At 40.2% G+C, this 468,209-nt stretch overlaps 1 protein-coding gene across 5 annotated transcripts; it reads left to right on the top strand.

The window, feature by feature from the left end:
• The first annotated feature begins 295 nt into the window (after positions 1-295).
• Positions 296-467,648, top strand: OCA2 (OCA2 melanosomal transmembrane protein). Of its 5 annotated transcripts, XM_087856735.1 has the most exons (25): positions 296-488; positions 26,938-27,206; positions 100,791-100,889; positions 103,737-103,925; positions 108,723-108,780; positions 110,559-110,631; positions 119,787-119,947; positions 121,754-121,836; positions 124,570-124,723; positions 162,505-162,576; positions 163,991-164,056; positions 173,855-173,911; positions 174,990-175,114; positions 178,126-178,264; positions 182,755-182,887; positions 192,906-193,053; positions 195,114-195,171; positions 197,814-197,922; positions 248,399-248,526; positions 298,784-298,843; positions 299,449-299,553; positions 309,982-310,075; positions 321,556-321,649; positions 461,859-461,907; positions 467,424-467,648. In XM_087856735.1, the coding sequence occupies exons 2-24, from the start codon at positions 26,959-26,961 to the stop codon at positions 461,881-461,883; spliced, it is 2,478 nt and encodes an 825-aa protein (XP_087712861.1). In that variant the 5' UTR covers positions 296-488; positions 26,938-26,958; the 3' UTR covers positions 461,884-461,907; positions 467,424-467,648. The 5 variants fall into 5 exon arrangements, with proteins under 5 accessions (XP_087712861.1, XP_045651279.2, XP_045651281.2 ...); XM_045795323.2 differs by lacking the exons at positions 461,859-461,907; positions 467,424-467,648 and adding an exon at positions 443,418-444,256 and having other exon boundaries at positions 296-455; XM_045795325.2 differs by lacking the exons at positions 461,859-461,907; positions 467,424-467,648 and adding an exon at positions 443,418-444,256 and having other exon boundaries at positions 296-455; positions 26,915-27,206.
• Positions 467,649-468,209: the final 561 nt, after the last annotated feature.

Here is a 468,209-nt window from a genome sequence, read left to right as displayed (position 1 = left end):
AGTTGACGTTTTCCTCATTCCTGCTCATAGGGAAAAACCTGTCACAGGCGCTTGGCTATCTTCTATAAACTAGACCCTGTAATGGACACAGCGAGCAGACACTATCAGCTTTCAGAGGGTCTGGCCTTTTACCAAGAGCCCTTTGTCTCCATTTCCTGAGTCTCCTGTAGCTCTTGGGGTGAGGGAGCCCCCATCTCCCAGTCCTGCGGGCTGCCCTGGGTGGGGGGGAGGGGTTGCTCGCGGTGACGTCTGTGGGCGTGGTCAGGCCGGGAGGCGAGGAGCGGGGCTCGCCCCGCCCACGTCCAGCGCCTGCAGAGAGTTTTTCATTCTCGGAGCATTGCTCTTTGCTCTCGAGCATTGCTCTCCACTCAGCGTTCCGAAGCTATCAGTTTGGACTTTACAACTTCACTTTTGTTGAGAAAGATCAAGTCTTCAGGCCAGTGGGGAGAGAGGAGGTGAGGAACCAACCTGTCTGTTCTGGGGAGCAGGTAGGGTTTTAATAATCCCGTGTTCAGTTGTTACTTTATGGAGCAAGGAAAGTTCGTCTGTGGGGAAATGAGTAGTTGGTATGAGCACGGGGCGCTCACTCCCAAGCATTTTCTGGATTTGATGGGAGCAGCTCACGAAGAGGCAGGTTCCCAGGACAAACCGGGTGGGCCATGGGGATATTGGGTGGAGTTTGGACGTATTCAGCCAGCGAATGTTCTGCTTGAACTGCAGGGCGGCATCTGCTCCCACCGCTGGCTTCACACACACGTGAGCGCTAGTCAGGCGTTTCTGTGCAATGGAATGCACCAGGGGGGAACATTAAATCCCCCAGAGCCTCTTTTTTTCACTGCGGCCACACACAGCGGAGTAAATGGATTTAATGTTGCTAGTTCCTTCCAAGGATATGGATATTAAGCACAAGCTTCCCTGTGTGTGGACATTTTTGTGTTTACAGACCCAGATCTGGGCCAGGGGTTCAGCAGGTGCCTGGCATTCCACCACACAGGACTGCTTGTGAAGTCCCCAGGTGACCCCCCAGGCACTGACTTAGGGATGTGACAACTCCACAATGTGCAGTGATCGTGAGGAAAAGCAAACAGGAGGCTGTTACAGTTGTGGGCAGTTGTTATCTCCTGAATACAAGGCAGTCCACTGTAACCTAAACCGCCTAGGATCTCCCATTCCTGAGGTTTGCTTATAGGGGTGGCATGGGGTCTGTGTCCAGGCTCCTGGGGCAGGACTTGTGGGCTGGGAGCTTGAATGCTCCTGGTGATACCAACTCTCATAATTGCTAATGAGGATTAAATCTCATTAAAAACAGCAGGTGAAAGCTCTAGATAAACTGTAAAGTACTGCACAAAAACTGCTTGTTATGCAATTTAATTTAAAAACTTTTGAGTACAGTTCACACCAGATGTAAAGTGGAAGTGATTTAGGAACATAAATTTTATTATACTGATGAAAAGCAAATACTGATACTGGTTTTGTTCTTTGAGAAGTTCATGACCTCTTTGAAGTTAGCTGAGGTCTGAGGAACATCAGGAATTATGGAGGAAAGGAGAGCCCTGGCTGGAGATTGCAGCGGTGCCTACGCCTGGGACACCTGGGAAGGGTTCTATGCCAGAGGACATATGATCTGATGTGTATTTTGGAAAGACCACTGGATTGGGTGGTAGCTAGCTGAGTCCTGCCCACTGAGAGAGGGTGCAGCCAGGGTCCAGGGGCACGTCATAGGTAAAGGGTCTGCAGGGTGAGGACAGCCCTCAGGCTCCGGGTTTGTGAGCACTTTTGAGACACCAGGGGAGACAAGAAGGCAGCTGCACATAGTGACCTAGCTGCAGAGGGGAGCTTGGGGACATCACCTGTCCACCAGAGAGATCTAAGCCTCTTGGGAAAGGGAAGAGGAGTAGAGCCTTTTAACTCCAGGGTGTGGGGGAGAGGGTGGGGTTGGGGGGAGGGTTGGGGTGCTGTGGGGAGAGGTTGGGCCTGCAGTGGAGACATGTAAGGCCAGAGAAAGGGAAGGATAACGTAGTGGCTCAGAGGAGGTGGCCTGCAGAGGACGGGTGAGCGGTTGTGCGGCTCCACAAGTTCTCCCTCTTCCCTGTGTATTGGAGGTAGAAGAGCCCCCACAGACCAGGTCTCTCTGCTTAGCTCCTGTGGGCGGCTGCACCACCTTGCCGAGGCACTTTTACTGTGCGTCCTGGGATGCCCCCTGACGCACCCTTGGGGAGCGGGTTCTTCCACACAGTCGCCCACGCACTGGGCACTGGTGCTGCCTGAGTGACCCAGTCCTGCACGCGGTGGGGCCCGACTTCTCCGGCCACTCGGTGGTGCCGCACTGCTGTGGTTTCGGTGCCCCAGCCGGATGTGCCCTGCGAAGCAGGAGGCACGCTCCATGGGAGACGGTAGTGAGGACTCGCCCCAGGGCAAGTCTGTTTTTTGAGGGGCAAAGGACGGTTTCAAACTGGTTTGCAGGTTGGACGAAAGTCAACAACACAGCAACACAGGAATAAGGGGAGCAGCCTGAAGTGCAGGTAGAAGAGACGGCCTTTCCCTCCAATGGGGGCTGGCGGCAGGGCCTGGCGCAAGGCGGGGGCAGTCGTGGGCGGCCCACTTCCAGACTGCAGCAGGGTGGCACTGCCCCTGGAGGCCTCGTGGGCGTGCTTTTGAGCACAACCCACTTGTTACCTTCCCTGGGCGCAGCACAGGAAGGGCAACTCTCGTCACAGGCTAGGAGACTATTTAAAAGGAGAGCATAAATGGGCAAACAATGCTAGAAGCTTCTACCCAAGTTCACATGTTGCAAATCCCGTCTGAAGGGATACAGGGTCAGAGTGTGCGCTGGCCTGGTGTGGGGCAGTGTGCTACTCACTGCAGAGACACATGAGCCTTTTCGCGGGGCGAGCTGAGAAGGAGGCTAACCCCGGGGCCACCCGCTAGGGGCTGTGCCTGCTCCTTTTCCGACTTCATCTACTAGAAAAAGTGCAGTGAACTCAGACACCTCTGACGAGCCACGCCCCCACAGACGGCCACGCCCCTGCAGACACAGACCCTACTGCAGGAGCACCCAGCTCCCAGAGCCAAGACCCTGCAGAGGCAGCCACACCCCTGGAGGCACCGCCCCCTGAACAGCTCTGAACTGACTGTGAAGCTTTGGATGTGGGTAGTGCTTAACGTGGAAAGGAACATTGGATGACTGGAGTGTTTTCTTAGGACCTTAGACTATCCACAAGAGGAAACCATTAGCTGCGGAATGATTTCTTGTTAAGAGTCTCACAGCAGCCAATATACATTTTTTCTTCTTCTCTTTTCATTATTGTATAATGTCAAGTGATTAAAGAACCTGAAGGAAAGCGTCCTTAAAATTTATGAAGGTACCGTATTCCAAATTGGCATGCCTGTGCAGGGAACGGTACCGAATCCTCAGGACAGGAGGCATTGCAGTGTGCCGAAAAGACAGTTGTTTAGGTGCAGCTTGCTGGACTGAGGGGCACCGAGAGCAGGTTCCTGGGACCCCTGTCGTACTCATGCTTCCTGTCCCTCATGCCTCCAGCCCATTTGCACCAAACCTGAGCTCTGCTCCATAATGTCAGCAAACTCTAGCTGCCTGCAAAACCCCAGCCAAGTTCTGCTGTCAAGAGCTATCAGAAGGGGCTGAGGGTGCCCAAGCTTGGCTGTACCATCTGGGAACACAGCTCACAGATCTCCCCCCTTTGTTACATCCCCTCAATTGTCTAGTCATACCCTCAGGTCAGAGCAACTAACAACAACTGCTGGACCACGTTGAGAAGGGCCCAAAGGCAGAATTCCATTCCCTCCTCAGTAGGGGCAGATGTTGGAGCCTGTTCCCCTTGTGCACTGAGTCCTGGCCTCTGGCCACCCTTGAACCCAGACCTCTCCTCCCAATGAGCTCCTCCCCGTGCTGTGGGCACATTTGCAGGAGGAGCAGCAAGGCGAAACAGCATGACTGACGCAGGGTTGGTGAGCTTCAGCTATGCCTCCAGGGAAGGCATGGGTAGGGTGTCAAGTCTGTGGCAGGACAGACCAAGCCCTTGGCAGGAGGGGCCTAGGTAGGTCTTGTAGGACCTGGAGGGATGGGAAAGTGCTGCTACAAGACTGCTGGGGAAGGAAGCAGAGCCAGAGGACAGACACATTCAGGACCAGGTGGGAAGACAGGAGTATTCCACGGGGTTTGAAATGTCAGCCATAATATCTATATTTTTCTAAACATTGGTGGCAATTTGGTCCTTTTGGTATGAATCTTTCTCAGAAGGAAAGGCCTGGGCTCAGACATGGAGGAGGCTGGGCTGGCAGAGGGGCCCTGCCCTTGTGTTACCACTCAGACCTCACATAGTGGCTCTCCCACCTCTGTCCCTGCTTAGGACACAACTGCATCCAGGGTCTCAGGGGGTGCAGCTCCTCTGCTGACTGCATCTGTCCCAGTCTGAGCTCAGCCCAATGCTCAGGGCAGGCTCTGTGGAATCTTTAGGGGTGAGCCCCAGGCATCTCTCTGCAAGTCAGACATATTGGGCTCAGTGGGGAGAGGCCAGGCTGAGACTGTGGGTCCCAGAAAAGTACAGCCACAGAGTGGGGTGCTGGGGGTGTTCCCAGAGGTTAGTCCATGGGCTACAATGTTGGGAGAGTCTTCCCAGAGGATGGGCTGTGGCCTGGGATACTCGGGGGGGGGGGCATTTCTAGAGGATGGGTTGGGGTCCTCAGAGGACAGATTGTGGGCTGGAGTGTTGGAAGGTGTTCTGAGAGAGTGGTCCATGGGCTGGGGTGTTGGGGTTCCCCCAGAGGACAGACTGTGGGACTGGAGTGTTCCAGCCACCTGCGGGAAAATTAATGATGAGGTGCAAGCAGCAGGATTTGAGATATGCTTAGAAGAAATGGATCAGAAAGGTAAGAGAAAAAGACCTCTGGGTGAGCAGAGCCCTTTGTGACCCTGAGAAGGTGGCCGGGGAACTGGCTGAACAAGAGCAGAGGACTGGGCAGTGCTGAGCCAGGGCACAGAGTTCACCATGGGTGGAAGACTCAGCTCAGAGCTAGCTGGGTCAAAAGATAGACATCTTCAGAGAGTGGCCAGTATTTAAAGCGTAGACTGAGATCTTCCAGGGAGGGTGGGTCTAGGGTAGAGGCTGGGAAGAGTGGAAGGAGCCAGCAAAGGAGAATGAGGAAGAGCTAGAGCCTCAGTGAGCCCTGAGACTTAAAGAGAAGGCTGTGCAGGGAAGGCTGCTGAGAACCCGAGAAAGGGCCAGAGCTTCTATGTTATCAGAGGTGGCCCTGACTAGATTGTTTCCCATCAGGTTGAGGGGACATGAGGTTGGTTGAAGCGGGTTCAAGAAAGAAAGAAAGGGGAAGTGAATACAGTGTTTTTGAGAAGTTGTGCTATAAAGGGCAGGAGAAAAATTGGGTAGTGGCTGGAAAACTCTGTGAAGAAAGATTAAATTTTTTATTCTGAGGTAGATTTACATGTTTCTTTTACCCAGTTGCCTCCAATGGTAACATCTTGCAAAATTATGGTACAATATCACAACCAGGATATTCATATCGACACAGTCAAGATAGAATTTCCATCACTGCAAGGACCCCCCTCATGTAGCCCTTTTGCAGCCACACCCACAGCCCTTCTGCCTGCACCACCTGCTTCACCCCGAGCAACCGCTAATCTGTTCTCCATCTCTGTAACTTTGTTATTTCAAAAATGCTGTGCATAGGGAATCATACAGGGTATAACCTTTTGGGTTTTGCCTTTTTTTTTTTTCCCCACGGTGCTTTCACTCTGTAGATCCATGCAAGTTGTTGCACATATCACTAGTTGTGCCTTTCTAAGGGTAAGGAGGATTCCATGGTATAGATGTACTATAGTTCGGCTAACCACTCATCCATTGACAAACTTTTCCAGTTTTGGACGATTATGGATAGAGCTGCTGAGAACATTCATGTACAGGTTTTTGTGTGAACATATGTTTCATTTATCTGCTGGGATAAATGTCCAGGAGGACAATTGCTAGGTTAATTGCTAGGTTGTATGGTTACGTTTTAAGAAACTGTCAAACTGCTTTCTAGAAGGTCTATACTGTGTTATATTCCCACTAGCACTGTGTGAGAGGTCCAGTCTCTACATCCTCTGTCAGCATTTGCTGTTGTCTCTATTTTTTTCATTTTAGCTGTTCTCAATAAGTGTGTAGTGATATGTCATTATAGTTTTAATTTGCATTTCCCTAATGGCTAATGATGTTGAACATTTTCTCATGTGGTCATTTACTATCTGTATATCCTCCTAAGTGAAGTGATTCTTCTTGTCTTTGCACTTTTTCTCATTTGGTATTTGTTTAATTTTTCAATTTTTCTTACTGTTGAGTTTTGAGAATTCTTTATTATTATTATTATTATTATTATTATTATTAGAAATATATTTTTAAAATTTCAGTATAGTTAACATACGGTGTTATATTAGTTTCATTTGTACAATGTAGTGATTCAACAATTCCACACATCATCCTGTGCTCATCATGACAAGTGTACTCCGTAATCCCCATCATCTATTTCACCCACCCCCTCAATCCTCTCCCCTCTGGTAACCATCAGTTTGTCTCAATAGTTAAGAGTCTTTTTCTTGGCTTGTCTATGTCTCTTCTTTCTCTCTCTCCCTCTCTCTTTTCCCCCCTTTGTTCATTTGTTTTGTTTCTTAAATTCCACATATGAGTGAAATTACATGGTATTTATCTTTCTCTGACTGACTTATTTCATTTAGCATATACTCTCTAGCTGCATCCATGTTGTTGCAAATGGCAAGATTTCTTTCTTTTTTATGGCTGAATAATATTACATTGTATATATACTACTTTTTTATCCATTCGTCTATAGATGGACACTTGGGCTGCTTTCATAATTTGTCTATTTTAAATAATGTTGCTATAAACACTGGGGGTGTGTGTATCCCTTTGAATTAGTGTTTTTGTATTTTTTTGGTAAATAACTAGTAATGTGATCACTGAATCATAGGGTAGTTCTATTTTTAACTTTTTGAGGAAACTCCATACTGTTTTCCTGAGTGGTTGCACCAGTTTACATTCCCACCAACAGTGCCGAAAGGTTCCCCTTTGTCTACAGCATCACCAACACTTGTGGTTTCTTGTGTTGTTGATTTAGCCATTCTGACAGATGTGAGGTGATATCTCATTGTAGTTTTGATTTTTATTTCTCTAATGATGAGTAATGTTGGACATCTTTCATATGTCTGTTAGCTGTCTGGATGTCTTCTTTGAAAAAGAAAGATATTTACAAGGATATTTACAAATATCTTCTCCCATTCTCTAGGTTGCCTTTTAGTTTTGTTGATTGTTTCCTTTGCTGGGCAAAAGGTTTTATTTTTATGTAGTCCTGATAGTTTATTTTTACTTTTATTTCCTTTGCCTCAAGAGATATATCTAGAAAAATGTTCCTTTAGCTGATGTCAGAGACATTACTGCCTGCGTTCTCTTGTGGGATTTTTATGGTTTTAGGTCTCAAATGTAGGTCTTTAATCCATTTTGAATTTGTTCTGTGTATGGCATAAAGAAGTCATCTAGTTTCATTCTTCTGCATGTAGCTGACCAGTTTTCCCAACACCATTTGTTGAAGAAACTGTCTTTTCCCCATTACATATTATTTCTTGCTTTGTTGAAGATTAATTGGCCATATGATTGTGGGTTTACTTCTAGGTTGTCTATTCTGTTGCATTGATCTATGTGTCTGTTTTTGTGCCAGTACCATACTGTCTTGATGACTGCAGCTTTGTAATAGAGCTTGAAATTCAGAATCGTGATGCCTCCAGTTTCGTTTTTCTTTTTCAGAAAATCTTTGGGTATTGAGGGTCTTTTGTGGTTCTGTACAAATTTTAGGATTGTTTGTTCTAGCTCTGTGAAAAATGCTGATGGTATTTTGATAGGGATTGCATTAAATCTGTGGATTGCTTTGGGTAGTATAGAAATTTTTAACAATGTTTGTTCTCCCAATCCATGAGCATGGAATGTTTTTCCATGTTTTTGTGTCCTCTTCAGTTTCATTCATAAGCATTCTGTAGTTTTCAGAATACAAATCTTTTACCTCTTTAGTTAGGTTTATTCCTAGGTATCTTATGGTTTTTGGTGCAATTGCAAATGAGATCAATTCTTTGATTTCTTTTTCTGCTGTTTTCATTATTGGTGTATAGAAATGCAACAGATTTCTGCACATTGATTTATATCCTGCAACTTTGCTGAATTCATGTATGAGTTCTAGCACTTTTTTTTTTTTTTTTTTGGTGGAGTCTTTTGGGTTTTCTACATAGAATATCATGTCGTCTGCAAATAGTGAAAGTTTGACTTCTTCCTTGCCAATTTGGATGCTTTTGATTTCTTTTTGTTATCTGGTTGCTGAGGCTAAGACTTCCAGTACTATGCTAAATAGTAACGGTGAGAGTGTACACCCTTGTCTTGCTCATGACTGTTGGGGAAAGGCTCTCAGTTTTTCCCCATTGAGGATAACATAGATGTGGGTTTTTGTATATGGCCTTTATCATGTTGAGGTATGTTCCCTCTATCCCTACTTTGTTGAGGGTTTTAATCAAGAAAGGATGCTGTATTTTGTCAAATGCTTTTTCTGCATCTATTGGCAGGATCATATGGTTCTTATTCTTTCTCTTATTAATGTGGTGTGTCACATTGGTTGATTTGCAAATGTTGAACCACCCCAGGATCCCAGAAATAAATTCCACTTGATCATGGTGAATAATTCTTTTAATGTACTGTTGAATTCTTGGGGCACCTAGGTGGCTCAGTTTGTTAAACATCTGCCTTTGGTTCAGGTCATGATTGTGGAGTCCTGGAATCAAGCCCTGGCTCCCTGTTCAGCAGGGAGTCTGCTTCTCCCTCTGCCCCACCCCCTGCTTGTGCTGTCTCTCTCAAATCAATCAATCAATCATCAATCAATCAAATCTTTTAAAAATGTACTGTTGAATTCGATTTGCTAATATTTTATTGAGAATTTTTGCATCCATGTTCATCAGAGACATTGGCCTGTAATTCTCCTTTTTAGTGGGGTCTTTGTCTGGTTTTGGAATCAAGTTAATGCTGGCTTTGTAGAATGAGTTTGGAAGTTTTCCTTCCATTTCTATTTTTTGGAACTTTTTCAGAAGAATAGGTATTGCTTCTTTAAAGGTTTGGTAGAATTCTTCTGGAAAACCATCCGGCCGTAGACTATTGTTTGTTGGGAGATTTTTGATTACTGATTCAATGTCTTTGCTGGTTATAGGTCTGTTCAAATTTTCTATTTATTCCTGTTTCAGTTTTGGTAGCTTGTAGGTGTCTAGGAATTTGTCCATTTCTTCCCTATTGCCCAGTTTCTTGGCATATACTTTTTCATAGTATTCTCTTAAAATTGTATTTCTGTGGTGTTGGCTGTGATCTCTTTTCTTTCATTCACGATTTTATCTATTTGGGTCCTTCCTCTTTTTTTTTTTTTCATAAGTCTGGCTAGGGGCTTCTCAATTTTATTAATTCTTTCAAAGAACCAGCTCCTGCTGATTGTTCTGTTTTTTTTTTTTTAATTTCTATATCATTGATCTGCTCTACTCTTTATATTTCCCTTCTTCTGCTGGCTTTACACTTTATTTGTTCCTTGTCTAGCTCCTTTAGGTGTGAGGTAAAGTTGTGTATTTGAGACTTTTCTTGCTTCTTGAGGTGGGCCTGTACTGCAATATACTTCCCTTTTATGACTGTCTTTGCTACATCTGAAAGGCTTGGACTGTTGTGTTTTCATTTTTATTTTCTTCCATGTATTTTTTTCATTTCTTCTTTAATTTCCTGGTTAACCCGTTCATTCTTTTTTTCCTTTTTCCTTTTTTTTCCCTCTTCTTTTACAAACCTTTGTTTGAGGGCCTGACTTTCAATAGATCACAGCATGGGAACTGCCTTGCTACATACAAAACCCGGATCCAGAAGCAGGTTGTCTACAAATGGTTTAGCACCAGGTTCCCCATGAACATGTGTTGCATGATGGGTGAGGGGGCAGCCCCCTTTCTGGCCACACCCTGTTTCCCATATTCAGCCTTTAGTAGGATCTTCTTTAACCTCCATGTATTTGTGGTCTTTCCAAATTTTTTCTTATGGTTGACTTCAAGATTTGTAGTTCTGTGGTCTGATAATATGTACAGCATGATCTCAGTCTTTTTGTATTTGTTGAGGGCTGATTTGTGACCTAGTATGTGATATATTCTGGAGAATATTCCATGTGCACTAGAAAAGAATGCGTAGGGACACATGGTTGGCTCAATTGGTTAGGACGTAGACTCTTGATTTTTGGCTCAGGTCATCATGTCAGGGTCGTGGAATGGAGCCCCATGTTGGGCTCTGCACTCAGCAGGGAGTCTGCTTGAGATTCTCTCTCTCCTACTTCATCTGCCCCTTCCCCCTACATGCTCTATCTTTCTCTAAAACGAATAAATAAACCTTAAAAAAAGGAAAAGAATGTGTATTCTGCTGCTTGAGGATGAAATGTTCTGAATATGTCTGTTAAGTCCATGTGGTTCAGTGTGTCATTTAAAGCCATTTTTTTCTTGTTGGTTTTCTGCTTAGATGATCTGTCCATTGCTGTAAGTAGGGCATTAAAGTCCCCTACTATAACTGTATTATTATCAGTGAGTTTCCTTATGTTTTTTATTTACTGATTTCATTCATTTGGGTGCTCCCACATTGGGGGAATAAATATTTACACTTGTTAGATCTTCTTGATGACCCCTTAATTATGATATAATGCCCTGTCTCATCTCTTGTTATAGTCTTTGGTTTAAAACCTTGTTTGTCTGATGTAAGTATGGCTACTCTGGATTTTTTTTAAAAATTATGTTCAGTTAGCCAACATATAGTACATCATTAGTTTTTGATGTAGTGCTCAATGATTCATTATTGCATATGTCATTCAGTGCTCATCACAACACATGCCCTCCTTAATGCCTGTCACACAATTACCACATTCCCCCAGCCCCTTACCTTTTGTAACCCTCAGTTTTTTCCCCAGAGCCCAGAGTCTCTCATGGTTTGTCTCCCTCTCTGATTTCTCCCCCTTCAGTTTTCCCTCCCTTCCCCTACGGTCCTCTGTGCTATTCCTTATGTTCCACATATGAGTGAAACCATTTGATAATTGTCTTCCTCTGCTTGACTTATTTCACTTAGCATAATCCCCTTCAGTTCCATCCATGTCAATGCAAATAGTGGGTATTCATCCTTTCTGATGGCTGAGTAATATTCCATTGTATATATGCACAACATCTTCTTTATCCATTCATGTGTTGAAGGGCATCTCGGCTCCTTCCACAGTTTGGGTATTGTGGACATTGCTGCTATGAACATTGGGGTGCATGTGCTATGAACTGCTATGAACATTGGGGTGCAAATGGCCCTTCTTTTCACTACATCTGTATCTTTGGGGTAAATACCTAGTAGTGCGATTGCTGGATCATAGAGTAGCTCTATTTTTAACATCTTGAGGAACCTCCACACAGTTTTCCAAAGTGGGTGTACCAACTTGCATTCCTACCAACAGTGTAAGAGGGTTTCCCTTTCTCCACATCCTCTCCAACATTTGTTGTTTCTTGCCTTGTCCATTTTTGCCATTCTAACTGGCGTAAGGTGGTATCTCAATGTGGTTTTGATTTGTATTTCCCTGATAGCTAATGATGTTGAACATTTTTTCAATGTCTGTTAACCATTTTTATGTCTTCTTTGGAGAACTGTCTGTTCATGTCTTCTGCCCATTTCTTGACTGAATTATTTGTTTTTTGTGTGTTGAGTTTGAGAAATTCTTTATAGATTTGGACACTACCCTTTATCTGTAATGTCATTTGCAAATATCTTCTCCCATTCCATGGGTTGCCTCTTTGTTTTGTTGACTGTTTTCTGTGCAGAAGCTTTTATCTTGATGAAGTCCCCAAAATTCATTTTTACTTTTGTTTCCCTTGCCTATAGAGATGTATTTTCAAAGAAGTTGCTGTGGCTGATGTCAAAGGGGTTACTGCCTATGTTTCCTCTACAATTTTGACAGATTCCTGTCTCACATTTAGGTCTTTCATCCATTTTGAGTTTATATTTGTGTATGGTGTAAGAGAATGGTTGAGTTTCATTCTTCTGCATGTGGCTGTCCAATTTTCTCAGCACCATTTACTGAAGAGACTGTCTTTTTTTTCCACGAGATGTTTTTTCCTGCTTTGTCGAACATTAGTTGACCATAGAGTCGAGGGTCCATTTCTGCAATCTCTATCTATTCCATTGATCTATGTGTCTGTTTTTGTGCAAATACCATGCTGTCTTGGTGATCACAGCTTTGTAATATTGCTTGAAGTCAGGCATTGTGATGCCCCCAGCTTTGTTTTTCTTTTTCAACATTCCTTTGGCAATTTGGGGTCTTTTCTGGTTCCATACAAATTTTAAGATTGTTTGCTCCAGCTCTGTGAAAAATGTCAATGCTATTTTGATAGGAATTCCATTGAAAGTGTAGATTGCTCTGGGCAGCATAGACATTTTCACCATATTTATTCTTCCAATCCATGAGCATGGAATGTTTTTCCATCTCTCTGTGTCTTCCTCAATTTCTTTCATAAGTATTCTGTAGTTTTTAGAGTATAGATCCTTCACCTCTTTGGTTAGGTTTATTCCTAGGTATCTTATGGTTTTAGGTGCTATTATAAATGGACTATATTCCTTAATTTCTCTTTCTTCAGTTGCATTGTTAGTGTATAGGAAAGCAACTGATTTGTGTGCATTGATTTTTGTATCCTGCCACATTGTTGAATTGCTGTATGAGTTCTAGTAATTTTGGGGGTGGAGTCTTTTGGGTTTTCCACATGAAGTATCATGTCATCTGCAAAGAGAGAGTTTATCTTCTCTTTGCCAAATTGATGCCTTTTCTTTCTTTTTGTTGTCTGATTGCTCTAGTACTATGTTGAACAATATGGTGAGAGTGGACATCCTTGGTGTTCCTGACCTTAAGGTCAGGTTCCTGTGGGCTTTTCATTGATGGATTTTATGAAATTGAGGAATGTACCCTCTATCCCTACACTCCAAAGAGTTTTAATCAGGAAAGGGTGGTGTATTTTGTTAAATACTTTTTTAAAAATCAATTGAGGGGATCATATGGTTCTTGTCTTTTCCTTTATTAATGTGCTTTATCACATTGACTGAATTCTGACTGTTGAGCCACACTTTCATCCCAGGAATAAATCCCACCTGGATGGGGGTGCTGAATAATCCTGGATATCCTGGTGGATAATCCTTTTAATGTACTGTTGGAGCCTATTGGCTGGGATCTTGTTGAGTATTTTGTCATCCATGTTCATCAGAGATATTGGTCTGTAATTCTCCTTTTTGATGGGGTCTTTGTCTAGTTTTGGGATCAGAGTACCGTTGGCCTCATAGAATGAGTTTGGAAGTTTTCCTTCTATTTCTGTTTTTTGAAGCAGCTTCAGTAGAATAGGCATGATTTCTTCTTTAGAAGTTTGGTGGAATTCTCCTGGGGAGCCATCTGGCCCTGGACTCTTGTTTCTTGGGAGGCTTTTGATCACTGCTTCAATCTCATTACTGGTTATTGGTCTATTCAGAAAATCTATTTCTTCCTGTTTCAGTCTTGGTAGTTTATAGGTTTCCAGGAAGGCATCCATTTCTTCCAGGTTGCTTTGTTTGTTGGGATATAATTGGTGGTAATAATTTCAAATAATTGTTTCTCTTTCCTTGGTGTTAGTTGTGATCTCTCCCCTTTCATTCATGATTTTATTAATTTGGGTCCTTTCTCTTTTCTTTTGGATAAGTTTGGCCAGAGGTTTATCAGTCTTATTAATTCTTTCAAAGAACCAGCTTTTAGTTTTGTTGATCTGTTATACTGTTTTTCTGATTTCTGTTTCATTGATCTCTGCTCTAATCTTTATTATTTCTCTTCTCCTGCTGGTTTAGGTTTTATTTGCCATTCTTTCTCCAGCTCCTTTAGGTGTAAGGTTAACTTGTGCATTTGGGATTTTTCTATTTTTTTTGTGAGGCTTGGATGGCTATGTATTTCCCCCTTAGGACCGCCTTTTCAGTATCCCATAGGTTGTGGACTGAAGTGTTTTCATTCTCATTAGTTTCCATGAATTGTTTAAGTTCTTCTTTAATTTCCTGGTTGACCCAATCATTCTTGAGCAGGATGCTCTTTAACTTCCAAATGTTTGAATTCCTTCCAAATTTCTTATGGTTGAGTTCCAGTTTCAAGGTATTGTGGTCTGAAAATCGGCAGAGAATATTCTCAGTCTTTCGGTATCAGTTGAGACCTGATTTGTGACCCAGTATTTGGTCTATTCTGGAGAAAGTTCCATGTGCACTCGAGAAGAATGAGTATTCTGTTGTTTCAGGATGGAATGTTCTGTATATATCTACGAAGTCCATCTGGTCCAACATGTCATTCAGAGCTCTTGTTTCCTTGTTTATCTTCTGCTTGGATGATCTGTCCATTACTGAGAGTGGAGTGTTGAGGTCTCCTACTATTAATGGATTATTATCAATATGATTCTTTATTTTGGTTAACAGTTGTCTTATGCAGTTGGCTGTTCCCATGTTGGGGGCATAGATATTTATAATTGTTAGATTTTCTTGTTGGATAGACCCTTTAAGTATGATATAGTGTCCCTCTACAACTCTTTCTACTGTTTTTAGTTTAAAATCTAATTTGTCTGTTATGAGGATTGCTTCCCCAGCTTTCTTTTGAGGCCCCTTAGCATGGTACATAGTTCTCCACCCCTCACTTTCAATCTGGAGGCATCTTTAGGTCTAAAATGGGTGTCTTGTCAACCACATATAGATGGGTCCTGCTTTTTTATCCAGTCTGAAACCCTGTGTCTTTTCATGGGAGCACTCAGCCCATTTACATTCAGAGTAACTATTGAAAGATATGAATGTAGTTCCACTGTATTGCCTGTAACGTCCCTGTTTCTATAGATTTTCTCTGTTTCTTTCTGGTCTATGTGACTCTTGGGGTCTCCCTTCCCTTACAAAATCCTCCTTAATATTTCTTGCATGGCTGGCTTGCTGGTCTCATGTTCTTTCAGATTCTGCCTGTCCTGAAATGTCTTTATCATCCTGTCCATCCTGAATGACAGCCTTGCTGGATAAAATGTTCTTGGCTGCATGTTCTTTTCATTTAGTACCCTGAATATGTCTTGTCAGCCCTTTCTGGCTTGCCAGGTCTCTGTGGACAGGTCTGATGTTATTCTGATGTTCCTCCATCCATATGGAAGGAACCTCCTCTCCCTGGCTATTCTTGGGATTCTTTCCTTGGCTGTAAAATTTGGAAGCTTCACTATTATAGGTTGGGGTGTTGATCCCTTTTTATTGATTTTGGTAGCAATCATCCCTGCCTCTTGGACTCGAATGCTTGTTTCTTTTCCCAGATTAGGGAAGTTCTCAGCTACGATTTGCTGAAATATACCTTCTAGCCCTCTTTGTCTCTGCACACCCTCAGGAATCCCAATAATTCTGATATTGGAACTTTTCATGGTATCATTAATCTCTCCAATCCTTTTTTCTTGTGCTACTAGTAGCCTATCTCTGTTTTCCTCAACTTCCTTCCTTTCCATCAGCTTATCTTCTAGATCACTAATTCTCTCTTCTACCTCATGTACCCTGGCTGTTAGAGTATCCAGTTTAGACTGCATCTCATTCATAGCATTTTTTAGTTCGGTCTGATTTGATCTCATTTCTGCTCTTAGAGATTCTATATTGTCACTAATGCTTTTTAAAGCTAAGCTATTGACTTTATGATTCCTATCCTGGATTCTATGTCTGACATCTTGCTTATATTCATATCCATTAGTTTGTGGGAGAGGACATTTTCTCTGGTTCTTTTCTTTATTGAGAGTTCCTCCTCCTAGTCATTCTGTTGAGGGATGGTTGAGTGAATGAGCAGAGTCCAAAATATCAACCAAGACCCAAGCAATATGCACCCTAGCAAAATCCGGCGTTGTCAGAAGCCACCACCGAAAAATAAATCCAAAATGAAACACAAGAATAAAGTTAAAAGATTAAGAAAAATTAAAAAAAGGGGAGAGGGGAAGGGGGTCTATAATCTCTCAGTGTGTAGAAAACAGGGTGTTTTAGTTATTACTGGGTGTTTTTTGGTCTGTTTGTTAGAGGACACTACTTCCCAAAATTACAAGGAAAGTAAAACTTATATAATATATATATATATATATATATATATATATATATATATATATATATATATATATATATATATATATAAAGGTAAAATTGAATAGTGAAAGAAAAACTACAATAAAGCATATATCTATAAAGAATATAAGTTTGAAAAGATACAAGTTAAAAAGCTACTATGGGGGGGAGGAGTTAAGATGGTGGAGGAGTAGGGGTCCCCTTGTTCAGCTGATCCCCTGAGTTGAGCTGGATAGGTACCAGACCATCCGGAATACCCAAGGAATCAGCCTGAGATGCAGGAAGATACACCTGAATCTCTACAAATGAACATCTCCAGCACTGAGGATTGAAGTACAAAGTGGGGAGCTGTGAATCCACGCATAGATACCAGAAGATAAACGGAAGGGGGAGGGAGCCACCGCATTCGGGCACCGGGAAGCAGTAGCCACCTGCACTAGGGAGCAGGCTGACATGCGGACCGGCACCCACGAGAGAGCAGACTGGGACCTTGAGCCGGGGAACGCACGCGACCAGTTTGAAAACCAGAGCTCCGGAGTGCACAAACCACACTGAAACGGAGCTCCGGAGTGCATGGGGGGGGGGCACGGCTGGCAGCTGGCGGTGTTAGAAACACAAAGGACAGAGACGTGCCAGCCCTGGAAGTGAGGGCTGGGATGCCAGCTGTGGGGTGCACATCCCCAGACATTGCAGGGTTTAGCAGCACCAACAGAAACAGAGTTAAAGTGGCCAGAAGACCCCAGTGGAGAGCAGTCTGTGATCCCTCTGTTCTGAGACAGAGGCTGGGATTCAGCCACTGCTGCTCTGACTCTCAGAAGAGGCACAGCAAACCGCCAGGGAAAGCCGCCAGAGAACAAAAGCCTGGAAATACCGGCTCACAGTGTGCCCATCCCCATCCCCCCTCGCAGGGGACAGGGAGACTCTACCCAAACATGGCTGGCTGAGTATCGGCGCGGCAGGCCCCTCCCCCAGAAGGCAGGCTGAAAAATCAAGAAGCCCACATCCCTATGGTCCCTATAGAACAAGTGCACACTGCCTGGGTCCTGGTCAATAATTTGGGCTCTGGACAACCCCGCAACCTCTCCTCATCAGAATGATGAGAAGGAGAAATCCCCCCCAGCATAGAAAAAACAATGAGTCTGTGGCCTCTTCCACAGAACTAATGGATATGGATATAACCAAATCATCAGAAATGGAATTCAGAGTAACAATGGTCAAGATGAAGTGTAGACTTGAAAAAAATAACAAAAATATTAACGAGAATATAGGATCTCTGAGGGTGAAAATGAGAGTGATTCTGGCAGAAATTAAAAATGCTATGAATCAAATACAGTCAAAAGTAGATGCTCTGATGGCCAGGGTGAATGAGGCAAAAGAGCAAATCAGCGAACTGGAGGATGGGTTAGTAAAAGAGAAATCTAAAACAGAAACTTGGCTCAAAAAAATCCAATCTCAAGAATGTAGGTTACGGGAGATTACTGAATCAATGAATCGTTCCAAAGTCAGAATCGTTGGCATCCCCGAGTGGATGGAGAAAAACAGAGGTCTAGAAGAGATATTTGAACAAGTTATAGCTGAAAACTTCCCTAATCTGGCAAAGGAAACAAACATTCATGTCCAAGAGGCAGAGAGGACCCCTCCCAAGCTCAACCACAACAAACCTATGCCAGGTCACGTCATAGTACAATTCGCAAATATTAGATCCAAGGATACAGTATTGAAAGTGGCCAGGGCAAAGAAATTACTCACGTACCAAGGCAAAGGCATCAGAATTACGTCAGACCTGTCTACACAGACCTGGAATGAGAGAAAGGGTTGGGGGGGGCATTTTTAAAGCTCTTTCAGAGAAAAACATGCAGCCAAGGATCCTTTATCCAGCAAGACTGTCATTCAGAATTGATGGAGAGATAAAGACTTCCAGAATCGCCAGTCAGTGACACATTTTGTAACCACAAAACCAGCCCTACAGGAGATATTAAGAGGGGTTCTATAAAAGTAAAAAGGCCCAAGAGTAGGGGCGCCTGGGTGGCACAGTGGTTAAGCGTCTGCCTTCGGCTCAGGGCGTGATCCCAGCGTTATGGGATCGAGCCCAACATCAGGCTCCTCTGCTATGAGCCTGCTTCTTCCTCTCCCACTCCCCCTGCTTGTGTTCCCTCTCTCACTGGCTGTCTCTATCCTGTCGAATAAATAAATAACATCTTTAAAAAAAAAAAGGCCCAAGAGTGATAGAGAACAGAAAGTCACAATCTATAGAAACAAAGACTTTACTGGCAACATGACATCATTAAAATCATAATTCTCAATAATCAGTCTCAATGTAAATGGCTTAAATGCTCCCATAAAATACCACAGGGTTGCAGATTGGATAAAAAGACATGATCCATTCATTTGCTGTCTAGAAGAGACTCATTTTGAACCTAAAGATACATCCAGACTGAAAGTGAAGGGATGGAAAACCATTTTTCATGCCAATGGACCTCAAAAGAAAGCTGGGGTAGCAATTCTCATATCAGACAGATTGGATTTTAAACTAGACTATAGTTAGAGATACAGAAGGGCACTATATTATTCTCAAAGGATATATCCAACAAGTGGATATGACAATTATAAATATATATATGCCCCCAACAGGGAAGCAGCAAGATACACAAGCCAACTCTTAACCAGAATAAAGAGACATATCAATAATAATAGATTAATAGTAGGGGACCTCAACACTCCACTATCAGCAATAGATAGATCACCTAAGCAGAAAATCAACAAAGAAACAAGAACTTTGAATGCCATACTAGATGAGTTGGACCTCATAGATATATATAGAACGCTACACCCCAGAACCAAAGAATATTCATTCTATTCTAATGCCCATGGAACATTCTCAAGAATAGACCGTGCCCTGGGTGACAAAACAGGTCTCAACCGATACCAAAAGACTGAAATTATTCCCTGCATATTCTCAGACCACAATGCTTTGAAATTGAACTCAACCACAAGGAAAAATTTGGAAGAAACTCAAACACTTGGAGACCAAGAACCATCCAGTTCCAGAATGATTGGATAAACCAGGAAATCAAAAATCAATTTAAGCAATTTATGGAGACCAACGAGAATGAAAACACAACAGTCCAAAACCTATGGGATACTGCAAAGGCAGTCGTAAGGGGGAAATACATAGCCATCCAAGCCTCACTCAAAAGAATAGAAAAATAAAAAATGCGGTTTTTATATTCTCACCTCAAGAAGCTGGAACAGCAACAGAGGGACAGGCCTAATCCACGCACAAGGAAGCATTTGACCAAGATTAGAGCAGAAATCAATGAGTTAGAAACCAGGAGTACAGTAGAGCAGATCAACAAAACTAGAAGCTGGTTCTTTGAGAGAATCAATAAAATTGACAGACCACTGGCAAGACTTATCCAAAAGAATAGAGAAAGGACCCAAATTCATAATTTTATGAATGAAAAAGGAGAGGTCATAACCAACACCAATGAAATTGGAAGGATTATTAGAAACTTTTATCAACAGCTATATGCCAATAAATTAAGCAATCTGGAAGAGATGGAGGCCTTCCTGGAAACCTATAAACTACCAAGACTGAAACAGGAAGAAATTGATTTTTTAAACAGACCAATTAATTATGAAGAGATTGAGTCAGTGATAAACAACCTTCCAATATAACAAATCTCCAGGCCAGGACAGTTTTCCTGGGGAATTCTACCAAACATTCAAAGAAGAAATAATACCTATTCTCCTAAAGCTATTTCTAAAAATAGAAACAGAAGGAAAGCTACCAAACTCATTCTATGAGGCCAATATTACCTTGATCCCCAAACCAGGCAAAGACCCCCTCAAAAAGGAGAATTACAGACCGATTTCCCTCATGAATATGGATGCCAAAATCCTCAACAAGATCCTGGCTAATAGAATCCATAGTACATTAAAGGATTATCCATCATGACCAAGTGGGATTCATCCCTGGGATGCAAGGGTGGTTCAACATTCGCAAATCGATCAGCGTGATACATCATATCAACAAGAAAAGACTCAGGAACCATATGATCCTCTCAATTGATGCAGAAAAAGCATTTGACAAAATACAGCATCCTGATTTCCTTCAGAGTGTAGGGATAGAGGGTACATTCCACAATCTCATAAAAATCATCTATGAAAAGCCTACAGCAAATATCATTCTCAATGGGGAAAAGCTGAAAGCCTTTCCCTTAAGATCATGAACACGACAAGGATGCCCACTCTCGCCGTTATTATTCAATATAGTACTAGAAGTCCCTGCAACAGCAATCAGACAACAAAAAGGTATCAAAGGTATCAAATCGGAAGAGAAGAAGTCAAAATGTCTCTCTTTGCAGAAGACATGATACTCTATATGGAAAACCCAAAAGAATCCATGCCCAAACTATTAGAAGTTATAGAGCAATTCAGTAATGTAGTGGGATACAAAATCAATGCTCAGAAATCAGTTGCATTTCTATACACGAACAATGAGACTGAAGAAAGAGAAATTAGGGAATCCATCCCATTTACAATAGCACCAAAAACCATACGTTACCTTGGAATTAACCAGAGACATAAAGGACCTATATTCTAGAAACTATAAATCACTCTTGAAAGACATTGAGGAAGACACAAAAAGATGGAAAAAAATTCCCTGCTCACGGATCGGAAGAATTAACATAGTTAAAATGTCCATGCTACCCAGATCAATCTACACTTTCAATGCTATCCCGATCAAAATACTGAGAACATTTTTCAAAGAACTGGAACAAACAGACTTTAAATTTGTATGGGACCAGAAAAGGCCCCAAATCGCCAAGGAACTGTCAAAAAGGAAAAACAAAGCTGGGGGCATCACAATGCCGGATTTCGAGCTGTACTACAAAGCTGTGGTCACAAAGACAGCATGGTACTGGCACAAAAACAGACACATAGACCAATGGAACAGAATAGAGAGCCCAGAAATGGACCCTCGGCTCTTTGGGCAACTAATCTTTGATAAAGCAGGAAAAAACATCCAGTGGAAAAAAGACAGTCTCTTCAATCAATGGTGCTGAGAAAATTGGACAGCTACATGCAAAGGAATGAAACTTGACCACTCTCTCACACCATACACAAAGATAAACTCCAAATGGATGAAAGACCTTGATGTGAGACAGGAATCCATAAAAATCCTAGAGGAGGATAGGCAGCAACCTCTACGACATTGGCCACAGCAACTTTTTTCATGACACATCTCCAAAGGCAAGAGAAACAAAAGATAAAATGAACTTGTGGGACTTCATCAAGATAAAAAGCTTCTGCACAGCCAAGGAAATAGTCAAAAAATAAGAGGCAGCCCTCGGAATGGGAGAAGATATTTGCAAATGGTGCTACAGATAAAAGACCGGTATCCAAGATCTACAAAGAACTTCTCAAACTCAATAACAAATAAACAAATCATAAAATGGGCAGAAGATATGAACAGACACTTTTCCAATGATGACATACAAATGGCTAACAGACACATGAAAAAATGTTCAAAATCATTAGCCATCAGGGAAATTCAAATCAAAACCACACTAAGATACCACCTTATGCCAGTTAGAATGGCAAAAATTGACAAGGCAAGAAACAACAATTGTTGGAGAGGATGTGGAGAAAGGGGATCCCTCCTACATTGTTGGTGGGAATGCAATTTGGTACAGCCACTCTGGAAAACAGTGTGGAGGTCCCTTAAAAAGTTAAAAATTGAGCTACCCTATGACCCAGCCATTGCACTACTGGGTATTTACCCCAAAGATACAGATGTAGTAAAGAGAAGGGCCATATGCACCCCAATGTTCATAGCACCATTGTCACAATAGCCAAATCGTGGAAGGAACCGAGATGCCCTTCAATAGATGACTGGATTAAGAAGTTGTGGTCCATATATACAATGGAATATTACTCAGCTATCAGAAAAAAACGAGTTCTCAACATTTGCTGCAACATGGACTGCACTGGAGGAGATAATGCTAAGTGAAATAAGTCAAGCAGAGAAAGACAATTATCATATGATTTCTCTCATCTATGGAACACAAGAACTAGGAAGATTGGTAGGGGAAGAAAGGGATAAAGAAAGGGGGGTACAGGTCGCCTCACTACACAGTGGTTCACAGTTTATGGCAACACAGAGCAGAGAGCCAGCACCTAGATTCGCTGTTCTCAGCCAGCTTCCATGCTCCTATGCCTGGGAACAGTGCAGCACTTAGGCACCACCCATTCTTCTTATGACCAAGGGGATCCTGAGACCATGGTGTCACACCTGGGATTCTGCCCTGCTTCACCATCTGAGTACCTTTAAGCCAGGAATGTCCCCTACTGTAGCCAACTTTTAAAAGTTCTGATACTGTGCTCTGCTTTCAGGTGCTCAGAATGATTTGCAATCTAGCTGTATTTGAGGGACAAGACAAGCTTAGGATTCCTCTAATCCTCCACCATCTTAACTCCTCCTGGAAATGTATCTTTTTAGCATCAGCTGATATCACTTTATGTTTTCATGGTGGCCTGAATGATTCAGGAGAGGAGAATTGCAATAACACAGTCTGAGTAGGTGAGAGTGGGTGGGTTCCAGTGTACCCAGTAGGGTTGCAGGCAGGTGTGTACTTGGGAGGCTGGACATTTTATTCTCATTCCTTCCAGTTTTGACAGTGTGTCAATCCTGGGACTTTTGCTCTTTTTTTTTTTTTTTTTAAAGATTGTATTTATTAACTTGACAGAGAGAGACAGCCAGCGAGAGGGGGAACACAAGCAGGGGGAGTGGGAGAGGAAGAAGCAGGCTCCTATCGGAGGAGCCTGATGTGGGGCTCGATCCCAGAACGCTGGGATCACGCCCTGAGCTGAAGGCAGATGCTTAACGACTGTGCCACCCAGGCGCCCCCTGGGACTTTTGCTCTTGGAGACATTCATCACCCTTACTTTACTCATCTCTAAATCTCAGTTTCTGGCTCCTGCTTGGGCTCCCGGGTCAGCATCTTCCTGCTGAGTTTGGGAAGCTCTACTGGGAGATTGAAGGAGGTACAGGGGGAAAGCTGGTACTTCTCCACATTCCACTCTGCTTTGGGGGACATCTCTTCTGGGGCTATAGCTTCTTCCAGAAAGGCTTAGCATAGTTTCTGCCCTCATCTTCTCCCTCTGCTCCTCGGCTATGCTGGGTTGGAAATTTTTCTGCTTCTGCTAATCTCTAGCCTCTGGCTAGTATCTCACCATGTCCATCTCCTGTGTAACCGGTTTTTATGATTAGGTATTCAGAGAAGCTTCTATTTCCTTCTTGAATCCTGGCTGATTCAGTTAGTGAAGGAAGGAAGAGGCAAAGGCAACAGGTGAGATTGAAAAGGAAGGACTTATGGGTGTTAAAGGAGGGAGGTGGAGGAGAACAGGAGTGACAATTGCCTTGGGAGATGTGTTAAAATTACTGGGCAGTTCTAGGACCCAGTGGGAACATTGCATATGGAGGTCACATGGGAATGTCAGGACCACAGAGGGTTCTCCGTGGCTACAGTCAGCTGCTTGGATGGTGGCACAGGGCAGGAAAGCCACTGTTTTGAATTTTGTCATGGGTGGTGGAAAGACCCTGGGGTAGCCCCCATGATCCTCATTGTCTGGTGGTCATGCCCTTGTGTGATCCCCTCCCCTGAATAAGGTTAGGACCTGTGACTTGCTTCCAACCAATAGAATATGGCAAAGATGGTGGATGGGATGTCAGTCCTGTGGTTGTGTTACATTATGTAAAATTTTGCCTTGCTAGTTGACTCACTTTGGAGACTGTCATTGTTCTTGATGAAGTGAACAGACATGTTTGGGGATTCCACATGGCACAAAACTGCAGGAAGCCTGTAGAAGGTGAGGGTGGCTTCTGAGAGCTCAGTGTGGTCTCTAGTCAATTGCTAGCAAGAAGCCAGGGCCTTCAGTTCTGTAGCACCAGGAATTGGATTTTGCCAACATTGAGTCATGTTTGAAACAGATTTTTTCCCCTAGTTGAGCCTCTAGATGAGAACACAACCTGATCACAACTTGAGATCCTAAGTAAATGATCCAGCAAAGCCTGCTCCAGCCCTGGACCCACAGAAACTCTGAGATTATAAACGTCTTGTTCTAAGCTACTGATTTTATAGTAATTTGTTATGCAGCAGTAGAAAACTCACACATCAAGTGAGCTTGACATAATGAGTTGGGGCAAATAAGCGGAGAGTGTTTCCTGGACTATGGAATCTCAGCTGGGAAGGGGAGTGGGGACAGGGGGTGTTTGGCTGATATGGAAGCAGACAAGCTCCTTGCCAGTGAAGTGATCACATAACTGAGAGCCTAGGTGGTGGGAAGCATCATCTCTGTAGTTGTTGAAAACAATATATTACAAGAGTTATAGAGAGCCTTGGGTTATAGAGGTAAGAGAAAGTGGATCACAAGCTAGGACTCAGATCTTCAAAGAATGAAGAGACAGGGCCAGGAATATAGATAGTTGTAGTAAGGGATTGGTGGGGCATTCCAATGGCATGTTCTATGAAGCAGCTGGAGTACTTTAGGGAGGGGAGAAGATGGCAGTGGAAAATAAGGAGAAGACCTTTCCAAACTGTCTGCAGGACTAATTACATGATTTGTGGAGTCCTGTGAAAAATGCAAATGTAGGGCTTCTTGTTCAAAAGGCAGGAAAAAAGTGATGTTAACAATACTAAAATATAAAGCTTTTTCCTTCTTTCATAGCCCTTTCTTGACTTGTCACAGTATTTTAAAATTGCTACTTACTATCGTTATTCTAAGTAAGGAAAAATTAAAAATCTAAATGATTAGCATGAAAGTCATCATATATCGTTATTGTGAAGCATCATTTTAAATGCAAATATAAATTTTTTTTTGAAATTTTTTGAACGGGTGTTGGATTTTGTCAAATGCTTTTTGTGTGTTTTGTTGTTTAGTCAATATACTATATTTCAGAAATCAGGTTTTGGATATTAAACTCACTTTGCATTCCTGAACAAATCACAATTGTTCACAATGTGTGATCTTTATTATACGTTGGCAGGATTTGGTTTCCTAATATTTTGTTAAGGATTTTTGCATCTATTTTCATGAATAGTACTTCTTTGAAACTTTAAGTTTGTGTTTTAAAATTAATTTATTTATTTATTTATTTATTTATTTATTTATTTATTTATTTATATGGCTTTCCTTTCTTGTGATAGCTCTGTCTGGTTTTGGTATCAGGACAATATTGGCCTTAATAGATTGGGTTGCAACGTGTTTCCCTCCTCCTCTGTTCTCTGAAAGAGTTTGTGTAGGATTGGTGTTCTTCTTTAAATAGCTGATAGAATTCACCAGTGGAGCCATCTGGGCCTGGGCTTTTCTTTTTGAGTAGGTAAATCTTGTCAGATGTTCTATTTCTTTTTGAATCAATTTTGGTAACTGTGTCTTTTTGGAATTTGTTCGTCTGCGTTATATAATGTGTTGGTATAAAGTTGTTTATAGTATCCCTCAAAACCCTTTGTATATCTGTAGGGTGGGTTGGTTCTAATGAAATAACACATTCCTGTAGGTCTCCTCTACTCTTGATACTGTACTACAGCACTCCTTCACTTTAGCGTTTAACTTGTGGGTAGAATCAGGAAAGTTGTACAATTTGTATTCTGCAGTTCGTCCATGCATGTGGATTTTGTTCTTACTAGACAATGGAAACATTGCATGAAACTAACTTAAATGTTTTTTACTTTACTTTTTGATACAGGCACATTCTACTAACACTCTGTCTTCTCCTTACTGATGAGTGAGTCACAAATAGTGGTGGGCCCACGTATTGTACCCATTCTACCTATAGTCATGTACATTGCTTCTCAATGTTACAAATCCTGCTCAACCAAAGCTCATGATGAATTTTGGCTTCATAGCAACCCTTGATAACAAAACATCCTGCTGCAAATCAAAGATCATTGCTGGGGTCATGGGATCCTGGAAAATTAAAAGAATAAAATGTTAATGGTTAGAAATATAATCCAAAGAGTAAGACCCCATAACCTTTCAGTTTTACTTTCAATTACTTGAATTACTTTCAATGAGTAATTGTTCTCATTTTTATAATAGGTATTATTATTTTCTCATTGCAAAAGTATTAATTTGCTGGATGCAAAAACCCATAAAACCATAGCATACACAGAAATAAAGGAGAAAGCCATCACCACCCAGAGGTAGTCATGTTTTGGAGGCTGGTCTTTTTGGTCTTCTGTTCTATGCATATGCTCTGTATATATTCATTTCAAGAAAAATATCCTAGTTTATCAATGTTTTTTCTGTATTCTTTTTTTAAAATATTTTTTATTATATTATGTTAGTCACCATACAGTACATCCCTGGTTTTTGATGTAAAGTTTGATGATTCATTAGTTGAGTCAATCAGTATCCCTTTAGAGTGTTTTTAATTGCGTAGTATTTCATACTATGCACATATTACAACTTACTTAACTAGCGCTTTCTTGTTGAATACTTAGGTCATGGCTAGTGTGAAATATGCTGCAATGTTCATCCTTGGATATGAGCATACACTGTTTCCCATATGATATTAGAATGCTGGAACACTGGAAAGGTGTCATTATAAGAGGCCAAAAAATAACAAGGGTAGAGAGAGACTGAATGGATTCCCTATGGATTCCCCAGGGTGCAAATAACATTCCCAGTTTGCTTTTCATCAACAGTGGTTTCTTTTTGGCTGACCTAGTGAGAAGAGTGACAACGGAACATGCATCTAGAGAACAAAGATGGTGGGCTTACCTCTGGTGTGCTGGAGATGGAGCTACATCAGACATCTGGTCTCATGTGTGCTGTCCTGGAAAGGCCAGAGCTGGCAGGACCTTCTACCAGCAACTGCAGGCTACAGCAGGGAGTCAACAGGGGAGACCCGTCAATCCCCTACCCCAGCAGGGCAGCTGGGAAGAGCTGCTGGGCTTCTGTGGACCGAGATTTTGATTCATTCCTCACAGAGCAGAGGTGAGCTTATAATCTTATCTTGTAAATGTGGAATTCACAAATATTGGATTTCTGTGAGCATAGTTTCCCCATTTTTTGTGGGAACATTTTCAGATATTATGCAAGAAATGCAAGAATCTTTCTAGCACTTTCCTGGCTTGTTTTTAATGAATGCTCTTTCTAATATTGGCTAAACATAACTCCAAAAGATAATAAAAATAGAGATTATAGCATGAAATTTGCATTTACTATAAAATTTACTATATTATTTTAAGGCATTAAAAGTATTATATGACTTTAAAAAGGATATATATTTACATGCTTATATATATACAATATGCTTATTATACATATATATCTATATCTATATATACGTATCTATATCACCACCCAGTTGCCCCTATTTATGTTTTTTTTTAAAGTAAAGTATTTAATATGATTGCATTTGTTAATCTTCCATGGTTTTGTGCTCTTTTTTGGGGTTAATATTTTTAAGCTCAGATATTTTTAAGAACTCCATTTCCCCTCTGATTTCATAAAATTTTTCTCCTGTTTTCTAAAAGTTTTAAACTTAGCTCTTCATATTTAGCTCCTTTACCAACCTGGAATTTATTTTCATTTTCATTTTATTTTTTAAAAATTTTTATTATGTTAGGAATTTATTTTTAAATCGCCCTTTCTTCCCCTCTCTTCTTCTGTCCTTCCCTCCTTAGTACTTAAAAATATAATAATACATACAAAAAAACCCAGTACAGTTTTTAATAGAAATTTAAGGTCTGAAATGCATGAATAATTAAAGGTAACCCTTGGAAGGTGAAGGAGTACCTCCAGAATTTCCATGTAGGATTGGATTAGGGCAGACTGTGGGGGAAGCTGGGGCTGGAGACATTCTCTGGAAGCTGTGTTGACCTGGTACATCGCTATCTTTTGTCAGAATAATGGTGCAGACCCCAAACACAAACTTCACCATGTGGGTTGTAGGGTGGTGGTCTAACCCCTTATGCCAGTGCAGGTGTGGTGCCAGCTGACTTAGGGGCCCCATGGGCCACCTGCCTTTCATCCTTCCAAAGGCTTCTTCACTCAGGAGTGGAAGCTGGCCATAAGCTTCTGCCACCTCATGTCTGCTAACATCTCACCAGCAGACTGAAGTTCAGGGTCACATCTTATGCTCTGAGGATCACCAGATAGAATGCAGGTTGCAAATGTCAATTTCAGATAAAAATGAATATTTTGGAGGAAGTTCTTATACTAAAAAATTACTTGTAGTTTATCTGACACCTAATTTGCCTGGGCACTCTATTTTCATTTGCTAAATCTGACCGCCTATTGCTCGGATATGCTCCTCTCTGGAGACTAGAGCTCCAATGGGTCAAAGGTGGCCAGCCATAGCTATGTCCTGTGACAGGCCTGCTGGCTGGGTGGTGCAGGTAGGGTCCACAGGTTGGGAGCAAGGGAATTGAGAGTAGATGGCGGCCAGGAAGCAATGGCCATAGATGAGGACAGGTCCCAGGGCCAGTAGAGATGAGCACTCTTGAGCCTGAACTTCTCCTACCAAGCTTGTTCCAGGAGAGGGAGCACCACTAACCAGGAAATCTGTAGGGACAGCTCACAAAAGACCTGGGAAGATGGCTGTTGGCTACTCTTCCTGTGATGTGGGGCCTTAGGAGAAGGGTCAGCTTGGTGTGAGTGTCTGTGCATGTGGAGGGTGTAGTGCTATCCACACATGTGCACCTAGATCAGCCTCTGAACCAACATGCTCTTCCTGAGCAGGCATGTGCTGGTGTTGTATGGTCACCCCAGATGCATCTTTTTAAAGGTTATTTGAGGTCTTCATTACATTTTGCACTTCTTATTTCATGAAAATAAGTATAAAATGAAAAGAGATATGCTCATATTGGTGATAAAATGTAGAGGTCTTTTAAACCTAATATAGGTAAGGCAAGATGGAAATCACTGGATATGCAAAAAAACCCAACTCTTTAGCCTCAGAAAATTTAAAACTTATTAACTATTACAAGTGAAGAGAATAAAACTAAAGAATGCTATGAGATGCTACAAATACATTGCTTAATATTGTGCTGAAAAGGTAATTTGGGATTTCATATTTTTTAACTCTCTGAGAACAGTCCCCTTGCAAACTGATCATTTGCTGTTAATTCTGAACAGAAGGGAAGCAGGCAGAGATTTGCAGCCTGTTGCACCTCTTTTGTCCCTTGACTTCCAGGAAGTCTAGGGACAGTTTCTCAGGTCAGTTACATCACCCATGTACAAAGTGGTTAGTAAGTGCTTTCTTAAAATTATTAAAATCTTTGTGAAATAAGGCAGGGTATAGATAATGTGACTATCATGTCATTAATCCCACCCTGTTTTATATCCTGTAGCTTTATAGAAAGTTCTGAAATCAAATAGTGTGAGTCTTCTAACTTTGTTCTCAATATTGTCTTGGGTATTCTAAACCCTTCGCCTTTCCATATAAATGCTATCATAACTATGTTAATTAAAAAAACTTTGCTGGCATTTTGATTGGAATTGCACTGAATCTATATGATGAGTTTAGGGGAAATTGATATCTTAGTAATACCGAGTCTTCTGATCCAGGAAAATAGTATATCTCTCCATTTATTTTGTTCTTATTTATCTCAGCAATGTTTTATAGTTTTCAGTGAACAGGTGTTGGACAAATTTTGTTAGATTTATCTATAAATAGCTCATTTTTGATATTTTTAAATGGTGTTTTAATTAAACATTAATTTACATTTATTCATTGCTAATATATAAAATATAATTGAATTTTGTACATTGATCTTATATCCTTGCTAAACTCATTTATTCTAGTAACGTTTTTGTTTGTAGATTTTTGTTTGGCTTTTTTAAGTAGATAATCATGTCTGTGAATAGAGACAGTTTTGCAAATCAACAACAAAAATCAATTGTCTTTCTATTCACCAGTAATGAATAATCTGAAAATAAAATTAAGAAAACAGTTCCATTCACAAAAACATTAAGAAGAATAGAATTCTTAGGATTGTATTTATCAAAAGAAGTACAAGACTCTTATAAATGAACACCAAATGATTTTTCTGAGAGAAATTAAAGAAGATTTAGATAAATGGAAAGACAGTCAATGTTCATTGATTGGAAAACAATATTATTAAGATAATTTTTCCTATATTGATTTATAGATTTAACACAATCCCTAAAACAATCTCAGCAGGTTTTTTTTCTTTTCTTTTTTTCTTGAGGGGTGGAAATCAGTGAGATGATCCTAAAATTTATATGGAAAGGCAAAGAATTCAGAATAGGTGAAATAATCTTGAAAATGAAAATGAAGGGGGGTAAACAGAAGGGGGAATGAACCACGAGAGACTATGGACTCTGGGAAACAAACTGAGGGCTTCAGAGGGGAGGGGAGTGGGGGATTGGGATAGGCCAGTGATGGGTATTAAGGAGGGCACATATTGCATGTTGCACTGGGTGTTATATGCAAATAATGAATCATGGAACATTGCATCAAAAACTGGGGATGTACTGTATGGTGACTAATATAACAAAATAAAAATTATTTAAAAAGTTTTAAAAAATAAAGGGAAGCATGATAAATCCTTTTGATGATGGGGAAAAAAAAGAAAATGAAAATGAAGTCCACAGACCCCTTTCTTCTAAATTTTGAAACTTGCTTTAGAATAATGATATCAGTAAAATGGCAGAGTAGATGTTCCTAGCTCTTGTTCCCTCACAGAAACATTGAAAAATAAGCAGAAACACTAGAACATTGTCAGAACTATAGAAATCAGTAAAAAAAAAAATTATAGCAACCAAGCAAATGCTGAACCAAGTAAAAGGCAACTTGAAAATGGTAGGAACGTTTGTGGCATTTTTACTTAACCTTGCCCTACTCCTTCCCCATCATGGTGGCAGTCTTTTTTTAAAAATTATTTTTATTAAAGTCAATTAATTTACATATAGTGTGTTGGTTTCAGAGGTAGAGTTCAGTCATGGTGGAAGTCTTAAAGCCATGGCAGACCAATCTTAAAATTTGGTCCCTGGTTCAAGATAGAGAAAAACAGACCTTACTTGCAAATATTGTGTGTGTCTCTTCTAACCTATCTGGGGGCCAGCTGAAGGGCTGACAGAACCTCTCATCTGTTTTACCTAACCTGGAACAGTGTGTGAAAGTGTTGGGCATTGCTTGAAAACACCGTTAGAAGATCTAACAAACTGCAGATGCCTGGGCAGAAGCTTACTGGTTGAGATGTGCAACAGAGTGCCTATTCCCCAGGTGCAAAGCCTGAGAGGTTCTTTGGAAAAGTAGACTATCCAAAAGTACACATATATATTCTAAATTCTTTTAGAAAGCCAAAGATACACACCCAGAAAAGACTAGAGAAGGCCCTGAACTTTTATCTCAAGCTTAACCCTAGTTCCAGTGGAAGACTCACTAAATGTTGATGGAGTACCCCAGAACAGAGCCAATCTGCAAAGACTGAGAAAGGTGTTAGTGTTTTTTGTATGTGTATTTTTTCTTTCTTTTTCTTTTTTGGTTTGTTTACTTAAGTTTCTGGCATTCAAAGAAATCTCTGTTAAAACATTAACTGAACATGAGCTAAAGGAAAAGAAACTAGTGATCACACACAAGTAGGAATACAGTTTTTGGGAAAATAGTTAATATAAAATTAAATATAAACATATTTTAATAAATATAAAAAATGCCCAGTTTTCAATAACAAAAAAAAGACCACAAGGCATATAAAGAAACAGGGGAGCATATCCCATTCAAATGAACAAAAGGAATTGACCGAAACTGTCTTTGAGAAAGCTCAGACATTAGCTCTACTCCACAGACTTTAAAACAACTGTCTTAAATATTGTCAAGGAGCTAAAGGAAAACATGGACAAACAACTAAAGGAAATAAGGAAAATTCCATATGAATCAAATGAGTATATCAATAAAACGATAAAATTAACAAAAAGGAATAAAATTCTGGAGCTTAAAAGTACAATAATTGAAATGAAAACTCATTACAGGGGCTAAATAGCAGATTTGAGAAAGCAGAAGAATCAGTGAACTTGAAGGTAGACAATGGAAACTGTCTAGTCTAAGGAGCTGAAAGGAAAAAGAATGAAGAAATGTGAATAAGGGACCTGTGGGAACCATCAAGCAAAACAGCATATACATTGCTGGAGTTCCAAACGGGATAGAGAAAGGTCCAGAAGAAATATTTTAAGCCATACAAATTTGATGAAATACATGAATCTACAAGTCTGAGAAACTCAATGAACTCCAAGTAAGGTAAACTGAAAGGGACCCATACCAAGATATATTATAATTGAACTGTCAAAAGCCAAAAAACAAAGAGAATTTTGAAAGCAGCAAGAAAGAAGGACTTGTCACAGGTAAGTATTCCTCAATAAGATCCACAGCTGATTTCTCATTGGAAACCACGGAAGCTGGAGGCAGGAGGATGATGTATTTAAAGTGTTGAAAAAACACCTGTGAAACAGAATTCTATATTTAGTGAAAGTGTCCTTCAAAAATTAGGGAGAAATTAAAACATTTCCAGATACACAAAAGCTGAGGGAGTTCACTACTATGAGACTTACCCCACAAGAAATGCTAATAGGAGTCCTTCACACTGAAACGAAAACACACTAGATAGTTACCTGAATCCATATGAAGAAGAAAAGAGCACAAATAAAGGAACCTACACGGGAAAATATAAAACACAGTGTAAATGTGTTTTTTTGTATGTAACCCTTTTATTGTCCCATCTGCTTTATTTATTTATTTTCAATTCCAGTAGAGTCAACATACAGTGCTATATTAGTTTCAGATGTACAATATAGTGATTCAACAATTCTATACTTAGTGTTCATCATGATAAGAGACTCTTAATCCCTTTCACCTATTCCTCCACCCACCTCACCTCTGGTAACCATCAACTTGTTCTTTATAATTAAGAGTCTTTTTTGGGGCATCTGGCTGGCTCAGTCAGTTAAGCATCTGCCTTTGGCTCAGGTCATGATCTCAGGGTCCTCAGATCAAGCCCCACATTGGTCTCCCTGCTCAGCAGGAAGCCTGCTTCTCCCTCTCCCTCTGCTGCTCTCCCTGCTTGTGCTCCCCCCCATTAAATAAATAAATAAATCAAATCTTTTTAAAAAGTCTTTTTTGGTTTGTCTTTTTTTCTTCATTTGTTTTGTTTCTTAAGTTCTAAATATGAGTGAAATTATATGGTATTTGTCTTTCTCTAACTGAATTATTTCACTTAGCATTATGCTATCTAGATCCATCCTTGCAAAAGGCAAGATTTCATCCTTTTTTATGGCTGAGTAATAGATGGACTTCTTCTTTATCTATGAATATATCAGTGGACACCTGGGCTGCTTCCATAATTTGGTTGTCATAGGGCTACATATAACTTTTCAAATTAGTATTTTTGTATTCTTTGGGTAAATATCCAGTAGTGGAATTACAGGATCATATGGTAGTTCTATTTGAATTATTTTGAGGAATCTCCATACTGTTTTCCACAGTGGCTGCACCAGTTTGCACTCTCACCAACAGTGCACAAGGGTTACTTTTTCTCCACATCCTCACCAACACTTATTTCTTTCTCATCAGCTTTAAGTGATGATTGCATAAACCAGTAATTATAAATCTGTGGTGGAGGTTATATAATGTATAAAAGTATAATATGTGGCCCATAATAATATGGGCCTTTATATAGGAACACATTTTTGTTTATAATTGAAATTAGGTTGATACTAATTCTAACTAGATTATTTTAAGATGATACTGGAATCTGGAAAGAACATAAAAGATGGAAAATAAATAATATGCTAGTAAACAAAGAATGCGCTAGCCAAGAAATCAAAGAGGAAATTAAAAATATATACATGGAGACAAATGAAAATGAAAACACAACAGTCCAAAATCTTTGGGATGCAGCAAAAGAAGTTCTAAGAGGAAAGCTTATAGCAGGACAGGCATACCTCAAGAAGGAAAAAAACAAACAAACAACAAAACAACAAAACAAAACAAAAACAAAAAAACACTCAAATAAACAACCTAACCTTGCACCTAAAAGAGCTAGAAAAAGAAGAACAAAACTTAAAGCCAGTAGAAGGAGGGAAATAATAAAGATTAGAGCAGAAATAAGTGAAATAGAGACTAAAAAACCCATAGAACAGGTCAATAAAACCATGAGCTAGTTATCTGAAAAGATAAACAGAAGATAAACCTTTAGCCAGACTTATCAACAAAAAAGAGGACACAAATAAAATCAGAAATGAAGGAGGAGAGACAATAACCAATGCCACAGAAATACAAAGGATGATAATATTATGAAAAATTATATGGCAACAACTGGGACAACCTATAAGTGATTAATAAATCCCTAGAAACATATAGACTCTCAAAACTGAAGCAGGAAAAAATGTAAAATTTGAACAGACTGATTACTAGCAATGAAATTGAATCAGTAATGAAAAAACTCCCAAGAAAAAAGTTGAGAACCAGATGGCTTCACAGATGAATTTTATCAAACATTTAAAAAAGAATGAACATGTATTCTACTCAAACTATTCCAAAAAATAGAACAGGAAGGAAAACTTCCAAATTCATTCCATGAAGCCAGCATTACCCTGATGGTACACTAGAAAATATCTGTTTGAGTCAAAAGAATGCAGTAATGGAGAAATTGAGAAACAAAAGGCATGAAAATCTATAGACAAGAAATATCCACATGACATAAATTCTGCATTTCAGTAGTAACATTAAATGTAAATGGATTAAACACTCCAATAAAAAGGTAAAATTGGTGGAAAGAATATAATAAATGATGCAAAGATATCCTATCTACAAGAGATAAAATCAAAGACACAAATAGGTTGAAAGTAAAAAGATGGAAAAAGATATATCATCAAAACAGTACCCAAAGAGAGATTGGACAGGTGATACTACAATGTGTCAAAATAGTCTTTAAGTCAAAGATTGTTACTAGAGTCAAGGAAGATTTTTCTGATTATAAAAAGATCAATCTGTTAAGAAGCTATACCAATTATAAACATATATGCACATATATTGTCACTAAAGACAATAAATTTTTATGATCCCATATATACGAAATATCATAAAGACAGACAGTAGATTAGTAATTGCTAGGGGAGGCAGGAATGGAAAGTGACCACTAATGGGTATGAGGTTTCTTTTGGAGGGATTGAGGATAGTCTAGAATTAGATAATGGTGTTGGTTGCAATACTTTGTGAATAGACAACAAGCCACTGAATTGTACACTAAAAAAAAAAAAAAGCAAAGGTGTGTGAAGTCTCATCTTTGAAACAACAGAAGGAAGTCAGGGTAGGTTGACAATATTCAGAGCTGTTGTAACCAAAACAATAAGTAAGAATATTAAATTGGTGCCTGCAATGGGCTGAATGTTTGTGTTCCTAACCTAAACATGATGGTATTAAGAGATGGAGTCTTTGGGAGTTATAATAAGTTTTTTTCCCCCAACACCAACCAGTTCTCCAATTCTCTTAAGACATTGACTGGGTATCCCACAGATTTAACTCAATTCTGACACTATGTGGAGATAGTAGCAGATCCCACAGGTTAAAAAGGCTCAGTCCCATGAGACTGATGAAAATCTTCAGATGTCAATCACAAGTCCAGGTTATCTGTGCTTCTGACCAACTGGCTATAACTTGGACAGTCCCACAACCCCCCCCCCCTTCCAGGTTTGATTAGACCAGTTTATAGGAAACCAGATTAATTACAGATTACTGGCTAATTACAAAGGTTATTAAAGGATGCGAATGAAGAGATATGAGGAACAAGGTCCTGAATGCAGGAGCTTCTTTCTCTATGGAGTTTGGGGACTCCCAAACAGGGATGTATTCTGGTTCACCAACTTGCAGTCTTTCCAAACCCTGTCTTTTTGCGTTTTCATGAAGGCTTCAAGGCATGGTTGATGAAATCATTGGCCATGGTGACTAATTCAAACTCTAGTCCCTCTCCCCTCCTGAGAGATCAGGAAGTGGGACTGAAAGTTCCAACCCTCTAATCATGATTATTTCCCCTAGTGGCCAACCACCCATCCTTAGGGGATTTCTAAAAATAATCTCATTAACATAAACTTATTTGTGGTTGAAAGGAGCTTGTTTATGAATAACAAGACACTCATTTCGGAGGAGTTAAGATGGTGGAGGAGTAGGGGTCCCCTTTTTCTCCGGTCCCCTGAGTCAAGTTGGATAGGTACCAGACCATCCGGAACACCCACAGAATCAGCCTGAGATGCAGGAAGGTACATCTGGATCTCTACAAATGAACATCTCCAGCACTGAGTATTGAGGTATAAAGCGGGGAGCCGTGAAGCTACGCATAGATATCGGAAGATAAACAGAAGCGGGAGGGAGCCATGGCATGCAGGTGCCGGGAAGCGGTAGCCATCTGCACTGGTGAGCGGGAGGACTCGCGGACCGGCACCCAAGAGAGAGGAGACTGAGACTGTGAGCTGGGGAACGCGTGTGACCAGTCTGAAAACCGGAGCTCCGGAGTGCACGAACCACACTGAAACAGAGCTCCGGAGCATATGGGGGTGGCTGGCAGCTGGCGGTGTTAGAAACACAAAGGACAGAGATGTGCTGGCCCTGGAAGTGAGGGCTGGGACGCCGGCTGTGGGGTGCACATCCTGGGATGCTGCAGGGTTTAACAGTACCAACGGAAACAAAGTTAAAGTGGCCAGAGTGGCCCAGTGGAGAACAGTCTGCAATCTCTCTGTTCTGAGACAGAGGCTGGGATTCAGCTACTGCTGCTCTGACTCTCAGAAGAGGCACAGCAAACCGCCAGGGAAAGCCTCCAGAGAACAAAAGCCTGGAAATACTGGCTCACAGTGTGCCCATCCCCATCCCCCCTCGCAGGGGACAGGGAGACTCTACCCAAACAGGGTTGGCTGAGTATCGGCACGGCAGGCCCCTCCCCCAGAAGGCAGCCTGAAAAATCAAGAAGCCCACATCCCTACGGTCCCTATAGAACAAGTGCACACTGCCTGGGTCCTGGTCAATAATTTGGGCTCTGGACAACCCCACAACATCTCCTCATCAGAATGACAAGAAGGAGAAATCACCCCAGCAAAAAAAAGACAAGGAGTCTGTGGCCTCTGCAACAGAACTAATGGATATGGATATAACCAAATTATCAGAAATGGAGTTCAGAGTAACAATGGTCAAGATGATGTGTAGACTTGAAAAAAATATTAACAAAAATATTAACGAGAATATAGAATCGGTAAGGGCGGAAATGAGCGAATCTGGCAGAAATTAAAAATTCTATGAATCAAATGCAGTCAAAACTAGATGCTCTGACGGCCAGGGTAAATGAGGCAGAAGAACGTATTGGCGAATTGGAAGATGGGTTAGTAGAAGAGAGCTAAAATAGAAACTTGGCTCAAAAAAATCCAATCTCAAGAATGTAGGTTACGGGAGATTACTGAATCAATGAAACATTCCAATGTCAGAATAATCAGCGTCCTCAAGGGGATGGAGAAAACAGAGGTCTAGAGACATATTTGAACAAATTGTAGCTGACAACTTCCCTAATCTAGCAAGGGAAACGAGCATTCGTGTCCAAGAGGCAGAGAGGACCCCTCCCAAGCTCATCCATGACAAACCTACGCCACGTCATGTCATTGTGCAAATCGCAAATATTAGATCCAAGGATGCAGTATTGAAAGCGGCCAGGGCGAAGAAATTTCTCATGTACCAAGGCAAAGGTATCAGAATTACGTCAGACCTGTCTACACAGACCTGGAATGAGAGAAAGGGTTGGGGGGGGCATTTTTAAAGCTCTTTCAGAGAAAAACATGCAGCCAAGGATTCTTTTACCAGCAAGGCTGTCATTCAGAATTGATGGAGAGATAAAGACCTTCCAGAATTGCCAGTCATTGACCAATTTCATAACCACAAAACCAGCCCTACAGGAGATATTAAGGGGGGTTCTATAAAGGTAAAAAGGCCCCAAGAGGGATACAGAACAGAAAGTCACAATCTATAGAAACAAAGACTTTACAGGCAACATGGTATCATCAAAATCATATCTCTCAATAATCAGTCTCAATGTAAATGGCCTAAATGTTCCCATAAGATGCCACAGGGTTGCACATTGGATAAAAAGACATGACCCATCCATTTGCTGTCTACAAGAGACTCATTTTGAACCTAAAGATACATCGAGACTGAAAGTAAAGGGATAGAATACCATCTTTTATGCCATTGGACCTCAAAAGAAAGCTGGGGTAGCAATTCTCATATCAGATAGATTGGATTTTAAACTAGAGACTATAGTTAGAGACACAGAAGGGCACTATATTATTCTTAAAGGATGTATGCAACAAGTGGATATGACAATTATAAATATATATGCCCCCAACAGGGGAGAAGCAAGATACACAAGCCAACTCTTAACCAGAATAAAGAGACATATAGATAAAAATACATTAATAGTAGGGGACCTCAACACTCCACTATCAGCAATAGATAGATCACCTAAGCAGAAAATCAACAAAGAAACAAGAGCTTTGAATGCCATACTAGATGAGTTGGAACTCATAGATTTATATAGAACACGACACCCCAGAACCAAAGAATACTCATTCTATTCTAATGCCCATGGAACATTCTCAAGAATAGACCACGTTCTGGGACACAAAACAGGTCTCAACCGATACCAAAAGACTGAAATTATTCCCTGCATATTCTCAGACCACAATGCTTTGAAATTGGAACTCAACCACAAGGAAAAATTTGGAAGAAACTCAAACACTTGGAGACTAAGAACCATCCTGCTCCAGAATGATTTGATAAACCAGGAAATCAAAAATCAATTTAAACAATTCATGGAGACCAACGAGAGTGAAAACACAACGGTCCAAAACCTATGGGACACTGCAAAGGCAGTCGTAGGGGGGAAATACATAGCCATCCAAGACTCACTCAAAAGAATAGAAAAATCAAAAATGCAGTTTTTATATTCTCACCTCAAAAAGCTGGAACAGCAACAGAGGAACAGGCCTAATCCACACACGAGAAAGCAGTTGATCAAGATTAGAGCAGAGATCAATGAATTAGAAACCAGGAGCCCAGTAGAGCAGATCAACAGAACTAGAAGAAAGTTCTTTGAAAGAGTAAATACGATCGATTAGCTGCTGGCAAGATGTATTCAAACGAATAGAGAAAGGACCCAAATAAATAAAATTACAAATGAAAGGGGAAAGGTCACAACAAACACCAATGAAATAGGAAGGATCATTAGAAACTTTTATCAACAGCTTTATGCCAATAAATTAAACAACCTGGAAGAAATGGATGCTTTCCTGGAAACCTATAAACTACCAAGACTGAAACAGGAAGAAATTGATTATTTAAACAGACCAATAATTATGAAGAGATTGAAGCAGTGATCAAAAAGCACCCAAAAAACAAGACTCCAGCGCCTGATGGATTCCCTGGGGAATTCTACCAACCATTCAAAGAAGAAATAATACCTATTCTCCTGAAGCTGTTTCAAAAATGAGAAACAGAAGGAAAACTACCAAGCTGATTCTATGATGCTAGTATTACCTTGATCCCCAAACCAGGCAAAGACCCCATCAAAAAGGAGAATTACAGAGTGATATCCCTGATGAATATGGATGCCAAAATTCTCAACAAGATCCTAGCTAATAGGATCCAACAGTACATTAAAAGGATTATCCATCATGACCGAGTGGGATTCATCCCTGGGATGCAAGTGTGGTTCAACATTCACAAATCAATCAGTGTGATAGATCATATCGACAAGAAAAGATTCAAGAACCATATTAGCCTCTCAATTGATGCAGAAAAAGGATTTGACAAAATACAGCATCCTTTCCTGATTAAAACCCTTCAGAGTATAGGGAAAAAGGGTATATTCCTCAATTTCATAAAAACCATCTATGAAAAGCCTACAGCGAATATCATTCTCAATGGGGAAAAGCTGAAAGCCTTTCCCTTAATATCAGGAACATGACAAGTATGCCCACTCTCGCCACTATTATTCAACATAGTACTAGAAGTCCTTGCAACAGCAATCAGACAACAAAATGGGATAAAAGGAACCCAAATCGGCAAAGAAGAAGTTAAATTGTCTCTCTTCGCAGATGACATGATACTCTATATGGAAAACCCAAAAGAATCCACGCCCAAACTATTAGAAGTTATAGAGCAATTCAGTAATGTGGCAGGATACAAAATCAATGCTCAGAAATCAGTTACATTTTTATACACGAACAATGAGACTGAAGAAAGAGAAATTACGGAATCGATTCCATTTACAATAGCACCAAAAATCACAGGTTATCTCAGAATTAACTTAACCAGAGATGTAAAGGATCTATATTGTAGAAACTACAGATCACTCTTGAAAGACATTGAAGAAGACACAAAAAGATGGAAAAATATTCCATGCTCATGGATCGGAAGAATTAACATAGTTAAAATGTCTATGCTACCCAGAGCAATCTACACTTTCAATGCCATCCCTATCAAAATACCGATGACATTTTTCAAAGAACTGGAACAAACATCCCTTAAATTTGTGTGGAACCAGAAAAGGCCCTGAATTGCCAAGGAAGTGTTGAAAAGGAAAAACAAAGCTGGGGGCATCCCATTGCTGGATTTCATGCTATACTACAAAGCTGTGATCACAAAGACAGCATGGTATTGGCACAAAAACAGTCACATAGACTAATGGAACAGAAGAGAGAACCCGGAAATGGACCCTCGACTCTTTGGGCAACTTATCTTTGACAAAGCAGGAAAAAACATCCAGTGGAAAAAAGACAGTCTCTTCAGTAAATGGTGCTGGGAAAATTGGACAGCTACATGCAAAAGAATGAAACTTGACCACTCTCTCACACCATACATAAAGATAAACTCCAAATGGATGAAAGACCTCGATGTGAGACAGGAATCCATCAAAATCCTAGAGGAGAACATAGGCAGCAACCTCTACGACATCGGCCACAGCAACTTTTTTCATGACACATCTCCAAAGGCAAGAGAAACAAAACAAAACATGAACTTGTGGGACTTCATCAAGATAAAAAGCTTCTGCACAGCCAAGGAACCAGTCTAAAAAACTAAGAGGCAGCCCGCAGAATGGGAGTAGATATTTGCAAATGATACTACAGATAAAAGACCGGTATCCAAGATCTACAAAGAACTTCTCAAACTTAATACATGAGAAACAAATAATGAAATTTTAAAAAATGGGCAGTAGATATGAACAGACACTATTCCAATGAAGACATAGAAATGGCTAACAGACAGATGAAAAAATGTTCAAAATCATTAGGCATCAGGGAAATTCAAATCAAAACCACATTGAGATACCACCTTATGCCAGTGAGAATTGCAAAAATTGACAAGGCAAGAAACAAGAAATGTTGGAGAAAATGTGGAGAAAGCGGATCCCTCTTACATTGTTGGTGGGAATGCAAGTTGGTACAGCCACTTTGGAATACAGTGTGGAGGTCCCTCAAAAAGTTAAAAATAGAGCTACCCTATGACCCAGCAATTGCACTACTGGGTATTTACCCCAAAGATACAGACGTAGTGAAGAGAAGGTTCATATGCACCCCAATGTTCATAGTAGCATTGTCTAACATAGCAAAATTGTGGAAGGAGCTGAGATGCCCTTCAAGAGATGACTGGATTAAGAAGATGTGGTCCATATATACAATGGAATATTACTCAGCCATCAGAAGGAACGATTACCCAACTTTTGCAGCAACATGGACGGGACTGGAAGAGATTATTATAAGTGAAATAAGTCAAGCAGAGAAAGACAATTGTCATATGGTTTCACGCAGTTATGGAACGTAGGAAACAACAGGGAGATCGGTAGGAGAAGGAAGGGACGAATGAAGGGGGCTTAAACAGAAGGGGAAATGAACCATGAGAGACTATGGTCTATGGGACACAAACTGAGGGCTTCAGAGGGTGGGGGGCTGGGGAATCGGGATAGGCCAGTGATGGGTATTAGGGAGGGCACATATTGCATGGAGTACTGGGTGTTATACGCAAATAATGAATCATGGAACACTACATCAAAAACTAAGGATGTACTGTATGTTGACTGACATAACATAATAAAAAATTATTAAAAAAAAAAGATGTGATGTGTATGCACACACAGCCACTCACCCACAAACATACATACATACATACACACACAATGGAATATTACTCAGCCATCCATCACAAAGAATGAAATCTTGCCCTTTGAAATGATGTGGATGGAACTAGAGGGTATTATTCTAAGTGATATAAGTCAGTCAGGGAAGGACACTGTATGATTTAACTCATATGTGGACTTTAAGAAAAAAAAGATATGCACATAGGGGAAGGGAAGGAAAAATAAAATATGATGAAAACAGAGAGGGAGGCAAACCATAACAGACTCTTAATTCTAGGAAACAAACTGAGGGTTGCTGGAGGGGAACTCGGTGGGGGATGGGGTAATTGGGTGATGTGCATTATGAAGGGCACTCAATGTAATGAGCACTGGGTGTTATGTGCACCTGAATCACTAAATTCTACCCCTAAATCTAACACTACACTATATGTGAACCAGCTTGAATTAAAAAAAAAGACTTTCCCAAATTGATTGCCTTGACATGTTTCTTGATAATTGACCATAAATGTAAGCATTTATTTCTGTACTCTCAATTCTATTCTATTGATCTATAGGTCTGTATTTATGTCAGTACCACACTGTCTTGATCACTGTAGATTTGTATTAAGTTTCTAAAAAGACTAACTTTATTGAGGTATAATTTACATACCATACAATTCACTCATTTAAAATGTACAATTCAATAGTTTTTGGATATTACATTAATTGTTACAAATTGCCTTCTCTTAATGACTAATGATGTTGAATGTCTTTTCATGGGCTTATCTGCCATTTGTATATCCTCTTTGAGAAATGTCTGTTGAAGTCCTTTCCACATTGTTTAATTGGACTCCTTGTGGTTTTTTTTTTGTGTGTGTATTCTGCTATTGTTTGGTAGAGTACACTATATTTATGACGTTGTTCAAGCCGTCTATATATTTACTGATTTTCTGTGAAGATGTTCCAAGCATTTTTTGAAAGTGAGATATTGAAAGCCCCAAATACTATTTTGGAACTATTTTCCCCTTTAATTCTGTCAATGTTTCTTCATATATTTTGGCGCTGGTGTTGTTTGGTGCATTATTTACAATTTTTATATCTTCTTGAAGAATGCCTTCTTTTTTCTCCTATAACATTTTTTAAATTAAATATTATTTTGTCTGCAGCTGTCTTTTAGTTACTATTTGCTTAGCATATTATTTTCTATCTTTTTATTTTCAACATATTTGTGTGTTTAGATCTAACATGAGTACCTTGTATACAGCATATACTTGGTTCTTGCTTTATAATTTATCCTGTCAGTCTCTGTCTTTTATTGGAGAATTTAATCCATGTATTTTTATAGTAAGTACTGATAAGGAAGACTTCTGCCAATTTGCTATTTGTTTTCTGTATATCTTATGTAATTTTTTTGTCCCTTATTTTCTCTATTACTGCTTTTTCTGTGTTTAGTTGATTTTTTATAGACATATTTTTTTAAAAGATTTTATTTATTCATTTGACAGAGATAGAGACAGCCAGCGAGAGAGGGAACACAAGCAGGGGGAGTGGGAGATGAAGTAGCAGGCTTCCAGCAGAGGAGCCTGATGTGGGGCTCGATCCCAGAACGCCGGGATCACGCCCTGAGCTGAAGGCAGATGCTTAACCACTGAGCCACCCAGGCACCCCACAGTAACATATTTTGATTCTCTTTTCATTTCCATTTTTAATAGACATTTTCTTTGTGATTACATCAGTATTACCTCTAACATCCTAAAGTTATAACAATCTAATTTGAAATGATATCAAGTGCATTATTTTACTCATAACACTGCTGACACCAAATGAAGCTTTTTTTCCTTCTGACACCAACCAATTCTCTGATTCTCTGCAACCACCAAATGGGTGTCCAACAGTTAAATTCAACTCTGACACTATCTGTCTGGAGTTAGTGTCAGATGCCAGAAGTTAAGGGCTCAGTCCCACAGAGCTGTCTTCTATCTGATTGACTATAAATTGTGGGTTCTCATGACCCCCTTCTCAGGTTTTATCATTTGCTAGATTGACTCACAGAACTCAGGAACAGTCTTTACTTATGCTTACTGGTTTGTTGTAAAGGATGCAACTCAGGAACAGCCAGATGTAAGGGATGCATAGGGAAGATATGGGGATAGGCGTGGAACGGAGCTTCTGTGCACTCTCCAGGTGCACCACGTTCCCAGCAATTTGATGCATTCACCAACTTGGAAGCTCTCCCAACCTGTCTTTTAGTTTAGTGGTTTTTTGTTTTTGTTTTCAATTTTATAATATTTTTTAAATTATATTATGTTAGTCACCATACAGTACATCCCTAGTTTTTGAGGTAAAGTTCCATGATTCATTACGTGCATACAACACCCAGTGCACCATGCAATATGTGCCCTCCTTAATACCCATCACCAGCCTATCCCATTCCCCCCACCCCCTACCCTCTGAATTCCTCAGTTTGTTTCCCAGAGTCCATAGTCAGAAGAGGGAATGAACCACTTTTTTTTTTTGAACAGAGATTCCATTATGTAGGCATGATTGAATAATCATTGGCCATTGGTGATTGAATTCAATCTCTAGCCTTTCTCCTCTTTCTTTACACTGAGCTGGACTTCTTCTGAGTTAGAGATCAACTTGAGGTAAAAGTTTGTTTTCCTCAGAAATTTTCTGAGCATTTGTCTGGCCTGGGTATGTGTGTGTCTTTCTACATTCCCTTGTATACATGGCTGCTTTTGAATGTCCTAATTTTTCAGAGACTGTTACCCCAGTTTCTTCTCTGGCCTTAGATGATTGATTGTGTATCTCCTCCTATAATCTCTTGCCCAGGTGTTCGTGGGTTTGTAGTCCACCTTGAAGCTTTTATGAGCAATGCCTGCTGCTTTTCCCACTTGCACTCTGACGCATGTGAAACAGAGAGCACCTTTCATTATGCATGAATCTTTCAAGTAGCCCCCTGACAACTTAGAATGGACATACTCAGTATGTTTTATTTTTTTTTAATTTATTTTTTAATGATTTTTTATTATGTTAGTCACCATACAGTACATCCCCGGTTTCCGATGTAAGGCTCAATGATTCATTAGTTGTGTGTAACACCCAATGCACCATGCAATACGTGCCCTCCTTACTACCCATCACCGGCCTATCCCATTCCCCCACCCCCCTCCCCTCTGAGGCCCTCAGTTTGTTTCTCATAGTCCATAGTCTCTCATGTTTCATTCCCCCTTCTGATTACCCCCCCTTTCTTTATCCCTTTCTTCCCCTACCAATCATCCTAGTTCTTATGTTCCATAGATGAGAGAAATCATATGATAGTTGTCTTTCTCTGCTTGACTTATTTCACTTAGCATTATCTCCTCCAGTGCCGTCCATGTTGCAGCAAATGTTGAGAATTCTTTCTTTCTGATAGCTGAGTAATATTCCATTGTATATATGGACCACAACTTCTTAATCCAGTCATCTGTTGAAGGGCATCTCGGCTCCTTCCACGACTTAGCTATTGTGGACATTGCTGCTATGAACATTGGGGTGCATATGGCCCTCCTCTTCACTATGTCTGTATCTTTGGGGTAAACACCCAGTAGTGCAATGGCTGGATCATAGGGTAGCTCAATTTTTAACTTTTTAAGGGACCTCCACACTGTTTTCCAGAGTGGCTGTACCAACTTGCATTCCCACCAACAATGTAGGAGGGATCCCCTTTCTCCACATCCTCTCCAACAATTGTTGTTTCTTGCCTTGTCTATTTTTGCCATTCTAACTGGCGTAAGGTGGTATCTCAGTGTGGTTTTGATTTGAATTTCCCTGATGGCTAATGATTTTGAACATTTTTTCATGTGTCTGTTAGCCATTTGTATGTCTTCATTGGAAAAGTGTCTGTTCATATCTTCTGCCCATGTTTTGATTTGTTTATTTGTTTCTTGTGTATTGAGTTTGAGAAGTTCTTTGTAGATCTTGGATACCAGTCCTTTATCTGTAGTGTCATTTGCAAATATCTACTCCCATTCTGTGGGCTGCCTCTTAGTTTTTTTTCACTGTTTCCTTGGCTTGCAGAAGCTTTTAATCTTGATGAAGTCCCATAAATTCATTTTATCTTTTGTTTCTCTTGCCTTTGGGGATGTGTCATGAAAAAAGTTGTTTTGGCCGATGTCGTAGAGGTTGCTGCCTATGTTCTCCTCTAGAATTTTGATGGATTCCTGTGTCACATCGAGGTCTTTCGTCCATTTGGAGTTTATCTTTGTGTATGGTGTGAGAGAGTGGTCAAGTTTCATTCTTTTGCATGTAGCTGTCCAATTTTCCCAGCACCATTATGGAAGAGACTGTCTTTTTTCCACTGGATGTTTTTTCCTGCTTTATCAAAGATTAGTTGCCCAAAGAGCCGAGGGTCCATTTCTGGGTTCTCTATTCCGTTCCATTGGTCTATGTGTCTGTTTTTGTGCCAGTACCATGCTGTCTTTGTGATCACAGCTTTGTAGTACAGCTCGAAATCCGGCATTGTGATGCCCCCAGCTTTGTTTTTCCTTTTCAACAGTTCCTTGGAGATTCGGGGCCTTTTCTGTTTCCATACAAATTTAAGGACTATTTGTTCCAGTTCTTTGAAAAATGCCCTTGGTATTTTGATAGGGATAGCATTGAAAGTGTAGATTGATCTGGGTAGCATGGACATTTTAACTATGTTAATTCTTCCGATCCATGAGCAGGGAATATTTTTCCATCTTTTTGTGTCTTCCTCAATGTCTTTCAAGAGTGATTTATAGTTTCTAGAATATAGGTCCTTTACGTCTCTGGTTAAGTTAATTCCAAGGTAACGTATGGTTTTTGGTGCTATTGTAAATGGGATGGATTCCCTAATTTCTCTTTCTTCAGTCTCGTTATTTGTGTATAGAAATGCAACTGATTTCTGAGCATTGATTTTGTATCCCGCCACATTACTGAATTGCTCTATAACTTCTAATAGTTTGGGCGTGGATTCTTTTGGGTTTTCCATATAGAGTATCATGTCATCTGCAAAGAGAGACATTTTGACTTCTCTGCCGATTTGGATACCTTTGATCCCTTTTTGTTGTCTGATTGCTGTTGCAAGGACTTCTAGTACTATGTTGAATAATAACGGCGAGAGTGGGCATCCTTGTCATGTTCCTGATCTTAAGGGAAAGGCTTCCAGCTTTTCCCCATTGAGAATAATATTTGCTGTAGGGTTTTCATAGATAGCTTTTATGAGATTGAGAAATGTACCCTCTATTCCTACACTCTGAAGGGTTTTAATCAGGAAAGGATGCTGTATTTTGTCAAATGATTTTTCTGCATCAATTGAGAGGATCATATGGTTCCTGAGTCTTTTCTTGTTGATATGATGTATCACGCTGATCGATTTGCGAATGTTGAACCACGCTTGCATCTCAGTTTTGAATCCCACTTGGTTATGATGGATAATCCTTTTAATGTACTGTTGGATTCTATTAGCAAGGATCTTGTTGAGGATTTTGGCGTCCATATTCATTAGGGAAATCGTTCTGTAATTCTCCTTTTTGATAGGGTCTTTGCCTGGTTTGGGGATCAAGGTAATATTGGCCTCGTAGAATGAGTTTGGTAGCTTTCCTTCTGTTTCTATTTTTTGAAATTGCTTTAGGAGAATAGGTATTATTTCTTCTTTGAATGTTTGGTAGAATTCCCCAGGACAACCATCCGGGCCTGGAGTTTTGTTATTTGGAAGGTTGTTTATCACTGACTCAATTTCTTAATAATTAATTGGCCTGTTTAAGAAATCAGTTTCTTCCTGTTTCAGTCTTGGTAGTTTATAGATTTCCAGGAAGGCGTCCATGTCTTCCAGATTGCTTATTTTATTGGCATATAGCTGTTGATAAAAGTTTCTAATAATCCTTCCAATTTCATTGGTGTTGGTCGTGACCTCTCCTTTTTCATTCATAATTTTAATAATTTGGGTCCTTTCTCTTTTCTCTTGGATAAGTCTTGCCAGTGGTCTGTCATTTTATTGATTCTCTCAAAGAACCAGCTTCTAGTCCTGTTGATTTGCTCTACTGTACTTCTGGTTTCTAATTCATTGATTTCTGCTCTCATCTTGGTCAACTCCTTCCTCCTGAGTGGATTAGGCCTGTCCTTCTGTTGCTGTTCCAGCTTCTTGAGGTGAGAATATAAAAACTGCACTTTAGATTTTTATATTCTTTTGAGTGTGGCTTGGATGGCTATGTATTTCCCTCTTAGGAGTGCCTTTGCAGTATCCCATAAGTTTTGGACCATTGTGTTTTCATTCTCGTTGGTCTCCATAAATTGTTTAAATTGATTTTTGATTTCCTGGTTTATTGAGTCATTCCTGAGCAAGATGGTTCTTAGTCTCCAAGTGTTTGAGTTTCTTCCAAATTTTTCCTTGTGGTTGAGTTCCAATTTCAGAGCGTTGTGGTCTGAGAATATGCAGGGAATAATTTCAGTCTTTTGGTATCGGTTGAGACCTGCTTTGTGTCCCAGAACATGGTCTATTCTTGAGAATGTTCCATGGGCATTAGAATAGAATGAGTATTCTTTGGTTCTGGGGTGTCGTGTTCTATATATATCTATGAGGTCCAACTCGTCAAGTATGGCATTCAAAGCCTTTGATTCTTTGCTTAGTTTTTGCCAGGGTGTTCTGTCTATTTCTGATAGTGGAGTGTTGAGGTCCCCTACTATTAATCTATATTTATCTATATGTCTCTTTATTCTGGTTACGAGTTGGCTTGTGTATCTTGCTGCTCCCCTGTTGGGGGCATATATATTTATAATTGTCATATCCACTTGTTGAATACTTCCTTTAAGAATAATATAGTGTCCTTCTGCATCTCTAACTATAGTCTCTAGTTTAAAATCCAATCTATCTGATATGAGAATTGCTACCCCAGCTTTCTTTTGAGGTCCATTTGCGTGAAATGGACCCCTTACTCTCAGTCTGAATGCATCTTTGGGTTTGAAATGAGTCTCTTGTAGACAGCAAATGGATGGGTCATTTCTTTTTATCCAATCTGCCACCCTGTGGCTTTATGGGAGTGTTTAAACCATTTACATTGACACTAACTACTGAGAGAATTTTAATGATGCAATGTTGCCAGTAAAGTCTTTGTTTCTATCGATTGTGAGTTTCTGTTCTATATCACTCTTGGGGCCTTTTTACCTTTATAGAACCCCCCTTAATATCTCCTGTAGGGCTGGTTTTGTGGTTACGAAATTGGTTAATGACTGGCGATTCTGGAATGTCTTTATTTCTCCATCAATTCTGAATGACAGCCTTGCTGGATAAAGGATCCTTGGCTGCATGTTTTTCTCTGAAAGAGCTTTAAAAATGCCCCCTCAACCCTTTCTCTCATTCCAGGTCTGTGTAGACAGGTCTGACGTAATTCTGATACCTTTGCCTTGGTACGTGAGAAATTTCTTTGCCCTGGCCGCTTTCAATACTGTATCCTTGTGTCTAATATTTGCGAAATGCAGTATGACGTGACGTGGCGTAGGTTTGTCATGGTTGAGCTTGGGAAGGGTCCTCTCTGCCTCTTGGAGACGAATGTTTGTTTCCTTTGCCAGATTAGGGAAGTTTTCAGCTACAATTTGTTCAAATATCTCTTCTAGACCTCTGTTTTTCTCCACCCCCTCGGGGATTCCGATGATTCTGACATTGGATCATTTTATTGAGTCAGTAATCTCCCGTAACGTACATTCGTGGGCGTGGATTTTTTTAAGACCAGCTTCTTTTTTCGTTTTTTCCTCTATTAACCCATCCTCAAATTCACTAATACGTTCCTCTGCTTTGGTGACCCTGGGTGTCAGAGCCTCTAGTTTTGCCTGCATTTGGCTCATAGAATTTTTAATTTCTGTCAGATTCGCTCTCATTTCTGTCCTTAGGGATTCTATATTCTCAGTAACCTTTTCGTTAATACTTTTTTCAATTCTACTCATCATTTTGACCATCGTTACTCTGAATTCCATTTCTGATAATTTGGTTACATCCATATCCATTATTTCTGTGGCTGAGGCCACAGACTCACTGTCTTTTCTTTGCTGGGGGTGGGGGGGCTTCTCCTTCTTGTCATTCTGATGAGGAGAGGTTGCGGGGTTGTCCAGAGCCCAAATTATTGACTGGGTCCCAGGCCGTGCCCCTTGTTTTATAGGGATCTTAGGGATGTGGGCTTCTTCTTTAAGGATTTGATTTATTTATTGGCAGAGAGACAACCAGCGAGAGAGGGAACACAAGCAGGGGAGTGGGAGAGGAAGAAGCAGGCTCCCAGGAGGAGCCCGATGAGGGACTCCTTTCCAGAACGCTGGGATCACGCCCTAAGCCGAAGACAGGCGCTCAATGACTGCGCCACCCAGGCCCCCGGGTTGTGGGCTTCTTGATTTTTCAGCCTGCCCTCTGTGTTCTGGGGGAGGGGCCTGCCGCGCCGATACTCAGGCAACACTGTTTGGGTAGAGTCTCCGCGTCCCCTGCGAGGGGGGATGGGGATGGGCACTCTCTGAGCCGGTATTTCCAGGCTTTTGTTCTCTGGCGGCTTTCCGTGGCGGTTTGCTGTGCCTCTTCTGAGAGTCAGAGCAGCAGCGGCCGAGTTTCAGCCTCTGTCACATAACAGAAGGATTGCGGCCCGTTCTCCACTGATGTTCTGGCCACTTTAACTCTGTTACTGTTGGTGCTGCTCAACCCTGCAGCGTCCCGGGATGTGCGCCCCACACCCGGCGTCCCAGCCCTCACTTCCAGGGCCGGCGCGTCTCTGTCCTTTGTGTTTCTAATGCCGCCAGCCGCCAGCCACCCCTGCGTGCTCCTGGATCTCCCGGTCTCAGTCTGGATCCAGTGAGCGCACCGGGATTCCTGAGTTCGGCGAGATGCCTGGTCGCGCGCGCACCCTGCTCACCGGTCTCAGTCCGCTCTCTCGTGGGTGCCGTCAGTGAGCCCCGCCCGCTCTCCCGTGCAAGTGGCTACCGCTTCCCGGCGCCCGAAGGCGGCGGCTCCCTCCCCCTTCTGTTTATCTTCTGATATCTGTGCGTGGTTTCCCGGCTCCCCGCTTCGTACCTCAATACTCAGCGCTGGAGATGTTCATTTGTAGAGATCCAGATGGTCTTCCTGTGTCTCAGGCTGGTTCCGTGGTTGTTTAGGCTGGTCTGGTACCTATCCAGCTCGACTCGGGGGACCGGCTGAAAAAGGTGTCTCCTCCTCCTCCGCCATCTTAACTCCTCCCTACTCAGTATGTTTTAAATGAAGTCTTTCTTGCTGCCTCTAGTTTGAAAGGTTGGGGGACTGAGAACAAGACTTCCACCTGCCTAAGACCCAGATCACCTCCACACCGGGAGGGTGTAGGTCAAAGGTAAGTAAAATGCCCTAAAACTTTCCTACACTTTTGAAGATGACTTTTTATTGTTTAGGTTTTTGCTTGATTGCTGTAAACTTTTGACTGTTTTCCAGAGCTCCTGCAAAGTTGGTTCTGAAAGTTTTTCGTTCTTCCTTCCTCTCCTTCCTTCCTTTGTCCCTCCCTCCCTTCTTTCCTCTTTCTTTTTCTTTCTTTCTTTCTTTCTTTCTTTCTTTCTTTCTTTCTTTCTTTCTTTCTTTCTTTCTTTCTTTCTTTCTCTTTCTTTCTTTCTTTCTTTCTTTCTTTCTTTCTTTCTTTCTTTCTTTCTTCTTCCTCTTTTCTTCTTTCTCTCCCCTCCCTCCCTCCCTCCCTCCCTCCCTCCCTTCCTTCCTTCCTTCCTTCCTTCCTTCCTTCCTTCCTTCCTTCCTTTTTCTATGTTTCTGTGGGGGGAATGAAGGCTTAGAGATTCCCAGGTTGCCATTTTTCTCTCTTCTTTATTCTGAAGAGTCATTTTACTCTCTGTAGAATTATTAGTTGATAGACTTCCCTTTTGCACATGCTGTTGAGCCACTCTAGTGAAATTATTTCATTTGTTGTATTTTACAATTATAGAATTTCTATTTGTTCTTTTTAATACTTTCTCTTTACTGATATTCTCTATTTTGTGAGACATTAGTCTTATACCTTCATATAGTTCTTTAAATATGGTTTCCTGGGGTGCCTGGGTGGCTCTGTTGGATTAAGGTCTGATTCTTGATTTTGGTTCAGATCATGACCTCAAGCCCTGTGTCCAGCTCTGCACGGGGTGTGATGCCTGCTTAAGATTCTATCTCTCCCTTTCCCTCTGAGCCCCCACACTCACTCTCTCTTTCTAAAACTAACCAACTAACTAACTAACTAACTAACTAAGTAAGTAACTAAGGTTTCCTTTGGTTCTTTGAACATTTTTAAAATTGCCAGTTTAAAGTTTTTGCCTAGGAAATCCAATGTCTGGCCTTCCTCAAGGAGGGTGTCTACTAACCGTGTTCCCCCTGAATATGGGCCATACATGCCTTTGCATGTCTCATAAGTTTTTGTTGAAATTGGATATTTTAAATGATATAATGTAGAAACTCTGGAAATCAGTTTCTTCCTAAGGTTCTTTTCTAAGGGGGAAATTCTTCCCGCTTCCTAAAGTTTGCTGTTGCTGTTGTTTAATGACTTTCCTGAATGAATTTTAAGTCTGTACTATTTATTGTGTGTTGCCATGGAATTCTCTGTTCCGTTAGCTTAGTGAATTGACAGAGATGTTCCTTTTTAAAAATTTAATTAATTTTTTAAAATTTAAATTTTGTTAGTTAACATATAGTGCAATTTTGGTTTCTGGAGTAGAATTCAGTGATTCATCACTTGCATACAACACCCAGTGCTCATCACAACAAATGTCTTCTTTAATACCCATCACCCATCCCAGCCCATCCCCCACCCACTTCCCTCCATCAGCCTTCAGTTTTATTCTTTGTTGTTAAGAGTCACTTATGGCTTGTTCCCCCCCCCCTTTTTTATTATTCTGAGTTAGCCACTCTATAGTACATCATTAGTTTTTGATGTAGTGCTCAATGATTCATTAGTTGCATTTATCACTCAGTGCTCATCACAACATGTGCCCTCCTTAATGCCCGTCACCCAATTACCCCATCCCCCCAACCCCTTACCTTTTGTAATCCTCAGTTTTTTCCCAGAGCCCAGAGTCTCTCATGGTTTGTCTCCCTCTCTGATTTCTCCCCCTTCAGTTTCCCCTCCCTTCCCCTATGGTCCTCTGTGCTATTCCTTATGTTCCACATATGAGTGAAACCATATGGTAATTGTATTTCTCTCCTTGACTTATTTCACTTAGCATAATCCCCTTAAGTTCCATCCATGTTGATGCAAATAGTGGGTATTCATCCTTTCTGATGGCTGAGTAATATTCCATTGTATATATGAACCACGTCTTCTTTATCCATTCATGTGTTGAAGGGCTTCTCGGCTCCTTCCACAGTTTGGCTATTGTGGACATTGTTGCTATGAATATTGGGGTGCACGTGCCCCTTCTTTTCACTACATCTGTATCTTTGGGGTAAATACCTAGTAATGCAATTGTCAGGTCATAGGGTAGCTCTATTTTAAACATCTTGAGGAGCCTCCATACTTGCATTGCTTGCATTGCCATCAACAGTGTAAGAGGGTTCCCCTTTCTCCACATCCTCTCCAACATTTGTTGTTTCTTGCCTTGTCAATTTTTGCCATTTTAACTGGTGTAAGGTGGTATATCATTGTGGTTTTGATTTGTATTTTCTGATGGCTAGTGATGTTGAACATTTTTTCATGTGTCTGTTAGCCATTTTTGTGTCTTCTTTGGAGAGGTGTCTGTTCATGTCTTCTGCCCACTTCTTGACTGGATTATTTGCTTTTTGGCTACTGAGTTTAAGAAGTTCTTTACTCCTTTTTTTTCTTTTCCCCCTTCCCGTATGTTCATTTGTTTTCTTTCTTAAATTCCACATATGACAGAGGATATATTATATATCCTTCAAAGAAGAATGAAATTATGCCATTTGTGACAACATGGATGGACCCAGAGGGTATTGTGCTAAGTGAAATAAGTCAGACTGAGAAAGAGAAATACTATATGATTTCACTCATATGTGGAATCTAGAAAAACAAATGAATAAACAAACAAAAAGCAGCATCAGACCTATAACAAATAGATAGTTGCCAGAGGGGAGGGTGGGTTGGAAGAAGGGCAAAATGGGTGCAGGGAAGTGGGAATTATAGGCTTCTAGTTATGGAATGAAGAAGTCATGGGAATAAAAGGCACAGCGTAAGAATATAGTCAATGACATTGTAATAGCATTGTATGGTAACAGATGGTAGGTACACTGGTGACAAGCATAGCATAATGTATAAAACTCGTTGAATGACTAATGTTGTACACCTGAAACTAATGTAATATTGTGTGTCAACTATACTTAAAAAAAGAAAAAAGATTCAGCTTTTTTTTTTTCAGTAAGTGTTCTTTGGATTGTTGCAGATTTGTTAATTTCTAAAGTTCTGAAAATATTATTTTGACAATTTTTGTGGTTTTTATGGAGGAGAAAATTTTTACCAGTTCTTACTCTGCCATTCCTACTGTTACCTCCTGTTGTTTTTATTTGAAAGAAAAATCTCATCTCATAAAGATAGTATTTTTGAGATACGCAGTGGAAGTACTTTTCTGTCCCTGCAAGTGTACAGGTAGTTTGGGTTTGGCTTAGAACAAACAAGTCATTGCTCACTTTTATATTTCAAGCTAAAATTAAAAAAAAATGCATCACATCAGGGTGATACCTTTGCAAGGCTGGCAGGGAAGAGCTAGTCAGGCTGGCTGGGCACTACTTGCAGTGCTCCCCTGAGAGGGTCTGTCAGCATTTCTTGAGAAAGTGCCCACACGGGTGGTCTGAGATAGAAGCCTGGTCTTCAGTCCTGGGCAGACATGCTGAGGACGTACAGCTCCCATTTGCCAGCACACCTGAGGAGTCTCACAGGGACCAGAAAGGTAAAATGTGAGGACTTTGTAGGACAGATAACAGAGACAGCACTAGAAGCTTGCGCAGTGTCCCCAGGGTATTGTGGAAGCAGCACAGTTGTGATGAGGGACATGTGGGTGTGTGCTTGTTCTCATAACCTTTCTATCATGGGGTGCAATTATGTGTGTGTGGCATTTCTTCGAAGGGGAGCACCTGTCCCTATCAGGAGTTTAAACCTTCAATTGAATGAATGTACGCATAAAAATAGACTGCTTAAAATAGGAGAAGGCTGAGCAACTACTAATTGGCATCCCATTCTCCCATTTATCAAAGGCATGAGGGGCCCAGTTATAGAACACGAGTTAATTAATTACTTAACATGTGGAAATTATGTGGTGGATATTCTAACTCTGCTCAAAATTCTTCCTTCCCAGATGGTATTTGCTCTTCCCTCCCTTGGGTCAATATGATGGAAAATCCCCAAAGGACTATTACTGGGAAGCGAAAAACATTGGGAAGCCTTTAAAAATTTGTCTCCTTTTCACATAGTTTTATGTAGAATATCATTTAATCTCATTAGTTATTTAGATTCATGAGTGGTTTTAGCTTATTCTTTTGCTCACTTTAGGCTTATTTCTAGACTTTCACAAATTATTATTTTATTTTGAAATAATTTTAACCTTACAGAAAAGTTAGAGGAATATGAAAAACTCCTGTATACCTTTCATCTAAAAACTTCAGTCAAGTTTTGCCAACTCTGAATAGTGCCCTTCCTTTATAGTAAAGGACCCAGTTCAGAAGCACATATTGCATTTTGTTGTGATGTTTCTTTTATCTCCTTCAGTCTGGAACATTCTTTCAATCTCTTCTTAACTTTCATGATGTTGAAACTTTTGAAGATTAAGGTCTAGTTATTTTATAAAAGTTTCCCTCGTTTTCATTTTCCTGATGTATCCTTCTGATTGGATTCAGGCTATGCATTTTTGGCAGCAATATCAGAGAAGTGATACTGTGCCCTTCTCATTTCATCCTGTTAGGTGGTGCTTGATTTCACTTTGTCCCATTACTTTTGCTCCTCATTTTGGTCACCTGATTGAGGTGATGTCCATCAGGCTTCCCCGCTGTGAAGTTGCTCTTTTCCCTTCTGTAATTAATACTTTGTGGAAATATCAGTGTCTCATTCATCTGATTTTTTTTCACCCCATAGCTTTAGCATCTCTTGATGTTTCTTGTTTGAATTAAGTTTTGTATGGTGGTACTGGATTATGTAAGTGCTCATTAGCACCTTTTTCCTTGCTGGGATCTTTGGTGTTCTGGTCATTCACTACATCCCTGCAAGGATTTTGACACTTGAGTCTTTGTTTTCCTTTTTCTTTTCTTTTTTTTTTTAATGTTTTTTTATTATATTATGTTAGTCACCATACAGTACATCCCTGGTTTCTTTTTTTTTTTTTTAAATGATTTTTTATTATATTATGTTAGTCACCATACAGTACATCCCCGGTTTCCGATGTAAGGCTCGATGATTCATTAGTTGTGTATAACACCCAGTGCACCATGCAATACGTGCCCTCCTTACTACCCATCACCGGTCTATCCCATTCCCCCACCCCCCTCCCCTCTGAAGCCCTCAGTTTCTCTGTTAACAGTCATTCCCGTGAGTCACTCTCTCATGGGCAATTCCAACTCTGAAGTTCCCTCGACCTCCTTGCCCCTGGTGCCTTTCCTCCATGTTCAGTGTCACTGGCTCACGCCCATGACTGTCTTTGCCTGTGTCTGCCTCAGAGCTGTTTGGTGTCCTGCCCTTCTGGCTTTCTTATCCTCTTATTCCCAACATTTCCTTGAGCTCTTTAAGTTTCTCAGCCTCCTCTCATGCACATGCTGTTTTTTCCTTTTGGCCCCCGGGGGGTGTTTTCCTCCTCTTCCAGCCTGTTCCCAGGGCAGTGTCACTTTGTTTCTCTTGCCACCTTTGCCTTCTCCCCCAGCTGTACCTCAGCTTTGGCTCTCCCACTCGGACCCTCAGTGTGCTGAGTGCACTGGCAGAAAATGCCCACTACAGAGTCCTTACCCTTGTGAACTTCCACCTCACAGGGTTTCATGAGTGGATTCTGTACTCTCAATTTTATGACCCAGCTATTCCAAACCTTCCCCACTTTTTCCATGTTTCCTCTCTTCCAGCGAATGGCCCTATCTCCTACTTCAGGGAGCAAATTTGGGCCACCAGTCTTGAACACCCTCAACTCTGTGTCTCAGTTATGTGCACAAAACTGTCTGCTGATGCTGGATAAAGCTGGTGAATCTGAGGGGTTGGACTCGGAAGAGTTCAGGTTATCCTACCCTCTGAGCTCACAACACATGGCTTCCACCCTCCTCTCTGTCGCAGGGCTGCCCTGTCACCTGGGGGGCTACCTGGACTGGATCCTGTCTTTTCCGCGCTATCCATTCCACACGCAAGGATCATGGTGTGAAGTACACAGGGATGTCTGTAATGGCAACAAGCAAAGCATCATTGCTGCTCCCTCGCTGTAATTTGCTGAGTGGCTTTGGTGGGGGTTTGTTAGGGGAAATGCCATCAGTAGAGGATGGAAGGCAGGGTTGGCCCTTGGGCTTGCTCCTGTCTTTCCTCACTGCAAGTTAAGGCAGTATAAATTTGGGCAATTCAATATGTACTTTTCTGTTATCTTAAGGAGTCAAGTCAGTGGCTTCAGCATCATTTCCACCAGTGGCGTATAAGCAGGGGGTAGTTTTTGACTGCCCTGTCTCCACTCCTGGGTTGGGAGTAATTCTACTGATGGGTATTGCTTGGTCCTGCCTGACCTATAGAAAAGGCTGCTGGACCTGACCCCACCCTCCTTAGAGCTACCTAAATGTCCTCCAAATGCATACTGGCTTCATCTCTCTGCTGCCCTAGCCCTCTGTGGTCCCTGTCACTCTGGAAACAGTGTCCTTAGGGTGCCCTGGGGCCAGTCCTTCATCTCTGCTCTCTTGCACTCACTGTGGGAACAGAAAGGAACCTGGGCTCAAATGGACCATGCTTCCTTTCAAACATTTTCAGAGAGGGCAATTTTTTCAACTTCTAAACAGGAAGGTGCATTTTGTACAAACATGTGATCTAATACCCCACGTGCTCCCCTTTCCTGGTGAAGGGCAGCCAGACATCACCGTGCTTTCTCTGCATCCTATAGGAACATGCCTTTTCATCCAGTACTAGCAGAGCTGTCCTCAGATGTCAGTTCCTCAGGAGTTTGTCACCATAGGACAGCCTTTGACTACTACATGGACTCTGATGAACATTTGCCCAGGCTGGGCTGGGCTTTGGCATGTTACATTTCTTACTTCTTCTAGTCCCACTGGCCTGCAGGAGGGATGCCGTTCATCACCATTTTGGGGGCATGGAGGTCAGTGTCCTCCTTTCTGGTCTCTCTGAGAACGTATGGCTCTGAACTGGTCCCCTGTATTCAAGGAAGGAGTCATAGCACTATCCAGTGTGCAGTGGTCACAGCAAGTGGCATTGCTATCCTTTCTCTTCTCATGCTGGACAAGGCTCCAGTGCTAGGACCTTTCACCTCCCTCACCTTTGCCACTCTGTGTCACCTGCACCTGGGGTCTTGACCATCTCTAAACCTCATTCACTTCTGAAATGTTACCTGCTCTGGCCTATGTCCTGTGGTTGGTGGGAAGCAGTGCTTTGTGTCCACATCACTTGGGCAGTCTATAAACTATGCCCTCTTGTCCTGGGCTTATGTATTTGGAATTACTCCTAGGGGTGAATCCAGGACTTTTCATTCTTTTTAGCGGGTGACCACATTTCCCACTGTCCTGAGTGTCTGTGTTCTGGCTGGATATTCAACTGTTCGTTACCAAGTCCCTCGTACAGACGCTTGGTGACACCTCCTATGTACCTGTCTGAGCCTGGACTCTATGGAGGGGCTGGTGCAATTGTTCATGTCCCTGGCCATCAACCCCTCAGGACCCCGCTAAACCACACTGAGCAGTAAGGGCACGTAGAATAGCCTGCTCTTCAGCTGTGCTTCTGGGGGGCTTCAGAGGGTGGGCCTGCATGTTGGGTGGACTGCTTTATCCTGGGCTCCACCTGGGTCCTATTCAGCTTACCAAGGACACATTGCACTGGCCTCACAAGAGAGGGGAGCTGTTGGTCCCTCACCTTCCTAGTGAGCACCCCATGATGCTTGAGGTATCGGCAGGGTGGGTTTGGGGAGCGTGCATGAAGCTCCTCCTAGATATGCAAGTTTGTTGTCTATTGATATACTGTTTTTTGAATAGTAATTCAATTGTCATAAAAGGCTTTGAAATGGCATTCATCTTGGGGTTTTTTGGAGGTCCCAAGGGGGAAGACTCAGTCACCTAGGGCAGGGCATGGATAGAGAGATGTTTGCAGCACCTAATCCCACCCACCCTACCCTGCTAGGCCAAAGCCACAGGGAACGATGGGCCAGGGGTGAGGCTCTGAGGATCCTGTGCAAGTGCAACCTTTGGGAAAATGGAGGGACACTTCTGACTTGTGCCAGAAACGTTTTAGGGTGGGAGGCTGTGTGGAATGAGGAAGAGCTGTGCTGGCAACCCAGGTTTGAGGTAGGTCTGGGAGAGATGTGGACTTTCTGTGGATTGAGTGGGCATAGCTGGAAACTGGATGTGCAGGGCTGGAGATGCATTTGCCCACCAGGACCACCAGGGGGCCTGCAGTCTCAAGTACGATTAGGGGGAATCCTGGAGGTGGGAGAGCCGCAGGTGACCTGCAGGTGGCGCTTTGACATCTCTCACCCTTGTTTTTAAGCTGTCTTCCTTGTTTTATGTCTCGACTTTTATATTTTCCTTTTGTCCCAGTTTTTAGAAGTTTTTATGTCAGACTCAGCCGGTGGATAGTGATGTTATCAGCAAGCAATATTTGCAGCACTCACTTGGCTCCATATCACTTGTGGCAGCCCCTACAGATATTTCCTTGATTGCCGCCAGTGTTGAGGTTGGACCTGCCCTTGTGGTGCTTAGCACCGCAAGATACTCCTCAGCAACAACCCTCAGGGAACTTCGAAAAAGCAAGACTTATTACTCACAAGTCCTGGAGGTTGTGCTGCATGTCTGGAGCCAAAAAGCAAGGTTCAAGGTAGACAGAGAGGGAAGGAGTGTGGACCTGGGGGTCTACCTTTATTAGGGTCCAGAGTGGGGTGATTAGGGTTACACAGGTTCCCTATTGGTGAATTTAAATGTAAGAGCAAGACTAAAGCAAGGAAGGGAAAAGCCAGTGGTTAGTCAAATGGTCAGTTATCTAGATCAACCATAGCTTTCTAAAAAGGGGAACTCGACTAGGGCTGCCTGGCTCTTTATCTAGTTGTGTAGCTGATAATGTATTTATTTGAGGTAGATGTCTTTGAAGTAGATGCTTCCGCAATCAAAAGCTTAATTTCAGGCACTGACATTACAATCAAAACTAGTTGTCAGGCGCTTACACTACAAATACATATAACAGAAAACTTACCATCTTAACCATTTTTAAGTGTGTAGTTTAACACTTAAATACATTCACATTGTTGGGCAGCTGTCACCACTGTCCATCCCCATACCTCTTTTTATCTTGTAAAATAGACTCTGTACCCATTAAACAACTCCCAATTCCCTTCCCTCCTTAATCTCTGGCAACCACCATTCTACTTTCTGTCTCTATGAATTTGATGTTTCTCAGTAGAGCATATAAGCGGAATAACACAGTATTTGTCTTTTTGTGATTGGCTTATTTCATTTAGCATCATGTCCTCGACCTTCACGTTGTAGCATATTGCAGAAGTTCTTTCTAAGGCTGAATAATATTCAATTTTAAATTTGCAATCTTATTATATCTTTCTATAGCCTTGCAAGCTTCATAAATCTTTTCTGGAACAAAACAAACCAATAAAAAAAAAAAAACCTGGCTTCCAAATTTCATGATAAGGAGCAGTTTTCAAACCTCAACATTTTCATTTTTTTCTGTGTGCTTTGACAACAGTATTTTGGTCACCAGGATTATTACTATATATCCAAAAGAGCAACAGAAATAAAATCATAAGCACTGATCTTTAAAAAAATAGAGAAATGGCAAAGCATTATTTATTTATTTACTTATTTATTTTTATTTATAATGATTTTTTATTATATTATGTTAGTCACCATACAGTACATCCCCGGTTTCCAATGTAAGGCTCGATGATTCATTAGTTGCATATAACACCCAGTGCTCCATGCAATACGTGCCCTCCTTACTACCCATCACCGGCCTATCCCATTCCCCCACCCCCCTCCCCTCTGAGGCCCTCAGTTTGTTTCTCATAGTCCATAGTCTCTCATGTTTCATTCCCCCTTCTGATTACCCCCCCTTTCTTTATCCTTTTCTTCCCCTACCAATCATCCTAGTTCTTATGTACCATAGATGAGAGAAATCATATGATAGTTGTCTTTCTCTGCTTGACTTATTTCACTTAGCATTATCTCCTCCAGTGCCATCCGTGTTGCAGCAAATGTTGAGAACTCGTTCTTTCTGATAGCTGAGTAATATTCCATTGTATATATGGACCACAACTTCTTAATCTAGTCATCTGTTGAAGGGCATCTCGGCTCCTTCCACGATTTAGCTATTGTGGACATTGCTGCTATGAACATTGGGGTGCATATGGCCCTTCTCTTTACTACGTCTGTATCTTTGGGGTAAACACCCAGTAGTGCAATGGCTGGATCATAGGGTAGCTCAATTTTTAACTTTTTAAGGGACCTCCACACTGTTTTCCAGAGTGGCTGTACCAACTTGCATTCCCACCAACAATGTAGGAGGGATCCCCTTTCTCCACATCCTCTCCAACAATTGTTGTTTCTTGCCTTGTCTATTTTTGCCATTCTAACTGGCGTAAGGTGGTATCTCAGTGTGGTTTTGATTTGAATTTCCTTGATGGCTAATGATTTTGAACATTTTTTCATGTGTCTGTTAGCCATTTGTATGTCTTCATTGGAAAAGTGTCTGTTCATATCTTCTGCCCATTTTTTGATTTGTTTATTTGTTTCTCGTGTATTGAGTTTGAGAAGTTCTTTGTAGATCTTGGATACCAGTCCTTTATCTGTAGTGTCATTTGCAAATATCTTCTCCCATTCCGTGGGCTGCCTCTTAGTTTTTCTGTTTCCTTGGCTGTGCAGAAACTTTTAATCTTGATGAAGCCCCATAAATTCATTTTATCTTTTGTTTCTCTTGCCGGCAAAGCATTATTTAACCAGGGAAACCACTGTGGGCCTTTTATGCAGGGGAAGCCCTGGGGTTAGCCTTGCTGCACTGAACCAAGTGTCCCAGTTTGCTCTTAAGGGGGATCAGAATGTGAGTCCAAGGGGTGACACTGCAGAGGCACAAGGGTGCTGGATCTGGGGATGGCCAGGTCCGCTGGGGTCCTGGAGGCCAGCTTGCCCCTAGTCTGTATTTCCTGTGCCTTTGGAGATGCACTGCCTGTGGATGCAGAAGAAGCAACCCCACCCCAACATCCTTCCTCCTCTTCTCTGTGTAGAGGCAAATGGAAGAAGGTGAGCTCAGAAAAAAGGGGATAAAGACCTCACCACAGAAGAAGGAAGATTTTCAAAGGAAATGCAAGTGCAAAAGAGGTGAGGACAGTAGCTGGCCATGTTTGGCCTCTGGTTTCTACTCCTTCTTGGTGGGCCATGGTGGATGAGCTCTGGATCTCTGCCCCTCAGTAATGGAGAGACAAGGTACCTTCCAACCACGTGAGCTTGCCTTTGGCATATAAGTGGATACATATACATGAATAGCATTTTCTCAGTATCATTTTTTCACCATTGGGCAGACCCTCAAGCTTGGAGGATCAGGATTCCCTTGTTCTTCAGGCCCTTGTAGGTCCTCAAGAAAATGTCTGTTGGACCAGTGAAGGGTGCCGGATGGGACTTTTGTGGGTCTTGTTGCAGCACCCCAGCTCTGGGTGGGGCCCCATGTGACACCCCCATCCCCTGCCACCCCAGGATGAGGTACAGTGACTCTCCATGTATGGCAGCTATTTATAGATTTGTGTCTCAAGGCCTGCCCTGGAGATGTCAGTTAGGTTTATCTGGGGAGGGCTCATTTTGTTGGACAATCTACTTTCCCCTCTGACTTGACTTCTGAGTTTCTCGAGAAAAAATCCCACACCTTTTTCGGGATAATGGTTTTCTTTCTGACCTGTGGTTTTGTGGCAGTGGCCATTTATACCCTCTGTCTTATTCTCAGATCACTTATACCCCGAGCAGGGTTCTTTTTCTGGGAGTAGGGAGCTTGTCTTATTCATGTCCGCCCCTCCACTCACCTGGCATGGTAAATGCTTTTAAAATATTTGAATGGAAGAGATGTGTATACGTATTTCTGAGCCAGTTGTTTTGGGTGTGTATAGTAAGGCTATTTCCAGGCAGGGAGCAAGTATTCTGAAAGTTCAGGAAGTGTTATCCATGGGGTCCTTGTATGTGCTGAGAGCAGACTCAAGTGGTGATGGGCAACAAGAGGGGTCCACTGGTCTCCAGGATGTCTTGGGAGGGCCAAGCTGCCAAGTGCGTCCTGACAAGGACAGGAGGGAGCTTCTTGAGGTGAGGATTCCAGAGAGAGGGGCTGTTGTTATGATACTGATGGCCAAGGCAGCATTATAAGGCAATGTCTTTGAGTATCATGGAGTTGAATCATTGCTTTTAAAAGGTGGTTTCTACAATTTTGGACTGTATCTCCTGTAGGTGTTCTTGAGGATTAAAAATAATGAGAACCAAGAGCACTAAAGACTTGAGTAGTTTCAAAATGATTTCTTTTTTGGTATTGGTAAAATATAAAGTCTAAATGCATTCCCTGTTTGAAGCTCTTAGAAATCAGACTTGTTATGCCCAAATCCTATCTTTCTGAAACATGCTTCATTTGGACCACAGTCATTCACTTTCAACAGAGAAAGTGTGTTCAGAAAAGCAATAAAAACCCAACACATGCATTTCCACAGGCTCTTCTTTTCTAGGAGTGTAGTGACCACCTGTCTGAGCTGGTCACTTCTCAGGAGAGAAGGGAGTCCAAGAGGGCACTGAGCTGGCCGAGCTCACATGGGCACCAGAGATATGCAGATGGCAGGAGGCTCCAGTCCCCCTTCCTTTTCCCATCCCTGACTCCGAGTGAGGCATTCAGCATCTTTGAATTTATTAAGGATCCAGTACCCTAGTCTTCATACAGTGGCAAGCACCTTCTTGGTGTTCTTGGTACAATTTAGGAAACCCAGACTTGGAAGGTAAATTTGAAATGGGGTTTCAAGGGGGAAGGACTGTGTAGGACTCTGTGATCTGGGATGGCACTGTGGTTTCTGTTGTGTCTGCAGTGGACACGCTCCAGGCACACACTGCATCCCTGCTCCAGCCTCTGACGTCTGATTTCCATAGACTTCTGACTGCGAGTGGAGGGAGTCTTTGGGAGAGTGATTCTCCAGAATGCTCACTTGGAAAACATACAGGAATTTTCCTATTGAGAATACCACTCCAAATGAATCATGTAGGAATATACTTCTTATGAATATTCTAGACCTGCACCAAAGGCAAACTCCAAGAGACTTCAGGAAGCTTTAGAAACTCCTGAACTTCCGCAGTTAGTGGCTTTCGGGAGAAAGACTGAGATGGATGTCAGTCATGCTGACATAAATAAAAAAATGAAAGCAAAACCAAGAAAAGTCTCATTTACAACCTGATAAAATTTTTATCCAGATAAAAATGTGAAAAAAATCCAAGTGCAAGGCAAGACATCTGGAAAAACATGAAAAATAAGTAAGAACAAGGAGAAGTTTGTCTTGTAAACTACCATAGTTTAAGTAATCTGGTACCAATGCAGGAATAACAGATTAAACTCAAATTATGTGGGAAAATTAACTTGATAGACTTAACATTTCAGGTGATTGGATAAAGTATGAATCATTCCTGTTATGAAAATGGACACACATTTGAAGAGGAATAAAAAGTTAAATTCGGTCTTACACCAAAATAAACTCTAGATTTAAGTGTAAAGAATAATAGCATAAGGGGTGCCTGGGTGGCTAAGATGGTTAGGCGTCTGCCTTTGGCTCAGGTCGTGATCTCCAGGTCCTGGGATCGAGCCCTACATCGGGCTCCCAGCTCAGCAGGGAGTCTGCTTCTCCCTCTGCCTCTGTCCCCCTGCTTGTGCACGCTCTCTCTCTCTCAAATGAATGAATAAAATCTTTAAAAAAAGAATAATAGCATAAAGTACTAGAAAAAGTATCTATGAATAAATATATATGTAATTTTGGGTTGGGATAGCTACAATTATGGCAGCAACATAGGATTGACTTACTGAAACTGGGTGTCTCGAGGGCTCCATGTCTGGGCCTGGACCAGGGTGGACACTGATGGGCTGTAGAGCCTCCAGGTAGCAGAGCTTCACCACCCTAGTTCAGCATGACTGTGATTCATGAGAACTTCGCAGCCTTGCTGGCCTCCTGGGGTGGCCTTCCGAATGAACTGTGTAACCCCAGTCTTACCCTCTGTTTTGGTCAGCTTGGGCTGCTCTAACAAAATTCCACAGACTGTGTGGCCCAGACAACAGACATTTATTTCTCACAGTTCTGGAGGCTGGGAGTCTGAGATCATGGTTCTGTTTAGGCTGCCAGCTGCCCCATCCCCCAGAAGAGCTGTTTTCCCTTCTGGTCAAGGAGGAAGGGCTTGGGCTATGTTCACCCCATCTAGGTGAAGTAGGACATGAGGTAGAGTCAAGAACTGGGATGAGAGGGAGGTGCTCCTCACCACCATGGGACAGATAGCCACCCTGGGGCAGCCACATTTCCTCTGTCCTATCCTCCACTTATTTTGAGCTTGGAGCAGGCAGTCTACAGGTCCCTTCCCTTTCCTTCTCCTTCTCCTTCTTCTCCTTCTCCTCCTCCTTTTTTTTTTTTTTTTTTGTTAGTCTGCAGATTTCTGCAGAACTTGGGCATGTTGAGTAAGCAGAGAGTACCTTGAAGGGCTCCTTCAGTCCTGCATCCCTTCTGGGGACAGCATCAGGTGATGCAGGTCATATCCTCTCTCCAGATGCCCACCTGAAGGCCACTGTCCTGACTCTGTGGAGAGTTTGTATTGGGTGTTGATGAGAGATGTTCTCAAGATGGGATACATGCTTTGTTTGTGGCAGAAGTTATTCTCGTCTTAGGAAGATATCATGCTGGGTGACAATCTCATAAGCCAGGGGGTGAGCTCGCTTTCCACCAAGCATGACCCAGGTGTAGAAGTCTGTGGAGGGATATGAGCTTAGGTAGAGAGCAAGCCCCAGTGATACAGTGCCCACTAGTCAGGTGCCCCTGATGTTCCACCTATCCTTAGGCCATCCTAGGAGTCCTGGGATGAGAGGGGGGCCAGTGGTACCTTGGAAGCACACTGGCAGACTGTGTGCCATGGATTAGTGGCCATTGGTGGCCACTGACAGGATATGGGCAGGAATCTGCCCTAAGGGTCAGGACATGTCCTTAGCACTGTCATGAGGGGTCAGGTCAGTCAAAATAAGTGTGGGAGGTGCTACAGGCATCAGGAAACACAGGGTCATGTCCCCCTCCTGGCCATAGTTATGCTGCTCAATCCACAGGGACTGCTGCAGCCACCTTTGGAGGGCCACCATGTATATGGGGATGCCTGCATACATATACATGTATACACACACATACACACTCAGTTGCGTGCATCCATATACAGACACATATTTATACATATATACACATATACATTTTATCCATGTAGATACATATTTATACATGTAGATACATATTTATACACACATTTATATATACATGTATACATTTAGACATATACCTGCATACACATGCATATGTGCACACACATTCACACGCATGCACATATTTATACACACATACATACATTTATACACATATACATACATTACTCACATATATACACATTTGTATGCAGGATATACATGCACATTTACAGGTATATAATATATATACACATATTTACACACATACACATTCACACATACATATACATACACACTTATTTGTACATGTCATACATGAGCATGGTTGTTTCTATTGGCCTGGACAATTGTGAGTTTGGAAGAGGGTGGACCAGGAATGGTCTGCTTGTCTGAGAGGTGGTTGAGAGCAGACCTCAGTGCCCTGCAACCTGGAATCAAACCTGGGCTGCTGCTTACACCAGGCCTCAGTTTCTTTCCCCTTATGTTAAGGTGGATGTACCAGTAATCCCTATCTAGTGGTTACCATGAGCATTATGAGACACAACCAAAGTGCTCAGGATGGGCCTGACTGGTTGCAAGAGCTATGAATATGATCTTGTCTGGAGGGGGGCCTCTCTTTCTTGGGGGGAACCTCATGGACTGTAGGTGGTGTGTTTGGACTCTGGAGACCTTACTAGCTAGAGCCCAGACTTATGTCAGGAAGTTGAAGGGGGGTAGCTATAGTGGCTCTGAGCAGAGCAACTGTGCCCAGCACTGTGACCACCTTCTGAGCAATGTGGAGATACCATGAGAAACATCTGGAAATAGCCAGGCTACTTTAATTTCTAGCACTCAGGCTAGGAGAGGTTGTGTCACACTACTTTGGGATGAAAGAAGCATGGCTTCCTCTAGGTCAGGCTGCTGAAAGTAATGCCAGTGCTTTCTTGTCTCTCTGACCCATGGTATCTCCCAAGGCAACCTCCTTCCTAGGAGTGTGAAGGTGAGCTGGTGGCCATGGTGGGCTTTCCCTGGCTCACCCACATGAGTATTGCCTGGTGATAAATCCTCACAAGAGGTGGACACTCCATATTATGAGGATGAACGGTACCAATGATGATAGGGGGTAGGGGGTATTCTGATAATGAAGCAGCTGTGGCTGCAAGTCTCTCAAACCAATGCTCCTTGGTGAGTTTATGATGGAGCCTTACCTGCTTGATTAGGGGATGGGCCAGCCAACTAACTTTTCATTATTCCCCTTCCCAGAACAGTGTCTGGGTTAATACTCACAAAAGAACTATAGGCTATTATGAAATACAGAATTCCAAAATTTAACATTTCTTTAGTTTGTAATTTTATCTATACTTGTGAGTTTTCTTAGATTGAGGCGTATACATCTGTGAAAAATGGAGAAATAGTATTATAGCATTTTATAGTATTATTATATGCCTTCCATCTATTCACACTTTATAGAGTATATGATGGGGTGGAATTATTTTGGGGGGTATATGGATTTATTTTCATGTTCTCCAATCAACTCTTACTGATTGCCATCTTTAACTGGTAGATTAACATTTGTTCAATTAGCTCCAAGGCCAACAGTACTGGTAGTTAGACTGAAGTTGGGCACTGTATGATTCCAAGTTTAGAAGGGTCATGAACAGCCTATCAGCAAAGGCCTAATCATTTTTCTATGTGAATGTACTGTAATTAGAACACAGCTGTGAGAGTTGGTAGTTTACAAGTGTCTAATGAGCTATTTCCTTCCCCACTCACATTAGTTGGGGAGTTAATTGGGTCCATCTGGTGTATAATCCACAGTATCCCTGATATTGGTGATTTTATAAGCCTGTGGCAGACTTGGACTCTGGATTCACAAGGGGAGTTTTGGTGCCTGAGCTCAAAGAAGAAATTTAGTGAAGTGCAGGAAGGGTGATGCTGAGCTTGGCAGGAGACCGCTTTGTACGAACTGCAGCCGGAAGCAGAATCTCAGGGCTCAGGGTGAGCAGCAGAGTGTGAATGGGCAGGACCATTCATCATCCGGGCTAGCATCTGAGATCCGGTTCGTGAGAGCATTCCCAGCGGAGCTGGGCCACCGGGCAGTGACATGCATCAGATAAGAGGTCTCTCTCCATCTCCATCAGGTAAGAGGGGTTAGACAGCTACAAATTTCTGGCTTTTATTCTCAAAATGCGTTCTGGAGCATTCTGCAGAATGGTGTGCTAGAGGGTACACGGCTGTGAGAAAGGTAACGTGTGGACCAGAACTGACAGAACCCACACAGTCCTTATATGAGCAGGCCCTGCCCGCCCTCTCCTGGCACGTGCCCAAAGAGCCCCAGCTTGTCTGTCCGCCCTTTGGAGGCTACTCTGGAGCTTGGCCGCCTCACTCCCAGGAAGGTCCTGGAAGATATTTGCTACTGATTTATCCAAATAAAACATAGGATAGGATCCAGGCGGAGCCTTCTTCCTACATTAAAAAAAAAAAAAGATGGGCAAATGTCTTTGCAACCACACGTGCTGCTTGCCTAGAAAGTTTAACATACTGGAAAGTGGTAGTGCTGGCAGACAGGGAGCTAGGATGTCTAAGCTGTTCTTAGACTTTCTCTGTGTGTGAGACCCGCCTGCCAGATCACCTCACATCTCTTCTGGGAAGATTCCGCACGAGTTCACAGACCCCACACTGTCCCGCCTCAAGTCGTGTGTGTCTCCTGCGGGCGCGCTGCGGCTACAGCAGGCTCCGTCGAGCCTTGACCACTCTGGCAGAGGCGCCGGGGGGCTGTGCTACCTCCACGCCAGGTCCTCTCCCCTGTGGGCGTGAGCCTGACAGAGCCCAAGTCACCGCGCCAAGCGCGGGGCTGAGTTTGCACCGGGGAGGGGTAGGGGCGGGACGGAAAAGGGATGGGGGAGGGACAGGAGAGAGATGGAACTGGATGGCGCTGGCTAAGGCTGGGATAAAAGCCAGCATCAGTTGCATTCTGTCTGCAGCACTGCTCCTCTCCTGCACCTCCCGAGATGTTTATCTGCATTGAACATATCTGTGTGACGGGTGTGAATCTCAGTCTTTAGCTCAGAAATACTTCATTGCTTTATTTTTCAGCGTTACCCATTGTTAGCTACTAAGGCTCTTGCACACTACTGAACCTATTATCTGCTCATCTAGGAGATGGGTATAAAAATGCCAGTTTATATAAGTTACAACGCTTAAACTAGTTTTAAAGGGATAAAGAAAGGGGGGGTAATCAGAAGGGGGAATGAAGCATGAGAGACTATGGACTCTGAGAAACAAACTGCGGGCTTCAGAGGGGAGGGGGGTGGGGAATGGGATAGACTGGTGATGGGTAGTAAGGAGGGCACGTATTGCATGGTGCACTGGGTGTTATACGCAACTAATGAATCATGGAACTTTACATCAAAAACCAGGGATGTACTGTATGGTGACTAACATAATATAATAAAAAAATATTTTAAAAAATTGTTTTCCTTGTGGTACAATATATAACATAAAAGTTGCCATTTTAACCATCTTTAAGTATACAATTAGTTGTATACTTAAGTACTAATTACATTGGCAATATTGTGCAGTCATCATCACTATCTAATCCTAAAACATTTTCATCACTCTCCTGTATCCAGTAAGGAATAACTATCCATCTGTATCCAGTAAGGAATAACTCTCCCTCCCTTCTCCCTCGTCCCCAGGAACCTCTAATCTACCTTCTGTCTCTAATGAATTTACCTATTCTAGATATTTCATATAAGTGAAATCAAGCAATATTTGTCCCTTTATGTCTGGATTATTTACTCAGCCCAATATATATATTTTAAAGTTCATCCATGTTGTCGCGTGTATTAGAACTTCCTTTTTATGGGCAATTAACATTCCATTGTATGAATATATCAAATTTTGCTTATCCATTCATTTATTGGTAGACACTTGGGTTCTTTCCACATTTTGGTTCTTGTGAATAATGCTGCAGTGAACATTGTCATACAAATATCTGTTTGGGTCCCTGTTTTCAATTATTTTGGATATATACCGAGCAGTAGAATGCTGGGTTATAAGGTAACTCTATATTTGACTTTTTGAAAATCCACCAAAATACTTTTCACAAATATTTCCACACTTTATATTACCATCTGTAATGTATTCGGGTTCCAGTTTCTCCATTACTTGCCAACATTGGTTATTTTCTGTTCTTTTGACTCTAGCCATCCTAGTGGGTGTGAAATGATATCTCATAGTGGTTTCAATTTGCATTTCTCTAATGATATTGAGAGTCTTCCTGTGCTTCTGTCTTCTCTGGAGAAATGTCCGTTCAAGTCCTTTGCCCACTTAAAAATTGGATTGTCTTTTGTTGTTGAGTTGTAGGAGTTCTTTATATATTCAGGGTATTAAATCCTTATCAGATATATATGATTTGCAAACAATATATCACGTTCAATAGGTTGTCTTTTCACTTTCTTCATAATGTTCTTTGATACACAGAGAATCTTCATTTTTAAAATTTATTTTTTCCAGTTTTACTGTGATATAACTGACACAGAATATAATTTTGATGAAGTCCAATTATCTGTTTTTTTTCTTTTCATGCTTTCAGTGTCATTATCTAAGAACCCATTGCCAAATCCAAGATCATGTAGATTTACCTCCATGTTTTTTCTAAGAATTTTATGGTTTTATCTAAATGTATGCTCAATTTTGAGTTAATTATTTTATACAGTATGAGGGATTCAACTTTATTCTTTTGCATGTGGGAATCTAGTTGTCCTAGCCCCATTTATTGAAGACACTGTTCATTCTCTATTGAATAGTTTTGGCACTATTGTCAAAAATCAATTGGCCATAAATGTTTGGGTTTATTTCTGGGCTCTTAATTTTATACCATTAATTTTATATGTCTATCCTTATTCCAGTACCACACTGTTCAGAGTACTGTAGCTTTGTAGTAAGTTTTGAAATCAGGAAATGTGGGTGCTGAAAACTTGTTCTTTCTCAAGATGTTTTGGGTTTTGGGGGACCCTCCCTTTTTTTTAAAAGATTTTATTTATTTATTTGACAGATAGAGAGACAGCCAGCGAGAGAGGGAACACAGGCAGGGGGAGTGGGAGAGGAAGAAGCAGGCTCCCAGCAGAGGAGCCTGATGTGGGGCTCTGGGATCACACCCTGAGCCGAAGGCAGACACTTAAGGACTGAGCCACCCAGGCGCCCCACTGGGGCCCCTTGAAATTGCATATGAATTTGAGGATTGGCTTTTCCATTTCTGCAAAAATGGTCATTGGAATTTTGATAGAGATTACATTGGATCTGCAGATTGCTTTAGGTAGTATTGACATCTTAGCATTATTAAGTATTTCTAGCCATGAACATGGGATGTCTTTCCATTTATTTAAATCTTTTTAATTTCTTTCAGCCATGTTTTGAAGTTTCCAGTATACAAATCTTTCACCTCCTTGGTTAAGTTTATTTCTAGATATTTTATTATTTTGGGTAGTATTGTAAATGCAATCATCTTAATTTGCTTTTCAGATTTTTCATTGCTGGTATAGAGGGTATAGAGAAATACAACAGAGTTTTGTGTTGCTATTTTACCTGCAACTTGCTGAATTCATTTGTTAGCTCGAGCAGTATTCTTATGAATTTTGGGGGGATTTTCTATATATAGGATCATGGGATCTTGTCATCTGCAAATGGAGATAGTTTTACTTTCTCCTTTCCAATTTGGATGTTTTTAATTCTTGCCTCATTGCTCTGGCTAGAACTTCCAGTACAATGTTGACTAGCAGTGGTGAAAATAGGCATTCTTGATTTGTTCCTGATCTTAGCAGGGAAGATTTCAGTCTTCCACCATTGAATTTGATGTTAGCTGTGTGTTTTCCACAAATTCCCTTTATCATATTGGAGAAGTTCCCTTCTATTCCTAGTTTCCTAAGTGTTTTCCCTTCTCTCAGAGAACTTGTGCTTAAGATGGAAGATGAAAAGAAGACATGACCACTGGGGGACAGTGGCTGAGACCATGTTGTTCCCTAGAGACTGTTAATGCTAAAAAGAGATGTATTTGGAAAGATTCAAGGATAATACCATGAGTAGATGTTGATACGAGGCTGGAGAGTCTGAGATTCATCTTCTGTGCCAATGTTTCTCACAGTGTGGTATTATTTCAAAATCTCGTGGGTGTTGTAAAAATATAGCTCTTTGGGCTATACACTTTTCTGAATCAGAATCTATAGGATAGGGTCCTGGGAAATTGTCTTGAAGCAGGGCCCCACAGGATTTGATTGTAGGCTTACAGTTGGAAGCCACTGCCATGGCAGGAGAGAATGAAATGAGAATGGCAGGAGGAGGATGTGCTGGCAGACTTGGGTACAGGAATCTAACACCCTTGGAATTTTTCTGATAATTCCAGGACCCCAAGGTTTAAAAAGAGGGTGACAAGAGGGAAATCTTGAGCAGGTAGATTTTAGGAGAACACCAATTCCTTTTTAGGCATGCTGATTTGAAGTGTGAGCATGGCCAGGCTATATAGTTGCCTATCCTGGGTGGGAAGACACAGCTGTGGCAGCATCCCATCTATTGTGCTTGGTGCATGGGAGATGCTAAAACATGCTAGCTTCTCTCACCCCATGGAATTGATGGCTTTTCCTGGCTTTAATCATGTGAGGTGTTATAGCTGATCTCATCCCAACATCTTAAGCTTGCTGTTGCCAGGTGCTATGTTGGGTATTGGTCTCATGGTATAGTTGGGGGGTAGATATATAAACAAGTGTGCAAAGTGTGCAATAAATGACACAACAGAGGTGGGTGCAAGGTACAGCAAGGACAGAGGGAGGGTGATCTCCAACTTTCTTGGAGGAAAATGAATTTACACAAAGGAATGAAGAGTGCCAGGAATGCAAATGGCTTTAGTCAATATATACATTTCTTATCGTCTTTAAAAGATAATTGATCATTTAAAAAATAATGAAAATGCAGTGTGTGTTTTATAACACACGTAAAAGTATGACAGCAATACCACAAAGGTTGGGAAGAGAGAAACGGGAGCACGTTATTTTTAAGTGTACCTTTGTGCACTATAGATGTATATAGTTGTATACATGGATATGCGTGTATATATTACTATTATATGTTATAGAGGAACAGGTATAATATAATTTTAAGTTGGAGTCTAAGAAGCTAAAGATGTATACTGTAAACCCTAAAGCAACAACTAAACTAACAAAGAATTATAGCTAATAAGCCAGCTACAAAGGGGATAATATGGATCATATAATATACTCAGTTACTGCAAAATAAGGCAGAAAAAGAGGAAAAAGGGAACAAGGAATAGACAGGCAAATAGAAAACAAGTAGCAAGGTGGTAGATTTAAACCTAAATATACAATAATCACATTATATGTGAATGGACTGAATACCTTATGTATGAAGGAACACACTTTATTTTTGAAAATATTTATTTATTTATTTATTTATTTATTTATTTATTTATTTGAGAGAGAGAGAGAACAGAGGGAGAGGAAGGGAGAGAAGCTGATTCCCTGCTGAGCAAGGAGCCCAACACAGGGCTCCATCCCAAGGACCCTGAAATCATGACCCAAGCCAAAGGCAAACACTTAACCAACTGAGTCACTCAGGCACCCCTAAAGGAACCCACTTTAAATATAAAAGTGCAGATAGGTTAAAAGTAAAAAGATGGAAAAAGATATACAATGCTAAAATGGATACAAGAAAACTGGAGTGGCTATATTAATATTAGAACAAGTGGATTATAGAGTAAAGAATATTACTAGGAATAGAGATGGCCATGTCATAAAGGGGTCAATCTGTCAAAAGGCCATAATTCTTTTTTAAAAAATAGTAATTGTTTTTTTCAAGATTTTATTTATTATTTATTTGAGAGAGAGAGAAAGAGAGAGAGAATGAGTGGGCAGGGAGAGGAAGAAACAGGCTTTTCGAGGAGCAGGGAGCCTGATGAGGGCACGATCCCAGGACCCTGGGATCATGACCTGAGTCGAAGGCAGAGGCTTGACCGACCAAGCTACCCAGGTGCCCCAAAGGGTCATAATTCTTAACATTCATGGACTTATGAAGAGCTACAAAATATATGAAGCAAAAAGTGATAGAACACAGGAAGAAATAGACCCAAAATCATAGTTAGAGATTTCGGACCTTCTCTCATTAATTGATGGCACCTGCCCCCCCCCAAAGCCTGGACTTAATCAAATGCATATCACACACAGGGGAGAGAATTGTGGTTTACAGAGAAATTTGGCAAAGTCCATCATTCTCTGCAATGTCTCCAATCCATGTGCCTGCTCCAGGCCACCAGGATGAGTATCTCCTCTATCCAGGCAGTTTTCCAAGAAGAGCTTAGAAAATGAACCATGAGAGACTGTGGACTCTGGGAAACAAACTGAGGGCTTCAGAGGGGAGGGGGGTGGGGGAATGGGATAGGCTGGTGATGGGTAGTAAGGAGGGCACATATTGCATAGCGCACTGGGTGTTATACACAACTGATGAATCATGGAACTTTACATCAAAAACCAGGGATGTACTGTATGGTGACTAACATAATATAATAAAAAATTATTATAAAAAATAAACTAAAAAAAAAAAAGAAAGAAATAGACCAAAATATGTCGCCAGCAGGGTTTATCTAGGAACATGAGATAGGGACTAAATCTGCCATGTACACTTGAATATCTTACTGATTTCAAATTAGAGGTTGGTCAGAAAAATTTGCTAAAAATAGACTTCCTTTTTCTTATATGGGATATCACTACTGAGCATATGGTATAATGCACACACATGATATGAAAAGTATTAATAAAAAGTGTAAAATGGTCTTCCAAGGAGCTGTCTACCTCATAAAATAATAATGATCTTATGTTTCATGCAGTAATATATTAAGGTACTTTCAGTTCATCTGTATTCCTATTAACAATGCTGAATTTTTTATCCTTGGACTCACACTTTCATGTCTGTCTGGGAGAGGATGACTGTGAGGGAACAGTGTAGCTTTTTGCTCAGGGCCCATACACCTTTCATTAACGTGGAGAGTTCTATCATCTCCCTTGAAAGCACATAAGTCTATGTGGTTTGTTTTGGGAGGAGGATATTTTTGTTTTTTGAGCAATAGAAATGATTTATCTCTTCAATAACCAGCCCTGTCATAAGCCTATCCAACGTTAATGATTCATTTTCTGAGTTTTCCAGCGAATTAGAGTGAATGTTGGTCTGATTTCCTCCCACAGGGTTTTTTTTCTGACTAAAAACAATCTTTCCAATTTTGATTTTGTTGCTTATTTGTAGAGATTAACACTTGTTTATTATAGTGCAGTGATTTTTCCAAATAGAGTCTTTCCCATTCCAATCATCTGCTTTGAAAAGAAGGAATTGCATCTTTGATGCCTAAGTATTACTTAGCCAAAGGACTGACACTTTTATCTTACTACTTTTGTGTTAGCCCTGGAAAAAGTGGGCACCAATCTTTTTGTTGTGATTTTTGGGGGACATATACTGAACAATCATCAGCTCCTGCAGCAAGCTGGACAAGGACAGCCATGCATGTTTGGCTTTATTAGTAATATGTCTGCTTCATATGCCTCACTGGGCCCAGTCACCACCTGACTGCTCCAAGCACATCCTTTTGAATTATAAAACTGAACTGTAAACTTCAGAAATCACACCACTAGGCCAGCTAGCTATTTGAACTATTTTCCTTGGGGGAAATACTTGAAATTGGATCTTAAATCATCTGATTGTTTTTACATTAAAGTAAATCCTAAAATTGTTCTGGTAAATCTCAGTCAAAAAGACTTCCCCAAGCCTTTGGGTATACTATTAGTCTTTTTTGTGTGATTAGTAATATCCATTCATATTTAACAATTCTTGTGTTAACTGTACTTACACGTATTCTAGGAAAATTTTTAAGCAGTATCTAGAAATTCTTTTTAATATTGAGTTGCACCATCTGTAACAAAACTAGTTGTTTAAACAGAGGTTAACATGAACCCCAACATCTATTTGTAAAGAATGAATTTTAAAAATTCCTTTTCTCTACTTCGGAATAATGCACAGGACCTCTTGGTTTGGTGACTCATTTGAGACTTAAGTGGTCCTGTAATACCTGTTTTCCCCTTCTGCTTGCTTGATTTTAGGAGGCTTTTAAAAATAAATGTTTCTTCATTTCTTAGACTAACTAGGAATGATAAGTAGAACTAATCAGTTATTTGAAAATATTATGAGATACATATTTTAAATATATTATGAAAATATATTATTTTCATCCTCTATTTCAGGATTTCAGTACAGCTTTCCATCTTATCATTTTTTGAATTCCAATTTTCTATTTGATCATCTCTATGCTATTTCTTTTCTGTATATATAACTTCCCTCTGTTCAAGTTGATAAATTCATTCTTCCTTTAAAATAGTTATACGAGGGCACCTCTTCTTTAACAAAAAATAAAATAGTTATACGCAACTGATAAAGTACTGAACACTACATCTGAAACTAATGATGTGCTATATGTTGGCTAATTGAATTTAAGTAAAAAAATAAAATAGCATATAATATTTTATATAGACAAAATAATATATGTAACATATAAATAAGTTATTTTTTAATCCCCTATGATCCTCTGTACTATTTTTTTTAAAAGATTTTATTTGTTTATTTATTTGACAGGGGGAGAGTATAAGCAGGGGGAGCAGCAGAGGGAGGGAGAGAAGCAGGCTCCCCGCTGAGCAGGGAGCCCAATGTGGGACTCGATCCCAGGACCCTGGGATCATGACCTGAGCTGAATGCAGATGCTTAATCAACTGAGCCACCCAGGCATCCTTTACTATTTCTTATATTCCACATATGAGTGAATATCAGTAAGTTATGAGGTTTAATTTTCATAAAGCAATTAGCATCTCTTTTGCCCTATCCCTTTGCTTCCTAATATGGGCACTACTTTCTGGAATTTTGTATTTATAATTCCTGTGTGTGTGTGTGTGTGTGTGTGTGTGTTTGTGTATATACATCTCTCTCTCTATTTATTCTATCTACAACCACGTAAGTGGATCCTAAACAATGTATTGTTTAGTGTTGCTTATTTTTAAGCTTTATGGAGGTTGTATGATGTGTGTATTCTTCTATGAATTCCTTACTTCATTCAACATTATGTTTCTAAAATTACCCATATTGCTTTGTTTAGAGGTAGTTCATCCAGTTTCACTGCTGTGTAAAATTTCATTTGTGTGAACATCCTGTTGCATGTTGAATTTGTATCTTTCAACTTTGCGGAATTTGATTTTATTAGTTCTAATTGTTGTGTGTGTGCGTGCATTTGTGTGTTATCTTTAGAATATTCTACATATAAGATAATGTCATCTGTGAACAGAGATAATTTTATGTGTTTCTTTTCAATTTGAATGCATTTTATTTCTTTTTCTTGCCTAATTGATCTGGCTAGAGCTTCCAATATTATATTGATTAGAAGCAAAACAGGTATCCTCAAATTGTTCTTCATCTTAAAGGAAAAGCTTTCAGTATTTCATTTTTGAGTATGATGTTAGCTGTTTTTCATATTTTATTTTTAATAAAAACTAAAAATTTTATTTTTAATAAAAACTACAACTTTATTCTTGTAGTTTCCTTTCATTCCTAATTGCTAAATATTTTTATAAGGAAAGTGTGCTGAACTTTGTCATATACTTTTCTGCATCATTAGATGATCATGTGGTTTTTTTTCCTTCACTCTGCTACTGTGGTGTGTTTCGCTGATTGATTTTCATATTTTGATCCATCCTTGAATTCCAGGAATAAATTCCCCTTGGTCATAGTGTATAATCCTTTTAATATGCTGCTGAACTGACTTGCTAGTATTTTGTTGAGGATTTTTTGCATCAGTATTCATCAGGGATATTGGTCTGTGTTTTTCTGCTCTTGTAGTGTCTTTGGTATCAAGGTAATGCTGACTTCATTGAATGAGTGTCCCCTCCTTTTCAGTTTTTTAGGAGAGTTTGAGGAGGTGGTGTTAATTCTTCTTTAAACATTTGGTAGAGTGCATCAGTCAAGCAGTCTGGTTCAGGGCTTTTTTTTGTTATTGTTCGGAGGTTTTTGATTACTGATTCAATTTTCTTAAGATTTACTCAGATTTTCTTTTTCTTCATTATCAGTGTTGGTAGGTTGTGTATAACTAGGAATTTGCCCATTTTATCTAGGTTATCCAATTTGTTAGCATATAATCGTTGATAGTATACTCTTACAATCTTTTTTATTTCTGTAAAATTGGTAGGTATGTTTCTGCTTTCATTCTGACTTTAATAATTTGAGTTTCTCTCTTTTTTTTCTTAGTCAGTCCAGCTAAAGATATGTCAGTTTTATTGATCTTTGTGAAGAACCAGCTTTTAGTTTCATTGATTTTCTCTATAGTTTTTCTCATCTCTGTTTTATTAGTCACCTCTCTAATCTTTATTTTCTTACTTATGTTAGCTTTTGCGTTTAGTTTATTCTTCTTTTTGTAGTTTGTTAAGGTGTAAAGTTAGGTTGTTGATTTGAGATCTTTCTTCAGTTTAAATGTAAATACTTACAGCTATTAATTTCCCTCTTAGTATTGCTTTTGGTTCATCCCATAAATTTTGGTATGTTGTGTTTTCATTGTCATTTGTCTCAGAGCATTTGTCTCAAATGGTATTAGTTTGCTAGGGCTGCCATAACAAAATTGCACAGACAGGGCACTTTAAACAACAGAAACTTATTTCCTCATAGTTCTGGAGGCTATAAGTCCAAGATCAAGGTGCTGGTAGGGTTGGTTACCTCAAATGCCTCTCTCCTTGGCTTGCAGATGGCTGCCTTCCTACTGCCCCTTCACACTGTTATTGTACATGAATCTTTGGTGTCTCTCTGTGTGTCAAATTTCCTCTTCTTACAACGCTACCAGTCAAATTGGGTTAGAATCCACCCTAATGGCCTCATTTAACTTAACCACCTATTTAAAGGTATCTCCAAATACAGTCATATTATAAGATACTGGAGGTTAGGGCTTCAACATATGAGGGTTTTTTTTTTTTTTTTTTTTTTGGTAAGGGGGGTACACAATTCAGCTCACAGAAGATATTTTCTAATTTCCCTTGTGATTTCTTCTTTGATCCATTGGTTGGTTGAATGTTTTGTTTAATTTCCACATATTTGTGAAATTTTCAGTTTCCATTTTGTTATTGATTTCTAGTTAATTCTATTGTGATTGGAAAAGGTATGTTGTATTATTTCAGTCTTTTAAAATTTATTAAAACTTATTTTATGGCATAACATATGGTCTATCCTAGAGAATGTTACATGTGTACTTGAGAGAAATATGTAATTTTGCTGTTTTTGGGTAGATTGTTCTCTGTAGGTCTTTTAGGTCCAGTTGGTTTATAGTGTTTTGTAAAGCCTCTAGTTCCATATGTGTCTTTTTTTTCTTTTTTTTTAAATGATTTTTTATTATATTATGTTAGTCACCATACAGTACATCCCCGGTTTCCGATGTAAGGCTCGATGATTCATTAGTTGTGTATAACACCCAGTGCACCATGCAATACATGCCCTCCTTACTACCCATCACCGGTCTATCCCATTCCCCCACCCCCCTCCCCTCTGAGGCACTCAGTTTGTTTCTCAGAGTCCATAGTCTCTCATGCTTCATTCCCCCTTCTGATTACCCCCCCCTTTCTTTATCCCTTTCTTCCCCTACCTATCATCCTAGTTCTTATGTTCCATAGATGAGAGAAATCATATGATAGTTGTCTTTCTCTGCTTGACTTATTTCACTTAGCATTATCTCCTCCAGTGCTGTCCATGTTGTAGCAAATGTTGAGAACTCGTTCTTTCTGATAGCTGAGTAATATTCCATTGTATATGTGGACCACAACTTCTTAATCCAGTCATCTGTTGAAGGGCATCTCGGCTCCTTCCACGATTTAGCTATTGTGGACATTGCTGCTATGAACATGGGGGTGCATATGGCCCTTCTCTTTACTACGTCTGTATCTTAGGGGTAAACACCCAGTAGTGCAATGGCTGGATCATAGGGTAACTCAATTTTTAACTTTTTTTTTTTTTAAGATTTTATTTATTTATGCGACAGAGATAGAGACAGCCAGTGAGAGAGGAAACACAAGCAGGGGGAGTGGGAGAGGGAGAAGCAGGCTCATAGAGGAGGAGCCTGATATGGGGCTCAATCCCACAACGCCGGGATCACGCCCTAAGCCGAAGGCTTAACCGCTGTGCCACCCAGGCGCCCCTCAATTTTTAACTTTTTAAGGGACCTCCACACTGTTTTCCAGAGTGGCTGTACGAACTTGCATTCCCACCAACAATGTAGGAGGGATCCCCTTTCTCCACATCCTCTCCAACAATTGTTGTTTCTTGCCTTGTCTATTTTTGCCATTCTAACTGGCGTAAGGTGGTATCTCAGTGTGGTTTTGATTTGAATTTCCTTGGTGGCTAATGATTTTGAACATTTTTTCATGTGTCTGTTAGCCATTTGTATGTCTTCATTGGAAAAGTGTCTGTTCATATCTTCTGCCCATTTTTTGATTTGTTTATTTGTTTCTCGTGTATTGAGTTTGAGAAGTTCTTTGTAGATCTTGGATACCAGTCCTTTATCTGTAGTGTCATTTGCAAATATATTCTCCCATTCCGTGGGCTGCCTCTTAGTTTTTCTGACTGTTTCTTTGGCTGTGCAGAAACTTTTAATCTTGATGAAGTCCCATAAATTCATTTTATCTTTTGTTTCTCTTGCCTTTGGGGATGTATCATGAAAAAGGTTGTTTTGGCCAATGTCGTAGAGGTTGCTGCCTATGTTCTCCTCTAGAATTTTGATGGATTCCTGTCTCACATCGAGGTCTTTCATCCATTTGGAGTTTATCTTTGTGTATGGTGTGAGAGAGTGGTCAAGTTTCATTCTTTTGCATGTAGCTGTCCAGTTTTCCCAGCACCATTGATTGAAGAGACTGTCTTTTTCCCACCAGATGTTTTTTCCTGCTTTATCAAATATTAGTTGCCCAAAGTGCCGAGGGTCCATTTCTGGGCTCTCTATTCTGTTCCATTGGTCTATGTGTCTGTTTTTGTGCCAATACCATGCTGTCTTTGTGATCACAGCTTTGTAGTACAGCTCGAAATCCGGCATTGTGATGTCCCCAGCTTTGTTTTTCCTTTTCAACAGTTCCTTGGAGATTTGGGGCCTTTTCTGTTTCCATACAAATTTAAAGACTATTTGTTCCAGTTCTTTGAAAACGTCTTTGGTATTTTGATCGGGATAGCATTGAAAGTGTAGATTGCTCTGGGTAGCATGGACATTTTAACTATGTTAATTCTTCCGATCCATGAGCATGGAATATCTTTCCATCTTTTTATGTCTTCCTCAATGACTTTCAAGAGTGATTTATAGTCTCTAGAATATAGGTCCTTTACGTCTCTGGTGAACTAAATTCCAAGGTAACGTATGGTTTTTGATGCTATTGTAAATGGGATGGATTTCCTAATTTCTCTTTCTTCAGTCTCATTATTCGTGTATAGAAATGCAACTGATTTCTGAGCATTGATTTTGTATCCTGCCACATTACTGAATTGCTCTACAACTTCTAATAGTTTGGGAGTGGCTTCTATTGGGTTTTCCATATAGAGTATCATGTCATCTGCGAAGAGAGACATTTTGACTTCTTCTTTGCCAATTTGAATACTTTTGATCCCTTTTTGTTGTCTGATTGCTGTTGCAAGGACTTCTAGTACTATGTTGAATAATAGTGGCGAGAGTGGGCATCCTTATCGAGTTCCTGATCTTAAGGGAAAGGCTTCCAGCTTTTCCCCATTGAGAATAATATTTGCAGTAGGCTTTTCATAGATGGCTTTTATGAGATTGAGAAATGTACCTTCTATTCCTACACTCTGAAGGGTTTTAATCAGGAAAGGATGCTGTGTTTTGTCAAATGCTTTTTCTGCATCAATTGAGAGGATCATATGGTTCCTGAGTCTTTTCTTGTTGATATGATGTATCACACTGATTGATTTGCGAATGTTGAACCACCCTTGCATCCCAGGTATGAATCCCACTTGGTCATGATGGATAATCCTTTTAATGTACTGTTGGATTCTATTAGCAAGGATCTTGTTGAGGATTTTGGCGTCCATATTCATTAGGGAAATCGGTCTGTAATTCTCCTTTTTGAGGGGGTCTTTGCCTGGTTTGGGGATCAAGGTAATATTGGCCTCATAGAATGAGTTTGGTAGCTTTCCTTCTGTTTCTATTTTTTGAAATAGCTTTAGGAGAATAGGTATTATTTCTTCTTTGAATGTTTGGTAGAATTCCCCAGGAAAACCATCCGGCCCTGGAGTTTTGTTATTTGGAAGGTTGTTTATCACTGACTCAATTTCTTCATAATTAATTGGCCTGTTTAAGAAATCAATTTCTTCTGGTTTCAATCTTGGTAGTTTATAGGTTTCCAGGAAGGATTCCATCTCTTCCAGATTGCTTTGTTTATTGGCATATAGCTGTTGATAAAAATTTCTAATAATCCTTCCAATTTCAATGGTGTTCGTCGTGACCTCTCCTTTTTCACTCATAATTTTAAATATCTGGGTCCTTTCTCTTTTCTTTTGGATAAGTGGTGCCAGTGGTCTGTCAATTTTATTGATTCTCTCAAAGAACCAGCTTCTAGTCCTGTTGATCTGCTCTACTGTACTTCTGGTTTCTGCTTGATTATTTCAGCTCTAATTTTGGTGAACTGCTTCCTCGTGCGTGGATTAGGCTTGTCCCTCTGTTGCTGTTCCAGCTTCTTGAGGTGAGAATATAAAAACTGCATTTTAGATTTTTCTATTCTTTTGAGTGAGTCTTGGATGGCTATGTATTTCCCCCTTAGGACTGCTTTGCAGTATCCCATAGGTTTTGGACCGTTGTGTTTTCATTCTCATTGGTCTCCATAAATTGTTTAAATTGATTTTTGATTTCCTGGTTTATCGAGTCATTCCTGAGCAGGATGGTTCTTAGTCTCCAAGTGTTTGAGTTTCTTCCAAGTTTTTCCTTGTGGTTGAGTTCCAATTTCAGAGCGTTGTGGTCTGAGAATATGCAGGGGATAATTTCAATCTTTTGGTCGGTTGAGACCTGCTTTGTGTCCCAGAACATCGTCTATTCTTGAGAATGTTCTATGGGCATTAGACTAGAATGAGTATTCTTTGGTTCTGGGGTGTCGTGTTCTATATATATCTATGAGGTCCAACTCGTCGAGTATGGCATTCAAAGCCTTTGATTCTTTGCTTAGTTTTTGCTAGGGTGTTATGTCTATTTCTGATAGTTGAGTGTTGAGGTCCCCTACTATTAATGTATTTTTTTTAAGATTTTATTTATTTATTCAACAGAGATAGAGACAGCCAGCAAGAGAGGGAACACAAGCAGGGGGAGTGGGAGAGGAAGAAGCAGGCTCATAGCAGAAGAGCCTGATGTGGGGCTAGATCCCAGATCGCCGGGATCACGCCCTGAGCCGAAGGCAGACGCCCAACCGCTGTGCCTCCCAGGCGCCCCTATTAATTTATTTTTATCTATATGTCTCTTTATTCTGGTTAAGAGTTGGCTTGTGTATCTTGCTGCTCCCCTGTTGGGGGCATATATATTTATAATTGTCATATCCACTTGTTGAATACTTCCTTTAAGAATAATATAGTGCCCTTCTACATCTCTAACTATAGTCTGTAGTTTAAAATCCAATTTATCTGATATGAGAATTGCTACGCCAGCTTTCTTTTGAGGTCCATTTGCGTGAAAGATGGTACTCCATCCCCTTACTCTCAGTCTGAATGCATCTTTGGGTTCGAAATGAGTCTCTTGTAGACAGCAAATGGATGGGTCATGTCTTTTTATCCAATCTGCAACCCTGTGGCATTTTATGGGAGTGATCAAACCATTCACATTAAGACTGAGTACTGAGAGATATGATTTTAATGATGCCATGTTGCCAGTAAAGTCTTTGTTTGTATTGGCTGTGACTTTCTGTTCTGTATCACTCTTGGGACCTTTTTACTCTTATAGAACCCCCCGTAATATCTCCTGTAGGGCTGGTTTTGTGGTTACGAAATTGGTTAGTGACTGGCGATTCTGAAATGTCTTTATTTCTCCATCAATTCTGAATGACAGCCTTGCTGGATAAAGGATCCTTGGCTGCATGTTTTTCTCTGAAAGAGCTTTAAATATGCTCCCCCAACCCTTTCTCTCATTCCAGGTCTGTGTAGAGAGGTCTGACATAATTCTGATGCCTTTGCCTTGGTACGTGAGAAATTTCTTTGCCCTGGCCGCTTTCAATACTGTATCCTTGCATCTAGTATTTGCGAAATGCACTATGACGTGACGTGGCGTAGGTTTGTCGTGGTTGAGCTTGGGAGGGGTCCTCTCTGCCTCTTGGACACGAATGTTTGTTTCCCTCCTTAGATTAGGGAAGTTTTCAACTACAATTTGTTCAAATATCTCTTCTAGACCTCTGTTTTTCTCCACCCCCTCGGGGATGCCGATGATTCTAACATTGGATCGTGTCATTGAGTCAGTAATCTCCTGTAACCTACATTTGTGGGCTTGGATTTTTTTAAGAGCAGCTTCTATTTTGGTTTTTTCCTCTACTAACCCATCCTCCAATTCATTAACCCGTCCCTCTGCTTCTGTGACCCTGGCCATCAGAGCCTCTAGTTTTGCCTGCATTTGGCTCATAGAATTTTTAATTTCTGTCAGATTCGCTCTCATTTCTGTCCTTAGGGATTCTATATTCTCAGTAACGTTTTCGTTAATACTTTTTTCAATTCTACTCATCATTTTGACCATCATTACTCTGAATTCCATTTCTGATACTTTGGTTATATCCATATCCATTATTTCTGTGGCAGAGGCCACAGACTCACTGTCTTTTCTTTGCTGGGGGAGGGGGGGCTTCTCCTTCTTGTCATTCTGATGAGGAGAGGTTGCGGGGTTGTCCAGAGCCCAAATTATTGACTGGGTCCCAGGCCGTGCCCCTTGTTTTATAGGGATCTTAGGGATGTGGGCTTCTTCTTTAAAGATTTTATTTATTTATTTATGTGGCAGCCAACCAGTGAGAGAGGGAACAGAAGCAGGGGAGTGGGAGAGGAAGAAGCAGGTTCCCAGCGGAGGAGCCCGATGAGGGACTCCTTTCCGGAACGCCGGATTCACGCCCTAAGGCAAAGGCAGGCGCTCAATGACTGCGCCACCCAGGCGCCCGGGTTGTGGGCTTCTTGATTTTTCAGCCTGCCTTCTGGGGGAGGGGCCTGCCGCGCCGATACTCAGGCAACCCTGTTTGGGTAGAGTCTCCGTGTCCCCTGCGAGGGGGGATGGGGATGGGCACGCTGTGAGCCGGTATTTCCAGGCTTTTGTTCTCTGGCGGCTTTCCCTGGCGGTTTGCTGTGCCTCTTCTGAGAGTCAGAGCAGCAGCGGCCGAATCTCAGCCTCTGTCTCAGAACAGAGGGATTGCGGCCCGTTCTCCACTGATGTTCTGGCCACTTTAACTCTTTTACTGTTGGTGCTGCTCAACCCTGCAGCGACCCGGGATGTGCGCCCCACACCCGGCGTCCCAGCCCTCACTTCCAGGGCCGGCACGTCTCTGTCCTTTGTGTTTCTAATGCCGCCAGCCGCCAGCCGCCCCGCGCGCACTCCGGAAGCTCCCGGTTCAGTCTGGATCCAGTGAGCGCACCGGGATTCCGGTGTTCCGCGAGATGCCTGGTGGCGCGCGCTCCCGCTCCCGGCTTATGGTCTCAGTCTGCTGTTTTGCGGGTGCCGTCCGCGAGCCCCGCCCGCTCTCCCATGCAAGTGGCTACCGCTTCCCGGCGCCTGAACGCTGCGGCTCCCTCCCCCTTCCGTTTATCTTCCGATATCTGTGCACGGTTTCATGGATCCCCGCTTCGTACCTCAGTACTCGGCGCTGGAGATGTTCATTTGTAGAGATCCAGATGCATCTTCCTGCGTCTCAGGTTGGTTCCGTGGTTGTTTAGGCTGGTCTGGTACCTATCGAGCTCGACTCGGGGGACCGGCTGAAAAAGGTGTCTCCTACCCTCCGCCATCTTAACTCCTCGGTCCATATGTGTCTTTTGTTTGATTTCTAACCATTATTAAGAGTGGGGCATTGAAATCTCTAGCCAATATTGTAGAACTATCTATCCCTTCAATTATGTCATTGTCTGCCTCATATCTTTTGGAGCTCTGATGTTTGGCGCATATTATTTATAATTGTTATTGATAGCATATAGTTGAATTATGTTTTTTGTTTTCTTTTTTTTCTGTTTTAATCTCTCTGCCAACTGCTGCCTTTTTATTGATGAGTTTAGTATATTGATATTTAAGGTTATCATTCATACAAAAAGAATTACTTTTGGCATTTTGTTTTGTTTTCTGTATGTCTTATAACTTTATGTCCCTCATTTCCTTCATTACTGCCTTCTTCCTTTACTGCCTTCCTTTATGTTTAGTTGACTTTTTTTTGTAGTGACATGTTTTGATTCCCTTCTCATTTTTTTGGTGTAGGTTTTATTGTATTTTCTTTGTGTTTACAGTGATAATTGGATACGACATTCTAAAGTTATAACAACCTAATTTGAATTCATACCAACTTAGCTTCAACTGCATACAAAAATTCTACTTCTATATAGTTCTGCCCCTCTTTGTTATTGATATCACAAATTACATTTTTATACACTGTGTACCTGTTAACATAGATATAGAATTTTTTATGCGTTTATTTTTTAAATCCTGCAGAAAATAACTAGTGGGGGTGTTAAGCTGAAGAAGTGGGAAACTGCCCTCATGATTACAACTGATTACAAACTTTGCCTCTGAGCAGCCTGGGCTATAGGCTCTCTTTTTTGCAGTTAATTAAACTTAAAAGCTTGGCTATGCTTGGACAGGACAATGATAGACTCTCTGAAGCCCTGTGTGTATTTGGGTGAGGAATTACAGTCTTCTCCCAACTCTTCTAAAAAATGGCACATGAGTGGGTGGCAGCTTCCCTGATCACTTTCCTTCCTCGGATCTGCTTTCTGTCAGTGGATGCACTTGGCGGTTTTCTGTGTGATCACTTTTAGGGCAAACTCAACGTTTCCCAGCCTGCTGGTTTGCTTTTTTCCTTCTGGAAAGGTAGTTTGGACCAGTGAATCCAGGATGAAAACAGGCCAGAAAGAAGAGTCAGAGAGAGAGAGGGAGAGAGAGAGGAAGGCACTGGCATCATTTTGCACTCCTTGTTACTTGTTCTGGGTCCCTGCCAAGCAGAGCTGGCTTCTGTCCTGCACTGATGGTATCTACATGATACAGAGCTTGAGAAAGAATGAGAGCAAACCTCTTCCTCTACCACTGATAACCAAACCACTACCCTCTCTCCAGCATGTCTTTTGCTCTAATCATTGTCTTTTGTCTGGCCTTTAGAAACATGAATCTTCTCAGAAGTGTTAATATATGAGGTATGCAACATTTTTAACATTCTTAGATACTTATTTCTTAATAAAATGACATAAGCACCATAGGACTACCAAATGTTTGGATCTAGAAAGAACTAGGGTGTCTGGAGTTAAGAAAACTGCTGTAGACAGGGGAGGGCTGGGAGGTATTGCCTCCCAGGCATATATGAATTTTGCACATGTATACATAGAGTTGTTGAGACACTAGGGAAAATAGATACTATTGAATTTTGTGAATTTTGAAAACACCTGGGCTTAGATGTGAAGTCAGAGAATGTCAGTGAGATTTCTTTTTCAGAAGGAGAAAAGGTCAGGAATAATATAGATCTCATCAATATTTTCTACCTTAATAAAGTCAGAAAGAAAAATGACTCCAGAATATGTGTTTCTTGGGCAATCCTGAATCTCCTCTATATGTAGTTTGTGAGTTTTCTGTCTTCCAGGACAGCAGATAAGGGGTCCTGTGAAGTAACTGGGTTTGAAGCCCTCTCTGATTTTCTCTTCTTTGGAAAAAAGAAATGGACTTGGAACAATGGAAAATAATGTCTGGACAGTGTCAAATTAAGTTTAAATTTGGAATAGCCTGAAGTCTCTGGGAAATTTCCTAGCAAAACTTATTTTATTTTTGACTCGTTAGAATCATAACTAAATATTAAAAAGCTTAGAAACTACTCCCTGTACACTTATAACTACAATTATAAAATACTGTGTGTACACAAAGTGCAACAGAAATGTTAAATAATGAAATCAGCCAGATGTGCCCACCTCAGAGTAAATAAAAAGTCCTTTTGACTTTCCCCATTTCCAGTTTTCCTCCTTCATGGCCATAAGGTGAATTCTCAGCATTGCACAGTGTGGTGCTGCTGTGAGCTGTGCTGAGAGCCTGTGGGTAGTGCTTTCTAAGGAGCAATAACACCTCCACTCTCTTGAACGTTCTCTGCTCTTCAGAGGGTCAGTGGTGATTCTGAGCACATTATAATAATGGCTTAGAAAACTATTTCATTGAGTCAAAAAGACACCTCATGTAAATAAGCTATGGTTACTGGTATTTAACTAATTCATTAAGTATTTAAATACCTACATTGAACTGGGTACCAGTTAAGGTACCAGATAAAACAAGATGGAAATAACAGTCACCTTTCCCAGAAATGCTATGTAACAGATCACACCAAGGAGTAACAGAAAACATTGGATATTTGTTGACTTATTGAGACATTTATCTAAATGTGCCCGAGGCCTTTCTTCATTTACAGTTATGAGACATCAAAAATTTAAAAGCCCAACTAATTGTTTAAGCCAGTTTGAATAGCTAACAGCTAAAGTGCACGAATTATTAAATCCCTCAAGTGGAATTCATCTTCCATCTCTGCTGTGATGCATGCTAGTTAGGGCATCTGTTCTACACCTTGTTTTCTGCCGTGCTCTTCTTCCTGGCTAGTAAAGCTCCTGAGGACAGAGTCCTCTCTCATTTGTGTTCCCCAATAAACTGGGGATGCCCAGAGGTGGTGCTCAGAGGACACATTGCTGGCCCAAGACAGACTCCCTTCCTGGCTTCAGTGTGGAGTGATGGATATTGTTGGACACAGCTCAGGGCCCTGGTTTCATTCATCCATGAGACCAGAGTCTTATTGTCTAAGATCACAGGTGCATGCTGGAATGAGAAGAAGAAAGGAGGTGGGAATATTTTTCTTTCCATTCTCTGCATTTATGATCTGAGTGTTATTACTGCCCCAAGTGAGTGTTTCATGGCACCCACAGCAGCTCTGTGTGGTCTGGGCTCCTTTAGTAAAGACAATGTATTTCTATATAAAATGACATATTCCCAACAGTTAGGAATGAAAATGTTTTCTGCAGCTTTTCATGAAAAGCTGGTTGCTTTTAAACATTATGTATCCTTGAATGAGGAGACCATATATGCTTGTGGGCTCTTGTGCATGTGCAATTATTTCCATCTTAAAATCTCCTGATTTGGATAAGTTTATGGTGGCCCTTCTTCTAATGCAGGCCAGCACAGTGGAGGGGGGGTCCCACACAGTGTGAACCTTTGCTTTGCTTCACTTGTGGCTTCTATCCCCCTCAGAGACCCCTCCTTGCCATTTAATCATTTCATTAAAATTTTTAAAATTTTGTTTAGTTAGCCACCATATAGTACATCATTAGTTTTTGATGTGTTCAATGATTCAATAGTTGCATATAACACCCAGTGCTCATCCCGACATGGGCCCTCCTTAATATCCATCACCTGGCTACCCCATCCTTCAACCCTTTCCCCTCTGAAACCCTCAGTTTGTTTCCCAGAATCCATAGCCTCTCATGATTTGTCTCCCTTTCTGATTTTCCCTGCTTCAGTTTTCCCTCCCTTCCCCTATGGTCCTCTGTGCTATTGCTTATGTTCCACATATGAGTGAAACTATATGATAACTTATCTTTCTCTGCTTGACTTATTTTTATTTTACTTAGGATAATCCCCTCCAGTTCCATCCATGTCGATGCAAATGGTGGGTATTCATCCTTTATGACGGCAGAGTAATAGTCCATTGTGTGTGTGTGTGTGTGTATGTATACGTATACATATCTCACATATTCTTTATTCATACATCTGTTGAACGGCATCTCAGTGCCTTCCACAGTTTGGCTATTGTGGACATTGCTGCTGTAAACATTGGGGTGCATGTGTCCCTTCTTTACACTACATGTTTATCTTTGGGGTAAATACCCAGTAGTGCAATTCCTGGATCATAGGGTAGCTCAATTTTTTACTTTTTGAGGAACCTTTGTACTGTTGTACCAGCTTGCATTCCCACCAACAGTGTAAGAGGGTTCTCCTTTCTCCACATCCTCACCGAAAATTGTTGTTTCCTGTTTTGTTAATTTTTTCCATTCTGACTGGTGTAAGGTGGTATCTCAATGTGGTTTTGATTTGAATTTCCCTGATGACTAATGATGTTGAATAATTTTCATGTGTCTGTTAGCCATTTGTATGTTTTCTTCAGAGAAGTGTCTGTTCATGTTTTCTGCCCATTTCTTGACTGGATTATTTGTTTTTTGAGTGTTGAGTTTTAGACGTTCTTTATGGATTATGGATACCAGCCCTTTATCTGTAATGTCATTTGCAAATATCTTCTCCCATTCCATGGGTTGCCTCTTAGATTTGTTGACTGTTTCCTTTGCTGTGCAGAAGCTTTTTATCTGGATGAAGTCCCAAAAGTTTATTTTTGCTTTTGTTTCTTTTTTTAAATTTATTTTATTTTTTTAATAATATTTTTTATTATATTATGTTAGTCACCATACAGTACATCCCTGGTTTTTTATGTAAAGTTCCATGATTCATTAGTCGCGTATAACACCCAGTGCAACATGCAATAGGTGCCCTCCTTACTACCCATCACCAGCCTATCCCATTCCCCCTCCCCCCTCCCCTCTGAGGCCCTCAGTTTGTTTCCCAGAGTCCATAGTCTCTCATGCTTCATTCCCCCTTCTGATTACCCCCCTTTCTTTATCCCTTTCTTCCCCTACCGATCTTCCTACTTCTTATGTTCCATAAATGAGTGAATCCATATGGTAATTGTCTTTCTCTGCTTGACTTATTTCATTTAGCATTATCTCCTCCAGTCCCGTCCTGTTGCAGCAAATGATGAAAAATTGTTCTTTCTGATGGCTAATATTCCATTGTATATATGGGACACATCTTCTTAATCCAGTCATCTGTTGAAGGGCATCTCGGTTCCTTCCACGATTTAGCTATTGTGGACAATGCTGCTATGAACATTGGGGTGCATATGGCCCTTCTCTTCACTACGTCTGTATCTTTGGGGTAAACACCCAGTAGTGCAATTGCTGGATCCTAGGGTAGCTCTATTTTTAACTTTTTAAGGGACCTCCACACTGTTTTCCAGAGTGGCCGTACCAACTTGCATTCCCACCAACAATGTAGGAGGGATCCCTTTCTCCACATCCTCTCCAACAATTGTTCTTTCTTGCCTTGTCAATTTTTGCCATTCTAACTGGCGTAAGGTGGTATCTCAATGTGGTTTTGATTTGAATTTCCCTGATGGCTAATGATTTTGAACATTTTTTCATGTGTCTGTTAACCATTTGTATGTCTTCATTGGAAAAGTGTCTGTTCATATCTTCTGCCCACTTTATGATTTATTTGTTTCTTTTGTATTGAGTTTGAGAAGTTCATTGTAGATCTTGGATACCAGTCTTTTATCTGTAGTGTCATTTGCAAATATCTTCTCCCATTCCATGGGCTGCCACTTAGTTTTTTTGACTGGTTCCTTGGCTGTGCAGAAGGTTTTTATCCTGATGAAGTCCCACAAGTTCATTTTATCTTTTGTTTCTCTTGCCTTTGGAGATGTGTCACAAAAAAGGTTGCTGTGGCCGATGTCGTAGAGGTTGCTGCCTATGCTCTCCTCTAGGAATTAGATGGATTCCTGTCTCACATCGAGGTTTTTCTTCCATTTGGAGTTTATCTTTGTGTATGGTATGAGAGAGTGGTCAAGTTTCATTCGTTTGCATGTAGCTGTCCAATTTTCCCAGCACCATTTATTGAAGAGACTGTCTTTTCCACTGGATGTTTTCTCCTGCTTTATCACAGATTAGTTGCCCAAAGAGCCAAGGGTCCATTTCTGGGATCTCTATTCTGTTCCGTTGGTCTATGTGTCTGTTTTTGTGCCAGTACCATGCTGTCTTTGTGATCACAGCTTTGTAGTACAACTTGAAATCCGGCATTGTGATGCCTCCAGCTTTGTTTTTCCTTTTCAACAGTTCCTTGGCGATTCGGGGCCTTTTCTGTTTCCACACAATTTAAGGGCTGTTTGTTCCAGTTCTTTGAAAAATGTCATTGGTATTTTGATCGGGATGGCATTGAAAGTGTAGATTGCTCTGGGTAGCATGGACATTTTAACTATGTTAATTCTTCTGATCCATGAACATGGAATATTTTTCCATCTTTTTGTGTCTTCTTCAATGTCTTTCAAGAGTGATTTGTAGTTTCTAGAATATAGGTCCTTTACGTCTCTGGTTAAGTTAATTCCTAGATAGCGTATTGTTTTTGGTGCTATTGTAAATGGAATGGATTCCCAAATTTCTCTTTCTTCAGTCTCATTGTTCGTGTATAGAAATTCAACTGATTTCTGAGCATTGATTTTGTATCCTGCTACATTACTGAATTGCTCTATAAGTTCTAGTAGTTTGGGGGTGGATTCTTTTGGGTTTTCCATATAGAGTGTCATGTCATCTGCAAAGAGAGACAGTTTGACTTCTTTGCCAATTTGGATAGCTTTTATCCCTTTTTGTTGTCTGATAGCTGTTGCAAGGACTTCTAGTACTATGTTGAACAATACTGGCAAGAGAGGGCATCCTTGTCGTGTTTCTGATCTTAAGGGTAAGGCTTCCAGCTTTTCCCCATTGAGAATGATATTTGCTGTAGGCTTTTTGTAGATGGTTTTTATGAGATTGAGGCATGTACCCTCTATCCCTACACTCTGAAGGGTTTTAATCAGGAAAGGATGCTGTATTTTGTCAAATGTTTTTTCTGTGTCTATTGAGAGGATCATATGATTCTTGACTCTTTTCTTGTTGATATAATCTATCACACTGATCGATTTGCATATGTTGAACCACCTTACATCCCAGGGATGAATCCCACTTGGTCATGATGGATAATCCTTTTAATGTACTGTTGGATCCTATTAGCTAGGATCTTGTTGAGAATTTTGGCATCCATATTCATCAGGGATATAGGTCTGTAATTATCCTTTTTGCTAGGGTCTTTGCCTGGTTTGGGGATTAAGGTAATACTGACCTCATAGGATGAGTTTGGTAGTTTTCCTTCTATTTCTATTTTTTGAAACAGCTTCAGGAGAATAGGTATTATAACTTCTTTGAAGGTTTGGTAGAATTCCCCGGGGAATCCCTCAGGCCCTGGAGTTTTGTTTTTCGGAAGGATTTTAATCACTGCTTAAATCTCTTCATAATTAATCGGTCTGTTTAAAAAATGAATTTCTTCCTGTTTCAGTCTTGGTAATTTTTAGGTTTCCAGGAAGGCATCCATCTATTCCAGATTGCTTAATTTATTGGTATAAAGCTGTTGATAAAATTTTCTAATGATCCTTCCTATTTCATTGGTGTTGGTTGTGACCGCTCCTTTTTCATTCATAATTTTATTAATTTGGCTCCTTTCTGTATTCTTTTGTATAAGTCTTGCCAGTGGCTTATCTATTTTATTTATTCTTTCAAAGAACCAGCTTCTAGTTCTATTGATCTGCTCTACTGTGCTCCTGGTTTCTAATTCATTGATCTCTGCTCTAATTATGATCAACTGCTTTCTCATGTGTGGCTTAGGCCTGTTCTTCTGTTGCTGTTCCAGCTTCTTGAGGTGAGAATATAAAAACTGCATTTTAGATTTTTCTATTCTTTTGAGTGAGGTTTGGATGGCTATGTATTTTCCCCTTAGGACTGCCTTTGCAGTGTCCCATAGGTTTTGGACCGATGTGTTTTCATTCTCGTTGGTCTCCATAAATTGTTTAAATTGATTTTTGATTTCCTGGTTTATCGAATCATTCTTGAGAAGGATAGTTCTTTGTTTCCAAGTGTTTGAGTTTCTTCCAAGTTTTTCCTTGTGGTTGAGTTCCAATTTCAGAGCGTTGTGGTCTGAGAATATGCAGGGAATAATTTCAGTCTTTTGGTATCAGTTGAGACCTGTTTTGTGACCCAGAACATGATCTATTCTGGAGAATGTTCCATGTGCATTCGAATAGAATGAGTATTGTTGTTCTGGGGTGTAGTGTTCTATATATATCTATGAGGTCCATCTGGTCCAGTATGTCCTTCAAAGCTCTTGTTTCTTTGTTGATTTTTTGCTTAGGTGATCTGTCTATTGCTGAGAGCGTAGTTTTGAGGTCCCCTACTATTAATGTATTATTATCGATATGTCTTTTTATTCTGGTTAAGAGTTGGCTTGTGTAACTGCTGCTCCCCTGTTTGGGGCATATATATTGATAATTGTCATATCCACTTGTTGGATACATCCTTTGAGAATAATATAGCATCCTCCTGTATCTCTAACTACAGTCTTTAGTTTAAAATCCAATCTGTCTGATATGAGAATTGCTACCCCAGCTTTCTTTTGATGTCCATTGGCATGAAAAATGGTTTTCCATCCCTTTACTTTCAGTCTGGATGTATCTTTAGATTCAAAATGAGTCTCTTATAGATAGCAAATGGATGGGTCATGTCTTTTTATCCAGTCTGCAACCCTGTGGCATTTATGGGAGCATTTAGGCCATTCATATTGAGAGTGATTATTGAGAGATATGATTTCAATGATGTCATGTTGCCTGTAAAGTCTTTGTTTCTATAGATTGTAACTTTCTGTTCTGTATCACTCTTGGGGCCTTTTTACTTTTATAGAACCCCCCTTAATATCTCCTGTAGGGCTGGTTTCGTGGTTACAAAATTGGTCAGTGACTGGCGATTCTGGAAGGTCCTTATCTCTCTATCAATGCTGAATGACAGCCTTGCTGGATAAAGGATACTTGGCTGCATGTTTTTCTCTGAAAGAGCTTTAAAAATCCCCCCCCTCAACCCTTTCTCTCATTCCAGGTCTTTTGTTTCTCTTTCCTTTGGAGATGTGTCTTGAAAGAAGTTGCTGTGGCTGGGGTCAAAGAGGTTACTGCCTATGTTCTCTAGGATTTTGATGGATTCCTGTCTCACATTGAGGTCTGTCATCCATTCTGAGTTTTTGTGTATGGTGTAAGCACATGGCCCAGTTTCATTATTCTATGTGTAGCACTCCAATTTTCCTAGCACCATTTATGAAGAGACTTCCTTTTTCCATTGGATATTTTTTCCTGCTTTGTCGAAGATTAGGTGGCCATACAGTTGAAGCTCCATTTCTGGAGTCCCTATCTGTTCCACTGATCTATGTGTCTGTTTTTGTGCCAGTTCCATGCTTTCTTGGTGATCACACGTTTGTAGTATAGCTTGAAATCAGGCAACGTGATGCCCCCAGGTTTTTTTTCTTTTTCAACATTTCCTTGGTGATTCGGGGTTTTTTCTGGTTCCATACAAATTTTAGGATTGTTTCCTCCAGCACTTTGAAAAATGGTATTAACATTTTGATCAGGATGGAGTTAAAAGTGTAGGTTGCTCTGAGTAGCATAGACATTTTAACAATGTTTATTCTTCTGATCCATGAGCATGGAATGCTTTTCCATCTTTTTGTGTCTTCTTCAATGTCTTTCATCGGTGTTCTGTAGTTTCTAGAGTATAGATAGAGTATCGGTTTCCAGGAAGGCATCCATTTCTTCCAGGTTGCTTAATTTATTGGCATATAGTTGTTGATAATAGTTTCTAATAATTGTTTCTATTCCCTTGGTGTTAGTTGTGATCTCTCCCCTTTCATTCATGATTTTATTAATTTGGTTCCTTTCTCTCTTCTTCTGTATAAGTCTGGCTAGTGGTTTATCGATCTTATTAATTCTTTCAAAGAACCAGCTTCTAGTTTCGTTGATCTGTTCTACTGTTTTTCTGGTTTCTATTTCATTGCTCTCTGCTCTAATTATTATTTCTCTTCTCCTGCTTGGTTTTGGTTCTATTTGCTGTTCTTTCTCCAGCTCCTTTAGGTGTAAGGTTACCTTGTGCATTTGGGATTTTTCTAATTTTCTGAGAGAGGCTTGGATGGCTATGTATTTCCCTCTTAGGAGCACCTTTGCAGTATCCCATAGGTTTTGGACTGAAGTGTTTTGATTCTCATTATTTTCCATGAATTGTTTAAGTTCTTCTTTAATTTCCTGGTTGACGCAATCATTCTTTAGCAGGATGTTCTTTCTTCCAAGTGTTTGAATTCCTTCCAAATTTCTTCTTGTGTTTGAGTTCCAGTTTCAAGGCATTGTAGTTTGATAACATGCAAGGAATAATCTCAATCTTTTGGTATCAGTTGAGACCAATTTGTGACCCAGTATGTGGTCTAATCTGGAGAAATTTCCATGTGCACTTGAGAAGAATGAGTATTCTGCTGTTTTAGGATCGCATGTTCTGTATATATCTACGAAGGCCATCTGGTCCAATGTGTCATTCAAAGCTCTTGTTTCCTTGTTGATCTTCTGCTTAGATGATCTGTCCATTGCTGAGAGTGGAGTGTTGAGGTCTCCTACTATTAATGGATTATTATCAATATGATTCTTTATTTTGGTTCACAGTTGTCTTATGTAGTTGGCTATTCCTATGTTGGGGGCATAGATATTTACAACTGTTAGATTTTCTTGTTGGAGAGACCCTTTAAGTATGATATAGTATCCCCCTACATTTCTTTCTACCATCTTTGGTTTAAAATCTAATTTGTCTGATATGAGGATTGCGATCCCAGCTTTCTTTTGAGGTACATTAGCATGGTACATGGTTCTCCATCCCCTCACTTTCAATCTGGATGAGTCTTTAGGTCCAAAATGGGTGTCTTGTCAACAGCATATGGATGGGTCCTGCTTTTTTATCCAATCTGAAACCTTGTGTTTTTTCATGGGAGCATTCAGCCCATTTACATTCAGAGTAACTATTGAAAGATATGAATGTAGTTCCATTATATTGCCTGTAATGTCCCTGTTTCTATAGATTTTCTCTGTTTCTTTCTGGTCTATGTGACTCTTGGGGTCTCTCTTCCCTTACGAAATCCGCCTTAACATTTCTTGCAGGGCTGGCTTGGTGGTCACATATTCTTTCAGGTTCTGCCTGTCCTGGAAGCTCTTTGTCTCTCCATCCATTCTGAATGACAGGCTTCCTGGCTAAAGTATTCTTGGCTGCATGTTCTTCTCATTTAGTACCTTGAATATGTCTTGTCAGCCTTTTCTGGCTTGCCAGGTCTCTGTGGACAGGTCTGATGTTATTCTGATATTCTTCCCTCTGTATGTAAGAAATCTCTTCCCCCTAGCTGCTCTCAGGATAGCTTCCCTGGCTCTAAGAATTGCAAGTTTTACTATTTATATGCTGGAGTGTTGGTCTATTTTAATTGATCTCGGGAGGGTTCCTCTCTGCCTCTTGGACATGAATGCTTGTTTTCTTCCTCTCATTAGGGAAGTTGTCAGCTATAATTTGCTGAAATATACCTTCTAGCCCCCCCAGCCCCACCCCCTCAGGGATCCCAATAATTCTGACATTGGAAAAGTTTCATGATGTCACTGATCTCTCTGAGTCTGATCTCATGGGCTTCTGGTTGTTTATCCCCATCCTCTTCAGTTCCTTCCTTTCTATCAGCCTTTCTGAATCACTACTTCATTCTGCTGCCTAATTTACTCTGGCTGTTAGAGTATCCTGTTAGACGGCATCTCATTCATAGCATTTTTAGGTTCAGCCTGGTTAGATCTCATTTCTGCCCTTAGAGATTCTATATTGTTGCTAATGGTTTTCTTAAGCCTAGCTATTGACTTCATAATTGTTAACCCAAAGTCTATCTCTGACATCTTGCTTATATCCATATCCATTACTTCTGTAGCAGAGGCCATTGTCTCTGGTTCCTTTCTTTATTGGGAGTTCCTCCTCCTAGTCATTCTGTTGAGGGATGGTTAGGGAATGTACAGAATCCAAAGTATCAACCACGACCTTAACAAGATGCACCCTAGGAAAATCAGAGTGGTTAGAAGCCACCGCCGAAAAGACAAAGCCAAAATGAAGCACAAGACTAAAATTTATAAAATAAAAAAAATTAAAAATTAAAAATTAAAAAAAGGTGGGGGGAGTGGGAGGGGGGACTATAATCTCTCCGTGTGGACAAAGTAGGGTGTTTCAATTGTTCCTGGGCATATTTTGTTCTGTTTGTTAGAGGACACTACTTCCCAAAATTACAGAGAAAGTTAAACTTATGTATATATAAAGGTAATATTGAGTAGGGAAAGAAAGACTATATTGAAGCATGTATCTCTAAAAAAATATAGGTGTGAAGAAGTACAACTTAAAAAGCTACTATGAAATATTGGTTGATATATTAACTATCTAGTTGAAAGGAGAAAAAAGTAAGAAGAAGAAAGAGAAGAAGCATAAGAGAAAGAACAAAAAGAAAGTTTTATCTGAAAAATAAGCTGTGAGGCAATGATAGAGCTCAATATACTATTTTCCCCTAGTGTTGGGATTATATAGTTTTATGGGGACCATAGGGTTGTTGTCCTCTTGTTGTTTCAGCCTGTCTTCTGGGGGAGGGGCCTGCTGCACAGTTTCTCAGGCAACCCTGCTTGGGTAGAGTTGCCCTGCCCCACCCCCTCGGGGCTGGGCTCAATGGAACCTGGTTTTTTGAGTTTTGTCCTCTGGTGGCTTTACAGGCCTCTTCCAAGGGTCAGAGCAAAAATGGCCACACCCAAACCTGCATCCCAGAGCAGAGAAATCACAGTCTCTTCTCTTCACTAAACCCTCCAGAACACACAGTCTCCATTTCTGTATGTGTCGTTGCACACCGCCTCCCCTGGTGTGCGCCCATGGCGACTCTCTCAGAGGTCGACCCAGGGACCAAGGCATGTCCCTCCCCTTTGTGCTTCTAAATCCTGGAGTGGCCATGGGCTCAGAGGGCCTCCTGAGAGTGCACGCAGCTCCTGGATCTGTCTGAGCACTGCTCTAAAGCCCTTTCCCAGCTGCTCTTCGAGTTTTTGCATGGTCCCTGGCAAAGGATTCTTTTGTGCTCTGGTGTTATATCACTTTCCAGGAGCCAGCATATGGATGCTCTCAACCCCTTCTGTTTATCTTCTGATATCTCCCCAAAGATTCATGACTCCATCCTTCCTACCTCGAGACAGGTGGTGTTTTTCTGCTTATAGAGACCCAGATATATATTCTTACATCTCAGGATGATTTTGTAGGTGTTCAGACTGGTTTGGTAGATATCAAACTAAATTCAGGAGACCGGTTGAAATGCGGTCCCCTACTCCTCCACCATCTTGCCTCTTCCTGTCATTTCATTTTGACCCCATGGGCCCTGACTTCTACTTACTGATCTTCAATGGGAAGCCACTAGGATATTTTAAATGTGTGATATTTAAATACTTTGATCTTAGGAAGGAGAATTGGGAAGTAGAATTTTCTGAGTATAGAAAGGCCCATCAAACTGTGAATGGTTTTCTCTATGAAAAGTTCTGCATGGAATGGCAAAGTCTAAAAGTATCAATCCTACAGCACTTGGTCTCCTATGTGAATATCTGTTTTGCATTGCCAACCTGGTTTGTGCTGGGGAGGAGAGTTGTTTCTAATTGTCTCTCCTAAAACTCTAGCTTTTTACAATTCAGATATAACTTACGTAAAATTTATCACTGATTCTCAAGCATGTTCTTGAATATAGCCCCAATTACCAGCGAACACCTCCACCTTTTTTGTGTTGGTGATCCTTTTTCCTTCACTGTATCTTGCAGGTCTCAGCCTTCTTTACCTCAGTTATTCAACTCCAGGTCAAAAGACCCCTGCTTTACAGAAAACACCCCTTTGCTGAGAAATTCCTCACAGGAGAAAGGGTGAGTTTCCCCCCACCTACTTCTTGTAAAATTAAGAAATCTCTGAACATTGCTCTTGGCACTTATGTTGGAGAATTTCTTCCCGAGATATGAATTTTTGCCTGACATGTTGTTTGGTCTCTGCCAGATCTTTGTCAATTCAACGTAGTGTATATTCATGATTCTAGTAGTTGTAGTCTGTGGTTTATGAATTTTCAAATAACCTTGAGCGTATCCCTGCAATGATTAAATAACACATGTGCACATTCTTGAATGTACACAGCTCTGATGGGCCGTCTTACCAGGCCAGGGCTTCTGAACTGGGGGTGAGGAAGGGACCGACTGTCCAGAGATATTTTTTGTTGTCACAGCTGGGGCAGTGCAATGCACAAGACACTTCTCCACAACAAAGAATTATCTGGCTCAAATGTCATTAATATTGAGGTTGAAAACGTATGATTTAAGAAGAACCTCTACTTCCTGAAAGTTTGAAGGTCCTACTGGGAACAAACAGGATGGTTTTGGAATCTCTGAGCAGAGCTGATCTGGAGGATAACTCTGTCCCTTAGGATTAATGGCCCTGGCCCAGGTATCCAAGTTCATCTCTTCTTTCTGCAGACAAACTTCTGGAAGCCTGAACCACCTGCTCAGTATCCCCTGACTCCCTGCACATTACACATTTGGTGGCATTGTCATGGACCCTTCCTTTCCTGCCCTCTGACCCCATACACCTGCATCAGCAGGCAGGCTGCTGTGTTACCTGCACTTACCGCCCTCCCATCCTCTGAGGAGCTGCCCATCCTCTTTCCAGCCCTGTCTGCAACCTTGGGGGTGGGACTTCATACTTTATAGAGTGTATCAGAATTCTTTGGGGTACTTGTATGCCATGTGGATTCCTAGCCTCCCTTGCCAAAGACTCACCCCATTTAGATAGGGTGTAGGAATGTGGACTTAATCACCTCCTGGTCCAGGAACAATCTTGCTCTCTCCAGGAGATTCCTGATGACAAGATGTGTCTTCCTGCAAAAGTTCCCACTGAGCCCTTTGACTAGATGAACTTCCTCCCCTTCTGGCTCTCCAGGGTAGTTCTCACTCAACTTCAAAGGGGGTCAGATGTCACCTCCTTTGTGAAACATTTGTCTCCCCCCAACTCCCTCAAGAGTCAATGCTTCTTCTGTGCTCTCAAATTCCACATTCATGCCCGTACTTTAGAACATGCCTTATGTTCTGGTTTTGTGTGCCAGCCTGTCTCTTCTTTATCTCACATCCCAGTGTCCAGCGCAGCCCTTGCAACTAGGAGGATAACTTAATTTTTCTCCATTTCTCCTAATAAATAACTTTGAAAACAAACACTTCAAACGTCAATTCCCTTAATCCTAAATAAAGTTTATTTTAGAACTTATGTTTCATTGGAAAAGCATAATGTATAGGCATTTGTCCTGGGCATATGGAGCATAGAAACATGCCCTGGGATGCCAAGCTGTGCCTCATGTCAAAAAGCACTACAGAGGAGCAGAACATGGGTCAGGTTTGCTTACAAAATGTTTTCCTCCTTTTCAAGGTGTAGAGGCAGGAACGTGCAGCTGACAGTAGTAGGAGTGGAGCATGCTGTGTGTCTGCACTGACCAGCCTTGTAGCTACTCGCCACAGCCTTATTCAAAGTTACATTAATTAAAATTAAATTAATTGAAAAATTCAGTTCTTCAGTTACACACTTCAAGTGCCAGTGAGCAGTGTGACTACCATACTGGATAGGTCAGAGAGCATGTCCATCACCACAGAAAGATCTATTGCACAGCATTGTTCTAGATATGCTGACATTAGCTTTCTTCTTGCCACCATTAAAAGAAGTTTCCTTAGTTTCAATTTTTGTTACAGTTGTATTTGTTCACCAGTTGAGGGGGTCATGATATCAAAACTCTTTATTTTTGGTATTGATTGGTTTGCAGCACTGTCAGCCTCATTTATATTGTTACATATTGGTTTCACATAACCTAATTTGCATCTTTGGGCCTCTCTTTATGAATAAGACTTTTTTTTTCTTGTTATAAACCAGTTTGAAAGCAATTGTAGGTGTTCAGGAGGATCATGATGTCCTGTTGAGCTAGTTGGGCTTGAGAGGCATAATTGATTTCTAAGATCATGGCCCGTTAGGTCAGTAGGGTGATCCCATGAATATTCCAAGCAATGCATGAAAATACTGGGCTTTAGTGCAGCCTCACTAGAGTCAAGTGCATCTGAACTGAGGGTTTGTTCAGAACCCCAGAGATTCAACTAAAAGTAAATGGATATGTGCACATGTAATTTTGAGAAAAGTTTGTGATTCCTTTTAAATCATCCGTCTAGATAAAGGTTCCATTTTGGGGCCCATCTAGTCCAGCACTGATGTTCTCCACTCCTGCTCATGCTCATATATAGGCTGGGTGGAAAAGCCAGGTAGACCATCTTCCCTATATAGCTCTATTATGGAAAGATAACTGTAGGCCTGCACCACTCATTCTGCTTTAGGACAAGTGTAACGACGAGGCATTGAGAACTCCATCACAATCAAAGAGAAAGCAAATACTGAAATGAACAGGAGTTGGTTGGAGCCAGAAACAGCTTTATTGGAAAGTTCCAAACTCAGAAAAAGCTGATGTTTCTTGAAGGTCCACAAATCATATGTGTGACCCCAAATGATTTTCCATAAGCTACATGTTCTGTGATGTCAAGAAACACCCATTCCCACCAGTTTGACAGCACTAAAATGTCTGTGGTCCTTTTAAAAACCAGAATTGATTCCACATTTCGTACTTACCACTGAAATGAAATCTTATTTTGGAGATGATACTATTTATGTGAAAATAACCACAAAGCCTTGCTTTCCAGGTCATGGTGCATGCCTATTTGCCATCCAGAGTTCATGACTGCTGAAGAATCTTGGGGAAACAGCTCGGCTGAGTGGGAGGGAGGATCCCTGCTGAGCAAAGACTTGGCTGGGTCCTCTGGCTCTACCTCCCAAGAGAAGGGGGAGCATCTGGACAGTGCTCATACCAGGTTCCGTCTTTTGAAGCTGAGGTAGGAAGACTTGGAGTGCTAGTGCTGGCACAGGGTATCCCACTTCCCTGACCCTGGGCTGGGGGTGGTTCTCACCCTCACTGCATCCTTGCCAACCAACAGAGTGAAGGTGAGGAATAAGACTTTTCACATTTGGCCAGGCTGTACTTTTCCTGGAAGATTATCCACATTTTCTCCAGGCCCTGGAAGGTAGTGTAAGGTGGCACTGCTAGTCAGCATGGAGCCTGTAAGGCTATAGGGCAGCTCAACTACAAACACAAATGACTAACGTCTTACACTCCTTGTTTGTGTTGCGGTGTCTTCACAGCATGACCCGAGTTTGCAGATGGAATCCGTTCACTTCAGCAGTCCCTGTGGTGTTGTGTTTTATTGTTTTATTGATTTCTTGATTTATTGATTTATTGATTTATTTATAGATTTTACTTATTTATTTGTCAGAGAGAGAGACAGACAGACAGACAGAAGGAGCAGGGGGAGTGGCAGGTAGAGGGAGAAGCAGACTCTCTGCTAAGCAGGGAGCCTGATGCAGGACTTGATCCCAGAAACTCCGGAATCATGACCTGAGCCAAAGGCACACGCATAACCTGAGCCACCCAGGTGTCCCGCCTGTGGTGTTTTAAAATGATATTATTATTGATATTGATACTGATATTATCCCTTGTTGGTGGTGATGAAGCATGTTATTAGAAAGGTTGGCTCTAGAGCCAGGGCTCATCCTTCAGGAAACTGTGTTGTCCAGCCTGGTGTGAGCTGGGGCCCTGAGGCTGTGAATGTGTGAGGAAGGGTGGTGGTGGTAGTGGTGGTGGAAAGCTATGCTTGCACATGCAGAGGAGGGAATAGGCGTTCGTGTGTGTGGGAAAGCTGAGGGCATTATGTTGGACCAATATGACAGCTGGCCAGCCAGAGCTGGAGCAATTTTGCTCTCCCTGCTTTGTCTGCTGGGCTTCCATAGGTACATTTGCTTAAAGGAACGGTTTTGTTGAGAGCAACATGTTTGAAAGTGGCATTTCTAAGGACAGAATAAGGCTTGGGGACCAGGACCACCAGGTCCTCATTCCAGATATGCTCTGAGGTAGCTGAGGGACCAGAAGCAGACACATCTATTCAACTGTCTCCTTGTCACCTTGTGTCTCCCTCACTGCACAGCCTTACATGGGCTTCTACTAAGATGGTCTGTGGGAAAGCTCCTGGATAGGTGAGAAAACACTATGTAGTTATAAGATAATAGTGTTATTATTTGTCTACATTAGGGGACCTGTCTTTTCTGAAGCTGTTTGAAGGCCTGATTAGAAATGAACCTATCTGAATGCCCAAAGTGCACCTGTTTGTATGCAGAGAGGCCCACTCTCATTGTTCTACTGACCCTTCTAGAAATCTTGAGAGGTAGATGAAGGAAGGGACTTCAGGGAGGATAAGGATTTTGCCTGGGGTCATGCAGTTTGTAAGCTGAGAGGTGTAGGCAGGGATGTGACCCCCATATCCTCTACCTGTGTTTGACTATGGAGATTATATTTCCCAACATGCTTCCCAGCCATGTGTTACTTTTTAAATTATTTGTCTCAGCTTCCTACATAAATGTAACAAATATTTGGCCACAGAATCTGCTATGCAATTAAGTGAATTGTGTGAAAGTGTGTGACTAGGGATCTGGTCCCAAGGACCAGCAGGACGGTAAGCCCTGACACTGTTAACACCTTTCTTCAACTGGTTGGTTCACAGCTCAAGAGGATGCCAGGTTCTTCAACTGTCCCACACCATAGAAAAATTAAATCAAGTACATTTGAGACTTTACATTCTGTAGTTGCTTAATCTTCTAAGATTCATGGAATAGTTGCACTGAGCTTGCCACTGAACTAAAAGACTTAGTGCCATTCTTTTTAACAGGTCTAAAACGTACCATATATGATCATTGAGGAAACTTGTAAAACATATTTTGGGTTGTCAGCTCTGCTATATATGTCAGTTATGTAGAAAAAGATTTTGTATTTGAAATAGTTAAATTAATGCTTCATGCTTTAAAAAAGAAGTATCATTTTGATTCCCTTTTATTTATTATTATTTTTTAATTTGGGTATAGTTGACACACAATGTTACATTGATTTCAGATATACAACACAGTGTTTCAACAAATGTGTATGTTATGCTATTTTCAAGAGTAGCTACTGTTTGTCACCATGCAATGCTCTTAAGATACCACTGACTATATTCCCTGTGCTGTACCCTTGATTCCTATGTTTTGTACATTCTATAACTAGAAGACTGTACCTTCCACTCCCCTTCACCCATTTTGCCCATCCTCTACTTCCCTCCCCTCTGGTAACCATTAGTTTATTCTCTGTATTTATAGGTCTTAGTCTGCTTTTTGTTTATTCATTTGTTTTGTTTTTTAGATTTCATATATGAATGAAATCATATGATATTTGTCTTTCTGTGTTTGACTTATTTCACTCAGCATAATACCTTTTAGGTCCATCTGTGCTGTTACAGATGGCAAGATCTTGTCCTTTTTTGTGGCTGAGTAATATTCCATTATATGTAAATATAAACACACACACACACACACACTGCATATTCTTCATCTATCCATCTGTTTTTTGTTTTTAAATATTTTATTTATTTATTTGACAGAGAGAACGACAGCCAGCGAGAGAGGGAACACAAGCAGGGGGAGTGGGAGAGGAAGAAGCAGGCTCCCAGTGGAGCAGGGAGCCCAATGTGGGGCTTGATCCTGACCTGAGCCAAAGGCAGACACTTAACGACTGAGCCACCCAGGCGCCCCTTATCCATTCATCTGTTGATGGGCACCTGGCCTGCTTCCATATCTTGGCTACTGTAAATAATGCTACAATAAACATAAGGGTGCATGTATCATTTTGAATTAATGCTTTTGTTTTCTTTTGGTAAATACCCAGTAGTGGAATTATTGAATTATATGGTATTTCTATTTTTAATTTTTTTGGGGCATCTGCATATTGTTTTCCACAATGGCTGCACCAATTTACATTTCTACCATTGGTGCACGAGGGTTCCCTTTTCTCCACATCCTTACCAACACTTCTTATTTCTTGTCTTTTTGATTTTAGCCACTCTGAGAGGTGATATCTCATTGTGGTTTTGATTTGTGTTTCCCTGATGATGAGTGATGTTGAGCATCTTTTCATGTGTCTGTTGGCCATCTGTATGTCCTCTGTCCATTTTTTAATTGGATTTGTGTGTGTGTCGAGTTATGTAAGTTCTTCCTATATTTTGGATATGAACTGTTTAACAGATGTATCATCTGCAAATGTCTTTTCCTTTTCAGTATGTTGCCTTTTGTTTTGTTGATTGTTTCCTTCACTGTGCAGAAGATTTTTAGTTTCATGCAGTCCCAGTAGTTTATTTTTGCTTCTGTTTCACTTGCCTTAAGGAAACATATCTAGAAAAATGTTACTATGGCCAATGCCAAAGAAATTACTGTCTACATTCTCTTCTAGGAGTTTCAAGGTTTCAGGTCTCACATTTAGTTCTTTAATCCATTTTGACCTTATTTTTATGTATTGTGCTAGAAAAGTAGTCCAGGTTCATTCTTCTGTATGTAGCTGTCCAGTTTTCCCAGCTCCGGTTATTGAAGAGATGGTTTATTCGTTATTGTGTATTCTTGCCTCCTTTGTTGTAGATTAATTGGCCATATAAGTATGGGTTTATTTCTGGAGTCTCTATTCTGTTCCATTAATCTATGTGTCTGTTTTTGTGCCAGTACCATACTTGTTTTGATTACTATAGTTTTGTAGTGTACCTAGAAATCTGGGATTCTGATACCTTCAGCTTTGATTCCCATTTAAATGGGGGCTGTTGAATCATAATTTGGAAGTGTGAAATGATTATTCATCAAATTCATTAAATCTAAGAGAATGCAAAGTGAAGACTTCACCATTTTGAAAAGATCAGAAACGTATTGAAAAAGATGTCCTGACATAGACCTTCTGCATTCTACAATATATCAAGCACAGGCTATGGACCAGCACCCTTCCACAGACAGGGACAGAGTACAGACACCAGAGAACCTGCTCTTCAGGGGCAGCCAGTGGGATAGCTCCCCAGGGCTGGGCAGTGATAATGTCATTAGAAGGTGGGATCCAGTGCACCTGGGGAAGCGATATGAGCAGAGATGGGACTGGAAAGACTGACACAGGTTAGCCAGACTCAGATTTACCTGGGCCCTGAGACCCACAGTTAAGAAAGGTATAATGGTGACTGGGTCGGGACACCATCAGAAGACCTCAGAGTAGGCCAAGAGCATGGCCCGATTGTTAAATTATTTCTGAAGTAATTCTTAAAAGACTCTGCTTGTACAACCAGTGACAACATTGCAATTTCTTTTTTGAATTGTTTGATTATATCTCAGTCAGTGTTTTTATATATCCATATTCCAACTTTCGAGAAAACTTAGGGGAATATAATGGATAAATATGAATCTGAGAGCCTAGTAAAGGCCTGTTTTCAGGAAATTCAGCCTTTAAAATGTGAGTGAAGAGCCTCCAAATTTGAATTTTAGCATCTCCAGTGAGAAACATGTGCAAACACTTGAGGTTAACTTTGTTCTCCTCTGTAACCTTCACCAAGCTACTTTTCATGAGGCCATACATTTATAGGTCAGCAGTGTCTTCCTTCTTACCATATTATGGAAAGAATTCCTAACATGTGCTTTGAGATTGATATTACCGAAAGCTTCAGAAAGGTGTCTGAGGTTTAGTAGTCTGGGCACATGCAAATAGGACCGCTTTGGTGTGACTTGCTGCCTACATTTTTCTCTTGCAGGCGCTGTATACGGTGGCTGAAAGTTGCAAGCCTGTTTGTCTTTGTGGTGGTATGCTCTGTGAGTACCACAGAGCTCTGCTGTTGGGTCAGCAGAGCCCCCGGGTGCCTTGGGCTGGGTGGCAAGGCACCTAAGGTATGAGGTTCACACCTTTCTTTGGAGGAGATGCTGAGGGCATGTGGGCTTGTGGGCTGAGGTTGGTGAGGGAGGCCTATCCTTAGCAATGCTCCTCTGATACTGCAGAAGCCCTGGAGACTTGGCTTTGCTCTGTAGAAGGCAGTTAGCTTCATCCTCAGGTCTAACTTTCCACCTGAAAGCTTACCAATTCTGTTTTCAACTACATGAAATAAAATTCTTTATTTGTCTTGGACATGTCCAGCATCATGGGTCGCCCCAAGAAAGTGTCTTGCTGCCAGCATTTGTGTAGTGTGTATCCTGATGTAGCCTAGCTGGAATCACGTTGCAGATGCTCAGTATTTTGCCAAATGAATGCGTGTGAGATTCTTTGTGCTCAGGTGTGCATATCTGTGTGTGTACAAATGTGTGTGTACATGCCTGGCTGTGTGTGTCTGTGTGTGCACATGTGGATGTGAGGTCCTCTGTGCCTGCTGTGTGTTTGTATGTCTGCATGCCTGCGTGGGACATGTGGGTCATTTGTGGTCTGTGATCATTTTGAGGTTGGGGTCTTATTTCTGGGTGTGTACCAATTTTCAGCATTGGCATAAGATAGTTTGCACCATTGTTGGGAGATTCCGTTGGGTGGCTGGTGCATGCTGCTGTGACGGCATGTGAGATTGTGAGCAAGGATGGGGTGTGTGAGTGGTGTTTTCATGCCTGTGCCACGTGGACTCCAGGACATGTGTGGTTGTGCCTCTTCTATGCAGGCAGCCTGTGGTTATGGCCATGATGAATCCTGCATGACTGGAAACTGCACATGACCACATGTGGCTGTGAATACTTGATTTCCATTATCTGCATATGTGGGCATGAGTATTGGGGCTCTGTGTGTGTGCGTGCAGGATTATGCATGAGAAGCGGCTCCTCTTCTCAGTGTGACATATAGAGAGCAGTATTGCATTTTGAGCAGCAAGGCTGGTTCATGAAGTCAGTACTGGCTGAGTTGGACTGAACACCCGCAACCCTTTAAAAGCCTGCAAGGGAGGGATGCAGTGGCCCAGAGAAAGGAAATTATGCATGAAACAAGAAACAAATACACTGAACTCTGAAAACTTCATGCTTTTACTTTTTTAGCTACCAGTTCACATAATTGTGTGGTTCTGAAACTCTGGCTGCTTAGCAGGGCCCGGTAGGTGGGTGCACTGGGATTTTCAAGGAGTAGGTCAGGGTGGGCCAGGTCTTTCCTGATCTCCTGAGGATTGACCTGAGCTCTGTATCTAGTCTTGAGCCTAGATTTGAAGTTTTGGTGATTTGAGACCTGTCATCTTATAACCACTTCAGTGTGCTTTCTGATGAGGAATAAGGTGCTCTGTGAATTCCACAAACACATACTTTAACCGTCACATGAGTTGTATCCCCTTTTCTCTAGTATGGGAAAACCATGTTTACCTTCCTCTGATGATGTAATTTTGTAGCTGGGTGGTTAGTACTTAAAATCAACAAATATCAAGGATCAAGACCCACTGTAGTGGAGAATAGTATAATGAATCAGAATTTTATCTCTTAATATCTAAGAAAAACTATTTAGAGTGAGCTGGTGGATGTTGGATGTATCAGTGAACACCATTATTATACCCATATTTTCAACTTTTGTCAAAATTATTTAAATCCTATTGTTCTCTTGCCACCAATCTATCATTAAATGTTTCTGATTGTTACAGATTTTATTCAGCCTGTATCCAGATGAAGGAAAGTTCTGGCAGTTGTTGGCTGTGTCACCCCTGCAAAGCTACTGTATCCAGTCTATACTGAGATTCACAAAGAGACACCAGAGAACTATTACCACTGCTGCTGAAGGTCGCCGTATAGGTGATCACTGCTCCTCCCATGCCTATTTTGTTCCTTCAGGACATCTGATGAAAGATGAGGCCAGAACAGAAGGGGAGGGGAGCACTAGTGAGACTATGACGGGTGGTTGGTGGTGAGGTTCCCCCTGGGTGATGACAGCCAAGCGGCACATTCCAGTCAGGCCCTGGCTACCCTAGGCTCTTGCATACTCTGTTTTGTACCCCATCCCCACTTCCTTTTGCATTTCAGCCTGGGTGGTTTCTACTGACCTATTTTTAAGTTCGTTGCTACTTTTCCTTGGCTGTGTCATCTGGGCACAGTGATTGCTTGGTTTCTTCATTTTGTGTTTTCTTTTGCCTTTTTGTAGGCCTCACAGTTTGCCACTAAAAGCCAGATGTTTTGTATAGGATAGTAGATATTGAGTGTGTTAGTCAGCTCGGACTGCCGTAATAAAATGCCACAGCCTGGGGGTTAACAGACATTTATTACTCACAGTGCCGGAGGCTGGACATCCGAAGTCAAGGTGCTGGCCAGTTTGATTGAAAGTTCTCTTTCTGACAACTATCATATGATTTCTCTCATCTATGGAACATAAGAACTAGGATGATCGGTAGGAGAAGAAAGGGATAAAGAAAGGGGGGTAATCAGAAGGGGGAATGAAGCATGAGAGACTATGGACTATGAGAAACAAACTGAGGGCTTCAGAGGGGAGGGGGGTGGGGAAATGGGATAGACCGGTGATGGGTAGTAAGGAGGGCACGTATTGCATGGTGCACTGGGTGTTATATGCAACTAATGAGTCATCGAGCCTTACATCGGAAACCGGGGATGTACTGTATGGTAACTAACATAATATAATAAAAAATCATTATAAAAAGAAAAAAAAAAAAAAGAAAGTTCTCTTTCTGGCTTACAGATGGCTGCCTTTCTTGCCATTCCTCACAGGGCCTTTCCTCAGTGTGCATGTGTGTATGTGCAGAGAGCATTCTCTGGTGGCTGTTCTTAAAAGGACACAATCCTCTCAGATCTGAGCCCCACACTACTCATTTACTTCCTTAGAGGCTCCATCTCCAGACACAACGACACTGGGGGGCTGGGCTTCAACATGTGAATTTTGTAGGGGACATAAGCATTCATTCCATAGCACTGTGGGTTTTAGTTGGGGGTCTGTGTAAATCTAATGAGAGGTCGGCTGTGTTGTAGTGTGTGGTTGCCATGGTAACCGCCAGCAACCCAGACACTTGGAATTGCTTGGCTTCTCTCCTGCTGCCTGCCAGGCTGTGCACTATTCCTACTCCTTCCACAGGGGGGAGTTACTCTCCCCTCTCACCCACCACTCTCAGCTGCCAGGGCTCCACTGTGCCCTTAGACTACCAGATTTGATACGTTTCCCTAGCAAACTGAGGTTTTTTTCATGAGTCTCCTCAATTTCTCCATCTTCTTTGTGAGTACCTGTTAGGGTTCCTGGAACAAAAGCCTATTAGAAGATAAGAACACCCCAGTTCTGAGGCTCCCAGCGTCTCCCTACTATCACGCTAGCCCACACTTGACCTTGAGCAGTTTAAAAATTTTCTGATTTAATCTTGCCTGCTTCTGTGTGTGGTGGTAGCACCTGTCTCAGGGAAGCAAACACTTGGCCCTATTCCTCCTCGCAGTCACCTGTCTCACTCTAGATTTCAAGTTAGATGTTTATGATGTAACCTCATTCTTTTTTTTTCTATAAAGGAAATAGAATTTTTTTATTATGATGTGTTAGTCACCAAACAGTACATCATTAGTTTTTGATGTAGTGTTCCATGATTCATTGTTTGCGTATAACACCCAGTGCTCCATGCAATACGTGCCCTCCTTAATACCCATCACTGGGCTAACTCATTCCCCCTCCCACCCCCTTCCCCTCTAAAACCCTTAGTTTGTTTCCTGGAATCCATGGTCTCTCGTGGTTCATTTCCCCCTCTGTCTACTCCTCCCCTCATTTTTCCCTTCCTTCTCCTAACAATCTCCCTGTTATTCCTTATGTTCCACAAATGAGTGAAACCATATGATAATTGTCTTTCTCTGCTTGACTTATTTCACTTAGCATAATCCCCTCCAGTCCCATCCATGTTGATGCAAATGTTGGGTAATCATTCTTTCTGCTAGCTGAGTAATATTGCACTGTATATGTGGACCACATCTTCTTTATCCATTCGTCTGTTGAAACTTCATTCTTGACAGAATAAGTCATTAACGTAACATCTGTCCAGCCTTTTCCGGTTGTGAGAGTAGGAGTGGTGTGTTTCTAGCTCTCTACGTATCCCAGCTGAAACTGAAAGTCCAGAGCCCAGAGCCTCTCTTGAATAGACATTTGGATGAGGATAGTCAAGCATGAAAGTCCCTAAAGCTCCCAGTCCTGGAAGAGGAAGCATCTTGGAAAGCAACCTGGGGAGGAAAGGAGGGCTAGGAGGAGAAAAGAGTGGGGAGGAAGAGGAAACAAATGGAGGAGAAGGGAGAAAAGGAGGCAGCTGTGTCCTGCTCAAGTATTTCTGATTATTACCTTTTTTTCTGATTATTGCCTTTTGAAAAGGAATTAAATCTTTCACAGATTTTTTTTTCTTTAATATCTTCAACTAATAAGCTTGGGTGAACTGAAATTTTAGAAAATTTTGTAGTTTTCCTTGCAGTCTTTGGCATATTCTTATTTCCTCTGGTTGTTTTGGGGAGACCCCTGTGTCTTCCCAGGACATCTTCTCACTCAGCTGAGCCACTGTCCACACACAGGGTACCAGCAACATGATTTTAATGAGCTTTGTTTCCCATTCTTATGCCTTACTTCTAGCTCATCTCCATGGGTTAAAAACACTAAAACATCCTCCTGCTTTCCTCAGCTTCCTCTGGGGCCTTCTCAAAGCAAGTGTCCGTGTGGAGGCCTGGCTTCATGATGACCCTAGGAGATGGATCCTGCCTTCCCTTCTTGTGACCTCACTGTAAATGATCATAACCTACTGTCCAGGCTGAGCCAAGAGCTTGGAGGGGTCCTATCCAGAAAGTCTTCAGTGAGAACCAGACAGGGAGGAGGAAATATTTGCAGGTTACTGGGTGATTACTGTATTGTGGCAACTCCTGTATGAACCTTATCAGTCAGCAGAAATCCTAAGTAAGCATAACAAGTAAGGATAATAACAGGATAAAAATCAGATAATGACAAATAAGTCTATTCATTCCACTGAGAACTGTACTGTGTCACTTTTATTCCACAGCATTGTGCAGTCTTCCTTCTAGAGCAGCCCAAGTCACAAGCCCTTTCCTGGGACTTGAAGGAACTCAGGCCCATCCTAGTGGCTGGTAGACAAATGTTTTTTCTCAGCAACAAGGATAACCAGGAGGTCTCTCTTCTATTCTCTGAGCCACATGTGCATTTGGATGAAGAGAGAAAGAGAAGTGGAAGAGATGGAGAGAGCTGTGTGAGAGGGTAGGATGCTGCAGAGTGGTTCTTATATGTCTGTGGATGTGTTAAAGAAAAAAAGTATTCAGTGACACTTGTTAAAGATGGCAAGTCACACCTTATTCAGGAACTTGGTGATAGTTGTGGAGACCACAGCAGTGAGGTCTTACAGTGGGGCAGAGAGATTGAGCTTCAAAAGTGGGACTTGAAAGCCAAGGAGCAGGGTGGGGGGCAGTGGATGAAAAACTACTAAGAGGAAACATCATGGATAAGAGAAGATTCTGGCCAAACTGACCTCACAGAATCCTTGTTGAAGGAGGCCAGAGTGACCAGACATCACCTGGGATTGGAGGGGGATGAGGAACCTGATCAGATATTGAGTGTGATTAGATTTGGAGAATGAAGATTCTGACTAAATTAACCTAGCAGGATTCTTGCTAAAACTGGACTATGCAGAGATGAACACAGAAGCCCTAAAGTCAGAGCTTAGTCTTAGAGAGCTCAAAGGAGCATAACTAAAGTTTGGCCAAAGAGAGACTCTCTGTCAACCATTAACCGTATTAAGGCTGATTTAAGCTTCCCATGGGCTCCTTAGAAAATGTACATTTTTCTCAGTAGATTTTTCTGCACTTTTCTGGAAGCTCACAGACCCTCTCCCAGGTCCCTAGTCTGAGAACTTGCTGTGGGGGTTTGTGAAAGGAGAGATCAGAGGTCAGAGGTACCCCTCAGATGCCCCCAGAGAGCCTCCTGCTGCTGGTGTCTACAAAAAGTGGGGACAGAGTCAGGGGAGGCTAGCCTCTGCACCAGCATTCGGACCTCTGAAGCTGATTCTCAGCAAAGGGGTGTTATGTACAGGTCTGGGGCAAGAAGTGATTCAGGCCTGGTTTTGAAAGGCCTGGTTTTGAAAGTGGTGTTCTCGTTGTTGTCCTCATGAGTGAAGAGCCCCACTGTTCTTCCTTCTTGACCTCTGGCCAGACCTTAGGGGTGTGTGTTTTGGTGGAAAGTGCTTTTGGAGAAAGCCTCACTATCCTTTAACTGGAGAGTAACAGAGCTACCTTTTCCCCTATGATGTTTTCTTTGTAATAGTCGGGCTTTGTCACCTCAGTAATTGCAGGGTTTATTTTAGAAGCTTTGTGAAACAGGAAGTGGCTGTGATTGCAAGCACCTGAGTTTCATTGTCCCTGAATTGTTCTCTGTGCTTATTATGGGAAAGACCTGTTCAAGGCTCCTAGGTCATTAGACAGGTGAATAATGGTCAGCAAGCCAGGTTATATATAAGCAGGGTAATTAGGCTTGCTCACTGACCTTCCTCCCTTCCCTCCCTCCCTTTTTCTCCCTCCCTTCCTTCCAATCTTTTTTCTTTGTTTCTTGACATACGGTCCATTTCCCATCACACCCTTCATACTGGCCCTGGGCTTTCAAAGTACATAAAGAAAACACCATACATATTAAAGGATTTTGTCCCCTCCCGTTCTTCCTCTCTTACATCCTAAACTCCTTAGGTAGTAATCTCATAATTATGATGTCCACTATGATAGCCACTAGTCAGTCACCTGTGGCTCTTTAAATTAAATTTATATTGGTGAAGTAAATAACATTAAAGTTTCACTTCCTCATTCACACTCGCCACATTTCAAGTGCTTAATAACCACATGTGATTAGTGGCTACCATATCAGAAAGAACAGATAAAAACATTTCTGTCACTGCAGAGAATTCTATTAGCCAGCACCACTTTATAAATTAAGGGCAATCATTCATCCATTTGGTCCCGAGTGCTGGAGAAAATACATTGGCACTAGGTAGATTATTTTTATGAATTGATCAATTTTTAAAGTTTCACACTTTATCAAATGACATTGCTCCCATTTTTGTCAAGAAGTTGGGTCTAAAGGAACTCCACTTTCTTACCTCCATTCAACTAAGCAAAAGTTATGTCAAAGAAAAATTGTATCAGTTAAACAGATAAGGAAGACTTTATTCAAGACTATTGCAATAAGGGAGAGATTGAACTCAACTCCAAATACAACAGGGTAAACTGGGAATCTGCAGAAGAGTGAGGAAGAGGATGGAGAATTACCAAGGGGAACTTGGCTGGGCATCAAGGGTGAAGGAATTCTAAAAACAAAAACAGAAACAAACAAAAACAAACAAACAAAAATGAGTGAAGGGATTCTTCTTTATTTCTTTATATTTATTTTTTTATTGGAATTGTGTGAATTTTTTTATTATGATATGTTAGTCACCATACAGTGCATCCCTAGTTTTTGATGTAATGTTCCATGATTCATTACTTGCGTATAGCACCCTGTGCACCATGCAACACGTGCCCTCCTTAATACCCATTACCAGCCTATCCCAATCCCCCACCCCCACCCCTCTGAAGCCCTCAGTTTGTTTCCCAGAGTCCATAGTCTCTCATGGTTCATTCCCCTTTCTGTTTACCCCCCTTTCTTTTTCCCTTTCTTCCCCTACCAATCTTCCAACTTCTTATGTTCCATAAATGAGTGAAACCATATGATAATTGTCTTTTTCTGCTCGACTTATTTTGCTTAGCATTATCTCCTTCAGTCCCGTCCATGTTGCAGCAAATGTTGAGAAATCGTTCTTTTTGATGGCTGAGTAATATTCCGTTGTATATATGGACCACATCTTTTTTTAAAATTTATTTATTTATTTATTTTTGATGTAAAGTTTGATGATTCATTAGTTGCGTATAACACCCAGTGCACCATGCAATACGTTTGATGTAGTGTTCCATGATTCATTGTTTGCATGAAACAGCCAGTGTTCTATGCAATACATGCCCTCCTTAATACCCATCACTGGCCTATGCCAATCCCCCACTCCTATCCCCTTTGAAACCCTCAGCTTGTTTCCCAGAGTCCATAGTCTCTTGTGGCTCATTTCCCCCTCTCTTTAACCCCCCTTCCCCTCCCCCGCCATTTACCTGCTCTTCATTTGAGTGAAGAGATTCTTGATAAACTGGGCTCACCAGGCCAAGGTTGAAGCGTAATCAAGAAGAGGGCTCAGAGGACTTAAGTTTGATTAAGGAGGGAGTCCTGGCCAGTGTTAACTGAACCTGGCATTTGATAGGTTCTGTAGCATACTGAAAGGTAAGCCCAAGAGGACTCTACAGTTTAGGTGGAGACGAAGGCCCCTTTTCAGGCTCTCATGGATTTGTTCCATGCCCTGTAGCAGCACACTGCCTGCTGTTCAGAAGTGCTTTGTTCATGTGTCTTTCTCCCCACTGCACATAGGCCGCTCACACTGGGACAGCCACAGCAGAGTCAATGGTCACACTCGTTAGAGGTACAACAGGAAGATGATTAACCAGGAACTCAGAGGAGGGACGTCTAGGGGGCTCACAGGGTGGGAAGAAGGTTCATGGAAGGCAAGTCAAATTAGCTCTTGAAAGATGGCTCTGATTGGGGTAGTGGTAAAGGCAGGAGACTACTTTGATGCAGCTAGAAGAAGGAGGCGATTTCTCTCTGACTTCATGCCCCCATCTGGCGGGGACTTTGGTCTAGGTTTGGAGGACTTCAAGGATGATGCTATAAACAAATATTATTGGTAAAACAAGTATTTGTTGGGGCATCTAATGTGGTGAGAACTACATTAGTTTCTAGAGAAGTAGCAAAATGAATAAAATGCAGTTATTCCTCTTGAGGAGTGAGACCAGTTGGGGAGAAAAATCTAAACCAAACTGCTGTGCGGCGTGAACTCAATCTGCAGAGGAAAACTGGAGGAAGCCAGAGGATCCTCTGGAGTCATGGATGACAAGGAAAGATTTAAGGAGAGGAGAGCTTGAGTGAGAATTCAAAAGCTGGTAGAAGTTCTTCAGATTTGGGGAAGGCATTTGAGGCAAACGCAGGGGACTATGTGTTAGGAGCATGGCAGACAGTTCAACATGGCTGGAAGGCAAGGATTGAAGCTGCCTGCAAGGGTGAGGCTCAGTTAGAGCCTCCTGTTTGCTGGGATCTGGAAGTCACAGCTGACACCACAACACCCCAGTGGGCTTTGAATCCTAAGTGCATCGTGGGCATCTAGAAAGACAGAGAAAAGGAAGGGTGGGAGTACATGTAGTCTTGTGTCCATGTGATTTTGTATGCACGCCATTTAGTTGCTTAATCATAGGGTGCTTTGTTACATGGTTGTCTCCCCAACAGGGCATGAGATGCTCCCTAGCCCCCAGGACAAAGGTCTTGTTTTATTCATTTATTTCTTGGAACGCAATAAATGCTCCACAAACATTCATTAAATCTGAGGGTGAAGCCTCTGCTTTTCCAGTGTTAGCCTCTAGGTGGTGGTGTTCCATCTCCTGGGTTTCTGCAAGGTCTCTAGAATCCTTTTGAACTGAAATATTTCTGCCCACCCTGTATCTTGTGTTTGCCCTGGGGAAAGACCAGGACACGAGTAATTTTGGCAGAAGTAGCAGTGTCTCTTCGGGCCTTTTCTTGGTACATCTTGCCTCATGCGTGACTTCCGTTTTCCATTTGTTCTTGATGGAACCCAAGTAGCAGCATAAGTGTGTGGAGAGGCTTTCCAACCAAGTGCTGCCGACTGCTGTTCGTTCTGGGCTATCATATGTACAACAGTGCTGGTAAAATGCTTTCTTTACCAGGATGTTTTTTTTTTTTGTACCATTGGGTTTTTAAACCAGTACATTTTGCTGGAGGAAATAGGTAATGAAAAAAGATTAACCATTCACTGGCCCTTGATACTCAAAGTAAATCTTGTGTGCGCTCTGGAAACAGTGAAGTTCTGCCTTTTCCTTAAGTCTGTTCCCTAAACCTGTTTCTTTTAGGGTTTTAAGGAACAGTAAAGGAACTGGCTCCTGAATTCTCTTACAACCAGTGAGCTGCTGCTAAGACTATTGAGACGTCATACAAAGCACAGACTCTTCTGAGGTTCATTTTTCCACCTACAGCAGTTTTCTCTTCTGGATCAAAATGAGTGGGCTAGCCACTGTGTAAAATCCATGTCATGACCCCCAGAACCTTGCAGCAGAGGCAAGAGTTGGCCCAGAGCAGAGAGAAGGGCTGAATAGCACAGGTTCCTATGCTTGTGCAACACCCAAATGCAGGATGTAGATGGTAAGGGGAAGCCTACAATGGGGCTTAAGTGCCATGGGGGGGGAAGCCTCTTTACCTGATAATTTTTCCCTGATCAAGAGCCCTTCATACACTTTGAAGAAATTTCTCTCCTTTCAACTGCCTGTCACTTATTTAGCTGACTTCAGAATTCTTATTTTCAACTCTCTTTGTGATTTCTCATTCTAAAAATAGAGACCTGGCACCTAAGGATTTGGACATGCATGTGGATCAGTGTATCTGTTCATTCATGCAGCCATCCTGTCTACTAGCTCACCATGGGTCCAGGAACTTGGGCAGGAGTTTTACGCTGCTGCAAAAAGTGCAAGCAGAGATCATGGTAGGATGGGGAGATTAAAACAGAGGATTTGAAACACACACGATCAGACATTGCAAAACTAACTGTGTATCAGGAGTGAGGTGCTAAGGAGATAAGAAGTGGTCAAGGGCTGCAGTACAGTTGGAGGAAATGGCCTGGATAGATATTTCTTTGTGCACCTTCTAAGGAGGATGTTCACTGGGTGAGTGGTGAGGGGACTTCAGGCTTCTTTTCCTTGCTTTGTGGTTCACCTTGACTTTACCTCAGCTTCAAACCTCACCAGCCACGTGGACTCCACACTGCTCCAGGTGGATCTGGCAGGGGCCCTGGTGGCCGGTGGCCCAAGTCATACCGGGAGAGAAGAACATGTCGTGGTGGAGGTGACCCAGGCTGATGTTCCAGGCTCCAGGCGACGGCGGCCACAGCAGGTTACTTATAAGTTATTTGAAAGGAATTGTAAAAACTCATTTCATCTCTTTATAAATTGAGTTTCCTTTTGAATGGGTTTGATGGGAAGCCATAAAGCAACAGCACCAATATTGGACAAGCCCTAGCATTTGCTTTGTCTTTGACTCCTTTCTCCTTTTGTCTAAGACAATTATAAAACTCTTGCATTTTAGTAAAATCAAGCTTGCAAGTTTTTTTATTCAGATGATTTCACTGGGCAATTCAGGGAAACATTATATATTTGAAAGTAGTTTTCTGTTGTTAAAGCATAACTAAATCTGGGCTTTACCTCATAGTATAGAAGGTACTTCAACACCATAGTTCCCTTGGGCTTGGGGACACCTGGCTAGACTTTCATAGTTTCCCAAAGCTTCTGCTTCTAAAGTTTTAGGCTCTTGTGCTTAGTGTCTCCTAGACAAAACCTATAGCTCCTGTCCTTTGAAGGCAAGGAGAGCCAACAGTGGTGTTGCAACCATGGCCCAGAGCCCAGACAAGCCTGGCCTGTCTCTTTGCATCCTGACCTGTACCCCAAGTTCTGGCCTTGAGTCCCCAGGATTATCATGGTGACTTGTGTATGAAGTTTGTGGGTTTTCCCTATTATAATCAATAGAAGGAAACAGTGCTGGTGCACAATGTTGTCATCCAAAAAGGGGCATATGATGGGTTACTGCACCCCTCGCATTTTCCTGCCATGCAAAGCAGAGTCCACAGAGCAAAGGCCTCATTCTGAATGAGGTTGCAGTTTCATGGGTGATGGTCTGTGTACCAGTGTTCTAAACCGGTTGCCTTGGCCGTGGTCTTAGGCTGTAAACTTCGCTTCCTCATGTACAATGTACAGCTGACTGGCAAGGCCTTCTCAGTAAAGGCGAGGTGGGCACATATCTGCCTGCTCTGTGTGGGGGCCTTGTGTGGAGGAAGATGTGACCTTTTGCAGCCGCTGACATAGCTGCCTGCCCGTGGGGCTCTACTCTGCTCTAGTGCTCACACACAAATCCAGCTCAGAAACATGAAGAACACAAGAGATCTTTCTTAATGGATTTTTTTTCTGATGTACTCTTTACAAATACTGAAGTGTTTTAAGAGAACTTATGAACTCTCATTTATGCTTTGACCAATTCCAGAGTTCCTATTTTCATTTACTTTATGGTTTGTGGACAGCAAAGCTCCTGTCCTCCCGTTGAAGTTTCCCGGGCCCTTTGGCTACCCCAGCTAGCCTCTCCCTCTCTGCTTACATCTGGCTCCCCTCAGCTGGTTTCTTCACTGCCCTGTTTAGGACAGGAACATGTAGGGTGGATTTGCCTGCAGCAAAGGAAGCTTCATCCTTTGGTCCTACCTCCCATGGGCTCCTATGACGTGGGTGTGGAGAGTTTTCTGCCTCCAGTTTGCAAGCAGGAAGCAGGTCCGAGAAGGCATTTCTTGTGAATTGCCTCAGAGGGCTCAGAAGATCCCAAGTCTCGTATAAAGTGCAGTGATTTATTTTTCTCATAATAAATCATACTTCTATACCTTTGTACCTTTTATACTAATTCTGTATTTATACTTCTGTATTTTTATTTATTTATTTATTTATTTTTGGTTAAAGCCCTCTATGTTGTGGAAATTTCCAGTTCTGCACAGCTTGGATATGCTCTAGTGTCAGGGATGTGGGAGCTGTGTACAAAGTCCTTGCTGTTCCTCTTTTTCTTCTTTTCTTATTCTAAACTAACACTTACACTGAATAGTGCTGAATCCCAGGTGACAGTTCAGGTTCAAAGCCTTACTCAGATATTACATTTCAATTTTTACAGGTCACTCAGAATTGGACAGTATTTTTAAATCCGAGAAGAAGTGAGCGCTTGGTGGTGAGCAGGACCTTTGAGATACTGAGCAGGTGGGTCTCAGGTGATCAAGGATCTTGGGGGAAGATCTCCTGGAACATTTTCACTTAATAAGTTTGACCTGTGGGACTCCAATTTTTGGCACAAATAGCCAGATCAGTTATGTGGTTTGGATGGGATGATCTGACTGTATAGACTATGAACATGAAGGATGTAGGAGGGTGTCATAACCACGAGTATCAGGAAATGAGGATTGTTTGCAGGGTCCATTTTTAAAAATTATTTTTTATAATAATTTTTTATTATATTATGTTAGTCACCATATAGTACATCCCTAGTTTTTGATGTAAAGTTCCATGATTGATTACTTACGTATAACACCCAGTGCACCATGCAATACGTGCCCTCCTTAATACCCATCACCGGCCTATCCCATTACCCCACCCCCCTCCCCTCTGAAGCCCTCAGTTTGTTTCCCAGAGTCCATAGTCTCTCATGGTTAATTCCCCCTTCTGTTTACTACCCTTTTCTTCTTCCCTTTTTTCTCCTACCGATCCTCCTACTTCTTATGTTCTGTAAATGAGTGAAACCATATGATAATTGTCTTTCTCTGCTTGACGTATTTCGCTTAGCATATCTCCTCCAGTCCCGTCCATGTTACTGCAAATGTGAAATCGTTCTTTTTAATGGCTGAGTAATATTCCATTGTATATATGGACCACATCTTCTTAATCCAATCATCTGTTGAAGGGCATCTTGGTTCCTTCCACAATTTAGCTATTGTGGACAATGCTGCTACGCACATTGGGGTGCATATGGCCCTTCTCTTCACTACGTCTGTATATTTGGGGTAAATACCCGGTAGTGCAATTGCTGGGTCATAGGGTAGCTCTATTTTTGACTTTTTGAGGGACCTCCACACTGTTTTCCAAAGTGGCTGTACCAACTTGCATTCCCACCAACAGTGTAAGAGGGATCCCCTTTCTCCACATCCTCTCCAACATTTGTTGTTTCCTGCCTTGTCCATTTTTGCCATTCTAACTGGCTTAAGGTGATATCTCAATGTGGTTTTGATTTGAATTTCCCTGATGGCTAATGATTTTGAACATTTTTTCATGTGTCTGTTAGCCATTTGTATGTCTTCACTGGAAAAGTGTCTGTTCATATCTTATGCCCAGTTTTTGATTTGATTATTTGTTTCCCGTGTATTGAGTTTGAGAAGTTCTTTGTAGATCTTAGATACTAATCTTTTATCTGTAGTGTCATTTGCAAATATCTTCTCCCATTCTGTGGGCTGCCTCTTAGTTTTTTTGACTGTTTCCTTGGCTGTGCAGAAGCTTTTTATCTTGATGAAGTCCCACAAGTTCATTTTACTGGCACAAAAACAGACACGTAGACCAATGGAACAGAATAGAGAACCCAGAAATGGACCCTCAGCTCTTTGGGCAACTAATCTTTGACAAAGCAGGAAAAAACATCCAGTGGAAAAAAGACAGTCTCTTCAATAAATGGTGCTAAAAATTGGTCAGCTACATGGAAAAGAATGAAACTTGACCAATCTCTCACACCATACACAAAGATAAACTCCAAATGGATGAAAGACCTCGATGTGAGACAGGAATCCATCAAAATCCTAGAGGAGAACATAGGCTGCAACCTCTTTGACATTGGCCACAGCAACTTATTTTATGACACATCTCCAAAGGTAGGGTCTGTTTTGAAGCAAATGGTATTTTATAGTTGATGCTTTAATTTCATTAATATTATGAAGCTCCACAATGGGGAATTCCACGAAATTTTAGGATTCTTTCTCTTTTTCTTTAATGCTACTCCATATTATGTCTGTATGAGTTCGCTAGGCCTGCCATAACGAGTATCACAGAGTGTATTACTTAAACAGTCGAAATTGATTTCCTCAAGGGTTCAGCAGGATTTTTCTCTTCAGAGTACTCTCTCCTTGGCTTCTTCTCCCTGTATTTTTCTGTGGGCTTTTCTCTGTGTGTGTGTGTGTGTGTGTGTGTGTGCGCGCGCGCGTGCGCGCGTGTGTCTCAATCCCTTCTTGAAAGGACACTAGTCATACTGGATTAGGGACCACACTAGTGACCTCATTTTAACTTAATCACCTGTATAAAGACTCTATCTCCAAATATAGTCACATTCTGTAGTTTTGAGGGTTAGGGTGTCAACATCTATATTTTGGGGACACAGTTCATCTCAGAATAGTTACTGACTAAACTTTTAGAAAAGTGCTTTAGTTTCCCCATGCCACATACTATTTATTACTTGGATGCTTCTTATTCCAGGTACTTTCCCCCACCATCTGTGACAACCTGTCTACGTGTTTTCAGATTGCATATGGCCCTTTTTTGAATCTCCCACATGTGAGAATGGTTGGCTTTGCTATTTGTTAGCAGGTAAAGCAGTCAATGTGTAATGAGGAGAGAGAAAATTAAATGGCTAGAACCAATATGAAAGTCCTTGCTCCCTGTTAATTGTTGGAGTGGCACCTGCCACAAGGTAGACACAGCCAGATGAAGCTGAGGGGCCTACATCAGATGGACCTGGCCATAGAGAGGCTGTGTCTGCATCTTACATGGCTCATATGCACTCAGAGATCCTCATCTGCCAGGTCAGACACTGGGCTAAATCACCCTGAGGTCATTTTGGGCTCTGGTAGTGGCCAAGGATGACTTGTGTTAGAAGGGACACCCAGGAAGCAAGCACTAATTGTTGTCATAGAGTGTGGTTTTCCTTACTAGTGGTAATATCTTTGCATCATTCTGCAGGGATACTGTTTCTGTGAGCATTCGAGCCTCCTTCCAGCAGACACAGGCAGTTCCTCTTTTGATGGCTCATCAGTACCTCCGTGCAAGCATAGAAGCACAAGTGACCATTGCTGTGGTCATCCTTGCTGGGGTCTACATGCTGATTATATTTGAGGTAACTTTCATGCCAGTTCTCTAAGATTTATCTGTGCTCACAAGTAAGTGTCTTTCAACATGCAGGTGCTCTGGATGGACTCAGTTCTGCTTCTTAATCAAATTGCAATGGTATATTTCCTAAAAAAGAAGATTTCCATCATTCTAGGTAGAAATTGACCTATACCGGACTATTTGCTGAATCTTGGCAACTGACACATGCAAGATGAGTTTTAGCAGACTCCAGCAAAAGTTTACCTGAGAAAACTGAATATGTACATGATTTTCTCACCCTTACTCTGCTGTTCACTTGAAGTGTGACACTGAAGGTATAAGCATTGAATATCTCTGAGATGCATATTAAAATGCCCCCTATTTGTTTCATAGGATTGTGTATATTATAGGGACTTGAGAGACCTTGGGCTACATGAGGGGAGGGATTATTATCTGTTATGTTTATCAACTCAGCTAATGAGCCTTTTCACAACTGATCTTATGTCGTATAAATTCCATGTTTCTGGGAAACTAAGTGTGGCTCTATCTTTAATAGCACCGAGAAAAGTGTAGACATTGCCTGGGTGGGTTGGTCCATTATTAATTTAATCATGAAACCAAGTTTACAGCAACACATTGATGGGAATCTTGGCTCCATAGGTTGAGCCTGGAAGGTCAGTAGAGGATATGATTCTGGAGAGGCATTTGTTCTTGAGTGTAGGGTAGGTATGAGAAATGCCTTGGAGTTGTCAAGGAAATGGCCTGCAGCAGAAGTGGCCAGGAAAGTTCCAGAAGTTTGCCTGTGGTTGTCTAGTCTACCTGGTGAGGAATGTTTGCTCCAGTAAGTTGAGCCCCAAATTCCAGCAAGATCCAATCATTGGTTTAGTTGTTACATCTCTTATGTATTCTTTATTCCAGAATAGTTTTTTCTCTCCATTCTTTTTCTGTTTTCCTCTCAATATTATCATATTTCAGGGTTCCCTTGATCACCTACACACTGTGATTTTCTAGAAGAACTCACAGACTCACTGGGCTGTGGTTTATTACCATGACCTGCAGTGGGGAAAGCTTTATCAGGCAGTCTGGAGGAGGCCAGGAGCAGAGTTCTGAAAGGTCTCCTTTCCCAGAAGGGGCCATATAGAACATTCTTCTTCCTCCAGCAGTAGTGTTTCTGCCGATGACAGCCTGTTTGTGACTCAGCCAAGGTTTTTGACCAACCCACCAAAGTCCCAGCCTCCCAGAAAGAAAACAGGTGTTAACAGTAAATCACATTTTTATACAAATAGTTTAGGCATGTTAGTACAGCAGAATGCAATGCTCTAAGCCTACAGAACAAACTTATCACTCTGTAACATAAGGAACAAAAGCCAAGTATCTAGAAGCCAGCCAAGAGCCAGCCCCTGAGCAGGCTTTTCTAAAGGCCCTTCTAATGATGGCAATTTCAGGCCTGCTAGGTTAAGTCTTTACTGCCATCTAGATAAAAAATCCCATTCTGTGGGAGAAGATATTTGCAAATGTCTTATCAGATAAAGGGCTAGCATCCAAAAATCTATAAAGAACTTATCAAACTGAACACACCAAAAACAAAAAATCCAGTCAAGAAATGGACAGAAGACATGAACAGACATTTCTCCAAAGAAGACATGCAAATGGCCAACAGATCCATTAAAAATATGCTCCACATCACTTGGCATCAGGGAAATACAAATCAAAACTACAATGAGACACCACCTCATGCCAGTCAGAATGGATAAAATTAACAACTCAGGAAACAACAAATGTTGGTGAGGATGTGGAGAAAGGGGAATCCTCTTACCTTGTTGGTAGGAATGTAAACTGGTGCAGCAACTCTAGAAAACAGTATGGAGGTTCCTCAAAAAGTTAAAAATAGAGCTACCCTATGACCCAGCAACTGCACTACTAGGTATTTATCCAAAGGGTACAAACATAGTGATTCAGAGGGGCACATGCACCCTAATGTTTATAGCAGCAATGTCCACAATAGCCAAACTATGGAAAGAGCCCAGATGTTCATTGACAGATGAATAGAGAAGAAAGAAGTTGTATATATAGACAATGGAATATTATTCAGCTGTCAAAAAGAATGAAATCTTGCCATTTACAATGATGTGGTTGGAACTAGAGGGAATTATGCTAAGCAAAATAAGTCAGAGAAAGATAAGTATCAGATGATTTCACTCATATGTGGAATTTAAGAAACAAAACAGGTGAACATATGGGATGGGAAGGAAAAGTAAAATAAGACAAAATCAGAGAGGGAGATAAAACATAAGAGACTTAACCATAGGGAAAAAACTGAGGGTTGCTGGAGGGGAGGTGGAAGGGGGGAAAGATAAAGTATTCTTGGCTGCATATTTTTCCCATTTAGCACATTTAATATAGCATAAGGTCTTTGTGGACAGGAGTACTGCCAGCCTTATGATTCTACCCTTGTAGGTTAAGGACCTCTTGTCCCAAGCTGCTTTCAGGATTTTCTCTTTATCTTTGAAATTTGCAGGCTTCGCTGTAATATGTTGAGGTGTTGACCTATTTTTATTGATTTTGAGGGGGATTCTCTGTGCTTTCTAGACTTGAATCCCTGTTTCCCCTGATTAGGAAATTCTCAGCTATAATTCATTCAAATAAACCTCTGTCCCTCTCTCCCTCTCCTCATATTCTGGGATTCCCTATTATCTGGATATTATTTCACTTTGTAGAATCTCTGAGTTCTCTAAGGGTTCCTTTGTAATCCAATAGTTTTCTTTCTCTTTTCTTTTCAGCTTTCTTATTTTCCATCATTTTATCTTCTATACCACTGACTCTTCTGCCTCATTCATCCTCACTTTTTAGAGCCTTTATTTGGGACTGTGTCCTGATAATATCATTTTTAATTTCAGCCTGACTAGATTTTAGGTGTTTTATTTCTACAATAAGAGATTCTCTAGTCTCTCCTATGCTTTTTTCAAGTCCAGGTCTTTATGATCATTTTAAATTCTAGTTTAAACATCTTACTTATATCCATATTGATTGAATCCCTGGCAGTGAGTACTGCCTCCTGTTCTTTCTTTTGGGATGACTGTCTCTGTCTTGTTATTTTGTCCAGAAAAGAATATAAGAAAGAAAGAGAAAACCACCACCACCACCACCACCACCATCACTACCACCACCACAACAAAACAAACCCAAACCAGAAAAAAAATAAAACAAAACAAGAAACAAAACATTACAAAACAGAAAACTACATCCTGTTTGTATGTGTATATAGATATAGATATGTATATATAAAACATATATATACACAAAAATGAGATGAATTAAAATAAAATACAATGAAAGGAAACAAAAAATAAAAAATATGTAATATATATAGAAATAAAATTAAAAAGAATGAAAATGAGTAGAAAAATAAGAAAATAACTGAATATTTAATACTGAATGACTAAAGAATAAAAAAACAACATATGGGTTTCACAGTTTATGGCCAAGCAGAGCAGAAAGCCTGCACCTAGGCTCACTGTTTTCAGCAGGTTTCTCCCCTCTTGTGCCTGGGGACCCTGCTGCACTCAGGCACCCCTGTTCTTTTTGTGACCCCTGTGATCCTGAGACTATGCTGTCTCACCTGGGATTCCACCCTACTTTGCCACCTGAGCACCTTTAAGTCAGGGATGTCCCCCACTGTATCAGACTTCTAAAAGTTCTGATTTTGTGCTCTGCTGCTTATAAATACTTTATGATAGCCTCCTTAAGCAGGCTCCATCCCTTCCACTGTATCCTCAGATATATCACCCTGGATTCAAGTCTCTGCACCTCCTATCTTCCAAAAAGTGGTAGTTTTTTTACATGTAGAATTGCAGCATTTCTTTCTTTTCTCATATCTCTGATTGATTTTGCAGATGTTCAGAATGATTTGATAACTATCTAGCTATATTTGAGGGACCAAACTTAGGGTCCTCTACACCTACCATCTTAACTCCACCTTCCACCTTCAGACTCTGTATAAGTCAGTCAGGTGAACTGGTGTCCATCAGGATAAGGTATCACTCCTCTGCTACTCCATATTATAATGTACTGGCTACATTATCTGTTAAAAACCTTTTTTTAATTGTTTTGAAATAATTACAGATTCACAGAGGGTTGCAAAGAAATGTACATACTTCCTCAGCCTTCCTCAATATTAACATGTTATACAAGTATGATTTAATAATATTAAGACCAAGCAATTGGCATTGGTACAATCCATAGAGCTTCTTTAGATTTCAGGGGATATACATACACTCGCGTGCATGCGTGCGTGTGTATTTGCATGTGTGGCTGTATGCAATTTGATGGATATAGCCTTGTGTAACCACCACTCAATAAAGATACTCAAACTGTACCATCACCACAGAGTCCCTGTGATAGCCCTGTGTAGTCATCCCCTTCCCCATCATCCCTAAGTCCTGGCAACTATAATTTGTCCTCCCTCTCTATAATTAGGTTATTTCACCGGTGCTTTGTAACGGAATAATGTAGTATGTGTCCTTCTGAGATAGGCTTTTTTCACTCAGCATGATTTCCTTGAGGCTCATCCAAAGTGTTGCATACATCACTTGTTTGTTACTTTTTATTACTGAATAATATTCTGTGATATGAATGTAATAATGTGTTTAAGCATTCCTCCTTTGAAAGGCTAAAATAATTTTTTTTCAGTGTTGGGCTATCATAATAAAGCTGCTATCAACATTTAAAAATATTTTTTAGGGGCGCCTGGGTGGCGCAGTCGTTAAGCGCCTGCCTTCGGCTCAGGGCGTGATCCCAGTGTTCTGGGACCGAGCCCCACATCAGGCTCCTCCACTAGAAGCCTGCTTCTTCCTCTCCCACTCCCCCTGCTTGTGTTCCCTCTCTGCTGGCTGTCCCTGTCAAATAAATAAATAAAATCTTTACAAAAAAATATTTTTTAAAAACATTTTTAATGATGTTTTAATGTTGAGTTTTAAATGTTCTTTAAGTATTCTAGATATAAGGGTTTTGTTGGTTACGTAGTTTTCAAATACTTTCTCTTAGGTCAGTTTGTAAATGTTTTCTTTCATAGATTGTGCTTTTGGTGTCAAGTTTAAGAACTCTTTGCCGAGACCTAGATCCCAAAGATCTTTTCCTATGTTTTTTCCTAAAATTTATATTGTCTTACTTTTTACATTTGAGTCTATGATCCATTTTGAGTTAGCCATTGTTTAAGAAGAGAGGTTTAGGGGAGATTAATTTTTTAATCTGTGGACCATTTTTTAAATTTATGGACCTCCAGCACCGTTTTTTGAATTGCTTTTGCTCCTTTGTTAAAAATTAATTGGACATATTTGTGTGGATATATTTTTAAATTCTCTATTCTGTTTTGCTGATCTATGTGTGTATTCTTCCACCAGTACTATGGTATCTTGATTACTACAGATATATTGTCAGTCCTGACACTGAGATGAATGATTCCTCCCACTTTTATTTTTTGAAATTGTATTGATTATTCTATGGCCTTTGTCTTTCCATATATATTTTAGAAAGGCCTTCCAGTCCATGAGCATTCTATGTTTCTTCATTTATTTAGGTCTTTGATTTCTTTTATTATTTTTCATCATACAGATTGTATACATATTTTGTTAAATTTACACCCAAGTATTTCCTCTATTATGGGGGGCAATTGTAAATGGTATTGTGTTTTTATTTTATTTCCATTTTTTCACTGTTGTTACATATAAATGCAATTGATTTTTGTATGTTGATCTTGTATTCTGTTACTTTATTGTTAATAACAATACTAATATTTTTACTTAATAGTTCTTGGAGGTTTTTTGTAGATTCTGTGGGATTTTCTATGTATATAATCATGTCACTTGCAATAGGAACAGTTTTTTTTCTTTTCAAATCTATATGCTTTTAATTTTCATGCTTTATTGCTGGTGGAAACCGGAGTAGTGAGAGTGGATATCCTTTTTTTTTTTTTTTAATTTTTTATTATGTTATGTTAGTCACCATACAGTACATCCTTAGTTTTTGATGTAGTGTTCCATGATTCATTGTTTGCATATAACACCCAGTGCTCCATGTGATATGTGCCCTCCTTAATACCCATCACCAGCTTATCACAGTCCTCCACCCCCGGCCCCTCTGAAGCCCTCAGTTTGTTTCCCAGAGTCCATAGTCTTTCGTGGTTCATTCCCCCTTCTGTTTACCCCCCCTTCATTCTTCTCTTCCTTCTCCTACCAATCTTCCTGCTATTTCTTATTTTCCATAAATGAGTGAAACCATACAGTAATTGTCTTTCTCTGCTTGGCTTATTTTACTTAGCACAAACTCCTCCAGTCCCGTCCATGTTGCTGCAAATGTTGGGTAATCATTCTTTCTTTGTCTGTTTCTGATGTTCAAGGGAAAGCATTCAGTTTTTCACCATTAAGTATGATGTTAGCTCTAGGTTTCGTGGATGCTGTTTATGAGATTGAGTAAATTGCTTTCTTTTCCTGGTATGCTGAGAGTTTTTGCCATAATTGGGTATTGAATTTTTGCAGTGACTTTTTTGTGTTAGTTGATTTCCTTCCTTAGCTGTTTGATATGGTAGATTCTACTGACATATTTTAGAATTTTGGACCATCCTTGAATACCTGGAAAAAATCTTTCTTTTCTAATGTGAGTACTTATTGGTATAACCTTCCCTCTCAGCACTTCTTTGGCTGCATCCTACAAATTCTGATAGGTTGTATTTTCAATTTCATTTAGTTCTGTTTTTATTTTATTTCTAAAATATCTTCCTTTGAAACTCCCTCTTTGACCCATAGATTATTTAGAAGTGTGTTTTTAAATTTCCAAATGCTTGGAGATTTTCTTGATTTTCTGTTACTGAATTAAAGTTTGATTCACTTGTGGTCAGAGAACTTACTCTCTATGACTTCAGTTCTTTACTATTTGTTGAAAAAAAATTTATACCCCAGGTTTATGGTCTATTTTGGTGAATATTCCATTGGCTTGAAGTGATAGGATTTTCCCCGTTTTACAACACTAATGTAACTTGTAAATAGAAACTGTATATACTTAGGCCAAGCAATAACTTGTGAAACTCCAAAACTGCAGTTTTGTTCTGTCTGTAATTTGATATAGAAGGTGGAGGATCATGTAATGTGATGAGTGCTGGGTGTTATACTGAGCTGATGAATCACTGAACATTATATCAAAAACCAATGGGGGGCGCTTGGATGGCTCAGTCGGCTAGGCAGCTGCCTTTAGCTCAGGTCATGATCCCAGGGTCCTGGGATAGAGCCCTGCATTGGGCTCCCTGCTCAGCAGGGAAACTCCTTCTCCCTCTCCCTCTGCACCACCTCCCCGCTTGTTCTCTCTTTCTAATAAATAAATAAATAAATAAATAAATAAATAAATAAATAAATAAATAAATAAATAAAATCTTTAAAAAAGACACAATGGTGTACTATACCTTGGCTAATTGAATTTAAATTAAAAAAATACAACAATAAATAAAACATGGACTACCAAAAAAAAAAAAGGTGGAGGATGTTGCAGAGGTGTTAGGAAAATGGTATGCTTGACGTGTGTTTCTGAAACTCTTGTGCTTCCAGAATCCCATTGGGGTATCTGCGCATTATGAGCAGAGAGTTGGATGTATACCCAGACCTGTGGGCTTTCTAGAAGCAGAGTCAACATTGTAGCATTCCTAGGATTGACTGTAGAAGTCTATTCTAGGGGTAGAATTTGCTTTAGGTGAGGACTAGAAGTTGTCTTAAATCTTGGGGTAGAGCTATTTTCCTAGAACCTGAGGTCTCTAGACTCCATAGGCAGGAGTCCTCAGGGCATGCTGCTGCCATCTGCACCTCCACTCGGGAGAGGGAGTCTTGGGGTGGCCTGCAGATCTGTGCATGTGCTCTCCCTCTCTGCTGCTGCCAGCTACTCTCCTTACATGCTGTACCCTCCTTGATCCCTCTAGGCCTGCTCTGCTGTAGCTGTGTCATACTTACCACTTTCTTTTCTGCCATCTAGTTCACTCATCGTGTGAGTTGTGTGTTGTCTGCAGTTTTGTTCTGTGTTGGTTCCTGGTGTCTCATACAGCATTTTGCACAGAGTAAGTGCTCAATAAATATTTATTACACAAAAATGTTTCCAGAGTGTCTTCAGGTATTTGACTAGGTACCAAAGTCCTACTGTGGGTCTTGTCTAACCTGGCTCCTGGAAGTAGGGCACCATACACCTTTGACCCCTGCGTGACTGTGTGGGAATGAAACATCAGCTAGGGTTCCCTTTGGCTTTTGAACAGCTTGGTGGGATGAAATAATTTCAGGAAATTCCTTAGGTTATTTATTTATTTATTTATTTGTCCACTTTTTTATTATTGTTATTATTATTTTTATAATAATATTTTTTATTATGTTAGTCACCATATAGTACGTCCCTGGTTTTTGACATAAAGTTCAATGATTCATTAGTTGCATATAACACCCAGTGCACCATGCAATACGTGCACTCCTTACTACCCATCACCAGCCTATCCCATTCCCCCACCCCCTCCCCTCTGAAGCCCTCAGTTTGTTTCTCAGAGTCCATAACCTAAGGAGGAAGCATGAGAGACTATGGACTCCTTAGGTTATTTAAACTTCCTGCCCTACAGATAATCCTGATTGGCATGTTCTTACCTGAAGTTTTGGAGTTGTATTTCTCATCCTTGTAAAGTAGCTCTTGTTGAAAGCCCCAAAGAACAAAACTGTACCAATCTTCCTAATTCTTGAACTTTGCATCTCTAATAGGAGATTTCCCAAAGCAGCATTCTAAAAATTCCATTATCACAGCTAAGGCTTTTATGCCCTTATACTGTATAAAATCATATTGAAACAGTGTGACACAAACTTAATGACAAACATTTCACAATATAAAGGAAATAATACTTTTCCCCCATGTGCCCTTCACCCAATGCCTGGAATTAGGTTTTAGGAAGGACTGCCACCACAGGTTCCTTTCTTCTGGAAACAAGGAGGCTTTTCTTTCCTTTTCACTCACTTTATCTAATTGAAGCAAAATGATGCAGCTTTTGTGTAAGATCATGTGTCATTGCCCTGGGTCCTTTCATATTTAATCTAGGGGCTCAAAAAGCATTTGGTTTAAAATTAACTGTGAAATGAAATTCAAAACAGATGAATAGAGAACACCTTTACTCTTCCAGGGGGCTCTAATTTCCAGAAATTGGAAGTGCATTTGGAGAGAGGTGAGATGCTAGATCTCACAACACAATGTACATACCACAGTGCCATTTTTCAATGGAAACCTCCAAGTCAAGCCTTCCTAATTTTAGTTATTGTATTTTGCAAGGCTGAAATTTAAATTATAGCTGTGGCCAATGGCTCTGCCCTTGATTCATATCCCTTTGTCTGCAAGGCTTTTCTTATTGGTGAGAAGTTAGTATTGTGATTCACAGAACATATTGCTTCTAGTTGCATCTGGCAGACTTTGTCTAGCAGACTCCATTACCGAATTGCTCTATTACTTCTAGTAGTTTGGGAGTAGAGTCTTTTGGGTTTTCCATATAGAATATCATGTCAACTGTGAAGAGAGACATTTTGACTTCTTCTTTGCTGATTTACATACCTTGTATCCCTTTTTGTTGTCTGATTGCTGTTGCAAGGACTTCTAGTACTATGTTGAATAATAATGGCGAGAGTGGGCATCCTTGTCGTGTTCCTGATCTTAAGGGAAAGGCTTCCAGCTTTTCCCCATTGAGAATGATATTTGCTGCAGGCTTTTCATGGATGGTTTTTATGAGATTGAGGAATGTACCCTCTATCCCTACACTCTGAAGGGTTTTAATCAGGAAAGGATGCTGTATTTTGTCAAATGCTTTTTCTGCATCTATTGAGAGAATCATATGATTTCTGAATTTTTCTTTCTGGATAAAATCTAAGACCCCGATCGATTTGCGAATGTTGAACCACGCTTGCATCCCAGTTATGAATCCCACTTGGTCATGATGGATAATCCTTTTAATGTACTGTTGGATTCTATTAGCCAGCATCTTCTTGAGGATTTTGGCATCCATATTCATTAGGGAAATCGGTCTGTAATTCTCCTTTTTGATGGGGTCTTTGCCTGGTTTGGGGATCAAGGTAATATCGGCCTCATAGAATGAGTTTGGTAGCTTTCCTTCTGTTTCTATTTTTTGAAATAGCTTTCGGAGAATAGGTATTATTTCTTCTTTGAATGTTTGGTAGAATTCCCCAGGAAAACCGTCCGGCCCTGGAGTTTTGTTATTTGGAATGTTGTTTATCACTGACTCAATTTCTTCATAATTAATTGGCCTGTTTAAAAAATCAATTTCTTCCTGTTTCAATCTTGGTAGTTTATAGGTTTCCAGGAAGGCCTCCATCTCTTCCAGATTGCTTAATTTATTGGCATAAAGCTATTGATAAAAGTTTCTAATAATCCATCCAATTTCATTGGCGTTGGTTGTGACCTCTCCCTTGTCATTCATAATTTTATTAATATGGGTCCTTTCTCTATTCTTTTGGATAAGTCTTTTCAGTGGTTTGTCAATTTTATCCAGCATCTAGTTCTATTGATCTGCTCTACTGTGCTCCTGGTTTCTAATTCATTGATCTCTGCTCTAATCTTGATCAACTGCTTTCTCGTGCGCGGATTTGGCCTGTTCCTCTGTTGCTGTTCCAGCTTCTTGAGGTGAGAATATAAAAACTGCATTTTAGATTTTTCTATTCTTTTGAGTGAGGCTTGGATGGCTATGTATTTTCCCCTTAGGACTGCCTTTGCAGTGTCCCATAGATTTTGGACCATTGTGTTTCCATTCTCGTTGGTCTCCATAAATTGTTTAAATTGATTTTTGATTTCCTGGTTTATCCAATCATTCTTGAGCAGGACGGTTCTTAGTTTCCAAGTGTTTGAGTTTCTTCCAAATTTTTCCTTGTGGTTGAGTTCAATTTCAAAGCATTGTGGTCTGGGAATATGCAGGGAATATTTTCAGTCTTTTGGTATCGGTTGAGACCTGTTTTGTGTCCCAGAACATGGTCTATTCTTGAGAATGTTCCATGGGCATTAGATTAGAATGGTCCATGTGCATTAGAATAGAATGGTCCAATAAAATTAGAAGGTCCAACTCGTTGAGTATGGCATTCAAAGCCTTTGTTTCTTTGTCGATTTTTTGCATGGGTGTTCTGTCTATTTCTGATAGTGGAGTGTTGAGGTCCCCTACTATTAATGTATTTTTATCTATATGTCTCTTTATTCTGGTTAAGAGTTGGCTTGTGTATCTTGCTGCTCCCCGGGTGGGGGCATATATATTTATAATTGTCATATCCACTTGTTGGATACATCCTTTAAGAATATTATAGTGCCCCTCTGTGTCTCTAACTATAGTCTTTAGTAAAATCCAATCTGTCTGATATGAGAATTGCTACCCCAGCTTTCTTTTGAGGTCCATTGGTGTGAAAGATGGTATTCCATCCCTTCACTTTCAGTCTGGATGTATCTTTAGGTTCAAAATGAGTCTCTTGTAGACAGCAAATGGATGGGTCATGTCTTTTTATCCAATCTGCAGCCCTGTGACATTTTATGGGAGCATTTAAGTCATTTATATTGAGACTGATTATTGAGAGATATGATTTTAATGATGCCATGTTCCTGTAAAGTCTTTGTTTCTATTGATTGTGACTTTCTGTTCTGTATCACTCTTGGGGCCTTTTTACTTTTATAGAACCCCCCTTAATATCTCCTGTAGGGCTGGTTTTCTGGTCATGAAATTGGTCAATGACTGGCGATTCTGGAAGGTCTTTATTTCTCCATCAATTCTGAATGACTGCCTTGCTGGATAAAGGATCCTTGGCTGCATGTTTTTCTCTGAAAGAGCTTTAAAAATTCCCCCCCCGCCAACCCTTTCTCTCATTCCAGGTCTGTGTAGACAGGTCTGATGTAATTTTGATACCTTTGCCTTGGTACATGAGAAATTTCTTTGCCCTGGCCGCTTTCAATACTGTATCCTTGGATCTAATATTTGCGAATTGCACTATACTGTGACGTGGCGTAGGTTTGTCGTGGTTGAGCTTGGGAGGGGTCTTCTCTGCCTCTTGGACACGAATGTTTGTTTCCTTTGCCAGATTAGGGAAGTTTTCATTTACAATTTGTTCAACTATCTCTTCTAGACCTCTGTTTTTCTCCACCCCCTCGGGGATGCCGATGATTCTGACATGGAACGTTTCATTGAGTCAGTAATCTCCTGTAACTTACATTCCTGAGCATGGATTTTTTTGAGTCCAGATTCTCTTTTAGCTTTTTCTTCTACTAACCCATCCTCCAGTTCACTGATACGTTCTTCTGCCTCATTCACCCTGGCCGTCAGAGCCTCTAGTTTTGCCTGCATTTGGCTCATAGAATTTTTAATTTCTGCCAGATTCACTCTCATTTCCGCCCTTAGAGATTCTATATTCTCACTGACATTTTCATTAATACTATTTTCAAGTCTACACATCATCTTGACCATTGTTACTCTGAATTCCATTTCTGATAATTTTGTTATATCCATATCCATTAGTTCTGTTGCAGAGGCCACAGACTCATTGTCTTTTCTTTGCTGGGGGGGGGGGAATTTCTCCTTCTCGTCATTCTGATGAGGAGAGGGTGCAGGGTTGTCCAGAGCCCAAATTATTGATTGGGACCCAGGCCGTGCACCCTTGTTTTATAGGGATATTAGAGATGTGGGGTTCTTGATTTTTCAGCCTTCCTTCTGGGGGAGGGGCCTGCCGCGCCAATACTCAGGTAACCCTGTTTGGGTAGAGTCTCTGTGTCCCCTGTGAGGGGGGATTGGGATGGGCACACTGTGAGCCAGTATTTCCAGGCTTTTGTTCTCTGGCGGCTTTCCCTGGCAGTTTGCTGTGCCTCTTCTGAGAGTCAGAGCAGCAGTGGCCGAATCTCAGCCTCTGTCTCAGAACAGAGGGATCGCGGACCGTTCTCCACTGATGTTCTGGCCACTTTAACTCTGTTTCTGTTGGTGCTACTCAACCCTGCAGCATCCCGGGATGTGCGCCTCACACCTGGAGTCCCAGCCCTCATTTCCAGGGCCGGCGCATCTCTGTCCTTTGTTTCTAACACCGCCAGCACCCAGCCGCCAGCCGCCCCTGTGCACTCCCTGAGCTCCCAGTCTCAGTCTGGTTCCAGTGAGCACTTCAGAGCTCCGGTTTTCAGTCTGGTGGCACGTGTTTCCTGGCTCATGGTCTCAGTCTGCTCTCTCACGGGTGCTGGTCTGCGAGTCTGCCCGCTCCCCCCGTGCAGGTGGCTACTGCTTCCCAGCACCCGAACGCAGCAGCTCCCTCCCCCTTCCATTTATCTTCCAATATCTGTGTGCGGTTTCACGGTTCCCCACTTTGTACCTCAATACTCAGCGCTGGAGATGTTCATTTGTAGAGATCCAGATGTATCTTCCTGCATCTCAGGCTGATTCCATGGATGTTCAGGCTGGTCTGGTACCTATCCAACTCGACTCAGGGGACCGGCTGAAAAAGGGGTCCCCTACTCCTCCGCCATCTTAACTCCTCCCCCTGCAAATGTTACAATATTTAATTCCAAAAAGATATGGTAGGTTGAATAAGCTCCCCCAACCCCACTCCAGACATCCATGTCCTAATTTCTAGAACCTGTGAATATGTGACCTTATAAGGCAGAAGAAACTTTGCAGATGTGATTAAATTTAGGATTTGGGGAGATTATCCTGGATGATCCAGGTGGGCTCAATTCTCTGAAAGTGGAGAACCTTTCCCAGGCGTGGGTGGAGGGAGACATAACTATGGAATAAGGGTCATAGAAAGGTGATATGAGGACTTTTGACCCACTGTTGATGGCTTTGAAAATGGAAAAGACAGGCACTGGTCATGGAATATGGACAGACTTCAGAAGCTGGAATAGGTGAGGCGATGGATTCTTCTATAGAGCCCTCAGAAGGAACACTGCCCTGCTGACTATGTTGTGTTTCTGAGCTATTAAAGTATAAGAGAATAAATCTGTGCTGTTTTAGCCACCTACTTTGTGATAGCAGCCCTAGGAAACTAACATAGTAGGTCCCCGTGAGAGAGGTGTTACACTCCTGTTTTATATCTAGAGAAACCTTTGAGAGGACAACTTAATGTAGATCTCAGCCACGGTAAGTGGGAGAGGCAGTATTGAACACATGTTCTTCCATGGCCAAGATCCTCCTCTGAGGATGGGGAGTGGAGGTATCAAAGGATATCACATGGTTGCTGAGCTTTAGTACACAGCTGAGAGTAGGTGCCCCAGCCCAACTGCCTCCTGATCCTAACGTCTTGCACATGTGGGTGATGCAAGGGGCTGACTGTCCCTGTATATATACAAGAAGAAATCTGAAGTTCATAGGCAGGGGCTTGCCTTGTCCCCTAGTTGGATGAGTCAGGGCTTTGTCTGTAATCAAAAGACCTGGTTTCTATGAGCTGCAGGGATCAATTGGGAGGACATTTGGGGTGAGTGTGTGTGCATATATGAGACTATGTGTGAGTGAGAGTATGAGGAGGCTGTGGAGTGTGTCTATGTGTGCAAGTGTGGCTATGTGAGACTGTTGATGCTGTGTGAATGTGTAAGACTAGATGTGAGTGTGATACTGGATGTGTGTGAGTGTGCAAGGCTGTGTGTGTATTTGTGTTTGAGTTAGTGAAGGTATGTGATTGTGTGCATGTGTGAATGTGAGACTGAATGTGTGTTGAGTGTATGCACAAGATAGGTCCCAGTGCTACGTTGTCTTCATGTCACTGGCTCACCTCTGGTGCCATGACTGGGGTGTGCCAAGGCAGGGGTTGGAGAGTCCGACTTGTTGCCTGCATCTGGCAGTTTGGAGAGTTGGTTCCCCAGAGGCCTAGGTACCCTCAGGATTGGGAGCAAACAAATCCTGACCACACAGTTACATAATTATCAATTATTTTCTGTGGTGAGAACAATTAAGATCTAGTCTCTTAGCAACTTTGAAGTTTATAATACATTATTATTGACTATAATCATTATGCTGTGCATTAATTAGGTCTCCAGTACTTATTTATCTTCTAGATGCAAGTTTGTACCCTCAGACATCTCCCCAATTTCCCCATCCCCTAGGCCTTGGTAACCACCATTTTACTCTTTTTCTGCAAGTTTGGCTTTTTTTAGATTCCACATATAAGTGAGATCATACAGTAATTCGTCTTTCTCTGTCTGAATTATCTCATTAGCATAATGCCCTCAGGGTCCATCCATTTTGTCACAAATGGCAGGATTTTCATTTTTATCATGGCTGGATAGTATTCCATTACACACACACACACACACACACACACACACACCCCACATCTTCTTTATCCATTTATCCTTTAACGGATGGTTAGGTTGTTTCCATATTTTGGCTATTCTGAATAATGCTGCAATAAACATGGGGGTGCAAATATCTTTTTGAGATCTTATTTTTACTTCTTTTGCATATATACTCAGAAGTGGAATTGCCAGATCCTGTAATAGTTCTATTTTTATTTTTTGTGGATCTTCCATACTATTTTCCATAGTGGCTGAACCAATTTACATTCCCACCAACAGTGCACAAGGGTTCCCTAAAAGGTGGAAGGTGGTTTTTGATTTGCATTTCCCAGGTGATTATTGATGTTGAACATCCTTTTCTATGTACCTCTTGGCCATTTGTATGTCTTCTTTGGAAAAATGTCGATTCAGCTTCCCTGCCCATTTTATTTTATTTTATTTTATTTTATTTATTTTTTAACTTTAATATTTTCTTGTTTAAAAATATTTATTTATTTATTTATTTGAGTATAGCTTTAAGTATATTTGAGTGTAGTTGACATACAGTGTTACATTAGTTTCAGGTGTACAACAGTGATTCGACAAGTTTATACATTATTCTATGCTCACAAGTGCAGCTACCATCAGTCACCATAATATTTCCTAACATTTTAATAGTTTTTAGAAAACATATAACTATGATTTATCAACACCAGAATATTCTCTGTTTCTTGAGACTACCCTGTATTCTCCTTTCTCTGCCAAGTAAATTTCTACTAACCTCCTTAGGGACAGTTTACATATCACTTCCTCTTTGAAGAATCTCTGTAGGCTCCGCTCCTTCGACTTCTTAGCACTTTGTTCATACTACTATCATAAAGGATTCAGTACAATGCAGTATAATGTGTGCCCTGATATGAAGGAAGCCCACTTCAGAGGCAAGAACACAAAACCATACCTCTGCCCATTTTAAAATCAGGTTTTTTAAAAAAATGTTCAATTAGCCAATATATAGTACATCATTAGTTTTTGATGTAGAGTTCAATGATTCATTAGTTGCATGTAAAATTAGGTTGTTTTTTGTTGTTATTGAAGACCTGTTTTCAGCATTTCTTGCAAGGCAGGTCTAGTAGTGATGAATTTCTTCAGCTTTTGTTTTGGCTTTTGTTTCTCTTCCATATCTTTTAACACTTTGTATATGTCATTATACTCTCTCCTGGCCTTCAGGGTTTCTGCTGAAAGATCCTCTGAAAGCCAAAGGGGATCTTTTGTAGGTTACCATCTTTTTTTCTCACAGCTTTTAGGATTCTCTTTAATCTTTGAATTTTGACAGTTTCATTATGTGTCTTGGAGAAGTTCTCTTGTATCGAGATGTCCAAGTGTCTCCCCAGGTTTGGGATGCTCTCAGCTATTATTTCTTTAAATAAATTTTCTTCCCCCTTCTCTTTCTTCTTCTGGAACCCCAATTATTCTATTGGAACATTTGGTGGAATTTCATAGATCATGTAGGCTTTCTTTGCTCGTTTTCATTCTTTTCTCTGTGTTCTTCTCTGATTGGGTCATTTCAAAGTTTCTGTTCTCTAGGTCACTTATTTTATCTTCCACTTGATCTACACTGCTGCTGCTACTCTCTGTTGCATTTTTTATTTCATTCATTAAGTATTCAGCTCGAGAATTTTTTTTGGTTCTTTTTTATGATTTCTTATCTATTTGTTAAATTTCTCATTTTATTCCTGTGTTGTTTTCCTGGTTCCACTGAATTATATTTCTGTGTTTCCTTGTAGTTCAGGTCATAACAGCTCCCCTGGTGGGCCAGGGCCAGACTTGCATCTATGTTTGTTCTGATATTGTTACTGATTTTCAATATCAATACTGATATTGATCTGTATGGTGGCACTGCCTGCCATATGGGTCTTCTTTCCACCCTCCCTTGTCTCTTAGGAAGATGATGTGGCCATTTTATATAGGTGGTGGGTCTGCATCCTTCTGTCCCATGATGTGAAGTTACTCTGGTCCTTCATTGCATGGTGGGCTGACCACCCTCCCCCCTGAGGTTAGGTGTAGTCTTGCCTTATGCCTGGCTATTGGGTTATCAGCAGAGCAACTCCCCCTTCTTTTTATCTCAATAATGGCATGTGTGAGGACTGGAAGTGATGGTATAATCTATCCTCAGTGCCAGAGCCTGTTGAGTCTGATTCTCTCATAACTAGAGAGAATCTCATGACTCTTGCTGAGCTGGGGTCCTGCCTTGGGGAAGCACTGGCTGTTCCCAGTTTGTATGTATTGGCACTGCCATCAGAGGGAATTTCCAGCATCCATCACTGTTCTAGAGTCTTCTCCAAGCACACACATGCTGTTCTGCAAATGTCCATGTGAACCATTTCTTTTTGTCAAAGGGAGAAGTTTGCTCAAGAAATTCTGAAAAGAATGGAAGGGGGTGTGCTTGCTGGGCAGTGTGGGGTGGAGGGGGTGGTAGCCTGGGTCCTGTGGGTATTACCTGGTGCACCTGGGCCAGAGTGAGCCAGGAAGGACATGTGATTTCAGAGCTTCTTGGGTTACAGCACCATCCTCATAGGCTTGGGTGGGCCTGAAAATGAGAGTGTCTGCTCTTCTTCCCATCCATCCCCATGCCACCTGATGCCCTCATAACTTTTCCTCCTTTCCAGAGTCTCCTGTGTACAGAAGAGGCAGATAATTGTCCCTAAAGTATAGGGCTGGCTGGAATCATTGAGACCCTCCTTGTTACCCCTTGTTCAGGGGTCTGCCACCTTGCTGGTGTCAGTCCCATCACTGTTTTTGAGGTTTGAGCATCATGGACATGTCACAGAAGATTCATTAAACCCACTGTCTTTTCAAGAGCAAGTGTTGTGTTCCCACCTTAGTCTCATGGTTCAGCAGGTGGCTGGCTGTATGTTGTTAAACAAAAATCCCCAACTCAGGTGTGTTCATGCATCTCTGAGGCAGAACAGGGTGCCAGCCACACCCCAGTTGGGCTGTATTGGCATTTCTGATTCCAGATCAACTCTGTAGCACTGCCTGTCCTGCAAGGCAAGGGGACAGGATGGGAAGGTGGTGGGAACAGTTGAGACCACCTGTGTACACCTGTCTTCTTTTAGAGTTGGGAAAAAGGAAATAGACATACCTAACATGGTATTTTCATCATGCCCTGGGAATAATGTCCATTTGGTGATGTGTGACCAGAGAGCAGTCATTTTGGAAGAATGTTGCAAGGGAGGGGGGGAAAAGATGGTGGAGGAGTAGGGGACCCTTTTTTCAGCTGGGTCCCTGGATCAGGCTGGATATCTACCAGATCATCCTGAACACCCATGAAATCAGCCCAAGATGTAGGGGGATACATCTGGATCTCTACAAACGAACATCTCCAGCTCTGAGTATTGAAGTATGAAGCGGGGAGCCATGAATCTGTGCACAGATATCAGAAGATAAATGGAAGGGGGAGGGAGCCTCCACGCTCGGGCGCCGGGAAGCAGTAGCCACCTGCACAGGGGAGGCGGCCAGACTCGTGGTCTGGCACCCACAAGAAAGCAGACTGAGACCATGAGCCTGGGAATGTGCACATGACCAGACTGAAAACCGGAGCTCCAGAGCGCTCACTGGAACTGGACTGATACAAGGAGCTCGGGAGCGCTCACGTGCCACCTGACTGAAAACTGGAGCTCCGGAGCGTGCACGAACCACACTGAAACAGGGAGCTCGGGAGAGTGTGCAGGAACCGGGGGTGGCTGGGGGTGTTAGAAGCACAAACGACAGAGATGTGCCAGCCCTGGAAGTGAGGACTGGGAGAGTGGCTGTGGGGCACACATCCCGGGACAATGCGGGGTTTTTCACAGCACCAACAGAAACAAAGTTAGAGTGGCCAGGAGAGCTCAGTGGACAGCGGACTGCGATCTCTCTGTTCTGAAAGAGGTTAAGATACGGCCACTGCTGCTCTGACTCTCAGAAGAGTCATAGAAAACTGCCAGGGAAAGCCGCCAGAGAACAAAAGCACAGAAATACCGGTTCACATTGTGCCCATCCCCATCCCCCCCACAGGGGAGGGGGCAACTCTACTCAAACAGGGTTGCTTGAGTATTAGCGCGGCAGGCCCCTCCACCAGAAGGCAGGCTGAACAATCAAGAAGCCCACATCCCTAAGGTCTCTATAAAACGAGTGCACATTGCTTGGGTCCTGGTCAATAATTTGGGCTCTGTACATCCCCACAACCACACCTCAACAGAACAACAAGGAGGAGGAACCCCAACAAAGGAAAGAAACAGAGACTGTGGCCTCTGCCACAGAACTAGTGGATATGGATATAACCAAATTGTCAGAAATGGAGTTCAGAGTAACAATGGTCAAGATGATGTGTAGGCTTGAAAAAAATATTAACGAAAATATTAACAAGAATATAGAATCTCTAAGGCAGAAATGAGAGTAAATCTTGCAGAAATTAAAAATGCTATGAACCAAATGAAGTCTAAACTAGAGGCTCTGACGGCCAAGGTAAATGAGGCAGAAGAACGAATTAGTGAATTGGAAGATGGAATGGTAGAAAAGAAGGACAAAACAGAAACTTGGCTCAAAAAAAACCAATCTCAAGAATGTAGATTACAGGTGATTCTCAATGAAATGTTCCAATGTCAGAATCATCGGCATCCCCAAGGGGGTGGAGAAAGAGAGAGGCCTAGAGGAGATATTTGAACAAATTGTAGCTGACAACTTCCCTAATCTGGCAAAGGAAACAAGCATATTTGTCCAAGAGGCAGAAAGGACCTCTCCCAAGATCAATGAGAAGATCACATCATAGTGCAATTTGCAAATATTAGATCCAAGGATACAGTATTGAAAGCGGCCAGGGGGAAGAGAATCCTCACGTACAGAGGGAGGAACATCAGAATAACGTCAGACATGTCTACAGAAACCTGGCAGGCCAGGAAAGTTTGGCAAGGTATTTTCAGAGCTCTAACTGAGAAGAACATGCAGCCAAGGATCCTTTATCCAGCAAGGCTGTCATTCAGAATTGATGGAGAGACAAGGACCTTCCAAGACCAAGATACTGAAAGAATATGTGACCACCAAGCCAGCCGTACAAGAAATATTAAGGGAGGTTCTATAACAGTAAAAAGACCCAAAAAATGATATAGAACAGAAATTTACACTCTATAGAAACGAAGACTTCACAGGCAACATGACATCCTTAAAATCATATCTCTCAATAATTACTCTCAATGTGAATGGCCTAAATGCTCCCATAAAACGTCACGGGGCTGCAGATTGGATAAAAAGACATGACCCATCCATTTGCTGTCTACAAGAGACTCATTTTGAACCTAAAGATACAACCAGACTGAAAGTGAAGGGATGGAAAACCATTTTTCATGCCAATGGACCTCAAAAGAAAGCTGGGGTAGCAATTCTCCTATCAGACAGATTAGATTTTAAACTAAAGACTGTAGTTAGAGATAAAGAAGGACACTATATTATTCTTTTTTTTTTAAAGATTTTATTTATTTATTCGACAGAGAGACAGCCAGCGAGAGAGGGAACACAAGCAGGGGGAGTGGGAAGGAAGAAGCAGGCTCATAGCGGAAGAGCCTGATGTGGGGCTCGATCCCATAACACCGGGATCACGCCCTGAGCCGAAGGCAGGTGCTTAACCGCTGTGCCACCCAGGCACCCCAGGACACTATATTATTCTTAAGGGATGTATCCAACAAGTGGATATGACAATTATAAATATATATGCCCCCACCCAGGGAGCAGCAAGATACACAAGCCAAACCTTTTTTTTTTTTTAAGATTTTATTTATTTATTCTACAGAGATAGAGACAGCCAGTGAGAGAGGGAACACAAGCAGGGGGAGTGGGAGGGGAAGAAGCAGGCTCATAGTGGAGGAGCCTGATGTGGGGCTCGATCCCATAACGCCGGGATCACACCCTGAGCCGAAGGCAGACGCTTAACCACTGTGCCACCCAGGTGCCCCCACAAGCCAACTCTTAACCAGAATAAAGAGACATATAGATAATAATACGTTAATAGTAAGGGACTGCAACATTCCGCTCTCAGCAATAGATAGATCACCTAAGCAGAAAATCAACAAAGAAACAAGAGCTTTGAAGGATATACTGGACTAGATGGACCTCATAGATCTATACAGAACACCACACTCCAGAACAACAGAATACTCATTCTTTTTGAATGCACACAGAACTTTCTCTAGAATAGACCATATACTGGGTCACAAACAGGTCTCAACAGATACCAAAAGACTGAGCTTATTCCCTGCATGTTTTCAGACCACAATGCTTTGAAACTGGAACTCAATCACAAGGAAAAATTTGGAGGAAACTGAAACACTTGGAAACTAAGAACCATCCTGTTCAAGAATGATTGGGTAAACCAGGGAATTAAAAATGAGATTAAGCAATTTTTGGAAACCAATGAGACTGAAAACACATCGGTCCAAAACCTATGGGACACTTCAAAAGCAGTTCTAAGGGGAAAATACATAGCCATCCAAGCCTCACTTAAAAGAATAGAAAAATCTAAAATGCAGTTTTTATGTTCTCACCTTAGAAGCTGGAGCTGGAAGGGAAGAACAGGCCCAACCCACACATGAGAAGGCAGTTGATAAGATTAGAGCAGAGAACAATGAATTAGAAACCAGGAGCACAGTAGAGCAGATCAACAAAACTAGAAGCTACTTCTTTGAAAGAATAAATAAGATCGATAAGCCACTGGCCAGACTTATTCAAAAAATGGGAGAAAGGACCCAAATTAATAAAATTATGAATGAAATGGGAGAGATCACAAGCAACACCAATGAAATGGGAAGGATCATTAGAAACTTTATCAACAACTTTATGCAAATAAATTAAACAACCTGGAAGAAATGGATGCCTTCCTGGAAACCTATAAACTACCAAGACTGAAACAGGAAGAAATTGATTTTTTAAACAGACCAATTAATTATGAAGAGATTGAAGCAGTGATCAAAAACCTCCCCCAAAACAAGGGTCCAGATCCTGACGGATTCCCTGGGGAATTCTACCAAACATTCAAAGAAGAAATAATACCTATTCTCCTAAAGCTGTTTCAAAAAATAGAAACAGAAGGAAAACTACCAAACTCATTCTATGAGGCCAGTATTACCTTGATCCCCAAACCAGGCAAAGACCCCATCAAAAAGGATAATTAAAGACCGATATCCCTGATGAATATGAATGCCAAAATTCTCAACAAGATCTTAGCTAATAGAATCCAACAGTACATTAAAACGATTATCCATCAAGACCAAGTGGGATTCATCCCTGGGATGCAAGGGTGGTTCAACATTCGCAAATTGATCTGTGTGATAGATCATATCAACAAGAAAAGAGTCAAGAACCATATGAGCCTCTCAACTGATCCAGAAAAAGCATTTGACAAAATACAGCATCCTTTACTGATTAAAACCCTTCAGAGTGTAGGGATAGAGGGTACATTCCTCAACTTCATAAAAACCATCCATTAAAAGCCTATAGTGAATATATTCTCAATGGGGAAAAGCTAGAAGCCTTTCCCTTAAGATCAGGAACACGACAAGGATGCCCGCTCTTACCATTATTATTCATCATAGTACTAGAAGTCCTTGCAACAGCAATCAGAAAACAAAAAGAGATAAAAGATATTCAAATCAGCAAGGAAGAAGTCAAACTGTCTCTCCTTGTAGATGACATGAGACTCTATATGGAAAACCCAAAAGACTCCACTCCCAAATTACTAGAACTTATAGAGCAATTCAGTAATGTGATGGGATAGAAAATCAATGCTCAGAAATCAGTTGCATTTCTATACATGAACAATGACACTGAAGAAAGAGAAATTAGGGAATCGATTCCATTTACAATAGCACTAAAAATCATACATTAACTTAACCAGAGACGTAAAGGATCTGTATTGTAGAAACTACAGATCACTCTTGAAAGACATTGAAATAAACACAAAAAGATGGAAAAATATTCCATACTCATGGATCGGAGGAATAAACATAGTAAAAATGTCTATGCTACCCAGAGCAATCTACACTTTCAATGCCATCCTTTTTTTTTAGAGAGATTTTATTTATTTATTTGACAGAGACAGCCAGTGAGAGAGGGAACAAAAGCAGGGGGAGTGGGAGAAGTGGGAGAGGAAGAAGCAGGCTCCTAGTGGAGGAGCCTAATGTGGGGCTCGATCCCAGAACACTGGGATCACGCACTGAGCCAAAGCAGATGCTTAACGACTATGCCACCCAGGCGCCCCTCAATGCCATCCTGATCAAAATACCAATGACATTTTTCAAAGAGCTGGAACAAACAGCCCTTAAATTTGTGTGGAACCAGAAAAGGCCCCGAATCACCAAGGAATTGTTGAAAAGGAGAAACAAAGCTGGGGGCATCACCTTGCCAGATTTCAAGCTATACTACAAAGCTGTGATCACAAAGACAACATGGTACTGGCACAAAAACAGACACATAGACCAATGGAACAGAATAGAAAACCCAGAAATGGACCTCTGGCTTTATGGGTAACTAATCTTTGATAAAGCAGGAAAAAACATCCAGTGTAAAAAAAGACAGTCTCTTCCATAATGGTGCTGGGAAAATTGGACAGCTACATGCAAAAGAATGAAACTTGACCACTCTCTCACACCATACACAAAGATAAACTCCATATGGATGAAAGACCTCGATGTGAGACAGGAATCCATCAAAATCCTAGAGGAGAACATAATATGCAACCTCTTTGACATCGGCCACAGCAACTTTTTTCATGACACATCTCCAACAGCAAGAGAAACAAAAGAAAAAATGAACTTGTGGGACTTCATCAAGATAAAAAGTTCTGCACAGCCAAGGAAACAGTCAAAAGAACTAAGAGGCAGCCCACGGAATGGGAAAAGATATTTGCAAATGACAGTACAGATAAAAGACTGGTATCCAAGGTCTACAAAGAACTTTTCAAACTCAATACTTGAGAAGCAAATAATCAAATCAAAATAGTGCAGAGGATATGAACAGACACTTTTCCAATGAAGACATACAAATGGCTAACAGACACATGAAAAAATGTTCAAAATCATTAGGCATCAGGGAAATTCAAATCAAAACCACATTGAGATACCACCTTAAGCCAGTTAGAATGGCAAAAATGGGTAAGGCAAGAAACAACAATTGCTGGAGAGGATGTGGAGAAAGGGAATTCCTCTTATACTGTTGGTGGGAATGCAAGTTGGTACAGCCACTCTGGAAAACAGTGTGGAGGTCCCTTAAAAATTAAAAAATTGAGCTACCCTATGATCCAGCAATTTCACTACTGGGTATTTACCCCAAAGATACAGACGTAGTAAAGAGAAGGGCCATATCACCCCAATGTTCATAGCAGCATTGTCCACAATAGCTAAATCGTGGAAGGAGCTGAGATGCCCTTCAACAGATGACTGGATTAGGAAGATGTGGCCCATATATATAATGCAATATTACTCAGCCATCAAAAAGAACGATCTCTCAAAATTTGCTGCAACATGGATGGGACTGGAGGAGATAATGCTAAGCGAAATAAGTCGAGCAGAGAAAGAATTATCATATGGTTTCACTCATTTATGGAACATAAGAAGTAGGAAGATCGGTAGGAGAAGAAAGGGAAGAAGAAAGGGGGGGTACACAGAAGAGGGAATGAACCATGAGAGACTATGGACTCTGGGAAAAAAACTGAGGGCTTCGGGGGGGGAATGGGGTAGGCTGGTGATGGGTATTAAGAAGGGCACATATTGCATGGTGCAGTGGGTGTTATACGCAAATAATGAATCATGGAACTTTACATCGAAAACTGGGGATGTACTGTATGGTGACTAACATAATAAAAATATTATTATAAAAAAATAAAATAAAATGTATTCATGCAATTAAAAAAATAAAAAGTCATTGCATCACATAAAAGTGATCTCTGTGAGCACTGTTGAGAAAAGTTGCATTTCAATGTGGATTGTGAACTTAGTTTTAGGTTTCTGTAGTATGTCACACATAGCAGGCAAAATATAGAGATACATTGTTATTCAGAAAAACTGTTTCAAAATGATTTGAAACCTCTGAGCAGAATGCATTTATGTTCAGACTTCATAAAATTATGTACAGTGCTTTAATTTATTATCTTTCATGAACCTTTCAGTGATTTTAATGTCAAGTGCATTAAAAACCACTTTTGACCAATTAGAAAAATGTTCTATGTAATGATTTTCAAAAATAGAAAAAAAATAAGTCCAATGCAACCCGCCTTGGAAACGTGGTGAGAAGGAAAGGAGCTTTGCTTCTTGGAAACCTGCCTCATTGGATTAAACAAAAGCAGGGGAAATTAACATACACTCAGGCTGTTTAGAACTCACTCAAGGCTCCATGCTGTCTTGAAGTTTGTTCATCTGCAATATTTTCCTTTAATTCTTTCTCACTGTTCTTTATTCTTTCTCATATACACACATACAAAGCAGGAAAGACCTGAATTTTTTTTTTTTTTTTTTTTGGCAAGTAGTTGGTTTGTTTTGAATGAGAAATGATGAAATTAAACCCAAACCTCTCCTGACCATGCCCCAACTGCCTGACCCCTCCTCTACTTCCCTTCTGCCCCTGACACTGAAGCCCCTTTTGGCCCTGACACCTATTCAGAGCTGAATCTCCCCTCCTTCTCTGGGACTCCTGTGTCTTGACTGTGTCATATCTTCAGGCCTCTCTGTCCCAGAACTTCACTCACTCTGTTTACGAAACACTCATTTCTTGTTTACAGGGATTGGGCTTCACACAGCCTGAGCACTCCTGTCTCCTTACTGCTGAGTCCTCAATGCTCGGGAGCAGTGCCCAGTGCACTATTGTTGCTATTTTTCAATTAAAGTAAGCATTTTGTTGTGAAAGCTCCTTATATTTTGATGGCATTAATTTCAGCTTTCCAAACTTAGGAAGTTATTGCCATGGAATTCAGGAATGAAAAGGATCCTTGGGTCATCTGATTTGACCCCATATGTTCTTTTTCTTAAATTTTTTTTTTTTTTTGCTTTTTTATTATAAGTGGTATGCTGAATAGGATCCTATGTTCTCTCCTTGATTTAAGTTTAGCAATGTCTTGGAGGAGAAAAGCAATGCTTTTTTTAAAATTAAAGTTTTAATTTTTTTTTTTTAAAAGATTTTATTTATTTATTTGACAGAGATAGAGACAGCCAGCGAGAGAGGGAACACAAGCAGGGGGAGTGGGAGAGGAAGAAGCAGGCTCTAGCAGAAGAGCCTGATGTGGGACTCGATCCCATAACGCCGGGATCACGCCCTGAGCCGAAGGCAGACGATTAACCGCTGTGCCACCCAGGCGCCCCCTAAAGTTTTAATTTTTACATAGCTGCATATTCACATGTAGTTGAAAGAAATACAGTGATTCCCTGTATTCTTTATTCACTTTCCCCCAAGGTTTTGTAAATGTGGGGATGGGAGAAATTTCCCTTCTTTCTTGCCTACATTCTTTGGCTGATCTTTTAGGGTTCCCAGAGTCAGTTCCAGCATGGGAGTCCCCACCAATACCAAGCAATTCTCAGACACCCTACAGGTGTCTGAGAACTTAATTATGACACTATCTACTCAGTGATAGCATTGGATTCCCCAGGTTAAGTGTTCAGTGCCCACTCCCGACTTCAGAAACCAGTCAAAGCCCCAGGCTTCTGACCAACTGGCAACAAATTAGAGGTTCCAACAACTTCCTTCTTAGGTTTGATTAATTTGCTAGAGTGGCTCGCAGAACTCAGGGAAACACTTACTTGTGTTTACCAGTTTATTAAAGAATGTGAAAAGATACATAGGGTAAGGTCCCCCCCAAAAGAGCTTCTGTTCTCATGGAACTTGGGGCCCAGCTTGATGGCATGTGGAAGTGTTCTGGTTCCCCAAAATAAGGACCAAAAGCTATCCTTTTGGGTTTTTATGGAGGCTTCATTACATAGTCATGATTAAATAAGTCATTGGCTATTGGCTGATTCAGCCCCTCTACCCTGTCTGGAGGTTGGGGAGTGAAACTAACAGTTTTAATCCTTTAATCACATGGTTGGTCCTCCTGGCAACCTGCCACTGCCCTTGAGTAAGGTCCAAAAGTCACCTTCATTAATGACAAGACACACATTTCTTTCATTCATTATATATATATATATATATATATATATATATATATATATATATATATATATATATATATTTAAAATTTTAACTTAAATTCCAGATAGTTAACATACAGTGTAATATTAGTTTCAGGTCTACAACATAGTGATTCAGCATTTCCATACAATACCTGGTGCTCATCACAACAAGTGCTCTCCTTTTTTAAAATAAATGTTGGTCATCCGAATGACAAAAGATATATTTTTATCATCGTTACATCACAGTTTGATAATTACATTGACAGAACATAGATTAATATTGTACCTAATTTTGTACAATATTATACAGTATTGTACTAACTTCGTACATACAGGAGTCCCCCCAAAATATGAGACCCAAAGAAATGACCAAAGTGGGCAGCTTTTATATCTTTTAGACAAGAAAACAATACATTTGTGAAGAATTGACAACACAGGGGTTTGGGCTTGGGTGGTAAACTAGTGAAGTAACAAGGGTTGTTTATGTAGCCTTCTCAGCCCTGAGTTCCTCATTTCTGGTGATGAGGATGGCATCTACCCTTCTAGTACAGGGAGATCACCTTTCACAGATTTATTTTTTTTCTTTTCAGGGGGACAAAAAAGGCTTAGAGGGTCTTTTTTGTAACAGCTATTTCTCAAGTAATTTAATTAGAAATAATCAATATGCCAAAGTGGCATATTTTGGGTCTGGCGTATTCAGCTCCTCTTTACAAAACTGTAGTTGAAAATCACAACCAGGATATTAATGTAGCCACATTCAAGATACAGAACATTTCCATTCCCACAAGGACCCCTCATGTTGCCCTTTTGTATCCGCACCCAATTCCTTCCATTCCATATAATCCCCTTCCCACTGACAATTACTAATCTGCCCACTCTTTCTATAATTTCATCATTTCAGGAATGCTGCTTGTATCAGTGGTTTGTACCTTCTCACCATGATGTAGATGTTTAACCACTCAGCTCTTGAAGGACATCTGGCTTATTTCTAGTTTGGGGCAGTTACAAATAAAGCCTCTATAATTTTTCATGTACTGTTTTGTGTGAACATGTGTTTTCATTTCTCTGGAATAAAATGTCTGGGATGGAACTGTTGGGTTATAAGGTAGTTGCACGTTTAGTTTTTTGGACCATTTTCATTCCCACCAGCAACATGTGGGTGAGCCAGTCCCTGCATCCTCACCAGCATTTAGTGTTGTTTCTCCTTTTTATTTTAGCCATTCTCATAGATGTGCTGGGAAATCTCATTGTTTCTAGCCCTAAAGCCCCTTTGGGACCTTTTGGGAGAAACATCTGCCCCCCTGTTCTCCCTCCAGCTTGTTCTGAAGTGCACATCCATGGCTGTGTTTAGCTCGCCTGCTGGTAGATCATGAGTTCTGTGAGGCGGCACTGCTGGCTTTCGTTTCCTGGACATTCCCTGAGCACAGCTGTCTGTCACTGCCTGGACATTGTGCCTTGGTGTTACATGAATAGGAAGCAGCCTCATTTGCATTTGCATTTTGAAGGCCCCGCCTCCCCCGATGGTCCTGTGAGGGGTTGGGGTGATTCTTACCTCAGGAGTCCCTGACTGGTGGGCAGAGGTGCTCCCTTCCATGTCCTGGGGCCCTGAATGTCCATCTGTGCTGAGGGCAAAGGGGCTCCCTGCTGTGGTCACCAACCCTTAGCACCTGTCTCAGTCTGTTTGGGCTGCTATAATCGAATACACTGACTGGGTACCTCATCAACAACAAATTCATTTCTCACGGTTTTGAAGACATAGAAACATTCAGACTATAATATTCTACCCCTGGCCTCCCAAAATTCACATCTTTCTTAAATGCAAATTCATTCATTCCATTTCAATAACCCTAGACATCCCAACTCATTCTAGCATTAACTTAAAAGTCTAAAGTCCACAGCCTCATCTAAACAGCATCTAAATCAGACACGGTTGAAAGTCAATATATATCTGGCAACAAATTTCTCCCAGCTCTGAAGCAAAGATGTTGAATCTGTGAACTCAAACATGTTATGTGCTTCCAAAATGCAATGGTTGAATAGGCATAGGATGGATATTCCCATTCCATAAGGAAGAAATAGGAAAGAAGAAAGGATTGATAGGTCCCTGGCAAGTCCAAAACCAGTAAGGGTCCTGCCCTCACTGCTTTGGGTAGCCCTGCCCTCATGACTTTGCTGGGCACACCCTATTCTGCAGGCTGGAATCAAAGGCCCGTGGCTCTGCTGATCTACCGCTGTACTGGGTATTGCCCTAGCAGGGACTTTCTGCTGTGATCTTGGGCTCTTGGCAGTCCTATGCCTGGGTCTAAACCTGAGGCTCCAGGGGGTCCATCTTCAAAATCTAGGTGGAGATAGCCATGCCCCCTGTGCTTTGCTGGGTGCACCAGGTCCAATGGAGCCCACAATGTGAAACAGTGCCAAGCAGCACTGGCCCGCCCTTTGAAATCTTACCACCATGTATGCCCTTGAACTCTGGGCCTAGAATGGGAGGGGAAGCCCTGGTGGTCTCTGAAATACCTTCTGAGCTGTTCTTTCACTGTGTTGAACAGTAGGTCTTGGCTTCTGTTTAGATGGCTGACTATTCTCCCCATTGTCTTGAATAGCTCCTAGCTTCTGTTGCGATGTCAGATCCAAATTAATAACCTTACCAAATTTGGCCATGCCCTTTGTGTTCTCTCCTAAGTAAACGTTCCCATTTCTTTCAGTTTGGATAGGCTGAGAATTCCAAATTTTAAAGTTTGGCTTCATTTTTGATGAACAATTCCATCTTTAAATCATTTCTCACTTCTCTTGTTTTTCTCCAAGCATTGAAGAGTAACCAGGCAATTCTTTCATCTTTTTTCATCTTTTTGCTTAGAAATCTCCTCAGCCAGTTAGTCAATTTCATCCCTTACAGGTTCTACCTTGCACAAACTAGGATACAAACACAATTCAACCAAGTCCTTTGCCACTTTATGACAAGGATAACCTTTTCTCCATTGTCCAATGACGTGTTCCTCATTCTGTCTGGGACCTCCTCAGAATGGCCTTTACCATTGATATTTCCACCAACATTTTGTTCACGCCCACTTAGGTATTCTCTATGAAGACTGAGGCTTCTCCTCAGACAGCTCTCCTTCTGAGCCCTCACCAGAATTGCTTTTAATGGTCTGTTGTAGCAGTGTGGGCTTTTCCTTGTGTGGCCCTCCAGACTCTTCCACCCTCTACCCAATACCCAGTTCCAAAGCTGCTTCCAAATTTTTAGGTATTATAGCAGTGTCCCCACTTCTCAGTACTAGTTTCTTAGGGCTGCTGTAGCAAAATGCCACAAACTGGGTGGCTTGTAAATGACAGACATTTATTTCACAGTTCTGGAGGTTGGAAGGCAAGATCAAGGTGCCAGCATGGTGAGGTAAGAGCTTCTTCTAGGTTGCAAACTTCTCATTGTATCCTCAGATGGTGGAAGAAGCAAGAAATCTCTCTGGATCCTCTTTTATAAGGGCACTAATCCCATTCATGAGGAATCCACCCTCATGATCTCATGACCTCCCAAAAGCCCAACTTCTAATAGCATCATTTTAGGGATTAGAATTTTGACATATGGATATTGGGAAGACACAAACATTCAGATCACAACAGCAACCATTAGCATGATACAGGTTGTTTTTTTTTAAGATTTTATTTATTCATTTGAGAGAGAGAGAGAGAGACAGAAAGAGCACAAGCGGGGGAGAGGGAGAGGGAGAAGCAGACTCCCCGCTGAGCTGGAAGCCGAACATGGGGCTCGATCCCAGGACCTGGAAATCATGACCCGAGCCAAAAGCAGAAGCCCAACCATCTGAGCCACCCAGGTGCCCTAGCATGAAACAGTTTTAGAATGTTCCATCACCCCATAAAGACCCCTAGGGCCCATTTGCAATCAGTCTCTATTGTTACCTCCAGCCTTAGGCAACCCTGATCTTTCTGTCTTTCTAAAATAACATTTCTGGACAGTTCATATAAATGGAATGACAAAATATGCAGTCTTTTGTGTTTGACTTCTCTCACTTTGCATAATACATTTTTTTATTATGTTCAGTTAGCCACTGTATAACACATTGTTAGTTTTTGATGTAGTGTTCAATGATACATTAGTTGCATATAACACCCAGTGCTCATCACAACACCTGCCCTCCTTAGTACCCATCACCCCATTATCCCACCCCTCTACCCCCATCCTCTCTGAACCCCCCTGTTTGTTTCTGGGGGTCCATAGTCTATGGTTTATCTCCCTCTCTGATTTCTCCCTCTTCAGATTTCTCTCCCTTCCCCGATGGTCTTCCATGCTATTGCTTATGTTCCACATATGAGTGAAACCATATGATAATTGTCTTTCTCTGCTTGACTTATTTCACTTAGCATAATCTCCTTCAGTCCCGTCCATGTTCCTGCAAATGTTGAGAAATCGTTCCTTTTGATGGCTGAGTAATATTCCATTGTATATATGGACCACATCTTCTTAATCCAGTCACCTGTTGAAGTGTATCTCGGCTCCTTCCACGATTTAGCTATTGTGGACATTGCTGCTATGAACATTGGGGTGCATATGGCCCTTCTTATCACATCTTTATCTTTGGGGTAAATACTCAGTAGTGCAATTACTGGATCATAGGGTAGCTCTATTTTTAACTTCTTAAGGAAACTCCACACTGTTTTCCAAAGTGGCTGTACCAACTTGCATTCCCACCAACAGTGTAAAAGGGTTCCCCTTTCTCCACATCCTTGCCAATATTTGTTGTTTTCTGTTTTGTTAATTTTTGCAATTCTAACTGGTAGGGTGGTATCTCATTGTATTTGTATTTGATTTGTATTTCCTTGATAGCTAACGATGTTGAACATTTTTTCACGTGCCTGTTAGCTATTTGTATGTCTTCTTTGGAGAACATCTGTTCATGTCTTCTTCTTCTTTTTTTTTTTTTAAAGATTTTGTTTATTTATTTGACAGAGAGAGAGACAGCCAGCAAGAAAGGGAACACAAGCAGGGGAGAGGAAGAAGCAGGTTCCCAGCAGAGGACCCTGATGCGGGGCTCGATCCCAGAATGCCGGGATCATGCCCTGAGCCGAAGGCAGACACTTAACAACTGCGCCACCCAGGCGCCCCACTGTTCATGTCTTCTGCTCATGTTTTTTTTTTATTTTTTAAAGATTTATTTTTATTTATTTATGCTATGTTAGTCACCATACAGTACATCATTAGTTTTTGATGTAGTGTTCCATGATTCACTGTTTGCATATAACACCCAGTGCTCCATGCAATACATGCCCTCCTTAATACCCATCACCAGGCTACCGCATCTCCCCACCTCCTCCTCTCTGAAACCCTCAGTTTGTTTCCTGGAGTCCATAGTCTCTCATGGTTTGTCTCCCTCTCTCATTTCCCCCCTTTCAATTTTCCCTCCCTTCCCCTATGGTCCTCTGTGCTATTCCTTATGTTCCACATATGAGTGAAACCATATGATAATTGTCTTTCTCTGCTTGACTTACTTCACTTAGCATAATCTCCTCCAGTTCCATCCATGTCGATGCAAAAGTTGGGTAATCATCCTTTCTGATGGCTGAGTAATATTCCATTGTATTTATGGACTACATCCTCTTTAACCATTCGTCTGTTGAAGGGCATCTCAGCTCCTTCCACAGTTTGGCTATTGTGGACATTGTTGCTGTGAACATTGGGGTGCATATGACTTCTTTTCACTACATCTTTATCTTTGGAGTAAATACCCAGTAGTGCAATTGCTGGATCATAGGGTAGCTCTATTTTTAACTTTTTGAGGGATGTCCACATTGTTTTCCAAAGTGGCTGTACCAACCTGCATTCCCAACAACAGTGTAAGAGCATTCCTCTTTCTCCACATTCTCTCCAACATCTGTTGTTTCTTGCCTTGTCAGTTTTTGCCATTCTAACTGGTGTAAGGTGGTATCTCAACATGGTTTTGATTTGAATTTCCCTGATGGCTAAAGATGTTGAACATTTTTTCATGTGTCGTTAGCCATTCGTATGTCTTCATTAGAAAAATGTCTTTTCATATCTTCTGCCCATTTTTTCACTGAGTTATTTGTTTTTTGGGTGTTGAGCTTGAGAAGTTCTTTATAGATCTTGGATACCAGCCCTTTATCTATAATGTCATTTGCAAATATCTTCTCCCGTTCTGTGGGTTACCTCTCAGTTTTGTTGACTGTTTCCTTGGCTGTGCAGAAGCATTTTATCTTGATGAAGTCCCAAAAGTTTATTTTTGCTTTTGTTTCCCTTACCCTTGGAGATGTGTCTTAATGAAGTTGCTGTGGCCAGTGTCAAAGAGGTTACTGCCTAGGTTCTCCTCTATGATTTTGATGGATTCCTGTCTCACATTGAGGTCTTTCATCCATTCAGAGTTTATCTTTGTGTATGGTGTAAGAGAATGGTCTGGTTTCATTCTTCTATATGTAGCTGTCCAATTTTCCCAGCACCACTTGTTGAAGAGACTGTCTTTTTTCCATTGGATATTTTTTCCTGATTTGTCAATGATTAATTGACCATAGAGTTGAGAGTCTTTTTCTGGAGTCTGTATTCTGTTCCATTGGTCTCTATTTTTTCTATTGGTTTCTATTTTCTCCATTGGTTTCTATTTTTGTGCCAATACCATGGTGTCTTGGTGATCACAGTTTGTAATATAGCTTGAAGTCAGGCAGCGTGATGCCCCAGGCTTTGTTTTTCTTTTTCAACATTCCCTTGGCAATTTGGGGTCTTTTCTGGTCCCATATAGATGTTAGGATTTATTTCAGCTCCTTGAAAAATGCCAGTGGTATTTTAATAGGGATGGCACTGAAATTATAGATTGCTCTGGGCAGCATAGACATTTTAACCATGTTTATTTTTCCAATCCATGAGCATGGAATGTTTTTCCATCTTTTTGTGTCTTTTTCAATTTCTTTCATAAGTGTTCTGTAGTTTCTAGAGTATACATCCTTTACCTCTTTGGTTGGGTTTATTCCTAGGTATCTTATGGTTTTTGGTGCTTTTGTAAATGGATTTGATTCCTTAATTTCCCTTTCTTCAGTTACATTGTTAGTGTAGAGGAAAACAACTGATTTCTGTGCAATGATTTTGTACCCTGCCACATTACTGAATTGCTGTATGAGTTTTAGTAATTTGGAGGTGGAGTCTTTTGGGTTTTCCACATAAAGTATCATGTCATCTGCTAAGAGAGAGAGAGTTTGACTTCTTTGCCAATTTGACTGGCTTTTATTTCTTTTTGTTGTCTGATTGCTGATGTTAGGACTTCTAGTACTATGTTGAACACTAGTGGTGAGAGTGGACATCCCTGTCGTGTTCCTGACCTTAAGGGAAAGCTCTCAGCTTTTCCCCATTCAGAATGATATTTGCTGTGGGCTAATCATTGATGATTTTTATGAAATTGAGGAATGTAACCTCTATCTCTACACTCTGAAGAGTTTTAATCAGGAATGGATGTTGTACTTTGTCAAATGCATTTTCTTCATCAATTGAGAGGATTGCATGGTTCTTGTCTTTTCTTTTATTAATGTGCTCTATCACATTGATTGATTTGCAAATGTTGAACCACCCTTGCATCCCAGGAATAAATCCCACCTGGTCGTGGTGAATAATCCTTTTAATGTACTGTTGGATCCTATTGGCTAGGATCTTGACTATTTGGACATTCATGTTCATCAGAGATATTGGTCTGTAATTCTCCTTTTTGATGGGGTATTTGTCTAGTTTTGGGATCAGAGTACTGTTGGCCTCATAGAATGAGTTTGGAAGTTTTCCTTCTGTTTCTATTTTTTGAAGCAGCTTCAGTAGAATAGGTATGATTTCTTCTTTAGATGTTTGGTGGAGTTCCCCTGGGAAGCCATCTGGCCCTGGACTCTTGTTTTTTGGGAGGTTTTTGATTACTACTGCAATCTCGTTACTGGTTATTGGTCTATTCAGAAAATCTATTTCTTCCTATTTCAGTCTTGGTAGTTTATAAGTTTCCAGGAAGTCATCCATTTCTTCCAGGTTGCTCTGTGTGTTGGGATATAGTTGTTGGTAATAATTTCAAATAATTGTTTCTCTTTCCTTGGTGTTAGTTGTGATCTCTCCCTTTTCATTCATGATTTTATTAATTTGGGTCCTTTCTCTCTTCTTCTGGATAAGTCTGGCTAGTGGTTTATCAATCTTATCAATTCTTTCAAAGAACCAGCTTCTAGTTTCGTTGATCTGTTCTACTGTTTTTCTGGTTTCTATTTCATTGCTCTCTGCTCTAATTATTATTTCTCTTCTCCTGCTTGGTTTTGGTTCTATTTGCTGTTCTTTCTCCAGCTCCTTTAGGTGTAAGGTTACCTTGTGCATTTGGGATTTTTCTAATTTTCTGAGAGAGGCTTGGATGGCTATGTATTTTCCTCTTAGGAGCACCTTTGCAGTGTCCCATAGGTTTTGGACTGAAGTGTTTTGATTCTCATTAGTTTCCATGAATTGTTTAAGTTCTTCTTTAATTTCCTTGTTGACCCAATCATTCTGTAGCAGGATGCTCTTTCTTCCAAGTGTTTGAATTCCTTCCAAATATTTACTTGTGATTGAGTTCCAGTTTCAAGGCATTGTGGTCTGATAATATGCAGGAAATAATCTCAGTCTTTTGGTATTGGCTGAGACCTGATTTGTGACCCAGAATGTAGTCTATTTTGTAGAAAGTACCGTGTGCATTTGAGAAGAATGAGTATTCTGTTCTTTTAGGGTGGAATGTTCAGTGTATATCTATGAAGTCCATGTGGTCCAATGTGTCATTCAAAGCTCTGTTTCTTTGTTGATCTTCTGCTTAGATGATCTGTCCAATGCTGAGAGTGGAGTGTTAAAATCTCCTACTATTAATGTATAATTGTTGATATGATTCTTTATTTTGGTTATTAATTTATTATATAATTGGCTTCTCCCATTTTGGGGCATTGATATTTATAATTGTTAGATTTTCTTATTGGATAGACCCTTTAAGTATGATATAGTGTCCCTCTGCCTCTCTTTTTACAGTCTTTGGTTTAAATTCTAATTTTTCTGATATAAGAATGGCTACCCTAGCTTTCTTTTGAGGTCCGTTGTCATGAAAAATGGTTCTCCATCCCCTCACTTTCAGTCTGGAGGTGTCTTTAGGTTCAAAATGAGTCTCTGCATAATGCATTTTGGGTTCATTCATAACATAGCATGTATCAGTAGTTCCATGTTGTAACATATACTACTTTTTCTTTATCCACTTAGCATGGAGAGACATTTGGAATGTTTCCAGGTTTTGTCTATTTTGAATAGTATTGCTATGAACATTTATGACTTATGTGAATTATTAAAAGATAAATCAAGGCATAGTAAATTTTTAAGAGTTTATTTGGGCAAAAATTGGTTCGAATTGGGCATTGCCAGAATGGGAATGCTTAGGAGTGCTCTACCAACAGGAGCTATGGGAAAGACTTTTACAGGGAAAAGGGAGAAGCATAGCAATGAAATGATTTGATTAGCTACAGCTTATGTGTTTGCCATATTTGGGAAGTTTAGTTGGCTGTTTATGATGAGTTGTCCTTAGATTTTGATTTATTAACCTTGAGGCATTTATTATAGGCTTAGATCTTGGTTTGCTTATGTTGGCTGCTAAGGTGTTAAAGCCACTTTAGTTTAATGGCCTCATTTAATTAACTTAATAGGACATATGCTTTCATTTCTCTTGAGTAAATGCCTAGGAGTGGAATTGCTGGTTCTATGGTAATTTATTGTTTAACTTTTTAAGAAACTGCCGAACTTTTCCCTGATGGCTGCACTATTTTACTTTCCCATCAGCAATGTGGGAGAGTTCGTTTCTCTGAATCCTTGCCTTTCTTCATATTTTGTCTCAGAAATTCCATGTCAGAAAAAGTACTTTCATGATTCAGTGAAAACACTAAAGTCTCAATTAGATAAAGCATTTGGCTATAGACAAATGATGGTTTAATAGCAGTCTCAGTAATTGGGCAGAATTGATTTATGGTGTGGAACTAATTGTCTAGTTGCCTAGGGATCATATGGTAAATAGTCAATGACAATTTACTGCAGGCTTCCTTATAGAACATACTTTAGCCTTCTGCTTCTACTTCTGGGTCATCTAATTATTTAGGAAATGAAATCAGCTTTCTTTGGAAGGTAGACTGGTGCTATTTGTGTGTGTCTCTGGGGTATCCAGACTCTGAAAAGCAAGACCCATGATTTATTTATTTTCTAAATAGATATGGTACAGAATGGCTGACTTTAATGGATACAAATAGCAATATAGGCTTTTGTGTGTTTTAAACTCCTATGGACCATAATGAAATAATTTCCTGTGTTCCTTTCCAGATTGTTCACAGAACCCTGGCAGCCATGTTGGGTTCCCTTGCAGCATTAGCAGCGCTGGCTGTGATTGGAGATGTAAGTTGTAACATTTTGAATCAGTGGCTTACCACTTGATAGGGTATAAGATCCAAAGACAGTCCAGGAATTAGGTGGTAGCTGGTGATTTTCATTCTTTTATATATTATTTCCACATTTCTCCCTCAGGAACCATGCTAGAAGCATGAACTAACAAACCTTTCAAAATTGTTGAGTATTTTTCATTTGACTTTGTCACACACACATTTTTTATTTCCCATTTTAGTTGAGGAAAGGCTCATCATGGTCACTCATTTGGCTTGGGCTATATAGCTGAGTGGTGTTAGAGTTGACTCAGTGCTGTTAGCCTTTGGGAACTAGAGGAGACCATCATGCCTGGAGCAAAGGTGAGAAATGGTGAGGTTGGGGTTCTGTCTTGCAGATACCAGGAGGTCCCTAGAGATGTGTGTTTGGGGGTTGATGACACCCCTCAGTGTCTGTGTGTGGTTGTCTGGCAGGAACATAGGAGTGAATGTAGGGAGGCAGGAGAGGTCAAGCACCCACTGGTGATTGAGGCCTGCCTTTTTTTGTGGAGCAGTACTGGAATTGAACAAGGTGGCAGCACACAGAACTGGATTTGAAAACAACTCTATAGAATTCAGAGGAGTGTTCTGCAAAGCACTACTACAGGACAGTCAACCAAAGCATAATAACTGGTTTAAAAAACTATGTGAAACTATGTGCAGTTATCTATCTATCTATCATCTATCTATCATTTATTTTTTTCTTGGCTAGAGTTGGTATAAACAAATACTAACCCTAAGGGTAAAATGTCCCAGAGTCCTAAAACTTATATATAAACCACTGTTATTTTTATTAACTCTTAAGTAGTAGTATAGTGGTAGTTATTTTATTTTAGAATACATTAATGTGGCACACAGGCTGTGCTGTGGGTAGCTCCCTGCGCCCCTGTGCAATCTTTCCCAACAACCAGAGTCTCAAAGTGCCCTCGCTTCACACTCCATGTTCCCATTTCCCCCATGACTCCAACCTTTCCTACTCTGCAGGGTTGTTAGAAGATGAGGTAAGAGTGGATGGACAACTGGTGAGTAGGACAAGTGTGTTCTACTGGCCATCCTGGCCTCATGCTCCAACACCAAAGAAGGCATATGGGGACCTCACTAACCTCAAGGGTCAATCCTGCAATTCAGGCTATAGTTCTTTATGGAGTTGCCAGGGAAAGGATTTAACAAATTTGCTTTTCTTATAACTAAATGCACAGGCTTGACATTATTATGCCTTGGTCACAAGTGGTTTTCATTGATATACTCTAATTTCAAAGGCAAGGGGATGGTGTGATTTTTGACTCTGGCCCAATGAGTGGGCTTGCCATAAAGACTAGCACATTTTTTATAGCTTATCACTAGGAGGATGATGTCCAAGATTAATTGGGAAATTTGTGCTTTGATTGCAGAGACCCAGCCTTACCCATGTGGTGGAGTGGATTGATTTTGAGACCTTGGCCCTGCTATTTGGCATGGTAATTACAATCCTCCCAGCGGGACAGGGCTCCAAGCCTGCTATAACCCAGCACCTTCTCTTTTGCTGCTACTGCTGATAATCTTTCATTATATTAAAGACATTATACTGCTTGACAATTAGGGCTTGATTAAGAAGTGTTAGTGCAGGTTTAGACAATTTCTCCTGTGGAGGAATGGAATGATTGGTGCTCTGGTTAGTTAGGTGGAGAATTGCTGTCATAGGCCTGTCTGATAGTTAAGTAATATTGCCATTTAAAAAATTTAGTAATTTTTTAAATGGCCTTAAAATATAAAGTTACTGCTCTTAAAATATAAAATGGAATATTCTAAATAAGTGAACCATGTAAGTTTGGTGATTGGAAAAACACCTACAATTACATGGAAAATGGAAGAAATTGTCCCTAAGTAATAGTTTGGGTGTCATAAACTGATTTAACTAGAATAAGTGAAATCTGGTAAGGGCCTGGACAGCAGTGGGAATGCTGCATGTATTCTTGAACAGGACCCACAACAGCTAAGTGGTCTGAAGGAGGGCTTTCCCTTTCTGGACAAAAGACCTACTTTGCATAAAGCATGTTTCCTCATTTTCTTGGTAATGTTTATCCCCCCTGGTACTCGTAACAGAAGGCCATGCTACTCTAGGCTTCAATGGGATCCAAACTAGCTGCCTCCTCTCTGGGTAGAGTGTAAGGAGACAGGGCAATGTTTTGAACTCAGGCTTTAAAGAGAAACTCATAATCCTGTAAAGTATATAGCAGGGACTTGCATCTGGAAAGAAGAAGGAAGACATAGCAGGTGTCTCATAAAATAAGTTAAAAAAAAACCTTAGGGAAGTGTATGTTTACCATTTTGTTAGTATTTGAAACAGTTTGCAAAAACAAAACAAAACAAAACAACAACCTTAAACGGATGGTATATTAGTTTGCTGCGGCTGCCATAATAAAGTACCACAGACTGGTGTCTTCAAAACAGAAATTTATTTCCTCACACATCTGGAGGCTGGATTTCTGAGACCAAGGTGTCAGCAGGTTTGGTTCCTTCTGAGGCATCTGCTTGACTTGTGGATGACGTGCTTCCCCGGTATCGTCATCTGGTCTTCCCTCTGTACGTGTCTCTGTGTTCATCTCCGCTTCTTATAAGAATGCTAGTCATTCTGGGCCTCACTTTAACTTATTTTGAGGTAGGATTTCACCATAGGAATTTTTGGGGAAAGTGGCACAATTGAGCCCATAATAAATGGTTTAATTTTTTCTTATTTGAAGTCAGTTCAGCAAGATTCTAGAACTTTGGAAGTGTAAAGATAGTCTATATCCAGGCCCCTGCCTTTTATTCTTTATTTCATGGCAGTCAGCCTCCTATGGGGCTACTTACCCCAATCCCTGAGTCTCAGTCTCTTCTGGGTAGTTTTGGCAGCAAATGTGTGGGCCAGCTTCCCCACAATGATGGAAGACCACAGAGCTCCTACCCATTCAATTCAGTTCATGTGAAACATCTATTGGTGAGTGAAGCACCACATTCTACAGACAGCAAAAGGTGGAGGTGGCCATTTGGGTTAGGATGAACATCAATGGCCACAATAGATGAGATAGATATTTCTATTGATTCTTCCAATAATGAGCATGGAATATTTTTCCATCTTTTTGTGTCTTCTTCAATGTCTTTCAAGAGTGATTTGTAGTTTCTAGAATATAGGTCCTTTACATCTCTGGTTAAGTTAATTCCGAGATAACGTATGATTTTTTGGTGCTATTGTAAATGGAATGGATTCCCTAATTTCTCTTTCCTCAGTCTCATTGTTTGTGTATAGAAATGCAACTGATTTCTGAGCATTGATTTTGTATCCCGCCACATTACTGAATTGCTCTATAACTTCTAGTAGTTTGGGGGTGGAGTCTTTTGGGTTTTCTATATAGAGTATCATGTCATCTGCAAAGAGAGACATTTTGACCTCTTCTTTGCTGATTTAGATACCTTGTATCCCTTTTTGTTGTCTGATTGCTGTTGCAAGGACTTCTCGTACTATGTTGAATAATAATGGCGAGAGTGGGCATCCTTTTTGTGTTCCTGATCTTAAGGGAAAGGCTTCCAGCTTTTCCCCATTGAGAATGATACTTGCTGTAGGTTTTTCATAGATGGTTTTTATGAGATTGTGCACTGGGGTGTTACATGCAGCTAATGAATCATGGAACTTTACATCAAAAACCAGGGATGGGAGGAGTTAAGATGGCGGAGGGAGGAGTTAAGATGGCGGAGGAGTAGGGGACGCCTTTTTTAGCCGGTCTCCGCTGGATAGGCACCAGACCAGCCTAAACAACCATGGAATCAGCCAGAGATGCAGGAAGATACATCTGGATCTCTACAAATGAACATCTCCAGTGCTGAGTATTGAGGTATGAAGCGGGGAGCCGTGAAACCACGCACAGATATCGGAAGATAAACGGAAGGGAGAGGGAGCTGCTGCGTTCGGGTGCGGGGAAGCAGTAGCCACCTGCACGGGGGAGCGGGCGGGCTTGCGGACCGGCACCCGGGAGAGAGCGGACTGAGACCGTGAGCTGGGAGTGCGCGCCACTAGGCATCTCGCAGAACTCCGGAATCCCGGTGCGCTCACTGGATCCAGACTGAGACCGGGAGCTCCGGGAGTGCGCTCGGGCGGCTGGCGGCTGGTGGTGTTAGAAACACAAAGGACAGAGACGCGCCGGCCCTGGAAGTGAGGGCAGGGACGCTGGGTGTGGGGCGCACATCCCCGGACGCTGCAGGGTTGAGCAGCACCAACAGTAACAGGGTTAAAGTGGCCAGAACATCAGTGGAGAACGGGCCGCAATCTCTCTGTTCTGTGACAGAGGCTGAAATTCGGCCGCTGCTGCTCTGACACTCAGAAGAGGCACAGCAAACCGCCAGGGAAAGCCGCCAGAGAACAAAAGCCTGGAAATACCGGCTCAGAGAGTGCCCATCCCCACACCCCCTGGCAGGGGACTCGGAGACTCTACCCAAACAGGGTTGCCTGAGTATCGATGCGGCAGGCCCCTCCCCCAGAAGGCAGGCTGAAAAATCCAGAAGCCCAAAGCCCGGGGCGCCTGGGTGGCACAGTCATTGAGCGCCTGTCTTTGGCTTAGGGCGTGATCCCGGCGTTCTGGAAAGGAGTCCCTCATCGGGCTCCTCCGCTGGGAGCCTGCTTCTTCCTCTCCCACTCCCCTGCTTCTGTTCCCTCTCTCGCTGGTTGGCTGCCACATATATAAATAAATAAAATCTTTAAAGAAGAAGCCCACATCCCTAAGATTCCCTATAAAACAAGGGGCACGGCCTGGGACCCAGTCAATAATTTGGGCTCTGGACAACCCCGCAACCTCTCATCATCAGAATGACAAGAAGGAGAAGCCCCCCCCCAGCAAAGAAAAGACAGTGAGTCTGTGGCCTCTGCCACAGAAATAATGGATATGGATGTAACTAAATTATCAGAAATGGAATTCAGAGTAATGATGGTCAAAATGATGAGTAGAATTGAAAAAAGTATTAACGAAAAGGTTACTGAGAATATAGAATCCCTAAGGACAGAAATGAGAGCGAATCTGACAGAAATTAAAAATTCTATGAGCCAAATGCAGGCAAAACTAGAGGCTCTGACGGCCAGGGTCACCGAAAGAGAGGAACGTATTAGTGAATTGGAATATGGGTTAATAGAGGAAAAAACGAAAATAGAAGCTGGTCTTAAAAAAATCCACGCCCACAAATGTAGGTTATGGGAGATTACTGACTCATTGAAACGATCCAATGTCAGAATCCTCGGCATCCCCGAGGGGGTGGAGGAAAAGAGGTCTAGAAGAGATATTTGAACAAATTGTAGATGAAAACTTCCCTAATCTAGCAAGGGAAACAAACATTCATGTCCAAGAGGCAGAGAGGACCCCTCCCAAGCTCAACCACGACAAACCTACACCACATCACGTCATAGTGCAATTCGCAAATATTAGATGCAAGGATACAGTATTGAAAGCGGCCAGGGCAAAGAAATTTCTCACGTACCAAGGCAAAGGCATAAGAATTACGTCAGACCTGTCTACACAGACCTGGAATGAGAGAAACGGTTGGGGGGGCATTTTTAAAGCTCTTTCAGAGAAAAACATGCAGCCAAGGATCCTTTATCCAGCAAGACTGTCATTCAGAATTGATGGAGAAATAAAGACGTTCCAGAATCGCCAGTCATTAACCAATTTCGTAACCACGAAACCAGCCCTACAGGAGATATTAAGGGGGGTTCTATAAAGGTAAAAAGGCCCCAAGAGTGCTACAGAACAGAAAGTCACAACCAATACAAACAAAGACTTTACTGGCAACATGGCATCATTAAAATTCTATCTCTCAGTTCTTAGTATCAATGTAAATGGTTTAAAAGCTCCCATAAAACACCACAGGGTTGCAGATTGGATAAAAAGAAATGACCCATCCATTTGCTGTCTACAAGAGACTCATTTCGAACCCAAAGATGCATTCAGACTGAGAGTAAGGGGATGGAGTACCATCTTTCACGCAAATGGACCTCAAAAGAAAGCTGGGGTAGCAATTCTCATATCAGACACATTGGATTTTAAACTAGAGACTATAGTTAGAGACGCAGAAGGGCACTATATTATTCTTAAAGGAAGTATTCAATAAGTGGATATGACAATTATAAATATATATATGCCCCCAACAGGGGAGCAGCAAGATACACAAGCCAACTCTTAACCAGAATAAAGAGACATATAGATAAAAATACATTAATAGTAGGGGACCTCAACATTCCACTATTAGAAATAGACAGAACACCCTGGCAAAAACTAAGCAAAGAATCAAAGGCTTTGAATGCCATACTCGATGAGTTGGACCTCATAGATATATATAGAACACTACACCCCAGAACCAAAGAATACTCATTCTATTCTAATGCCCATGGAACATTCTCAAGAATAGATCATGTTCTGGGACACAAAACAGGTCTCAACCGAAACCAAAAGATTGAAATTATCCCCTGCATATTCTCAGACCACAACGCTCTGAAATTGGAGCTCAACCACAAGGAAAAATTTGGAAGAAACTCAAACACTTGGAGACTAAGAACCATCCTGCTCAGGAATGACTTGATAAATCAGGAAATCAAAAATCAATTTAAACAATTTATGGAGACCAACGAGAATGAAAACACAATGGTCCAAAACCTGTGGGATACTGTAAAGGCAGTCCTAAGGGGGAAATACATAGCCATCCAAGCCTCACTCAAAAGAATAGAAAAATCTAAAATGCAGTTTTTATATTCTCACCTCAAGAAGCTGGAACAGCAACAGAGGGACAGGCATAATCCATGCATGAGGAAGCAGTTGACCAAAATTAGAGCTGAAATCAATCAAGCAGAAACCAGAAGTACAGTAGAGCAGATCAACAGGACTAGAAGCTGGTTCTTTGAGAGAATCAATAAAATTGACAGACCACTGGCAAGACTTATCCAAGAGAAAAGAGAAAGGACCCAAATTATTAAAATTATGAATGAAAAAGGAGAGGTCACGACCAACACCAATGAAATTGGAAGGATTATTAGAAACTATTATCAACAGCTATATGCCAATAAACTAAGCAATCTGGAAGAGATGGAGGCCTTCCTGGAAACCTATAAACTACCAAGACTGAAACAGGAAGAAATTGATTTCTTAAACAGGCCAATTAATTATGAAGAGATTGAGTCAGTGATAAACTACCTTCCAAATAACAAAACTCCAGGCCCGGACGGTTTTCCTGGGGAATTCTACCAAACATTCAAAGAAGAAATAATACCTATTCTCCTAAAGCTATTTCAAAAAATAGAAACAGAAGGAAAGCTACCAAACTCATTCTATGAGGCCAATATTACCTTGATCCCCAAACCAGGCAAAGACCCCATCAAAAAGGAGAATTACAGACCGATTTCCCTAATGAATATGGATGCCAAAATCCTCAACAAGATCCTTGCTAATAGAATCCAACAGTACATTAAAAGGATTATCCATCATGACCAAGTGGGATTCATACCTGGGATGCAAGCGTGGTTCAACATTCGCAAATCGATCAATGTGATACATCATATCACAAGAAAAGACTCAGGAACCATATGATCCTCTCAATTGATGCAGAAAAAGCATTTGACAAAATACAGCATCCTTTCCTGATTAAAACCCTTCAGAGTGTAGGAATAGAGGGTACATTTCTCAATCTCATAAAAGCCATCTATGAAAAGCCTACAGCAAATATTATTCTCAATGGGGAAAAGCTGGAAGCCTTTCCCTTAAGATCAGGAACACGACTAGGATGCCCACTCTCGCCACTATTATTCAACATAGTACTAGAAGTCCTTGCAACAGCAATCAGACAACAAAAAGGGATCAAAGGTATTCAAATCCGCAGAGAGGAAGTCAAAATGTCTCTCTTTGCAGATGACATGATACTCTATATGGAAAACCCAAAAGAATCCACTCCCCAACTATTAGAAGTTATAGAGCAATTCAGTAACGTGGTGGGATACAAAATCAATGCTCAGAAATCAGTTGCATTTCTATACACGAACAATGAGACTGAAGAAAGAGAAATTAGGGAATCCATCCCATTTACAATAGCACCAAAAACCATACGTTACCTTGGAATTAACTTAACCAGAGACGTAAAAGGACCTATATTCTAGAAACTATAAATCACTCTTGAAAGACATTGAGGAAGACATAAAAAGATGGAAAAATATTCCATGCTCATGGATCGGAAGAATTAACATAGTTAAAATGTCCATGCTACTCAGAGCAATCTACACTTTCAATGATATCCCGATCAAAATACCGAGGGCATTTTTCAAAGAACTGGAGCAAATAGTCCTTAAATTTGTATGGAAACCGAAAAGACCCCGAATCGCCAAGGAACTGTTGAAAAGGAAAAACAAAGCTGGGGGCATCACAATGCCGGATTTCGAGCTGTACTACAAAGCTGTGATCACAAAGACAGCATGGTACTGGCACAAAAACAGACACATAGACCAATGGAACAGAATAGAGAACCCAGAAATGGACCCTCGGCTCTTTGGGCAACTAATATTTGATAAAACAGGAAAAAACATCCGGTGGAAAGAAGACAGTCTCTTCAATAAATGGTGCTGGGAAAATTGGACAGCTACATGCAAAAGAATGAAACTTGACTGCTCTCTCACATCATACACAAAAATAAACTCCAAATGGATGAAAGACCTCGATGTGAGACAGGAATCCATCAAAATTCTAGAGGAGAACATAGGCAGCAACATCTACGACATCGGCCAAAGCAACCTTTTTCATGACACATCCCCAAAGGCAAGAGAAACAAAAGATAAAATGAACTTATGGGACTTCATCAAGATAAAAAGCTTCTGCACAGCCAAGGAAACAGTCAAAAAAACTGAGAGGCAGCCCTCGGAATGGGAGAATATATTTGCAAATGACACTACAGATAAAGGACTGGTATCCAAGATCTACAAAGAACTTCTCAAACTCAATACACGAGAAACAAATAAACAAATCAAAAAATGGGCAGAAGATATGAACAGACACTTTTCCAATGAAGACATACAAATGGCTAACAGACACATGAAAAAATGTTCAAAATCATTAGCCATCAGGGAAATTCAAATCAAAACCACACTGAGATACCACCTTACGCCAGTTAGAATGGCAACAATAGACAAGGCAAGAAACAACAATTGTTGGAGAGGATGTGGAGAAAGGGGATCCCTCCTACATTGTTGGTGGGAATGCACGTTGGTACAGCCACTCTGGAAAACAGTGTGGAGGTCCCTTAAAAAGTTAAAAATTGAGCTACCCTATGATCCAGCCATTGCACTACTGGGTGTTTACCCCAAAGATACAGATGTAGTGAAGTAAGGGCCATATGCACCCAATGTTCATAGGAGCAATGTCCACAATAGCTAAATCGTGGAAGGAGCCGAGATGCCCTTCAACAGATGACTGGATTAAGAAGTTGTGGTCCATATATACAATGGAATATTACTCAGCTATCAGAAAGAACGAATTCTCAACATTTGCTGCAACATGGACGGCACTGGAGGAGATAATGCTAAGTGAAATAAGTCAAGCAGAGAAAGACAACTATCCTATGATTTCTCTCATCTATGGAACATAAGAACTAGGATGATCGGTAGGGGAAGAAAGGGATAAAGAAAGGGGGGGTAATCAGAAGGGGGAATGAAACATGAGAGACTATGGACTATGAGAAACAAACTGAGGGCCTCAGAGGGGAGGGGGTGGGGGAATGGGATAGGCCGGTGATGGGTAGTAAGGAGGGCACGTATTGCATGGAGCACTGGGTGTTATATGCAACTAATGAATCATCGAGCTTTACATCGGAAACCGGGGATGTACTGTATGGTGACTAACATAGTATAATAAAAAATCATTTAAAAAAATTTAAAAAAATGAAAGTAAAGTTCAGGAACAATGAAAAAAAAAACCAAGGATGTACTGTATGGTGACTAATATAATATAATAAAAAATATTATTATAATAAAAAAATAAAATAAAAATTGGAATTAGAAACTGAAATAAATAAAAACAGCTCTGTTTAAAAAAAAGATATTTGTATTGAGTCTAAACTGATTGTTGGAAATTTTCTTTTTGTGCATTATATTTGAAAGACAGTATTGGGCCTACTATTTTCTATGTACTTTAATTTACATAATTTTTTTTAATTTTTACAACAGCCTTAGAAGGAATAAAACATTTAGAGGTGAGATGAGAAAGCCGAAATACAGAGGATTAAATAATTTTGTTTGTACAAGGTTAAACTACTTCTACGTGGTAGAATTAGTACTTGAACCTGCATCTTCTTGCTCCAAGTTCAATACATTGGTATATTGCCATCTTAGGAGATAGAATAAAGAATCTTCCAGAACGTTCAGGCTGGTTGAAATGTCTGGTTGATTAGATTTGGGATAAATGGGACATTACTTTTTGTTACTGTCTCTATGTCATCACTAGGAAGAAGCACAAGTTCTGGATTCATGTAGAACCCAGAGAATAATCATTTCAATGTAACTGCTCTTATTTGTGTGTCTTGATCAAATTGGTGATGAAAATCTGTTTCATTATTTTAGGAAACAAAATTTAACCCAGTCAAAAAATCTTAAAATGTTTAATTGTTGCTTTTGTGGACGTGTAGGTACAGAAGGCCACATTCTGGCTTATTTATTTTCCTGCTTCTAGCTTTGTGACTGTGAGCAAGTCATCTCCCTTCTCTGCCCCCTGGTTTCCTGGTCTATAACAGAGTAATGACAGGCACCCTGGTGGCTCAGTTGGTTGAAAGTCCAACTCTTGGTTTTGGCTCGGGTCATGGTCTCAGGATCATGGGATTGGACCCTGCATCAGGCTCCATGCTTAGCACAGAGTCTGCTTGTCCCTCTCCCTCTGCTCCTCTCCCTGATCTCACTCTTTCTGTCTAACATAAATAAATAAAATCTTAAAAAAAAAAACAGAGAGTAATGATAATACCTGATATTTGTTGTGAAGATTAGGTGGCATGATAATGTACCTTGGGTACATATCCCTGGACAAAAATTTTGAGGTGCAAACCTGCTAACAAGAGGCTCCATTCAGGAAGTTCGTAAGTAGACTACACTCAGCAAGAGAGCAAGAAGCTTGATGAAGTGGTGGCTTTCATGCAGAGGCCAGAGCTGAGATTTGTAACTGATTACTCTGATGTCCTTTCAGGATGGTGCACTGCTAAAAGTTTCTTCTTACCTCCTTGTTCTGTTTTCCCCACAGATGATCTTGGTAGCCATATTTTCAGAAACTGGATTTTTTGATTATTGTGCTGTAAAGGTAGGTTTGATGTGGCATTTAATATTTATGCATTAATTAATTAATTAATTTTTTACCATGACATATTCAGTTAATAAAGCTACCATTTAAAGTAAATATTTTAAAGTTCCATTCTCCTTTTCAAAATCACAGCTGTAAGGTTGGATACAGTTGCTGTGTAGGGTTAGATGGCTCTGAGCAACACTTTCCTCTTCTCAGTAAACTGGAGAAGGAGATCAAGGAAAAGAGTATTTGAGCTGACTGTGTAACATTAGTTAAATTGACAAGTTGAAAGCTACATATCAAATATTGTTTTGCATTTTAGAGCATCTAAATATTTCAAGTCATCAGCTTCTGGTTACTTGCTTTTTGGTGAAATAATTTCAGTGATTACTTTCTAATGATTGAACATATAAACATTCACTTTTATAACTGGAATCCTGGGGAATCCACCAGCAAGTTCTGGCAGCCAGACTGCACACTGGTGCTATCACTCAGGGTTGGTGAGAGGAGATCTTGCCATGCTCTGCTAATGCAAAGGCTAATGTTGTGCTTGATATTTTTTTCTTTTCTGGAACTGGAAAATTCTTTTAAAAGATTATTTATTTATCAAAGCCTTTTGCAAACTCTGAATGATAGAACTGTGCTATGATTTTTGCCATCTTTGTGTACCATCTTGCACCTTTAAATATCTGGTCTCCTCCTCCCAATATTGGTACTAAAAGTCCCTAAGATCTAAGTTGCCAACAGTCAGCCGGCTCAAGGGTCATAGCCCAGTCTGTCCAACCAAAAGGAGATTGTCAAATACTGGATAATGTTAAAGGTATAGAGGGCCATAACGTTGTAATCAGTGAACCATCATATGGCACTGTGAGAAAGGGAATCAGAGGGAAGGAACATAGGTCAACGTGGATTCAGAATGGCCAGGTACAAGATATCACTTCCTCATCTTAGCAAATTTAGGAATTCATGGGTCTAAGTTTTAACCACCATGCAGTGTTTTTTTGGACCCCTAGTTCTTAGAATCTCTAATGAAAAGTCACATTTATTCTTCAACCCCACTGATCCTGGCTTGTTTCTTTCTGTGTGTGCATCTCAGACATACCGACTGTCTAGGGGAAGAGTGTGGGCCATGATCATCATGTTGTGTCTCATTGCTGCTGTCCTGTCTGCCTTCCTGGACAATGTCACCACATTGTTGCTTTTTACTCCTGTGACCATAAGGTATGCAGAGTGGCCCTGCGTGGGCATTAGGCCAGACTCATGGTGGTGTGTTCTCACTGCTCAATCTAGTCCCCCTTTCCCTTTGCTGGTGTGCCCAGGTCTAGCCTGTGCATCCCTTGGGACTGTGGTGCTGAGTGTTCTTTGCTAAGGCTATGGTTTTGGCTGTAGCTGTGGTTGTGACAGCAGAAGTGGTGGCCACAGAAACACCTGTGGGAGTCAGAAGACTCAGGTTTTGCTGTCCAGGGGTCGGGGACAGACTGTTAGGTGCCAGAAGTTCTTGTCCATTGGGCTGGTCACACATGTGACAGAGCAGTGTGGGAGCTCCTGCCATGTGGGCAGGAGCATGTAGCCAGGGGCTGGGGAAGGTGGGGCACCTGTCTTGCTCTCACCAGGATCCTTGAAGGGTTGCAGGACCTGGCCTGACAGGCTTTGCCGAGTAATTTTGGGAAAGAGAGATTCAGTTTGATTCCCCATTTCATTCCTTTTAATTTCATCCACTTCATTAATTAGACATTTATTGAGCATCGGAGGCCATTTGCCCTGAATCTTCTGAAGCTTGAGCTTCAGACCCAGTCATTATGCAGGCTCCTTGCAAGGCCATCGGCCTATACTTTTATCATATTTGTTTTTTTAAAGATTTTATTTATTTGAGAGAGAGAGCACAAGTGGGGAGGGGGGCAGAGGGAAAGAGATAATCTCAAGCAGACTCTGTCCTGAGCATGGAGCCCAACTTGGGGCTTGATCTCACGACCCTGAGACCATGACCTGAGCCGAAATCAGGAGTTGGATGCTCAACCGATGAGGCACCCAGGTGTCCCATTTTATCCATACTTAATGTTCTTTATTTTGAAGATGGTTCCCCAGCATATCATGGTCTTTCCCTGCTTAGACCGATGATGTTCTGGTATTTGGCTGGTCCTAGGGAAACAGGTACCCCCTGGGAGTTCAGGGCAGGAAGCTACATAATGAAAATCCCCAGACAAGTCACTTTAGCTATACTTATCTGTGTTGTACCATCAAAGGGACTAACCCAAGCTACTGTTTTGAGGATTTTGCTGGACAAGAGACCCTCCTGGACTTGAAGCATGAGACAGCAAATTCACAGTGATCAATGAGGGGCTACTTCCAGGGCTCAGGACTAACTCTAGGTGATGCCTTTGGCATTTGAAGAATGGTGACTCTCAGAGGTGGAGTGAATTGGAACAGGTGGGAGGGATTTGGGGAGAGGGGCAGGAAGGGTAGAGAGGAGCAGAGAGCAGGAAGCGTCCCCATGGGTGCAGCTTACCGTGTAGAGAGTTGGTCTCTTGTCCAAGCTCCTATAAACTTGGCTACTTTTCACTCCCTGCATGTAGGCAGGAATTTGGGGTGAGGGACAATGGACTCAGGCTTCCTGTGAGGGGAGTGTAACACCTCCTAGTATGTGGGGTTCTTCTGAGGGCAAATGAAGGCTGGAACAAATGTGTTTCAAGGGTGCTGTAAACTGTAACATGTACTACTAATGGCAGGCACCAAACTTTGCCTCGAGGAGACCTCATGGGACAAGAGGCAGGCCATACTCACCCCCTCCAACCAGGCAACTCTGCTGCTGTCACTGGTTTGAAAACCATAGTATCACCTACATGCGGGAGGTCCCAGCGTATTGTTGCACTCTCTGATGGCAGCTCCAATGAGAGCGGGCTTCCAGGGGACAACCGTATTCCTGGCATCCCTCAGCCTTGCTGGGATTTGTTTATATCCTCTCTGTTTCAGGAACCAACTTTGTAATTTTCCATGAGAGTAGCAATTCCATTTATTAGTCTAAAAATTGCACCGTTCACGATTCAAGTGTTAGTGTGCTCAGATTCACTATTTATATTACCATATTCTTCATGACTTTATGAGCTTCATCACCTTCTTCTGCCTTTGTCTGGAGTAGCATTAGTCTTCACAGTTAAACAGCTAAGCCCATTTACATAGGATGCCATCTCTGTGCTCACTCCAGCATTATTGATTAGTGTACACTAATTATTTTCTTGCTGGAGGCAGATCCTGGGAGCTTCCTCAGCTGAGAGCTGCTGCTGCTGCTGTTTGGGGTCTGATCCTCTTTTTGGATTCATTCCTGTCCATGCTGCCTGGATACCATTCCCACTTCAGCTTCCACATGGCTCTGTAGGCTGATCCCCCTCAGATGTGCTATTGGTTATGCTCCAAGCTGGGAGATGGTGGGAAGGACCCCTGACTGCAGCAGCCTGGAGACCCAAGGCCTGGTTTCTATATGGAAGTGGGCACTGCAGATGGGCAGGTGTGGTGGCCATGATGTGTGTCCCAAACCTTCTTTAAGGCAACATTTTTCAACTTGGTGCTCACTGTATCCACCTAAGGAGCTGTAGAATGCTGCTGCCCAAGCCCAGTCCCAGGGATTGGTCTGTTGTGGGCTGGACAGCAGGATTTCCAAAGGTTCCCAGGCAAATCTAGTGTGCAGACAAGGTAGGGAACCACAGCTGTAGAGTGTGTGCTCCTTCTCTAAGGAAGAGGTCCATAGATAGTAGTTAGAGGGAAGGGGTGAGGAGACACATTAGGGTTTCAGCCTCTGAGAAAGGGAAGGTGGGTAAGGAATTAGCCTGATAGGTTTGGTGTGAGCTACCGAGTGTTGGTGCTTTGTGTGCTGCCCCACCCCGACTCAGAGGGGTCTCGTGGCCAGCACCCATTCACTTATGCCGGGGCCTACACACAGGGAAATGTGCTCCCTCCAGATCTGTGGGGGGGTGTGGTGGGGGCACATTTTCACACTGATGGTTCAGACGGGTGGTCGGTTAACTTTCAGAGAAATGCAATTCTGAGGGTCAACTGTACCTCTGTAAACATTGTTGTCTTTGTTTATCCCCCAGCATTGCATTTCTTATAGGGTGTGTGTGTGTGTATGTGCTCCTCTCTTGTACAAGAAAGTGCTTTAAAAACATTTAGGCTGCACATGAATGAGCCTGTCGCAATAGAATAGCATGGCTACTTTTATTTTCCTCCATTTGTGATAGGTTATGTGAGGTGCTCAACCTTGATCCAAGACAAGTCCTGATTGCAGAAGTGATCTTCACAAATATTGGAGGAGCTGCCACTGCCATTGGGGACCCACCAAATGTCATTATTGTTTCCAACCAGGAGTTGAGGAAGATGGTATGTATGTACCAGTGTAACAGGGTTGCTTTCAATAAATGTAGATCCCAACTTACTTGCCCATTTAGCATTCTACCCACTGTGGAAGCTTTTATTAGAAACTCAGCTCTTCCATATCACTTCTTCATATTAAGTGCTGTTGGTTATCTTGAGAGGGGAGGTTAGGTGACTGATCCTGCAGTGTGGAGTGAGGTGGTCTGATGATTGGATAACATTATCTACTTAGTCATAGTATATTATATTAATGGGAACTGAGGTTTCTTCCAACTAATATTAAGAATAAAATGATATAATTTAAGGGACAGGTTTTTTTTTTCACAAATGGTCCTGGAACAAATGGACATTCATATGTAGGAAAAATGAACATCAATCCACACTTCCCATCTTACCCCAAAATTAACTGAAAAGTGGATTACATACACAGATGTAAACCCTAAAACCTGAAAAGTTCAAATAGAAAACAATTTGTAGTAGAATAGGTATAGAAATAGTTCAAGTGAGAACATGGCTACTGTATTTCATTAGACTGTTTTTAGAACTTGGCTTTCAGTGTCTGTTATCTGTCTCTTCTTTTTTTCTTCTTCTTAGACAACATAGTAATGGGTTAATACAACAGCTTAGCTGCCCTTGGCCAGCATCACGTTAGTATTAATGTAAAATCCCAAAAATGATGTCTTTCTTGGACATAAACTGAGTTCGCTCTGTTTAAGGCCTCCCTTAGAGTCTTAGGTCTGAGTGCTCTGAACTAAACAGTGGAATATGACTCATGACTGGCTCTGAGTCCTGGGCCCCTACCCAGTCATATAGAAAGGGAAAGGGAAAGAGCAGTCTGTCAGACTATTCCCACATTCCTCCATGACATGCTGACATGCTGTTGTAAATATCCGGAATTTAAATATGACGGTAAAGGGGCGCCTGGGTGGCTTAGCCGTTAAGCGTCTGCCTTCAGCCCAGGGTGTGATCCTGGCGTTCTGGAATCGAGCCCCACATCAGGCTCCTCCGCTGGGAGCCTGCTTCTTCCTCTCCCACTCCCCCTGCTTGTGTTCCCTCTCTCGCTGGCTGTCTCTCTGTCAAATAAATAAATAAATAAAATCTTTTAAAAAAATATGACAGTAAGGGAGAAAGGTGAGTTTTTTGCAAAAATATGTAGAGGGAGCTGGAGGTGAGTACCCTCTCTGCACTGAGGCTCAACCAAGGATCCTCACACAGCTTTGTGCCAAAGTGACATCCTCTACAGACATGGCCTTAGGGCTTTCCTTGTTTTATTGAAGATTGAGTTCCTTGTCTTCCATTTAATCACTTTTCTTGAATTTTGGGGTTAAACTGTATCTCACAGAAAAGGTATCTAATGAATGTCCCTTTGTGGATAACCAAGAGTGATTTAATTTATTTTATAGTAGCTTAGGGATAAGAGAATACTTATTTGTATAGAGAACGCAAATGAACTCATAGTTTCAGGGATAGTGTCTTCAGCAGAGATTAATTTGTAAAGCCCCATTATCAATGACAGCACAGCCATACATTTGTGTGCACATTTATTCTGCATTATTGGGGTTCTGCATTGTTTAGTTATTCATCCATGAACTGAGCTAGAAAGAAAAAAAGATTATAAAATAAAAATTAATTGTGAAATGAATTTTTAAAAATATTCATGAAGAAAGTTAATAATAAGTAGTTTAGGGGAGTAATAGACAAAACAGTACTGGACTTTAGAACAGTAAAGAAGTCACATGAGAAAATTCTCCCACATTCTCTGGGAATTACAAAGAAGTTACAGGAAGTTGTGAGGAAATTTCTTCTACTGTACCCTTTCTACACCCTGTTCACTCCTCCCATATTTCTTGGGATGGCTTTCTGTTGGTGGGATTTCCAGTACTGAACATATAGGTAGGGACGACTTCCAGGGTCCTCCTACACTGCAGGATTCCATGAGCAACAGTGTGTTGTTCCTTCATCTCCCAACAGGCTGATGGGAATATAATCCTCCTTCACTGGTTACATTACTCCTTCATGCCTGTTCTATGGAGCCTCACCTGTGGTGACTGCAGCTATTTTTTTAAGAGGGGGGAGGGATGGAAGGAGAGGGAGAGAGACAATCTTAAGCAGGCTCCACGCCCAGCATGGAGCCCATGTAGGGCTCAATCTCACAACCCTGAGATCATGACCTGCACTGAAATCAAGAGTTGGACACTTAACTGACTAAGATACTCAGGCACCCCTTAACTATCTTTTAAATAACAGTTGAAAAATCTGTATAGGGGAGCCGTGTCCCCTGTGCATCTGAATGACATGTCACAGGTCAGAAGAAGGCTTTCCTCATAGTGCCCCAGAGATGTGTACACTGGGATGTTCTTCTGGGCTTTCCCACTATGCGCTGTGCATGCTGGGGTGTTTTTTTGCTGCTCTTCCACCACCATTTTCTTCCACTCCATCACTGACAACTTAGATGGTGTCACTCTCTGCTGCTTCCTGCTCTGCCTTTCTGGTCATTTCCTCTTTGTCTCCTTTGTGGGTTTTCTGCTTCCACATGGCTCTTCGGTTTCTGCGGGCCTTGGGGTTCTGCTTTTTTGACCATCTTTCCTCTTGGGTCAGCATTCTGTAGCAGAGCTCGTGCCCTCATGGCCTGCTCTGTTTTCTGTGTACTGATCACCCACTTCTTCATGTCTGTAGAACACAGAAGGTTCTTACCTCCCTCAGATCCACGTATGTCATGACTTCTTCTCTACATACTCGATCTGTCTATCACATGAAGGATGTCCCACACCAGATCTTTCCTGTTATCACACCCGCTCCTATACTGCTGGGGGTCTTCTCCTTGTTGAGTCTCCAGACATGATTCTGTCTTCAAATTACACCAGGATATTTACTAAGACAGTGGGCAGATTCAGCTAAGACCTACAACTCACTTGACTGTTTCGACTTGTCCCAGAGTTAGCCTGAAAGTGTCCTCCGTAGAAAATGATATTGGTGGGCCAGAAGTTACTCAGCTGGATCCCCCTTGAATATATGTAGTGTATGAGGCTGTGGATGTTCCAATCTGATACTGGGGGGATCCTCTTTTCATAGTTTTACATGCCTCAAATTTTAACCACTTCCACTTTTGAATGAGGACTTTGTGGAAAACTAAGAAGAAAGGCTGAGTGGAGCCAAAACCAAAACAGTACAAAACAAGACTGAAAGGGGTAAAATAGAGCCAGCACCTTGCAAGAAAGGGCTGCATTTAAGCACTGTATTGATGCAGGGATAATAGTAGGTGGTTTTGTTACTGAGGACATTAAGGAGAAGAATGAAGGAAATTACAGAGGCATGTAAAGCAGCAGGGAGGCCCAGATACATGCCCCTAATAAGCTTAGTGAAAGTATTTACATTCCATGATACATTGCATCTGCCTGTATTATTTCTTAAATTTTTCAGCTGGGATTCTCCCACTCTGCATTGTTCTTACTTGATAAATCAACCCATTACAACTCTAGTAGCAACCAAATACTTCCACTCAAAGCTGTGTTTTGTTGTGGAGCCCCTTCCGGGAGTTCCTTAGTCTTTTTCTTTCTTTAATTTACCCCTCACTTTTTTTTTCAATTGTCCCATCATTTCTAACAGGACAAAAATTTATAGTTAATATGTGCAAAAAAGGACCCAGAATTACTAAGGATACAAGCACCTCTGCCTTAGTGGGCACTTGCCTTCAAAAAATATTAATTACATTCAGAGATCTTCTGTATATATTTGCTGAAGGGAAAAGCACAGAGTAAAAGACAGAAAAACCAGCCAATGATGCTGCTGACTTATTCCCTGACAGATTAACCTCATGGGGGATTTTACCCCAAAACATCCTCAGCAGCTGACCATGGCAAATAGTTCTGCAGAGAGGCAAAGTAAGTGTGAGGGGAGGGGAAGCTCCTTCCTGGGCCCCTTATGGCCAGTAAGGGATGCTCTGGGCTACCTCAGTCCTGATGGCCATTGGCTGCCCTGTAGAGGGCTGTGCTCTCCAGCCAAGGATGTTCTTCCACATTGATAGCAGGGACTTAAATGAAATATTTAAAAAACCCAACTTACCTTGAAATGGACAAATATTGCCACGTAGTTTTATGTTTTGCTCCCATCTGTCTTTTTTTCAGCCTGGGAGAATGTGTCAGTCTAGTGGAAGGTAGACCCAGTTAAGGTTGAGACTGTCTGTGATAACCTGTTTTTATTTTCTCCTAAGGTTGCTCATTATTCAGGTAGGGATTGGTTTATTGACATGAAACAAACAAACCTTAAACATTTTCAAAATTGTAGAGAAGAGCACCTGTTCTGTGGGTTTTGTGCTAGGCCCTGTGACCCTTGAGCTAACACCTACCACACTGACGTGCCTGCCCTTGCTGGGTCGCAGTGCTTAGTCCTCCCTAGATCTGTCATTTGGTGGTGGTGGTGGGGGATCCTGAATTGGGAGCTACACCTGTGCAGAGGAGAATCTCATTTGTCATTCATTTCCCCTTTCCTATTTCCAGGGCCTGGACTTCGCAGGATTTACTGCACACATGTTTGTTGGTATTTGCTTCATTCTCCTGTTCTCCTTTCCACTCTTCAGACTCCTTTTCTGGAACAAAAAGCTTTATAACAAGGAACCCAGTGAGATTGTTGGTGAGTGTAAACACCTCCTCATGTAGCCTCAGAGTTTGCTATCATAATATTATTTTCCAGAGGAAGTTGCCACAGAAAGGCAGGAGGTTTCTTACACGTAGAACATCAGGGAAACGTTGGTCACTGGGATGCTGCATGCTCGGTATGTTCCTATGTGCCTCCTGGTATGCTCCCTGTTTTCAGGGGCTTTAAATTCATGGGTCTTTCCTCTTTAATTTTCTTTAGGGTGAAATGTGGAAATCAGTGGCCACTGTTTATAGTTCACATGTCGTGACATCATTAAACCATGTGTATAAAGCACAAGCAGTATAGCGTGGAGACTGTAGTGTTCAATCAGACTTTGAGATTAAATGTGATTACAAAACAGCAACATAACCCAGCACAGAGGGTACTGCACCATGTCAATCAAGCACATGTTGTGATGTGCACTGGGTGTTATACTTAACTAATGAATCATTGCACACTACATCAAAAACTAACTATGTACTATACAGTGGCCAACTGAACATAATAAAAAAAAGAATGTATTAATGATTTACTAGCCAGCAGGAAGAGGGCTCATGACCATCTTATGGCTTTGCATTTTCCTTACTTAAAAATTTTAGTAAATGTTTTATTGATCACATTACTGATCGGGATATATCAGAAGCAGTGATTTATTTGGGAAACAGCCAGCCTCTCCTCAGCCAGACCCTGTACAGGACTTTGTGCAGGTTGCCTGGGTAACAGAGCATATCTAGGCGACAGGAGCACAGTGACAAAGTGCATTTCTTTGTTTGTGTTTTCAGATGGTGTGGTGTCCTCACAGAACTCATAGATTATGTATTTACCTTCCTCATCCTATTATTCCTCTGTCCTTGTGTTGTACAGGACTTCAAGTTTTATCTTTAGTAAGATAAACAAATACCATTTCTGTATGAAAAGCTGAGGATCTAAGTGTATTCTTATCAGTCCTCCTGCTCATCAGATGGTGACTGTATAAGGCAGATCGGCCCTTCTTTCATGCGTGATTTTTGTATTCAGAATTTGACTATTTTTATTCCAGTTTGGAGAACACTGTCTCATATACCCTCTCAAGAGTCATCTGTATAAAACAAGCTTGTTCTTGGTAAAATTTAGTCACCCAGCTCTCCCAGAGAAATGGAATGATAAGCAGAAATTTCTATTTTAGGCAGTACTTATTGACCACATGCACAAAACACCAGAGTGTCCTTGTGGATTTAGAAATGGTACTTTAAACATAATCAAGCAATAAGGAATTTCTGGGTGGCCTCTCAGCTTAACCCCAAGGGAAGGTGATGTAAGTGCAGGACAAGTGGGCACACTCCCTGTACTTCAGCTGCTCATGAGGCAGTAGGATTGGCATGGGCCCCACCCAACAGGACATGAGTGTGGGGGTTAAGCCCAGTGTGGGGGACTAGTAGGGAGAGGGGGTGCACGCACAGGTGTTGGGGGCCAAATAGAATAATCCTTTTGGCTGCAAGGTTGTGATAGCTTCCTGCTGATGCAGCATACTTTACTTCTTTTGAGAAAGACTGTATGTTCTTGATAGCATTGATAATTCCTCATCTCTGGCAGTCTAAGAGCAGGCCATGTGCTTTTCTTGAGAAAAAAGAGTCCCAGATCCTGATGTCCTCTTACAGCTTTATTATGGGGGAAACAACTACACATGATAACATTACTTCTCTGTTTTGAAGAAAAATTTAATCAAAGTTGGCTTTTTAAAAAAAGATATTTCTGACAGTGAGATGCCTCGATCCACTTTTTCCATTGACCAATGTATTAGCTTTCTAGGACTGCAGTAGCAAAGTACCACAGACTGAGTGGCTTAAATGACAGATGGCTTATTTCTACAGATGCTAAGAGGACTTAATAAGCCAGAACAGGTGGCTTATTTCCTCACAGTTCTGGAGTCTGGAAGTCCAAAATCAAAATGCATGCAAAGTTGCTTGGCTCTGAGGAAGGATCTGTTCCAGGCCTCTCTCCTTGGCTTTTAGATGGCGATATTCATGTTTATGTGGCTTTCTCCCTGTGTGTCTCTGTCCACATTTCCCCCATGTATAAGGACACCAGTCATCTTGGATTTGTGGCCACCCTAATGACCTCACCTTAACTGATTACACTTGCAACAACCCTATTTTTAAGTAAGGTCACATTTTGAGGTACTGGGGATTAGGACTTCACCACATGAATTTTTGGGGGAGGGGTACACAACTCAACCCATAATAACCAGTTAGAGATATTCAGAATGTTTTATCATCAACTAGTATACATAAAATTTGATAATTTAATATTTAGGTTTAGTTTTCTGATGGAAAGGATTGCACCAGATTGGAGCATTAAGGAAACTGTGATCACAATGGATGATTGTGTGGGCATAGCTGTACCTCAGTGGAGAGCTAGAAAGTTATCTTGTCCAGTTATGCCAGGTTCTCCCTAACCGCCCCGGTGATCAGAATGACCTGAGAACAATTATTGTATGTTTAGGTTACCAGCCCACCCCCAGGAATTCTGTGCTGTTAATAAGCTCTTCTGGAGAATGCTATCTTGACATAAATTTAGGATACACAGATTTAGAAGTATATGAAACAAATCTGTATAATCAACTCCTCCACTCTTCCTGAGTAAGGAGCTGAAAAAAGCTCTGAGGGAAATGGAATGGCTGGGACCTGGATGATGCTGAAACCCTGTGGCAATGACAAGACAAGCTATAAATCAGCAGAGTGAACTGTGTGGAGTCAGGGCAATTGCTCTGGGCCACTGTAGGTCATAGGGCTCTCCAATTTTAGAATGTTTATTATAACTACAGATTCTCAAGCCCTATCCTAGAGATTTGGGTTCAGTAGGTCTGTACTGGCATCCAGAGCATCTGTCTGAACAGGCTTGGTTATGCTGTAGTCAAAAAGTAACTCTGCCCTGTTCCTTTCCTGTCTTTGCCTTCATTCCCACTGTGTGCTGGCAGTACCCTGCTTGTCATCACTTCCCAGAACCTTGAGCTATTGGACATCAAAGTAGAGAGAATCACTTGTTCCACCATATTATTGACTGGCAGGGATGTCTGTGTTCATAGCTTGTCATCCTGATTGTCACAAGGCCCCACTGGTCACAGGGGCCAGGATGAGTCAGCCTAGAAAATGCCCAGAATGGAAAAGAAAATGACTTATTTGGTGAAAATCACAAATAGCCACCAAAGTCTTCCCCCTGTTCACCAGAAGCTCAAGCTGCTTCTTGCTAATATTTTGTATAGAATTTTTGTGTCTGTGTACATTAGGGATATCGGTGTAGAGTTTACTTTCTTGTAATGTCCTTTTTGCTGTCATAGAATGAGTACAGAAGCATGCCCTTCTCTTCAATTTTTTTGAAAGAGTTGGTGTAGAATTGCTACTACTGTTCCCTTAAATGTTTGCTAGGACATTTAGAGACCTGGATGTGTGTGTGTGTGTGTGTGTGTGTGTGTGTGTGTGCGCGCGCGCGCGCCACGTGTATGTGTGTGTGCAAGGGTAAGAGGGGAAGTTTTAACTACAAATTCAAAATCCTTCATAGACACAGGGCTGGCTATTATGGTTATCTATTTCTTGAGAGATTACTGGTGGTTTATATCTTTCAAGGAATTTATCTATTGTATCTCAGTTGTTGAAAGAATTATTCTAAAGTTGTTCATAATATTCTTTCATTACCCTTTTAATGGATTTTTTTGATCATGTAATCTCTCATTCCTGATACTGGTAATTTGTGTCTTTGGTTTTTTCTGATTGTTCTGATTAGAGTTTTATTAATTTTGTTGATATCAAGTAACCAGCTTCTGATTATATAGATTTTCTCTCTATATTTTTTCTCTTTTAATGATTTCTACTCTGACATTTATTTTCTTCTGCTTACTTTGGGCTTATTTATTCCTCTTTTGCTAGTTTCTAAGGTAGAGGCTGAGGTTATTGATTTTATATATGCCTTCTTTTCTAATATAGGTGTTCAGTACTCTAAATTTCCTTCTAAGTATTACTTTAGTGACCTGCCACCAATTTTCATATGTTTTATTTAATTTCCATTCAGTTCAAATTACTTTCTAATTTCCCCTTTGATTTCTTTGATCCTTATATATTTTAGATATGCTTATTTACCAAATAGTTGGAGATTTTGCAGTTACCAATATCAGAGAATATACCTGGTAAAACTTGAATCCTTTTAAAGTTATTAAGATTGTTTTATGGCTAGAATATCTAGCCTCATAAATATTCCATGTGCACCAGAACAGAATATGTATTCTGCTGTGTTGTGTGAAGTTTTGTCAGTACAGTCAGCTAGGTCAAGTTGACTGATAACATTGTTCAAGTCTTCTGTATTTGATTTTCTGTCCATTTGTTCTTTCAATTTTTAAAAGATGGAAATAGAAATCTCTAATTATGATGGTGGATTTGTCTATTTCTCTTTACAGTTATGTGATTTTTGCTTTATATATTTCAAAATTCTGTTATTAAGGTATGTAAACATTTAGGGTTGTTATTTCCTCTGGAAGAATTAATACCTTTATCATTATAAAATGACCTTCCCTATCCATAATCATGTTCTTGCTCTGAAATCAATTTTGTTGTTAATGTAGCAGTTCCGGCTTTCTCTTTACTAGCGGTAGTATAGTATATTTTTTCCATCCTTTCACTGTGTCTTTTTGTTTTGTTTTATTTGTTTATTTTTAAAATTTCAATTCAATTAATTAGCATACAGTGTATTCTTAGTTTCAGATGTAGAGTTCCGTGATTTATCAGTCTTATATAACACTCAGTGCTCATTACATCACATGCCCTCCTTAATGTCCATCACCCAGTTATCCCATCCCCCTGCCCCCATCCCCTCCATCAACCCTCAGTTTGTTTCCCATGATCAAGAGTCTCTTATGGTTTGTCTCCCTCTCTGGTTTTGTCTTGTTTTATTTTTTCCTCTCTTCCCCTATGATCCTTTGTTTTGTTTTGTAAATTCCATGTATCAGTGAGATCATATGATAATTGTCTTTCTCTGATTGACTTATTTCGCTTAGCATAATACCCTCCACTTCCATCCACGTCATTGCAAATGGCAAGATTTCATTCTTTTTGATGGCTGAGTAATATTCCACTGTCTATATATACCACTTCTTCTTTATCCATTCATCTGTTGGTGGACATCTCGGCTCTTTCCATAGTTTGGCTAGTGTGGATATTGCTGCTATAAACATTAGGGTGCATGTGTCCCTTTGAGTCACTATGTTTGTACCCTTTGGATAAATACCTAGTAGTGCAATTGCTGGGTCATAGGGTAGCTCTATTTTCAACTTTTTGAGGAACCTTCATACTGTTTTCCAGAGTGGCTTTACCAGCTTGCATTCTTACCATCAGTGTAAGAGGGCTCCCCTTTCTCTGCATTCTCACCAACATCTGTCATTTCCTGACTTGTTGATTTTAGCCATTCTGACTGGTGGGAGGTGGTATCTCATTGTGGTCTTGATTTGTATTTCCCTGATGCTGAGTGACGTTGAGCATTTTTTCATGTGTCTGTTGGCCATCCGTATGTCTTCTTTGGAGAAATGTCTGTTCATGTCTTCTGCCCATTTCTTGACTGGATTATTTGTTCTTTGGGTGTTGAGTTTTGTAAGTTCTTTATAGATATTGCATATCACTCTGTCTTTATATTTAAAGTGCATTTCTTGCAAGTAGCTAACATTTGGGTCTTGTTTTTTTTATCCAACCTGATAATCTCTGTCCTTTATTTGGTATGTTTAGATTATTTATATTTAACATGATTAATGATATGGTTAAATTTAAGTGTATCGTCATGTTGTTTTCTATTTGTGCCTTCTCTTCTTTATCCCCCTTTCCCTCACTTTATGCCTTCTTTTGAATTAATTAAATACTTAAAAAATATTCCATTTTACCTTTTTTTTTTTTTTTTGCTGTTACATTTTTGGCTATATTCGCATTTTGTGAGTTTAGTGATAGTTATACCACTAACTTCAAGTGATATTGTACTACTTAACACAAACTATAAGAATCTTATAATAGTACCCTACGACCCTGCTATTGCACTACTAGGTATTTACCCCAAAGATACAGATATAGTGAAAAGAAGGGGCATATGCACCCCAATGTTCAAAAGAGCAATGTCCACAATAGTCAACCTATTGAAGTAGCCGAGATGTCCTTCAACAGATGAATGGATAAAGAACATGTTGTTCATTTATGCAATGGAGTATCACTCAGCCATCAAAAAGGATGAATACCCAACATTTGCATCAACATGAATAGAACTGGAGGGGATTATGCTAAATGAAATAAGTCAAGCAGAGAAAGACTATTATCATATGGTTTCACTCATATGTGGAATATAAGGAATAGCATGTAGGACCACAGGGGAAGGAAAGGAAGATTGGATGGGAGGAAGTCAGAGAGTGAGACAAACCATGAGAGACTCTGGCCTCTGGGAAACAAACTGAGGGTTACAGAAGGAAGGGGCTTGGGGGCGCCTGGGTGGCGCAGTCGTTAAGCGTCTGCCTTCTGCTCAGGGCGTGATCCCAGAGTTCTGGGATCGAGCCCCACGTCAGGCTCTTCTGCTGGAAGCCTGCTTCTTCCTCTCCCACTCCCCCTGCTTGTGTTCCCTCTCTCACTGGCTGTCTCTGTCAAATAAAGAAATAAAAAAAATCTTAAAAAAAAAAAAAGCAGGAAGGGGCTTGGAGGGATGGCGTACCTGGGTGATGTGTATTAAGGAGGGTACGTGTTGTGATGAGCACTGGGTATTATACGCAACTAATGAATTGTTGAGCACGACATCAAAAACTAATGATGTACTATATGTTGACAAACTGAATATAATAAAAAAATCAAAACAAACAAAATAAACACAAAAACAAAATAGTAAAATTCCATTTCTCAACTCCTGGCCTGGGATCTTCCCTTGAGATTCATCACTTTGAGCTGGGTGACCCTCCTCTAAGCTTTCTGGCAGCCACCACCTCCTGTGAGAGAGCATATCCCACATGGTAATGTCTTCGCCTGTTTGTACCACATATACAGTAACCCCAAGTAATGCTATAGGAGGTTGGTTGAGAAGCTCAGGAAGATAGGGGCTGGAGGTAATCAGAGAGGTGGAGATGAGACATCTGATGTCTCCTGGGCAGAGGCCAGTGTGGCAATGGTAAGAGCCGATACAGCAGGATCAGAGCTCACAGTGGTGCTTGCCATTTGAGGATCTTGTCTTCCCTGAAGATCTTTGCCTTTATTCTGCAAGCCTTGGGGAAACAATGGTTATTTGAAAGAAGGAATCTATCTGTCTGTCCACCTACATTTATCTATCTTTCTAGATGGATCATCCTTGATAGATTTATCATCCTAGAAGACAGGTAAATAGGAACATAGATAGATTTCTTCTCTGTATATCTACCTATAAAACTGTATCTATCTATGACTAACCATGTGTGGGTTGGTAGGAAGTGACTCCAGTTGAGGTTACTGAGGAGCAATCAGAATCAGCAAGTATGAGGAGATGAGGCTTGGTCAAGCTGGGAACTGGGGTAGGAACAAGTGGTCCCTGTAAGAACCATACCAGTATATCCTGAACTCCTTTTGTGACCCAGTACTGCCCCGACTCCTGTTTACTTAGGATATAGCTTATAACTCTTTCTAGCTTGTTGGAGGCTTATCCTGTAACTTATTAATTTTTCTCCTTTAGCATCTAGCATGGTATCTGTCACCTATTATATGACTAGTAATGTTAATGCAGAAATAGTGGAGAGTGGCACTGATAAGACCAAAATGACATTTCAGCTTATGAACCTGGAAGATTAGTGATGTCATATAAAAATGAAGAAAGTGAGAGGAGAGAGTTTTGTGTGTTGGGGGGGAGATGGAATGTTTATCTTTGAATCTGGCAGCACAAGATGCAGAGGGCAATATCAAGTAGTCCATTGAAACCATGGTCTTAGAGCTTAGCAGAGGAGACAGGGTGGGGAAATGGCAGAGGTGTGGAGAAAGTCTGGGAACGAACTGAGGAGCACATACACTTGGGTAAACTGAGTTCTGGGTGCAGGCAGTGAGCTTCCTTTCCCTGGGCAAAATCTCTCTCTCAACGAAATTCCTTGCTAATTGGTGATGTATTTCCTTCCAAAATTAGGAGAACAAAAGCGTACGACCTAAGCATTAATTCATGGGTTTAGCTGGGGAGAATAGCTCCACCTATTTGATTTGATGCGTTAGAAAGCAGCTAGGCTCTGGGTATGTATGAGGGGGCTGAAACTGTCTCTGGAGAGGACACCTGCAGAAAGGAGCCAGGGGGACCTGAAAGGGCAGTTTCACAGATGCAGCAGTGGCTCCCAGGCTCTGCTTTTCCACACACAGATGGGGAGAGGACTCCCAGCCTGCACCCGATGGGCTAGCCCCAGAAACTAACCATGTTCTTGTTTAGTTCTTTAAAGGTGATCAACCATTTGGAAAGGTGATCATCACCAACATGCCTTGAAAGACGAGCTGGAAAGTCTCTGTACTTTATTAATGGGCTTTGAATGATATCTTCTGTGTGGTTCACACAGAAACACTGAAACACTGGCACTGTAGACCTTCACTGAAGTAACAATGGCCTCGTCTCCCCTTTCCTGTCCCTGTGTGGTGTTTTTGTGCTCAGTGTTACAAATACAGAAGACTTGAACAATGTTATTCAATTTTCTCCTCCTCCTGCTCCTCCTTTTAATGCTATCATAGCTTCATAGGTTGTTTAATGAGGTGTGAGGCTCTCTGAAAAGAAATTAGAAGTATGTTTCTCTGCAGAGACTTTTGAATTATACCCAAGTTTTTAATTGTTTTTTATTTTGGCAAGCTACAAAGTATCAATATGTACTAAATGAAGGCACATTATATATCTTAGTTCTAAAGGTTTTCCTCTTTGTAAGGTTGAGCCTTTGGAGAAAACCATGTGTTAAGTGAAATGGTGTGAGTGCCCCTGTCCTCAACCAATTTTCTTTTCTGGGTCTTGACACACTTTATTTGCACTCTGTGTCTCTGCCTAACTTATACTTGCTTTTTCAGCATTTGCTGCAGGTTTGTCACATACTAGGTGATCAACACTTGTGTACTAAATAGAGGGGGCTTAAAAGATGGTATTTTCCTAGGCATCGAACCCACAAGTATGTGCTGCTTCACAGTATTTGGGTAATCACCCTGCCTTGCCTCTGCTCTGAGCTGGTTGTCAGGTGCTCTAGTTCTGCTTCAAAGGGTTCTGTCTTTTAATTTCATCTGGAATTCCTGTACCTAAGAGGTGATTCATGAAAATGCCATGCTTCCTTGTATTCTTTTGGTGAATATTTAGAGAAATTTATGTAGTATCCTTAACTGTAAAATAGAGGTTAAATGTAAATTTTCGTAAAAGATTTTGATATTTTAGGAGCCAATGAATTGACAATTCATTTCTCTCTCCTCTTGTATACCAGAAGATGTCTGAATTCATCGATGGGTGAAATTTGCCTCATTCTATTAATTTGAGCGTTTCATAAGGTTGTCTACATCCTTCTCAGCTGTGTTCTTTCATAGACGCAAGCTCAGCTTGCAGGCCTGGTCAGGAGGGAGGCATTCCCTACCTCTGCCTCTTACCAGATGCCCTCCTGCTGAGAACGACACTTGTATATCCAGTGTTGTCTAGATCTGTTTCAACAATTAGGCAATGTTTGGATTTTGGCAGAGAGACCCAAACTTCTGGCTGTTAAGAAGTAATTTCCTAGGAGGGGAAAAGATTCTTGGGGGCTAGCATAGATATGTATATTCAAAAATTTATTCCTCACCCAAATAACATTACTTCGCATCCATGGTAATTTTTTAACATGGGTTCTGTCTCCTGGTTCCATTATAATGACATGAATGGTAAGAAGCCCCTGCTTTGATTTGGCCCTTGGTTATCTGTGCATCATCAGGTATGTGTTTCCTGGTCTTGGAAGGTGGTGAGAGGGGTGGAATGCCTGCTGGTGGCTGAGGTTGTGCGAGACTCAAGCCTCAGCTTTCCTTTCCTGTAGAACTGAAGCACGAGATCCACGTCTGGCGCCTGACTGCACAGCGCATCAGCCCGGCCAGCCGAGAGGAGACGGCGGTTCGGGGCCTGCTCCTGGGGAAGGTGCGGGCACTGGAGCACCTGCTGGCCCGAAGGCTGCACACCTTCCACAGGTACCAAGCCAGGGCCCTACTCAGGCTACTCTTGGTTTACAGTGGTGGTTCTCATCTTTACCAGTTGTGCTGAATGGTTGGATTGTATCAACAACGTATTTACTACCACCCCCGTGGTATCCAAATGTCATAGAGTGTACCACTCAAGTAAGTTAAACTGATGGGTCTTCAGAATACTTCATGGTACTCTAAAATTGTAACTCTATCTCCATGCCAGTGAGCAGGTTTTAGGCACCACGCACTGTGTAGTAAGTCTCTTGTAGCACATTATTTCTAAAACCTACTTGGATTTCTGGAATGTGTGCTGGTTCTAGCCCCAGTTTAAGGGTGAGAAAACTGAGGCTCAGAGAATTTGACCAATTTGTCCAGGATTCTACAGCGAGGAAAGAATGACACCAGGGATTGAGTCCACACTTAACCATTGCCTCTCATACTTCCACACATAACACGTTACATAGCAAGAATCAAAAACAATATAACAAATGAATCTAACAAAATACTCTCCCAGTAGTTGATTTTCAGGGACCTCAAAGAATACCTAAGTCCTTCTCAATTCAGTTCCTGTCATTTGCTTTTAATCAAAGCTGGAATGCAAAAGTTAACAATGGAGTGGTGAGTTTTTCCTCCCAACTCTGAGGTGCTGAGTTCTAATCTGTCTTCACTTTGGGAGTGCTGATGGGAAAAGCAGGGGCATGTCCACCCCTTAGGGGCATTGGAGCATTACTGCCATGGAGCTGGGAACTGGGTGGAGATGAGAACTCTGTCAAGGCAAGGGAGATGTGGGTCCTTGTGAATGTAGTGTATGTGATCTCACATGCTGTAGTTTGCTGAAACCAGCCCTGTGTTCCCAGCCTGAGGACCAGCGCTGACCCTTGAGGGCCATCCAGCATGTCTGTCTTGCAGCCTGTTCTGTTAGTGGGGGGAAAAGGCCACAGGTGAGCCTGTGGGGACTCACTCTCGCCAGACAGGCAGCTCAGGGCGAAGCACTGTCTCGGCTCCATCCCAGCCCAGGACCCACCTCCACCAGGTGGTGCTGGGGAAGCAGGTCCTGAGGCACCAGGAGGGCCCAGAATTGCAGGCTGGGGACCAGCTTGAACAATAGGCATAGATCTTAACAGGAGAAACTTTGTAAATTAAAGATGCAGGAGTAAATTTCCCTAAATGTATTTGATCTATTGACCTTCAAGTTTCAGCATCCTTCATCTGCTGTGGGTTGTTAAAGATATACTCAGTATATCTCAGGGTTACAAATGTGAAGACACATGTGGGCTCAGAGGTTCACCAAATTTCCATCAGCTCATCCTGTGTTGATCACAGATAGCAGAGCTGAGGCCTGGAGAGGGCAGTGGCTTTGCAAGGCCACACAGTCACTGAGGAGCAGGTTAGAATGAGAGTGATCTAAGGCAAGTGCTCACTCTGCGGGTCTTGTTTTTACATAGTCTTTTAAAAAAATGTCCTCAGGATTCACCTAGGTCTGCTCCGTTCCTGTAGGGTATGTTCTGGCTGTGTGATCAGCCTCCTTCGATACTTATGACACACAAGAGCTCATTAAAACTAAATTCTCCACTGTTCTTATTGGTAAAAGTCACCACCAAAGCAAGTGGCATTTCTTTTACTATTTTTTCTGTTGGTTAGTTTAGTTGTAAATATAACATAACCTCATTTTGAAAAAAGTGTAGAAAAGTAGAAAGTGAAAAGAGGTAAACAAAAGTAGCTTACTCTTATTCTCCGTGTTCACGTTTTGGTCAGTATTCTTCCGATGTTCCCTATGGTCATGCTCACACGTACACATGCTTACACACACCTCATTAATGTTCCATTCACTTCCTATGTTACTTTTCTTTGGAAATATAGATGGAGCATTTTTCCCAGTCCATAAACCCAGCTCCACCAGTCACCTTCCACAACTGTGTGCCCCATTATGCGGCTACATTAGGTATCACTGAGTGGTCGGTATCCAGGCCAGAGGTCCATGCTAAACGTCTTACTGACTGCTGCCCTGCTGATCTCGCCGCTCAATATCACCAGGAAAATAATGAATCTGCCTTTTTCTCCTTTAGACAAATCTCACAGGAAGATAAAAATTGGGAGACCAATATCCAGGAACTACAAAAAAAGGTATCGTAGTTTCTTCTCAAAGGGATTTCTGATTCATCTCTTGCTTCACAGGGAGTTAGAACTGAAAGTGATTTCTCTTTTTATTCCTGTCATTGTACACAAGACATAAGTTATTTCTAGGAGTTAATGGGGAAAGTCATTTTCCTGACATGGTAGGCTTATTTTGTCTAGAAATTGAAAAGTTAAGATTTTTATATTTCCTGTGAGATGGGGTGGCCCTTTCTATGGTTAATATAGCTGCAGAGAAAGTTTGCCGGGTGCCTCTGGCTCTTGCAGCTCTTCTTGATCCTAAAAGGCAAGTCTTGTGGTTCCCACTGTTGGCTGAGGAGGTGGGGGCAGAGACAGGTGAGGCATGCTGTGTGCGATGGAGAAGCGTTAGGGACAGAGACGGAGTGTGTGTGTGTACGTTCTGTCCTATGGCTCTCACACTGGTGGGCACGCATAAGTGCCCCTCTCCTAGTCAAGAGAACTCTGCTCCAGATCTTCTGGGAGATATTGTATCATTGTGAATGTTCAAATCCAGGTAGTTTCTTTCCTGAGGGGACGATGAGTGCCCACTTTCTTATTATGGTAAGAATATTTTGTCTCTTTCTAAAAGAAATTTAGACATGGCAGTCCTGGTGGGCAATGTGTTCTTTGGGTCTCTCTTCCCAGTGTCTGTCCCGTTTGAGATGATTAGGGTTAGCAAAGAAGGGTGTGGCTATGACACTCTTCTGGGCCCCAGCTTTAGGCAGACTCTGACTGCTTTGCTAGACCACGTACTGCTGGCTGTGAGTTAGGGAAAAGATTGCGTACCTCTCTGTGTACTTGGTGAATGAGGATTGAGGAGAGGTGGAAGGGGCAAGCAAGGAACTTGTATTGAATCTAGAAGTTCTTAACTGTGATAGCTCCAGATAGCGAGAAGAGAAAATAGCCAAAATAACAGATAAGCACAAACTTTGAATCATCTCCACTTGTACCAACCAAGTGATGCTGGAATGTTCTTTGACCTGCCTGCTCCCTCCATTTCCACTTCTGGAACTGCCCATGGTAATACTCACTTTCTATGATTAACACAGTTATGCAGAAGGTTTGTAGTGTCTCCCCTCACAACAGGTGGGTGCCATGCCCTTTTCCTCCTAATTCACCATCACAGACTCATCTAGCAAAACTGGCATTCCTTGGAGGTGGGAAGGGGAAGATGTGTTGGCTTGTGGCCAGTTGAGCCTCAAGCTTTGGCAGTAGGTGAGGAGGGAAGACAGATGTTCAGGAGGTGGCCCACATGATCTGTGAACAGCCAGGGGTTGCAGCCAGAGCCAGTGCAACATGGAGGAATATGCTTGTGGTTTTCATGGCAGCAGCTCTAACTGCATGACCAGAGAAATCCGGAGAGAAAATCTATACCTATACGCAGATCTATCTATGTCTATACCTATACCTGTACCATCTATCTCTACCTCTGTCTCTATCTCTAACCATGTGCATACCCGCAAGTATCTATCTGTCTCTATATCCATATTTATCCCCATATCTGTACTTTATCTAATTCTAGTAGACATAGACATAGACAGACAGCTGTGCTGGTGGGACCACACTTAAGAAAGGACATGGCACGTGATTCACACAGGGGCCTGGTTGGGTGGGGCAGGACAACTCAGTGCCCATCTGCAAAGGTTTTCTGGGACCACACTCCCTTTCCCAGCTCCATACGGCCGTGGCTGTTGGAGCACAGCACCCTGTAGGGACCTTGCCCCATCTTCCCCTGTGGCTCAGGCCCACTGGAAGAAGGTCTGCACCTCTGAGGTTAATGAAAATACTGTAGAGCCTTCTGGCACCTCCTCTCACCTCTGAACAACTTGTCAGGCTCCCGCAGATGTCATCTTGGTGATTAGGGCACTGCCAAGTGCCTTCCAGGGTCCCTGTGAACATGAAAAGATAGTAAGAACATTCAGCATGAGTCATGTTATTACAAGAACATGTTAACCTCAGCTCCACTATGAGCAGGGATTTGTGTAATAGCAGGAAAGTTGAGTTAAAAGGATATGAGCATTTAGCACCTGTGGAAATGCATGGCCAGGGCCCTGGAAGTTATGTGTTGTTTCTCCAGTGATTTTGCCAACATCTCACCTAATGCTCATGGTGGGACTGGGAGCACTTTCTGCATCATATTGAGAAGCTATTTAGTCAGATATTTTATAAAAGGAATGTGTCATGTGTATACACACACACACACACACACACACACACACATATATATATATTTAATTTTATTCACTTATTTGAGAGAGAGCGAGTGTGAGCATGAGTGGGGAGAAGGGGCAGAGGGAAAGGGAGAAGCAGACTCCTTGTTCAGCAACGTGGGGCTTGATCCCAGGACCCTGAGCAGAAGGCAGACCTTAATGGACTGAACCATCCAGGCACCCCATGTGCTATATTTTAAATTTATTATGTTTATTTTTATAAATATTTTGAATGCTATAATCCCAAATCTGTACAGTCTTCCTTATAATGCATTACCTTATAATCTTCTTTCAAGTTCAAGATGTTATATTTTTCATCTTAAGGAGAAATTTGTGGTGATTCGAGTCACGTAGTATGATGGACACATTGCAGGAACAAGAAGGTAGTACCCAGTAAATGAATTGTGTTTTCCTCTCTCACAGCACAGGATATCAGACAAGATTCTGCTCACCAAATGCCTGATGGTGTTGGGATTTGTTATCTTCATGTTCTTTCTCAATTCATTTGTCCCTGGTGTTCATCTTGATCTTGGTGAGTCTAATTTTTTGTTACCTTTGGTTGATAGGCTTTGCAATTGCTATCACAATCTGTAAGGGAAGATTTCAAAGCTTGTTCCTAGGCATTGGTGAGAAGGGCTGATGTGGAGTGTGGCCAGCCTTTGATGGAAAGAAACCTTTATCCACTACCTCTCTTTTTGTTTTCTGGAAGAGAGAGAGAATGAGAGAGAGAGAGAGAGAGATGCATCTCCAGCCCCTAGTGTCTCAGTACATGGGTGTTCAGCCCCTCCAGGATTTAACATTAGAAGAAATATAAAGTAGAGTAGATATTATCATCTCTCATACTTGATAACCAGATCTTTAAACTGTTGCTTGAGAAGAACCCCCAGAAGAGACAGGAGGTCCCATCAGCAAGGCCACAGTCTTGCAGTCTGTGCAACTTGACATGAGGATTAGATGAGGGACTGAAAGGGCCAGAGGAATGCAAGAGATCTACAAAACCCCTGTCCCCCATGATGCATCTATTTTCCCCAGAGAGCAGAACCCCTTCGCCCATTATCTCCCACAGTTTTCTCTTCTCTTGCTTTCCTGGTGCTATGACTCTCACTTTCCACTTTCTCAAGCCCTGTGTCAAGGTTGCAGGGCCTGTCCCCACCTGAGACATGCCTGTGTTGCAGATGGAGCTCGCCACATATCTTGTTAACTCCCACATCCTTCCACTTTTCATCAGTATTTTCCACATTCCTTTGGTTTTTCTTACTGATTTAGCAGTTATCTCTATTGGTGTTACCACTTAAAACAAAACAAAACCCGACCCACTTCCAAAATGCACCTCACATGAATGTACAGATTTATGAGAAAGATAAATTTGAAGTCCTTTCAAGGAATTTTTTCTTTATAACCAAAAGCTTTATGGTTTTCCTTCAAAAGGAAGCTCTGTTAAGATATATTAAATATCTTCTTATAAAAGTTTGATTTCCTGCAACATTTGAAGGATATAACTTCTATACAAAGCAAAGCCTCCTAACTTTGTAAAAATAGATAACGTGAGCAAGTTTCAGTTATTCACGCCATGGCATTACTCCTTTGGATCTAGGCTACCATCAGAAATCTTTAGATTGTACATTAACTTCTCCTTTATATCATATGTAGAAAGATACATTGCTAGAGTCTTACACATAATACATTATGTACATGCTTTTGACTGGGTGTCCAGCTTTATATCATGTGTTTAGAACCTCTCATAATTTATTTCCTTCAATAATCTCAAATCCAATTTCCCAGGTAGCCTACACTGCAGGCATAATGTAATTTTAGTGTTATAAACCTTTAAGATGTGGTCACCACTGGCAATTAAGCAAATACAATAAAACTGGTGTTTTGTGGGCAGTGGGGTTCCATAAGATAATTCTTTTGGGTATTTACAGAATATTTTGTTTCTAATTTCATTTGGGATCACACTTCAAAAGAACATAGCATGCATTTTAAAGACTAAAACATATATGGAAGTTTGCATGCAATTTTTTTAGCATTTGGCTGTGATCACTGTATAAATAACAGTACTTTAAAATTTTATTTATTTTTATTTATTTTTTATAATAATTTTTTATTATGTTATGTTAGTCACCATACAGTATATCCTTAGTTTTTGATGTAATGTTCCGTGATTCATTGTTTGCGTATAACACCCCAGTGCACCATGCAATACGTGGCCTCCTTAATACCCATCACTGGCCTATCCCAATCCCCCACCCGCCCCCCCTCTGAAGCCCTCAGTTTGTTTCCCAGAGTCCACAGTCTCTCATGGTTCAGTCCCCCTTCTGTTTACCCCCCCTTCATTCTTCCCTTCCTTCTCCTACCAATCTTTCTACTTCTTATGTTCCATAAATGAGTGAAACCATATGATAATTGTGTTTCTCTGCTTGACTTATTTCACTTAGCATAATCTCTTCCAGTCCCATCCATGTTGCTGCAAATGTCATGTAATCGTTCTTTCTGATGGCTGAGTAATATTCCATTGTATATATGGACTACATCTTCTTTATCCAGTCATCTGTTGAAGGGCATCTCGGCTCCTTCCAGAATTTAGCTATTTAAAGTCACATCTTTAACTATATGGACTTTAAAAAATCTTAATTACTGCAAAATATTCTATTTAAGCCTGAGAAGTGAACACTTTTTACTAAGATGTTACATCTCTTTTTGTGTGGTTGCTGCACCTGTGATCAAAGGGCTTCTTTTTTTGCTTTTAAATCTTTTGTTTTCAGTTAGGGTTTGTGAAGAAATGCTTTTATCTGGGGATCCTGGAATACGTAACTCATATATTTGCATTCATCACGATGGAAGAGTTAGATTGACTAGTAGAAAAGTTTGGTTAGCGTATGTTTTAAATGTAGTACAGTTTCCTTAGAGTTACAGTAACTCTGCTGATGGGAACAAGAGAAAAATTGATGCAAGATCTTCCCAGGGCTTCAGTCAGTAAATGTGACCATTTATTTTTGGTGAATTGCTGTTTTGAATGTGATGTGCTGTATAAGTTGAGCATAATACAATATGATGTCATATAACACGAGGTGATGTCATATTCTGCAATGTACATCATGAAACACGTGACATTATATAAAACAGCATGATATCATATGATAAAAGTGTCATATAACACTGTGTACAATGTGACATCACATAATTACAGTGTGGTGTCATATAACATCAGATCATGCCATGTAACAAAACGTAGCATCATGTAACACATCCCTTCATTTAAACTTAAACACAGCATTAACTCTCATTCTCTTTTTCTTTCTTATTTTATTTTTTAAGTTACCATAAAGAAAAATTGACTTCTCCTTTTGGTACAAAATTTTATGAATTTTAACAAAGATGTAAATTTACATAACCACCAGTACAATTGGAATAGAGAACAGTTCCATCGCCCCCAAAAACTTCAGTGTTACCCTTTTGTAGTTACCCCCTGCCTCAATCACAGCAACGCTCCTGATTTTTCTCTATCCCTATAGTTTTGTCTTTTAGAGGATGTCTAATACATGTAATCCGACTTTATGCAACCTTTGGGATTGGCTTTTCTCACACAGCATAAAACCTTTCAAATTCATCCAAGTTGCTGTGTGTATCAATAGTTCATTCTTTTTGTTGCTGAATAGTCTTCCATGGTGTGGATACATTTTGTTTATCCATTCACCCACTGAAGGACATTTGGATTGTTTCCAGTTTTTGGAGATTGTGAGTAGAGCTACTCCAAACATTCATGTGCATGGTTTTGTGTGAACGGAAGTTTTCACTTCTATTGGTTAATTACCTAAGTGTGAGACTGCTGGTTCACATGGTGAGTGTATCTTTAGCTTTGAAAGAAATTGCTGCACCATAACACTTCATGCTCCCACAGCCTGGGAGCTTCAACTATTCCATGACTTTGCCAGCAGTTGGCACGGTTAGACACCTTCTCCTGGAGCTCCAAGCAACTTAGATCGAGAACTCACATGTTATTCTAATCATTTGTTTGAGTCTCTGTGCCCTAATATCTCTCTTAGCCCAGCTAGACTCAAGGGTATGGTCCATGTCTGCTAAACTTTTCTCTCCTCAGTGCCTTGTATAAATGCCCTACACATTAATAGATACAAGATATAGGGTTATAGAATGCATGAACAAACTTCTTATTGATTCTTATAGATTTCAACTTAATTATGAGAATTTTAGATGTGGCTGACTCAGCCTAGGTTCTCTAGAGAGCAAAGCCTGGGCAAAGGCTTGTGTGTAGGTTTTTCATTGGGAAGTATGATTCCACGAAAGAGAAGTGAAGGATAGGGAGGCAGAGTAGTGTCAGGTGAATGTGATAACCACTACACTGTGGAAACATGGAAGCAGAATAGTGAAGAGAGCAGGCCAAAGCAAGACTGCATCATCATATGGCCACTGATGTGGGCCACTGGTGGCTCCATCCCATAGGATTGTCTGAGAAGAAGTATAGACTATGTCTTAGGTCTGTCCATGGGGTTGCATGGGAGAGGGTGCATTTACCCATTGTCTCCATTAGCTGTTGGTTCAAGTGCCTCACTGTGGAATGCTAACTTGCACATGTATACAGCTGGTACATTCATGAAGGTCAAGCAGCAGAAAGGCTACAGATGGGAAGTAGGTGCGTGGGTTCAGGGATAGATTCGGTCAGGGTACATCTGTAGGAGAGCACATCTGCACAGAGCTGGCTACTGCCACAGACTTTAAGTGAGAGACAGGAGAACTTTGAGGGACCCAAAGGTGCAAGAGGTGCTAAATAGTGAAGAAAGAAAAGGGCCCTGCTTACAATTTATGTGCATCTGGCAAAGAGATAATTATCCAATGTGCAAGGATCTTTATCTCACAACATATGCTAGAATTAACTCTAGTCTGCTCAGTTGTTACACATGGGTCCATAGTCCCTATAGGAAATTCTTGCTACCAGATATGTTTCAAATTCTGATATTTTTGTATTTTACAAAGACAATTCAGTGTACATACTAAATTGTATATAATGTAACACCCCCAAGAGGTTCAGGGCCCGCACCTTGTCATCTAAGCATTATTTCTGCAATGAAACATGAATATTTATACAAGGTGGGATAAATTAAGACCATAAATTGCCTCATTTTAGTTCAAGTCAGTTTCTATTGAATTTTCACATAAAACATAAAAATTTTTGCTTTTTCTGAACTTTAGGATTTTAGAATCGTGGATAATTGATTAGGAAACTATAGGAATCAATGAGCTGCTTTAAAATGTTGCCTTTGGCCTTATAATTTATAACCTTGCTCAGCAGTTTTCTAGGTCTCCTTCTTTGATAATTAGTTCAGAGTGTGCCCCTAAGTTCTCTCACAATATGTTTGATTAGATTTCAGTTTTGGAGGCTTTTCTGTAATTATTTCCCTGATTATTGTTTTGAAATTGCTAGCGTTCTCACTGTCCGTTGGTGTCCTATTGTTGAACAATTTTATTGTCTTTGTTTAAGTATTTTCAACTACCAATAAAGCAACTTCCTTGATTAGTCTTAAGCAATATAAATATTATTGAAGGATACTGGGCTCACTGGCAGACTGCAAGGGATAATGGGTCCGGGCAGGGGGCAGACTCAGAAAAAAGAAAAGCATCCAGACAAAGGGCATGCTTCTGATTCCCAAACACTCTCCATTCTCTTTTCATCGCCTCGTGCTTCTCCATGCACCATTTCCTTATCTTTTTTCTGTTTACGGCAGAACACAGATGATCTTGTTACTTTCCTGATTTGTAGAATCTCACTTTCGACAACACACAGAAAAAGTTATTTTGAATCCTGGGTTCCCTGGTGAAGAGTCTGATCGGCCCAGATTGGGTTAGCTTCCTTTTCTAGCCTAGAAATTATGACCAGGACAGAGGCCACATGTTTTATACTGGAGGCACTGGAGGTATAATTCTTAGAGGAAGGGGGTCATTGTGAGCTGGACAGACATCTCCAAAGCTTCCTAATGTATTTCCCAGGTACTCTGATTTCTGGTAAGTAATTCATTTCAGTTACATCATTCATTTATTAATTCGGTTATCCATTCATGCATTTGTACAACAAATGCAAGTGGTGGTATAGGGACTGGGTATAGTGTAGTGAACATAAAAACTATGTCACTGCTCTCATTGCTCTCCCATTGTAGAGGGGAGGTCTATACTGATTCACATGAGATGCACTGAGAACTACATGACTAATTAAGACACAGATCTTCAGAGCTCTCAGTTTGTTGCAGAGGCAGGGCAAGGGTACCAAGTTATACAGCCAAATATAACCACTTCCATGATCAAGGGACAGATGAACTGCTATTGCTGTCAAAATTAAAGAGAGCTAGAAATAGGAGGGGGGGAAGGAAGTGGAATAGGAGGAGGAGGAAGAAGGAGAAGCGGAGGAACAGGAAGAGGAAGAGTTGGAAGAGATCACATCCAATTGAAAAACAAGGAAATGCCTCTTGGAGGAGGCAGCATTTGTCATGGACTTTGATGAAAGAATATGATTCCAAAGGTTGGTGATGAGATTAAAGATTTCATCCAGATGGAAAAAATTGAGCAAATACAAGGAAGCAAATGACCCTTGTAGAAATTCCAATAAAAAACAGAAACAGTTGGCCCATGGTGAGCCATAGTCCCCAGCCTGGCAACTGGATGATGGTGTCCCAAGAGGTAGGTCAGCAGCACTCTTCTTGCTGGTCAGGTGGTTCAGAAATGTTATTCCAAGTAAGCTCAGATGCTCACCGGCCCATAGGATGGATCTGTTCTCTTATGGCTGAGAGGATTTGACCAGGTTGTCTTCTAGCCCACGTGTTATCAAACCATAAACTTAGACTGGTATTGTGAAATGTTACATTTTAGCAAGGATACTAATGCATTAGCTTGAAATGAGTGTTGTAACTGTGGAGCGACAGTATATTTGCATCTTGGGGAGGGGGGTTCATCAAAGGGTTTCAGTGTTTCATAGCATCATGCTGTGAGTGCCTGTGAGTGACAGATGAGGAACTAAGCCTTCAATTAAGTCACATGGCTACCCTGTCAGGAGGGCTGAGATGATCTAGTTTTGAAGGTCTTCTCAGGACTCTGCTGCCTCAAAGAAAGGCTTCTTCTTCCTATGGCCTCAAAGTAGACCTAAGGGAAATGTGGCACTCACCAGGGTTGGAAGGATAGACACACACACACACACACACACACACACACACACACACACAGCAATTGTTACATGAAGTTTGTGTAAACCTGATAATAGAAACATTTAAATCCCTAGATAGCTCCTTCCTAGTTTTTATCAAGTATTCATCTTAAATGAATGTAAATATCCATGTGATTATTTTGGTGTGACAATAAATACAACAAATAGGTCTTGGCTTTTAAGAATTAATTAGAGTAAAGTTCCTGTTTTCCTTATTCATCTTACCATGGCTAAAATTACCATATTACCCATGACACTGAAGAAATGAAATCGAGAGAGAGAGAGAGAGAGAGAGGTGAGGGAGAGGAAGGAGGAGGAAGAGAGAAAGGGAGCAGGTTAAATAAGGAGAGAGAGAGGATGGCTTAGATTTTTTTATTGAGATATAGAATTCAAATACCATGGATTTCATCCTTTGAATGTGTATAATTCAATGTTCTTTTGTGTATTCACAAAGTTGTGTAACCATTGCCACTATTGAATTCCAGGACATTTTCCTCACCCTCAAATAACCCCACACTTATTAGCAGTCACCATTTCCCCTCATGCCCCACACTTCACCTCCCTCCAATAATTCCACTTTCTGCCTGTATGGACTTGCCTATTATGGACATCCCATATAAATGGAATTATTCAAATTATACAAATAATTATTCAGTTATTTGTATTATACAAATAATTATTCAATTTTTTGTATCTTAGCATAATGATTTCAATATTCATCCATGTTGCAGGAGTTTTACTACTTCATTACTTTTTATGGCTGAATAATATTCCATTTTCTAAGCTATACCGTAATTTGTTTATCTATTAATTGGTGGACATTTTGTTTTTTTCCCACTTTTTGGTTATTATGAATGATGCTGCTATGAACATTTGTGTATGAGTTTTTGTGTGGACATATGTTTTCAGTTCTCTTGGATGTATACCTATGAGTGGAATTGCTAGGTTATTTTCTGATTCTGCTTAACTTTTTGAGGTACTGATAGATTGTTTTTCATAGCATCTTCAATTTTACATTCCCAACAGCATTGGGTGAGGTTCCAATTTCTCCACATCCTCACCAACACTTGTTATTGTCTACCTTTTTGATTATATCCTTTCTCCAGGGTGTGAAGTAGTATCTCATTATGTTAATGAGATGGCTAATGGCTAATGTTGTTGAGGATTTTTTCATGTTCTTATGGCCATTTGCATATCTTCTCTGGAGAAATGTCTATTAAAACACTTTACCCATCTTTAAACTGGCTTGTCTTTTTGTTGTTGTCAAATTATAAAGTTCTTCATATAGTCTGGATACTAGTCCCTCATCCAATATATGATTAGTAAACATTTTCTTTTACTCTGCGGATTTTCTTTTTGCTTTCTTGTTGGTGTCCTTTAAAGTACAAAAGTTTTCATTTTGATAAAGTCCAATAGATCTGTTTCTTTTGTTCCTTGTGATTTTAGAGTTATTTTTAACAAACCATTGCTTAATCCAAGGTCATGAAGATATGTACCTCTGCTTTCTTCTAGTGTTTTATAATTTTAGATCTTCCATTTAGGTCTGTGATCCATTATTTTTATATATGGTGTGAGGGAAGGGTTTTTTCTTTTTTTTTTAAAGCTTTCTCCCACTGTTTTATTGAGAAATAATTGACACATTGCAGTATGAGTTTTTTATTTTTTATAATAATTTTTTTATTATATTATGTTAGTCACCATACAGTACATCCCTGGTTTCTGATGTAAAGTTCGATGATTCATTAGTTGTGTATAACACCCAGTGCACCATGCAATACGTGCCCTCCTTACTGCCCATCACCAGTCTACCCCATTCCCCCACCCCCCTCCCCACTAAAGCCCTCAGTTTGTTTAAGGCATACAGAATGATAGTTTAATTTATGTGTATTGTGAGATGATTACCACAGTAGGTTCAGCTAAAATTTATTTTCTCATGTAGATACAATAAAAACAAAATAAAGTAGAAAAGAATAAAGGAAGAAAAATTTCCTCCTGTGATGAGAACTCTTAGAATTTACTCTCTTAACAATTTTTGTATATATCATACAGCAATGTTAGCTATAGCTTCATATTGTACATTATATCCCTAGTACTTATTTATCTTATGGTAAATAATTCAATCTCTTTAGTCAAATAGATATATTCAAAATTTTTATTTCTTCTTCAATTTCAGTAGTTTGTATCTTTCTAGGAATTTGTCCACTCTATCTAGGTTATCAAATATTTTTTCATAGCATTCCAGGCATACCTCAGAGATATTGTGGGTTTAGTTTCAGACAACTGCAATAAAGCAAATATCACTATAAATTGAGTTAAATGAATTTTTTGGTTTCCAGTGGATGTAAAAGTTATGTTTACACTGTAGTCTATTAAGTGTGCAATAGCATTATATCTAAAAAAAAAAAAGTGTACATACTTTAATTTAAAAAATATTGCTAAAGGGGCGCCTGGGTGGCACAGCTGTTAAGCGTCTGCCTTCGGCTCAGGGCGTGATCCCGGTGTTGTGAGATCGAGCCCCACATCAGGCTCCTCTGCTATGAACCTGCTTCTTCCTCTCCCACTCCCCCTGCTTGTGTTCCCTCTCTCGCTGGCTGTCTCTATCTCTGTCAGATAAATAAATACAATCTTTTAAAAAAATATTGCTAAAAATCGTCAACCATCAATTGAGCTTTCAGTGAGTCATGACCACTGGTCACAGATTACCATAACAAATATAATAATAATTTAAACACTTGAAATATTGTGTGAATTACAATAATATGTCAGAGGCATGAAGTGAGCAAATAGTGTTGGAAAAATGGCACTGATAGACTTGCTGGGTGCAGGTTACCACAAACCTTCAATTTGTAAAATATTCAGTGTCTGCAAAACGCAATAAAGTGAAGTGCAATAAAATGACGTTTGCCTATATGTTATAATCTTTTTAAATTCAGTAAGGTCTGTGGTAATGTCCCTCCTTTTCTTGCTCTAGCTAAAGGTTTGTCAGTTTTGTTGCTCTTTTGGTTGTTGATTATCTCTATTATTTTTCTCTTCTTTGATTTATTTCCACTCTTAATTTTTTTCCTAAGATTTTATTTTTAAGTAATCTCTACACCCAAGGTGGGGCTTGAACTCACAACCCCAAGATCAAAAGTTGCATGTTCTTCCCACCAAGGCAGCCAGGGACCACTCACATCAGCTTTTTTTAGACTGAAGAAGCCCGCACAAGAGTTCAGCTGCAAATATTTTTTTTTCATTTTTTAAATTATGTTCAGTTAGTCACTGTATAGTACATCATTAGTTTTTGATGTAGTGTTCAGTGATTCATTAGTTGCATATAACACCCAATGCCCATCACAACACATGCCCTCTTCAATACCCATCACCTGGCTACCCCATCCTCCCACCCCTCTCCACTCTGAAACCCTCAGTTTGTTTCCCGGAGTCCATAGTCTCTCATGGTTCGTCTCCCTTTCTGATTTCTCCCCCTTCAGTTTTCTCTTCTTTCTCCTAATGTTCTCCATGCTATTCCATATATTCCACATATGAGTGAAACCATATGATAATTGTCTTTCTCTGCTTGACTTATTTCACTTAGCATAATCTATCCATGTTGATGCAAATAGTGGGTATTCATCCTTTCTGATGGCTGAGTAATATTCCATTGTATATATGAACCACATCTTTTTTATCCGTTCTTCTGTTGAAGGGCATCTCGGCTCCTTCCAGCATTTGGCTATTGTGGACCTTGCTGCTATGAATATTGGCGTGCATGTGCCCCTTCTTTTCACTACATCTGTATCATTGGGGTAAATACCTAGTAGTGCAATTGCTGTGTCGTAAGGTAGCTCTATTTTTAACTTTTTGAGGAAACTCCATACTATTTTCCAGAGTGGCTGTACCAACTTGCATTCCCACCAACAGTGTAAGAGGGTTCCCTTTAATCCACATCCTTGCCAACACTTGTTTCCTGCCTTGTTAATTTTCGCCACTCTAACTGGTGTAAAGTGGTATCTCATTGTGATTTTGATTTTGTATTCTGCCACAATGCTGAAAGGACCACCTTTGCAGTATCCCATAGGTTTTGGACTGATATGCTTTCATTCTCATTAGTTTCCATGAATTGTTTAAGTTCTTCTTTAATTTCCTGGTTGACCCAATCATTCTTTCGTTGGATGCTCTTTAACTTCCAAGTGTTTGATTTCCTTCCAAATTTTTTCTTGTGATTGAGTTCCAGTTTCAAGGCATTGTGGTCTGATAACATGCAGGGAATAATCTCAATGTTTTGGTATTGGTTGAGACTTGTTCTGTGACCCAGTATGTGGTCTATTCTGGAGAAAGTTCTGTGTGCATCGAGAAGAATGAGTATTCTGTTGTTTTAGGGTGGAATGTTCTATATATATCTACAAAGTCCATATGGTCCAATGTGTCATTCAAAGTTCTTGTTTCTTTGTTGGTCTTCTGCTTAGATGATCTGTCCATTGCTGAGAGTGGAGTGTTAAGATCTCCCACTATTAATGTATTATTATTAATGTGATTCTTTATTTTGCTTAACATCTGGCTTATGTAGTTGGCTGCTCCCATGTTGGGGGAATAGAAATTTCCAATTGTTAGATTTTCTTGTTGGATAAACCCTTTAAGTATGATGTAGTGTCCCTCTACATCTCTTCTTACAGTCTTTGGTTTAAAATCTTATTTGTCTGATATGAGGATTGCTATTCCAACTTTCTTTTGAGGTCTGTTGGAATGATAAATCATTCTTCATCCCCTCACTTTCAATCTGGGGTGTCTTTAGGTTCTAAATAAGTCTCTTGTAGACTGCATATGGATGGGTCCTGTCTTTGTATCCAATCTGCAAACCTGTGCTGTTTCATGGGAGCATTTAGGCTGTTTACATTGAGAGTAACTACTGAAAGATATGAATTTAGTGCCATTACATTGCCTGTAAAGCCCCTGTTTTTATAGATTGTCTCTGTAAATTTCTGGTCTATGTTACTCTTAGGGTCTTTTTTCTTTTATAGAATCCCACTTTATTATTTCTTGCAGGGCTGGCTTGGTGGTCACATATTCTTTCAGTTTCTGCCTGTCCTGGAAGCTCTTTGTATCTCCATCCATTCTGAATGACAGCCCTGCTGGATAAAGTATTCTTGGCTGCATGTTCTTCTCATTTAGTCCCCTGAATATGCCTTTCCAGCCCCTTCTGGCTTGCCAGGTCTCTGTGGACAGGTCTGACGTTATTCTGAGGTTCCTCCCTTCATAGGTAAGAAATCTCTTCCCCTAGCTGCTCTCAGGATAGCTGCCTTGACTCTAACATTAGCAAGTTTTACTACCATATACCAGTGTTGGTCTATTTTTATTGATCTTGGGAGGGGTCCTCTCTGCCTCTTGGACACAAATGCTTGTTTCCTTCCTCAGATTAGGGAAGTTCTCAGCTATGATTTGCTCAAGTATACCTTCTAGTCCTCTCTCTTTCTCTACCCCCTCAGGGATCTCAATAATTCTGACTTTGGAATGTTTCATGGCATCATCGATCTCTCTACATCTGATGCACTTCTAGTTGTTTATCCCTATCCTCTTTGACTTCCTTCCTTTCTGTCAGCTTATCTTCTAGGTAACTAATTCATTCTTCTTTCTCATTTACCCTAGCTGTTACAGTATCCAGTTTAGACTGACTTTTTGAGGAACCTCCATACTGTTTTCCAGAGTGACTGCACCAGCTTGCATTGCCACCAACAGTGTAAGAGGGTTCAGTTCCCCTTTCTGCACATCCTTACCAACATCTGTTGTTTCCAGACTCGTTAATTTTAGCCATTGACTGGTGTGAGGTGGTATTTCATTGTGATTTTGATTTGTATTTCCTTGATGCTGAGTGATATTGAACATTTTTTCATGTGTCTGTTGGCCATTTGTATGTCTTCCTAGGAGAAATGTCTGTTCATGTCTGCTGCTCATTTCTTGATTGGATTATTTGTTCTTTGGGTGTTGAGTTTGTTATGTTCTTAAAATTGTTTGTATTTCTTTGCTGTTGGTTGTGATCTCTCCTCTTTCATTGATGATTTTATTTATTTGGGTCTTTTTTCTTCTGTGTTTGATAAGTGTGGCCAGGGGTTTATCAATCTTATTAATTCTTTCAAAGAACCAGCTTCTACTTTCATTGATCTGTTCTACTGTTCTTTTGGTTTCTATTTCATTGATTTCTGCTCTAATCTTTATTCTTTCTCTTCCCCTGCTGGATCTAGACTTTATTTGCTGTTCTTTTTCCAGCTCTTTTAGATGTAAGGTTAAGTCATATATTTGTGACTTTTCTTGTTTCTTGAGGAAGGCCTGTATTGTTATATACTTCCCTTTTAGGACCACTTTGCTGCATCCCAAAGGTTTTGAACAGTTGTGTTTTCATTTTCATTTGTTGCCATGTATTTTTAAAATTCTTCTTTAATTTCTTGGTTGACCCATTCATTCTTTAGTAGGATGTTCTTTCACCTCTATGTATTTGTGGTCCTTCCAAATTTCTTCTTCTGGTTGATTTCAAATTTCAGAGCATTGTTGTCTGAAAATATGCATGGTATGATCTCAGTCTTTTTGTACCAGCTGAAACCTGGTTTGTGATCCAGTGTGTTATCTATTCTGGAGAATATTTCATGTATTGAGAAGAATATATTCTGTTGCTTTAGGGTGAAATGCTCTGAATATATCTGTTAAGTCCATCTGGTCCAGTGTGTCATTCAAAGCCCTTGTTTCTTTGACAATTCTCTGCTTAGATGACCTGTCAGTTGCTATGGTGGTATGTTAATGTCCCCTACTATTATTATATTATTATCAATGATTTTCTTTAATTTTGTTATTAATTGGTTTATATATTTGGCTGCTCCCACGTTAGGGGCATAAATATTTGCAATTGTTAGAACTTCTTTTTGGATCAATGCTTTTATTATGATGTAGTGTCCTTTTTTTTTTAATCTCTTATTACAGTCTTTGGTTTAAAATCTAGTTTGTCTGATATAAGGATGGCCACTTCAGATTTCTTTTCATGTCCATTAGAATGATAAATTGTTCTCCACCCCCACCCTTTAAATCTGGAGGTTTCTTTGGGTCTAAAATGAGTCTCTTATAAGCAGCATATCAATGGGTCTTATTTTTTTTATCCATTCTGATATTCTATGTCTTTTGATAGAGCATTTAGTCCATTTACATTCAGAGTAATCATTGAACGATATGATATTAGTGCCATTGTATTAGCTGTAAAGCTGTTGTTTTTGTAGATTGTCTCTCTTCCTTTCTGGTCTTCATTACTTTGGGCTTTCTTTCTAATCACGGGATCCCCATTAATTTCGTACAGGGGTAAGGTTAGTGTTCATGAATTCCTTTAGTTTTTGTTTGTCCTGGAAACTCTTTATCTCTCCTTGTATTCTGATTGACAGCCTTGCTTGATAAAGTATTTTTGGCTGCATATTTTTCCTGTTTAGCACATTGAATATATCATGCCAGTCCTTTCTAATCTGCCAGGTCTCTGCGGACAGGTCTCCTGCCAGCCTTATGTTTCTACCCTTGTAGATTAAGGACCTCTTGTCCTGAGCTGTTTTCAGGATTTTCTCTTTATCTTTGTAATTTGCAAGCTTCACTATAATATGTTGACGTGTTGACCTATTTTTATTGATTTTGAGGGGGGTTCTCTCTGCCTCCTGACTTGAATGCCTGTTTCCTTCCCCAGATTAGGGAAATTCTCAGCTATAATTGTTCAAATAAACCTTCTACTCCTTTTCCCCCCACTCCTCATCTTCTTGGTTCCTATAATATGGATGCCATTTCTCTTTATGGCATCGCTGAGTTCCCTAAGCCTACCTTCATGATATAATAGTTTTCTTTACCTCTTCTTTTCAGCTTTCTTATTTTCAATCATTTTATCTTCTATATCACTGATTCACACTTCTGATTCATTCATCCTTTTTTATGACCTCCACTTGGGACTGCATCTTGGTCATAACATATTTTATTTTGGTCTGACTAGATTGATTTTAGCTCTTTTATCTCTACAGTAAGGGATTCTCTGGTGTCATCTATGCTTTTTTAAAGTCCAGGTAGTATCTTTATAGTCATTACTTTAAATTCTAGTTCAGACATCTTGCTTATATCTGTATTGATTAAATTCCTGGCAGTGAGTTACTACCTTCTGTTTTTTTCTTTTGGGGTGAATTTTTCTGTCTCGTATTGTCCAGAAAAGAAAGGAAGAAAGAAAAAACAATAACAACAAAAACAACAACAATAACAACAACAAAAACTGCAGGAAGTGTTTCTGGTGTACACAGTCTGCTGTTGCAATTTCGGCTGCTCTTTCCCAGTGGTTGTTCCGTACAGAGTTCCTCCTCACTGGTAGTGGGGAGTGTTTGGATCTTTAACCAGTGTGCTCTGTTTGTTAAGATAAGCCTGGAAAAGAGAAAAGAAAAAAAAGATCTAAGACAAGAGAAAAGGAAAAGGAATAGAAATGCAAACAAACAAACAAAAAACGGTAGCCTGGTTCCAAAGAATAAGAAGGAAAGAAAGAAAAAAGAGCAGGAGAAGAGGAAAAGAGAAAAAATACAAACAGTCTGATTTGAAAAATAAGAGAAGGAAATAATCAACAAATGAACAAAAATACGATAATCCTGATACCAAAAATAGATGCAGAAAAAAGAAAAAAGATAAAAAAATAAAAAATAAGAAATTAAAAAATTAAAAATTTTTAAAATTAATTAAGGGGAAAAAATTGGAGCAAGCCTCATCATTTTTCCACCAGAAGCTGATGTTTTGGAGCATTCTTTAATCAATGGACTTGGTACATGTGGGGAGCCTGTGTTGGTCTTCTGAGGGTGAGGCTGATTGGGCTAGCTCAGGAGCTGACTTGCCCTTGTATAGATGCTCCTGCCAGGTGCAGGGGAGTGGGGTTTAGTGTAGGGGACTCCAGCCTCCACTGGAGGCACTGTGTTTCTCTCTGAAGTCCTTTGCTGGTGGGCAGTGGGAGGGAGGGATGGTGGAGGAGGAAGAACATAGTGTCACCCCACTCTCTTGTCTCTGGGGAGGGGAACTCCTGGCCACTGCTGTTCAGGAGGTCCTCACAGAAAAGCAAACAATCTTCTGTGTCCCAGGCTTTTGTCTCTTCTCTGCCCTTAACCTATCTGTTCCTGGGCCATTGGTGTGTCCGGTGCCACAGATCTACTGTATTTTATCTCTGGCTGGTTGTTGGGATTAAAAATTCCAAATTTTAAAGGGTCTGGCAAGGTGAGGACCCACTCCCCTTCCCCAGAGGAGAGGCTTGCCGTACGCCCAGCACCATCCTGTCCCAGAAAAGGAGTTGCACAGTTTGCACACAGAGGTTAGAGTTTATTGTTAACACTCAGCGAAAAAGCTGCAAGCAGGTTATGAGCCATCTGTGCACAACTCAGTCCCCAACTCCATTCTATCCCGGAAAAGCAGTAGCACAGAGGCTTGAATCTACTATGTCGGATAGCAAAAGAAGCAGCCAAGTTATCAGCAGTCAGCCCATGTCTCTGCTCTCGGCTCAGTTCTGTCCCAGAAAAGAAGCCTTCTTGGTGCACAGAGGTTTAAGCCTATTGTGGCTCAGTGAAAAGCTGCTAAGAAGTTTTCTGCCCTCTGTGCACACCTTCGTCCCTGCTGTTTACTGCTCAGTGGCCCCTAGCTGGCCTTTTGTCCTTTGAGAGGCAAAATATCTTCTTTCAAATGTAGGCTGGAAAGGGGAGTGATCTCTCCCAGTGCATGCCAGGGTATCTCCTCACCGTGGCTTATTGTGCAATCCCTACCCACTGTGCTCTCTCTTGCTGTCTCCCTCTCCCTGACTTTGCTATGTGACAAGGATTCCCTCCCCTTCGAGGCTGGAGGACTTACCTCTCCCTCAATTCACAGCTCCAAATCTCGCATCTGCCACATTCTCTCCTTCCAACTGTGTGGATGTTTTCTTAATCCTCAGATCATATTCCTAGTTGTTCACAGTAGTTGGATGCTGATCTAGCTGTGGTTGAGGGATGAGACAGCTCAGGGTCCCTCTACTATTTTGCTATCTTAACTGTACCCCCTCATAAATCCATTTTTCTTCATTCTTTTTTTCCTTTATGAGACCAGATCTCAGTTAGTCTGCTTTTCAATTTTGTTCATTCTTTCTTCCAGCTCAAATATGCAGATAAGTACCTGTAATAAAATTTTAAATTTTAGTTCTTGTACTTTTCAAATCCAGGATTTCTGTCATTTCTTCTTTGTGATGTCTCTTTCTTTTTAAAAATTCTTTATTTGGTGAGATGAGGTTCTCACACTTTATTTCATTGAACATATTTTAAATAGCGGATTTAAAATCTTTGTCTGGTAAGTCCAATGTCTGTGCTCTCTCAAGGACAGTTTCTATTGACTACTTTTTTCTTCCTGTGTATAAGCCACGTTATCTTGTTTCTTTGTATGTGTGGTTGACTTTTTTATTCTGTTTCTTTGTTGTTATTGGAAACTGGACATTTTAAATAACATAATGTGGCAGCCCTGGATATCAGATTTCTCCTTCCCTGCATTTGTTATTGTTGCTATTTGATTGTTTAAAACTTTCCTGAATTCTGGGGTGCCTGGTGGCTCAGTTGGTTAGGGATCTGCCTTTGGCTCAGGTTGTGATCCCGGGGTCCAGGGATTGAGTCCCACACTGGGCTCCCTGCTTCACGGGGAGCCTGCTTCTCCCTCTGCCCCCCCTTCTCTCATGAATAAATAAAATCTTAAAAAAAAAAAAAACCAGAAAAACCTTTCCTGAATTCTGTAAAGTTTGCATTCTTTGTCATGTGTGACCACCATGTGCTTGGTTAGCTTAGTTAAGAAGCTAATGATTGGATAGAGTCTTTCTTACAGGCCTTAAACCAATAATTCTCTTGCATTTGCCAGGAGGCTCTGTGCATGTTTGCTAATGCTTTCAATGTTCCAGGAGGCATTTTGCAAATTTTCTAATGCCTTCACTTCCTGCTTGTGTAAGGCCTTAGGGTCAGCCAGAGTTGAGAGATTAGGTCCTTCTCAAATCTTTCTTGGGAATGTACACAATACTATAAATGCATGTTGCATCTGAATTCCAGGGAATATATGAGAGCTTTTCAAAATCCTTTATGGGCATCTTATACTCCAGCTTTTCTTTTAAGTTTTTTGGTCAGTTTCAAAGCCCCAACTGTTATTGCTGCCACAAACAGCTAAGATGTTAAAATGTTTGCCACCGATTATGTTCAACATGAGCCCTGGGGGAAAAGCTGTTCCCAGTGAGTAAGCTTCTACATCCTATAGGTCCTGACTGCAAACTCTTAGGTCCCACCCTGTGAGTGGGAGTTTCCAAGTGATGAGGGAACAGAAGGCAAGTTGAGGATAAAGCAGAAACTGACACCCTGCAACCCCCCCCCCCCCCACCACCATGGGATGTATGTGACATTCCTCAGGCACTCCTGGTTGTCCTAAATGACAAAGAAGCAGTTAACCTATAGATACCGCAATCCTGCAAGACTTGAGTCTCCCTCGGTTTGCAAATGTCTTAGCAGTTTACAAGAGCAAAGCATTTCTATCACTAGCCTAGTTTCCAGAAGGGAATGTGAATACAACTAAATGTCTTATAGCCAGCAGACCATAGACAGATACTTCTAGGAATCCAGGAAGTTCCCAACTATCTTACTGTTAATGCCTTGCTAGAGGAAAAAACCAACTTAACTCAACAATGGCCTCCGGTATCTTGTGAATCTTCTTTAACATATGAAAATACTTTCTCAACCTCCCTTTCTCCTTACCTTCCCTAACCCCATGGTATATAATCAGCCACCCCTCACAACCCCGGTGCAGCAGCTCTTTCTGCCCATGGGTCCTGTCCCCATGCTTTAATAAACTATCTATTTTGCACCAAAGACATCTCAAGAATTCTTTCTTGGTCGTTGGCTCCGGACTCCACCCCACTGAACCTCACGTATATTCCACAACCTCATCACAAGGAACTTCTAGACAGGTCAGATAGTGACAGTTCTCTGAGAATGTGGCTTTCAGGTAACTGAAAACCTATTCTTTCTCTTCAATGGCTTCTAGGATTTTGGTTTTCATTGTGCTTGTGGGGCAGTTGGTTTTTAAGGCTACCACAGAGCCAAGGAGAGGGGCAAATTAAATTGCCACAAAGCTCACTGTTCTTATCAAGATTCAACTGTATTTCTTGAATAAACATGCCTCGTATTGTTGCAGGCCTTTGGATGATTTGCAGAGTTCCAAAACAGCTGATTTTTACAACTTTTGCCAGTATTCTCATTGTTGTTTGTTTATTTGGAGGAGCAGACTTTGAAGGTTCTTACTTTTTTTTTTTTTTTTTTTTGGAAGCTCTTACTTTGCTGTTTTCATTGATATCATTCAATGTTAACCAATATTTTAAGTGGCTGTAATTATAGATATTTATTAAGTCATTATCAACAAAGACTACTTCCTTTCCTGAGGGTTGTAATTTTTGTCTCTTAATCATTGATGACCAGTAGTATCTCTGGTGAGAGATGCTGCTGAGAACCTTGATTACCTGGTAGAGATTGGGCTTCCAGGTAACTTGGCAAGAAAAAAGCCAAGACAGGAAGAGAATTTTAAGAATGTAGCGTGTGGGTTCACAGCCTGGTTCCTCCTTTCAGCGGAGATAGGACGCTAGCCCAGGTGGAGATGGCATGGGGACTAGAGGTACAAGAGCCCTGCTGAGACTGAGTATGCAACACTTTCCAGTCATTCGTGGGGGGCTTCCCAGGGAGTGCAGGGGACCCTCCTGACCACTCCATCTTCTTTAAAATCATCCCATGTCCACTCCTGACAGCTGGATCCCAAAGCATTTGCCATTTTGAAATGTTCTTCTCACTAAATCACATGTGAACCTGTTTTCTCATTTTTTGGGCAATTCTAATTGTGATTTACAGTAAATACAACCTTCTTTTGCTATAAAAGTAATCTGCTACAAACTAAAAAAAAAAAAAAAAAAATTCTTAACTGTAGAGAATAAACAGATGGTCACCAGAGGGAAGGTGGGAGGGAGGATGGGGCAATAGGTGAAGGAGATTAAGATTACACTTTTATTGACGAGCACTGAGTAACATATGGAATTGTTGAATCAGTATATTGTATATCTGAAACTAATATAACACTGTACACTAACCATACCGGAATTAAAACTAAAAATATATATATATTTTGCTGCTGACTTTGGAGCATTTTTACTGATTTAAATGAACCACACTTTTCAGCACAGTGCAAACACTGCAAGATACAGGATGAAGAAGGCTAGTTCTCCTCCTTTATTGGCTTAAAACCACAACAGTGATGGAACATAGTAAAGCATTTCACAAGGCTCATTGTGTTTTGGCTCTGATTCCCCAAACATAAGTATTTACTGTTGTTTTTACTGTGATTTATTGTGATCTTCCCCTTCTGTTAGCTCTAGTGTATCTTGAATGATGCAGCCAATATCTTCCATTGAGTACAAACAGGCTGAAAGATTTGGAGTAGAGCAATTTAATGACTGTTCATCTCTTCATTTTTTTTTCTTCCCAATTGACCTGTGTTACATAGGTTCATGCCTAGTATTAAGGCCAGTGAGGTTTTTAAAAGACTGATAAGACTGTATAATTTGACAAAGAAGCACAGCAGCTTTTAAACCATGGATCTTTCAGGAGTGTTATTGGTTTATTTAAACAAAATCACCTGTGAACTATTGTTGAGTAACTTCGGTGTTAGATATGCATTTCATCATGAGAATTATTAAAACTCTCAGATCTGCTTAAATGACTATTACTTACAGTTTTCTCATTAGTCATTAACCCTGACATCCTAAGTTGTCTAAATATATATTAATATTGTTTTCTATGTAAAATTATATTCCTCCTTTAGCCTTAATAAAAAGGACAATCCTCATATTTGTTATAGATAATGAAATCTGGAGAATTCAGATGCCTACAGGGTCTCAGGAGTATTGGGACCAAGAGATCATTCCTTCTGGGGCTCAGGATAGCTCTAACTTTGGAGTCCTATTGCTAGGAAGAATAAGTTGTGTCAAAATTTTCACTTGCTTTTCTGAAGGCAACACTGTGGTCATGTTTCAGTTCTTCAATATCACTAACTTGAACAAGAATTTAAATAAATCCTGTGAGTTTAATGCTGTGTCCATTTATTTCTGGGGCTTGTAATCATAAAAGAACCAGTTTTCCAAATGCTCATTTGTGGAAAGTAGATGTTCCATTGTTAGTGGATGACACAATTAATTGGAATAAAACTCAACAACTGAAAACATAATTGGGCCTAGTTTTTCTTTCTATACCCTGTGCATTTGATACTTTCTCAGGTCAGATGTATCAGAATAGGATAGGCTGTGTTGGGTATGCAGGGTAAAACATTGATCCTGGCATCTCAGAAGGTTACCACAAGAAAGGGTTTTTCTTGCTGACACCACATGTTCAGTTCTGACTGGTGGACAAAGACACCGAGGTTTTGTGATGCTGCCATAGCAACACATGGTTTCTAGGGTCACCTTGGCAGGGAAGACAGGTATATAGAACTGATGGCTGTCCATAAATGCCAGGCTGGGAAGGTGCATCTCTTGAGCTCACAGTCCATTGGTTAGGTCAGTCTTGTGGCTCCACCTAACTCCATGGGGCAAGGAAGCCTTCCTCCAGGTCCAGTAGGGAGAAGGGGGTCAAGCATGAGGTGCTCTGGCAATCTAGTAAACAGCCACATGGGACACATCCTAAAAGATTTTTAGGGTTTACATGATATGATACTTATCTTGTGCATGAAAATAGTGGCCAACCAGCAGGAGTGACTAGAATCTGCCAAGATATTGGTGGCTATTGAAGGAATCAATGAAAAAAATATACTTCCTTTGAATTTCAAATCACCTGAGGAGTGGGATGGGGAGGCAGTCCCAGTGGCAGCTTTGGATGATCTCCAAGGGCAGCTGGTACATTTCTCCAGGCCAGACTGCACTGTTGCTCAACTCTAGGGACACCATACATGTGGAACACAACTTAGTGCGGTTGTGCAGTGTCTGGGCTGTGTGACTTGAGGCAGCAGCCCTGCTCTAGTGGGTCAGAGGAAAAGCTGCACTCAGGATAAAATGCTGCCTTCTCCAGGGATGGTCTAGAAACGCTATCAAGTTGTATAGTATTCTGAGAATTTACATTCCTGTTTAATGCAGATAGTTAATTGCTCCTTCATTTACTTCTACTCCAATGTTTTTTAGTGTGTTTATCCCACTCATCACGGCGAGAGGCACTGAGAAGCACTGTCTCTGACAATGTGTAATGCCCTGGCAGCACTGGCCCACATTTCTGTTAGTAAATTGGACTCCTTTAACAAAGCTAAAACGCAATAATGCAGAGTGAGAATTTTCAAATTGCATTCAGAATTCTTTCCTAATGATTAATTATTTTCATGTAAGAATTCACTCATTTTTCACATCAGTCAGAATGGCTAAAATTAAGAGGTCAGGAAACAACAAATGTTGGTGAGGATATGGAGAAAGGGGAACCCTTTTTCACTGTTGGTGGGAATGCAAGCTGGTACAGCCAGCCACTCTGGAAAACAATATGAAGGTTCCTCAAAAAGTTGAAAATAGAGCTACCCTATGACCCAGCAATTGTACTACTATGTATTTACCCCAAAGACACAATTGTAGTGATCTGAAGGGACACCTGCACCCCAATGTTTATAGCAACAATGTCCACAATAACCAAACTATGGAAAGAGCTCAGGTGTCCATTGACAGATAAATGGATAAAGAAGATGTGATATATATATATATATATATATATATATATATATATATATATATATATCACATCAACATGATATGATACTGTGAATGGATAAAGAATGTGTGATTATATATATACACACACACACACACACACACACACACACACACACACACAATGGAATACTACTCAGGCATCAAAAAAATGAAATCTTGACATTTGCAACAATGTGGATGTGCTGGGAATGGCCAGCAATCCCTGTACTGATGGATGAAAGATTGCTCCAAACTTTGCTGTGAAAGAGAGGAGAAGGCAAGGGGGTCAACATTAAGAGATGAAGACCCCTTGCTCTTCTTTGCTCCCACTTTTATTGGTCCTTCAGGATAATCACAGATCCTTATCATCATGTGACAAGGGGTCTTACTGGAACTAGGAGGATCTGTTTACAGGAAAGACGCGATATGCTAATCTGCCTGTTCTACAAGTTCTGCTAAACATAGCCTAAGGGACAATGCATACATCTCTTAGATCACAGGGTGGCTGTTTGGGCTAAGAAAGCTTCCAGAAGGCAACTCCCTGCGGCATTCCAATGGTAGAGTGGTCACACAGGCCTCAGCATTCCAAAGGTTTATGCCTTTCTCTGAAACCTTCCATTGCACCCAGTAGCCTCTGTGTTTCATTTTAGCAAGCCAGGTATTGTGGCTGATTTCATGCTCTACGTTAACCCCAACATGGATGGAACTGGAGGGTATTATGCTGATGAATCATTGAGCTCTACCTGTGAAACTAATACTACACTGCATGTTACTTCATTAAATTTAAATAAAAATAAAATAAAAAAACCAAAAACAAAGAATTCACTGATTTTAGTCATTCACAATTTTGATTCTACTCCATAATATTTAGGGGACACAATATTTACATTTTTAATATCTTTGCATTTTTAGATTTTTTTTTTTTTTGCCTTTTTAGGTCTCAGTGGTACTAGAAGTTCTATACAAAATGTTAGCAGAGTCTTATTTTAAGTATTGAGTAATGCTTATCATAAACAATGCCCAAATCACAATAACTTAAAAAAGTAGGTGTTAGGAAATCATATGAATTTGAGATCCAAAAAAATAAAAATAAAAATAAAAACAACTAAAGAAAACATAAGATACGACTCCTTGATGGCATTCTTATGTTTGTCTTGATGTTCTATTTTGTCAGCTTTTTTTATTATGTTCAGTTAGCCAACATATAGTACATCATTAGTTTTTGATGTAGTGTTCAATGATTCATTAGTTGCATATAACACCCAGAGCTTATCACCACACGTGCCCTCCTTAATACCCATCACCCATTTTGACAGTCGTGAATAGGAAGCTTCTCAGAGGTTGCTTGATTCAAAGATGCTAAAACCACAGAATAGCTCCAATGTTGAGTTAAGCTCTGGTTGGCTCACCCACTGCCTCGGCAAAGAGCTTAGGTTTACCTAAGAGACCTCTATGGTACCTTGGTGTCCAACACTGATGTAGCTGTCACCATAGTTGTCATAGGTGTCATGCATGATATAGCTGTTGTCATGGCAGTTGTATGTAGACCATCTTCTCCATGAGACCATGAGTATTCAGGACAGAGCTCATGTCCAGTTCACCATTCCTGAGTCCATGGGGCTATCAAAGGGACCCACAACCCACATTCATTGTGTTTATGGAGTTGTTCTTTCTGTCTATCCCAGGCGTTTATCCTACCACCCTTTTTGTCTGACAGTATGGGTGAACTGGCATTCAGGGCACAGCCTAGATACTTGGTCATTGGTACTAGCATATATGAAGGACAAGGATTCTTCCCTTGTGTGTTTTCATTAGAGGTCCTGTTATTTGGAAAAGCTTGTCACTGTCCAAGCAGAGTTACCCTTGAATGACTTGAAAGTCTTTGTTGCCTTCTCTACTGGCATATTTGTAGGGATGTATCATCTTCTCTCCTCTATCCCTACCTCCTCCCTCAATTTTGTCTTTAGGCTTTGGAGGTGGAATGGAATGAATATAGAGCAAATAACAGTTTTTCCATTTTCACTGAAGGGAAGCTGGGATTAGCACACCTCATCTAGTAAACAGTGGACCTGGAGACTAGCATCCATGCTGGAGTCTCAGCTCTGACACTTCTTTGCAGGGATGTAGGGAATGTTGCTCTCTGAGATGAAAAGGTGATTTGGCTGTCACCCCCAATCTTTATCAGATCTTAGGTGGCATATCTGCCTTGGTAGGTTTGTACTCCCTTCCCCTTGCATTACTGTTCCATGTGTTTCCAAAGCTGCATATTTGGGTGAAAGGGACCTAATTTCTGCAAAGTTCATGACCTTTTCTGTAAACTAGGAGTCTTTAAGTATATTCATCAGAGCATATTGTGTCATCAAAAACATTGCCATACAATTCAGTTTCTTAAAGAGGTTATAAAAAGTGCTAAAGTTTGATAACCTCAATTACCTTAAAAACAGAAACTTCTGTTTTTCGAAAGAATATAATGAGTGGAAAAGAAGTCATACAGTGAAAAAATATGTACAAAACATTTTTTGTTACATTTGGAAATTATATCTAAAATATAAGAAGAATACCTATAAATTTATAAGAGAATGACAGGACAACCAATAGAAAAATGGACAGGAATCCTGAATAGACACTTCACAAAAGAGAATACTGAAATGCCTAGAACTACCAAAAGCATATGAAAAGGTGCTTATCCTCATAATTCATCAGTACCCAATTGAACTATCAGTTAAATGTTGGCAGCATTGTTGCAGATAAACTGATGTTTGAAATTCACCAAACTACTTACTGTGGAATAGGATAATATACTTTCGGTGCCCTCAAGGCTGTGACCCTACAGCCATTTTACATAGCACATCGTTCCTAATATAGGGATGAACTTTTTCCTGGCATGAAAAGTAGCTGCTCAGCTGAAGCTTTGCTTGTTGTAATAGGCTTTTGTTTCCAGGTCACATGTCTATGGAAGTCTTAATTCTGTAGAAATATAGATATCACTGGAAACTAATTGTTTTTCTATTATACACTGCTTTTAAACATTTAAATTGTGCTATAGAAAAAAAGATGAGATTTTAAACCACAACAAGATATCACTGTATCCAGGGTGCCTGTGTGGCTCAGTCAATTAAGCACCTGACTTCAACTTGGGTCATGATCCTGGAGTCCAAAGATCGAGCCCTGCATTGGGCTTCCTGATTGGCAGGGAGTCTGCTTCTCCCTCTTCCTCTCCTCCAACCCCGCTCATGCTGGCTCTCTCTCTCTCTCTCACTCTTTCTCTCAAATAAATAAGTAAAATCTTAAAAAAAAAAAAAAGATACCACTATATCCACACCTAAATGGCTAAAATACCAAAGACTGACAATAGCACATATTGAGAAAATGTATAGCAACATGAAGTGTCATATATTGCTGATAAGACTGTATATTTGCACAAAGACTTCAGAAAATGATTTGGCAAAACCTACTAAGGTTTAAGACAATACAGACTATTGCAGAGAAAATTTGTTCTTAGTTATATGCCCAACAGAAATGCATACATATGCACACCAAAAAACATATCTGAAAATGCTCATAGCACCTCTATTTGTAATAGTCTCAAACTGGAAGCAATTCACATATCTGTCAACCCTAGAATAGATAAATAAATTGTAGGATAATCATACAGTGGAATACTATCATAAATAAAAATAAATATTTTTTTAAAGATTTTATTTATTTATTTGAGAAAGAGAGAGAGAGAGAGAGAGAGAGTGAGCAGGATGGAGAGGCAGAAGCAGGCTCCCTGATGAACAGGGCGCCCTGACGTGGGACTCTATCCCAAGACCCTGGAATCATGACCCAAGCCGAAGGCAGATGCTTAACCAACTAAGCCAGCCAAGTGCCTCAAAAATAAATGTTTTAACTGCAATTGCAACAACTCACAGACATTCTGAGCAAAAGAAAAGTCTGAGAGAAAAGAGTACATACTACATGACTCCATGTATAAAGAAGTCAGGCAAATCTGCTCTATGGTGTGAGGAATCAGGGAGTAGAAGGGAGAGTGTAGGAATGGGAGGAAATCTAATTGGGCCTTTGAAATGTTGATAATGTACTGTTTCTATCCCTGAGAGGTTACACGGTTGTGTTTCTTTTGTAATTGAGCTATATGATTTATTTAAAATCAGTGCGTATTTCTGTATGCATGTTATAGTTCAATTAAAATGTTTATAAGATGGTTTAATAAATACATTCATTGTATCAATCAGGGTCCTACTAGGAAACAGATGGTCTACTCCGACTTGGTAATTTGAATAGGATTTACTAGCTGGGCTATTTACCAAGGTGTGGGCAAGATGGAGGAATCTGCAAAGGGTGAGGTAGTGTCCCAGTATCTCACACACGGGGTGTGTGTGTATGTGTGTGTGTGTGTGTGTGTGTGTGAGAGAGAGAGAGAGAGAGAGAGAGAGAGAGAGAGAGAGAGAGAGAGAGAGAGATACAGAGACATAGCTGGAGATAGAGACAGAGAAAGAGATGGAGGGTGTGGGAAGGAAGGTAAGGAGAGAGCGAGAGGAGAAAGGAGGAAGAGAGGTTGGAGATTCCTAGGAACTAGAAGGATGTGACAACAAGGCTACCTTGAGAACAGCTGTGAGACCTTTAGTGGAAGGATCCTGTAGGGAGGGAGCCAAAGTAATAAATACCTGAATCCTCTTTCACCCCAACTCCATCTCCTACTGGGGCTCCCCTTTGGCAGAAATCAGCTGGAATCCTGGACATGAGAACTTTTTGATGTGGTCCACACAAGTCAGCCTCTGGGGCAGAGAGCTGGTTGGGATGGACAGGAAAGGGCAATTCAGCAGGGTCTCCTGCACCTACTTTCACCTGTCAGTATTGGTGGAAACTTTATTTAAGGCAAAATCCTTAGAATTAGAATCACTTATGTTTCAATCACCTTTAATCTTTCCAATCTCCATTCTTTTAAACTATTTACTTGATGCAGTCATGGTGTTTCCTAAGCCTGATTGGAAGCCACATGGAAGCTTCCAGGTGTTGAAAGAAGCCATTAGCTTCACTCTGAGCTTTGATGACACAGCCACAGACAGAACTTTGGGTGGTTCACAGCCACTTCCCTGATTGAGTAGGGAGAGGGCAGATCTGGAGCCATATCACCATGGCTCTAAGCATAGCTCTGATACTCGGTTGCTTGGTGCCTGTGGGTACCTGCTGTGCCTAAGGACTCCCTGTAAGGTTGCTGTGAGAACTGAATCACTTAATATGGACAGAGGTCTCAGAAACAGGGCCTGGTACACAATTGAATGTGATGTGAATGAACAGTTTAGGCTGATTGCTAAGCAGCTCGGGAAAATAAACGATGATGAAAAATAGTCTTGCTTTTGCTGGATTTTGAAGGGAAGCTAGAAAGAAGAGAAATTTTCTCCTGAGAGGAAACCTGTGCAGGCTATATAGTAATTGCTGGTAATGCAGTTCTTCCTCTTTTGGTCCCAGGCAGTTGTCCTATGCATAATTAACAGAACACAACCTCTTGGTGACTCAGTTTACTGTAACTTTCTAATCCAACTCATCTCATGCTGCCTCTCCCACCTGCTCACCCAACTGTGAACTGTGAGCTCCCTTGGAGGAGGCATGGGGCTTGCATCTTGGAGACTCAATTCTTGGGTAAACGATGGGTTCAGTAGTAAATCTAAAACTACCCTGTAGACTACCACAGTATTTCTGTGAAATTAAAAGTCCTTGATTATTTGTGGTAAATCTCATGTGGCCTATTTTATGGCCAATACACGTGAGATACCTCACCAAAGGGAGGCAGGCAGAGTAGCTTTTGCTCTATCCAGTACACATAGCCCTTTTGTGAGGTTTCTTGGTATAAAGGATAAATAGGAGGTGTATAACTGTTGACATTTTCTCCGGAGATGCATCCTGTGTGGCTTAAGATATATAGGTTAGTTCATGTTAACTGTAGGTAATAGATTTATCAGAACAGATTTGCTTCCGATCAAAGGTCCTGAAAAATGTCCAGAGCAAGGAACATAGGCAGTATGTTCTTTATAAAAGATTGCAAGGTTTCAAATAGGACAAAATTAAGTTACATTTCTAAGTACATGAAATAAACTATCTTTTGGAGAGGTTTCATAAGTGGAATTACCAGATTTATTCTTAAGTAGAGAAAGCATTCCATCTGAAGACTGAGTGCATGAGATGAATGCAACTTGGGGGAATGGAAAGAATTCTCACAGAGTGGGGATTGAATCCTGGTTTTGCTCCCAGCAGGCTATGTAGCCTGAAGAAAACTCATTAATCTTTGGGAGCCTCAGTTTGTTTTTTTTTACAGGCTAGGTTGCTGTGAGGTGACCAGCGCATGCCCATGTCAAGGAGGCTGCTTAGTGAGTGGTGGAAGCCTTGTTCTACTTTCCTTTGAATCTTACTGCCCTGGGCTTTAGATATGGGAGGAGAGTCTCATTTAGCTCTTTGTTCTGCATTGAAACTTGGTTTTGTTGGAGATTCAAATAAGAAAGTACAGAGCCACTTATCAAAGGTTTCTATTTATTTATTTATTTATTTATTTATTTATTTATTTATTTATTTAAAAGATTTTATTTATTCATTTGACAGAGATAGAGACAGCCAGCGAGAGAGGGAACACAAGCAGGGGGAGTGGGAGAGGAAGAAGCAGGCTTCCAGCAGAGGAGCCTGATGTGGGGCTCGATCCCAGAACGCCGGGATCACACCCTGAGCTGAAGGCAGATGCTTAACCACTGAGCCACCCAGGCACCCCAAAGGTTTCATTTTAAAGAATGGTAAAGCTCTTGGGGGGAGGAGTTAAGATGGCGGAGGAGTAGGGGACCCCTTTTTCAGCCGGTCCCCTGAGTCGAGCTGGATAGGTACCAGACCAGCCTAAATAACCACGGAATCAGCCTGAGACGCAGGATGATGCATCTGGATCTCTACAAATGAACATCTCCAGCGCTGAGTATTGAGGTACAAAGAGGGGAGACGTAAACCGTGCACGGATATCGGAAGATAAACGGAAGGGGGAGGGAGCCGCCGCGTTTGGGCGCCGGGAAGCGGCAGCCACCTGCATGGGGGAGCAGGCAGACTCACAGAGGGCACCCGTGAGAGAGCGGACTGAGACCGGTGAGCCGTGAACGCGCGCGCCACCAGGCATCTCCCGGAACACCGGAATCCCGGTGTGCTCACGGGATCCAGACTGAGACCGGGAACTCCCGGAGCGCGCGTGGGGCGGCTGGCGGCTGGCGGGCCACCTGCACGGGGGAGCGGGCGGACTCGCGGTCGGCACCCGCGAAACAGCAGACTGAGACCCTGAACCGGGTGCGCGCGCCACCAGGCTTCTCACGAAACTCCGGAATCGAGGTGTGCTCACCGGGCATAGACTGAGACCGGGAGACCCGGGAGCCTGCGGGGCAGCCGGTGGCTGGTGGCATTAGAAACACAAAGGACAGAGACGCGCCGGCTGGTGGCTGGCGGCATTAGAAACACAAAGGACAGAGACGAGGCGGCGGGTGGCTGGCGGCATTAGAAACACAAAGGACAGAGACGCGCTGGCCCTGGAAGTGAGGGCTGGGACGCCGGGTTGGTGCGCACATCCCGGGACGCTGCAGGGTTGAGCAGCACCAACAGTAACAGAGTTAAAGTGGCCAGAACATCAGTGGAGAACGGGGCCGCAATCCCTCTGTTCTGAGACAATGCAGCCTCTGCTGCTCTGACCCTCAGAAGAGGCATAGCCGGCCGCCAGGGAAAGCCGCCAGAGAACAAAAGCCTGGAAATACCGGCTCAGAGAGTGCCCATCCCCATCCTCCCTCGCAGGGGACACGGAGACTCTAACCAAACAGGGTTGCCTGAGTATCGGCGCGGCAGGCCCCTCCCCCAGAACACAGAAGGCAGGCTGAAAAATCAAGAAGCCCACAACCCAGGAGCCTGGGTGGCGCAGTCATTGAGCTCCTGTCTCCGGCTTAGGGCGTGATCCCAGCATTCCGGAAAGGAGTCCCTCATCAGGCTCCTCCGCTGGGAGCCTGCTTCTTCCTCTCTCACTCCCCTGCTTCTGTTCCGTTCTTGCTGACTGTCTGTCTCCCTCTCTCAGATAAGTAAATAAATAAAATCTTTAAAGAAGAAGCCCACATCTCTAAGATCCCTATAAAACAAGGGGCACGGCCTGGGACCCAGTCAATAATTTGGGCTCTGGACAACCCCGCAACCTCTCCTCATCAGAATGACAAGAAGGAGAAGCCCCCCCCAGCAAAGAAAAGACAGTGAGTCAGTGGCCTCTGCCACAGAAATAATGGATATGGATGTAACCAAATTATCAGAAATGGAATTCAGAGTAACAATGGTCAAGATAATGAGTAGACTTGAAAAAAGTATTCAGGAAAATATTACTGAGAATATAGAATCCCTAAGGGCGGAAATGAGAGCGAATTTGACAGAAATTAAAAATTCTATGAGCCAAATGCAGGCAAAACTAGAGGCTCTGACGGCCAGGGTCACGGAAGCGGAGGAAAGGGTTAGTGAATTGGAGGATGGGTTAATAGAGGAAAAAATAAAAATAGAAGATGGTCTTAAAAAAATCCACGCCCACGAATGTTGGCTACGGGAGATTACTGACTCAACGAAACGATCCAATGTTAGAATCATCGGCATCCCCGAGGGGGTGGAGAAAAACAGAGGCCTAGAAGAGATATTTGAACAAATTGTAGCTGAAAACTTCCCTAATCTAGCAAGGGAAACAAAAATTCATGTCCAAGAGGCAGAGAGGACCCCTCCCAAGCTCAACCATGACAGACCTACACCACGTCATGTCATAGTGCATTTCGCAAATATGAGATCCAAGGATACAGTATTGAAAGCGGCCAGGGCAAAGAAATTTCTCACGTACCAAGGCAAAGGCATCAGAATTACGTCAGACCTGTCTACACAGACCTGGAATGAGAGAAAGGGTTGGGGGAGCATTTTTAAAGCTCTTTCAGAGAAAAACATGCAGCCAAGGATCCTTTATCCAGCAAGGCTGTCATTCAGAATTGATGGAGAAATAAAGACATTTCAGAATCGACAGTCACTAGCCAATTTCGTAACCACGAAACCAGCCCTACAGGAGGTATTACGGGGGGTTCTATAAAAGTAAAAAGGCCCCAAGAGTGATACAAAACAGAAAGTCACAGCCAATACAAACAAAGACTTTACTGACAACATGGCAGAATTAAAAGCATATCTCTCAGTACTCAGCCTGAACATTAATGGTTTAAATTCTGGCTTCAAACGCCACAGGGTTGCAGATTGGATAAAAAGAAATGACCCATCCATTTGCTGTCTACAAGAGACTCATTTCGAACCCAAAGATGCATTCAGACTGAGAGTAAGGGGATGGAGTACCATCTTTCACGCAAATGGACCTCAAAAGAAAGCTGGCGTAGCAATTCTCATATCAGATAAATTGGATTTTAAACTACAGACTATAGTTAGAGATGCAGAAGGGCACTATATTATTCTTAAAGGAAGTATTCAACAAGTGGATATGACAATTATAAATATATATGCCCCCAACAGGGGAGCAGCAAGATACACAAGCCAACTCTTAACCAGAATAAAGAGACATATAGATAAAAATACATTAATAGTAGGGGACCTCAACACTCCACTCTCAGAAATAGACAGAACACCCTGGCAAAAACTAAGCAAAGAATCAAAGGCTTTGAATGCCATACTCGACGAGTTGGACCTCTTAGATATATATAGAACACTACACCCCAGAACCAAAGAATACTCATTCTATTCTAATGCCCATGGAACATTTTCAAGAATAGACCATGTTCTGGGACACAAAACAGGTCTCAGCCGATACCAAAAGATTGAAATTATCCCCTGCATATTCTCAGACCACAACGCTCTGAAATTGGAACTCAACCACAAGGAAAAATTTGGAAGAAACTCAAACACTTGGAGACTAAGAACCATCCTGCTTAGGAATGACTCGATAAACCAGGAAATCAAAAATCAAATTAAACAATTTATGGAGACCAATGAGAATGAAAATACAACAGTCCAAAACCTATGGGATACTGCAAAGGCAGTCCTAAGGGGGAAATACATAGCCATCCAAGCCTCACTCAAAAGAATAGAAAAATCTAAAATGCAGTTTTTATATTCTCACCTCAAGAAGCTGGAACAGCAACAGAGGGACAGGCCTAATCCACGCACAAGGAAGCAGTTGACCAAAATTAAAGCTGAAATCAATCAAGCAGAAACCAGAAGTACAGTAGAGCAGATCAACAGGACTAGAAGCTGGTTCTTGGAGAGAATCAATAAAATTGACAGACCACTGGCAAGACTTATCCAAAAGAAAAGAGAAAGGACCCAGATTATTAAAATTATGAATGAAAAAGGAGAGGTCACGACGAACACCATTGAAATTGGAAGGATTATTAGAAATTTTTATCAACAGCTATATGCCAATAAACTAAGCAATCTGGAAGAGATGGAATCCTTCCTGGAAACCTATAAACTACCAAGATTGAAAAAGGAAGAAATTGATTTCTTAAACAGGCCAATTAATTATGAAGAAATTGAGTCAGTGATAAACAACCTTCCAAATAACAAAACTCCAGGCCCGGACGGTTTTCCTGGGGAATTCTACCAAACATTCAAAGAAGAAATAATACCTATTCTCCTAAAGCTATTTCAAAAAATAGAAACAGAAGGAAAGCTACCAAACTCATTCTATGAGGCCAATATTACCTTGATCCCCAAACCAGGCAAAGACCCCCTCAAAAAGGAGAATTACAGACCGATTTCCCTAATGAATATGGACGCCAAAATCCTCAACAAGACACTTGCTAATAGAATCCAACAGTTCATTAAAAGGATTATCCACCACGATCAAGTGGGATTCATACCTGGGATGCAAGCGTGGTTCAATATTCGCAAATCAATCAGCGTGATACATCATATCAACAAGAAAAGACTCAAGAACCATATGATCCTCTCAATCGATGCCGAAAAAGCATTTGACAAAATACAGCATCCTTTCCTGATTAAAACCCTTCAGAGTGTAGGAATAGAAGGTACATTTCTCAATCTCATAAAAGCCATCTATGAAAAGCCTACTGCAAATATTATTCTCAATGGGGAAAAGCTGGAAGCCTTTCCCTTAAGATCAGGAACACGACAAGGATGCCCACTCTCGCCACTATTATTCAACATAGTACTAGAAGTCCTTGCAACAGCAATCAGACGACAAAAAGGGATCAAAGGTATTCAAATCGGCAAAGAAGAAGTCAAAATGTCTCTCTTCGCAGACGACATGATACTCTATATGGAAAACCCAAAAGAAGCCACTCCCAAACTATTAGAAGTTATAGAGCAATTCAGTAACGTGGCGGGATGCAAAATCAATGCTCAGAAATCAGTTGCATTTCTGTACACGAATAACGAGAACGAAGAAAGAGAAATCAGGGAATCCATCCCATTTACAATAGCACCAAAAATCATACGTTACCTTGGAATTAACTTAACCAGAGACGTAAAGGACCTTTATTCTAGAAACTATAAATCACTCTTAAAAGACATTGAGGAAGACATAAAAAGATGGAAAGATATTCCATGCTCATGGATCGGAAGAATTAACATAGTTAAAATGTCCATGCTACCCAGAGCAATCTACACTTTCAATGCTATCCCGATCAAAATACTGAGAACGTTTTTCAAAGAACTGGAACAAATAGTCCTTAAATTTGTATGGAACCAGAAAAGACCCCGAATCTCCAAGGAACTGTTGAAAAGGAAAAACAAAGCTGGGGGCATCACAATGCCGGATTTCGAGCTGTACTACAAAGCTGTGATCACAAAGACAGCATGGTACTGGCACAAAAACAGACACATAGACCAATGGAACAGAATAGAGAGTCCAGAAATGGACCCTCAGCTCTTTGGGCAACTAATATTTGATAAAGCAGGAAAAAACATCCGGTGGGAAAAAGACAGTCTCTTCAATAAATGGTGCTGGGAAAATTGGACAGCTACATGCAAAAGAATGAAACTTGACCACTATCTCACACCATACACAAAAATAAACTCCAATGGATGAAAGACCTCGATGTGAGACAGGAATCCATCAAAATTCTAGAGGAGAACATAGGCAGCAACCTCTACGACATCGGCCAAAGCAACCTTTTTCATGACACATCCCCAAAGGCAAAAGAAACAAAAGATAAAATGAATTTATGGGACTTCATCAAGATTAAAAGTTTCTGCACATCCAAGGAAACAGTCAGAAAAACTAAGAGGCAGCCCACGGAATGGGAGAATATATTTGCAAATGACACTACAGATAAAGGACTGGTATCCAAGATCTACAAAGAACGTCTCAAACTCAATACACGAGAAGCAAATAAACAAATCAAAAAATGGGCAGAAGATATGAACAGACACTTTTCCAATGAAGACATACAAATGGCTAACAGACACATGAAAAAATGTTCAAAATCATTAGCCATCAAGGAAATCCAAATCAAAACCACACTGAGATACCACCTTACGCCAGTTAGAATGGCAAAAATAGACAAGGCAAGAAACAACAATTGTTGGAGAGGATGTGGAGAAAGGGGATCCCTCCTACATTGTTGGTGGGAATGCAAGTTGGTACAGCCACTCTGGAAAACCGTGTGGAGGTCCCTTCAAAAGTTAAAAATTGAGCTACCCTATGATCCAGCCATTGCACTACTGGGTGTTTACCCCAAAGATACAGACGTAGTGAAGAGAAGGGCCATATGTACCCCAATGTTCATAGCAGCAATGTCCACAATAGCTAAATCGTGGAAGGAGCGGAGATGCCCTGCAACAGATGACTGGATTAAGAAGTTGTGGTCCATATATACAATGGAATATTACTCAGCAATCAGAAAGAATGAGTTCTCAACATTTGCTACAACATGGATGTCACTGGAGGAGATAATGCTTAGTGAAATAAGTCAAGCGGAGAAAGACAACTATCATATGATTTCTCTCATCTATGGAACATAAGAAGTAGAATGATCAGTAGGGGAAGAAAGGGATAAAGAAAGGGGGGGTAATCAGAAGGGGGAATGAAACATGAGAGACTATGGACTATGAGAAACAAACTGAGGGCTACAGAGGGGAGGGGGGTGGGGGAATGGGATAGACCGGTGATGGGTAGTAAGGAGGGCACATATTGCATGGTGCACTGGGTGATATACACAACTAATGAATCATCGAGCCTTACATCGAAAACCGGGGATGTACTGTATGGTGACTAACATAATATAATAAAAAATCATTATTAAAAAAAATAAATAAATAAAGAATGGTAAAGCTCTTGGTGGAGATTAATGCCCATTCAAGGAAGGAGTTGATAGAAGCTCCACACGATAAAGACAACTTGGATAAATGTTGCTTTTTATTCTTACACATCTCCAGTCAACTGAACTTTTAATTTTTAGAAGAAAAGTCTTAATGGCACATTCTTAGTATTCGTAGTAGAATGTGAAGCTGGAAATTGTGATGTCCCCATCAGCAGTCTTTTCTTCAGCACACTATAAAAGAATCCACCACTTCATCCTTTATCACTTGCTGGCTGTCATTAAGGAGCCAGCGCTGAATGAGAACAGAATGGAACATTTCTGATAGTGACCCAGGGGAACATGTTAGAAGGTGCCCCTTGGACTCCTCAGTAAAGGCACCAGATATTTCCAAGCAGATATGCTCATGCACAGGCAGTTTGATTAGTGCTGCTGCTGGCTCTGCAGACTGCGTGATTAAAATTATGGGAGAAATTGAGATTTTGTAGGGACAAGGTGGGACCTCGTTCAATTGTAGGTTATTGCAGGAAATTTTCCTGACATGAGAAAGCTTTGTGAATGAAGAACCTGTTCTGAAGTTCGATTGATGAGTACTATGACAGGAGTTTGGACTGGAAGAAAATTCGGGTCTCCACAAACTGATAAGGAAAAGTAGAACTATAGAGAGAGTCCCAGTGGAGTGTCTATCGTCCTGTCCTGACAAAATTTCTCGCAGGATCATGAACGATAACTTGTGTTTTTACTGACTCAGAGATTCTTACTGCCGTATGGCAGAGCAAGCAATGGGATGCCATTTCTGGTTTGTCGAAAAGCATTATCCAAGGAAAGTGCAATTGGTGTAATTTTTTACTGAGAATTTAAACTGTCTTTGAGAGAAATCAAGGAATCAGCCATCAGATATAATGGAAAAGATAAGCAATATTTGTCTTTAGTACTGTGGTAGGCGCCCTGGAGAATTCAGAGAAAAGTAACAAAATCTAGTCAGGAAACAAAGCTACATGCATGGAAAAATCAGGCTCCGTTGCTTAAAAGAACTTCAGTGACTTCTCTGTCTACAGAACGAGGTCCCCCCAAAACCTTTCCATGCTATTTAAGGCCTTCTGATTTTCTATTTTTTTATTGTGGTAAAAAATATATCACATAAAATTTGCCATTTTATCCATTTTTAAGTGTACAGTTCAGTGATGTTAATTACATCCACAGTGTTGTGTAACCATTACCATGATTTATTTCTAAAACTTTTCATCACCCTAAACAGAAACTCTGTAACTATTAAATAATAATCCCTCATTCTCTTCCCCTGTACTCCCAGCCCCTGGTAACCTGTAATCCACCTTCCAACTCTGTGAATTTGCCTAACCTGGATATTGCATATAAGTGGAAACATACAGTATTTGTCCTTTTGTGTCTGGCTTATTTCAATTAGAATAATGATTTCTGATTCATCTAGGTTAGAACGTATATCAGAACTTCATTTATTTTTATGGCTGAATAACTTTCCATTTTGTGTCTATACCACATTTTGTTTACCCAGTCATCTATTGATGGATACTTGGGTTATTTCTACTTTTTGGCCATTGTGAATAATGCTGCTATCAACAGTGGTATACAGGTATCTGAGTTCCTAATTTCAGTTTATTTTGGGTATATGCCTGGGAACAGAATTGCTGGGTCATATGCTAATTCTATGTTTAGCTTATTGTGGGACTGCAAAATTGTTTTCCACAAGTGGTGCCATTATACATTCCCACCAGCAATGTGCAAGAGTTCCAACTTTTCCACATCCTCTCCAACACTTATTTTTTGTTTCTTCTCCTAGTTAAAACCATTCTACTAGGTGTGAAATGGTATTTCATTGAGGTTTTGGTTTACATTTCTCTAAGGACTAATGATTATGAACATCTTTTCATATGCTTATTGAACATTTGTAGATCTTCAGAGAAATGTCTATTCAAATCCTTGGTCCATTTTTAAGATTAGGTTGTTTGTCCTTTTGTTTTTGAGTTTTATGTATTTATATATTCTCCATAGTAAAATGCTAAGTGTTATCAGATATATGATTTCTAAATATTGTCTCCTATTCCATAGGTTGTCTTTTCACTCTCCTGGTAATGCCTTTTGATGCACGAAAGTTTTTAATAAACCAGGGTTGTACTGTATGGTGACTAACATAATATAATAAAAAAATATTATTTGAAAAAACAAAGCAACAACACTTAGGATGTCAAAAAAATAAAGCTATAAATTCTATAAAAAATTTTTTTATAAAGTCCAGTTTATCTATTTTTTCATATGTTGCTTTTATATTTAGTGTCATATCTAAGAATCCATTGCCAAATTCAAAGTCATGAAGACTTACCTGTATGTTTTCTTCTAAGAATTTTATGGTTTTAGATCTAATATATCAGTCATTCATCAATTTGGAATTAGTTTTTATAAACAGTGTGACATAAAGCTATATTCCTTGTCATGTATGGTCCATGAAATCTGTTTTTTAATGTGTTCAGCTAGTGTTTTGATAGAAATTTCCTTGAAACAAACTGAGGGTTACAGAAGGAGGAGGGTGAGGGGATGGGGTAACTGGGTGATGGGCATTAAGGAGGGCACACGTTGTGATGAGCACTGGGTATTATACACAACTAATGACTCATTGAACACTACATCAAAAACTAATTATGTACTCTATGTTGGCTAATTGAACATAACTTAAAAAAAGAAATTTCCTTGAAAGCCAGGAGCTAAAAAACAAAAACAAATGAAAACAAATAGTACCTCCACTCTTAGCCAGGATTGCTTAAGACTAGGCATCAGCCCGTGGTGAACTCTTAGGGAATTCTCTAGCCTTTTCTGAGCGTAGATCTTTCTCTGGGCATGCATGTGGCTTTCTTTATTCCCCCAAATACACGGCTGCTTTTGAATGTCATAATTTCCCGGCTTTTGCTCCTGTGCTCAGGTTGCCTATTGTGTGTTTAAACCATAATCTTTCCCTCAGGCCTCTGTGGATTGTTATTTGGCTTGCAGTATTTTTGAACAATGCCTGCCACTTTTCTGGCCTGAGTTCTGAATTAGATGGAACAGGAATGAGTGCTTTGCATGAGTCCTTCAGTTAGCCTCCACTCAGATTAAAATTAAGACAATAATTTATGAACAAGGTCTGCCCTGCTCTTTCTGGTCTGGGGATGTCTCACACTGGGAACACAGGCTGCCACCATTTCTAGACTACTGAATTGCGGGGGAGGGGTTAGGATGGGGCAAGTAAAAATGCCACAAAGCTTTCCTACCATTTTGAAATTGTCTTTTTCTTGCTTCAATATTTTTTTGGTTGCTATAAGCCTTTGGCTCTTTTATGGAGTTCTGAAAAAGTTGATTTTAACAGTTTCTGTTTGATTTTTTTGTTTCAAATTTTTATTTAAATTCTAGTTAGTTAATTAGCACATAGTGTCATATTGGTTTCAGGAGTAGAATTTAGTGATTCATCACTTACATATAACACCCATGCTCATCCTAACAAGCACTTTCCTTAATACCCATCACCCATTTCTGTTTGATTTTTGATACAGGACCAGAGCTTGGAACTGCCCTTCCACCATTTTGTTGATGTCACTTTGACATCTTCTTTCATGATGCTCTGTCCTTGGATATGCTTTACCTTTATCTTGAATGTCCTCTCCCTCTTTACCTGGAAAATTTATCCATCCTCTAAGATCTTGCCTGAATATCACTTTTTGTGTGTGTGTGTGTGAAATCTCCCAATCATATTTTTTTCCTCACTGTGAGGGCCTCCTGATGGTTTGTATGTACACACACGTCAAATACAACTGTTTGCTTACTGTGTATGTTCTCTGCCGGATGCTGAATCCCTTAAACTTCACAGTGGTCTCTTGCTTACATTTCCACCCATAACTTTTAAGCTCAGAGCCTTACACAGAGCAAGCATCCAAGAGTGACGTATAAAACAGTTCAGGTTAAGAAGACAACCAGAGAGGACCAGATGAATAGGTCTTTTCTCTGACATTGTGAGAAGACTGATCTTTCAAGAGTATAGAAGTGGAGGGACGCCTGGGTGGCACAGCGGTTAAGCAGCTGCCTTCAGCTCAGGGTGTGATCCCGGCGTTCTGGGATCGAGCCCCACATCAGGCTCCTCTGCTGGGAGCCTGCTTCTTCCTCTCCCACTCCCCCTGCTTGTGTTCCCTCTCTCACTGGCTATCTCTATCTCTGTCAAATAAATAAATAAATAAAATCTTTAAAAAAAAAAAGAGTATAGAAGTGGGTATACTCTGGAACACAGATATAAGGAAGGATAATTGGTACAAGGTACTACAAGAGGTAGTTTGGATAGATCTCCAAACTCCAGAGGTCACATGCAATAACTGTTGTTTTCCAGAAAATTATCTGCATTTAAGCTCTCAAAGGTAAGATAAGGGTAATAGAAGGAATTGGAATCAATCAGTACATATAAACTTTTAAAAAAGTTTATTGAAAAACTTAGTTAACATACAGTGTAATTATAGTTTCAGGTATACAAAGTAGTGATTCAACACTTTCATATAATACCCAGTACTCATCACAAGTACACTCCTTAATTCCCCTCACCCATTTAACCCATCCCACCATCTCCCTCCTCTCCTATAACTATCGGTTTGTTCTCTATAGGTAAGAGTCTGTTTCTTGTTTTGCCTCTCTCTTTTGTTTCCCTTTGCTTGTTTTGTTTCTTAAATTACAAATACGAGTGAAATCATATGGTATTTGTCTTTCTCTGGCTGATTTAGTTTGCTTAGCATGACATTCTCTAGCTCCATCCATGTCATTGTAAATGGCAAGATTTCATTCTTTTTTAATGACTGAGTATATTCATCACTGTGTGTGTAGATACATATACCACATCTTCTTTATTCATTCATCAGAGGACAGTTGGGCTGTTTCCATAATTTGGCTATTGTAGGTAATGCTGTTATAACCATTGGAGTGCATGTATTTCTTTGAATTAGTATTTTTGTGTTCTTTGGGTGAATACCTAGTAGTGCAATAGCATGATTGTGTGTAGGGTAGTTCTGTTTTTAACTTTTTGAGGAACCTCCATACTGTTTTCAAGAGTGGCTGCACCAGTTTGCATTCCCACCACCAGTGCAAGAGTATTCCCTTTCCTCCACATCCTCGCCAACACCTGTTGTTTCTTGTGTTGTTGGTTTTAGCCATTCTGGTAGGTGTGAGGTGATATCTCATTGTAGTTTTGACTTGCATTTCTCTGATGATGTTTGATGTTGAGCATCTTTTCACAGGTCTGTTAGCCATCTCTATGCCTTTCTTTTGAGACATGTCTGTTCATGTCTTCTGCCCATTTTTTAATTGGATTATTCACTTTTTGGTATTGAATTTTATAAATTCTTTACATAGTTTAGTTACTAACCCTTTATCAGATATGTCATTTGCAAATATTTTCTCCCATTCTGTAGGTTGCCTTTTAGTTTTGTTGATTGTTTTCTTCACTGTGCAGAAGCTTTTTATTTTGAAGAAGTCCCAATAGTCTGTTTTTTACTTTTGTTTCCCTTGCCTCAGAGGACGTATCTAGTAAGAAGTTGCTATGGCTGATGTCAAAGAAGTTACAGCCTGTGTTCTCTTGGATTTTGATGGTTTCAAGACTCACATTTAGGACTTTCATCCATTTTGAATTTATTTTTGTGTATGGTGTAAGAAAATGGTCTGGTTTCATTCTTTTGCATGTTGCTGTCCAGTTTTCCCAACACCATTTGTTCAAGAGACTTTTTTCCATTGCATATTCTTTCCTACTTTGTTGAGGGTTAAATGACCATATAGTTGTGGGTTCATTTTTGGTTTTCTGTTCTATTCTGTTGATCTATGTATCTACTTTTGTAACACATACTGTGTCACGTAGTGTCTTGGTTGCTACGGGTTTGTAGTAACTGAAGTAACTTGAAGTCCAGAATTGTGATGCCTCCAGCTTTGATTTCTTTTTCAAGATTGCTTTGGCTATTTGGGGTCTTTTATGTCTCCACACAAATTTTAGGATTGTTTTTTCTAGCTCTGTGAAAAATGCTGTTGGTATTTTGATAGGGATTGCATTGAATCTGTAGATTGCTTTCAGTAGTATAGACATTTTAACAATGTTTGTTCTTCCAATCCATGAGTGTGGGATGCATTTCCATTTCTTTGTGTCATCTTCAATTTTTTTCATAAGTGTTTTTTAGTTCTCAGAGTATAGGTCTTTCATCTCTTCGGTTAGGTTTATTCCTAAGTATCTTATGGTTTTTGGTGCAATTGTAAATGAGATTGATTCCTTAATTTCTGTTTCTGCTGCTTCATTATTGGCATAAAGAAATACAGCAGATCTCAGCACATTGATTTTGTATCCTGAGAATTTACTGAATTTGTGTATCAGTTCCAGCTATTTTTTTTTCTAGAGTCTTTTTGGTTTTCTACATAGAGTATGATGTCATCTGCAAATAGTGAAAGTTTTACTTCTTCCTTGCTGATTTGGATGCCTTTTGTTTCTTGTTGTTGTCTGATTGCTGTGGCTAAGATTTCCAGTACTATGTTAAATAACAGTAATGAGAGTGGACATCCTTGTCTTTTTCCTGGCTGTAGAGGAAAAGATCTCAGTTTTCCTCCATTTAGGATGATCTTAGCTGTGGGTTTTTCATGGATGACCTTTATTATGTTGAGATATGTTCCCTCTAAACCTGCTTTGTTGAAATTTTTTTTTAAAATCATGAATGGATGTTGCACTTTGTCAAATGCTTTTTCTGCATCTATTGAAATGATCATATGGTTCTTATCATTTCTTTAATTGATGTGGTGTATCACACTGATTGATTTGTGAATATTGAAACACACTTGAAACCCAGGAATAAATCCCATTTGATTGTGGCAAATGATTTTTTTAATGTGATGTTGGCTTCAGTTTGCTGTTATTTTAATTGACAATTTTTGCATCCATGTTCATCATGTATAATGGCCTATAGTTCTCTTTTTTAGTGGAGTCTTTATCTGGTTTGCTATCTGGGTAATGCTGGCCTCAGAGATTGAATTTGGAAGTCTTCGTTCCTTTTCTGGTTTTATTGGAGTAGTTTGAGAAGAATAGGTATTAATTCTTCTTTAAATGTATGGTAGAATTCACCCATGAAGCCATCTGGCCCTGGATTTTTGTTTGTTGGAAGTTTTTTGATTACTGATTCATTTTATTTGTTAGTTATCAGTCTGTTCCTGTTTTCTATTTCTTCCTATTTTCACTTTTGGTAGCTTATATGGTTCTAGGAATTTATCCATTGATTTTTGTTAGGTTTCTTTGTGCCTCCTGAATCTGGATATCTGTTTCTTTCCCCAGATTACAGGAGTTTTCAGCTATTATTTATTCAAGTATATTTTCTTCCCTGCTTCTCTCTTGCTCTTCTTCTGAGACTCGTATAATATGAATGTCATTACATTTGATGGAGTTGCTGAGTTCTCTAAGTCTATTCTTACTTTGCATAATTCTTTTTTTTTCTGATTTTTGTTCAGCTTTATTACTTTCCATTACTATGTCTTCTGGGTCATTAATTCATTCCTCTGCCCCTTCCAGCTTGTTATTCATTGTCTCAAGTATATTTCTAATCTCACTTATTGCACTCTTCACCTTTGATTCCTTTTTATCTCTGTGTTAAGAGTCTCACTGATGTCTTCCACTCTTTTCTCAAGTCTAGTGAGTATCCTTATGGTTATTGCTTTAAGTACTCCGTCAGGCATGTTACTTATATCTGTTTTGCTTAGATCTCTGGCTGTGGCCTTGTCCTGTTCTTTCATTTGGGACAGATTTATCTATCTTCTCATTTTGTCTAAGTCTCTGTGACTGTTTCTATGTGTTGTAAAAGTCAGATATTTCTCTTGTTCTAGAGGGCAATGGCCTTATGAAGAATATGTCCTATAGTGCCCTACCTTGTAGTGTCCCCTGTTCCCCAGGGCCTGGTGCTTCAGTAAGCGTGTCCAATGTGTACTGCATGCACTCTGCTTTTGTGTCCTGGCCACTTTATCCTTCAGGCTAGTCATCTTCAGAAGTTATCTTTTTCTGTTGTGGGCAGTGTTTGGTCCCTGAGTTCAATATGGTATAACACCCAGTGCACCATGCCATATGTGCCCTCCTTAATACCCATCACTGGCCTATCCCAATCCCCCATCCTCCTCCCCTCTGAAGCCCTCAGTTTGTTTCCCAGAGTCCATAGTCTCTCATGGTTCATTCCGCCTTCTGTTTACCCCCCCTTCATTCTTCCCTTACTCCTCCTACAGATCTTCCTGCTATTTCTTATGTTCCATAAATGAGTGAAACCATATTATATTGCATGGTGCACTGGGTGTTATATGCAAATAATGAATCATGGAACATTACATCAAAAACTAAGGATATACAGTATGGTGACTTACATAATAAAAAATTATTATAAAAAAAAGAAACCAGCATAATAATTGTTTTTCTCTGCTTGACTTATTTCACTTAGCATAATCTCCTCCAGTCCTGTCCATGTTGCTACAAGTGTTGGGTACTTGTTCCTTCTGATGGCTGAGTGATATTCCATTGTATATATGGATGACATCTTCTTAAGCCAGTCATCTGTTGAAGGGCATCTCAGCTCCTTCCACAATTTAGCTATTGTGGACATGCTGCCATGAACATTGGGGTGTGTATGGCCCTTCTCTTCACTACGTCTGTCTCTTTGGGGTAAATACCCAGTAGTGCAATTGCTGGGTCATAGGGTAGCTCAATTTTTAACTTTTTAAGGGACCTCCACACTGATTTCCAAAGTGGCTGTACCAACTTGCATTCCCACCAGCAGTGTAAGAGGGATCCCCTTTCTCCACATCCTCTCCAACATTTGTTGTTTTCTGCCTTGTCCATTTTTGCCATTCTAACTGGCTTAAGGTGGTATCTCAATGTCGTTTTGATTTGAATTTCCCTGATAGCTAATGATTTTGAACATTTTTTCATGTGTCTATTAGCCATTTGATTGTCATCATTGGAAAAGTGTCTGTTCATATCTTCTGCCCATTTTTTGATTTGATTATTTGTTTCCCATGTATTGAGTTTGAGAAGTTCTTTGTAGATCTTGGATACCAGTCTTTTATCTGTGGTGTCATTTGCAAATATCTTCTCCCATTCTGTGGGCTGCCTCTTAGTTTTTTTGACTGTTTCCTTGGCTGTGCAGAAGGTTTTTATCTTGATGAAGTCCCACAAGTTCATTTTATCTTTTGTTTCTCTTGCCTTTGGAGATGTGTCATGAAAAAATGTTGCTGTGGCCAATGTCAAAGAGGTTACAGCTTATGTTCTCCTCTAGGATTTTGATGGATTCCTGTCTCACATCGAGGTCTTTCATCCATTTGGAGTTTATCTTTGTGAATGGTGTGAGAGAGTGGTTAAGTTTCATTCTTTTGCACGTAGCTGTCCAATTTTCCCAACACCGTTTATTGAAGAGACTGTCTTTTTTCCACCGAATGTTTTTTCCTGCTTCATCAAAGATTAGTTGCCCAAAGAGCCGATGGTCCATTTCTGGGTTCTCTATTCTGTTCCATTGGTCTATGTGTCTGTTTTTGTGCCAGTACCATGCTGTCTTGGTGATCACAGCTTTGCGGTATAACTTGAAATCTGGCAACGTGATGCCCCCAGCTTTGTTTTTCTTTTTCAACAATTCCTTAGTGATTTGAGGCCTTTTCTGGTTCCACACAAGTTTAAGGGCTGTTTGTTCCAGATCTTTGAAAAATGTCATTGGTATTTTGATCGGGATGGCATTGAAAGTATAGATTGCTCTGGGTAGCATAGACATTTTAACTATGTTTATTGTTCTGATCCATGATCATGGAATATTTTTCCATCTTTTTGTCTTCTTCAGTGTCTTTCAAGAGTGATCTGTAGTTTCTACAATATAGATCCTTTACGTTTCTGGTTAAGTTAATTCTGAGATAACGTATGATATTTGGTGCTATTGTAAATGGAATCGATTCCCTAATATCTCTTTCTTCAGTCTCATTGTTCATGTATAGAAATGCAACTGATTTCTGAGCATTGATTTTGTATCCCACCACCTTAGTAGTTTGGGGGTGGAGTCTTTTGGGTTTTCCATATAGAATATCATGTCATCTGCGAAGAGAGACAGCTTGACTTCTTTGCCGATTTGGATACCTTTTATCCCTTTTTGTTGTCTGAGTGCTGTTGCAAGGACTTCTAGTACTATGTTGAATAATAATGGCGAGAGTGGGCATCCTTGTCATGTTCCTGATCTTAAGGGAAAGGCTTTCAGCTTTTCCCCATTGAGAATGATATTTGCTGTAGGCTTTTCATAGATGGTTTTTATGATATTGAGGAATGTACCCTCTATCCCTACATTCTGAGGGGTTTTAATTGGGAAAGGATGTTGTATTTTGTCAAATGCTTTTTCTGCATCAATGGAGAGGATCATATGGTTCTTGACTCTTTTCTTGTTGATGTGATGTATCACATGGATCGATTTGTGAATGTTGAACCACACTTGCATCCCAGGGATGAATCCCACTTGGTCTTGATGGATAATCCTTTCAATGTACTGTTGGATCCTATTAACTAGGATCTTGTTGAGAATTTTGGCATCCATATTCATGAGGGATATCGGTCTGTAATTCTCCTTTGTGAATGGGTTTTTGCCTGGTTTGGGGATGAATGTAATACTGGCCTCAGAATGAGTTTGGTAGTTTTCCTTCTGTTTCTATTTTTTGAAACAGCTTTGGGATAATTGGTATTGTTTCTTCTTTGAATGTTTGGTAGAATTCCCCAGGGAATCCATCAGGCCCTGGATTCTTGTTTTGGGGGAGGGTTTTGATCACTGCTTCAATCTCTTCATAATTAATTGGTCTGTTTAAATAATCAATTTCTTTCTGTTTCAGTCTTGGTAGTTTATAGGTTTCCAGGAACTTTCTCCAGAATAGACCATATACTGGGTCACAAAACAGGTCTCAATGAATACCAAAAGACTGAGATTATACCCTGCGTATTCTTACACCACCATCCTTGAAACTGGAACTCAATCACAAGGACAAATTTGGAAGAAACTCAAACACTTGTAAACTAAGAACCATCCTGCTCAAGAGTGATTGGATAAACCAGGAAAATGAAAGTCAGATTAAGCAATTTTTGGAGACCAATGAGAATGAAAACACATTGGTCCAAAACCTATGGGACACAGCCAAGCAGTCCTATGGGGAAAATACATAGTCATCCCAGCCTCACTCAAAAGAATAGAAAAACCTAAAAATGCAGTTTTTGTATTCTCACCTCAAGAAGCTGGAGCTGGAGCTGGAACAGAAGAACAGGCCTAACCCACGCACGAGAAGGCAGTTGATCAAGATTAGAGCAGAGATCAATGAATTAGAACCCAGGAACACAGTAGAGCAGATTGACAGAACTAGAAGCTAGTTCTCTGAATGAATAAATAAGATCTATAAGCCACTGGCCAGACTTATTCAAAAGAATAGAGAAAGGACCCAAATTAATAAAATTATGAATGAAAGTGGAGAGATCACGACCAACACCAATGACATAGGAAGGATCATTAGAAACTTTTATCAACAGCTTTATGCCAATAAATTAAACAACCTGGAAGTAATGCTCTAATTTCTCTTGAGTTAATACCTACATTGGAATGGTTGGATAATTTGGTAGATTTATGGGCAATGTTTTTAAAGATTGCTGGACTGTTTTCCAAAATGCTTGTAATAACATTTTACAATTCTATTGGCAGTATATGAGAGTTCTAGTTTCTCTGCATCTTTGTCCATACTTAGTTTGGTCTGGCTTTTTGTTTTTACACATTCTAAGGTATGTAGTAAGGGTTTTGCTTTGCATTTTCCTGATGATTAGTGATATTGAGCATATTTTCATGTGCTTATTTGCCATCCTTATATATTCTACAGTGACGTGTCTGTTCAAAACTTTCTCCATTTTAATGGAGTTGTTTGTTATTGTTGTGTTTTGAGAATTTTGCAGAATATATCCTGGATATGATGAGTCCTTTATGAGATAAATAATTTGCAGTTTTCTCTCCTAGTCTGTGGCTTGTCTTTGTGTTTACTTAACAGCGACATTTGAGAAGCAGGAAGTCCAATTAATAAAATTTTCCTTTTATAGATCATACTTTTAGTGCTGTATCCAAGAAAATTTCCCAGGAAGAAAGAGACTTTTCTATATTTTACCTTAGGGATCTTATAGTTATAAATTTTACATTTAGGCATATGATCCATTTAGTTAACTTTTGTATATGATTCAATGAACAGATCAGAGTAAAATAATTTTTCTCTTTTTTTGCATGTGGATATCCAATTGCTCCAGTAGCATTTGTGGAAAACAATACTATTTCTTCAATGAACTGTCACTGAACCTTTGTTGAAAATCAATCAGCCATGAATGTATAGGTGTATTTCTGGATTCTTCATTGATCAAATTGATTGTACTGATGCAATACTACACTGTTTTGACTATTGTAGCTTTATAATAAGTCTTGATGTGAGATAATGTGTGATCTTCAACTTCTCTCTTCTTTTTCAAGGTCGTATTTGTTATTCTAGGTCCTTTGCATTCCCATATGAATTTCAGAATCCGTTTGTTAATTTCAGCAGAAAAGATGGCTGGAATTTCTACAGAACATTCTTAGGAAAACCTTTGTAAAGAAGACCTAAATAAATGGAGATACATACCATGTTCATAAATCAGAAGACCCTACATTATTAAAATGCTCTTTCCAAATTAATCCATATGTGACCCCTCAAAGGTGTCTATACTCTAATTCCCGATGTTAATGTCTGCATGTGTTATGTTGTGTGGCAAAGGGACTTTGCAGATAGAATTAAGGTTACAAACCTTAATACAAGATTTTCCTTGATTATCTAGGTGTTCTCAGTGTAATCACATGGGCCCTTAAAAGAAGTAGAAGACAGAAGAGTCAGTTAGAGAGATGAAACAGAAGAAGAGGCAAGGGATCTGAAGTGTGAGAGGGACTTGACCTACTGTTGCTGGCTTTGATGATAGATGAGGGTATGTGTCATGACCCAGGGAATGTAGGTAACCTCTAGAAGTGAGAACAACTCCTGGGTGACAGCCAGTGAGGAAATTGGGGCCTCAATATTACAGCTGCAAGGAAGTGAATTATGTCAACAACTTGAATTAATAAGAAAGCAGATTCTTTCCTAGAGCCTCCAGGAAGGTGGCACCACCTTGATTTTGTCTTGATGAGGCTCTAGTCCTAAAGGTAGCTGAGCCCACCATACTTTTGACATCTGAAAACTGTGATATAAGAAGTGGGTTTTATTTTAAGCCACTACATGTGTGGTAATTTGTTTTGGCCGGTATAGAAAACTAGTACTCTTTCTCTCTTTTTAAAGAGTTATGTATTTATTTTAGGGGCGGCAGGGAGGGCAGAGGGAGAAAGAGGAACCTGAAGCAGGGCTTGATCTCATGACCCTGAAATCATGACCTGAGCCAAAATCAAGAGTTGGACACTTAACCGACTGAGCTACCCATGCACCCCAAAGTAGTACTCTTTTCATGTCTATAGAATTTATAGTCATGTCACTGTTCTTTTTCTTGGTATTGGCAAATTTTGTCCTCTAATGTTTTGTCCTATTCAAATTGGCTAAGGTTTATCAGCCTTCTTGATTTTCTCTAAGAATCAAATTTTAGTGTCATTGCTTTGCTGTAATATTTTTCCACTTTCTATTTCACTGATTCCTGCTCCAATTCTTATTCTTTCTTTTCTTCTACTTATTCTGTGTTTCATTTGCCCTAATCATTTAAAAAATGAGCATACTGAACAAAAACTTCACAAAAGATCTATGGATGGCAAATAGCTACATGAAAAATCACTCAACATCATTAGCCTTTTGAGAAATGCAATTTGAAACTACAACAAATACCCTTCATACTCATTGGAATGTCAAACACTAAAAAGGCTGACCCAGTGTTGAAAATCTGGGGTAACAAATTCTCATGTACTCCTGGGGGCATTGTAAAATGTTACAACTATATTGGAACAGTCTCACAGCTTCTTAAAATAGAAATATTTTATAATATTAACCTATCATATGATCAACTATTCCATTCCTAGGTATTTATCCAAGGGAACTGAAAACATATGCATTTATAGATAATTGTGTATGAAAGTTAATAGCACATTCATTTGTACTAGTCAAACAATGGAAGCAATCCAAATGTCCCATCAACAGTGAATAGATATGTCCAACATCCCATAGCCATACTATGATGTACTACTAAATAATGAAAAATAATGAACTATTGATCTACAAACCAACACTGAAGAATCTTAAAATAGTTGTGTTGAAATGGAAGTGGTCAGACAAAAGAATGCATGCTGTATGATTGCATCTACAGAAAATATAGAAAATGTAAACTAATCTATAGTGAAAGAAAAGATATGAATAGTTCCTGGGGGTAGGGTGGGGTTACAGGGGGAGCTAAAGGGGTTACAAGAAAGCAAACATTAGTAAACTGCTGGGGATAGTGAATGTTTTCATTATCTTGATTGTATTATTGGTTTTGTGGATATATACATTAGCCAAAATATAAATTATACATTTTAAATATGCTCAGCTTGCAGAGTATAAATTTTCTTCAACAAAGAAAACAATCAGAAGATAAAAACTCAGTGTGTTAACAATTGAACTACATCTATGTCTACATGTCCACTTATTTGTTTTTCAGGGTGGATTGCTATTCTGGGTGCCATCTGGTTGCTAATTTTAGCTGATATTCATGATTTTGAGATAATTCTACACCGAGTGGAATGGGCAACTCTTCTATTCTTTGCAGCACTCTTTGTTCTGATGGAGGTAAGGCTTTAGAACTTTTGCAACGTAATCTTTTACCTTTTATATTTCGTATTTTATTGAGTGAATGAAAAAAGCCCAAATCTATAAGTCTTTTCACATATTCACCAAGGAGAAAATGATGGAGGTTGTAATTAGAATATTTTAAGTTAAACCAGCTTTTATCTCAGCCACCTAAATATTTCTGATAAAATTGGTTGGTTTTTTTTTTTTTTTTTGGTTGCTTTCTTAAAAAATTATCTTTGTGGTTTGTAAACTTGTTCAAATTTCATTTGCTATAAAGTAGAATTTGCTCTAATGACTTGTTATAGCAAATTGACAGGGTAATATTATATTGATGATCTGTTTCATTTTGTAATACTTAAGTAAATATTGTTATCATGGAAAAGACTACATCAAAGAAAATGGATAATGTATATTCTTTTAGTTATAGTTGTTATAACATTTATTCAAAAATTACATTATTGTTCAATCTTGAGACTTGATTTATGAATTTGTGTCCCCCTCAAATACAAGGTTTGATGACACAGAAAAATACTACTCCCTAAAGGATGTCCTCAAGCACACCAAATGTCTCACATTAATTACCTTAACTTGCTGATGACAGACCCATTCAGTATTATTTCTTCTCTGGATTAAAACTTTGACACTTCTCCCCCCTAATTGTCTTTAAGACAGGTCCCTTGAATTTTTGTAATTTTTGTCTTTACTCATGCGTGGATGTAATCAAGTGACTAATTTAATCCCTACAAATCACTCGGGGAGTTGTGAATTACATTTGAGGTCCTTGGTTCCCTACTCAAAAACTTCACCTTTTTTACTCTGGATATTCTTCCCACATACAATATGGAGGGGAAATTTCTGCTGACTGTTTTCATGATTGGACTTTGAAAGTCTCTGCCTTGATTACATATTTACTTCAGGTATAAATTGCTATCTCATCTGGGTTTTGGGCATATTTTCCCCAGTTTTATGCTTCACTTTGTGTTGATGGAATAAACAATGGAATTTTTAAAACAACTTTATTGAGATGTAATTTACATAACATAAAATTCACCCATGTTAAGTTTTATAATTCAATGATTTTTAATAAATTCAGAACATTGGCATCATCCAAAAAGATCCCACATGTCCTTTTACAATTAATTCTAGCTCCCAACTCCAGCTTTAGCAACCACTAATTTTTCTATTTATTTGCCTTTCCTATACATTTTATCTAAAGGAATCATGTACTGTATAGTCTTTTCTGTCTGGTTTCTTTAATTAGAATAATGATAATAATGTTGAGTTTTATTTATGTCCTTGTATGTATCTTTATTTCATTTTTTATTATTGAATATTATTCCACTGTGTGGATTTGCTATATTTTATTTACCCAATCACCATTTGATGAATATTTGTATTGTTTCCAATTTTGAATTTTTTGAACATTACTGTCATAAGCATTGTGTATAAGTCTGTGTGTGGACATATATTTTTATTTCTTTGAGGTAGATGCTAGGTAGATGCTAAGGTTAGCTTCTTAAGAAACAGCCAAAATATTTTCCACAGTGGCTGCACCATTTTGCATTCTCACCAGTACTGTAATAGGATTCTAGTGTCTCTACATTCTATAGCCTATTGGCTTTCTTTTTGATTATTAGACATTCTAGTAGGTGTGAAGTGGTATCTCATTGTGATATTCAACATCATATTATTAGTCACTTTTATATGTTTGGCAAATTTCTATTGAAGACTTTTCACCACTTTTCATTGTTTTTTTTTCTTTTTTGAGTCATAATAGTCTTTTATATATTAATCTTTCATTAAATATATTATTTAATTCTGATTGTACATTGCCATCATATAGAAATACAATTAATTTTTTATATTGATGTGTATTCTGTGACTTTGTTGAACTCATTTTTTAGTCTAGTAGTTATTTTTGGATTCCTTAGAATTTTCTTTCATATCATTTGCAAATAAAGTCATTTTAATGTCTTCCTTTCTGATCTGGATGCCTCTAACTAGCTCACAGTCTCTCCCTTCCTCTCTTTCCTATTTTCCCTTCTCTTTCTTTTTCTCTTGTCTTTTTGGCTAGAACTTCCAGTTCAATGTTGGATAAAAGTGGTGAGCATTGACATCCATAGCTTGTTCCTGAGCTTAGGGCAAAGCATTCAGCTTTTCACTATTATGCATAATGTTTGTTCTAGGTTTTTCTTAATAGAAGCTCTTTATTGGGTTAAAAAAGTTCCAATATATTCCTAGTTTGTTGTGAATTTTTATCAGAAATATATATTGGATTTTGAAAAATCCTTGTCTATATCTGTTGAGAATACCATGTGATTTTTATCCTTGAGTCTATTAATTTGAATCTATTAATATGGTACACTACATTGATGGATTTTCAGATGTTAAATCTATTTTACATTCTTAGAATAAATCTCACTTGGTCATGGTGCATAATAAATTGTTGAATTCAGTTTGTATATTCATGAGGGATATCAGTCTGTATTATTTTTATGTGATGTCTCTGGCTTTGGTATCAGCATAATACTGAATGAGTATAGTAGAATAAGTTGAGAAGTGTTCTTTGTAGAAGAGTTTGTGAAGGATTGGTTTTAATATTCGATTGAAATGTTCAGTGAAGCCATCTGGGCCTAGAATTTAATTTGTGGGGAAGTTTTGTGTTTGTTTTATGAATTCAATTTCTTTGGTTATTCAGATGTCTATTTTTTTCTTGAGTAAATTTTAGTAATTTTTGCCTTTTCTGAATTTGTCTATTTCATTTAAATTCTTTATTTTTGGCATAAGTTTTTTATAATATTGCCTTATAATACTTTTTTTATTTCTGTGAAGGCATTAGTGATGCCCCCTCTCTCATTTCTGATTTCGTGATTAGTGTCTTTCTTTCTTGATTAGTGTAGGTGAAGTTGGACAATTTTGTTAATCTTTTTTAAAAAGTGTGAATTTTAATTTCATTGATTTTGTCCATGTTTTTTTCTATTTCATTGTTTTCTCCTTCATTTCACCTTTATTATTTCATTTCTTACACTTGCCCTTGACTTACTGTTCCTTTTTTCCCCCTGGGTTCTTAATGAGGAACCTTAAGTTATTGACTTGAAATCTTTCTTATTTTCTCATATAGGCATTTAAAGCTATATATTTTCCCCAGGCACCACTTCTCTGCATCCCTTAAATTATGTGCATTGTCTTCCATTTTCATTTACTTCCAAATATTTTCTAATTTTCCTTGTAATTTCTTTTTGAATCAGATTATTTAGAAGTATGTTTTTAAAGTTCCAAATATTTGAGGATTGCCCATATTTCCTTCTGTTTTTGATCTTTAATTTAATTCAGTGTGTTTTCCATCATTTCAGGTCTCTTAATTTTATTGAGACTGGTTTTGTGGTCTAGAATTTGGTCTTTTCCTGGAGAATATTCCACTTGTGCTTGAAAAGCATGTATTTTTTGCTGTTGTTTGGTGGAATGTACTATTAAATGTCAGATATGTCATGTTTGTTAACAGTTTTAAATCTCACATATCACAGGTATGTGATATATAGTGGTTCTATCAGTTATTGAGAGTGGGATATTGAAGTCGTCATTATTGTTGAATTGTGTATTTTTTCTTTCAAGAGTGTTCATTTTGCTTTATGTATTTTGAGGATCTGTTGTTAGACACATATATTTTAGAATTATTATATCATCCAAATGAATTGAGCTTTTTTCATTCTTAAGTGTCCTTTCTTTTCTTTAGTAATATTTTTGTGCTGCAGTCTATTTTGACTGATATTGATATAGCCACTTTAATCCTCTTTTGTTTACTGTTCTTTTGGGCTACCATTTTAAAAAATTCAGTTTCACAATTTTTTTGATTGAAATATTTAAACCGTTCACATTTAATAAAATTATTTCATTGTTGAGTTTATGTCTGCCATTTTGCTATTTGTTTTTGTTATCTCATTTCTTTTTTGTTCTTTTCTTCTTCTTTGTTGCTTTCTTTGTGTTAAATAAATATTTTCTTCTGTACCATTTAAGTTCTCTTTTTTGTTTCTTTTTTTATACCATATTTTTAAATTACTTTCTTATGGTTACAGGAGTTAGGAATTATATCTTAATTTATTACAGTCTACTTTGGATTAACAGTAACTTCCTTCTAGCAAAACATAGAAATCTTCCTCCAATATAGCTCCAGTTTTTCATCTCTTCTTTGTGCTTTTATTGTTACATATGTTATATCTTTGTTATATGCTTAACATAGTCATATCATTATTATTTTATGCAATCTATTTTAAACAAAGAGAAGAAAACATATATTCATACAGTCTTTTATAAATTTGTATTTACCTTTTCCATGGCTCTTTATTTCTTTGTATGGATTTAAGTTGCCATATGGTGTCAACCTGAAGGAGTTCTTTTAGTATATCTTATAGAGTAGGTTGGCTAACAATGTATTCTCAGTTTTTGTATGTGAATACCTTCATTTTGCCTTCATTTTCAAAGGATAGTTTTGCTGGATCAATATAGGATTCTTAGTTTATAGTTGTTTTTTCTTTCAACACTTCAAATCTGTCATCCTACTGCCCTCTGGTTTCCATTACTTCTTATCAGAAGTTAGCTGTTAATCATACTGTTTTTCTTCTATGCATATTGACTCATTTTTCTGTTGATGCTTTTGAGACTTTGTCTTTGTCTCTCAGTAGTTTGACTATGATACATCTAGGTGTGGATGTCTTTGTGTTTATTGTACTTGTGCTTTAAATTTTTTGAGGTTTTCAGATCTGTAGGTTGATTTTTTAAAAATCAACTTTTAGTATTTTAATAGTTTTAGATTATTATTCCTTCAATTACACTATTATCCCTTTTTTTCTCTTTAAATTGTATTATTTTCCTCTCTTTTTGGGACCCTTATCACAGTTTGTTTGCTTGATGTAGTCCCAAAGTTCTTCATTTTGTTCATATTTCCTCATTATTTTTTCTTTCTATTCTTCAGAGCAATAATTTCTATTAATAAATTTTAGTTTTCTTCTTTTTAAAGATTTTATTTATTTATTGGAGAGAGAGTGTGTGCACATGAGTGGGGGGAGGGGCAGAGGGGGGAAGAGGGAGAAGCAGATTTCGTGCTGAGTGGGGAGCCCAATGTGGGCTTGATCCCAGGACCCTGAGATCATGACCTGAGCCAAAGTCTGAAGCTTAACCAACTGATGAGTTTTATTTTTCAATGAATCTTTTTATGTCATCTCAAATTTTTTGTTGAGTTTCTTTGCTGAATTTTTCATTTCACTTATGCTTTTCAGTTCCAGAATTTCCATATAATTTTCTTAAAAATAATTTTTATATTTATATTTTTATTATTTTCTACTTAAGACATTATTGTTATTATTTTTCAGTTCTTTAGACATGAACTCCTTCAGTTCTCTGAACATACTTAAAATTTGTTTTGAAGTCTTTTCTGAATCCAACATCTGTGCCCTCCTTACAATTTTTATTGACTGTTTCTCCCCCCAAGTATGGAATATACTTTCCTGTTTTTGTTGTCGAAAAACGGAAAATTTAGATAATATATTTTATCAACTCTGGCTGCTAATTCATTCCCTGGAGGGTTTTTGTTGATTCTGTTTATATAAAGTCACTATAAATGTTCTTTGTCTTTAGAACAATTTTTATATTAAAGTCAATTTTTTCTGATGTTAACATAGCCATGCCAACTCTTTTTTGATTATTGTTAATATGGTTAATCTTTTTTATCCTTTTACTTTGGATCTTTGAATCTAAATTGAATTGCTTGTGTATAGCATGTAGTTGGAACATATTTTTAATAAATATTCATTCAGCCAGAATCTGCCCTTTACTTGGTGTGTTTATCCCATTTACATTTAGTGTAAATATTGAGAAGGTAGCATTTATACATAATTTTTAAATTTTACATCGTTCTTTATATATCTCTTTTTGCCTGTTTTGTTGATCTCTTTGTTAAGGTGTTTGTCTCTGTTGATATCACAGATAGCTGTTAGGCTTCACTAATTCTCAAATTATTGCTCTATTGTTTTTGACAATTCCTGGGTCATAAATTTCTCCACAGTATGATCCATTTACATTTGGCTCCCCTTGCAAGGGTAGTCTTTGAGATTTGTTTTTTAGGTTTGTTCTGACTCTATGAAGCTTCTTCTTAGCTGTCTCTTTCCCTAGCTCCCTCTGGTAAACTAGCTAGCATATAGTTTATCTTCATAAGTTACTCTTACGGAGCTAACAGCTTCCTCTTAATTGCTTACCATCAAGTCTTTATTGTTTTTTTTTTAATTATTATGTTCAGTTAGCCAGCATATATAACACCATAAGTTTTGTTGTAGTGTTCAACAATTCATCAGTTGCATATAACACCCAGTGCTCATCCCAATATGTGCCCTCCTTAATACCCATCACCTGGTTATCCCATCCCCTCACGCCCCTCCCTTCTGTAACCCTCAGTTTTTTCCCCAGAGTCCAGAGTCTCTCATGGTTTGTCTCCCTCTCTGATTTCTTCCCATTCAGTTTTCCTTCCCTTCCCCTGTGGTCCTCCATGCTATTCCTTATGTTCCACATATGAGTGAAACATATGATAATTGTCTTGCTCTGCTTGACTTGTTTCACTTAGCATAATTCCCTCAAGTCTTTATTGTTTTTGAGAGAACTCTGAGGCTTGCACTTCCACATGCTGTTTTAAATAAAGTCAATTCCTTTGGGGAGAGTTTCAGAGCTCTCTTTTCTTATGGCCTGCCTTTCCTCCTGGACAAAATCTCTGAGTCACTGCTGTAGAGCTAAGGGAAGGGACAGTGACCTGTTTCTCTTGGAGTGATACTTCTGCTTTATGAGTAGGGCACTGAGTGCAGGCAGTAGTCTCTGGTCCTATGGGCTTGTGTCTCCTGGTTTGTAACTTACATCATGCAAAAAGCCATGAGGACAGTCATGGTTCTAATATTCTTTTTCTGATGCACCTGAGATAGGACTTTCACTGTATGAGTGGGGCCTGGGTGGAGGAGGAGATCTCCTAGTTTCATGGCCAAATGCTTCTGGAATTAGGTTCTGCAACATGGAACTATGGAGAAGGAATGCTGGTAGCCTATTCCTCCTAGGATGATATGGTAGTTTTTTCACCGTAAGTTAGAAAGAGGGAGCCCTATCTTCTTGAACATACCCATAGTCTCCATTATGCTGAGTCCAGGGTGGAGAATGCTTTATATTTGAAGTGCCATTGTTATCGTTGTTCTTATGAAGATTTTCTTGAATAAATATCTGATCACTTGTTGCATGCCCTTAATACAATTTCCAGAGAATTTTGTAAAAAAAATATTGTTTTTTCAACACATCTGGTTGTTTTGTTGGGAAGTAGGCATCCAGAGCTCCTTATTTGGCCATTCCAAAGTTAAGCTTCCCCACATTTCTTTTTACTTGTTTCTTTGTTTATTTTTTTGCCCTTCTAAGGTCAATAATTGGTGATTTCCAAAGCTAGTAAAAATTCTGAAACAACGTGAATACATTAGCAGCTGAGTTTTCCTTGAGAGATACTTCAAAGTTTATTTATCTCACTCTAGTGTAACAAAATGGTCTACAGCAAATAAAACCAATTAGCATAGTCTTTAAATTGACCTGGAATGTTTCACAAATATGATGATGTTTCTAGTATTTTTTCTGTCTGTGTTTGTTTAGGTACCTTAGGTGGATAATATTTCCCAGTGTTTATTTTATTTTCCTGTTACTTTTTTGAGGCCAGGATGATAATTATAACACCTAAGGCACTCTTAAGTTGGTAGAGTCCTCAGCATACATTCTAGGAGCTGATGGGAACTGTACAACCACTCCTCCCCTAGCCTACATCATATGCTGCAGCAATTGGGACCATGCTTGTGTTTTCTAACTACCGGAGGTCTTACATCTACTCGTGTAATTGTGGGTTTGACCTTAATAATGGTTCTTTGAGAAGAGCTATATGATATTTATCTTCTTGGATATATTGGAATATAAACCTTTAATTTTTTCTTATATCTTCTTTATAGCTTACTTCATTCCCTCTAATTGCCTCTTATTTTTCTCTTGGCAATTAGGGAAACCAAACTGGGTATATTGATTTAGTTACCTTGATACTGGGAAAGGCAATTATATCTAATTATATTCAGTCTACAGTAGTATCCTAGTGATAAAAATCAAGTATTTTTTGCATGTGAGCACTGAATTGGGAGAATTTGTCTAGTTGTTTTTGAGGATCTGTATCCTAATCATTCAAATTCATGAGACATTGATTATATTCATCTCTTTTTTTGAAGACTTCATTTATCTATTTGAGAGACAGTGAGAACAGGTGGTAGGGAGGGGCATATGAAAAAAGAGAGAGAAGCAGAATCCCTGCTGAGTGGGAAGCCCAATGCAGGGCTCATTCCTAGGACCTGGAGATCATGACTTGAGCCGAAGGCAGATGCTTAACTGACTGAGCCACAGGGGTGCCCTGATTATATTCATCTTAAAAAGTCAGAATACCATTAACATTTTTCACAGAGCTGGAAGAAATAATCCTAAAATTTATATGGAACAACAAAAGACCCCCGAATAGCTAAAGGAATATTGAAAAAGAAAACCAAAGCTGGAAGAATCACAATTCTGAACTTCAAGATGTATTACGAGGCTGTAATCATCAATACAGCATGGTACTGTCAAAAAAACAGACACATAGATCAATGCAACAGAATAGAGAACCCAGAAATGGACCCTCAACTCTGTGACCAACTAATCGTCAACAAAGCAAGAAAGGATATCCAATGAGAAAAGACAGTCTCTTCAACAAAGGGTGCTGGGAAAATTGGACAACCACATACAGAAGAATGAAACTGGATCATTTTCTTACACCATACACAAAGATAAACTCAAAATGGATAAAAGACCTAAATGTGAGACAGGAATCTACCAAAATCCTAGAGGAGAACACAGACAGCAACCTCTTTGACCTCAGCCACAGTAACTTCTTGCTAGACACAATCCCTGAAGACAGAGGAGACAAAAGCAAAAATTAACTATTGGAACTTCGTAAAGATAAAAAGCGTTTGCACAGCAAAGGAAACAGTTAACAAAACTAAAAGACAACCTACAGAATGGGAGAAGATAATTGCAAATGTCTTATCAGATAAAGAGGTAGTATCCTAGATCTATAAAGAACTTATCAAACCCAACACCCCAAAAACCAAAAAATCCAGTCAAGAAGTGGGCAGAAGTCATGAACAGACATTTCTCCAAAGAACACATACACATGTCAACAGACACATTTAAAAAAGGCTCTATATTACTCAGCATCCGTGAAATACAAATCAAGAACACAATGAGACACCACCTCACACCAGTCAGGATGGCTAAAATTAACAACTCAGGAAATGACAGATGTTGGTGAGGATGTGGAGAAAGGGGAACACTTTGCACTGTTGGTGGGAGTGCAAGCTGGTACAGCCACTCTGGAAAACAGTATGGAGTTTCCTCAAGAAGTTAAAAAGAGAGCTACCCTACTACCCAGCAATTGCACTACTGGGTATTTACCCCAAAGATACAAATGTAATGATCCAAAGGGCACCTGCACCCCAATGTTTATAGCAGCAATGTCCAAAATAGTTAAACTATGGAAAGAGTCCAGATGTCCATTGACAGATGGATGGATAAAGAAGATGTGGTATATATATACACACATATACAATGGAATACTCCTCAGCCATCAAAAAGAATGAAATCTTGACATTTGCAATGACGTGGATGGAACTAGAGGGTATTACGCTAAGGGAAATAAGTCAGTAAGAGAAGGGTAAATATCATATGATTTCACTCATGTGGAATTTAAGAGACAAAACAGATGACCATAGGGGAATGAATGAAAAATAAAATAAGAGGAAATGAGAGAGGGAGAAAAACCATAAGAGACTCTTAACTATAGGAAACAAACTGAGGGTTGCTGGAGGGGAAGAAGTGGGAGGATGGGGTAACTGGGCTATGGGCATTAGGAAGGGTACTTGATGTAATGAGAACTTGATGTTATATGCAATCAATGAATTACTAAACTGTACCTCTGAAACTAATAAAAAAATATAATTTTATAAAATTTATTTCCAATGAGTTTTTAAAATTTTCTGTCAACAATGGAGATATAATAAGTTTTCATATAGAAAAAGCAAATAGAGATTTCATTTGTACATGAAATTAATGTCAATAAAACCAGCTCAGCAAAGTTGTGCTTTTTCTATTTTTAAATTGTATTTATTTTTCTAATTCAAATTTACAGTAGTTAACATACAGTGCAATATTGGGTTTTTTTTTTTTTTTTTTTGGAGTAGAATTCAGTGATTTATCACTTACATACAACACCTAGCGTTCATCATATCAAGTGCCCTCCTTAATACCCATTGCCCTTCTAGCCCATTCCCCTATCCACCTCCCATCATCAGCCCTCAGTTTGATCTCTGTCATTAAGAGTCTCTTATGGTATGCTTTATACTGGTTGTAAAACAGAGTGATAAAGAATTTTTGTTTTTAATGTTATGTAGTCACCATACAGTACATCATTAGTTTTTGATGTAGTGTTCCATGATTCATTGTTTGCATATAACACCCAGTGCTCCATGCAATATGTGCCCTCCTTGATACCCATCACCAGCCTAACCCATCCCCTCACCCCACTCCCCTCTGAAGCCCTCAGTTTGCTTCCCATAGTCCATAGTATCTCATGGTTCATCCCCCCACTCTGTTTCCCCCCCTTCATTTTTCCCTTCCTTCTCCTAATGTCCTCCATGCTGTCCTTATGTTCCACATATGAGTGAAACCATATGACAATTGTCTTTCTCTGCTTGACTTATTTCACTTAGCATAATCCCCTCCAGTTCCATCCATGTCAATGCAAATAGTGAGTATTCATCTTTTCTGATAGCTGAGTAATACTTCATTGTATAAATGAACCTCATGTTCTTTATCCATTCATCTGTTGAAGGACATCTTGTCTCCTTCCACAGATTGGCTATTGGGAACATTGTTGCTATGAACACTGGGGTGCACGTTCCCCCTTTTTCACTAAATCTGTATCTTTGGGGGTAAATAACCAGTAGAGCAATTGCTGGGTCATAGGGTAGTTCTATTGCTAACTTTTTGAGGATACCACACTGTTTTCCAGAGTGGCTGTACTAACTTGCATTCCCAAAAACAGTGTAAGAGGGTTCCCCTTTCTCCACATCTTCTCCAAGATTTGTTGTTTCTTGCCTTGTTAATATTTGCCCTTCTAACTGGAAGGTGGTATCTCAATGTGGTTTGGTTTGAATTTCTCCGATAGCTAGTGATGTTGAACATTTTTTCATGTGTCTGTTAGTCATTAGTATGTCTTCTTTGGAGAAGTGTCTGTTCATGGCTTCTGCCCATTTTTTGACTTGATTATTTGTTTTTTGGGTGTTGAGTTTGAGAAGTTCTTTATAGATCTTGGATACCAGCCCTTTATCCATAATGCCATTGCAAATATCTTCTCCCATTCATGGGTTGCCTCTTTGTTTTGTTGCTTGTTTCCTTTGCTGTGCACAAGCTTTTTTATCTTGATGAAGTCCCCAAAGTGCATTTTTGCTTTTGTCTCCCTTGTCTTTGGAGATGTGTCTTGAAAGAACTTGCTGTGGCTGATGTCAATGAGGTTATTGCTTATGTTGTCCTTTAGGATTTTGATGGATTCCTCTCTCACTCTGAGGTCTTTCATCCATTTGGAGTTTATCTTTGTATATGGTGTAAGAGATGGGTTGAGTTTCATTCTTCTGTATGTAGCTGTCCAATTTTCCCAGCACCATTTATGGAAGAGACTGTCTTTTTTCCATTAGATATTTTTTTCCTGCTTTGTTGAAGATTATTTGACCATAGAGTTGAGGGTCCATTTCTGGAGTCTCTGTTCTGTTCCATTGATCTATGTGTCTGTTTTTGTGCCAGTACCGTGCTGTCTTGATGATCACAGCTTTGTAATATAGCTTGAAATCCGGCAACATGATGCCCCCAGCTTTGTTTTTCTTTTTCAACATTTCCTTGGTGATTCAGGCTCTTTTCTGGTTCCACACAAATTTTAAGATTGTTCACTCCAGCTCTGTGAAAAATGTCAATGGCGTTTATATTGGGATAGAGTTGAAAGTATAGATTGCTCTGGGCAGCATAGACCTTTTAACAACATTTATTCTTCTGATCCATGAGCATGGAATATTTTTCCATCTTTTTGTGTCTTCTTCAATTTCTTTCATAAGTGTTCTGTAGTTTGTAGAGTATACATCCTTTACCTCTTTGGTTAGGTTTATTCCTAGATATCTTATGGTTTTTGATCCTATTGTAAATTGAATCGATTACCTATTTTCTCTTCCTACAGTTACATTGTTAGTGTGTAGGAAAGCACTGATTTCTGTGCATTGATTTTGTATCCTGCCACATTGCTGTATTGCTGTATGAGTTCTAGTAATTTGGGGGTGGAGTCTTTTGGGTTTTCCTCAAAAAGTATCATGTCATCTGTGAAGAGAGAGAGCTTGACTTCTTCTTTGCCAATTTGAATACCTTTTATTTCTTTTTGTTGTCTGTTTGCAGATGCTAGGACTTCTAGTGCTATTTTGAACAATAGTGGCGTGAGTGGGTATCCTTGTCGCGATCGTGATCTTAAAGGAAAGGCTCTCCGCTTTTTTCCATTGAGAATGATATTCACTGTGGGCTAATCATTGATGGTTTTTATGAAATTGAGGAATGTACCCTCTATCCCTACACTCTGAAGAGTTTTAATCAGGAAAGGATGCTGTGTTGTGTGAAATGCTTTTTCTGCATCAATTGAGAGGATCATATGGTTCTTGTCTCTTCTCTTATTAATGTGTTCTATCACACTGATTGATTTGTGAGTGTTGAACCACCCTTGAATCCCAGGAATAAATCCCACCTGGTCCTGATGGAGAATCCTTTTAATGTACTGCTGGATCCTATTAGCTAGGATCTTGTTGAGAATTTTGGCATCCATGTTCATCAGGGATATTGGTGTGTAATTCTCCTTTTTGATGGGGTCTTTGCCTGGTTTTGGGATCAAGGTAATGCTGGCCTCAGAGAATGAGTTTGGAAGTTTTCCTTCTGTTTCCATTTTTTGAAGCAGCTTCAGTAGAATAGGTATTATTTCTTCTTTGAATGTTTGGTAGAATTCCCCCAAGGAATCCATCAGGCCCTGGCCTCTTGTTTTTTGGGAGTTTTTTGATCACTGCTTCAATTTCATTACTGGTTACTGGCCTACTTAGGTTGTCAGTTTCTTCCTGTTTCAGTCTTAGTAGTTTATAGGTTTCCAGGAAGGCAAAAATTTCTTCCATGTTGCTTAATTTATTGGCATATAGTTATTGATAATAATTTCTAATAACTATTTCTATTCCCTGGTGTTATTCGTGATCTCTCCCCTTTCATTCATAATTTTATTCATTTGGGTCTTTCATCTTTTCTCTTGGATAAGTCTGGCCGGTGGTTTATCGATCTTATTAATTCTTTCAAGGAACCAGCTTCTAGTTTTGTTTATCTGCTCTACTGTATTTTTCATTTCTAATTCATTGATCTCTGCTCTAATCTTAATTATTTCTCTTCTCATGCATCACTTGGGCTTTCTTTGTTGTTCCTTTGCCATTCTTTAAGGTGTATAGATAGTTTGTGTATTCTGGATTTTTCTATTTATTTGAGTGAGGCTTGGATGGCTATGTATTTCCCCCTTAGGACCACCTTTGCTGTATCTCATAGATTTTGGACTAATGTGTTTTCACTTTCATTGGTTTCCATGAATTGCTTAAGTTCTTCTTTGGTTTCCTGGTTGACCCAAATATTCTTAAGCACAATGGTCTTTAGCTTCCCAGTGTTTGAATTCCTTCCAGTATTTTTCTTGTGATTGAGTTCCTGTTTCAAAGCATTGTGGTCTGAGAATATGCAGGGAATAATCTCAGTCTTTGGTGTCAGTTGAGACCTGATTTGTGACCCAGTATGTGGCCTAATCTAGAGAAAATACCATGTGCATTTGAGAAGAATGAGTGTTCTGTTCTTTTAGGGTGGAATGTTCTGTATATATCTGAGATCCATCTGGTCCAGTTTGTAATTCAAAGTACTTGTTTCTTTGTTGATTTTATGCTTAGATGATCTGTCTATTGCTGAGAGTGGAGTGTTGAGGTCTCCTACAATTAACATATTATTATCAGTATGTCTCTTTATTTTGGTTAACATTTAGCTTATGTAGTTGACTGCTCCCATGTTGGGGGCATAGATATTTACAATTGTTAGATCCTCTTCTTGGATTGACCCTTTAAGAATGACATATTGTCCTTCTGTATCTCTTATTACTGAAGTCTTTAGCTTAAAATCTAATTTGTCTCACATGAGATTGCTACCCCAGCTTTCCTTTGAGGTCCTTCATTATGAAAAATAGTTCTCCATTGCCTCACTTTCAGTCTGGAGGTAACTTTAGGTTCAAAATGAGTCTCTTGTAGACAGCATATGAATAGGTCATGTCTTTTTATCCAATCTGCAACCCTGTGGCATTTTATGGGAGCATTTAGGCCGTTCATGTTGAGAGTGATTATTGAAGGATATGATTTTATTGTCATCATGCTGCCTGTGAAGTCCTTATTTCTATAGATTGTCTCTGTAAATTTTTGTTCTGTATCACTCTTGGGGTGTTTCATCTATTATAGAACCCCCCTTAATATTTCTTGAAGTGCTGGCTTCGTGGTCACATATTCTTTCAGTTTCTGCCAGTTTTGGAAGGTCCTTGTCTCTCCATCCTTTCTGAATGACAGCCTTGCTGGATGAAGTATCCTTGGCTGCATGTTTTTCTCATTTAGTACCCTAAATTTATAAGCCCTTTCTGTCTTGCCAGGTCTCTGTGGACAGGTTTGACGTTATTCTGATGTTCCTCCCTCTGTACGTAAGAAAACTCTTCTCCCTAGCCACTTTCAGGATTGTTTCCTTGGATCTATGATTTGCAAATTTTACTATTATGTGTTGTGGTGTGAGTCTGTTCTCATTGAACTTGGGGAGGGGTCCTCTCTGCCTCTTGGACACTAATGCTTTTTTCCTTCCCCAGATTAGGGACATTCTCAGCTACGATTTGCTCAAATATATCTTCTAGACTTCTCTCTTTCTCCACCCTTTAAGGTATCCCAATAATTCTGATATTAGAATGTTTCATTGAGGCATTAATCTCTTCAGTTTGATCCCTTGGGTTTTATTATTTTTTTCCATACTGTCTCAGTTTCCTTCTTTGTTATCATCTTATCCTCTAGCTCACTAATTTCTGCTTTGTTTACCCTGGCAGTCGGAGTATCCAGTTTAGACTGCATTTCATTCATAGCATTTTTATTTATTTTTATTTATTTTAATTTTTTTATTATTTTAGTCACCATACAGTACATCCCTGGTTTCTGATGTAAAGTTCAATGATTCATTAGTTGCGTATAACACCCTGTGCACCATGCAATACGTGCCCTCCTTACTACCCATAACCAGCATATCCCATTCCCCCATTCCCCTCCCCTCTGAAGCCCTCAGTTTGTTTCTCAGAGTCCATAGTCTCTCATGCTTTATTCCCCCTTCTGATTACCCCCCCTTTCTTTATCCCTTTCTTCCCCTACTGATCTTCCTAGTTCTTATGTTCCATAGATGAGAGAAATCATATGATAATTGTCTTTCTCTGCTTGACTTATTTCACTTAGCATTATCTCCTCCAGTGCCGTCCATGTTGCAACAAATGTTGAGAAATTGTTCTTTCTGATAGCTGAGTAATATTCCATTGTATATATGAACCACAACTTCTTAATCCAGTCATCTGTTGCAGGGCATCTTGGCTCCTTCCACGATTTAGCTATTGTGGGCAATGGTGCTATGCACATTGGGGTGCATACGGTCCTTCTCTTCACTACATCTGTATCTTTGGGGTAAATACCCACTAGTGCAATGGCTGGGTCATAAGTTAGCTCAATTTTTAACTTTATAAGGGACCTCCACACTGTTTTCCAGAGTGGCTGTACCAACTCACATTCCCACCAACAATGTAGGAGGGATCCCCTTTCTCCACATCCTCTCCAGCAATTGTTGTTTCTTGCCTTGTCAATTTTTACCATTCTAACTGGAGTAAGGTGGTATCTTAGAGTGGTTTTGATTTGAATTTCCCTGATGGCTAATGATTTTGAACATTTTTTCATGTGTCTGTTAGCCATTTGTATGTCATCATTGGAAAAGTGTCTGTTCATATCTTCTGCCCATTTTATGATTTGTTTATTTGTTTCTCGCGTATTGAGTTTGAGAAGTTCTTTGTAGACCTTGGATACCAGTCTTTTATCTACAGCATCATTTGCAAATATCTTCTCCCATTCCGTGGGCTGCCTCTTAGTTTTTTGGACTGTTTCCTTGGCTGTGCAGAAGCTTTTTATCTTGATGAAGTCCCACAAGTTCATTTTATCTTTTGTTTCTCTTGCCTTTGGAGATGTGTCATGAAAAAAAGTTGCTGTGGCCAATGTCGTAGATGTTGCTGCCTATATTCTCCTCTAGGATTTAGATGGATTCCTGTCTCACATCGAGGACTTTCATCCATTTGGAGTTTATTTTTGTGTATGGTGTGAGAGAGTGGTCAAGTTTCATTCTTTTGCATGTAGCTGCCCAATTTTCCCAGCACCATTTATTGAGGAGACTGTCTTTTTTCCACTGGATGTTTTTTCCTGCTTTATGAAAGATTAGTTGCCCAAAGAGCTGAGGGTCCCTTTCTGGGTTCTCTATTCTGTTCCATTGGCCTATGTGTCTGTTTTTGTGCCAGTACCATGCTGTCTTTGTGATCACAGCTTTGTAGTACAGCTCAAAATCCGGTATTGTGATGCCCCCAGATTTGTTTTTTCTTTTCAACAGTTCCCTGGAGATTCGGGGCCTTTTCTGGTTCCATACAAATTTAAGGACTATTTGCTCCAGTTCTTTGAAAAATGTCCTCAGTATTTTGATCAGGATAGCATTGAAAGTGTAGATTGATCTGGGTAGCATGGACATTTTAACTATGTTAATTCTTCCGATCCATGAGCATGGAATATTGTTCCATCTTTTTATGTCTTCCTCAATGTCTTTCAAGACTGATTTATAGTTTCTAGAATATAGGTCCTTTACGTCTCTGGTTAAGTTAATTCCAAGGTAACGTATGGTTTTTGGTGCTATTGTAAATGGGATGGATTCCCATTCCCATTCTAATTTCTCTTTCTTCAGGCTCATTATTCATGTATAGAAATGCAACTGATTTCTGAGCATTGATTTTGTATCCCGCCACATTACTGAATTGCTCTATAACTTCTAATAGTTTGGGCGTGAATTCTTTTGGGTTTTCTGTATAGAGTATCATGTCATCTGCGAAGAGAGACATTTTGACTTCTTCTTTGCTGATTTGGATACCTTTTATCCCTTTTTGTTGTCTGATTGCTGTTGCAAGGACTTCTAGTACTATGTTGAATAATAATGGTGAGAGTGGGCATCCTTGTCGTGTTCCTGATGTTAAGGGAATTGCTTCCAGCTTTTCCCCATTGAGAATGATATTTGCTGTAGGCTTTTCATGGATGGTTTTTATGAGATGGAGGAATGTACCCTCTATCCCTACACTCTGAAGGGTTTTAATCAGGAAAGGATGCTGTATTTTGTCAAATGCTTTTTCTGCATCTATTGAGAAAGTCATATGATTTCTGAATTTTACTTTCTGGATAAAATCTAAGACCCCGATCGATTTGTGAATGTTGAACCACCCTTGTATCCCAGGTATGAATCCCACTTGGTCATGATGGATAATCCTTTTAATGTGCTGTTGGATTCTATTAGCCAGGATCTTGTTGAGGATTTTGGCGTCCATATTCATTAGGGAAATTGGTCTATAATTCTCCTTTTTGATGGGGTCTTTGCCTGGTTTGGGGATTAAGGTAATATAGGCCTCATAGAATGAGTTTGGTAGCTTTCCTTCTGTTTCTATTTTTTGCAATAGCTTTAGGAGAATAGGTATTATTTCTTCTTTGAATGTTTGGTAGAATTCCCCAGGAAAACCATCCGGGCCTGGAGTTTTGTTATTTGCAAGGTTGTTTATCACTGACTCAATCTCTTCATAATTAATTGGCCTGTTTAAAAAATCAATTTCTTCCTGTTTTAGTCTTGGTAGTTTATAGGTTTCCAGGAAGGTCTCCATCTCTTCGAGATTGCTTAATTTATTGGCATAAAGCTGTTGATTAAAGTTTCTAATAATCCTTCCAATTTCATTGGTGTTGGTTGTGACCTCTCCTTTTTCATTCATAATTTTATTAATTTGGGTCCTTTCTCTCTTCTCTTGAATAAGTCTTGCCAGTGGTCTGTCAATTTTAGTGATTCTCTCAAAGAACCAGCTTCTAGTTCTGTTGATCTCCTCTACTGTACTTCTGGTTTCTAAGTCATTGATTTCTGCTCTCATCTTGGTCAACTGCTTCCTCGTGCTTGGATTAGGCCTGTCCCTCTGTTGCTGTTTCAGCTTCTTGAGGTGAGTATATAAAAACTGCATTTTAGATTTTTCTATTCTTTTGAGTGAGGCTTGGATAGCTATGTATTTCCCCCTTAGGACTTCCTTTGCAGTATCCCATAGGTTTTGGACCATTGTGTTTTCATTCTCATTGGTCTCCATAAATTGTTTAAATTGATTTTTGGTTTCCTGGTTTATCAAATCATTCCTGAGCAGGATGGTTCTTAGTCTACAAATGTTTGATTTTCTTCCAAATTTTTCCTTGTGGTTGAGTTCCAATTTCAAAGCGTTGTGGTCTGAGAATATGCAGGGAATAATTTCAGTCTTTTGGTATCAGTTGAGACCTGTTTTTTGTCCCAGAACATGGTCTATTCTTGAGAATGTTCGATGGGCATTAGAATAGAATGAATATTCTTTGGTTCTGGTGTGTAGTGTTCTACTTATATCTATGAGGTCCAACTCATCGAGTATGGCATTCAAAGCCCTTGTTTCTTTGTCGATTTTTTGCGTGGGTTTTCTGTCTATTTCTGATAGTGGAGTGTTGAGGTCCCCTACTATTAACGTATTTTTATCTATATGTCTCTTTATTCTGGTTAAGAGTTGGCTTGTGTATCTTGCAGCTTCCCTGTTGGGGGCATAGATATTTATAATTGTCATATCCACTTGTTGGGTACATCCTTTAAGAATATTATAGTGCCCTTCTGTGTCTCTAACTATAGTCTTTAGTTTAAAATCCAATCTGTCTGATATGAGAATTGTTACCCCAGCTTTCTTTTGAAGTCCATTGGCGTGAAAGATGGTATTCCATCCCTTTACTTTCAGTCTGAATGTATCTTTAGGTTCAAAATGAGTCTCTTGTAGACAGTAAATGGATGGGTCATGTCTTTTTATCAAATCTGCAACCCTGTGCCGTTTTATGGGAAAATTTAGGCCATTTACATTGAAACTGAATATTGAGAGATATGATTTTAATGATGCCATGTTGCCAGTACAGTCTTTGTTTCTATCGATTGTGACTTTCTGTTCTGTATTACTCTTGGGGCCTTTTTACCTTTATAGAAACCCCCTTAATACCTCCTGTAGGGCTGGTTTCGTGGTTATGAAATTGGTCAATGACTGGTGATTCTGGAAGGTCTTTATCTCTCCATCTATTCTGAATGACAGCCTTGCTGGATAAAGGATCCTTGGCTGCATGTTTTTCTCTGAAAGAGCTTTAAAAATGCCCCCCCCCCACCCTGTCTCTCATTCCAGGTCTGTGTAGACATGTGTGACGTAATTCTGATACCTTTGCCTTGGTACGTGTGAAATTTCTTTACCCTGGCTGCTTTCAATACTGTATCCTTGGATCTGATATTTGCAAAATGCACTATGAGGTGACGTGGCGTAGCTTTGCCGTGGTTGAGCTTGGGAGGGGTCCTCTGTGCCTCTTGGACACGGATGTTTGTTTCCCTTGCTAGATTAGGGAAGTTTTCAGCTACAATTTTTTCAAATATCTCTTTTAGACCTCTGTTTATCTCCACCCCCTCGGGGATTTCGATGATTCTGACATTGGAACATTTCATTGAGTTAGTAATCTCCCGTAACTACATTCATGAGCATGTTTTTTTTTAGTCCAGATTCTCTTTTAGTTTTCTCTTCTACTAACCCATCCTCCAATTTGCTGATATGTTCTTCTGCTTCATTCACCCTGGCCATCAGAGCATCTAGTTTTGGCTGCATTTGGCTCATAGAATTCTTCATTTCTGCCAGATTCACTCTCATTTCCACCCTTAGAGATTCTATATTCTCATTAACATTTTCGTTAATACTCTTTTCAAGTCTATACATCATCTTGACCATTGTTACTCTGAATTCCATTTCTGATAATTTGGCTATATCCATATCCATTAGTTCTGTTGCAGAGGCCACAGACTCATTGTCTTTTTTTTGCTGGGGGGGGATTTCTCCTTCTCGTCGTTCTGATGAGGAGAGGTTGCGGGGTTGTCCAGAGTCCAAATTATTGACCGGGACCCAGGCCGTGCACCCTTGTTTTATAGGGATCTTAGGGATGTGGGCTTCTTGTTTTTTCATCCTGCCTTCTGGGGGAGGGGCCTGCCATGCCGATACTCAGGCAACCCTGTTTGGGTAGTGTCTCCATGTCCCCTGTGAGGGGGTTGGGGGTGGGCACACTGTGAGCCGGTATTTCCAGGCTTTTGTTCTCTGGTGGCTTTCCCTGGCGGGTTGCTGTGCCTCTTCTGAGAGTCAGAGCAGCAGTGGCCGAATCTTAGCCTCTATCTCAGAACAGAGGGATCGCGAACCGTTCTCCACTGATGTTCTGGCCACTTTAACTCTGTTTCTGTTGGTGCTGGTCAACCCTGCAGCATCCCGGGATGTGTGCCCCACACCCGGCTCCCAGCCCTCACTTCCAGGGCCGCGCATCTCTGTCCTTTGTGTTTCTAACTCTGCCAGCCACTAGCTGTCAGCAGCCCTCACGCGCTCCTGGAGCTCCCAGTCTCAGTCTGGTTCCAGTGAGTATACCGGAGCTCTGTTTCAGTCTGGTGGCGCGCGTTCCGGCTCACAGTCTCAGTCTGCTCTCTAGCAGGTGCCGGCCTGCTCCTCTGTGCAGGTGGCTATCGCTTCCCGGCGCCTGAATGCGGCGGCTCCCTCCCCCTTCCGTTTATCTTCCAATATCTGTGCTCAGTTTCACGGCTCCCAGCTACGTACCTCAATACTCAGCGCTGGAGATGTTCATTTGTAGAGATCCAGATGAATCTCCCTGCGTCTCATGCTGATTCTGTGGATGTTCAGGCTGGTCTGGTACCTGTTCAACTCGACTCAGGGGACCGGCTGAAAAAGGGGTCCCCTACTCCTCCACCATCTTAACTCCCTCCATTCATAGCATTTTAAAATTTGGCCTGATTAGATCTCATTTCTGCCCTTAGAGATTTTTTTTTTTTTAGATTTGTATTTATTTATTTGACAGAGAGAGAGACAGCCAGCGAGAGAAGGAACACAGGCCGGGGGAGTGGGAGAGGAAGAAGCAGGCTCCCAGCAGAGGAGCCTTATGTGTGGCTGGATCCCAGGACTCTGGGATCATGCCCTGAGCCAAAGGCAGATGCTTAACGACTGAGCCACCCAGGCGCCCCTGCCCTTGGAGATTCTATATTGTCACTAGTATTTTCTCAAGCCTAGGTAGCATCTTCATAATTGTTACTCTGATGTCTGTTTCTATTATCTTGGTTATATCCATGTCCATTAGTTCTGTGGCAAAAGCCACAGTCTTTGTTTCTTTTATTTGTTGGGGGTTCCTCTTCTTATTCATTCTGTTGATTGGTGGTTGAGGGAATGCACAGTGTCCAATGTATTAACTGAACCCAAGCAAGATGCCCCTATTTTATAGGGACCTTAGGATCATTGCCTCTTGTTCTTCCATCCTATCTTCTTGGGGGTGGGGGCGCTTCTGTGCTATTACTCAGGCAACCCAGTTTGGGCAGAGTTGCCCTGACCCCTCTGGGGTGGGGGGATGGGCTCAGTGAAAATGGGTTGGGGCTTTTGTTCTCTGACTTCTTTCCGTGGTGGTTTTCCGTGTCTCTTCCAAGAGTTAGAGCAGAAGTGACCACACCCAGACCTCTGTCTCAGAACAGAGAGATCACAGTCTGCTCTTCACTGAGCTCTCCAGTCCACACCATCTCCATTTCTGTCTGTGCTGCTAAAAGCCACGGTCTCCTGGGTTGTGTGCCCCACAGGAACACTCCCTGCTGTTGCTCCCAGGGCTGGGTACATCTCTGCCCTTTGTGTTTCTAAAACTGCACGCCACCCCAGTTTCACACACATGCACCTGTAGTTCTAGGTTTCTGTCTGGGGGCTGCCCTAAACTCCTTTCCTGGCTGCTACTGATCTGGGAGTTTGTGCCCAGTCCCCAGCATGGGAGGCTTTTGCACTCTGGTGTTATCTCACCTTCCCAGCGCAAGTTTATGGATGTTCCCATCCCTTTTTGTTTATCTTCTGATATCTTCCCGAAGAATCATGTCTCCCTGCTTCATATCTTGAGACCAACCACTGGAGATATTCTGTTCGTAGAGATCCAGATATATCTTCTTAAATCTCAGGCTGATTTCATGGGTGTTCACAATGGTTTGGTAGATATCCAGCTTAATTTAGGGGACCAGTTGAAATAGGGTCCCCTAGTCCTCTGCTGTCTTTTTTCGAGTCTCCTACACCACCTCTTCTTTATTCATTCATTAGTTGCTGGACATTTGGGCTCTTTCCATAGTTTGGCTATTGTTTTTTGTTTGTTTGTTTTTTAAGATTTTATTTATTTATTTATTTATTTGCCAGAGAGAGAGCAAGATAGAGCACAAGTGGGGGGAGCAGGAGGCAGAGGGAGAAGCAGTCTCCCCACTGAGCAAAGAGTGATGTGGGACTGGATCCCAGGACCCTGGGATCATGACCTGAGCTGAAGGCACTTAATTGACTGATCCACCCAGGCATCCCACAGTGATTGTTGATAAGGCCGGTATAAACATTGAGGTGCATGTATCCCTTCAAATCTGTATTTTCGTATACTTTGGGTAAATACCTAATAGTGCAGTTTCTTGACTATAGGATCTGTGTACCAAACCCAGGGATGACTCTTCCAATTCAGGTTAACAGGTTTAAGACATTAGCATAATGTTTAAGTGAGATTTTCATCTTCAATTTCTTTCATTAGTGTTTTATAGTGTCCAGGGTACAGGTCTTTTACCTCCTTGGTTAAGTTTATTCCTAGGTATTTCATTCTTTTTAATCCAATTACAAATGGAATTATTTTATTAATTTCTCATGTGCTGCTTTGTTATTAGTGAATAAAAACATAACCAATTTCTGGGTGTTGTTTTTAATTCTGAACTTCACTGAATTCACTTATTACTTCTAATAATTTTTTGGTGGCGTATTTAAGGTTTTCAATATATAGTATGTCATCTTAAAATAGTGACAGTTTAACTTCTTCCTTACCAATATAGATGCTGATTATTTCTTTCCAGAGTACAGGTCTTTCATGTCCTTGGTTAAGTTTATTCATAAGTATGTTATGGCTTCTTGTGCAATTTTCAGTGGGGTTGATTCCTTTCTCTTTCTGTTGCTTCATTATTGGTTTAAAAAATGCAATGGATTTTGTGTACATTGATTTTGTATCCTGAAACTATACTGACTTTGTGTATCAGTTCTAGCAATTGTTTGGTGGAGTCTTTTGGGTTTTCTGTATAGTGTATCATGTCATCTGCAAATAGTGAAGGTATTACTTCTTCCTTGCTGATTTGGATGTCTTTTATTTATTTTTATTGTCTGATTGCTATGGCTAGGACTTCCAGTACTATGTTAAATAACAGTGGTGAGAGCAGGCATCTCTGTCTTGTTCCTGACTGTAGAGAAAAAACTCTCAGTTATTCCCCATTGAGCATATTAGCTGTGAGTTTTCCATACATGGCCTTTATTATGTTGAGGTATGTTCCCTCTAAACCTGCTTTGCTGATTGTTTTAATCATGAATGGATGCTGCATTTTGTCAAATGCTTTTTCTGCATCTATTGAAATGGTCATAGGGTTCTTATCATTTCTTTAACTAATGTGGTGTATCACGTTGATTGATTTGTGAATATCGAACCACCCTTGCAACCCAGGAATAAATCTCACTTGATTGTGGTGAATGATTTTTTTAAATGTATTATTGGATTCTTTTGGCTAGCATTTTATTGAGAATGTTTGTATCTGTGTTCTTCAGGGATATTGGTCTGTAGTTCTCTTTGTTAGTGGTGCCTTCATCTGGTATGGTGTCAGGGCAATTCTGGCCTCATACAATGAATTTGAAAGTTTTCCTTCCTTTTATATTTTTTTGGAATCATTTCAGAAGAATAGGTATAAACTCTTCTTTAATGTTTGTAGAATTCAGGGTAAAGCCATCTGGTCCTGGACTTTTATTTGTTGGAAGATTTTTTGATTACTGTTGCAATGTCTTTGCTGGTTATCTGTTTGCAAGTTTTTGCAAGTTTTCTGTTTCTTCCCATTTCAGCTTTGGTAGTTTATATGTTCTTTGAATTTATCCTTTTCTTCCAGGTTATCCAATTTGTTGGCACATAGTTTTTCATAATATTCTCTTATAATTGTTTGTATTTCTGTGGTGTTTGTTGTTATTTCTCCTCTCTTCCTTTGTGATTTTATTTACTTGGTCCTTTCTCTCTACTTTTTGATAAGTTGTTCTAGAAGTTTATCAATTTTACTATTTATTTCAAAAAACCACCAGCTCCTGATTTCATTGATCTGTTCGATTGTCTTTTTAGTTTCTATATCATTTATTTCTGCTCAACCCTCATTATTTCCTCTTTCTGCTGGCTTTAGGCTTTGTTGTTGTTTTTTTTTCCCTAGCTCCTTTAGGTATAATGTTAAGTTGTTTATTTGAGATTTTTCTTGCTTCATGAGGTAGTCCTCTATTGCTATATACTTCCCTCTTAGGACTGCTTTTGCTATGTCCCAAAGGTTTTGGACTGTTGTGTTTTCATTTTCATTTGTTTCCATGTAGTTTTAAAAATTTCTTTTTTGATGTCCTCATTGTAGCATGTTGTTTAACATCTATGTATTTGTGGTGTTTCCAAATTTTTTCTTGTGGTTGACTTCTTGATTCATAGCTTTATGGTCAGAAAAGGTGCATGGTATGATCTTCAGTCTTTTTGTATCTTTTGGGGTCTGATTTGTGATTTAATATCCTATCTATTCTGGAGAATGTTCCATGTGCTGTTGAAAAGAATGTGTATTCTGGTGTTTTTAATGGAATATCCTGAACATATCTGTTAAGTCCATCTGGTCTAATGTGTCATTCAAAGCCATTGTTTCCTTGTTTAGTTACTGTTTAGATGATCTTTCCATTGATGTAAGTGGGGTGTTTAAGTCCCCTACTATTATTATGTTATCACCAATGGGTTCCTTTATGTTTTTATTAATTGTTTTCTGTATTTGGGTGCTCCCACATTGGATGCATAAATATTTACAGTTGTTTTATCTTCTTGTTAGATTTTTTATTTGATTTTTGATTATACAGTGCCCTTCTTTGTCTCTTACTACAGTGTTTGGTTTAAAGTCTAGTTTGTCTAATATAAGTATTGCTACTCAGGGTTTGTTTTTTTTTTAAATGTCCATTTGATTGATAAATTTTTGTCCACCCCCTCACTTTCAATCTGCAGGTATCTCTAGGTCTAAAATGAGTCTGTTGTAGGAAGTGTATAGATGGGTCTTGTTTTTTTTTTATACATTCTGAACGCTATGTCTTAGTTGGAGTGTTTAATCCATTTACATTAGAAGTGATTGTGTGTGTATTATATATATAATATCTGTATAATATCTATATATCTGTCTCTTGCCATTTCATTCCTTGTTTTGTCATTGTTTCTGGAGGTTTATTCTGTTACTTTCTTGTCTTTGTCACTTTAAGTATTTCCTTTCCACTCAAAAAGTCCCCTTTAATATTTCTTGCAGGGCTGGTTCAGTGGTCATGAACTCCTTTAGTTTTTGTTTGTCTGAGAAACTATTTCATCTTCTATTCTGAATGATTGCCTTTCTGGATAGAGTATTATTGGCTGCAGATTTTTCTCATTCAGCACTTCGAATATATCATGTCTTCTGGCTTTCCAGACTTCTATTGAGAAATCTCCAGGTAGTCTTATGGGTTTTCTGTTGTAAGGTAAGGATTTCTTTTGTCTTGCTGCTTTTAGGATTCTTTCTTTATTACTATATTTTGTAAATTTAATTACAAGGTGTCTTGGTGTTGACCTGTTTTTATTAATTTTGTTGGGGGCTCTGTTTGTCTTCTGAATCTGGATGTCTGTTTTGTTCCCCATATTAAGGAAGTTTTTAGCTATTATTTCTTAAAATAAATTTTCTGCCGTTTTTTCTCTCTTCTTCCTCTGTGACTCCCATAGTATGAATATTATTAGGTTTGATGGAGTCACTGAATTCCCTAAGTCTGTTCTTGTGTTGCATGATTCTTTCTCTCTTTTGTTCATCTTCATTAATTTCCATTACTTTGCCTTCTAGGTCACTTATTAATTCCTCTGCTTCTTGAACCTTGCTTTTCATTGCATCCAGTCTGTTTCTAATCTCATTTATTGCACACTCCATCTCTGACTGATTCTTGTTTAACTCTTATCTCTGTGGTAAGTGTGTCACAGATGTGTTCTATTTTTTTCTCAAGCCTAGTGAGTATCCATATGATTGTTGCTCTAAATTCTCCATCAGACATGTTACTTATATCTGTTCCTCTTACTTCTTTGGCTATGACTGTTTCTTGTTCTTTCATTTGGGATAAATTCTTCTGTCTTTGCATTTTGTTTAATTGTCTTCCTTCTTCTCTGTGTTAGGAAAGCCAGCTTTTGGAAATAATGGCCTTATGAGAAAGATGTCATGAAGTGCCCAGGGCCTGGTGCTTCAGGGAGTGTGTCTTGTGTGTGCTTCGTGTGCTCAGCTGTTGTGTTTTGGCTGTGCTATCCTTCAGGTCATTTGTCTGCAGAGGCTCTCCTTGCCTGCTCTTGGTGGTTTTTGTTCCCTGGCCTTATGTGGCAAGTTTTAACCAGATGTGCTCTGTTCTGCTTGTGCAATGAGACCTGACACCACCTCCATGAGAACTGAGGTCCTGTAGAACTCCCTGGTCAGGAGACATGGTGTAAGGAAGGGTTTATGCTGACCTGGTGGGGGAGGGACTCACCATGGTGGGACTGAGGCAAGAGTGACCGAGACAGGCAGTCCCACCAAGGCACAGGGTGTGGGGCTGAGTGTAAGCAAGTTAGGCAGCCAGTGTCAATGCTGCGCTGCTTCTGGCAGGTGGCTCTGTTTTATGCTGAATGCCCACTGAGGAAAATGGTGCTGGCTAGCATTTTTGTTCTTGGACATGTCTCCATGAATGCTGCCTTTTAGGCATGTGCTCCAAGAAGAGTGAATAATCTCCCCACTTTGTGCCCCAGGCACTCTTCAGGTCACTGTTTGCTCGCTGATTGACTCCACATTGTTTCCTTTGTCTCCAGGAGCAACACAGTGCCCCTGGGCTCTATTCCAGCCAAGCCAGCTGCCTTTCATACTCTAGGCTCTAACCCCAACTGGTTGCAAGAACTCACAAAATTCAGCCCCTCTGAATGTTCTTTGGGGAAATGTTCTCCTTGTGCATTTCTTTGTGTGGTCCTCTCTCTCACCACTCTCTCCCCTCTGGAGTATGGCTCCCTCCCCTCTGGAGCACCCGCAATCTGCAATCTGTTTATCCTGTAAACCATGTCTCTGCACTTCCCAACTTCCTTTTTGTGGCCTCGTCTCTCCCTTAATTTGTCAAATTTGTTCTGTCAGTCTTAAGGTCAATTTTTGGGGTATTTAGAATTATTGGAGTTATTTACTTGTGTCTGAGGGACAAGGTGAACCTAGGATCCTCCTATTCTGCTGCCATCTTCCTCTCTCCATTAATATTTGCTTTATCTATTTAGGTGCTCCAAAGTTGGGTGCATAGATTTTTGCAATTGTTATAATTTCCTGTTGGATTGATCTCTTTATCATTATGTAATGCCTTTTCTTGTGTCTTGTTACAATCTTTGTCTTAAATTTATTTCATTTGGTTTAAATATTGATACCCTGGCTTTTGTCATCCCTTCACTTTCAGGCTGTATGTGTCTTTAGTTCTGAGGTGAGTCTCTTCTAGGCAATGTATAAATGGGTCCTTTTTTTTTTAATCCATTCTCCACCTGATGTCTTTTGGTTGGAGCATTTAGGCCTTTTATATTGAAAGTAATTATTATTATTATTATTGCCATTTCGTTCATGGTTTTCTGGTTGTTTTTGGAGTTTTTTTCTGTTCTTTTTTTTTCCCCTCTTGCTCTCTTTTTGTGATTAATGAGTTTCTGTAGTGTTATGTTTGGATTTTTTCTTCATTTATTATGTATCTATTATAGTTTTGGGTTTGTGGTTACCATGAGGTTCATATATAACATCCTAAGTATATAGCAGTGTATATTGAACTGATGGTCATTTAAATTCAAACACATTCTTTAAAAACACTTTTTTTTTTACTCCTCCCTCCTCCACATTTTATATATATGCTGTTATATTTTGCATCTTTTTATTTATAATTTTCTTACATCTAATTATGGCCATTTATTTTCCCTTAAAGAAGTTCCTTTACCACTTCTTGTAAGGCTTGTTCAGTGATGGTAAACTTTTTAAACTTGTTTGTCTGGGAAACCATTTCCTTCAATTTTGAATGATAACCTTGCTGAGTTGAGTATTTTTTGTTGTAGGGTTTTTTCCTTTCAGTAGTTTAAATATATCATTCTGCTCCCTTCTGGCCTGCAGAGTTTCTTCTGAAAAATCAGCTGATAGCCTTGTATGGGTTTCTCTTGTATATAAGTTGCTTCTCTCTTACTGCTTTTAAAATCCTCTTTATCTTTAACATTTGACATTGCAATTATGTGTTGTAGTGTGGACCCTCTTTGATTCATCTTGTTTGGAAACTTCTGTGTTTCTTGAAACTGGATGTCTATTTCTTACCTAGGTTAGAGAAGTTGTGGGCTATTATTTTTTTTAAAATAAGTTATGGCCTTTCTCTCTTCTTTTTCTGTGAAACTTACAATGTCAATGTTTGCTTGATGTTGTTCAAGAGATCCCTTAACCTTAACCTCCCTTTTTTTCCCCATTTTTTTTCTTTTTGCTGTTCAGCTTGGGTACTTTCCATTGCCTTGTCTCCCAGATCACAGATGCATTCTTTTGCCTCCACTAATCTATGGTTTATTCCCTCTAGTGTAGTTTTTATTTGTTATTCTTCAACTCTGGTTGGTTCTTTTAAAATATTTTCTATCTCTTTATTGAAGGTTTCACTGAGTTCTTTCACTTTTTTCTCCAGCCCTTTGAGCATCTTTATGATCATTACTTTAAATTCTTTATCACACATTTTGTTAATGTCAGTTTTATTTAGTTTTTTCTGAAGTTATGTCTTGTTTTGTTTTTATTGTTATTGTTGTTTTGACACATACTCCTCTATCTCCTTATTTTGCTTGACTTTCTATGTTTGTTTCTATGGAGTCGACCAAACATCTACTTCTCCTAAACTTAAAGGAATGGTCTTGTGTATGGTCATCCCCTCTGTTGGGCTTGATGACTTTCACTGGCTGGCTGGAGCTGTGGCTGTCCAGTGGGCACCTTGGAGGGGCAGGTATAGCTGACATGGGTGCAGGTTGGTGTGGTCCATGGGCTCTAATGCAGTGGGTGCCCTGGAACAACAGCTAAAGCTGCAGTGGGTGCAGGTTGGGGAGTCCCTGGGTAGAAGGATTTGTATTCTGTGTTTAGGGCGTAGAATTAAATATAAATTCATAATATTTTCTTTATAGATTATGTTTAAATATTTTATCTCTTCACTTTTTGTCCATCATACTAGATGTGGTGTATTTGTCTTCAATTACTGTGTTTAGGATTTTGAATCTTTGCATATACTGGAGCTTTGCTTCATAAAGTCTGTTTCTCTGTTATTTAGCACATTAAGTACTCATAAGTGTTATATCTGCATTGTGAATTGTGGCTTTGAGCATAAAAAATGTCCTTCTCTGTTATATTTACATCATCAGCTATCCCTCTCTTTTTGGTTGTGTTTTCTATTGCCTGATGTACTTTTACCTACTTTTCCACTTTCGGTCTTTTAGAATCACCTTGTTTTAGGCATGTCTCTTGTATACATCTCAGAATTGGGTCCCATTTTCTGCCAAATTGAAAGCCTCTTTCTTTTAATAGATGAGTTAAGTACATTCACATTTATTGATATGACTGACAATTTTAATCTTAATTCTGGTATGTAAGTATGTGTATTTTGTTTTATTAGCTATGTTCATTTCTCTACAAGATGTATGTTCTTGTTCTTGTGTTGGTAATTTTTTTTTTTGTTTGTTTAAGGTTTTTATTTTAATTCTAATGGTTACCTTTGTGTTTAAATCTTTTAAATGCCATTAATTCCCAATTTCCTTTTTAACCTTTACTATCTGGCTACTCAGTTTTTTCCCCAATGTCCTTTATTACCTACCTATTGCCTATACAGTAGTAAGATTTTTTCCCCTATTTTCGTCTTTCATTCAATCCATATATTTGTTTTAACTTTAGATGTACATGTATCTATTGTTAAATGCTGACCACTTGTCTTTTTGCTGAAGTTTTCCGTGTAATAGTGAGTCGTATGAAACTCATTCTCTAGTACAAGGGTAAGTAAACTATGGCCTGTGGACCAAATCTGGCATGCTGCCTGCTTTTTTTCAAATAAAGCTTTATTGGAATATAGTCACACTCATTGAGTTTTTGTTTGTTAATGGCTGCTTTTGTACTACATTGGCAGAGTTATGCAGTTGCAATAGATACCCTTTGGCCCACAGAGCATAAAATATTTACTTTTGGCCCATTAAAAAAATATATGCCCACTCTAGATGATTCCTCACAAAGGGCTACAAGGGTGCTGAAATTCCTAAATTCTTGCATGTTGAAAAACTTTTTTTCTATAGTCTTGATATTTTAAAGACAACTTGGCTGGATTTACATCATTTGTTTACCATTTCTCTCACTGATTCTTAAAAAGATGTTGTTCCATTATTGCCTTGTTTCGTATGTTGGTTTTGAAAGGTGTAATGTCAGTCTAACTCTGTTTTTGCCTATGGGCCTTGATGATTTTATGTTTCTTGAAATCTAATAGTTTTATTAGAATGTACTAGAGCATTTGGTTTTTAGTTTTTTTTAAATGTGACCATTAAAAATTACGTTTAATAAATGAAGTTGAAGAATATTTAGTGACATAAAGAGTTCAAACAGAGTAAAAAATATATATGTATCTACATATGAGAATAGTCAGCACAATCTCATTAAAGCTAAGATGAATGAGCTGAGGCATAGTGGTTTTTGGTTCTCTTTAAAAAACATTACAATTTGTTAGCAGAAATATGATGAGGATATATTGGAGACAAGAAAAATGATTATTTATGAGGGAGAGGTTAAATGCAGAAAGAGACGTAAGTTAGATTTCTCAATATACAGTTTGTATTCAGTTTTGTTTTAAACTATAAGAATGTATTATATGGCAAAAGTAACATTTTTTAGCATTTTTAATTCATAATAATATTTTTATTATATTATGTTATTCACCATACAGTACATCCCTGGTTTTTTATGTAAAGTTCAATGATTCATTAGTTGCATATAATACCCAGTGCACCATGCAATACGTGCCCTCCTTACTACCCATCACCAGCCTATCCCATTCCCCCAACCTCCTCCCCTCTGAAGCCCTCAGTTTGTTTCTCAGAGTCCATAGTCTCTCATGCTTCATTCCCCCTTCTGATTACCCCGCCTTTCTTTATCCCTTTCTTCTCCTACCACTCTTCCTAGTTCTTATGTTCCATAGATGAGAGAACCCATATGATAATTGTCTTTCTCTGCTTGACTTATTTCACTTAGCATTATCTCCTCCAGTGCCGTCCATGTTGCAGCAAATGTTGAGAAATCGTTCTTTTTGATAGCTGAGTAATATTCCATTGTATATATGGACCACAACTTCTTAATCCAGTCGTCTGTTGAAGGGCATCTCGGTTCCTTCCACGATTTAGCTATTGTGGACAATGCTGCTATGAATATTGGGGTGCATATGGCCAACGTAACATTAAATTTAAATTAAAAAAAAGAACTAAAGCATCAGTCATATCAAAGTAGTCCTATATTGACATTTAATATTCTTGTGCATACACATTTTTGTCTGTATGCCTTTTTTTAATGCTTTTAATTCTTCTTTTAAAGCATTTCTTGGAAGATGTGATTTCTTATTTGAAAAGGAACCAATACTTATTTTGTTTCATGGCACTTAAGACCAATTTGTATTTTACTTGTTGTAGTAAAGATTTTCCACACATAACTTCATTTTCATAACATAAATTGCAATTAACAGGGTTTTTTTTGATGCAATGTTCCATGATTCATTATTTGCATATAACACCCAGTGCACCATGCCATATGTGCCCTCCTTAATACCCATCACAAAAACTGGGGATGTACTGTATGGTGACTAATATAACAAAATAAAAATTATTTAATAAATAAATAAATAATAAAAAATAAAAATAAAAAAATTGATATTTGCAAAAAAAAATTTTTTTTGTGCACCAAAAAAAAAAAAAACACTTTTTTTTTTTAAATCTGATTTTGGCTATATCAGAATTTTAAATTGCAGATGAGTGGAACAGAAAATTAGAAGGGGAAATCATTTGGCATTGATTTCAAAACCAGAGAATCTGAGATCCAAGAAATGTCAGATGCAACATCTTTTAGCTTTGATTCTACTTTTCTGCATTTTTTACAAGTTTCTCAGGGTAATATTTGCATAATTACTTTTCGGAGTTGCATATTGCCTTTAATTTCATGGTTTCCTACAAAATATTTTTCCATTAGAGAGTCCATTACAAACTACCTCTTGAAACTGCTGTGGGAATATTAACCCTAATTTGAATACCATTAGAAAGCTTTCAGGTATTAAAGTGTTCCCCCCACACCAATTTTTAAAGGTGATTTGGTAAGATTTCCTACTTTGCGTCTTCAAGCTTATTCTTTTTTTTCTGTTTTATACAACCCAATATCACTTTTAAATTCCCAGTCACTAGTAGAAATCCTTAAGATCTGCTGATGAAGAGACACAAAGATTTTAGGTTTTGTGTTTTTTTTTTTTAAGATTTTATTTATTTATGTGACAGAGAGACAGCCAGCGAGAGAGGGAACACAGCAGGGGAGAGGGAGAGGAAGAAGCAGGCTCCCAGCCGAGGAGCCCGATGTGGGACTCGATCCCGGAACGCCAGGATCACACCCTGAGCCGAAGGCAGACGCCTAACGTCTGCGCCACCCAGGCGCCCCAGAGATTTTAGTTTTAAATATCAGTTCCAACATAAAAAACCAGGGATGTACTGTATGGTGACTAACATAATATTATAAAAAAAATATTAAAAAATAAAAATAAAAATTCATTCAAAAAATAAATATCAGTTCCATTTTACTATTTTGTTTTTCTTCTTTAGAGACTCCAATAAACAAATATTCCTTTGTTTCACGTTTTCCATTTCCATCACTGTCTCTGTGACTGTTTTTGTTTATTTATGTATTCATTTTTATTCTCTTGGTTGTTTTGATGCCTTTCTCATTGCCCCACATTACATTTTTATTTATATCTACTGTTCCTTGGGTATCTTGTAATTTTTACTCATTTCTGAGAAATCTTTGTATTTTATTTTGTTCCTAAGTTCATTCAACTTTCTGTTTCTCCCTGTTATTTGTCCATTTATGTGTTCTGTTTTTGAATTTCTGATTTTAAGATGGATGTTTGTATTTTTATTTATTTATTTTTTGCATAATATTTATTTATTTTAGAGAGAGAGAGAGGGAGCAGGGGGAGGGGCAAAGGGAGAGGGAGAGAGAGTCTTAAGCAGATCCTGCATTCAGCAAGGAGGCTAATGCAGGGCTTGATCTCACGACCCAGAGGTCAAGACATGAGCCAAGGGGCACCTGGGTGTCTCAGTCGGCTAAGTGTCTGCCTTCAGCTCAGGTCATAATCCCAGGGTTCTGGGATCAAGCACCGCATTGGGCTCCCTGCTCAGCGGGGAGCCTGCTTCTCCCTCTCCCTTTGCCCCCCCTCCCTCACTTGTGCTCTCTCTCTGACAAATAAATAAATAAAATCTTAAAAAAAAAAAAAGACACGAGCCAAAACCAAGAGTTAGTCACTCAACCAACTGCACCACTCAGGTACCCTGATGTTTGTATTTTTAAATGCCTGCTGGAGCATATTATTCTAGTTTGAAGTATGGACTTGCAGTTTTCTTTTGTTTCATAGATGTTTTTGAAGGGGAATTTTCCCCAGTGATATGTGTGAAATTTCAATTCTTGATGTTTTTTTGCTAGCTCTGTGTAGGACTTCACTTTTCTCCTATAAATTTAATGCTACTGGGTTTGCTTGTTTTTTGTTCTTTGTTTTTTTGTTGTTGTTGTTGTTGTTGTTATTGTTTGGTTGTTTTGTTTATTTTGTTTTAATGATTCCTATTTATGGTGCCCTCTTCTGTCAGCAAAGTTTGAGCATTTCTGATTTGTGGGACCCCACTTTTGCCTTATTTTCTTCTTTTTACCTTGACCACTCAATCACCAAAAGAAACTTCTCCTGTCATCTGTGCTCTTTTTTCCCCCGAAGTTAGGCATTCCCAGGAGGGCCCCATCAGTGCTCCTGCCCCATTACACAGAGCCTCACTGGAACCCTTTCTCTATAGTAGCTTCTCATGTCCCTGCACCATCACCCTGGTCCTTTGCTAGCCCCCATTCTTTCTTCCCTTTGGTTTGCCTCTGTAAAGCCTCATGGTGGAGGGAAGAGGATAATAAGAGTGGTGCTATTTTCTCTTTTTATTTATAGATAATTTGCACTTTTGGTGTTCTCCATCTTCAAGTTATGTGGAAGTCCTGGTTTTGTAGAGTTTTACTTCTCTTTTCTTGTTTATCTTCTCTTTTGAGGAGGAAATTTTGTGAGATGGGCAGTTATACCATTCCTACTGTACTTAGCTACTGACATTGCCAACTTCTTTTTTTTAAATTTAAATTAAATTAGCCAACTTTATTAGTTTCAGATGTAGAATTCAATAATTCATTAGTTGCATATAACACCCAGTGCTCATCACATAACATGCCCTACTTAATGCCTATCACCCAGTTACCCCATTCCCCCACCCACCTTCCCTCCATCAATACTCAGTTTGTTTCTTATGATTAAGAGTGTCTCATGGGGGGCACCTGGGTAGCGCAGTTGTTAAGCGTCTGCCTTCAGCTCAGGGTGTGATCCTGGCGTTCCGGGATCAAGTCCTACATCAGGCTCCTCCGCTGGGAGCCTGCTTCTTCCTCTCCCACTCCCCTGCTGTGTTCTCTCTCTCGCTAGCTGTCTCTCTGTCACATAAATAAATAAAAAATCTTCTTAAAAAAAAAAAAAGAGTGTCTCATGGTTTTTCTCCCTCTCTGATGACTTCCCATTCAGTTTTCCCTCACTTCCCCTATGATCATCTGCAGTGTTTCTTATATTCCACCTAGGAGTGAAACCATATGATAATTGTCTTTCTCTGATTACCTTATTTTGCTCAGCAAATACCCTCCCGTTCCATCCACGCTGATGTAAATGGTATATTCATTCTTTCTGATGGCTGAGTATTATGTATGTATATATATATACACATACATACATACATACCATGTCTTCTTTATCCACTCATCTGTTGATGGCCATCTCGGCTCTTTCCATAGTTTGGATATTGTGCACATTACTGCTATAAACTTTGGGGTGCATGTGCCCCTTCCGATCATTACATTTGTATCTTTGGGGTAAATACCTAGTAGTGCAATTGCTGGGTGGTAGGGTAGCTCTATTTTTAACTTCTTGAGGAAGCTCCATACTGTTTTTCAGAGTGGCTATACCAGCTTGCATTCCCACAAACAGTGTAAGAGGGTTCCCCTTTCCCTGCATCTGCACCAACATTTGTTGTTTCCTGAATTGTTAATTTTAGCCATTCTGACTGGTGTGAGGTTGTATCTCATTGTGGTTTTGGTTTGTATTTCCCTGATGCCAAGGGATGTGGAGCATTTTTCCATGCGTCTGTTGCCCATTTGTATGTCTTCTTGGGAGAAATGTCTGCTCAGGTCTTCTGCCCATTTCTTGACTGGATTCTTTGTTTTTGGGGTGTTGAGTTTCATAAGTTCTTTATAGATCTTGGATACTAGCCCTTTATCTGATAAGACATTTGCAATTATCTTCTCCCATTCTGTAGGTTGTCTTTTAGTTTTGTTGATTGTTTCCTTTGTTGTGCTAAAGTTTTTTATCTTGATGAAGTCCCAATAGTTCATTTTTGCTTTTCTTTCCCTTGTCTTTGGAGATGTGTCTACAAGAACTTGCTGCAGCTGTGGTTGAAGGAGTGTTGCCTGTGTTCTCTAGGATTTTGATGAATTCCTGTCTCACATTTAGGTCTTTCATTCATTTGGAGTTTATCTTTGTGTATGGTGTGAGAGAGTGGTCAAGTTTCATTCTTTTGCATGTAGCTGTCCAATTTTCCCAGCACCATTTGTTGAAGAGACTGTCTTTTCTCATTGGATATTCCTTCCTGCTTTGTTGGAGGTTAGTTGACTATAGGTCATATATCCAACTTCTAAAAGGAAACCACTGTAAGTCAATCAATGAACACCATGCTGGGGCAGCTGCAGGTCGGGTGTATGGAAATTTTACATAGTGTTACTACCCCAGCAGGCTACATAGGTGGGTGGAGTGTGTGTTGTGGAATAGGTAGGAGGATGAAGTGTCAGTGTTTTGACTCCCGGACATGTCCTTTTTAGTTTGCAACTTGATATTCCCATGAATGGGGAGATGGGTCCTTGGCAGTTGAATGGATTTGAAACTCACATGTACTGAGCTCTGATGATCAGGGAGGCACTTTCCCTCATGCTTCATATGCTTAATGCCCTTGTCTCGGCCCCACCTTGAGCTTAGACGCCCAACCTGCCTGTAGGACTGAACTCCACATTCTCGTCTCTGGGAGTTGAGGTTGTGGCAGCCTTAGCACTTCAGTGTTGGCTTGCCCTTACTCCCACTGACTTCCACAGCCAAGTCCTCTGAAATTCCCCTGTTTCTGGGTCTTGGATGAATCCCAGACTCTGCATTGTGCAGTTCCTCCATCATTCAAGGACATCTGAAGCCTTTCTTTTGGAAAGACTTCCCAAGCTCTTATGTTTCAAGATGACAAGTGATCCCTCCTCACTGATCCTAAGTTTCCAGGCACATAGCAGTGCTTGCATCTCTGACTTTCTAATGTCTCCCTGAAAGGCCACCCCTGCCTGGAGGGCAGGGCCTCTGCCTCACCTGCCTGTTCGCTAACAGTGGGCCCTGTGCTAGATCATCCTGGGGCTCAAGTGGGAGGATATTGAAAGCATGAACATGGGAACTTGTACAATGCCCTTGCCAGCTGGTGTCACTGGCTATGGCTCTGGGAGGAACGGTATCTCCACAAAGACTCAGCGTCTGAGGAAAATTATCAACAGTTCAAAAATAGCAGAAGTAAATGCAGTAATCACCAAACTAGTAATCAGTAGAAGTTTATTGTGCATATGGGCAGCAGCCAGTTCTGACATAGAGGCTCTCTCTGTCTTCTCTGGTCATCCAACGTGGTTACCCTCCATTTTAGGGCCCCTCCTGGGCTCAGGGCATCTGTCTCACCTGTGCTGGTTGAGTTCATTTGAAGTGCTGGGCCTGGGGGTGGTGTAATCTTGGGCTCATGTCATCCTCAAGACATAAATCCTTGTCTAGGCTGTGGTCTTTGTTATAGGTAGAAGAAGAGACAAACTATACATATTTGCCCATGGCCACTCATATAACTTCTGCTTCCTTCAATAAACAAGAATAAAGGATGTTGGGATAAAATAGTAAGGTGGTAGGAAGTACTGATAGTGTCCTTAGAAAAAGTTATTTAAATTAAATAAACATGACGAAGCAGCTGTGTCTCAGGGACTACGTGATCATTGCACTTGTTGAGTAGACTCAGTTGGTAATAAATGGTAGAAACTCTTGAGAAGTCTAATGGATGGATGCTAACTCCAGGTACAATTGGATCAAGAAATCAAAGGATATTGTCAGGACTGTGACACTTGCTCTCCCCTCAATATCTGGGCTCTGCTCAGCTTTATTTCCAAGCAGGCTTCTCCCAGGATGGTGTGGAGAAGCCCAGCCCACAGTCTAGTATCTCAGAAAGAGAGACCCTCTCCCAGTATCTTATCCACCTCCCAGGGGCTCTGATGCTCCGCCCACCAGTAAGCAGCCCACAATGGTGCGAGGAAGTAGCTCCAGGTATACAGGGAATGAGGAGGGCTGACTTCCAAAGGGAGGAACTGACGTTTTCTGGGAAAATGAATGTGTATGTGTGTTTGTCAGCTTGACCTGGTGAAAACACTCAACCTAGAAACATTCTGATTTGATGCCTCAGTGTCTGCTCAGGGGGTCCACCACACTGCCCTGTTGAGGTCTTAACCCACTGTATGCTGGCTTTTCCCACAGTCAGAATGCCCTTCCTGGCCTTCCGATTAAGGTCATTTCCCCAGATTAAGGTCCTTCCTCAGTCACCAAATTCATAGTCTATTTTATTGGTGAGTCTTTACACCAATTATTGTTTGTGTGAGGTCTGACTCCACAGGGATGGTTGGTAAATGTTGGGAATGTGCCCATGTGCTCTTGGAGCCTAGATGTAGTCTGTGCATAGGAATATTTGAGGAGTGAAAGGTTTACTCTAAGATTGACAGTTTCTTCTATTTATAGATTTTTCTTGGATTTTTTGTAATGTCACTGAAGCAAACTAAGAACTAGATTTCTTAAAATTCAGCAGTTTATACCTCAACTTGGGGGAAAAAGCATTTAAAGAGTAAATATAATCAGTCAATTTATAATTATGGCCTCAATAAGTTCCATTTAAATGTAATGTATCAAACATGATGATTTGTTGAATAAATCAAATCATAGACACATTTTAATGTTCTGAAAGTTACAAAATCATCTAAGCTTCATAAAAAGAAAGCATTTCATCTATTTTAATTTTTCTTGGAAGTTCCTATTTGCCAAAAAGTAAAACAGTTTTTCTTTCATGATTTTAAAGTTTGCCAATATTATATAGCTGGAAGAACTCAGAGGGGTTCTCATGCTTTCCATAGTTGTGCAGTCTGTGTCACCAGGAGTCCACTGGGTCTCACAGATCATAGAATTTCCATTGCAGAAAACATTAGAGGGGCGCCTGGGTGGCACAGCGGTTAAGCGTCTGCCTTCGGCTCAGGGCGTGATCCCGGCATTACGGGATCGAGCCCCACATCAGGCTCCTCCGCTATAAGCCTGCTTCTTCCTCTCCCACTCCCCCTGCTTGTGTTCCCTCTCTCACTGGCTGTCTCTATCTCTGTCAAATAAATAAATAAAATCTTAAAAAAAAAAAAAAAGAAAACATTAGAGATTATTTGATTGAATCCTTTCATTTTATGAATAAAACTCAGGTATCAAACACATCAAATAGCACTCTGTGGGACCCTTTTAGGCACAGTGACCCTCAGTGGGCACTCCAGACAGCTCCCTACCCCTCCTAGACTCCTCAGTCACTGGGGAGAACACATTGTGAATCTTGTGCCTCCAGCCCCATGAGGCTGCCAGTGCCACCCCTTGGTAGGCAGGTCTGAGTGGACTAAACAGCCACATTCTGCTACTGCACTGGGTTTTATGTCCAGGATTTGTGTGTTCGTTTGGGAGGGACCTGCACCACCATCTGCAGCTTCTCTTAGGGGACTATTTACAGGGCACAACTTTCCTGGTCCTGAAGCCAAGTCAACTGTAGCAAGGCCCCAGTCCCCCACGGGCAGGGGAAACATGTCCTGGTGTTCTATTCCACTCTCCCCACCAACTCTGAAGTGCTGTCTGGTCTGGCAGCGTGGCACTGACCTTGGTCTGAAGTCGGTATCCAAGCTGTCCCCATGCCTGGCTGACCTCCAGGTGAGTGTTTCTTCCACCTCCCAGTTTTTTGTGGGCATTCCTTTCATTGCTCCTCTTGGCCAAATGTCAGCCTTGTACTTTTCTGTACAAATAGGATGCCGAGGCAGTAGCCTTTCTTTGCAGCATCAGGTAGGGCCAGACTGGTTCCTCCTCAGCCTCCTTCTCCCTCTGATGGTGCAGCCAGTAGAGGACAATTTTTTTTTTTTTTTTTTTTTGGATTTGCCATCACCCTAGGATGTAAAGCTTTGAGCTAAGTTCCAGTGAACCTGCAAAAGGACCTTATCTTGAAAGGTCCAAATCCTACAAGGCAGTGGTTATTAGTTTTTGCTGTTAGCAAGACATATGTGTGTGATAGATTTAATCCATTGTACTCAAGTTTCTCTGCCAAATAAATGATAGGATTTTTAAAAAATTGAGTACTAAGTTTTATATTGATTTCCTTTCCTCTATAATAATTTCTATATATTATCAACCATGGATTTGCAAATGCAATTAAGTGTAACTAAAATTTGGTATTAGACATTGTTGACAGTTAAGTAACATAGATCGTAAATTTATGCTCTAATTATAAAATATGTAAAATCATAATTATGATTTTCTCTTACATCTTGTTAAATAATGAGATACATGTTCTTATGTGGACAGGGAACTATTTTTACATTAAGTTTATTGCCATTATAATGATTTCAAAATGAGAAATGCAACTTTTTTTTAATGTTTTTTTTATTATATTATGTTAGTCACCATACAGTACATCCCCGGTTTCCGATGTAAAGTTCGATGATTCATTAGTTGCGTATAACACCCAGTGAACCATGCGATATGTGCCCTCCTTACTACCCATCACCGGTCTATCCCATTCCCCCGCCCCCCTCCCCTCTGAAGCCCTCAGTTTGTTGCTGAGTCCATAGTCTCTCATGCTTCATTCCCCCTTCTGATTACCCCCCCTTTCTTTATCCCTTTCTTCTCCTACCAATCATCCTAGATCTTATGTTCCATAGATGAGAGAAATCATATGATAGTTGTCTTTCTCTGCTTGACTTATTTCACTTAGCATTATCTCCTCCAGTGCCGTCCATGTTGCAGCAAATGTTGAGAACTCATTCTTTCTGACGGCTGAGTAATATTCCATTGTATATATGGACCACAACTTCTTAATCCAGTAATCTGTTGAAGGGCATCTCGGTTCCTTCCACGATTTAGCTATTGTGGACAATGCTGCTATGAATATTGGGGTGCATATGGCCCTTCTCTTCACTACATCTGTATCTTTGGGGGAAATACCCAGTAGTGCAATTGCTGGATCATAGGGTAGCTCAATTTTTAACTTTTTAAGGGACCTCCACACTGTTTTCCAGAGTGGCTGTACCAACTTGCATTCCCACCAACAATGTAGGAGGGATCCCCTTTCTCCACATCCTCTCCAGCAATTGTTCTTTCTTGCCTTGTCAATTTTTGCCAGAGAAATGCAACTTTTAAAACCTCCTGAGATGATTGCTGATATTGGATATCCAGGTTTACTTGTTCATTTTTTGTCTATTTATTTACATGCTGTTGTACATGTTGCTCTCACAGTGGCATGCATGTGGCATGTTGAAATCCCAGCCAAGCAAGATAAAACTTTCCCGATTGCCTCATCTACCTGCTGCGTTTGATTCTGAGAGGTAACTTTGCTAGGGCCTTATCTTCCGCATACAGAACAAAAAGTGTGATTGTGGAAATGTTTTCATTAAGTGTTTAAAACACTTAAAAGTTTCTTTGAAAAAAATTCAAATTTCAGAATTTTAACTTTAACAAAAAGGGTACTACTCACACTTATTAAAGTTGGAAAATTTAGATAAAAAGAAGATACCTATGCATTACGCACCTTTGAGAGTTATCAATATTTTATTGTATAGCCTTTTTATTTTCTATGTGTATGTTTATTTCTTAAAACAAAATTAGAATCATTTTTTTTAAAATTAGAATCATTTATGCATATGCATAAATTTATAATTAAAGTATAATTACATTCTTTTCCACATCACAATTATACATATTCTCTAATAACTTGCATCTAAATTTTTCCATGCAAATTTATTGCTATATCATCTAAAAAATCATATGGCTATGCCATACTCAGCTGGCATTTTGGATATATTCTACTTTTTCCCCACTTGAAACAGCTCTGTAAAGAGCATTTTTTTTTAAGATTTTATTTATTTATTTGACAGAGATAGAGACAGCCAGCGAGACAGGGAACACAAGCAGGGGGAGCGGGAGAGGAAGAAGCAGGCTCATAGTGGAAGAGCCTGATATGGGGCTCGATCCCATAATGCCGGGATCACGCCCTGAGCCAAAGGCAGGTGCTTAACCGCTGTGCCACCCAGGCGCCCCTGTAAAGAGCATTTTTGAAACTGGGTGACTCCTTCTGATTCCTCTTGCTGTGTAGGGTCTCAGCAAGAAAGAGGTTATGTACTTGAAGGTCAAGGGTTTGGGGAAAGAATGGGTGTGTTGAAGTTCTGCACCAGATAAGAAGAGAAGTCATGACTGCATGGCCCAAAGGGGCGAGGGGAGAGCTGGGATTTGCAGCTCTGGAGAGGGCTGCCCAGCCCTGGTTTGTAGCAGAATGCTCCTAATAGTCTGCAACCTGGCCAGGAAGGAGCCACGAGATCAAATACCCTGACCCTGTTCCTCCCAACTGTGGAGTTCTTCCAGTGTGTTCCATTGGCCAGACCCACACAAGACGTCTAGAAGATAGAAGACCTTGACTGAGGTAGGGCAGGAAGCACGGCTTCCAGATGCACAGAGCCAAGGAGAAGGCTGAGAGTGTGCTGTGGTCAAATGTGGGCTGTTCCAGTTCAGTCCCACACTTGTGACTGTTAGGATCTATTTTTATCCTAGTCCAGGAGAAAACCACCTGTCCCCAACACAAGAGTGGCATAATATCCCATCAGCTACTGTGCAATGTGGGGTGATGTTGATTCAGTTATACCCAAAACTTGAAGTGTTAGCTACTCTAGTGCTCTTCATATATGGCAATGGGGAATAAAGGGCAGGGGTGGGGGAAGAAGCAGTGAAATATCATAACGCATATCTGCTTCCATCCCAGCTTCTAGAGCTGACATGAAGTCTGGATTGTTAACCTTCTCTAATGTCGTCTTTGCCTTACCCTGCTACCACCTCAGCTACATGGATTTTATTCATTGTTGGAGGTGACCCACACCTTCATTCCCATAGGATCTGAGTCCTTGGTGGTCATGTCTTCACTGGAGTACCCAGGTGTCCATGGATTAGGACTGACAGAATTCAAGGAAGCACCTACGTGAATGCCCCGCTTCTGGACAGTTCTCCTTGCCCCTATGAGGGAATAGCAGCCCAGCTCCCTCTGATAATTGGGATTGGTCGTCCTGGATAGCAGAGGCACTCCTCTTGTCTGCTTGATGGTTACAGCATATGAGGATCCCAACAGGACACAGGATGATCTCAGCTTCCAACATAACAGCACTTTCATTGTGCTGTTAGCTGCATTTCCTGAGCTCAAGACTGTAGAGACAGGGAGCAAAAATTCATTAACTGGATTACTGGGTATAATAGCAAAAAGGACCCCTCCCATCGCTACCCTTTGGTTCCTGCACTCATGCTTTCCAGTAGGTATTCAGGAGGTAGAGACATATATTGTTCATTTGTTTAAAGCATACACTGCATGATGTAGGAGGACACCCCAAGTTTGCAGAGTTTCGTGTTGCAGTAGCAGGTAGTGCAGCTGAACCTTCAGCAGGCCACCATTCTATTGAGTCCAGTGTTTCTGGGTAGTGGAGCAAATATTAAGACCAGTGGATTCTGGTATGATGTACTTCCTTCATTGCAACAGGAATTCCTGTCAAGGGAACTGGGGAGGAAACCAAGGATTGTAAAGCGAAATCTGAAAGTCAGTAAATGATGGGGCTAGTTGAAGCCTTGCAGGATGAGAAAGGAAATTTTTATCTGTAACATGTATTTTTTTCAACGTAATTACAAGAGCCCTTTAAACAACCCAGATTGATTCTCTTACAGTTGTGGAGACCAGAAGTCTGAACTCAGTGTTGGCAGGAGGTTTCAGAGGAAGTCTAAACTGAGGGTGTTACTTCTGAGGCCTCACAGGAAAATCATATGATTTTTCTCCTTAAACATATTAATCTGGTTGGTTACAGTGGTAGATTTTCAAATATTAAACCAGTCTTTCATACCTGGAAGAAATCCCACTTGGTTATGGTATATAATTTTTTCATACATTTGTGAGTTCAGGTTTTTTTTAACATTTTGCCAGAAATTTTTGTATTTGAGTTCATGAGATACACTGATATGTAGTTTTATTTTTTATACTAGCTTTTTATGATTTAAGCTTCATAAAGTGAGTTGAGAAGTCTTTCCTCTTATTTTCTGGAAAAGATTGTATAGAACTGGTGTTAATTCTTTAAGCATTTGGTAGAATTCCCCAATGAAACCATCTGAACCTAGAGATTTTTTCCTTCCTTCCTTCCTCCCTCCCTCCCTTCTTTCCTTCTTTCCTTCCTTCCTTTCTTCCTTCCTCCCTCCCTCCCTTCCTTCCATCCTCCTTCCCTCCCTCCCTTCTTTCCTTCCTTCCTTCCTTCCTTCCTTCCTTCCTTCCTTCCTTCCTTCCTTCCTCTCTCTCTCTTTTTGAGATTTTAAGTTATGAAGTTGACCTTTTTAAAAGTTAAAGAGATATTCTATCTCTTTTTCTATCTATTTTATCTAAGTTAAGTTTTGATATTTTGTGTTTCTTGAGGAATTGGTCCATTTCTTCTTAGTTATTGAAGTCATGGGCATAAAGTTGTTGATAGTGTTATTTTTTTTTTAAGATTTTATTTATTTATTTGAAAGAGAAGGAGAGCACGAGTGGGGGCAGGGGCAGAAGGAGCAGGCGAGAAGCAGACTCCACGCTGAGTGTAGAGCCTAATGTGGAGCTCCATCTCAGGACCCTGAGATCATGATCTGAGCCAAAGTCAGACACTTAACCCACTGAGTCACCCGGGTGCCCCAATAGTATTCCTTTACTATTTTTTAATGACTACAATATCTGTAGTGAAATTCTATATTTCATTCTTGATATTGGTAATTTTGTATCTATTTGCATGTTGTCAGTCTTTTTATAAGTTTGCCAATTTTATTGATTTTTCCCAAAGAAAGACCTCCTCCCCACCATTGGTTCAATCTATTGTGCTTATATTTTAATTTTTTGATTTTTGCTTTGATCTTTATTATTTCCTCCCTTCTGCTTCATTTTGGTGCCGGCTGCCTAACAGTGCCTGGCAGTGATAAGTGCTCAGTAAACATTTGTCAAACAAATAAAGGAATGAATGGGACTGAGCAATGTGGAATATTGCTTTATGAGGATTTTACATTTATAAAGACTTATTTTATAAATGGAACTGTGTGTCCGGAGATATAATAGTCATTCACAATAATTATCACAGGTGCTGTGTGGAGAGTCATTCTTGGATGGATTCATCTAAGAAGGCTTCTTGTGAGGATATTTTTATAAGTCTTAACCTGAGAAGAAAGAGAAAAAAAAACCCAGTCTCTCAGCAGTGTTAGGAAGCTTTGGCGATTTCTTGGTTCCTAAGCAATGAGTTATCCTTTTAGGCATGTTCATGTTTGTGTCCATCTCCTTCTTTGGGTGTCTAGGATGTTCGGAAAGTCTTCCTGTGCATCTAGATTTATTTGTGTCTTTGTCAGTAGGACATCTTTAGCTATGCCAAGAGTCTGTCACTGAAAATAATAATAGTGCTAATAATAAGAGGGATAAAGGCTCTAATTTGTAGATGTAATTAGATACATGTAATGTATAATTTCATGTAATAATTTCATGTTAATAGTTAATAACTCATGGCAAATTCCAAACCACACTTCACTGCAACATTCCAATTTCCCCTTGGCGATCCATCATTTTCTTATATATAAATTACTTTTTGGCATAAGTTACCTTTATTCATAAGCCCTGAGGTTTATAACATTGAAGTCATATGTTTCTTATATTCTCAACTGTGTTAGGAAATGTTAAGACCAAATGAGACATAATGTGAATGAGTGAAAGAGGGTTAATTCACTGGAAGAATCAATTTTGAGGAGTTCTGGCAGAGAGCACAGTAGCCACACCTGAGGGGCAGAGACTGACTACCAATATATTCAGATTACAAGTTCAAAAATACCAATGGCTCATTCTTCTTGCCTTTGGGGAAAAAATAACAAATATAGAAACCACCCCCTTAAAAAATAAAACTAAGCAAATGAAAACATAGGAAAACACCACTATTGCTACCAAAAACACTTAATAAAATTTTCTGTTCAGTTTTATTGCTTTAGTGTTTTTCAATAAGTATCCAAATATCTCTTCCGTGGAATATGAAAATAGATAGAATTAGTTTTTAAGTTATAAATGCCTTCAATGGATCTCTGATTCAGTGTGAAGGAACAACATAAGAAGTTTATTTTTAGAGAATGAGCGTGGTCGTCTAGCTTTTCTGTGAGGCACCTGAACACAAAGGTCATTTACAGACATGATTGTTAGTGAGTTCACTGGGAAGATACATGCATAATTCTGGGGAAAAATGGACACACAGGTATTTTCATTTTTGGATGTTTGCAGCAAAAAGGATTTATAATGAGCTCTTTATCAAGTTCAGTAATCTGTTTCTAACCTAACTGTGACATTCTCTAAAAATAGTGCTGTGAATTAAGTTCAGTTAAAATAATTTCAGTTGTAATGTATTCCAAATGTTTGTGAAAATAGCTGAATATATCAGCTGTTAAAATGTCAGAACTTTCAATATATTTGAGAGGTTTTAAAAATCAGGGTGTGTGTGTGTGTGTGTGTGTGTTTCCGATCAGGTCAGATTTTGATGGGGATGATTTTGAAATAAGATAAGATACCATGAAAAAAGAAGAAACCAGCAGGGAAAGGTAGATCAGAGGGTATCTGATAAAAGGACCCCAAAGAGCACATGACTTTCTATTTGACCTCTTGAATACTAATATACTTGTGCTTCCACCTTGGTACAATTGATGGTCATGGGACTTTTAAGCGTTTCCTTTCAAATTCTGACAGGATTCAGGTTGACTCGCATCCTTCTCTCTTTATCCAGAGTTGCTATGTGACTCATGCTGACCTCTGTTACCCGGCAGAGGGCTCTAGGATGGACACAAGGTCTAGCTATGCCCCTGCCAGATCCCTGGGTGGTGATTAGGGGTCCACAGATCAATTGCAGAGGATTTGACAGAGGAGAAATAGCACACTTAATCTATTTTTTAATCTAGAAGTTACCTGAAGGAAGAGTATTTTAACTGAGTTATATAATAAGAAAGAATATTGAATTCTAGTTTTTCTTTGGGGGGTATAAACCTATTAAAGTTTATTCCTCTCTCTGATTGCAACTGAAACTGTGGACAAAATACAAAACCCAAGTATCCATGGACTCTGAAAAATAAACAAACCCAGGTGGATTGTGGAAGGGATTTAATACTTGGAGAAGTGACCCCCTTGAGGTGATTTTTTTCTCTCTCCCAGACCTCCCTCCAGGACAGCAAGCCTCAGTCATAGCATAGCATAGTGGCATAAATGCCCAGCACTCCCACAGTTTCCTCATCTTTCCACCCAGAGAAACCAGGGAAAGTTGCACCCATGGGCTGAAGAATGAGCGAATCTCAGAGAAGAGAGCCAGGGAATCCCACACCCCCAATTCTGTGCATGAACATGTACAATTCTGAATAATACATGTGTGGCACAGACCCAAACCAGCCTAGTGAAGGCCTGGAGAACTATTTGAGTTTAGAACTATTCATACAAGTCTCTAACTCCTGTATGCTAGACAGGCACAAATCAACATAGCAAGGTTTAAAGAACTCAACAGAAACTTGAACCATATGCACAAGTTTCCAAGTGCCGAACTCAGCATACGTGAGATAGACCGAAACTATCATGGAAAATATGAATTTGAACCACTATCCATGGAAAGTGAGACAGAAATTGTGGTCTGAACTTAACTTCTAACTGAAAAAGGAAAGAAAAGAATAATCTCCAGAAGATTATAACAGGACCCAGAGTCTACATATCTTAACATTGACAATATCCAGGAAATGCCAAAGGACTCAACATACAAAGAATGAGGAATATATAATTAATTCTAAAAAGAAAAAAAACAATAAATAGATCTTAATTGCAACATGATCCAGATGTTGAAATGAAAAAATATATAGTATCTATTATAGACATTGTTGCTATACATAAACAATGAAGCATGGAACACTACATCAAAAACTAATGAAGTACTGTATGGTGACTAATGTAACATAATAAAAGAAATTTAAAAAAAAGTATCTATTATAACATGCTCAATGAGGTAAAGAGAAAGAAATTTGAAATGAATGAAAAGATAGGAATCTTTAAGAGAGAAACAGAAATTGTAAAACAGAAGCAAATGCAAAGGTCAGAACTTAAAAATACAACATTTCCATTAAAAAAAAACTTTATGGCTTCAGTAACAGAATGAATATTACAAAGGAAAAGGTCAGTGAATCAAAAATAGAACAATGTATGTCATCCAGTCTGAAGGGCTTGGTAAAGAGTCACATATTTATTTCCTTTGCCATTTTATAAAGGAGTTCTTATTCGATAGTTCTATTTTGACTTCTTTTCAATTAAGAAATCAGTTACTTTGAACCGAGTTATTAGATATAATGTTCAAGTATTTTGAAGATTTTTCCTTTATGTTGTCTTATGCTGCATACCATGAACCTTGATATGTGGGTTAATTACATGGCACTAAATATATAAGTAGATAGTTGTTTATAGGCACACATCAAGGTGTGGACATAATACTGTGTATGTGTATTTATGTATATGTATGTATGTGTATACACACATACATAATCATCTCTATTCGATATCTAGCAGGAAGTTTTAATCTGGTTTAGACCTCTGGCTTTTCTTTCACTCAATAGTATAGAATGAAAGAAAAGATGTGACTAGAGTTAATTGTTTTGCAAATTAAAAATTCTATTTATTTATGGATTATTATAAATCAGTGATTCTTATCAGGTGGTTAGGGCTGATTCTGTGGCACCATTGGCACTGCCTGGAGACATTTTTGTTGTCATGCTGGGGACTGGAAGCCAGGGATGGTAAACATCATCCCACAATGTATAGGACAGCCCCCACAATAAAGAATGATTTAGTTCCTAATGTCAACACTGCTGACTAGATTTATGAACAGATTTATCTAAATACATTTATCCTTATGATTTTCTTGATATAATAGCAAACTTGGTTGGGAATAATGATTAAAAAAAACCAACATTTAGGTTTCACAGCTTTTAAATGAAGGCAAGCAAACAGCTCTACACGTGGATAGGGAAGTTGTAAACTTGTATTTAAACATGGTCAAGCTGATGTTTTCAGTATTTATAGTCATTGAATGATGACATGGTGACATCACAGTGCAAAGGCCATATTTGAGAGGTGCAAGGCAGCAGTGTCATGCCCACGTTTGGTTCTCTCTCGGTGCTTACTGTCCGGGATCCATCGTGAGCAGCCCAGCATCCCTTCCATGACTGGGACCAAGGCAGCACCTGAGCAGGACAGCTCTTGCACTTACATCTCCTTCATCTAATCTCTCTACTACCTTTCCTTGGACACAATTTTCTCAATCTGTCTAGTACTGAGAAAATAATTATGTGCTGCAGTTAAGTATTTACTTTCTTTCTCTGACAGTTATAAAAACCATGCATTTTCTTTGATTCTTCTAAAACTCTAACTGTGATGTTGAACTTCAAGAAGAAACTTGGAACGCAACTTACTTGAAAGACCTATATGGAGTGACATTTCATTATGTATAGTTGAACAGTGATCCTATACACCGATCCTAAGGAGATGGCATTCCATTCGAATTTAAATTTAACGTGGACAGTAACATAAATCAATGAGAAATTCCTGCCTGTGGTATTGTACTTTCTTTTCAGTGAATCTTCAGTGTGCCTATCCGATAGTAAATTATTTATAGACTGAGTATTTGAGTCTCATCCTTTATAAGACATGAGAGCCTGGACCTGCCTTATGTTCACTTCTTTTCATTTTAAAGACATGTTTTTTGAAAAAATTTGCATATATGCTCAGTTTTAAACTGATTCTCATCATATATCCATTTCTTCTAGGCACTGGCACATCTCCACTTAATAGAATATGTTGGAGAACAGACTGCTTTGCTAATAAAGGTACATTAAATACTGCAATAGAATGTGCTTCAGCCACTGTTACTTTGATTTTGTAAAAAAAAAAAAAATCTAGTAAGAATAGGTCACGAATTATGTAAAAATTATAGCAGGGAACATTTTTTGTCCTGTGTAGCCTGGAGATGAAGGAAGACTTTTTCCAAAGAATATATAATTACAGATGCCTGCAATTTTGATACTAGCCTTCAGTTAAAAACCGTCTAAGGAGAGCAATAGAGACACCAGTGTTAGTAAGTGAATGCACAGCCCCAGGGCTCTGCCAGGACATAAGTTCTGTGTAACCAGTGTGTGCTGCCACCAAAAATGAGGCCACCCTTCTCGCCTCCCCAGGGGCTAGATGGCTTGGGTGTGGCTGGGAATCACTCTCCTCAGTTTCTTATAGACCCAGGTGAGTCTCCTGGTATTAGCCAAGAAAGCCCAGGCTGGTCTTGTTTGCACACCTGGGTCTGCCTTGGTCTTCTCCTGTGTGGAAGGGAAAAGACTGACAGCTCTGTGAGTCCCACATGTCCTATCATCACATTATCTGTGTGTGTGATTTATCAATGCTGCTATAATATGTAGCACTGCTATTATCTGCTCCTTTCCAGATGGTCCCAGAGGATCAGCGCCTCACAACTGCCATCATCTTGGTAGTCTGGGTTTCAGCCATTGCATCATCCTTGATTGACAACATCCCATTCACCGCAACAATGGTGAGTTGCACCATTCCTCCATGTGATAAGGACCCGACTTTCAGCCTGGACACGATCTGGGCTCACCAGAGGAAGCAGGGAATGAACCTTGTCCCTTTGCTACACTCATAGCTCTAGAGGAAAGATGTGGCAAAGCTTGGGGCCAGCTGGGCCAGGGGTGCTGAGACCACACTGTAGGCTGGAACTCATGGGCAGTGCATCAGTAATTAGTTGTTTCAGGGTTAGCCCAACTGAGAGCTGCCACACCTCATGGAAAAGACCATCTGTTTATATTTTTCTTTTTTAAAGAAAACTGTAAGATAACAAAGACAGGCTGGTTGAAGACATTCATCCTTTATTCCCTGTGAATACAGAAGCTGTTCTAATGGCCTGTGTGGCTTCTCACGCTTGGCTTGGGCTGGATTTTGAGTTCTCTGTGTGGTCCTGACCGCAGCTGAGATTGGGATACACATGAAAGGCCTTATACAAGGATGACGAGCCCTGTTCCTGCTGTGTCTTCTGATATCACTGATAAGTGTACGCAGAACTGTAAATCCCTGGCGTGACTGTGTAGAGGCAGGAATGGGAGCTTGCATACAGGAACCCGGTGTCCTGTCATGAACACCTGAGGCTCCAGGTGTGCTAAGCATGCGTGAACACTCCTCATGACTGGACTCTGGACAGGGGAATTTTCTCTGTTCTTGTGACGTTGAGGGCCCAACCATACTCCTGCACAACAGCCTGTGCAAGGGGGCTCCCATCACCTTCATCCCCTTGTATCACATTGGGAATCATGTGGGACCCAAGGGAGTAGAGCAGAGAACCTGGCAGTGAGGAGTAGGGAGTACTTCTCTCTTTCACAGGAACTTAGGCTGACCTGGCACTCGATGTCACTCACTCATTGCCTGAGATGGTCTGCAGGTTGACGCTCTAGTTACCTAGCTATTATTCTTTCATGATCTGGGTTTGGTAATTTTGAGCTAATTTTGTGGCTGTTATTATTTTGTCATGGAGTCCTGAGTTAGAGAAGTTGTACAGATGTTGTTGAATGTTCTGGTTTGGTCTCAGCAGGCACTATCATGACTGTGGCTGTGAGGCTGTGGCCCCGCAGAAGGCCAAGGGCAGCAGCATTTCTCCAGCAGACTAAGGCAGCTGGGCCCTGGGCTTCTGAAATGCCAGGTCAGCTTCTGTGTGCCTTCCATTCTCAGATGAGGTATCTCCAGCTACACCCTGCCTCCTAGGGGAAGCTTCTAGGTTTCAGCACCCAGAGCTTCTCTGGGAGTGGATGAGAGGGTACCTATTGTTAGAAATTTAGGCTCCCCCATTTTAAAAAATATGACACTTTTGATGTTTTCATTCTAACAATTAATTTTGTTACCTAAAATTTAAATTTAAAAAATCAAGACAATCATGGAAGATAGTATAACAAATATCTATATGCTCACCCCCCAAAATGAGGAAATTCAAACATTGTATTCTCTTTGCCTGGGGTTTTCTTGTTTGTTTTATTTTTAAGAAATGAAACATTGATGAACGTGACGTACTCTGTTCCTTCCCTAACCTCCAGGATCATGTCCATCCTTCCCTGTACTGAGAGGACTACTCTCATAAGTCTGGGACATATCCATTCATTCGATGGCATGCTATGGAAGGGACCAAGGGAAAGATCTTGGTTTCTGTGACTCAAGATGGACAGACACCAAATGCTGAGAGACCAAAGATACAGCTATTGCATAAATTGGCATGCAACTTTCTAAAACTGCCAAATCTGTTCTGTGACTCAGCAGGTTGGCAGGTGGTGTCCGTAGTGGCCGCATTAGAGGAGAACATGGAGAGCAACCCAGGTTTTCATGTTAGTCTGGAGGGTCCAAACAGCTCTGGCTGGTGGGTGGAATTTTATGTTGGTGACATTCCCATGTTCTCAGCTTTTCTGTTTTCATGGGAGCTGAACAAGAAGACCCAAGAAAATTCTGTGGAAATGCTGTCAGGTCAATACAGGGGTAGAGATAGATTTGGCTGCCTGTGGCCATCAGATAACACAGTGAAAACACTGGAGCAGCAACCCAGGTCCCTGCTGCCCAGCATGCAGAGGACAGCCTGTGTTTCAGCCCAACCTCATTCTGCTGTGAGAACACGCTCTAGCCAAAGTCATCCTCCAGGTCAATAGGACACATGTCTGGAGATTTTAACATGTGTGGGAACTTAATTAAGGGTCAGAAAGCTGACAGATGCATTCAGCATTTCCAATGACTAGGAATGCTGGCAGACGCACTGGTAGGGAAACCGAGGCTGTGCCTGACAAGGTTGTGAGGCGTCTACTCAGAGTTTCTTTAGAAGATTATGAGCATGATTCCATTATTCTAAGGCAGTGAGTTGGAGAGACGAAATAAATCCCAGCTCTTCCTGGGTGGTATCTTCTCTCCAGAGTGTGTCTTTAGGTTGGGGGGGCATTCCTCCAGTATTCATGCTGTCAGCCGTGAGCTGAGAGCAGCAGGTAGGAAGCACTATTCACATTTATTTATGGCATTTCTCTTCTTCCAATGGTCAGAGAAGAACACCAAATAATTCAGGAAATGCAAAACACTTAAACTCCAACTGGCAAGATTGTGCTATTGAATTTTTGCTTATTTCACAGTGTCCAGAGTTGAAAGAACTGGATCATAGATGGGCTTATCCCTCTAATCTGGCTGGATGGGGCTTCAGTGAAAATTACAACACGAGCACAGCCTGGCTTTGGAAGAGCACCCTAGGGCTTTTTGGTATTAGATTTGCTCCTTTAAATTTTCCTGATTCCTTGGGCTCTCCCATTCGTTTTGACTTTTGCTAATCTTTAATGGTAATACTATTAAACAATATTTAACATTATTAGGTCAATTTAATATTGATAAATCATCACTGTTTAGGGCAATCAGAACAGACATGGAGTCTCTGAAGCAGGAAGCATGAAGCCCCCTCTTTCCACTTACTCTCTGTGTCATTGTTAATTCCTCACTCACTTTGGGCAGAGCAGGGCCCAAATGGCTGAGGCTGTGGGAGACACTGGGGATTTTGGATGGTGGCTCTCCATCAATTGGTTTGGAAATATTTCCTTTTTTTGTTTTGTTTTGTCTTTGATTTTCAATCAATTAATTAATTTTTAAGTAGGCTCCACACCCAGCATGGAGCCCAGTGTGGGACTCAAACTTACGACCATGAGAGGCAAGACCTGAGCCTAGATCGAGTCGTACACTTAACTGACTGAGCTACTCAGGCTCCCCTTTAATTTTTATTTTTTTAATTGAAGTATAGTTAACATACGGTGTATGTTAGTTTATACAATAAAATGATTCAACACTTCTGTACATTACTCAGTGGTCATAGCTTTAAGTGTATTCTTTTTTTTTTTTTTTAAGCATAGTTGACATACAATGTTACATTAGTTTCAGGTGCACAGCATAGTGATTTGACAAGTTTACACATTATGCTGTGTTCACCACAAGTGTAACTACCATCAGTGTCAATACGTTCCTATTATTATGTCATAACTGAATGCTTTATGCTGTGCCTTTTATTTCCATGATTTATTTATTCCATAACTGAAAGCCAGTATCTCCCATTCTCCTTCACCCATTTTGCCCGACCCCCTACCCACCTCCCCTCCGGCAACCATCAGTTTGTTCTCTGTATTTATAAGTCTGATTCTGCTTTTTGTTTGTTTATTCATTTGTTGTTGTTTCTTTAGATTCCATGTATGAGTGAAATATGGTATTTGTCTTTCTTAGCCTTAACAAGTATTCCCGTACAGTGTAATCCCATTAACATCTGTGCCTCACCTTCCTTCCCCTTCCTGTCTACAGTTGATAAGGAGCTGTGGGAGCCACACATGAGCTCAGATCTGTTTTGTAGGCACCTTCTTAGATCTCCCCAGTACATTGTACTAGAAACTGTATTGGAAACCTGAAATATATTGCTAGTGACTGAGAATTCCCTGACAGCCTTTCTCCACTTAAACCTTATCTTTTCAGCTTCATTTGCTTCAACAGGAAGAATTCTCAGGCTATTTTCAAGTTAAAATGTGGTTATTCTTGTCCTGGATGTTGAATTCAAAGGATGGTAATTTATGCACAAAATTTTGTGGGTTGTCTCTGACTTCTTGGATCCTCCTCATTATCTGTATTAACGTTCAGCTTTGGTGTGGAAGTCAGTTTTTCATGGCTTGTTCTCATGTACCTTCTTCCTGTAGGTCTTTGTAGTCTCCTCCCTGCTACATGCCCTGCAGGAGGTGCTAGGGCAGAGGGCAGACTGCTGTAACCCCTGACAAAGAAAAATGCCCTTGCAGGTGGTAAAAGTCAGAAGCATTTCACATTTGCTTTTGTTGTTTACATAATTTCACTTTGTTTTCATTCATATTTTCTTAAAACATCCAGGATCAAAGTAACGTGGAGAGTAGGACCTGGTCCAGCAGATTACAGTTAGGTTTAGTAACATGGGCATTTGTCGCAATTAGCAGGTCAGGTTCTGGAGAAGGTGGGTCTGGGCTTGAACCCCAGCTCTATCATGGTGCAAGCTGAGAATGCACTAGGTTAGAGAAACAGAAACGACAGTAGCAGGGAGATGCTGTTTTCCCCATTAGGTTGGCAGAGCTCCTGCAGCTGGATCCCTGTGGCACTGGCAAGCTCTCAGGTTTCAAGTCAGCCCCTTGGGGCAGTGCACAACTCCTTTGTGAGGGGCTTCCCCCTTCCCAAAGAGAATGCCCCTTAGAGGCCCTGCAGTGCCTAGGCTGAGGGTCCTCCACCCTCCATGACCTGAGGACTGGCCACTACACTGCCAGATCCTAGCTCCATGGCACTCCACAAAAAGCAAGTGGCAACATTTGGGGCACCAATAGCTTCAGAGAAGGTTGATCACATCATGTCCCAGAGACATAGGAAAACAAACAATAAATTGTAAGAACACTCAGGGAGGTTTTAAGCATTGAACAAAAAATACTTTCTGAAACTAAAACCCATAACTTTTATTTTTTTAATTTATTTTTTTATCATAATTTTTTATTATGTCGTGTTAGTCACCATACAGTATATCCTTAGTTTCTGATGTAGCGTTCCATGATTCATTATTTGCGTATAACACCCAGTGCACCACTCAATATGTGCCCTCCTTAATACCCATCACCGGCCTATCCCAATCCCCCACCACCCTCCCCTCTGAAGCCCTCAGTTTGTTTCTCAGAGTTCACAGTCTCTCATGGTTCATTCCCATTTCTGTTCCCCCCCCACACTTTATTCTTCCCTTCCTTCTCCTACCGATCTTCCTAATTCTTATGTTCCATAAATGAGTGAAACCATATGATAATTGTCTTTCTCTGCTTGACTTATTTCAATTAGCATAATCTCCTCCAGTCCCGTCCATGTTGCTGCAAATGTTGGGTAATCATTCTTTCTGATAGCTGAGTAATATTCCATTGTATATATGGACCACATCTTCGTAATCCAGTCATCTGTTGAAGGGCATCTCGGCTCCTTCCACAATTTAGCTATTGTGGACAATGCTGCTATGGACATTGGGGTGCATATGGCCCTTCTCTTCACTGCGTCTGTATCTTTGGGGTAAATACCCAGTAGTGCAATTGCTGGATCATAGGGTAGCTCAATTTTTTACTTTTTAAAGGGATGCCACTGGCCAGACTTATTCAAAAGACTAGAGAAAGGACCCAAATTAATAAAATTATGAATGAAAGGGGAGAGATCATGACCAACACCAATGAAATAGGAAGGATCATTAGAAACTTTTATCAACAACTTTATGCCAATAAATTAAACAACCTGGAAGAAATGGATGCCTTCCTATTTCTCTATTCTTTAGAATAAGTCTGGCCAGTGGCTTATCGATCTTATTTATTCTTTCAAAGAACCAGCTTCTAGTTTTGTTGATCTGCTCTAGTGTGCTCCTAGTTTCTAATTCATTGATCTCTGCTCTAATCTTGATCAACTGCCTTCTTGTGCATGGGTTAGGCCTGTTCTTCTGCTCCAGACATCAGGGAAATTCAAATCAAAACCACATTGAGATACCACCTTATGCCAATTAGAATGGCAAAATTGACAAGACAAGAAACAACAAATGTTGCAGAGGATGTGGATAAAGGGGATACCTCTTACACTGTTGGTGGGAATGCAAGTTGGTACAGCCACTTTGGAAAACAGTGTGGAGGTCCCTTAAAAAGTTAAAAATAGAGCTACCCTATGATCCAGCAATTGCACTACTGGGTATTTACCCCAAAGATACAGATGTAGTGAAGAGAAGGGCCATATGCACCCCAGTGTTCATAGCAGCATTGTCCACAATAGCTAAATTGTGGAAGTAGCCGAGATGCCCTTCAACAGACGAATGGATTAAGAAGATGCAGACCATATAAAACAATGGAATATTACTCAGCCATCAGAAAGAACGATTACCCAACACTTGCAGCAACATGGACGGGACTGGAGGAGGTTATGCTAAGTGAAATAAGTCAAGCAGAGAAACACAATTATCATATAGCTTCACTCATTTATGGAACATAAGGAATAGCAGGGAGATCGGTAGGAGAAGGAAGGGAAGAATGAAGGGGAGGTAAACAGAAGGGGGAATGTACCACAAGAGACTATGGTCTTTGGCAAACAAACTGAGGGCTTCAGAGGGGAGGGGGTGGGGGACTGGGATAGGCTGGTGTTGGGTATTAAGGAGGGCACATATTGCATGGAGCACTGGGTGATATATGCAAATAATGAATCATGGAACACTACATCAAAAACTAAGGATGTACTGTATGGTGACTGACATAACAAAATAAAAAATTATTATTTTAAAAAATCTATTATTTAGTGTAGTCACCTTCATGAATTATCTGAGCCAGATCTTCTGGAGAACTTGCTGCTGCTTCTACATCAGCACTTGCTGCTGCTTCTACATCAGCACTTGCTGCTTTGCCCTGCACTTCTGTGTTGTGGAGACGGATTCTTTCCTTAAATCTCATGAACCAAACTCTGATAGCTTCAAACTTTTCTTCTGCAGCTCCCTCACCTCTCAGCCCTCATAGAATTGAAGAGAGTCAGGGCCTTGCCCTGGGTTAGACTTTAGCTTAAGGGAATGTTGTGGCTGGTTGTATCTTATATCCAGACCACTAAAACTTTCTCCATGTCAACAATAAAGCTGCCTTACTTTCTTACCATTTATGTGTTCACTGGAGTAGCCCTTTTAATTTCCTTCAGAAACTTTTCCTTTGCATTTACAGCTTGCCTATTTCGTGCAAGAGGTTAGATTTTAGGCTACCCTGCATTTTTGTCATAGCTTCCTTACTAGACTTAATAATTTCTAGCTTTTGGCTTAAAGTGGAGAGATGTGCAACTCTTCTTTTCACTTGAGCACTTAAAAGCCACTGTAGGGTTATTATTTGGCCTAATTTAATATTGTTGTGTCTTAAACAATAGGGAGGCCTGAGGAGAGGGAGAGAGCTGGGGGAATAGCTGGTCAGTGGAGCAGTCAGAATACACACGACTTTATCAATTTATTTTGCCATCTTATTTGGGTGCAGTTCATGGTACCCCAAAGCAATTACAATAGTAACGCCAAAGATCACAGATCACCGTAACAAAAAAAAATAATAATAATGAAAAAGTTTGAAATATTGTGAAAATTATCAAAATGTGACAGACACCCAAAGTGAGCAAATGCTGTTGGAGAAATGGCATGCCAATTGACTTGCTTCATGCAGGATTGCCACAGACCTTCAACTTGTAAAAAATGCAGTATCCATGAAGCACTATAAAGCAAAGTGAAATAACGAAGGTATGCCTGTATTGTTATGGATTGAATTGTATCTCCCCAAAAGATAAAGTTCTAATCTCGGGTTCCTGAAATTGTGACCTTATTTGCAAATAGGGTCTTTATAGAGATCATGAAATTAAAATTAGTTCATTAGGATGGGCCCTAATCCAATATGACTGGTGTTCTTATAAAAAGGGGGAGTTTGGACGCAGAAGCAGGCATGCAAAGAAGGAAGAATATATGAAGACACATACACAGAATTTGGCCATGTTACTGGAGTGAGGCAACTATAAGCAAGGATTTTTGGCAACCACCAGAAACTAGGAGAGGCAGCAAGGATCTTCCCCCAGGGTTGTCAGGGAAAGCGTGGCCCTACTAACGGGATTTCACACCTCTAGTCTTTGTAACTGGAAGACAATGTATTTCTTTTGTTTCAAGCTACTTTGTTACTTCACAGTTGTCTTCAATAATTGTTTGGGTGGAGGGGTGGATTTCTGGGGCTTCCTACTCTGCCGTCTTCTATGACATCCTTATTTATTATTTAATTTTCTCTCTCTCTGCTTACTCTAATGTAAGCTCTATGAGGACAGGAAATTTTGTCTCTTATAGGAACTGCTGTGTGGACATAGCATTAACAGACAGGTACTGCAGCAGTAGGTCATTTATGAATAATTACTGAACGCTTTAAGACACAAAGGAACACGGACAAGGTAATATAGTCCCACCCTGGTGGAGGAGTGAGTTGTGTGTTAAATGTGACAATGGAAGTAAGTTCTGGGCATAACATGATATAAAACATTAGCCACTTTGGGAAAGTCAGGGAAGGTTCCAGAGGGCAGATGCCCAAAGCTGTGTGAAGCTGCACTTTGCTTGCTCCTCTGAAGAGACAAAACTTCAAGTTTGAAGCTGCCTCTGTGACATTTGGGTTCATTATGAGACAACGAAAGCCAAGATTAAAGCATGCCATGAGGACTGCTCAGGGCCTCCTATGCTCCGGAGTTTCTGTTTCTGCACCGGATAAATTTCCCAGGATGTTTTCTCTTCCAGTAAATATTTGGGGCTGCCAAAAATGGAAAAAAATTAGCTTTTTAAAAATGCTCCTTATGACCCAACACATAGTAAAGGCTCTTTCTCAGACATTACAAGGCAATTCTGGATAACTGTGTGCAGGGCTGGCAGAGAGGTGTGCATAAGTCTATAACCTGCTGGTCAGTCTCTGCTGGGGCTGATGGGGCCCCCTCTACATGTCCTCCCTCTGGGGACCCCATACGGCAACGGTATTTCCTAGGGCATACTCTTCCTATGGCTGAACCCGAAGCTCCAGAGAGGCTTGCAGTAACATGGGATGCTTCTTTCTAGTCCACTTACCTTTCATTGGTCAAAGCAGGTCACTGGCCAAGCCCAGTGCCAGTGGGGTGGCAGAGTGGATCTTTCTGCCCCACTGAGGGCCACTGCAGAGACATGTATGTGAAGTCTTACCACAGGGATAAAGAACTAGGGAGTGATCCAATCTTCCTAGATAAACAATGAGGAATTACTTTTTGTGATATCAAGTGACCTGCTCTCTAGCAGAGCATGGTTCTGCTGGCCCCTGATTCTCTGCAGCAAATGAAATGACATGTCACATATCTTCACATTGGTTTCAGCTTTCTGCCCGTGACTTTGGGAAACCCTTTCTGAACGGGTTACCTTTGGAGCCCTCCTCCTCCTGCTTCAGAGACGTTCACATGGGGCCACTGCCCTGAAGCAGCAGATTCAAGGGCCCTCCTTAACATCTTGTGGGCTGCCCTGAGGTCCCTAGAAGTGACAGTATGGACCAACATTCCCCCCGAGTCAGCTGGAAGCAGGCCTCATGGCTACATCCTTCCTCTGGCTACATTCTCCTACATTAGCAACAAGAGCCACAGGGGGACATGCTTTTGGAGCACAAATTTCTTACAGAAACTTTACAACTGCTACATGTTTCTTTGATAACAATAATGTAACATTCATCTCTGTCAGAAAGGTACACTGGATGCTAGCATGACTTACTAGGAAATACTACTTTCTAGTTGTTGAACCAATACCTGTTATCACATGAACATCAGCAGCGTTGGGAAGACTGCACAGAGGGCAGCAATGAGCGGTGGTTTCGCACAGGTTCACGATTGTGCAGTTTGGAATCAGAGAACTGTGTTCAGGTCCCAGTTTGGTCACTTACAAGATAGGTGTCTCTCCATGCCTTGACTTCGTCATCTGTTGTTTGAAGGAATAACAGATACACCTGAGGGATGTTTGAGGATTAAATAAAATGAGATGTGCATGGAGTTAGTCTAGGACTTGGTCCACTGCAGGGCTAAGAAATGCTGGTTAGATGGTTATGGTCATGGTCCTAGCCACTGTAGGAAATTCTACAGGATTTTACCCCACTTAAGATCCACAACAGCAGTCAGGGCAGTTGAGGAAAAAGAGGACCAGTTAGTTGGTCATATGGCTGGAAACAAAAACATACCAGTGGGCTCAAACTTAAGGTTTTGTGGATTCTGAAGTTTGCTTTGGTTTCCTGTTGAACATCCTATGCTTCTTACAGTTTGCTGAAAAAGTGCTTTGGATCTTGCAAATCAGTCACAGTATGGGCAGCTCCTCTGGGTTTCATGGATATGATTTTAGTGTTCTTTTTCTCTACAGATTCCCGTGCTCCTGAACCTCAGCCAAGACCCCGAGGTCAGCCTGCCTGCACCACCACTCATGTATGCCCTGGCCCTTGGCGCCTGCCTGGGAGGTAAGGGGGTGCTGATGCACACAGGGAAGGGGCCACTGACACTGTAGTGACCCCAAAGTCATGGTTTATACATGCCTAATTGAAGGTAAATTAAGGAGAGTTTGGATGATTTCCTGAGTAGAAACCCACCTTTAGCTTTGACTGAAGCAATTCTAGAAGTGAAGCCTGTCACTTCCCACCCCCTGCAGAATTTCCCTGGGAACGATCATCACTGACATCTCAAAGTGAATGTGCTCTCACACTGCACCCACACAGAAGTGTCTTATGTTTAGAAACAGATTTCGAATCAGAAGACATCCTCAGTTGCAGTTTCTTATTCCCTCTGTAAGGGGTTGGGAAGTGATAAATGGGTAAACAAAGAACTAGAGACTCTAACCTAAGAGTAAGAAGAAAGATTAAAGATGTTTCTTTTTTGGAGAGGGGTATTGACCTTTAGAGAATTTGAAAAGTGAATTAGTGAAAGTGTCAGGAGAGACTACCTCTGGTGAGCAAACAGAAGGACTTTGATAACCATCTTTTGAGGGAGTTGTGTCAGAGTTAGAGTCCTTCTCATATATAGGAGGCCTAATCACCTTTGGGAACACAAGAGGATTTTGGAGAATCTTAGATAAACATACCAGATACATTTTAAGTTTTTATTCTTAAATCCAGGCATGTTTAGGTAATCCAGGTTGCTTTGTTCTTTGATTGATCCCTATTAAATCAATAACTTTCTGTTTAGTTTATGTCTTTGTTTATAAAGGGGGATTAATGTTATTCAGAGAAGTTGCTATGATTTCTGGAGGCAGCTAATTCACCTCATTCAGCAACTGAAACCTCAAGTACTTGTGAGACTTAGGAGACTCTTAAAATGGCCCCCATTTAAGCATTAGCCCCCAGAAAAGCAGTAACTGTGTTCATAGCTTCATTTAACATCACTGATAGAAACAGAATCTAGGGGCACTTAGAAATGTGTCTTTTGTGTGAGACTTTGTTCATTTAACCTCACTGAACATCTGCTATAACCTAACATTGTGCTTTCGAGTGAGGAAGACAGTCATCTAAGGTAAGGTTACACCTTAAACAGATATGTCCTCTCACGACGGAATGCGCAGAGTGCTTAGGGAGCACCAGAAAGAGACTACAGGAAATGTCAGCGAAGGTACTCCAGAGAGGGAGCTTTTGACCTGGGACGAGAAGCCTCTTGGGCTAGTGCTGATTTCCCAGAACATGTAGAATGAATGTGGATGGGATTATCAAGGACCGAAGTTAACATGAACCATATATATGGTTACTAACCTAAATATAAATCAACTCCTGTTGACTGAGGCCCTTTTGAAAGCAGGGATACAGCTGTAATGAATAATAAATGTATTAGACCTTGGAGTCTTTTTAACCTAGTAGCTCTGGTTATCGAATGACACTTCTTCCTGGATTGCAGATGCCCAGTTGTGTGGAGTGTTAACTCTACACTTATTCTGCCAGGGACCCTCTTTCATTGACTCAGAGTTTGGAATTATTTTCTTAAAAATTGTGACATACAATTTACAATTTTAACCATTTTTAAGGATGTACAATGTTAGCAGCCATTAGAGAAATGTAAATTAAACCACAATAAGATATCATCACATACTTATAAGAATGGCTAAAATAAAAAATAGTAACCGCACCAAATATGCACAAGGATGTGGGGAAACTGGATCACTCACACATTATCACTGGGGCTATAGAAGGTTACCATCTCTCTGGAGAACAGTCTAGCAGTGTCTTTAAAAAGTTAACCTGCACCTACCATAAAAACCAGCAATTGCACAACTGGGTATTTATTCTAGAGAAATGAAAACTTATGTTCACCCAAAACCTACATAAAAAAAGTAGAAATAAACCAGATGTCCTTCAATAGTAAATAGTTAAAGAGACTGTGGTACATCCCTACTGTGGAATACTACTTGACAGTAAAAAGAAATGAAGTATTGACACACAAGACAACCTTATTGAATCTCCAGGGAATTATGTAGAGTGAAGAAAGTCAATCTCAAAAGGTTACAGACTGTATGAGTCCATTTATATGATATTCTTGAAGTGATACAGTTGTAGAAATGCAGAATAGATTAGTGGTTAGTGGGGGTTAAGTACAGGGCAAGGTGGAGGGAAGTTTGTCTCTCTGTAAAAGGGCAATAGGAAGGATCATTTTGGTGATGAAAATGTTCTGTATATTGACTGTATCAATGTCAGTATTCTTATTGTGACGTAGTACTATGGTCTTGAATTATATTACCTTTGAGGGAAAGTGGTAAATGGTACATGGGATCTCTTCATATTATTCCTTACAACTTCATGTGAATGTATAGTTACCTCAAAATAAAACTTCAGTTACAATTTAGAAAAAGGAAAAGCCAGAGAGAAGAATGTTCTTATTGATTAAATCCATAATTACTAAATAAATACTAAACTAAGTAAAATGGATAGATAGGCTCACTGAAAAATAAAGTCAAGGAAATATTCCAGAATCTAGAGGCAAGAGTCAAAGAATAAATTACAGAAGAAAAATAATATACACAAAAGTTCATGATGGGAAACCGAATATTTGACTTCAAAGAAAAATCTCAGGAAGGACAGAATGAAATGAAGGCAGGATTTATCCAAAAAATAATAAAAGCAAATTTTCCAGAGTGGAAGCAGCACACAAGTGGATACATACCTAATCCCATCATTGTGAAATTTTAGAACTCTACGGAGGCTCAGAAACTTGCCCAATTGTCATACAACTAGTAAATCTCAAAACTGGGAATCTAGCAGTTCAGCTCCAGAGTTTGTTTTCCTAAATTCTCTTTATGTTGAAAACAAGTAATTAGAAATATCAGGTTCAAGGCCTAACCCACACACGAGAAGGCAGTTGATCAAGATTAGAGCAGAGCAGAAATCAATGAATTAGAAACCAGGAGCATAGTAGAAAAGATAAACAGAACTAGAAGCTGGTTCTTTGAAAGAATAAATGAGATCAATAAGCCACTGGAAAGACTTATTCAAAAGAATAGAGAAAGGATCCAAATTAATAAAATTATGCACGAAAGGGGAGAGGTCACAACTAACACCAATGAAATAGGAAGGATCAGTAGAAACTTTTATCAACAGCTTTATGCCAATAAATTAAACAACCTGGAAGAAATGGATGCCTTCCTGGAAACCTATAAACTACCAAGACTGAAACAGGAAGAAATTGATTATTTAAACAGACTGATTAATTATGAAGAGATTGAAGCAGTGATCAAAAACCTCCCCAAAAACAAAAGTCCAGGGCCTGACAGATTCCCTGGGGAATCCTCTACGACATCGGCCACAGCAACTTTTTTCATGACACATCTACCAAACATTCAAAGAAGAAATCATACCTATTCTCCAGAAGCTGTTTCATAGAAACAGAAGGAAAACTACCAAACTCATTCTATGAGGCCAGTATGACCTTGATCCCCAAACCAGGCAAAGACCCCATTAAAAGGGACAATTACAGACCGATATCCCTGATGAATATGGACGCCAAAATTCTCAACAAGATCTTAGCTAATAGGATCTAACAGTACATTAAAAGGATTATCCATCAATACCAAATGGGATTCATCCCTGGGATGCAAGTGTGGTTCAACATTCGCAAATCAATCAGTGTGATAGATCATATCAACAAGAAAAGAGTCAAGAACCATATGAGCCTCTCAATTGATGCAGAAAAAGCATTTGACAAAATACAGCATGCTTTCCTGATTAAAACCCCTCAGAGTGTAGGGATAAAGGGTACATTAGCCAATTTCATAAAAACCATCTATGAAAAACCTCGATGGGGAAAAGATGAAAGCCTTTTCCTTAAGATCAGGGACACGACAAGGATGCCCACTCTCGTCATTATTATTCAACATAGTACTAGAAGTGCTTGCAACAGCAATCAGACAACAAAAAGTGATAAAAGGTATCCAAATCGGCAAAGAAGAAGTCAAAATGTCTCTCTTCGCAGATGACATGATATTCTATATGGAAAACCCAAAAGACTCTACCCTCAAACTACTAGAAGTAATAGAGCAATTCAGTAATGTGGAGGGATACAAAATCAATGCTCAGAAATCAGTTGCATTTCTATACACAAACAATGACACTGAAGAAAGAGAAATTAGGGAATCCATCCCATTTAAAATAGCACCAAAATCATATGTTATCTCAGAATTAACTTAACCAGAGATGTAAAGGATCTATATTGTAGAAACTACAGATCACTCTTGGAAGACGTTGAAGAAGACACAAAAAGATGGAAAAACATTCCATGCTCATGGATCGGAAGAATAAACATAGTTAAAATGTCTATGCTACCCAGAGCAATCTATACTTTCAATGCCATCCCGATCAAAATACCAATGACATTTTTCAAAGAACTGGAACAAACAGACCTTAAATTTGTGTGGAACCAGAAAAGGCCCCGAATCACCAAGGAATTGTTGAAAAGGAAAAACAAAGCTGGAGGCATCATGTTGCCGGATTTCAAGCTATACTACAAAGCTGTGATCACAAAGACAGCATGGTACTGGCACAAAAACAGACACATAGACCAACAGAACAGAATAGAGAACCCAGAAATGGACCCTTGGCTCTTTGGGCAACTAATCTTTGACAAAGCAGGAGAAAACATCCAGTGGAAAAAAGACAGTCTCTTCAATGAATGGTGCTGGGAAAATTGGAGAGATATATGCAAAAGAATGAAACTTGACCACTCTCTCACACCATACACAAAGATAAACTCCAAATGGATGAAAGACCTCAATGTGAGACAGGAATCCATCAAAATCCTAGAGGAGAACATAGGCAGCAACCTCTACGACATCGGCCACAGCAACTTTTTTCATGACACATCTCCAAAGGCAAGAGAAACAAAAGATAAAATGAACTTGTGGGACTTCATCAAGATAAAAAGCTTCTGCACAGCCAAGGAAACAGTCAAAAACACTAAGAGGCAGCACACAGAATGGGAGAAGATTTTTGCAAATGACGCTACAGATAAAAGACTGGTATCCAATATCTACAAAGAACTTCTCAAACTCAATACACGAGAAATAAATAATCAAATTAAAAAAATGGGCAGAAGATATGAACAGACACTTTTCCAATGAAGACATACAAATGGCTAACAGACACATGAAAAAATGTTCAAAATCATTAGCTATCAGGGAAATTCAAATCAAAACCACATTGAGATACCACCTTATGCCAGTGAGAATGGCAAAAATTGACAAGGCAGTAAACAACAAATGTTGGAGAGGATGTGGAGAAAGGGGATCCCTCTTACGCTGTTGGTGGGAATGCAAGTTGGTATAGTCACTTTGGAAAACAGTGTGGAGGTCCCTTAAAAAGTTAAAAATAGAGCTACCTATGATCCAGCAATTGCACTACTGGGTATTTACCCCAAAAGTACAGATGTAGTGAAGGGAAGGGCCGTATGCACCCCAATGTTCATAGCAGCATTGTCCACAATAGCTAAATCGTGGAAGGAGCTGAGATGCCCTTCAACAGATGACTGGATTAAGAAGATGTGGTCCATATATACAATGGAATATTACTCAGCCATCAGAAAGAACGATTACCCAACATTTGCTGCAACATGGACGGGACTGGAGGAGATTATGCTAATTGAAATAAGTCAAGCAGAGAAAGACAATTATCATATGGTTTCACTCATTTTTGGAACATAAGAAATAGGAAGATCAGTAGGAGAAGGAAGGAAAGAATGAAGGGAAGGTAAACAGAAGGGGGAATGAACCATGAGAGACTATGGACTCTGGGAAACAAACTGAGGGCTTCAGAGGGGAGGGTGGTGGGGGATTGGGATAGGCCGGTGATGGGTATTAAGGAGGGCACATATTGCATGGAGCACTGGGTGTTCTATGCAAATAATGAATCATGGAACATTACATCAAAAACTAAGGATATACTGTATGGTGACTAACATAACATAATAAAAAATTATTATAAATAAAAGAAATATCAGGTTCAGCAAAAAATGTACAAACATATTCGTGTTCAAATTTGAAGCAAATTAAAATGAGACATGATCTTAAGCAAATGATAGAACATAAGAAATGAGACCTGATTGGACCTTGGTCCTGGTGAATGTCTTGGCCCTACAGAGGTGCATTTACATAGTCTGGATAGTGCAAATGTTGCTGACTGGTTTTCCCAGTTGGAAAAACCTATATCCATCCCGGGAAGTCTTAGCTACTTGTAAAACAACTATGGTTGTTAATTTCCTTGACAATCATGCTTATCTATTTTATTTAAAGGTCTTCAGAATCCAAATCTAGCATTTTCCACTATACCTGCTGATATACTCTATTTCCAATGTGTTTGTGTAGAACCCACCGTCAGGTTAACCCAACACCGCTCCCACTCTCTTCTCTTTTGTGTCCCTCTACTTTAAGAGTTGCTCTGGTAGCTGGTCTACACTTTGTCTCATTTTGCTGACCAATAAGACATGAGGGAAACCTGTTTGGGAGCATCTCGACATAGATTTTGCACTTCTGATAAAAATGTATTGGTACCAGTTCTTTTCCATGCTTCTTACCTTAAATGTGGCCATGAAACCATCTGTGATTGGAGGGAGAGGCCAAGAGAATTGCGAAGACCTGCCTCTGAAATTACTTACAAGACACTAACCTGATGCTAAGCAGCCCTCTGCCCCCAGGCTTCTTGTCGCATGGAAGGAGATTATTTTCCTCTGTGTGTAAACCACTGTTATCCAGGTTTTCTGTTGCCTGGAGCTGAAAGCATTCTTAAAAGAATCAGCCATCCAAAAGAATAAAATGTTGCCGTTTGCAATGATGTGGATGGAACTAGAGGGTATTATACTAAGCTAAACCAGTCAGTCGGAGAAAAACAAATACCATATGATCTCACTCATATGTGGAATTTAAAAAACAAAACAGATGTACATAGGGGAAGGGAAGGAAAAGTAAAATAAGATGAAAATAGAGAGGGAGGCAAACCACAAGAGATGCCGAACTCTAGGAAACAAACTGAGGGTTGCTGGAGGGGAGGTGGGTGGGGGATGGGCCAACTGGAGGATGGGCATTAAGGAGGGCATTTGATGTAATGAGCACTGGGTGTTATATGCAACTGATGAAATACTAAATTCTACCCCTGAAACTAATAATACCCTATATGTTACCTAAATTGAATTTAAATAAAGAATTAAAAAGAAAAGAGATAGTGATCAGTGAAACTTAGTAAGTTAATGTACCACCTCCCAGGTTGTGAAGCATTCAAGAGGGCCAAATGACTTCATGCAAAGAGGTGGCTGAAAGGCAAGTCTGGGGAAGGAGGTCAAGCTGTGAGGACATATCCCAGGGTAGAATAGCAATTTGGGGAATAGCAATTATGACATCTGTTCCAAAATCCTGAAAAAGTGGCTAGGAGTCAGATGTACAAAAGTTGAACAACTGCCTTACATGAGAGCAGTCAGCGCAGCCCTTGCTCATTTCTCTGCCTTGTCTTCTCTCTAAGGAAAGTTTTGAGCCATTGGGCTCCTCATTTTACCCCTCTCTCCCCACCAAGCCCTCTTCATAATGCCTGAGTTGTCATGCAGCCAGGAGACCAAGCTGCTACCTCTTCCCTTAGATCCTTGAAAATCTCCCCATTCCATTGCCTGAATCCAGAAGTGCTCAGGAACAAATTTATCTACTGAGCCAGTGCACCCTGGCAACATGAGACAGGAAATGGAAAGGGCCTTTCATTTTCTGGCAAGTGGTCTATTGCAGTTGAGGAATTCATACCAACTGTAGTATGACAAGATACTATTGATCCAGGCAGTGCCATTTTAACTGGAAAGAAGGGGGGGTAGTTTTTCAATCATTAATCCCTAACAGGAGAGAAGTAAAGTGTTGCTTTTTGATTTAGAGCTCACACAGGTTGCTGAATGTGACTCTGGTCCATGTGTTAAGCTTCGTGCTATCCAGAAGCAGAGCTCTCCGTGTCAAGTCCTGGAGTAGCATTGTCTGGGGGTGGCAGGGCAGACACCACCCAGGCAGTGAGGGACATGCGCTGCAATGGATGCTGGCAGGGCAGGGCCATCTGAGGATCATGGGCTCTGGAAGACTGAGAAACAATTGCACGGCATGATGGCTCATCAAGGTGTGGAACCTCATTGGCAGGTCTTCTCACCCAGAACAGGAGCCACCTGGTTAGTAGGATCAAAGGATGGATAGGATATGTTGGTATGACAACACCAAGAGGAGGCTGTCTGGGGCCATCATTGCTGTGGAATTTGTACTTGACCACCTGCTCAAGACCTTCAGATGCTCTGCCTGACTGTTTACAGAAAGGCCTTGGGCCTATATCATGAAGATTGAATCTTGCCCTCTCTGATCCTCCTCTGGAGTCAAAACAGCTGGTTCTAGCCTTGGCTCGTCACTTTCCAGCCCTGACATTTCAGCATGTTGCCTTTCTGTGCCTTAGTTTCTTCATAGAGACGCTGGGGACCTCAGCAGTCATGGAGAAGATGAGATGCCAAGCCTTTAGAATGCTTCTGATCCTGAGGAGACACTGAACAGACATCTGGTCTTGTCCTTCTCAAATCCTTCAGCAGAACTCACCCCACACTCAGGCCTGTGTATGCCCCCATGGCTTGTTGAAGCTGGTTACTTCTCATTCTCTTGGTGCCTGCTAAATCTCCTCTTCCTTGGGGAAGCCCTACTACCTGGCCATGACCTGGTGACCCCAGCCCTCTGAGCATTTCTCTTGGCCTCTCTGACCTCATGCCTGTTATGCATTTCCTGTCTCTCTAAGAATAGATTCTCCATCAGCCCCCAGAGGTTATGAGCTGATTTGTCCACAGAAAGCAGCCTCCTGGTGTGGAAAAGACAGCTGCCTAGGGTTGGGAGATTAGCAAGAAGCTAATAAAAATCAGGGAAGGATGTAGAGACAGATGTCAGAATTGAGATGAAAATATAGACTCAGTTCTAGTGGGTGTCTGAGACAAGAGATCTCAGAATGGTCTTGGAATCCTGGAATTACCTGCATGAGCTTTTTATCACTACCATAACCCATAGACAAACTTCATCTATTATCTCATGTTTCTTGTCTTTTGGGTACGGGTGGCTCAGCTGCGCCTCTACTTAGAGTCTCATGAGGCCAAGATCAAGGTGTCCCCAGGCTGTGCTCCTTTCTGGTAGCTCTGCAATGGGTCTGCTTCTGAGCTCATTCAGATTATTGCTAGGATCCAGGTCTTTGCAGCTCTAAGACTGGGTCCCCATACCTTGCTCGTTGTCAGCCGGGCTGCCTTTAGCTCCTGAAGGCCTCTCTGGTCCTGGCACTTGGGCCTAAATCTCAGAGTTAGCAACATTGTGTAGAATCCTGTTCATGGTGGAAATACTTCCACTCCCCATTTGGGTTCTCTCCTAGGATCTTCTGACCCTCTGGGATCTCTCTGACTCTCCCCACTCCATTTCTTCTACCACCCCCACCCCCACTGGGTTCTCTCTGACCCCACTGGGCTCTCTCTGACTCTCTCTTTGAGGCTTCTCTTCTGCTTCCAGCTGGAAAAAGCTTTCTGCTTTTAAGGGTTCATGTGATTCAATGGATCCACCCAGATAATCCAGGGTAATCTCCCTCTCTCAGGGTCCATAACCTGAATTACTTCTGCAAAGTCCCCTTTGCCAAACAGGGTAACAGGATGACATAACCACAGGTTCTAAGGATTAAGGCATGAACTTCTTTGCATTGATCTGCCACCACACTACCTGGAGCAAGCTAGTATTACCTGTAGCCTGGAGCGTTCCCCAGCCAGGCTCCCTGCTACCTCTATCACCACCCTAAAGTCTGTCCTTCACACAGCAGCCTGGTGTCAGCCTGTCATGCCCCTGGTCAAGGGCAAATCTTTCACTGCCCTTCCTGATTCGCTGGGTAGGGCCATATACTCTGAAATGTACTGAGAAACAGTGGGACTATCACAAAAATGGGACATGAGAAGCACAGTGACCACAAGCAGAGTGGGCCAAACTCAGGGAGACATTGCCATCACAAGGCTTGGGCTTAGTGGCTGCAGAGTGCTAGGGAGACCTTGGAGGTTTTTACTGAGTTCTTAAGATCCAAAGTCTTATAATTTTGATTCCTCAACTATATTTCATCCTTCGAGCAAACATATAAATGGATGCAGCATGCTATTTCAAAGGTTTTCACTGAAAAAAACCCAGTCTAATTCTTCTGTGGATGAAAAGCAGAGAGAATAAAATGAGGCTTGAGCTTGTTTTCATGAGCCTTTGCACAGGCAGTCCGGGCTGCATGCCTGACAGGAGGTTGTGTTGCCTGCCATGTGTTTCAAGGAGAAGGTAAGGACCATGAAGAAGAAGGGGAGCAGGAGCATGTGTTCAGCTGAGTGTCATTTGCACTGACATCTCCTCTGCAAGGGCCTCTCCTGGGGAATAGGCCCCAGGCTGTGTGCTTCCTCTAGTGGAGAAATCCAGAAGTCCACATTGCTCTGAGATTATTGATTCTGTACTTCTCTCTGTGCTCAGTGCTCCAGAAGACCCAGAGATAATATGGTGCTGAGTTCTCAGAAAAGGCAGCACTTAGGGGCTCAGCTTATACAGCCAGGACTTCACCCTTAGTCCTCCTCCTCCTGCCCTGTTACTTATGTTGCCCAATTTCAGAGAGACTGCTTCCTTGTGCCAACATGCAGTCGGAAGCTCCAGATTTGTGTCTCACAGTTCACCAGTCCTTAGGAAACAGAGAGTCTTTTTCTTAGTGGTTTATGCACACATGTCAGAACTGAGTGAAATTGGCTGAGCCTGGGTCATGTGCCAATTCCTGAACCCTGACCTCTGCGGTTGGGGGTTAGAAGATGCTGATCAGTTTCATCAAGCAAATTCACCCTTCCCTGAATTAGTCATGATGTTGGGGGCTGGCGTTGGGCCACATCCCTTCCCATGAGGCCTCACCAGTATGTATGTGCACACAGGTTATGATCCCCCACTGATCATGTACACTGCTAAAAAGGCTCACGCAGAGGACGCATTTTATTATCCTCTTCATTTGCATCCATCTTTCCATCCACAGACAGTGTTTTCTTGTGGGTGTCCGGGCCTGAAGTCCTGAGGAAGGTGGTTCTTATCTGAGATCCCACTTCCACGGCTCTGAGAACACCTGTTCTCTCCTATGGTTGTTGGTCTGGCTTACATTTTCCTCTAAAAGACAGATGCCACCATGTGCCCCAGTGATGTGCCAGTTCTCCTTAGCATTTCCTCTTTTCTATCACATAGAGCAGTCATAGTCTTATCTGCAAATTACAGTATTTACAAGCAGCTAACTTATTTCCTGGTTGTCAGTGTTTTGTTTTCTGCAGATATTTGCAAAGTAATCATCAGATCAAAAGCCTGTCAGATGATCTGAATATTACAGAACAAAAGAGAACAGAAGCCTACCACCAGGATAAACTGAGATTTTATTTTACATTTAAAAAATTTTGATTCCAGGCAATGGGACACTGATTGGCGCATCAGCAAATGTCGTTTGTGCTGGAATTGCAGAGCAGCATGGATATGGGTTCTCTTTCATGGAATTTTTCAGGTACTTTAAAACTCATTTTAAATTTGTTTGTTTAATCCCTAACTCACTTAATTAAAAAAATAACAATGCAAACTACTAAGCACTAAGATAAGCATGTTTTTAGCAATTAGACATTAGTGTAGGTAAGCTTAGCTAAAAAAAAAAAAACACATTAAAAATTTATTGCTGGGATTAGCTTCATGACACAGAACATGATTCAGATATTCTGAATAATTCAGATTGAGTCGAGGGGTCAAGAAATGGTTGTGGGCTTGCTGGGTGTTTTATGTTGTTCTCTTGAAAATTCTGACAGTGATTTGTGCCTTGACTATCTATGACTGGGGTGCACAATGAGAGTCTGAAGACCCCCTACCAGACTGCCCAATGAAAAAGCCTGCCCTTGAAAGGACCCAAGAATATTGCACATAGGGAACAGGCATTCATGTGTGGGCACCTATCAAGAGGGCAGTACAGAGACGAGGCCCAGCATGGGGAAGAGCGGCCAGTGCAGGCTCCTGCAAAGGAGAACCTGCTGCAAGGGAGCAGGCCCTTGCTGGGTCCTGACTCCCAGCATGCCTGTTTTCATATGGCACCGCTGCACTTTGGAAGCAGATGAATGGGCAGAATGGACGTTGGTGGCCCCCATAAAATGGTGCTGCTAAAAAGAACGGACATTCATTTGGCGTTGAACAAGATTTCTGTTGATGTTCTTGGACTATAAACTCATAGCTCATGCATACACAGTGATGATTCTCAGAACCAGCCCTGCTTAAGATTTGGAACAGCAGCTCTGCCTGAGAGGTAGAGTGACCTGCAGCCTGTGGAGGCTGTGACCTCGGGCTTCAGCAGGGCACTACTTGGCTGGGCTGGGCTTGGGGAGAAAACGCCAGCTGTCACACCCAGGTAAGAATCAACATCAGTCTCTATATGTAACACTGAATTTTGGAAGACTTATTGTACTGCCCATTTCTGTTGTTCATGAGTGGCTAATAATTCTTGACAATTTTGTTGGGACACTAACATTTATTAATCAATACTCTTGGAAGACTTGGGCATGGGATAGAGGGACGAGACTGGACAGTGAGCCATGGGGACACTGAACTTATCAAGTAGGCCTTGTATTTCTATTTGATATGTGCACCTTGTGTGCAGAGTTACAGTGGTGAAAGCTAGGGTAATATCTCATAAGTTGGGGGCCTCAGAAAGACTGGGGCAAGACTTCCAGTTATCTTTTCCAAAACCTCTTTAGCTAGTGGCCTTAAGAATTGCATCCACCGTCTTAGAGGGAGGAAAAATGTCTCTCTGGTTAGTAGTGTTCAGTAGCCATATCTTATTTCTGTCTGGTTCCACCTCTGATCATTCTTCTTGTCAGGTCCTTGCTGTTCAGAAATCAGAGCAGTTTGGGCATTAAATTGTCATCAAGGGGCGCCTGGGTGGCTCAGTCCATTAAGGGTCCTGAGATTGAGCCCCACGTCAGGCTCTCTGCTCAGTGGGGAGTCTGCTTCTCCCTCTGCCTGCTGCTCCCACTGCTTGTGCTCTCTCTCTCTCTCTCTCTCTGTCAAATAAATAAAATCTTTAAAAAAGATGGTCATCTAAATGTTCAGCCCTTATTTGCATAAAATTCTTAGTTTGCAGTTGCAAATGCACTAAATTGACTTCAATCTATCTCATTTCAAAATTTCTTTCACAAAAGGTGGCTTCTTGTGATACACAGTGCAAAATGTTGACTTCCTATTTTATTTTTAAAAATTGAAAAAATACTATTTTTCTGACAATATACATATATATTCAAAGGGACGTATAAAAGTAAAAGAATAAAATGTAAAAGTAACTCATATTTTTGCTACCCAGAAATAATCACTGATCAAAATTTGGTGTGTTTTCTTACATTTTCCCTTCCTTTCATGATACATATATACTTGTTAACAAAAATTTTAATCTCATTGTGTCTTACCTTTCATTTTTCATAATATATTGTGAACATTTTACCAGGCCACTAGTTGTTCTTTCAAAATAGAATATATTTATACCTACAACATGTAGATATATCACTATTTTACCTTTGTTGGACATGCAGGTTGCTTCCTATTATTTGTTATCATAATCAATTCTGTTTTGAATATCTTCACAGATAAAACTTTTTTTCCTTCTTGCTTATCAATGATAAATCTCCTGACATACAATTGTGGGTTAAGTGAATTTTTTAAATTAAGTTTTTCATTTTAATTCCATTACAGTTAACATACAGTGTTATAGTGTTATTTGTTTCAGATGTACAATACAGTGATTTAACAATTCTATACATTAGTCCGTGCTCATCATGATAAGTGTACTCTTTAATCCCAAACACCTATTCACTAATTCCCCCACCTACCTCCCCTCCAGTAACCATCAGTTTATTCTCTGTAGTTTCTTGGTTTGTCTCTTCCCCCCCCCATGTTAATTTGTTTTGTTTCTTAAATTCCACATATGAGTGAAATCATATGGTATTTGTCTTTCTCTAACTTATTTCACTAAGCATTATACTCTCTAGTTCCATTCATGTCATTGCAAATGGCAAGATTTCATTATTTTTTGTGGCTAAATAATATTTTATTATACACACCCCCCCACACATCTTCTTTATCCACCCATCTATTAATGGACACATGCTGCTTCCATATGCAGTTATTGTAAATAATGCTGCAATAAACATAGGGTGCATATATGCTTTTGAATTAGTGTTCTTATATACTTTGGGTAAATATTCAGTAGTAGTCAGTGCCATGGACTACAGTTTTTTAAAGGATGATTTTTTTGTATTTTTTGAAGGTGAAGGGATGTAGTATGATTACGGGATCATATGGTAGTTCTATTTTTAATTTTTTGAGGAACCTCCATACTGTCTTCCACAGTGGCTATACCACTTTGTATTCCCACCAACAGTACACGAGGGATCCTTTTTCTCTACAATCTCATGAACACTTGTTTCTTGTGTGTTTTTTTTTTCTTGTGTTTCTGACTTTAGCCATTCTGACAGGTGTGAGGTGATATCTCATTGTAGTTTTGATTTGCATTTCCCTGATGATGAGTGATGTTGAGCATTTTTCATGTGTCTGTTGGCCATCCGTATGTCTTCTTTGGAGAAATGTCTATTCATGTCTTCTGCCCATTTTTAATTGGATTGTTTGTTTTTTGGGTGTTGAGTTTTATAAGTTCTTTTTATATTTTGGATACTAGTGCTTTATCGGATATGTCATTTGCCATTCAGTAGGTTATCTTTTAGTTTGTTGATTGTTTCCTTTGCTGTGTAGAAACTTTTTAATTTGATGTAGTCCCAATAGTTTGTTTTTGCTTTTGCTTCCCTTGCCTTAGGAGACATATGTAGAAAAAGTTATTATGGTTGATGTCAGAGAAATTACTGCCTGTGCTTTCTTCTAGGATTTTTATGGTTTCAGTTCTCATATTTAGGACTGTAACACATTTTGAGCTTATTTTTGTGTATGGTGTAAGAAAAGTGGTTCAGTTTCATTCTTTTGCATGTAGATGTCCAGTTTTCCCAACACCAGTTGTCGAAGAGACTTATCTTCTTCCCATTCCATAGTCTTGCCTCCTTTATTGAAGATTAATTGACCATGTAATCTTAGGTTTGTTTCTGTGCTTTCTACTATGCTCCACTGAGTGCCATACTATTTTTGTTACTACAGCTTTATAATATAACTTGAAATTTGGAATTGTGATACCTCCAGCTTTTTTTTTTTTTTTTTTTTGAGAATGCTTTGGCTATTCAGGGTCTTTGTGGTTCCATATAAATTTTAGGATTGTTTGTTATAGCTCTATGAAAAATGATGATGGTATTTTGATAGGGATTCCATTAAATCTGTAGATTGCTTTGGGTAGTTGGGACATCTTAACAATCCAATCCATGAGCATAGGATGTCTGTCTTTCCAATTGTTTGTGTCCTCTTCAATTTCTTTTATCAGTGTTTTATGGTTTTCAGAGTACATATCTTTCACCTCCTTGATTAAGTTTATTCCTAGGTATTTTTATTTTTTGGTAAAATTATAAATGAGATTATTTTCTTAATTTCTCTTTCTGGAGCCTTACTATTAGTGTATAGAAATACAACAGATTTCTGTACATTGATTTCATATCCTGTGACTTCACTGATTTCATTTATCAGTTCTAGTAGGTTTTCAGCAGAGTGTTTTTAGGTTTCTATATATGAGTATTGTGTCATTTGCACATAGTGAAAGTTTTTGATTGCTGTGGCTAGGACTTCGAGTACTATGTTGAATAAAAGTGCTAAGAGTGGACATCCTTGTCAATCAAGTCTTTTTTTTTTTAAAGCTTCAGAAAGTTTTCTTGAATCTGTTTTAAGTGTTAATATTCATTGTTTCATGGATCTGTTCATGTTGAGTCTTTGTGGCTTGTCTTCCATTCCAACCACTTTCCCTTGGACTGTTATTACTTAATTTATTTTTACTCCTTTGTTTGCTTTTCTTATTTCTTCAATGTCCGTTATTAAATTTTCATTTGTATTTTTCTGGAACTTTATTATTTAATCTTCATTTCTGACATGATTTGGTCTTTTGCTTTGATTTGTCATTTTATTTCTTCATGTTTTTGCCTATTTCTGTTATTAACATTTTGGTTTCTGATTTAAGGTGTTCTTTTTGTTGCTGTTTTTTTCCTCCATATTTCCATGTGCTTATTTAATGTGTATAATTCAGTATATATTGTCAGGTTTTTTTCCCCCTAGTTCATGATTAGACTTTTGGAGAAATCTTTATCAATTTCAGTATTTAGATTTTCATGTTCTGTTGTTTTCTTATGAAAGCCTTGTATAGGTGAAATCTGCTTTCATCCATGCACTTTCATGGATGGGTTTGACCACGGAGTCAGTTTGAAGATTCCTAGTTCAAGAGGACACTCTGTGGTCAGTGCCATGGACTACAGTTTTTTAAAGGATGATTTTTTTGTATTTTTTGAAGGTGAAGGGATGTCTATCAATTTTTGTTGTTTTGTTCTTTTAATCTTATAAGATTATTTCCTCCTCTTGTTGCCTTTCCCCTTCCCCTCCCAAACTCCAGTGAGCACTCCTGCCTTCCTTTCTGCTGTCTTCTCTTCTAGCAAGTATGAGTGCCAAGGCTGTCACCTGTTACCCTGTGCATGTTTGCATCCTTTCTCCATTGTCTGTTCTCTGATTGAGTAGGATTATTTTTCAAAATTTTAACTCTTAGGTTGAACTTTCTTTTTAGGGCTGTTGTTATTAACTCAACCCTAGGAATTTTATTGCTTCTTTTCTTTTTTCATGAAGTTTTCTGATTCTTCCAGCAATTTGTAAAGACCTGGGGCAGTGGCTTGAGAGCCAGCTCTGCTGGGAATTGGTGTTCATTTCTTTGCTGACAAGTAATATAAAGTTTATGGTGCTCTCTGTCTTCTAGTTATGCTGAAGGCATGGTGTCTGTGTGGTTTTATTTTAACTTCTTATTGAACTGTTGAGTTTATTGTGAGCTGTGTGGAGAATTCTGGATTTTGGTGGCTGTTGTCACCTTGGCCACCAGAAGTCCCCCCCCCCCAACTTCTGAAGATAGTAGTATCACTCATTTCTCTTTTGTGATCTTCTGTGATGACTGCAGAGGTACAATAGAATTTTAGCTTGTTCTCTTTGGAGGGGATTATCTTCTTCTTTTTTTTTTTAATTTTTTAAATTATATTATGTTAGTCACCATATAGTACATCCCCGGTTTCCAATGTAAAGTTCGATGATTCATTAGTTGCGTATAACACCCAGTGCACCATGCAATATGTGCCCTCCTTACTACCCATCACCAGTCTATCCCATTCCCCCACCCCCTCCCCCCTGAGGCCCCCAGTTTGTTTCTCATAGTCCATAGTCTCTCATGCTTCATTCCCCCTTCTGATCTTCTGAGATGATTATGCTTATGTTGGATTCTCTCACACAGTCTCGGTGGGGCATCCCTCCATGGGACGACCGTCCATGGGGCACTTCTTTATGGGGCACCCTTTCATGGGACAACCCTCCATGAAGCACCCCTTCATAGGGCACACTTCCATAGGGTATTCCTCCATGGAACACTACCAGGCAATTCACATGAATCAACTAAAGGTTGTTTCATCGATTGATGATGCAGATTTTTACTATTTCTTTAAATTTGGAGACATAATAAGATGAATTTTGTTGTGGAAATTAGCCTCCACATACTTTTTTTCATTTTCTCTTTTTTTCCTTTGAGGTTTATTGGAACACAGCTAATTATTGTGAGGCTTTAAAAAAAAATGAACAAGTTGGGGGAAAATTAACAAGTTGTTAAATTAAATGAAAGAGAAAAAATATCTAGAGAATAAACTATTTAGAAATTAGTATTTTAAAAGCAATATTTGAAAATATCCTGGCTTTGTTTAGTGTGATTAAGAAGGATCACAAATATTGATTAATATTAAATTAGGATAAAGTTTTTTGGCCACTATATTTTATAAAGTGCTCATTTTACATCTTTTTTGAGGGACATATAGGTAGACATTTATATTTCCTCAAAGGTCAAAACTGATGCTAACATAACATTATATTTTTTAGGTTAATATCTATATTAATTATAATGCTATAAACTCACCGAAGCAGAAGTCAAATAATTGCTTTCCTTGTGAGAGTTAAAATCATGAACATGAGATCAATATTTTTGTGAATGTAAATTGCAAGTCAGTCTCATCCATACATTAAGTTTGTTAAGAAAAAGAGGGTTATTTTCATGTAGCTCTCTCATGTTTAGAGCAGAAGTGGTCCTCAGGCATCTCTGAGTAAGTGGATCCTTTTTGTGTCTAAAGAAATACTCAAAGCCTCCCACTCCTCACTCCCTTACCCTTATATAAACATAAGGAATATTTTCTGTTGTTTTTGCTCTGAGACATAAAATCTTCAGCCTTAGAGTGAAACTGGTTGAGTAGATTAGTATGTTCTTGAACACTTCTAAGCACTGGTTCTGAGTATGGCTACTACAAGGGGGCAGGAGTTGGGCAGGTTCAGAGCATTGGAGGGCTCTTTGAGAACTTTGAAGATAAAAGAGTTCCAAAAATTTCAAGAAAGCCACATGAGCCCAAAATATCCAGCCAGAGGATGCCATGAGAGGTGGTGCAAAAAAGGTTCTACTAAGCATTTATTGATTTTGCTTTCCATTTTTATGGAAACAGTGGCCCTGTTTTGATTTGTTGTAATCACCCTTCCCCCACTAATGCACTTTCCGGGAAGGCATGCCCCAGAATGGGGGAGAGGTATCCAAAGCAACTAAGGAACAACTGAAGGATGGCATACAACTCAAGTCAGAATGACCGGTGCCAAAAACGATTGAATTGTTGGAAAAGGGAAATTCCATCTACTAGGTGAGGGTAATATGGAAAGCCCAAAGATGTTGTATCTCATTACTAGAAGCCTGAGTCTGGGCTGTGAGCCTAGAGGAACCAGATCCAGGACAAGGATCTTGATAACATCATCTATCACTGTCATTATGTCTGCCTAACAAGTTACCCCAAAATGTAATGGCTCCAAGCAATGGCAATAATTATTTTGTCCTTTAGCTGTACCATCTTTGCAGGACTAGAAAGAGCCAGCTTGTTTCTGCTCCACTCAGAATCATCAGGGGCTACTCAAAGGCTGGAAATTAGAGTCATGTGAAGCTTACTTACTTACATGTCTGATGACTGGGTTGTGGAGATCCAAAGACTGAAGGGCTGAAATGACTGAGGTGTCCTAGACATCAGTCTGTAACTCTATGTCACAGGCCCTCCAAAATTTGGAGGAAGGAACCTCCTAATGGAAGAGTAGTCATGTCCCATGGTAAGAGGAATATATGGGATAGACCATATTGGTGCAGGCAAATTTGTAAAATGCAAGGTGCCATGTCGTTTTGTCAATACCCAGACTTGTAGCTCATAACATCTCCTAACTCACTTTTTGCTTCAGCTATTCTGTGTTGGATTTTCAGTTACTTGCAACTATAAGAGTCCTAACTGTTAGAGAGGCCCCCCAAAATGTTGCCACTTTATGATCATTTTCAAGAACTCCTTCTGATGTAGTCTTAATTAGGTGAGTGATTTGATCCCAAATTTGTCCTTGTCAAGTCATGTAGGACTAGTATTCCTTGTAACAATGTACTGTGCTGTACTTTGTCTCTACTGTGGCTACACTCCTGACCCTTGCCAGGATCCACTGGTTGCTATGGAAGAAAGGTGGAGAAGCTGATTCAGCAAAATTCTGCCACCACCAATGAATTTTTTTTTTTTTTTTTTTTTTTTTTTTTTTTTGTCCTCACATAGGGCAAAGTATGGAGGAGTCCCCAGTACTGGTGCTTCAGTTCCTGTGGAGTGGGGGTATGCCATCCTCCTACTGCCTGGATGTGTTTACCAACCCAGGAGTTCCCAGAACCTTATTCTTTAGGGTGTATTATGGGAGTTTTGTTATGTGGGCATGATTATGGCCATTGGTGATTAGCTCGGTCTCCAGCCTCTCTCCCCTCCCTGAAGGTTGGGAAGTGGTGCTGAAATTTCTGAATTTCTAATCAAGTCTTGGTCTTTCTGGTGACTGGCTCCCATCCTGAAGCTATCCAGAGGCCTTCCAAAAGATGCCTCATTAGAACAAAGACACTCGTATCACCTTTGTCATTCATGAAATTCTAGGGGATTTAGGAGCTGTGTGCCGGGAACTGGGGACACAGACCAAGTATCTTTCTAACTATTCACCGCTAAGAAACGAGCATGCTCTGTGTGATGGTACTCAGCTGGGCGTTCACAGAGGACAGCGCAGCTTTGTGTAGACTGTTCACTAAAGCAGGGATGAGATGTTTGCTGAGAAAGCCATTCACTGCCAGTGTTTCTTCATATGCTAAAACTTTATTCTCTAAAATATAAAATTGAAAATGAGTTGTCTAATGGAAAAGTTCCCATTGTCTTTGCATTGATCAAATTTCCTATAGCTGAAAAGAAATCAAATGGGACCACTTGTAACCTAAATGATTATATTTATGCAACTTGTTTTCAATATGTTAATAAGTGAAAGACAGAGAATTCTTATTTCCAACCATGATGGAATTCAGAAATAATGTGCCAATTAAAATAATCAAAAATGACTAAAAAAAAGCGTAAGAAACTTAAAAGAATGAAAAAGTAAATGTCTTGGTAAAGTTGGAATAAGGTGAAGATGGACTAGTCCCAGTACAGCTTCTGTAATTTTCTACAACAGTCTCCACAAATAAAATGCATATCTGGCAATTTCCTGGAAACAACAATGGAGTGCACTTCCGTGCTTATGGATGGCAGAAATGCTTTCCATTCCTCATATATCCTTTCATGACAGACAGTACATTTATTGGCTAAATTTTTTAAAAAGATTTTACTTATTCATTTGAGAGAGAGAGAGTGAGTGCACAAGCAGGGAGAGAGGCAGAGGGAGGGGGAGAAGCAGACTCCCTGCTGAGCTGGGAGCCTGATGTGGTGCTCAGTTCCAGGACCTGAAGATCATGACCTGAGCCAGAAGGCAGACGCTCAACCATTTGAGCTACCCAGGCACCCTTATTGGCTAAATTTTTGAAGTAAAGGGAACTTGATCTAAACTCTTCCTCTTGTAATATGCTGTTTTGGAATGTAATAAAATAAAAACTTTTAATTATGAATTTAGACATTTATATTAACATAGATTCACATTCTTTACTTATGAAATGATGTATTTATGGACAACTAAAGAATTTATCAGATTTTTAATCAGGCCACATTTCATGAATATTCACTGTATAAATAACATTCATTTATGTTCATCTGTTCAGTCAATATGTATTTGTAACTACCAAGAAGTAGGCTCAAGTGGTGCACAGATAGAACAGACAGCTATGGTCCTGGTAAGCTTTGAGTCTGGTCAGGTAAGGAGCAATAACACAACGAGGCATAAACTATATGAACTATCCATAATGTGAACAAATGCTGCTATGCTAAAAATACTGATTTTCTGAGATAAGAAATAGCCCCAAGGAGGCAAACTGTGTATCTTCTCTGAGGACCAAGCAACTACCATCACTCTGGTGTAGGGAGAGTCCTTAAAGAGGCGGCATACCTTGCCACATAGACTCAATAGAGAGAGACTGGGTTTATTCCAGGTATGGTGGGAGCACACAGAAGGGCTTTAAACAGGAAAGCAATGTGATGTGATTTTTATTTTGAAAAGACCACTTTTCGTAGAAGTGTAGTGAACTGACTGGAGGAGTCAAGAGTAGCGGCAGACTAGTTAGAAGCTGAGCTGGGTTCCTAAGGTGTTTACCTTAGGAACAGAAGGTGGGGAAAGGGAGCAGGTTTGAGGTACTGTTTGGAAATGGAATCAGCAGGGCTTAATAATGGTGAGAAGACATGTAACTGGGGCAGTGGGGGTGCTTGCAAAAACCTTAGGAATGGGCATTTGACATCAGCCTTGGATGCTGTGGGAGGAGAAGAAAGAATGCAGGATGCACTGACAATCATGACTCTTGTTTGTGGGTGACAGAAGCCTTCATCAAATTAGGCTGGGCAAGAGTGAGAATGGAACAGCAATCTACCAATTCTGGATGGGCAGTTTCTGGGGCTTCAGAGGCAATAGGAACCAGCTCTCTCCAACTTTCATCACTGCTTCATTCAGTGTGGGGATTCATTCTGTAGCTTCTCTCAAATGTTAGGGAATGGCCATGTACAGCTCCAGAGATGAACTAAAATAGGCTCCCTCTAACATCTTTTCCAAAATTCTCAGGGAAGAGCTCTAAATGGTCTAACTTAGGTTAGGCGCCACTCTTGGACCAAGGGCTGTGGCACCTAGTCCCAACAGTTTTCAGTGTGTATCTGGTGCTTGTTGCCAGGGACCATGGTGACACATTCACTATGGGGGAGCAGGTATGCCTCCCAGAAGAGGGGAATGGATGCTGTTTGGAGAGTCAAAACAGTAGGCATCCACCATGTGCATGAGAAGGGCACTGGGGAAGTCCCTATCTGCCCCTCAGCATCAGACTCCCCAGGCACTGACACTGCTGATGCTTTTACTCTCAATATTCCCTGGAAGAATCTTACAGAAACACAGCTCTCTATTGGGGTTTCCTGGCCTTGCCAGAGGGCAGACCCTCACTCTGATACAGCCTGCTTCCCTGAGCACCTTACAATAAACAAGCTTTCTTCTCCCATGGAGACACAATGCATCCTTTGAAATAAGTTCCAATCTCTATTTGGATCCATCCATTGCCAGTTTTGTGATCTGACTGACTGACTGACTGTCCTGGAGCCAGTCCCTAGAGAGAGAGGTAGCTTTATAATAATTTAAAAATATTATAAGACAACTTACTATTTTAAAAATAATTGTACATTCTGAATCATTCACTTTTCAAAGAAACTTCTGTTATTTTACTTATATTAAAAATTGAGCTTCTGACTAAAAATGGCATTATACTAATAGAACACCCTTACTTTTTTTTTTTTTAATTAATAATGATTTTTTATTATATTATGTTAGTCACCATACAGTACATCCCCGGTTTTCGATGTAAGGCTCGATGATTCATTAGTTGTGTATAACACCCAGTGCACCGTGCAATATGTGCCCTCCTTACTACCCATCACCGGTCTATCCCATTCCCCCACCCCCCTCCCCTCTGTAGCCCTCAGTTTGTTTCTCGTAGTCCATATTCTCTCATGTAGCAAATGTTGAGAACTCATTCTTTCTGATTGCTGAGTAATATTCCATTGTATATATGGACCACAACTTCTTAATCCAGTCATCTGTTGCAGGGCATCTCGGCTCCTTCCACGATTTAGCTATTGTGGACATTGCTGCTATGAACATTGGGGTGCATATGGCCCTTCTCTTCACTACGTCTGTATCTTTGGGGTAAACACCCAGTAGTGCAATGGCTGGATCATAGGGTAGCTCAATTTTTAACTTTTTAAGGGACCTCCACACAGTTTTCCAGAGTGGCTGTACCAACTTGCATTCCCACCAACAATGTAGGAGGGATCCCCTTTCTCCACATCCTCTCCAACAATTGTTGTTTCTTGCCTTGTCTATTTTTGCCATTCTAACTGGCGTAAGGTGGTATCTCAGTGTGGTTTTGATTTGAATTTCCTTGATGGCTAATGATTTTGAACATTTTTTCATGTGTCTGTTAGCCATTTGTATGTCTTCATTGGAAAAGTGTCTGTTCATATCTTCTGCCCATTTTTTGATTTGTTTATTTGTTTCTCGTGTATTGAGTTTCAGAAGTTCTTTGTAGATCTTGGATACCAGTCCTTTATCTGTAGTGTCATTTGCAAATATATTCTCCCATTCCGTGGGCTGCCTCTTAGTTTTTCTGACTGTTTCCTTGGATGTGCAGAAACTTTTAATCTTGATGAAGTCCCATAAATTCATTTTATCTTTTGTTTCTCTTGCCTTTGGGGATGAGAACACCCTTACTTTTGAACGATTTATTTCTCTGTTTATTCAGCTCTTGTTTTAATAAGATATTTTATCTTACTTTAATAAGGTTTTGTTGATTCTTCATATAGGTTTTGGACTTTTATGACATTTTCCTAGATATTTTATTCTTTTGTTTGGCTGTTGTAAATTTGGTTGTTTTAATTTATATCTTTTGTTTACTCTTTATTCACAGCCTTGGAAAAACTGATTGATGGCTTTTGTGTTTATTTTGAATCTGGATGATACTTTTGATCCTCTGGTGTTTTTTAAAAATTAAGGTTTCTTGTATTTTCTTAGGAACATAGTCACATAGTCATATCATCTGTAAATATGATTTTCCTCTCTTCTTCAGAATTTATACTTTTTTAAAAAGAATATTCTTTTCATATTTTATCAGAATCTCCAAAAACGGTATGCCAAAAGAGTAGTTATTGCAAACATCCTTATTTTCCTGCTTTGAATGGAAATTGTGCATTTTACTGTTTAATTTGCTGCTGTTTTTTGCTAGTTTGTCAGTAGTTTTTAGTCATGTTATACTTTTATTGTCAATTATCACTGCATTTTATTACATACTATTAGTGAATCTGTTGATATAATTATATGTTTTTTTCTGTTTTAAATCATTTAGGTAGCAATTCATATTTTGGATTTTCTAATATCAGATAATTCTTGTATTTTTGGAATGCGTCTTATTTAGTACATTCCTTTTGCTCCAAGTCTACGAGTAGAAAAGCAATCACATTTTGGAAGATAGGAGGTGCGCAGAGTTGACTTGGGGGAGATATAGCTGTGGATACCGTGGCAGGTAGGGAGCCAGCTTACGGAGGCTACTGCAAAGTATTACAAGTAGCAAGAGCAAAATCTGCATTTTTACAAGCTTGCTACCATGGTGGACATACCTGGCTTAAAGGTGCTCGGGTGGCGAGATGGGGCAGAATCCCAGAAATCACAGCATGGTCTGAGAATCCCCTGGATCGCAAGAAGAACGGGTGGCACCAACCTGCTGCGCTCTTCTCAGGGATAGTAGCAGGGAAGCTGGCTGAGAACAGCGAGTCTTGATGCTAGTTTTGTGTTCTGTTTTGCCCTAAACTACAAACCATGTGACCACTTTCCGGAGACCTGCTGGCAAACTGCAAAAGACCCTCCCATGGAGGAGTAGCACAGGTCCATACCATGGGAGTCCCTAAAATTTGGAGTTTTGAAGCTTAGTGGCATGCCTGTGGAAAAAAGCTCCACATGGGCAAGGTGAACACAGGGTTCAGAGGGAAACTAGGGACACAAGTGGGGTGATTGATTGCTGTTCTGTGTGGCCTTACTGAAGAGTGGGAGGGTGCAAACTTTCAATTCCATGGCTAGAGAGAGTGGGGACCACTGTATTCATCCTGCCCATCAGCACTGAAAGTTTTCAGGAAGCAATATAGCACCACCCAGTGGAGGCTGGAACCACTCACACGAAGCCTCAACCCCCCCCTGCACCCTGGAGGCACAATTGCACTGAAACAAGTCAACCTGAGAATCAGCCCAGCAGGCCCTTCTCCCAGAAGACCAGCACAAACAACTCACTTACACATGATGTTTACTGATCATAGAATTCTGCAAACCTTTAGCTATAGGGGAAATAAGATCTAGCTTCCTTTACTTTTATTCTTAATTTTTTTATTATCATTTTTTCTTATTTTTTCAATTTCCTTTTTAAATTTTTTATCAACTTTTTAAATTTTTATTTTTATATATACTTTATATATATGTAGATATATAGATATAAATATATAGATAGATATATTTAGTTTTTCATTTTCAGTTTTCTTTTCTTTTCTTTTTTTTAAATTTTGGGATCTAGATTCTTTTAATAAGCAAACCAAAACACACCCAGGGTCTAGTTGTTCTGGTATTTTCCCTTTGTTTTTTTTCCCGTTTGTTTTTTTGTTTCATTTTTTTGTTTTGTTTTTTCTTTCTTCTTTTCTTTTCTGGACAAAATGAAATTTTGAGATGGAGAAATTTACCCCAAAAGAAAGAAACAAGAGATAGAACTCACAACCAGGGATTTAATAAATACAGATATAAGTAAGCTGTCTGAACTAGAATTTGAAGTATTGATTTTAAAGATACGAGCTGGGCTTGAAAAAAACATAGAAGACACAGAGCATTCCTTACTGCAGAGATAAAAGAACTAAAATCTAGTCAGGTTGAAGTTAAAAATGCTGTGACTGAGATGCAATCCCAAATGGAGGCCATAAAATTGAGGATGGATGAAGCAGAGGAGTGAATCAGTGATAGAGAAGATAAAATTATGGGGAAAAAATGAAGCTGAAAAGAAGAGGGAAAGAAAGGTAATGGACCATGAAGGTAGACCCAGGGAACTCAGCAACTTGTTAAAATGTAATAATTTTCATATCATAGGAGTCCCAGAAGATGAAGAGAGATAAAAAGGGACATACAGTTTATTTGAACATGTTATAGCTGAAAAGTTCCCTAATCTAGCAAAGGACACAGACATGAAAATCCAGGAAGTGCAGGGAACTCCCATTAAATTCAACAAAAGCTGACCATTGCCAAGGAACATCATAGTTAAATTCACAAAATACACAGACAAGGAAAGAATCCTGAAAGCAGCAAGGGAAAAGAAGTCCTTAACCTACAAGGAAAGAACAGATCAGAGTCACAGCAGACCTATCCACAGAAATGTGACAGGCCAGAGAAGAATGGCAGAAAACATTCAATGTGCTGAATGGGGAGAGTATGCAGCCAAGAATTCTTTAACAAAGTTGTCATTCAGAATAGAAGGAGAGATAAAGAGTTTCCCAGACAAAAAAAAAGCAAGTTTGTGACCACTAAACCATCCCTGTAAGAAAAGGGGGACTCTTTGAGTGGAGAAAAAAAAAAAAAAGACCAAAAACAACAAAGACTAGAAAGGACCAGAGAACATCACGAGAAACACCCACTCTACAGGTAACACAATGGCACTAAATTCATATCTTTTAATAATCACTCTAAATGTAAATGGACTAAATGGTCCAATCAAAAGACACAGGGTATCAGAATGGATAAAAAAATAAAACCCAAGATTCATCTATATGCTGCCTACAAGAAACTCATTTTAGACCTAAAGATACCTGCAGATTGAAGGTGAGGAGATGGAGATCTATCTATCATGCTAATGGATGTCAAAAGAAAGCTAATGGATGACAAAAAAGTAGCCATACTTACATTAGACAAACTAGATTTTAAACCAAAGACTGTAACAAGACACAAAGAAGGGCATTGTATCATAATTAAGGGGTCTATCCCTCAAAAAGATCTAACAATTGTAAATATTTATGCTCTCAACTTGGAAGCACCCAAATATATAAAACAACTAATAATAAACACAAACAAACTCATTGATACAATAATAACAGGGGACCTTTTTTTAACACCCCACTCACAGAAATGTACAGATCATCTTAGCAGAAGATCAACAAGGAAAAAAAGGCTTTGAATGACACACTGGACCAGATGGATGGATATATTCACAACATTTCATCCTGAAGCAGCAGAATACACATTTTTTTCAAGCACGCATGGAATAGTCTCCAGAGTAGATCGCATATTGGGTCACAAGTCAGCCCTCAAAATGTGCAAAAAGATTGAGATCATGACATACATATTTTTTAATAATATTTTTTATTATATTACATCCCTGGTTTTTGATGTAAAGTTCCATGATTCACTACTTGTGTATAACACCCAGTGCACCATGCAATAGGTGCCCTCCTTACTACCCATCACCGGTCTATCCCATTCCCCCTCCCCCCTCCCCTCTGAGGCCCTCAGTTTGTTTCCCAGAGTCCATAGTCTCTCATGCTTCATTCCCCCTTCTGATTACCCCCCCTTTCTTTATCCCTTTCTTCTCCTACCGATCTTCCTACTTCTTATGTTCCATAAGTGAGTGAAACCATATGATAATTGTCTTTCTCTGCTTGACTTATTTCAATTAGCCTTATCTCCTCCAGTGCTGTCCATGTTGCAGCAAATGTTGAGAAATCTTTCTTTTTGATGGCTGAGTAATATTCCATTGTATATATGGACCACATCTTCTTAATCCAGTCATCTGTTGAAGGACATCTCGGCTCCTTCCACGATTTAGCTATTGTGGACAATGCTGCTATGAACACTGGGGTGCATATGGCCCTTCTCTTCACTATGTCTGTATCTTTGGGGGAAATACCCAGTAGTGCAATGGCTGGATCATAGGGTAGCTCAATTTTTAACTTTTTAAGGGACCTCCACACTGTTTTCCAGAGTGGCTGTACCAACTTGCATTCCCACCAGCAATGTAGGAGGGATCCCCTTTCTCCACATCCTCTCCAGCAATTGTTGTTTCTTGCCTTGTCAATTTTTGCCATTCTAACTGGCGTAAGGTGGTATCTCAGTGTGTTTTTGATTTGAATTTCCCTGATGGCTAGTGATTTTGAACATTTTTTCATGTGTCTGTTGGCCATTTGTATGTCATCATTGGAAAAGTGTCTGTTCATATCTTCTGCCATGCATATTTTTAGACACAATACTGCTTGAAGTAAACCACAAGAAAAAATTTGGAAAGAACTCAAATACATGGAAGTTAAAGAACATCCTACTAAAGAATAAGTGGGCTAACCAGGAAATTAAAGAAGAGATAAAAAAAATACATGGAAGAAAATGAAAATGAAAACATGACAGCCCAAAACCTTTTGGATGCAGCAAAGTTAATCCTAAGAGGGTAGTATACAGCAATACAGGCCTACCTGAGGAAGAAGGAAAAGTCACAAATACACAACCTAACCCTACATCCAAAGGAGCTAGATAAGGAACAGCAATGAAAGTGTAAGTCCAGCAGAAGAAGGGAAATAATAAAGATTAGAGCAAAAATAGATAATATAGAAACATCCAACCAACCAACCAACCAAACAAACAAACAGAAAAACCCCAGTAGGACAGATTAATAAAATTAAGAGCTCATTCTTCAAAAGAATTGATAACATTGACAAACTGCGAGGCAGACTTATCAAAAAGTAAGGGAAAGGACCCAAATAGATAAAATCACAAATGAAAGAGGAGAGATCACAACCAACACCACAGAAATACAAAATTTACAAGAGAATACCCTGAAAAATTATGTGCCAACAATCTGGGAAACCTGGAAGAAATGGGCAAATTCCTAGAAACCTACCAACTACAAAAAGTGAAACAGGAAGAAATAGAAAATTTGAACAGACCCATAACCAGCAAAGAGTCCTGGGCCAGATGGCTTCCGAGGGGAATTATACCAGACATTTAAAGAGTTAATACTTATCCTTCTGAAGCTGTTCCCAAAAATAGAAGTGGAAGGAAAACTTCCAAACTCATTCAACAAAGCCAGCATTACCTTGATTCTGAAACCAAAGACACCACCAAAAAAGAGAATAACAGACCAATATCCCTGATGAGCAGGGAAGCAAAAATTCTCAATAAAATACTAGCAAATCAAATCCAACGGTACGTTAAAAGAATTATTCACCACAATCAAGTGGAATTTATTCCTGGCTTGCAAGGGTGGTTCAATATCTGCAAATCAATCAATGTGATACACCACATTAATTTTAAAAATGATAAGAACCATATGATCCTGTCAATAGATGCAGAAAAAGCATTTGACAAAATACAGCATCCTTTCTGGATAAAAACCCTCAACAAAGTAGGGATAGATGTAACATACCTCAACATCATAAAGGCCATATGCTAAAGACTCACAGCTAATATCATCCTCAATGAGGAAACACTGAGAGACTTTTTCCATATGGTCAGGAGCAAGACAAGGGTTTCTTTCTTTTTTTAAAACTTATTTTATTTAAATTCAATTAGTTAACATACAGCATATCATTAGTTTTATTTTTTTTAAGTGTCCTGTATGTATATATATTTTTAATTTTTATTTTATTTTTTTAATTTAAATTAAATTAGCCAACATATAGTACATCATTAGTTTTTGATGTAGTGTTCAATGATTCATCAGTTGTGTATAACACCCAGTGTTCATCACATCATGTGCCCTCCTTAATGCCCATCACCCAGTTACCTCATCCCCCACCCACTTCCCTTTGTACAACCCTCAGTTTGTTTCCCAGAGTCAAGAATCTCTCATGGTTTGGCTCCCCCTCTGATTTCTTCCCATTCAGTTTTTCCTCCCTCCCCCTATGATCCTCTGCACTATTTCTTATATTCCACATATGAATGAAACATATGATAATAGTCTTTCTCTGCTTGACTTATTTCACTTAGTATAATACCCTTCAGTTCCATCCATGTCGATATAAATGGAGAATATTCATCCTTTCTGATGGCTGAGTAGTATTCCATTGCATATATGACAAGGATTTCTACACTCACCATTATTAACATAGTACTGGGACAATATGAGACAATAAGAAGAAATAAAAAGCATCCAAATTGGCAAGGAAGAAGTCAAATTTCCACTATTTGCAGACAACATACTTTATGTAGAAAACATGAAAGACTCCACCAAAAAATTGCTAGAACTCATACATGAATTTAGCAAAGTTGTAGGATATAAAATCAATGTGCAGAAATCTGTTGCATTAACAAAGCAGCAGAAAAAGAAATCAAGGAATTGATCCCATTTGCAGGTGCACCAAAAACCAAAAGATACCTAGGAATAAACCTAACTAAACAGGTAAAAGATCTGTACTCTGAAAACTATAAAATGCTTATGAAAGAAATGGAAAAGGACACAAAGAAATGGAAAAGTATTCCATGCTCATGGATTGGAAGAACAAACATTGTTAAAATGTCTATACTACTCAAAGCAACCTACACATTTAATGCAATCCCTATCAAAATACCACCAGCATTTTTCACAGAGCTAGAACAAACAATCCTAAAATTTGTATGGAAACACAAAAGACCCTGAATAGCCAAAACAATTCGAAAAAGGAAAACAAAGCTGGAAGCATCAGGATTCCAGAATTCAAGCTATATTTCAAAGCTGTAGTCATCAAGACAGTATGATACCAGCACAAAAACAGACACATAGATTAATGGAACAGTCAGTTGAGTGTCTGACTCTTGGTTTTGGCTCAGGTTGTGATCTCAGAGTCATGGGATCAAGCCCCATATTGGGCTCTGTGCTCAGTGTGGAGGTTGCTTGGGATTCTCTCTCCCTCTCCCTCTGCTTCTCCTCCTGCTCCCTCCCTCTCTCTCTCTCAAATAAATAAATCTTTGAAAACAAAGATTTAAGATATATATATACATAATATAATACACACATATATACATAATATATATTTATATAATGAAATATTACTCAGCCACCAAAAAGAATGAAATCTTGCCATTTTCAATGATGTGGATGGAGCTAGAGTATATTATGCTAAGTGAAATAAATCAGCCAGAGAAAGACAAATACCATATGATCTCATTTATGTGTAGAATTTAAGAAAGAAAATGGATGAACTTGTGGGAAGGTGGAAAAGAAAAAAAGGAGAGAGGGAAACAAACCATAAGAGACTGTTAACAATAGAGAACAAACTGAGGGTTGATGGAGGGAGGTGGGTGAGGGATGTGCTAGATAGGTAATGGATATTAAAGAGGGCACTTGTTGTGATGAGCACTGGGTGTTGTATATAAGTGATGAATCACTGAATTCTACTCCAGAAATCAATATTGCACTGTATGTTCAGTAACTAAAATTTAAATAAAAAAATAATTTTCTATGTTTTCATAGTTTTCTATTGTCTTTTGCCTGCCATCACCACCACCTGCTCTTTTTTAAATTTGTCATGCAAAAGTTATTTACATTTCTTTATGCTGTTAAATTCATCTGTCTTTTTTGTTTTAAATCATAGTTGAAAAGGCCTGTGTACTCCAATGTTATAAAGTATTTTGCCCCTCTTTTTATCTAAGACCTTTGTGATTTCATTTTACACATTTAAATTATTGATCCATTTGGAATGTATTCTTTTATATGGTGTAAGAAATGGATCCAACTCATTTTTTGCAAGATCGGTATCCAGGTCTCCTAAAATTCTTCAATAAAATGTTTATCCTCACCTCACTGATTTCTTTTACCACCTTTATGATGAAAAAAAAGTTCCTGTGGGGTTTTGGATATGTTGGTGGACATTCAGTTGGTTTTTATGAGATCAGTGTGCCAATACTACAAGGTTAACTTCGTTGTGGCTTTATGGAATGTTTTACTATGTTGTAGGGCAAATATCACTTTATACTTTTCCTTTTTAGTGTTTTTCTGGCTATTCTTATTTGTTTATCTTTTCCAATGAATTATAGAGAGTATGTGTTGTAATGATCAGTGGGTATCATATAAGACTGAGAATCACAGACCTGTACCCCTGAAACAAATAATGCATTATATGTTAATTAAAAAAAGAATCACTCCTTTAGATTAGCTTTAAAAGGCAATTATTATTTTGATTGGGATTATAACTAATCTTAACTTCAAGAAAGTTAACATCTTTTTAATATCAAGTTCTTCCTATAAAAGAACGTTGTTGTTCAATTATAATTTATATTTCAAATTTTTCCACATGTCTGATTTATAAAGTCATGGTGAATTTATTCTGAAGTATATTGGCTCATGTAATATCAATGGTAAATGGAATTATATTTTCCGCTATACTATCTAACTGCTTTGATTTCATATTTTAAAGCTTTTGACTTTTGGTTATTAATTTTATGTGCTAATATTTTATTAATGTTTTTCCATTTAATTTTTTGGTGATAATTTTGCCTATTATTTCAAGTTTTTACATTTTGCTTTTTTTCCCCTTCTACCTAATTGCATTAGTTAATAGCTAAAGTACAAGTATAAGATAGCAATAAAGTTAGTGGATATCTTTGTCATTTGGTCACGGCATATTTTTTAGTGTGATCTGGATTCAGTCTGCTAATATTTCATGTAGGAGTTTTATATTGATATTTATAACAGTTAACATGTAGTTTTTATTGTATACTCTTTGTTAAATTTTGGAATCAGTGTTATATTTCATAAAATTGAGAGTTTTCTTTTTTTAGTTATTCTCTGGAACACTTTGAATCGCATTGGACTTATCTGTTTTTCAAAGATTTGGTACAATTTTCCCAATGAAATTATTTGGACCTGATACTTTTATTTTTGGGAAGAAGTTATCTATTTACAATTTCTTTTCCCATACCTTCTTTGGAAATTAGTTTCTTTAGATTTTCAGTTTTTTCCTTAGTTTTGTTAAATTATATTTCCATCCATGCTTTCAAATATATTTGTAGGTAGTTGTGCAAATTAGTTTCATATGATTTAAAAAGTTCTGATTTTCTATTACCCTACTCAGAGATAGACCTTTGGGTCATTTGGCAAGTAGGTAAGCATAGCCACCCCAAAATGGTATAAATTTCCTTCAAGACCATGCATACTATACCAAATGTTGTGCCGCCTTCTTAGAATGCAGGGAAGTAAAGTACACTCTCTGGTACTGTGCATGCTCTTGCTCACTGCCCCACCCATAGAAGCTTTATTTTCTGTACATTTATGAGACTTATCCACAAATATCCACTTACCCATCACCCTCTGTTATGCTTGTGTCTTATCAAAGCATCTAAAGCCCCTGCTATTTTATGCTCTGTAGGTCTTTAAAAGCCAGAGGCCATGTGGAGTCATGTTGGTCAAAGTCTCTGAGGATTAAATTGTGGCATGGCTGAGATGCTTACTTTTTTTCTTTTTCTTTTTTTTTTTTTAAAGATTTTATTTATTTATTTGACAGAGATAGAGACAGCCAGCGAGAGAGGGAACACAAGCAGGGGGAGCGGGAGAGGGAGAAGCAGGCTCATAGCGGAGGAGCCTGATGTGGGGCTCGATCCCATAACGCCGGGATCACGCCCTGAGCCGAAGGCAGATGCTTAACCGCTGTGCCACCCAGGAGCCCCTTACTTTTTTTCTTAAAGGTGTTAGAGTTATGTATACTCTGCTTATGATAGAAAAACACCTTTGCAGCTCAAATAGTATGTGCTGTATCCCAGAGACTATCAACATTTTTTCCAGTAAGGAAGTCTCATATAGAAGAGCAATTCAATTAGATTCACCCTTTGCTTAAGATACTCATAGTATACTGCCTGTTTTCAGGAACTATCCATTTCCTGCACAAGCCAAAATGGAGAGCTAAGTGGGGATGTGATAGGCCAGTGCTTTTAACACCTATTACCTGTAGATTAGAAATGCTAATGGAAAATGCTACCATTGATATTGGCTCCCTGATTTCAATAGGGATGATGCTGGGGGTGTAGGTACAGGTACAAAGGCAAGGTTGGCCACATCCATAGCTCACATCTTCCACCTGCCTCTGGACACTCCATGTTGCTGCTGCTCTAAATGCTGAGACCAGCCCCCTGAATAGATCCTCTTTGCCCTCTGCCTCTGTGTGTCTAGAGCTCAAAGTTCTGGGCAGGTGCATTTAATGAACAAAGCTTAGGCCATGTGCTTTGTTCTAGCTGCAAGGAAGTCTGTGAAATGAGCATCTGGTACTTCAGATTCTAGGTGAGAGGCAGTGACCAGGTCCTCAGGTATTTGCTCCAATTACTTGCATTCCAAAAAGTATCATTCATTTGTCCTGATTTGTCTATTTATCTGTCTTCTCTAATGTCTCCCTTGTTGAAGGTCTTATTCTTCCTTCACTTTAATTCAGTGGGAGCTGCCTATTCACACGCTGTGTTGGTTGTTCTCCCTAGGTTACTGCCCCCCACAGCCCCACATGTGAGCTGCAATTTCTTTTGGGCAGTCCCCATCTCTGTGTTCCATTAGTACTCTTGTCAGCAGGACAGATTTGTTTTCAGGACAACACTTAGCAAGTGGGCCAATGTAGCCCTTCTCTAATTTATACATCTTGGGTGCACGCTCAGTGGTGGCAGAACACCAGCATTTGGCTTTTGCTATTACCTGATGCTACAGAGAACCCTAAAGCATGTCTTCTCCCTAAAGCATGTAACCCCAGAAAGACTTTCCAAGCACTCCCAACTTCTCCCACTTAAAATGGGTTTATTCTGAGCAACCGTCTTTCCAGACCTAGAATAGGAGTTTGTCCCAGATAAATCATCACTTTATTTTCTACAATCTTGATGGATATTTTTCATAACATGGATTTTGTGATGTTACATTCAGCTTGAAAGTTCTGTGATTTTTACCAACTTGTGATTATCTGGGCCATGCAAGTCTCTAGCTAAACTTGGCAGCACTTCAAGAACTTACCAGGAATAGCTGAATGTTTTGGGAAGAAATTGCTTTTCTCTGTAAATTCCTCCCTCTGCCTCTTTCTGACGTGGTCTGTGAAGCTTAGAGTACAAAAGTGAGAAATGAAATGCATAGGGTGTGCATTCCCCATCCCTAGGAGGGCCTGCGTTAGGAGAGGCCAAGCCAATATGGCTGTGTGCAGGGGCCTCAGGACCAGAGAAGAGAACCCACTGGGTATGTTAGTATGGAAGTCCCTATCAAAGACCACTAGCTGGGGCGCCTGGGTGGCACAGCGGTTAAGCATCTGCCTTCGGCTCAGGGCGTGATCCCGGCGTTATGGGATCGAGCCCCACATCAGGTTCCTCCACTACGAGCCTGCTTCTTCCTCTCCCACTCCCCCTGCTTGTGTTCCCTCTCTCGCTGGCTGTCTCTATCTCTGTCAAATGAATAAATAAAATCTTAAAAAAAAAAAAAAAGACCACTAGCTGAGGGTGTGGCCCTTCACAGGAGGATAGACTTCAGTGCTTGGTCTGTGGAGAAAGGTCATGAAGGGAGTGGGAGTGGGACATGGAGTGAGACAGGGGATCAGGACAGAAGTGGCCTGATGCCAGCCTAGAGTTGGAATTTGTCATCTGCTCTAACGTCACTTGACCTACATGCAGCTTAATTTTCTACCCCACCACTGACACAGAGCAATACGAAAGCATAAGAAAAACAATCAAGTTCAAGTCACAAGGCAAGCCCAGCAAAATCTCTTTATAGTTAAAGGATTGACAATTACAGTAGTGCTGTGTGCTGGCGATCATCTTACCCAGCGACCAACCACACTGTCAGGTGTCTTAGTTTCACAAAAAATTGTGAAAAGTCTATCAGTTTGTAAAAAGCAAAAAAGTGAACGGACAACTTTCAGAAACCTGAATTTGCATTTTTAAAAGCTGATTTACTTTCCTCCTGATGAAAACAACAAAATGGTCATGCTTATTTTAAACATCTCTATATTTAGCTCTTCCGCAGTTTCTAAATATTTTGTGAGTTTTCTACCAAGTTTAAAATAAACAATTCTCCCTTTCCGAACTTACATGGTTTTTGTTTCCAACTTCCAGTGAGCTGGGTATTATGAACAAATTCACAGCGTCTTAATGGTTTTCTTTGTATTTTTCTCAACTGATTTTTTTTTTCTTAAATGACTCATGAGCGTGATGAGGAATAAGCCAAGCGCCCAGTAGAACAACTACTTGCGGGTCAGATTTGGCTGGTATGCTAATCACAATCCCCAGCTCTGTCTGTGTTCTGTGGAAGGTGGTATCTTCCTGAATTTGCTTTTATTCTAGTAAAGTCTGACATACGTGAGTATCAGGGTCTTCCTTCCAAAATGCAACTTAATAGCGACCTTTGAGAATTAATTATAAGATCTCTTGCCATTTAATTTTTTTTTTTTATTCAAATCAGTTTGGTTTTCCAGTTTTTGATTTGTCAGCTCCTTCAGCATGGTGTGATTTCTGCAGGGCTAGTTATTTCCAGTTTCTAGGTTTGTGAAATTGTCAGATGTGCCCAGTTTATAGTCTTATTATATGTTTCAACATCCAGAGAGAATAGAGCTGGGTCTAATATACTGGTAAACATGCTGTGAGAGGGCCCTTAATCTCCTGTGCTGGTGTGGGTTCTGTACCATTGTCCAACCACATGCAGCAGGCCTCTCTCCTTGAGGACGTGGAATCTTGTCCGGGGAAGCATATGCCACACAGGGCTCCCTACTGAGAGTCCTGCTGAATTCTCCTGTAAGATGTTAATGGAAGAGTCACAAAATGAGTGTCTTATGTTGAAATTTGGGACGCATCTGGTTAAACAAAGCTAAACACTTTCTTACTGCATAGTGTCTCAGCTTTTAATATGCTAATATGGCTTGTGATAGGGACACTGAACTATAGGGAATGTCCCAAGCTGTTAGGTCACTCAGGGTACATTTTGATGGAGTTGTAATCCACCAGCTTGGGAACTGTCCAAGCCACCCCCATTTGCAAGGTGACATCAGTTGACTGGTGAGGGAGGTTTGAGTTCCTTTCCTGAGTTCCTTTCGTAGAAATGTGTTGTTGGGCCTGAGTCTGAGAGCCACAGAGGAGGCATGAACACAGGAGCTTGGCATGTTTGTGTTTTCATGTGCTGAGAAAGGAGGAATGAATTGTGCAGAGAGGGGCTGAGAGGAGAGGCAGAGGTAGTACCCAGTGGTGTTCAAGGTCTAAGTTCCAGTCTGCCCTGAGTGCCAGCTGCATCCCTGACCCATGGGATGCCCTTCTACCCTCCTCGCTACACCCCTTCATGCTTAGGCTGTACCAGTTGGCTGTGGTGCAGTCTAGTGACTTGGGGCCCTGTCTTGGGCCTGAACTCCCATCCTACTATTTACTAGTGTGTATGTATGAGGAGGTTCCTCGACTTCTCTGTGCTATAGCTCCTCATTTGCAAAATGGTCCTATGATCTACTCCTGTCTCAGCATGCTGTTGCAAGCCTGAAATATGGTCACTCTTTAGTTTAGGGAAAAGCACTCAGAAAACTGCCTGGTCCCGCAACGCACCTTATGAAACAAGAATACTTTTTCTGGGAGACACTTTCCACTTTCTCCCAGATAATTATGACTCACCAGTTGGGAAAGCCATGTAAAAGGCAGGTAACTTCTTGCCATTTTGGGGGCACAAGGGCACAAATTCTTACAGGCCTATATAAAAGAACTTTGTCTAGATGATGTCTTTTGCAGATTGTATGTCCCCTCAGTCCTGACTGGTTTTCTCTGCAATCATCTTAGCTCTCATACCCAGTTGGTAGTCTGGAATTGAGACAGAAAATCGGGACATCTAGGTGGCTCAGTCAGTTAAGCATCTGCCTTTGGCCCAGGTCATGATCCCAGGGTCCTGAGATTGAACCCCGCATTGGGCTCCTTACTCAGTAGGGAGTCTGCTTCTCCTCTCCTTCTGCCTGCTACTCCCCCTGCTTGTGTTCTCTCTCTCTCTCTCTGTCAACTAAATAAAATATTTTAAAAAAGAGAGACAGAAAATAATTTTATTTCCTTAAATATAATAGAATTTAGAAGGCAAATCTATTACACAAATTCAGTTGGCACATTTTGCAGCTAGAGTAGAAATGGGTTCTCATCTTCTGCTGTCCTGGCCAGGGCCATCTCCCTGAAGTGTCTCAGTGGCTACCCTTCTCCTGCCTGAACTCCCTTGGGCCCCTGGGCTCTCTCATTGCAGCCACTGCCCACAGCATCCTGTGGCCCACTCCATCATTCCACCTCCACTCCCCCTGGGGCACCTCAGGTGCCCATATGCCCATCTACCTGTCTGCCTAGAGTTCCCTCCCCATCCACTGCCAGCTCTTGGCCCTTCCCCACCTCCCTCACTGATACTCAGCCTTGAAACAGATGCAGGCTCAGGCCCCCTAAGAAGCCCCTGGTAGCTGACAACTCCTGTGCTTTGCGGTGGCAAGTCTCTCTGCTGTCTCTTGCTGCACAGAGTAGAAATGGCCCATCCCATGATGGAGGAGGCCCTCCAATGTGGAAATTGAATTTACATTTGCCTCCAAACATGTATGCTCAGGCAGCAGTGGGCACACAATAGCCAGTATGGGGAGGCAGGAAGATGCCCACAGCTGATGTGCGGGGGCTGCCCTCTTTAGTGCTGGCCTTGTGGGCAGGGATGTTGGCCTTCGTCAAGGAATCAAGACACCAAGCAATCATTTCTCAATTAAGAGAATCATCTAGAGTCAGTTTTCAATTTTGTCTAATGTGATGATTGTATCATGTAATGACAAGGTAATTATTGCTGATTATTTAAGACACAGATGAGTTCTTAATTAAATTCTTAAATTCCTAATTGGTCCCCAACAGGTCCACTCATGAATGTAGAGAATAATTGTTATCTTTACTGGTGGAGATTTTTGTGCATGTTACCTGTGATTAATGCCATGAGTAGGTAAGCTGACCAGGTATGCTATCGACAGTCCATTGAGGTCCCACCTCCAACACAGAGGCTATGAGCGTCATCCTTTGCAGAGCTCAATTGTGGGACAGACCTTGACTTGTGTGTGAAGTGGGCTTTAGAAAAATTGTGTAACTTTTTAGGTGAGTGTGTTACATGCAGAGAAGAGCTAACAGAGCACCCTGAGACTACTGTCCTTAGAAAGGCTTGCTTGCAAGATTGCCATCAGCTGGGCTCTGGGAACCTGGATTTCTGGAGGCCTCCCATCATTCCCTGACAAGAGGCCTTGCTGAGCAAGAGTGCCTAAACTGAGCAATGTAGTCTCTGTTGACAACTACTTCCTTCCAGGGGTCTGGAACTTGGGTATATGCCAGGTGAGGGTGCTACGTGACCTGTGCCAATGAAAACCCTGGGCAGTGAGTCTCTAATGAGCTTCCCTGGTAGACAGCACTTCACATGTGTTATCACAACTCTTTGCTGGGGGAATTAAGTACATTCCGTGGGACTCCACTGAGAGAGGGCTCTTGGCAGCTGCTGATTTTGCTTTTATCCTTTGATTGCTGATTTTGCTTTGCTGTAATAAATGTAGCCCTGACTATGACTATACGCCGAGTTGTCCTAGAGAATCATTGAATCTGGAAGTGGTCTTGGGGACCCCTGACACATAACTACTTGAGACAGTTTAAGTCTCAAATATTTAAGTTAGTAATAATACTTTCAGAGATTACCTCCAATTGGTGTGTGTGTGTGTGTGTGTGTGTGTGTCTGTGCATGCGTGTACATGTGTTCTTGTGTGTATTTGCTTTTTTATTGTGGTGAAATATATATAATATAAAATTTACCATTTAAACAATTTTAAGTGTGCAGTTCAGTGGCATTAAATATATCCACATTGTTGTGCAACCATCACCACCATCATCTCCAGAGCTCTTCATTATGTCAAACTACACTCTGTATTCACTAAATAATAACTCCACTTTCTTACCTACCCCCTGTCCCTGGCAACCATGATTTTACTTTATGTCTCTATAAATTTGATTCTTCTAGGTACCTCATATGAGTGCGGTCATACAATATTCCCATTAGTCACAAGGAAATTCAAATAAAAACCATAATGCCATATTATCACAGACCCATATAAATGACTAAACTGAAAAAGACAAAAAATAGCAAATGTTGGTGAGGATATGAAGCAACAGGAACTCATGCACACTCACTGCTGCCATTACTTTGGAAGCACCTTGATAGTATCCACTAAAGCTGAACATTTGCATACCCTATGAACTCTCAGCCCCCCTCCTAGGTATATTCCTAACAGAAACACAGCTTTATTTCCATTTAAAAATATACTAGAATTGTAATACAAGCAGTACAAATTAGATATACAATATGAACAACATGATGTTGAGTGAAAGAAGTCAGACACAAGAGTATATATGATTTCAATTACATTAAGTACAAATATAGAAAAACTAATTTGTGTTGTTAGAAAATAGAATAGTGATTCTTCTTGAGGAGTGATGTAGTGAAAAGAAAGGGCACCTGCACCCCAATGTTCATCGTAGCAATGTCCACAATAGCCTAACTGTGGAAGGAGCTGAGATGTCCTTCAACAGATGAATGGATAAAGGAGATGTGGTTCATATATACAATGGAATATTACTCAGCCATCAGAAAGGATGAATACCCACCATTTGCATCAACATGGTTGGAACTGAAGAGTACTATGCTAAGCGAAGTAAATCAAGCAGAGAAAGACAATTATCATATGGTTTCACTTATAGGTGGAATATAAGAAATAGTGCAGAGGATTATAGAGGAAGGGAGGGAAAACTGAATGCGAAGAAATCAGAGAGGGAGCCAAACCATGAGAGACTCTTGACTCTGGGAAACAAACTGAGGGCTGTACAAAGGGAGGTGGATCGGGGGATGGGGGAACTGGGTGATGGGTATTAAGGAGGGCATGTGATGTGATGAGCACTGGGTGCTATACTCAACTAATGAATCTACATCAAAAACTAATGATATACTATATGTTGGCTAACTGAATTTAAATAAAAAAAAATCATGGAGTCTTTGGGTGCTGGTAATGTCATATTTTATGACAGTGCATGCTCAGTTTGTAACAATCTCATCGATGTACACGTATACTTATTTTTGTGTTTATACTCTATCCATGGATCAACTGCCTGCTGGCCGGTCACCTGTTTTTTAACTAAAGATTTATTGGAACACAGAGACGCTCATTCAGTGATGTATTGTCTATGTCTACTTTCATGCTATAATGGAAAGTTAAGTTGCCAGATCCACAGTACTTAAAAATAGGCAAACAAATTTTGTTCAGATATAGACAAGGAACTACAAAGCTGCAAATATGTGTACGTGTGTTAGGTGTGTGCATGTGTATGTGAGCCTGTGTATATGCACATGTGAGTATGCATGTCTGTGTCTGTGTGTGTATAGTATGCATGAATGTATATAGACAAATATGCATGTATGCATGTGAGTTTATGTGTATTTGTAAATATGCATGAATATTTGTGTGCATGCATGTGTGGGTGAGTGCATGTATGCATGTGAGCCTGTGTGCATCTCTGCACATGTTTGTACACATGCATACAACTATAAATGCACACACACATTGATCACATGCATGCATGCACATGTGTGGATGTGTGGGTGTGCATAATTACATGCCTGCACATGTGTGAACTGTATTGTGATTTGTTTTGCACATATGTACACCTGTGTGTGAGTGCATGCATAAGTGTTCCTTCATGTATGCATCCATGTGTTTGCCTGAACATATGTGCATGTGTGTGCATGTATGTTCATGTGTGTGCCTATGTGTTTTACATGTGAGAGAATGTGTGTAGCTCCAATTGGATATTGTCAGTTAAATTTTGCTCTTGCCTTGTGCAACTATCTGAATTAAGGTTTCAGGGACAGCAGCAGCATTACCAGCAAATGAACTAATTAGTCTTGCTTACCTTGGTTAAAATAAATAGCCATCTCAAGAATGTGCATAAATTTTCCAATAAAAAACAAACAAATGAAAACCAGTGCTTCTCCCCTGTTGTTGTGGGTTTTGCAAGGCATAGTATTTGAAAGGTATTTTGCATTTTAAAAAGAATAATTTATGGAATATCAAAGACAAATCATTTGAGACATTGTTTCCAGATTATTGTTTTCTTTCTGGCAGAAGGAGGGAGTCTGCATCTATCCATAAGAGCAGCTTGTATTTCTCTCTTGTACTGTCTGACCCAGCAGCCCAGGAAAAATATGCACACCCCTTTGATTACCTATGTTAGAGTGTCTTGAAATGTTTTAGTAGATAGTTAATCCCAAAGGCGTGTTGCCATTTAAAGTCTGTAACAATGAAAAATAACCAGAATATTCAGAAATTCTTCTTCTTTTTTTTATTATAATAATATTTTTTATTATATTATGTTAGTCACCATACAGTACATCCCTGGTTTTTGATGTAAAGTTCGATGATTCATTACTTGCGTATAACACCCAGCGCACCATGCAATACGTGCCCTCCTTACTACCCATCACCAGCCTATCCCATTCCCCCCCACCGAAGCCCTCAGTTTGTTTCTCAGTGAAATTATTCTTCTGTTTGTACATCCAAACTATTTTTTTTTTCAGTTCATGCGCCTTACTTGAGGCCACTTTGGAATGAAAAGGAAAGTGGGTTTAAAAAATTAACTACAATCCATACTTTATTTAGATATCCTTATTTTTTCCTTAGTGTTTTTTTCTGTTCCAGGATCCCATCAAGGAGACCACATTATATGTAGTTATCATATCTCCTAAGTCTCTTCTTGGCCATGCCAGTTTCTGCGTTTCCATGTTTTTAATGCCCTTGGCACTTTTGAGATGTATTAGTCAGATGTTTTGCAGGATAACACTCAATTCAGATTTGTCTGACATTATTCTCATGCCTAGACTGGGATCATGGGTTTTGGAGAGAAAGACCACAGGTTTTAAGTGTTATTTTCGTCACATCATGTCAAGTGTACATATTATCTTTTTTTTTTTTTTAAGATTTTATATATTTTTTAGGGCGAGAGAGAGAGAATGCATGAGCGGGGGGAAAGGCAGAGAGAGAGAAGCAGACTCCCTGCTGAGCAGGGTGCTCAACATGGGGCTCTATCCCAGGACCCTGAGATCATGACCTGAACGAAATGCAGATGCTTAACTGGCTGAGAAACCCAGGTGCCCCAAGTGTACACATTATCAACATGGCTTATAACCATTGATGTTAACTTGACCCCTGGGATGAAGCAGTGATTGTCAGGTTTCTCCACTGCAATTTCCTTCCTCATCCCCCATACTATCAGTGCGTAGACCACACTTACAAGAGTGGTGTTATGCTCCAGAGTGGAGTAGCTACAGAACCTATTTGAAATTCTTCTACATAGATTTGTTTATTCCCTCCTAATTATTTACTTATTCACTCATTTTATTTTTTTTCAGCATGGACTCATGACTATTTATTTTATACTTTGGTAATGCAATACTGCTTTATTCTTTACTCAAGTTATTCCACCTTTGGCCATTGGGACCTCTTTCTGTTGGTTCCTGTGTCCCATTGACATAACTCAACATTGTGTTTTACTGTGTGCGTCTTTGAGCTCTTCCTTATTTCCTATAAGGAAACATTATTTCCTTATTTACAATATATCACAGTCTCATCTCATATATCCTGCTCCAGTCCTAGTATCAGCCATTTCTTAAGTGAGCCCTGTTTATTTTATTTTATATTTTATTTTATATTTTATATCTTTTAAATTGGAGAATGTTATTAGAAAACAAGATGTAGGCCCTCAGTGTGCTCATCAATACTGGGATGTCATTGATTTTAGATCCTCTCAGCAGATAGAACATGGAAATTTATGTGTGTATACTAACCTATGTATATACATACAGATCTATAAATATTTCTAAAGCAACCAACTGTTTCTATACAAAGCTAAACAAGAGTTCATACTGATGTCTCTAACCCTAATTCATTAACGTATAAATCATTCTAGCCTCTACCCGTGGCTCATCTGTAACCTCTCATTCCAACAGTGAGCATTAACTCTCACCATCTGCCATCCATCTACTTAATTGTCCAATTCCAATATACAAATATAGCAATATTAGATTTCTAAGCCTGTACCGCCAAAGGCAACAACTTTATCTACTAGAGTCCAGTGTTTTGTACAGTTCCTCTTCCATTTAGTCTTATAAACTACATTCATTTGCAGTTATTTAGATCAGCAGCCCTCCACCAGCCAGTGAGGCTGTTTTATACATTTATAATGCAGTAGATTATTTTGTCACACTAGGGTCCCCTGACCTCCTAAATGATCTTTGGAAATTTGCATATATTAAGGTTCACTCTTTGTGCTGTTTCACCAATTTAAAAAATCCCTGTGCTTCACCTATTTAGTTTATCCTTCCCTCCCCCACAGCCCCAGGCTATCACTGATCATTTTTACTATCTCTATAGCTTTGCCTTTTTAGAATGTCACATAAATCTAATCATACAGTTTATAGCCTTTTAAGACAGGCTTTTTTTTTTTCACTTAATAGTATGCGCTTAAGATTTATGGAGATAATGCTAAGTGAAATAAGTCAAGCAGAGAAAGACAATTATCATATGATTTCTCTCATCTATGGAACATAAGAACTAGGAAGATCGGTAGGGAAAGAAAGGGATAAAGAAAGGGGGGTAATCAGAAGGGGGAATGAAGCATGAGAGACTATGGGCTTTGAGAAACAAACTGAGGGCTTCAGAGGGGAGGGGTGGGGGAATGGGATAGACTGGGGATGGGTAGTAAGGAGGGCACGTATTGCATGGTGCACTGGGTGTTATACGCAACTAATGAATCACGAACTTTACATCAGAAACCAGGGATGGTGACTAACATAATATAATAAAAAAACATTAAAATAAAATTAAAAAAAATTTTTTTTAAAGATTTATGGATGTCTTCTCCGGAGCTCTGGTTTTCAGTCTGGTCGCACACATTTGCAGCAACATGGACGGGGCTGGAGGAGATTATGCTAAGTGAAATAAGTCAAGCAGAGAAAAACAATTACCATATGGTTTCACTCATTTATGGAACATAAGAATTAGGAAGATCGGTAGGAGAAGGAAGGGAAGAATGAAGGGGGGGTAAACAGGAATGAACCATGAGAGACGATGAACTCTGGGAAACAAACTGAGGGCTTCAGAGGGGAGGAGGGGTGGGGATTGGGATAGGCCGGTGATGGGTATTAAGGAGGGCACATATTGCATGGAGCACTGGGTGTTATACGCAAATAATGAATCGTGGAACACTACGTCAGAAACTAAGGATATACTGTATGGTGACTAACATAACGTAATAAAAAATTATTTTAAAAAAGATGTATGGATGTCTTTTCATGCCTTGATAGCTAATTGGATAGCTTTTTATCACTGAATAGTATCTCAGTGTATGGATATACTAGAATTTGTTTATTGTTCACCTACTAAAGGGCATTTTGTTGGCTTCCAGTTACTGGAAGGGATGAATAAATTATGAATAAAACTGTTATAAATGTACAAGTTTATATTATGCAGCTCTTTATGTGAGCATGAGTTTTCAAATCAGGGGAGTGAATAATTAGGAGCATGATTGCTGAGTTGTATCATGAGACTATGTTTAGCTTTGTAAAAACTTGCCAAACTGTCTTCCAAATGGTTTACAATTTTGCAAGTGTTGGTTTAAAAATATGCTTAACTTTTGTCATTTATATGGCAGGAATCTAAGTTTTGTCATCACCTGAGATCAAGGCATAAAACATTAAGTTGTTTAGATTAAACGCCGAGATTTTAGAATTAAAGAGAAGCATGAATCAATAATTAACATATCATTCTTGGCTATGAATCTTAGGTATGTCAGTAACATTAATGTTATAAATGGAAAAATGTGCTATTATTTCCCTAAGACCCTGATGGTAGGGAGAATGACCAATTGAAAGGATCACAGTTTCATACATTAATTTTCATTTATGGCCAGGAATGTTAATGTTAATATTATTATTTTGAAATTTTTCATTCAATATTTAAAACCTTTCTGAGATAAAAGGCCTAAATATGAAAGACTTTTAAAAATATTCTTTCTCAATTGTATTAGTTAGCTTGGGCTGCTATAACAAAATACTATAGAGTAGGTGAGCTTAAACAACAGAAATTTGTTTCTCACAGTTCTAGAGGCTGGGAAGTCCAAGACAAAGGTTCCAGCTGATTTAGTTCCTGGTGAGGACTCTCTTCTTGGCTTGTAGATAGATGGCCACCTACTTACTGTGTCCTCAAATGGCTTTCTCCCTCGTCTTCAGCAGCCTTTCATTCAGTTTGCCCAGCTACACACTAATTCCTGACCGACCTTTCTAAAGCACCCTCTGGTTGTCTCAGACTTAAACATCTGCTTACATCACTGCCCCGTTCAGAAGTATTTAAGGTTCTCTGGGGTTTGTTAGTTCCTTTAAAATGACAACTCTGTTGTGGCATTCATCACGTTATTCCTTTTTTCACATGCCCTTTTTCCTATTAGACTATAAACTTCTTGAGAGGAGAGACCATATTTTAAAAAATATTTTAATACCTGACAATGTTTAGTATAGTAGATGTTTTGATAAACATTGAATTGATATTTTCAGTCTTCCTTAGGAAATTAGATGTACACTTTTTTGGTTTTGGAAATGTGACTTCTGAATCATATTTCCTAATGTGTCATTTTATTAGAAGGTAGATTACTAGGAACTATCAGAATTAAAATATCAGTTATCTGGGGCACCTGGGTGGCGCAGTCGTTAAGCATCTGCCTTCGGCTCAGGGCGTGATCCTGGTGCTCTGGGTTCGAGCCCCACATCAGGCTCCTCCGCTAGGAGCCTGCTTCTTCCTCTCCCACTCCCCCTGCTTGTGCTCCCTCTCTCACTGTCTGTCTCTCTCTCTGTCTAATAAATAAATAAAAAATCTTTAAAAAAATCAGTTATCTATACATATGTATACACATATGTATCTTACATCAAGTATGTAAAAGTTCAGTGCCCTACTTAAAAAGATCCCCAAAATTCACATATAGACTGTTCCTTCTTGAGGCTCACATCCTGAATGAGGATACTGGTCATATATGCAAGCAAAGAAAGCTAAAAGTATGGACAGGATAGCATAAGTTTGAAGTTAATAGTCAAGGCAATGAGACACTAGGAATGAGAAGCCTGGTGGAATCTCTGTGGCCTGAACTTGCAGGCTTGATTTTGGGATGAACTTGGAGGATGACTATGGTTACATAAATGGTGAGTAAAGGGAAGAACTTTGCAAGTGAGGGCCTCACCTGAGAAGAGACTGGGGGCAGAAGGCCTGAACTGTCCTGGGTGATGGATCCATCCTGTTGATTGTTGCCATGGAAACTTGGTGCAGACTACCTTTACAAGGATTGTGGTACAGCAACTAGCCTTGAAATACAGAGCTGTCTCCATCTGGAGCAAAAGCCAGGGACGCTCACTGTCCCCTATAATAGATTTGAGTTCCCTATGCTTTGAATGTCTCTCCTGACATGACTCCCTGCCCGTGTAGGTGTCGCCTGACCCCTTTGAATTGCCCTATGGGAACCGAGGCTCTAGGAACTGGCTGCAGACAGGCTAATGCTCAGGATGCCTCCTGGGCTATGAGTAGCAAGTCCCTTTGTCTAGCCCTTGGGTCTAGCCTGTGTCTTCTGGCAGCCTCCATGAGGGGCGGGTAGGCATGCTGTTCACTTTTATGTCATTCAAAGATCACCATCAGCAGATTTCGCAAAGAGAAGCGTCTTCAAGTGGGAAATTTGAGGAGAATGCTTTTTTAAATAATTTTTTATTATGTTATGTTAGTCACCGTACAGTATATCCTTAGTTTTTGATGTAGTGTTCCATGATTCATTATTTGTGTATAACACCCAGTGCACCATGCAATACATGCCCTCCTTAATACCCATCACGGCTTAACCCATTCCCCCACCCCCTCCCCTCTGAAGCCCTCAGTTTGTTTCCCAGAGTCTCTCATGGTTCATTTCCCCTTCTGTTTACCCCCCCCTTCATTCTTCCGTTCCTTTTTTTACAAGAAGTGTCTATGTGGGAAAATTCAATAAGCTGGAGGGCATCACCATCCTTGGGCCAGAAGGCACAAGGGAGGGATAAGTTATGGGAACCTGGAGAAGGAGGCAGATTACAGCTGGCCAATGAGTGCTCTTCCTTGACAAACTTCCCAAAATAGCTGGGACCTTGCTCACAGTGTACATACTATGTAAACATGTATATATACACACATACATGAATACAGAAACATGTACATGTTTGCATATGTATGTGTGTATACATACATTTTGCACGTATATATTTCTTTTTAAAAGATTAAAAATGAGAGCATAGTGTATACACTACTCTGCAGCACCTTGTTTGTTTTTTCACATAACAATACAGCTTAAAAGACAGTTCCCATTAGAATTCATATAACTCTCCTGCTCTTTAATGTTGTTTTGTATTCTATTATGTGATGGATCGTTATTTACTTTATGTGTTGTCTGTTGGTGGACATGTTTTTCTAGATTTTGTTAGCCTGTTATAGATGCCTTTGGGACATGTACATGTCTCTAGAATGCAGTCTTACAAGTTGAATGCTAGGGTAAGTGTTCTTGGTTATTAATAATTTGCTGGGTTTTGCCAAATTGCCCTCTCAATAAGTTATACTAATTTACCTCATCCACAAGTATGAGGATGCTTAGTTTCTAAACCTTTACCAATATTGTATGCTATCTTTTTATCTTTGCCAATTTAATGCGTAAAAAATGTCATCTCATTGTATAATCCCTTAGTTTAAGCACTGCTTTGGGGGAGTTTATTTGCTTTGTACGTGTATTTTCTGGGCACAGCCATCATGAGGCTTTTCCTGCAAGCTGTGTCCCATGCTCCTGATGCATGCCAGGAAAGTCCAGCTGTTGGGTGAGTCTCCTAGCTGCAGCGCTCACAGATTTCACCGTGGGCTGAGGCATTTGAGCAAATTGAAAGAGTCCCCCTCCCCCCATTCATTCAGTTAAAATTATTTCCTTAAATATTTCAGTATTTTATTCTGTGGTATCTTACTTGGATTGCTGGCTGGAGGTCAATCTTTCCCATCTCTCCCTGCCACATTAGTAGCCAGAAGGCACAGCAAAAGCCCTGTTCCAGGGGGTGGGTTTCCCTGGGCATACTGGACACTCCTTTTGCAATGCCCACAATCCTTTCCTCATTTATCTGTGGGACAAAGCCACATTTTAGTTTTAATATGAACACACCTGTACTTAGTATAATAACACAATCATCTTAAAGATGAATTGAACCAATCTTACCTCATGTTTTAAAATTTATATTTGTTTTTGTTTTTCAGCTTTTCCTTGAATAATCAATGGATGATTGTAGGCTTTTTAGTAATAGTGTTATTATCCTAAATATGTCAAATATTCTACATCAGCTTCATCTGTCTTTTTGTCAGTAGGCATCATCATACATCTTAAACATTTCTTAATCATTCTCTATTTATTGCTGTACATTTTATATATTCTGCAGTCTTTTTCACCACTTTTCCATGCTTATTTAATATTCCATTCCTCTCCACTGATAAGATCTTTCTTATGTTCCTCTCGCTTAGTTGGTTTTTTTTTTCTTTTCAAAGTAAACTGATTTTCTCCTATGTTCATCTTTTATGTATAGATTTTAAAAGATGCAACACACTGTTGCTTCCTCAGCTCTGGTTTAAGAGGTTTCTTTATCATCTTTTATCAGTGCTTTCTGATGATACCCTGGATTTGTTATTTCCAGGCTTTTGAGCATGAAATGTGTGTGAGAAGTCTCTTTCTTCTACATCATGAAGTTCAGTGTACCCCAATGTAATTACAAATCTTAGTGATCTGATAGACACATCTTCCTCATGGAAAAGTTTTGAAAGAAGAAGATGAAATAATCCCCTTTAATGAGCTCATGTACCTTGCATATCTGATGGTTTCTATTCTCTTATTTCCATTTTTCAAATAAAGGTTTGTTGGGATCTGGAGGACTCAGGACATTTTCTGCAATTTCTGTGTTACTTGAGCCTGACTAAAGAGTGCTGTCTTAGGTTGTGCATGTAAGTGTGTGTATACTGGGTGTGGGAAGGAAGGTAAAGAAGTCCTTGGAAGTGGCTTCAACCCCTGCTGAGCTCAGAAGATGCAAGGTGGGAGCAGGGGAGGAGGGCCCTTCCCATTTGGCTGGGACCCTGGAAAGATGTTGACCCCATACTTTTTTTTTTTTTTAATTTTATTTATTTATTTGAGAGAAAGAGAGAGAGAGAGAATGAGCAGGGGGAGAGGGCAGAGGGAGAGAGAGAGAGAAACAGACTCCTCACTGAGAGGGAGCAGGGAACTCCATGCAGGGCTCTAGGCAGGGCTCCATTCCACAACCCTGAGATCATGACCTGAGCTAAAGTCAAATGCTTAGCTGATTGAGTCACCCAGGTGCCCCTGGAACCACACTTCCTATCCAGATGTGGGGAGAGCTGGGCAAGGGACTCTGCCCTCTGCTTTCACATTCCTGTGGCAAAGCCAGCACCTTCTCTTTCCCCTCTTCAGAGAAACATTTGCTTCTCAGCAGAGCCGCCTGCTGACCCTTGGAGCCCAAAATTGTTTTTATGCCCCTAGTGTGGGGCCAGAGCACTGGCTGGGACCATGACTGGAGTGGGACAGGGACCCCCGAGCACCTGTAGTGGATGTGTGGGAAAAAAGTGTTTTGGAGAGAGGTATTTTTATGACGAGGAGCAGTTGTAGATGGGCTGGGGTGACTACCAGGCATGTATTAATGAGGGCCTTGGCAAAGCAAAATACAGGCAGGGATGGCCTTGCGTGTTTTACCTCTAGTTAACTAGACAGTTACAATTAGAAAGTCACAGTAGGAGAGACAGATGCTATTTAATTGGGATGGTGCTTACCTAGAGCATTCTTTACATCAAACATTTCTTCCCTCCTCTAAGTATAAAAGGGTTTACTCTTTTGTTCTTATTGGAATTGGATATTGTCTGACACTTTAGAAGAAGAAAAACAAGCTGACAGTTTTAGATCCTGAACTGGGAAATGAACAGTAACTTCACTAAAGTGGCAGTGCCATGGGCAAATATGCAGTTTATCTTATAATTGTCTTTAATCTTTCTTAATGAATTTTTTTAAGTTTTATTCTTCTTCTTATCAGTACTGAAACCTGTCATGAAATTCTTTCCAGCCGAAGTGCCGCCACTCTGTTACATTATATCGTGATCAGTTTAAGTGAGATTAATGAGGGAAGCAATGGCATTTTCTTACTTTCACATTACATAACAGACGCAAGTCTCTTCTTTTTGCCAGGAACTTAACAGGAGAAAATATTTTCTCTCAAGAATTTTTCTTTTGGAAAATCCCTATAATTTTATAATTAAATAATAATTGAATACTTAAAGTCTAGATGTATATTATTCTATATATGGTTGATAAAATGAATTTGGGTATTTCTATGGGCAGAAAGTTGTGGTGGATTTTGATGAATGAAGACTTTCAACCAGAAATTCGCCTGACTGTTGGTGGGTCTTTACTCCAACATCTATCTCATGGTTGAGTCATCAACTTCATTATACATGTAATATCACTTAATAAAAATGCTCAACATGTTGTGAAAATTATTTATGGGATTATTTATGGAATGCCCCAATCCCACTTTAAGATCATTTTTATAAAGTGGTTTTGAGTAAAAATGAAGTGATCCTACACCTGTTTAATCATTGTCAAACCCTCTGGCAGGGTCAGTGCAGGGGCAAAAGGCTAACATCTGTGGAGGCCTCCTGCACCTGGCATGGGGCTTGGCAATTGGCATTTGGTGCCCTTTCTTATTTGGTCACCATGTCATCTAGATGGCCAGGACTTATTAGTTTTATTTTATAGGTAATGAACTGACAGGATTTCTGTGACTTGATCATGATACAAAGCTACATCATCCTATATTGCTCAAGAGACTTGGTGCTGTCAACACAGACACACAGTTGTTCTATTTCCCTACATATATAGAGAAAAGATGAGCTTTTATCATGGTATTTCAAGACTTTGAAACAACACTAAGCCATTTTCTTTTCTTGATTGACTTATAAATTGAAAAAAAATCAATGGGTCTGAGTTTCCTAAACTTCAAATGTTGATAACTTTTTGAATTAGAATAGTTCTACTGAAATGGGAAGCAATAGGAAAGGGAGGGGAAATGTCATCATTGTCAAAATGAATGAAACACTCCAGAACAGTGAGATTCAGCATTACCCAAAATGGAAGTTATAAGAAACTGAAGAAATCTGGGAAATTGGAAGATAGGAGGAAAGGCCTGCATGGGCAAGAGTAGGTTCATGTGAAGCATAAAGAGGGCCAAGAGGAAGGAACTGGGAGGTTGAGGATCCTGGAGGAAGCTGGAGCAAGCAAATGATGCAGAGGACACCTGGTTGTTCTCCCAGAGGTGACAGTGAGAGCTAGATGGAGAGACAAGAGCACTGAAGTGAAGAGGGTCCATTCAGTCCAGGAGAGAGAAGGTCTAGAAGATACTGAGAAAGGAGCAGGACATTTATTATCCTGGAACATGACAGATGCAAGCCCAGTCTGGGTTTGGAGTAACACTCCATCTGGACTCCTCACTCATGACTTCCCACCAATCCCACCTCCAGTTTGCTACTCCAGACCCTATTTTCTAAGGCCCATCCTCCCTGATGCCCTGTTGCCCCAAACACACAACTTACCACCTCCCCTTCCTTTAGGGCATGTCCTCCCCTTTTTGGTTAATATGGTACATTTTCCTAAATACTCAGGCCAGAAACCTGAGTCATAGAATGTCAATGTTGTACTGAAATTTATAGATCATTCTCCAATCCTCACTCAAAACTATGCACCATTTCCCAATTTCATATGTCCTCCAACTCCTAAAAATGCCTATTTTGGGTTTAGTTCTACAGTTGGACAATCTTTCTTCATAAGGAAGTGGATTCTGCCTCCAGTGATCTTTTCTCTTGCTTTCTACTAATAGGTCCTAGTGCAGTATTCTCAGCCCAAAGGGAAAGTGGTTTTAACTTCTTCCCCTGGTCAGTGACTTGGTCATTTCAGTCTACTATAACAAACTACCACAGATTGGTTGGCTTGTACACAATAGACATTTATTTCTCACAGCTTGGAAGGCTGAAGTCTGAGATCAGGGTTCCAGCATGGTCAGGTTCTCTTCCAGGTCTCAGATTACTGACTTCTCAATGTGTCCTCACGTGGTGGAAAGAGGGCAAGAGAACACTCTGGGGTCCCCTTTATAAGGGCACTAATCCTACTCATGAAGGTTCCACCCTCATGACCTAATTTCCTTCCAAAGGCCTCACCTCCAAATACCTTCAAATTGGGGGTTATGACTTAATGTATGGATTTGGGGAGACACAAACATTTAGCCTATAGCAAATAGCCAATCCCTGCCCTGAGATTTCCATCTCCACCTACAATCCTTGGGTGATAGTCACATCCTTGCCTATCCTATCTGAGTCAGTGTGATTTCTTCCATTTCCTCTGTAAAGTGTGGGCTTGCCAGAGCAGAAAGGAACCATTTCCTCCTTGTTTTATAGTCTATCCCTCCATTCATGAAGCCTGATTCTGCATTAACCCCCATGTGGAATGAGGAGAAAGGGATGTCTGCTGGGGCAAAGGACTGGGCAAGTGTTTGAATTCCGTTTCCTTTGCCTACTATGTCTGCTGGTACAGACAGGTGCGAAGCAATTACCTAAGTGAGTTAAGAAAACCAATTCCCTTTGCTTTCTTATTACTTCCATCATCAGGGGAGGCTCCTTCATCCTATCCCCAGACAGCTCGCATTTCCCTTTATTGGGTAGACAAGCTCTAAATCTGCTCTTTTGAGTGAAGGGGTACTGACAAAGCATGAATTGGAAACTTACATCGAAATAAGTGGCAGAGCTGTGGATTTATTGCTTGGCCTTTTTCACTCTCCTGAAGGAAATGGGCTTTAATAATAATCTCTCATATAAAAAAAAGATATTCTCAGGAAAGAAAATCACTCATGGCATCCAACTTACTGAAGTACTCTCTAGAGGAAAGTTTTCAAATGTTCCTTTAATCTGGTTAAATAAGCTAGGTGCTAGGACATGAAGCAAGGTTCTCCTTGTAAGGGAAGTATTTGCGGTCCACAGGAGGAGGTCTGTGAGTTCCCTGAGGGCAGGACTCTATTTTCTTATTCCTCACTGCATGAGCATTGGCAGCATTTATCACTGCATGAATTCACATGTGCATGTATGTGTATATGCATGTGTGTGTATATGTGCGTTCACACATATGTGTACAAGTGTACACACAAGTGTACAAGTGTACATACTCATCTACATTTCCGGGTAGTGACAAGTGATAATGAAGAAAATAAGTCACAGTGAGGTGCTTGAAAGTGCCTGGTGGAGATTGGACTGGGGCTCCTTTTGAGGAGTGGGTCAGCAAAGACTCTCTGAGATGCCATTTGTTCTGAGAGAAGTGAGGGTAAGTCAGCTGATGCATGGGGGGTAAGGACTGGGTAGACGAGCCCTCAGTGGAAAGGCCCTGCAACATGGGGGCTAGGGAGCAGCTCAGGGCAGACAGAACCTTGCAGACCTGGTCAGGAACTTTGGCATCATTTCTGTATTACAGGAAACCATCAGAAGGGTTTGGGCAGCATGTGGTCTGATCAGATTCTCATTTGCCAGTATCATTATGGCTGCTCTATAGATGGACAGAGTGGCAACCAGAGCCAGTTAGGGTGATCCAGTTGTCTAGACTGGGAATGCTGGTGGTTTGGACTGGAGAAGGCATGGGCTGGGTGTGACCTGGAACATATGTTCCTGGTAGGACTGAAGGGATTTGCTAATGTGTCAGATGAGGTGTTTGAGGGCTGGACAGCAATCATGGAAGATTTCCAGGTCTGGTCTGGGCCATTCTGGATGAGGGTAGGAACCCAGACTGAAGCACAAGTATGAAGAAGCTGGTGAAACAGCCAGTCAGGCTTAGTGACACACGCCTTGTTTGCTACCTATCAGCTTTTATTAAGGCAGCCAGACATCCTCTCCAAAGTCTGGACCACCACTGTAGTGAAAACTTTTTTTTTTTTTTTTTTTTTTTTTGGTAGCAAACACCATCTTTCCTATGGAACAGACTTTTTCTTTCATTCCTTTTTTTTTTTTTTTTTTTTTTTTTTTTTGGTGCAGGAGGGGAGGAGGGTTTTATTTGTTTTATTTTTTTAAAATTCTGTTTAAATTCAATTTATTTAACATATAGTATATTATTGGTTTCAGGGGTAGAATTTAGTGATTCATCAGTTTCCTGTAACACCCGGTGCTCATTACATCCAGTGCCCTCCTTAATGCCCACCACTCAGTTACCCCATCCCCTCCCACCTCCCCTCCAGCAACCCTCAATTTGTTTCTTATAGTTGAAGCTCTTATGGATTGTCTCCCTCTCTGTTTTTATCTTATTTAATTTTCCTTTCCACTATGTTCATCTGTTTTGTTTTTTAAATTCCACATATGAGTGAAATCATATGGTATTTGTCTTTCTCTGACGGACTTATTTCACTTGGCATAATACTCTCTATCTAGTTTCATCCACATCACTGGATGGCAAGATTTCATTCTTTTTGATGGCTGAATAATATTCCACTACACACACACACACACACACACACACACACACACACACTATTATATATATACACACACACCACTTCTTCATCTGTTCATCTGTTGATGGACATTTGGGCTATTTCCATATTTTGGCCACTGTGGACATCACTGCCATAAACATTGGGATGCATGTGCCCCTTCAAATCACTATGTTTGTGTCCTTTGGATAAATACATAGTGGTGCAGTTGCTGGGTTGTAGGGTAGCTCTATTTTTAACTTTTTGAGAAAACTCCATACTGCTTTCCAAAGTGGTTGTGCCAGTTTGCATTCCCACCAACAGTGTGAGAGGGTGGGGACAGTGTTTTTAATCTCTTTTCTATCCAGAGAACCATGTTAAAGTGATTTTATGTGGGTAAAATCAGCTGGTCACAGCATCATGATCAAGTAGGACCATCTAATGACACATGAATGTGAAAGACACACAAGCAGGTCTTGGTAAAGCAGTACCTACGCGCTCAGAGTAGAGCTTTGCTAGTTTAGGAATAGAGCCCTATTGAGGCACAGCTTGTGTCTGCAGGAAGAGACAAGGAGAGTTGGAGAAAGAATCTGGACTTCTAACTCCCCAGAACTTCCAAACTGCCAGGACAATCCTGTCCTGACCCTTCTCCAATGGGAATTGTGGCCCAAGAAGGTGGAAACATTCACATTTGATTCCCTGATTTCTCTCCAAACTCTGTCAACTCGCCTCAGAATATTTTATCCTTCTGTGTGGGAAAACCAGTTTTTACTAGTGTACTCTTCACACACCTGCGAATCATGATACAAACATCATGTTCTTTTGAGCTCTTAAGCTTTGGAAACTTTAAACAAATCACAATAAATACAAAGTCTTTTCTTTCTCAAAAATTGTAGTCTGTCTCAGTGGAAGTCTAGGATTGTATACAACTTATATTCGGAGACAAAAGCTAGAAATGAACCCTCTGTTCTCAGTTCTCAGCTGTGTTTTCCCCACCCTGAGGAAGGCCAAGAGGAGATCAGGGTGTGGAAAAGCCTACAGCTTTGTGAACAGTCAGAACACCACTGTGCCTCTTCAGCCGGGCAGCACACAAATGTGGGCACCTTCTAAAGTCTGTCTTTTTTTTTTCTTTAACCATTTTCTCACTGCCTCAGAAAACTTCCATTGTAATTTCCCTCTGGGGATGAGGCTCTACCATTCAGTCTAAGAGGTGGGCGTGGAGAGGTGATGCTGAATGCTCTGGAGCCCCCTGACTTCTTGGTTCTCTGTGATCACCAGCTCACTCGCCTCTGGTAAACCTTGAATCTGGCCACCCAAAAGGCTCCTTGGGCTGCTTCTTTGTTGTTCCTGGGTCATCTGTGCACTCCTGTTTCCATCTGGATGCTGGAGACAGGAGCTCCTCTGACCAGGTGGTCGTTAGGCCCCTTCCTGCTTACTCCACACCTCTACATGGATGCCCCACGCTCTACTCCCAGGCTGGTCCAGAGCATCTGCTGAGCAGCCCGCTCCAGCCAACTCTGCCATTCATAGGCAGACCCATGGACATTGGCATCATCCTTCTTTCTCTCCTCCCTCATGCCCAGTCAATGGCCAAATTCTGGGCAAGGTGGCTCCCTGGGCATGCTGCCAGTGTAGTGCATGGCCCAGATCTCCCAGGGCTCTGTTCAGGGTTCAGTGTTCTGTTCTAGCCATCTTGGAGTTCTTTGTAATTTTTGAACCAGGGGCCCTGAATTTTGTACTGGGTCCCCACATTGTGTATCCAGCTGCCTACTGGGTCTGCCTGTGAAGTATCTGGAACACTCATCCACTTCTCCTATCTCTTCCTTACTGCTGTGCTCAAAGGTCCTCTGTTTTTACTTTGTTGGTGGAAGTAACTGCTAGTCTACTCTTGTCTCCCTGTACTCACCGTATACACAATATTTTCAAAATGCCAATTTAAAAAACAGTTTTTCACTATATTAAGTATCATATCTAAGTGGGTAACCTGTTTTAGCCCTACATGGACATACGCTCCTCACGTACCTGTGTCCTGGTGCTTGTATGTCCTAGGCAGAGCTCCTGCCCTCACCTTGCTCAGGCACCTTCCCAGCCCAGGCCAGCCCTCCCCACTCTTACACACCTGCTCTGCCAACTCCTCTCAGTCCTGACCATGCTCCCAAGGCAAGGCTTCTGGACAAGTGCCTCTTTGTGGCACTGATGCCAGTTGCTGTTAAATAACTAATTGTACAGAGAGTGGTTTAATGTCTGTATGTCTTGCTAGAATGCAAATTCAGTGAGGTTTTTGGGTCATGATCATGGTTGAAAGAGAACCTAACACAGGGCTTTGTATACCCTGGATGCTAAGTAAATATGGATGGATAAATGGAAGGATGGAAGGAAGGAAGGGAGGAAGGGAGGAAGGGAGGGAGGAATTGACTCTTTTAAGGAACTAGCTTAGTTCTAGCAATGATGACTGGATATTAGGCTCTAGGATACTGGTGATTTGGGTGCCTTTCTTGGCCAAGGGAAGGAGGAGTGCAGCGCCAGGGGCCCCCCTTTCTGGTCTCCTCCCTGGTGTCTTCCCAGGCATCTTCCTATCTTCCCTGGGCTTCAGTTTACTCACCCAAGAAAGAAGAGGTTGAACCAGATGGTTTCTGAAGTCCTTTGTGGAGCAAGCATTTTATGATTCTATTTTTGTCAAAGGCCCTCAGGAAATAAAACTGCAGTGTAAATAATGAAAATAAAAAAGAACATTCTATTTGAAAGTGCTGTAGGCAATTCCTTTTTTATATTCCTAAGAAATGATTCTATTTCCATCCACATGAAATTGGGCCGTTCTGGCTTTCTACTTCACAAAGTCAATCTGGGTAACTTTTCTCTTTTAAGTTTCAAGTTTCACAATTTAAATTCAAGGAATCTAATATTTTTAATATGGTTAATTTTTCATTCCTTGTGTGTAAATGTTGCTTAAGTGTGGTTTGGGTTAAAATTCACAATCAGTGAGTAAAAATATCAATGTTCGGTTTTCCAAACTCTTTATAGTAGACAAAGATAAAAGGTAATAATTTCCCATTCTTCTAACAATTTCTGGGTGAAGATTATATCTGTGAGTTTGTTAGTGAATTCTTTCTTTTTAAAGACTGAATAAGGGGGCGCCTGGGTGGCACAGCGGTTAAGCGTCTGCCTTCAGCGCAGGGCGTGATCCCGGCGTTGTGGGATGGAGCCCCACATCAGGCTCCTCCACTGGGAGCCTGCTTCTTCCTCTCCCACTCCCCCTGCTTGTGTTCCCTCTCTCGCTGGCTGTCTCTATCTCTGTCGAATAAATAAATAAAATCTTTAAAAAATAAATAAATAAATAAATAAAGACTGAATAAGGAAAACTTTCTTATTGCTATTGTTTTTAACATTTTGCTATATTCTGCCATAGTCTCTTTTTACTTTTTAAAAATAGCTTTATTGAGGTATAATTGATATACAATAAACTGCAAATGTTTACACTATAAAATTTTAATTTTAATATATGCACACCTGTGAAATGTCCCACAGTCCAGTAGTTATAGTTAATATACCCATCATATTTCCCCAGGCATACATTTCCTCCTGTCCCCTCCCCCTCCCATACTCAAGAACTGCTAATCTGCCTTCAGTCTCTAAAGATTAGTTTGCACTTCCTAGTTTTGTATGAATGGAATTATCAAGTATGTATTCTTAATTTGCCTTGTTTCTTACACTAAACACAATTATTTTGGCATTCACATATGTTGTCACGTGGATCAATGATTCTTCCCTTTAACCACTGAGTAGTATTACCTTGTAAGGATTTTTCACAGTTCGTTTGTTCATTCTCTTGAATATTTGGATTATTTCCCGTATTTGGCTATTACAAATAAAGCTGCTGATATTCAGGTACAAGTTTTTGTATGGACTTATCTGTTCTTTGGATAAATACCTAAGAGTGGAACGATTGGATCATATGGTAGGTGTGTGTTTAAACTGTTTCCCAAAATAGTTACATCCTTTTATATTCCCATCAGCAGTGTATAAGAATTCCCATTTCTCCACATACCATACCATACATGTGTTATTGCCTCTCTTATTTATTACAGTCTTTGAGTGGGCATAAAATGTTATCTTGTGTGTGTTTTTAATTGTAATAAAATACACATAGCATGAAATTTACCAGCTTAACCATTTTTAAGTGTATAGCTTAGTGGTATTAACATCCACATTATTGTGTAACCAACGCTGTCATTCATTTTCTGAACTCTTTTCATCTTGCAAAACTGAAACTCTGTACCCATTAAATAGCAGCTCCCCATTCCCCTCCCCCAACCTCAGGACTTTCTATTAATTTGACTATTCTAGGTACCTCATAAAAGTGGAATCATACAACATTTGTCATTTTGTGACTGTTATTTTATGACACTGATATATATAATGTCCTCAAGATTTATCTGTGTTGTAGCATGTGTCATAATTTCCTTCTTTTTTAAGGTTGAATTATACTCCCTTCTATTTATCTATCACATTTTGCTTATCCGCTCATCCATCAATGGACACTTGGGTTGTCTCCACCTTTTGGCTGTTGTAAATGATGCTGTTATGAACATGGGTGTACAAAATATGTTCTAGCCCCTATTTTCAATTCTTTTGGTTATATACCCAGAAATGGAATTGCTGGATTGTACAGTCTCATTGTGGTTTTAACTATTGACTAATCACATTTGGCTTTTTTTTCATGTGCATATTTGCCATTTGTATTTCCTCTTTGGTAAATTGTCAGAATATTTAACAAATTTTTGTGTATGCTGAATGTCTTCTTATTATTGAATTTTCAGAGTTCTTTATATAGTCTAGATACAGGTTCTTTATGAGATAATATACTTTGCAAATATTTTCTCCTGTTTGTGACTTGTCCATTCTTTTAAGAGTGTCTTTTGAAGAGGAGTGGTTTTAAATTTTGAGGTTTTAAATTTTAATTAATCGACTACTTTTTTGTAGATTATGTTTTTGGTATTGTATCTAAGAAATCTTTGCTTAATTATGTTTTGGTGTTTGTGTTTTTTTTTACACATTTTACAGTTTTATATTTTACATTTGGGTCTTCAATCCGTTTTGAGTTAATTTTTTTAAATATTTTTTTATTATATTATGTTAGTCACCATACAGTACATCCCTGGTTTTTGATGTAAAGTTGATGATTCATTATTTGCGTATAACACCCAGTTCACCACGCAATATGTGCCCTCCTTACTACCCATCACCAGCCTATCCCATTCCCCCACCCCCCTCCCCCCTGAAGCTCTCAGTTTGTTTCCCAGAGTCCATAGTCTCTCATGGTTCCTTCCCCTTTCTCTTTACCCCCCCCCCCCTTTCTTCTTCCCTTTCTTCTCCTACGGATCTTCCTACTTCCATAAATGAGTGAAACCATATGATAATTGTCTTTCTCTGCTTGACTTATGTCGCTTAGCATTAGCTCCTCCAGTGCCGTCCATGTTGCCTACTGTCTTGATTACTGTAGCTTTTTAGTGATTCTTAAAAGCAGGTAGTGTTATTTCTCCATCTTTGTTTTATTTTTCAGCAATGTTTGGGCTATTCTAGGTTATTTGCATTTCCATATGAATTTTAAAATCAGTTTGTCAACTTCTACAAAAAGCCCTCTGAGAGTTTTATTGAGATTGCTTTGAATTGATGGAACAATTTGGAGAGAATTGACTTCTTACACTATGAATTCTTCCAATATTGGCCAAGGTGTATCTCTCCATTTATTTAGTCTTTTTTATTTCTCTCAGAAATATTGTGTAGTTTTCAGTGTACAAATGTTTTGTGTCTTTTGTCAGGTTTATTGAAAAGTATTTCATATTTTTGATGCTATTGTAAATATTTCTTTAAATTTTAATTTCTGATTGTTTATTATTGTTATATAGAAATACAGTAGAGTTATATGTTGGTCTCAGATCCTGCAGCCTTCTTAAACTTATTTATTAGTTCTAGTAGCCTTTTTGTAGATTTCATCAAATTTATTATGTATATAATCACATAAACACTTTTACTTCTTCCTTTCCAATTTGTATTCCTTTTCCTTCTTTTTCTTGACTGGTTGCATTGACCATAGCCTCCAGTAAAATGTTGAATAGATGTGGTGGGAGAGGATACCTTGTCTTGTTCCTGATCTTACTGGGGAATCACTTTGACTTTCACCATTAAGTATGATGTTGGATCTGTGTGTGTGTGTGTGTGTGTGTGTGTTTAGCTGCTGTTTGTCAGTTTGAGGAATTTACCATCTATTCTTGGTTTCCTGAGAGTTTTTATTAAGAAGGCATATTGGATTTTTCAGATGTTTCTTCTGTGTCTGTTGAGATGATTCAATATATATTTTCAGTTTGTTAATGTAGCGATTATATTGATTGATTTTCAAATGTTAAAACTATTCTTGCATCCTGGATAAATTCCACTTGGTCATGATATATTTTCCTTTGAATATATTTTTTGATTAGATTTGCAAAAATTTTGTTAGGAAATTTTACATCTATATTTATAAAGTATATTGTTCTGTAGTTTTAATGTTTTTGTCTGGTTTTTGTATCTCTGTAATTCTGGCCTCATTGCATAAGTAGGGAAGTATTGTCTTTTATTTAATTTTTTTGAAGAGTTTGTGTAGAATTCCTCTAATTCCATCCTTGTATGTTTGATACAACTCACCAGGAAAGCCATCTGGTTCTGAGATTTACTGTGTGGGAATAATTTTTACTATGATTTCAATTTCTTTAATAGATACAGAGCTATTTGTATTCCCTTTTTCTTCTTGAGTGATTTTTTCTTATGTGTATCTTCAAAGAATTTGTTCATTTAATCTATAGTCACATTTATTTACTTAAAATAGTTTATATTATTTTCTTATTATTCTTTTAATATCTGTATAATCTGTAGTGTTGTCATTCTCATTCCTGACATTAATCATTTCTGTCTTCTCTCTTTACTTCGTGATTAGTTTGGCTAGGAGTTTAACAACTTTATTGATATTCTCCAAGAACCTGGGATCATGACCCGAGCCGAAGGCAGCTGCTAAACTGACAGCCACCCAGGCGCCCCTGCTTTGTATTCTTCTATAGGAACCTGTGAGGTCTCATGTGCTTTGCCCCCTCCAGTTTGACCATATCTCCTACCATTCTCTCCCTCCTCACTCCAGTCATTTTACTGTTTTGAACATTCTAAGCCCACAGCTGCCCCAGGTCTTTGTCTCTGGGATTTTTGTCTACCATTTGGGCACATGACTGACTCCTCAGATTTTTCAGTGTTCTGCTCAGTGTCACCTTAGCAAAGGGGCCATTCACCACTCAAACCACAATAGGAGCCCCCACACCTTCCCTGCCCTGGTTTGATCCATAGCACTTTCCACCTCCTGGAGTGCAGTGTGTATGTATTTGTCTGTTGTCTCTTTCCTCTAACTGGAGTAAAAGGCCACTGAGAACAGGGGTCCTAAAGTGCTTGCTGTTAGGCAACCAGGGTGGGAACGGTACCTGCTTATAGTAGGTGTTTAATACATATTGAGTGAATGAATGAATACTGTCCACTGAGGCCAAGGGTTTGCTTCAGGTTTAGCTCAGCCTGGTTCTTCTCTGTAAATGCACCCCTCTACCTTAACCGTAGAATTTCCCTGACAACTGCAAAGAAAATGGCTTCCATTTCGTAGAATAATGAGAAATAGTCACGGTTTTTAAAGCTGCTTATTAAGAGCTCTCTTGTTTAATGAAAAACATTGTTTGGTTTTCTTAAGATCCAGTTGTAATGCAGATCTGACAATGCATGCAGCTGGTCTCTCTCTTTATCTAAAAGCCCATCTGGGTTCTTCTTAAGAAAACCTTATTCCAAATGGAATTCTTTAAAGCTGCAGCCTTTTTTTTTTTTTCTTTAAATCAAGCTGTTACACAGCTACATTGTGACTCAGTACTTACTGGTCTAACTTTGTTAAATGCTTTGTAAATCCAGAGGCTTATAAATTTTAAAGAAGAACGCAAAATCCTGTAACCATCAGTGTTATTTTAAATGTTTGAATCAGGGGTGCCTGGGTGGCACAGTTGGTTAAACATCTAATTCTTCGCTTTGGCTCCAGTCAATATCTCAGCTTAGGTGGAGATCTTAGGGTTGTGGGATTGAGCCCCACACTGGGCCCTGCACTCGGTGCAGAGTCTGCTTCAGATTCTCTCTCCCTCTCCCTCTGTTCCCACCCCGCTTGTGCTCTCAATCTCTATCTCAAATAAACAAATAAATCTTAAAAAAATAAGTGTTGGAACCGGTATCCAAACCCAAATGCACTGTTCGTGTAGTGATTAAACCAGGGGCATCTTGATGGGCGTGGTGCTTTTCGTATGTTTATTTTGATGCCAAAAGATTTTTTTCTTCCAATCAGTAAGACAGGGTCAAAAAGACTTCCATAACTTGAAGAAGGTAAAGAGATCACTTTCTTCCCTCACTGAGGACATCTCAGTCTTCTGAGTTCATTTCTCCGTTATAAATCCCTGAAAAGTTATTTTAAGTTGTCATTATACAGAAAATTTTAAAATAGAAGTCCAAACTGAGAATAAGGTCACATTACATTAAAAAAAAAAAAAAAAAAACCACCTCTCCTACTGTCAAACTTTGTTGTACTATGGGGGAGAAAATATCACCCAAAATTGGCAACAGAACGGAGCTTGGCATCAGAATGAAGCTCACACGGGTCTTGGCAGCAGACCGGAGCTCATCAAAGCCCCTTGTCAGCCTGTTGTCAACTGAACTGCTGGCCACAGCTTGGCCTTTCATGTTCCTCCAAGTCCTCTTCTCTGGCCTCCCCTTCCATCTCAAAAGACTTGTGCATCTTTTTTTTTTCTTAACCCGTCTGGTCATTAATTCAAACCAAAATGTTTTGTTTTTGCTTTTTAATGCTTGCCCTGGCAATGGTGGGATGTCTGTAGTCCTGTCCTCCACTACTCCACAACCCTGGGTCTGCACACACCCTATGGGCTAATGTGTTCTCCCTGTCCTGCAGCAGGCTTCCATCCTCAGGGAAACGCCCAGGCAGGGAGCTCACCTGGCTGGCCTCCCAGCAGGGTACCATTTCAGTCAGGCCCGGGCCAGAGAGTCAGGAATCATCTCTGGCCTCTGAGTGAGCCTGATGGACATCTGGGCCACCCCTAGGAGTGCCCTTGTTTTCTAATCACCCCTCAGTCAGCTGCTTTTTATCAGTTCTGTCATAGTGAGGCTGGTTCTTCTTATTCTGAAAAACATTTTTTTTCACTGAAAATAAGTCTTATTCCGAATGTTATTCCCCACTCACAAACTAAACATAACAAATGAAACTTGTACCATTTCATTTTTGTTCTAGAAACTTAAACTAAAGCTTCATCATCCAGGGTTTATGTTAGAATCCTTCCAAAGGGTGAGAATATTCTCAATAAATGTGAATGGTTTCTCTGCCTGGTTTGAGTTTCTGAATGCACCTAACACACCTGCACTAGAATAGAGCCCAGGTGTCCAGCTAGAAGACAGGATGATTTCAGGGGGTCCTTGAGGATTCTGATGTCCAAATACCATGACTCTTAATTGCTGTTGACCCATATGAACTAAAGGCTGAAATTCCATCTTTAGAGTCATCCCCTTAGATCAAGGTTGTAATGTGAAGAGATAAAAAGAAGAGGCACACAGTGTTTGGCACACAGCTGGATCTCAGTGAATATTTGCTGAATGACTCAAGAGAAATAATAATATAGCTAATAATTACTGAGTGTGAAGTGGATTTTCCCCCTTGCTCTTCCTTGTGAAATGGGGAGAATCCTTCCCATCCCCTGGGAAAACACCTAGAGCAGGTCAACTATGTGGTCCAGGCCTTGGGCTGTGACCAGTGGGGCCACAGCCTAGCACTCTGGCCCTAAGACTTGAAATTGGATAGGACATGCAGGAGCAGAGGGAGATGGGAAATCTTCAATGAGAAACAGGGGAAGCATGGAAATGCAGGCCTGCCTTGCATTTTTTAAAGTATAATTTGAAATTTTTTATATAATTTGGTACAACAACTAGTAGTTGTTGGCTAGAAAATGTCTGCAATACTTGAGAAGGGATATACTCTTGATGATGACAAGTGATGCTTCTCACATGACTCTGCTTTCAGCTCTATTACAAATGTTGGGGAAAACTGACACTCAAAGGACCTGCCCCACCTGGCATTATAGTAACTGCTGGGCACCAGCAGTTGCTGTTTCCATAATTCCCCAGGCATCAAAATGGCTCATTGTCAGATGAGGGTGCTGGTGCTCACAGTGGACCAGTGGATGGAACTTGTTCAAGGCATTTCAGTGGCAAGTGGCAGGGCTGGGATCTTCACAGCTCTCTATGCCCCAAGTCCAAGTTCATTCTGCCACATTGTGCCTCTTCCCATAGATGTTTTGAAAGCACATGTTTTAGTGGAAAGTAATTAGCATGGATGTTCAGATCTTAGTGGTATTCCAATAAATATGACACCAAATGTTGCCCATTCCTCACCCAGAAAGCAGATGTGTGCATCAGCAGAGCTCGTAGTCCTGTGGAACCATTGATGGCTCAGAGCATCTTTGTCCTTTCTGCCAGTACATAATCAGGTTAATGTTAGTGTACAAGCAGTAAAGACTTAAGAATTCAATTAAGATACTGGAGAAGGCACAAGAAATGCTACTTTAGGGCAAGTATTGATTTTTTTCTTAAATAGGAAAATTCAAGTGGATTGAAGTACATTCTATAATGTTACAAATTTTACAAGTGAAACACTCCCAAAGACTATAGCCCTGTCATTTGTGAAGTTCCTCTTTTTTTTATTATTTTATATTAGTCAACATACAGTATATCATTAGTTTTTTATGTATGTTCCATGATTCATTGTTTGTGTATAACACTCAGTGCTCATGCAATATGTGCCCTCCTTAATACCCATCACCAGGCTAGCCCATCCCCCTACCTCCCTCCCCTCTGAAACCCTCGGGTTGTTTACTGGAGTCCAGAGTCTCTCATGGTGTCTCTCCCCCTCTGATCCCCCCCCCTTCTGTTTTCCCTTCCTTCTCCTAATGTCCTCCATGCTATTCCTTATTTTCCACATGTAAGTGAAACCATATGATAATTGTCTTTCTCTGCTTGACTTATTTCACTTAGCATAATCCCCTCCAGTTCCATCCATTTGATGTAAATGGTGGGTATTCATTCTTTCCGATGGCTGAGTAGTATTCCATTGTATATATGAACCACATCTTATTTATCCATTCATCTGTTGAAGGGCATCTCAGCTCCTTCCACAGTTTGGCTATTGTGGACATTGCTGCTATGAACACTGGGGTGCATGTGCCCCTTCTTTTCACTACATCTGTATCATTGGGGTAAATACCTAGTAGTGCAATTGTTGGGTCATAGAGTAGCTCTATTTTTAACTTTTTCAGGAACCTCCATACTGTTTTCCAAAATGACTGTACCAACTTGCATTCCCACCAAGAGTATTATAAGAGGGTTCCCCTTTCTCCACATCTTCTCCAAGATTTGTTGTTTCTTGCCTTGTCAGTATTTGCCATTCTAACTGGTATAAGGTGGTATCTCAATGTGGTTTGGTTTGAATTTCTCTGATAGCTAGTGATGTTGAAAATTTTTTCATGTGTCTGTTAGTCATTAGTATGTCTTCCTTGGAGAAGTGTTTGTTCATGGCTTCTGCCCATTTTTGGACTTGATTATTTGTTTTTTGGGTGTTGAGTTTGAGAAGTTCTTCATAGATCTTGGATACCAACCCTTTATCTATAGTGTCATTTGCAAACATCTTCTCCCATTCATGGGTTGGTTTTGTAGACTGTTTCCTTTGCTATGCAGAAGCTTTTGATCTTGATGAAGTCCCAAAAGTTCATTTTTGCTTTCGTTTCCCTTGCCTTTGGAGACATGTCTTAAAAGAAGTTGCTGTGGCTGATGTCAAAGAGGTCACTGCCTATGTTCTCCTCTAGGATTTTGATGGATTCCTATCTCATATTGAGGTCTTTCATCCATTTGGAGTTTATCTTTGTGTATAGTGTAAGAGAATGGTCGAGTTTCATTTTTCTGTATATAGCTGTCCAATTTTCCAAGCACCATTTATTGAAGAGACTGTCTTTTTTCCATTGGTTATTTTTTCCTGCATTGTCGAAGATCAGTTGACCATGGAATTGAGGGTCCATTTCTGGGCTCTCTATTTTCTTCCATTGATCTATGTGTTTGTTTTTGTGCCAGTACCATGCTGTCTTGGTGATCACAGCTTTATAATATAGCTTGAAATCATGCAACGTGATGTCCCCAGCTTTGTTTTTCTTTTTCAACATTTCCTTGGCAATTTGGGGTCTTTTCTGGTTTCACACAAATTTTAGGATTGTTTGTTCCAACTCTTTGCATAATGTCAATGGCATTTTGATCAGGATGGCGTTGAAAGTATAGATGGCTCTGGGCAGCATAGACATTTTAACAATGTTTATTCTTCTGATCCATGAGCATGGAATGTTTTTCCATCTTTTTCTGTCTTCTTCAATTTTTTTCAAAAGTGTTCTGTAGTTTCTAGAGTATAGATCCTTTACCTCTTTGGTTCGGTTCATTCCTAGGTATCTTATGGGTTTTGGTGCTATTGTAAATGGAATCGATTCCCTAATTTCTCTTTCTACAGTTACATTGTTGGTGTATAGGAAAACAACTGATTTCTGTGCATTGATTTTGTATCCTGCCACATTGCTGAATTGCTATATGAGTTCTAGTAATTTGGGGGTGCAGTCTTTTGGGTTTTCCACATAAAGTATCATGTCATCTGCGAAGAGAGAGAGTTTGACTTCTTCTTTGCCAATTTGAATATTTTTTATTTCTTTTTGTTGTATGATTGCTGTTGCTAGGACTTCTAGTACTATGTTGAACAATAGTGGGGAGAGTGGGTGGGCATCGTTGTCGTGATCCTGATCTTAAGGGAAAAGCTCTCAGATTTTCCCCATTGAGAATGATAGTCACTGTGAGCTTTTCATAGATGGTTTTTATGATATTGCAGAATTTTCCCTCTATCCCTACATTCTGAAGAGTTTTAATCAGGAAAGGATGCTCTATTTTGCCAAATGCTTTTTCTGCATCAATTGAGAGGATCATATGGTTCTTGTCTCTTCTCTTATTAATGTGTTCTATCACATTGATTCATTTGTGAATGTTGAACCACCCTTGCATCCCAGGAATAAATCCCAGGCGGTCATGATGGAGAATCTTTTTAATGCACTGTTGGATACTATTGGCTAGGATCTTGTTGAGAGTTTTGGCATCCATATTCATCCGGGATATCAGTCTGTAATTCTACTTTTTGATGGGGGTCTTTTCCTGGTTTTGGGATCAGGGTAATGCTGGCCTCACAGAATGAGTTTGGAAGTTTTCTGTTTGTTTCTATTTTTTGAAATAGCTTCAGAAGAATAGGTATTATTTCTTCTTTGAATATTCGGTAGAATTCCTCCAGGGACTCCATCAGGCCCGAGACTCTTGTTTTTTGGGAGGTTTTTGGTCATTGCTTCAATTTCATTACTGGTTATTGGTCTATTCAGGTTGTCAATTTCTCCCTGTTTCAGTCTTGGTAGTTTACAGCTTTTCAGGAAGGCATACATTTCTTCTGGGTTGCTTAATTTATTGACACATAGTTGATGATAATTTCTAATAATTATTTCTATTTCCTTGGTGTTAGTTGTGATCTCTCCCCTTTCATTCATAATTTTATTAATTTGGGGCCTTTCTCTTTTCTTTTACATAAGTCTGGCCAGTGATTTATCAATCTTACTAATTCTTTCAAAGAACCACCTTCTAATTTTGTTGATCTGCTCTACTGTATTTCTGGTTTCTAATTCACTGATCTCTGCTCTAATCTTAATTATTTCTCTTCTGCTTATTTATTTTTCCTTCTCCAGTTCTTTAAGGTGTAAAGTTAATTTGTCTATTTGAGATTTTTCTATTTTTTGAATGAGGCTTGGATGACTATGTATTTCCCCCTTAGGACCACCTTTGCAGTATCCCATAGGTTTTGGACTGATGTGTTTTTGTTTTCATTGGTTTCCATGAATAATTGTTTAAGTTCTTCTTTGATTTCCTGGTTGACCCAAACATTCTTTTTTTTTTTTTTTTAATTAAACTGGATGCTTTTCCAAAGTTCCTGTTGTTTCATTTGAGTTCATATAGAGTACTTGAACTTCCTAACCCAGGTTGCTAGAGTGGTTAGATTTATTTAAGATTTTATTTATTTATTTATTTGACAGAGAGACAGCCAGCAAGAGAGGGAACACAAGCAGGGGGAGTGGGAGAGGAAGAAGAAGGCTCCCAGCGGAGGAGCCTGATGTGGGGCTCTATCCCATAAAGCCGGGATCACACCCTGAGCTGAAGGCAGATGTTTAACGACTGAGCCACCCAGGCACCCCTGACCCAAACATTCTTAAGCACGATGGTCTTTAGCTTCCAAGTGTTTGAATTCCTTCCACTTTTTTTTCTTGTGATTGAGTTCCAGTTTCAAAGCATTGTGGTCTGAGATTATGCAGGGAATAATCTCAGTTTTTTGGTGTCAATTGAGACCTGATTTGTGACCCATTAAGTGGTTTATTCTGGAGAAAGTTCCATGTGTGTTTGAGAAAAATGAGTATTCTGTTGTTTTAGGGTAGAACGCGCTGTATATGTCTATGAGGTCCATCTGGTCCAGTGTATCATTCAAAGCTCTTGGTTTTTTTGTTTGTTTTTTTGTTTGTTTGTTTGTTTGTTTTTTGATCTTCTGCTTAGATGAGCTGTCTATTGCTGAGAGTGGAGTGTTGAGGTCTCTTACTATTGAAGTATTATTATGAATATTTTTATTTTGGTTAACAGTTGGCTTATGTAGTTGACTGCTCCCATGTTGGGGGCATAGATATTTAGAAATGTTAGATCCTTTTGTTGGATAGACCCTTGAAAAATGATATAGTGTCCTCTGTATTTCTTACTACAGTCTTCAGCTTAAAATCTAATTTGTCTGATATGAGAATTGCTACCCCAGCTTTCTTTTGAGGTCTCTTGGCATGAAACATGGTTCTCCATCCCCTCACTTTCAATCTAGAGGTGTCTTTAGGCTCAAAATGAGTCTCTTGTAGACAGCATAAGGATGGGTCCTGTCTTTTTATCCAATCTGCAATCCTGTGTCATTTCATGGGAACATTTAGGCCATTCACATTGAGAGTGATTATTGAAAGATATGATTTTATTGTCATCGTGTTTCCTGTGAAGTCCTTGTTTCTATAGATTGTTTCTGTAAATTTCTGGTCTATATTACTCTTGGGGGTCTTTCTTCTTTTATAGATCTCCCCCTTAATATTTCTGCAGGCCGGCTTGGTGGTCACATATTCTTTCAGTTTCTGCCAGTCTTGGAAGCGCCTTGTCTCTCCATCCACTCTGAATGACGGCCTTGCTGGATAAAGTATCCTTGGTTGCATGTTCTTTTCATTTACTATCCTATATATGTCTTGTAGCCCTTTCTGGCTTGTCAGATCTCTGTGGACAGGTCTTACGTTATTGTGATGTTTCTCCCTCTGTACTTAAAAAATCTCTTCCCCCTCTCCACTTTCAGGATTGTTTCCTTGGATCTAAGATTTGTGAATTTTACTATTATATGTCCTGGCATTGGTCTGTTCTCATTGATCTTGGGAGGGGTCCTTTCTGCCTCTTAGACATGAATGCTTGTTTCTGTCCCCAGATTAGGGAAGTTCTCAGCTACGATTTGCTCAAGTATATCTTGTAGACCTCTCTCTCTCTCCACCACCTCAGGGATTCTAATAATTCTGACATTGGAACGTTTCATGGCATCATTAATCTCTCTCAGCCTGATCTCTTGGGCTTTAATCTGTTTGTCCCAGGCCTCCTCGGTTTCCTTCTTTTCTATCATCTTATCTTCTAGCTCACTAAATCATTCTTCTGCCTCGTTTACCCTGGCAGTCAGAGTATCCAGTTTAGACTGAATTTCATTCATAGCATTTTTATGTTTGGCCTGATTAGATCTCATTTCTGCCCTTAGAGATTCTATATTGTTGCTAATATTTTTCTCAAGCCTAGATATTGACTTTATAATTGTTACTCTGAAGTCTGTTTCTGACATCTTGGTTATATCCATGTCTATTAGTTCTGTGGCAAAGGCCACAGTCTCTGGTTCTTTTTTTTGTTGGGGGTTCCTCCTCTTAGTCACTCTGTTGGGGGGGGGGGGGTAGAGGGAATGTACAGAGTCCACAGTATTAACCATGACCCAAGAAAGATGCACCTGTTTTATAGGGACCTTAGGGTTGTTGTCCTCTTTTTCTTCCAGGCTGTCTTCTGGGGGAGGAGCCTATTGTGCTGATACTCAGGCAACCCTGCTTGGGCAGAGTTGCCCTGCCCCCTGTTGCAGTGAGGGGGGGTTCACTCAGTGAAAACCAGTTTCTTGGGGCTTGTGTTCTCTGGTGGCTTTCCCTGGTGGCTTTCCGTGTTCTTCTGAGAATTGGAGCAAAAGTGAACGGATCCAAACCTCATCTCAGAACACAGAAATCACAGTCTGCTCTTCACTGAGCTCTGCAGGCCACACTGTCTCCATTTCTGTCTGTGCTGCTAAAAACTGCAGCCTTTCCAGTTGTGCGCCCCACAGCAACACTCCCAGAGGTGGAACCCAGGGCTGGGCATGTCTATTCCTTTTGTGCTTCAAAAAGGGTGAGCTGCCCCCAGTTCCTGTGCGTGCAACCGCAGCTCCTGGATCCTGTCTGGGGGCTGCACTAAAGTCCTTTCCCCTCTGCAACCAGTCTGCAAGTCCATGCCTAGTACCCAGCATTGGATGCTTTTGGACTCTGGTGTTATATCACCTTCCCAGAGCCAACTTATGGCAGCTTCCTCCCCCTTCTGTTTTTCTTCTGATATCTGCGCACAGTATCATACCTTAAGACCATCGGAGATATTCTGTTTGTAGAGATCCAGAAATATATTCTTACATCTTGGGTTGATTTTGTGGGTGTTCAGAGTGGTTCAGTAGATATCCAGCTAAATTCAGGGGACTGGTTGAAATAGGGTCCCCTACTCCTCCGCCATCTTTTCCGTCTCCCTGTGAAGTTCTTCTAATACAAGCAGTGATATATACGGAGATGTTGCTGCCAAGAGCAGCAATGAGAGACTGCAATGTTGGAGCCTTGTGGAGAGTGCAACAGTGAGGCAGTCCTTCCAGGCAGGGCTCTGCTTCCAATGACCACCCTTCACTCAGATCTGAGAAACTTGACCTAGTTCAAATTTTTAAAAGATCTCCTTGAAGGCCATGGGAAAGCAGAGAGATAGTTGTTGGAAGAGATGAGACTGGTCTAGGGTGGAGCATTAGCTGGAAGACAGGGATGGTGAGAGATAGGGAGCCAACTAGCTTGTGATGAATTAGTGGTGCAGACAAGGGAGGGGGAAGAAAAGAACATTGAAGGAGACTTCTGAGTTTGTGGCTTGAGAAACTGGGTCAATAGTGGTGTCATTTATTGAGACAGGAGAGCTCTAATGTTAGATGGATGACTTTAAATGGCTTGAATATTCAACCAACAATAAAGACACAAGAATTTGTCCTAAACAGTTGTTCTTATAGGCCTGTCCACTCTGAACAATGCCAATGTCTCCGTAAATTATGTAAAATACCATGTCAGATAAGGGCTCTGTGCTAAGTGGAGTACAGCAGTCTGAGGTGATGGAAATGTGCCTAATTTAAACTCCTCTCACCCAGAATTAAGTTTTTCCTAAGCACCAGTAATGCAATGAATGGTGGTATTGTCTTGCATTAGATTAAAGTACGGTCACCCCCAGAATAAAATGAAAGGAAGCACCTCAATGATTAACAAGCTGGCAATCAACCCCCTGTGCAATATTCCCCATCTGCTTCCCAATGCCATAGAAATGGTCTGCTCTGTTCTCTTTTTCAATACAATATACAAACTGGCTGAAAAAGTTATTTTCAAGCTATATAATCTGAAAAGAACTAGCAATTGAAAAGACAGAACTAGTGAAGTAGTTATTTGTGGTGAGAACAAAGAATGCATTTATGTTTTCATTGATCTTCCAAAATATGCCCTTCTATATGGAACTTCAAGGTAAAATTGGCATTTAAGAAGGACATAAGCATTTCAACAAGAATGGAGTCTTAAGACCATATTATTTATAAATGCATTTTCTACAGCATTGCTTGGAAGTGAGGATATATATTTAAATGTGTGCCTGAGTATACTTTCTTTTTAAGTTCCTGTCTCTATAGCACACTTCCTATCATGTAACATTCAGGGTGAAACTGGTGATGGATGCACTTTTCAGCATTTGCACACATTTATTTACTGGAAATTTCTTAAGTCATGGTTCCTTAGGTTTTAGACCTACAGGAGTATTAATGTCAAGGGTGTTCATGGCTATACTCCTGCTACTTATTGACATACCTCCAACTCCGTTGAAGGTGTGGGCTAAACAGAATGAGGAAGAACCATGTATAAAAGTTCACCTCTAAATTTCTAGCTCCAGAACTCACTGTTCCTGGAACACTCACATTTAGTCCCCCAGAGCTTCCTCCAATCCAAGTGTGGTTTCCTCACATACCTCTCGGATGAATGAGCTGGTGTGCCTTCCACATGGTGGGGCAGAGGGTTCTCATCTGACATTTACATGTTTGACAGATACAAACACACCAGGGGTCAGAACTACCCAAATCTGCTGAACTCATATTCATGGAATTTCTTGGAGGATCACAGAAACTTGGATACCCTGGTACTAAAGCGTGTGCAAGAGCTGGCTTGTGAGAGCTGATTGTTAAATTTTCAGAATTTTTTTCCACCCAGTTGTTAAACATAGTTGTTTTTAAAAATTAAGTTATGTAAACTTACAATTAAGAATACTAAAACAAAAGTAATAAATATTCAAAATGTATCTCTTCCTAATTAGTTTGCTACATTTTGCTATTATCTGTGCCCTTGAGGTTATTTACATTTGTCTGATCTGTATAGTAGAAATATTATATAACAGTGTGCTGCAGTGATCACTCCCCAGCTCCATGTTTAGTGGCGTCCCATTTGTGCTTGTAATTAGTCATGGTGGGAGTATTAACACCACTTATTTTTACCAGCACTCTTAGTGTATAAGAATATTCTCTCCCTTGAAAATCTTGGTGTATAAATCTTTATGCACTAAAAATCATGCTTTGTCATTTTAGAGTGCAGTGCTAACTTCTAATCTAATTTCTAATATTAAAAACATCTATTTGTTGAGCGCCTGCTTTGCTCCAGGCTCTGTATCAGGCACTGACATGTGTCATCTCATTTTTTACATGTTAGAACAGAAACCTGGATCCCTTCATTTAGATATGAGATCCCTTCCATCCATTTATTTGCTATAAAACTCCTTTTAGTTCTCTGTTTCTTTTAGACTTAACCCTCAATCTGTATGCTAAAATGCAACAAAGCTAAGGGTCCAGAAATGGTGGTGACCTTGCGACTCTTGCCGCACCTCCTTGGATGTTGCAGTCACACCGTACTGTGTTCCTCCAGGGGACAGTGGAAGAGACCTTATGGAAAACAGCTTAGAAATGAGTGGCAGGACAGGAGATGTGGCCTCAAGCAGTGAGGGTCAAGGGGAAGCTGACCTTGAGAGACCTTCCCCTATGTTGAAGTTGGCCTGGACCCCACCATCTCCAGAATAGGGTGGATGAAGCTACTAAGCGAACACTTCAAACAGTTGCCCACATTCTGTTAGTGTTTCTGGTATTTAAAAATGGCATCGGTAGCCCCATTCTTGAATCAGCACAGGGATGAGGGAAATGGGTGGGATTTTAAATTGTTTTCTTAGCCTACAAAAGGATAGGTGCTGTCAATGCACCTAGACTTTAAGAATGGCTGCTCAGAGTCCAGCCGCTCAACAAAGAGCCCCATGTGATTCCCTCTCGACACCAAATGGGTACTTGTGGCTGGGCGGGGTGTGACTATAGTACTTTCTGTGGATTCCATGTAATGCGTAAGTGGCCGTTAGGCTATTCTGTGTGGGTGTCAGATGTCCCAACACAGCATGCCCAGAGCATCCCAAGTGTGGACCAACCCTGGCCAGCAGAGACTGCTTCGTGAGCAAGGGTGGTTTCCTGGGAGGTGACAGAGGCATCGCCAGCACTTGCTGACACTCACATGCAGGGATGGGAGGTATTATCTGTTTACCCCCACTTTCATTAATACTAAAAGAAAAAGGGAGCTCTCCTGTTAAATTGGTGTGCACAAGCATCAAGTCTAAGGTGACAGCGTGTGTTCTGGGTGGGGCTCTCTAGTTGTCAGGATGGTGAGGGGCATCTGGACACCACTAGAGATGGTCTCTAAACCAGCTGTGCTCCAAAGTGGTTGGTTTTCCATAGGAAGAATCTAGTTTGGAGATCATGTTATCCAATAGACAATAAGTCATAGTTCATATGTCGTAATATTGAAGATAACAGAAGTGTTAGCTTCTGTAGGAATTTAAGGTAGTGAAAGGGGAGTAGGGCAGGATGGATGTGCCGCAAGAGAGTCAGCTGGTGTGGCCCTCCCACAGCATCCTCAGCACTTGTGCTGGGGCCCTCTGGTTTGGTAATTGCCCGGGACCTGTGCTGAGGCAGGCTGTCATCACAGCAGTGGCCTCTGCCCCCACACGATGCCTGTCGTCCACATTGGGACTCAGGATGGCAGCTGGCCATACCTCTAAAAGGTGACCAGCCAACTGACTTCTTCTGGTTTTCAGAGGGGTCCCAGTGCAGAGCTGCTGTGTCCAGGGGTGCATGTGAGTTTTCAGCACACATAGCTTTTGTTCCTCCTCCTGGATGCAGCTCTTTGAAGGTCTGACTTACTAAGCAAAGATCTTCCTTCCCTGGGGAGGAATTTCTGTAGGAAACTAGCAGAGTCCTGACCCCCAGAGCCCTCTTCCTTTATTTGGCTCCTGATGAATCCCCCAGGTCCACCTGATATACTTGTATCTGACTAACCTCCAGCCTTCATGGCCATTTCTGAGTTCTTTTTCCAGGAACTCAGCAGCTCCACAAAACCAGTGAAAGAAAATGGGCATGAAGGCGTGTGAGAGGCCGAGACTGAGGGTGCCTCTCCGGCTCACTCACCCATGGCTTTCCCAGCTGTGCTGGAAAGCCCGGTTCCATGATAAGTAGTAAGCACACACTGGGTGATACTTTCACCTGACTCCTTAGTATTTAGAAGGACCACTGATGTATATGGTGCAATGATATGTATATTTCTGGGAGTTTAAGCCAAGGCTTTCTGTTGCTTTTTCTGAATGGACATAATGTAATCATATAATCCACTGAGCTCTGAGGCATAGCCCTGTGATGGGGTTGGCCCTTACTAGGTTTTTTTCCTTGATACCATTTTCAATAATGACATTGGCTGAATAGGGTAGATAATGATATGCACTCATAAAGACACATCTGGCTCATAGTAGGCACTGCTCAAGAAATGTGTAATTATTTGAGCCAGAACACTGAGAATCAAAGATCAGATAATCAAATAATCTGCACAAGATCAAACAAGAGACAGAAACAGAACTGAGGATTTAGCTCATGCTTATTTTGCTCCCTGCTACCTCCCTCAAGGCACTGAACAGACAGCCTTAAGAGAAGCAACTTTAGAGCAGTGCATGGAAAGGGGGTATAATCACACCTCAGTGATGGGGCTTCATCTCTGCGGGTCCCTCTCTCTGCAGTCAGTGTATTCCACAGCCCCACCGTGTGTGGCATGGTGGTGCCAGAGGGCCAACTACTGAATGTGTGGCAGTGATGAAATGTGGCAGTGTTTCCTCTTCCCTGAGGGCTGCAGAGGGTCTCAGAGCCTAGGTGTGGTCCATTCACTCATGCAGCCCACGAGAGCCTCTCCCAGACCGTCTCAGCAACAACACCACAGTCCACAAGAAAGCATACACAAGGGATGAGGCTCTCTTAGAAGTACTGCTACACAGGGTTGCCTCTCAGGCAGGCCAATGCATCCCATAGCATGGTGCGGAAACTTAGAGATTCTGTCATCCCTGTTCTTACCACCTTTGACTGCAGGCTGCTGTGCTTCCGTCAAACTCTCGTCTGTTCTGGAGTGTTCCAGGGACTTCCTTTCATGGATATGGAACAATCACTGCTGAGTTGAAAGTGTATCTGTGTAGTGAAACCGTTGTGTCCACTATGGAGAAAACCTCCTGGTGTCAGAGTCACAGGCACGGGATGATCTCAGTATAACGATGCTGAGGAGTGAGATGGGAACATGGGGAGGGCTGCCTCCACACCAAAGCTGCCAACTTGACTGTCTGCCTGGCTTTCCATCTTCTTATGTAGTTCCTCTTTTTCACGACATGGAGGACTGACAGAGTAAACCATGAAAGTGCTTTGAGTGAATGAACGAATGAGTGAATGAGCATGAAGGACTGAATGACACAGTGCTTGAGGAGATTTCCTCTTCTTAAATTCTATGATTCCATGCATAGAGGAAATAAAGCGAGGACTCCTAACAAAGCTTCATAGCTAAATAAAAGTCTCATGAAAGTTATTTCAGTAGTAAAGCCGCAACTGAAGGAAGAATCAGTATTTTATTTTTGAAACCAAGCCCTTACCATCTTGACAGGAGAAAATCTCCAGCTAAGATTCAGCTGCAATTATCTTTTTTAAATGGTGAAAAGCTGTTTTCACATTATTTTTTGCTAAGCCAGCTCATTGTTTTTACTAGATGGGCATTGTAAACATCCCTGAAGACGATAGATAACATTGTCATTGTCAGATTCTAGCGGTAGTTTACTGAACACTCATAAGATGTAACGTAGCTAATTTGCTATCAGCTTTATACTTTCAAAACCTGGCTGAGCTACACATTATGATAGGTTTTTGGCCCAATTGGAAGAACTGTTCCACATTATAAGATGCCAGCTTTGAGTATCAGAGCCCCACTGATCTGTGTCTATATTAGTCAGTCCATTAGTTCGATCATGGTTCTGCTTCACTCAAAGCTGGTTGGATAAGAGATAAAGCAGCATTGTCAGTGATTGTAAGAATGAGATTTCCAGTTCTGTAAACAACCTGGGGAGCTGTCAGACCTGCAGATACCAGGACTGCTAAATGCCTTGGAGCTCCTCCTCTGAGGGCTGTGCTGAACACCAGCACTCTCAGCCACAGACCCACCCGGGACCTCGGTGTGATCGTGGGCCAGCACAGGACACCCCTTTTCTGCTCCCCTCCTCTACAGCCTCTACTCCTCCTCCCAATTTAGGGGAACCCAGCCAAATTTGTTGGGCCGCTGGGGACTCAGATAAATTTGTTTCCTTGATGCATAGGAACTTGCACTCTGGTAAAGGAAGACGGGCAGACTCCAGTGTGATTACAGCCCAGTATACAATAGAGATGTGCAGAATTGTGGAAAATCAAAGCTCCTAATTCATCTGTGCTGGGTGCAGGTTTAGGGGAAGGCGTAGACTGCCCAGATAGTTCCAGAAGAACCACACAGAGGAAGGGATGAGTACAGTGAAGACATAGGGCTTGCATGGAGATGAGGCTGGGTGGTGGGCAGGCTGCCAGGAAGGACTGTGCAGGCTCACTGCAAGTGAGAAATCCCATTTATTAACCACTGGATGATTTTATCCATAAAACCCAGTTAGAGATCCACTGCCACACAAAAGATAAACTAGGAAAAGGAAAGGTGGATTGGGCAAGGAGAGCAGCTGTGAGGCTTTTCCTTTGGTTCTTTGAAATGTCATAATGCTTGGTCTGTTTTTGTGCATGATAAGCATTAGTTGACTGAGGGAAATAATATTCCCCTTTTACATTTCCTGTGAGACTCTTCTATACTTCAAGCCCTTGGAAGCTGTGGCTGTTTATCGTGGCTGTTTATCAACATCTGGCTCTGTGCCTCTATAATGAACACTCAGAGCACGGTGAGTAAACGTATGAACTAAGCATGAATACTTTCACCCTGAGCTGATGAGGCAACAGGAAGCTGACACAGTACAACCCCGGGGCTGATGTTAGTCGCCCTCTCTCCCTCTCAAATGGAATCGTAGCGCAGCAACAGGGAAAGGGGCATAGTGGTCTCGAGAAACTTTCAGATTAGAAAGTTTGCTCCATATCACCACAGGACGTTTGCAGATGTTTGCTCCTTTTGGGGAAAAAAAATGGAGATGCAAAGGAATTCTTAACTTTCTCCAAAACAAACTTGTGGTATTCCTCATCCCCTGCTCAAAGTCCCTGTGCTTAGGTCATCTCCTGATTGACCGTCTGTCTCTTCCCTATTGGATTTACCCACTCTTGGATTTTCACATCTTTCCTTTACTTCAATGTGGACATCTTTTCTTTGTATTGAAATTTATTTACAAACTTTAGTTTGCACATGTAGCAAGCATCAGAAAATATTTTTAGGTTTCTCTGTTTTTTTCAGCATTGTTATCATGACATCAATACTTAGAGAGTTTATTTCCAGATAAAGAAACTGTCCCAGACAGTCTCCATGTTGATGACCCATTTCCTATATAGAGAAGTGCAAAACTTTAAAGTGGGACATTTTTCTCTAAGATGTGAAGTAATTGCATTGAAGGCATCTTGGCAAGATGTCAAGGCCTATGGGCTCAGTCTCCAGCTTTAGCCGTCATCCCATGCTGTTTCCTCCTCCGCAACATGGTGGCCATGTTGTTTACCACAAAGTGCTGTGCCGGTTGGAGTAATATCATTCTGTAAGCAGAATACAAAAATAAATTTATAGCATTGTTTTTGAAGTCTTTTAAAATGAATTTCTTTCCTTTTTTTTTTAAGATTTTATTTATTCATTTGAGACAGAGAGATACAGAGAGAGAGAGTGAGCACAAGCAGGGGAGAGGCAGAGGGAGAAGCAGACTCCCTGCTGAGCTAGGAACCTTACTTGGGGCTCGATCCCAGGACCCAGAGATCCTGATGTGAACTGAAGGCAGACGTTTAACCATCTGAGCCACCCGGGCACCCAAAATGAACTTATTTCTTTAAAATGTTTTTTTTTTTTAATTAAAAATGTTCGTTTTTAAAATGAACCTATTTCTGAAACTAACGATGTACTATATGTTGGCTAATAGAACTTAAATAATAATAATTTAAAAAAGACCAATGGGGAAATAGAAACAAAAACAAAACAAAAAATCAACTAATTTCTAAAAAAAAGGCTACCTCAGGAGTGACAAATTTAAGTGAAAAAATCAGGAATTAACTAGTTTAAACTCTGTTCCAACTGTTTAGCTAACCCAAAATACTAAATAGTAAAAATGTCATTTAACTGTAGCTATAGAATGTAGTGAGAAGATGCAGAGGTGCAAACTTGGCGACCATTCTGCCTTTTATGTACCTGGGATGATATTCTCCCGGTCTATCCCTCAGGCTGGGCAGACATAGATAAAGGAGAGGCCCCACATTCACCTTCTTGGAGCCATGTCTTTAGAGGTTGGGGTTGCAAAGATCTGTTCCGCCCACCTCTAACAGCACATCCTCCAGGCCCTAAATGAGGTCTGCCAAGGATGGGAGAATCTTTACTTTAAAATGTAAGTTTTGCATATTGCTTAGGGAAATTTATTCTTAATATTGAAATTCATAAGACGAAAAGGTACAGAAGAGAAAACAAATATTAAAGGTATAGCATTCAGAGACCCTAACAAAATACATATTCCAAGAAATTGATGCAAATTACAAAGAATCCATTTTCCACAAATTTTACATAGGGATTTAAAATTTTAATTTATATTTCAATAAACATGTAGTGAAATTCAGTCTTATGGTGTAGGGTTCCATGGATTTTTAGGAATCTGTTGTTACATATCTAGCACCATGATCAAGAAACAGATCAATTCTATCACCTGGAAAAAAAAAAATTCCTTTATGCTGATCCTTTATAAATAACCTTTTCCCCCACCAGTAACTGCTAACAACCACTAATTTAGTTGCCATCCTATAGTTTTGCCTTTACTAGAATGTCATAAAAGTGGAATAATGGGGGAGGCTAAGCATGAGTGGGAGCGAGAGGTAGTTGGGAAATCTCTGTACCTTGTTAAGCCTTTTGATCTGCTTCTTTCATTTACCAAAATGCATTTGAGATTCATCTATGCTGTTGCATATATCAATAGTTTGTTCTTTGCATTTCTGTGGATTATTCCATTGATGAGTGATCAGTAGTTTGTTTACTTGCCAGTGGAAAGTCATTTTTATTTTTTCAATTTTGGATAAATATGAATAGAGCTGCTCCGATAACTCATGTACATGTTTTCATGTGAACATAAATTTTCTATTGAGCACACCCAGGAACAGGTTGCATGCAACTTGAGAGTCTAGTGACAAAGACTCCATATCTCAATTTATTTTTTTAAAAATGAGAGTACTTGAGGTATGATTTCGTACAGTAAACTTGACCCTATTAAAATGTATAGTTCAATGAGTTTGGGCAAATATATGCATCATGTAACTACCATCTCAATGGAGACACAATATTTCTCCCCAAGTTTGCCTGGTACCCCTTTATGTTCCATTCTTTCTCCTACCTACCTCTTACCTACTGGTAAGAACTCATCTGATTTTTGTTTGTGTAGTGTTTCAGTTTGTTTTGGGTTTTTGTTTTTGTTTTTTGTTTGGTTGGTTGGTTTTGGGTTTTTGTTTGTTTTTTTAGCTTAGAGGTTTTATGCCTTCCTGGAAACCTATAAACTACCAAGACTGAAACAGGAAGAAATTGATTTTTTAAACAGACCGATTAATTATGAAGAGATTGAAGCAGTGATCAAAAACCTCCCCAAAAACAGAGTCCAGGGCCGGATGGATTCCCCAGGGAATTCTACCAAACATTCAAAGAAGTAATACCTATTCTCCTGAGGCTGTTTCAAAAAACAGAAACAGAAGGAAAACTACCAAACTCATTCTATGAGGCCAGTATGACCTTGATCCCCAAACCAGGCAAAGACCCCATCAAAAGGGAGAATCACAGACCGATATCCCTGATGAATATGAATGCCAAAATTCTCAACAAGATCCTAGTTAAAAGGATCCAATAGTACATTAAAAGGATTATCCATCATGACCAAGTGGGATTCATCCCTGGGATGCAAGGGTGGTTCAACGTACGCAAATTGATCAGTGTGATAGATCATATCAACAAGAAAAGAGTCAAGAACCATGTGATCCTCTCATTGATGCAGAAAAAGCATTTGACAAAATACAGCATCCTTTCCTGATTAAAACAGAAAAAAAATTCAGGGTGTAGGGATAGAGGGTACATTCCTCAATTTCATAAAAACCATCTATGAAAAGCCTACAGCAAATATCATTCTCAATGGGGAAAAACTGAAAGCCTTTCCCTTAAGATCAGGAACATGACAAGGATGCCCACTCTCACCATTATTATTCAACATAGTACTAGAAGTCCTTGCAACAGCAATCAGACAACAAAAAGTGATAAAAGGTATCCAAATCGGCAAAGAAAAAGTCAAAATGTCTCTCTTCACAGATGACATGATACTCTGTATGGAAAACCCAAAAGACTCCACCCCCAAATTACTAGAACTTACAGAGCAATTCAGTAATGTGGCAGGTTTTAAAAAATATTTTAAATATTTATTTTTTTATAGTGGTTTTAGGTTCACAGCAAAATTGAGAGGAAGGTATAGAGATTTCCCACCTGTCTCCACTCAAGCACAGCCTCCGCCATTATCAAAACCCTCCACCAGAGCAGTGCAGTTGTTATAACCGATGAACCTGAATTGACACATCATTATCACCAAAGTCCATAGTCTACCTTAAGGATCACTCTTGGTATTGTACATTGTATGAGTTTAGACAAATTTACATGTCATGTATCCATCATTATAGTATCAGGCAGAGTATTTTCATTGCCCTAAAAATCCTCTGTCATTGCCCCACCCCAATCCCTGACATCCATTGGATCTTTTTACTGCCATCATGATTTTTCCTTTCCCAGAATGTATGAAAGCTGGAATCACACAGAGTGTAGCCTTTTCAGTTTGGCTTCTTTCACTTGTAATATGCATTTAAGGTTCTTCCATGTCTTTTCATGACTTGATAGCTCATTTCTTTTTAACACTGAATAATATTGCATTGTCTGGGTGTACCAGCCTGTTTATCCATTCACCTACTGAGAGTCATCTTCCAAGTTTTGGCAAGTATGAATAAAGCTTCTATAAACATCCATGTGCACATTTTTGTGTGGATGTAAGTTTTCAGTTCCTTTGGGTAAATAACCAAGGAGTGCAATGGTTAGATCATATGGTAACAGTATGTTTGGCTTTGTAAGAAATTGCTTAACTATCCTTCAAAATGGCTGTACCATTTTGCATTCCCACCAGCAATAAATGAGAGTTTCTGTTGCTCCACGCCCTCACCAGCATGTGCTGTTGTCAGTGTTTTGGATTTTAGTCTAACAGGCATGTAGTGGTATGTCGTTGTTTTAATTTGCATTTCCCTAATGACATCTGATGTGGAGCATTTTTTTATATGCTTGTTTGCCATCTGTGTATCTTCTTTGGTGTATCTTCACGTTCTTGCACTTCTCAATCATGTTCTTGCACTTATCAATAGTGAAACGTCTTTTTTTACTGCTGAGTGGTATTCCACTGCGTTGATGTACCATAGTTTGCCCAGAGGTCTTCATGTACATGCATGTTTTCGTTTCCCTTGGAAAGATACTTAGCAATAGAATGGCATGGCCATGTGGTTTGTGTACACTTAACTTTTTGGAGTTGTTTTATTCTTTTGAATTCCACCATTAATGTATGAAAGTTTCAGTCAGATTTGATTTTTCGCCATTCTAACGTGTGTGTCGTGGTAGGTGGTTTTAATTTACATTTCACTAATGACTAATGATGTTGAACATGTTTTTATCTGTTGATGTCCTTTGGCGAAGTATCTATTATGTTCTTTTGCCTTTTAGAAATTGGGTAGTTTTCTTATTGTTTTGAGGGGTTTTTATATTCTTAAGGTACAAGTTCTTTGTCACATACATGATTTGCAAAATTTTCTTGTCTTTCCATTCTTGTAACAGTATCTTTCTCAGACAAAGGTTTTAAATTCTGATAAAGTACAGTTTATGAATTTATTCTTTTGTGGATCCTGCTTTTTATGTTATATCTAAGAAATCTCTGCTAGAAAGACAATTATCATATGGTTTCATTCATACGAGGAACATAAGGAATAGCGTGGAAGACCACAGGGGAGGGAGGGAAAACTGAATGAGAAGCAATCAGAGAGGGAGACAAACCATGACAGACTCTGGACTCTGGGAAACAAACTGAGGGTTACAGATGGGGGGAGATGGGGTAACTGGTGATGGGTATTAAGGAGGGCATATGTGGTGATGAGCACTCGGTGTTATATGCAACTAATGAATTGTTAAACAGTACATCAAAAACTAATGATGTACTATATGTTGGCTAATTGAACATAATAAAAAAGAGAGAGAAATCTCTGCTTAGCACAAGGTCACAGATTTTTTTCTCTTAGGTGTCCTTCAATGGCTTTTACATTTTACCTCTGGGTCTATGATCCATTTTTGAGTTTGCTTTTGTATATGGTATGAGGAATGAGTACATATTCAGTTTTGTAACATATACAGCATAGTTTATTGAGAAGACTATAATTTTTGCATTAAGTCACTTTGGTACTTTTGTAAAAAATCAAATGAAAAGGCAGACTGTCCATACATTTAATAAGTGATCCAGGGAATGTGACAGCCAGAGTAGGCATGATAAGCTCCAATGGATATTGTAAGGAACCTCCATACTGTTTTCCTTAGTAGCTGTACTGTTCATTTTACATTCCCACCTACAGTGCATAAAGGTTCTAATTTCTTCACATCGTGCCAGCACTTGCTATTTTGTTGTTGTTTATTTTTTTGATAGTGATCATCTTTACAGGTGTGAGGTGATTGTCTCATTGTGTTTTTTATTTGAATTTGCATAATTATTAGTGATGTTGAGCATCTTTTCATATGCTTGTTGGCCATTTGTATATTTTCCTTGGAAAAAGGTCTCAATTTTTAGTCTATTCTTAACTATGGGTGTTTGTCTTTTTGTTGTTAATTTGCAGGAGTTATTTATATTCTGGATACTCATCCCTTATCAGATATATGGTTTGAAAATATTTTCTCTTCTGTAGGTTGCCTTTTCACTCTGTGGATTGTTTTGTTTGCTGTACAGAGGTTTTTAAATTTGATGTAGTCCCATTTATTCATTTTTGCTTTTGTTGCCTGTGCTTTTGGTGTCATATGCAATAAGTGATTGTAATATCTAAAGTCATGAAGTTTTTCTCCTGTTTTTCCCCCCAGGAGTTATATAGTTTTAGGTCTTACATATGAGTCTTTAATTTGATATAATTTTTGTATGTGGTGTGAAGGGTCCAAATTCATTCTTTTGCATGTGGACATATAGTTTTCCAAGCACCATTTGTTGAAAGGACTATCCTTTCCCCATTATGTAGCCTTTGAATCATTGCCAATGATCATTTTATCAGATGCACAAAGGCTTATTTTTGGGCTCTCTATTCTTTTGTCTATTCATTGGTCAATATGTCTGTCTTTATGCCGGTGCCAATACTGTTTGATTACTGTGGCTTTGTAGTATGTTCTAAAATCTGGATATGTGGGTCCTTTATTTTTCTTTCTCAAGATTATTTTGGCTCTAAGATTCCATATGAATTTCAGGGTGTTTTTTTTCCCTATTTCTTTTTAAAAATGCCATTAGGCCTTTGATGGAGATTGCATTGAATTTGTAGACAACTTATGAGAGTGTGGACATTTTCACAATATTAAGTACAACCCGTGAACACCAGATGTCTTTCCATTTATTTGTATCTTTTTAAATTTCTTTCAGCATTGTTTTCTAGTTTTTTGTGTACAAATCTCTCACCTCCTTCGTTAAATATATTTCTGAGTATTTTATTTTTTTCTGATGTTATTGTAAGTGAAATTGATTTCATAATTTCCTTTCCAGATTGCTCATTGTTAGTGTTCAGAAATGCAAGTGATTTTTGCATGTGGATTTTGTATCCTGCAACTTTGCTGAATTCATTTATTGTTTCTAATAGGTTTGTGAGTGTGTGTGTGACTTTAGAGTTTTTATGTATATGATTATGTCATCATGATAATCATGACAACATCCTGAACAGAGATAATTTTACTTCTTGCTTTCTGCCTTTTATTTCTTTTTCTTGCCTAATTACTCTGTCTAGGAGCACTTCTAGTACTATGTTGAATAGAAGTGGTAAGAGAGAGCATCCTTGTTTTGTTCGTGATCTTAAAAGGAAAGTCTTTAGTTTGTCAGCTTTCATTGTGATGTTAACTGTGGATTTCTCTCATATGGCCTTTATTATGTTGAGGTTATTTTCTTCTATTAGTCTGTTGAAAGTTTTTATCATCAAAGAGTGTTGAATTTTTCAACTGCTTTTTCTGCATCAACTGAGATGATAGTGTTTTTTTCCCCCTTCATTCTGTTAATGTGGTATATTACATTGATTGTAATATGATTTGTGTATGCTAAGACAACATTACATTCCACTTAGTTATGGTGTATAATCCCCCTATTAATGCGTTGCTGAATTTGGCTTGCTAGTATTTTACTGAGGATTTTTGCATCAATATCTACCAGGGCTAATCAGTCTTATTGTTTTCTTTCCTTGTAATGTCTTCATTTGATTTTGGTATCAGGTTAATGCTGGGCCTCCTAAAGTTAGTTTGGTAATATTCCCTCTTCTTCAATTTTTTTTTTTTTTTGAAGAATTGAGCAGTATTTCTGTTAGTTCTTCTTTAAATGTTCAGTACAATTCACCAGTGAAACCATCACGCCAAGGGCTTTGCTGGGAGGTTTTTGATTACTGATTCTATCTGTTTCTAGTTATAGGTCTCTTCAGATTTTTTTGTCTTCATGATTCAGTCTTGGTAGATTGTATATATAGAGAGATTTAATCAGTTTTTTCTAGGTTATCTAATTTGTTGGTTTATAAGTATCCTTAGTAGTTTCTTATGAGCCTTTTAATTATTGTAGCATCAGTTTTAATGTCTCTTCCTTCATTTCTAATCTTTAAAATTTGAATCTTCTCTCTTTTTTATCTTAGTCTAGCTAAGGGCTGATCAGTTTTGTTAATCTTTTTTAAAAATCATCTCTTAGTTTTACTGATTCTTTTCCTATTGTATTTCTGTTCTCCATTCATTTGTGCTTTAATTTTTATAATTTTCTTCATTCTGCTTCTTTGTTCTAGTTCTTTGAGGTATAAAATTTAGTTGTTGATTTGAAATCATTCTTCTATTTTAATGTAGGTATTGGCTACTATACATGCCTTCTCAGTGCTTTTACTGCACCCATACGTTCTGGTGCACTGCGTGTCCATTTTCATTGACTCAATACATTTTCTTTTTTTGTGTGTGGCATTTTTAAAATGTCGATTTTAAAAAAATTGAAGTATAATTAACATACAGTGTTATGTTCGTTTCACGTATACAACATACTGATTCAACAATTCTACACATTTCTCAGTATTCATCAAGATAAGTGTACTCTTTTTTTAATAATATTTTTTATTATATTATGTCAGTCACCATACAGTACATTCCTAGTTTTTGATGTAAAGTTCCATGATTCATTACTTGCGTATAACACCCAGTGCACCATGCAATACGTGCCCTCCTTAATACCCATCACCAGCCTATCCCATTCCACCACCCCCCTCCCCTCTGAAGCCCTCAGCTTGTTTCCAAGTCCATAGTCTCTCATGGTTCATTCCCCTTTCTGTTTACCCCCCATCCCCTTTCTTCTTCCCTTTCTTCTCCTACTGATCTTCCTACTTCTTATGTTCCATAAATGAGTGAAACCATACGATAATTGTCTTTCTCAGCTTGACTTATTTCACTTAGCATTATCTCCTCCAGTCCCATTCATGTTGCAGCAAATGTTGAGAAATCGTTCTTTCTGATAGCTGAGTAATATTCCATTGTAGATAGGGGCCACATCTTCTTAATCCAGTCATCTGTTGAAAGGCATCTCGGCTCCTTTCACGATTTAGCTATTGTGGACAATGCTGCTATGAACATTGGGGTGCATCTGGCCCTTCACTTCACTACGTCTGTATCTTTGGGGTAAATACTGAGTAGTGCAATGGCTGGATCATAAGGTAGCTCAATTTTTAACTTTTTAAGGGACCTCCACACTGTTTTCCAGAGTGGCTGTACCAGCTAGCATTCCCACCAGCAATGTAAGAGGAATCCCCTTTCTCCACATCCTCTCCAACATTTGTTGTTTCCTGCCTTGTCCATTTTTGCCATTCTAAATGGCATAAGGTGGTATCTCAATGTGGTTTTGATTTGAATTTCCCTGATGGCTAATGATTTTGAACATTTTTTCATGTGTCTGTTAGCCATTTGTATGTCATCATTGGAAAAGTGTCTGTTCGTATCTTCTGCCCATTTTTTTATTTGATTATTTATTTCTCATGTATTGAGTTTGAGAAGTTCTTTGTAGATATTGGATACCAGTCTTTTATCTGTAGAATCATTTGCAAATATCTTCTCCCATTCCATGGGCTGCCTCTTAGTTTTTTTGACTGTTTCATTGGCTGTGCAGAAGCTTTTTATCTTGATAAAGTCCCACAAGTTCATTTTTTCTTTTGTTTCTCTTGCCTTTGGAGATGTGTCATGAAAAAAGTTGCTGTGGCCGATGTCAAAAAGGGTGCAGCCTATGTTCTCCTCTAGGATTCTGATGGATTCCTGTCTCACATGAAGGTCTTTCATCCATTTGGAGTTTATCATTGTGTATGGTGTGAGAGAGTGGTCAAGTTTCATTCTTTTGCATGTAGCTGTCCAATTTTCCCAACACCATTTATGGAAGAGACTGTCTTTTTTCCACCAGATGTTTTTTCCTGCTTTGTCAAAGATTAGTTGCCCAAAGAGCCGAGGGTCCATTTCTGGGTTCTCTATTCTGTTCCATTCGTCTATGTGTCTGTTTTTGTGCCAGTACCATGCTGTCTTGATAATCACAGCTTTGTAGTGTAGCTTGAAATCCGGCAACATGATGCCCCCAGCTTTGTTTTTCCTTTTCAACACTTCCTTGGTGATTCGGGGCCTTTTCTGGTTCCACACAAATTTAAGGTCTGTTTGTTCCAGTTCTTTGAAAAATGTCATCGGTATTTTGATAGGGATAGCATTGAAAGTGTAGATTGCTCTGGGTAGCATAGACATTTTAACTATGTTAATTCTTCTGATCCATGAGAATGGAATATTTTTCCATCTTTTTGTGTCTTCCTCAATGTCTTTCAAGAGTGATTTGTAGTTTCTAGAATATAGATCCTTTACATCTCTGGTTAATTCCGAGATAGCGTATGATTTTTATTGCTATTGTAAATGGAATGGATTCCCTAATTTCTCTTTCTTCAGCCTCATTGTTCGTGTATAGAAATGCAACTGATTTCTAAGCATTGATTTTGTATGCCGCCACATTACTGAATTGCTTTATAACTTCTAGTAGTTTGGGGGTGGAGTCTTTTGGGTTTTCCATATAGAGTATCATGTCATCTGGGAAGAGAGACATTTTGACTTCATCTTTGCCAATTTGGATACCTTTTATCCCTTTTTGTTGTCTGATTGCTGTTGCAAGGTCTTCTAGTACTATGTTGAATAATGGCGATAGTGGGCATCCTTGTCGTGTTCCTGATCTTAAGGGAAAGGCTTCCAGCTTTTCCCCATTGAGAATGATATTTGCTGTAGGCTTTTCATAGATGGTTTTTATGAAATTGAGGAATGTACCCTCCACCCCTATACTCTGAAGTGTTTTAATCAGGAACAGATCCTGTATTTTGTCAAATGCTTTTTTTGCATCAATTGAGAGGCTAATATGTTTCTTGACTCTTTTCTTGTTGATATGATCAATCACACTGATCAATTTGTGAATCTTGAACCACCCTTGCATCCCAGGGATGAATTCTACTTGGTCATGATGGATAATCCTTTTAATGTACTGTTAGATCCTATTAGCTAGGATCTTGTTGAGAATTTTGGCATCCATATTCATCAGGGATATCAGTCTGTAACTCTCCTTTTTGATGGGGTCTTTGCCTGGGTTGGGGATCAAGGTCATACTGGCCTCATAGAATGAGTTTGGTAGTTTTCCTTCTGTTTCTATGTTTGGAAACAGCTTCAGGAGAATAGGTATTATTTCTTCTTTGAATGTTTGGTAGAATTCCCCGGGGAAGACGTGAGGCCCTGGACTCTTGTTTTTGGGGAGGTTTTAGATCACTGCTTCAATCTCTTCACAATTAATTGGTCTATTTAGATAATCAATTTCATCCTGTTTCAATCTTGGTAGTTTATACGTTTCCAGGAAGGCATCCATTTCTTCCAGGTTGTTTGATTTATTGGCATAAAGCTGTTGATAATGGTTTCTAATGATCCTTCCTATTTCATTGGTGTTGGTTGTGACCTCTCCCTTTTCATTCGTAATTTTATTAATTTGGGTCCTTTCTCTATTCTCTTGAATAAGTCTTGCCAGTGGCTTATTGATCTTATTTATTCTTTCAAGGAACCAGCTTCTAATTCTGTTGATCTGCTCTACTGTGCTCCTGGTTTCTAATTCATTGATCTGCTCTAATCTTGATCAACTGCTTTCTCGTGCATCGTTAGGCCTGTTCTTCTGTTCCAGTCGAGCTTCTTGAGGTGAGAATATAAAAACTGCATTTTAGATTTTTCTATTCTTTTGAGTGAGGCTTGGATGGCTATGTATTTTCCCTTAGGACTGCCTTTGCAGTGTCCCATAGGTTTTGGACCATTGTGTTTTCATTCTCGTTGGTCTCCATAAATTGTTTAAATTGATTTTTAATTTCCTGGTTTACCCAATCTTTCTTGAGCAGGATGGTTCTTAGTTTCCAAGCGTTTGAGTTTTGTCCAAATTTTTCCTTGGGATTGAGTTCCAATTTCAAAGCATTGTGGTCTGAGAATATGCAGGGAACAATCTCCATCTTTTGATATCCATTGAGACCTGTTTTGTGACCCAGTATGTGGTCTATTCTAGAGAAAGTTCCATGTGCATTCGAAAAGAATGAGTATTCTGTTGTTATGGGGTGTAGTGTTTTGTATATATCTATGAGGTTCATCTGGTCTTGTATATCATTCAAAGCACTTGTTTCTTTGTTAATTTTCTGCTTAGGTGATCTCTCTATTCCTGAGAGTGGAGTGTTGAGGTCCCCTACTATTAACGTATTATTATCTATACATCTCTTTATTCTGGTTAAGAGTTGGCTTATGTATCTTGCTGCTCCCCTGTTGGGGGCATAGATATTTATAATTGTCATATCCACTTGTTGGATATATCCTTCAAGAGTAATATAGTGTCCTATTGTATCTCTAACTACAGTCTTTCATTTAAAATCTAATCTGATATGAGAATTGCTACCCCAGCTTTCTTTTGAGGTCCATTGGCATGAAAAATGGTTTTCCATCCCTTCACTTTCAGTCTGGATGTATCTTTAGGTTCAAAATGAGTCTCTTGTAGACTGCAAATGGATGGGTCATGTCTTTTTATCCAATCTGCAACCCTGTGGCATCTTATGGGAGCATTTAGGCCATTCACATTGAGAGTGATTATTGAGAGTTATGATTTTAATGATGTTATGTTGCCTGTAATGTCTTTGTTTTTATAGATTGTATATTTCTGTTCTGTATCACTCTTGGGGCCTTTTTACTTTTATAGAACCTTCCTTAATATCTCCTGTAGGGTTGCTTTTGTGGTTACGAATTTGGTCAGTTTCTGCTGATCCTGGAAGGTCCTTATCTCTCCATCAATTCTGAATGACAGCCTTGCTGAATAAAGGATCCTTGGCTGCATGTTTTTCCCAGATAGAGCTTTAAAAATATCCTGCCAACCCTTCTTCTCATTCCAGGTCTGTGTAGACAAGTTTGACATTGTTCTGATATTTTTGCCTCTGTACGTGAGAAATTTCTTTGCCCTGGCGCTTTCAATACTGTACCCTTGGATCTAATATTTGCGAATGCACTATGACGTGACGTGGTGTAGGTTTGTCATGGTTGACCTTGGGAGGGGTCCTCTCTGCCTCTTGGACACAAATGCTTGTTTCCTTTGCTAGATTAGGGAAGTTTTCAGCTACACTTTGTTCAAATATCTCTTCTAGACCTCTGTTTTTCTCTACCCCCTCAGGGATGCCGATGATTCTGACATTGGAACATTTCATTGAGTCAGTGATCTCCTGTAATCTACGTTCTTGAGAATGGATTTTTTGAGGCAAATTTCTGTTTGAACTGTCTCTTCTACCATCCCATGCTCCAATTCACTAATTCGTTCTTCTGCCTCATTTACCCTGGCCGTCAGAGCCTCTAGTTTTGACTGCATTTGATTCATAGTATTTTTAATTTCTGCCAGATTTGCTCTCATTTCCACCCTTAGAGATTCTATATTCTCGTTAATATTTTCGTCAATATTTTTTTCAAGTCTACACATCATCTTGACCATTGTTACTCTGAACTCCATTTCTGATAATTTGGTTATATCCATATCCATCAGTTCTTGCCAGAGGCTACAGACTCATTATCTTTTCTTTGCTGCTGGGGATTTCTCCTTCTCATCTTTCATATGAGGAGAGGTTGCGGGGTTGCCCAGAGCCCAAATTATGGACGAGGACCCAGGCAGTGTGCACTTGTTTTATAGGGACCTTAAGGATGTGAGCTTCTTGATTTTTCAGCCTGCCTTCTGGGGGAGGGGTTTGCTGCACTGATATTCAGGCAACGCTGTTTGGGTAAAGTCTCCCTGTCCCCTGTGAGGGGGGATGGGGATGGGCACAATGTGAGCTGGTATTTCCGGGCTTTTGTTCTCTGGCGGCTTTCCCTGGTGGTTTTCTCTGGCTCTTCTGAGAGGCGGAGCAGTGGTGGACGAATCCTAGCCTCTGTCTCAGAACAGACATATCACAGTCCACACTCCACTGAGTTCTCTTGGCCTCTTTAACTCTGTTTCTGTTGGTGCTGCCAAAAACCCTGCAGTGTCCTGGGTTGTTCACCCCATAGCCAGTGTCCCAGCCCTCACTTCCAGGGCCGGCACGTCTCTGTCCTTTGTGTTTCTAACACCGCCAGCTGCCCCCGGTTCCCGTGTGTGCTACCGAGCTCTCTGTTTCAGTGTGGTTCTCATGCACTCAGGAGTGCCGGTTTTCAGTCAGGTTTTTCGCGTGCTCCCGATCTCCCGGTTTCAGTCTAGTTCAAGTGTACGCTCTGGAGCTCCAGTTTTTAGTTTGGACGCGCGTGCTCTCAAGGTCCTGGTTTTAGTCCGGTTCCAGTGAGTGCTCCGGAGCTCTGGTTTTCAGTCTGGTCACCCGCGCGTTCCCTGGCTCAGGGTCTCAGTCTGTTTTCTCACGGGTGTAGGTCCATGAGTCCAGCTGCGTCCCCAGTGCAGGTGGCTACTGCTTCCCGGCGCCCGAGTGCAGAGGCTCCCTCCCCCTTCCGTTTATCTTCCGATATCTGTGCGCGGTTTCACAGCTTCCCGCTTCGTACCTCAATACTCAGCGCTGGAGATGTTCATTTGTAGAGATCCAGATGTATCTTCCCACATCTCAGGCTGATTCCGTAGGTTTTCAGGATGGTCTGGTACCTATCCAGCTCGACTCAGGGGACCAGCTGAGAAAGGGGACCCCTACTCCTCCACCATCTTTTCCCTCTCCCTCAAGATAAGTGTACTCTTGATCCCTTTTATCTATTTCATCCATCCTCCCACCCACGTTCCCTCTGGCAACTATCAATTTTTTCTCTGTATTTAAGAGTCTGTTTTTCCTTTTGTCCCTTTTTTCTTTGTTTTGTTTCTTAAATTCCACATATAACTGAAATCATATGGTATTTGTCTTTCTTTGACTACGTATTTTATTTAGCATTATATACCTTATCGGTCCATCTGTGTTGTTGCAAATTGCAAGATTTCACTCTTTTTAGGGCTGAATAATATTTCATTGTATATATGTACCAACTCTTCTTTATCCATTTATCTGTGGATGGACATTTGTTTTGTTTCCATATCTTGGCTATTGTAAATAATGCTGCAATAAGCATAGGGGTACATATGTCTTTTTGAATTAGTGTTTTCATTTTCTTTGGTTGGACACCCCTCAGTGGAATTACTGGATCAAACGATATTTCTATTTTTAATTATTTGAGAAGCCTCCATGCTATTTTCTACAGTGGCCACACCAATTTGCATTCCTGCAAACAGTAAACAAGGGTTCCTTTTTCACCTCATCTTAGCCAACACTTTTTATTTCTTGTGTTTTTTTTTTATTTTATTTTAGCCATTCTGACAGGAGTAAAGTGATATCTCGTTGTGGTTTTAATTTGCATTTCCCTAATGACTTGTGATGTTGATCATCTTTTCATTTGTCTATTGTTCATCTACACGTTTTCTTTGGAAAAATGCTTAATCAGGTTCTCTGTCCATTTTTTAACAAATGATGCTGAGAAAACTGGATAGTTACATGCAAAACTGGACCACTTTTTTACACCATACATAAAAATAAACCTCAAGTATAATAAAGACCTAATATGAAATCTGAAATTACGAAACTTCTAGAAGAAAACATGGTGATTTCTTTGACATCGGCTATAGAAACATTTTTCTAGATATGTCTCCTCAGGCAAGAGAAACAAAAGCAAAATTACTCTGTTGGGACTACATCAAAGTAAAAAGCTTTCACACTGTGAAGGAAAAAAATCAACAAAACAAAATGACAATTTACTGAATGGGAGAAGATATTTGCAAATATATTTGATAAGGAGTTAATATAGAAAGTATATAAAGAACTTATATAATTGAACACCAAAAAAACACAAATAATTTGATTTAAAAATATCTCAGCGTATTTTCTAATTTCCTGTTATTTCTTCTTTGACCCGTTGGTTGTTCAAGAATAGGTTAATTTTCACATACTTGTGAATTTTCTAGTTTTTGAAAAAAAATCTGTGGTGTAATACAGTGGCTTCTTAAATTTTTAAGACTTGTGTTGTGGCCTAACATGTGATCTGTCCTGGAGAATGTTCCATGTGCACTTGAGAATGTTGTATATTCTCCTATTATTGGACAAAGTGTTCTGTTAGGTACAATTGGTCAGTGGTGTTAAGTCCTCTGTTTCTTTACTGCTCTTCTGTGTGGTTGATATATTATTGAAAGTGGGATATTGAAATACTCTGTCATTAATATGTTACTTTTTATTTCTCTCTTCAATTCTCTCAAAGTTTGCTTCATATATTAGGGTCCTCTGCTGTTAAGTACATATATATTTATAATTGTTATATTTTCCTGGTTAGTTGACATTTTTAGCATTGTATAATGTTCTTCTTTGTTTTTGACAGTTTTTTAGCATAAAATATTTTTAAAGTTGAAGTAAAATAAAAGTTAACCATTTTTAGGGTACCTGAGGAGCTCAGCCAGTTAAGCGTCTGCCTTCGGCTCAGGTCATGATCCCAGAGTCCTGGGATCAAGTCCTGCATCGGGCTCCTTTCTCAGCAGAGAGCCTTCTTCTCTCTCTCCCTCTGCTGCTCCCCCTGTTTGTGCTCTCTCACTTTCTCTCTCTGTGTCAAATAAATACATAAAATCTTTTTTTAAAAATTTAACCACGTTTTAAATTTATTTACCTATTTATTAAGATTTTATATATTTATTTGAGATAGAGATAGAGAGAGAGAGAGCAGGAGCAAGGGAGCAGAGGGAGAGGGAGAAGCTGGCTCCCCACTGAGCAGGGAGCCCTATGCAAGACTTGATCCCAGGATTCTAGGATCATGACCCGAGCCAAAGACAGACGCCCAACCGACTGAGCCACCCAGGTGCCCCAAAGTTAATCACTTTAAAGTGTACAAATGAGTAGCTTTAAGTACATTCATGGTATTGTACAAGCATTTCCTGTCTCTAATTCCAAAATGTTTTCATCATCCCCAAATAAATCTCTATTTCCTTTAAGCATTTGCTCCCCATTTCCTTATTCTCCAAGCTCCTGGCAACCACTAATTTGCATTCTGTCTCTATAGATTTACCTATTCCAGACATTTCCTATGAACAGAATCATACAATATATGACCTTTTCTGTCTGGTTTCTTTCACTTAGTGTAATGTTTTTGAGGTGCATCCACATTATCATTTGGTAATTCTGTATTTAGTTTTTGAAGATCAGCCATTGTTTTCTATAGTGGCTGTACAAGATTACATTCCCCCTAGCAGCATACAAGGTTTCCAATTTCTCTATATCCTCTCCAGTACTTCTTCTTTCTTAAAATATAAGACAATATACATGACAGATGTGAAGTTGTATCTCACTGTTGTTTTGATTTGCACTTCCCTAATGTGAGTGATGTTGAGTATCTTTTCACATACTTATTGGCCATTTGTATGTAGTCTTGGACCAAATGTTCATTCAAGTCCTTTGCCTTTATTTTAGTAGGGATGTTTATCTTTTCCTTGTTGAGTTGTAGGAATTTTTCAAATATATTTTGGTTATTAATCTCTTATGAGATATATGACTTACAAATGTTCTTTCCAATTCCACATGTTGCATTTTCATCCTGTTCATTGTGCCATTTGATGCATGTTTTAAGTTTTGATGAAATCTGATTTATCTATTTTTTCTTTGTTGCCTGTGCTTTTGGTGTCATATCTAAGAAATTATTGCCAAGTCCAAAGTATTCCCAATGTTTTCTTCTAATAGGCTTATATTTTTAGCTCTCATGTTTAGGTCTTTGATCCATTTTCAGTTGATTTTAGTATATGGTAGAAACTAAGGCAAATATTCATTTATGCCTGGAAATGAATGCACCTTTTCTTCCGTTAGGCCTTTCGTGTGGATATTTGATTCAGTCTGATCACTAGTTGACTTGGTGTGTGTCTTGTTGCTTGATCACCTTCAGGTTCCATAATTCTCAATCCTCTAGTGTTACCTTGTGTTTAAGGAGGGAACTGGTTTGTCAAAATTTTTTTTCAATGTCTTTTCCATCCTCATTTTTAGGTCTTTCTTTTGCACCGAGCTGCAGAGAATCTCTCTCTGTGCTCTTAAAGTACAATACTATTATTTGTAATTCAACACTTGTTCACCAGGTAGGAATATGGTGGGGGTCTTCTTTGTTATTTGCATTACACTTTTTTCTCAAGTAGGCACTATGTCTTGGAGTCTTGACTATGTGGCCTTTTAGATTCCTGCCCCTCCCAAGCTGTGCTTCTCATTCCAGTCACTGTTCTTGCCTCACCTCCTGGACTTATGGCTATATATCTGTTCCTTTCCCCTGGTTGAAATGGATTTTCCTCAGTACCATGGAGGTGTGGTATTTGTTGCCTTTTGCCCTGCAGTTGTAGGCTTTGGTCCCTAAGGAGATCAGGGAGAAAGATCTGAGCCTGGTGTCATTCCTTCCAGCAGCAAGTGCTGATGTCTCTGCCAAGCCAGCATCACAAGGAATGTTTTCTCAGGACTTGGCCAGTCTTTTCTGTGAGCACTCAATGAGGTCCATGGTGAAGAAGCTGCAAGTAAGTACAGATTCCCCTTTTATCTGAAGTCCCCAAGATTTCTATATTCTCTTGTTTCACATTCTGTTTTTGCCAATTTGTTGAAAGATGTTGGCTGAGTTGTTTGTAGTAGTGGCTGGCCTGTGTCTGTAAGTGATCACACTCCATCTCTTCTTGCAGGTGCACGCTTTTCCGTAGACTTCAGGTTAGTTAGGTGCTCCAACATCTTGGCTCTAAGGAAGTTTGAGAAGTTTTGGATTTGCAGTTTGTCTGGATCTTTTTTGCTACAAGATTGAGAATGATGCTCTTTTTGCTTTCTTCTAACTAGAAGTCTTGCGTGGAAATTTAACTTACCAAGATGGGAGTCACTTTGATATATTCATTAAACTAAAGTATACGATGTGGGGAAACAAATTCCAAAACCTGACCGAATCTCTTTACAACATTCCAGTAATTCACCTTCACATATATTTTCCAGAATGACCTTTACTTTTATGTTTTGGGTCCTTTGTTCACAAGATGCTTCTCACCTGGAATGCTCACCCAGATCCTCCCTGAGTACCAGTAACAGCTCATTGTTTAAAGTCCAGTTTGAACAACACTTTCTTAATAAAATATTCATATTGCATCACAGTAGGATGTGCTTTCTAACTGGTCCCATTTAGGACATGATTACTTATGCCTCATACTACTCAGAACACTGTGAGCATTTTCCTAAAATCCCATAGACCTAGCCTAGACCCAGTATAATCTGTCTTCTTCACAAATTTATGAGGTACTGAAGGCAAAATTGTCTTACCTACTTTACAGTCGCTATGGGGATAGTAGGCTTTCAATGTATATTATTAAATGAATAAACAAAAAACTTCAAAGATGGATACTCAGTGGCAGTTTCAGTGGAACTAGGGCGAAAAGGGAATGACAAAGTGGAGAATAGGGGGAAGGATGATGAATTAGGTGCCACAAAGACTACCAGGGTCAACCATTTTCCAGTCCCCATTCGACTAAGGCATGACGCTTCAGCATAGTGTCTACAAATCAATTTGTGGAGGTTTTCTTTGCATATTATATGGAATAGTTGGCTATCAGTACACTAAGCAAAAGATGTGTAAAGAATTGATTATTAGAAATATCAATTTCTATGTGAGTTGATGTTTTGCTGTGGTTTTCAATTTTTATAACAAAATACGAAAGTTCTAGTATATCCCTGATTACTAAAATTGTGATAGATTTCTTCTCAACTTGCATTAGAAAATAACCTTAGTGATGTTCTTTTGGATACTTTCCACACATTTTTTTCTTCTTTAGACAGCTGTATTTTGTTACAGAAGCATGTACTCCGTAAGATCAAACTATCTTTTCTTCTTTCATTTCATTGAAATTGCCCCATCAGTTCCAGTTCCACATACAGACTTTCCAAGTGTGGCCCTAACTCACTGCCCTGTGAGGAATGTGTACTCCCCTGAACACAGCCAGCTCCCAGGGAACAGTATTTTTGCCTGCAGTCTGCAGAAGGTGGCTCATCTCTGCAGACAAAGCATCATTTCCTAATTAGATATGAATTGACAAACCTTGAAGGCAAGGGTTACATGGGCATAAAAGGGGTTACTTGGAAGGCTGGGGGAAAAGGAATGGTAAACTTTGGAGTTTGGGACCTGTTGGAAATAATTCAGCTTTCATTTAAATATAAATGTTCTTTCATCAGTTTGGGCCATTATATATATGAAAATTTTATAAAGTTATCTTAATATTATAAAGGATAGGAGAGAGACGGAAAGACTGAGCAAGAGAAAGAATTGGGTTCAGTTCTCAATTCTTCATCAGAATAGAATAGAAGTTACAACAGAGCAGAGACTTCTGTTTTTTTCCCCTGCAATGTGTCACTAGCCATGGAATAGTGTTGAGCACATTAGGTAAATGCTCAAAAACATAAAAGAATCGACTATAGCAAATTCCTTTACCACTCAGGCTTTAGTTTCTTCATGTGTAAAATGAAGTTTTAGACACAGTTACCTCCAAAGTTATTTTTTTAACTTTACAATTCTAGAAATTTATTATAATTTTAATGTCCAATAAATTATTTTTAAGGTTTTGAAAATTGTCTTATTCTCAAATATGATATATAAGAAAGGATGAAGCAGTTATTAAAGATGATGAAGTACACAAAATAAATAGATTTAAAGATCACAGGTTAAAGCTCCTGAGATGTGAAAATCTCAGGAAGTCAGTACTAAGTAATGGCAAAATGGAAGTAAAAAAAAAATATATTGTAATCTTTGAGTGACAAAATAATAGTGAAGCCAACGCTCTGAGGTGGGTACTGTACATATGTGGTACCGGGACAGTCTGCTTTAAATATCTGAGGTAGGAGGGACACTGAAAACTAGCCTTCTTCCACAGAATGAGAACGGTCAAGGATTTAAGAAAACTTTAATCTGAGAAATAGTTGAAGGAATTAGATATACTGGAAAAGAGAATATGAAGGGGGCTTGGTACATGCTGAGAGAAATATTTTCATATTGCTGCCAAGAATAGAAATGGGACCTACAGAGGGGAGGGGGGTGGGGGAATGGGATAGGCCGGTGATGGGTAGTAAGGAGGGCACGTATTGCATGGTGCACTGGGTGTTATACACAACTAATGAATCATCGAGCCTTACATCGGAAACCGGGGATGTACTGTATGGTGACTAACATAATATAATTAAAAATAATTATAAAAAAAATAAATAAATAAAATAAAATAAAATAAAATAAAAAGAATAGAAATGGGACCTATGACTGTAAGTGGGGTTTTTGACTCAATGAAAGGGAGGATTTTTTTTTTAAGATTTTATTTATTTATTTGACAGAGAGAGAGACAGCCAGTGAGAGAGGGAACACAAGCAGGGGGAGTGGGAGAGGAAGAAGCAGGCTTCCAGTGGAGGAGACTGATGCGGGGCTTGATCCCAAAATGCGGGGATCACACCCTGAGCTGAAGGCAGACGCTTAACGACTGAGCCACCCAGGTGCCCTGAAAGGGAGGACTTTTAACAGAACTCACAATGGAATGCTTTACAAGCCAACTAACTCCTGTACATGTCCAGTTTGAGATTAGAGCACTGATAAAATGATGGGGATGTGTTTGATGGCCACAATCTGGTATTTCTTGAGTGAAATTTGTCAAAGGAGACACTTGCCCTAAAATGGTGTAGAGAAGGTACTTTGATATAATGTTAAAATAATTCTAAATTAGGTCAGAGTTTAAGCATTTTCCCCATACTTTTGTACAAAGACATATATGAATCCTGGCCTCTTGGTCTTTCTTCTTTTGTACCTAAAGTAGCTAAAATAGGTTTTGGCTCTTGATATTTCCCTAATTCTTGGTCTTAGAACTTTATTTATCCCTATTCCTCTTTAAAGGATATCCCGCAGAGCACTGTTGCCTTGAAGTAAATCAAGAAAGAGGGTTTCCAGGTCAAATCATTTTGGAAACACTGCATAATACATCCAACCCTTGGAGAACCACAGTCGACATTAGAATATTAGATTTCAAGGAGCCCTGTAGTTAATTACCTCAGTGACCTATGCTGTTTTTTAGCCAATGTTTCTCAAATGTATTTGACCTAGGAATTTCATTTTGAATACAATTTGTAGACATGCAAATGAGCCCATGTTGGAAGCAGGGTAGTCAGGCATGGTACCTCTCTCTGGAGTCTTAGAGCTTCAGCACAGGGAGCTTTTACAGGCTGCATGGGTAGCATACGCTATTCTGATGGGTAACAGAGCTCCCTTGCAGCAAGCTAGAGCCTACCATCCAGAACAGGATGCTTAGGTGGCCGACTGGCTGGAGATGAGGGGAAGAACAGTAGCAGCTTCTGGGCACAGCCAGGCCAGACTGAAACAGACAGGGCTTGAGCACCACGAGGTGGCCTGGCAGAAAGGATCACAGATCCCACAGTTCACCTTCTCCTGTTTTTCTGGGATTGGAGAGTCTGGCCATTTTGATATAGCACTTCCTTGAATGCAATTGGGGTGGATGGTGCAGTCAGAAACATTTTTAAATCCCTTTAAGATAAGGACTCTGTTTTCAGCCATATTCTAATTCTACCTTAATGCTTCCTGTCACTTCAGATAATTTAAGTATTGAAGGAAACCCCCAGAGCTCTAGTGTTTAACAGTGCAAATGATCTGTCTCTGCTTTCTGTTTCTGCAATGTATTTGAGCCTCAGTCTTTTCTTCTGTAATATAGGGTGATGCTATCTAATAATATCCAGGTGGTTGTAAAAATTAAATAAAGGAAGCATAAAAAGCTCATAAAACAATGGGATCTAACACTTAAGTGAAATCCCTGCACGTTTTCTTTCCTTTCTCTTCCTGCAAGGAGCCAAATTTATAGCTTTCTATTAACACAGAAACTCCTGAATCCCCTTTCCTTGAACTCTGATTTCAGTCTCTGTGACTGGCTTTTCCCAGGTGGTAGCTGGCTCTCCCTCTGGACTTGCTCTAGCCTTCCTCTTCCCCAGCGTTTGCTTGCTGCTCTGTGTGAGGGCGTCTTGGTGAGAGTGCTGGGAAATTTCCAGCAGGTTTTCTCCTCTTCTGTCATATCATGACTTCTGATGTGACATCTTTTTTTCTACATGACATACAATTTTAAAAAGATATAAGCTGAACATTATAATTCTAAAAATAGATACCCTAGGGCTCTCCTTTTGTGCAGGGTGCTGTAGAAAAGGTGCACATGGTGACCGATTTAATATCAAATCATCCCAAAACCTTCAGGATGCCTTGTCAAAAACAAAGCCTCTCACATGGGTCTTTCCTCCTTTTCCCCCATTCTTTCTATGGTTGCATTCTTTTGGTGCATATGTGTTAATTCAGAACACAGAAAAATGTATACTGCCTGGCAAGAATTCTGCTGAACACAGTGTTATAAGACTAGAAAGAAAAGCCATTTGGATTTTAAAATGCCCAGTGGACTTATGTGGTTTGAGATTCAGCAAAAGGTTGATGCTAAAAACTAACATTAACTGATGAAATTATATATCCCAGTGCCATTGTAATCTTGGTATGCCTGAATGTGTTGAAAAAGGAAAGGAAAGGAAAGGAAAGGAAAGGAAAGGAAAGGAAAGGAAAGGAAAGGAAAGGAAAGGAAAGGAAAGGAAAGGAAAGGAAAGGAAGGAAGGAAGGAAGGAAGGAAGGAAGGAAGGAAGGAAGGAAGGAAGGAAGGAAGGAAAAAGAAAGAAAGAAAGAAAAAGAAAGAAAGAAAGAAAGAAAGAAAGAAAGAAAGAAAGAAAGAAAGAGAAAGAAAGAAGGAAAGAAGGAAAGAAGGAAAGAAGGAAAGAAAGAAAGAAAGAAAGAAAGAAAGAAAGAAAGAAAGAAAGAAAGAAAGAAAGAAAGAAAGAAAGAAATCTGTGGGGCACCTGAGTAACTCTGACTCTTGATTTCGGCTAAGGTCATGATCTCAGTTGTGAGATTGAACCCCATGTTGGGCTCCATGCTGGTAGTAGAGCCTGCTTGGGATTCTCTATCTCCCTCTTTCTCTGCCCCTTCCCATCCCCACTCGCATGTCCTCTCTCTCTAAAACAAACAAACAAAATAAAAAATAAAAATAGTAAAAAATGAAATCTGAATTCCTAAAATGGGGAAACTTAATAGATTAATTGTGCTTAAATATTTGCCTCACCTGATATTCTACATTGAAAAGCCACTTAAAAACATTTATTGTATTGAGATGTAATTGACATATAACATTAGTTTCAGATGTACAACATAATGATGGGTTACTTGCATTTATGATGAAACTGGCACCATAATAAGTCTCCTTAACATCTGCCATCACACATAGTTACGAATTCTTATGATGAGAACTTTTAAGATATATTCTATTAGCAACATTCAAATACACAATATAGTATTTTAACTATAGCTACCATACCTTACATTATATTTCATGACTCGTTTTATAACTGGAAGTTTGTAACTCTGGACCTCTTTTTTATTTTTTAAGATTTTATTTATTTATTTGACACAGAGAGAAGCAGCCAGAGAGGGAACATAAGCAGGAGAGGGAGAAGCAGGCTTCCCGCTGAGCAGGGAGCCCGATGCTGGGCTCAATCCCAGAACGCTGGGATCATGACCTCAGCTGAAGGCAGACGCTTAATGACAGCCACCCAGGCGCCCTCTCTGGACCTCTTTAACTCATTTTGCTCACCCACACCCCTAGCAAATAGCAATCTGTTCTATGTATCTATGAGTTGATTTTTTTTTAAATGCCACATGTGAGATCATAATTTGATCATATGAGCAAATATCATATTTGTCTTTTTCTGACCTATTTCATAATGCATAATGCCCTCAAGACTCATGTCACAAATGGCAAGGTAGTATTCTTTTTTAATGACTGAGTAATATTCCATTGTGAATGTACATGCACACACACATATATACACACACATATATACACACACATTTTCTTTATCCATTCATCCATGGATGGACACTTTCCATATCTTGGCTATTGGATTAAAGCTGCAATAAACATGGAGGTGCATATATGTCCTCAAGTTAGTGTTTTCATTTCCTTTGGCTAAACACCCAGGGCTGAAATTGCTGGATTGTATGGTAGTTCTATTTGTAATTTTTTTAGGAACCTCCATACTGTTTTCCATAGTCGTTGCACCAACTTACATTCCCACCAACAGTGTACAAGAGTTTCTTTTTCTCCACATCCTCACCAATACTCATTATCTTTTATCTTTTTGATAAAAGCCATTCTTTTTTTTTTTTTTAAGATTTTATTTATTTACTCAACAGAGATAGAGACAGCCAGTGAGAGAGGGAACACAAGCAGGGGGAGTGGGAGAGGAAGAAGCAGGCTCATAGCGGAGGAGCCTGATGTGGGGCTCGATCCCAGAACGCCAGGATCACGCCCTGAGCCGAAGGCAGATGCTTAACCGCTGTGCCACCCAGGCGCCCCTGATAAAAGCCATTCTGTCTTTGATATCTCATTGTGGTTTTGATATCTCATTGTGGTTTTGATTTGTATTTCCCTAATAATTAGTGATGTTAGCCACCTTTTTATTTATCTTTTGGCCATCTGTATGTCTTATTTGGGAGAGTGTCTATTGAGATCTTCTGCCTTTTTTAGTTGGATTTTTGTTTGTTTGAGTTGTATAATTTTTTTATGTTTTTTATATTAACCCCTTATCAGATATATTATTTGCAAATATTTTCTCCCATTTGGTAAATGTCTTTTTCATTTCGTTGGTGGTTTCCTTTGCTGTACGGAAGCTTTTTATTTTTTACTTTTTAAATTTTCTTGGAAGATTTTACTTATTTATTTATTTATTTATTTATTTATTTATTTGAGAAAGAGAGAGCACAAGCAGGGAGGAGAGGGAGAAGCAGGCTCTCCGCTGAGCAGGGAGCCCCATGTGGGGATCAATCTGAGGACCCTGGGATCATGACCTGAGCCAAAGACAGACGCCTAAACAACTGAGCCACCCAAGTGCTCCTGTGCAGAAGTGGTTTTTTTGGTATAGTCTCACTTGTTCATTTTTGCTTTTGTTGTCAAATCCACAAAGTCATCCCAAGGCTGCTTTCAAGTAGTTTATTGTCTGTCTCCTCTAGAAGTTTTGTAATGCTTATGTTCAAGTCTTTAATCCATATTGAATTAATTTTTGTGCATGGTGTAATAGTCCAGTTTCATTCTTTTGCATGCAGCTGTCCAATTTTCCAACAGCATGTATTGAACAGACTGTCCTTTCCCCACTATATTTGCTTGTCTTACTGGTGGTAAACTAATTGGCCACATATACATAGGTGTATTTCTGGACTCTATTCTGTTCATTAATCTATGTGTCTGTTTTATGCCAACACTGTTTTGATTACTTTCACTTTATAATATAATTTGATCAGGAAATGTGATTACTGCAGTTTTGTTCTTCTTTCTCAAGACTGTTTTTGGATATTTGGTGTCTTTGTGGTTGCATACAAATTTTCGGATTGTTAGCTCTATTTCTGTGAAAAGTGACTTTGGAATTTTGATAGCAATTGCATTGAATCTGTAGATTGCTTTGGGAGTATGAATATCTTAATATTAGTTCTTCTAAACCATGAGCACAGGCTATCCTTACTTTTATTTGTGTCTTTTTCAATTTCTTTCTTCAATGTCTTACAGTTTTCAGTGTACAGGTCTTTCATCTCCTTGGTTAAATTTATTACAAGGCATTTATTCCTTTTGATGGGAATGTAAATGGGACGTGTATTGACTCATTTTATTCTAGTCATTTTTTCTAGACATTTTCCTTATTTCTCTTTCTGATTGTTATTAGTATATTTGAAATGCAACCGATTTTTTATATATCGATTTTTGTATCCTGCAAGGATACAAAACGATGTTGTTTAATCTCCACGTATGTGTGAAATTTCCAGTTTTGTTTTGGTAATTGATTTCTAGTTTCATATCATTGTAGTCAGAAGAGATGCTTGATATGATTTCAGTCTGTTTAGAGTTATTAATATGTGATCTATCTCATGTAATGCTCTATGTGTGCTTAAGAAGAATGCATATTCTCTTGCATTTGGATGGAATATTCTGTATATCCGTTTCAATTATTTTTACTGCTTTTGTCTCTAACCTTCATACTAGCTTTATAAATGATTAACCCACCATCTTTACATCATATTATTCTGAATTTTACTATATACTTACCTTACCAGTGAGATTTATACTTTCATATGTTTTCCTGTTACAAATTGGTAACATTTCTTTTTTTTTTTTAATTAAAGATTTTATTTATTCATTTGAAGCAGAGAGATAGAGATAGAGTGAGAGTGAGAGAGAGATAACATGAGCAGGGGGATAGGCAGGGGGAGACGGAGAAGCAGACTCCCCGCTGAGCTGGGAGCCTGACATGGGGCTCAATCCCAGGACCTAGAGATCACAACCTGAGCTGAAGACAGATGCCTAACCACCTGAGCTACTCAGGTGCTCCAAATTAGTATCATTTCATTACAGCTTTCATTACAGCTTGAAGAAATCCCTTTAACATTTCTTTTAAGATGGCCTAGTTATGATGAACTCCTCTAGCTTGTGTTTGCCTAGAAAACTGTATCTCCTTTAGTTTGAGGGACAGCTTTGCTGGGTGGAGTATTCCTGGTTAGAAGGTGGTTTTTTGTTGTTGTTGTTTTGTTTTTTGTTTTTTTCTTTTTCTTTTCTTTTCTTTTTTTTTTTTTTTCTTTTAGCACTTCTGTGCCACTGCTTTCTGGCCTGAAATGTTTCTGCTGAAAAATATGCTTATAGTCTTATAATGGTTTTCTTGTATGTAGCAAGCTGTTTTTCCCTGCTGCTTTTAAGATTATGTCTTTGTCTTTAATTTTTGACACTTTATAATGTTTCTTGGTCTGGTTCTCTTTTAGTTCTTCTTATTTGGTACTTTCTGGATCTAGATATCTGTTTCCTTCCCCAGGGCAGGGAAGTTTAAGCCATTATTTCTTCAAATAAGTTTTCTGCCCCTTTCTTTCTCTCCCCCTTCTGGGTGCCTTGTAAAGTGAATGTTGGTATGCTTGATGTTTTGTCATAATTTTTTTAAGCTATCTTTACTTTTTTTCATTCTTTTCTATTTTTTTATTCTGATTGGGTGAGTTCCATTGCCCTATTTTCAAGTCAACTGACCTTTTCTTCTGCACCATCTAGTCTGTTCTTGAAGCCTCTACTGTATTGTTCAGGGCAGCTGTTTTATTCTTCAGCTATGTGACTTCTATTTAGTACTCTCTCATATTTTCTATCTCTTTGTTGAAATTCTCATTTTGTTCATCCATTCTTCTCTCAGGCTTAGTGAGCATCTTTATGATTCATTATTTTGAACACTTTATTAGGTAAATAATTTACCTCCATTTCAGTAAATTTGAAAAACCAACTTAATAGGCCTCAAAATAATGTGGAATGTGTTTTATCATAGTCTTGTTAAAGTGAGCTTCTCTGCAATCATTACTCCAGACTTTTCTTCTCTGAGAAAGGGTGACAAAGATCACTGTGTGTTTTCTAGTTAGGACTGACTACCTCTTTCCATGCTTGGAAATAACTCTTGCTAACACTTTGATTCTGGTGCTCCAGCTCTTCCATCATTTATCATGTATGAAGTTTTCTCAAAGTGTTAAGAAGAATTCTTCTTGCTTCTCTACATTCTCCCTTGATCCCAGAACTTGGTAAAGTCGGGAACAAGGACCCCACTCTTTGAAGGGGGTGCTACAGCTAAGTACACAGGACTTGTTATGTCAAGGCCAACAACCTTGGCCAGTTAGGCACGTGAAAACAACTGAGCACAAGCACATGACAGGGAATCCATGAATGAGGCTCCCTTGGAAGAGAGGTGAAAGGCCGGCATGGTGGAGACAAGGGCTTTCCTGGGGGTTGCACACCCTCCTTGCCATATGTGCATGTGGGCCTGCTCCCTGCTGCCACTGGTATAGACCCCAGGGAAAGATCTTTTGAGAAAGCTTCAGTAGGTACTCCAAGATTTGGAGGAACTCAGGGACAGGTGCCTTAGTTTTGCCTAGAAAAATCTAGCATGCTTCCTGAGCTTTGTGCCATGACAGTGGATTAAATAAACAGAGTTGCAGAAGAGGTGGTCTGCATTCCCGAGTTTGCTTACATCACTTGTCCCACAGAGCAAGTGGGAGACAAGTGTAGACCTCAGCCTAGAGCTGAGTGCTAGGGACTCTGCCCATAGCAGACAGAGGAGCTGTTGAGCTTACTCTCAGTGCAGGTTGGATAACACATCTTTGGAGGTCAACCTAGGGGAATATATTTCCCTCCCCAAGGAACCATAGGAGTAAGAATCTCAGGCCCTATGGAAACTGAACATGTGTCTTAGGGGACAAGTGTCCATCAGCCTGCTCCTGTGCCCACGCTGCTCTGGGGGGAGAGCAGCTCATTCAGGATGGTGAGGACTAGTCATGTAAAGGCAGAGGAATTATTATTTTGAATGCCTAATTGAAGAAGACATGGGCTATATAGTCTCCCTAATTTAGTAAATCCTATGTTGCCTCTAAAGGTTATTAAGCAGGAAAAAAAATCATAATATTGTCTTCTTTCACTGTGTCTGGTAGAGGAAAGTCTCAATAACTCTTAAAGGGAGAGAGGGAGGTAAAGAGAGCAGGGAAGTGGAATGGAGGGAAGGAAGGAGAGTGAGAAGATAGAGGGAGGGGAAGGGAGGAGTGATGTGTAGGTTGGGCAACAAGAAAAAGAGGCAGACAACAAAAACACCATTAAGAAAGTGAATGCAACTGCCCATACAGTCAGAAATATGGGCCAAATAATAATTACAACAGGAAAATTTTTTTTACTAGAAAATGATATAAACTATTTATAGAAGCAGAAATTTAGGATATCATAATAGACAGATTACAAAGTCCTGGAGAAAATTATGACTTCAAAGGTTAAAAATATTAGAACAACAGTCATGTCCAAGAAGAAAGGCAAGGAGATAGCCCTGGTTCAAGATAGGCATGAGAGCTTTGGTGCTAGACATTGTTGTTATGGACTAACATAACACCCATTGTTATTTTGTGCCACTGGCCACTTGTTCATATGTTGAAGCATTACTTCAGAATGTGACTGTATTTGGTAATAAGGTCTTTAAAGAGGTAATGAAGTTAATATGAGGTCAATAGGGTGGTCCATAATCCAATATGAATTCCATCCTTATAAGAAAAGTTTAGAAACAGAGAACATACACAGAGATCACCATGTGAGCACACAGGGAGAAGAATCCATCTATAAGCCAAGGAGGGAGAAGAAATCAATTTTATCAACACCTTGATCTTGGACTTCCAGCCTCTAGAACTGTGAGAGAATAAATTTCTGGTGTTTAAGCTACCCAGCTTGGCACTGTATTATGGCAGCCCTAGCAAATGAATACAGACACACTGACTTCAAAGGACCATCAGGGGTGATGCCAGGTGATGCCAGGCAGTGTGTGTGTGGATGGAGTCTGGACCTCAATAGAATCTACCCGAAGGGGGTAGATGATTAAAACTATGAGAAACCATATAGGTTTCTAAGGGATGAGGAACAGAGAAAGAAGAAAGAAGGTCTGAAGAACACACTGAGGATCTACGTTAATAAATTTAAATTTATTATTAATATATTAATATATTTTAGTATTTTAATATATGGTGAGATATATTTTAATGGAGAAATCAATGACATGGAGAAATCATTCAAGGACTGGGACAGCCAGACAGCAGAGCACCTGTAATTATAAGAAAGGAGAGCATGTAATAAAGGGAGAGGTTCAGCAAAGGAACTGTGGAAGGTAAAGAAGAGAAAAGTTCCTGACTGTGGGGCCACATTCAAACTGACTATTACACATGTGGAGGGAGTTAACCCTGCCTGCGGTGAACCAAAGAGCAAGTGCAGGTCAGTATCCAGGTTAGCATAAGGTCAGGGTTATCAATCCCTGAATACAAAAATAAATACCATTAAGAATACCCTGACCTTATTAATGAGGAGGCCCAACTACTTATTAATGAGTGCAAAGGAAAAAAAATGAATATATAGAAGTGATGGCAAGGAAGATGGTGGCATAGGAAGATTCTGAGCTTACTTCCTTCAATGGGCACAACAAACCTGCAACTACATATGGAATAATTAATTCCCTCTGAAGGGAACCTAAAAACTGGATGAACAGAGCCACCACAACAACGGACAGCACTGAAACATGTAGAAGAGGCAGAGATATGGTCTTACTAAGGAAGAATTTACACTCCAGGGACAGCACTCTATGGTCAGGACAGATCTCAAACATATAAATTTTCTTCCTAAGGAGCAAGAGAATTGAGATCCACATCAGACACCCCAACCCTTAAATCCTGCACAGGAGAGATGAGCCCTCAAAACACCAGGCTTTGAAAACCAACAAGGAGTATATCCAGAAAAACTATAGAGCTGTGGTGAAAGGAAAACCCATTCTTAAAGGGCTCACATGCAAACACACTTGACCCAGAAACTGGCACAAAAACACTGGATAGAAATGTTCATAGACCATAGGGGAAGGAGATCCACTTATTAATCTTGGAGCAGCTGCCAGAGAGGCAGGAGGCAGCTGGGCCTTACATCAGGGACTGTGACACTGAGAGCAGCCCTTTTTTTCCTAACTTGTTCTGCTGTGCTGATCCCAGCACTAGAGGGCACCTTATTGGAATCCTGCCTCTAGACTGCTAATGCCAAGAGGAGCACCTCGTAGGAGCCCCACACAACACCGTGCCCCAGTGGGGCCTCACAGATGACAGGAAGATAACTCCACCCACCAGCATGCCCATAGCAGGTGCTGGTGCTAGGCCTTACAATCAAGGAACAAAAATTAAAGATGAAGAAATAATGTTAAAAGCAGCAAGAGAAAAGAAATTAGTTACATATAAGGGAATTTTTCAGTACTAACTGTACAGGCCAGAAGGAAATGACACGATATATTCTAAGTGCTGAAAGGAAAAAAACAAAAACTTGCAACCAAGAATACTCTACCTGGCAAGGACATCATTACAATTGAAGGGGAGGTAAGAGTTTCCCTGAAAAGTGAAAATGAAAGGAGTTCATCACCACTAAACTAGCTTTACAAGAAATATTAAAGGGATTTCTTTAAGCAGAAAAAGAAAGGCCATAAATGGAAATGAGAAAATGTATGATGGGAAAAAAATCTCACTGGTAAAGGCAAACATATAATAGAGGTAGTGGATCAAACACTTAATAAAACTAGTATTTTGTTAAAAGACAAAAGTAGTAAAATCAAGTACATATATAATAATTAAGGGATGCACAAAATAAAAAGATGTGAAATATGACATCAAAAAATATAAAATGTGGGATAAAGTAAAAATATAGTGCTTTTAGAATGAATTTGAACTTATGTGACCACCAACTAAAAATATAGTGCTATGTAGATAGGTTATAATATATGAACCTGGTGATAAGCACAAAGCAAAAACCCATAAGACATACAAAAAATAAATAGAAAAGAATACAAACTGAACACTAAGAAATTCATTAAATCATAGGGATGAGACAGAGAGAGAGAGAGAGAAGAAGAGGAAAGGAGCAGAAAAAAGTCATAAAAGCCACCAGAAAACAATTTTTTAAAATGGCAATAAGTACATAACTGTCAATAATTATTTTTTCTTTTTTAAAATTTGAATTCAATTAGCCAACATATAGCACATCAACAGTTTCAGATATAGGGTTCAGTTAATCATCAGTTGTACATAATACCCAGTGTTCATCACATCATGTGCCTTCCTTAATGCCCATCACCCAGTAACCACCTGCCTTCCAGCAACCCCAGTTTCCTATACTTAAGAGTCTCTCATGGTTTGTCTCCCTCTCTGATTTCTTCCCATTCAGATTTCCTTCCTTTTCCCTATGATTCCCTGCACTGTTTCTTATATTCCACATGTGAGTGAAACCATATGATAATTGTCTTTCTCTGATTGACTTATTTTGCTCAGTATATCTTCCAGCTCCATCCATGTCTATGTAAATAGGAAGATTTCATCCTTTTTGATGGCTGAGTAATATTCGTGTGTGTGTGTGTGTGTGCACGTGTGTGTGTGTGTGTGTGTGTGTGTGTGTGTGTGTGTATTTGGATGCCATCCATCTCTGTTTAAAGAGGTATATATATCACTTCTTTTTTATCCATTCATTTCTTGATGGACATCTGGCCTTGTTCCATAGTTTGGCTATTGTGGACATTGCTGCTATAAATATTGGGGAGTAGGTGCCCCTTTGGATCACTACATTTGTATCCTTGGAGTAAATACTTAATAGTACAATTGCTGGGTGGTAGGGTAGCTCTGTTTTTAACAGTTTGAGGAACCTCCATACTGTTTTTCAGAGTGGCTATACCAGCTTGCATTCCACCAACAGTGTTAAGAGGGTTCGCCTTTCTCTGAATCCTCCACAATAGTTATTGTGTCCTGAGTTGTTAATTTTAGCCAGTCTGACTGGTGTGAGGTGGTATCTCATTGTGGTTTTGAATTGTATTTCCCTGATGCCAAGTGATATATAGAATTTTTTCATGTGTCTGTTGGCCATTTGTATGTCTTCTTTGGAGAAATGTCTGTTCATGTCTTCTGCCCATTTCTTGACTGGATTCTTTGTTTTTTCAGTGTTGAGTTTCATAAGTTCTTTATAGAACTTGGATACTAGCCCTTTATCTGATATGTAATTTGCAAATATCTTCTCCCATTCTGTAGGTTGCCTTTTAGTTTTGTTGACTGTTTCTTTTGCTGTGCAAAAGCTTTTTATCTTGAAGTCCCAATAATTCATTTTTGCCTTTCTTTCTTTTGCCTTCGGAGATGTGTCTAGCAAGAAGTTGCTGCTGCTGAGGTTGAAAGTTTGTTGTCTGTGTTCTCCTCTAGGATTTTGATGGATTCCTGTCTCACATTTAGATCTTTCATCCATTTTGAATTTATCTTTGTGTATGGTGTAAGAAAATGGTCCAGTTTCATTTTTCTATATGTCCCTGTCAAATTTTTACAACATCATTTGTTGAAGAGACTGTCTTTTCTCTATTGGATATTCTTTCCTGCTTTGTTGAAGATTAGTTGACCATGGAGTTGAGGATCCATTTCTGGGGTCCCTATTCTGTTCCATTGATCTGTCTGGTTTTGTGCCAGTACCATATTGTATTGATGATTACAGCCTTGTAATACAGCCTGAAGTCTGGATTTGTGATGCCACCAGCTTTGGTTTTCTTTTTCAATACTTCTACGGCTATCCAGGTTCTTTGGGTTCCATACAAATTTTAGGATTATTTGTTCAAACTCTGTGAAAAATGTCAATGGTATTTTGATTAAGGATTGCACTGAATGTGTAGATTGCAGTGGGTAGCATAGACATTTTAACAATATTTTTTCTTCTGATCCATGAGCATGGAATGTTTTTCCATTTCTTTCTGTCTTCCTCAATTTCTTTTATAAGTGTTCTGTAGTTTTTAGAGTACAAATCTTTTACCTCTTTGGTTAGGTTTATTCTTAGGTATCTTACAGTTTTTGGTGCAATTGTAAATGGGATTGATTCCTTAATTTCTCTTTCTTTTGTCTCATTATTAACGTATAGAAATGCAACTGATTTCTGTCGGTTGATTTTATATTCAGCTGTGTTGCTGAATTGCTGTATGAGTTCTAGCAATTTTGGGGTGGAGTCTTTTGGAGTTTCTACATAAAGTATCGTCATTTGCAAAGAGTGAGAGTTTGACTTCTTCTTTGCCAAATTGAATGCCTTTTATTTATTTTTGTGGTCTGATTTCTGAGGCTAGGACATCTAGTACTATGGTTTAACAGCAGTGGTGAGAGTGGACATCCCTGTCATGTTCCTGACCTTAGGGGAAAAGCTCTCAGTTTTTCCCCATTGAGAACGATATTCATGGTGGGCTTTTTGTAGATGGCTTTTCTGATATTGAGGTATGTTCCCTCTATCCTTACACTGTGAAGAGGTTTAATCAAGAAAGAATGCTGTATTTTGTCAAATGCTTTTTCTGCATCAATTGAGAGGATCATATAGTTCTTGTCCATTCTTTTATTAATGTGGTGTATCAAAAAGATTGATTTGTGGATGTTGAACCATGCTTGCAGCCCAGAAATAAATCCCACCTGGTTGTGGTGAATAATCCTTTTAATGTACTGTTGGATCCTATTGGCTAGTATAGTGGTGAGAATTTTTTTTGCAGTCATGTTCATCAGGGATATTGGTCTGTAATTCTTCTTTCTCGTGGACTCTTTGTCTGGTTTTGGGAGCAAGGTAATGCTGGCCTCATAGAAAGAGTTTGGAAGTTTTCCTTCCATTTCTATTTTTGAAACAGCTTCAGAAGAATAGGCATTAATTCTTTAAATATTTGGTAGAATTCCCCTGGGAAGCCATCTCGCCCTGGACTGTTTATTGGGAGTTTTTTAATTACTGCTTCAATTTCCTTGCTGGTTCTGGGTATGTTCAGGTTTTCTATTTCTTCCTGTTTCAGTATTGGTAATTTATACGTTTCTAGGAATGCATCCGTCTCTTCCAGATTGTCTTATTTGTTGGCATATAGTTGTTGATAATATGTTCTTATAGTTGTTTCTATTTCTTGTGTGTTAGCTGTGATCTCTCCTCTTTCATTTATGATTTTATTTATTTGGGTCCTTTCTCTTTTCTTTTTGATAAGTCTGGCTAAGTGTTTATCAATCTTATTAATTATTTCACAGGAACCCGCTCTTAGTTTTGTTGATCAGTTCTGTTCTTTTGGTTTCTGTTTCATTGACTTCTGCTCTGATCTTTATTATATCTCCTCTCATGCTGGGTTTAGGTTTTACTTGCTGTTCTTTTTCCAGCTCCTTTAGGTTTAAGGTTAGCTTGTGTATTGTGAGACTTTTCTTGTTTCTTGAGAAGGGCCTGTATTACCATATACTTCCCTCTTAGGACCACATTTGTTGCATCTGAAATGTTCTGAACTGTTGTATTTTCATTTTCATTTGTTTCCATGAGTTTTTAAGTTCTTCTTTAACTTCCTGGTTGACCCCTTCATTCTTTAGTAGGATGCTCTTTAACCTCTAAGTATTTGAGTTCCTTCCATATTTCCTCTTGTGATTGAGTTAAGTTTCAAAGCACTGTGGTCTGAAGATATGCAGGGAATAATCCCAATCTTTTGATACTGGTTGAGACCTGATTTGGGACCCAGAATGTGATCCATTCTGGAGAATGTTCCATATGCACTCAAGAAGAATGCATATTCTGTTGCTTTATGATGGAAAGCTCTGAATATATCTGTGAAGTCCATCTGGTTCAGTGTGTCATTCAAAGTCCTGTTTTCTTGTTGATCTTCTGCTTAGATATCTGTCCATTGCTGTGAGTGGGGTTTTAAAATCCCCTGCTCTTATTATGTTATTATCAACATGTTTCTCTAATTTTGTTATAATTGGTTGATATAATTGCCTGCTCCCAAGTATTTACAATTGTTACATCTTGTTGGACAGACCCTTTAAGTTTGATGTAGTGTCCCTCTTCATCTCTTATTATAGTCTTTGGTTTAAAATCTAATTTGTCTGATATAAGAATTGCTACCCCAGCTTTCTTATGTTGTTCATTGGCATGATAAATATTTCTTCATCCCCTCACTTTCAGTCTGGAGGTGTCTTTTTGTCTAAAATGAGTCTCTTGTGAACAGCATATGGATGGATCTTGCTTTTTTATCCAATCTGACACCCTGCGTCATTCGATTGGAGCATTTAGCCCCTTTACATTCAGAGTAACTATTGAAAGATATGAATTTAGTGCCATTACCTGTAAAGTCACTGTTTCTGTATATTGTTTCTGTTCTTTTCTGGTGTATGTTACTTTTGGGGTTTCTGATTAAAGAATCCCTTTTAATATTTCTTGCAGGGCTGCTTTAGTGATCACAAATTCTTTTACTTTCTCTTTGTCCTGGAAGCTCTTTATTTCTCCTTCCATTCTGAATGACAGCCTTGCTGGATAAAGTATTCTTGGCTGCACATTTTTGGTTTTGTTTTTTTCATTTAGCACCCTGAATATATTGTGCCAATCCTTTTTGGCCTGCCAAGTTTCTTCTTGTCTAATATTTCTACCCTTGTAGGTTAAGGACCTTTTGTCTCAGCTGCTTTCAGGTTTTCCTTTTATATCTGAAATTTTCAAGCTTCACTAATATATGTTAGGGTGTTGATCTGTTTTTATTGATTTTGAGGGGGGGGGTTCTTTGTGCCTCCTGGATTTGAATGCTTGTTTCCTTCCCCATATTAGGGAAGTACCAGCTATAATTTGTTCAAATGAAACTTCTGCCCCACCCCCTCTCTCTTTCCTCGTATTCTGGGACCCCAATTATTCTAATATTGTTTCACTTTGTGGTATCACCAATCTCAAATCCTCCCCTTATGATCCAGTAGTTGTTTTTCTCTCTTTTCCTCAGCTTCCTTACTTTTGATCATTTTGTCTTCTATATCATGGACTCTGTTTTCTGCCTCATTTACCCTAGCAGTTAGAGGCTCCATTTTAGACTGTATCTCAGTAATAGCATTTTTTATTTTGGCCTGACTAGATTTTATTTCTTTTATTTCTGCACTAAGGAAATCTCTAGTGTCTTCTGTGCTTTTTTCAAGCCCAGCTACTATCTTTATAATTGTTACTCTTAATTCTAACTTGGACATCTTACTTATATCCACATCAATTAAATCTATGGCAGAGAGTATTACCTCTGGTTCGTTCTTTCTTTCTTTCTTTCTTTCTTTCTTTCTTTCTTTCTTTCTTTTTTTTTTTTAATTTCTCCTCCTAGTTATTTTTTCCAGAAAAAAAAAAAAGAGGAAAGAAAGAGAAAGAAAAATAAAGAAGGGGAAAAAAGGAGAAAAAACCCTGGCAAAAACAGCAGTAATAATATAAAAAATAACAACAATATCTTCAGGAAGCGATTCTGGTTTATGCTGTGTACACTCTCCTATTGTGTTTTGACTGGTCTTTCCCAATGCTCCTCCCTTTATAGAGTTCCGCCTTGCTTGTAGCTGGGAGTGTTTGTTCCTTTAAGTAGGTATGTTTTGATTTGTTTATGACATTAAGCTGGAAGCTGAGATTTTGGAGCTTTCTTTAATAAGTAGACTTGGTATATGCTAGGGTTTATGTTTGTCTTCTGAGTGAGAGGCCTGCTGTGCTAGGTCACAAGCTGACTTGCCCTTGGAAAGATGCTCCTGTCAGGTCAGGGGGTGGGGTTTAGTGTAGGGGATTCCAGCTTTCACTAGAGGCACTGTTTCTCTTTGGAGTCTGACTGTGCTGGTGGGCAGGAGAGGGGGGTGGTGGTGGAGAAGGTAGAATATGGCATCACCTCATTCCCTGTCCCTAGGAGGTGGAACTCCCAGCAGCCACTGCTCAGGAGGCCCTCCCAGAAAAGCAAGCAATCTCCTATGTCCCAGGCTTTTGTCAATTCCCTGGCCTAACCTGTCTGTGTCTGGGTCATCACCATGCCCAGATCCACAGATCTCCTGTATTTTATCTCTGGCCAGTGGCTGGAATTCAAAACTCCAAGTTTTAAAAGGCCTGGTAATGTGTACACCCATTCCCATTCCCAGGCAGGAGGTTCAGGGTATGCCCATCACTGTTTTGCCCCTGAAAAACCTTCACACAGTGCATGTGCTGAGACTAGAGTTTATTGTAATGCTCAGCGAAAAGCTGGAGCCAGGCCATCAGCCATCTGCACTTGACTCAGTCCCCTACTCCCCTTTGTCCCAGAAAAGCTATTGCAGAGGCTTGAATCCATTGTAGCAGACAGCAAAACGTGGTGGCCATGTTATCAGCAATCCACTCCAGTCTTTGTATTGTGCCCAGCCAGTCCCTAAAAAGCAGCTGTAAAGTCTCATGCACAGAGGTTCCAGGATATTGTGGCTCAGAGCAAGGAGATGGGGCCAAGTTATCTGCAATCCTGCCCAGCCTCTGCTCTGTGCTCAACCAGTCCCAGAAAAGTGGCTGAAAAGGCTTGAGCACAGACGTTCCATCTATTGTGGTTCAGAGCAAAAAGCAGCAGCCAAGTTGTCTGCAAGCCACTCCAGCCTCTGTGCTGCACCCAGCCAGTCCCAGAAAAGCAGCTGTAAAGGTGCACACAGAGAGTTTCAAACCTATTGTGGCTCACAACAAAAAGTTAAGAGGTTTTTCTCTGCGCTCTGCACCCCTCTGAGCCCGCTACAGTCTCCCCTCAATGGCTATCCCTTTGTCTCCGGAGAGGACAAATATGCTCCTCAAATGCCCTCCAGAAAGGGGAGCAATCCTTCCCTGAGCAACCCGAGGATCCACTCACCACAGTTTATTGAAGGGTCATAATTCACTCCAATCTTTCTAACTTTCTCCCTGACTTTGCTCTGTGAACTGGGCTTCTGGACTTCCTCCCCTTCCCAGCCCCACAGTTCCTCAAACCCCAGTTCAGGGCTCTGAAACTTGCTTCTGCCAAATTCACTTATTCCAGATGTACAGATGATTTCTGTACTACTCCCATCCTTTTCCTAGTTGTTCAAAATTGTTGAAGTTTTATCTAGTTGTATCCTCGGAATGAGGCAAGTTCAGGGTCCCCCTACTATTCCACCATCTTGGAACCACCCTCAGTAATTATTTTAAATGTAAATGGACTAAATTCTCCAGTAAAACCACATAAGGTGTCTGAATGGATTTAAAAAAAAAAGACCCATACATATGCCACCTACAAAAGACTCACTTCAAAAATAAGACAAACACAGTCTGAAAGTGAAGGGATAGAAAGATATTCCATGCAAGTAGAAATGAAAAGAAAAAGGAGGTAGCAATCCTTATATCACACAAAATAAACTTTATTTTTTAAAAATTTTTTATTATGTTATGTTAGTCACCATACAGTACATCCTTAGTCACAATAAACTTTGAAACAAAGGCTGTAACAAGAGACAGACAAGGGCATTACATAATGAAAAATGGTTCAATCCAGCTAGAAGATGTAACACTTATAAATAATTATGCATCCAACATAGGAGCAATTAAAAATATAAAGCAAATATTAAATGACATAAAAAGAGAATTTGATAGGAATACAATAATAGGGGACTTTATTACTCCATTTACATCAATGGATAGATCCTCCAGGCAGAAAATCAGTAAGGAAGCAGTGTCAGATGGAGTTAATACATATATATAGAACATTCCATTCCAAAATAGCAGAATACACATTCTTCGTAAGTGCGCTTGGAATATTTTCCAGGATATATCACATGTTAGGTCACAAAACAAGTCTTAAGAACTTTAAGAAGAGTGAAATCATAATATTAAGCACCTTTTCTATGAAACTAGAAATCAACTATAAGAAGAAAAGTGGAAAAAAGAAAACGAGCTCATGTATATTATGCAACATGCTACTAAGAATGAATGGGTCAATGAAAAAATCAAAGAGGAACTCAAATAATTCCTGGAGACAAATGAAAATGAAAACATAACATGTCAAAGTCTATCAGATGCAGTAAAAGCAGTTCTATGAGGGAAATTTATAATGATAGAAGCCTACCTCAAGACTTAAGAAAAATACCAAATAAATAATTTAACTTTACATCTATAGGAACTAAAGAAAGAACAAACAAAGCACTAAATTAGTAGAAGGAAGAAAATAATAAAGATCAGAGCAGAAATAAATGAAATAGAAACCAAAGGGGGAAAAAAACCTACTAGAAAAGATCAATGAAACTAAGAACTTGTTCTTTGAAAAGATAAACAAAATTGATAAGCCTTTAGCAAGACTCATCAAGAAAAGAGAGAGAGAGAGGGCCCAAATAAGTAAAATTAGAAATGAAAAAGAAGTTACAACTGTAACACATAAATAAAAGGAGTATAAGAGACTACTATGAAAAGTTATACATCAACAAATTGGACAACCTAGAAGATATAGATAAATTCTTAGAAACGCATAACCCTCCAAGACTGAATCACTAAGAAATAGAAAATCTGAACAGATTACTAGAATGAAATTGAATCAATGAAAAAAATCTCTCAACAAAAGTTTAGGACCAGGTAGGTGGCTTCGCCAGTGAATTCTACCAAATATTTGAAGAGTTAATACTGATTCTTCTCCAACTATTTCAAAAAATTGAAGAGGAAGGAACTGTTCCAAACTCATTCTATGAGATAAGCATTACCCTAATACCTAAACCAGACAAAGACACTATCAAAAAAATGAAATTACTGGCCAATATCCTTGATGAAGTGTGTTGTAAAAATTCTCAAAAAATATTAGGAAACCAAATTCAACATTAAATGAATCATTCACAATGATCAAGTGGAATTTATTCCAGGGATGCAAAGATTGCTCAGTATCCACAAATCAACATGATATGCCATATTAACAAAATAAAGGATAAACAAAATGAAAGATAAAAATCATATGATCATGTCAGTAGATGCAGAAAAACATTTGACTAAATTCAACATCCATTTATAATAAAAACTGTCAACCAAGTGGGTATAGAGTGAACGTACCTCAACATAATAAAGGCCATATATGACAAACCCACAGATAACATACTGAATAGTGAAAAGCTTGAATTTTTTCCTCCGAGATCAGGAACAAGACAAGGATGCCCACTCTTTGGCATCTTTAGTCAACATGGTATTGGAAGTCCTTGCGACAGCAATTAGACAAAGAAAATAAAAGGCATACACATTGGTAAGGAAGAAGTAAAATTATCACTATTTGCACATAATATGATATTATATATAGAAAACCCTAAGGCTTCCACCAAAGAACTATTAGAACTAGTAAGTAACTCAAAAAATTTGTAGGATACAAAATCAATACACAGAAATCTGTTGTATTTCTATATACTAAAAATAAACCATCAGAAAGAAATTAAGAGAACAACCCCATTAATAATTGCATCAAAGAAATAAAATGCCTTGGGATAAAATTAACCAAGTGGGTAAAAGACCTGTACTTTGAAAAGTAAAAGACATTGATGAAATAAATTGAATATGACACAAATAAATGGAAAGATATACTGTGGTAACACAGTAGAAGAACTAATGTTAAAATGCCCATCCTACCCAAAGCAATCCTCAAATTCAGTGTAATCTCTATCAAAATACCAATGACATTTTTCACAATACTAGAAAAAAATAACCCTAAAATTTGAATGGAACTACAAAAGACCTCAAATATCCAAAGCAATTTTGAGAAAGAAGAATAATGCTTGAGGTGTCATACTCCTGGATTTCAAAATATACTACAAAGCTATAGTAATCAAATGGTACTGTACTGGCAAAAAAAAAAAAAAAAAATAGACACATAGATCAATGAACCAGAGTAGAGAGCCCAGGAATAAAACCACACTTATATGGTCAATTAATCTAAAACAAAGGAGGCAAGAATATACAATGGGGGAAAGACAGCCTCTTCAATAAGTGGTGCTGGGAAAACCAGACAACTACATGCAAAAGAATGAAACTGGACCCCTTTCTTACACCAATAAAGTCAAAATGGATTAAAGACTTAAATGTAAGACCTGAAGCCTTAAAACTTCTAGAAGAAAACATAGGCAATAAGATCTTTGACATCAATCTCCACAATATTTTGGATTGCTCCTCAAGATTTGGATCTGTCAGGGGCGCCTGGGTGGCTCCGTGGTAAGCATCTGCCTTCAGCTCAGAGCATGATCCTGGCGTTCTGGGATTGAGCCCCACATCAGGCTCCTCTGCTGGGAGTCTGCTTCTTCCTCTCCCACTCCCCTGCTTGTGTTCCCTCTCTCACTGGCTGTCTCTCTCTCTGTGTGTCAAATAAATAAATAAAATCTTTGAAAAAAAAAAAGATTTAGATCTGTCTCCTCAACCAAGGATAACAAAAACAAAATAAACAACTGGGACTACATCAAACTAAAAGGCTTTTGCACAGTGAAGGAAACCATCAACAAAATGAAAAGTCAACCTAGTAAATGGAAGAAGATATTCACAAATGATGATGATAAGGGCTTACCATTCAAAATATGTACAGAATTCATACAGCTCAATATTTAAAAATCTGATTTAAAAATGTGCTGAGGACCTGAATAGACATTTTTCCAATGAAGACATACAACCAACAAATGGAGAGATGCTTAACATCACTAATCATCAGGGAAGAGCAAATCAAAACTAAAGTGAGATAGCACTTCACACCCATCAGAATGGATATCAAAAAGACAATAAGACAATAAGAAACAATAAGTGTTGGTGAGGATGTGGAGAAACAGAAACCATTGTGTACAGTTGGTGGGAATGTAATTTATTGCAGCCACGGTGGAAAAGTATGAAGTTTCCTCAAAAAATTATAAATGGAACTACCATATGATCTAGCAATTCCACTTCTAGGTATTTATCTGAACACAGTGAAAACACTGCAACTTTGTATTACTGACAGATGGTAGCTAGACTAATTGTGGTCATTTTGTAATGTATATGAATATCAAATCACAGTCTACAATGTTTATTGAAAACAAGCTCTTGGGGGACTTTGTGCAAATAAAATGATTAAATTAAAAAGGAATGGGGGCGCCTGGGTGGCTCAGTCGTTAAGCGTCTGCCTTCGGCTCAGGGCGTGATCCCAAGGTCCTGGGATCAAGCCCCGCATTGGGCTCCCTGCTCCGCTGGGAGCCTGCTTCTTCCTCTCCTACTCCCCCTGCTTCTGTTCCCTCTCTCGCTGGCTGTCTCTCTCTCTCTGTCAAGTGAATAAATAAAAAAATCTAAAAAAATAAAAAATTAATTAATTTAAAAGGAATAATTAAATTAAAAAATTTAAAAGCAATAATCAAAATATAATTGAAGAAAATATACCTGAATATTAAAAAAACACAAAAACTGATTTTGGAATGTACATCAAAATATACTACATCACAGATAAAATTAACTGAATGATATTCATGCTATGACACAGCCTGTCAGTATTTTTAATAACAATGATAAAGATAACATTTCTGTAAGAATCTAAGACCCTTATGCACAAAAAATAGAAAACAGAACTAAGAGGACCTCCAACTCCTGAATATTATTAAATACCCAATAACAAAGTTTGGATAGGAAATGGCTATGATCCCAGGGTTCTAGTTTCAAGTCCGATCAAGTTCCATCTATCTGCTAAAGTTACAGAAACCTTTCTGTCTCTGTTTCTAACCAGTTGTGTGATCTTGGGTAGTTACTTAACCTCTCTGGGCCTTAGCCTTGTTATCTTTAAAAGTGGAGAATAATACTACCTATCATAGTATTTTGTGAGGATTAGCTGAGCTAATGCATATAAATCTGGCTGCCTGACATGTTATCACTCATGGATGTCATCTGCTGTTTTATAATTGTTAGAATGCCCTCCTTTTTCTTCATCATCATCAATGTATCAGGCGAGTCACAATTCAAGAACGACACCACTGCTATCATTTCCTGAAAGTGATTATTGAAATATGTATTCCAGAATAAAGCACTTAAGCTGTGCAATTTGTGCTGAGAAAATGGTTAATCATAAATAGTAAAATCAATTAAATGCATACTTACAGAAATATAAAACAGAATTCAATAATCAAAATGTTTCTCAACAGAAAATATATATTGTAAATAGTAAGAATTTAATAAATGTAACTTGAGTCTATAATCTCATATTGAATTAATGAAGACCAGAATATGTTGAGGGGTTATGGAGAGAAATTAAAACTTCCTGTTTTATTTGTCTTGCATAGGAGGGTCAAAGTATACTGGTTCATTTATTTATCTTTTGTATTCGAGGTATATGGATTTATCTCTTCATTGTTAGGCACTTAGAAGTAACTATTAGTGGAATTTAACTTTTAAATCACTGTATTGATAAAGGCAAATCAATAAAATTTATATAGCCAAAAGTATAATAAACAGAAAAAAAAGGAAACAAAGATTTTAAAACATGAAACATAAACCAAGGTTATATAAGGAAAGTCAAATATATCAGTAATAGTCAAATATATCATTAACTGGGTGGCTAAGTTGGTTAAGCATCCAACTCTTTGTTTTGGCTCAAGTCAGGATCTCAGGGTCATGAGATCAGCCCTACATTGTTGGGCTCTGAGCTCAGCATGGAGTCTGCTTAAGATTCTCTCTCTCCTCCCTATGCCCCTTCCCTCCTCTCAAATAAAAAATAAATCTTTTTTAAAAAGTGAATAAAAAATAGAGAATAAAATCAAATTCTAGCTGGATTATGCTTCAAAAACAGAGATCAGGGTAATATAGAAAGGTTAAAAATAAAACTGTAAATAAAGTAAATCTAGCTAATACAATTGAAAAGATAACAACGGTAGAAACATGTCTAATGTAAAATATAGAAGTATTTTTAAAAATGTCAATAGGACAGAGTCAATATAATAGTTTTTACCTGCCAAAAATAATATCACCAAATGTACAAAATAAGTTCAGTCAGGAATGAAAGGAGAAATTAATATAAGCTTCATTGGTAATGGAAGACTTTCACGGGACACTATCCATTTCTGAGAACTGAAATATTAGATATATGACTCTCTTTTTTTTCTATGGAGAATATGCCTTCTTTTTAAGAGTCCACAAAACAGCTACAAAAATCTATTGTATATTAAGCTGTGAAGACAAGCTCCATGATTTAATAACTGGATATTTACAAGCCACAGTCTCTGACTACCATGAATGATTTGCATTGCTTTGTTAATTAAAAATAAGAGGAAAAAGGTGATCCACCTTACAAAAGATAAATCAAAAGAAGTAACAATAATAATAATAGAAGTAATAGTAATTGTATTAATAGAATTTGTGGTAGTAGTAACAAAAACAATGATAATTAGTATTCACTATTTCAAGAGCATTTATAAAGTACTAGACCTTAATCATGGCTTTATACATTGTATTTTAAGTTTCTTTGCACAAAATACTATTTTATAGGAATATTAGCCTCAGGGAGGTTGGCTACTTGTTGAAGGTATGCAGCAAATTCAATTCACACCACCAGGCTTTAAGTGGCCTCCACCCCTATGATTTACTGGCAGCTGATTGATTGTTTAAGAAACAGAACAAATGATCATGGGAGAATAAAAGAGAGAGGCAAATCAAGAAACAGACTCTTAACTATAGAGAACAAATTGATAGTTACTGGAGGGAAGGTGGGGAGGGGATGGGTGAAATAGGTGGTGGGGATTAGGAGTGCACTTGTTGTGAGAGCACCAGGTGTTATATGTAAGTGTTGAATCACTAAATTCTACACTTGAAACTAATATTACACTATATATTAACTAACTGAAGTTTAAATAAAAACAAACAAAAAACCCACAAAATACATATACAAACAAGAAGACTATAAACAGTAGAACTGATAAGCCAAGAGGTGATTTTTTTTTTTTTTTGGTAAATGTTTTTGATGTTATAGATAAAGCTTTGGTATCAATCAAGAAAAAGAGTGAAAGCAGAAACGAGGTATTAAAAAAAGGGAATAAAGCTATAGAGATAAAGATTAAAATTATATTAGGACATTATATAAGTGTGATAATAAAAAAGTTTTATAAAATTAATGTTTTTCTGGGAAAATATAAATCATCAACGTTATTTTAAGTAGTGGATTCATATGGATTTCTCTTCGAAATTTCTCACATCCATTCTCCTCTTCTTTGCCTGCTAAATTCTCATTTTCTGTTGAACAGCAAACGCAAAAGTCATTTTTCTTACACACTACCTCTGTTCTGTTCAGTCCCTCAGATCCACCAGTTGGGCACCACCCAATGAAAGAGTTGCTTGCTTTTGGTGCTTTCCTTCAGAACCCTGAGTATGGGCCTTTGTATAGTACTCACCATATTGTATTGCAAATTTGATCTTCTAGTTGCCCTTTTCACTGTGGGCTACTTATAGGCAGGGAGTGACTGTTATTTCTCTTTATATCATCCAGGTATTATCCAACAAAGAGTGCAATGTAAATAGCAAAGTCATTAAGTAATTTAAGAAGGGTTGGAGTGAGGAGAGGAACAATTAATTGTAACACAGGAAGATTTCCAGGTGTTTATAGGCCAGAAGAAGATGCCAGTCAAAAACGAGGTATTAAAGCTATGGGAGAAGAAGGTACTTGGTGAATAAAGTTCTTAGAGGAGGGCCAAAGAGATGCAGTCCAGAGTTTGAGTCCAATACTCAAAAGAGGGGGAAGAAGAAAGGTAAAGATAAAAGCTTGCTGGGTGTAGATGAGGAATGTTGTTGCTGTTTAACCCGGATAAATACGTTCTTTAAAAAGTCAGAAGGGATACATGCACCCCCATGCTTATTGCAGCACCATTTACAATAGCCACATTATGGAAGCAGCCCAAGTGTCCATCCACAGATGAATGGATAAAGAAGATGGGGTATATACGCACAATGGAATATCATTCAGCCATAAAAAGAATGAAATCTTGCCATTTTGTAACAACATGGATGGAGCTAGAGAGCTTAATGCTAAGTGAAATATGTCAAGCAGAGGAAGACAAATACCATATGATTTCACTCATGTGGAATTGAGAAACAAAACGAATGAACAAAGGAGAAAAAAAAAGAGACAACCCAAAAAACAGACTCGTAACTATAGAGAACAAACTGATGGTTACCAGAGGGGAGGTGGGTGTGGGGGAATGGGTGAAATAAGTGAAGGGGATTAAGAGTACACTTACCAGGATAAGCACTGAGTAATGCATAGAATTGATGAATCACAACATTATACACCTCAACTTAATATAACACTGTATGTCAAGTACACTGAAATTAAAATTAAAAAAAAAAATAGATGTCAGAAGGAAGGTCACATTCCAAATATGGGAATACGGGAGAAGGAGCTAGGAAATTTTAGCAAAGGTATTGGACAGAACATTTATAGGGTGTCTTCACATGATGCCAAGTGCTTACAGGGCTGTCTGACTTCCCATTCATGTTCAGTGGAGACCCTCAGTGGGGGGAGGGGCTTCCCCAACATGGAAGGGAGAGGCTGGCTGGCTGCAGATATTGTGGAGGGAGAGATGAGTCCCAGCTCTACAGATGGCCCAAGAGCACTGGTGCTGGTCAAGAGACAGAGGGAGCTGGCAGAGGTGGGCACAAAGTATGCAATGAAAATGCCTTTCTCAGAAGGAGAAAAACAAGACATAGTTTTCTCGAATTCTTTCTCTTTGCTTGCTAGAAAGATGGTACATAAATGTCATAAGGTTGAACATATGAAAAAGAAACCACCCAAACTTCAGTCTATTCTGGTGGGGGCAAAAGCAAATTATTACAATTTCAACAATTTCATCATCACATGCCTTTCCCCCGCCAAGCTTTGCCTCTTCCCTTTAATCCTTTCCTCCTTACCATGATTTCTATGCTGTTCCTCTGTCATCCTTTCTAGTCTTTAGCCATGTGAACTCTGCTGCTGGCAGCTGGTCACCAACACAATGTGATAGGGAACATTCTGAAGATACCACGAGAGCCCCTCCTTACTTAGATGTGCCTTCTCTCTTCTGTAGCTCTCCCTCTCGGTCACTACCTTCTACCCCACCAGGAACCCCTCTCTCTGTGGGAAATATAATGATGGGGCTTTATTCCAAGATGTGGAAGTTCATTCAGCCTTTCTTCATGAAGAGGATTAGCTAATTGTCACCTGGAGAGATCCAGGACATGAGGTATGAGGCTGTTCAAATTTCAAATGATGGCCGAGGATGAGAAAGCAATTCCTGTCCTGGGGCCCTGAATGACCTGAGGACAGTTTAAGGAGCTGAAGAGTATGGCTTTCAAGGTATCCATGGTCTCTGGAAAGTGGGTAGCTGTACACTCCTGTAGAAGCAGAAGCTATTCTGCTGAGAAACATGCATTACCTTTGTAGAAAGGCAACAGTGAAATGGCTTTTGATTAAGACCTATAGTCATGATGGTTATAAAGTCTTTTGGAAAGGAAAAATAAATAGGAAGAATGGTTTCAATCTAAAACTCAAGTAGGAGACTTCATTAGCAAACATTTGCTTTTGAAAACCAGTCTCTCTTCAGTGTGGGGAACTCTGCTCTCAGTGCAATGCCTGACCTCCGTCGGAAGTGGCATGATTCCGGGCAGCTTGTTTCCCAGCAATCTGAAAGCTTCGGTTCCTTGGAGTACTGTGTGTCATCACGGTTACGTTTTTAACCTAAAACTGAATGCAGCGTTTGGGCATCCATCTGACATTTTGCATCTTGATTTGTGCTTTGACATTCAAGTGTTTTTGTCTTTTGTAACAGAATGTGATGTTTGGAACCAGAATAGATTGAAAATAATCCCAGAGGGAAATGAAAGCATAATGCAGTGCTGGATTTTGAGCAAATATGCTTTTCCTAAGCCTTTTGGTGAAGGTATTGCTTTTCTGAGAGGCTTGGGGAGCAAGAAAAATGGATCTTCTGGGAAATGGAACTGCTCTTGGTGAATGTGGAGCATAAATGTGTATATTCAGAGAACTGCTGGCAGTGACAGGAAGTCATTACTGCCCTCTCTTCAAATAAATCTCCTTCCAGAGGACCCCTGCCTGGGCAGTGAGTGAAGCATTGAAACACTGATCAAGCTAACCGCACTCCCACAGGAAAAAGCAGCAGGGGCTCACCCCAAGAAGGAACATGCCAGCGTTAGCAGTTTCTATAGAAAGAGCTGCCCCATCCTTGTCTTTTACCCATCAGATACTCGGAGCATAGCCACTGTTGTCAGTACCGCCATCATATTGCCAATAAACAGTTTTGTCATTTGTCTTGACCCTAACATCAGAGGATTCTTTGTGTGTATGTGTGACTTCGAAAATGTATAAGGAAAAGGACACCCTGATGAGCTTGCTTCCCTAAGGGAGATGTACATGGCGGGTGGCAGAGCCCCTGCCAGCCTGTCTCAACCTGCTTTCTCTGCGAAGGCCTCGCTCCAGCATATCCTCTCTGAAAGCTCCATCCAGAGCCAGCGTCCCATGCATCAACTCAAGGTCATACACCTGCCTTTTCAAATGTTTTCAGCCAGAAAGAGTGAGCCTCCAGAGCTGCATTGGACCACACAGTCCCCCAGTTGCTTTGACACAATTGAGCCTTGAAATGTGGCAAGTCAAAGTAAGGTGTTCTGTGAATAGAAAACCTACACTGGATTTTGAAGATTAAGTATAAAAAAATGAATGTAAAATGTTCCATTAGAAATTTTATGTTGATCATATGTTAAAATAATAATTTGGATATGTTGGAATACATAAATAAAATAAATAAAATATAAAATTTACTTCTTTTGTTTCCCTTTACTTCTTTTGAATACATGGTACTAGAAATTTGAAATTACGTAGTGGCTCATGGTACTTTTCTATCGGTTGGTGATCTGGGACTACTTTGTATTTTGAGTAGGAGCTAACAAGGAGATGACAAGTTTCTTCACCTTCCCAAGACTGAGTGTCTTTTTCTACAATAGGGGGTGGCAAACATTTTTTGTAAAGGGTCAGATAGTAAATCTTTCAGGCTTTGTGGACCACATGGTCTCTGTTGCAACTACTCAACTATACTGTGCTGTGGCAGACACAGCCACCCTAGATGATAGAGCAGCCCTTGATGATAAGTGAATGAATGGGAGAGAATGTATTCCAATAAAACTTTTTTACGAAAGCAGGCAGTGGGCCAGTAGTAGCCTGGGGGCTGTAGTTTATTGTTCCTTGATCTATAAAACGGGTGATTTACCTAGGTGAATTCTCTTTGGACTGGAAAAGCACATTTTTTTCATTCACAGAATCCTTACTCTACATTTGTTTATGGGTTCAGAGATTTTGTGGTACATGCAAATATCTATGTGAGTATTATTTTTTGTTGGCATGTCATAACCCAACTAACAAATGATGGAGCTGGAATCTAAAATAATAGAGCTGGCATTTGATGTAAATTCCCTTCTCTTTCTCTCTGTCTCTCCATCCCTCCCTTCATTCTTGTTTACCTCCCCCCTCCTCCCTTTCCTTTTTTCCCCTTTTCTCTCTTTCTGTCTCTTTCACCTGTCTTTCTCTATCTCTGTCTGTTTCTCTTCGTTTCTGCTTTTGTCTCTATCTCTCTCTTCCCACTGGTTAGGCTGGAGTTTGTACACTGTGGGGTTCCTTAATTCGGGCACTTTAGGTGGTATTAGGATAGGCTTAGGTTCATCCATTCTCCTGAAGCTCAATGAATACTAAAATGTCTCCTTTATAGTCCTGGATACCTTGTCTGAGTCTCACTGTCATGTTAAATGGGCACAAAGGGGTCTCTTGTCAGTCTCCACTCTGGTGGCTCATTATGTGACCAGACACTGGTCTAAGGCATTTATAGGGATGAACTTATATAATCCTCATAATAACCTTAGTAAGTAGGTACTATTATTACCCCCATTTCAAAAAATGAAGAAATTGAGTCATGGAGATGTCCCAAGATCATGCAGCTGGACAAGAGCTGGGCCCTTAACTAATGTGTTGTGGTGGGAATGCATGTAGGTTTTGAAGCCAGAAAAATATGCCAAAATATCATCTGGATCTTAGTGTTGGCATAGTTTGTAAACTTCCTTAATATATTTAAGCTTCAGTTTCTTCTTCTATAAAATAGGGATAATATGTATGACCTACATTATTGTGTTTCGGAAATGTCAGTGTCTACGTCTATAAGACCCTTAACATATAGCAGATGTTCACTTATTTCTGAGTGGTATGTTGTCATTGTATGGTTTACTTATACCCCCAGGGAAGCAGAATATATAGTGATTAAGAGCATGGACTTTAGAGTTAGACTGAAGGGGTTTGAATGTCTGCACCATAGCAGATTACCCAAGTGACCTGGATAAGTCTGCTTCTTTTCTCAAATCCCATCCGTACAGTGGGTGCAATGATACTAATCTTGAAAGGTGATGTGAGCAGTGATGCAGTCATCTGTGTGAGGATATCCATGGTGTCTGGACGCTAAGTGAGCAATCATTCTTCTGATGGTGTCAGGATGCTTGCACCAATCCCCAGATGCTGCTCCTTCTCGGGATTGGTGCCATCTCTGAGACACCAGTAACTCTTAGTTGGAAGTACAGCAGAACCGTCTATGAGGAACTTCTGGGCTTCGACTCCCCAAGTGTAATGTCTTCTTTTTGTGGGATCCATCCCTTGCAAGGCAGATTTGTTTCTGAAACATAGCCAGGTGTCCCAGAACCCAGGTCGAAGTATTCAGCATCTTACTCAACACTGATGCAATTTCACACAATCTGTCACAGTGTAAGGAAGGGTTTGCATTCATGTAAAGCTTGTGATGATATCTGTAATGCCTGGAGTTGACCAGACACTGTTCCTGGGGTGTATTTTTCCAGAATTCAATGATCAGGGTTGACTTATTGCAGACATGTTCAACTATTTTAAAAAACAAAGTTTACTAATCTCAAGAAATTTAGATAGTTTTACGAAATCAGTTGTTTTGGTTTTCTGTCTTGTAAAAGAAATGTTGTCAGAATAGAAGGTACCACCTTCTTGAAATGTCCAATTCTGGTTTAGAATTTAAGGAACTGTTTCACTATGGATGCAGTTTCTGTGTTTAAATTACAACTTTGTGGAGAGAGCCTTGCTGCGGCTCTTTCTGAGTAGCCATTCCCCATGCCCATGGCCAGGGAAAGGAAAAATGTCATAATTCTTATCATTATCACACACTAGGCTCTTGCCAGTGAATTTTTAAGCCTTTTTGGCACAAAAACTTTAATCTTTGCAGTAACTTCCCTCAGTGACAATGCAGCACTAAGCAATGTTTTCAAAGCATGAATTCCAAATGCAAAGTGAGAATCAATTGGGATTTATTAGCCAGGATACGGATTTGTGGGAATACAAGTACATTATGAGAGGCATATGGGGGGGAAACTCATCTTCTCATGACTTCTTTTGTATTTGTGCATACCTACACTCACATCTTGCACCTCACTGAAAACAGAAGAAATTCCTGTTCATTCCTCTTCCCTTCCTAAGACAAGATATTATTTCCCAGTCCTACCTCTGAAGCTCCCTTCAGTTTCAAGTATTAGGAACTTCAGGGGTCTATAGAAATATGACCTCTCTGGGAAACCAGCTTTCTCAGAAGGACAGTTGGAAGATGGTGCAGAGATTTAAATAATAGTCCAGTTGCATGGCATTGGCAGTTGTAAATGTCATTATCAAGACCAACACTTTAATGTTATCGATGAACAAATTGAGGCTATAAAATGTCAATAAAAATTTTGCAAAAATTTTAAACACATCTCAAAATGTCATACATTGGAGGATATCTAATGAAGGTTTGCATCCATATCACCTAGGCTAAAACCCACTTTTCAATTTCTAGAAATAAGAAATGATTGACTTTGCAGATACAGAAAGCTCCTAAGTCATGACAAATACAATGATGCAAAATGACAAATGTAATAATGAGTCTAGATCTCACAGTACTTTCCAGATACCAGACACCACAATCCACTTTTCTTTGTGTTTCAGGTTGGGCTTCCCAATGATGCTCGTCTCTTGCACAGTTGGGATGTGTTACCTCCTTGTTGCTCATGTCGTGATGGGATGGAATTAATAAATACACAACATTTGAAGACTAAAGGAAACTTGACCCATCACCAACATCAGTAGAACACTGCCCCAAGACCACTCTTGGGAGAAGAAAAGGTGCTTACCATGAGGGTGCTCTGGAGTGGAGAATTCTGGCACCCATACCCATTCAGGTGAATGCTGGAAAATCATGGGAAATACGAAATAACTTACTAAAGATTCCACTACAAGAAAATATGTATATTTCAAAACACATCTTGCTATGTTCTGTAAGAAAAGACACAAATGCAGTATTCTACCCAAATGGCTTGTGCTATTTAACTGTCACTTTCCTGAAGCCTTCTAGAGTTTTTTCATGTAATCACTTTCCATGTTAAAATAATCAGCATTCAAATTGTATACTCTCCAAATTCATATTCTTCCTCGTCAAAGGAAGACAATTTGTAAGGAAACATTTTATGTATTAAGAAAAATAAACTGTATCTTGACAAAAGGTTTAGAATTTGTTAGTCTCCTAAACTTTTGGTAGTTTACATTCTGTAAAATTGCATTTTATCCATTTATGTATTTCTCTGGAGTTTTTAAGTCATCAATTACAAGCGCGGGGGCCACCTGGGTGGCTCAGTCAGTTAAGTGTCTGCCTTTGGCTCAGGTCATGATCTCAGGGTCCTGGAATCGAGCCCTGCATCAGGCTCTCTGCTCAGCAGGGAGTCTGCTTCTCCCTCTCCCTCTGCCCCTCGCTCCACTTGTGCTCTCTCCCTCAAATAAAGAAAACTTTTTAAAAAATTTACAAGGGCAGAAATTTGACTTGTAAGGTCATAACTGCTTTTTAAATAATATTTTACATATTTAACAGCCTAGAATAATAATCTTCAATTTTGAAGGTGGTGCATGCTATTTCCATCAATTGTACAAACGTGTGGTTAATGCTCCCAGCTCTGCACACACACAAGACTCCAGTGGTTCTGTCAATGTTTATTAAATCCTGTTCTCTTGTGGAGTGTTACACGTGAGACCGAGATAGTGAGAGCAAAGAGCAAGAGGGTCTGGGGTCTCTTCTGCTTTGCTTGGTCAGTACCATTGTTATACCCCAGAAAACTCACCTCTTCTTCAGGTTTTGGTCTACTGTGTGTGATTCCTTGAGATGAAAATATTTACTAGGGACTCTGCTCAGAAGTGGTAGTTGTATAAAGTGTCTGATTTCAAAAGTCTTAAGATCTCCAGGGCACTAAATACTGGAAAATAAGAGAGCTTTCTAGCTGCATTTCTGTCCCTGGCACTCTCAGGATGAACGTGCCCTTTCTACAGTTTAGAATCTATATTTGTTAAATGGCAACCTGCATCTTTCCTGAAAGGTAGGGAGAGAATTTATGAGAATATGCCTTTTGGATTCATGAGCCATCTTTGAATTCTTTGACAGCAAAGATGACACAAAGCACCAATTTGTTTTAAAATCTGGTCTTGGTCACAGAAGCTGCTGTGTGCACCTGACTAAGTGCTTCAGAGGTGCCCCCACCCCAGACTTCCCAGGGAAGGAGCCCTGACAGCTGTTCTAGCTCTGCTCCCTTTTCATGTTGCCTTGCTGATGCCTAGATGTCCCCAAAGTCTTTCACTAAAAGGCACTGTCTTCTCTTCTCCCACATATTTCCATGCCTGGTGGTGGTGGTGGTGCCTTCCTTGTGCCCACCTGCTGCTTCTAACTCACAGCTTTTCTTTCCCCCTTTACTTCTTCTCCCCCATGATGCTGCAGCCTCCATCTCTCCACCTCCCACCTCTCTTCATTGATGCCACCCTCAGTTCTCAGTCACTTCTTCTCATTCTTAAATACCTTTGGCTCCTGACTCATCCCCCCCCCCCCTTACCCCCTCACTTTCTCAGCATTCCCCATTCAACATCCAGGCCTCATTGCATCTGAACTTGGTCCCCGGTAACTACCCCTTGAATTCTTCATCTCACATATCTCTCTCTGACACTTCTGGTCATCTGCTCCAGATCACCACCCAAACACATTCTTCCACTGATGTCTCCAGTTCATCAGCCACTCCCTTTTGCTAACCTCCCACATCAGTTCCCTCCTAGCTCAGTTTTCTACTTCTGCTCGAAATTCAAAACCACTCTTAAATGAACAGCCACTGCTCTCCCTTTTCTGGCCCTGTGTCTAAGCACCTGAATAGTGCTGAGGTAATTCATCAGTTGGGATGAGTGGTTTTACTTTAAAATAGAGATCACAAGCATCAAACGGGCACTCAACACTACCTGACTCATATCTTGCATTTTCCTAGTGCAGCTGTCAGAATCCTGGCTAGAAACACATGGCTGCTCAGATTGGGTAACCTAGAGGGAATTTAACCAGTATAGTGCAATCCTGTGGACTGGTTGAAGGATGACGTGAGGAAATAGTTAGAACCTAGAGATGCAGGGAACTGTATGGCAAGCAACCACTGATGGAAGCCGTGATCTTCTGCAGTTGGTTGCAGCCAGCAAGAGTCACTTTGCTGGGAGGGGGCTGTGGGAATTATCTTGATTTCACTCCCTTTCCTCCCTGTGATTTCCAATGTCCTTCCCATTGGCTAAAGCCAACCAGAAGCCAGAGCGGAAGAGGAACTGTTGTTGTTGCTTACGTAAGTCAGCTCTTATGGACACAGAGCAGGACAAATAGCATGGAAAGTGGGCTTTGAAGGAGCAGATGGAAGATACACTACTCCATCCACCAGTTTTGCTCTTCAGCAGATAAAAAGTTCACATCTGCAAACAAGGAGACAGTGAAAGTGCCATCAGGTTTCTTGTCATCAGGAGACAATGCAAGTTTGTCTATACTCCCTCCGGATACTGTCTCCAGAATTAGTAGGCAAATAATCCAATGCTCATTAAGCTCTGTTTCAGCATGAGAGGAAAACACAATATTGAAGAGACAAACTGTAGCTTTGTTATAAATGTTGGGCCACCATAGATCAGTTATCCTTGTTGGAATTGTTCTGATACCTCATGCATGAACCCCTCGGGCCCACAAGGACCATGAGGACATACTTTTATAGTCTGGATTCACCATGAAAATCTCTTCTGCTGCATGTGAGGATTCTGAAGTTGCATTAGTTGTGTATGACCTTTTACAGGTGCCTGTCCCACATATACTCTCAAGGCACATACCTGCATGGGTGGAGGAAGAGGTGGCAAAGCAGCAGACACCTCTGCCATGGGAATTTGGGCAACTTCCTCCTGCAATTTATGTGTGCCTTCCAGACATGCTTGGGCCCAGTGTCCTAACTGCCACATAACAGAAGACCTACTTTATGGATTGGTTGGTCAGATGGCACTTGGTTTATGATGTGCAGCTCAGCTTGCCTGGTCACACTATTTCCCACAATCAGGTCTTCAATCTGTACCAGGAGTTGCTTTTAGTGGAGATGAGTAGTCAGAATAAGAAGGCAGGGACTTATCCAAATCACAGGATCTGTACTGTGATTCTCCCATTGAGGTTTGCCAACATTTCCCCTCAATGTGTTGTGCCATTGCAGAAGGCCCACGTGGCACGGCAGCTTGCACTACAAACTGGCCCTGCTGAAGGGCTTTTGCGTGCTTTGGTCCCCCTCAAACCATGCAGCCTCATGAAGGTTAGAGTAGATTCCCCAATCTGTTATATGTTGCCTATAAAATCAAAAGTAGACCAAGAAGAATTGTATTTTGTATTGTGTGAGTTGTGATTAGTGCAACAATTTGTCTCTCACTTTGCAGAGTAATTATAAGTAATCGATTGGCAGTAACCTGTGACATTTGCATCAGGATGCTATATTTCTTTCTTTTTACTATCTTGGTGTGAATGGGGAAAGTTTCTAACATAATAAGAACAAACTTGGAGACTCTAACAGTTATTTGACATATCTATCCCAGGACTCATTCTGGAGCTGGGGAAATAACCACGGGATGGTTCAACTATTCCATGGACTTAGCTCAAGAGTGCATCTACTACTAATATAACAAAATAAAAATTACAAAAAAAAAAAAACAGATAGAGACAAAACACGCACACACGCACACACACACACGCGCGCACACACACACAGACAAAGCCCAGCATTCACTCATGATTAGAACTTCTGTCAAACCAGGACTTAAACAGAACTTTCTTAACATAATAAAGGATTTTTGTAAAACTTAAAGTAAATATCATATTTGATTGTAAAATATTAAAGGCATTCCCTAAACTAAAAAAAAAAAAAAAAAATTGCATCTACTGCTTGCCCTCCATAGGCCTCTACTTTGTCTAATGAATCAGAGGGCATTTTGGGTTACTGAAAATTGCAGAAAATTAACACCTACATATGGAGATCTAGGTTATCCTTTTCACTAATGCACAAGTTCCCTGATAAATGGCCACAAGTGACTTGTGCTGTTCCACTGCATTCCTCTGAAGAAAGTGTGAGGCGAGAGCACTAAACACATCCTCGCCTGTGCTGCAGGGTTCTTTCTCAAAGAGATATAGCCTCCCTTGAATGAACACATTTAGATCTGGGAAGTAGCTGAGGCCTTTAATCCTTTTCATGATCCTTGAATTGAGTTAGAGAAGCCAATTTTTTTTCCAATTTTGTATGGAAAGCTGCTCATATAATTCACTACCATGAGCTCCATGATTGATTTGCCTTCTGGTATAGGTCTCTGAAGCTTGCTGTGGAAACGGTGCCCACCTGACTGCAGCAATGAAGTGCTTCCTTGGCTTCTCCTGTCTTGGGATCCCATTATTCTCACTGGAAAAAGAAGACTCAATTCAATTATTGTGACCCCCTACTATCATTACTAGTCTTCAGAGGACAGCCACCCCAGGGGTTTCCAATGTCACTGATGCCCTACTCTACATCCTGCTCTCGAGGAAGGAAGTGACCAATGAGTTCTCTTGCAGGGAGTGCTTAAGGCTATCGGTAGGTCATGAATAATCAGTCTGAGCCTTTGGACTTTCTTATCTGTATGCCAAGGATTAACTAATTCTATGCCGGTGCATAGAATTGATGTGTCTTCTAAGTGCTCAAGCCAACACATGAAATCTCAAATTCCATGTGAGTGCACTGACTCAGGAATTTGGTCCATTCAAGCCTTATATTTCATCCTCCCTGGTGTGACATCTGTAGACTTCTTTCCCTACATGCTCCCTAAACAGAGTGGTGAAGTTCGACATTTTCAATAGACAGGATATTTTGTCTTGAAGCGGGCTTTCTACTTCTCTATCCAAAACATACTGGTATCTTGTTAGACTCCTGGAGAAAATGGAGGGTATTGGGGATAAGTCTTGAGGCAAATCCACATCAGCTTGCAAGGCAACTGGCTCAGAGGCAGCCAGGAAATCGCTGTCAGTCAGGAAAAGCTGCTCTCCTGTTTATTACCAAGAGGGAACTCAGGAGAGTTTGGGGGTTCAAATTTCTCAATCATGTCTGAGTCTGACAACAGGCCCACACCCCATAGTCCTGCTCTTTCTCCACCAGCATCCTTACCAACCTTCAGAGTCAGGTCTAGGCCCAGGCCTCAGCCAGATCTGCTCGACTACTTCCAAGCTGCCTCCAAAGTTTTCTGATCAACCGCTCATGTTCTCATCTGGGTAAATACCCACAGCTTCCAAGTCCTGTCCTGTCCCTGGTTTATGGTCTCTAGGGCTGTCAGGAAAAGCCCCAGCTGACCCCACACACCTTGATGATTAAGCACCACAGACACTTGAGCCCAATGTCTTGTTTTCCCTGTGACCTTCCGTGATAGTGATGCTATTGCAGCCATGACTAGCCTTGGTCCCGTTCTCCCCTGGAGCAAGAGTTATTCCTGCCATCCTCAGAGATATGAGGAAAATAATTCCAATTCTCAGTTTAGGAGGTTATTTCCTGGGGTGACTCAGGTTATGGATTAGGTAGGAAACAGAGGGCACAATCAAATCACAAAATGTGAGAATAGTTTGATAAAGGGACAATTTGCAAAGTATGGGAGCATATTAGGAAACTACAAAGGGGAAAGAAGTGTCTGGGGTTCATGACAAGAAGACAGCATTATCATCCCTACAGCTATGTGAAGATGGCTTCCCAAGAGGCCTATGACTTGTGGGCAGGGAATGCAGCCTGCCCACTAGTCCTTGCAGGAGGCAGTCAGGAAAAGAAATACTGATCTCAATCTCCCTATCTTCCAGCTCCTGCCAGTGATTCCATTGCCTGAATCCAGTGAGAATTACAGGGGATGGAAAACCATTCATGCTGCCCAGGTGGGCCAGCGTCCAGCATGGAGCAGGGTAGAAAAAAGAGGGATAGGCCTGTGGGTCAGGGGAAGGCAAGGCAGGTCAGAAGGAAGTTCACCTTCCTCTACTCTGGGAGGATTTCACGCTTCCTTTCCTCCACTTTGGGAGGATTCCAGGCTTCCTTTCCTCTAAGCCCTCACACCTCATTTGCCCCCACCCCCAGTTTTACTTCTTTGAGAAAATAGAAGCCCTCAGAGAAGAACACTATCATTAGTAAGTTTACAGGTTTGTTTGCATCCGTCTGCAAGTGTCCTGTCTTTATAACATAAGAACAGTGACCTTGTCAAAGGCCAATCCCTCCGTGTTTGCTCTGAATCTTGTAGCTCCCATTTCTCACAGGCGCTTCACTGTTTCCAACGAGAAACTATTCTCTGCATTGTCTACCAGAGCATTCCCTCCCACACACAAACATGATTTTGTGGACTTCATTCATTCACTCATTCATTCATTTGAAGGTACAGGTATGCCCCCCCTTTCTGAAAGTTCTCATTAGGCACTTCACTTTTACAGAAGACCCACGTTAGTACCTGTTTTTGGAAACAAAAGGAAATCTGAAGAGGATTTTCGCTTTTACGAGGAAGGGTGAAAAGCAAAAATGGTGTTCAGGGTTGGTTTTTCAGGGAGCTGGTAGAGAGGCAGCACACAGCACAGCCTGAGCAGCAAGGGTGGCCCCACAAGCTCCTTACCCAGAAACTGCACCCAGCATCTCAGCATCAAGCTCCCATAGCTTTGAGCTGTGTCTGTGAGCATCTGGGCTTTATCTCGATTCATTTTGTGCGTCTTTTAGCAAGATGTGCCCTAAGGTACCAGAAAGGCCTGACAGAGGTTATTTTTGGGGTCTGGGAATGCTCAAAACATTTTCCATATTAATTAATGGCAATTGCTTCATCATTTATGTCATTTTGGCTTATGAAATGTTTCATAGGAACACTCTGCTTTTGGATAGCCAGGAAAACCTGTATTTTTTCAATGTTTTTATGCTTTGGACAACTTTTCCAGATGCTAGAGATGGAACAGCAAGTGAGTGAGTGAATGAATGAATGAATGAATGAATAACTTACTCTAACTTCATGGAATTTATCTTTAATAACACCATTTTAAAAATCATCTTCCTCCATCTCCTACCCCATTTCTAAAACTTTTCGAAACAATTTTTGTCTGTACCATTTATACTTTCTCCTCTCCAGTTTACTCTCTTTTTATTACTATAAATAATTCAGGCATACAGAAATAAAAAAATATATATAATGAATATCTGTGTATGTACTAACCAGCTGACTTGAAAAAAAACACTAAATATCACCCAAAACTCCTCTCTGTCCCCCTCCTGATAATGCTCTCCTTCCCCCCCCACTAGAGGTACCTACAAACAGGTTTGATGCTTTTGCTCAATCTCATGTAATCAAATTCTCTTGTATCATTACTCCCCAGCAGGGGTCCTGGGTCCCTGTGTCATTGTCACCACTATGCTTTACTTGAGCTGGCACATAGAGATTAAAAATACATGTCAGGCAGTGGTGAGTTCTGGGAAGAAAAATACAGCTAGTGGTTTTAGAGAGGCTGGTTGGAGACAGGACATCTGAGTGGAGACATAAAGGGAGAACAGCCATAGAGGGGTCTGGAGAAAGAGGGAGTGCAGCAGAGTGCTCAAGAAGTGAGACACCCCCCCCCCCCAGGCAGGCACATGCTAGGCTGTTATTGTACCAGCAGTGTGAGCTAGGGGAAGAGGAACCCAGGTTCTGGCCCTGCAGGACTGTGGGCCAAGGGGAAGACTCTAGATATCTGTTCACTGAAAGAAAACACTAGACGGATAAACGGGGAATGTTGAAGGGAGTGGGGGTCACATCCCAGCTGTCCTAGAAACATGTTGCTGTCTCCATTTCTGGGTCAAAGACAAGAACTGGACAAGTAAGGAGATTGATTTTATTTAGGTTATTGCAATGGGGAGAATGCCCCAGCTCCAAAGATCAGAGTGTCTTAAAAGGATGGATTTGCTATTTTTAAGTGGGGAGTAAAGAAGCTGCAGATGGAATGATTTGAGGTTGGGGTTGTTTTGAGAAAGGGGAAGACTCAGTTATCAGAACAGGGAATGCTTTTCTTTGTAGTCAGTGTCAAAAGTAGTAACTAGTAAAAGTTTACCGTGCACACACCAAAAAGTTTGCAAACCTGGCACACTCAAACTAAAACATGGACTGAGGCTCAGAGATATGTTGTCATAGAAGAGCTTATATAGGGGCACTCAGGGACTGGCTAGTTTTCACAGTGATTGGTTATTATATTACAATTTTCTTAAATGATAGGGATTTCATTATTGGTTACCTCATACCAATATTGGGAAGCAGTTTAGGTTTTGCTTAGGATTTCCAAAGACATAAACAAGAAATAACCTAGGTCAAGTTAGTCGTGCCAAAAAAAAAAGAAAAAAGGAAGGAAGGAAGGAAGGAAGGAAGGAAGGAAGGAAGGAGAAGAAAGAAGAAAGAAAGAAAGAAAGAAAGAAAGAAAGAAAGAAAGAAAGAAAGAAAGAAAGAAAGAAAGGGAAAGAAAGAAAAAAAAGAAGAAAGAAAGAAAGAAAGAAAGAAAGAAAGAAAGAAAGAAAGAAAAGAAAGAAAGAAAAAAAAAAAGCTAACTTAAGCTTTGTTTGTATGACTGAATTTGTTTTGTCTCCTCAGGGAATTTTTGAGGCTGGCCTCCATTTGTTTTTTATTTTAACTTTAGCTAGTTTCAGGGGACAAACAGTTCTCATCTTGGCCAATCAATCACAAGAAACAGTTTTAACCTTTGCTAGTCAATCGTGAAATGAACAGGAAGTTGGAGGGTCTGGGTTTGACTTTGGCAGCTACAATTACGCAACTGTTAGGCTGCAGGTCATCCTGTTTCAATAAGCAGCATTCAAGTAACTGAGAATACAAAATATCTATAAATCTTTCCCTACATTGTGGAGCCGGAAGCTGCCGCTGACAACCCCCAGTGAGGGTCCCCGCCCCAAGGAGGACAGTGAAGAGCACAGCCGCCCACCGCCAGCAGTGGTGGGCCCACCACAGGTCTCAGCTCGCTGCATCACCTATGGACTTAGAGTCACCAGACACAGGTGTTGGTTGGAAAAATGTGTTACTCACGGAAGGAGAACAGGTCCGGCAAGATCAGCGTCTGCAGTGTGTGCTGCCCTCCCACGTCAGCAGGATCTCCAGATAGCCGATGTGGGGTGATGGGCTGCATGTTCCCCTTTACTGCTGCAGGCAGAGACCCCATTCCCTTCCCTCAGGGGGCAGATATACCATTGGGCTGAACGGGTGCCATGCGATGTAAACACGTAAACAGAGCAGGGACGTTCACTGAGAACTTCATCCATACACTTATTGGGTTGGGGTCACCTAGGAGAACCCGACAAGCAGAGTGCTGGTTGGAACAATGCCTTAGTCACAGAGGGAGAACAGAGTTGGCAAGTTCAGCATTCACCCCAGAATAGAGAATAATTTCTCTTAATAAGGAAGGAGCATCCAGGATCAGCAACAACTTGATACCTGGCCTCCATCAGAGGGAAATATTCTAGACGCTGGACACTGAAGTGGTCAGTGGACTCCATCCTGGGGGAGGGACGCTATGGCTACTTCTGCAACAGGCATCTAAAAAGAAAACCAGAAAGAGACAGTGCAAACCCACAGAAGAACCCATGAGAAGCAAATCTTTTTGTCTGTCCCTTTCCCTGTCACCAGCACTGGCTTGGCCCTTGGGCTCTCTCTTCTTCCCTGGGTCCAAAGTGCTTGCTCCACATTCAGCCCATTCCTTCCCACTCACTTCCAGTCTTTCTAGATTCGTCTTCAACCCCCTGCCAGTCTTCATTTTCAATGTAAAATTTCCATAATCCTGTCTTTGTTTTCTTTAAATCCTGCAGCTCTTTTTCACACTTTATTTTAAGTGATTTATCAACTTATTAGAAGACCACCTTCTCCCTCCCTGGTGGTCCCTCTCTCAGCAATGCAAACAGTCTCAGATGCCCAGGGTGGGGTGGGGAGAGGGCTAGATCTAATCACTGTTTTTAGTATTTTTTGCCCTTGTTACACAGGCCTTTTTTCAGCACTAAGGGAGACTATAATGAGGCACAGATGTTGGTACGTGAACGGGCTTGGCCAGCTGCAAGGGGACTGACCTTTTCACTGAAAAGGTCTCTTTCTCATACTCTTTTATGGGTCCTACAGTGGAGGAAATCAATGAAAACTTTCATGGGTGAAATGGATTTTAGAGGAAGCATTTTGTGAAAAAGGAAGCAGCTGGTGAAAGATCAAAGGCAGAGACCACCAGTGTGAAGGCTGGAAAGACAGTGTAGTCAGCAGGCTGGCTGCAGAAAGAAGCTGAGGGGTCTAGAAGGAGAGCAGGGGCTGCTGGTGTGAGGAGGAGTCCTGCTGAGAGCAAAGGGAAGTCAGCCTCCTCCCCCTGCTTTGGTCGATGGAGTTCGTCTACCAGGTGCCCTCAGGACATATTCTGTGCCTCAAGAACAAGGGTTTTTGATTGGAATCCACTTGCTCTATGGTGATGGGACTTCTGGCCTTCGCCCTGTGGACAGCAGGCATTTAGCTGCTCAAATCACCAACTCATAGCCCACTGCACCCCTATGTGCTTGTAGACCCAACACAAGCAGACATCTGTGACGTGCTCAAACTTGTATTGGGATGTCTGGACCTATTGGTACCTCTTGGAGTAAGCTTCATGAAAAGAAAGAGGAAGGCATGGTGAAAGTCTGACACAGGCTGTCAGGAGGCTCTCTGCCCTGGTGTTTGGAAATGGGGTAGGGACAATTGAAAAGCATGTTATTTCATTGGGTATAGCTGGTGTTCTTCAGGGTCTGAAGGTGACCAGAATAAAGCCTGTCCCTGCCCTTTGCCTGGCAGCATGGCAGAATGTCAATTCTGGTTAGTCTCTGCAGGGAGCAGCTCAAACCCCCATCACAAACCACTCACAACCCAACCAACCTGGGCACATGTGCCCTCTCAATTGCCTCTTGCCCCATGGGCAGTGCCAAGGCACTTCCTTCCCAGGCATGCAGCAGGAAGAGACTGAACTGAGGAGGCAAAATGACCCTTTTGGAATGCCTACCTTGATGACATTTTACACTGTGGGTGAATTAAAAACAAGCTTTCCAATTAAGTGCCTAATCTAATACAGCCTCATGAGGTATGTACAGAAGAAACGGGGCAGCCAGCCCCTGCCCTCCAGGAGCTTTCATGAAATGTTACTTATTTCCTAATTTTCTTCCCAGTGCAATCTCTCCCTGAGGCTTCCCCCATGTGCTGGCATGCTCTGTAATCCAAACAGACTCCTCAGAGAGGTCTGCATGTGGCCAGACAGCAATAAAAATGTTTGTGCATTAATACATCACTGCAGAGCTTATTATATGCAGAGGGAGAGTCTTAGATGCCTGAAAGAATTCTTTAAGTGACAAACCAGGTTCCAGCGGTGTTCCCTGCTCTGCATTCTGTAGTCAGTCCTCTCCCGGTTTTTGCCTAGCTGTCTTTTGCAGACAGTGGCAAACCTCACAGGTAGACAATGTGGCCCAGTTCTGCAGCAGCCTTTGCATGTAAATCTTAATTAGTCTCAGCCATCCCGTCTCATTCTTTTCCTCCTCTCAGGGTCCAGCCTTTGAAAGTGTCATCCAGAACTTCTGGAGTGGCAGGGGACTGGCTAGTGTCCTCATCTTACGTCCCTAATGCCCCCATCTCCCACGTGCCTAAGCCCCGCCCCACCCCCACATCTGGCACATGCAGTCAGGGCTGGTCTAGTCTGACTTGGGGATAAAAATTTTGGAGACTGACCCCTCCCCAGGCATGTTCTTTTCTGCACAACTTCCTAGCTGCTTTGCACATGTGTCACCATCATGCTTTAGAACAGTTAAGAATGCCATTTACCTAGCAATCTGCAGCCAGAAAGGTGAGCATCTTTCATTTTCCATCTCCTCTTTGCTCTTGCTAAGCCCAGCTCATACCTGCCCTCTGTCATCTTGAGCTAAACTAGGGACAGGAGATGGGTTCTATTTTCCCATCTTTTCCCAACCTAGCCCAGTGCTCTTTATCTAGGAGGCACTTTGTATGACCTGGTGAAATGAAACTTAACCTGCCTGCAGTCAAAGGTCTATCTTCAACAGCCCAGATAAGTCTTCAATGTGTACTTACTAAAAGCATAATTTTTGGCCAAAAAAAAAAATATCAATAAGAGGAAGTTAAATCATTGCTGAAATGTCCCATCCCTTAGAAAAAGGCAGTTTGGTTAAGATGCTGCCGCAGTGCCCTGAGCTGCTCCACGTTATGATAAATGTTCATCATGTAATAATGAAAAATATGCTATTCAAAACAATTTGTATAAAACATTTGCATAAAAGTAATTTGACACAATTTGTAGTGATGATGTTAAACTTTTCCTGAGTCTGTGCTCCTAGAAACAGTGCAAGTTAAGAAACACCATAACCTTTGTGTCCCCAGAAGTGACTTATTACGAAAAAAAACCTCTGTCCCATGTGACTTACATAAAACACAAATGCTCCCTCTTGTTTAGCTAGAATAAGGCCAGGCGCTCCAAATTCCCCTTCCTTGCTTCATAAATGATTAGCTGAACTGGTTGTCCCACTCACCAATCTGGACAATGCCTTTCCCCAGACCCTCAACTTGGGCCTACCCATGAGCATTGCAACATAGAACAGCCCTCCTTAATGCCTGCCTGGGAACATTTCCTGATAAATTGTGGGATCATGTCACCTTCTCCCTGCCCCCTCTGTTTTTCTAGCCTTGCTCACCCCTCTCTATAACAGAAAGTCTCTGTCTGCCTGTCTTTGGAGAGCCTTGAAGATCCGATGGTCACAGTGTTCTGCTAATGCACTGAGCCCTTCCTTCTATTGCAAAGTCACCTCACCCTAATTGCAACAATCCATTGAATAAGGTCCCTCCTCACCTAGGCATGGGTTTGCTTTTTTAATGGGGCAATGGAAATCGTATAGGTTGTGTAGGGGATTTTCCATTTTGAAGGGTCCAATTGATGAGTAATTACATTTTCTATAACCCAGAGTATTCTTGGTGAGAGTGAGAGGCCTCAGACATAAATATGTATGAGATAAAGGCTGTGCTGTAAATAATGCAGGACCAGAAACCTTCACATCCCACCCCTAGTGTGTTCGTAACCTCTGTCCTGGAAATGCCCTTTGGCCTTCAGTGGCCTATTTCTTCCACTGCTGAAATTATGTGACTTGGGGAGCTCCAGGAGGTCCCCACAGCCCCTCTGCCCTGAGTTGCTAGTGGGGATGGATAAAGAGAAATAGCCCTTTTCAGGAGGCTGGAGACCCATGGGATGAGGGCAAAAACTGTTTCTGCCTTCTGACTGCAGAGGTGTCTTCAGTCTGGTGTCAAAGCACGATGTGGAGGGCAGAGAGCAAGGGGTACACACCAGCCTGGGAGGCAGATGGCTGACTGAGGTCTTATACCAGCCTCTACTCTGCTAAGCTCAGCCGTACTTGGGAGGAAGGCTTGAGCTTCTTTAGGCAGGGTCTGAATTAATCTGTTGATTCTATTCATCATGACTAAATATTTGGTAAGCACTTGTTGCCCTGTTTGTCCTCTCTATGACCTGTGGACCTAGAAAACAAGGACCATGTATGACTCAACTTTGCATCTCCTGCACGTGGTGAAATACCCAGTCTGTAGTTGGTGCTGAATATGTTTTTGTTGACTCAATTAGATTAAACTACCCTTCACTCTCCTTCCTCTCTCCAGGTGCAGAAGGTAGTAAGATAGCAGCCTGGCAGTGAGAGGAGGGGACCAGCTGAAGGAGTGGGTCCAGGGCTACCTGGATGCTCTTTACCTTCCCACCAGTGGTGAAGGTGAGGAAGGTGGCTGCTGACTGTGGACTGGGAGAGTGGGCATGGGGGCTGGGGGCTGGAATATGAGGTGGGAGGAGCTGGAGCTCTTATCCTTTGCTGTCCTGTGCCCAAGAACACTCCCAGTTAACCTTGCTGGAAATGGGTATAAATCACAGTCAAGCACAGGGCTGGGCACAGAGTTCAGTAAATTCCACCCTTACTGGCCTTTTATTCCAAATAACACCCTGAAAGAAATGTGTGGACACAGCAAACTGGGTGGTGTGAATCATGTTTATAAAAGCAGCTGTGAATAGAAATGCTATCTGTGAATAGAACAGTTCTTGAGATAGGCAAGTAGAAGATACTGTCCAATTCACTGTCTTATTACTCAGCCACAAAAATAATGAGCCTATAATTAAGCATATGCCTTAAAATTAGCATTCTAAGGAGTAGTACATGAAATGCAAATTTCCCCTGTAGCTTAGCTCTCCTGAATCATGTCCTTCATGGACTATGATTTCTGAGCACTGGCCAACTCTCTGGGAGAGGCAGCTTCCTTAGTCGTTTTACTCAAGAACTCATCGTGACTGCATGGATGGCTGTGGGATTTGTGCGTTTACACATGAGGAAGTCTCCAATTGAGAGCTGTGAGCTTTACGTGTTTAGATAACATTAATGTTATTCTTAGTGAGTATAATGACCAATGTGAAGTCAGACCATCACTGCTTCTCTGAGGAACAATTTAAATCTGGAAATAATGTGCCCACCCAGCTCATCTCCTACATAGGCAATATGAATATGTATCAGAGGGTCACACTGCAGAGTGTCAGAGTTGAATGGATAATGAGAGAATTCTATTTTAGTCTTTCCCATAACTGTCAGTGCAGTCTGGTAAGTTTCTTTAAGGGATTACCTTCCTACATCTATTCTTTTTTTTTTCCTTAAGATTTTATTTATTTATTTAAGAGAGAGAGAGAGAGAGAGCGCATGAGCAGGGAGGGGTAGATGGAAAGAGAGAAAGAATCTGAAACAGAGCCCTCGCTGGGCACAGAGCCCGATGTCGGGCTCAGTCCCACAATCGTGAGATCATGACCTGAGCCTAAACCAAGAGTCGGGTACTCAACTTACTGAGCCCCCCAGGTGCCCCCCTACCTCTATGTTTAGGACTGCTTATGTGTCATGTTTTATGGCCATGGCACCTAAAACTGAAGAGAACACCAGTGTTTTATGTTGCCACGGAAAGCTGGAAAGGGCTTCCTGCCCTGGAAAGCACTGGGGACCCCATTCTACTCCAGTTCCTCCACTGATTCAACCATAAACATGCCCTTTAGTCACTGCATCTCAGTGTTTGGCCCGTAGAAGGGAGTCACTGAATAAGATGCTTTGTAACTTTTCTTCCAGATCCTAAATATTACATGTGTTTTTTGTTTTTGTTTGCTGTTTTTGTTTTTTAAGATTTTATTTATTTGACAGAGAGAGACACAGTGAGAGGGAACACAAGCAAGGGGAGTGGGAGAGGGAGAAGCAGGCTTCCCTCTGAGTAGGGAGCCCGATGTGGGGCTCGATCCCAGGACCCTAGGATCATGACCTGAGCTGAAGGCAGACGCTTAACAACTGCGCCACCCAAGGGCCCCTACAATTACATGTTTAACTCTGGTTACTTTGTATTTTAAAACAAACATTTGTATACACATGTAAAGCATATCATAAATCGTAAATACACAGCTTGATGAATTTTCACAAAAATCTCACTCCCCAGAAGCCCAATCCCCTCCACGCCCTCAGGAAGCCACTTACATCTAACACCATAGATTAGTTTTGTCTGCTTTTGAAATTTTCTTAAGTGGAAGTACACCATGTGATTTTTGTGAGTCTACCTTATTTCCCCCAACATTATGTTTGTGTGGCCCATCTGCGGTATTGCAAGTAGCAGAGTGTGCTCATCTTGTTCCTGCCAATATTCCATTGTGCGAATGTGCTGTAGTTTATGTACTGACTCTGCTGTTGATGGACAGGGGTTTGGACTGTTTCCCATTTCTAGCAGTTATTAATAATTATGCTACGAACACTCTTTTGCGTAGTTTTTATTTCGGTATACATATCTACCTATTTCTAACTAATACATACCTAGTGATGAAATTTCTCAGTCCTCGGGAAAGCATATGGTCAACATTATTAGATAGTTTTCCCAAGTGATTATGTTCCTTTACACTCTCACCAGGGGGAGATCAGACTCCCCTCGCTCCCCTCCTCAGCAGTATGTGATATTATGAGGGTTTTATTATTAGGCATTCTGACATTCTGATGGTACTGGTACTTTGCTATGGTTGCAATCTGCAATTTTCTGATGACTAACCATGTAGAACACATCCTACTTTTCTCCCTTCTCCTATTATGCCTTCTGTCTCCTTGTATGGGGGTTCCTTACGTAGTCTGGATTCGAATCCTGTGTTGAATATATGGATGGAAACTATTCTGTCTTCTTTGTGACTGCCTTGCTACTTTTTAAAGATAGTATATTTGAATATGACACAGATTCCTATGCAGTCCAATTGACAACTCATTTTCCTTATGGTTAGTAGTGTCTTTTGTGTCCTTGGAAGTAATGTTTGCTAACCCCTGAAACATGATATTTTCTCATAGTATCTGCTGGAAATTTTATTGTTTTACCTTTCCAGTTTTGCTTCACAAGTCATCTAGGATTTTTTTTTTTTATGTACGGCATGAGTAGGACTTAAGAGACATGTTGTTCTGCCTGAGTATTCAATTGACAAAGCACTCTTTATTGAAAGACACTTCTCAGGGCACCTGGATGGCTCAGTCGGTTAAATGGTTAAGCATCTACCTTCGGCTCAGGTCATGATCCCAGAGTCCTAGGATGGAGCCCAGTGTCAGTTTCCCTGCTGAGCAGAGAGTCTGCTTCTCCCTCTCCCCCTACCCCTACTTTCCCTTCTCCCCCTCCCCCTGCTCGTGCTCTCTCTTGCTCTGCGTGCTCTCTCTCTCAAATAAATATGTAAAATCTTTTAAGAAAAGAAAGACTCTTCTCTTTGTTTTTCTGGACTATTCTGTGCCATTGATGTATTTTGCTATCCTTGCACCAACGTTCTTTGTTGTCGCAAGTCCAGATGCACTAAAGTCTAAGTCTTCTAACTTTGTCCCTTTCTCGAGATTGTCTTGGCTATTTACCTTCTTCATTTTCATGTAAATTTTATTCATTGCTCATTAATTTCCACAAAAATACCTGCTGTGATTTTGATTGGGATTGTATTGAATCTGCTGATAAGTTTGGGAAGAATCAAACTAATGAGCATTATATATATCCCTCCATTTATTGAGGCTTTTTTTTTTTTAAGTTTCTCTGAGGCATGAGTTTGAAGTATTTTTGTGGAAAGGTCTTGTCTGTCTTTTATTAGATTTATTCTTAAAAATGTGATTTTTTGAGGCTACTGTAAATGACGTTTAAATTTTCCTTTCCTATTAAGTTATTGCTGGCAAAAAGAGAAATAATTGATTTCTGTATTTTGTCCCTCTATCTAGCAACCTTGCTAAAGTCAATTCATAATCCCATGATGTATCTGAATGAACTCCTGCATTGTTTACATAATAATTGAACTATTCACAAATGGCATTTTCCATTTCCTTCTTTCCAGTCATTATTCTTTATTCTATTTCTTGCCTTGTTGTGAGGGTCAGGACCAGGCATCCCTATTTCATTCTCAAATGCAGTGAGAAAGCTTTCAATAATTCACTGTTAAATATAATGCTGGCTATGTTTTTTCTATCTTTATCAGATAAGCAAATTTCCTCTGTGGAGGATTTTAAAACAGGTGGGAACTCATTGCCTGTTTTCTGTGGGGACACTTGGACCATTATTTCTTTATTCCTACCAGACTTCCTTGTAAATATACTGATGGGATTTGCTAATTGGAAGATAATCAGGGGCCTTTAAGGGGTGTTAGGTAACAGGTTCTTACCTAAGAATGCTTTCAACAGGCTAGACTGGACCTGTCCTTGGGAGACCCACATTGGCAAATATTTTCTTCCAAGCCCTATGAGACTAATGAAAAGTCTACTTGGATTCTTGGCCTCTTGTTAACTCCCTCTGCTCTGTGTCAGCCTGTCAGGTGTCTCTGTAGATTCTACAAATGACTTGAATAAAAACGTGCCAGGAAACCCTGGGCTCACCTCTCTGGGCCTCTCCCTTCTCTTGGGATGTAGGCCCCTTGAATTCTTGCTGGTTCTCAACAAAAATATTGTGTCCAACCTTTACATTATTTTGCAGGAGAGAGTTCATCAGAAAGAACTGAATCTGACAGTTGCCATAAGCAGAGGTAAGTTCTGGAAATGTAAAACTTAGCAGATGTGATACATAATTTTAAAATAATTTTAATGTTTTATATATATAACATGAAAATTTATAATTTTAATAGTAACATGTAATATTTGAACAATATTTTATACTATATTAATGTTTTAAGTTAAATTTAAAATGCATAAAATGTGATCATTTAAAATGGAGATATTCAGTTTTATGGATTGTTCTCATTATTAGTTAATTAAAAATCATTCAATAAATGTTTACTGAATACCTACTATGTGCTTGGCACTTTTCAGTGCTCAGTGAAACACATCAGAACAAAGATCTCTGCCCTGGAGGGGCTTATATTCTATCAGAAGCAGACACAAGAAATTAACAGACTATGTCAACCTATGGGAAGGGCTAAAGAGGGCTTGGGAGTGCCACATGGACAGAGCCTACAGGAATTCTAAACCATGCAGACTGGTTAGGACCATTAGGAAGGAAGGTGACATGGAAAGGGGATTTGAGCCAGACTGGCTGACCCCTCAGCATTCCGGGCATGGGCTGCCAGTCTGATGGCCTGATGCTCAAGAGGGCTTGGGATGGGAGCAGCAGACAAGGCACAGGTCAGAGGTGGACAGGAGTGTGGACCACGGGGGCCAGTGACATGTGGAGCCACTGCACTATCGAAGGAATAATGGGATCTTACTTACATTTTCAAAGGAAAAAAAGTTTCACCTGAAAGGAAATAAGAAGAATTTTTAAAAACCCAGTTCTTAATTTGACCATATCCTCTATCCTTTGAAAGTCTAGATCAATCAAAAAGGTTTTAGGTATTCTGTTATTATTTTAATCAAATCAGATGGGTTTAAAAGAATGCAGTCATTCATCAGAGATGAACACTAATGGATTCTGGGGTCATGAGTGTTCCTAAGGCTGAGAATGTTTTTATTTTTGTTTTGTTTTATTTTGTTTTTTTGTCCATGTGTTGCTTTGTGGTACATAGTTGTAATTATGCTTTGCCCAATTTTCTGTAATGGGCAGACAAAAAAGGCTGTATGTGGTCAATTTGAGAAAATGTATAAATGGTAATCAAATTTGTTTCTTCCTGTCAGACAAAATCAAAACAATAAATAACAATTTTCCCATACCCTAATTTGGCAAATTATTATCTCCAATAGTCATGAATGAGCTTCTAGTTCACTGAAACATCTGAGAGAGGATATAGTTAGAAAAGGAGAGATCTCTGTTTATGTAATGCGTGGGAAGCGGGGGCAAAGCCCAGACACTGTACTAGCTGAGAAGAGTGTTATCTCATCGTAGACTAATGCCAGAAGTGTCCACTGGGTACTGACCAGTCTAGGGAGAACCAGGCCTACACAGAGTGAGCAGAAAGGACAGATTCTCCTGAGGGTCTGGCCTCCAGAGTCACACCCCCCACGTTTGCCTCCTCTTCTAGTCAGTTCCTTGAATTTAGGATTTTCCTATCTCCTTCCTCTGCTATCAGGTGCAAGCTCCTGCAACCCTGGCTCCCTACCTGGGTCTTCTGTTTCCCATGGTTCCCACTTGGCTTTGGAGGATCATGAATGTGGTGTTGGGATGTACCCTGGTCACTCCTTAGACTGGAGTCTCCTCCGACAGAGAGGTTCTCTTACTTGTCCGTGTGTCAGTGCCTGTCTGTGTTTGTATATTCTCATGACAGGTGTTGAAGGTAGAAAACCATTTGCATGAAAACAGTGTTTCTGTTCCTTCTTCCCCCAGTTTATGAAGAGACGTCTTTTGCCATGTTCATGCACAATGGAATTCTCACTGTCTTCAGCTTCTGGCTTATATTATTATTTTCAAGTCTAAGTTTTGGAGGAAACTCTTTAATTCAGAAATGGAAAATGATTATTGCATACGATGGATTGGTATTTAAAATAAGATCATCTTTGGTCAGTAAGCCTATTCATATTAGCCTGTCCACCTTACTGTATTTCCAGGACATCTGTCAGGACAATATCTTGTCAGACACCCAACTGTGTATGTGATAACCCAGGGTTCTTGCCTCAAAGTTGAGCCAAAAGTGATTAAACCTCTTGGCAGTACTGGAATAGATTACACATTTTATAGGTGGAATGAACATATGACAGAAATCGAGAAACCACACTGGGAATCCTGTTATGTTAAACACTGTTAGCATATGTGCTGTTTTTGAAGCTGCCCTCAGAAATCTATCTTTTTAAAGGAGAACATTTCTTTCTCTTCCCTGGGCATATAGCACTTGCTACCTTCCTCCTGCCCCATTACCCAGACTGACCATGTCAGTCCATCAGAACCTAAGGAGACTCTGAGGGTCTCTGACAGGGACGTCTGAAAGAGTGAGAATTGAAAGTATAATGTTTATGCAACTTCTTCGTGCTTCATTAAATCAAAGAAAGATGTAGTTTAGCATTTCTATCTATAAATAGCTGAACATTTACATCACAATGTATTCATTTCCTTTGAGTTCTTTTTCTCTTTTTACATTCAGGCTGAGGCCAAATCCCACATATGAGGAATTTCTACACCTGCCACAAAATAAAATATCATCAACGTTTCCTTCTCAAAAAGAGACATGTAATTTGAAAGTTATACACATGTCACAGCTAAAATAGCTATTCTTGCATAATAATATTTAACACACATAATTTTCTCCCCACCAAAAGAACTAATAGGTACTGTAAATTCAGAGACCCACTATAATTTTATGACAAAGTATATGAGGTTTTTGAGACTAGTTTTGAAGAGATTTCATACAAAGCCGTCAGTGCTTTTTGAATTCTAAGGTAGATTTAATAAGCAAATGCAAAATCAATTGAAAGTGTTGGGATGCCTGGGTGGTTCAGTTGGTTAAGTGTCTGCTTTTGGCTCAGGTCGTGATCCCAGGGCCCCGGGATCAAGTCCTGCATCGGGCTCCTTGCTCAGTGGAGAGCCTGTTTCTCCCTCTGCCTGCTGCTCCCCCGCTTGTGGACATGCTCTCTCTCTTTCTGACAAATAAATAAATAAAATCTTAAGAAAAACAACAAACAGAAAGTGTCATATGCACGGGCAGTGTATGAAACCACCTAAAAGGTAATGAATTTGTGCTGTTTTAAGCCAGTTAGAGTGTGGTTATACGTTATGGTGGCAATAGAAAATTAATACATATTTTTGGGGCACCTGGGTGGCTCAGTCGGTTAAGCAGCAGACTCTTGATTTCAGCTCAGGTCATGATCTCAGGCTCCTGGGATGGATCCCGAGTCAGGCTCTGCACTTGGCAGGGAGTCTGCTTCAGATTCTCTCTCTCCCTCTGCCTCTGTCCCTTACCCCACCACTCTCTCAAATAAATAAATAAATAAATAAATAATAAAAAAAAAAAACAGAAAAGAAAACTAATACATATTTTTGGACCCAGGGATTGTTGCTTTAACAAATGACTAAAAATGGGGAAAGGGCTTTGAAGTTGGAAAGTAGGCAGAGACTAGAAGAATTTTGAGATGGTAGAAAAAGCTTCAATTACCTTGAAAAGACTATTAGTAGAAAAAAAAACAGGATGCCATTGCCAGTGAGTTATCAGGAGGAAATGAGGTGCATGGTAGAGTTACCTGTATGCACCTTAGAGATTATCTAAGTTTGTGAGCAGAGCATCAGTAAAAATGAGATCATTATGGGCGCTGATGATGAAAACTTAGAAGAAAATCGGGAATGTGTTATTGGCCACTGGAAGAAGAAGGATATAGTGGCAGAGAGCTTACCATATCTTATGGTTGTGTGAAAATCAGGACTTGTAAGTGACTTCCAAGTGTTTAAAGTGCAGTCTGGTTTCTTGTTTGCTTAGTGAAAAGCAAAAGAAAAGAGAAAAACTAAAGGAAATTTGTCTAACAAAAGGGAACCAGGATTTGATGGCTTGAGAAATCCTCAACCTATCCAGGTTGCAAAAGGCACTAAAATTAAGAGATTTACTGTCAGAAAAGTGTGCTCTGGAGAAAAGGCTGAATGTGAGGCTGTACAACATTCTGTAAATATCTTAGGAAGATCAAAAGTTCAGAGTATTCGGTCACACACAAGGCTTTTTGAAGAGACTGACTATGATTCATAGATGCCCTCAATCAAACCAGAAAGCATCTAAGAAGATTAAAGACGTTGTCCCTCAACCATCTCAACAAAGGAAAGGTGAGATGGGATTATCCAGATAGGATATGTGGCCAAGGCTCTTATTTAATGGAGTGAATCCCCATGACATACATGCGTGACCCACAAGTTTCTTCAGAATTTTTTATCAGCAGAAACAGTACTAGCTTGTACTGAAAAGTTTAGAAAGAATAAAAATAAAAGAAATTGTCAGACCCTCACAATTCTACTGGAAGGCAACAGGCTGATAACACTACCAGCTGTACAGAGGTGCTGTATTTCTCTTCTTTCTTTCTTCTTTCTTTCTCTCTCTCTTTTTCTTTCTTTCTTTCTTTCTTTCTTTCTTTCTTTCTTTCTTTCTTTCTTCTCTTTCTCTCTTGCTCTTTCTTTTTTCTTCCTTTCTTTTTATTTTTTTAAAGATTTACTTATTTATTTGAGAGAGAGAAGGAGAGCAAGAAAGAGAGAGCACAGTAGTGGGAGGGGCAGAGGGAGAGGGAGAGAGAATCTGAAGCAGACTTCACACTGAGCGTGGAGCCCGATGTGGGCCTCAGTCTCACCACGCTGAGATCATGACCTGAGCCAAAACCAAGAGTCCAATGCTCAACTGACTGCACCACCCAGGATTCCCCACAGGTGCTGTATCTCATGGAAAAGGTAGGATAATTTGAAGAATCACCTAGCTGAGACCCACTTACTACCATGTTTTGACCTTCAGACCTAATGGAGTTTGCCTGCCTTGATTTCAAATTGCTTGGGACCAGTGGTTCCTTTTATCCTTGAATGGTAATGTCTGAAACTATTAACTGGTGCCCGGCCCCCATTGTATTTTGGAAACAGACAACTTGATCCTTTGGTTTCAAAGCTCCACAGATGGAGGGGAATTTTGCTCCAAGACAGATTATACTCAGAGCCTCACCAATACCTAATGTAGACGGTGATGTTTTGAACTTAGAAGCTGACGAAATTTGTATGAAATTGAGTATAATACCAAGTTGCTGATTGATTTGACCTCAGTTTTCTCATATGTATACTGGAAATAAGATGCCTTTCTCACAGAGCTCTGGGTATCAGGCATCTTTAAGAAAACAAAAAACAGTAAACAGTTTCCTGTTCTTTTTAGTTATTAGTAAGATTAGGCATTAAATAAGTCAGGATTCCTATGACTGACTCAGGTGTCCTGGAGCTTAGGATAGCCAGCAAGGGAAAATGGATTATCGAAATATGCACAGTACCATTAAAGTCTTCTGGGGGCCTGTTATTGGGTGAATTGCAGCCCTTCAATAAAGATATGTTGGAGTTTTTTAACCCTAATACCTCAGAATGTGACTTTTGGAGATATGGTCTTTATAGAGGTGACCAGTTAAAATGAGATCATTAGAGTGGGCCCTAATCCAATATTATGTGTTTTTACAAAAGGGGGAATTTGGACATAAAGACAGCCACACAACGAGGGAAGACAACATGAAGACACAGGGAGAATGCCATCTTTAAGCCAAAGATGTCTGAGGACACCAGCAGCCAGGGCAGAGGCCGGTAACAGACCCTTCCCTCATAGACCCTGGAAGAAACCAACCCCTGCAACATCTTGATTTTGGACTTTCAGCCTCCAGGACTATGAGACAATAAACTTCTGTTGCTTCAGGCACCCCGTCTGTGGTACTTTGTTTCAGCAGCCCTAGAGGCCAATGCCTGTACATTTAAAATATGATCCTTGCGGAAGCTGACAATAGCTCTGAGAAAGCCTTCAGACATGTTTTCCTGTGGGTTTCATTTGGGACACCCCCGGAGCTTGTTTGAGCCACCTAGTTTATGGCACCTTGTTACAGCAGGCCAGGAAGCTACATGGACATATGTGAGCTGAGACAGATGGGAGAGTCTGTGTGCAGCTTGAAGCTGTGTACATGTACTTCTAAACATGGGATTTCCCATATCCCGCCTCTAACATGTCCCTTCCCTACCAAGTGACTCACATTCTGGTTTTTAACAGGCACCTCTGCAGATTCCTCTATATCTGAAATGTTGAGAAGACTGCACTAAGGGTTTGGACAATGTGACAGGGAGCAGGGAGGCCTGCAAGAGATTCTTGGGCTGACGAGTCTGATGGATGGGAATATGAAATGCAAGGATGGCTGAGGTGGACAGGAAAATGTGACTGAGCCTTCAAAACCATCCAGGAAGTCAGCTGGCTTCCCCTGGTCTTCC

Source organism: Ursus americanus, chromosome 28 (assembly GCF_024610735.1).
Source record: "Ursus americanus isolate L20-20 chromosome 28, mUrsAme1.1.p, whole genome shotgun sequence".
Taxonomy (NCBI): Eukaryota; Metazoa; Chordata; class Mammalia; order Carnivora; family Ursidae; genus Ursus; species Ursus americanus.
The sequence above is the reverse complement of the archived record's forward strand: the minus strand, read 5'-3'. Positions and strand labels throughout refer to the sequence as shown.

What these genes read in the sequence shown, in the direction of transcription:
- OCA2 (XM_045795323.2), top strand. Translation starts at nt 26,959, where the DNA reads ATGCATCTAGAGAACAAAGATGGTGGGCTTACCTCTGGTGTGCTGGAG. An exon ending in TCATTCCTCACAGAGCAGAG is followed by an intron (nt 27,207 to 100,790) that starts GTGAGCTTATAA and finishes TGTATCTTGCAG; the next exon opens with GTCTCAGCCTTCTTTACCTC. An exon ending in GGAACCCAGTGAGATTGTTG is followed by an intron (nt 182,888 to 192,905) that starts GTGAGTGTAAAC and finishes CCTTTCCTGTAG; the next exon opens with AACTGAAGCACGAGATCCAC.